Source organism: Aotus nancymaae, unplaced genomic scaffold (genome assembly GCF_030222135.1).
Source record: "Aotus nancymaae isolate 86718 unplaced genomic scaffold, 86718_ANA_hifiasm-v0.15.2.pri h1tg000036l, whole genome shotgun sequence".
NCBI lineage: Eukaryota > Metazoa > Chordata > Mammalia > Primates > Aotidae > Aotus > Aotus nancymaae.
Window position 1 is genome coordinate 14,589,574 of NW_026988450.1, and position 576,716 is coordinate 15,166,289.

The 576,716-nt window shown below is 36.0% G+C and overlaps 1 protein-coding gene, 3 long non-coding RNA genes and 1 other non-coding gene across 8 annotated transcripts; 3 read left to right on the forward strand and 2 right to left on the reverse strand.

Moving 5' to 3' along the window:
• Positions 1 to 18,315: 18,315 nt before the first annotated feature.
• LOC135278011 (uncharacterized) lies at positions 18,316 to 475,564 on the reverse strand. Of its 4 annotated transcripts, XR_010345552.1 has the most exons (4): positions 347,663 to 347,716; positions 273,199 to 273,296; positions 269,959 to 270,025; positions 18,316 to 20,047 (listed from the first exon to the last, which is right to left on the reverse strand). It is a non-coding gene; the product is annotated as an uncharacterized LOC135278011 (long non-coding RNA). The 4 variants fall into 4 exon arrangements; XR_010345550.1 differs by lacking the exons at positions 273,199 to 273,296; positions 347,663 to 347,716 and adding an exon at positions 475,166 to 475,564; XR_010345553.1 differs by lacking the exon at positions 273,199 to 273,296 and having other exon boundaries at positions 347,663 to 347,715.
• Positions 379,035 to 379,141, forward strand: LOC135278108 (U6 spliceosomal RNA). The gene has a single exon (XR_010345667.1). It is a non-coding gene; the product is annotated as a U6 spliceosomal RNA (small nuclear RNA).
• Positions 475,565 to 477,379: 1,815 nt separating the features above from the next.
• On the reverse strand, positions 477,380 to 479,721 carry LOC105724863 (uncharacterized). The gene is made up of 3 exons (XR_001109137.2): positions 479,302 to 479,721; positions 478,119 to 478,192; positions 477,380 to 477,751 (listed from the first exon to the last, which is right to left on the reverse strand). It is a non-coding gene; the product is annotated as an uncharacterized LOC105724863 (long non-coding RNA).
• A 215-nt stretch (positions 479,722 to 479,936) lies between these two features.
• Positions 479,937 to 486,776, forward strand: LOC135278012 (uncharacterized). The gene is made up of 2 exons (XR_010345554.1): positions 479,937 to 480,338; positions 484,839 to 486,776. It is a non-coding gene; the product is annotated as an uncharacterized LOC135278012 (long non-coding RNA).
• A 41,409-nt stretch (positions 486,777 to 528,185) lies between these two features.
• Positions 528,186 to 528,840, forward strand: LOC105724862 (translationally-controlled tumor protein-like). The gene has a single exon (XM_064384116.1). The coding sequence runs from the start codon at positions 528,209 to 528,211 to the stop codon at positions 528,623 to 528,625; it is 417 nt and encodes a 138-aa protein (XP_064240186.1). The 5' UTR covers positions 528,186 to 528,208; the 3' UTR covers positions 528,626 to 528,840.
• Positions 528,841 to 576,716: the final 47,876 nt, after the last annotated feature.

Below are 576,716 nucleotides of genomic sequence, written 5' to 3' on the forward strand. Positions count from 1 at the left end.
TGACACTGACTTAGTCTTATAGGAAATGCTGGAGACTCACTATTTATATGACACGACCACCTATCCGTAGCACCAGTGTGTAGCTCAGCGAGGTATAACTGTGACTTTTTCTTATTGTTGCTGTTGAAACTATAGAGGATTAAAGATTTCCCAAAGTTCAATCTAGGTAATCCCTTCTATAGGATTATCTCACTGTATGGCTTTCCGGATATTTTTGTTTCAGAAAAGATAAAACAGATTTCAAATCCCTAAATCTGGAGGTGACATTTGTTTATTGTGTAGATAACATTGATAGCTTGTGTGTGTGTGTGTGTGTGTGTGTGTGTGTGTGCTTTCTACATGTTCACAGATTACCCCATGAGAACTCTCTAAAAGAAATTAAAAAAATAGTTTTTTGCAAACTATAATTACTTTAATTACAAGATAATTATATATAAATAATGTATTTAAATGTAGGTTTCAGTTTCCTTTGTTTTCTAAATATTATCATCTTTCAGTGTTTTCAGAAGCATAAACAGGAAACATTTAAGTTTAGATGAAGAGCAGGTGAACTGCCTATGATACAAGTAGAGACAATCAAAAGATGATTAGGCTATTGAAAACTGCCTAACTAGGTGCTAATTTTTAAGTGAGCAGGTGTACTTAGTCATTATAACTTTAAAATGAAAATATATTTGAATTAAGCCAACACTCCCCCCAACATTAAAATATCATTAGAGGTCTGACTGGTACTGACTAAATCCAGCAAAGGCAAAAAAGGTGGAAATTCAACAATGAGACAGGAAGCCCCTCCAGAATGAAGCAGCATTAAAGAGGAAACTGTACGCTTCTAAAGAAATGCTGAACCAGTTTCGCAACACTTTATTGACTTTCTTAAGATATGCCCCAAACATCATTAATGTCTTAAGATTAATATTTTAGCTATTGTTAAAAGATGATAAACTTTGCACAGAAATTGCACAAAGTAAGAAAGATCTTATGACTACCATGTGTGAAAATCAATTGGTGCATTTTTTTCTTTCTTGATCCAGTTGTTTTTCTTGTTGCCACTGAAATGCATCAACACACTCTTAACTGCTCACATGGAACGCGCAAAGTCCTGATTCTGAGTCAAAAGGAGATGGTAAACTTGTTACTAAAGCATGAACATTAAATTTCAAGGTGGTGTGACATGTATGATACTCATTCAATTCACATATGGCTGCACCTGAAATTGAAATTCCAGTTTTCATCAAAAATTAGTGCACCCAGATAAAATAAACTTATATGGCATTTGGTATAGAGCTATTTTAGATCCATTAAACACTAAGAAAGATTGTAAACTGTTTCTAAGAATGCAGGTGATGTTCAGAAGTTTTAGCAGTTTAATAAATTTGTCTTCAGTGCACAAAACTATACTTCAATGATCTGAAAGAGTTTAAGAACTTATGAAAAGAGAAAATACACTGTCATAAATTTAAATATATACTAAGAATCAGGATGAACTTGTATAAACTACATATATTTGAGTAAGTATATAGTATGATGTAATCAACTTTCAGCTATGTCTAGTGAGCCTTGAAATGTTGCTAATGCTCTTATCCTTTGACTTCCTCACCCCATGTGCTCTCAATAATCTATTGTGGATTTTCCATTGATTTATTTTCTTTCAGCCTCAAAATACTGGTAGGCTTTGCTCTGGCATGCACTAAAATGGGCTTGCTCTATTGGAAACTTCAATAATTGCTCCAGATTTTTATTCTAAAATGATATAGCCAGTTTTGTGGAACTTCTTGGTGTCCTATCCTACTTTTTTGTCTGTCACAAAGGAAGTAAAGCAGAATTGCATTTGATTCCATCTGTTTTGTGTAGGCACACTGCATTTGCAGAAAGGTGTCATTGGCAAAAATTTCAAGCTTAGGGAATCGTGTCCATCAGAAGTCACAGATAGTTTTTCTATAACTGAAAAAGCAAGTTCACTGAAAAACTAATGCTGGCACTGTAAACTACCATTTTGGATAAACTCAGAATGAAGAGACAGCGCAGGCAGAAAAAAGATTAAGGTATTGTACCAGTTTATACGAGCCTAAAAATTTTTGTTATGGTCTACTTCCGATGTCATGAATATGACAAAGGAAATAATCACAGAAGAATTTGGGGTGGGGAGAGGTCAATATTTGTGTCAGTGCTTCTCCAGGGGGAATTAACTGATCCCTTCATGTTTATTCGAATATGACAACACGCTATATGCTGTGTGTACATTTAGAAACATCTAAGTGATAAATATGAATTGCCATAACAACATTTTCTGACCAAGACTAATCTATAACACAGAAGCCCAATTAATATGTGTTGTTTGAAAGAATGAACAAATAGACAGCAAACTCAAATATTCCTCTATGTATAGGAATTCTTATTTTCCCACCACAACTACCATTTAACTTCTCTTTATCTCTCCCATTGTTTTCTCCTAAAGTCTTAATGTCTAAAGTTTAGTATCTTTATCTCTTTCTTCAACTCAGACTGGTTTAATGTAGAATCTATGGGATTCTTAATTCCACAATGGAATTTCCAGGTTATTCATCAAATTCAGTATTTCTTTAAGATATTTATGAATCTCACTTTAGCCCCTTGTGTACTCAAACTTATCCTGATAGTGTCTTTAACCATACAAAGGGAAGTTGATACAAAAGGGAATCTTTTAACTGGTGTTTATTTCTTAACACTCATATATTGAACATTTATGGAATAAGGAAGTAAACCAGGCACTTATATTGTTCCTAAATGAAAATCAATATAACTTAACCTTCGAGGGGCTAAATTCTCTGGCAAGATCATGCATTCAGTAAGTGCTAAGTCCAGACCTACAATGACACCTAGAATCTGGTTCTTTCTACTGTATCATGCAATATTCTCATTGTGTATTCTTTTGAATAGAAGCCTTCAAGACAATTACTGAGTGTATAAAACACAATAAAATAAGTAAAAACCAAACCAAAACATTGAGAAGACCTAGAAATAGATGAGACAAAGATATGCATCCTCTAGTACTGATTTTTGAAGTTCTATTAGTAGCTCAGATCAGATGAGCAGATATAAACTTAAACCAAATTCATTTTCCCTCTGTAGACTTATCTTTCTTGAGTTATACTTCCTTCTGACCTTCAACTTCATTTAGTTGAGATAAAAAGAATATTCCCATTAAAATCATGTTTTATCTGATGACTTCTTGGTGAAAATGTTCTTGGAACTAGGAATACATTTATCTTTTTTGAAGCACAAATGAAATTTTAAAAAATCTCATTGTGATCATAATAAAATCACTGAATTTTCTCCTTTTAGAGCTGAACTTTCTTGTTTATTTTACATTTTATTTTATTTGTGTCCCTTAATATAAGGTATCCCAAATTTTTTCATAAACTGAAGTGTGCGGTATAGGTGAACAAATTTATTTGGGTGAACCTAATGTCAGCTGTTACCCTGTCACTGTGGGTTGACTCTATGTAGGCCCTTGTTGAACCAGTATTCAAGACTACATAGGTCCTTGTCAAGTTCATATACAGCATTTAAATAACAATTAATGGTTTCATATTTTTCACTGGTGATTTGGGGTCCCTCCAGGAAAGTATTACGTTGTACTCAGAAAAGTCATTCTCTCTTTCCTTTTCCTCCTTTTCAGAGGTTCAAAATCATTTCCATTTTGTTAGAAGACAGATACCTGTTCATGCAGGCACAGAAGTCTTGTCCTCTGCCCCAGAGTAGATTTCTCAAAACTTCTCCCAAAGAAGACTGGGGAGAGGGGTGGGATATTTCACAAAAGCATTCTCCTACCCACCATAAGAGAAGAGCATTGTTATTGCTAAATAAATAAACACACGCATGGATATTTTAGAAGAATTCTTGGGGGACTATTATCTATTAACAAAATTATACTATTTCTCATGGCTTATTTTGCAGTAACTACTTCTGAGACATGATAAGAACTTCTGTTTATATTCTTTCTTCAAATAATGAATGTAGAGCATTCTTATTTATCAAGCAGAAAGTAGTTCCCTTCTTGGAATGTCTTTCTATTCACACTCAAAGTGGAGAAAGTAGCTGTTTGAGTTGATGGCATGATAAATGCAACTCTTTGGTTTCCCATTTGGAAACAAGTTGGGGAAAGAAATTTACAAAGTAGTTTATAAGGTAAGGAAACTGTGTGCCTGGGCCCTCCCAAGGTCCAGGGACCCTCCAGCAGCCAGCAGCTTTGGCAGGCCTCATGCTATCAAAGCTAAGCATCAGTCACCAAGAGACACCAACATTGGTCAACACTGAGTTTAGAAGATGTCACATGTGTGAACAGATGTCTGTCTCTTAACAAAATGGAAATGATTCTGAACCTGTGAGAAGGAGGAAAGGGGGAGAGAGAATGATTTTTCTGGGTACAATGTAATACCCTCCTGGAAGGACCCCTAATCACCAGTGAAAATATGAAACAGTTAATTGTTATTTAATACCATATATAAACTTGACAAGGAGCTACTTAGTTTGAATACTGGGTCACCGAGGGCCTACATGGAGTCAACCCAGGGTGGATGGGGTAACAGCTGACATCAGGTTCACACAAATAAATTCATTCACCTATGCCGCACACACTTATATTTTTCCTATTTGGGTCCACAATGGCCTAATGTGAGGATAATAAGCATCAACATGAAACATGACACAAACTGAAAAATCAGCAACACCAAAAGGCAGCATTTTCAAAAAACTGCTTATTCCTCATCACTCTGAACAGAATTCTAAGTTGGAAAGTTAAGAATCAGTTCAGTTCTATTACATGGAGCAGTTACTTTGTAATCCCAGTGAGGGAAAAAAGAGAGAGTTCTTTTCTTCCCAATGAAGCCCTGCCACAGCACAGCTGACTTTATTTGAATTTCATTTTCCATGTTGCAAGTGGTATACTATCAAGTTTGGGTTGCTTTGTGTTATGACTTCATTCATCCCCCTGGGGAAGAAAATGGGCATTTGGTACATTTTTGTTGTAGAAAAAAAAAAAAGAAGAAGAAAAGAAAAAGCTCTAGTAGGTTTATCTTAGTTGGTTTCTCAAATACAACAGCAGTTGCCTATACTTTGAGGTGTTCATGCTCATAATTTGTATTCATTGTCCTTTGAAGTATACAACCATCACATAAATATTTTTTTCATAGCCAAGCTTCTGAAAAAGATTTTCTACCCACTTTCTCCCTTTCTCACTCCCAATCATGTCTCCACATGGTCCCAGGCACCAGTCTGAGCCACTCATCACTTGCCAAGATAAATAAGAAGTCCATTCAGCCGGTAATAAAGCACACACCTTCCTTGTACCTTTTCACATAAATGAAATTTTCTCTTTGTGCAGTTTCTTATTTCATGCCTTCTTCTACACAATCAGACTTTGCTGGTTTTCTTTTTCTTACTCTCCTGGCCATTCCTTTTTAATCTGCTTTGCCATTTTTTTCCCTCCTCTGCCTGAGTTCTAACTCTATGGTTCTAAATCTTACTAGTCTTGTGACAATTGAGCACGTGAAACGTGGCTAGTTTGAATGAATGTGTTGTAAGTTTAAACTATACACCAGATTTTGAATACTTAGTATGAAAAGTAATGTAAGCTATCTCATTAATATACAGTTGAGTCTCATTATTCAGAGTATAAACAGTCTATGACGTCTCACAAACACTGAATTAGCAAATACTAAACTATTGTTCTCAAGGGAAACAGAGAGTTAGGTTCCTGTAAGTGTCTGGCCATCGATGATTTAATAAATAACTTTGAGTCATGCGTATTTCTATTTAGCAAAATGTTGATTCCTTAATATTGACCTCACATCCCACTGCACTGAAACTCAGGCTTAAATGAAGCTTATCTTATACACATTTTCTTTGGAAGATACATCATAGCATCTTACTTTTAGGAACAATAGTCAGCACTTCAAGCACTATCCTTGGAGGCATTTAAAACAAAGTAAAATTGTCAAGAAAAAACACAAAAAATGCAAAAATATATGGCACTAAACAGACCATGAAAACGATACTTGTTAATGATATGAGAACTGGAACAGGAAGGCAGAGCACCTCCTTGTTTGATGATAGCTGGAAATACACACATCAGGTGGCTTAAATTTTTGCTATTGTGTGCATGTCTGAGAATGACCAAAAAAAACTGTAAGTATTGATTTTGGGGTTACAAATAAATGTAAGCTAGTAGGTGAATTCACAAATATGGAGTCTATAAGCAATAAAGATGGACTGCATTTTACACTGATTACATGTTGAAATGATAATATATTGGTGATACAGAGTTAAATATCTTATTAAAAAGTTGTATATTGATTGCATGTGGAAATGATAGTATTTTGGGTGTGCTAGGATAAGCAAAATATGTTCCAAAATAAATTTATTTTTTCCTGTTGACTTTATTTAATGTAGCCTCTAGAAAATTTATGAATATATTTGTGGCTCATATTGGCTCTTACTGTATTTCTATTGGATAGTCCTGTAACACATCAAGAAGTTTCACAGGACTGAGTGTTGACCACAGACAACCTCACTCATTGTCATGACTTTAGATAACATGTATAGATTAAAAGACTCCCAAACTTTAGGGCGATTCTTCAATATCCCAAGTTTAAAGGATATTTTCTTGGCTCTAGCTTTGGTGTCTCTCGTTAACTACTCCCACTTCCTCTACCTCCCATGGCTGTAAACCACCATCACCATTGGCCTCAACTACCTGAAAGCTTCCTACATCCTCTCACACCCCCATACACAGCAGTCTAATTGACATTTTGAAACTTACGTCAGATCGTAATCACACCCCTGCTCAAAAAACTCAATCCTATTCGTTCTGCCTCTCTGGGGAACCCTGCCTAGTACAAGAGGTGGTAAGGTCATGAGGGCTCTGCCTTCATGAATAGGATTAGTGTCCTAATAAAGAGATCCCAGAGAGCTATCTAGTTTCTTCTACCATGTGAGGCTGCACTAGAAGGCACCATCTATGAACCAGGAAGCGGGCCCTCACCAGACACCAAATGTGCCAATGACGTGATCTTGGACTTTGCAGCCTCCAAACTGTGAGAAATACACTTCTGTTGCTTATAAATTTAAATAATAATAACAATAATAAAAACCTTCACTAGCTTCCAATCTCCCTTAGAATAAAAGCCGCTGTCTTTACTGTAGCTGACAAGACTCACTCACTCTGGGATGATCTCATCTACCCTTTGCACTGATCATTCCATTCCATTCAGTCTAGCATTTTTGCTTTCCTTGAATTCGTCAAGAACCCACCAAATGCAGCACCTTTGCACAGACTATTCCTGGCCCCGAAGTCTTTCCTCAGCTTGCCCTATGGCTGTTCATTTCCACTATTTTATTCAGATCTTGGCTCAAATGGCAACTGATCAGAGAGGCTTTTGCTAAGGATCTCTAACAAAAGACCACTACGTCACTTTATGTTCCCTTAATTTGATTCGTTTTCTTCTCCTCAGTACTCATCACTACATGAGGTTTCTACAATTGTTCTCTTCTTCTCACTAAATGTAAACTCTTCAAGATCAGGACTCAGACTTATTTGTTCATAGCTATATCCCTGGTGCTAGAATAATACCTGGCACATTGTAAGTAACTTATAAAATAGTTTTGAATAAACAATTGTTCTGTCTGCAATTCAGATTTCTATAGTATCAAAAGCTTACTTGGCCAACTTCAATACATCACACACATTTCTAATAGTATTTTTTAGGTAATCAATATTTTTAACTGAAAATAGCATCAGTTAAAGTTGGATAGATCTCAGCTGAAAGAATAAGTTTGGCAATTATTTTCTCTATGGACCTTGGACAAGCTATTTACTCCTCTAAGTCTTAGTTCTTCTTTTTTAAAGTAGGGCCAGGAATACTTGACTTTCAGTCTTATTTTGAGGATTACAACAAATATATATACATTCCCTGCATGATGACTAGCACATATTTGGTACTTGGTTGCCAATGTTATTCAACAATCTTCTATTAAAAGCCTACTTTATAACAAGTGTCATATTAGACTCTGGAGATATATACTCCATGTGATGTAAAATTAAAAAACAAAACAAAATAGGCCAGTAAGGGGAGCAGATAGAAAGTGAGAGGGTGCGGACACAATTACATATAAGCTTCAAAATGTTAATGTACTAAGAGGACATATTATTATAATAATGTCACAATGGAGGGAGGGCCCAGTGATAACAGGGGTTATGGTGGGCTCAGCAAATGTTTCATTAAGGAAATAATGCTTGAAATAACTCTAGAGGGTACACTGCGTTTAGCAGGCAAAAAATAGTGAAGAGAGTGCAGGGCAGATGAATCAGTAAGCAAAGTTCCATAGGAGTAAATAGGAAGTGACATATGGGAAATGACAAGCAGTTTGGCATGGCTGAGCATAATATCCAAGGGATTTTGTGGTACAGTAGAGTCCAGATTTAGATGAAGGGCATTTGATGCTATATAAAGTAATTTGAATTTTCTTCTCTTAAGCAGGTATAGAGGGTGAATGGCAGCCCCAAAGTGCTATGTTCATCTCCTAACTTCCGGAACAGGTGATTATTTGAAAAAAGGATTATTGCAGATGTAATTAAATCAAAGATATTTATATAAAGAGATCTATTATAAAGACACATGCACATGTATGTTTTTGTGGCACTGTTTACAATAGCAAAGACTTGGAACCAGTCCAAATGCCCATCAGTGATAGACTGGATAAAGCAAATGTAGCACATATACACCCTGGAATATTATGCAGCCATAAAAAGGATGAGTTCATATCTTTTGCAGGGACATGGATGAAGCTGGAAACCATCATTCTTAGCTAACTGACACAAGAATAGAAAACCAAACACCACATGTTCTCATCATAAGTAGGTGTTGAACAATGAGAACACATGGACACAGGGAGGGAAACATCACACACCGGGGCCTGTCAGGGGCTGGGGGGACTAGCAGAGGGATAGCAGGGGGTGGGGGAATTGGGGAGGGATAACATTAGGAGAAATACCTAATATAGATGACGGAGTGATAGATGCTGCAAACCACCATGGCACGTGTATATCTATGTAACAAACCTGCAGGATCTGTACATTTACCCCAGAACTTAAAATATAATTTTTTTAAAAAAGAGCAATCATCCTGGATTATCCAGGTGGACCTCAAAACCAATGACAACTGTCCTTATAAAAGACAGACATAAGAGATTTGACAGAAGAGGAGAAGGCTATGTGAGCACTGACACAGAGACTGGAGTGATACAACTAACACCTGGAGCCACCCACCACTGGAGGAGGTCAAACAGGCCCTCCCGTAAAGACTGCAGGGACCTTAATCCTGATGACACCCTGGCTTTAGCCTACTGTCATCCAGCATGCTGAGAGAATACATTTATGTTCTTTTAAGCCACCAAGTTTGTGGTAATTTGTTGCACAGTCTCAGGAAACAAATACAGCTGAAATTGCAGACTGTTTTCTGTCAACTGGATCTATATGCATGGAAATTATAAGGAGATCTCTGAGGATACGTGAGAAATGGATCCAAGAGTAACAGGGCTGGCAGACCACTTATTTAATGACTTCAGACTGTAAATTATGGGATTTTAAACAGAGTAACCTTTGGTATGGAACTGAGGGTACCAGTGGGTAGGGGTTGGCAGACACTTTAGATGCCTGAGGTATAGAAGCTGTTGGATGTATTAAATGACTTGGAAAAATAAGGGAAAAAATGTTAACAATGATTACCTACATCTAGTTAACCTGCCTCACTAGAAGTTTATGCCATTAACTGGGAGAGGGGCTCAGGAGGAATCAGCATCCTGCACCTGAATTGCCCCTGGACATCCAGGTGGAGAGAGTAGGACACAATTGTAGATAAAGGTTTTGTACTCAGTGAAGATCTAGCTTGTTTTGTAGATGTTCTTGGTGTTGTTTTGGACTTACCAGATGTAGATGCTTGTTTTGGATTTACCAGAATATAGGTGGTAGCTGAAGCTTAGGGAGAATATAAAATTATTCTGAGAAAATGCATTAAACAAGATATAAAAAGAGTAAAGACAAAACTCTAGGGAGCATTAAGACTTGAGCAGACATAGGAATTGTGTAACCAAGATGGAAAATAAATAAGCAAGGGAGATTGAGAGTCATGGAGCAATAATTGAGATGAATGTCGAGAGAAGAGGGGTTGGTTGGTGGTGTTGAGTACCACACAGAAATTAAGAACAGGTGAAGAGTGGCTTGGATTTAGCCACTAGGTGTACATTAGAGTGACACTAGAGATATTTTCCAGAGCAGTTTTTATGGTGTGGTAGGCAATGGGGTCAGGTTGCATGGAGGTAATTTGTGGAAACAAATATGAAGATCTACTGAATATTCTTTAAGGAGCATAATTATGAAGATAAATAGGACATTAATTAGAGAAATTGCATGGGTAGTGGAGGGATGCTATGTATGTGCATCTGTGTGTGTGTGTCGTGTGTGTGTGTGCATCTGTGTGTGTGTGTATGTAAGAGGGGAGATACTTATGCTTGTAGACAGCAGAGAAGGACCCAGAAAGATCAAGTAAAGAGAGAGAGGATAAATATAGTGGGGAGAAGTGAATTAAATGATACGATAAATATGGAAAGATATGAGAAGAAAATGGATGTAAAAGTCCAGAGAGGAGTTATGAACTAAAGAGACACACTTTTCTATGGAACTGAAAAGGAAATGAGACTGGATACAGATTACATCTACGTAGGTAAGGAGAGGAAAAGAAAGGCACTTCCCTCCTTACACCTCACTTTTTCTCTTTCTGAATTATGAACAAATGCTTATATTGGGATGGCAGCAGTGATCGGGAACAGTAATAATACCTATGAGAAAAGGGATAAAGATTTAGAATCGTCACAAAAGAACCTGAGCAAAGACTCAGACAATTTCTCTTTACCTTTGTTGAAGTTTTCTCATCTGTATAAACCATCCCTCTGCCAATTCGTCTCAATTCAAGATCTGACTGAACTGCTTCTCTCTTCTTGCCTTCTCTTATAGAACTAGATTCTCTGCTTCCAAACTGTCCATGTCTACACATTGGACTGTCTAACACATTTCAGTTTACAAGTTTTATTTCTTTCATATTCACTAATTTGTTCTAAAGATTCAAATCTTGTCTTACACCCATTTTCATTCCTCTAGTGGCTCATGAATAGTGCTGAAGCAATGCTTTCATTAATACATCAGAGCCCGTGGTCTCTATGCAGAGTGTCCACATGTCTGTTTGTTTGGGATAGTTCTGGTTTATGTGCCTAGTATTAATGTAATTATTACTAGCACTTTTTTCACTTTCAAAAGTGTCCCGGCTTGGATAATAATTTATAACACTAATCTTCCCCAACTTTCACTGTCCTAGCTTCTACCTCCTCTCTTGTAGATAAATCCCCAGCGGAACTGGGTATTTACAAGTAACACCTAAGGAAATTTACCTACAAGAGAGGAAGTAGAAGCTAGGACAGTAGAGGAAGTAGAAGCTAGGTGAAGAGTAGTATTACCAAGCCAAGGGCCTGATAGTTAAAGGGTACGAGGTCAAGGTGGCATTGAGCTGCTTCCGAAGCCTACAGGATGTTAAGATCCAAGTTCTGCTCTTAACCATCAATGCCAGAGTAGTTAAAGAGTCTGTGGATAACTTTAAAATAAGCTACAATAACAGGACTACAGGTTCCTTCACACCATGGAAGAACCCAACTAGTGGAAGAAAAATCAAACAAAAAAGTAAACCCAGTAACAAAATACATGCTTTTCTTTACCATCCTGTCTCCTCACTCTGTATTCCTTATGCCTGCTTAGAGAAGTCCACTTACTCAAGCTCTTTTAATAGAACTTTATGTATTTTTCTGAGAAGAGAGAGAAAATTTTCTGATTTTGTGACTTAGGTAAATATAAAGACAATAACAAACAGTATCCTAAGGGACACATGGCTGAGGAGACGAACTATAATCTATTGACCCAAATACTAATGTGTGTATATGTGTGTGTACGTTCTACTACTTAATATAATAAAAACCTTGAGTTTAGTAGCATAATCTTCAGTAGGATATGGAAGAGGAACCCAAGATTCAGAGATACTGAGTCAACATGCAAAGCCATCCAGCTTGTTAGTAATGGAGTAAGATGTGAGCCAAGATTCATAGACTTTCAAGCCTGCCCTTTTCAAATACAAAGGTCTTACTTAGGAAACTCAGCGGTATTAAATAAAGGATCTTTAATATCAAAACAAATTATCACCATACTTCCCTTGAACTTGTCCATATTGAAGAATTTTGCCACTGCCATTTGCAGACCCTCTATGCTATAATACAGTAGAATGAAGAAGTAATTTCAAGGCAGTTGAGATAACTGGGGTATGAACAAAGACTGCACCAATCCTTGTAGAGCAGTGGTTTCTGTTTGTTTTGTTTTGTTTGATTATGGACACTATGAATTATGGACACTATGAAGAATGTGACATGTTTCTGGCAAAGCCTCTCTCTCCCTTTTCACACATGGCTCTCCTTAGACTCCAAGGCACAGTATAATTAACAACACCAAGTTTCTCACTACAAACATGAAAAAACTCATTTGGAATAAATGAAGTTATTCAACATCTTTTAAATATGAAATTAAAAGCAGTAAATCTTATACATTAGGCATGTTTATGCATTATTGACAAATAAAATTTATTTGGGAGTGACATGAATTCACTGATGAACATCATATTTTTCATGGAGCATTTTTTAGCTTAAGGTACGCAGAAAGAGTCCATTTTCCCCCTTGTGCTAATGTTGAAAGCTGTGGCAGTGACACCACAATAATGCCCATCATTGTGATGTATAATACAGATGTTATTGCACATAATAGAAAGCATTCTTTGAGTGTGATGCATTTTTGTTGCCTACATGCTGACACCAAGCAGATATAAATGTGCTTTAATGTGTTTCCTTTGAAAGGGCTAGTGTAGACGCACCCTCCAGTATAGGCTTTGTATAAGGTTTGGTGAGCAGCTAGCTTTTAGTTGCTGTTTTCTGTATTCACTTTAGCACTCCTAATAGCTCTAATTATAAACTACACAGTTTTCTATTCCTTGCTGTTCTTTGTCATTGCACTGCTCACGGACATTTAAACAGTAGAAGCTGTTTATAGTACATTAAACACTTTAAGCTGTTGTTCTAAAGTTTTATACTTTTCTGTGATTTCCAAGTCGTCTCCCTCTGCTGTCGTGTGAAACCTTGCAACACAATTCAATAGAAAACATCAGATACGTACATTTTTGTGGACAATCAGCAGAGCTAACAGCCATATATGAATCAGAGAATCAGGCTATTTTACACTGTTTGTTATGGCATTGGTACAGAATGTTCAGATTTTTTTTTTTTTTTAATGATTCCCTATAATGCTTTGTAAAGTAGTGATTTTGCTTTTTAAATAAAATCAGTAGCCAAAAGGAGTATTAACTTGTATTATGATATGATATGGCATAGAAAATGTAACTGTTGGAAAGCTAAGTATTTCCCTATAGTATCACAGTAGGAGGAGATGGGTAATTACTCCAATAAATGACCCATTAGGATAGTATGGCAATGTGAAGAAAGACAGTTACTGGCGTTAAAACTGACATGGAATGTGCAGGAGACCATAGTGGTGTCAGTAGGAGCCCCCGTCTTTGCTTTCTCTTGGATTGGTTACACTGTGACTGTCACTTCTTGATGCTCTACTGGAACGGGCCCTGTGCCACTCACTGTGTGAGAAGACTGGGATAATTTAGCATTCTTTCCCAAAAGCATTATTTAATCTTTCTGTGACAAATGGAAGTGAGAGGTTAGAGATTTAGTCTTTGCTGTTCAAACCAGTGAAAAACTATCCCCTAGCATATTAGTTTATAAGTAAGGGCCCACTTACACCATCATATTGAGCATGCGTCGGACACATGGTTTTGTATTAGAGATAAAAATGACTTACCAAGAACCAGACTTAAAATAGGGAGAATGTTGCAGAGGGAAGGTAGGCTTTAGATTGACATTGGATTTCCTGACAGTGATTGATTCAATAGCCTAAAGTGATGTCTTCTACCCTAGGAGGAAGCTATCTGACTTTCTAGGGGTGTCTAAGTTGCAACTGTGCAGGTTACCTGCAGTAAGCCGGCCCCTCTCAAGTTCTACTCTTGCAATTGTTTGAAAATTATGAAAATGGGATCTGTTTTCTTCCCATCCCCCATCTATGCAATATTCCTCCCTCTTGCCTTTTTTCAATTTTTTTTTCTCATTATTATGCTACTAAAATGATCACAGCCAGGTATGGTAGCACACACATGTGTGATCCCAGCTACTCACGAGGCTGAAGTGGAAAGATGGCTTGAGCCCAGGAATTTGAGGCCAGCCTGAGCAACATCTTAAGACCTGTCTCTTAAAAAAACACACAGACACAGAATCAATCAATAAATAGAAGGTCTTATTATGAAAAATTATATGCACATGCACAATAAAATAGCAATTCTCAGTTTACAAATTGGACCTCGTGAACCCTGAGATTTCTGATCTTATATTTATAGTTGGTGACAAATCATACACTCCTTGTGAGCATTGCTTTCCTTGATTTTAATTCATGTTAATATGTACTTAACGACACAATTTGCTGACACCATGTGTATGCTGATTGCATCCGTGGGATGATGACCCAAAGCTAAAAATATATATATTAAAAATCACCATAAGATATAATTTTCAAGAATATTTTTTTCTCAGGAAGTCAGACTATATTTCTGCATCTGTCACTTACATTTCTGTATAAAATCTTATGAATTTCTTTTAGTATCTCTATTTTTAAAATGTGAAAATTATATCTAACCCACAGCAATAATATGAGGTCTAACGAGTATCTTTTTAAAGAATGAACGCAATTTGTAAACTATAAAATACTGTATAAATATATGCTATTATAATTCCCAAAATTAGTAAAATTTCTCATTGTGTGAGAAAGTTACTATAAGCATACCCTTAGCAATATAAGTTGAAAAGGAAAAACAGTGAGAAGAAACATACAAGACTGGTTTTAAGGACTAAACAAAAATTGGGAGTGATAATTTACTTCCCTACTTCTAGCGTGCTATACCATTTACTTATTTTTTATGTTTTACTTTTGCCTTTCACCTACCAGAATGTAACCTCCATTAGAGGAGGCATTTTTATTTATCTTACTTACTGATACAAGAGCCTGAAAGAATGCCCAGTGCATATGAAGTGCTCAGCAAATATCTGCTGAATAGACAAGTGGATGGCACCTGGTACTGTATTATCCAGCTTTTAAAAGGGTAGAATGTTGTCCATAGGAAAGGCCTATCAGAGGAAGTGTTTATGAAAAGTCCAGGAGAACAGAAAATAAGACAACTCTGTGGGGCATTTTCTTCAGGAGAAGGGTCCAAATTTAGAGAGATAGTAGCAGAGAATTGAGACCTGTGGCCTGAAAGTCAAGCAGGTTGGGACTTTGGTCATATTATTCTCCAACTTCCAATAACAGACTTCATTCAGTGAGCATTTCTTGAATATAGTGCCAAGACCATACTTGAGGACACAAGGAAAATAATGACTAATAAGCTATGACGCTAGTCCTTTAGAGGTTCACAGCTAATTCTCATCCCTGTCCAAGAGTTAGTACTCCCCATGTTTGACACACATTATAAAGCTCTTACCTGGATTATTGCAGTCCCAGTTTCCACTGTGCCCTGCCCCCCACCTTGGCATGTATTTTCAAGATAATAGCAGAAATGCCAATGATTTTCATTCTCTTTCTCAAAACCCTTTCATATCTTCTCATCTCCTTCAGGGTAAAAGTCAAAGGTCTTCAAGGGACCCAGCCCCATCCCTGCCTCCTCTCCTGCTTCCTCCTCCCCATCACTGGGCTTTAGCACTTTAGATGCACAAGTCCTGTTCAAATCTCATGGATTTGTATTTGTCTTTTCTTCTCATTGAAATGATCTTTCCCGAAGTAGTCACATAGCTCCCTCCCTTCTTTTATTCAGTTTTTGCTCAACTGTCACTTTATGAGAGAAATCTCTGACCACTCTAAAAATAGGATATCCCACTGTACTCTCTGTCTTTATATCCTTGTCAGTTTTAATAACTGTCATGACTGACACAGAGCAGCTGCTCAATAAATATTTGTTGAACAAATGAAGGTTTTCTTAAAAAATAAATTCCAAAATTGAAAATTATTCAGATTGATTAAAGAAAGATTATGGCCTAGAAGAAATAGTCCAATTATTTAACAGAACGTTAGGAGTGAGAAAGGACAAAGGTAAGGACTATTCAATAAATGGTGTTGAGAGCTACAAAGTAATTTGGAAAAATAATATTGAAACCGGCACTTCACAGTGGGCCATTTAAAGTTCTTGGGATTGAGTAATGGAAATCACTTTGTTATTTAACGGAAGGATATTGGTAATCATAATCAATAGGAAGCAACGATAGCAAGCAGTGAATGGGAAGGGATCAGGGCCTTCTAAGAAACATTGCCATGCAGTAGGAGGCAGAAAAACACAAGCTCACTGAGCACAAGACCTGATCACTACAACTGTTTTTTCCTGACCTTGAATATTCCATAGTAATAAGTATGATTTTTTTCACAAGGAGAGAAAATTACAAATGAATTTACACTAAAATGAGACCTGTGACTATCTCTGGGTAACAAGAATTATGGAGAATTTCTATTTTCTTTAGATTTCTTATATTTAATGTTCAAACTTTCTATTATAAACATCACTCATATAATGAGATATAACTTATAAAAGAAAACTTTCCTGTGAAGCAGATTTCTAAGTTTATTATTAGAATTAATATTAGTTATCCTTAAAATATTTTGAAGAATTCAGCAGTGAAACCATCAGGTCCTGAGCTTTTCTTTGATGGGAGACTTTTTATTAGGACTTCACTGTTTTTATTCATCAGTTTGTTTAGTTTATTATTAGTATGTTGTGGAAGATGTGGCTCATTATTTCATTACTTTCTCTTTTAGCACTCCTAGGAGAAAATATATTCTTACTTTAATAGTCTACAAAAAAGTTGTAATTTGAGCATTTTGTTCATTTTTTTTTCCTCAAATATACTGGCCTTAAGTATGAGCTACCAAGAGCCTTGGGCTTCAATATCAGAGTAAAACATTGGAAACAGCATAAATATAAAAAAATAGAGAGCTGGTTAAGCCAACAATATGCCTATAGCATATATACATGTAAATATGTTTGTATGTACAAAGAAAGAGATCCAGGGTCCATACAACAAGGCTTTAGGAGGACTTCCCAGGTATAGTGTGGGCTGTCACAACAGGGGGGCGTTTCTTTATTAGTTGAATATTTTACAATGAACATGCACTTTATTTTAACTACAAATTTTATAAACAAAAGTAAAATCAGATAACATACACAAAAATGTAAAGAAATGCAAAGATATTCACAGTACTTTAAATTCAAAAGTTTCAAAACAGTTCATACTGTAAAACGTCATTCACGGACATCAAACAAAGCCTATATGAAAATAGCTCAAAGTGGGGACAATGGCTATCTCTGATTGGCATGATTCTAAAAGAGTTTTATTATTTTTTTCTTTCTATGTGTTTAATAAACATACTTCAGTGACTATATACTTAAAACAACCTTTCCCTAAATGAATAAGATTATTAAAAATATACATTTTTGTCATTCTAAAAATACAAAAATTAAAATGCATAAAATTAGGAAAATTTTATTATATGAAGAGCTCATTAAATAGAAAAAACATTCAAAAATCTCAATAGATAAACAGTCAAATACCACAAACACAATCCCTTTTGAGGACAAATAACTAGGGATAACATACGGAAATAAATATTCATCTTTAATCAACAAAATGCAAATTAAAATAAGGCAACTTTTATAGATTTAAGTAGATAAATTTATAAATTATCATACCCAGTACTTCTGAAAGAACAGTAAAACTGAAATTCCCAGGCATTTCTGTCTACATTCATTCATTGAATGGGCATTTGTGCAGAGCCTAGACTCTGGAGACAGAAGAATACTCTGGTGCAAATCACATCTCAACACTTTTTGTTGTGTACCCCAGAGATATGGCTTAATCTCTCCTAAGCTGTGAAACAGGGATAATAATAGTGTCTCTTGATATTTCCTATTGGGATGTTTTAATGAGTCAGTACCCATGCATCTTTTAGAATAGTAAACATTCAATTAATATTAACTATTAATTATTGACTAGATATATCAATGAGGATTTCAACAGGAAACAGATGACACTCACACATTAGCATAATTCAAGGAGAGTTTATTTTCCTCTGAATTAATCACAGAGGTGTGTGCGGGGTATACGGAATTCACAAGGTATGATTGAGGAACCGAGGGCTAACAGCAGGTGGGCTATTGCCCCTACTCTTGAGTCTCACACCTACTCTTGAGGGATGACAGATGGAATAAATTACTGAAATACAGAATAGTTACATACAAGAGGAATCCAGAGAGAAGTGGCCTTCCATGAAGGGACATAGCCTGAAGTTACCCTTTATGTAGGAAATCAGGGGAATATGTTTCTAATTCCTTTTTCCTCTTTCTCTTGCCAAGCCGCCCCTCCCCATTGGCTGAACATAACTATTAGCCTATTTAGAGTCAGTTGATGCAGTCCACAAGATGCAGCCTTCATATGCAGAAAGCAAGGTGCAAAAGGAAGAAAAGTGGATCTGGAGAATACAGAATACACTGGCATGGACTATGTGCTAGGCCCTCTTAGAGACGGAGGCAGACAGCATTATGCACAATGTTGCCAATGCCTGCCAGATCTATCTGCCTTCCCCAAGGATTCTTCAGGAAAGCAAATATTTCCCTTTTCCTTTCCTTGAAAAGTATCTCTACCAGTTTTTCTTTAATCCAAGGGACCAGTGGAGCACAGACACTGGAAATCCAGTATTTGTAAAGTATCCAACTAGAGTCCCTTTTTAGAGGCTGGTCTCACACCCAATTATTGACTAGATATATCAACCAGGATTTCTTCAGGAAATGGATGACACAAATTAGCATAATTTAAGGACAGTCTATTTTCAAATGAATTAATCACAGAAGTATGTGCAGTGACCCAGTAATGCTGCTGGTTAGGCATCACTGGGCTGGGACAGACACACTCTGAGCAAATGCATAAGGGTAGCCCAGAAGCATCATAGAAAAATTTGATGAGATTCTAAGCCCCATGTAAGACAGAATGACAATGATAGGGGCTAAAACCTTATCCTCTAGGACAAATCATCCCATGGCTAATCCGTGGTTAATTATCAATTGTCAGTCATAGTTATTGGCCAATGATCACTTCTCCCAGATTGAAATACACTTTTGTCAGATCATCCTCTAAAACTTCAGGCTCAAAGTACAAACAAGGAGTAAAGAAACCTAAATAAAACGATCATATATTATGTTGATTAGTGAATATGTATTTAACAAAATGATAAATGCAAATACACAGCAATCACATAAGTATAACAACTGAACAAACTTGAAAAATAATTAGAATTCACCATTGTACATATAGAGAGTTTGGGGTTTGTTTGCATGTTTGACTTTTGCCTGAGAATTTTTTAAGTGCTAAGGAATAAATGGACAAAAAAAAACAATAAAATTTTCCTCTAAGCTATTATAAAACAGCACATATACTCCCATTATAAAAGCTCTCGGATTTAAAATACAGCAGAAAATGACAACAGTGACAATGACAAATCTCCAGTCTCCCTCATTTTCATCCCAGGATGTTCTTGGTGCTCGTTCCTTTCATCTGCTCACTTCTTTCTCCCATTGTCTGTTTTTGGCAGCTTCTCTTCCCTTTCTCCTCTCTCTGGGTTTTCATTCAGATTGGCTCCAGGAAATGAAAGGTAAGAAGTGGTCTTACGCTATGCCTCCCTCACCTGTGCATCATTTTCATATTCTTCCTCGATGGGAAATGACTGCAGGAAGAGCAGGGGAGACTTGCCACCATCGAACTGGCTGGAAGGCTTTGCCTTGTAAATGAAGTAAAAGGAGAGGGAAAGTAGATCACTTGATAACACACAGAACAATTTCAAGGATCAAGAACTTGCCATAATCATCCTTATTACAAGCTTCTTTCTTTGGACTTCTGCAGAAATGATTTATTTTTCTTCTTCATTCTAAATTACCAACACTCTAGCATTAAAAAGACTAAAAAAAAAAAATCACTTTTATCCTACCAATACTGGGGAAAATATGACTGGCCCTAACTTTATAAATAATGCCTTTATTTAGATTTACTATTACTGCTTATATTTCTAAATAATCATCATTATGTAGTTATATTTACTGAAGTAGATTATCAAAATGCATAACACAGTCTTTTCCATTAACTCTTTCACATTAATGAGTTGCTATTTAGTAAATTACTATTTCCCTGCACTAAGAGGAAGGAAGCCAGTGGCCTAAATGATTTTCCAAAGTGCCTATTAATAAACACCCAAGGCATATATTAAAAAGCTAGAATGCAAAGGTTCCTGGGAAGTACATAAGGATGTGGACTGGGATTTTTAGAAATGTGTATTAACCCTTTCATGACTATAGCACACAGCTCAATGAATTCCTCTTCAGGTTTTCTATCACTCCAATTTTTGGTTCTTTCCTATTTATGGCAATTTTGTAATGATTTCAACTGAAACAAAGCTTTCCAGTTCCATTGTTTTGTTGGAAAATACTCATGATCACTACAATTTTCTGTTAAAGCTTTTCTTTTACTCCATATTTCACTTTAGTCTGCTAGATGCCTTTCAAAACAGAACCTATAAAAAGTATAGATGGCAAGCTTTTACCTTTGCAAAGTTCTTGAGATATTCATGAACCTAATTATTTAAAAAGCACAATCTATTTTATGTAGTTGCCATGAGTCCTTCTTAAATGTTGGTAAATTTATGATTTTTAAGAGTTTTTTAAATTAAACAATTCATGTAGAGAATTGTAGATTCATATGCAGTTATAAGAAATTATACAGTAACATCCCATATAAGCATTATCCCATTTCCCCCAATGACTACATTTTGCAACTTAACTATATCATATAATACCTAGAAGATTGACACTGACACAATCAAGATACAGAACATTTCCTCACTACAGGGATCCCTCTTGTTGCCCTTTTACAGCCACAGTCCCTTCCCTCTTACCCCTCCTTAGGCCTTGGAAATGTCTCCGTTTCTGCCACTTTGCCTTTCATGAATGTTAGATAACTTGAATCATAAGCTATTTTATCTTTGGGAATTGCATTTCTTTTTCATTAAGCATACACTGTGGAGATTCTTCTAAACAGATGCCTACATCAACAGTTCAGTCCTTTCTATAGCTAAATGGTATTCCTTGGTGTAGATGTAGCATAGTTTGTTTACTATTTGCCCATTGAAGGACAACTGGGTTGTTTCCAGTTTGGGGCTATTATGAGTAAGCACTACACGATAAACATTTATGTACAGCTGTTTGTGTGTGCACAAGTCTTCATTTCTTTGGTATAAAAGTTCAGGAGTGTAATTGCTGGGTCGTATGTTAGGTGCATGTTTAATTTTGTAAGAAATGGTGAAACTATTTTCTGAAGTGACTCTACTGTTTTATATTCCCACCCGTACCCACAAGTAAAATATGACTGATCCAGTTCCTCTGACTCTTGACCATCATTTGGTGCTGTGACTATTTTTTAATTTTAGCCATTCTGATAGTATAATGGTATCTATTTGCAGTTTTAATTTGCATCTCCATAATTTCTAGTAATATCTACTAATTATATATTTTGTATCTGTATACTTTCTTCAGTAAAATGCCTTTTTATATCTTTCATCCATGTTTTAATTGGATTGTTTGCTTTTTTATTGAAGAAATTGAGAATTCTTTATATATTCTAGGTACTATTCTTTGTCAGATATGTGGTTCACAGATGTTTTCTCCCACTGTGTAGCTTATCTCTTCATCCTTTTAACAGGGTATTTTGCATAGTAAAAGTTTGAATTTTGATAAAGTATACCTTATCATTTTTTTCCTTTTATGTATTGTGTGCCCTTTGTGTCAAATCTGAGAATTTTTTGCCTAGCCCTAGACCCAACACTTCTCCATTTTTTTCCTAAAAATTGTACAGTTGTATATCTTACATGTAAGTTTGTGATGTATATTGAGTTTTTTATTTTTAATTTTTAGTTATTTTTGGATACATAGTAGGTATATATATTTACAGGGTACATGAGATATTTTGATATAGGTATGCAATACATAATAATCACATCATGGCATATAGGGTATCCTTCCCCTGAAGCATTTATCCTTTGTATTACAAAGAATTATACTCTTTCAGTTATTTTTAATGTATAAATTATTATTGACTAGAGTTACCCTGTTGTGCTATCAAATACTAGACCTTATTCATTTGTGTTATTTTTTTGTACCCATTAACCATCTGTACATTCCTTTCACTGCTCCCCACAACTCCCAACTACACTTCCCAGCCTCTTATAGTCATCCTTCTACTCTCTATTTCCATGAGTTCAATTGTTTTGATTTTTAGATCCCACAAATAAGTGAGAACAAGCAATGTTTCCTTTCTTCTCCTGGCTTATTTCACTTAACATAATGATATCCAGTTCCATTCATGTTTTTCAAATGATGAATCTCAGTCTTTTTAATGGCTGAATAGTACTCCATTATATATGCATCACGTTTTCTTTATCCATTCATCTGTTGATGGACACTTAAATTGAGTTATTTTTGAGCGACATTTTTGTATAAACTGAGAGACTTTGGTTTGAGGTTCTTTTTCTTTTAAGTTCTTTTTCTCTCTTGTTTTGATGAATGGGCAATTGCTTTAGCACCATTTGCTGAAAAGGATATCCTTCCTGCATTAAATTGCTTTTGAGCCTTTGTCAAACTGAGAACCTGCACCTTGTCGAAATGGTGAACTTTAGTTCCTTTGTCAAAACTCAGTTGGGCAAATTTGGTTGGTGTATTTTTGGTTTATCTCTTCTTTTTCATTCATCTACATGTCTTTCCCTTTGCCAAACCACACTATCTTGCTGTTTGTAAAGAAATCAAAGAGACTTATTCTTTTCTCCTCCTCCTTTTTCATGAAATTCTTTAGCTATTTAGTTTCTTTGCCCATCTATATCTACAAAAAATCATTCTGGGATTTTGATAATACTAGTGTTAATACTGTATGTTAATTTAAGGGCAAATTGTCATCTTTATATGCTAAGTTTTCCAAGCCATAAATACAGCATGTCTCTCCATTTAAGTCTTAATTGATTTATTTAATCACCTTGTCCAGGTGTTCCACATAAAAGTCCCATATGTGCTTTGCCAGATTTATGCATAAATATTGTATTTCCTTAGAGCAGTTTTAACTTGTACTATATTTTAAAATTTTAACTGTGTTCATTGCTAGTATTTAAAAATAAAATTAAGTTTTGCTTTTCTTGGGTCCTGTCACCTTGCTGAGCTTTACTTCTAAGTTCAAGGAATTTTTAAAAAATTCCTGAGGATTTTCCATATAGACAATTATGTCATCTGAAAATAAGAACAGCTTTATTTCTTCCCTTCTTATCTGTATGCATTTTCTTTTCTTTTCTTACCTTATTGCACTGGCTAAAATTTTCAACACTACGTGGAATAAGAATGGTAAGAGCAAACATCCTTGCTTTTCTCCCCATTTTTGAGGCAACATTGTTTCTCCCCATTATATGTAAAGTTGTCTGTAAGTTTTTTTGTAGATATGCTTTATCAGTTTGAGGAAATTCTCTATTTCAATTTTTCTCAGAGTTTTTAATATTTATTTTTATGTAAGTTCCAAGAAAACTTGAAAAGAATGTGCATTCTGCTTCTGTTCGGTGAAGTGTACTATAAATATTGATTAGATCCTACAGGTTGGTGGTGCTGATGAGTTCTTCTATATCCTTGCTGATTTCGTATCTAGCTGTCTTCCTAATCGTTGAGAGTTGTTAAAATCTTTCTACATATTTGTGGATTTGTTTATTTCCCCTTTCAATTCTATCAATTTTTTCTTTGCGTATTTTGCTACTCTGTTGTTGGTATATACATGTTTAGAAGTGCTATGTCTTCTTGGTAAATTGGCCATTTTATCACTATATTGTACCTCTTTGTGTCTCTGATAATTTTCTTTTTCTGAACTCTACTTCATCTGATAGTAATAAAGCCACCCCCGCTTTTCTTGGATTAATATTTGCATGATATTTTTTCCATCTGACCTGCCTATATAATCAAATTTGAGGTGAGATTATGATAAATTGCATATATTTGGTAATGTTTTCTTAGCCATTCTTCTAATCTCTGTCTTTTAATTGGTTTATTTAGGTCATTCACATTTAATATAATTAAGATTTAAGTCAACTATTTTCTTTTTCTGTTTTTTTTGTTCTATTTATTTTATGATTTTGTCTTTTATGCATTCCTGTGGTTGCTTATACATTTATTAAAATTCCATTTTGATGTACTGATAATGTTTTTGAGTGTCTCTTTTTATATTGCAACCACTGAATGCACAGGTTATTGTTGTTATCATTATAGAGATTTGAGTTGCATATAGAAACCTTAACTCCCTTTATGTCCCTTTACCTTGACTTGTATACAATATTATTGTCTTAAATATTTTCTGTATGTATCCTTATGTATCCTTAGAAACACAGTAGACAAAGTAATAATTTTTGCTTCAACTTTCAAACATTATTTTGAAACCTCATGAGAAAAAAAGCCATTCAGTTTACTGATATTTTTGTTTATCATGTTCTTTCTTTTCTCAGATATTCTAAGGTTACTTTGGTTAAAAAATCATTTTCCTTATGTTCATAGAACTTCTTTTAGACATTCTTTTAAGGTAGATCTGCAGATAATAAATTCTCTTAGTTTTCCTTCATCTGAGAATGTGTTAATTTTTCATTTATTGCTGAAGGATATTTTTACTGGGTATATAATTCTAGTCTGATAGTTCTGTTTTTTCTTGAAATATATTTTGCCATTTTATTCTGGTCTCAATGCTTTCTGATGAGTGATCCTCTGTGTCATTTAAATTGTTGAATGACACTTTGAATTGTCATTCAACAATTCAAATTGTCTTCTCTTCCACCTGCTTTCAAATTTTTCCTTGTTTTTAGTTTTCAGAAATGTAAATATACCATGTCTTGGAATAAATATTTAAGATTTTACCATGTTTAGTGTTCATTCAGCTTTTTGAATCTGTAGGTATACATCTATTGTCAAATTTAGGATTTTGCAACTACTATTCTTTCAATTACTTTTTTGGTCTTGCTCTTCTTCACTCCTTATGGGACTCTGATGATAGGAATGTTATATATTTTGTTATACTCTACATGTTTCTGAGGCTCTAATTATTTGTTTGTTTATTCTTTTATTTTTTCAACTGTTGTCCAGACTAGGTAATTTGTACAATTCCATCTTCTGTTTCATTGATTTCATCGATTCTTTTCTGTCTCCCACATTCTGCTCTTGGCACATCTATTGAGCATTTTATGTCAGTTATTGTATTTTTCAGTTCTCAAATTTCCATTTGGTTCTGCTTTATATTTTCTGTGTCTTTGTTGAGACTTTCTATAACCTTGCTGAGGCTTCCTGTTTTTTTTTTTCATGCATTTCAAGCATGTTTATAATTGCTTTTTATAACATTTGTATCATGGCTACTTAAAAAAATCTGTGTCAAATCATTCTAATGTCTACCATTTCAGTGTTGAGATTTATTGATTTCCATGTTTTACACAATTTGAGATCTTCTTATATCTAAGTATGGAAGTGATTCTCTATTGAAATATTTTTATTATACATTTTTGTATTATATGAGACTTTGGATCCTATTTAAAGAACTTTTTTAACTGGTCTTCTATGATCTTTCTTTGTTAGGGGAAGGGAAGGGCTATCTCACTGGTGCCATTCAGCTTCTGTTGACTTCTGAAATCAGCAGAAGAAAGAAGAAATCAATGGAACAGAAGATGGAATGATACAAATTACCTAATCTGGACAACAGTTGAGAAAATAAAAAATATAGGGGGCTTATTGCTGCTGGGCAAGGGTGGGGTTTTCAGCTCCCCACATGGCTTCCACAGACACCACAGTGGGGTACCCTCATTACTGCTTGCTGATACTGAAGGTCCTGACCCCTCACTGAGCTTCCTCTGACAGCACCCCAGCAATGAAGAGGATGGGCATCTCATCATTTCAGAATGGAGATGCAAGTTCAGGATTCCCACTTTGTTTTGTATGGCATTGGGTAAGGGATGGGGGCAGGGACCACTTATTACCAGACAGATGAAAGTCGTGGCTACTTACTTGGCTTTTTCTCATACCAGCATGGTAGCAACTGGGGCACCTTGTTGCAGCCTCATGAGTGTGGAATTTTAGGCTTCCCTAAAATTAGGTGGTATAGTTGGGGGTGGGACCACAGTTTTGTTTTTTTTTTTCTGAAAACAACTTAGACTTAGGTGGTATCATTGAGGGTAGGACCACAGTTTTTTTCTGTTGTGTTTGGCTAGAGTAGAATGATTATTGTTCAATAGGGTCCTGTTTTGGTAGACTGTCCCTTTCCTGGTTTTCGGCTATAGAGAACCGGCTTTTCTTAGGGCTTTTTAATTTTGTTTTGTTTTCTTTTTGGTCTATAAGGGTAGCATTTTTGAGTTGACAATTTCTTTCATATCAAGTCTGGAGTATATGAGGCAAAAGGAAAATACAGAGAACTTGCCATAGTGTCATTTCTAGGCTCTCACAGTCCCTGGGTAGTCCCTTCCTGTCTCTACCTTTTAATGTACTCATTATTTTTTAAATATATATAATGTCTAGGGATTTTGGATTTAGTAAGAGGAAATGAATTAAATCATGTCCACTTCATCTTCCCATAATTAGAGGTCTCCAGACTTCCACTTCTGGTAGTGATTTTCAAATTTATTTTTTCCAAAGAAAATCTCATGCAAAAATCAATCTTAAAATGGGGATAAAGCTGAAATTATTTGAAAAAAAAAAAAAAAAGATGTTTTGAGCTCCATACCTTGGGCTCCTTAATGCTCTTACAATCAAACAAGAGTAAAGGGTGCTGAATTTGGACATAACATAATCCTGAATTTTGACTGCCTCTCTGTGACTTATACAAGGACCAGAGCAATAACTCTGTTTAGGTTCTCTAATGAGCCAAAAATGTGACACTAGCCATTAGCACTCTCTTCTCCTTTGTAACTAACAGGCTGCATTCTAATTCATCATGAAATATAAGGTAATTTTTTATTAGTTGATAAGTGAAAATTGTCAAGATTGACAATGGCAATCTCTTCAGTGAAGAGAGTATTTCTCATCTACTAAATACATATGTACTGAGTATCTACTGCATGCACAGCATAATGGGCAGTAGGCAGGGCTGGTTATACAATGTGTAGGTCACAGTGAAAAATGAAAATGTGGAACTGCTTATTCAAACAGCAGGGGGAAATGCTATTCAAGACACTAACACATACAATCCTTTTCTTTCACTCTCTTGGACTGTCCTAGTTTATTTCGTTTGCTATTTAGTGTCATGCTCCCTCAGACAATGGGATACTCCACTTCTTAGGCATCTCTCCTTCCCACAGGACAACTACTACAGCTCACAGTGGACCATCCACTCCAATAAATTATAGCTTCTCTTTCAGGGTATGCTTGGTACCTGCTTCAGGTGTGGGTGAGAGGTTTAGTAGTCACCTGTGAATGTGCTACCAGTGCTCCCAGCCATGATTTGGGATAGTTGCCACCATGCTCCACCCTAAGACACAGCAGCCCATACATCTAACTCCAACTCTTCCTACACACAGGCACCTGGCAGGGGCATCAAGGAAGAGGTTAGGTAGTGCCCAGAGTGCCAGGGATGGAAGAGTGGGCAGTCTAGAATGCACACCAGGGAGGCAGGAAGGAGGCAAAATTATGTGTGAGCCAAGACTCCAACCCTGTGACACATACTCCATCTTCCAATAAGACTTCATTACAAACACAAATAATGTCAAAGATAAAATTAAGAAATTTTAAGATGGCAGCCACAAAGCATTATACCTCAATCACGGGGCCCTTGTTAGGACAGGGAACTACCTGACTACTGTTCTCATGCCATAAAGCTGGCCCTCGCACTAGGAACATAATAGGGTAATGCCTTGAAATTCTTTGTAGAACTTCAAAGAAACTGGTTAAAAATAAACACTTTGGTCTTTTAAGCATATATTTTATGTGTTTTGTTAACACACAGTCAAGGAATTTGACTATTTTTTAACTAAATCGTGTTGTTTTGACATTTGGGAGACATTAACACTTTCAAGTGGCTTTGAGATGGGTCCATTGGCTTTCTTTATTTCAACATATCTTAGTATTATGGTAAAGACACGTATTTTGTTCTCATAAATTTCTTAGTGATCCCATTATTATTCTGTAATTATTCCTTCAAGACAGAAAGTAAGTTCCATTACTCAACAGGGACTATTTTATTTCATTTACAACAAAGAAGCTACTGCATATTTACTGTCAATGGTGAACTGAAAATCCTCAAATGGCTCTCATAAACATCCTTATTCATTCTGTTTTTCATTTTGTTTTTTAAGTAGGTCTCTTTTCTTAACCATCAGTGGAACTCAACATTAATTTTGTGAATTGAATCAGTATGCCCCTTTAAACAAATGGCTAACATAATTGGATAATGGCATTGGCTTCAAATATCTCTCTAATTTTCATGTAAAAAATATATTTTTCAAATGATGATGTAAATCACTGAAGGTCAAAATACACATTTTATAGGTGACTTTGAGATTTGGTCATAAATTCTAATAATCCTTTTAATAACATCAGTGGTAATATAATAACTTTAACTGAACAATGTTTGTGTGCCAGAAAGTATGTTATAGGATTGATGTGTTCTTACCATTAATGTTTATATTTAGTCTTTCAATGTTGCAAAGTAAGTACTTTTTTTTTTTAACTTAGCATAGTGTCCTCAAGTTTCATTCATGTTGCAGTGTGTGTCAGGATTTACTTCCTTTATACAGCAACATATATTTATGAGACTTTTAATGTATGTTTTATGTTCTGTCCCCCTTCTTTCCACCCTACAGTTTGGTTTTGATTTTTTTCAACTTTTATTTTAAGTTCAGAGGTACATACGCAGGATGCGCAAGTTTGTTACGAAGGTAAATGTGTGCCATCGTGGTTTGCTGCACAGATCATCCCATCACCCAGGTATTAAGCCCAGCATCCACTAGCTCTTCTTTCTGATTTTCTCCTTCTTTCCAACCCCTACCCACTAACTAAGTACTGTTGTTTCCATTTTACAGATGAGAAAATGGAGGCATAGCAGAGCTAAATAACTTGTCCTATGCAAGTGAGAGAGGTGCAGTTTCTTTAACACTCAGGTTCTTTGCACCTATATGATCTCCCCAGAAACACCCTTTCTTTGAGAAGAAAGAAATATTTCTATTTTTAAAATTTTAAAATATTCTTTTTTACAGATAGATGCTTCTCCCAGGTGACCGGGTAATCCAAGGCTCATTATTCATTATATAGTTGTATGGTGGTTTTGATTATATATTTAGCCATTAAAATATATAAAATTATATACATATAATTATGTACATATGTACATATGTATATAATTTTTATATAAATAAATTATATATAATTATATACTAATTTGTATCAAGAATAAAGTTAATTTAAAGGAATATTTGAAAGAATTGGATTAAGGTATTCACCCGCTTGTCTTAGAAATAATGAAATTTGACTATAACACGCTTGATAAACACGCACATGTGTTTTGAAACTCAGGCATGCAGACTTGGTTACTAAGGAACAAAAAGGATCTAAGATAACTGAATTGTCCAAAGATATCTTTTGGTATAAACCTCAAAGACATCATAGCAATAAGGCTGCAAGGTAGGTTGTATTTAACATTTTGTATCACAAAGTTAATTTAGAATTTGCTTATCTTTCTGTCTTTGTTCCAGTGTTTCTATCAACTCTGACTAATTCTACAATTTTTTTTTTTTTTTTTTTTTTGAGGCAGAGTTTCACCCTTGTCACCCAGGCTAGAGTGCAATGGCATAATCTCGGCTCACTGCGACCTCTACCTCCTGGTTTCAAGCAATTCTCCTGCCTCAGCCACGCCCAGCTAATTTTTATATTATTAGTAGACACAAGGTTTTATCATGTTGGCCAGGCTGGTCTCAAACTCCTGACCTCAACTGATCCACCCGCCTCGATCTCCCAAAGTGCTGGGATTACAGGCCTGAGCCACCGCAACTGGCCCAATTCTACAACTGCTATGTGGAACACAGCTGGAATGTTGGCTTGAATCTCTAAAAATAATAGACCTGGATTGCCACGCAGTATCATTTTCTTAAGCAATTTGAATATATTTCAGGTATTTATTTGCCTATTTATTTAGTACTGTGTAGCCTCATAATTCTTCACTATTTAAAAAAATGTTTTGAACTAAATACGCTATAAATAGTTTACTTATGTTGTTTCTCTTTCTTGTTGTTTCCTATGGCTTAAAGAAAATAATAAAAATCTGATAATTTTTATTATCTTTATTTTCTGTATTGGTAGACAATTTATCCTGTGATTAAGAGTGCAACCTCTGAAACCAGACGGCCTCATTTGGAATCCCAGTTCTGTCTTTGCTATTGTAAGGCTTTGAGAAAGTCACTTAAATTCTGTGGGTCTCAGTTTCCTCTTCATTGGTTTATACAAAGTGCTAACAACAGGACCTGGTAAACATTATTAAGCATTAACTATTAATATTGTTTTATTTTACATTGTTGTTATATCTGAAGTCGGCTTCCAAGGTCATCTAGTTTTATAATTGACCATCGATAAAGAGACAAGGTAACTAGTTTCAAGTATTTTCATGAACTTAGATTCAGTCACTCAATAGGTACATTAGAATTGAAATACGTCACCTAATTCTTAGATAGATCTTTTTCATTTAGTCAGCATAGTTTGATAATTAATGATTTTTGACCTATTGGAGTACCAGGTTCTCAGTAGGTTTGGGCCCTTCTTTAGTTGCCCATACTTCCATGTATAAGTATTTAAATCCTTCTGTATAAAGTATCCTTCCTCCCAACATAGTTTTGGCTGCTTCACTCTCACCCTTTACTATTCAGCTTTTTCTACGACTACTTATTTGGAAAGTCTTCCTTGAGCAAATTCTCAATCCCCACCTGTTCCAAAACAAGTTTATGTCTTCTCTCAATCCCTTTCTCAGAACCTTGTGTTTAGCCAAATTATCCCACTGAAAGTATTTGCTGAATTTCTTAAAGGTCTCCCCAAATTTATTATTAGCTCCTTGGGGCAGAAATTGCATCTTCCATAGTAGATTATCTGTCATTTAAACAGATATACTATTTGCTGGGCTAGGATTTGGTGCTAGAATTACCCCTGACCATTTACTTTCTCTAACCCCATCTTTATTTCTGGGTCCTCACTTCTCTACTTGCTCAGTAAAAATGATAAGGTCACTGCACACACAGGTACAAAGAAATCTTTTCTTCACGTTTGTTTTTTATGTTTAACCCAGATCCTTGACTATTGTAGAGCAGAGTAAACTCCAGGACTGCATGGTTATTCTAAGATGTATTTAATGCATTTTTTGCTGATGATCATAGTGTTTTCATATCATTAACTTCCCAAAGTATTTTCTATGAAAGATTATAACATATTTTGTGAAACAAAAATGGTGTCAGACATGACTAGTGATAGGTTCATTTTTAGAAAAGAATCCTATCTTTAAATATGATCAGAAAATGCTGTATGACATTGTCCCTTCTTAGACATCATAACATACTATTGCATATGAGAAGACCACTCCATGAAGATCTGCAGTTCAATAAGCAACAAAATTGTTGACTTGCATGTTTAATCTAGATTTGATTTAAATTATTTGACCATGGATTCTCAGATGCAGTGTCTCACAGTGCTTGTGGTTTTTAGCTCACATCATTTCTTCACCAAAGCCACAACTGAAACAGGCTGGCAACTGCCAGAATCCACACAGAAGACAATCTGCAATAATCCTCTGATGAATAGGTGCTTGTTTTTTTGAGGGTTTTTTTTTTAGGTTCTTTTTTTCTCAGTTTGTCTTCTAACTTCCAATGACATGGGACATCATTTCAATTGATCCTTAAAATTCTTAAAGAATACTTTTTATATAAGTGATACAAAGGAAATATATGATACTAGAAAGATATTAGAAAGTGCAGTAATTAACCAAGAATATTACAACTCATTTTCCTGAGACTTGGCACACCTTCCTGCAAGCTTTTTATTTATTTCTTTACTTTTTAATGAAGTAATTAATTACATTTCATTTAGATGTTATGGAAGTCGTAGTCAATTTTTATTATTAATTTTTCTTTGTGTAGTATTATTAATATGTTTTTCATTTATAGCTAGAACAACTGGGAAGGCACTCTAGTCCATGTAGCCCTTGGACATTGGAATTTGATATTGAAGGATCGGCACTCTCTTTGCTCAGTGTATTTGCAGTGCAGTGCAGTTTAAATTTAATTTATTTATAATTTCTCCTTTATATTTCTATTAAACTCTCTACTTACTTTCCCATTCTTCTCTGACCAACAGATGGACTTACTTCTCCTTTATGTGTTTTCATTGCTAATATCTGTAATTCAATAGTCAGAGAAATCAGAAATCAGCTTGGGTCACATTTGCAACAGAAAATGTTTTCTTCAAGCTGCATTTTATTTCTGAGCTAAAGAAAACATAATACTCTCACATGATGAATACCTGCTTTACAAGGAAAAAAGTAAACAGGATTCCAATATAAAAATGATGACGATGCTTTCCTGCTATCGTAGGAGCCTAGGTCAGCACGAGGCCACATCTCATCCCTCTCTTGGGCTGCAGTCTTTATGCACATCACTCACACACAGATTAATTCACTCAACCAGAGAGATGGTCCAATTGCACTTTTCTTACTTAATTTCTTGTTGATTTGTCAGATACTTATGTTTTACGAAGACATGACAGAATTTCAAAATTAAAATTTGATTATGGTAATTTATTTTTAAAAAGTATTGTGATATTGATAGCTGCATGAAAAACAAACAAACAAACAAACAAACAAACAAACAAAAACAACAACAAAAAAAACAACTTTTAATTCAGCTGCCAGTAGGAGAATCCTCCCAATCTAGAGGGGCTACCTCTCTTGTCCTGAGCACCATTGACTAAATGTCAGCAAGCCAAAATCTTTATCTTTTTGTAATAAGTGTGTCCTCTCTATGTATTCTCTGAAGCTCCGTCTGTTCTTGACTCGGTACTTTTCTGGTGAGAATGAACTCTTTCTTCTTGGACTAGCTGTGAACCTGATTGAATGTCTTAGACCAGGAGATTTGTCCAGGGCCTGCCATGTTTTCTTATCTTTGCTCTTTTATCAACATAAGATTTCCTGCAGATCTAAGATGAGAAGTTAGATAAGCCAAAGTATCTACGTCTACGGTTCATAACAGGAAAGTTGAAAATCCAGTTAAATTTTCACAGGAGTTACTGATCATACCAAGAAACCCTGGGCCTGAGTTGTAAATCCTCAGCTTTAAACTTTCTTCATTTCTTGGTTCTGCTGTTCCTCATCACCAGTTATGCAATGAAAACCTGCTTGGGTATTCAAAACACTGCTTTCTTGTTTCTGTTTGTGCATTCAAACACTCCTTATTTTCTCCACCACTGTCTTTTCTTATGATTCACATTTTTCCTGTTCTTCAGTTGTCATCCAGAATTTTCTTGCTTCTTAAAACCTTCGTAGTTTAACTGATTCAATATCTATAATTTTCTTTCCCAGGTAGACTTTTATATGTGAACTTACTCATGCTACAGTTTCATTGTGAGCTTTATATTTTTATGTCACCAACCAATCTCTTCCAGCTTCATCAGATTATAAAACCTCAAGGGTTCAGATCATATCCTCCATTTTCCTCTAGGGCATTTAGTGGGATAGGGTCCCTGCTTTTTTCCTCTTTCTTTGCTGCACTAAAAGGATGAAATGTAAGTATTTTCTCCCCAGGGAGGCTTTGGGAAGGAGAGTGAGTTTTTCAGTGGCTAATGATTTGTACTTTGAGTTTAATGGTCCATCAAAGTCTATTAAGTAATAGCAAGAAAAAGAAGATTCTAAAGGAAAGTAGAAGGGGATAAACCACAATGAGACTTCAGGGGGTAACTAGAAAAATGGACCAGGGAATGATAGGGTTTACAGAAAGGGAGGTTGGGAGACAAGGGGTAGGTGGGAGGTCAGGATCTAACAGGGGAAAACTCAAACACAACTGAGAAAGTGGACCTAGTAATGTTAGAGGACATCAGAGCTGAATCACAGCTCACAGCCACCCCTCACTGCAAGCCTTCACTGGACCTGGCATCTCTCCTCTCCTCTGCTCAGTGACAAAGAATGTGGCCCTTCTGCTGCCTGGCAAAGAGGTTGCATTGACTACATTCAGCACCTCATCAGCTGTCCTTCCATCTGTGCCTGCCACCTAGGTGTGCTGCTGGCCTCCTCTTGTATGAGAGTCAGAGTTCTGGCATAGCGCATCTGTGTGATGTCTCTAAAATATTTATCTCCAGCACAGATTTCCTTTCTGGTTTTACCTTCTCAGTTAGAAGGTGAAACCAGAAGAGAAGTTGAAACTGGAGTTGCATATCTACTCAAGTATCATGGACATCGTAAACTTAATATTGTCTATTCCAAAGCCAACCTCTGATCTTCCTCATCATGGTAAATGGCATCTTTATCTTTCGTTTTTGAACCATAAACCCAGAAGTCATTTCAGACATACTCATGTATATTAAGTAATATACAGATAATTTAACAAAGAACTATTTGCAAAGATGAGGGTGGCATTCAAAGAAACCACCAAGTAATATGGCAGTACTTCTGAAATAATGACAGTGAGAATCCAGAGCGCAATCCTAGGCCTGAAGGGGCAGCAGAAAGAAGTGGTTGCTGGACCCAGAGACAGGCAGGGAAGGCTGTGTGAAGAGGACTTGAGAGAATCTGGGTTTTTCTGTCAATGAATGTGGCCAGCCCTCAGCACAGCTTGGAGGTACGGGAGAAAACAATACCCTACAGTCACCCTCCTCCCTACCTCAGCGCTCTTGCACTCTTCCTGAAGCCATAGAGGAAAACAAAAACAAAACAAAACAAAACAAACAAAACAAAACAAAACAAAACAAAACAAAACCCACCATTGATGTAAATCTAGACAGTGAGCTTCCCAGGAAACAAGGCAGGGTGGAAAATGATGAAGCGTGATCCTGATGGACAAACAGAAGAAAGAAGGCTCAATAATGGACATTTTCTTGACTCTCAACTCATTATTTAATGTCAGTAGCCTCCACATAATACTCCAGAATGTTTTTAAACTAAAAGAATAAAAATTTGGTGGTGGGAGGAGGGGAAGGTGAAGGGAAGAGGGCATGGTAGAGTGTTAGATGAAGCAAAACTTAGAGAAGGGACCAAGTCAGGGATTGGGCTGGGACAGCTGTTGATGACTTCCCTGTCGCCTTTGTCCGAAGGCTGTGCACAGGGGGCCTCTTAAGTGTTTGTTGACTGCCTCCAGCTCTCTACCACTGGAAGCTAACATTCTTTCTGGTTTGTTCAGTTTAGCAAGTGCGTGAAGCTGTGGTGCTCACTCACTCACACCCTGACACATAATCAAACGTTTTACTTTGGTTCCGTTATCCTTTCATCAAAACATTTTGAAAAAAAAAATGATTGACACCACTAAGTTGATTCCTTTGTGGACAAACAATCTTTAAAGCAGAGTTGTCTGTCCCTGATCTGGCTCAATAGTTTACAATATTAAATTCATAAATTAAATTACTTCTGCTTCTCACTGACTTTTCTTGAAAGCACATATTATTCTCTTTCGTTTTACATACTCAATCATGAATTAAAGTAGGTAACAGAGGTTGTTTGCTACAGATCAATTTCTCTATAAAACTACAAAAGGGAAGAGCAGAAAGATGAGGGTAAAGACTGTATGTTGCTAAAATAAAAGCCTTACAAAGAAAATCTTAAACTACTTATTCCTTTGGTTCCCAGAAAATTGTATTCTCTTCTCCTTCTAAGTTACTGTGGTAGAGGGGTTGTTTATTTTCATTTTAACTTTTTTATGTTTAAATGTGATGGGTTCATAATAGTTGTGCATAATATATGGGGTACATGTCATATTTTGATATAAGCATACAATATGTAATGATCAAATCAGGATAATTAGAATATGTGTCATCTCAAAAATTTATCATTTCTTCATGCTGGGAACATTCCAAATTCATTCCTCTAGCTATTTTGAAATATATAATAAATTATTAACTATAGTCATCCCATTGTGCTATCAAATACCACATCCTGTCTTACTATCTGACCGTATTTGTGTACTCATTAACTAACCCATTTTTTTTTTTTTTTTTTTTTTTTTTTTTTTGAGACGGAGTCTCGCTCTTGTTACCCAGGCTGGAGTGCAATGGCGCGATCTCGGCTCACCGCAACCTCCGCCTCCTGGGTTCAGGCAATTCTCCTGCCTCAGCCTCCTGAATAGCTGGGATTACAGGCACGCGCCACCGTGCCCAGCTAATTTTTTTGTATTAGTAGAGACGGGGTTTCACAATGTTGACCAGGATGGTCTCGATCTCTCGACCTCGTGATCCACCCGCCTCGGCCTCCCAAAGTGCTGGGATTACAGGCTTGAGCCACCGCGCCCGGCCTAACTAACCCATTTTTATCTCCCCTTCCCCACTACCCTTCCAAGCCTCTGGCAGCCATCATTCTCCTCTCTATCACCATGAGGTCAATTTTTTTAGCTCCCATATATGAGTTAGAGCATGTGATATCCGTCTTTCTGTGTCCAGCTTATTTCACTTATAATTTCCTCCAGTTTCATCCATGTTGTTGCAAATGACAAGATTTTATTCTTTCTTATGACTGAACAATATTTTATTGTGTGTATGTACCATATTTTCTTTATTATCTGTTGTTGGACACAGTTTGGTTCCATATCTTGACTACTGTGAATAGCTCTACACTAAACATGAGAGTGCAGATATATCTTTGATATACTGATTGCCTATCTTTTTTGGATGTGTACCCAGCAGTGGGATTACTGGATCATATAATAGTTCTATTTTTAGTTTTTTGAGGAACTTTCATATTATTTTCCTTAGTGGCTGTACTAACTTACTTTCCCATCAACAGTGTACAAAATTCCTTTTTTTCCCACATTTTCCCCAGAATTTACTTTTTGCCTTTTTTTTTTATTTTTAATTTTTTTGAGACAGAGTCTTGTTCTGTCACCAGGTGCCAGGCAGGAGTGCAGTGGTGTGATCTCGGCTCACCACAACCTCCGCCTCCCGGGTTCAAGCAATTCTCCTGCCTCAGTCTCCCAAGTAGCTGGGACCACAGGCGTGCACCACCACACCCAGCTAATTTTTGTATTTTTTATAGAGACGGGGTTTCACCACGGTCTCAATCTCTTGACCTCATGATCCGCCTGCCTTGGCCTCCCAAAGTGCTGGGATTACAGGCGTGAGCCTTTTTGATAAAAACAATTTTAACTGGAATGAGATCATATCTCATTGTGGTTTTGATCTGCATTTCTCTGATTATTACCAATATAAGCATTTTTCATATACCTGTTGGCCATTGTATGACTTCTTTTGAGACATGTTTATTCAGACCCTTTGTCTATTTTTAAATCAAATGACTTGGCTTTTTGCTATTAAGTTGTTTGAGCTCTTTATGCATTCTGGATACTAATCTCTTGTCAGATAGGTCACTTGCAATATTTTCTCCCATTCTGTAGGTTGTCTCTTCACTTTGTTGATTATTTTCTTTTCTGTTTTTTAGCTTGATGTGGTCCCTTTTGTCCATTTTTGCTTGGGTTGCTTGTGCTTTTGACGTTATTGTGGGATTTTACACCTTGTTTACAACTTCTTTGACAGTCCTCTCAACACATGAAACTTAAGCCCCCACCCTTTAAATGTGGATTGGGCTTAGGAATTCATTTCTATCAAATAGAGTGAGAAGTGAAACCACCTATACAGCTTTCAGGTTCTGTCATTAAAGTTTGGCTCTCTCTTTTTTGATACATATATTTTTGGAGCCCTGAGCTGCTAAGTGAGAACTCTGCCTATGCTGTAATTGCAGTGTAAGAATAAGTACCTTGAGATGAAGACAGGCCAGTGGAGCCTCACCAAGTCAAGCCTCTAGCTATTTGAGCACCATCTGCAAAAACGAGTTTCTGAGATTATTCTGGCCTCATCAGTGACGATGGCAATCACAAAAGAGACCCTGACCAAGAAACAGCCATTGAGTCCATCAACTCCCAGAAAAATGTGCCATAATACTAGTGAGCAATTATTATTATTTAATGCCACTAATTTGGAATAGTTTGTTACACAGCAATAGTACCCAGAGCACTGGTGTCTCCCTTCATTAAACTCAAAATGCCAAATACCTCTTGTCCAAGTCCTGGACCTTCTTTTCTTACCTATTATTCTCTTTCTCTCAGTAATCTCATCTTCCCGGTGGCTTTAAATACATTTGTATGCTATCTCTGAAGCTTTTGTCTTCAACACAGATTTCTTTTCTATGTTGCAAATGGCCATTTGCATATCTGCTCAAGTGTCATGGACATCTCAAACTTATTAATTCCCCAAATTGACCCTTGATCATCCTCATCTCAGTAAATGGTAGCTCTATCCAGTCTTTGCATAAGCCATAAACATGTAATTATTTTAGACAAATCTCTGCTCCTTATGTTCCCAAACCAATGAATCATCAAGTTCTTTCAATTATTTTTCTACAATTATGGCATATGTAAATTATCTTTGTCCCCACTGATACCACTCTAGTCCAAGTGACAGTTATTTTTCACATAGGATAATATAATACTTTCTCAGTATTCTCTTTGCTTACAATCTTGCCACATCCATTGCTAACGCTCTGCCATCTGTTCTTCATATAATAGCCACACTAATTTTTTAAAACATAAATGATACAACTTTAACTTCCACCTTACTTAAGAACACTCAATTAGGGCTAAAATCCCACATAATAACTTGGCATATAAGACCTGATGATTTGACACTGCTTTTCTCTCCAACCTCATTTTGATTTACCCCGTCTTTTGCACATTAGATCGAGTGATACTGGCTTTTTCTTACTTCCTCAGAAATTTCACACACTTTCTGCAACACCTTTTATGGGTGCTGTTTCTTCTGTGTAAAATACATTTATCCCTCCTCTGGCTCTACCCTCACCCCCCAAACCACCTCCTGTCTCAATGATCTTCTAGTCATCTTTCTGATTTCAGCTTAAATACTACTTCCTCAAGCAACACCTCTGACTTCATCTCCATCTGATTTTGATCTCTTATGTTAGTCTTCAAAAAATGCTCTTCTTTTCACTTATTGGTATTATCACAATTAGACATTACATATGTACTGTTTGTTGAATTGGCTTATATTTTATCTCTATCATTACTCTGTAAGCTCCATGAGAGCAGAAATCAAGTCTCATTTGTTCACTGCTCAACACCCAGAATTTAATAGTGAGTGCTCAATATATATTTATTAAATGAATATATATCTGTTAAATTTGACCTTTGGGACAACTTTTCTGAGATACTTGGCACTTGTGCAAAAGTTACTCTACCTGTGACCTTGTGACCATGAAATCATATAAATAGATATCTCAGAGGGAGAAATCCCCACTGGAGGATAATATTTCAAGAATTTCATTTAGAAACAAGTCAAAATCCAAGACCAGTCTTCACAAAAGCTGTAGGATCTTAGATTGCCCCCACCTATGAAATCTCTAAATTGATCTCTCCATTTTTCTATGATTTCCATGCAAGCCTACATTTCCCCTTCTACAGTGTTTGTTAGAGCAAAGATTAATCAGACCACACACCAAAAAAATTTATTAGTATGGGTGACCTTCCTCAGTTTTACTAAAAAGCAAACCACTGTTTTTTAAGAATAGAAATTGAATCCTGTTACTACTATTCCAAATATTTTACCCCTAATTTTATAACCATCAAAAGCAACAACGTAAAAATAAAAACCAGTTTTTATAGTTTAAATAGTGTATTGCTAACTCTCTGGATAGCTTTATGGTCAATAAGGGATAATTCTGAGAACTAAGTTTAAAAATTTAAAAATTAAAATTAAAAGCACATTAAAAAAAAAAAAAAAAAACCTTTAAAGGCCAGGGAACATGCAATGACCTTCCCTCCATATATAAAATATCTTCACAGTTCTGGCTTCTGATTTGCTTTAATCACAACCCTAACAAAAAATTCTAAAATAATCACAACCTTAACAAAAATTCAACCCAGAAATAATGTGGGTGAGAAATCGTGTTCATGATTACACACAATGCAGAAAAAGCCTTTGGTGAATACCTGTCACATGCATGAAGCTCTTCACCACTACTGGGGCATCCATGACAATTCAGAATAAAATAGGTCAGATAACCATCAGTCAATCACATTTTCCTTTCCTCCTGGGATCAGAAACATCCCAGCTTTCTCCTGCTGTCCTGAGCCTGATATCAACATCTTTTTTTTAACCTACAAGATTGTGATTGAATATTTTTCCCATCTGTCAATACTTTTAGTAAAGAATGAGCTAAATAAATTAAATCAACAGATAAAAGAGCATATGAATGAATTAAGCAGTGCCCCCTCTCATCACTATCCCTTCTGTAAATGACAGATTAGCTGCTCATCTAAAATCTGTCAAGAAAATGCTTTTAAAATCCAGATAAATTAAAAGAGTTAGACTTTCTTGTTAAATGGAGGTATATGACGGCATTGTTTTGTAGATGCATTTATCAAACTCAAGTCTGAGAGCAACGATCTTGAATTTTTGAGATGAGAGTTTAAAAAATTATTATTTAAAAATATGTATTTGTTCATCGAATTGGGATCCTTAAGTGCTACTTTCTAATGTTCTTTCTTTCTCTTTCAAAAATTTAACTAGGAACAGTTCATGGCTTGTGTTTGTGTTTCTGTATTGCCTATCCAAAAGTGCTATTGCAGGATGTTAAGAAGTGTTACGTTTTTAAAAATCTTCTTGTTTAAGAAGGTCTTGAAATACTGAGTTGATACCAATGGGTTTCTTGGGGATTTGGAGACTTTAATAAATGCTATTGTACATTTGGGGATCTCCAAATGAAGGCAGTATATTCATAATGGTTTGAACTCAGAACCCTTTTATTTCTGAGAACATCTCAAGAAACTAGTGTTTAACTAAACACTTCTTGAGAAAATTCCCCCCCAAAATTCCTTAAGCATGAGGCAGCCCAGAGGCTACTTAATAAGCGCACCAATCGCATCATGAGGCCTCTACCCTCAAGGCCTCCACCCTCACCTTCCAAAGGCCCTATTTCCAAATACCATCTCATTGGGGATTAAGGTTGCAATGTATGAATTTTAGTGGGACATAAATATGCATTCCATAAGGGTTTTAGAGTGTGATTTTTCCTTCATTTACAAGTCTTCATGTCTTCCATATATAAGATGTTATGCTAGGACCTGGGGGATGTAAGTGTGGATATATAAGAGGAATGAAAATGATAGACTACCTCCAGAGAGCTTGCAGTTGGGGAGAGAGAAAACCTTTATAAAATTAACTATATAGTGTATTTCAGAACCTGCAATCTTACTTCCAACCTTCATGGAGATTTAGCCTAGTAAGAGTGAAAGACAATTAAAGCAGAACTTAGAAAACCATGTACCAAGTGTTTTGATTGGGGAAATGTACACTGAAAGGATATCAAAGACAGGAGTAAAAGGACAAGAAAGCCAGAGAAAAATAATCTTGAGACCTAGTAACAGCAGCTCTCCACCTACAGCTATTCACCTAACCCTTTAAGCTTCAATTTACTCATAGGTAAAAGGAGATAGTGGGTGTCCGTGACCTCAAGTCTCTTTAGCAATTCTCAGTGTCTAATCTATTTTGCTGTTCTGTATGCTTGCAAAGTCAAGGTTTAAAGAATTGGAGCAGCCACGAGAAGAATTAGCAAGCAATCTGTTTCAACATTGGTTTTGGTTCTTATTTATTTTATTATCAAACTTACACTAAAACAAGTTTAGTAATTGTTTGAAACAAAGGATCATTACTCAGAAAGCAGCATCTCAGCTGTGTTGTGGTTAAAAGACTTTGAAAAGCTCAGGAAGTATAGTTTTCTCCAGCATTGTTTTTCTTCTTTTCTACAAAAACCTTTTTGTGCAGGTTCAAGTGCAAGATTAGATACTAATTTGATTCTCTATATTATAGACAGTATTGAGATATGGGCTTTAAAACAGCGTTGAGATATGGGCTTATCTAGAGAGACTGTTTTTGAAAGAAATGCTGCTATTCAAAGCGATAGGCTAGCTTTGTTTTTCTAAATTATTCAGAACAGAAATAACTGGCTGATTTGCTGATATGCAGATAAATATCAGGTATTATTTAGCCAGCACCAACTTGCCTGAATATCTGACTATCTTTCCACGGCTCTGGGAATAGTGAACCTAAAAACAAAAAAGAAACTTTGTTTCCTGCAAAGTAAATATAAGATGTTAGATAGTACCCCAGGACAGAAGAAAATTAGATAAGCTCTATTTTCTTGCACAAGAAGACATTCACTCTCTTCAAATACTGCTGGAAAGACCTCTCTGGGTGTACCTGTCAGTTTCAAAATGTAGGCACTAAAAATGAAATAAATTACTACTTGATTACAACTATAAACAATGACAATTCTCTAGTCATTTCCCAACTAGAAATAAGGAAATTACAAACAACTTAGGAGAAGATGTAAAATACAACTTTCAAGTCCTGCTGCCTCTCTGTTTTTATCTCCACCTGCCCTTCTAAATTATCTGGTTTTTCATTTGTACTTTGAAAGTTTTTTCACTGAATTCATTATTCAAATTAAAACAAAAATTTGTTTTGGTTTTGGACTATCCTTTCTTCAGAGCTCCTTTTGGCTTTCTAATTTTAAGGCAAGTGCCTTCCCTGTCTTCAGTTTCTCAAAGAGTTGACCCCTCAAACTATGTGTTCTCCTTTGATGCTAATGCTACCAGTTTCTCTACTGCCCTCCACTGAACGACTCATCTTGCCTTTCATTCTTTCTACACTTTTATCTACTTTGTTCCTATCACTGTCAATCTAAAAATGAAGCCCGCCCCCCTCACTTGATAATTCTGTTCTCAAATACATAATTATTTCTATCTTTCCTTTACAGTGACCCACCTAGAGCAGCCCTAGCTAATACTGGCTAAGAAAATATTCTATTTTGAATATTATGCTAGAGAGCATATAAACATGTCCATGTTAGCCCCTATAGGAAGGACAAAGTATCTCTGGAGGTGGTTGCTCAAAGAGCACATTTTAGCTTTCACACATAGCCTCACCACCTGGTTTGCTCTATTTTCCTCTATACGAAGAGAAAGCCCTTCCTACCCCTGACAAGGGCAGTTGCTACTTTTGCCCTTGCAGCTTATCCCTGCTGTGTGTTTCTGTCGGCACTGCCAAATTCTGGGCACCAAGTGGATGGAATCTGCGGCATCTGCCACAGAGCAGTAAGAACTAAGGCAGCAATATGTCTGCCTGCATCCACAAGTCCTTGTGGAGTGGAAGAGAAATCCAGGAGAGCAGATGGGATTCCATACCAACCCCAACCTTCAGCAGTGCCCTTCTCAACCACCTATTACATTGAGAAAGAGAACAGAAGCAGAGGATGGAATATTTTCACTCACAGAGCTTTGTTGGAAGGAAGATTCCAGGTGGTAAGGGGAAATCTGAGCACCAAATAGACACAGGGTTAACCTTACAGTTGGTCAGAGCAGGTGTACACCCACATGGTAAAATCTTAGAGGTCCTATAAATATTCCTAAGTCTAAAAGCAATATATAGGAAATGTTTAAAATACCCCTGACAGAGATCCAACCCTTTGCAGGTTTTCTGCTACCTGATAAAATGCAAATTCCTCCAAGTAGAAATATATTTTGAAGTGTATTCATCAGCATCACCTTGGTGTGAAAGAGTCTGGTTAGTTCCTCTAATGAAATTCAGCATGTTTCTATTGTTAGTAAGTTAAAAACGAATTTTTCATCTGATAAATGAGAAAAGAGACAGGGAAAGGTAGAAAGAAAGAGTAAGGACATAAAAAGACTTTGCCAGGCAAACAATCTGATACCAGTAATGTTCAGTGTAAAAATCCAATTGGCAGTGCACTCTCCAAGTTCTGGTATGTTGGTCCTGTTCTTATTCTATTCAGTTACATTAAGAACAAATACTGCTAGGATATTTGACTTTTCTCTGTTTCTATAGGAGATACTAAATTTTTCTAAATCCAGTAACCCCCACAAAAATCCTACCATAGATAGTAAGTTTTATCTCCATGTAGAAAAACATCATCTCCATTACTATATGAGATTTTTAAGTAAATTTCTTTAAGACTTTGCTTAATTATTTCTCAGAACTCTCTATGTTGCTGATTATGTAGAGTAATATGATTTGGTTTTGAAAATCATATTACTCTACATAATTCTAAGCACCTGTCTTCAATAAGTAGTATTTATATAAATTATGCATTTTAAATTACAATTAGAAATTAATGAATTTTAAACATAGATAAATCATTAAGGATAAAAGAGAGGAAAAATAGAAAAAAATAAATGATTGCTAAAATCAAGGAAAGTTAATGTTCTTTTTAGTTTTTTGCTGAACTTAGTCTAATTGAAATGTCTCATCCTCAACTTTTTTTAATTTATGTTTTTATAATCTGATTCCTAATATTTAGTACTGCAAAACCAAATTTGATGATTTAAAAAAAAACCATAAATCTGTAATTTTACTGAATTTACCATCTAATTCCTTCTGGATATTTATAATGGCCAGATTCTATCAGAACTATAAAGTCTTCTGAGTCAATCTTCATTCTCAGATTCTTCTGAATTAACTCCACTGTTTGGCTATTATAAATAGTGCTGCATGAGCATTCATGTACAAGTTTTTGTCTGGACAATTGCTTTCATTTCCCTTGGGTATATATGTAGAAATAGAATCGCTGGGTCATATGATAATTCTGTGTCTCAACATTATGAGGAACTAATAACCTGTTTTTCATAGTAGCTGTGCCATTTTACATAACCACCAGTAATGCATGAGGTTTCCAATTTCTTTATATCCTCATCAACACTTGTTATTTCTGAGTTTTTTGAGAAATAAAGCCATATTGGTGGATATGAAGTTGTATCTCATTGTGGTTGTGATTTGTTTCCCTAATAACTCAAGGTTTTAAACATCTTACCGTGTACATAATTTGCCATTTCTTTATCTTTCTTCGATAATTACTTATTGAAATTCTTTGCCCATTTTAAAATTGGGTTGTTTGTATTTTTGTAATTAAGTATCCTTTATATATTCTGTATACTAGACCCTTATCAGATATATGACAAGCAAATATTTTCTCCCATTGCATGGGGCTTTTCTTCACTTTCTTCATAGTATTCTTTGATGCACAAACTTTTTAATTTTAATGAAGTCCAATTTATCTCTCTCTCTCTCTCTCTTTTTTTTTTTTTTTTTTGTTGTTGTTGCTTTTAGTGTAATACATAAAAAACTGTTTCCTAATCCAGGGCCATGAGAATTTTTGTTTATACTTTCTTCTGAGAGTTTTACATATTTAGCTTTTAATTTAAAATCTTTGATACATTTTAAGTTAACTTTGATATATAGTGTAAGGTAGGTGTCCAAATTCATTCTTTTAAATATGGACATATAGTTGTTCTAGTATTATTTGTGGGAAAGACTGTTCTTTTCAGCATTTTCATTCAATAATCTTGGTACCCTTGTCAGAAATCAATTGACCATAGATATATGGATTTATTTACGGATTCTCAATTCCATTCCACTGATCTATTTATTTATCCTCAGACCAGCACCACACTGTTTTAGTTATTGTAGCTTTATTTTAAGTTTTGAAATCAGGCAGTGTGAGTCCTTTAACATTGTTTTACTTTTTCAAAAATTTTGACTATTTGGGAAAGTTTGCAATTCAGTATAAATTACAGAATTAGTTTGTCCATATTTGCAAAATGGAATTTTGATAATAATTGGATTGAATTCATAGATCAATTTGGAGTATATTGCTATCTAAATAATATTAAGTCTTTCAATGATGAATACAGGATGTCTTTCCATTTATTTAGGTTCCCTTAATATCTTTTAAAAATATTTTAGTTTTCATTGTATGTGTCTTTCATTTCCTTGTTTTAATTCATTTTAAGTATTTTTGATGCTGTTATAAAGAGAACTGTTTTCTTAACTTTATTTTCAGATAAATTATTGATACTGCATAGAAATATAACTGACTTGTATGGATGTTGTATCAGGCAACTTTGCTGAATGTACTTATAAGTCTAATAGTTTTTTTGTAGGGTTTTTGTTTGTTTGTTTGTTTTAGTTTTATACATATTGTCATGGCACCTGTGAATAAAGAGTTCTATTTTTTCCTAACCAATCTGGCTGACGCTTAGATCTTTTTCTTGTCTAATTGCCCTTGCTGAAACGTCTGTATAATGTTGAATACATATGTTGAGAGTACACGTCTTTGTCTTATTCTTGATCTTAGGGGGATAGCTTTCAGTATTGCACAATTAAGAAGGATATTAGCTTTATATTTTTTAATAAATGCCCTGTCTCAAGCCTGAGGAAGTTCCCTTTTACTCTGAGTTTTCTGAGTCTTTTTATAATAAAAGGACATTGAATTTGATCATTTTCTCTATCAATTGAGGTGATCATGTTTAGTTTTTCCTATTTCTGCCAATATGGGATATTATATTGATTGGTTTTCATATGTTGAAGTTAGGATGAATTCCTTGGGTAAATTCCCATTTGGTATAATCTTTGTTGTCTGCTGACAGATTCAGTTTGCTAGTATTTTTAAAAGAATTTTTACATTCACATTTATAAGTCATCTTTTTGTCTGGCTTTGACATTAGGGCAATACTGGTGTAATAGAATGAGTTCAGAAATTTTTACCTCTACTTTATTTTTTGGAAGAGTTTGAGAGGGATTTGTTTGAATTCTTTAAATGTTTGGTATAATACATCAGTGAAGCCACTGAGTCCTGAGGCTTTTGATATTGTTGACGATGGTGGTTTTTTGATTATTGACTCAATAAATTTACTTTTTTTAGGTCCATTCAGATTTCCTACTTATTCTTGAATCAGTTTTGGTATTTTTTGTGTTTCTAAACAATTTTTTTTAATTTCATTTAAGTTACCTAATTTGGTGGCATACACTGGTTTATGTATTGTCTCATAATTATTTCATTTCTGTAAGGTTGGTAGTAATATCCTCAATTTAATTCCTGGTTTTAGTAAATCAAGTTTCCCTATTTTTCTTGATAAGTGTTGTCAAATATTTGTCATTTTTTAACCTTTCAAGGAAACAACTTTTGGTTTTATTGAATATCTTTGTTGTTTTTCTATTCTCAATTTCATTTACCTCTGCTCTAATATTTATTATATTTTCCATTGGCTTGCTTTGTGTTTTTTGCTCTTTTTCTTCTATTTTCTTAAGGTGGAACCTTAGATTATTAACCTGAGAATCTTTATTCTTTTTAAATGTAGGCATTTATAAGTATAAATATTCCTCTTAGAACTGCTGTACTATATCCTACAAGTTTTGGTATGTTATGTATTCATTTTTCTCCTTTCAAAGAATGTACTAATATCTATCACAATTTCTTCTTTGACCCATTGTGTATTTAAAAGCATCCCATTTAATTTCTTCATATTTGTGAATTTTCTAGATATTCTTTTGTTACTGATTTCTAATTTTGTTTCATGTGGTCAAAAAGTTATGATGCATAATTTCAGTCTTTGTTTTTTGTCCCAACAGATTCAAGACACTATTTCATGTACTTTTCAGAAGGATATATACTTTCCTGTCTTTGGGTAGAGTTTTCTATATGTGTGCTAAGTCTAGTTGGTTTATTGTGTTCTTAAATTACTACATTTTCTTGATTTGTCCAAGTTTTCTATCCATTACTGAGAGTGGAATACTGAGGTTTCCCTAAATTTTTGTTGACTATTGATTGATGTCCTTCACTCTGTCAGCTTTGTTTCATACATTTTGGGGTTCTATTGTTAGGTACATGTTACAGTTTGAATGGTTGTATTTCCCAAAATTAATATGTTTAAATCCTATCTCCCAAGGTGGTAGTGTTTGGAGAAGGGTACTTTGGGAAGTGATTAGGTCATGAGGGAGAAGCTTTCATAAATGAGGTTAGCATCCTTATAAAAACTCATTTGCTATGTCTTACATTGATTTTGTTCCCCAGTCTTCCCTTACTGCCATCTTTTCATGCCAATTCCCTTGTGATCTTTTTACTATATTTTTTTGAGTTATTCCATTAGTGGTTGCCTAGGGGTTATAATTAATAAATTAATATCTTATTTTTTAAGTAATCTAGGTGAGATTAATATCAACTTAGCTTCAATGTTGTATACAATATGTATTCTTCTATATCCATAGAGTTAGGGCCTTCTCAGGTCTTTCCTGAGCATGTGCCTAGGCTGAGACGTACAAATAACTGTCTAGAGTCCCAGGAATATGTCAGAGTTTTTCACATCCCTTTTCTCCTAAGCTTCTCATCTGTTAGTCTTTCTTCTTGGGTATTTGATTAGTCTATTGCTCACCCCAACCATTATCAGTTGTTTTAGGCAGCAGAAACAAATGCCTTTAAATGTCTTCAAGAAATTCCCCATCTCAGCAATGGGAGTCTTCAGAGATAGATAAGGTAAAGCAAGCCGTTTGAGCCAGTCCTCCAGAGAGCTATCAGACAGGTTCAAACAATCACCACAGTTCTTTGGGAATCAGGTTCCCTCTGGTACTGACTTCTCTACTAGCTATGGGCCCCACTGAGCTGTGATATGAGGAACACAACCAGGGCATGTTAAAATGCCACCAAGCTTTCTTACTAGGATTCAGCTTTTTTCTTCCTTTTCTTTGAATAAGTATTTACCTGGTTGCTGCAAGCTTATAGCTAATTTTCAAAGCTCCAAAATAGTTATGATAATTTTTGCTAGTTTATTCATTGCTGTTATGGAGAGAGACTTTTTCTGTTCCCTATTCTGCTGTTTTTGCTGATGTCACTCTATTGGTTATTTGGTAACTATATAAAATTGTGTACTCACCACTATAATCATGATATAGAATGTTTACATACCTCGAAACATCTATAGGGCTTTTGTTCAGTGCTTCCCTTTTATCACCCTCAGACCTCTAGGGAAAATTGATCAAATTCTATCATTACATTTTTTTTCTTTCACAGATTTTATGTAAATGGAATCATTGACTATGTAGTCTTTTGTGTTAGACATTTGTTTTAAAATCAAGTCTGCCAAAGGAAACAATTGAATTCATCTTGATTTTAAAATGATTAATAATAAGCATAAGTTCTCTCCAGAAGTTTTAAAAGTGGTGAAAAGGAGACAGAGTCAATGTCTCATTTTAGTTCATTCTGAAATAATCCTAACACTCTCATAAAATATGGAATAGCTAGAAGTGCATAAATGTTAAGTATTAAAGACTTTTAAAAAAGAGCAAACATCATAGTTTGGAAAATAGCACCCAGGAGAATTATGTAAAGGTCATAGAATATGAATAAATATTAATGCACTTATCATGCAAAATTTGAAAAAAATGTGCTGTTACAACTGAAATATTATTCAAAGACAAGCATTGTAATTAAGGTTTTCCTTTTCCCATGGCAGTGGTTGAGAAATGCAAGTTTATTCTCTGCCTTTAGCCAGTTCATAATCATTTTAAAAATTCAAATGTAAGTCTTGTTGCAACACTGCTTAAAAACTAAATGAATAGCAAGTTAATTCCTCAAAAGCATGGCATTCAATCTGCTAAACATTCATATTTCTAGTTAGCATGTTCAGGAATGCTGTAGCATCAATTAGCTGTTTTAATCCTCAGAAATGTACAGCTAACTGAAAACACTGTTAGCTCATCTCCTCTTGGGAAAACTAGGCATTTTTGGATGATTTACAAACTAGTACCCATATTTGGGTCAAACTGTTATTTCTTCCCTTCATACCTCCTTTGTATTATCTCAATTCATTCGAACAGTTTTTGAGGACTATCCTGCCTTTGAGACTTGGGATCAATGTAGACCCAATTGCTACTTCATTTGTCAGCTACCATGCTCATATTTGCTCCAAACTATTGTAATATGTAAATCTGGCAAACATGCAGACAGATGACTTTGTTCTGATCCACATGTCAGGCAGTGAGGTTGTTTTCTTAGCATTAGTCTCCCAAAAAGTCACCTAAAGTAAGATTGAATCCAGAAGTCAGATACCTAATGCTAATATATTTTCTTCAGTTCACTTTGCATTGTAATTCTTTCTTGCAGAAAAAGTATATATCAAAAGATGTATTTGGATTGTAAGAAAAGAATAGTAGAGAATGAACCATAATTTTGTATTATTTTTCTATATCAAATAAGACAAATTTCTAAGGCTGATAAAATTAACCTTGATATTCCATAATGATTGAAAAGGTTAAGAATAAATGGGAGATTTAGGAAGATCATTAGCTGATAGTATTGAAGTTAAAGAATTGCTTAGTTTTCCATATATGAATAAGCAGAATAAACATTAAAATAATGTACACGAAGTATTTTTTAAATTTTGCAAGTTCGGAAAGTAAAATGCCAAAGACAAGTTAGGTCATGGATAAAAGAGCATTAAGAAATGCACATTAATATTCATATCAAAATACTTTTCCGTGTGAGAAATAAACCATAAAAGATATAAATATATAAGGAGTACTTATACAAATTATTTCTTCAACAATAAAAATGATACAATAAACAGCAGGAATAGAAGAATTAAAGAGTTTGGCAGTGACAGCAAAAGAGACTCATTTTTGTTTTTCTTACTTAAAGTATGAAAATTTTAACCTCTTGAGGGTAGCAACAAAGTCTTTTTATTTTTATATCTTTCCTAAATCATGCACATTGTCAGGCAAATAATGACTTCTCAGTAAACACTTCTGGAAATAAGCAAAATTCAGATTCAAATCACATAATAACTTTTATTGTTGTTGTTGTTATTTTGGTCTGTAGTGAAAGAGATACATTTTTTAAAGAATTTCTTTAACTAAAAACCAGAGAAAAATGTTTGCGAGATGCTCACTTAATATAGTAATTCTAAGGCAAATATCCAGGATTTTCAAATGGTTATGGAAACTACCTATTTGCCACAGCATGCTGTTTTCTTGCTTTTATGTCTTTGATCACAGACTTCTTTTGATGGAAAACTGTTTCTGTCGATTCTTTGCCTGGTTAACTGTTATTCATTCTTCAAGACTCAGTTCTGCTTTCATCTATGTTAGGAAATCTTACCTGTATCTTCAGGTTGCCTCAAGTGGCCCATTTCTCTAATCCTGTGTTTTGTCTCTCTTCCCAACAACCTGTAAGTTCTTTAAGAAAAGCAATGATGTACTAATAATTTTTGCTTATTCTGTGTGTCCCCTAGTCCTTAGAATATAGTAGACACTCTATTAATATTTATTGAGTGAACTGAAAAAGTTGTGTTTAAAAAGAAATCACTATACTATATAAATAGTGATACATATTTAAATTGAATAGTATATTTAATAAGAAAAGTAACATTGCCTCATATAAAGCATTACTGTTCATCAGTTTTGCCTATTATGTAAGGTATTACTTTTTATTTATCAGAAAGTATAGCTATTTATTCATCAATTTAGTCATCAAAACAATAACATTAATGTGGTAATGTTTCAAGGTTTGTGTTACTTCTAGAAATCTCCTAAATGTCCAGTTCATTAGAATATGTTAGATAGGGTGGAGTAAATTTAGCATTACTCTCCTTTCATGGAAAATACTTAAAAATGACAAAAAATAAAAAACAGAAATGTACTTTTGAACTTCAAACAAACTAGGAGACTGCTAAAATTTTGAAACATAAAATCAGAGAAAGGACTCCAAAAACAGTGAAAATTATATAGTTTGAGAGCATAAAGACATGTTGATATCCATTGCAGCAGATCACACAAAAGCTTTTGAATTATATTTATTCTGAAGGATGTAAAAAAACAGAAATATCACTGTGGCAAGAAACATGACCTATACGAGCTGGTAAGCATATCTAGACTTGGTCTGGTCCTAATAGAAGTTAAGAATCACACAGGTAAGCCATATTGGCAGGAAACTGTCTGTCAGTGAGGCCAGGCAGGGAAATCTCTACATTGTGAGCAGTCTAATAATGCCAAATTTGGGGATAGGATAAAATTAAGACTAAATCAAAAATTATACCATTATTCTCTGCTATATGGCACTGGTCTTGTCTAACACAAATGTCTTTAAAAAGCTGGCAAGGAAAAACTTATGTCCCTCAATGATTAGCAGTTTAAAAAATTTATAGAAAGCATAGAATTTACAGAAAGATCACATGCACACAAACACAGACGCACAGAAGCAAAGCAAGAAAAATAAGTGACAAAAAAAGAACATTTTAAAAAAAATCTTGCCACAATACATATGAAAGTTGTGAACAGATATTTTCCCAGAAGTTAAAAGAACATAATAAGGTAACTATGTTTATAACAGAAAAGCACAAAAGAGAGGTATAAAATGTCAGGGAAGAAATGGCAATCAGCAGAATATAAATTAGAGAACATCAGTAGAGGACAAGAAAGAAGTAAAAGAAAAATAAATTAATATAGAAACCAATAGCCTTCATATACAAAACCAACAGCCACTTTGAAAATATGGTGGATGAATAGTCTCCAATTTCAGTGGTGGCAATGTGTGAAATAGGACAGACTGTAAAAAGAAATATTTGTGATATATATTTTTTTAATGTGTAAAATTTTACTACAGAATCCAGAAGGAAACTTAAACCAATGGAAAGTATCTTTTCTTCTTAGAGTATTCCCAATCATACATTGTATTCACATTGACGTACAGACATCAGTCCTGCCTAAGTTAATATATGAAGTGAATGTGACCACTAAAAAAAAATGGCATTTTAAAAAATTAGACAAGATAATTCTTAAATTCATATAGAAACCTGGGGCTAGCCATAACAACCAAAACACTCTGAAGAGCCACGAGACCTGGTTTGCCCTACAAGATATCAAAATGTAGTAAAAACGGTAACAATTAAAAGAGTTTTGCACTGGCACACGAATATACAAATCAAAGGATCAGAATAGAAAACTTATCAATGGACTCATACATAAAGCAATTTATGATACAATTCACATTTCAAAACGGGAAAGCAATAGTATTTTTAAAATAGTAGAAAAGCAATAGGACAGGACAGCTGTTTGGGAAAATAAACAAAAAAGAAACTGGATTTTAGCTCCACTTTTTGTTTATAAGATGTATGAAACATATAAATGTAAAAACAAAAATGCAACCATAAATTACTAGGAAAAAATTGGAAAAACGTTTAACTTCAGGAAAGCAAAAGCTTTTCTAAGTAAGAAATCCCTGAAGTCAATAAAACAAATGATTGATTCAATTGACTACATACAAATAGTTCCTTTATGACTCAAAATAAATAAAGTAAAAAGGCAAATGCCAATCAAAGAAAGAATAATTAAAATTTACATAATACCAAAGGGCTAGCCCCTTAACAAGGAAAAAGTTCCTACAAATCTGTAAGTCTGATGGAACAATGGAAAAGGTAGGAAATATATTAAAAAGGCTTCATGGAGAAGGAATATTTCTTAGCTTGATTAAATAAAAATTGAAATATTTCTTAGCTTAATTAAATAAAAATTGAGATTAAAAGTACAATGAGATACTGTTTTCAATTCAGTTGGCAAGTTCCAATGCATACTGGCGGAGTTCAAAAATGTTCTTTGTCGACAAGGGTATGGGGAACCACTCACATATTGTTGGAAGGGACATAAATTAACATAGCCCCCTGTAAAGGACAATTTGGCAGTAAAAATTAAAAATAGAGAGATTTTAAAACTCAGAATTCCATTTTTAGAAATTCATGTAACTGACACATTCACTGATGTGTAACCTGACATGTAAGGCATTATGCATGGACAATGATTTGTAACAACTTAATTATATAATTTAATTGAAGATTGGTCAAATAAATTTGTTACACTCATATATGGGAAATCTTATCAGGCATTTGAAAAGAATAAAGCCATGTTTTATAAACTGATATAAAAGAGGTACAAAATTAAGTGAAGAAAAAAAAACTCACGATGTTAAATGATGCATTTGGTAAGCTGAAACTTCCATGAACAAAAGGAATAAAGGTATATATGTTGCATTTACTCTTATTTACATGGAATAAATCTGAAAGCATACTTAAGGGATGCAACAGTAATAGTGACTTCCAGAGAGAGAAACCTGAAGCTGGGGAACTGGGGGATGAAAGGACTTTCTTTTACAGAATATTTTATACATAAAAAAGAAAAGATTGTGTAGAGAGCATCATCGCATAGTGGGAGACAACACAGACAGGAAGCAAGGAGCCAGACGACCTGGATCCAAGCTGGACTCTGCCAGTTCCTGGAGAGGTGAGCGTGGGCAAAGTACCTAACTCTGTGGCCTATTTTCCTTATTTTTAAAATGGGAATAATAAAACTGCCTATTCCATAAAGCTGTTATGAGAACTAGCATAACTAACACTCATAAGCCACCTAGAAGAATACCTGACATAGAAAAGTGCTTTTTTAAAAAATTAAAATAATAGAATAAAACACACAGAGAGACAGCCTGTGTCTGCAATAAAGCAAGACTGACTGGATTTAAAGTCATAGAAGACTTGTTTAGAAAAAGAGATCACAGTCAAGTGGAATCTAGGACCAAGATTGAGTGTCTGGGACAGCAGCCAGAGAACTTCTGAAGGAACAAAGTTAGTTGTCAGCTCAGTTTTTGTGAATTTTGTCATATAGTTGCTGTTTCAAAGGAGGCCGGACATGTACACATAATATCAATACCACAAGATTCAGAAATACTATAGGATTTTGGGAGAAAAAATGTATTAACTGAGAAGCAGAAAAACATACAAGGTCACCTGGCTCTCATGGTCACAGCATGCTCAAGCCAGGCATTCCTGGGCAGACTCTACCACAAACAGGGTTCCCCGAGAGAGACCCAGCTTTCAGAGCAGCGGAGTACACAGAGCGAAAGTCCTAGCCAACGGAACTTCTGTGACTCAGCCTTTAGTATCAGCAATTCTCCCATTGAGCTAAGTCACATCCACCGAGCCATCTTTCGGCTGAGTTACAGAGCGGGAAGTAAATAGGCCTTTCAGGCTATCAAGATTTGTCTCTGTGATACTGAGTTACGATTTCAGATCCTTTTTGCGTCCTCTAGAAACAAAGTACAGAATCAGATGCTAGTGAAGGTGGAAAGTTCTCCAGGTACAATCTCCTGTCACTTACTTTAATACATTTGCCCAATTAGTGAGTGGCCATAGTGAAGTCACATTGAGATATTTAGCTAGAGTTTAGATTTCATCTTGATTTTTCTAGAGATACATACATAACTCTTCTCATCCCTTGTGATGTTAAATTCAACAGAAGTTGCCGCTTTTTGTAGTTACACTATTAAATCAGAAGCAAGTCTCCATCCACAGCAAGCATTAAAAAAAATAAAATAAACTCGTCTGAATGTCTTGTGCATATACAGATTCATATAATATTTGTTGGCTAACTGTTGTGAGTTAGATACCGATGTGAGTTAGAGAAAGTATTTTCTCACCACATACTCCCTTACAGAAAAGGGAACGCAGAGCATGGAGCATGAATTCAACTCAGTGGTCTTGCTCTGGGTTGGAGGTTGGGTTGCCCACAGAATTTCTCTTAATTGCTTTCCCTACTATTGATCAAAAGAATAGACTCTCAATACTTTGTGATCTAGTACTTCCAATCCTTGACACCTTTTTCACACAAATACAGTAAATGCCTTTTTTCCCCTTTCTTATTTTTTTGGCTTTTTTCTTCACCACTTAGTTACTGGTTAATAGCTATCACAACGGTATCTAACTCACAACAGTTAGCCAGCAAATCTGACATGAATCCATATATATGCACAAGATATTCAGACGAGTTGATTTTATTTTATTTTTATTTAAATAGAAAAATAAAATGTTCATTTAGGTCTCATTTCTACACTAGTCTCTCTTGTTTTCTCTTCCTAAATCAAAGTTCCACACCTATTGCCTCAAATATCTCCTTTTATTAACATAGGCAGAGGCAGATAAACATCTGTGACTCAGGAGAAACAGAATTGTTCCTACAGTTGAAAAGAGCAGATGTTCTTTGCATAGAATAACAAGAAAACGTGTTTTTATCTTCTACCTTCTTTCCAACTGTATGCTCCAACACATTCACCTCCCTTAATATACAATCTGGTTTGGCTATTCAGCAACTATTTGAACAAACAAATTAAAATTCTTAGTTTCTAATCATTTGGGAAGCTTATATGGTTTGTTTTTTCATTTTTATTTTTGGTGATTTTGGGGATCCGTAACGGGTTCTATAGGATTATTATAGAAATTGCTGTTTGAAGCTTTCTTAATCTGGAAAGAAGTGGTTATGAATAAGGATGTACCAGTCACTATCAATTTTTCTCAAGCTGGTCAGTGCCTGTTTATCCTTTTGCTGTATGTGATGACACGCATTGCAGTCTATGTGAAAATGTCCTATCTGCCAGTAGGAAAAGCTTAATAATTTATTTGCAGCCCATCTTCCTCTAGACAAGTGCATGCCGTGTATTTGCTGAGCTGTGTAACTGGTTCTCAGAGCAGGCACATGGTCGGCTGCAAATGGTTCTTCTTGACGTCTTTCCATTTTTCACGGTATTGATATTTAGCCCCCGAATGCCTGTTCTGCATTTTCAAAACAAAGCAGAAGTGAGGAATCAATTACATGTTGTTGGGAGGAAATGTCATGACCCTGATTATAATTGTTGCTTTTGAAGGAGAAATTATAGATGTGAAATTTGTCAAGATCAGATCCAACACATAGTACATCTAATTCAAAAGGGCATTCTTTGCTGTGGGTAAGTTCTCAGAATCTTTAAGGCTAAACCGAAAGAGAGCCCTTCAGTCATTCTCTGTACTGTGGTCTCTTTGCACCTATGCTGGGAGAATCCTGGGGGTTCCTTGTATTGGATGAAGGGTAGATGAATTCATAAAAGTACCTAGATTAATCTGACTTTGAAGAAAATTTAAGAAAAGTATTGAACTTGTAGAAGTTTTTCTTTTTGTTCTTTTTTTTTTTAAACTAACTCTGCTCCCATTTGTAAACATCTTAGAACTTACCAATGTGATGATTTTTTGCTCCAGAATGGAATGCAGCAACAACAGGATGTTAATTTAGAAGCTACACAAATAACCTCATACTAAGGCCTCTTTAGTCTCAGAGCTCAGACTTCAAGGGCAACATTATGGGTTTCTATGTTCTCCACTTTATTTTTTGTCTTCCTGAGACAATAAACTCTATAAGACTCTGATGGACAATGCCTGCCTGTGGGAAATCCAGCAGAGTCTCTGGAAAATAAAGCCAGAAAAAAAACTAAAAGAATTACCTAAGCATATAAAATTACTTATAGGGCCAGGCGTGGTGGCTCATGCCTGTAATTCTGGTACTCTGGAAGGCCAAGGTGGGCAGATCTATTTGAGATCAGGAGTGAGACCAGCCTGATCATCATGGTGAAACCCAGTCTCTGCTAAAAATACAAATACAGATGCCTTTAGTCCCAGCTACTGGGGAGACTGAGGAACAAGAATCACTTGAACCTGAAAGGTGGAGGTTGTAGTGAGCTGAGATCATGCCATTGCACTCCAGCCTGGGCAACAGAGCAAAACTCCATTTTAAAAATAATGATTAAAAAAATTACTTATGAAATGTTCTGATTAGTACCATCTTGGTTTTATTCAGACTCATGGCTGGTGCTTATTTTCATGGCTCAGAGGAATTACTTGGCAGAATAAAATTGCATCCTTCCTCCCACCTATTTTCTGCAGAGATTTCACACATTGACTAAATTTGATATCATGCCACACTGAAACGCATGATGTTTGAAACTCCTCCGTGATTTCCGTACAGAGTACTAAAGAACAAGAGGGCAGTATTTTTTCTGAGCTGAAATTTAGTTTAGATTTTGTGCTTCTATTGCCAGTTTTAGGACATCACAGAATTACATTTTTATATGAATCACTTGATGTGAATCACCTTTGGGTGACATCTTGATGTCCTTTAGACAAAGTCCTCAAGTGTGGCTTCTGCAGTCTGCAGTGCAACTGACACAGATATTTTCTATCATGAGTACCTTTCCTTCAAATATTTGGTTCTATGTATTCATATTCTTTGCAACATTTGGTTCTTTTTAGTCATTACATATAAAGAAAACAAAATAGTTCTAACACTGTGAAAGGCAAATGACCCTGTTTATATGCCCTGTTTGAACACTTGAAATCCAACCCTAAGACAGGTCTTCCTCCTGTCTGGACCACCTGGGCCCTTGATGGAAGCCCAGTAGAGCCTGTTTAGACAGCATGGAGCCATTCTCTATTGATTCATGAGGGGAAACTACAGTAACCCAATGGAGTTCTTTACAACTGGTGTCGAGAGCACAGGCAGAAAACACATGGTGGGAACACAGATGTGTCAAGTAAAAGCTCTCAGCAAAGACCTCAGTGAGCTTAGAGAGTGATGGGACAGAACGTGCTAACCATCAAATGTGAAAACAGTAAAGTACACAAGAGAAAGAGAATAAAAAGGTGGGTCGAGGAACCAAATACAAAATACTAGGAAGACATTAGGAAATTGTTTCAGTTTGGATAATGGACAGTTATACTTACACAAACCCCAACCCCTGCCCCAAAAAATTCCACATGAAGTGTCAAGACTGTGAAGGATCTGAGAATCTATCCTAACTACACCTAATCAGTTAGTCTGCCACTTTTATGCACCCTAGTGATGCAGGATTTTTCTTCTAGGTCACTTTGCAAGCCAGGGACTCCCCGTGCTGCTGACCCCCTGCCTAGGCCTCACTTGGGCATGCTGGCATGCCCCAGCTTGCCTGTGTTATAGCTTGTACCTGCGTTCAGTGGTTCCTGAGCTCTTGTACTGTACCCAAGAATAATGAGGATATGCTGGACGTTGAAGGGTGAGGAGAGCAAAGAAAATATTATTGAACGATGAAACAGCTCTCAACAGAGAGGGAACGCAGCGGGTGGTCCCTCACCTGTAGACGAGAAAGGCCCTCACCCTCAGGTGGCTGGATCCAGGACCTTTTGTGGACTTAAAATGGAAAGTATGTGCTTACTGGTTTGTGAGTATGCAAAAAAGGTTACAGCAAAGACACCAGTCAGAGGTGGGCATGACTGTGTAGAAAACCAATTAGGGAAGGATAGGTATATGTGAAATAGGTGAAGGGTGGGGATCGATCAGAGGAAAGTGCAACAAACAGGAAGAAAAGTTAAATTCAGTCTGAGGATTTGACTTGTAGTTTGACCTTCAGGCTTTAAACTGTCTTTCACTTGGAGGTAGAATTTCACCAGGGACCCCTCCCTATCTGCATAGGTATTTGGCTACCTCCTGTCACTATCACTAGGACGTGGCTACACAGCAGCAGCACAAGCTTCATGTTTGATGCCTCTTGTCCCCCAGGTCCCTTCAGCGTGATAGATATTGCACCTACAGTGGGTTTACATCACAGCTAAGGAATCCTGAACTAGGAAACCCAAATCTTTCATTAAACAGACTTTCCCAACACTGGCCCCAGAGGACATATTATTTTATGAAACTATGCAGGAAAGAAACCTGCCTTCTGTTCCAGAGGGAGGCACCATCTCTATGAAGAGACGAATAAGGTGAACTTGCTTTTAAATAAGTGAAGTCTTTCTCATTTTACTTCTGTCACTGCCGTCTTCTCCACAGTTACCTTAACAGCTTGCATAGTTCCTGCAACATCTTCTTTGTGGGCAGATATTCAGCAAAAATGTGTGAGATGAAGCCATCAATCTTCAACAGTTTTCATTCTTTCGGCTGTAATTGACATTTTAGCTTAACACTTGGTTTCTTCTAGACGCATTGTGTCACCTCTTGTTCCCCAAAAGTTGGAAAATAAATGTTAGGCTTCTCATTTCAAAGAAATTAAGTTTCACATTAATATGTTGGCTAATAAATCACTTGGGTTATTACATAAAGTACATTTTTTCCTAGGCAATGTGTTAATTTCATGATCATGGTAGACAAATGTATTTGTTTTTAAAGTGCTCACTGACATGTCTATGTTATCGCATAGAAAAGACAAATGTTATTCTTTTTTTGAATTGTACATTTGAACAATGGTAAAACTGAAATCAATGCTACTTTTAATGAAATCAAATTACCGAATGGTGGTAACATCCTGAGGTACCCCACCCTAAGAATAGGGAGTAAGATAGATGAATCAACAAGTTTCTCACATCCTTACTTTGTAGCACACTCTATTAGCAACAGGAGGATAATGAACTGGTTCAGCAATTAGACCTGGTAGCTGCATCAATAAACGTGTTTAGTAACTACTCCATGGTGAGCAATGCTCTCTGAAACCAGAAACTGACAGTGGGGGTTAGAGGCTAGTCATCTACCTCACATAAATAAATGTGTAATGTCAACTGGACAGAAAAAAAGTTACAAGAAATTGTTTCTCAGCATGAGCTTTGAGAAAAGCACTACCATGATCATCACTCATGAAAAGCTACTTAGAGTGGTTTCCTTAAAAATACACACACACATACTGGAAAAAGTACATATAAATGATACATTTCTTGACTGAGAGAAAAAAGTTTGATACCTTAGGACCAGTAGGTCTAGAATCTCCATCATTAATACTGATCCATTTTGCTTTCATGTTTAGTGCTGAAAATTCTGAGGTTGATTATTAGCTTAATCTTATTTACTTCATAGATGTTTCATGGCTCCTACGGCTTTAGAATTTAAGATATTCATTTGAGAGAAATAAGTAATATGAATTGAAATTAATAAAATGATGTTTTCAAACATCTATTTTATGTAGCACATTAGTTTAAAAATGTGTTCTTTGGTTTGAATAAATACATTGAAATTCAGAAAGATGAGTCCTAAATATAACTACCAAATATTGCAGGAAATGCTATGGATCAAAGATAAATATTTTCTTCAAAGATTTCCCAGTGCTTTAAAATATCAAACAATACAGTTAAGGCAATTAAACATGTAATATGGGAGGTCAGAATGTTATCAGGTATAGCGTTCTTGTTGGTCATTATTATCTTATTCTCACATGAAACTCTAAATATCAGTAGTTCTCCGCTGTTTACAACCAACCCAGCCAAGTTGTTATAAATATTCCTGTATCCAAAAAGTGTAGCTTATACCCATGCTTTCTTAGTAATATAAGAAATGAATTTTACAATTTTTGTTATTTTCACAAAAAATTTGAAAAAAAATCGAAAGCGTGTTCTAATCAAAAGGCAGAAGGTATGTTTATTTTGTTCACTTCTGTTTACTCAGAAGATAGCATGTAACAGGAACAAATTTTGTTGCATGAATTAATGTAGTGACCATTTTGTGTCAATAGAATTCCATTTAGAAGCAGGCACATTTTAAAGCTATCCTTTTTTTTTTCTCAAGTAAACCTTTTCATCTGAAACCTTGAATCTAATCATACAAATAGATCAAATAGTTCCATATTTCTTTCTACTAATTATTTCTCCAAATGCATACTACTGAAATTTGAATAGGCTTACTCTGTATGTCATATTTTCATGAAAACAGTGTTAAGGTACTACTATTTTACCAATAATTTTTCTCCTTTGGGGAATTCAGAAGATCATCTCATCCTCACTGTTTAAAAATGTTGGTGTCGTCCTTCTTTTTTTCTGATATATTAATATATTTATGCTAGATAAACAAGACTGATACATTGTGTTAAAACATAATTCAAAATAATAATTTAACTAATGTAGAAATTGAAACGTAATATTTAGTTAATTTTGGCAATCTTTATTAAACAGTAATTGTAATAAATTCAACTTGTTTTAGAACTAGACAAAATTAATTCGATAAGTGCATCTACCATAAAGTAACAAATTCGTATGCAACAAAGCTGTCAGTATATACGAACCTGATACCTACTGAAATATGCTAAAGGGCTATGGTGAACCCAGATATTTAACTGGAAAGAAGAGGGAAGTGTTTTTAATTCTATCTACTTATGTGACCTTACATTTCTGTATTAACAAAGTGAAATCTTCACCTTCTCCCATAGCTCTTCTTTTTTCCCTAGTAGGTGGCTTGATGCCAAGCATAAATCATGTACATGGATGACGTGGACTGTGGATTTCAACCTACATCTAAACTGGCTTCATAAAAATCAAGAAAAGTAAAAAAACAGATTTCCTTTATTTCTTCGAATTACTGGACAAAGCAGAAAATACCTATGCACACAATTTGTGTTTATGTCATTTATTAATTAAACTTTTTAATATTATTCATGTTTATTTATTTAATTTATTTATTTGTTTATTTTTGAGGTGGAGTTTCCCTCTTGTTGCCCAGTCTGGAGTGCAATGGCAAAATCTTGGCTCACTGCAAACTACACCTCACTGGCTTAAGCGATTCTCTTGCCTCAGCCTCCCCAGTAGCTGGGATTACAGGCATGCGCCTCCACACCTGGCTAATTTTGCATTTTTAGTAGAGACAGGGTTTCTTCATGTTGGTCAGGCTGGTCTCGAACTCCTGACCTCAGGTGATCTGCCTGCCTCGACCTCCCAAAGTGCTGGGACTATAGTTGTGAGCCACTGCTCCCAGCATATTATTTATGTTTAAATATCTCTTATTTTTAAGAGTAAAGTTGTTTCTTTGCTTATAAAAATCTTTAAATACAACAAATAATCTTACATATTTGGAAAATGTACACTAACTAAAATATTTATTTTCAGAGATAAGTAAAAGTAAGCTATTTTCCAATGACATTAAACTGCTTGAAAGGAATTATTTGTGAATATTGATTATGTAGCATTGCAAATTTTCTTCTAAAATACTAGAAGAAAAAATATAACAGAAGTTCCCACATCATGATCACAATTACATAAAAATATATTTTTAAAAAAAGACTGGAATGCAGTACATCAAAATACAAGTTGTGGTTGTTTAGGGAAATAGCAGTAATTTTCCTCTTTTTTCTACTATTTTTTATTCTCTATTTTCTACAATTGGCAGTATTATTTTATAAATATGTTCAAAACGTATTTTATTAAAAATGATTTGTATTTAATTCTTTAGTTATTTTATTTTTATTTTTAAATTCTTCTCAGTTTAACTGTTTCCTTCCACTGTTTAGACCCTTTTGCTCTGTGAGCTATGCTGTTTCTTCAATTTTATTTTTTTCATTAGCTTCTCAGAATGTTTTACCTTTTGTTTCTAACTTCTATAAGTTTTGTGTCTTCACTGCTACCTTAATAATGCTAGCTTTTGTGCATATCCCTGTTTTTGCTTTCTGTTTCTGCCCTTGATGGCAGAGCCAGTTTGCACTGTGATCAACTTACTATCTCATTTTCCTGACCCTTCAGCCTTCCCTATTTCTAAAGATAGAATGTTAAATTAATAGTGGACAAACAGCTCATTCATGATGGGATTTATTATCTTTAAATCTGCTCTCATAAACATCTTTTGCAATAATAGAAATTTTGTTGACTCTGCAGCCCCTGTGGAATTCCTTTCTTTCCAAATACCTGAGAAGGTACTGGCTTTGTAGTATTTTAAAATTAATACACATTGTTTTCCCTTCTTCCTCTTCTACTTGCTATTTCACTTACTCTTTCTCCTTCACCTTCTCCCCCTTGTACACTGCCATCAGGCCCATCATCCCACCTTTCTGTCATCTAAAAGTTTGAAACTTGTCATGAGTGACTGAGACCAGTACCATAGAAACCCCTCGGCTGAGAAGCCAGTAAATGCCGTATTCCTCCCGTGGTCTTTAAAGCAGACAGACCCAGGCCTAATTCCCATGTTTGTGACTTTGGATAAATGACTCAACCTCTTTCAGCCTTGATCTTTGTTCATTTTTGAATAGGGACATGTTATTATAAGCTTCCGTGAGCATCAAGTCAAACATAGTGAGGGAAAGTGCTCTGTAAACTCAAAAGTACGTCACAGTCCTTGTCCTTTGCATCTGATCCATAACTGTTCCTTTTACTCCCCTCAACACTCTTTACTTTCTTCACGATAATCCCTATGTTCCAGCTGTGCTAAAGAATATGTGATTATTTGAAAATGTCACGTTCTTTTTAGTGTTGGGCCTTCCTGGAATATCAACATTCCTCTCTCAACCTGGCACTGTTTGCCTCATCTTTTAATTCTCAACAGTGATATTGGCATCTATAAAATCTGTGCCTTCTTGCTCTGCCAATCACACCTCAACCATAGCTGGGTTAGGGACTTTCTCTGTGCATTCCCCTGACCTTTGTACCTTCTCTCTACTCACACAATTCTTTACCTGCCTTCTCAAATCACTAAGCTGTGAGATCTTTAAAGGCAGAAGTTTTGTCCCTTCTCTCCATACATCAAGATCAAATCAAGTATCTGGTAGGCTGCAGACATTCTGTTAACACTGGATAAATAAATGAATGAATGCCAATAAAATTATTTACAACAGAAGATTATTTAATTTATCTTTGAATACTTGCATTGAATTAAAACACAGAAAAATAATTCATTAATTAATTGATCCTCCTCCACATGGGAATGACACATTTTTCAATCAAGTGGCCGATACCACAGTCAATGTGAAGAACGTCATATGGTGCCTCTCTTGTCCTGAAATATTATCTCACTGGTGCCCTGTGAAGAAAGATGATGGATTCTATGGATGTTGTTGAGCCAAATGACTGGGGAGAAAAAAATCAGCTAAATGTTAAACAATTAATGTGAAATGTATGTGATTCCAAAGGAGAGTAATTTAACTAGAAAACGGTAAACCTGCAGAAAGGAAGCCTAAATAATTACCGTTCACTTCCAGACAGTTCCTTGAATTGAATTCACATTGAGCTAAGGCTATCTGAATTAGAGGCAGCTGTATAATCCAAATGTTGTGCAGCATACAGAATCAGATTGAGTGCTTGAGTGTCTGCACCCTAGGAAATTGATTTGACGACTATGTCAATTACTTCTGGCACCAAGCTTTCTGTGGGTTGCATTACAACTGCTCTTTTGGTCAGCTGTGACTGCTTCCCCATCCACGCCTATTGTTTTAGATTTATTTACTGCACCGGCAATCATAAATTATAGACTTTTTTCTATACCATCTGGAAACTCTGGTGTCATTGTTTGGGTCACTTTTGATTGCTCGCTCTTATTCTCAGCTACTGCCAAGGCTGATGTATCTTGAATTATGAAAGACTTCCGCCACAAGCTGACCTATTTGTGAGCAACCTTTCAGCATCTACATATATTTATTTTACCCAATACATCGCTGGATTAAATAAAAAGTGCTTTCGCTGACCCTTCAGGGAATTATTTCTTTGCCTGTGATACTGAATTTTTAAAGCTCACAATTTGCCTAACCATTTGCTTGTTAACCTACTGTTCATGTCTATCATTCCCACAAGGTCAGATTTAACAGATTTATCATTCTTTTTTGTGGTGCTGGGAATGTAATTTTTTCAATATTTTCACTCAGTCTCAATTCCTACCCCAAATTCTTCATTATGAGTCTAAAATTAGAGTGAAAGGTTTTTTTCTCTCTCTTTCTTCTTTTCCTTTCTTCAAATCATCCTTAAACAACAAGGCAAAACTCTTTTTATCACTTTTTATTCTGGTGTTCAATACTCTAGCAACTGGGGCTAATTATTATACTGTAAAACTTTCCTGACTCCAGAAAACATCTTAGCAGCATTCTTTTTTCAATCAAATGATGCTGACGCCTACCTGTATGGACAGTGTCAACAGATTATTTTCATTTTACACAGATGGTTCACTGGCAGTCCAGATCAAATCTGAAATTGTGCTATCAAGCAGTTTTTATCCAGAGAAGCAATTTGAATATTGGAATTTTGTTGAATTTCCTAGGCCACAGCTGCTTGCATCTGACATCTGCTTCAATTTTTTGAGCAGCCAATGACTTTTTTTTTTCTGGCAACCTCAAGGTTGAGTTTTGTCAGGCTGTGTTCAGATCTATGTAATCCTCATCAAGTATCCCTCTTTAAGTAGTGTAATAGTCTACATCACACTGTGTCCTAGAATCCTGGCTTTTCTTTACTGCTCTATTTTTTAACATCAAACTTAACCATAATTATTATTAGGACAATTTCCATTTTTCTGCACCTTTTCCCCATACAAGAAACTTCGCCTTCATTGGTTGAAGTCATGATCATGTTGAAGGGAGGAAAATAAAGCAGTGTTGTTAGAGTTTTCTTTAAAAAAATAAATATTCCATGAGTCTTCAGTAGATACAAGTATAACACTTCTATCATTCTTCAAGTATCATTTTAGAGAGACTGTAGGTATAAGGGATGGACTGCTTTCTTCCAAGACAAAGCCCCAAAGAATGTGATCTAATTAACTTTGCATCTTGATATATCATCCAAACTACCATTTCACATCTTTGACAGTAGTGTCTACCAGCATAAAATCATGTCAATTCATATCAGATCACTTTGTTACATTAGATATGCAATGCCCAACAAGACATGATATTATCAAGCAACATGGTAGGTATTTGAAAATTTGTATCCTGTTTGCTGCTTCACCATCACCCTTTCACAACGTAGAATGACACAACCAATGTGTCAAGCAGTAAATCTTAAGTTTGAAGTAGTGGGATGCTTTAGCAATTGCTTGTTTTTAAACAGTTTTTAAATCTACCTATAAAGTCCAAAGATACATAAAGTGTTAGTTGTTAACATATTGTCATACTTCCAGATCATCTAACTAACAGGCCTTGCAAGAAAGCAAAGAATAATATTATAAGAGCCCCTGTGATTTGCTATCTAAAAGGAGTACAAAATGCACATCATTTTCTCTTTGTTGTTAAAAGGATGAATATTAGTCTAGTTGTGCTTTTGCTTTTAAAGAAAAATATAATAAAGGATGCTGTTGGCAAGGTGTGATATTACTTAAGACATATACTTGCTATGTTCTCATCTTCCTTTTTCTTCCTGCCTATGACACAGCCTATTTACACAGAAGAGTGATGAAAACTTTAACTGACTGATGTTTTTTTTCTAGTCAAAAATCTCCAGAAAGAGAGGATTCCTTGATCTTTTTCTATATGTATTTGCAGTTCTTTTCATTGGGCTTTTTGGAGCAAGATAATCAAGGCATCTGCATCTAAGAATTTCATATATAACAGGTCTTTAAAATACATAAAGTTAAAAAGGGGAATGCAATCCAAGGTTAGTATTGACCGGCATTCAGTAATAAGATTATATTTTAGATATTCACAATCAGAAAAAATGTGGAAAGCCAAGGAGTTAAGCTGGTAGTTGGGGACTTCTAAATGTTAAAATGGAGTGTTCAAAACAGAGGACATGCAGTAATTTCTACTGTTTATAAACAATATTGGTTGCTGTCAAAGAGAAACCAATGCCAAGCAAAAGAATAAAAGCATCTACTTAAATTGAGAAAACCCTGAAAGCAAAACTGTTTTTATTTGCTTGTCTAATTCTGTTTTAAGCTCACCAAAATAAAGGACTGACAATATGGCAGAAACAAAACAAATAAAAACTTTGATTATTGGTGATTCTCAAAGGAGCAACAGTGAATGAAAAAGTGAAGTCAGTGAGTCAGAGAGACATCAAAGAAACACACATTATAATGCTGTTTAACCTTTTATTAAGATTGCTATTGTATGGCAATGCATAAAACAGTGGATATTGGGCTCATTACATCAATACTATCTTGGCACTTTCTGAGGTCACACCAGGCATCTTTTATTCATGTTGTCACTGGGAACGGAAGTTATGCTAATAGGGCTGGGTCAGGCACACCAAGGCATAAGGAGAGGTTAAACATAAATCCCAGGCAGCAGGCTCATCAACAATCACAACAGTGGCAATGAGGCTGTACCAAACAAGGGCAGAAAGGCCCACTTCTAAATCTTTGTCCTCTGTCCCTCAAATGACCAAATGGCAGTCGAATCCCATGGGATCCATTCATTCACCCTCCCATTCATTCATTCATGTTCATTAACTAAACACAAATGGCAAAGGGGAAATAAAAGTTCTCATGTCAACCTTCTCCGTAATAAGGTATGTCTGTACCATCTATAGAGTTTTACAAACCATATTTAGACCAGATTTTGTGTTCAGAGAATTGTGAAAAGCATAAAACATTTTAATATAGCTTTTAAAAAGACATTTACTCATCTTAAAATTTATCATTATTTTGTTAACCCTCCATTTCTTTTCAGTTCAGCAATGTCTAGCATCTCAGCTAAATAAAACTCAAATTATTCTATGTCCCTTTCTTCATTATTTTATGTTCTGATAAATGACCAAGATATCCTTCAAAAGAGATATTTCAATGCATTTTACAAGAACATTGTGATTTTCTTTCAGAGTGCTATGCCATTCTTAAAGACATATAGTGTCCATGATAAATCAATATTTTCAAATAATTTATTTTTCATAAATCATTTACATATTTTTAAATATTTTTTTAAAAACAAAACAGTTCTCCTTCAAAATAAAAGGTTGCCATAAATGACCAACTTTTAAATATAAACAAACCATAATTTTATATGTCTCACTAATCACAGACAACACTACATCACCATGTACGTTTGTTACATGTGACTATATTTGCTGATGCTATAAAACATGTGTCCTTTCCCTTAAAAGATTCTCACACATTTAAAACGAAGTCAAACTTCTATTTTTAATTTTCAAAGTATAAATTTAATAATTGTACAATAAAATATATTTTGGACAGAATAACTGGCCCTTTAAAATATTCTGCAGACCATTATATATAAATAATATGTGACATGAATTTATGTTAGAGTTGATGATAATCTTCAGTATACATTGCTCTTATCATTTATGATGAATCTAAATAAAATGTCAACAGGTATGGAATGTTCGTGGAAGCAAATACGGATAATGACAAAACCAAGCTTGTCAACAACAGTGTGAAAACCAATGTGCTTAATTAAAAAACTGAAGTCAATTAAAATCAAAATAACAGTGCAGCATGTACAAATGCTGGAATAATCATTAGGCCTTGCTGAATAATGGAAGAGTATAGAATTTTTTTAATGGAACAGCAGGGGTGATACATTACACAAAGCAACAATCTACAACAATATGACAATCGAATTACTTCAGCCCCATTAGGCAGGTGCAGAGGAATAATTAACATGAATTTTTCCTATGAAGAGGAAAAAATAAAACTTTTTTCTCTAATAACACTAAGGTTTATATCCACAATCCAACCTGTCCTAAAAATGCCAATCTATGACAGCACAAACCTATGGTTTTGTTTAAATGAGGGTTTAATAGACAAGGGAGAGTCTTGATTATTTCCTATAGAAATTTAGAAATATAGAAAAAGATACAGATGAAGCCCTTGTGGTATAATACTAACCTTTTAAATGTACTTTGCCTATATGCATTGCTTTTGATTTTTAGGGCTTAAAGACAAAATAATAAAGAATTTGCAATAGTTTCTGACTGTCTAATCTAATTCAGATATAAAAGGCATCCCATAAAGCCTTAGGCAATATTTGTTATCTCATTTCCAGCTCAAATTCAAAACAAATCATGATCTCCAGTTTAAGTGAAGAGAGAGTCTGCTCACTAAAATGCCAATAGAAATAAGAGCAACTTCACATTTTTTCACCAAAGTTAGGGGGTTTAAGATTTCTCTGCTACTTTACCTGACGAAAATCTCATCTTGTTTTAAAACAGTTATGATTTTTAAAATTTCACTCTTTCATTTATTTCCTATGGGAACCATTTAAATTATATTGAGATAAATGGCTATGTACTTAAAGGACTGAAACTTTTTATTTCTTTCCTTAGCATCAAGGAAGTGAAAAATGAAAACCCTGCATCCTCAGATGGCTCCATAAAATTAGATACATCTGAATGAGTTGATACGTGGAGGGTTTCATAGTATTGGTGATTTGGTTTGGAAAAGATAATTGTTTACCCTCATAGGAGGTCTTTTATCTTTAGGCTTGAAGCACTTTACTAGTGAGGTCTCAGTAACACCTATTTGGCTTCTAAGGAAGTTCTACTTTCCTTGTTTTGAAAAAAGAGGCAGCAAACTGTTCAAGACTCAGTAGGTAGGAAGGTTCTCTTGAAGGTCATCTGTAGAATCAGTGGAAGGAAAGACTATATTCACTAGTCCTTCCATTGTAAAATGTTGTCAGTTAAAAAGTCAACAAGACTGTATCAATGGGAGGGTGGTCAGGGCTGACAATATAAAATGAAATACCTACTCTGTGGTAGTCATCACTTTGCATTTCAAAATAGTCTTCCTGTATCTTCTCCCACAGACCACTGTGAGCAGTAGAATTGTTGAAATAGAAAGGATAAAACTTCTTAAAATTGTGGTTTGTCCATTCTTTAGTAGGAGAAACTAAGAATCTCACAGAAAAGTTTCAATTCCCTGTTACTATCAATTTCCAATTATCTGAAATTGAAGGCTTGAATCTACATAATATCATGGGATTTTATGCATAAGAAGTTTGTGGCCTTAACGTGAGAAATGTAATCAACTATTTTCCCATGAGGTTTGCAACTTAAAATTTCTAGTTGGACTTTTAGTCAAAATATTTCTTTCTTTATCTTCTAGGATGCAACTCACCAAAATGTCGGAATAAAGGTTTTTAGGCAACTTGAAAGGGTTGTTAACTTTCTCAATTTATGGGAGAGTCATGGCATAAGAGAAATAGAATGTTTTTAAGAAAGATTATCTTTACTGATAACAGGCTAACAAAAATGCAGTAGATTTAAAAAAAAAAAAAAAGATTTAACATGTAGATTAATAACATTTTAAGATTCAAAATATTAACATTCAGAATTAATTCTATCTTTTAAAATATAAATATAAGAGCAGGTAAAAGGATAGATAAGTGTTTATAAGAGCTCAAGTTGAGGTTTCAGAGTACATCAGGTCTTAGAAGAACTATACTTTCTGGTGGCTTGTGGTTTGACTTGGTGGAGTCGGAAAAGACACAGAGTCTAAATGCATCGGGTCATAAAATTGAATGTGTGAGGTCTGCTTGGGAGGACATATTAATAGGAAATCGCCACAGTATGGCCTTGGCTATAGATATATTGATGGAATGAAGGAGTGGAATTCTAATGCATGTGTGTATCCTAAAGAAACATAACAGTTTCTCTCTTGCCAGGTCCTAATAGCCTTCAAGAAGGTAATGCTGATTATAGTATATTATGTTATTTAGAAAACATCAAATGGATGGAAATACGGATGCTACCATGGTCAACAAACCTCCTTAGAGCTTTATAGAGTAAACTTGAATCAGAAACAAATAGACATCTTGGTAGAGATTTAACTATTGCCCACATTTTTTTCAACCTGAGTTTTCTGTTAAAAATCTCAATGCCCAGTGAAAACTGAAATTACCGTACCTTTTGCCAAAAATTAATTTATATTTTTATTTGCTCAATCTATCTTATAAATAAAAAAATCCCTGATTAATGTTGATTTTTTTATACCCTGTAATATCTTAAAACAGTTCACTATATGTGAAAGAAGTGTTTACTTGACAAACACAAAAGTTTGAAAGAACAGCGAGTCAGAAAATATTAGGGACATTTATGAAAAGAGAACCAAACTCCAAAGGGCATTTATTTGTTGAAACTGGCCTACTTTTTATTTCTTCCCCTGGGGGGAAATGTAAATATGATAGTAGTAGATTCTCATTTCTAATTTCAGTGGCAGCTCTGCTGGATAGTTCCAGGAAAACTTGGCATCAAAATGTTCATGTCCCATACCAAGCATGTGGTGTGTGTTTTTTGCTTGTTTGTTTTTTTGGTTTGTTTTTGTTGGTGTTTTTTTTTTCTCCTTTTCCTCTTTTTGTTTTGCCCTGGCATCTTCTTCAAACTAACCCATTTAATTCTCATAACAAATGTATAGAGGAGGAAATATTATTATTCCCATTTTACGGGTAAAAAATGAAAGGCTACATAAGTTGCTAAGGTTTTACAGAACAAGTAAATTATAGAGCTAGAATTTCAACTCAGCAAATGATAGAGCTGGGATTTCAATCCTGCTCTAGGTTGTCTGACAATAGCATCTCTTCTCTTAAATAAGTATATAAAATGTTTCCTTTAGATAGATAAACCATCTTACTCTTCCAATAGCCCCCTGCTTAAACAGAACACTTTTAGATTTTGGTATTTGTTATAAACAGGTCTTATGATGACTTATCTCCCACAAGTGCCCCATTACACCTTGGTGGCTTTTTGATCCATATAGTAATCTTTGATGTTGTATTAGTGTTGGGAATTATCCACACACACAGTATTTTCAATGGAAAATTATAAGATCCACAATAATGCAGTGAAACAGTTTTGTGATTGGCAGTGATATATAGAGAAGATTCACAAACTGTCCTTCATGAGAACTGCCTCAAAATACATAATTAATCAGAGCTTTTAGCATTCATCAACACATATATTCATGTCTGGAGGAATGATGAAGTGATTGTGCCAATGAATTAATTGAAGGGAAACTTGGAGAAAAAACTTGTTTTAATAGGACACATAATAGTACACAACCACTGCTCAGTATAATTACAATGCTTCAGTTGTCAGGATGTACAGTGTCTTTGCTATTCATATTTGTCTTCTGGACTAGAGTGTAAGAATTTGTATCCAAGTCCTAGAGAATGAAATTCTGCAAATGAAAATACTAAAAGGAATTACACACTGTATTAGTCCCTTTTCATGCTGCTGATAAAGACATACTCAAGACTGGGCAATTTACAAAAGAAAGAGGTTTATTGGACTTGCACTTCCACATGGCTGGGGAAGCCTCACAATCACGGCAGAGGGTGAAAAGCATGTCTCACATGGTGGCAGACAAGAGAAGAGAGCTTGTGCAGGGAAACTCCCTTTTTAAAACCATCAGATCTCAAGAGACATATTCACAATCATGAGGACAGCATAGGAAAGACATACCCCTGTGATTCAATTATGTCCCACCAGGTCCCACAAACAACACATGGGAATTCAAGACAAGATTTGGGCTGGAACACAACCAAACCATATCTACCAACCTCCTCCCAAATTCCATATCCTCACATTTCAAAAGCAATCATGCCTTCCCAACAGTCCCTCAAAATCTTAACTCATTTCACCATTAACTCAAAAGTTCCCAGTCCAAAGTCTCATCTAAACAAGACAAGTCTCTTCTGCCTATGAGCTTATAAAATCAAAAATAAGTTAGTTACTTCCTAAATACAGTGAGGGTACAGGAATTGGGTAAATACACCCCTTCCAAATGGGAGAAATTGGCCAGAACAAAGGGGCTTCAGGTTCCACACAAGTCCAAAATTCAGTGGGACAGTCAAATCTTAAAGTTCCAAAATTATCTCCTTTGATTCTGTGTCTCATATCTAGGTCATGCTGATGCAAGTGGTGAGCTCCCACGGCCTTGGGGAGCTCCACTCCTGTGTTTTGCTATGTATAGCTTGCCTTCCAGCGGCTTTAATGGGTGGACATGAGTGTCGGTGGCTTTTCTAGGCACACAATGCAAGGTGCCAGTGGGTCTACCATTCTGGGTCTGGAGGATGGTGGCCCTCTTCTCACAGCTTCACTAGGCAATGCCCAGTAGGAACTCTGTGTGGGGATTCTGATCCCAAATTTCCCTTTTGCACTGCCCTAGCAGAGGTTCTTTACAAGGACAACGCCCCTGAGGCAAACTTCTGCCTGGGCATCCAGGTGTTTCCATGTATCTTCTGACATCTAGGCTGAGGTGTCAGTCCTTAATTCTGGACTTCTGTGCACTTGCACGCTCAATATCCAATTGAAGCTGCCAAGGCTTGAGGCTTGCACCCTCTGAAGCCTTGGCCTGAGCTCTATGTTGGCCCTTTATAGCCACAGTTAGAGTGGCTAGGATGCAGGGCAAGTCCCTAGGCTGCACACAGCACAGGGACCCTGGGCCAAACCCACAAAACCATTTTTTTTAAAACCTCCAGGCCTATGATGGGAAAGGATGCTGCAAAGGTCTCTGACATGCCCTGGAGACATTTTCCCCACTGCCCTGGTGATTAACATTCAGCTCCTCATTACTTATGCAAATTTCTGCAGCAGGCTTGAATTTCTCCTCAGAAAACGGGATTTTCTTTTCTGCTGCATTGTCAGGCTGCAAATTTTCCAAACTTTTATGCTCTACTTCCCTTATGAAACTGAATGCCTTTAACAGCACTCAAATGACTACTTAAATGTTTTACCGCTTAGAAATTTCTTCCACCAGATACCCTAAGTCATCTCTCTCAAGTTCAAAGTTCCACAAATCTATAGGGCAGGGGCAAAATGCTGCCAGTCTTTTTGCTAAAACATAACAAGAGTCACCTTTGCTCCAGTTCCCAATAAGTTCCTCATTTCCTTCTGAGAGGACCTCAGCCTGGATTTCATTGTCCATATCATAATCAGCGTTTTGGTTAAAGTCATTAAGGTCTCTAAGGAGTTCCAAACTTTCCCACATTTTCCTGCCTTCTTCTGAGCCCTCCAACCTGTTCCAGTTTTTGCCTTTACCCAGTTCCAAAGTCACTTCCAGGTATATTTTCAGAAAAGATTTTCAGGTATCTTTTCAGTAGCACCCCATTCTACTGGTGTCAATTTAATCCCTTCTCAAGCTGCTGATGAAGACATACTGGACACTGGCAATTTACAAAATAAAGAGGTTTATTGGACTTACAGTTCCACATGGCTGGGGAGGGCTCACAATATGGAAGAAGTTGAAAGGCACATCTCACATGGCAGCAGACAAGAGAAGAGAGCTTGTGCAGAGAAACTCCCCTTTTTAAAACCATCAGATCTCATGAGACTTATTAACAATCATGAGAACAACATGGGAAAAACCTGCTCCCATGATTCAATTACCTACCAACAGATCCCTCCCACAACATCTGGAAATTCAAATCATCTCTCTTTCTCCCTCTCCTTCTCTCTCTCTCTCTTTGTCTCTCTGTCTCTGTCTCTCTCTCTCTGTCACACACACACACACACACACACACACACACACAGCATTAGCATTCAGAGAACTATTTTCGGATCAATGTCCTGGGGTAAGTCCAAGGCTGGGGAAGGAGATCCTCTACTCTCTAAAAGGGCAGAGTGAGGCACAGAACAATGACTGCTGCAGAGCCTCCATATGACTGAACTTCAGGGCTCTCTGCAGTGACATCCCAGCTCATGGACACTTGCAGCAACCCTCTCTGTACTCTCTGGAAACTTAACAGCTCTGTGCCTTTGGTGGTTTCCAGGGTATTCTCTGCTATAGAAAACAATTCTTGTAGTTTTGACACAACTGGAGAGCAAGCTCTTGTAAAGCAGTGGTGAGCTTTCCCAGAGATTCTCAAGCACATATAGCTCAAAATGGTTTTCACTTTCCCAGTAAAGGCAGTGGTGGAGAGCTTTCCCTGATATTCTCAAGCACATATAGCTCAATAAGGTCCATTAGTGGACAGCTGGATAAGAAGATAATGGAAACCACAGATGCTGTCGGAAATTTGAATACAAATGTCACACCATGGCCAGAAATTAGTTCTTGATAAAGTTTTTAATTGTCTCCCGAAAATGTGAAAAATGCCAATAAAGCAATTTTTTTATAAAGTGAAGTCTACACATTTCAGGAATTTTTTTTTTTTTAGTTTGAAATTGAGATAGTTTTTCCTTTTTTAGGGGTGGGGGCAGATATTAATTGAAATATTTTCAACTCATAAAATGTTAACAATTATGGCTGGTACATTGTTTTACTTTTTAAATACTCTTTTTTTAAATTGTATTTTAGGTTTTGGGGTACATGTGAAGAACATGCAAGATTGTTGCTTAGGTACACACCTGGCAGTGAGATTTGCTGCCTTCCTCCCCCACCATACTCTTACCGGGAAAATTTTAAAAGTTCTTAACCATTTTATACTGACACTTTTCAAAAAAGGCATGAAATATGATTCAGGTAGTTTAATAAACACTATATTTAATTATTTTAATAAACACTAAATGTTAATAAATATGTTATTGATGCTTTTATAATATTAAATTTTTACTTTAAACATTTTCACATTTTGTCATATATATATTCAGCTGTTTATTTTTATTAAAAATGCATTCAGTTAATTAAAATTCTAACTGAAATATTATAGAACCCAATATTCAGCAATGCCACTTACAGAGATGTAACTTAGTAACTTCTTTTTAAAATATAAAACAAATATATGCAATGTTCCTAATAAAAATTATATAAATTAATATAGTCATGTGCTGCATAATGATGATTCAGTCGACTGTATACACAATGGTGGTCCCATAAGATTATAATACTACATTTAAAATCTTCTCCTTTATTGATATTACCTTTCAAAATTATTTATTTTTAAAAACTGACAAAATGTACATATATATATATATATTTATAATGTATAACATGATTTAATTGAAATTTTGTAACTATCTCCACAATCTGCTCACCCACCTCAACTCCAGCCCTTGGTAACCACTGTTCTAATCTCTACTCCTATGAGTTGACTTACTTCGATTCTATATATAAGTGAGATAATACAATATTTGTCCTTCCATGTCTGGTATTACCACTTAAACTTTTTGTTTTCTTGAATGTGCTTTATTCTTTGTTCATGAATTGTCTTCCTCTACAGCTTTTATGTTACATCAGAAAACTAAGCATGCTATTGTTCTCATTGTTGCCTATCAGTTTACTGTAAGTCGCAGAATTGCATAAATGGTAAATAAGAGATTTAGAAATCTTTATTGATTTTTATTTCTTACATATTTTCTCTATATACCTACACATTTTTCAACTGAGGTTATGGCATTTGCTGTACCATAACAAAGCAGTCTTAAAATAATAAGAGATACAGAAATACAGACACTTCAAGTTCATTTTTAATCTTCTATTTTGGTTTTTCTTCCAGTCTTACAGGATGTGGAAAGGAAAGCAGTCTTTGTAGTGACAAAGCTGACCAATGTACCCATGGGGAAAAGACTCGTTTTCTTCAAGACTGAAAAAGACAGATTTTTGACACTTTAACTGTAGGTGTAAAATTTATAATTAACCTCTAGAAATAAGCTTTAATCTCTGATCAGTGATAGTGAAATACACTGTGCAATATTGACTACGGCATAGCTTTATATACCAACACATTTATCCTTTTTTAATTTGATATTTAAATCAAAAGGGATTTAAGCAATATGCAGGGGCTAATTACTTGGGGTTGCAAATGTGTAAGAGTCAATAACGACAGAAAATAGTTTTCACTTTTAGCTTAAATCTGCAAATAAATTCTTTTCACCCATTCAGGCATTTAGAAAAGAAATCCCTTTGTACAATTCTTCAAAAAAGCATTTGGAAGTTACAAAATTCAGAAGCAGAAATAATAAATTGAACCAGAGATTTCTAAATATCATGGAAAGATTATGTACATTCAGATCAGATTTATTTCAGTTCAAATTAATTTTGTCATTCTTATCTGCAGTAAAATATTCCAAAGAATATAGTGTTCTATGTTTAATAAAAATTTTCCTATAATATAGCCAACACTGTACTACCAGGTTCAGCGGATTTCAGATGGAAATGCAAAAAGTGAAGCCATATATATATATACATGTTCAAATATATATGTGTGTGTGTGTGTGTGTATTCTGAACAAGAAATCCAATGATACATCAAAAAATTAATTTGTCATGATGAAATGGAAGTTTAAGTATGGTTCATTGTAGTTTTGGATTTAGCCTATTTATATCTGTAGTGTATTTTGCTACAGTGTTTTCTGTCTCTTTCTAGCAACATGATATGTATTATTTGAGTATTAGTGTTTAGACAAATCAGATAAATGTTTATTATCTATAAACTGGTAACTCACAAAAGAAAAAAGTAGAGAAAGATAACCCTCTCTAGTAATAAAAACATGAAAATAATGCAACAATGAGAAATCACTTTTTGCTCACCAGGTTAGGGAGAATTAAAAAGCGATATGATATCAATTACTCATGTGGATGCATACAAGCAATCTCATCATGCATTGCTGGTGAGAATGTAAATTGCTACACCTTTCCCAAGAATTTAGACAATATACATTAAAATGCAAAATCACAATTCCAGCCAAATAGAAAATTTAAAAAGTTTAAACAACACTTCACAACAGAGGAAACCTGAATAGGAAAAAAAACTTGTGAAAAAGTACTGGGAGTATAAATGGTGAAAATCAGTTTAGAGAGCAATTTGTAGTTATCTAGGGACGTTGAGTGTGCACATAGAATTCTACCTTTATGTATACACTAGAAAAATGAAAAAATTCAACAAAGGGTGAATATAAGAAACTTTGTAGTGAAACTATTTGTAATATTAAGAAACTGAAAGTAGCCTACATGTGCTTGAGGAGAGTGAATAAATAAAACTGTGGTCAAAACCTACAATGAAATACTTCACACCTCTGAAATGAAAGCACTAGAGATAAATTGTAAAATTCTAACAGTGAAACAAAGTTGTGGAAGGCATCGTACTATGGCATGTGTATAAATTTTGTATAACTTTTAGAAGAATTAATTATGGCAATATATTGTTTATGGACAAATACATATAGTGTAAAAGTAGACAAACACACAGAAATTAAGCACACAGAATTCAGGATGGGAGTGAGCTCTGAAAAAGAAATGGAGAAAGATGAAATCAGAGTATATCTATATTTGCAATATATTCTTATCTTAAGCTGTATAGTCAGTCCAGACCATGAGTGTTTGCTATTTGAATATATCATTATGGTTTTAATGTCTAGAATATTTATTGTAACAAAGAAGATGGAATTTTAATTTCTAGCAACAGACCAAACTAGATGTTCAGAGCAATATCTTTAGGTGTAGTACATGTAAAATCAATGAAGAAATAATATTATGCATTAAATATTAAGTTTAATTTAATATTTAATTAAATAGAAGCTGGTATAGAAGAAAGAAATTTCCTGGAGGTCAGAAACGCAGAACATGAGAACCCAGAAGGGCAAGGGAGCACTGGAGCCAGTGTTTGCCCAGGTGGTGCCTGTAGATGCCTGCATTTAGAAAGCTTCTGACAGAGGCAGGAGACAGAGCCTGCTGCCTGAGCAGGAAGAGAGGGTGAGTTGCCCATTACTGCATAAAATGAAAACTCCTGAAGGGTTACACTCAAGGGATAATCTAGAAAAGACTAACCTAAAAAGAGTGGAAGTATGCATCACTGCCTCTCCCAGGCTTGGCCAAGTAGAGCAGAAGAAAAGCAAAACATTCTCTGAGGTTTTCTAACCACAAATTTGTACTCATAAAGGTCTGTGGTTGGAATTATAACTAACTGTGTATCCCAGTTACCATAATACAATTTTTAATAATACTGCTTTCAGATTGTTAGTGCAACCAGGTAACTAGTAGAAGTAAAAGAAATTCCTCTCTAGAGAAAAGTATTTTAAGTAGACCTCAAACAAATTCCTACAAAGAAAACTCCGAGTATCATGAGTTCACATTAAAGAATTACTGAGACATATGTGGAAATAAAAACACCATAAACAATGTAATTCTGCCCTTCACCAAGGGTCAAGTAAAGGTTCCTGGGGTCCTCAGCTTCTATGCAGTGCGTGTAGACTGTACCTCCAGCAACAAATACCTGTCTTTCCCAGACCACATTACCAGGTGACAAGAGGGAGGTTCCCAAACGCACCAGTCGCCCCTACCATAATCAGAGACATACCACCACAACATGCCTTGATGGCCTGGGAACTAATCTTATTCCTCCATTAGCCCTCCCCTGTCAGTCATCTCAAGGATCCCTGGACTCACAAGTTCCCTGTCTCCACTGTAAACTCTGTAATTCTCTGTACATCTCCTGCCAGGCCTCTGTCTCCCATCCTGCCTCAATTGTGTACTTTTTTGGAATGCACAATCTGTCTTTAACAAAATCTACTCCATCATTAACTTTTACTTGATCTTTTGTCTTCAAAATTTTGCTCCAACAGGACCCTTGAGGATACTCCTTCCCCACGTCATCTCATGTGGTGGTGGTTGCTGTTGTTTTCCTTGATAACCTTTGTGCCTTAAGATTATAAGGGTATTCTCCTTGCTCCTCAGTGCTGCTTCCAAACCATGTTTCCCTTCCCCTTGAAATCCTCTCAGCTCTAAATTCCCTGTTATCAGACTTTATAAATTATTTTTTTAAATGTTGCCACCAAAAGAGAACTTCTCCGAATGCCCACAATCACACAGCTTCACCTACAGGCTCATCTTCTGCTTTAAGTGAACTAATCCTGCTCCAACCTAAAGTTGATCATTCCTATTGCAGTAAAATACTAAATCTCTTCCCTTACAGCCTTTACAGGGTACTCCAGCAACCTCCCTCTTCTCTGTCCTACTCCTACATCTTTCTTTTACCTCTCTTTCTATTTAGCCCAACAAACATGCTCTCATTTATTTCATCTCAAACACAGGACAAAATATAAATTCTCTTTATTCCATTTTCCTTACTGTACACTGCCCTATTTCTCTGTCCATTTAGAGCCAAATGGACAAGTTGTCAGTTCTGGTTGTCTTTTTTTCTCTCTCTCTCTCTGTCTCTTTTTCTCTCTCTCTCTCTCTCTCTCTCTCTCTCTCTCTCTCTCTCTCACACACACACACACACACACACACACACAATTCTGTTTTATCCCTGCTTCTGCATTATAAAATCCAATGAAGAATGAATTTCGTTTATAACAATGATATTTGACACAATTTGTCACTCCTTTCTTTTGATAAGCTCTCTGCATTTGCCCTTGAGGACAACACATTCTCCTACAGTCCTTCCTGCCTCAATGAATTCTTCCTAGGTTGCCCTGTTGGTTTTTTCTCTGCCCTTCAGTTTCTTCATGTTGCACAAATGAGCACTTCTTGATCTTCATGTTTGGATTCCCATGCAGTCCCTTGGTAATCTCATTCAGGCTTATGACTCTAATGCCTTTTATATGCCAAAGACTTTCAAGTTTACATCCACAGGCTACGTTTTTCTGAACTCCAGAAACATCCAATTGGATCCAGCTATTCAGTACCTAATCAACATTTCCATTTGTATGTCTAGTAGAAATTGCAATCACAACATTCTCAAAATTGACTTTTTCTTTCCTTCCAGAAACTTTATTTTTATTTTTTTATTTCCATAGGTTATTGAGGAACAGGTGGTGTTTCATTACATAAGTAATTTCTTTAGTGGTGATTTGTGAGACTTTAGTGCACCTATCATCGAAGCAGTATACGCTACACCTAATTTGTAGTCTTTTATCCCTCACCCCCATCTCACCCATTCCCCCGAGTCCCCAAAGTCCGTTGTGTATAACTTCTTAATCATCTACCTCCCTACATACTGTACACACCCCACGCACGGTACTCTCTCCATCTTTGTTTATAGAATCTCCATACTTTCAGTTGCTCAGACCCAAAATCTTGGAATTATCTTTCATGCCTCTTGGTATGTTAGAGCCCACTTCTATTAGTCCAAAATACCAGGATCCAAATATTTTTTACCACTTGCAACACTAAGGTATCACTATTTCTTATTTGAATTATTGTAAGGCTCCTAAAGTATCTAGTTCTATCACTGCCTCTCTTTGGGTGATTATCTAAATATCAGCTATAAACACTTTTTAAAACATGAATCAGATCATGTCTTCCAAAGTTCAAAACCCTCCAGTGGCTTCCTATTTGACTCATAATGAAAAGCAGAATTCTTAAGAAAGAATTGCAAACATGTCTATGACCTGAATCCCGGTCCTTTTCTGACTTTATCTCATACAACTCTCCCTGCTTGCTCCCTATACTTCAGCCATGGTGGTCTTCTGTTCTCAAACATGGCTTAGGATCTTTTCAGTAGCTATTCCCTCACCTTGAACTATCTTCTCCCAGGTACCAGTTGTGAGATCTCCTAATATCCTTCCAGTAAGACTTCTTCTCTCAGAACCTTATCTAAAATTGCAGTCCAGCTCAAGCCCTACCAGTACTCTCAATCCTTCTTTCTCTGCTGTTTTCTTTCTGTTATAGAACTTATTATCTGCTAATATAAAATTATATATTGTTTTCCTCCCTCTACTGGCTTGTTAGCTCCATGAAGGCAAGGACTTTCATATTGTATTCTTTGCTAATGTTTTCCAAGTGCCTACAAAAGAGCCTGGTACAAGGAAGGTGCTCCATATATATTTATTAGTATACTGAATAACAATTATTAAAAGGATACAGTTAGTTTTGGGATTTGGCTGGCCTCTCCTTGCTCCTCAGTTCGCCGATGGCCTATTGTGGGACCTTGTGATTATGTGAGTTAATACTTAATAAGCTAATATCCTATTAGTTCTGTCCTTCTAGAGAACCCTAACTAATATAGATTTTGGTATCAGGACTGGTTCTAGAGGAACAGGATATTAAGAATGGAGTTCTTTCATTGGTTTTAGGGTTTCTAGAGTTTCCTGCTTAATACAATTGAACCCAAAAATGCTAACGACTCTACTTCTAATAATATAGAGGACACTGATAGTCTTTGGCATGAACTGTTTAGAGAGTTATGCAAAATAAATGCATTTGACAATCTTGATTCACTAATTGTGAGAGGCAAGAAGTTTAGTGACTCTATATGTAATACACTTGACCATATGTGGAGAACCAAGAAACACAATGAAGCTGGTTGGTTGCTCCTAAGTTCAGTGGACAAATTGATGAAAGAAAATTATGAACTCAGGGATTCTATCTTCTGGCTTCAGAAGCAAATACTGAGCCTCAAATGTACTAAGACTGCCTTGAGTGAGTCTTATCTCATTTAAACAAGCTGAAATTGTGGAAAAACAGGTACAAGCTCTTATCATGCAAGTGGCTGACCTGCAACACAAAGTGCTTGCACAGCATCACCAGGTGTCTACTGTTAAAGTGAGGCCATTGATTGGAAAGGAATGAAACCCTGCATTTTGGAATAGGGACATATGGGAGGGCCCTGATGAGGCTGAGGACACTGAGTTTGTAAACACCGATGAAACTTTTTTGCCAGAAGAATCAGCTTCCCCATCCCTAGTGGTGGCAACATCCCCTCCCCAACACATGCTGCCATCAGCATTTCCACCTTTGTCTGAGTAGATAAGCTCTGTGATGCCTGAACAACAGTGTTGGCCTCCCCTGAGGCAGTTGCCAGGCAAGATAATGTTGATTCTCTGCAGTAGCCATCCCCAACACCCCTGTTTGCTTCTAAATATGTAACTAAAGTTCCAGCAGAAACCTAGAGGTGAGGTTGAGAGTGTGACCCATGAGGAGGTGCACCATACTAGAAAAGAACTGCTTGAGTTTTTTAATTTATATATACAGAAACCTGAAGAACAGGCATGGGAATGAATTTTAAAAGTGTGGGATAATGATGGAAGGAACACAGAGTTGGATCAGGCTGAATTTATTGATTTGGCCCACTAAGTAGAAACTCTACATTCAATGTTGCTGCTTGGGGAGTTAAAAAAAGTTTCTAATAGTTTATGTGCTTGGTTAGCTGAAATAAGGATTAAAAGATGTCCCACTGTGAGCAAGCTAAAAATGCCTGATCTCTCTTGGTTTAATGGAGAGGAAGGGATCCAAAGGCTTAGGGATATTGGGATGGTGGAGTGGATTAGTCACTTTAGACCTGATGGGAGGGTTCAGAAGATATATCCTTGACCAATGCCTTGTGAAATAGATTTGTGAGGGCAGCACCTGCATCTTTGAAGAGCTTTGTAATTGCTCTTCTTTGTATGTTAGATCTAACAGTGGGAACCACAGTCACTCAACTACAAAATCTAAATATAATGGGAATAACTGGATCCCAAGGTGGCAGAGGCCAAGTGGTGGCACTTAACCATCAAAGGCAAGGTGGGCATAGCAACTGTAATGGACAGCAGTAAGAATGGTCTGACTTGTGTAGTGCTCAGGCATAATTAATCATGGTGTTCCTAGAAGTGAAACTGATAGGAAGAATACTTACTGCATTCCTACTTAATTTATATAAGCAGAAAACTTCTAGGTTGAATGGACAAAAGACTAATTAGAATTATAAAAACAGAGAATCACAGCCTCTCAATTAATTTTCAGACTTGAGCCATTTTACAGACCCAGAATCCCTTAAATGAAGTGGAGGCCAGTACCCTTGAGGAAAGTCCTCACTATGCTACCAACAATTTATGCTGTTTTCTCCCATCCTTCCCCACATAGACCATTGGCCTTTTACCAGGGTAACTGTGCATTGGGGAAAGGGAAATTAACAGTCATTTCAGGGACTACTGGACATAAGCTCTGAGTTGATGTTAATTCCAAGGGATCCAAAACATCATTGTGATCTTCCAGTTAAAGTAGGGGCTTATGGAGGTCAGGTTATAAATGTAGTTTTAGCTCAGGTCTGAAATACAGTGGTTCTAGTGGCTCCCAAGACTCATACTCTGGTCATTGCCCCACACCTCTGGTGTGAGGTCTGTTGAGATATTTCTTATAAGGTAAAGGATAAGTTGCTGCATTTGGCCCCTCCTGCAACCAATAAAGAGGGATGGTGTCTAGTGATTCTATTTGGATTTTGAAGGAAACATGTTTATCATTTGGGTGTGTTACCCCAGCCCACTTATCAAGTGACCCAAAAGGCTGCCAGTTTTGAGTGTGGTCCAGAACAGAAGAAGGCTCTGCAACAGGTCCAGGCTGCTGTGCAGGCTGCTCTGCCACTTGGGTCATATGACCCAGCAGATCCAATAGTGCTTGAGGTGTCAGTGGCAGATAGGAATGCTGATATAGTCTTTGGGAGTCCCCCAAAGGTGAATCACAGCGGAGGCCTCTAGGATACTGGGGCAAGGCCGTGCCATCTTCTGAAGATAACTACACTCTTTTTGAGAGACGGCTCTTGGCCTGTTACTGGGCTTTGGTGTAAAACTGAACCTTTGACTATGAGTCATCAAGTCACTATGCAACCTGAACTGCCTATCATGAACTGGATGTTTTCTGACCCATCTAACCATAAAGTAGGTCATGCACAGCAGCATTCCATCAGCAAATGGAAGTGGTATATATGTGATTGGACTTGAGCAGGTCCTGAAGGTATAGGTTACATGAGGAAGTGGCTCAGATGTCTCTACTCCTGTTGCTCTGCCTTCTCTCCCCCAGCCTGCACCAATGGCCTTATGGAAAGTTCCCTATCATCGGTTGACAGAAGAAGAGAAGACTAGGGCTTGGTTCACAGATAGTTCTGCATGATATGCAGGCACCACCCAAAAGCCAACAGCTGCAGCACTACAACCCCTTTCTAGGACATCCCTGAAGGACAGTGGTAAAGGGAAATCTTCCCAGTGGGCACAACTTTGAGCTGTGCACCCAGATGTGCACTTTGCATGGAAGGAAAAATGATTATTTGTGTGATTATATACTGATTCATGGGCTATAGCCAATGGTTTTTGGCTGGATGATCAGGGACTTGGAAGAACCATGATTGAAAAATTGGTGACAATCAAATTTGAAGAAGAGGTATGTGAACGGAACTCTCTGGGTGATCAAAACCTGTCAATATACTTGTAGCCCATGTGAGTGCTCACCAATAGCTGACCTCAGCAGAGGAGTGTTTTAATAATCAAGTGGATAGGATGACCTGTTCTGTGGACACCTTTCAGCCTCTTCCCCAGCCTCCCTTGTCATCGCTCAATGCACCCATGAACAAAGTGGCCGTGGTGGCAGGGATAGGGGTTATACATGGGCTCAGCAACATGGACTTCCACTCACCAAGGCTGATCTCATTACAGCCACTGCTGAGTGCCCAATTTGCCAGCAGCAGAGACCAACCCTGAGCCCTCGATATATTGCCATTCTTTGGGGTGATCAGCGAGCTCCCTCCTGGCAGGTTGATTATATTGAAGCTCTTCTGTAATGGAAAAAGTAGAGGTTTGACCTCATTGGAATAGACGCTTACTCTGGATATAGATTTGCCTATTCTGCATGCAATGCTTCTGCCAAGACTACCATCTGTAGACTCACTGAATGCCTTATCCATCGCCACGGTATTCCACACAGCATTGCCTCTGACCAAGGCACTCACTTACCCGCTAAAGAAGTGTGGCAGTGAGCTCATGCTCATGAGATTCACTGGTTATACCATGTTCCCATCATTCTGAAGTAGTTGGATTGATAGAACAGTGGAAAGGCCTTTTAAGTCACAATTACAATGACAATTAGGTGACAATACTCTGCAGAGCTGGGGCAAAGTTCAGAAGGTCATGTATGTTCTGAATCAGCATCCAACATATGGTAGTTTCTCCCATAGCCAGGATTCACTGGTCCACAAATCAAGTGCTGGAAGTGGAAATGGCACCACTCACTGTCACTCCTAGTAATGCACTAGCAAAATTTTTGCTTCCTGTTCCTGAGACATTATGTTCTGCTGGCCTAGGGGGTCTTAGTTGCAGAAGGAAGAACACTGACACCAGGAGACACAACAAGTCCCTTAAATTGGAAGTTCAGATTGCCACCTGGACACTTTGGGCTCCTCCTACCTTTAAATCAACAGTCTGAGAAGGGCGTTACAGTGTTGGCTGGGGTGACTGACCCAGAGTATCAAGATGAAATCCATCTACTACTTCACAACAGAGGTAAGAAAAAGCATGCAGAGAATATGGAAGATCCATTAGGGTATCTCTTAGTTTACCACACCCTGTTATTAATATCAATGGCAAACTACAACAGCCCAATCCTGAAGGGTCTAGGTCATGTGTAGTCCTGTCTGAGTGACCTACTTAATTATTATATCTATATACACTTCTAAATAATCTGTGAATATAAAAAAATTTAAAAAGTAGCAAGACGATAAATTATTGCATATCAAAATTTGAGATAAAGCTAAAACAGTACTTACAGAAAAAGTTATAAAATTAAATATTTATATTAGAAATGAAAAACAACTGAAATTAAATGACAATAGTATTTATCTGAAGTAGATGAAGAGAAAACAAAATAAGCTTAAGGAAACTAGAAGGAAAGAAACATTAATGAGATCATGGTAGAAGTTAATAAAATGGAAAAGAAAGATATAACCAAGAGGATAAAAAAAAGCTAAAAGTTTGATGATTGAAACAAAACCTCCATAAAGATTAATTAAGAAAAGATGCAAAAGGTAACAATAAATAGCAAATAATATTAGGGATAAAAAGGGACTATAGGAACAGATTGAAAAGAGATTAAAGAGAATAAGAGGATATCTGAGACAGCATATGCCCATTGATTTGGAAATTGAGATAAAATGAGAAATTTCCTGGAAAGATGAAAATAAATTAAACTTTCTCAGGAAGAAATTGAAATCCCAACTGATATATTCAATCAGTAATTAGAAGTCTTTCCACAAAAAAATTCCAGTTCCAGATGGGTTTACATGTGATTTTTACCATATATTTAAAGAAAAGAAATTAAACAATTAAAAGCCTCAATAAAATCCTTCTGAGCAAAGACAAATACATAAAACTGCCCAACTCATTATTAGGACTAGCATAAAGTTCTCACCCAAACCTAAGAAGAACAAAACATAAGAAAGAAATCTTATAAGTCAATTTCACTAGTAAACAATGATGTAATATCCTAGTAATATTATCAGTGTATGAAAGAATTAACAATGTGTAAAGAATATGATGCATCATGGCCAAGATGTATTTATTCTAGGAATCCAAGATTGTTTCAACATCAGAAAATCTTTATTAAAGATTCACTTACTAATAAAATTTACTGCATTACAGATTAAAAAAGGAAACTACATGATCTTCTCAATATATGATCTACTATGTAGAAAAAATTTGATAAATTTTACATAATTTATAATAAAAAAGAACTCAGCATGTAATGGAAGTTCCTTATTGTAAAAAAAAAAAGAGTATCTATAAAGAAAACCAAAACATAAAAGTTTTAGTATATATCAGCCTCAACACTAAAACATCACAAATATAAATGGATATAAGATTCAAGGTTTGTACAGGAAGATACAAAACTTTAACATTTAACATGCAAAATATTCTCTATGGAAGACCTTATAGAATTCATAAGAGAAGTTAACACTTTATTTAGGAAATTAAATAATTTTTTGAAGATATTACCCAAATAACTGGAGAAACATACAATGTTCATATAGAGAGAGAATCAAAAGCATAAAGATTTCAGTTCTATTTATTTTATAGACTCAATACAATGCCAAAGAATCATAACAAGATTTTTCACAGAACTTGTCAAGCTAATTCTAAAATTTATATGGGTGAGCAAACTGAAAATTAACAGTGAAGATACTTGTAAATAATAATAATAGTAATGATATAGTAATAATTAAGTGTGCTATTTACTGTCAGGAACCATTCTGAGTGTTATACAGTTATTAATTTATTAAATCAGAGAAAGCCTACACAATAAGTTCTATTATTTTCTCATCCTGTCTTGTAGATACCAAACTGGGGCTTGGAGAAGCTAAGTAACTTACTCAAATGACACTGTGACAGAGGGAAACCCTAATACACAGCTCCAGAGCACACCTCCACAACACATTTCTAGAATAAGAGAATAAAGACAGAACCATCTCTGCCAGAATCGAGACTTGTTACAAAGTTATGGTAATTGTGATATTGTGATGTTGGTACAGGATAGATCAAAAGATCAGCATGATAGAAAAGAGAACCTAGGAGCAGACCCATATGTCAAACAAGACTAAACATGATAGAGTTTATGCTGTAAGTCAATGGGGGAACAATGGACAAGTCAACAAAATTGCATTTAGAAAAGTGGTTACATAGATGATATTTTCTAAAACACTGAAATAAATTCCTCCCTCACATCAGTCGCAAACTTAATTTCAGAAAGAATGAGGACTTCCATGTTAGAAGGCAAATTTTTGAAACATATATATAGGAGGAGATAGGATAATTTCTTTATATCCTATCTCCTCCTATATATATGTTATCTATAATATGTTATAATTAAACGTATATATAATTATGCAAACATTTAATGTTTAATAAGTGTTTAATTATATAAACATATGTTAATATAACAATTTTAAACGTTATAATTAAACATATGTATGTTTGTAATGTTAATTTTTAAATATTCTATAGAAAGGATATTAATAATTATATATAATTATATATTATGTATAAGTAGTAATATAATAATAATATTAATTTATTAATATTCTAATTTCTTTATGTCCTATAGCAAGAGAGAAGAGGAGGATCTAGGATAATTTATGTATATTTATATACAAAATATATATATTATCCTACAGCCCCTATATATGTAAGTATATTTTACATATATATTAATATATATGAGATGTAGGAAAATTTCTTTATAATCTCTGGGTAAGAATGATTTCTTACTATACAGAAGTGCAGTATATAAAAGATTGATATATTCTGATTACATTAAAATGTACATATTTTTTGTTCATCGAAGAAACCATAAAGAGAGAGAAAGGAAAAGCCACAAACTGGGAGAAAGTTTTCTTGTGTTGAAAGTTTTCAACACATATAACTGTCAAAGAACTTGATTTTATACCGTCGTGACAATAAAAGTAAAATCATATTGAGAAAGGTCCTTAATTTCTACCTTTATCATTTATTTCTGAAGCACATCTTTATGGTTTATATAAGCTCATAGAAAATTAATATTCCACAAAATGATAAAAATTCTAATTTTATTTTTACAAATCTAGGATTAAAGGTAACTGTGCTGATACATTTAAAGCTTTCACTTTAAAGCAGCAATTTAGGGGTATCTTCCAGGGAATAATCTCATTATAGTATAGTTACATTAAGCACATTATAAGGGGCCCTATCTTACAATGCTAACACCAAAAAAGAAATCCTGAAGATCAGCTTTCCAGTGCCATTTCACCTTGTTCCTCCCAATGTTATGTTGCCAGTATTATTTACAAAGCCTGATTCAGACTAAATTAAGTATAAGATAAAGGAAGAAAGTAAAGGTCAGGTCAAACAGCATTGATGAAACTAGATCAAATATCTCATTCTTGAAAACTATTCCATTAGTGTGGCTGTGACTGGCATTTTTAAGGTTCTCTTAGTGGTCCTCATGGTGGTCAACAAAATAACTTGTCATATAAGAACAATATCTCTTATTCGTATGAATTGCTACATGAATTCCCCATGTTCTATCTCTTAAGGTAGTGGAAAGATTAGAAGGGGAGGACAGAAAGTAAAAAGCCGTGATGCTGAGTCACTGTTGAGAATGCTGCCCGGTGGCCTGTCGTAGAGGGTGTTTGCCTGCTTACTTTGTGTATGTAATTTGGTTCTGCCTCTATAGGACTTTTGGATTTGGTCTGCAGTATCCATGTTAGGCCTGGGCAGTGGGGCCCCCCTCACTTAGAGTTGCCTTCCTCCCAAGTATCTAATTCTTCCTGCAGTGACCGTAGTAGCCTGTCCAGCACTGTGTGGATGGAGCCTGGACCTCATCCTGTGTGGATCCTGGTCTCTGGAAGTGCCTACCTTGACATTTTCTAAGTCCCCCTTATGTGGCTGGTTCTTGGCAGAGCTAGTGGTGCCCCATCTTGCTGTTGTGCTCCACGCCCTGAGACTCACCTAGGGCATGGCCACATTTGCTCCCTTCCTGCATGCTCTGACCCCTCTACCTGGCATGTAAGGTTGAACAGATGGCCCGAGAGTCTCCTGGACTCATGCCCATAGGATCGTCTTTTTGCCAGCCTTGCATTATTTTCCTAGGATTTACTTAACCCTCAAAACTAATGCTGACACTCTGGTATTGACTGACTCATACCCATGTGGGAAATGGACCAGACCAGTTCAGGACTCTGACTCACTGAAGGTCCATAGCCAACCACTGGGTTTAGTTGATTAGAGGTGAGTTACTGTGGCTCATGCAGGGTCTCTCATATGCCCATGTGGTGGCCAATGCTGGCTCCTAGACACAGCACCCAGGAGTTGCTAGGGTGAGCTTAATCCATCTCCCAGGCTGCTGGCATCCAGAGCAGATGTCCACACCTCCACAGGCTCTACACCACATATCAAGCAGTCCTAATTGATATCCCCTCATACCATTGATGTGTTGCCATTGTGCTCTCCCTCTGGCTGGACGGGAATGGGCAATCATTGAGAAAAGACCTCTCTTCTTGCTTGAACCACAGGTAAGTGGTCAAGCCTTGTCTCCTCACTGGTGGTAAGTAAGAAAGGGTTCCTGGACACTGAAAGAGATCCCTTTTCAGAATTTGGTAATTATAGCCTAAAAAGTTCAAGGGAATGCATGGTTGGAAGATAAAGTTTTCTAACATTTTATGATAAAAATCTGAATGGCAAATTTAAAGTGACCATAAAACAAATTGCCATTCATATTCTCCTGCAAGTGGTCATTGTCAAGGCAGGGCAGTGGCAACTTTTGAGAGGGTCATTGGGAGCCCCGATTAGAGCAAAGCATCATTACATATGTTATTAGGGAACTGTAGAGACAAGAAGGTCTATACGTGTTCAATAAAAATATGCTCTCAATAATATGATTTTTAAATAACAGCAATGTTTCTGCCTTTGTCTCCAGTGGGAAATATAAAATTAGCAAGGAATAGTGTCTATGAAAGTAGAAAACATGGAGCAATGTCCACATACCTCAAAGAATCTTCACATGCCCTATTTGGACCAAAAAAAAATACCTAAATCTCTCTTCTTGTCTGGTTATTATCCTCCCATTACCTCTCATGGGTCCAATAGTTTTGTAATACATTTTTTAAATCCAAATTGTTTGTAGAGGTAAGACCCTGGATCCTGCACTTTCTGGGGTAGATTTGTCTATATTCACTTATTTCTTTAAAATTCTATCAAAGACATTCCTAGTTCTTCAAATCACTATTTACCTAGACACATCATTCACCTGGAGCAGGAGAATTATTACTATTTTCATGCTTGAAATATAGAGACTAAAGGAGAATTTTTAGTGACTAGTCCAAAGTCATAGTAGCTCATCTGGAAATGAAACACATTTTTGTCAATATTCTAGTATATTCCTTCTATTTTAAGATAGTGAAATGGCATTAAAGTAACACTTTATCTCAGGGACTACTAACAAAAAAGAGTAAAGTATAATTTAGTGAAGCAGTATAAGCTCTTAGTGATGTATTCATGATTCATTGCCTGGCAATTTCAATCCATATCTGAGAGCATATAATACTGACTATAAATCCAACTGGAAGTCAGAAGCTAGTGGTGTAAGAGGAACAAGGGGACAGTCCCAGATACAATGGAATGTGTGAAGTGGAGCTGTGCCATGTTTTCTCCTTCCATGCACTGTATATGATGAAGAAGCCCCTCTGTATCTCAAGACCTCTCTCTTCAAGTCTTGAAAAAAAATTTTTTTGGAAAAATGTCAGTGCTTAATAGCTTTCTTCATGTGAGTCTCTTTACCCTTTAAGATAATTCACTAGCTTTGGGTTATATCCACAAGACTTAGGTAAAGCAGGTGGCAATGTGGTGCAATCAAAGACCATGGGTGTTGGAGTAATATAAATCTGAATTTGAGTCCTAGCTTCAGCTACTCTCCAGTACTAGCATGCAAATGTGGCATAACAATGTCAATGTCAAAACTTAGAAGTAATCTGAGTGCTTACCTCACAACACAGATAATAGAGGCAAAGCAACAGCCAAACACACATGTTCAATACGAAGTAGTTATTACTACTACCTCACTGTGTAAGTCCTTTGCTGATGCTAATCATCATAACTAATAACTATTATTTTTTGTGTGTCATACATCTAGGCAGAATGGAACAATGGATTTTGGAAGAGACTTTGGGAAATGCTTTATCACTCACATAATCTATGCTACCATTATGGCCTGGAAAATCTGCATGCTTGCAAAGAGGCTACAGTAACAGAGTGGATTGAGAAAGGCAAAAGAGAAAAAAGAAAATAGATGCTTAAAAAATTCAACCATTCCTGCATAATATTAAAAATTATACTCAGATGCTTACAGCCAAATTGTAGTAAGAAAAAATCATAAAAACAAGTGTGAGATTCAATTAATTTTTTAAATTGATTAATACATCAGAATCCTTTGAGTAACCAGGCAGCTGTAAATATATATGTGGAAAATCTTACACTATTCTCTTTTTTCCTCACTAACATCCATTCTCTTCTGCATGTCAGACTTTTTATTTATCTGTATGAAGTTTGTTTTTCACTTACAAATCATAATTGTATACATTTATGGAGTACAAGGTGATGTTTTGTTGTACACACACACACACACACACAATGAGAAATAATTAAATAAAGCTAAGTAACATATCCATCACCTAATTACCTACCATCTTTATGATAAGATATCTGAAATTAGTTATCTAAAATCTCTTATTTTGAAATATATAGTACTTATTATTGATTATAGTCACCTGGCTGTACAACATATGCCAAAACTTCTTGTCTATCTGAATCTTTGTACCCTTTGCCCAGAAATTCCTCATTCCCTTCCGCTGCTTCCCCTTCTTCCCTCCAGTCCCTGTGACCACCACTCTATGCTCTCTACTTCTGTGACTTCAACTCTTAGATTATAATATAAATGAGATCATGTGGCATTTGTCTTCCTGTGACCGTTTATTTCAATTAGCACAATGTGGTGGGAGTATAAAATGGCACACACACTTTGGAAATAGATTGGCGGTTTCTTAGAAAAGTTCCATATAATCTGGTGATATTACTCCTAGGTACTTACAAAAATTAAAAACATTTATTCCCAGAACAAGTTATATACAGATGTTTGTTACAATTTTATTTATAATTTACAAAATTTAGAAGAACACAAATGTTCATCAACAATGGAATACTCAGCAATAAAAAGTGATAAACTATTGACATATGCAGCAAGATGAGTAAATCTCAAAATCATGATGTTGAACAAAGGAGTCAGAAATGGAAAGAGTACCTTCTCTATTATTCTGTTTGTATGAAATTCTAGATCAGACAAACAAATGTACAGTGACAGAAAGCAGAATAGTTCTTGCTTGGGGGTGGGTGACAATGTTGTTGACTGTCAGTCATCATAATATAAATTCGGAGGGTAAAGAATGTTCTATATTCCAATTGTAGTGGTGTTAACAGAGATATATGTTTGAATTAATTAAAGTTTATTTAAAAAGTAACAATGAACTATAAAATATTACTATATTTACAAAATATATTACATAGAATGTAATTTTAAATATGTTCAAATAATTTAGCATATCAAATTTTCATAGTCTCTCTCTCTCTCTCTATATATATATATATGTCCTATTTAATGAAATTTGAGTTTTTCAGCAATTTAGTATTATGTATGATGGATTTACCTCCTTGCTTGTGGTAAAACCCATTATCTTGAACATGTGCCCCTTCTCTGTAGGGAAAACAATGTATTATCAACTTTACTGACTAATCACTGAATTAAACATTTTCTTTTGATAATACAATTGAAATAATCTTTAATATTATGTAGATTATTGGTAAAAGTAATTAAGGACTAGAATAAAGGTAATTATAATTTCTGATGGATGAACTGATAGGAATAAAGTAAGAATTGACCTGAACCCACATCTAAAACTAGAACAAAATTAAAAGAAATCCTAAACTTTGGTTGTGTTTTTAATTGATTTTCACACACCAGTGCACTTCTACGTACTCTATTTTCACTGAGGACTAAAAGCAGAACTTTTTTCAAGGAAAGATATTTGGTACTTGTGACAAGGCAGGAATCATATAAAACTATCTTCCAAAATAAATATAAAATGATATCTTTTCTCAGACCTATATATTCTTAAAGGAATTGATTTTCTTTCTAGAATACTAGTTAAAATAATAAAAAATAATTGGTTTCCAAATGTGATTTATTAAAACTAATACAGGCAGTCTGATTTGCCTGCCACCATGTTAATGGGAACACATGTATACCAGAACTGTGCACTCTCATTTGCACAGATACATAGTAACTGAAGTGCAGCACAGACTTGGTTCAGATATGCACAATTGTTGTGAATGCAGTGCTGTAACTTTTATACTTTATATTAACATATATTCTATGAATGAACATACGTTCCTTTGATTAATTTCTAATTAATGGAACCTATGTCCATTGGTTCTTACATTAATTTGGTGGCTCTTACATTAATTATTTCTTTTCTTTTTCTTTTATTTTTATTAAAAATAGTTTACTTTAGGTTCAAGGGTACATATGCAGGTTTGCTGTATAGGTAAAGTCGTGTCACAGGGGTTTGTTTTACAAATTATTTCGTCACCCAGGTACTGTGTTTTATTTTGGCGATAAAGGTACATGTATGTGTTTTTAAACATCATAAAATACATTTTCTTATAATGCAAAACAGGAGTCCTTTCTCCCACTTGCTCCCACTCTCAAACCCTAGAGGTAGTCATTCACAATCCTTTTAGCTGTGGCTTCTGGTATTTACCTCCATAATTTAAAATGATATGACATTATTTGTAAATAGCATAATTGTTTATAATAATATAAATTGATTTATCAATTGTGACCCCATTCCTGCGGAGCTGTTTTTTTTTTTTTTTTTTTATTTTTTTTTATTTTGGGATTAGCTGCTTTTTCTGCACAACTGTCATTCTAGAATTCCCCTTCCATTTTCTCTTGTGTGGCAATTTTTCTTTCCTGGACCTGTTACCTCTCTTTTTCTTTGTTTGCTTTTGTGTTTTAGCTCATGCTCTCATAGCTTCCTGAGGGATTCTGGGAAATAGATTTTGGACTATTATCTGTTTAAAATTGCTAATCTCTGCTCACATTTAGTAGTTTGTTTGGGTCAAAAATTATATCAAACACAAATTTCCTTTAGAGTTGTGATGACTTCACTCCACTCTCTTCTAACTTCCTGTGTTGCAGTTATGAAACGCATTCCCATTTTGTTTCTTTATTCTTTGTAAGACCAATTCCCTCCACTCTTCAAGTGCAAAATGTCTTATTTTTAAAATTTTAATTGTACCAAATGATTATGGTGCTATGTCTGGGACTGTGTGTGCGCGTATCTATATGTACTTCATTTATTGTTTTGAACATTCGGTGTACTCTTTCAATAAGAAGTCATATTCTAGAGTTCTGGAAACAATTCTTGTGTTACTTCTGATATTTTTCAGCCTTCATTTGCTCTGTTCATGCTTTTATGTCAGATGGTACATCCCCCTCAAGTGATGCTTTAATTACCTCTGATGTTTAGGTGTGCTTGTCGGGATATTCCTGCATCTAACAATTCTTCTGTTGATTGTTCTTTTTCTCAGTCATCATATTTTCAAAAGCTCTTTCTTGTTTTTCTTGTTTCCTGAGTGTTCTTTTTTGCACACTCATGATTTTCTGAATATATCATCACAATTTTTTGAAAATGTAGTTTTGTTTTTCTCCCATTATCATCCCGATTTCCATTGCATTCCTTTATTTGTTTATTTTCTGAAGTCCTTGTTTTTCTATTAGAGGCTTTTGTCAGGTCACTGGGGATTCTTGGATACACATTCATATTTAAAAGTGAGACACTAAAATTTGTGTGTATGTGTGTGGCTTATCAGATGATTAATTCTACTTTATTTATTTTTTATTTTTTTATTTTTATTTTTTTTTTGAGACGGAGTTTCACTCTTGTTGCCCAGCCTGGAGTGCAATGGCGTGATCTCGGCTCATTGCAACCTCCGCCTCCTGGGTTCAGGCAATTCTCCTGCCTCAGCCTCCTGAGTAGCTGGGATTACAGGCACGCGCCACCATGCCCAGCTAATTTTTTGTATTTTTAGTAGAGACGGGGTTTCACCATGTTGACCACGATGGTCTCGATCTCTTGACCTCGTGATCCACCCGCCTCGGCCTCCCTAAGTGCTGGGATTACAGGCGTGAGCCACCGCGCCCGGCCTAATTCTACTTTAGAGTAACCAGGTAGGAAGTCAGTTAGTGGTGTGCTGAAAGGTGGTTACCAGGCAAGTTAAAGAGGGAACAAAACTGGATTTATGTATTTCTATAATTCTCATTAAGCAGAAGTTATGTTTACATATCTTGTATACATTGTGAAATTTTTAATATATTCTTAGATGACTCATAGAACTTCAAAACAATAACAGTTAAAAATGACTTTACTTGTGTATTTTCTCTTCTTATCATTGCTTTAAATCACATGAGTAGATTTTATTAATTTTTTAACACTGGAAGTGGCAGAAATCTTTTAAAAGATGAACATTTTGATTCTTTCCAATTTTTCACTATTATACTTTTATGATTGTTTTGTATTTTTGTGGAAATATGTTTTTATTTCTCTTGGGTGGAATGCTGAGTCTTATTATAAGTATATGTCTAATAATTAAGTAATTGCCAGATTATTTTTCAAATAGACTGTACCATTTTATATTCTTGCTTGCAATAAAAGAGGGTTTTAGTTTCCACACATTCTTGCCAATATTTGTTATTGCCTCTCTTCTTTATTATAGCCTTTCCAGTAGGTGTGTAATGGCATCTCATTATGATTTTAATATATATTTTCCTAATGACTAATGATATTAGCATAATTTCATGTGCTTATTGGCCACTGGATATCTTCTTTAGTAAAATGTCCATTCATATCTTTTGTCTATTTTAGAAAGATTGTTACTTTTCTTGTTGTTGAGTTTTTATAGTTATTGATAAATTCTTAGTAGTTCTTTACTAGGTGTATGATTTTAAATATACTTTCTCCTAGTCTGTGTTGTCTTTTCATTTTCTTAATGAGGTCTCAAGGTCTTTTATGCATAAAAGTTTTTAATTTTGATTTATTTTATCATACTAATTTTAAATAGGTCATGCTTTTGGTGTCTTATCTAATAACTGTTTGCTTAACCCAAGGTCACAAAATGTTATTTTATGTGTTCTCTAGAAATATCATAGTTTAAGCATGTACATTTATATGCACTGTTGGTTTTAACTTTTGTGTATTGCATGAAATAAAGTTCCAAATTAATTTTTGCCAATGCATATTCAATTATCTCTATAGTAATTTTTGACCATCCTTTTCTCAATGAATTTTCTTGGCATGTTTGTTAAAATCAAATGACGATTAATTGAAAGCTTATGGAATACATAAATAATAAAACATATGGTTGTAATTATTATTCCTTTTTGAACTAAGAGTTTCTAAAAAGAATATGTCAAAATTTGAGATTGTTGAGTGGTTTGTTTCTTCCCAACTTGCTAAAATATTTTTTAGTTTTGTTAAGTTGTCATTGGAAATATGGCTTATACTCTGTCTATATTATGAGTTTATTGAGGTTTTCTTGGGCATAATATATGGTCAAGTTTTAAAGCAATTAGATAAAAGGCGTATTTTTATTTGGTATATTACAGAAATGGATCCATGCTTATTATATTGACATCATATTACACACATTTGATTCCTTATTTCATGATGACTATAGTGTATTTACCCTCCCACAGACTGAAAAATATATATAAAAATCCACTATTATGATTAATAGCAAGGGGCTGAATGTTTCTGTCTCCCTCAAAATTCATAGGCTGAAGTTCTAACTACCAATGTGATATTATTTGGAGGTGAGGCCTTTGAAAAGTAGGTCATGAGAGCAGAGTCCTACAAATGGAATTCATGCCCTTTTAAGAAGAGGCCAGAGGGCTAGCTAGCTCTCCTTCCGCAATGTGAGAATATAGCCAGAAGCCAGCTGTCTATAAATGAGGAAGAGGGCCCTTCCAAAGAACTGGACCCTGAAGACATCTTGATCTCAGACTTCCAACATTCCGAGCTGTGAGAAATATGTTTGTTGTTTAAGTCACCCAAATTTGGTTAGAGAGTGATTGATATTTTATAATAGCAGCCTGTGCTAGGACAGTTTCATCCAGTTTCTCTTTGAATTTTTTTTTTTTTTTTGTGGGTGGAGGAGATGAAGTCTCGCTCTGTTGCCCAGGCTGGAGTACTGTGGTACAAACTAAACTCACTGAACCTCCACCTCCTGGGATCAAGGCTCTGCCTTAGCCTCCTGAGTAGAGTATCTGGGACTACAAGTGTGCGCCACCACTACAGGTAATTTTTTATTTTTAGCAGAGACAAGGTTTGTCATGTTGGCTAGGCTGGTCTTGAACTCCTGACCTCAAATGATCCACCCACCTCAGCCTCTCAAAGTGCTGAGATTACAGGGTTCTAAAAAAATTTCCTTCATTTATTTAATGCTAAATGACTTGACAAACATAGTTTTATGAAAGTTATATTTTAATTTTGGATAATGTACTTAAATATTTTAAAGTCATGTTCTAGTAATGCCTTTAGTTTATTGAACTGTACCAGATATTAACTCTGAGATTCCTTTTTAAAATTAAATACTATTGTATGATTACATGTATTTAACATAAAATTGTATAATTTTTAAAAAACTCAAATGTTTTTACTTACTTTCTTTTAGAACTATCTCATATATTTTACACTGTTCTGTTTCTTTAACCCAACTTGCAGGCTGTTAGTCAACTTTTCGACAGTTTTATTGAAATACATTAGAAAAAATTTCATTTGTATACAACAAACTATAATTAGTAAAATGTGCAATTTGATAAGTTTTCGCATATGCATACATCTGCTAAACCATAACAAAAATAAAAAATAAACATATCTACTATCTCCAAAAGTCTTCTCATGACTCTTTGAAATCCCTCCTGACTCTCATTGCTACCTATTTTATGCAACCAATGATCTGCTTTCAGTAACGATTAGACAGTATTTTCTAGAATTTTGTAAAAACTAATTCATAGAGTAAGTATTCATTTTTATCTGGCCTCTTTCATTTAGCATAATTATTTTCAGAATAGTGAGTATTGCAGCATTTATAAGTAATTCCATATTGTATCTATTTTCCATGTATATTCCCATACCATTTTCAGGTTTTGGCTATTACAAATAAAACTACTATGAACATTCATGTACAGATCTTCATATGAATACATACTTTTTCATTCTGTAAGTATGTAGAAACAGAATGGCTGGATCATATGGTAGATGTATGTTTAATGTTTAGAAATAGCCAAACTGCTGTTCATGGTACTTGTACAATCTTACATTCCTATCAGCATGTTGAAAGTTCCAGGTCCTTCACATTCTCACTAACACTTGCTATGGTTGGGTCATTTTAATTTCAGCCATCTGACAGGTGTCTAGTGGAATCTCATTGAATTTTCTTGATGACTAATTGTGTTGAGCATCTTTTCATGTGCTTCTTTGACATATGTCTTTTTTGGTGAAGTATATATTTAACAGTTTTGCTCACTTCAAATTGGTTGTTTCCTTATCATTGAGCTTTGAGAGTTAACTATTCTAGATATAATTCTTTATTAGATATTTCTCTATAAATATCTTCTTCTAATGAACAAATTTATAGTTGTATTCCCTTAACTATCCTTCAGAGAAGAGAACTTTTTTATCTTGATTAACTTATTCATCAGTTTCTTATATCAAGGATTGTGATTTCGGTGTCTTACCAAAGAAAACTTGCCTAATCCAGTATTATAAATGTTTTACCTATTTTCTTCCATAATTCTTATATGTTTAAGTTTTACATTAGATTTAGGATCCTTTTTGCATTAAGTGTTATACATGGTATGAGGTTTAAATCCAATTTTTTTTGTTTTGTTTTTGCATGTGGAGATCCAATAGATCCAGCAATATTTATTAAAAAGATCCATCCCCACTAAATTGGCTTTGCCCTTTGCTCAAAATTATTTGTACATAAATGGGTGGGTTTATTTCTCCACGCTTTATTCTATTTTATTAATCTATTTGTCTGTCTTTGTGCTGTACCAGATATTACCTTTGAGATCCCTTTTTAAAATTAAACACTGTTGTATGATTGTTGTATTATTGTAATATCACAATGTAGCATTATAAGTTTGAAATCAGGTAGTGTGAGCCTTCCAACTATTTTTTTCTTATTTTTGAAAGTTGCTTTGGCTACTTCAGGTGATTTGTATTGTTGCATAAATTTCAGTATCAGATTTTCCTTTCTACAAAGGAGCCTGTAGGAATATTTGTTGAGATTACATTGAATTTTAACATCGATTTGAGGAGAATTGACATAACAATATTGAGCCTTTGATCAATGAACATGATATAGCTCTCAATTTCTTTAGATCTTCTTTAACTTTGGTCAGCAATGTGTTTAGATCTCAGTGTACAGACCTTGCACAGTATTGCTACATTTTCTCTTAAGCATTCCTATTTTTGATTTTTAACATTTAAAAAATTTTAATTTCCAAATTATCATTTCTAGTGCATAAAGCACAATTGATTCTTATATATTGATCTTGTATCTTATATATCGATCTTGGTCTTGCAACATTGCCTCACTTACTAAATCTTGTAGCTTTTCTGTAGATTCTCTGGGATCTTCTGCATAGATAATGCCATTTTCTGTCCAAAAAAGGCAACTCTACTTTTGCTTCAATTGAGATGCATCTATTTTCTTTTCTTGGCTAATTATACTAGCTAAGAACATTTGTACAATGTTGAAAAGAAAAAGTGAAAGTAGGCATTTTTATTTTGTTCTTCAACTCAGGAAAACATTATTTGGTTCTTCACCATTAAGTATAAAGTTAGTTGTAGGGTATTTATCAGTTTGAGAAAGTTTTCTCTATTCTTATTTTGCTGAGGGCTTTTATGAATGAGTGTTAGGTTTTTACAAATAATTTATCTATATCTATTGAAAGAACCATGTGATTTTTCTTTCTTCATTTTTAGTACGGTAAATTAAACTAATTGATTCTCAAATGTAAATCCAAGCTTGCATCCCAGGGACAAACTTCAGTTGGTCATGATGTATTATCCCTTTTATATACTATTGTATTTAATCTGCAAAATTCTATAATAGAATTTTGTTCATTTTTTTGCATATATGTTCATGAGGATTATTGGTCTGAAGTTATGTTTAAATGTAATATATATTCTTATTTTGAAATCAGAGCAATATTGGCCTCCTAGTTAAGTTGGGAAGTATTTCCTCCTCTTCAACATTCCAAAAGAGATTGTATAGAAAGTACATAATTTGTTCTTTAAATATCATGTAATATCACTAGCAAAGCTCTCCTAGCCTACGGTTTTCTCTATGGAAATGTTTTAAGCCAAAAATTGAGTTCCTTAATAGATAAAGAGCTATTCAGATTATCTATTTCTTTTTTAGTAAACTGTAGTAGTTTTTGTTTTTCAAAGATTGGTCCATTTTATGTAAGTTGTCTAATGTATAGGCATGAAGCTCTTTATAACATCTTCTTAGGCTTCTAGTATCTGCAGAATCTCAATTGATGTCTTATCTATCATTCTTGATATTGGTAATTTGTACTTCTCTCTCTTTCTTTCCGCTCTTCTGATTGGTCTAGTTAACAAATTATCAATTTTATTGATCTTCTCAAAGAACTACTTTTGGTTTTATTTATTTTCTCTAGTGTTTTTCTGTTTTCTAATTCATCAATTTCTACTCTGACCTTAATGCTTTTTTACTCTTTATTTTAGTACTAATTTGTTCATTTTCTAGTTTTTAAAGGTTAAATCTGTGGTGATTAATTTTGTCCTCTTTTTTTGGTAATATAGGCATTTAGAGCTATAAATTTTTCCCAAATTACTTCTTTATTGGAATTTCCAAAATTCAGACATGTTGTGTTTTCCTTTTCAAAAAAGTTTCTGGTTACCATTTTTATTTCTTCTCATGCCGTGTGTTATTTAAGAGGATGGTATTTAATCTGTACATAATTGTAAATGTCCCAACGTCAGCTATTCATTTCCAGTTTCATTTCATTGTAGTTGAAGAACACAATTTCTATTATTTCAGTCCTTCTAAATTTACTGAGACTTGTTTTGTGACTTAAAAATGGTTTATCTTACTAAATATTCTATATGCACTTGAAAAAAATAATAGATTTTCTCCTATTTTGTGAATTATTCTGTAACGGTACATTGGTCAATAGTGTCATTCTGATTTTCTGTTACTTGCTCTATGAATTATTGAGAGGAGAATGTTGAAATCTCTGACAATAATTGTGAATTTGTCTGTTTCTATTTTTACTCTGTCAGTTTTTACTTCACGTATTTTGAGGCTATGTTATTAGAAGCATGCGCAGTTAGGATTTTTAAGTACTTTTGATTATTTGACCCACTTGTCATTATCCATGTGACCTTCTTTCTGCCAGAAAATGTCTTTTGCACTGAAGTCTACTTTCTGAGATATTAATATAGTCACTACAGCTTTCTTTTGAATACCATTAGCATAGCACATATTTTATATACTTCTGCTTTTAACTTATAAATTTATTTATATGAAAGTGCACTTCTTGTAGATATCTGTACATATGTTCACCTGATTTCTTTATCTAAGCTATCTCTGACTTATTTGTAATGTTTAGACCATCTACATTTAATGTGAGTATTCATGTGGCTAGATCAATTATATCATCTTTTTATTTGCCTTTTTATTTGTTTCATTTATTCTTAATTCTCTTTTCTTCTTTTCATGTCTTCTTAGTTGCACATTCCTTCTCATTATATTTTATTAACTTTGACTGCTTATCAACTATAGCCCTGTTTTGTTATTATAGTATTTGCTTTAAAGTTACAAAATACATCATTAACTTAGCAGAGTCTACCTTCAAGTAATGTTTTCTATCATTTCATATATAAATATTACATTCTATTTTTCCTATTGGTCTTTATGCTATTGTTGTCATATATTGACTTGTACCTATGTCATTAACCTCACAATACAGTGTTGTTACTATTATTTGTAGGGTCCATTAATTTTATAAAATTTAAATTATCAGGAAAGAATCTTGTGTGTTTATACATAGAAACAAAGTATTTGCTCCTCTTCATTTTTTTATGTAGATACATATTTCCATCTAATGTCATTTTCCTTTTGCCCGAAGGACTTACTTTAATATTGTTAGAAGGCCGGTCTACTTGTGATGAATTTTTTCAATCTGTGTCTGAAAATATCTTCACGTTATCTTTGCTTCTAAAGGCTGTTTCCACTGGGTAGAGAATTTTAAGTACAAGCAATGACAACAAAAAAATAGATAAATTTGACTTTATAAAAGTAAAAAACTTTTGTTCCTCAAAGTACTATCAGATAAGTAAGCAGAAAACTCACAGAATGAAACAACATATTTGTAAATCGTGTATGTGAGAAAGGTCTAGTAGCCAAAATATGTAAAGAACATTTACAACTACGCAATGCAAGGGCAAACAACCCAACTTAAAAATGGATGAAGGACATGAATAAACATTTCTCTAAAGAATATATACAAATGGATAAGAAGCACATGAAAAGATGCTACATATTATTAGTCATTACAGAAACACAAATCAAAACTACAATGAGATACAAATTCTGACACACTAAGATGGCCATTATGAACAAAATGGAAAATAGCAAGTGTTTGCAAGGATATGGAAAAAAATGCAACCCTCATACATTGCGGATAGTTGCAAATGGTGAAGCTGCTGTGGAAAATAGTTGGGCAGGTAAATATAAAGTTAGCTTTTTATCTAGCAGTTCCATTATTAGGTTTATATCCAAAAGAATTTATGAGAGAATTGAAAACATTTGTCACACAAAAACTTGTACACATACGTTCATAGCAGCATTATTCATGATAGTCAGAATGTGAAATCCATGCAAATGTTCATCAGCTGATAAATGCACAAACAAAATGTGGTATACAATGGAATATACAATGGAATATCATTTCGCCTTACAAAGGAATGGAACACTGATTCCTGCTACAACATAGATGAACCTTGATATATATATAGTTTTGTTCTTACACTACTTTAAAGATTTTTCTTCAGTATCTTCTTACTTGTATTAATTTCAAAGATAAATTTGCTATTATCCTTATCTTTATCTTCATGTAATATTTAAATTGCCTCAGGTTGCTTTTCAGATTTTTTTGTTTATCATTAGTTTTGAGCAAGTTGATTATTATGTAATTTGATGTAGTTTCCTTTATGCTTCTTGTGTTTTAGGGTCAGTGAAAATTTAAGGTTAATAGTTTTCTTTAAATTTGGAGAAAAAGGTTTCAGCTGTTTTTCCTTCAAGTGTTTTTTCTGTCCTCCTCCCTTCTTCAAGAACCCCAACCACATCTATATTAGTTACCTTGAAGTTGTCTCACAGCTCATTGTTTTTTCCTTTTTAAAAAAATATATATATTTTTTATCATTCTGCTTCATTTGGATAGTTTCTCATTGCTATATATTCAAGTTAACGATCATTTCTTTTGCAATATCTAATCTGCTGTTAAATCCTCCCAGTGTCATTTTTGTCTCAGATATTGTATTTTACATTTCTGGAAAACATATTTTTATCTTTTTTATATATCTGTCTACATAACTTTTGACCATATGGACTACAGTTATAATATAAAATAACTGGGATACAGTTTTAATGTAATTGTCTGCTAACTTGAACATCTGTGCTAGTTGTGGGGAAGCTTCAATTCATTAATAATCCTCTTTATTATTGGTTAAGTTTTACTTTTCTGCAGGTCTGATAATCTTTAATTGGATGCCAGACATTATGCATTTTACTTTGTTGGGTATCAGAATTTTTGAGTATCTATACATCTTCTTGAGTTTTGTTCTGGGATGCAGTTAAGTTACTTGGAAATAGTTGTATTCTTGCAGGTCTTGCTTTTATGACTCAGTAGGTAAATCTAGAACAGTGTTCAGTCTACAGCAAATTATTCCCCACTATTGAGGAAAGATTGTTCTGAGTATTCTGTCCAATTCCTTGGGAATTATGAGTTTTTCCAGTCTCACTGGTGTGAATGGGAACTATTACCGGCCCCATGTGAGCTTTGAGTACTATTCTTTCTGATGCTTTCCAGTAGTTCTTTCCCTGGCCTTGAATAATAGTCTTTTTCTTCTTACACTTATAACACTACAGTTTGCTTTTTCTTGTTTTAGACTTTATATAATTGAAGTTATATTACATCTTTTTTTTGCCTTGCTTCTTTCACTCAATATTGTTTGTGAGATTCAGCCATATTGTTGCATATGGCTGCAGTTCATTCATTTTATTACCTTGTCTTATTCCACAGTACAAATAGACTGTAATTTATTTAATCTATTCTATTGCTGAAATTTCTTCTATTACCAACTATACTGCTATGTATAATATATTTCTTCACATGTCTCTTGGTAAATACTCTCACACATTTCTGTTGTCATATATAACAAAGACTAGAGTTGCCAAGTTCTAAAGTATGCATATGTTAAATTTTAATATATAATTTCAAAAAGTCTCCTAAAGGTATAGTCTCAATTCATGTTCCTACTACCATTGTATAAGGGTAACAGTCACTCTACATTGTCACCAACTTTTTCTGTGTCATCTTTCTAATTTTAGGTATTTTGGTAGTTGTGCACTGATATTGCTAATTTAATTTGTATTTTTCTGATGACATTTTAGTTTAAAACTTTTCATATGTTAACTGATCATTTGGATATCCTTTTAACGAAATGGCAGTTTAAATCTTCAGCCTATTATTCTATTGTGTGACCTTTTATTAATAACCTGAGATTCTTTATATATATTTGATATGAGCCTCTTATTAGTTATATGTATGTGAAAATTGCTAATTGTGATTTACTTTCCACTTTCAGAAAACATAAATTTTTTATTCTAATATATTCCAACTTATCAAGTTTTTCTTTTATGAATAATATTCTATTTTTGGAAAAATATTTCTATACAATAGATTATGATGATATATGTTTTATTCAAGAAGATTTAGTTTTGACTTTCATTTACATATCTACAGTCCAACTGAAATTAATTTTTGTATATGATGTGAGATAGGGATCAAAATTAATGCTTGATCCATATGGATATCTAATTAACCTGAGAATCATTGAAACGATTCTCCCATTCTCACTACATTGCAATGCTATCTTATATATTTTTGTCTCTTATTTTTGTCTTTGTATTATCTCTCAATGCTGTATATGCTACCTTTGTACAATCCAATCATTTAATGACTGTACTTTTGAGTAACTCTTGATATATGGCTATATTAGTCTGTTTTCACACTGCTAATAAAGACATTCCCAAGACAGTGAAGTAAAAGAGGTTTAATTGGACTTAAAGTTTCACATGGCTCGGCCTCAGAATCATGACAGGAGGCAAAAGGCACTTTGGCACTGCTTGTTTTTTTTTTTTTTTAGACGGAATCTTGCCTTGTCGCCCTAGCTGGAGTGCAATGGCGCAATCTCAGCTCACTGCAACCTCCTTTACATAATAGTGTTTCTTAAATTTTTTTTCCTCTCTTGCTGTATTTAGAAGTGCAATTTATTTTTTAGTCTGGATAATATGTAGAACTTCCTAATTATAACAAGTGTGTCAGTTCCGAGGAAGTTTCTATTGCGTGGTTATCTTCTGCATTATAGGCTATATTTTCTCCTTTCTTTGTATGCCTGGTAATCTTTGGTTGATTGCCAAACATTGAACATTTTACATAGTTGTATACTGCATGTTTTGTATTTCAATTTTCTTTGTACCTATGTCCAAACTACCACTGAGTCTCTTCAGTTCTTTCTTTATGTTTTCTGCCAAATCTTGCTTTTCAATTCTGTTTCCAAATAATCACTTCACTTTCTTAGCACCACTTGTTTAGGTTTCTACAATTTCTATTTGTTTTCTGCCTGTATCTTTGTCTTCCAAACCACCTTACAGAAAGTTGCTAGAGTACATGCATGTGTATTATATATTATGTGCTTATACACAGGGTTGCTGGGAGGAATGAATTATAAACACAATTAGCAACTATGTTCTTGGCATATATTATATTCCAGGTGCTAAAAATGCAGTATTTCTAATCTCCACAAAATCTCTTTGAATTATGTGATTCTATCTTCATTTAATAGGTAAGAAGACTGAGTCTCAAAAATGTCTCATTTGTGTAAGGGCTCATTCCCCATATGATGAAAGGATAAGATTCTAAAGCATATATTCTAAGGTACCACAACTTACTTTTACTGAATGTATTTTATGAGTATGGACATTTTTTAAAAAGTATTTTCAACTGAACTATAAGCTTTTTGAAGTCTTTGAGATCTTTTATATACTTCACACACAAATTGCCTCAGCAGACAATAAATATTGATCAACTGGTTGAATTTTGTGTCACAATTCCGCAAGATATGAATAGGCAGGTAACAGGTGTGCTCAATGTGAATAGGCAGCAAGGCTCTTCTGCTCCAAAATAATCATACTCACTGGACAATGGTCCCTTGATGAGAGAAAATAGCTCTAGAGAAATGAGCTGGTAACAATGAGATCATTTTCTCCTTGAAAATATCCTCAGTTCAATAATACATGGACATTGTATTTTCCTGATATCCTCTGAAGAGTCAGAAAATAGTAGGCCATCTCTAAGGTTTTTTCAAAACTAATTTGGTGAGCTTTCAGTCTTCACTTTAGTTAAGGCTTCAGTCACAAAATGGAAGCGTTCATCAAATTATTGGACAACTCAAACAAAAAGAATCTTCCTCTAACCCTAAACACACTGTTTTTCCCTCCCAAAAAATGAAAGAATTTTGCTTAAAGATTTGTGATCTAGCTAATCCTGTCTCTTCCATATGCTTCACATACATTCACTATATAACTATTCCAACCCTTCCTTTACCATAGTTATGGAGATCTGGTTATGTTCATTATGGAGTTTAAGCGTTTTCTTCTCTGGTTGTGACTGGATTAAAGAGTTTAGATAAGATACAAATAAAATGGAAAGAAATCTAGAGAAGGAATAGCTATCCTAAAGAAATATATGTACTTCCTTAATTTTTGCAATGGGCATGGAAATTTACAGATAATTATTCTAGAACCAAAGTGACTGTGGGGATTATATGTTACAGAAATGTAGCCACCTAAAATATATAACACTGATTTTTAAATATAGGCAGATGATTTAGTCAAGACTATTTACTGAAAGTAAATCTTGTTAAACAATCTCTTTTCTGAATATTCATCCTATAAATAAAGGGGATTGAATTTGATATTTTAAGCTTTAGCTACTGTGACTAGTTGTATTTAATTATGTGCAATATATTCAAGTAAGCAAATTCCAAATGGAACTGAATGATCTCTTATAACTGGTTTTACAGACTCATTTCCCTGTATGTTCCTTAAATATTTTATCATTTTATTTCCCTATTGCCTTTTATACATATTTTTAAACAGTAGTTGTCTTGCCCCACGATCTTTTAAATTAGATCATCATGTTACTGTTCTTATCAGTAATGTAAGTAAACACTATTATTCCTGTTAATATAAATCGATCAACATTTCATTTATGGTATAAAATTCTATTACTCTTCACTAAAGTTCTTGAAAGGGAAGACTTAACTCTATGTGACATCTTCTTTTACATGTAGCTAGAAAATGCCTCCAAATTATCTTGACACTTTAGTGTTGTGCTCAGAACCTGGGTGTGATTAAGAAAAAGCACCATTTAAATGGATGAAATTTGTCATATTAACTGTCAAGGATTTAGAAAGCATCCATAAAATGGTATATAATGAAATTCTAAAATAAAGGACAGCTATGAGAAGAAACCAGACTAATGCTAGTATTTTAATTATTATAAACATTGTTTATAAACCAGCAACTTACTTTTCTGCCATTTAAAGCTAATATCTGAAGATTTATTTTTAAAAACTATGAGAGCATTTTTCCTGCATTTATATAAACTACAAGTCAATTATTTAAAATGCCCTGTTATCTAGACTGACTCTGACCACCCTCCATAACGCTGACCCCTTACTTTTATTGTTAAGTTGATTTCACTTTTTCAGATATACAAATCATTGGAGAGTTTTCACTGTGTGGCTTTGTTCTTGCAGGAAACATGGACTTAAGACACACGCTGGATAAACCCAGGTGTGATAGAGACTGATTTCTGTATCAGAGTGACTTATTGGATCAGTTTCCATGTTTGTTTTCTGGATTCAGTGGCTAATTTGGCTTCTAATCATGCTTTTGACCCCATTTTCAGACTGTTTGTGGTAACGGGAGAAGAAAGGCCCTGCAGTAGGTAATTAAGTCTGCAAAAGCAGGGTTGCTCACTTTTCACTGCAGCAGATAATCAGAGTGCTGTTGCTCAAGTGTAAAATGCAGAAATTAATGATCCTATATAATACAGATTAAGGCTTTCATTTTAAAAACTATCAGTGCAGAAGAACAAAGGTTGGAAAAAACAGCATGATATTTGGAATTCCAATATATGGTAAAGCTTGCAAAATTTGAAAGAGGTTTCTGAACATGGGACTAATCAAAATTCGCCTTGTGTTCTAAGGTGATTGATTAGTTCAGAACCCACATATATTACTGCCCCATTGCATCTTGAAAAGGCACAATTAGACACATTTGTCCAAGGCTTTTCACTTATAACCATGTCCTATTGTTCATTCAGATCAAATCAGATGTAAAAGCATGTAGCACACTGAGTGCCACATAGTAGATACTCAATAAATATTACAGTGTTTGATTTAAAATAATCTTCCATAAAGTGGTTATAAGGAAGTATCTGCTAGTCACGAGTGCACATGTATTTTAAAAACCACGCAATCTCAAAAAATTTCCGTATACACTATTATTTTACTTGGATGCTTTATCTATTAGAGCTTAATAGATTGAAAAACAACCCTTGCTGTAGAAAGACATCAGTTTGCAGTGTACCCTTCATAGAAAAAAAGTAGGCTTTCAACAAAATGCCGGTGTTTGATGATATAAAACTTATTGCCAAAAAATGCATACATTTCCCAGCATGGCTCAATGATCTCATATTCTTTCTTAAGTCATTTAAGCCATTTTGATTATATATTTCCAATGTTTTTTTACTGTTGGTCATTTTTTTCAAATTATCTTTTTTTTTTTTTTTTTTTTTGAGATGGAGTCTTACTCTGTCACCCAGGCTGGAGTGCAATGGCATGATCTTGGCTCATTGCAACTTCTGCCTCCCAGGTTTAAGCAATTCTCCTGCCTCAGCCTCTGGAGTAGCTGGGATTACAGGCACCTGCCATCAAGCCTGGCTAATTTTTATATTTTTAGTAGAGACAAGGTTTTACCATGTTAGCCAGGCAGGTCTTGAACTCCTAATCTCAGGTGATCCACACACCTAGGCTTCCCAGAGTGTTGGTGTTACAGGCATGAGCCACCATGCCCAGCCACAAGATTATCTTTATAAGATTATTCCTCGTTCATCACCAGTAACAAACTAGCTAATCTGTTAAACACTTCATTGAGCTTATGAATGGCATTATATTCTTCACATTATACATGGAAAGGCTTAGACAAAAGTAAAAATGGCAATAAAGTTTTGGTCAGTTCATATCAATGAATAATTATCATGTTATTTTTTAATTTATACAAGTTTCGCCAGCCCATGTTCAATGGCTCTTGGATCAGAAAATATAATCTCAGGGCCCCTGAAATATTACTTAATAGATAAAGTTGGGCCTAAAACTCCACACTAAGTGATCCAGAATGAAAGCATTATTCCCGTCAGCAGTTGGGAAAGCATTTGGTGTGTTGATCTGGCACAGTTCTAAGCCTGTATTAGAAAAATTGTGAACACATGAAGAGCAGCATTTGTTGCGTATTGGTAACCATTCTAATCTATTTATAAAATATGCTTTGCAGCATTGTTTTCTAAACAGAGAAGAGTGGAGCTTTGGCATGTATCCTCTGTCAGAGCACTTGTACTCTCACTGAAAAGAACATGATCAGAAGTAGACCCAGAAGTTATAATAATGAACTCTGTAGCCAAATCTGTGCTTTGCAGTTCAATTTTCCCACTGGCCAGGATTCAATTCACCAAAGGTTTAGTGTTCATCCATTGTGAGCAGTATGGTAGATTTCAATAAAATCTTGCCTTCCAAGTTACAATCAGTAATGACAATGCCATCATCATCAACAAGACTAACCAGCACTGCACATACAGTATCTCATCACACTAACATTGTGGTGTCATGTAGCTGTTCACAGCCCCATTGATCTGTTTCTTCCCCTATAAATTATGCAGGCAGGTTTTTCTTCTTATAGCTTTGTGGAAAGCAAGATATAAATTATTCTTTGGTTATTTTAAAACAAAATGATGCTGTTAAAAGTAGGATGCCATGGCCGGGCGCGGTGGCTCACGCCTGTAATCCCAGCACTTTGGGAGGCCGAGGTGGGTGGATCACGAGGTCAAAAGATTGAGACCATCCTGGTTAACATGGTGAAACCCCGTCTCTACTAAAAATACAAAAAATTAGCTGGGCATGGTGGTGCGTGCCTGTAATCCCAGCTACTCAGGAGGCTGAGGCAGGAGAATTGCCTGAACCCAGGAGGCGGAGGTTGCGGTGAGCTGAGATCGCACCATTGCACTCCAGCCTGGGTAACAAGAGCGAAACTCCGTCTCAAAAAAAAAAAAAAAAAAAAAAAAGTAGGATGCCATAACCATTAGACTAGCTAGGTTCTAAGAGTGTGCATCTTCTTGGCCTGTTGAAGGGAAATGGGTAGCCTGGCCTCTGACCCATAGAACAAAACCAAGAGAGGAAACTTGAAAGTGGATTCCTCAAGGATGAAGTGACTAGAAGCTAGGATTTCTGACTCAGGCAACTTTAATTGTTTCTTAGGTTCAGTTCTATTGTTTTGGCATTCCTGAAAGATCTTTAACCAAAAAAGCTCCAAGTCAATTCATTAGTAAATCCAAGCATGTGAAACATTGCTTGCTAGCCCTTGGAAAGAGGGCTTGGAAGAGGATTCCAAGTGCTAGCAAGCAATGAGGGGCTACCAACAGCTAGCAACAGAGTGGGTCTGAATTTGGCCACTGCTACCTGCAATGTAGATTGGCAATAACAATGGGCATAGGAGAGAACAGGAAATTACAATCTCAAAGATAAAGGATTTAGAGAGAAAAAGCATTTCTACTTATCCACTTTCTACTAATCATGTTATTCATATCATCTGATTTGAGATCCAGGCTCATTTATCTATATAGTTACACAAAATAAATAATAACAGTGAAAAGGTGAACTATCACGTTAGAAGTTGCTTGTCTTTCTTTTAATGACCACAGGCCAGATTTTGTGTTTTTATATCTAAGGTGCCCCACAGGCTGACTTTACTATCCCTATTTGGCAAATGAGAACAGAGTTAGAGAGGTTAAGTGATGGAGAAATCAATTGAGCTATTAAGTGGAAAAGCTGGGATGATTATATTCAATTGGAAAAATGAACAAGTATAAGTGAAAATAAACTTAAAAAACGACAACATGGTGGAAAATCAATGTCAGGTCTGGTTAGCACTTTTAATTACTTCCCATTCTCCTATTTTAAAAGCTACAAAAAGTAGCCTATGCTACTCTCTTTGCTTCTGTAATTCCTCCTGGATAAATCTCTAATTCTTAGCCTCATGGCTTCTCTCTCTTTCTTACCTATGTTCCTGCTTTCCTCCATCTAACCCTATGAGTTGGTGAAAAAGCTGAATAGCCTTTTTTTCTTTTCTTTTTTTTTCTATTTTCTGTTTTTTGTTTCTTATTTTCTCCTTTTCTATTTTTTTTCCTTTTAAAGCCTCTGTCCAAGATGAGACTTCTTGAATTAATCATTCTTTACTCCATTTCATTCAGCTAAAAGACACCCTAGATTGAAACTAGAATCCAGGCCTTTGTATTTGTGAGTGGCTTTGAATGGAATTGATATCACTAAATAATAAAACAGATTTAAAAGCTACTATAATTAAAATATTTTCACCGTTACGTATTAGTAGACATTTTAACAGCTCAGAATAATTAATGTCACAGGTGTCACTATGTTTTGTAAGAATTAGGTATCTAATAAAATTAACATATTAATATGGAAGAAATACTATTTAATAAAGTGTTTTAAAAGTACTTAGAATACTGGACAATGATATCTAAGATCCTGACTTTATCCTGTATACCAAAATAAACCCCACATGAATTGAATAGTTACATTAAATAATTATGTCAGGGAATATATTAAAGAAGCACTAGGATACTCATAAAATTGCTGCAGGGTGGGCAGTGGCTCACGCCTATAATCCCAATACTTTGGGAGACTGAGGTGGGTGGATGACCTGAGGTCAGGAGTTTGACACCAGCCTGGCCAACATAGTAAAACCCCATCTCTACTAAAAATGCAAAACATTAGCCAGGCATGGTGGCAGGTGCCTGTAATCCCAGCTACCCAGGAGACTGAGACTGGAGAATCGCTTGAACCCGGGAGGTAGAGATTGCAGTGAGCCGAGATCAACCACTGCACTCCAAACTGGCAACAAGAACGAAACTCTGTCTCAAAAAAAAAATTTGTTGCGAAGTTTATTCACAACTAAAACTCAAAAAATCAGGAAGTAAAAAAAAAAAAAAGTGACAAAGATTGACATGTTTTGGTGTTTATTATGTGTCAGGTTTAGTCCTGTGAACTTCCATGTCTTACTGAAATGAGTAGTTTTCTTGACCCCTTCACGGGACTTATAAAGTGGTGGTTTTGCTTACTCAGCTCACAGGTCTCAACCCCTTCTGGAAGTGGGAGCATGAAGGAGAGCAGGTGAAGAGACCAGGATGAGCACTTCTGGGCAACTGGCAGAAGCAGAATTCTGTGCGGGCCCGTGGTGGCAGCATCTAGGGTTGCCCATGACATCCCGGAATACCAGAAGGTGTGTGTTACAGAGCCGTTTTTTAGCTTTGGCATCTCTGGACAGCTTAAGTGGTAAACAGCTCAGCGGAAGGTCAGTGTAATAGCCTTTTGCACCCACACCTGGGTCCTTGTCCAGCATCCAGGAAGAATGAGGTTACACAAACAAGTCGGAGGGTGGTGAACGCAGAGGATTTTATTGATGAAAAAGGTGGCTCCCAGTGGGAAGGGAGACTGGGAAGGGGTTGGAGCAGGCAGGTGGCCTTTCTCTTTCCCTGGAGTTCGGCTGTCCAGCCAAATTTCTCTCCAACTATCTCTGGCTGAACGCCTTTCCGACTGTAGTCTGCAAACTCCAGCTGCTGCTTCTCCTCTCTATGTTCACATGCTTCTTCTCTTCTCTCCTTCTCTGCTGCTTTGTTGCCAGTGGAGCCTGAGGTTTCTATGGGTACAGGATGGTGGGTGTAGCGGGCCAAGGTGGCTTTGGAAAGGCAACATTCGAACGGGAAATCAAGAATGCATGTTCTTACTTTGAGCTTTGAGTCCAGGCTTGAGGGTGGAGCTTCACCAGGGACCCTGCCTTTTTCTGCTGCTGCCTCCTGTCCATATCATTACCTCATTTAATATCCACATCCCTCATGATAAAAATGATATTATTATTCCCATTTTACAAATGAGATAAAAACATCAAGAAAGGTTAGGTGGGCCAGGCACGGTGGCTTATGCCTGTAATCCCAGCACTTTGGGAGGCCGAGGTGGGCAGATCAGGAGGTCAGAAGTTCGAGACCAGCCTGACCAACACAGTGAAACTCCATCTCAACTAAAAATACAATAACAAAAAATAGCCAGGCATGGTGGCAGGAGCCTGTAATCCCAGCTACTTGGGAGGCTGAGGCAGGAGAATCACTTGAACCTGGGAGGTGGAGTTTGCTGTGAGCCGAGATCACGCCACTGCACTCCAGCCTGGGTGATATTTATTTAAAATATCAAAACTCACACTCCGTTTAGCTATTTCTAGGCAGGTTTCTCCATTTTAAAATGTAGATCTTAAGTGCAGAGTGAGACTCTGTCTCAAAAAAAAAAAGAAAAAAGAAAGTTTAAGTGATTAGTCCAAGCTTATCTGAGTGCAAACCCTGCTACAGCCAGTCTGAATTTCAGAAGATGAGAAGAGAGACATGCTCCACTGTTTGGCTTTGGTCCTTTCCGTCACCTGGATTGCTGTCTCCTGATAGAGGTCTGTTAGTCCAGAGGCCTTTAAGATACCCGCCCTTTCCCTTGTTTTGAAGATTTTGTTTTGTTTTAAGAGATTCTGTTATTTTTGTTTGTTGTTTGATGTTCATTCTTTTTTAAGTGCGAAGCGATCCATTCTGATGTCGTGCTTATCCTGGGTCCATTGTCTGTTCATTTGAGTGCTTACTAAATCTCCTTTTCATAATGCTAGCTGGAGGGCAGGTTGATATATTCTGCTCCTAGACCAATTTCCAGCATTAGTAAGCATTTGTCCTGTGGCTTCTCTAGCACCGAGGTATAACTTTCTCCTGTTCTTATTGCCTGGATCTCTTACTCTGAAAATCACCATTCCTGGAATGCCCTAGCACCTGGACTCCTCCTGTTGCCACTCCACAGCCAGTGACTAACTGATCTGGGATGAGACCTCTCAACATGCAAACCCCCTCTGCCCACTGCTCTCTGCCCTATTTTGCAGGAATTACAGTCTCCAAATTGATGTGGCAAGAAAATTGCTAAAAGAGAAAGAGAACAAACAATACAATGATCACCTCAAAAAGCAGTAGAGGGATGGTTGCTCCAGTTTCATTACTACAAAAGTGGGTGTGGAGACACGGGGAGGAGGGCAGGTTAGAAAATGATAGACAGTAGATTTTATTATCTTCCTTTAAGCTGGCAGGCTTATTTGGGGTGGGTGGGTAGAATATTTCAAATGAGTATCAACTTCTTCTGTAAGAAGGAGCTGTTTGCAGTGCCGTGCACATCCCATGTGCCCAGTTTCCTTGCCTCTGCTTTCCTTTTGCCTGAAATTTCAACTTCTCTTGCTTCCTCCAGCATTTCAACCTCAAGAACTTGTAGCTCTCCTTCAAAATGTTTTTTTCTTAATGAAGCGTTTTAGGACGCTTTCCCCAAAAAGGGATTGACCGTTTCCTTTTTGGCTTTCCAAACTACTCACTACATAAATCTACCATTGCACCTGCTATGTACCAAATGTTTGGGTGCCTGCAAAGTCCTGTGTTAAAATCCTAACCCCAGATGTGATGATATTAAAATGTGGGGCCTCTAGAAGGTAATTGGGTCACAAAAGTAGCGCCTCATTAATGGAATTAGAGTGCTTATTGTAGGTACCCGAGGGACCTAGGTAACCTTCTTTCCACCATTTGTGTATACAAGAAGAAGACAGCAGTCCTCATCCCCGAAGAGAGCCTTCAGCAGAAGTGGATCATGCTGGCACCATGATTTTGGACTTACAGCCTCTTGAGCTGTGAAAAATAATTTTCTGTTGTTTATAAGCCATCCATTCTATGCTATTTTTGTTTCAGCAGCCCAGACCAAGACAGCATCTCTAAAATTCTATGGTACTTTCTTGGTATATGCCTATTTTCTTCCCCCAAAAAGCTATAAAGTATCTGAGGTCAAGCACCATGTTTTATTCATTTTTGCATTCTTAGTATAGTACCATGTTTTGTCATTCAATTTTTAAAAAGGAATAAATGAATAAATAAAATATATTATACAAAGATTAAAATATATTTTAAGTATGAAATTGTTAAAATGTATAAAAACTATTAATACAACTGGACACAAAATTGTATGTTTAGCATCCCTGTAACTTTGTAAAACATATGTACTCAGAATAAAGCCTGAAAGAAAATATATACAAATTGCTGAAGTTTGTTCATTAAGATGTTAAAATTAGAAGTGACTCATTCTTCTTTTCTCTCCCCTTTCCTTTCCAAATGTTATGTCAAATGCTCAAATTTCTTTTATAATCATATATGTATATATTTATTTTTGAATATACATGCACACATATATTTATGTAAATGAGATATAAATATATTTAAAAGAGATAGCTTTTATTTGAGGAGACAAATTTTTACATATGATTCTCAATGGTATATCTCTGGTTGTTTTCCTTTCCTTCTTTCACAATCACTTGGGTATGTGATCCTTAGAAATGCTTTCTCATAAAGAAAACATGAGAAATGATCAAGGACTCCAGTAAAACTACACTAAGTGAATTATACCAATTTCCAGAATCAGATTATTGATAACTCTTCTTGCTGTATTATATTCTATCCCTAACCTTCCAAGGCACTACCCAAAGCTAATTGTGTGTCTGTGTCTTTTTCCATTAGTTTTTCCCCAAGATTTTTTTCAGAGAAGTTCCTTATGCTACAGTAATGCACTCTCACAGCTCATATGTGGTTCATCTATAGAGCAACAAGTCTGGAATATATTTGAAAGTCATGATCAAAACAAGATCTGGAGCTGTATGTTCATGTTAATCAGGTATTCACTTTATCAGAAAAAGTAACACAAAAGCCCATGGACAAAATTCCTTTTCTATCTATGAGGGCAGAGTGTTGACTGGGAAGCTGAATAGTTCTGAATAGTGCTGCCCAATCCTCAGTCTTCATGCAATTGAAAGACCAGAGTGTATAAGACATCTCTACATCTTGGGTGCCTAGCACATGGGAACCACACATTGAATCCATGTTGAGTGGTACAAGTAATCAGTGTAGAGCTATAGCATAGCTTTGTGAGATACAGCAAGAGAGAGAGCCACTAATATCGATATACGATCAGTTATTAGAAAAATAAAATTATTTTTCTTGGTTTTGGTATTAAGTTTCAGTGGAAAGCGAATGGAAGGTCTGGAGAATCTAATCGGAACCTAATTTATGCTCAGGATTCTGATTTTTATAAGCATTTCTTATTTACATATTAGATCAGTGATTAAAAGCAAAAATACTGGTGCCAAAACCCCTGAATTTGAGTCCTGGCTCTACAACTGTATACCTGTATGACTTTAGACAAGCTACAGGATCTCTATACATTTTTTTCTGTTTCATCACCTGCAGTCTGTGAGTGATATTAATAGATCCTTACTTTATAGAGTGGTTGTAAGTACTGATATATAAAAGCCTTAGCCCAGAGACTGGAACATAAATATGATTTTTTAAAATCGTCATTAGTTAGCTGTTATCCCTTTGAGGTGATTATTACTCTTGCCATTTACATCTGAGAAAACCTGAAACTAAATACATAAACTTGTCATGTATTACACAGTAAAACTAAGATCCAACCTCAAGCTGCAGAGCGTTTGCTCATATATCACAAATGCTTTCGAGAACAATCTTTCTGAAAGAAAAGGAAAAAAGCCCTGTTAACTTAAGAGAATAAGCTTTTTCATAGAGCCAAATTTTCTGGATAGCTGAATTTTAACCCCTATAAATGCAGCATTCTTTTGGTTTCAACTATTTGTCAATAATGTGTACTTTACATAATTTATTTTGCTCTTTGTGATTCAGGCTTGTTATTATTTCTATCAATTGTTGTATATAGCCATAATGGTTCGTGTTACATCCCCAAAGAGCTGGTGAAGTCTACAGAGAGGTTTTCTCCTTTACTCTTTAGTTCTGGCCTGCGTCTACTCAAGTTCTTGTGTCTGTACTTCTATATTTTATAGTCTTTTCCTCTGCTCTGTGTGACAGCCTTCAAGAACCTCTGTCAGAAGTGTGTCTGCCAATAGCAGACACTTTCTCCTGATAACTTTTACTCTAATCATTCTGGGCAGTTGACAGAAATACATCAATATAGACAGACTAATTATAATAATGTACATCATCAAAATAAGCAGAATCAGAGCAAAGGCTTGGAGGGCAAAATATAAGTAAAATCCATATGCTTTATGTATAAACGTTGTAACATCTATTTTGGCTCCCAAAGATCACTTGTTCACTAACTTGTGCTACTCTGTGTGTTAGGGTGTGCATTAGTATATATTTAATCCATTCAATTATATAACAAACCTGACTTGCAATATTTAAATCCCGATTCAGATTTATATAGAATAATTATTTTGGAGCAAGAAGACTATTACAAGTTACAGCATTGTGTCTAAGCTATCTTCACTGTGGTGTTCTACGTAGTTAGGTACTAATAAGACATTGAATAAGAAGTTCCATTATTTATATATGTTTTCACAAATTTACTTGTAGTTTTTCCATCTGCAATAGGCTTGCTAAGCAGCTGAAACAAATGTTTCAGACAATCGCTTATCTGGGAATAATGTCTTCAAAGGTGCTCATCCCAATACATAAAATGTAACACACACAATAAAATGTTATGATTTTTTTGAACAATCTAATCTAATCCCTAATTAGAGGAGAAAATGGTGAATGAATTCCTCTAAACTCTATCTTTAAATACTTTAATGCTAATTATGAACTTACTTAGTGATTGGCTAGATTCTAAAATCTATAAAGTCGTAGAGTATTTGGAACTATAAAATGTCTCCTCTTAATTTTATTGAAAATACTTTGTGACTTTTTATTTTTTAATATATTAGAGATAGGCAGAAGAAAAAGCAATGCCACATATTTGAATATCATTAATCATAGTAATCAATATGTATATATGTTTAACAATCTCCCCGAATTTATTTTCAGCACTGACAATTTTATTTTGGAGTAATTTTCCTCAGACTATGTTTTCATGATGTCATGATTCTGTTCCAAACATTTATGAAGCTTAAATTGTTCATATTTTCATACAAGTGTTCTCTCAATAATTATGGGTAAGCTTTTTTATGAATCACATTTTGCCTATATAACATTTTAACTTCCTCATTCTAATATCTTAATTTGTATGCAAAATTTTTACTATAATATTGCCAATTTGCTTAGTATTCTGCTAATATGTATTTTTCTTTCATTCTTGCCATTGCATCTTAATTATTACCCCAGTATAATATCTTATTTTTTTTTAACTCTGCTAACTTAAATTTTCTCCTTTTTTACATCTTCTAGATGTCTTCCTGGTTTAACTGCATGTAATTTTTGTATTTTTTTAATATGGTTGTGGATTATTTATAGCATTTGTGCTGTTGAATATGTTTTCCCGCTAACTTTTCTTTTGCTTTTTTTCATGAGTATATGTTCCATTTTTCAAGAGAGAAAAAAATGTCAAACCATCTTTTTTTTCCTTTCATAGTTGTGTTCTTTCTCCAAGCACATTCTCTAAATTTTACATTCTTAGTACATGTTATTGCTTAAGTAATTATAGTGGAGGTTGGGATAAAATAAAAATGGGAAAATTTCATTGTAAATTTTATAAACTTTCTCATTTGACTGTTTCTCAGGTATCTGACTACAATTTATGAATGTTAGACTTAGAACACATGTTAGAGGTCATCAAGTCTTATCTTCTCATTTCACAAATAAGAACACCCAGGCCTAGAGAAATTAAGAAATGTATCTGAGGTCAACTAGTTAGTAACATTCTGAGGACTGTAATCTGATCATGTAAGTTTCAGTACGTGGCTTTGGTGTCTATAATAGGTTGCCATTCCTATATTAAAGTGTGATCTCCTCCAAGTCCTTGGGTAGTACTGTTTTAGAAATCTATATATCATACCTGAGACTTGAGTTAACTAAAGACAGCGCCCCTAATCACAGATATGCTAGAACAAAGAGATATTAAGTGGTTGACCAAGATAACAAAACAAATCTGCAGATGACTCAAAATGGAGCACAGCTCTACTGTGTCTACTTCTCAATGTTATCCACTAAACTACTCTGCTTTTGTGAGAACAAATTCTATCTTCCCCAGAGGCTAAATAACTCCCTAATGGTAAGTTAGTTACTTAGGAGGCACATTAACTCTTCCAGGCCGCTGGGATGTCATTACTTTGAAATAATCTGTTTCTAGGCCATTGACTGCAATGATAGAACACTATTCTAAATGATACCCTAGTGGCCAAAAAAGCTAATGCACCTTCCATGATGCTAAACTTACTGTAAAGCTTAGAGATGATCCTGATACCCCTTTTACTTCATAGAACATTTCAACATTTTTAAAGGTTTTCTGGCCCAGACTAGCACCATATCAAATTGAAGTTATTTTGGCTTCAGAGATCTCAACTCTGCCTTCAGGGATTCTCCCTCCAACCTTCGTCATTGTCTTAGTACCTAATTCATCAGAGACCCAGAGTGCTCACATTGCCTTCAGGTATTCACTTTGCTGTGCCCTCAAGACTTGCCTTCTCTGGTTAGAATTTGCTTTTTCTTTTGGCCCCAAAGCCCTCCTTCTTTCATGACAAAACATATAAATATTCAGTCCCAGACCCATAGGAATTTATACTAGCCAGTTTTTAGTATGAGGCAAAATAACTCATATTAAGCCATTAATAGCTAATAGCGAATGTATGTGTTACTTCTATGGCATGCTTTAACACTAAGCATTTTATTTTATTAGACTAAGGAATACATTGTCATAAGACATTCAGAAGTAGAGAAAATGATACTGTGAGATATAAGTCTCCATCTCTAATCTAATCCTGAATGTCCAGTTCCCCTCCCCTGGGTCAACCTCTCTTACCAATTACCTGTATTTTTCCAGATACTCTGTAAATATATTCACATATTGGTGCAGATGTGTGTTTATATATGCTTATATAGAGATATATAATTTTATACAAATATTAGCTTATTAGACACATTGTTCTACACTTTGTTTATTCACATAAAAAATATAAATTGAGGATGATTTTACTTCAATGCATACAAAATAGCAATAGTCTTTTTGACAGATATATCATTTTCCAACGTATGGATGTACCATAACTTATCTAACCAGTCCCCTAGTGAAAGTCATTTAGGGGGCTTTTCCTCCAATATTTTGTTATTATAAACAATGCTACAGTATTTTTTAAAGCCAGCCTTTATATGTATATGTGAGTATATTTGTATAATAAATTCCTAAAAATTGAATTGCTGAAACACAAGATGCATACATTTTAATACTGATAGATATAATTAAATAGCCAACCACAGAGTGTGGAATAACTAATGTTCCCTCCACATTTTTATACATGATTACATTTCATGTTGGCTGATTCCATAGGTGAAAATAATTCAGTATGAAGTTAATACAGCTGATTCATGGAGGCAGGACTCATAATCATGACTACGTAACCACTGAGCCAATGCTCCTTTTCTCCTCTTAGCCTAGTTATGAAAACAAATTTGGGCAAAGTGTTTCTGTGCAACCAAGAAAATGACAATGAAGTTTTAGACAGCTACCTCAAGAGAACACAGGAGTAAAGGGAAGAGAGCATGAAGTATTGGTAAGTAGAGGTGTAAAAGAATCACTAAAAGAGGGCCGGGCGCGGTGGCTCACGCCTGTAATTCCAGCACTTTGGGAGGCCGAGGCGGGTGGATCATGAGGTCAAGAGATCGAGACCATCCTGGTCAACATGGTGAAACCCCGTCTCTACTAAAAATACAAAAAATTAGCTGGGCACGGTGGCACGTGCCTGTAATCCCGGCTACTCAGGAGGCTGAGGCAGGAGAATTGCCTGAACCCAGGAGGCGGAGGTTGCGGTGAACCGAGATCGCGCCATTGCACTCCAGCCTGGGTAACAAGAGCGAAACTCTGTCTCAAAAAAAAAAAAGAATCACTAAAAGAAAGAGAACAGGAAGAGAAGACAGGAAGTAAAAGGTGCAGCTGAAATCCACTGAGAAACTGATCTAAGACTCTAACAGCAAGATAGCTTGGTAAGGAGGTACCATATCAGTCACCCCAAGATGGAACTCCAATGTGACTCTACTTCCAATACCGGTTCTCCCGCATCAGTCCTTTATATGCTAGTCTTATTCTCACAATTATTTATAGGTCTTGCTTTAGAAATGTTTGTAACAGACATTTTACACAACACATTCACCTGAAATGAGTGAGGATCAGAGCTGTATCTGTTTCCTTTTCATTTATATTCATTCCCTCTTCCCTCCCTCCTTACCCCCTTCCCTCCTTCCCTTCCCTTTCCCTCCCTCCCTCCCTTCCTTCCTTCCTCCCTTCTTCCCTTTCTTTCTTTTTCTTTCTTCTCTTTCCTTTTTCCTCTCCCTCTCTCTTTTACATTTTTGAATTACTTTTTTGAATCAATAGGACTATTAGTAAGTGAAAAATGCCCTAAAGACTCTCCTTTCATAAAAAAAAAATTAAATAGAATAAGCCTATTTTCTGCAATAAGAAGAGAAAGGAAATATCCAACCAAACATAAAAGTCTTTATAGCCTCATAAACCACAGTACCACCCAAGATGTTAACAAGCTGGCATGTTTTGAGCATCAAAGATAGAGAGGAAACTGTGTTTACATGTTTGGCACAAAAACTAATGAGGAAAGTCAATTGGCCCTTTGTCTTGAGGGTCTGAAGCGCTGAGCTCTAATGTTTGCTTTCTTCGTTGGCACTTGTTCAAGTAATCACTCGTGGCCTGACAAAGCCTCACTTGTGTTTTATTAGTGGCCATGCTGAACTCTCCCGCTTGGGCTGTGTTGTCTCTCAATAGAGTGCTGCAGCAGAGGGCACACTTATTTGAAAACACTAAATCAGAGCATGATGATCTTTGCTCAATCAGACCAACCCAGAGAACAACAAAAAATGTTCAGAGTACTGTTTCTTTTATTTGGAGATGGAGGGCACGGAGAACGGGGAGAAGGTAGGCCTAGTGCCTGTGTCTGAGTAATGTAGAAATGGCATCAACTAAACCTAGTTTATAAAAGCAATGTTTTCCCCTTCTAATCACAGATGCTACATTAACATCTGAACTTGCTATAATAAATCACATGGCACAAGCCAGGAGGACCTGGACACAGCCTGCTGTGGAAGGAAACATCAAGGTGACCCCAGAAATCTTTTCCTTCTGGATTGCTAAGGTGTCATGAAAGAATAATCATGCTACTCTGAGAGGAAGCTGACTTTGTCTTTGCAAATATAATTTGGTAGAAAGGAAAAGTTTCCAAAGTAGGTCAAAACACAGTGTTTATAACTTTTCCCATTAGGTTGCTTTTCCCCCTTCCTTCCTGTCTTTCTCCCTCCCTCCCATCCTCTCTCTTATTAATTTTAATTTTAATTTTTTGCTTCCATTTAGAAACAGGAATGCTTTGGCCCAACCTGGACTTTTTTTTTTAATCTGCACAACTGAACAAGTATCCAAACATTTGGTTGCTAATTTCAAAGTTCTGAACCAGAAATGAGGACTCCAAAATCTGGTTGCAAACAACATTTTTAAGTGACAGTTTTGGCAGTCTTACCTACAGATCCAGTAAAAATAAAACCTAGAACAGTTTGTTCTTAAACTATTTCTAGTACCAGTTCTGTGAAGAAAGTACTGAACTACACATAATTAAATTTATTTTTTTTAAGTGACTGAAATTTTACATGTTCAAAATGAGAATTTGGGATAGGTTAAGATATATCCTTGCCTTTGCCAAATCCTTGAAGTTCTCTCTGGCTGTGTGCCTCGCATCAGATCTTTTTATGAAGGGTGTAAGTGTACATTCCATGTATTCACTGCCACTGAATAAGTCTAAGTGATGCCTACACTGAGAAAATGAGAAAACGCTAAGTGAGACTTATTACTCAGGAAATCACATGATAAAGAAGTTAGAAGTTTAGAATATACAGAATTTATTTAACTAACATGCCCAATTTATTTGACTAACATGTTGAATATGCAGTATTTTCTTTGCCAATTACTACTTAAATGCTTAGTTTTTAAAATAAAGAGGATGCTGGTCAGAATAATGCTTTAGTTTTTCAATTCTGTAGCACATTTTATACAAGCCTCTTAAACTTGCATTTGTTCCTGCAGAAAGGAAAGAATACATTTTAAGTGTGGGTAAAGTAACTCCAAATTCCAATTCTTGTTGCTAATAATATTTACTTTTGTGAAATGACCACAGCAGTGCAGAAGCACGGATGATCTGTCGGTGGAACAGAATAAGTAAATGTGTGGAAACTTTCTAAAAAGAGCAATTCTATAAAGGAAAAAAGGGGGGTGTGTGGATTCTTCTCCCCACTAAAGGCTCCCGGCCTATGAAATCCTCCTAAGGTGATGATGAGTGAGGTCCGATGATACAGCAAGTCCACAGCCCTATTCAGTCTAGGGAGGCAATATGTTAACACAGAATTTACTTTTTTTAATAGGTGGTTCTATTCTCACCCTTGAGATCTAGGGAGTTGGACTGGGAAGAGATAAGCCTATCTGCCCACTGCCATCCCGCTCTCTCCCGTCTGCCTGAGCCCTCCCACCCTGCACATGCACCCAATGTTGTTTCTTCCCACAGACTCCTGCTGCAGAATGTCAGACATCGCAGCCCACATTCAGAGCTCAGATTGCTATGAATGGAGCAAGGCGATGGGGGATGGGGCTGGGAAAAAGGAACTATGCGGTCATCAGCTATTCCTCCACGGAGGAGCTGTCCACAGTCTGGTATCAGGATGGATGTGCTTCTGCTGCAGAGAAGCCGCTTCCCTCCAACCGCACCACCTCCCTGCAAAGGGAAGAGAAGACAGCTGCCTTGCACAGAGCAGTGAGGCCTGCAGGGCGTCCTGACCCCCCTCTTCCTTCCCACCTTCTGGGGATGATCGCTAACCACCATTATGGTCTCTTAAGAAAAGATTTTTTTCTCCATTATGAAATGTATATCCTGCCCATAGACCATTTACAGTTTTAATTCGCAGAAGACATTTTTTCAAATGACATGACCTAATACAATTATTTGCCACCTAGAATGGTATAAAAGTATCCATGCATATATATAAATACTTCATAAATATATAATATATATTTACTATATTTTATAACATACAGTCATATATATAACAATATATATATTTATATATTGCAATATATATTTTATGTATACCCTATTACAACCAGTTCTTTGTGTAAACACGCTGTGCTTCAGAATTAGCTTAGTCACTAAGCAAACCTTACATATTCAATACATTTAAGTAATGGGTGAAGGTGCTTCCCTCACTAAATGTGGAAAAAGAATCAAAGCCAACTAAATAGAGTAATAACAAAAGTATAACAACCAATGTGGATTTCACAGGGCAGATCATACCTCATAAATATAATGATTTTGTGCTTTAGAGTTTCTCTGTTGACTTAGCCACTGTATTATCAGCCTGAGGATTCCCCAGGGGTGATAAAATTTAAGACTGATATATTAAAATAATCAGATAAGAGCAACACATTTAAACATGAGCCAGGTGCTAATGTATTCACCTATGCAGAAAACTGGGGAGGCAGAGCCATGGACAGGCAGTGGGGAAGGTGAAGAGAAGGAATCTTGGGTAATTTCTTTCAAGAGGTGAAACATTTTCAGAAAATTGTTCAGATTACAAAATTAAAGCTGTTTAGAACCAAGCATCAAATTTGAGAAGCACTGTGAAAATTGACCTCGAATGATAGAGAAAACATTTTATTATCTCTGGAACATACTTTCACAGTGACATAATGAATTATCTTATTTAAATGATTTGTTTGTATTGGATGTTTATCATAGTTATAACAGAATGAAACCAGAAACCACTGATATATGCTATCAACAAACATTAGACTGTGAACGTCAAAGAAATCCAGAAACTTAATATCACAGTTTCAGTCTATTTTCTTTGAGGGCCATTGCCGTTTTGTCTCTCCATCACAAGAAACCAAAGGTAAACAATGACTCAAAATACTAAGTGTTATTTAAATAGAGACTGCTGATATTGATAGCGTCATTTTTTTTGCAAATGAGATTTGTACGTTAATTTGTAAAATATTATTTTGTAAGCATTTAGTGATAGCCAATGAATTACATTCAACACTTGTCAGAATACTAACCAGTGATATCTATCGTTTAGTTTGCAAAAATTGCTTAAAAATAGAATTGTCGTTGCTCTAGCTATGAAGGACTAGAGTAGCACAGTTAAATAAATGGCCCACTTGGTCTGTTGATACTGGTATTCTGTAAAAGACTATTGGCAATTTCATACTAAAAACCATTTTATGTAAAAAATTAACAAAGACCAAGTTTTTATGTCAATCTTTCAGTTGCTGTAAAATAGTTGCAAAGATATGTTACCCTTCTTGTAAAAGTTAGAAATTACAGTGTCCCCAATAACTAAATTAGACATATTTATGAACTGTGAGCTTTCTCAGAAATTTAGAAACGATTACCAGAGTTTTTCATTAAAATTTAAAGTATATATAAATAACAAATAATGACATATTTTACTTTTCAAAAGGAAAAATGATAAACATATTTATCATTTTCTTTTGATGAATTCTGCCTAAAGTCATCAATATTATTTTATTATGATACTCAAAGTGTAGCAGTAAATTTCTCTCCACTGAATCTGTTCTGTCATATTGCTTCCAACTATATTTTGAACTACTATATTTCTCAAGTTAAATTTTATAATATTTTTAGAAGATAAGGCTATTTTATAATTATTTGTACTCTTACCACTTACAGATTAATTTTTAACTTAAGGAATGTACTCTACTAGGTGTCATCATTTCTTTATATTTATTATTTTTCTCTATCAGAGCTATTTGTTAGCTGAACACAGAACATTTGCTTGGCAAATGGTTTAGTACTTTTGCTACTTTGGTATTATAACTACAAACAAATACAGTCATTGCATTCATCTAAAAAATATGAAAGCACAAATATTTCTAAATCTACTCAGATAAATTATCCACAATCCTGTTTATAGCTCTTAGAAAGTGAATACATGTCTTTAAAGTTAAGTCCCTTAATCTAAGAACTAATGTTTTAATGTAGATCTCGATGATCCGACTCCATTCTCTCTACACGGCACAAGTTTTTGACCTTTGGAATTATTCATCAGCCTCAAATGTAGTCCTATGTTTTAAGTATGTCTTTGAAGTCTTCGACTAGATTCAATGTTTACAAGGATTCTCTCTGCATGAATTGGGTCATGTTGCTACCATACAATGTCCTCAAACTAAAGCACAATAAAATTCTATATCAACACATATATGATTCATCCTAGCTCTTTAGGATCAAAGAATAATTGAATCCAGCATTTTGGGAACTAGTAAATACAATAATAATTTAATAATTTTTCTGGGTTGACTTTTCACGAGCATTTAATATAATATTTCTTTGGAAACCGTGCAGGCCCTCACTAAAAATCCAAGAGGTCATTTGGTTATTTCAACCATGTAAATAGAAGATAGATTTTCCTGTCTCTAATTTTCAATGTTTCTAAGGGTTCTACTGAGTGGTGAGATAATGCAAATGGACCAAAGCGCCAAGCCAGGCTTCTGCAGAGAAAATCTGAGTCCTGCAAGTTCGATTAAGCTAGCTAATCTTCAGTCAAACAAGCTAATTTCCAGACAGATTCTTCTGATGTTTTCCCTCTGTTTGTAATTTGCATCATTAAATAGCTCGGTGTTTCAAAGCAGCCACAGCACTAAGGTCATGGGGCTTTGTGTTAAATAGCAACCACCTCGACTTTTTTAAAGGAAGGAACAGAGAGCAGCTGATCCTCCTGTAGCATGATTTTCTTTTTTTCTTAGTGGGAGGAGGCTGAAGTGTCTTGTGGATCACAGAAATTTGCTTTGGTTCGGAGAACAGCTTTCCTCGGTGTCTTTGTGCTCCAGAAAGCTGCCCAGGATCACAGGTGGCCTTGATTATCAAAATTTTTTTAATGGTATCCCCCTCCCTCTCCTAGAACAGCAGGACATCTTCCTGACATGAATATCTCATTTTAAGTGGCACAAAATCCAAAAATCTTAAAGAGATATCCAAAACCTAAATTAAAAGAAAAAAAATCGAGCATTGAACTTCAAAAGATAAAATTGGTCCATAAACATTTCTGATGTTACAGAAGGTTATACAGACAGATATGGAGAGTTATGTCCTCTCACAACCAATTTTTTTCTAAAAGGTTTTCAAACGTTGGCTTCTATTATTGCATGCTTAATACAGAGAAAGCAGGAAAACACCTCTTTGCTTTTACCTATACTTCTCCAGAATAAAATCATTTCTCTTTGTCTCTCTGGTCACAGAAATATGTACTTTGGCTCATTGGCTCCCTGGAACACTGATACTACCCTACAAGCTGACGTTGGAGCAAGTATTAAAAAATCTTCAATCATAGAACTCCAAGCCATTCATATTAATGTACTTGCGTCAAATTACCCTTTCTATTCTTCAGGGGGAAGAAAGACCATAAAATGCTCTCTGAATCCATAAGGACAACACCATTGGCACAGATAGGAATTTTGCTCTGAAGTGACAGCACACCTATTCTGAAACCTGACCTAATGACTGTAAAGGGTTTCTTTGGAAACACCATATTTTGTCATTAAACTGTGTTTACCGTATCACATGTTCCCAAACTATTCTATACCAATGTTCCCGGAGAGTTAAAGATGGCTCTGGAGAAAAACTGTCATCTTTAATAAAGAAATGCAATAGATGTTTGTCATGGAGAAAGGCCCAATTTAATGTGTGGTATCTCTGAGTTTCTATTTTGTCTTGAGTGTTTTCAGCACATTCTCTCCACATTCCCAAAAGTTAGAAAGTGTATTTTAAGAAATGCCACCATTTTTTATATTTACTAAGAACGACATAGTCAGAGACTTATTCCCTGTGGAAATGTACACCACGGAATTTAGAAACACACAATGTAAAAGAATTCAACATGCTTTAGGATACCACTAAGCTTTTCCCAAGCAATAATGGGATCTTAACGTGTGCAGTACACACGTGAAATTGTCTACGTCTTTTCATTGACAGTTCTTACTCTAACAAGGTAAACTTGGGGATTATACACATTCCAATCTTGGGAAAAGTGCCTTTTTTAAGAACTCGAGTTCACTAATACCAATCCTCTTTCAAGAAGGAATACTACTCCCTCTTCTCAAGTCTCTCAGCAATTGGTTTCTGGCTTGAATATAAGGCCTGCTCCTCTGCAGTCTACTCTCTCTCTCAAAAGAGTGTGAACAGCTGTGGGCAGAGACTGATTCATGGATAGCATTTTGCACAGTATTTGGCCCATTTGTTGAACCAATAGTTCATGGAATTAAAATATATTTTATTTTTCTTTGCAGAACTGTCATGGCATCACGTTACAATATTTCAGTTATTCTGAAAAGCCTTGATTTGTTGGGGTTGGGGAAGAGGCAGAAAACCATTAAAGTTCCCTCCAACGAAGACAAAATGCCTATAAGATCCACTAGGATAGTGAGTTTGAGGAAATTACAGAAACCGAATATTCTTCTGTGGGCTGTGTATACAAACACTGGGGTGTAAAGAGCCCTGTGCTATTTAAATGGATGAATTCTCACATACATTTGCTATTCATCCTACTCGGTGGATGTTAGATACAGGGGAGCAGATTTACTAATTCATTTTTACTTGCCTAGTTAGCTCCCATGGAAGAATATAAAAATACTTCAATAAAATAAGAGATACAAGAAAGGTTCTTTTGAGTGCATCCTGATGTGTGCAAACATGACATATTTAATCAGTATTATACTAAAGACACCCAAGACTTGAGATTCGAAATTACCTCTTAATAATGCACAGCTGCTAAACTTTTCAAGCAACCGTAACTACTACTAGTTAGCGAAGATCAGAAGTGACTATTTCTCAGAACAGAGCAAAATGCGTATACATGTAGGTCACAGAATAACAAAATTAGAACCAGAAACGTATTGGTTTTACACTTCTCCATGGAACAAGAGTGATCTACCCATGATGTAAGTTCATGTGACTAAAAGCAACTGAAACAAGCAAAAGGGCTGCATTAAATAGATCATGAAATGACTTGTGGTGGGTAACAGATGTGTTACTAAGGACGCTTTGTTTATTCATTGCAGTTAGGTTGAAGAGAACATCAGGCTTATAATTTTGCTTAAGAAAACTAGTTCATCTTCAAAAAGCAATTTTTTGGCCCCCACTCTATCAGGCTGCACAGAATTTTCAAAGCAGCACCATGTTGTAAAAATGCCCTTTTAATCAGATTACCCTTGGCGAACGTCCCAAACTCAGGCTGAAGTGCAGTGCTTGTGGTTTCTCAACAGCTTACACTAAGCCTGCACCATGGAAATAATCTACTTTTAAAACCCAGGAAACAAATCGACTGCACTAAGGACATAAGTCGCTGTCATTAGGGAGTGATTAGGCTAAACATTTTTATACACTCTACTAGCCCACTTTCAAATTATATATCTCTGGCAGATAGGAAGAAAGGTACTTCAGGTGAGTGTTTGGAACAGCCATGCGGAAAAGTTAATACATCCCAATGAATAGAACAGTAAGAGGAAGAATTAAAAGGGCTCTTGTTTTATTTTTAACATGCTAATACCTAAATCAGGATTTCAGGAATCAAAACTGGAGAGTTTGGTCATGTAATACACATACACAAAATATTTTTCTTTTTAGCATATTTTTCTTTTTTGCATAACATTTTTTAAGGTTTAGTATAGCACATGCCCCTGTTACTTATTTTAGGCTAACATGCTTCCTGTGACACATACTTTAGGTAGGAAATTCCATGAAGATTAAGAAAAAGAAAATATCATTTTTATAATTGATCATTATAGGCCATCCCATTCATCTTTCTTTAACAGTGAGGTCAGTTTTGGGGATTTAGTCGCTCATGTTTGTGTTACATTGTGGAATATTGTAGGAAGTTACAGCATAATTCCAACTATAGTCACCTCCTCTTGTCCCACACACACACACCCCTACCCCTACATACCCTGATAAAGTGCCCTGATAATAGAAGGCTTACAATCCCAGATTATATATTTATTTTACTCTTAAATATTTGTATATTCATTAATGAAACTGAATACTGAGTTGCTTGGTTTTATAACTATTTCTAATTTTGTTCTTATTTTATTTTTGCTTTTGTTTGGTCTCAACATGCTTTTTATATGTAGAAAACACTGACTTCTTTAATGAAAGAAGCTAAATGTATGCTTTCAGCCAGTGGAGATGGGAAGTTTATTTTTTCCCCATGGGCTGAAAAAGATTGGATTTAAGAATGGGCTTTACCACCGGCCCAAAGCTCTGGCTTGAGCAATCTTTGATTCCTACTTTGGACACTCTGCTGATAGTTTCATTTCTAATTTATGAAACATTTCATTAATCCTCAATCTGTCAGCTCTTTTTTGACAACAATAGAGGCTGACAAAGATTAATATTTATTAAATATACGTTTCATTTTTTTAAAATACTCGGTTCATTTTAGTCCCCATTTGACCTAATTCTAAACAAACTGCACCCTTCCTAATTTCCCCAGAAATCAAATAGACAACACAACAAAACAATTCTTCAAATGCCAAGTTTTACAATAATAGATCTAAGTACAACATACAGAAAAAAATCAAAATACAGCTATCCTTGAACAGAACATTCATATTAAAAGCATCTCCTAACCCAAGTATTTTCAGCATACATTTTTTTGTGTGCTCTTCTTCCTCATCCTCTCTGCACCCCCCTCCACTTTTCCAATCTCATAAATAATTCATGAACTGATAAATATGCAATTTCAAAAAGTGCAGACAAGGCAGCACTGCATTAAAAAAAAAAAGAAAGAAAGAAAAGAAAAGAGCTTGTGCTTTTTACACACAAGTCCTATGCTGCACTTTACGGATGACAAATTTTCTAGTATTCAAACCCTGTGTGGTGTACATGATAGGAGTGTGACTGCACTTCTGCTCATATACCTTGCTGACATGTTATGAATTGTTTGAAGAAGACTGTAATACACAAAATAATATACATTTAGGGAAATGAAGTTAGCAATGTTTTAAAGCTAGGCACTTTATCGTTGGAATTTTCGACTAAACAGTTTAAATGCCTACTCCATCGAACTAGAAGATGACAGATGTGCAAGTTTTGCATACAGGATAATGCTCTAGTGACAACACCACAAAGGTCTCAAACTCCTAAGGTTTCTCCTAAGCAAGAGTCATTTATTTTACATCATAAGAACAGTCTTCAGAGGCCAATTTCACAAAATCAGCAGTAAGCTGTTCTGCCTGAGCTTTCAAACAGGTAAAACCACCCATGTAAGAGCTGGTATATAGAGCAGAGCGGAGGACCTCCATTTTGTGGGCTAATTGCTTGATTACCAGCCTGAAACAAAATGGAGGCGAGACCTTTTTAACGCAGCTCAGGGCTGATATATCAGAGGGAAATGGGAAAGGTTTTAAGGGGATGAAAACATTCCTTAAAGAACCATGGGCATCTAATCAGATACATATTAAAGGTAATGTAATAAATATGGATTACTTGGATTTATCTACTGAGAATAGAGATAATAGATAGGAATAAAGTATGGGTTGAAAGAGAGCTATTCTAGTTTAGCAACAGTTAAGTTGTAAAAAAGGAAATCTGATTTCAGTCAGAAATGTAACCTTTCAAATGAACACTTAAATTGGAAAACACCATGGGTAAGAAATAGACCACAGCATTTAATTTGGACTGGCTAGTTGGAAGCCTATATTTACTGTACTATAATTTCAAATTTAATTAAGTCACACTGCTGACGCCAGTAGCATCAACACAGTAAAGATGATTAATTGCAAGCGTAAATGAAATATAAACAGCCCTAAAAGTAACATTAATGCAGAACCCTGCACACAGAAATGATATGATCGATTTAAGTGTAAGCGCCTACCTGCGTCTTTGAGACGCATGCTAGAATGGGGATGATGGTCCTGCATTTGAATGTAATCACTGTACCAAAAATATAACCTTTTACGGGTCATTATTTTTCTAAGACATGTGTCCAACCTCCCCTTCTCCTCTCCTCCCCATACCTCAACCCCCAGCATGATTTGTTATCTTATAGAAGACTTTTCACACAATTTGCATTGTCATCTTATGGATTGGCTGCCGGTACACAAACATGAGCTGACACACTGCAATGGTGGGACTGGGCTGTCACAACAAGGCAGCTGGACTGTTATATATTCACTTTGCTTCCATTGTACTTCCATTCACAGCAGCAGTAGGACAAAGGGCCCGCCAGGGCTAACCACGGATTGTCACCTTGATTTGTCCAGTCTAGCAGATATGCAGAAATGAATTATATTCTCCTGCTTATGAACACAACACAGAAGCAAATAAGCTTGCAAACAGCATCTTCCAAACCATATTAGCTAAGAAATACCAAGCTTCTTCATAGATACGACATGCTGCCTCGCTCAGTAGGTGAGGAAAAGCAGAAAACCAGAGAAGACACAAAAAGGCTCCTCTCCAGTAATATATTCTTGACATTAGAAACTAAACTCTCTCTGATTGAGAGATATGCAATTTGTATTCTGCTTAGCTTTTATTTTTGATGAGGACTATCACAATGCTTCAAAATGTAAACATATCATATTTTTGAAAAGAATATGCAATGTTAAACCTAGTAAATAAAGCTGTTGTTCTTTAAAGAAAAACTATACAAAACTGAAATATTTTTCCTTGAAAATGATAAAATGAATGACTTCATGCAATGTCTATTTTTAAGATACGTCTCAATAAACTCAAATCTTGTCTTATATAAGTTTTACCAAATGTTAAAGCTCTAAGCCTGAAAGCACCCAAAATAGTTGGCTGCTAATGAGAAAATTCACCGGAAGACTTTTTAAAAATGCCAATTGTTTAATTTACTACTTTATTAACAAAGAGTTTGTATGCCTTTGAGATCCAGGCAGTTTTAATATCGACACATGGATAAATGAAGCAAACAGGATTTAGATATCTCTTTATGAAAATATGTCATCAAAACCAGAAAAAGAGGGAAATTGTTGTCTACCAGCTTTCTGAGTCAAGGTAAAAATAAAATTCCTTCATGCAGCAAAGAAAAAAAAATGTTACCTTGAAAAAAAAAGCTTCAAACCTGGAAATATCCCTTCTCTCTCTCTCTCTCTCTCTCTCTCTCTCTCTCTCTCTCACACACACACACACACACACACACACACACACACACATACACCCCTTACAAATTATTTCAAATTTTATAGACAATTCTGCATTTTTGCTGATCCTTCAAAAAGCACATTTTTATAAAACCATAGCTTCATGTTTAAGAATTCTTGGAGCAATAGAATTTAACCCAGAGTTTGTCTTATTATTATTTGTTAATGCTACCTCACAATGTGTGCAGAGTGCTTGTCTCTGAAGAAAAACCCAGAGAAGCATTCCATTTGTTCTTTTTCTTCCTTTTTTTGAGTAAGATAAGGTTAATCTGAAGATGCTGCATTTGAAGACCAAAATATTTCATTTTGTATCTGAGTATATCATATTTAAAATAGCCATCTTAAAAGTATGTTCCATTAAAAAGACTTAATAATTTTGCATTTTAAGCTGCACTATTCTATTGTCTTCTGCTTAATACACAAGGATTCTGTTCACAAAGCAACACTTGGTACCTAGTGTTTTAAATGATGACTAGCACAAACCAACACGATACACGTAGTTATAGACAGCGTGTATGAAAAGACCATAAAACCCTACCCCATACAGAAATGCAAATGTTACTTGATCAAAGGGCTGCACTTTCACAGTGAAGGAGTCAGTCAGAATAAAACCTTTAGGAGAATGCATATGAAAATCTTACATAATTTCCTTCAAATGTATTTAAGAAAAATCTAAATATACCAAAAGTATTATTGTCCAAGGAAAAATTGTACAGATGTGTCTTTCCTCGGAATTCTATGCAGCCAACCGTAAGAGCTCTGTGACCATTCACCTGACTGCAGCAGAATCAGGGCTTGATGGTTACAGAGGGTGACAGAAAGGGACCATTGGAAGTGCTATTATGCAGTTTGCAAGGGAAGATTTCAGCACATTTCAGCTTTATCTAGTTATACTAGGTAGTTTTTTTTTTTTTTCATTTACTAGTTGTGCATAGCTCCCAATACTGAAATTCAGCTTATACTCAGTGACCACCATTTATAGCATTCTGTGCTTTAAGATTTAACATTATGTGAGAGATTTTCAAGTTGCCTTGGCATTTCAATCTGCTTTATAGTTGTAAATAAAAGTTGCACATTAGTGCCTTCATGCACATGGTCCTCTTTGAAAAAGATATGATTCCACTTTATCCCTTTATTTAATCATAAGTTTTGAGAGCATAATACAGAGTACTAAGGTTTTCTTCAAATTCATTGTAGAAATACATGCTCAGATTAGGGCTTTTGTGAGAAACGTGATCTCCAGGGCTAAAACGGTGTCCTCAAAGACTGTCTTTTGTGCATTTAAATTACAGCATGTACATTTCTCTTTAAAATTGAGCAAGTTGTATAAAACATGATTCTGGAATTTGGAGTTATTTAGAATTATTTTATAGTAAGTACAAATTAGAGCTCTGCATTAAACATAGATGGGCATTCTATAATTATTAAAGAGGAAAGATTAAAAATTTAAAGGTTTGAAATGAACACATACAACCAATCTTTTAAAATCAGTAACTATGCTCAAGAAAAAAAATAATGTTTTAAAGCATTTAATGGAGGGCAAAAATAAAATATTTGTGAACATAAGATTTTGTCCTAGAAAATAATCATAATCATTCACTCCCTCTCCCCAATATATTCCCTGTCCCCTCACCCAGAATGTTCTTTTGAAACAGGTTAAAAAGGGAGGGGGGCATCAAATCACTGGTTCAGCATTGTCCTAAACTTTCATTACATTTAAGACCAAGGCAAGCCACACAGCTCTGCTCCCTGATATATTGTTGAGTGGGCCTTCTAAGGTTCTATTTTCCACGTAGGGTCAAGACTGCTGACATGGGATTAATCAGCTACTCCTCCTAAACCATGAATCAGAACAATTGCTGTCAGTTTCATATGGTACAACTGCCTGGAAATAGAAGAGTTGGAAAGTGAGAGAACATATTAGGAATGTAGAAAAGAAAATGTTAGTGGACAGTTGTAACTCCAATTTGGCTACTTGTGATCTGGTGTAGTCACCAAATTAAAATGATGAAATATACGTTCAACCAAGTGCTTTTGGGACATCCATCGCCCACCTTATTTCCCTTCTTTGAGATCTTACACGTTTATCACTTGTGACATTTTATAAAAATTTCATACTCCTTTACTTTCTTTTGGTAGGCATCATTTATGTTCCAGTTCACATTAAAACATGTCTGTTGACTCAGGGTTAAATTCAACGAATGCTAGACAAAATGTGTGCAGCTTTTCTGCATACATATTGCAGAGCCAACATTGTATTTAACCTCTCCCTCAGTGTTTGCATTACAGAATTGGAAAATACTAGGTGCAAATGTCTGCATAAAAGGATCCTTCACTATTAGGGAGGAGTGTGACAAGCTTCTTTTTATATGATGATACACTTAACATCAAAATGGCCCTGCTCCTAAATGAGATTGCTCTATTACTAACGATGATATGAAAATGGACACATTGATCACATGTTTGGAAAAACAACTATCTTTAGCTTTATAAAGGATATTCAAACAAAACTAAGAGTTATGTTTCTTGGGGATAAAGCAGCACATGAAAATTAGCTTTTTCTGTTTGTTAGCTTTAGGATTAGATACTTTCAGGAAAGTAAGTGTTAATACAATATGATATAATATGTGATTAGGACATATGGGCAAAAGTGATTAATAATTGTGCCATGCCAATGAAATCATAATGTATTAGAGAATCTAAAACTGAGGGAATTTTAAAAATGGAAGTTTATTTTCATTGCTAAATTTAATATTATTCAATAGCACTATTCTGTTTAATTCTAAGATAGAATGTTTTAGAAAACAGTCCTACCGTAATTAAAAAATAGCTATTTTAATACTTACAGATTTTTAAAAGTTAAAAGATTTGTTATTCAAAATGGTAAGAACAAAAATTATATATAAGATTATATAATAATGCACAAATAGCCATTTATAAATGGAATCATTTCCTATGTACCTAAGATGCTCTTACGTAACTGATTGAAAGTAATAAACTTATTTTGATGTATCATGATGCTACTAAAAATGAATTTATAGCATATGAGAAATAGAAAAATATTGAAATTGTCCATAAATAGTGCAAAATTGTGTACATATATATATACATAATTCATTTTACATATACCCAAATTATGTTTTATCTTAACCATCTACACAATACAAACATATGGGCAATTAGAGGTTTGTTATTATTAAAATACACTACAGAATTAGTATGTTAAATGAAATGGAATTATTTTACAACAAATGGTATGTAATAGAAAAAAATACACATTTGTTTTCGTATGCAATAATAAAGACTCATTTTATAACACAAAAATTCTACGGTCATAATTTTAAATGTAATATTTTGTGTGTCTACACTAAAGTTCTCAAGAATATTGAATCACAGAAGAAAGAAATGGAAGTATCTGTAACCATTTGTCACAAGAATTTATTCTGCTCCAACACAATTTACCTTATAACTTCAAAACATTACTTGGAAAAAAATGTATAGCTATCGCCATCTTCTTTAAGGTTAGAGCAACATTTTAAATGTTTTTGTAAATGTATTGATTTGATTAAATAGTATGAGGATTGAAGTTATAACTATATTATTGCTTCACTGAAAAATACTTCTGTTTGAGAGAAAAAGTGCAAAATTATGTGAACAAAAATTGGTCATACAAAAATACTCGTAAGAAGCACTGCTTTTGGAAAAGGTGACTAATTTTTATCCAAGTGGTATAAAAGATTAATGTATTTTATAATTGTGACAAATTCTGTTTAAAAATAATTGGTTACAGTGTAATTCAAAATGATTGTTTAACAGTTCTCTGACATAGATTGATGTTTGATAAAATTATTGCCAAGTTTTCAAATTGTACAAAGCAGTGTAAATAATTTGTAAAAGGCTATTTAGAATGATTTTAATCTTTTTTCTGTTTTATTAATAATTTTTATACAAGTAAAAACACAATAAAAATATTTCTAATTAATTCCATAAATATACCCAGATTCTATAGGTATTTGTTTAACATTGCCAGGATTTATTCTAATTTGATGCATTTAATGCTATTATTATTTCCAGAGAAAATCCATAGGATCAATGTTATTGCCCTAATACTTGAATAAAAGCTTTGTATGAAGTGATTTATAGAACATGATATTCAAATCCGTTTTTGAGAATGAGAATATTCTACTTATCCAAATTCAAATAACATGTGCTACATATTTTTAAATGATTTGATAAAGATGTTCAGGAATGAAAATACATGCCATGTATCTCAGAGTAAAATCAGGGTAACCAAGTATACATAAAGGAGAGCAGGTTTAAAGCTTAGTATTATACCTGAATACAATTTCTGCAGGACGAATTCAAAGTGATACAGACATGCAGAGGTGCTCACAAAGAGTGGGACAGAGAGCAGGCTGGGGAAGAGGAAAGAGAGAGCCTTGATAACCTTTAGTAAGACAACCAATTCATCGATGTGACTCCTACCATTCTCCCCAGAATGATTTGCACCAAGAAAAGCTGGACACCCAGATCAAAGCCATACTCAGCCTCCAGACTCTGGCTAACTTGTCCTCAATTATAGATGACCTTTAGGCAAAGAAAGAAAATGTTTTCTCACCATTAAATGGAATAAAATTTGTATTTTAAAATTGCTGAGTACACATGCACAGCTGGACTCCCAACAATTTTTACTTGCCTTTGCTCCACCAATATTTTATCTACTTTCTGCATAGAATATGGGAAGAAGGTTTTAAATTACTATGTATGCCTTTAAACAGAATAATCAATACTTAATAAGTTTTTAAAATTCCATGTTAGTCTATGGAAAAGAATCAGAAAACAAGTATGGCAATGATTTATAAAACAGAATTTTTTTCCTGTCAAAAATTAAATCAGTGTAAAATTTGGCTCCCTGCTAATGAAAATATCTAAGGGTTGATAATCATATCAACATTTTGTAGTAACAGAAATCTGCTTGAAACAACAAATCCCTGAAACTGTTTACCAAATAGTTGGATGATACTTCAGAATTATGACTGTGGAATATAATTTGAAGACGAGAGAGTTCTGCTGGCAAACTGAAGACTTTCATTTAAAGTATCTAAAAAAGACTGGTATTTTAAAATTACCTTTAGCTTTACGGAAACTATTTTTAACACAAATAATTTTTTTGATTAAATACTATAAAAATCCAAATGAAGAAAACAGGACAATCATAGGACAATAATAGTGTTGTATAACAAGAATTATTCTTAAATATTAACATGTTTACCTCTAGGTAGTATTTAGTTAATAAAACTTTCCTTATAATTAAAAGTTTAAGAGACTCTATACAATCAAATTATTGAATCTCTATTCAAACCATTGTCTGAATCTGTTAAGAATAAATTTTCTTAAAGGTTTATGTGTATCTATTTTTAAAAAGTATTCATGCCTGCCGTGCTTTATACCAGATAAATACACTTTAAAAGTTTCTACTGAATTTTTAAAAATATCTTTATGATTAATTTTTTTCTTTTTTAATCCATTGTGCAAAGTAGTCAAAAAAGAGGAAAACAATGTGTGATAAGAAAATAAAATATCTACAATCTCAACAACCACGGGCAAGTACTAGAAACACTTTAGAATATTTCCTTCCAGTCTTTTTTTCTTAAGATTTTATATTTTATAGACATTGACAATATAAATTATACATAATTTGGTATTCTGCACTTTAGTTCCAAAGTGTGTTAGAATTTCACTGCATGCTCTTTACAAACAAAACTGTAAAGATTATATGATCCTCCATCTTATGAAAATATTAGTTAAATCACTTTTCAGGAAACAAACAGGATATTTGTTATTTGAAAGATGCTATGATTAATACTTTTTTCAAGATAATAATTGCCACTGAATTCTTTTTCCTTCTTTCCTTACTTTAATAGTTTACGATTTCGTGAGTTATTTAGAACAGAAGATAAAGATGAACTCTGAGTTTAGTGAAAATGGTTATCAGATAAATAGCTTAGCTTTCAAAACTTGTCTTGCCAAAAGCTTGCAAATCATTCCTCACTTGGGGGCATGTAAGAAAGGCCTGTAATAAGAATAGCTGAGATTTGCTGGAGCGAAAGCTTACAGAAAGAAGAATCTGCAGGTTTTAAAAGGTAATGCTGTAATCTTACATTTATTCGGGAGCAAACCATAGATGTGCACAGTGTGACCATTTGCAAATAGCATTTAAAAAGAACATATACGTATGAATTCATATTCCTTGCAGATAACCTTGTTGTTTTGTATGCTGAGATGATGTTTGTGTGTGTGTGATATATGTACACTCACCTTAAAATGTATCGACAACCAAAGTCACAGGAACTACTAAATGAAATAATGAGGAAAATGTGCGAGAAGGTATGTAAACAGGATAGAATACAATGTTGCAGGTATCATGAAGATTTCTTTTCTTTGCCCAATTTCTCAGTATCAAAAATTTTCCCTGAAGAAGGAATGGTCCTACTTATATCAGTAGGATTTTGCAAGTGTTTAGGGACATTTTACTGAAAAGATGACAGAATTCCCCATTTTTATTAGATAGACATTTCTGACATGTGATCACTTTTTTCTGCTCTTTTACTGATCATTCTAATTGATAGAAATGACCTGATGCTAAAAATAGGATGGAATAGCTTGAGATAAATGTAATGATAGCTTTTGCAGTTTGATTAATTTTTAAATTTAATTGAACAGTTATTTTTGCTAAATTGATCACCTTATTTAGGTTGGGGGATATATTTTAGACTCTCTGTGTGTGTGCGTGTGTGTGTGTGTGACAAGAATGATGGGTAGGAAAGTTTAATGCCTAAGGAGAAGTAAAATGATTACAGACACAGGAAATATTTAAAATTACACACAGTCATCTCTGATGCTCTGATTCCAAGTATCAAATGTTTATCACATGTTTCAACTATAAAATAATCCTGGTACCATTACTTTAGAAAGACAAATATAATGCTATTTGCATGTTAAAGATCTAAATGTAGTATTAATTGTACTCTTTTTTAGTGGAATTTACTTTTAAATAAAGTGCATAGTACATATTTAGAAATATGGTACTTTACATCCCTCCTTGCAAAGCACAGTAGGGTTGATTTAAATGACACTTTAAAAATGAATACGTTTAAAGATGTGCTCTATCAGTTGTCTTGCCTCTTTATTTTAATATGAAAAAGATAATCTAATCTCTACTTGCTAAAAAGATTATGTATTTGTTTATTTAAAATTAGGATATACTTGATATTATATTAGTTTCAGACACACAAAGCTAAGAAAAAATGGCCAGCCCCAATACAAGGAAAGGTCTAATCTTGAGTATCTGTTTTATTGGAACCCTCATTTTGTAAAGTAACAAGAGTGTTCACTCTTCATTTAACAAAAAAAGTAATTTTTCCATTTTTTTCCTGCAAATCATCAGATTGAAGAATGAGCACTACTAGATTTGAAGGAAAGTGAAAACTAAAGATGTTCTTTCATGTTTTCCTTGGGGGTGTAAAGGGAGATTGTTCTTTCTCAATTTACTTCATACCAGGAAGTTAAATTTTATTTTGTGGATAATTTAATTACCTTTCATTCCTTGTAGATTCAGAACATTTTAAGGCATACCTCCATTTTCCCTCTTTCCCTCATATCTCACGTAACCACTCGCAGACTGATAGAAATCTTTGAAACGCTCATGTTGTCACATGAGACTGATTCTTTGAAAAAATTACAATCTTTGTCTTTTTAAGGAAACTTACATATGAATTTAAGATTCATATCTTAATCTATTAAAATATACTCAATCCCCTTAAAACACACCTTTTAACTTAGTCACTTCCTTCTAAGATTCGACAAGCAATTTGACTGGCAGATCCCATTCATGTACCATATAATTGTTTCCTGATTTGGGGTTTAAGAATTATATAAAGCATAAGAGATTTGAGTATAAAGTAATGAGATCTCTAACAAACAGACTTAAATGACTTAAATTTACATTTTCAACTAAGTCATCTTCATCCAGAGGCATCTCCTTAAGAGTCTGTACTCATTCCATTTATGTGACCATTCTGCTCTTTAAACTGACCACCTTGATGGGCATCCTGTTCACAAACCTCCAATAAGATTATGTTATGATGTATTGGGAGGGCTTATGACATCACTCAGTACCAATATATTGAAGAAGTAGGTGATGTGGCTTGGTCAGGATACAGAAAAGAAGGAAAAGAAGAAAAGAAAGATTATGAGAAGTTGTGCAAAATAATGTGACTAGTGTTCATATGTGATTCATGAACAGATTCGGAAGATGGTTCTAAAACAAGAACTTCAAAACAAGTTTTGAACAAAGACAGCAATATTGGCGAACTATATGTGTGGGCTCTAAGATAGCTTATTTGAAGGACAGTACTCATTTGTGTATATGCATACTAATTTGCTAATTTTAACTACAGTAGTCTTATCTTATCCAAGACCCCACGTGGATGCCAGAAACTGTGGATGATACCACGCCCTGTATATACTATGAATTTTTTCCCTTTACATACAATAAAGTTTAATTTATAAATTAGGCACAGTAAGGAATTAAAAATAATAATAAAAGAGAGCAATTATGACAATATGCTGTAATAAGAGTTATGTGAATGTAGTCTTTCTCTCAAATTATTGTACTCTACCTCAGGTGACTGAAACTATGAAAAGCAAAACTATGGATAGTAGGGACTACTAATGTGTTTGTTGTGTCCTCATATTCTATGGCAATACTTTGCATGCCTTTTACCATATTTATATTTTAAAAGAGAAAAGGAAAAAGATGAGTTGCACAGTTAGAAACTGGAGCAACAGAACAGTGTGCAGCTGAGGCCCAGTCAGCTGCCTATTTGCTCCCATATTTTGCCATTTCTTAGGTAGAGAGCATTCACACTTGGTTCCAATTCACTGGATTTTGCCTATAAAGTACTTTATTTGGTTATTTCTTGTATTAGTCATGCAAGAAAGTCAGTCTTCCTACCTTAGCATCACAATTTTAGATCCCCAAAATTGCATTATCCAGTTTGGATTACTCAATTCATATATTAGACTTGGCTGTGAATGCATTCCTATTATTTCTAAAACCAAATTAATCCTCAAAAGAAAAAGTTTTCAACCTTTGACAGTAGCCTATAGTTTGAAGAATATGTCACATGTTGTGAAAATAATTCCAAAAGGTTTCTTACAGTAATATTTCATCAATGCTCACTCATTGGCTTAAGATGACCATTTGAAGGGGACAGCATTCTGAGTGTCCAGTATTTGATGTGCACACCCAAAATGTTTCAAGGAGTTTTATTTTTTACATATATACTTTTGCAGAACATATTATTATAAAACTTTAAATGTAATGACTATAAGCCAACCTGATTACTTTCCTTTTATGAATGGTCTCAGTGGTTAACATCAAATCAAAATAAAACCTAGATTGAAGGGTACAGTTAAATTAACTTTAATTGTTATATAAAATCATTCTAAGATATAGTATTTCACTTCCTTCTACCTCCAATTATAGGAAAATGGATTGTGAAAATATTATGTCTTGTTGGGAGAAATTGTTATTTTTTTGAAAATATTTGAAATATGAAGGAACTAGTATATCTCAACAAACTGTAGGAGAAGAGTTTTTTAAAAACTTAGACATAATATTTTTATCAATATATAATTATGAGCATTTTATCTACTGGTTTACTTAAATTAGTTAGATGTCTATAGATTATGTAGGTCACTGACTGGCCAGGGAACCATCATATCCACTAATATATTCACCTGGACCAATTTCTTATGTGCAGATTTGAGTATTTTGGAAGATAACTACATGGAGCATTTTAACATCCATTTTTAATTCCTTCTTGCTTTATTTTACTTAAATGGAGGTGTCTACAAATTTTATTTGGGGATAACCTTTATAAAGTTGCTGTGAAAATTCACACCTTGCCGATGTTGCTTCATCTCCTACCCCTAAAGGCTTCAAAGTGAACTTCAATAAAATGTCTTCAACCACTTCTACTACATCTAGGGCTCAGAAATTTTCTGAACATTTCAGTCAAAGGTTGACCCCTTCAGATTTTCTATACACCAAACATTATCAAAGTATATGATTTACCAATATGTTATTTTCAGAACAAGAAGGAATTTGGCAATAATTTAGTTTAACCCCATATTCTGTACATGAGAAAACCAAGACCTGAAAGCGTGAAGTTCCTTGCTCAGGGCATAGCCCTTGATATCAATAGAGTGTGAAGAATTATTCAGACCAGTATGTCTTAGGACACACCACCGGGCTGCATGGACAGTTGGAAATATCTATATATAATTGCTTTTTCCTGACCTATTTGTAGTTAGCTAATCCAATGCGGTGATTATCTGAACAGATTTGGAACTCATTTAGGCTTTTTATTTTTATTTTTCTGATCATGCAAAGATACATTTTTCTCAAGAGAGTAAAAAAGAATCAAGACTAAAATAGGGCAAGCTTTGAAACCTTGTAACTATAGCTGATTCAAAACTTTTCTGAGGCTGTGTTTCCTCTTGATCGGTAGAGGCGGTAGAGAGAGTAGGCTTGTCTGCAGCCCTCTTGGACTATGGCACCACTGAGGAAGGACAGGTGGTGATCATGGAGGTGGCAAGCGGCCACAGGGGCAAGCTGAGCAGTGAATTTTTTAAGGGAACCAGAGGTCATTTCAGGATGTTCATTGTGTTCATATTTATTTGGAATTCTATTTATGCTGTTAACATTAACATAGATTTTAATGAAAGTTTTCCAGCTGAAAGAAATATTATGTGAATCTTTTTAATATTACTTCACTTAATTAAAATAGTTCTGTCTTGCAATGAGGCCTTTGTCTTTTGATGTTATACTCAGGTTTTCATATAATGTCTGTGACAATACACATGTATTCTGCAAAGAAGATCTTTATATATATATTTCTTTATATGTATAAAGATCTTTATATATAATATTTTTATATATAATATTTATATTGTATATAAAAAAATTATATAGTATATATATTATATAAAATATAATATATAATATAAATATATATAATATGAATATATATTAAATATATTTATATTATATATAAAGATCTATATATTCATATTATATATACATATTATATATTTATTATATATTATATATTTATAATATATATATTATATATTTATAATATATATTATATTTATAATATATATAGTATATATAATATATATTATATTTATAATATATATATTGTATATATAATATATTTATATTATATATTTATAATATATATATTATATATATAAAGATCTATATATTAAAACATCTATATATAAAGATCTATATAATAAAAGTTCTATATATATAAAAGATCTATATATATAAAGATCTATATATTAAAAGATCTATATATAAAGATCTATAATATAAAAAAATATATATAATATATTTATATTATATATAAAAAGATCTATATATTTATGTTATATATTATAAAGATCTATATGTTTATATTATATATAAAGATCTTTATATATAAATATATATTTATATTTATATATTTTTATATATATTTATTTATTTTATATATATTTTATGTATATATTATATATTATATACATATATACATATATTATATAATAAATATATATACACATATATATTTATATATATTTTTATATATATAAATATATATATAAATATATAATAAATATATATAAATATATATATATATTTTTTGAGACAGAGTTTCACTCCTGTCACCCAGGCTAGAGTGCAGTGATGCCATCTTGGCTCAATGCAGCCTCTACTTCCCTGGCTCAAGCAATTCTCCTGCCTCAGACTCCAAGTAGCTGGGTCTACAGCTACACGCCACTGTGCTGAGCTAATTTTTGTATTTTTTTGTAGACATGGGGTTTCGCTAAGAAACAGGGTTTTGCCAAGATTCTTGAGCTGTCTTGCCCTCCCAAGGTGCTGAGATTACATCTTCCTAATCAATGTCATTCAGGGTTTGCAGTATCGGTTAATATTTTAAAGGTTTTCTGGCTGGTGATATCAAAATTGATGTAAATATTTGGGTTTCATTATTTCACAATTTGAATCCATGCATTTATTTAAAACCATTTTTTTCTCTGCAATCTTGGTGATCTTACTGCCAAAATTGTATTTTGCTTCTTATCTCATTTTGCTTCTTATCTCATTTTAAAAATACAAGTGTCATGATATTTTTCCTATTTTCTTATAAATGATTAGGAGGAGGGAGACTCTGTTTCAAGTCTCCCTATGCAAAAACTAAGGGGAAAACATTGCCACTTTCATGGTGATTGTATTTACTAAATCACTCCCAAATTAGACACTTCAGAAACAACATGCTACACAAACAGCAAATATTCAATTCGTGCATTGCCTGAAGGCTTTGGACTACATTACCCTATATATCCATCACAGGAACAATAGAATAAAATTATTCTGGAAGGTTAGAGAAATCAAACCCACTCAGCCACTTTTCATAAGGAATATTTGGATAACCAAGGCTTGATGCAAATATTTGTTACTAGCCATTATGACAAGCTGGGGACATTCCATGATCTTATTAGTACCCAGTCATTCACAGTTTGTTTTTCTGTATCAAAACATGCACACAGATAATAGGAATAAATTGTTTATTTCCCATGTTACTAGGCAATTATAAATATTTCAGCAAAAGGGTTATACTGTGCCAAGGTTAGAATCTAATAGAATAATTCAAGATGCAAATGCCATTGTTTAGTAAGCTAATGCTGATGTTCCCAAATAGTCTTCATCTGATTGGCTTCTAAGTAAAAAGACTTAAAACAGAATATGGTATGCAAAAGCTTCCAAAAAGCTGCTCGCTTACTGCTTATCACTTTGGTAATGTCTCCTTTATTTTTTCATCTCTAGACAGTATTCTAGGAAATAATGCCATACACTGCACATAGCTATAAGCAACTGAGAACTCCATAATTCAGTTCCACAATATTTTAAATACAAAAATTACAGGAGTTACAAAGCTACTTGCTTATCTTACTACTTTTATTATATAATGTTTTTAGAGGAAGCCACTTAATTCAGTATTGCAGGTAACTTTTTTCACTATTGTTTTTCATGATGTTTTGTAACTGCTGATCTGTAGAGATTTGTTAATAGGTTATAGCTTCTCTGAAAAATAAAAGTTTAGTTACAGAATTATGGAACTAGAATTGATTTGGGGAATTTTTGAACTATCTTGCTGTACAGGTCAAAGAAGACATGCCAGTGAAATAAAACAATTTGGCCTGAATTTAAGTTAATCTTTTGCAGTATGGCCAAGACCAAAGCTGAGACCACATAATACATCATCTAGTGAAGTGCTTGTTATGCTACCTCATACTTTTGCCTCTTCTTTCTAAATCTTTGTTATTTTTGCAGGAGAAGGGTGGAAGAAGGCTCTCTAGGAGGTCTACCTACCCCTTTTACATTCTATGGTTTCACTCAGAACTCCCAATCCCTATAGAAATGCTCATCTATTCTACTTTCCAGTCATTTCTTCCATCTTGTATCCTTTTCATAACTTTTTTTGGTACTCTTTCCATTTTAGAGAAGATAGAAAAGGATTGTTAAAATTTGTAGCTCTTTTATGATGTTCTGGGAAAACACAAGAAGGAGCCAAGATATTTTAAAACAGGAGCATTTCTCCAAGTTTTAAGAGATAGAATGAAGAGAGAAGACATCCTTCGCAGCAGTCACTGGGATATACCTATGGGTAGGAGATCAGGAATAGAGTGCTTTGCAGAAGGGCTGTGCTGCTTTCTGATTACACTTCAATGGGCTAACTCTATCTTTTAAAATGAGTGTTCTGTGCCCATTTTGGTGGAAACCAGTCATAGGATATGTAGAATAAAACAAACCCTCCTACATCTTAAAAGTAAGAAGGAAGGTGAGGTGGGAGGATTCCCTGAGCTCAGGAGGTCAAGGCTGCAGTGAGCCATGTTTATGCCACTGCACTTTAGACTGAGTGACAGAGTGAGACGATGTCTCAAAAAACAGAAAACAAACAAAAAAGAAAACACATACACACATGCGCACACACACACACTCAAACACAAAATGATGTGGTTTCGCTGCGTGAACACTCAAATCTCATCTTGAACTGTAATTCCCGCAATTCCCATGTGTCATTGGAGGAACCCAGTGGGAAATGATTGAATTATGGGGGCAGGTCTTTCCTGTGCTGTTCTCATAATAGTGAATGAATCTCACAAGATCTGATGGTTTTAAAAATGAGAGTTTCCCTGCACAAGCCCTCTTTTTGCCTGCTGCCATTCACATAAAATGTGACTTGCTCCTCCTTGCCTTCTGTCATAATTGTAAGGCCTCCACACTCATGTGGAACTGTAAGTCCACTAAACCTCTTTTTTTTTGTAAATTGTCCAGTCTTGGGTATGTCTTTATCAGCAGCATGATAATGGACTAATACACAAGACGAACAAAAAAGTAAGAAGGATAGACAGAAACAAAAAGTATGTTTTTATCAATTTAGTATTCAATGTAGCATTGATTAATATCCAACGCACACACATTTGTCAGTTTGTTTTCTTTATGGTGGTAATGAATATCTCATATATGTATATGATTGAATGTACAAAAGTTCGGAGTTCTTCCAAGAGAGCTAGGACACTATTTATTTCCAAAACATCATTCTACTTAGGTACACTGAATCATGCCTGTAAGTCTAGCACATTTGGAGGCCAAGGCAGAAGGATCACTTGAGCCCAGGAGTTTGACACTGGGCAACAAAGCAAGACCTGCCTCCACAAAACATTTGAAAAATTAGCAGGTGTAGTGGCACATGCCTGTAGTCTCTGATACTCCGGAGGCTGTGGTGGGAGGATCGCTTGAGCCCAGGAGGTTGAGACTGCAGTGAGCTGTGATCACATTACTGCATTCCAATCTGGACAACAGAGAAAGACTCTGTCTCTATTTTATATATGTATAAAATATAATATAATACAAAATATAATAATATAATAATATATAATAATATATTACATTATATATGAATATAATATTATATTAATAAATAATTAATATTATATATTAATATATTATCATATATAATATTATATATATTATACATATTCTGTCTCCAATATATATACATATATTCTGAAACACGAAGGAAGTAAATTTCACTCATGGTGCAGTCATCAAAATTTAGAAGAAATTGTTCAGCTTACCACTGGTAGATCCCAGATGATAATGCAACTTTCTGGAACATATCCCCTATGGACTGGCATCCCCAAATCTAAAATATTCCAGCCTCCAGGATTCACATTTTATGAATTTTTATGTGATTCGTTTGTTTATTGACATACTAATCTTTCTAGATACATCAGAATATATATATGTATATATAAACATGGTTATTAATTGACATAATAAGATGCAAAAGATAAAACTTAACAGAACTATTTTTCTAAAAAGCGGACATTCTAGGCTAAAAGCACAGATAGTAAAATATAGGCTACTAAGAAGCACTCACACACTGAGCATGAGGCACACAGAATTTAACATTTCTCTTTGGGGTGGCAGAAATTTTTAGTAGGGCTTTTTCTTCATTTCCAAAGGCATACAAGGGTTGGGACATCCAATCTTTAATGTGCAATAAAATGAAATGGCAATTTTCCAAGAGCCATGAGACTGCAGCTAATTAGCACATTAATTTATATAAATAAAATTCTCTTTGCTGTTCCCCAGTGTTCTGCCTGAGAAATGCAACAAGATGAATGAACATGACAAATCAAAGTGAAATTTACAGGCTTAAAATAAAGGATACAGAAATAATCCCTTGACCTTATTCCAACTTTTCTGTCCCTTCCTCATCAGAGCTACCCTGCCAAGAGATCCTAAATGTGTGCTCCTTGTTCCACACACTTCAATTCTGAGGAGAATTTCCCAAGAAGAGTACAACCAGTTCTTTCCTCCAGGACTTGAACTCCTGGATAAAATAGCTCAGTTTACAATTAAAGAGAATGACTCTTTCATCTTTAAATTTACTTTTAAGATTTTCTCACATATATTTCTTAAAAAAACATAAACATTGCTTCCATTTTTTGATATTTTCGTTACATAAAAAATATTGCGTTTACTCTTAATTTTGACTAATTTTTATGATTAACCTAAAATTTTAAAACTAAAAATTTCTAAAGGCCAAGTCAATATTTCATATGAAATTATTAGTTGAATAGAAAAGCAAGGTCCTAATTACCATGAAATATTTTATTCAATTTCTATTTTATTGTAACTCTTAAAAATAAATTTAATAACTTTCAAATATGTATGTATGCACTCTTACTTCTACATACGTATCTAATACATATATCCAGATATATCCCCCTTGACAGAAGATAGCCTGCACAACCATAGGTAGTTGGCCCTGATTATAATTCAAAATTAATAAAATTAATTTTGTGAAAAATACAATAGAATGGAAAATAAAAGTATATACTTTATATGCAAAATATAAGTACTATTTTGTGAGACACATCTATCAATTATAAGTATCTGGGCTGGGTGCAGTGACTCATGCCTGTAATCCCAGCACTTTGGGAGGCCAAGGCAGGTGGATCATGAGGTCAGGAGTTCAAGACCAGCCTGGCCAATACGGTGAAACCCCATCTCTACTAAAAATACAAAAATTAGCTGGGCATGGTAGCACATGCCTGTAGTTCCAGCTACTCAGGAGGCTGCGGTAGCAGAATCATTTGAACCCAGGAGGCGGAGGTTGCAGAGAGCCACGATCGTGTCACTGCACTCCAGCCTGGGTGACAGAGCGAGACTCCATCTCAAAAAAAAAAGTGTCTGAGTGTATTAATCATGATTTAACACGTATTTCTTACTGTAAATCATGTTCAAAGAAGTCTAGAAGATCCTCTATAAAGTAGAATATAGAAAAACTAGAGTCTGGACCATTAAATGCATCTCTTACTTCATATATTCAATAAACATTTGTCACAGGGGTACAAGAGTGAACAAGACAAAGTGTGTGGCCTCATGGAACGTATGTTATAGTAAAAAATCAGAAAATAAACAAGTGAACAAAATGTATATGCCATATGATCTCTAGTGATGGTGCCACAAAAGAATGTAAAGGAAGATTAGAGGATTGGAGACAGACACCAAGGGTAGCATGGGGCTGCTGTAATGAAACTACTAAAAGAAGTACTAGTCAGTCAGGAACCTGAATAGTGTGAAGAGGAGCATTTCAGCCACAGGTGCAACTAATGCAATGTCCCTGAGGTAGGAACACGATTATGTGTAGAGGAACTGCATAAAGGCCATTAGGGATGGACTGGGTGACCTGTGGGGGGACTGGGTACCATGATGCCCAGGGAGAGGGTCAGCTGCCAGTGATATGAGACCTTGTCAGCCACACATAGAACTCTAGATTTTATTTAAAGTGGGATAGTGAAGCTGCAGGGAGAGCTTTGGCAGTTTCTTCTCATAGAGTGCTCTCTGGTTGCTTCATGGAGAACACAACATTGTGAGAAGGTTACAGTAATGAAAAAAAACAGGAGTAGTTATAAAACCAAATGAAACACAGGAAAAACAAGATAACAATACCTTGGTGTAGGATGGCAATGATGGAAGGGTGAGAAGTGGTTACAGTCAGGATACAGCTGACCAATAGGACTTGATGATAGAAGATGAATGATAAGTATGAAGGCAAGAAACATATTGATGATGATGTTTTGACTTTTGGTCCTAATAATCTTGTGAATGATAGTGGAGCCTTTCACCAATATGTGGACAGATTGGGGAGGAGAGAAGTGGGGCTGGGTGATTGGCTAATGAGACTTTTCCCCTTTTTCTCTGATTAATACCTTACCACTATTATAGCATTCTAATGAACATTCATTAAGGAATTACAAAGAGCCAGACTCCGTGCAAAATCCTGGGACTATAAAGTCAAAATAAAAACATTTTTTATACAAACAAAACAAAAGCAAAACTAGAAATTATGGTATACCCTAATTTGTGCTATAATAAGCATACAAAGAGAATATATGGGAAGGCAGAGTAAAGAATCTTAATTTAATGGAATCAAGTATTTCCAATCAGAGTGAAACTGAAGCTGTGTTTCAAAAGACAGGTTGAAATTAACAAGAATAACACCTTGTGAAGGAGATGGAGAACACTCTAGGTGTAGAAAACAGAATGGATAAGTGCATAAAGAAATAAAGCATAAGTGTGTTGAAAAGCTAGTTCACTGTAACTGGATAAAGGGTCTATGTTGGATATTGGGAAATTATGTAGCTCAAATATTAGGCAGGAACAAGATCATGTACAGCCTTGTTTATTGAGCTAAGGGGTTTGAGTTTTTATAAAAATCTATAAAGATGTTACAGGATTAAAATCAGGGGAAATGATATGATAAGATAAATTGGATGGGGACCAAGCCAAAGGCAGAAAATACAGTAAAGATGCTTTTGTAGGAATCAAAAATAGATATGGTGAGATCCTAAATTAAGGCATTGAGAGCAGGGATGAAGAAAGGAGATTAAGTTTTTACTCCATTAAGGAAGTAGGCGTTGTAAGGTGAGCCTGGATGAGAGAGGCAGATGATGTCAGTGAATGCGCACTGAGAGTGTAAGCAGATTACCCTTTAGATCCACTTTATGCTTGGTCAGGAAATATTTAAAGAGGTCTAATCATAAAGCTTAGCCAGATCTCTTGCATGACTCTTGAATTCTCCAACTTGGACTCTTCCTGAGTCCTGCACACTTGACACCCTGGGTCCTGATTTCTGTCACGATAAACACCCTGACCTTCCTTTTACCTTTAATCTGTAGTCTTCCTGTTGCTCTACTGCAAGTAGCACATGGTTGAGTGAAGGACAATAGTATTGAGCTTACACGTAGCGCAGGATTGCCCTCTAACCAGCTGTCTGACCTTCAGCAAATTTCATTTTTCCCAAATATAATAATAAGAGTATGTGTCATTGTGAGAAATTAGAAAAATTAAGAATGCCCAACAATATACAATTAAATGATTTTGAATAATATAAAATACTAACAATTTCCAAAAAGTTCATAGAAAATGTGTATTTTGTATAAAACTGCATAACTTTCGATGTTTTTTGCACCAAAATAAACTTGCATCCACTGTTATAACATGTCTGAACAGAATCTAGTTTGAGGCACTTAGAAGAGTAAGACACCAGTTTCAAAAAAAGCCCGTATCAGAGCATCATGAATTCTGCTAAAATTAAACCAAGAACAAACATCAAATTTATGTGAAGCTTGGGTTGAAAAACAGCAAAATCACTGATGCTTTATAAAAAGTGTATAGGGACAATGCCCCAGAGTAATCTGCAGTTTACAAATAGATAACTCATTTTAAGAAAAGATGAGATGATGTTTAGATGAAGCCTGCAGCAGCAGATCATCCGAATCAATTTGTCAGGAAAAAAAAATTAATCTTGTTTGTGCCCTAATTGAAGAGGAGCAGCAACAAACAGCAGAACCAATAGCCAACACCACAGACATCTCAATTGGGTCAGCTTACACAATTCCGACTGAAAAATTAAAGTTGAGCAAACTTTCCACTCAATGGCTGCCAAAACCATTGCACACAGATCAGCTGCAGACAAGAGCAGGACTTTCAATGGAAATTTTTAACAAGTGGAATCAAAATACTAGAGCATAGCTTTGATGAATTATCACAGGAGGTGAAACATGGCTTTATCAGCATGAGCCTGAAGACAAAGCACTATCAAACAATGGCGACCAAGCGCTGGAAATGGTTCAGTCCAAGCCAAAGTGGACCAGTCAAAAGCAAAGATCATGGCAACAGTTTTTTTTTGTTGTTTGTTTCTTGATGCTCAAGACATTTCTGGAGGGTCAAAGAACAATAACATCTTATTATGAGAGTGTTTTGAGAACATTACTAAAGTTTCAGCAGAAAACCCCCCAGAAAAGTTCTACTAGAGGGTCCTTCTCCACCACAACAGTGCTCTAGCTCAATCCTCTCATTAAACAAGGGCAATTTTGTGAGTGCTTTGATGGGAAATTATTAGGCCTCCACCTTGAAGTCCTAATTTAGCTTCTTGTGTCTTCCTATCGTTTCCTTGTCTTAAAAAGTCTTTAAAGGGCACCCATTTTTCTTCAGTTAATAATGTAAGAAAGACTTGGTTGACATGGTTTAATTGACATGGTTTAATTTCCAGAATGCTCAGTTCTTTAAGTGTGGAATAAATGGCTGGTATTATCACTTACAAAAGTGTCTTGACCTTGATGGAGCTTATATTGAGAAATAAAGTTTATATTATACATATATGTATGTATATATACATTTGAGATGGGGATATAGATATATATGAATATGATACAGCTTATCATTCTGTCACCTAGGCTGGAGTGCAGTAGTGCAATCACAGCTCACAGCAGCTTTGACACCTCCCAGGCTCAAGTCGTCCTCCTGACTCAGCCTCCCAAACAGCTGGGACCAGAGGTGCACACCACCATGCCCAGCTAACTTTTCGATTTTTTTTCAGAGATGAAGTCTCACTATATTGCCCAGGATGGTATTTTTATCTTTTAATTCCATTTTTCCACAAACTTTTTGAAGTCTCCTTCTAGTATACAGCATTAAAGTTCATGCTTTTAGAATATTTAATAACAGAAAATGTGCATAATATCTTACATAAATAGAAGTTTATAAATCTGCATATTTTGTTTTAAGTTTATGAACAGATGTACATAATAGAAAAATTTGAAAAGATATCTTTAAAATGATATTAATGTTTATATTTATTTTCAAGAAAAGTGATTATGAATAATTTTTATTATCCTTTTGGTGACCTTTTTGTATTTATTATATTTTCTATAACAAAATATAGGTACATTATATATCAGCAAAAAATAATTAAGATAATCTATGGTTTGCTCATCCCCAACAATAATTTTAAATATAGTATATATCAGATTAGGATATATTCAGCTGCAAGTACAAGAAACCTCCATTAAAAGTGTATTAAAGAGACTTCTGCTTCCGCTTAGGATAAAGACAGTGTCAGGATAGGGTTGCTACTATCTTAACAATGAGAATAAGCCAGATAGCCTATTTAATCATAGCTGTGCTGTATTTGTTCCAACCCACCACAGAGCTGAGGAAGCAAAGAAACCTAAATAACAAGAATCTAGAAAATGACAAGCTCTTCCCGGGAGAGAATAAATAAATACAGAAATTCACAATCACTTTTATTCTTGGATGAATAGAGAGGAGTGAAGGACAGGAATTAAAAAAGATCACTGAAATCTTTAGAAATTTGTAAGGCCACTGCAGAAAGGCATGACAGAATCCAGTGGACAGTAGCCACATACAGAAACTGCAGCCACCTGTCAACTCTGTCCCATAGGCGTTCATTAAGTACCAACAGAAAACTGAATAGAGCTGAGGGCCTGGTGAGGGCTGAGGGCAGGGTAGGCAATTCCAACCTCCACACAATAGGAAGCAGGGGCTGTCAAGGCGGCTGGAGGGGCAGGAGAGCTGGAGAAATCACCTTCTGATGCCCAGGCATGCAGGGCCTACCAAATCTGGAGGCAGGGCCAGAGAAACGGGATAAACTCTTCACAGGCTCTCCAGGCCTTCACCAAGTCTACCACTTCAGCCCTCCTGCACTGGACATGTAGCAGCAGGTGGAAATCAGTCTCCCAAAGCACAGGAAGCTAAGGGCAGTGCTGGCAAGCAGAGGATACCCAGCAACTCTCCTAGCAAGGAGCCCGCTAGAAGTATGATGAGATCTCCTATGGATTGAAAGGTGGTAGTGGACTGTAAAGCACACAGGGGTATCTACAGGCTCCGAGGGCTCCGATCTACAGACCAGCTGAAAAGAAGGTCCTAATTTTGACCTCAAGTCAGGTGAAGACATTGGTGAATTGAATCAAACTAAAGAGATAGCAGCCTTAACTCATGTCTAGATTATATTGGCTCAGCCTTTCACCCCAATGGCCTGAGAGAAAAATGAGCCCACCCTCTTCTGAGTTTTACTATTATTTACCCCAGTCTCTACTGCTCTTTTAGACATAATATCTTGAATGCAATAAAAAGATTATGAGGCATATAAGAAAGTAAACATGACCTATCATCAATAGAAGCAGACCCAGAAATAAAATAAAGACAGAAATTATTAGGCAGAGACTTTAAAAATATCTTAATGAATGTGTTAAAGGAAAGTAGAAAAGATGGACTACATAAGTAGAGAGGTAACTTCATCAACACTATGAAAATAATAGTAATAAAAAAGAGCCAAATAAAAAAGTAGAATAGAAAGTAACAATATAAAAAATGATAGATTTATCAGTACACCGGACACAGAAAGAAAAACATCAGTGAACTTGAAGACAAGTCAATGGAAATTATGCAAACTAAAAATCAAAGAGAAAATAATAGAACAGATTATCTGAGGTCTTTGAGACAACAGTAAACAGTGTAACATAAATAATTGGAGTTACAGAAGGAGAGAAGACAGAAAGTGTGCTAAACAGAACATCTGAAGACATAATAGCCAAGAATCCGCCAAAGTTGATGAAATACATCCACTACAACTCAGATATCAACAACAAATATATCCACCCATGAACCCCATGTAGGTTAAATACCAAGAAAACTGCACCAACCAAGGCATATTATAACAAAACTTCTGAAAGCCAACAATTACAAAATACTAAGTAACATATACAGAAAAGAACAGTAATTATGGAGATGAAACAATTCCAAAATTAACTAGTTCAGCATCTCAGCCATAACAAGAGCTCAGATTCTTTTCTTCTCTCTTCTTTGCCATACTTAGCAGACAGCCCGCTCCCTTTGTGGTCAAAGACACTTATGGTAGCACCAGGTGTAAGGTACCTGGATGTGCTTTGGTCAAGGATAGGCCAAAGCAGACATCAGGCCTGCATGACTCAGGGAGTCTGGCATGCAGGCGCACACATCTACTTGTTATATAACCTGTTTGTGTAAGGTCATGCTTGGCTCTGAGCCACTCTTGTCTGTAAAAGGTGTAATTGCCCTACTGACGCTGTGCACAGGGTTCGGATTAACATGACTTTACATGGTACAGGCGCTCTTGTGCAGGCACTGGTTCCCAGAGAGGGAGAGTAAAGCTACGGGCCCCTGTAAGGAAGAATGACCATCTGGCAGGTGGGCAGCAGAGAGCCAGGAACCAGCTTGTGCCCAAAGAGAGAAAGTTAAGCTGCTGACCCTGAAGTCAAAGAACTGGCTGCATATCTGTGTTGGAGCCTCCAGCTCAAGCAGCCAAGACAAGGTGACCTAGTGTGAGTGAGTTGCTGCTGAGAGAGCTGCTGAATAGACATATTTCACCTACCTATGCCCCATTGAGTGTTCTTTCAGCTATCCACTCACTCCCTCGGACCTCGGCTGGGGCTGGACCCTAATGTGGACTTGAACCTGATATCAGGAAATATATCACTGTGCACATCCAATGACCAGAAGAGAGAGAGGGTCTCCTTTTTATACCTCTTCTTAGGAGTGAGAAACCCTCCCCAGAACGTGAAAGACTTGTCCTTCCTGCTAGAATTGCACCACATGTCATTCATAAACTAATCACCAGCAACAAAAAAATAATTGTCATTAGCTTATTCTAATTAATATTCACTTTTGAGGCCTGTTCTGAAGTGGTCCTTCATATCTTTGCCAAAACAAGAGTTATTTTTACCAAAGAAGAAGAGGAAGTTGAAAAAAAAACAGGGAGTACATGTACTTGGCATTTATTACAATGAAAATTTATAGGTGCAGTAGGAAAACATTTCATTTTTCAACATAGAAAGGATGAACAGAATGTCAAATCTTACAATTGCATTACCAATAATATTGCTACATCTTTGAGTAGCTCATATCACTATTTGATTATTCTTATGTTTCTTTCAACAACCTGTACTGGGCACTAAGGACAATAAAAAGGCATTGTTTCTATTCTCAGAGCTTCGTTTGTAAAAGGGGAAAATAGACCTAGAACAATGAGTGCCATTGGAAAACTCAACAGCAGAGTGTGATCTGACTTTAGCTGCTTCTCTTACCGATTACCTTGAACATGTTACCTAATCTCTCTAAGCCTTGAGGATATGCAATGGGGAAAGGAGCTAATATGTGTCATTCTCATATGATGGCAGTGACTCCAAAATAGATATTCCATGACTTGTTTGGTAAAAGTATTGAATAAACATTTGACATCTTTATTATTATTTATATGTTTACAGATTTTAGTAGGTATGCATACAGAGCAATGGTTGAGAAATTTATCATATAAATGGTAGAGCTTGAATAGCTGTTCACCTGTTATAGGAAGGACTGGGATAGTAGTAAAAGGATTTTCTGGGAAAATGACCAGCACAAGAAAAGATATAGAGGCATGGAAGGGATCCAGGAAAAGCATACAAACCTGAGTGCAGGTCTTATGAGTGGAATCTAGGGCTAGGAGGAGAAGATGTGCAAGGATATTAAGTTGAGGCATAAAGAATCATATATAATGTGTTAGGTTAAAATTTGGCCCAAAGCTGCCTTTGTACTTTGAATCTCTATGTAGAGGGATGCAATCTAACTTAGTATGTAAACAGCCTGCAGCCTAATAAAGAGTATGTTCTTGCAAAAAACAGCTAAGTCTCAGCCAATCACAGCAGCTGAGATTCATTCAATCACAGGTTGCCAACTGATCAAACTACATCCCTACAAGGTAAACACCCAGCTGTAACCAATCAAGCTGTTTCTCTAGGTACTTTCTTTTTCTGTGTATAAATACTGCCTGGCAACATTGCTGAGTGGAGCTTTCTGAACCTCCCTCCTGGTTCTGAGTGCCATTTAGTTCATGAATATTTCTTTGCCTAAATGAATTTTGTTAATTTTAATTGGTCTAAAGTTTTTCTTTTAACAGATGTAATTAGGGTATCAGACTCTATTCTACAGGCAATTGGCCATCATTAAAGGATTTTAAACAATAAGGTAGCAATACCAGATGCCATTTCCAAAGACAATTATGGCAACAATGGGTGCTGATGGAGACTGGGAAAGAGAGAGAGCATTTCTCTTTGCCAGAGAAATACAATGACATAGAAGAGTTGTAATATTCCGGGTGATAAATCATGAAGGCCTAGAATAAGCCCACAAAGAAAGGCTGGAAGAAAAGGGAGCAGTTATGAGATATGTTAGGGGAAAACTTAGTTCATGGGAGAAAAGCGAGTTTGAACACTTTATCACTAAAAAAAAAAAAAAGTTTGACGTTTATCACTAAAAAATTGTAAAGCTATTGAATGACTTTCAATTATAAACAGTAACAAAAATATTAATAAATACAATGTTGTAAAGTAGGCATTCTGCAAATATGCAGATTATTAGGAAAATCATTTGGAAGATTATTATTTGTAGCCAGTAGCTACTATTAAGCTACTTAAAACCAGCCTGAATGTTTAAGCAAGATAAATATTTCCTTCCAGAGTAACAGAGCAATTTTGTATACTTTATTAATCTAATTCAGAAGTCTTTTTTAAAGACAAGTTTATGTTAAAGCTCACTCCATTAATGGTTGTACTATTACAAGTTATAAATTAGCAGATTGTGAAGTAATGAGTTTTTTAAATATCTAGTCTTAATCTCTAATGCTAAAATTTAAATTTCTCTCTTATTTGTTTCTCTGGAGATAAAATAAAACTGCTTTACCCTGATAACTTAGGATGTGGTTCGAATGGAGAACACATGTAAGTACCTTATGGATTCACCACTTAATTTATAAATGAATTAACATTTCCTCCTGGACAAAAATCTCTTTCTCCATTAATCCTGGTGTATTGACAATGCCCTGTATTCCTCTTTCATGTCTTTCCCAATCAGTTTAGAGCAGTCTGTCAGGGTTATTCATTAATCCTCACTTCATGTGAAGCAAAGCAGTTATAGGCTTTATCCCCATTTCACAGATAATTTCTTTATTTAGGCAAAATTCTCTAACACATAATGCCATTCAAAAGTAATTTTTATACAAAATTTATTACTTGTATTCTTTGCTGTCAGTTACGAAATGGAAAACTTTTCTGCTTTCTTTGCTTCTCTGCAGTTCAGTTAATGACACTTGAGGCTACAACCTGAAATTTAGTATGTTACTGGTGATTTAGTGAGATTTGTGAAATATTGAGTAATCCTGTATTATAATTTTTATAATTTTGTATTATTCCAATCTGCTTAATTGAAGGATTATATTCTGGTGACCATTTAGTAGTCTAAAAAGCATAAAATGGAGACAAGTTAGATAGATGTTTAAACCAGTAGCAGGTCTCTGGTCCTAGCTCTGCCAGGAGTTGTTCTTCTTTGGTTAGTTCATTCGAGAGCTTTCTGGATTCACTTGCATATCCCTAAACTGGGGCTCACACCCCTGGATCTACTTAATCTAATGGATACTGAGCCAAAGAATGTAAAAATTGGTCTAAAGAAGATGAATTCAATAAAAATACTATCTATTTTATAATCATGACACAAAGGGCTTCCTTTAGATCCTCTACAGGTTTTTAATAATAAATAAAAATAATTTTTGAATCTCTGCTTCCTAAAAGTTAACATTATGTTCAATTGACAAATCATAATTATATACATTTATGGGATACAATGTGATGTCTTGATACGTGTAAACAATGTGAAATAATTAAATCAAACTAATTAACATATTTATCACCTTGCTTACCTATCAATTTTTTGTGGCAAGATATTTGAAACTTAGTTATTTTGAAATATGCATTATATAACTCCAAGTTACTTCCCTCTGCCAATTAAGTGTTTTAGAAGGCCTCTCAACTTTCTACTAGAAAGGCCACTCTACTATTTAAAGCCACCCATACAAAATATCGAAATATATTTGGAAGTGGGATTATCTCCACTAATTTAAACACCATTAGAACAACCAAGTCAAAATAAACACAAACTATAAAATGACTCTCTTTCTCTCTCTACACACACATACACACACACACACACACACACATTTTTCAGACACTGAACTAATGTTGGAACCTTGTTGGGATCTCTTAGATATTTTAAAATTGATTTCAAAATTGTGGTCTTTCCATTCTAATCTGAGATTCCAATTCAGCCTATACCCTTGGTATCTTAGTGCTACGGCCATGGCTGCAATGTGAGCCCAGTGTCTGTATGCTAGAAATTGTATTAGAAGCTTGAAACTCTGGCTATTACTCAGGCTACAAATTCATGCATATCTTTATTTGAAGGGCACTTACAGCTTATTAACTTACAGCCAGCTTTTCTTTCTCCATGAACACTGCATCTTCCTTCATTCATGCTGGACCCCAGGAGCCTGGCACGTTGCTTATACAAGAGTGTAAATTCCCATTTGGCCAGTGCTGAGCTGCCCTTGGAATCTATGTCTCTGGCCACGGTTGTGTTTATCCTTAGCATCTGGTTTCAGTTATCTTTTTTGTGCCATTTTGGACTGTGATCTGTTTGTTTCATTTACTAAGTTTCCATTACAGAATGGTGAACAGGGCCACGAAGAGGTGGCAGAATGGGGCAAGGCTCGGCCTCGTTCCTAGCCCTGTGGCACTTAATTACTACACTTTGCTTGCCAATGATTTCTTGGCATGTAATTTAATTTGGGGACCTGCCTAAGCATTTAATTGAACTTGGAGAACTCCCTTCAAATATTTATACCATTTTCTCTTTCTCCTCCTGCCACATCATCAACGATTCTGCTCCACATTTTAGATCAGATTCACTTGCCCTTTTTCCAAAACGCTTGCCCTTCTTCTTTTTCTATTAAATTTATTGCGTCACACTCCCAATCCTAATAAGACTGTATTTTTTTTAAAATTTGCCCTCCTTTCTTCTAAACCTTTTCCTCCCTCATCATAGTAGAATTTTATACTTTCTATGTCCATAAAGTTATCCATTGTCTCATTTTATCCAACTTGTATCTCAACCCTTTGATAATTTTCTTGTATAAAAATAGGCAGCACAAAGAAAAGAACATTGGATTTATTATACTCATCACAGTCACATTAGCTTCAATATCCTCATCTCTCTGACCACAACTCCACCCACTCAGTTCTTTAATTCTCTAAGTTACATTTAAGGTCCTCTTACATTTCATCACCGTCTACATTTTCTTGACACCCTTAGTTCATTTCTTAATCTATCCGTGTTTTCCTGGCTTTATGTCCTTCTGTAACCCACCTCAACCTCATAGGTCATCATTCTAACTACCCTCTTCTTGGTGCCATCAAGCCCATACCAGTTTCTACTTTTGTAACTTCCCCATTTAAATCCAAGTGCTGGAACAATCCAACACAATACTGAATGAGGAAGTATAAGTCAGTACACACACACACACACATACACACACACACAGCTTCCAACCCACTTAGGGATTGCAATGCCATTCATCTGTATGTATTTTTCTTCATCCTCCATCTTTTCCCTCTATTATTGCTCCTACCTACCTTTTCCAGACATTCCGCCTTTCATAGGGGAATTTTCTTTTTCAATCCCCAAATCCCTGTGTTAGCAATTGATAAGTAATGATTTTATTAACAATACCTGCACACATTGCCAACTAAATGAATATAATAATCTAAAAATAAACTAAATAATATATGAAAGCATTCCAGTTACTGGAAAAATAGATTATTTGACATTAAAAACAAGGCTAGCTGTTTGGGAAAAAGGATGTCTACCTTATTACTTACACTTAACAACGATAACAACAAGAGCATAATAGTAGCAATTCCTTTTGAATAAGTGAAATCCTGAACTTACTCATAGGTAACAATGCCTAAAATATTTATCAACTGAGTCTAGGGGAAGCTTTTATAACCATATCATGAAAACTGGAAACCAAAGAAGTGGATAAATCTGATTGCATCCAAATTCTGTGTGACAAAATCAGACAAACAATAAATGATCAAAATGAAAAAAGATGACACAATAACGTATTGCAGCATTATTCATAAAAGTGAAAATTTTAAAACAGTTTACATGTTCATCTATATGTGACTAATTAATTAAATTACAGTATATGGTATTATAAAATACTATATTGAAATTCAAACCAAAGCTATAATGTTTAATGGCATGGGAAGACAGCCATACATACCATTGTCACTGCAACAAAAGGAGGGTACAGTGCAGTATTACAATATTCACCTAGTGTGTGTATGTGGGTATGTGTATGTATGTATGCAGAGTATATACACTGTATGTGAGTTTCTATAATAGGAGTGTTAAAAGAACCAAGATTGTTGTTTTGAGTTAATATAATACCTCATCTTCCCCTTTAACGTGTTTTACCCAATAGGCACTATTCGTGGCAATAAAAATGCTTTTCCCCTCATTTTGTAGGCCAACAACAGTTTCAGAAAATGCTAGCAACATGCTTTTTTTTTTTTTTTTTTTGAGACGGAGTTTCACTCTTGTTACCCAGGCTGGAGTGCAATGGCGCGATCTCGGCTCACCGCAACCTCCGCCTCCTGGGTTCAGGCAATTCTCCTGCCTCAGCCTCCTGAGTAGCTGGGATTACAGGCACGCGCCACCATGCCCAACTAATTTTTGTATTTTTAGTAGAGACGGGTTTCACCATGTTGACCAGGGTGGTCTCGATCTCTTGACCTCGTGATCCACCCGCCTCGGCCTCCCAAAGTGCTGGGATTACAGGCGTGAGCCACCGCGCCCAGCCGCAACTTGCTTTTAATGAAGTAGGTTGGGCAGTGATTAAGCCAGAACTCAGGAGCCTCGCTCTTAGCCCAGTGTTTGGGCTACCACACTACCGTTGATCCTAAGCAGATCACCATTTCAATCCAAGCAGTTATTTTCGATCTCTACTAAGGCAAAGAAGGAAAATAATTGATTAGTTTACTAGTACAGATCTTATAAATCATCTTTCCTTCTCTTTTTTTTTCTTTCTTACAATAAAGAAAAAACTGTTAGTGAGAGACTATGATAGGTACTAAAGGAAGTATTTTCCATTGATTTACCTGCAGCCTTGCCAAAGAACTGCCACCACCTGGTGCTTCCCAAGGATGACACCTGTTGGTTTAACATGGGTGCATAAGATGGGCTGAGCACAGCCTAAGACATTTGAAACCAGGCAATATCCACCTTAGCTCTTTGAGAACAGCTATTGAGAAAGATCTTTTCTTCCCCACTGCTTGTCGTTCAATTTCATGAATCTTTTCTTAGCCCCCTGCCCCCAGAGATAAGTCTGATTTATACAAAGGATCTGGTTAGAACAAGGAGAGACATGGTGGGGAGATTGGGGGTGCTAATTTCCCAAAGTGCTCACTTCCAAAGTGGAGGGCAAAAGAGCAAGATCACTTATTTGTCTTGACCCAGGTGACTCCTCTTATTCAGGAAACCGGAAGTCCACTGAGGAGCTTCAGTTCACAGTCAGAAGCTTCATTCATATAAGTGGAGAATTCATACAAAATGTAGAACAGTTGAATTAAACCCAAATATTACAGGCATTGCAATTATAAGAGTCAAAATAAAGCCGCAGTGGTGAAGGGGAAAAGGGCTTAACATTTGTTTTAACTCACTGTGTTTTAAGCAACTGGGTGCTTTACAAACATTTTCTGGCATTTTAATCCTCACAACAGTCTACCTGACCCAAAACCTTTGCAGGTAAGAAGCCAGCCTGAACTATCAGATAACAAAACATTATAAAACACAAAATCACCGCACTGCATTTCATGACTTACTTCTTAAGTGAGTTATATAGAAATCCCCTGGCAAAAGCAAGATATCTAGGTCAACCTTCTCATCCCCATGATATTTCATTTTGTTAAGTAATGACACTGAATCTGATCAAAGCTTTTATTTGTGTTTTCTCTGCTTCTTCAAATAAAATGGTGTATAATTTCAAACCAATGTTGATAAATGGCATTTTTATACTGTAATTTGGCTAAACAGTGAATATGAGAGAAAGGTATATGGAGCAGTTCTACTGCACATGAATTCTGCAAGCATATGAAGTCTGCTGTGTTATTTTATAAACTGTGTTATGGTTTCAGTGCAGCACACTAGTGCTGCTATGCAGAAGTTACTTCTTTCCACAGCACATTTTATACTGGAGTAGGCCATTAAAATAACATGCTTACTTTTGAGAGAATGCTATTTGGAATAAAAGTAGCTAGCTAATAGGTGAAGTATAAAATATATATCGTCAAGAGTCAAGGTTGAAGTCACCATTGCATCACCTATTTTAATAAATTATCAGTTGTTAAAAATTTATACAAGGATCTCCAAAGCCTGTTTTTCCTTCAGATTTGACAATTAGTTTGTGCATATTTGAAAACAACTGTGCTGGATAAGTTATCATTACTTGAATTAGTATTAATATTTAAATCATATAGCTATAAACATCAGGTGGGTACTGTTACATTAAATATTCAAACAATACTTTGAACATCTAGGATGAAGTTTTCCTTAAAAAACAGAACATGAAGACATTTATAATAAATTCTGAAAAATGCTATATATATACACACACACATATATATCTAATTGTCTTTGCTGAACTGTCAGATTAAATGTTCTTATGTTCCTTATTTCTTTTTTCTTTTACGGAGTGTGGGATCATCGATAGCTCACCCTAACTATATAATGAAATATGAATACATTTCTTGCTGCACTATTAACTTGGGTCATTTCTTTTAAGAAATTGAGGGACAACATATGCTTGTCTAAGCATGTTATGCAAATTATTGGCAGAAAAGGATTTTTAACATGTAGGTAGTGTAAAACATGTCACAGTGACAATTCTTACATTCAGTATTCATTTATCCCAGCAATCACCATGGTTATACAGCTTTCTACATGTAGCCATTTCATATCCATGTTGAAAAGTAAAGCATGTGTATGTGCCTGTAAGATATTGAAATCATAGTCTGAACATTTTATCTCTGAGTTGCCATGGACTCTGTAATTCTTCCCTGTTTATAAAATCTCATACATGAGACACTCCAGCCAGGTGAGTTTGTTTGAAGCAGAAAAAAATGTTAACACTGAAGAAATTTTCCCGTTGCTCATTTTAGACTTAGTCACATGGTCAGAAGCTGGAATTTATACCAGACATTTTCAGAAACCTTCTGGCAGCCATATTATTGCTTTTTCAAAAGAGAATCACAATTACCTATGCTCTGGCAATTTTTGAAAAACTGTACTGCTCATGACCCACTATCCCCATTTTAAAAATGTACTTTACTAAACAAGTTTTATATTATAAAGGAGAAAAATATGATTACCATCTATGCAATCTCCTATCGTGCATTGTCAGATAAGTCTTTAAAAGAAAAGCCCTATAGCAACCAATCATGTGACTCAGTGAGGTCTCTCTTTTTTTTTATGAGAATACCGTATTTTATCTATGAAGAAGGCAATATAAAAATAGTACTAAAATGTCAGTATGACTTTGTGGTCATTCACAAATGCACAGAGTCCCACATTTGCTGGAATAAGGTCTTACAGAATCCAGCTTGTCAATTTAAACAATTGTGTGGGGATAGGACAGATAGGCAGTTGTTTTATTTTTTAATTATAGATTTTATTTCTTTACATTAAATGAGATTTTTTTAATTGGTGAAAAAATAACATAGGCTTGTTTTTAAAAGAAAAATCAGTTGTAGACATTGAACTGTTGATGAAAGAAAAGTAGTACTAATTACTTGGATTATAACTTTCTAGCTTATTTTAACTGAAAACAATAGATTTTAATGGCTATATCCTCTTGATACTGATCATTATTTGCATCATAACTGATAGTCCAACTGTCTTTTCAGTTTTATAAAAATAGACAAAAGTACAGATTAAGGCTAATTCGACTGGGGATCATTATTTCTGTTAGTGGCTATAGATTCCTCGCTTTTTGATCCCAAACATAAGCTCCTTTCTTAGCTGTTGTACACTACAGTACAAATTAATCCAAACTAAAATTATTTTTAAAGCCATTTTCTTTAGATAAAAAACATGACAGAAAAGAACACCTCTATTTTCAAATAAACATTTCTTTCTTCTACCATAATTACTTCCCCGTATTGTGATAAGATTTAACTAATGCCCTAACTAAATTGTTCAAATATTAAAAATAATGACTTTTCCCTAAGCACAAATATTCTTTAATTAGAAAGGGAGGCAAATAGTTAGTAATGAACAAACTATACTTAATATATAAGTACCAAATATAGTACATAGATGCCTCTATACTGATGTTTAAGTGGAAAAAAACCTACATTTATATACTTTTCTGGGTGGAAAACTCACAGTGTGGATATAGATAAATGGGATAAAAGACTCAGGAAAAGTACCACACACACACACACACGCATAGAGATTTAATTAGTTAAAACCAAAATGCCTTTATTTGTTTGTTTGTTTGTTTATTTATTTATTTATTTATTGAGACGGAGTTTCGCTCTTGTGACCCAGGCAGGAGTGCAATGGCGCGATCTCGGCTCACCGCAACCTCCGCCTCCTGGGTTCAGGCAATTCTCCTGCCTCAGCTTCCCAAGTAGTTGGGATTACAGGCACCTGACACCATGCCCTACTAATTTTTGTATTTTTAGTAGAGACGTGGTTTCACCATGTTGACCAGGGTGGTCTCAAACTCCTGACCTCAGGCGATCTGCCTATCTTGGCCTCCCAAGGTGCTGGGATTTCAGGCATGAGCCACCACGCCCAACCCAAAGTGCCTTTAATAGAGTGATATTTAAATGTAAAAAAAAAAAAAAATCCCAAAAACATGTTATTTGAGATCATTCCATATAATATAGCTGACCAAAAACTATTTCTATATACTACTCAGAAATCTGAAGTTTTTCTCTTCAATTAAGTAAAAATCATTTTATTGATCAGTTTCATACTATGCAGCAATGCTAACATATGACAATTTTATATATGAAATACAGTTCTATTTAATGGAATGGTTTGAATCTGTTAGTACAACAGTGGTTGATTAAAAAGTCTCTTTTAATATCTTAACTTTAAACAGATTACAGTGCTTTATAACTCTAAATTGTAAGATTTAATTTTTAATTTCTTAAAAACTGATAAGCTTCCCTGCCCTTCCCCAAGTTCAAATTTAATTAAATCTACAATACAACCACACTGAAGGGAAAAGGTCAGTTTTATTTACATAACAGAACAATAGCAATAACAATGAATGAATAGCACCAAACCAACATCAGTCTTAACACAAAATATTACTCTTAACCTCTTCAATGAGCAGCTTTTTTCTACTCAGCCAGAAATAATATTCAATTTTGTATGAAAATTAATACTCACAAATGAATTAATATATTTTTGGAGGTAAATCAGGGGATTTAACATCACTATTACCAATATTAAATTTTGTTTTACATAAACTAAGGAATCCTCCATGTTAACCCACAATATCAGCAGTACTCAATTTTTAGGTATTTTAAATGCCATAAAAATTGCCCACACATTAAACTCTTAGTATAGGCCAGGAGGAAATTAAGGTACTGATTATAAAACCTGGGGCATCAAGAGGTTAAAAGGGCAAGATCGGAGAAAGACAAGTGACAAAACAGAAGTTTCTCAAGCAATTCCACTTCCCCAGGTTCTATTCAGACTGGAAGCCTCCCTCGGGCACAGTCGGAGGCCGAGTTTGCCTGAAGTGGCTCGCCTGAAAGGACAGCACCACCACTTTATTAATGACGCTTCCAGAGTAGTTGCCTGAGACTAGTATCTATTCATTGTCTGAGAAATTTTGGAGTCTTCAGATTAGTTGTGCTTTGGCTGTTAAATCACGCTACACTTGCAGAGTCAAGCACATGTGTTGGATATTTGGAGACAGAGTTAAGGAATTTCTAAGAGAGGCCTTCACAAAACTTGAAACGCAATTCATAAATATTCGTTTCATGTTAGTTATATAAAACCTAATCTATGATCTTCCCATAGTGAATTTCTGAAAAATTTCCTAAGAGTGCTGGTCACGAGTTTACTGTGTTCACTCTCTTCTCATCATTCCCTTTAAGTCACATGCATACAAGACATCTGCTTGCTGAGTCAAATTTGTCTTCCTTTGTTTGGGATGGAATCGATTCTTTTAAAGAAAATGGGTCCCCATACTAGTGCTCATTCTTTATACTTTACTTTTTAGAAACTTTTGTGTCTCTTTTAGGTGTTTGAATTTCCAAATCTTGAAGTCTTCCACTTTGAAATTACTACTCCATTATAATCCTACTCCTATCATTTGACATTATTTTACAGCTATGCTTCTCAAACAAGCTACCAACTTCTAAACTTCATTGCTCCCACCACCTATCTCTTACTTTCTTAAACCTTTATAATCTAATTTATGGACCCATCAATGCTCTGAAACTCTCCAATTGAATAATTTTCCTAATGGAATTGAGTTTCTTTATTCTGACCCCAATCAAATTCTCCACTCTGCTTAACATAGCTTGTCTTCTCATTTTTAGTTTCTATGATATTGTCTGTCATTTTTTATCTATATCTCTCACTAACTGGGCTACTTTTTCTCTCTACCCACCAACTGAGTGATTCTCTTAATTGTCTACCTGCTGGCTTTTGTCTACACTTCTCTTTTGTGAAATGTATACATTTATGTGTTTTAATCATCTTCTCTATACTGATGACTCAAAAATTCTTATTTCCTCACATTTTATCTCTTACTTTATCTCTTGTTCAATTCCCCCAAATTTATTCCAGAATCCATGAATCATTTAAAAAAAATAAAAGAAAGAGAAGAACTGGCCATGCTCCTAGCTACATACCAGGCATTATTATGAGCACTGAAGACAGGGTAGTGATCAAAAAGTTAAGTTTCCCTTCTCATAGAGTATAAACGCTATCAAAGGAGGAAAACAAGGAAGACAATAAACATGATAAAAAAGTAAAATATTTAATAGGACGGAAAATGAGTGCTAAAGAGAAAACAAAGCAAAGAAGATGTACGTCAAAATTTGGGGGTGGGCTTAAGATTTTAAATAGATTATTGAGTACAGGCTACAGGGGGCAAATGTAGAAGTTATGAGACCAATTCAAGTAGTGTTTTCATAATCCAGGAGAAAGATGATGGTAGCCGGGGAAGAATTGTGGCAGCTGCAGTTAAGACAACATAGGATTGAATTCTGTGTTTATTTTGAAGATAGACTAGACAAAAAAAATTGTTGATGGACCAGATATGAGAAAAAGAAATCAAGATTGACATCAAAGTTTCTGGCCTAAGTGGAAAAATGTGGTCACCATTAAGAAATACATGTAAGTGAGCAGGTGAAGCGCACATCAATAGCTGAGTGTGAAACACTTTTAAGTTGGAGTTAAGACATGCTGACCCTTTACAATGGAGATAGGCAAATGCACATTGAACAGACAGCTGGATATATGACAGTTAGATATATTACACTTTGAAGATATGAGGAAGATCCTAAGTACAGAATATAAAGTTTGATGTCACAAGCATAGAAATTACATTTAAAACCACAATGGGGTATGGTATCACCTTGGGAGTAAAATATGTCCTTTGTTTGGTATGGGACCGTTCTTCTCAATGTAAGTAGAAAGCAAAACAATCTAAGAATTAGAGTTCAGGGGAATGAGGAGGGACTGACAAAGTGACTGAGAAAAAGTAGCCAGAAACATCAGAGAAATAATAGCCATCAAGAGGAAAAAGTGATTCTAAAAGGGGTAGGGGATCAGCTACGTTCAGTGTTACAGACTGAGCCAATAATATGAGAAATGGCCATCAAAATTAGCAATATGGGTATCTTTGGGACCTAGAGAAAAGTAATTCCAATGGAATGTGGGGGCGGGGAAACCTGATTGCAGTAAGAGAGAATGGTAAGATAAATTAATGACAGTGGTCACAAAACTTTTTCAAGGAGAAATTGCTTAAAAAAATCTAAGAAATCTAAGAGAGTGGAAGAGAAAATGGATTAAGAAGACACACTGTAATTGTATTAATAGACCCACTTGAAGCTATTGATAATAAAGTAAGACCAGGTTTTACGGCTGTGTGTTTTTCTTAGTTTTCTCAAACAACCTGAACTGTACAGGTGCAGTGATATAGCAGAAAGATTTACTTAACCAAAGTTGTAGTTTCATTAGAAAAATATGATGAAGCAAGAGAGAAGCATGAGAGTTGATGATATATGTAAGGGAATGCTTATGATAATCAAATATGGAATTCATGGTAAGTAAAGAGGAAATAAAAGGCATAAGGAGACGAGGGACAGTATGAAGCTGGCAAGGTGGATGCTAACTAGCTCTAGGTGGGGTTGAGGAATATTTGAATTAGAATATTAAAGGTTGTGACCCAGAAGGTAGGAGGCCAGAGTCAGAAAGATGCTTGTTTGAAGATGAGATTATGATAATGTTGCTATTGAAAATTTGAAGGTCAAGGGACTAAGTATGGAAGAGAGGTGAGGTAGGGAAGGGAACAAAATCATTGAAGAGAAGAAGTCAAGAAATTGAGGAGTCAAAATATTGGAAATTTTATGTGTATGAATATTGGAGTCACTAAGAATTATTTTAAAAGTAATGTTAGAGAGAGTGACAGTGATACAGGACCTAAAATCTTAAAGGATTAAATAATAAAGATGTTGTGGTAAAAAGATGACTACTACAAAAAGTGACATTGTATAATTTAATGATATAATATACAAAATGATGATGGTAAGAGAAGAAGAGAAAATGATCTAGAGCAGCAATGATTAACAAGAAGGCACCTACTTTATTACACATTTATTCAGTTGCTCAATAACATTTTAAAGTGTTTGCAGTATGACAGGTACTATACTAAATGTTTAAATGCATAATCTCATTTTGATTCATGAAATACATTATAATATAGAAATTGTAATCTTCATTTTACAGTTGATCAAACTGAGGTCAAGTAATTTGCCCAAGGTTATTCAGGTGTTGTTTAATCTCTCTTATATTATACTTCTTCAGTTAAAAATGTGCCAATTCAAATTTTGTAACACTGAGGAATGACTGCTTCTGGAATTTTGGTGTAAGAAGCTCTGCAGACCCATTCTCTAGCAAAAAAAACAATAATTGGTGAAAATTATATACAAAACATTTTAATATCTAGAAGTTTTCCTAGGATATAAGACAAATTAAGAAATGTTTAATCCGCACAAGAACAGAAAATCAAACACCGCATGTTCTCACTCATAGGCGGGTGTTGAACAATGAGAACACAGGGAAACAGGGAGGGGAGCACTACACACTGGGGTCTGTTGGGGGGAAATAGGGGAGGGACAGCGGGGGGTGGGGAGTTGGGGAGAGATAGCATGGGGAGAATGCCAGATATAGATCTCTCTCATCTTAATTCCCCAGCAATAAGTTGTGATAGTATGCATCCCAACTTATGGGATGCAGTGAAAGCAGTGCTGAGGGAAATATTTATAGTTAAGTTTCTATATTAAAAGAAGAAAGATCTCAAATTGATAGCATAACTCTTCACCTTAAAACATTGAAAAAGCAAGCCTAAAACAAGCAGAAGAGAAAACATAATGAAGATTAGAGTGTAAATTAATAAAATACAGAATAGAAAAACAATAAAGAAAATAAGTGAAACCATAAATTGATTCTTTGAAAAAGATCAACAAAATTCACAAATCTTATTTGGAATTAATTGGTTAACTCAAAATTAGCCAATTTGTTGGCATGTAATTATTAATGAAATTCAAAGAAAAAAATATAAAAGGCTCAGATTACTAAAACCAGGCATGAAAGAAGGGACATTATTACTGACCTTACAGAAATAAAAGAATTAGAAGGAAATATTATTAATAATTACATGCCAACAAATTGGTTAATTTTGAGTAGATGAACAAGTTCCTGGAAAGACATAAATTACTCAAACTGACTCAAGAAGAAATAAGAAATCTAAATAAGTCTTTAATAAGTAAAGAGATTAATGTGTTGTGAATCCCCAAGACCACTCTGAGGATGGGAAATTTGCAAGGAGGATTCACAATATTCAGCATGTAATTATATTCACGGCTACGACTTTTACAATGAAAGAATCAACAAAGAAAAAGATGCATGGGGCAAAGTCCAGGGAAAAAATTTACAAACTTCTAAGCATCATCTCTCACTGGAGTCACACAGGACATGCTTAATTCCCCAGCAATAAGTTGTGATAGTATGCGTGAAATGTAACCAGCTATGCAGGCTCATGAAGACTCAGCATCTAGGTGTTAGTCATGTAGGCAGCCACTGCCTAGCTTGTACTAAAATTCCAGACTTCTAGAAGAAAAACAGGTGTTCAGCATAAATCACATAGTTTGTGAAAATGTTAAAGCACAGTGAGCCACTCCTATAGATTCTGAAATCGGGGGAATCCTTCCAAAATCCTAGTTCTCAGACACCAGCCAACTGTGAGCCAGGCTTCCTAAGAGTCTTAGTAAGGCTGGCTTTGTTAACTTTTTTCTGCACAATTATAAATTTTAAAACTTTCCACAGAGCAATATCACGGCCCAGGATATTTTTTTTTCTGGTGAAGTCTACCAAACATTTACAAAAGCATTGCTATCTAACTTTTCCAAACTCTTCCAAAAAAAATAAACAAGAGGAAACAAGTCACAACTCATTAAATAAGACTACTATTACCCTGATTCCAAACATCACAAGAACTGAAAACTACCAACTAATTATCGAATAAATATATATGAAAAATAAAAAATATCAATGTATTCTTGTTATTCACAGAAGTTATGCTTTATAAAGTCACTGAGTGCACTGAATTAGTGAGTACCAAACCATTGGCCCTAGAGGAAATACAGAATTCGATTCCCATGAGTCCCTGGATTACAACAATTGTATCAACTGATCAATATATAGCCTTGCTTTATATATGATTCTGCTTAAAGACACCTAATTCAGATATATTATTGATGCATTAACACTGAACTCTTGGCTCACACCAAAACCCACACCTGAACCAAGTTTATTAACTTTGTATTTTCTACATGAAGCACATCACAGCCTAGAGAGTGCTTCAGAAGTAATCTTGGGGGAGGGTATTTTTAATAGCAAAATCACCAAACAAGGCACAAAATACACAAAAAATGAGGAAGTAAATAGAACATAAAAAGGAAATTTGTTTGCAGAATGAGTGCTGAAACAAGAAGGCAGAGCAATGCATTTTCAGGCTTCAGCTGGGAATGTGCACCTTGGCTAACTCAAATTTTTTACCGTGTGTGTCCATGAATGACCACAAATGTGGCCAAAGTATTGTTTTAGGGATTATAAGTACATTTTAGCAAGTGGGTGAATTTGCAAATACAAACACTATGAACAATAAAAATTGACTGTGCTACCAAGCAGATTTTCACAACATATAGAAAGGATTATACAATATTACCAAGTGGAGTTTATCTCAAAAATGCAATTTGGTTTCGCATCCAAAAATCCATTAAATAACATACTATATCAACATAAAAAAGACAAAAACCAGATAACCATCTCAATAGTTCAGAAACAAACATCTGACAAAATCCAATAACCATTCATAATAAAGACATTCAACACTCTAGAAATAGAAGGAAACTTTCTCAACCTAATCAAAGACATCGACGAAAAACTAACATTATAGCTAATGGTGAAAGATTGAATCATTTCATCTAAGGTCAGTAATAAGAGAAGTATGTCTTCTCTTACCACATTTATTCAACTTTTTACTGAAGTTTCCAGTCCAGAACAATTAAGCAAGAAAATGAAATAATTGGCATCCAAATTGGACAGGAAGAAGTAAAATTAACTATTTTTACAGATGATGCAATCTTATTATTAAAAAGTCCTTGAAATCAACTAAAAATACTTTAATGAATAAATGAGTTTAGCATATTTTAAGATTTCAAACAAATATATAAAAGTCAATTGTATTTTTATACACTGGCAATGAACAATCTAAAAATGAAAATTAAGAGAAACAGTCCTACTTCTAATAGCATCAAAAGGAATAAAACAGGAAGAGAATTAACAAAGTTGGATAGAAAAATAAGTTCTAATGTTCAGTGGCAGAGTCAGGTGGCTCTAGTTAATAACAGTTTATTGTGTATTTCAGAATAGCTAGAAGAGAAGAGTTTAAATGTTCCTAACACATACAAATGATAAAAACTTAAGGTGATGGTTACCCTAAGTACTCTGACTTGACCATTACAAAGTCTATGCATGTACACAAAATATCACATGGATCCCATAAGAATGCACAAGTATTTGTACCAATGAAAAATAAAAATAAATAAACAAATAAGGACAAAACTGGTACTCTGAAAACTACAAAGGTGGTTGAAAAAAAAAATAAATTCAGTGACATCTTTAGTTCATGGATTGAAAGACTTAATACTGATAAAATGGCAGTACTCTTTAAATTGATCTACAGGTTGAGCACCTAAAAATCTAAGCAATAATCTTTCCATAAATTGGCAAGCTGATTTTATAACTCATATAAAAATTCAAGGTGCCCAAAATATGTAAAACAATGTTGAAATGGATGAAAAATTGTTGAAACACTCATACGACTCAATTTCAACACTTATTGAAAGCTGTAGTTATCAAGACAGTATAGTACTGGAATAAGGATAGACATAAGGATCAATGGAATAGAACTGTGAGTCTAAAAATAATCTCTCACATTAACAATTAATTCTGGACAAAGGTACAAAGACAATTCAGTTGTGAACAAGTCATGTTTTTGGAAAATGCTATTGGGACAATTGGATATCAATATTCATAATAATGAAGTTAGAGAACTTTTTCACATTATATACAACTTTTAACTCAAAATAGAACATAATCCTCACTGTAAGAGAGGAAACTATAAAATTGCATGAAGAAAATGTAAGAGTAATCTTTGTGAACCTGGGTTACACAAAGCCCTCTTAGATATGAAACCAAAAGCAAAAGCAAGAAAAGAAAAAACAAATAACTTGGTTTCATCAAAATTAAACACTTTTGCGTTTCAAGGGATATTATCAGGACAGTAAAAATATAGCCCATAGAATGGGGAAAATATTTACACACATATATCTAATAAAGAATTTGTATCCATATGTACATATAAAGGTATATAGATATATATAGAGGTGTATATATATATGGTATATATATGGTTTCATCAAAATATATATGGTATATATATATGGTGTATATATATGGTGTATATATATGGTGTATATATATGGTGTATATATATATGTATACCTTTTAAAACTCATTATTAAAGTGATAATACAATTTCAAAATAGGTCAAATATTTGAATAGATATTTTTCAAAAGAAGACATACAAATGGCCAATAATATATTAAAATATGTCTAATAATGGTCACTAGTGAAATACAGATCAAGACCACAATGAGATAGCAATTCATACTCACTAAGGTGGCTAAAACCAAATAGATTATAACAAATATCAGCAAGGGTTTGGAAAAATTAGAACCCTCGTACAGTACTGGTTGGAATGTATAAAGATGCTTTCAACTTTGGAAAACGGGCTGGCAGTTGCTTTAAATGTTAGATATACAGTTACCATATCACCTAGCAATTAAACTCTGAAGTATATACCAAGGGAAATGAAAACCTATATTCATACAAAAACTATACACAAATATTTATAATAGCATTACTTATGATAGCAAAAAAATGAAAATGATCAAAACATCTACCAACTGATGAGGGGTTAAATAAATTGTGGTATACTCCACAATAAAATAAAGAATGTATTAACTGGGCCACAAGATGTATGAACATTGAAAACATTATGCAAGTGAAGGAAGTGAGTCACAAAAGACCCCCATATTGCACGATTTCATTTCTACTAAATGCCAAGGATATACAAATCTATGGCGACAAAGAGATCAGTGATTGCCTAGGGCTGGAGGGTTAGAGACAAGTGAGGAGTTACTGCTAATAGGTACAGAGGTTCATTTTAGAGGTTATGAAATGTTCTGAAACTAATTTTGGTGATAAATAAAAACAAATGAATTGTACACATTAAATGAATTGAGTACATGAAGTGTAAATTATGTCTCAAAAAAACTGTTGTTGTTTTTTGTTGTTGTTGTTCGTTTGTCTGTTTTTTGAGACAGAGTCTCAGTCCATCACCCAGGCTAGAGGGCAGTGCATGACCTCAGCTCACTGCAACCTCCACCTCCCAGGTTTAAGTGATTCTCCTGCCTCAGCCTCCTGAGTAGCTAGGATTACAGGCACACACCACCATGCCTGGCTAATTTTTGTATTTTTAGTAGAGACAGAGTTTCACCATGTTGGTCAGGCTGGTCTCAAACGTCTGACCTCAGATGACCCGCCTGCCTCAGCCTCCCAAAGTACTGGGATTACAGGTGTGAGTCACCATGCCTGGCCCAAAAATCTGTTTTTATATATTATAAAAATCACATTTTCTTATTTACGTCAAAGTTGATGCTATCTAGTGCTAGCATGTATTTTAATGCTGTCTTCTATTTCATGCCCTAGATACCTCCATATAGATTACTACAAGTAATGTACCACAGAAACTGTTTCCAGTTTCAATGATCCATCTGGTGCAATATTAATTTTATTAAAATGCCATTTTTATTAAATCACTTTGTTGCCTAGTATCAATGTCTCTAATCTCTTCACTTGACCATTTAAAACCCATAATCAACCAGCCCATTTTATCCATTGTGTCAGGCAGAATAATAGCTTCTCAAGGATGCTCATATGGTAATACTCCAGTCCCTCAAATATATTACTTCTCATGGCAGAAGAGACTGCAGATGTGAATAGATGAAATTCCTCAGATGGAGAGATTATCCTGGATTATCCAGCTGGGTCCAGTGTAATCACAGGGGTTCTACTAAGAGAAAGAGGGAAGCAGGAGAGTTGGAGTCAGAGAAGGGAGATGAAGGAGAATGCCAAGGTCAGAGTGACGTGGAGCCATCATCTAAGGAATGTGGGCGGCCTCTACAAGCTGGGAGGCAAAGAACCAGGTTGTCCCTTAGAAAGTTCAGAAGAAATGCAGCCCTGGTGAGCCAATTTTGACTTCTGACACCCAGAACTATAAAATAATAAATGTGTGGTTTTAAGTTAAGTTTGCAGCAGTTTGTTACAGCTGTGATAGGAAACATGCATCTGTGCATCCTTCTTACTGTGATTCCTCTGCTCCAGTCAAATCAGTTTCCTTCCACAACCCTGCCTTGAAAAATCCTTCTCCACTTGCCTGAAAATGCCATGCTTTTCCTCACTGCCAACACAAGACCTCCCTAAATAGTTAACATCCTCAAAAAGTGTTCTCCCACTGATCACACCTCTATGTGGTTTTATTTCTGACCAAATATTTCTTCAGAATGTACTTAGGGCATCTACAAATTGTCAGCATATGCCTTGCCTAAGGATGATCATCTGATTATAAATACACCTGGGCATAACTCCTACTCTACTCTCACTCCCTATCCCCACTGCTCTGGTATTCTACTGCTGCATAACCACTGGTATCTTGTGGTAATAAGATGAGTAGCTTAAAATAGCATCCTTGATTACTGCACGATTCTGTAAGTTAGAAGTCCAGCATGACATTCTCTTTTTATGATATAACAAGGTCGAAAAAAAGTTGTCAGCTAAACTGGGTCTTCATTATGGGGAGTTTAAGAACAATCAAATTCCAAGAACATAGTTGTTATTAGCAGAATTTAGTTACTTGCAATTATAGGCCTGAATTTCTGTCTTACTGCTGGCTTTGAGCTATGGTCTCTCAGCTCCTGGAGGTTTTCAGAATTCCTTGCCACATGGATACTTCATTGATGCCACTACACATCAGCAAATATATTTTAGGCTTTGAACCTTTGGTTTTCTCTTTTGAAACCAGGAAGAGAAAATTCTCCGCTATTAAAGGGTTCATGTGATTAGGTGAGGCCCACACAATTTCCTTAAGGTCAATTTTGTCATATAACACAAGCTTGTCACGGGAATAAAATTCATCTTAGCCGCAGTCATTGGGACTTTTCAGAGCCCATACATGTAGAAACGGGGACAGAAAATTTTGAAGGCCATCCCCACCATCGTCTTTTTAATGCTTAGTCTGTTTCAAGAGAAGGAGAAACTCGTATTTATAAATAAAAAGAGAAACTTGTAGAGCATTAGTGCAAAATCATGTGGAATGAAGATGTACCAAGAATTAGGCTTTCCAAATTTAAGATCCTGCTCTGGGTCAAAAATATTACTGGAGGCTCTATACTACTTTTAGGGTCTCAGTGAGCCATGGAAGCTTTACTGGTAAGTAAGATACACAGTGTAGCCACTGCAATTTTCACAACATTTCCTTTATGTAGATAATTAAATCAGGAACTTAATTTGCTTTGAGGAGGGGGTGCTGACAATGTGTAGAACACCAGACACATTATGGTAATTGGTCTCAAAGGTGAGACCACGCACCCCCAAAACACAGATACACTTCTTGTTTTCATGGAACTCAGTCTAGCAGAGGATCCATCCAAATTGAGAAATTGATAACAAAGAGACAGAGACAGTGTGCTGATGATGTCCTAGGCAAAGGAAGCCACAAGGAGAAAAGGGGGTATCGTGCATTGGAGGAACTGAAAGTGTTTCAGTCTGACTGGACTGTGGAGTAGGAGTGGGGGTGGCCGAGAGGTGAGGCTGGAGAAGCAGGCAAGGACAAGCCAAGTATAGTCCAGGAAAGTAACGTATCCTGAAAGCAATTGGTACTCCAGCAATTCTATGAATAGGAATTTATACTAAAATGATCATCAGATACATCCATAAAGATTCAAGAACCAGAAAATTCACTGCTATATACTTTAAAAGTCATCTATGATCTCTATAGAAATAAACTCAATGTTCATCAGAAGGGGACTGGTAAAAATAATTGATGTCATTGGCAGTCTTCATAATGGTGACACATGCACTCCATATTCCTTGACATGAAATAACTGTGTTAAGAATAAGAATACAAATGGGGAGTTGGAGGAGGGAGAGCAGTAGCATCCACTGAGTGCACATCATGCACACGGTAGTGAGCTCAGCCTTTTGCATTTATGATTACATTCGATCCTCTCATCAGTCCAACGAGGTAAGAACTATAATAATTCCTGTTTTAAAAATAAGGAAATTGAAGCACAAGGAAGTAAGCTGCCTAAGTATTTAATGTTTAATGTATTTAAGAGCAAAGCCAGAATTGGAATCTGGCCAGAGGAATTACAAAAAATTGAACAGAAAGTGCAGAGATTTCCAATGTATCCCTCTCCTTCCACACACAGTTTTCCCTATTATTAATATCTTGCATTAGTGTGATATGTTTGTTAAAACTGATGAGCCAATATCAATACATTATTATTAACTAAAGTTCATAGTTGACATTAGGGTTCAATCTTGGTGTCATACATTCTGTGAGTTTTGACAAATAAATAATATGTCATCACCATTACAGTGTCATACAGAATAGCTTCATTGCCCTAAGAATTTTAAATAAATTATAAAAGACAAAAACAATTGTCACAAATATACAGTGTTTATATAAATAAAATAGACAATTTTAGCCCAACTTCCCTGAATCTAGTCCTATTTTTCATACCAGGATGGTTTCATGTCATAGAGAAAAAGAAAGTCCTATAGAAGGCGTTCCTCTCTCAGTCTTGTTTAGTTTCAAGCTCTGGCTTTACTTATTTGATATCATTTGTCTGTTCCTTCTAAATTCTATGCTAATGTCTATGGACAATGGTTAACTGAGTTCAGGGAGTTGTAGTCTTTTATAATGGGCAAATGAAGCATAGTAAAAACAAAGCCCTATGATGCAAAGATATTCTTGATAGCAATACCCACACAAATCAATAGACTTTCTGTAAGTCCTAGAGAAGGATTAAAACTCAATGAAAGTATCATTTGTCACTACAGTTACTTTAAGTGCTTAGCACTAGAGCAAAACTTGATTCATGGCTCAAAGAATGTTGACCCATATAAAAATCATTGAAATATTTTCTGATTTGCTTGGTTTAATAGATAGTTTTAGGGGAGGAAGAAATATAGTTTTCTCTACCCACAGTTATTTATGTTTTTGTTTCCTTGCATTTGGATATTATTTTTTATCATGCTATTATTTATGACATTTCTTTCTGCAAAATGTTAGAATATTTATCGGAATTTTATTTACCGTTGGAAAAGTATTGACTTTTTCTTCTCTTAAATGCCAATCACATTTAAATTATGAACTAGAATTTGATAATTAAATAACTAAAGTAATTGTGGAATTGGCTGAAATAGAGATTGACACATTATAGTGAACATTAGGGGAGTTTAAAAACAACAAACATGGCTGGGTGTGGTGGCTCCTGCCTGTAATCCCAGCACTTTGGGAGGCTAAGAAAGGTAGATCACCTGAGGTCAGGAGTTGAAGACCAGCCTGGCAAACATGGTGAAATCCGATCTCTATTAAAAATACAAAAATTAGCTAGGTGTGGTGGCAGGCGCCTGTAATCCCAGCTACTCAGGAGTAGCAAGAGAATCACTTGAACCAGGGAGGTGGAGGTTGCAGTGAGGCAAGACCGTGACACTGCACTTCAGTCTGGGAGACAAAGAGCAAAACTCCATCTCTAAGTAAATAAATAACAAATGTATAGCAATAATAGATTCATAAAATCAATTTAGGCAGAGCATCTGAATAAAAATTGTTTTAGAATGTCTCACTTTTGGTAGTAAAAAATTGAAGGCTACAATGTTTTTAAGTTACAGTAAGCTTTGTAAAATTAGCACAACTTCAAACAGCACTGCAACTCAAGTGAAATTATAGGATGGGTGACTAATTAATTAAACAATCACTTATGAATATTATTATGATACTTGGCATATGAATTTTTAAAATATAAAAGCTATAAACCATTAACACATCATGTAGTAGATATAATGCATTTGTGAGTAAAGAATTTGTCTAACAGAACACATAACAAATTAATTGTGGATTTTATAAGAAGAGAGAAGAGAAATTTAGGAGCAGGTATGGAGATGCACCAAATTTGCCTATAGATCTAACTGAAAAAGAAAATTGGAAGTGAATACATCATTCTCAGCAAACTGACACAAGAACACAAAATCAAACACCACATGTTCTCACTCATAGGCGGGTGTTGAACAATGAGAACACATGGACACAGGGAGGGGAGCACTACACACTGGGGTCTGTTGGGGGGAAATAGGGGAGGGACAGCGGGGGGTGGGGAGTTGGGGAGAGATAGCACGGGGAGAATGCCAGATATAGATGATGGGGAGGAAGGCAGCAAATCACACTGCCATGTATGCACCTATGCAACAATCTTGCATGTTCTTCACATGTACCCCAAAACCTAAAATGCAATTAAAAAGAAAAGAAAAGAAAAGAAAAAAATATATTATGAGCCACTTTTTAAAAAAATTTATTTATTTTACTTTAGGTGCATATTGTATCTGGCATTTCTCCTGGTGACTACAACTTTGACTATCAGCTGGATCTCAATGATTCCCAGAATTAATTTATAATCACCTTCTGAATTGTCTCCTGAGCTACAGACATTTATATCCACTTGCCAATTGGTCATTCCTACTCAGTCTGGGACTTTAGAATCACTACAATCCAAACCAACTTTTGTCTGCCATACTTTCATCCAGATTTTCTACACTTTCTTCATTTTTTTTTCTTGGATTGTTACACCAGCATTGACCCATTTGCCCAAACCGGAAACACAGAAGTCATCTTTTATTCCTCCTTTTTCCTTATTCCTCTATGCAACCTGTCATGAAATTACAGCAACTCTATTTTTATTACATCTCCCACTTTGTCCTGCTTTTGTATCCTGTTGGCCACTACTCAACTTCTTGTCCTTCCTCTGCGCTGCTCTCATTTTATTCAGTATATTCTCCCTGGGTTATTTTCCTGTAAGTAATCTCTTACATATCTTCTTAAAAACCTTTTAATGCTTCCTCTTAGGGTTGATAAAGACCACCTGCCTTTGGGCAGAAAGCTACTTGTAATAGGCTCTAACATCCTCTCCCTCCATGGCTCTCAATGAACTCTGTATGCCAATTGTATGGAACCACTTGCTTTTCTCAGCGTATCACATTCAGTAATGCCTGTCAGACTTTGTATAGGTCATTTTCCTTTACCAGAAAGTCATTTTCCATTTTTACCACTTTCTCTGGGAAAACCTCCCTAACTCTTCTAACCAGAGTTGAACTTTACATATACACACATACAAAATGCTGACCATGCTGGGTTGCAATTGCTTGTTCAACATGAGCTATGAGAGGGCAGGGACCATGTCTTTTCCTCCCAACCTCTCTGCCACAGAGATTCTAGTATGTGACAGGGTTTAATATTTTTTTCTTAAGAGAATAAAATGCTTGCTAGAGTCAGATTCTGAAGAGCTTGGATTATCGCATACAGTTTTATTCTATAAACATAGCTCTGAAGCATAGGAGGGACATAACCAAATCAAGGTTAGAGATAAACCTTGGGTAGAGTAATCAATGGGTTAAAAGGGGTTGTCTTTGTTGTACAGTAGGCAGAAATATCTGGATGGAAATTTTAAATTTATTGAAATATTAGATTGAAGAATGGGAATACAGGCTGGGCATGGTGGCTCAAGCCTGTAATCCCAGCACTTTAGGAGGCCGAGGCGGGTGGATCACTTGAGGTCAGGAGTTCAAGACTAGCCTGATCAACAAGATGAAACCTCATCTTTACTAAAAAAAATATAAAAATTAGCTGGGCATTGTTTGTTGTGGGTGCTCATAATCCCAACTATTCGGGAGCCTGAGGCAGGAGAATTGCTTGAACCCAGGAGGCAGAGGTTGCAACGAGCCAAGATCATGCCACTGCCCTCCAGTCTGGGTGACAGGGCAAGATTCTGTCTAAAAAAACAAACAAAAAGAATGGAAATACAATTCATGTAAAGTTTTATGTTAGGACTGAATTTCATCCTAAATATACAGCATATATATACATATATATACACACACATACTGTCTATTCTACATATATTATGCAATATAATTATACTATATATAATTTACTGTATATAACATTGTATCTAATTAATATATATTATATATGTAATATATAATGTTATTATATATTATGTATTACATATAACATATATTACATATATAATATGTAATATACAAAATGTTTTATAATACACAATATATAAAGAATATACAATGTATATATAAAGAACTTTATATAAAAAGAACTCTTAATCTCTTTCCTAGCCATAACTTGTTCCACCCAGTACTGCAATTCTGATTATAGATATTAGGCACGAAAGTATGACTACCATGTTTAATGTTGATTATACAGATAAAGGATTTAAGTATTTACTTCAAAAGTATTTCTAGCTTTTTATAATACTCTACTATGTCTGGATCAAACATGAATTTGTAGAAACTAATTTGTACTCATTTACATTTAAGCTGTTGGAACAATACATTCCACAGCTTATTTGACACAATAAAAAATACATTATTAAATTCTTCTTTTTTTTTTCTTTTTTGAGACAGGGTCTTGCTCTGTCACCCAGGCTGGAGCACAGGGGCGCAATCTCAGCACACTGCAACCCTGACCTTCCAAGCTCAATGGACCCTCCTACCTTAACCTCCACAGTAGCTGGGACTGCAGGCATGCACCACCAGGCCTGACTATTTTTCTGTTTTTGTAGAGATAGGGTTTTTCCCAGGCTGGTCTTGAACTCCTGGGTTCAAGCGATCTTCCTGGTTTGGCCTCCCAAAGTGCTGGGACTACAGGTGAGAGCAACAGAACCTAGCAAATTATTCTATAGAACCTTTTGGCATTCATGTAATATTTTGGGAATTGCTGAAATTATCCATCAAGATAAATAACAAATATTAAAAATACTTTTTCTTTTAAATTAATAAAAAATCAACAAATATTCAAGATGTGTTATCTATGCCCAGTGTCTGACAGAATTTTTTCCACCTCATTTCAAGCTGCCTTGGATATTTATAATATTCTAAATTAGAATAATTTAGTCTACAAAAGTCTACTTTAACAAATCTCAGATATTACCAGGAATTTTTCCAACACCTGGTAACACAACCAAATTAAAAGCCCACCCTAGACTATTTTACAGTATTCAAACTCGTGAAATGGTAAGGACAAAGGAATGGCACATTCTTTCTTAGAAAATGGATAGAAATACAGTAAAAGTTGAGCAGAGTCAATAAAAATTTTGCTGCCTCACAACATCCAAATTATCTCTCTGTACATGTTTAAAATCCCTAAGACTTTTGTCTAAGTATCACTAGATATGTTTTGTTGACTTCATACATTTAATATATTAGAATGAAAGGCTCTCATAACATTTCAAACTTTAGGATGGAATTATTATTGCCATTATCATTATTTAAGAGAAAAGTAGATTGTGATGAGAAAGAAAAGGTTAATACATTAAAAATAAAATATGGCAAGAAAGAAATAATTCTTATGTAATTCTTCTAAATCACATAAACTATGTGTAAATATACTGGGAATAGGTTAACTGCATTTCAAGGGTCAGCTCTGATTCTGTTTTACTCCATGAAGGGTTGTTTATGACAATCAATATTGCCACTCATTTTTGATGATCTTTTGTGTCCTCTGTGCCTCACATTAAATGCATCAACTTGTTTGATTTTTAATTTAGCCTTGTTAAAGTAATTTAGTTCAACCTTCACTGAGGAAATGGTGTTATTTGCAATGACAGTGGATGCTATTCCGCTTCTTAGGGCAAATGAACTGTCAGCCTTATTGTCAAGTATTGAGTTGACATAGTTGTGAAGCCAGTGAAGAGGAGAACGATGGTCCCCAACTTTTAACAGTATTGGGTAAGAGGGTCTTACTGCTTTTTAGTTTTTTGTTTTTTGTTTTTCAATTCATCACCTATTTTCAATCTTGTGAAAGTTTTCATTCTTCTCATCATCACACAAGGTGGAAATCTTAGTCATTTTTCATCCTTCTATCTCCCATATCATCTATCCCAAATCATGTCAATCCATGCTTTATGGATTTTTCAATGCCCTTATCCTAATTCAAACTTTGCCATTTTATAACTGCATAGTTTCAGTAGCACTGTAAATGATTTCCTCACCTTTAATTTCTATGTGAGCAAAATGACCAAATAGACTACTGCTGTGTTAATCTTTAGAAAGCCTAATTTCTAATCATGTATCCCCAAAACTTTTAATGTCTAACATGACCTAAAACTAATGTCTAGAATTCTTCACCCAGGAGTCATGCTTTTTCATTAACTGCCTAAGTGTGCTAGTTTTAGTTTCCCTTAGAGTTACAGACATTCCCTTTACCTAGGCTAGTTCCTCCCATTCTCTTCATGCCATTCTTTTACCCAAATTGTCCTCTGTGTTTGTCATAATTGTCAACTCCCAGCCATCTCAGGACACATCTCCAAGACCACTTCCTCACTCTGTCTTCCACTGACCACGTCACTTCGTTTGAAATCCAATAGCAGTTCTGCTTCTCTACCCCTACTTTGGCCCTTGTATATATTGCCTTGGGTTATTCATTAAACCTTGAACTATTGATGGCAAGATCTTTGCTTTTTCCTAAGCTATGTACATTAGGCACTTGGGACTTGCTGATTATATTTGTCATTTAGTTTCCATTGGCTATTGATAATGATACACAGAAGAAAATAATGCCCTATGCTGGAAGAATCAATCTACATTTTCTAGTAACTAAAAGGACAAAATGCTTTGCGTGTATGTGTGTGTACATCATTCTATAAAGCATATTTATTTTATTCAATATTATTATTACTAGAATTACTTTTATATTAACTAAAAATTATCTTAATTCTATAAAGTTGATTTAAAACTTTAAATGATTTCAGAGACCTCTAAATATTGCTGAACTTTACAAAAATTGGACAATATTTGTTTGTTTATTGTCTACCACCCCCTTCCAACTAAAGTGTAAGTATTCCCCAAGAGCAGAGAAATTGATTAATTTATTTACCACTACATCCTTAACTTCTAAAATGGAATCCAGCATCTAGTAAATATTAAATAAATATCTGTTGAGTGAACGAATGTATTCCCAGTACTTAGCAAGAGTGTATGGTGTTTAGTGCAAAATCAATACATATTGGTTAAATGAGTAAAATAATAAACTTCAAATCTTTAGGAGCAGCAAAGTAGGGCCAATATTAGAAATATGTGGGAATATTTTGAATATCATTTTATAAATCTCTTTGCACTATTATTGTAAAATTTGGCATTTACCATTTGACTCAAAACACTCCTTCTTAGGAAACAAACATGCAAGCATCATAAGCATCATAAGGGCATGTGAAGACATACGTCTGGGACTCACTCCAGAAATCCCAGGATAATGTGGCTGGCCATTACGTTTATTAGGCCAACTCCATTTGGATGGGGTTCAAGGTAATCAGTTGAGTGGAAGGACAGGAAAACAAGAGAAGGTGAGAACAGTCTTAGGTAGTCAATGCAGGCGATTCAGAGAACAAGGGAACAGGAAGAACCTAATATAATTTGGGGGGCTGAGTAACAAATAAAACAGAGGACTCCTTGTTCAAAAAGCAGGATTAAAGTGCCATTACAGGTACTAAAATAGAAAAACTTCCTTTTTGTGCAGTTTTTCACTTGATCCATCATGGTATATTTTACTTGCTATTTGCTATTTAAGGTGGCACTCTTTGGTCACAACAATACTTGCCAGAATAGTGCAGATACTCACAGGCACCGGGGCCTCTTCCTGCAACTTGGCACACACGCGGCCAACCACTGCTAAGAACCTTTCTTGGCAGGCACCTGACAGATGCACTGGACCTAGCTGAAGCTGGGAAAGGAATCTCTCTTTGTCATGCTGACCACCCAATACAGAGTAGGCAGGTATCCCCCTCAAAGATTGAAACCTCCATGCCTGGGCACACAGGTTCCTGGACCCTGGGAATGTTCCACGACCCAGGGAAACGGCAACAGCAATGCCCAGGCTGGTCCTTGCCCTGAGACACAGCTGGGCATGTGTTACTGACTCCAACCCAGTGGGTGTCCTGGCCTGGGTCCTTGAGGAAGTCAAAGGAGGGATGGAAAAATGACGGTCTCAACCCCATGGCCACCCCACACAAAGGGCATCATCAGTCATGTGGCAGGGGCAAAAGTGAGGATGCCGGCTGGGGCTTGGGGCACCAGGGAGCAGAAAGCAGGGAGCTGGGGGCTGGCCGGGGAAGCCATTCCAAAGATGCAAGTGAGCCAGGTTCCAAGCCCCTGACTTGTGCTCCATTGTCAGTGACATTTACATCGAATGTCACTTATAAAATATAAATTCCAAGACAAAATCCTGAGGAATTTTGAGATTACAGGGCAGAGCACTAAACCCCAAGAGTGGCACCCTTTTTTGTGTCACTGTGCTGGCCTCAGGCCCATGAAGTCAACACAAAAGAACACATCTAAAAGAATATCAAGGCAGGGGTGCGGTCTTGTGGCTCCTGACAGGACAACAAGGAGTCAGGGGAGGGAGGTGTGGGTTGTTCTAGTGATAGAGTTGGACCACATCACTAAGTATATCCAACTGGTGCTGTCTAACCTCTGTGTAGAACTGTAACAATGTGATGTGGTTTTTATTGCAGATGAATTTACTGTAGTTTCTATAAGCTAGGGATTATAAAAGAAAAGGGAAAGTATTTGGAAAGATAATAAAGCATTTAATTCAGAGATTTAAAGTAAATATAAGAAAATGAAAGAAGAGAGAGGAGCAAAGACAGTCTTCACTAGGAAAGGTAATATAGTACTTGTTAGTATCATAGTTTTCTGATTTCCAAAAGTAGTTCTATTATATTTAGGTCAATATAACTAACACAAGTAGATAAATAATGTAATGTGAAGCTACCTATAGCACAGGAAATCTCTAAAATGGGGGAGATCCTAACATTTGCTGAGTTCAATCTGTGTCCTGGAAACTTTACAAACATTACATTTTGTTTTCACACACACAATTTCAGGCAGTTTCATCTTCATTCCTCAGAAAAAGAAACTGAGTCGAGCTACTCTTCTACCTGATCAAGGCAAGTCGCTAATAAGAAGAATGGTAGACGAGGAGGAAGTGAAAACAAAATGTATTTTGTACATAACATATTTTCTACAATGAGCACATAAAACTTGCATAGTTAGAAAAATATATAAAGAAAATGAAAACAGGCCGGGTGCGGTGGCTCACGCCTGTAATCCCAGCACTTTGGGAGGCCAAGACGGGTGGATCACGAGGTCAAGAGATTGAGACCATCCTGGTTAACATGGTGAAACCCCGTCTCTACTAAAAATACAAAAATTAGCTGGGCATGGTGGCGCGTGCCTGTAATCCCAGCTACTCGGGAGGCTGAGGCAGGAGAATTGCTTGAACCCAGGAGACGGAGGTTGCGGTGAGCCGAGATCGTGCCATTGCACTCCAGCCTGGGTAACAAGAGCGAAACTCCGTCTCAAAAAAAAAAAAAAAGAAAGAAAATGAAAATGAATAATAATCATTGATTTCTACTGGGGAAGTTAGGTTTATGAAAAATCAAAGAAAACATATTCAGTCTTATTCATTAGACTTATATTATTCCTTACTGTTTGTCTTCCTCACAGATCTCCAAAAGGTATATTTTGAGAAGAAAATAAATCTCTTTCAAACTAATATACCATCACCTTAGCTTTATATGCAGAATGTTAGCATTGTCTATAACAGGAAGTAAAGGCATGGCTGATTACAACATATTGTTTGCAAGTGTGTTTCACACAAATATTTTAACAAGATTCTGAAAATGTTTTATTTTATAATTTACCTATATTTGTATTTTCCTCAAGGAATTTGTCTCATTTTAAAATGTCTGATTAGCACTCTTTTGACCTCTGAATTTTTGACCTCTGAATTTTTGACCTCTGAATTTTTGACCTCTGAATTGTACGTGTGTGTATAACACAGGAATTTTTATTTTAGTAGTCATTTTCAAATTGACAATATTAATATTTTAATTCCATTTTTAAAAGAAAACAAGTTCATTTTGAAAAGTTTCTCCCACCTACAATTCTGAAGAGATAGGATATTGGTTCAATTAAAGCAAAATTGGTTGAAGATGGTCTTATATATTTGTCTGAGCTACAATCCTAAGTCATAAAAATCTATTGAAGGGGCTCAATATAGTCACAAAATACTTACAAACCTGTTGTTCGCTTAAAATTCTAATTGAAGATTCTAAAGGACAGCCCATTTCCACAAACAAAATATTTGTGAGTTTTTTTCCAAAATTCTAAAAAGAAAATTGTAAAATATTTCAAGGGAGCAAATGATCAAAACATTTTGTCTCACAGAAGTCATATTAACACATTAAAAATCCTAATTCTGTTATTGTGCTTTTTATTATACACCATAGGATATTTAATAGTCTTCATGTTAATAATTAAAATGAGACATAATCAATAAACTAGTATCTACTTGTAACATACTTGATTAGGTCTGGGCTGTTTTCCATTCTTTTATTATCATTTTGTTAGAATACTTCAAGGAATGATGACATTTCAGTCCAATACAAATTCTAAAAGCATTAATTTGATTCATTTCTTATGCATAATGATAAAAAAGACATATAAGATACCAGGGATGTGTTCATTTAACACTTGTTAAATGAATAACATCCTCTATGATTTAATATCTGAGTAGTATTGAATGACAGTTCTAAGCCAACTGTCTGTTGTCTTTTACTCAAATCATATTGTCAGGGTTCCTGAATAAATAGCCACCATGAAGAGGGAATCTCTGTGGCAGAAATTAAGAAATAATGTACAGGAAGGATTAACCTCCACCCTCCTATGCTTTTATCTCAAGCATGCCTCAAAACCAGAGAGAGACTGCCCAACCATTAAAAAAGATTAAAGGTGTTAATTAGACTAAGAGATAGAAACCTATCACCCTTATGTCAGGCAGACCAGAATAAATCTTCTAATGGATTAAAACACACACACACACACACACACACACACACACACACACACACACACAAGAAAGAGAGAGAATAAATCATGTCTCTACTGAAATTCCATTGATGATTGTCCATATGTATATCTCTGAACAAACAATTTTTGTTGAAACTGATTAAAAATTTTGGACAATAGTTTTATATGTATAGTCATTACCACTATTTTGATCAAAATTGTTACAAAATTCAACACTAAACTATAATCATGAGGGGCTTAGAAGAGTAACATCTTCATAAGAATAAAATTCAGAATTGCCAATTCTCACTTCTCCTCAATGGAGACCATTATGATGTTAATATCCATTTATGTAGATATTCCTTTATCCTTCTTTCAGGAGGAACAGATAATATGCTAGTCACTTATATAAACTATGTGCCATCTCAAGATAGATTTGAAGTATTTTAATGTTAGATGTCATAAGAAGAAAAAATTATTGTCCAAAATAGTAATTACCTCTAAGTTAGTCATTTTACTTCTCTTTGCATTTCATCATTTAAAATGTATACATTTCCATTGTTAAACTATAAGGGAATAACCACACATGAATTTTATAATAGCACATATGTATATAACGTGTATATGTACACATGTATACGTACACACTTACATGTGTAGGTATGTAAGTGATGTTTACACTCACATATGTATTTATATCCGTGTGCATATATGTGTAAGTATGTGTGTGTCTGCACACACTTACACAGAGTCATGTGCCACATAACAATATTTCGGTCAATGACAGACTGCATACAGGACAGTAGTCTCATAAGATTATAACAGAGCTGAAAAATTCCTGTCACCAGCTCACATCATAGCCATCATGACATATTACTCAGAGCCACGCATAGCCAGCACAACACATTACTCATGTGTTTGTGGTTGTGCTGGTGTAAACAAAACTACTGCTGTTCCAGTTGTGTAAAAAAGTTTTGCACATACAATCATGTACAATACATAGTAGTTGATAATGATAATAAGTGACTATGTTACTGATTTTTATACTTACTATACAATACTTTTCATCATTGTTTTAGAATATTTCCCTTGTATTTATGAAACAACAAAAGGTAACTGAAAAATAGCCTCAAGCAGGTCCTTCGGGAGGCACCCAGAAGAAGGCATTGTTATCCTAGGAGATGACAGCTCCATACTTGTTATTGCACCTGAAGACCTGCCAGTGGGACGAAACATGATATGGAGGGGGAAGAAAGTGATATTGATGAATCTGACCCTGTGTAGGCCTAGCTGACGTGTGTGTTTATATCGTAGTTTTGAACAAAACAGTTTAGAAGTTAAAAATATTAATTTACAAATTAAAAAGCTTATAGAATAAGGATATAAAGAAAGAAAATATTTTTGTACAGTCATTTGTGGTTTTAGCTAAGCATAATTTACTATAATAAAAGATTCAAAAGTTTTAAAAAGTGAAAAGTATATAAAGTAAAAAAGAGTAAGTGAAGGTTAGTTTATTATTGAAGAAATTTTTTTATAAATTTGATGTAAGCTAAGTGTACAGTGTTTATAAAAGCTATAGTAGTGTACAGTAATGTCCTAGGCCTTCACATTTGCTCACCACTTACTCATTAATTTACCCAGAGCAGTTTCCAGTCCTGTAAGCTCCATTTATGGTAAGTTTGCTATGCAGGTGTATCATTTCTTTTATGTTTTACACTATATTTTTACTGTACTTTTTTATATTTAGATACATAAATACTTACCTTTGTGTTACCACTGCCAACAGTATTTACTACAGTGACATACTATACCAGTTGGTAATCTAGAAACAATAGGTTATATCATACATCCTAGGTGTGTGGTTGGCTATATCATTTAGGTTGGTCAGTACATTCTGTTGTGTTTACACTGTGACAAAATTACCTAAGAACACATTTCTCAAAATACATCCCCATTGTTAAGCAATATATGACTATACACACACACACATATATTTTACTTCATCATATTTTAAAGGTGGTATTAAAGATAATGAGGCTAAAATCAAAAACAAATCATCAAAATTTTATGACATAACAACATCTGAATACTTTTAAGACAACTGCTATAAAAACCATTGAAAACAGTATTTTATAAGAATACTTTGAGTATATAGTAACTAAGAAAAGACCTAAGTAACTTTTATATACAGATGCTACATGCAGGGCTTCTCTGTCCCCTGTGCCCCAGGGTCTAAGTCCCAGCTGTGATCATGCTGCCACTGAGGCCATCTAACTTACCCCCTGAGGCTGAGCTATAGTTACATCCCATCATCACCAGGACCACACTGCCACTGAGCCTTTCCCCCAGTAACCAGGTCTCTCTGCTCACTCCATCATCCCCAGGCCCATGCCACTGCTGTATCCTATCCCACCACGGCCTCAGACCCTACCTTTGTAGGTGATCTGCATATGCACCCCAGACCTGATACCAAAAAGAATCCCCTTGGCTAGAACTCACATAGGGTGAAAAGAGAAAAGGGTCCCAGCAGCCCTCACCACTGAGGACTCCAACATCTGTACCCACTAATGCCACTGCAGGTACCTACAGTCTTTCCTGCCAAGGATACCTGCAGTCTTCACAGACACTGAGCCCAGCTGACGGAGCTGCACGGAGATCATGTTGCTGCACCCTACCTCAAGGCAGATTTGCTGTACCCCACCAACTGATACTCTCATAGCCACCTACTGGTGAAAGACTTTGACAACTGAATCTAGTTCAAAAAGGCTGCAAGATGTTACTGTTCTCTCAAATGCACAGATATAAATAAAAGGCCATTAGCAACAAACAAACAAACAAAAAGCAAAGAAACATTATGCTACCCCCAAAAATAATTTTCCAGTAAATGTCCTTGAAGTAATAATGGGAATCTATGAGTTACCTGAGAAATAATTTAAAATAATTATTTTAAGAAGGCTCAGCAAGATGCAAAAGAACATAGATAGATGACTTAATGAACTCAATAAGGCAAAACAGCAACAGACTGAGAAGTTTGACAAAGACATAGAAATCATAAAAATGAAACAGAAAGTCTGAAACTGAAGAACACAATGACTGAAACGAGACAAATGCAATAAAATACATCAATAGCTAGTAAGAAGAAACTGTGACCTCAAAGACAGAGCTCTTGAAATTATTCAGAGAAGAAAATAATATAAAACTAAAAAAGAGTAAAGAAATCCTACAGGACTTACAGGGTATCATCAGGTAAACCAATACATGCCTTAGGAGTATCCAATAAAGAGAAGAGAGTGAGAGTCAGAAAACGTATTTAAAGAAATAATGGCTAAAACTTTCCAAATCTTGGTAAATTCTTGGAATATTCAGATCCATGAAGCTCAAATGTTCTCACACAGATTTAATCCAAATGGGACTTCACAAGGCACTTAATCAAATTGTACAAAGTCAAAGAGAATTTTGAAAGCAGCAAAAGAAAAACAACATGCCACATACAAGGAAACATCCATAAATTTATCAGTAGGTTTCTCCAAAGAAACCTTGCATCCTAGGAGAGAGTGAGATGATATACTCCAAGATCTGAAAGCAAAAAACAAACAAAATTTCCAATAAAGAATACTTTATCCAGTCAAGTTGTCCTCAGCAATGAAGGAGAAATAAAAGACCTTCCCAGAAAAATTGAAAGAGTTTTACATCACAGGACCTCTTTTACAAGAACTAGTAAAGGGAGTTCTTCAAGCTGAAATTAAAGGACACTAGTTAGTAATATGAAAACATATAAAAGTACAAAATGTGCTGGTGGAGGTAAATATATAGTCAAATTCAGAATACTGTAATACTGAAATGGTGGATATAAATCACTTTTAAAGACAATATACTCTTTACCGTTTCGTGTGTTTTTGGAGTGGCTGGTTCTGGTTGTTCTTTTCTATGTGTAGTGCTTCCTTTAGGAGCTCTTGTAAAGCTGGTCTGGTGATGGTGAAATCTCTGAGTTCTTGCTTGTTCACAAAGGATTTTATTTTTCCTTCACTTATGAAGCTTAGTTTGGCTGGATATGAAATTCTGGGTTGAAAGTTCTTTTCTTTAAGGATGTTGAATATCGGCCCCCACTCTCTTCTGGCCTGTAGGGTTTCTGCTGAGAGATCTGCAGTGAGTCTGATGGGCTTCCCTTTGTGGGTAACCCGACCTTTCTCTCTGGCTGCCCTTAGTATTTTCTCCTTCATTTCAACCCTGGTGAATCTGATGATTATGTGCCTCGGTGTTGCTCTTCTAGGGGAATATCTTTGTGGTGTTCTCTGTATTTCCTGGACTTGAATATTGGCCTGCCTTGCTAGGTTGGGGAAGTTTTCCTGGATAATATCCTGGAGAGTATTTTCCAGCTTGGATGCATTCTCTTCATCACATTCAGGTACCCCTATCAAACATAGATTAGGTCTTTTCACATAGTCCCATATTTCTTGTTGGCTTTGTTCATTCCTTTTTACCCTGTTTTCTCTAATCTTGCCTTCTCGTTTTATTTCATTGAGTTGATCTTCTACCTCTGATATCCTTTCTTCTGCTTGGTCAATTCAGCTGTTGAAACTTGTGCATGCTTCGCGAAGTTCTCGTGTTGTGTTTTTCAGCTCCATCAATTCACTCATATTCCTCTCAAACATATGAAAAAATGCTCATCATCACTGGTCATTAGAGAAATGCAAATCAAAACTACATTGAGATACCATCTCACGCCAGTTAGAATGGCGATCATTAAAAAATCTGGAGACAACAGATGCTGGAGAGGATGTGGAGAAATAGGAACACTTTTACACTGTTGGTGGGAGTGTAAATTAGTTCAACCATTGTGGAAAACAGTGTGGCGATTCCTCAAGGACCTAGAAATAGAAATTCCATTTGACCCAGCAATCCCATTACTGGGTATATATCCAAAGGATTATAAATCGTTCTACTATAAGGACACATGCACACAAATGTTCATTGCAGCACAGTTTACAATAGCAAAGACCTGGAACCAACCCAAATGCCCATCGATGATAGACTGGACAGGAAAAATGTGGCACATATACACCATGGAATATTATGCAGCCATCAAAAACGATGAGTTCGCGTCCTTTGTAGGGACGTGGATGAACCTGGAAACCATCATTCTCAGCAAACTGACACAAGAACAGAAAATCAAACGCCACATGTTCTCACTCATAGGTGGGTGTTGAACAATGAGAACACATGGACATAGGGAGGGGAGCACTATACACTGGGGTCTGTTGGGGGGGCGGGGGGGGGGACAGAGGGGGGTGGGGAGTTGGGGAGGGATAGCATGGGGAGAAATGCCAGATATAGGTGAAGGGGAGGAAGGCAGCAAATCACACTGCCACGTATGCACCTATGCAACAACCTTGCATGTTTTTCACATGTACCCCAAAACCTGAAATGCAATTAAAAAAAAAAAAAGACAATATAAGGGTTAAAAGACAAAATGACTTAAAATAACTATAGCACCCCTGAATATAAAAATTTTTTAAAATAATAACTATAGATAAATATTTGGTTGATTTTTATACCATATTAAATATATATAAATTGTGACACCAATAATATAAATAGGGACTGGGAAAGAGACAGGTAAAAATGTACAGAATTTGTATGCTACTGCTTCATTCCATATTACTGGCAAAAAAAATAAATAAAAAATGCAAGCTATTAAAATACAGGTATCTCTGTAATACCAGAATTTTGAGAGGCTTAGGTAGGAGGATATCTTGAGCCTAGGAATTCAAAATCAGCCTAAGTAACATGGCGAAACCCAATCTCTACAAAAAAAAAAATAGTAATAGCCAGGTGTGATGGCATGTGCCTGTAGTTCCAGCTACGCAGGAGGCTGAGGTGGGAGGATCACCTGAGCTCAAAAGGTTAAAGCTGCAATGAGCCATGATGGTGCCACTGTGCTCCAGCCTGGGTGACAGAGTGAGACCCTGTCTCAGAAAATAATAATGATAAATAAAATAAAACAGAGACATCAAATGTCATTATAATAAGGTATATTAAATGATTTAACTAATGAAAATCGAAAGAAAACATAAGCTAGATTCTAATTTGATTAATTTTACTGAAAATAGCGTTTAAAACCTGTTAGATCACTTCTCTTATTTTAACTCAAATGATCAAAGAATGTTTGCCTAATTACATTAAATAGCTCTCTGCTGTAGGATCAGGGTATGGTACACTCAACAAGGTGACCAATGTATTAGAATTTCTAGAAGATGAGAAATAATACCTTGACAAATTTCTTAGCTCATCATCGTACACAATTACAAGCATCAAGTCAACACTGCGTGCAGAATTCAGCCCATTATTTTGCTAACAAAGATTAAAACACTGATGATCAGAATCTTTGTGCTTTGTAACTGCAGCAAGGCACTGACAGCAAGACTGTGCTGACCTTTAGGGTGGAGAGCCTAAAGGTTTCTCATGGTGCTGCTTACTGGAACCTAAAGAACTGGGAGCTTTTGTCCTATTCAAACTCACTTTATTACTCTGGGACTTTTGCTGGCTGGAAGACTAGTATTCAATTGATCAGGCTTTCAAGCCAGTTTCAAATCATAAAAGAGAACAAGCACTCTCATTTCTTTATATGCCTTATTTCATCATTCAGGGAGAACCTCAACTGATTCAAAAAAAATACGTGCTTGTGTTTCTCTTCTTTTTATCTGTCTCTGATTCTTGTATCCAAACTTGATATTATACATGAAAATAATAGCCAAATTGTATGCACAATGATTGTAGACTTCCTGGTTTTCATAACAAGGGTGAGAAAATAAAATATAAGAAGCCTAACAAGTCTCAGAGCTATGTTAAACGGCTTAAGTTTGGTAGTAACACACAATTGGTAGCATTTTGCTTTGTGTATATGAAAAAGTTCAGCTCTTTTGAGCAACAGTTAGAAGATATATATTTTTTAAACAAACACTTTCCTCTAGTGATTTCCCTCTACTTAGCAACCAGCCTGCTTGAGATAGTACTTTCCATTCATCACCTTCAATTCCTCACTTTTTATTCCTGATGATATTTTGGCTTCCACTTTTATTTTCATTAGAAGCTTTTATTTATCAGGGATATTTATAATTTTTTTATATTAATCTAATGATTCCTGTTCATTCTTACCTGAACTGGAATATGACATCTCAGTAGGATATAGCTGCCATGATCTAAATATACATCACCACCTCCAAACTACCGCCCCCCGCCACCCCTGACAAAATGTGTATGTTGTAATCCTAACCCCCAGGCAATGGTATTAGGAGGGCCTTTTGAGAGGGGATTAGGTCATGAGGTAAGACGCCCCCCATAAATGGGATTAGTGCCCTTCTAAAAGAGGCTCCAGAGAGTTGCCTTTCCTTTTCTACCATTGAGAACACAGTGAAAAGGCACCATTCTATGAATCAGAAAGTGGATCCTCACCAGTGTATCTGCTGATACCTTGATCTTGGACTTGCCAGCCTCCAAAACTGTGAGAAATAAATTTCTGTTGTTATAAGTTACCAGTTTATGGTATTTTGTTATAGCAAAACAGATTAAGACAATTAACACTGTTAGTTACTCTTAACTTCTTAAAACCCTAAGTTTTCTTAGCATCTGGACAACTGAGTAGGCTCTTTCTTACCCTTCTGGCTGCTTCTCCCAAACCTTCTCTTTTCAACTTATTTTCTTTTACCTATTTGTTAAAAAGTTGATACTTGCAGATTTACACCCTTGAATCTGATCTTACCTACATCTTCCCTTCTCCTCCCTCCTTTCTCTGTCTCTCTTTCCCTCCACTCTTTCTGGTTGATCTCATCCTTTTTTATCACTTCAATTATCTATGTCTACATCTATATCTATCTCTATATATGTATATATATATGTGTATGTGTGTGTGTGTGTAAGTATATATATGCATACACTATATATATATATATAGAGTGTGTGTGTGTACGTGAGAGAGAGAAAGAAAGAGACAGAGTCCCACTATGTCACCCAGGCTAGAGTGCAGTGGCATGATCTCAGCTCAGTGCAACCTCTGCCTCCTGGGTTCAAGTAATTCCCTTGCCTCAGCCTCCTGAGTAGCTGGTACTAGAGGCACACACCACCACACCTGGCTAATTTTTTAGCATTTTTAGTAGAGAAGAGGTTTCACAATATTGGCCAGGCTGGTCTTGAACTCCTGGCCTCAGGTGATTCGCCTGCCTCTGCCTCCCAAAGTGCTTGGATTATAGGCATGAGCCACCATGCCAAGCCTATCTATATATATATTATATATATTAATAATAACTATATATATGTGTATACACACACACACACACACACACAGTACAGATCTTTGCCACAACAGCAAATTAATATATTTCATGATTAACTAGGCATCTCTGTATGGACTTTCCACATTCAACTCCAAATCAACATACTTCAATCTAATCTCATCTTTCCATACAACATCTTTTCTTTGATGTCACTCATTGTAAATTGTTGCACCATTTATTAAGTTACATAAAACAGAAATCAGAGAATCATGTTTTACTCTTTGGTCTCCCTCCAAAACCATTCAACTAACAACTTTGATTAATTCTTCTTCAATATTCCACTCTTGTCCATTAACTCCCCTTTATTCAGGACATCAGGATTTTTCACTTGCAATTTTGAAATGGCATCTTTCTCTTTTTTATGGCAGCCAGAATGAGGTTTCTAAACTTCAAAATAGCTCATGTCATTCTTCTGCCTGAATCTCTGTAGTAGTTTCATATTTTTTCTTGAAATCAAAATTTTTAGCTCTCTGGACTCTACACCTGTTATATGTTTATCTTAAAGTCCAGACCAGCTTTTTCAAGCCCACTCTCATTTTCCCAAATACCTTTGCCTTGCTCGTCTTATGTCCTACTCATCCTTATATCTAAATTTAGACGTAACGGTGTCAATAAAACTTCCCTAAAGCCTGAGCCTAGATGAGGAACTAGATTTGGTCTCATATTGCCCCAGTATTACATTATCAAATTAAATTCTAGTTTCCATTCCAGTAGAGAACAGCCCTTTAAGATAAAGATTATATACCATACCTTAATGCCTAGCACATAGTAAGTACTCAATCAATATTAATTGACTGATTAACTGGCCATCCAATGATAATTGGGGTGGGACAATAGTTTTCTTCATATGTGAATGTCAGGTAAGACTGTATTTACTCAAAAAAATGTCCTTTTCTGTAGATTTCTTTTTGTTGAATATTTGAATTTAAATGTTGGAACAACCTGCCAAATGACAGAAACTTGGCAATGATGTACGCTGCCTCAATTGAGACATATTATTTTGTATGAGCACTAACATTTAGAAATTGAAATCTCTTTCAGAAATCTTTTAATTAGGTAGTCTTTTTTTCTGTTTACATATGATATTGCTCATCCTGTCACTAATAGAAATTAACTTGGATTTCCTTTGGAAAGTACATTGATAATTATTCTTACTTCTCAGATAATTGCAGCAAAGAGTGGCAATGAAGAAGTTTCACTTAAAGTTAGTGTAACCCCAAAACTCTGAACATTCATTACAGATCCAAAAGTTACATCATTTCTAAAGACTACAGCAAGGATTGAGTGCCTTGTTGGCTATTTTTTACTTCCAAAGCACAAAGAAAGCCTCCTTTAGTCATGGTAAACTGTTGCCTAACCTACAACATTATCTAGTTCCAGTTATGGGGCATTTTAAGTATTCACAGATAATGAGGATTTAACAAAGCCCATTGAATCGTTTCCAAAATTGTGTGTGTATATGAGCATCTGGGGCAGGAACTAAACCATTGATTGAGCTTCTAAATGAATTCATAACTTCAAAGAAATGAACAGCCACTGGTAATAATTTTATAGGTAAAATAAAAGGTAATAGAAAATGATTTTATAGGAAAAATAAAAGATTATAATCCACTTGAATACTTCCATCTAAGAAGAGAGCATCCTTGGAAGAGTTAATAAGTTAGGCATTTGCTAAATCAGTTAAAATTGTTAATATCTAATAAAATAGTTGTATTTTAATGTACTTTACTATATATCAAATTATAATCTAAAAATAATGGAAATAAGAGAATTGTCTTTGGGATTTTAATTTTTATGTACAAGTTAAGGCCACAGAAGTGACTCTGCCATATAGAGTCTTGTTTGGTTTACTAGAACAAAATTACTTCTACAATATTATAAGAGTGCTCCTACTCAACACTTAAGCATAGCTTTCTTGCACCTTCGCCTGATAACGCCTAAATTCACTTTTCACCTTATCTGCTAAGTGAATCCCTCATATGTTTTTAGTCAATTTTCCATTTGCCTTTAGCTTTGCAGACCTAATAGTCCATTTGTTTATACAGCCTCAGGTTCTTTGATTGAGTTAAAGTTGATTTAGGGTCTAGAATCAAAAGAACAAGAAAATTATTAAGGATGAAAAAGAAAAGAAAAACTCTCTGAAATACTTATTTGAAAACATGGATTAGCATCTGCTATAAAAAAAATCTTGCCTCAAATCTTGGAAAATTCCCTATGCTTAAGAGAAAATGACATAGATCTGCTACAAAGTCCAGAATCCCAAAATCTTCTCAACAGAGAAATATCAATTTAAAATCACATTTTAAACAATTTTATTAGAATTTTTTATTCCAAATAAATGCACAGAAATGAGTTTGAAATAAAATGATTGTGTTTAGGGTCTTTTTAGTTAGTAAGAGTCCAACACATTATTTTGGTTGGTTTCCAAACAACAGCTTGGCTACACCTCAGCAAATATGAAGAAGTGAGTTTTAAGATAAAGAGGACAGTAAGTACACACACTCTTCAGTTGGAGACAATTTCATTTTTCTAATCCCATTCTGAATGACTATCTTGGAATCCCAGTGCCACACCATGAAAGAGTCCTGGAAAGCTGCCTTCAAACTACCTCACGGTTTTCACTAACTTTTACGCAGACAGCTTTGATCTTGTCCCAGAATTACAATGAGATACTTTGCACTGCTCTTCTGAGTGCTATGGTATAACTCTGATTCTGAGTCTAAGGGGAAAAAAAAGTATGGTAGGTTTTTGAAAAAAAAAAAAAAAAAAAAAAAAAAAAAAACTTAACAGGAGGAAAAAGCAAACATAAAAGTAAAGACATAAAAAAAGAGTACCATGATCTAGGACTGATCTTGAATTTAATAAACCTAAGTTGGATCTCAGAACATCTCTCCTTAAAGAAGACTCATTTTGTGCAATATCCTGCTTAACTTGGCAAGGAGTTCAAATCATGGTAGCTTTGGGATGATCTTCTATTAACATTGATTATCTTTCTCTGCTGGATTTATTGTGTTGCTTTTGTGATGACCCAGTGAGAAATTATATATTACTGTGCACATAAAAACAGGATTAGACTGAGTACATAATAGAACCAAGAGTTTGGGATGGTTAAACAAGATTGTTGATTGATACAGCTGCTATTTAAATTCCTAGAACTTCATGGAAACACAAAAAAGGACAGTGGCATGCACTCTCCTAAAGGAAGTTTTAAAGAAACATAAAATCTTATTTACAATATTTCAACATACCACATTAGTCTGCAACCCAGAATTAAATGAGTTGTTTTGAATGCAAAAATTATTTGTTCCATAAAGTAAAGAACAAGGCCCTAAAATTAATGTATTTGCTTTTAAGCAGCAAGCAGGCTACACATGGATGACAGAGGAGGGAACTAGGGATTGATTATACATGGCATTCAGAGACAGGCTTGGGCAGTCAGATTATAACACCCCTAAAAGTGTCCTTTTAAAATACACAAGTCAATGAGTACTGCACACATACTCACACATTCACACAAATATACAAATATGCAGGGTAGATCGAATGGTCTGGAGTCTGTTGACCTTCACACTGTGCCTGGGTCCTTCAAATATTGATTCAGTTTAATCTTTCTTTACTGAAATGAAATATATACTCTGTGTTACACTGAGGTCTGGTCTGTGGATGCACTTCTGTAAATTGAAATAATAAATTAAATAAATTTTCTTTTAGTTACTGTTGTATATAACAGTAGCTTCTTTCCAGTGGAAGGAAACATTAACTCTCTGTGTAGCTTTGTGCTTCTTTCTGAAGCTGAAAATGGCTTTTGGATATTCAAAAAATACTGACTACATTCTTTAATTCTTAAGAATTTAAAGCATTTATCTAGAGTTTACTAATCCTCCTGTATAAATGATGGCCTACCATTCCAGTTCATGATATGTGAAACCAGTGTGCCCATTGGAAGACTGAAGAGAAGATGAGAAAGCACAAAGTACATTTTACCAAATTATTTGCATTGACACCGATATAGAGCCTAATAAAAAGAGAATAAATACTCTGATGCATGCTCCAGAGCTTTAAGCAAGTGACACCTGTTTTTTAACCCTATGGTTCTCTTCCAGTTCTAGAACAATGTTATGCTTAGCCATTAATAAGGGGTTAAAGACAATTTTAAACTATAAATAACTTAAAAAATTGTTTTGTTTAAAAGCACTAATATCAGTTATCTTTTGCCTTTGTGTTGAATTCATGGAATTAAAGACTCAGAGAGAGAAGAAAGCAACATAATTAGGGCAAAGAGCTCCCAAATGCAGTCCTTAGATAAATTTAAAAAAAATAGAGATGACGTCCTGAGATTTTATTATAAATTTATTAATATGAAAGAAACACCTTTATGAGATTATGTCTGTTTTGTTGTCTTCTGTGAAGACATTGTTACACTGATAAATGATAATGGAAGATGGAATTTTGTATTTATTTTTATTTAAAACACTGAGAATACTGAAAAATAAAAATGTGTTTCTTATATACAGCTCAATGTGCTTGTATTTAACTATAACCACTCTTAATTCTTTCCTCTGGAGTCATAAAAAAATGTAATTTTGCTTTATAAAACCTGACCAAGCCAGTCACAGTGGCTCACACCTATAATTCCAGCACCTTGGGAGGACAGGTGGGAAGAATGCTTGAGGCCAGGAGTTTGAGACCTGCCTGGGCAACACGGTAAAACCTTGTGTCTATAAAAATATAAAAATTAGCCAGTTGTGGTAGAACATGCCTGTAGTCTCAGGTATTCAAGAGGCTGGGGTAGAAGGACTGCTTGAGCCGAGGAGGTTGCGGCTAAAGTGAGCTGAGATTGTGTGAGATTGTGCCACTATATTCCAGCCTGGGGGACAGAGTGAGACTTTGTCAAAAAAAAAAAAAAAAAAAGAAAAAGAAAAGAAAGAAGAAAGAAGGAAGAAGGGAGGAAGGGAGGAAGGGGTGGAGGGAGGAAGGGGGGAGAGGGAGGGAGGGAGAAAGAAAAAACAATAACAAGAAAAAGCCAAAACACTGACAAAGTAGAAACAAAGATACTGTTCCATAAAACCTTCTGCAGGTTGAGCTTTTCTAGCTTCTTGGATTCTTTCTTCAGTTACACTATACACTAATAATTTTCCAAAATGTATTGCTTAGAAATAGAGGCATTATTCCAAATGTGGTCTTACCAGTAGTTATATTATTATGTTTTCATGATACACATTTATTAATGCAGACCCTGCTCACCTAATAGTTTAAGGAATGTCAATGCCTGCTCTCCTAAACCTCTACTTAAGTTTCACAATCTTCCTTTTGAGAATGAGTTCTTAGTGATATTTCTTGAGCATAAGGACAACACTCGGTTCAATTCAATAGAACTTACTTAATTACCAAACACTGCATTAGAAGTAGTTTTTGTCCTCTAAGAAAAAGATTTCTAAACACACAATTCCAATCGGTATTGTCAGTCCCATGACAGAGATATACCCAAAGAGCTTCATAAGGAGAGTTGAGGAGGTAGAAAGGAATGCGTATTCAAAGGACATTCTGAAATATAATTTTCACTTCCTTTGTTCTCAAATAGCACAAAGAGTTTCTTATGTTAATAAACTCTACTGGAAGAAAAAGAAGATATGATGTGCAGAAATGAGCAGTCTACAATTGACCACCTAACTGAATGTTGTTAAATAATGTATAACTGATGGCCATCTTAAACCAGAACAAAAATATTCTTAATTCATTCATCTTTCTCACACTGACAATGTCATACTATCTATATATCTTTCTCACTCTGTCTAGAAAGTGTATGAGTTTGTAAATGGGATTTAAAAGTAATCAGAATCTACATAATGTCTCTCATGTGTATTTATTTGGCATTTACAGAGAGCTCTGTGTGTGTGTGTGTGTGTGTGTGTGTGTGTCTATATATATTATACAAATATATCATATAGTGTGGTGTGTATATATATATGTATAATATACATATACTTACTAATTTGTGCAGTGGTCCAGAATTGCTTTGGTGGCTTTTATTACAATCTCCTAGAAAAGTAGGCCCACATATACAGAATTCTACAACAAAAAAATTCATGGGGAGTTGCAGAACACAGGCAGTTTGGTAGTTTTGTCTACAAAGCTATCTTTGACCTTTATGAAATTCACTGAAGTTATTCTTACTTTGCTCATTTACCATAGCTCAATACAATTTCTTTCTTGGATCAACTATTTTGAACTACTGTTGGCTTTTGGCCTCCTGTCATAATACGAATTTTCTCAACTTTTTCTCCTGAAACTTAAGAAAAGAGTATCAAACCAAAGATTTTCTTAGATGCAGTATATTTAAGTCTTGGCAGTGACTGCCACTTGAATTCACATTGAGCTTTTCTTCTGAAAACCTCAAAGTCTCTGCAAATCTCATATGACCTCAGAATATTCTGTGGGAAGGAGGAGGCTGGGCACGCTTAGTGGACAGTGGTCATGCTTAGCGGACAGTGGTCATGCTTAGTGGACAGTGGTCATGGCCATCCCAACCCCTGAGAGCTCCATGTGCTTCACAGAGGGCACCAGGACCAGGGCAAAAAATAAAACATTAAAGGAAAAACCTAGGTTAATTATATTCACAAGATGAAGGATAATCTTAATTTATTCAATCTGTTTCAGACAGAGAGAAATTAAAATATGCTTAGCCTCTAAAATATCAACACTAAATTATGGCAACTTTTTTATCTTTCTTTGAGAGAAAATTTTAAAAGAATAGAAACCAAATTTGCTCTGCAACCCCGTTACCTTTACACAAAATCATGTCAGTTGTATCCAATTGCCAAGATCTTCTATTATAGATGATGTCTACAAGTTTTATTTTAATTTTTTTACCTTAACATTTTTTAATCAGTGCTTTTGCTTTCCTTTAGGGTATGTTGAAAAATACATTTTGAGTGATGTATATACTGACTGTGATTCCATTTACAGCAAAACAATGAAAGCAGTTGGTGTTGTGATGGTGTTAATATATTCATGCAATATATTGTTAGACATATGGGGATCCAGGTTTTTTCTGTGCTTGTAGAATTGAAAAGGAAACTTCTAGACATGCATTTTACGTACATAAGATACAGTGTTCAAATAGGGCCAATGTACAAGAACATCAGTACTTGTCAGCTACGTGCTGTCAGCAAAGATGAGATTTCAGTGCATGGTATTTTAGACTTCATTATATTGTCCCATGGGCGTTCCAAAAAAAGTAGCAGGTAAAAAATCAGGAGCATTCAAATGAAATGATACTCAAGGGGTGAAGAGTGTTTTCTTCCCCCTCAAATTGTCGCTATTGACAGAGTTGACTTCACTTTGCCATTGAACTATGACAAGGTGATTATTTTTAAAAACCAAAATACGGTGCATAATACATTTTAGCCTGAAGCTAAAAGTTAAGTGTGAATATTCATTCATTTTTACTCTTCCTTGGGAAAAAAAAATGTGGCTGGAGTAGCAAATAAAGTATTAAGGTATATCAATTGCACAGAGTTAATGAATGATATTTAAATAAAATCATTTTTAACAAAGGGTTTTTTTTTAAAATGTCTTGACACTCATATTTTGTTAAGGAGGAGGAGAAATTAGTTTTTTATTCACAGTCTCCTGAATATCAACATGAGGAAAAGTTAACGAATTTAAATATAGTGAAGTATTTCGTCTCCACAAACAGAAGACACACACGCTCACACAAAATTGACAAATATAAGTGTACTCTGTCAGCAGGTACACTCCATAGGGCCAGAAATTTGTGCTAAGAAAGATCAATCTTACAGTAGTTTTAAGAGCTGGCTATGTAACATCCTCCTCCAAATAGAATGAATATAGTGTCTCTTTGTTTCAATTCTGCAAGTGGCCAGAGTTACAATCAGTGGCATGACTTGGCCAAGGTCAGGCAGTAAGTCAGTAGACAAGCTCACCTCCCTTTGCTTACATTGTAATAAGTTAGGAGTAAGGCCTGGCTTCAAAGACTGCATAGAGTTTTAAATGCAAGTGTTTCTTTCAAGAACAGTTAATTCAGAATTCAGAAGGTTGATTTGGTCAATTTTTTCTCAGCTAGGCCCACAAAGACCTACTGAACTTGTTTATTCAGAATTTGTATTTAATCTAGTATCTTAGTTAAAAAATACTTTTTCATTTAATAACTTATATATACATGCCTACAGACACAAGCCCACAAATCTTAGATAATAAAAATTCTATTCATTTGTCTTTTTCAGTTTTATCTACCTGGGTAAATAGAGCAAAATTCCTTTCCTTTTAAATGTTGGCAATGAAAAATAAGTCAGAAAGGCAATAAAGAATTCTTTACTTCAATCCAGATAACAAAATTATAATATCAGGTTTCATTTTCAAAACTCTTCCTTTAAGTGTCAAGATACAGTATATCTTTTTCTCATGGACACTTCAAATATCAATTCTTGTCTCATCTTCAGTCACAGGACAGTGACTCTGCTACTAAAGTCTATCTTCTTTCACTTCTGGTCATAAAATGAGTTTCATGATATTGTTTTACATTCACAAAGAATAAAAGTTACAGCAAAGTTCTTACCTTTATATAAATAAACTGAAGTGACTTGTAAATCAATTCTCTCTATTTTGGGGGTTAATATTACTTATTTTGATATAACGTCTTATATAAAATATCAGAAACAAACAAAAAATCTACTTTAATGCAATATGAAAATTCACAAATTTAAGTGATATTTGTTGACTCCTTCATGGAATGTTTTCAAAATTTTACCCGACGGATTTATCTTCTTATAATACTACCAAAAAGCAATTAGCTTGCTGCATATAGTTAAATGCAACCCAGAGGGAAAGAAAAGTCAACATTTTAGATGCTAGTTATGTTTGACAAATATGTTTTAAGATTATTTAATCCTCATTAAATTCAAGTTTACATAAATAATACCAGAATTAGGTTGAAGTTTTTCTTTCTTTCCTTTTTGAAAAAAATCTTAAAGGTTGAAATAAGGCTAGAGAAAAATCTTAAAGGATTTAAGAATAAAGCAGATTTCTAAGAACTTTCGTGGTATCAATTTACAAGCATCTAATCTTCCAACTATAAACAGTTATGATATGACCTGGGATTGAGGTAAGACCAGTTTATACCATAAGGCATACTGTGTCCAGTGGAGAAAAGCCAGGACTTAACCATAAAGGAAAATATTTATAAAGTTGATCATGCAAAAATCAACAATCTGTGCTTAAAGAAAAATAAAGCCAAATGACAACTTGAGAAAAAAATTCATGTTATAAAAAATAACAAATTTTCCTAATACATAAATTGATCTTTCAAAGTGATAAGAAAAACCAAAATGGGCAAATGGTTCAACAATAGAAAACATGTTATTTTGCTCATAACCACAGAAATGCAAATTAAAACTATACTGAGATTACATTTTTACTTTACCAATTTAATAAAGATTAAGAATTTGGTAACATACTGATTTGGCAAGTGGACAGAAAACAAAGAGATCTTCTTTTACTCAAATGATAGCAGTGAAAATTGTTGAAACCTAGATGAAATGCAATTTGGCAATATGTATCAAAATGTAAATCTCATCATTCTTTGAACTAGCAACTCCTAGCTATTAGGATTTAACCTAAAGATATAAATTTTATCATATTCAAATAACATACAAGTATATTTAAGTCGGAGAATATTTTCTAATAGCAAAGAGGAAGCAACCTGAGTACTCACCAACTGAGAACCGATTACTGAAATTATACCCAAGAAAGTGCAATACAATTCAGCTATAAACAAAAATGAGGAAATTTTTGCATATTAATATAGAAATAAATGAAAAATGTATTATTAGAGGGAAAAAGCAAGACACACAACTGTGTAATATGCCAGCTTTTGTGTTATAGAAATGTAATATATATATATTTATATTTTATTACTTATATATGTCCATATGTCTCTAGATGGATACTTATATATGTCCATATGTCTCTAGATAGATAAAAAATAAAATAATAACAGGTGTCCTAAGGGAGGGCAACTGCGTAACTAGGGGAGGGGCAGAATGGAGACTCCATGGGGATTCTGCTATGTTCTAAAATAGTATTTAGGTGTACAATTTAAGGAATTTATAACAGAACAAAGAGTTTTTCTAAGTTTTAAATCCACCGACATACTAGAAATCTCAGAACTTGTGCTTTCTAAAGTAAATAGGTCATGGCATTTCTCAAGAGACAAAGCTCTCACAATAGTTTTTTTTTTTTTTTTTACTGTAGCTTTAAATAGAACATAGAACACAGAGGTGTCATCAGCTGGCCTGTAAATCACCTAGATGAGCTTCACATCATCATGTGCTTACAAAAAGACACCACAGGAAGAGGCAGACAGGGCTGATAGTAAACTACAAAAAATTAACACTTGATGACATGACTGAGTCATCAACAGTAAAGCAAAAGCACATTTATTATTTGAAGTAGTTTATAGATTTCTCTAATACAGCCACATTTCCTCATTAAGACATCCTTGTGTAAAAATATACAACTTCAAAATGGCCACTGGAGTAAAATTTGGGATAGAAAATAAAGCAAATCTAGCTAGTTTATATGGGTAAAAAACTAATTAGATTGATTTTGTATGAACCTCTGACTAAGATAATTTAGCTCCAAATTATATTTAAAAATGCAGAGTCATGTTGACCATGTTGTAGGACAAAATACAAATTAATATTCTGAAAATTAATGAATCTTGCTTTAAACATAATACTCTTTAAAGAGGACTAAAATGCAAGGCAAGCTTTACCATTCAGTGTGCAAAAGAAAAAAAAATGCATCTCTCTGTATCTCAATACAAAGAAGATAAGTACTGTTTTATACACTTTGCAAAAATAGTATTTTCCAAAGCATCCTGAGCAAATAGAACAAAGCTGGAGGCATCATATTACCTGACTTGAAAGTATATTACAAACTTAGAGGAACCAAAACAGCATGGTACTGGTATTAAAGCAAACACATAAACTGATAGAACAGAACACAGAACCTAGAAATAAATCCACACATTTACAACCAAATCATTTTTGACAAAGATGCCAAATAACACACATTTGAGAAAAGAACAGTCTGTTCAATACATGGTACTAGGAAAACTGAATACCATGTGCAGAAGAACACAGCTGGACCCTGATCTCTCATCATACACAAAAATAAAATCAAAATGGATTGAAGACCTAAATGTAATACTTGAAACTATGAAACTACTAGAAGAAAGCATTAGGGAAATGCTCAGGACATTGGTCTGGACAAAGATTTTCTGTGTAAGACTTCAAAAGCACAGGCAATCAAAACATTTTAAAATGTACTTACATCAAGCTAAAAACCTTCTGGAGAGCAAAGAAAACAATCAACAAAATGAAGAAACAACCTACAGAATGGGAGAAAATATTAGCAAACTACCCATCTGACAAGGGATTAGTAATCAGAAATATAAGGAACTCAAAAAACTCAACCAAGAGGAAACAAATAATCTGATTACAAAGTGGTAAAAATCTGAATAAACATTTCTCAACAGAAGACACACAAAAAGCCAACAGGCATATGAAAAAAATGCTCAACATCACTAATCATCAGGAAAATGCAAATCAAAACCACAGCAAAATATTATCTCATCCCAGTTAAAATGGCTATTATCAAAAAGATAGAAAATAACAAATCCTAGCAAGGATACAGAGAAATGGAAACTCTTATACATGGTTAGTAGAAATGTAAATTAGTGTAGCCACTATGGAAAACAGTATAGATATTTCTCAAAACATTAAAAATAGAACTGCCATATGATCCAGCAATCCCACTGCTGGGTATATATCCAAAAGAAGGGAAATCAGTATATCAAAAAGATATCTGCATTTTATCTCATGTGTATTGCATCTCTCTTCATAATAGCCAAGGTATAGAATCAATCCAAGTTCCATTAACAGATGAATGTGTGTGTGTGTGTGTGTGTGTGTGTGCACATATATAACCACATGCAATGGAATATTATTCAGCCATAAAAACAGAAGGAGATCCTGTCATTTACAACAACATGGAGGGAACTAGAGGACATTACATTAAATAAAATAGGCCAGGCCCAGAAAGACAAATAGCATATGTTCTCACTCATTTGTGGAAGCTGAAAGAAAATATCAATGATCTCATAGAGGTAGTGAATAGAATGAATAGAATGTGATTATCAGAGGCTGGGAAGGGTATAGGGAAGGGAAGGATAAAGTCTGCTTGGTTAATAGGTACAAAAATACAGTTAGCTAGAAGGACTATATTCTACTGTTTGATACCAATATACGGTGACTATAGTTAGCAATAATTTATTTTATAATTAAAAATAGCTAAATTAGAAGATTTGGAATAGTTCCCTAAACCAGAAATGATAAATATTTGAGGTAATGTGCATCCTAATTACCCAGATTTGGTTATTACACATTATATTTGTATATTAAAGTATCACATGTACCCCCATAAATATGTATAATTATTATGTACTAATAAAAATAAACTCTCTTTCAACCATTGATGTCATTGCAAGAAAAACTATATTATCAAAATTACTATTATTAAAACCAATTCTGTATCTTTTAATAGATTTCAATGTCTAATCAATAATTTTTCCACTATTGGTATCTCACTTATGCTTTCAATTTTATATACTTGAAGTCTAGAAAACAGATAATCTCAAAGCTTCAGTTAGCCAGGATTGAGATATTAAAGCTGGTACCCCAGGACATACACCGGATAACTTGGGGTGAGGATAGAACTTTATGTATCAGAATTTAGTGTTCACCTTAAAAATGTTATATATGTGGATACCAATTAAAGAACTTCTTCTTTTAGGCACTAGAAATTTTATGGTCTACCTGTATTTTCCAATAATTTTCTTAATAGTTCTATGGAGAAGGTCTTATTATCGCCCACTTATAGATAGTGCGCAGGCTCAGACAATTAAGGAGCATGACTAGTCTGAGACAGAATGGAGATACCATCATGGATTGTCCTCATTCTAAGCTTCTGAGCTTGCCCTGTCCCTAAATACATTTGAGAACAATGGCCCTACTATGCTGGCCATCCTGGTCTCAGCTGGTGACAATGAGTTAATGATTGTGGGCGGGGAAAAGGAGAAGCACTGACCCTTCTATCCCCGACACAAGGACAGCAGAGATGAGTAAGCTTTAATGGGAAGAAGAATGACAAGCATTGGATATTAGAGTTATGGAGTCCATAACTCTACAAACCATTGGTCCAACTTGCGTGAAAATTCCCCATTTATTTGGACACTTAGGATAATTCGATTTAGTTTATTAAGAGAACTTGCTGGGCTTCTTAAATAAATATGTTTAGTCTCTTCTGTAGTTAAAGCATTAGCAGCAAAAATTTCCTATTCTATTATCTCAACAAGTGGCTGCCACTTTATTCAGATACTCTCATCAAACAAGCCCCTCCAAAGAGTACTTCTCACTAGCCATCGTTTCCTCTGTTGCCTTGCCATTCTGCAACCTATGGCAGTCTGATTTCTGCATCTATCACTAAAATCATTCTCTTTCTTGGTCCATGAAGCCCATTCATTCTAGTACTTATTGAAAGCCAGCTACAACACACCAGGTATTATTACAAATATAGCAGTGAACAAAACAAAGTTCCTTCCCTCATGAGCTTATAGTGAGAGTGACAGGAAATGGAAAAATAATCAAGTAAATGCAGAGAGTGTGAGATGGTATAAAATGTTGCAGAACAAAATCAATCCAGAGTAAAGGGACAGGCAGCTCCTGGAGCATGCAAGGGTAAGTGCTACCTTTTTATATACTGGAATTGGGAAAGGTCTCATAGAAAGTGAGCATCCTGTGCAAATGCAGGAAGGAGTGCATTTCAAGGAAGAAACAAGAGCAAGTCCCTGGGGTGGAAGAGTCCTTGGCATGCTTAAATAAGAGAAAGGAGGCCAGCGTGTCTGGTGCAGAGTAAATGAGGGGCAAAGAGGTCAGTAGGACAGCAGGAGCCAGATTGCATGGGGCAAAATGTTTTAGTTCATTAAAAGACCTTAGAGTTTTAGTACATGAAGAAAAGAATTCAAATTTTTTAAATAAACAGTGACAAATTCTGATCAGTTTTAGAAATTCAATGGAAATGGACAATATAAATACATTTTTAAAATTTAAATACCACTTATAATTGCACGAAGAGCATAAAATATGCAAATTTGATCCAAAACATGCACTGAAAAATGCAAAATACTTTGAGTAAAATTATTGAGTATTGAAAGTATGACTAAATGAATAGAAATTTATTTTTAGTGAAAGGCTATAAAATAGAGACATATGCCTTGTATATGGATTGAAAGACTCAATATTAAGAAGATATCAATTCACCTCCAAAATAATCTATAAACATCATATAATTTCAGTTTAAAAAATCCAGCACGTAAAAGCTGAAATGTTAACTATAATTTTTTAATATGGAAATACAAAAGTCCTAGAATCATTAAAACAATTTTGAAAAAGAAAAAATAAATAATTTGAGGAACTTTTAATACTTATCATAAAGTGAAAATTATCAAGACAATGTAAAATTGGAATAAGTAGAGACATAAAGATCAATGGAATAGAATAGAAAATCCAGAAATAGACCTACATATATGATAGCCATTGATTTTCAACAAAAGTTTCAAGGCAATACAGTGGAAAAAGAATTAACTTTTTCAACAAATAGTACTGGAACAACTGTCATGAAAAATCTGATAAAATCAAACCCTATCTCACATCATACACATAGTGAAACTCAAAATGAATAATAGAACTAAACACAGAACTGAAGGATTAAATCTTCTAGGAAAAAAAAAGAGGAGAAAATCTTTGCAACCTTGGGACAAAGATTCCTTCAACAGAAACCACAGACGCAGAGACACAAATATCCAGACACAAGCACACAGACACATAAAATACTAACCATAAAGGAGGAAAAATAGTAAAATGAAAACTTTTGCTCTTCAAAGGACACTTTTAAGAAGATATAAAGGCAAAACATGGATTGAAATAAAATAGTAACAGTATATATTACAAATGTAATGTACATGTAACATATATCTAACAAAAGTCTTTTTAAGCAACAACTTATTATACCTCATGATGTTGTGAGTTTCCTGGACTTAAGTGGCCAGTTACTCTACTCTGTTTTTTAATAGCTGTGGTCATTTGTATGGCTGCATTTGTTTGGGAACCTAGCTGGGGCTGGAATCTAACCAATACCTTGCACCCAAAATATATATAGAACACAACTGGATAATAAAAGGATAAAATTCAATTACAATGTGTAACAGTATTAAACAGACACTTCACAAGAGACACAAATGGTTAATAAGTCCATGAAAAAAGGTTCAACACATTAATCATTAGAGGAAAATAAGTTATAATTATTAGGGAAAAAGGACAGTGGGATTACCACCACATTACCATTAGAATGCCTAAAACTTTTAAAAATTAACAATATCAAGAAGTGGTGACAGTGTGAAACAACTGGAACTCTCTGATGAAAAAATTTGCTCATGGTAGTTTTCAATGTTATCGCCTCTTTAGAAAACAGTTTGATGGTTTCTGATGTTAAACATGCACATATGATATGATTAAACAAAACTACACCTGTATACATTTCCCCAAGAGAAAGGAAACTATAAACATAAAATGACTAAGACAAGAATGTTCACAGTAGCTTTATTAGTAATAGCCACAAATTGGAAACCCAAATATCTAAACTGTGGTGTATTTATTAAAAAGGATGCTAGTCAGCAATATGAAAGAACAAGCTGCGATACACAAATAACATGAATGAATCTCAAAAGTAACCCAAGTGAATGAAGCTGGGCACAAAAGTACAGTACCTGTCCCACCCCTCATCTGTTGGGGATATGTTCCAAAACCCCTAGTGAATGCCTGAAACCATGGATAGTACCAAACCCTGCAGTACAGTCATAACGACATTTCAATAAACAACTAATTGTATATTCAAGCTTGTCCAACCCGTGGTGCACAGCCAGCATGTGGCCCACGATAGCTTTGAATGCATCTCAACACAAATTCATAAACTTTCTGAAAACACTATGAGATTTTTTTTTTGCAATATTTTTGGCTCATCAGCTATTGTTAGTATTAGTGTATTTTATGTGTGGCCCAAGACAATCCATCTTCTTCCAGTGTGACCCAGGGAAGTCAAAAGAGTGTATATCCCTGGAATGTGGTCTCATAAGTTATAATAGAGTGAAAAATTTTCTGTTGCCTAATGATGTAACCATCATAACATTGTACTACAGTGCATTACTCACCCGCTTGTTGTGATGCTGGTGTAAACAAACCTACTGCCAGTCTTATAAAAGTTCAGCACATACAATTATGTACAATATATAATACTTGATAATGATAATAGGTGACTGGTTTATGTATTTACTATGCTTTACTTTTTAATGTTATTTTAGAGTGTACTTCTGCTACTTACTAAAAAAAAAAAAGTTAACCATAAAAAAGCCTCAGGCAGGCCTTTCAGAAGGTATCCAAAAGAAGGCTTTGTTAACATAAGAGATGACAGCAACATGGGTGTTACTGTCCCTGAAGACCTTCCAGTGGGATAAGATGTGGAAGTGGAAGGCAGTGATAATGATGGTCCTGGCCATGTGCACGCCAAGTTGATTGTGTGTGTTTGTGTATTCGTTTTTAAGAAAACTGTTAAAAACTTAAAAAATAAAATTAGAAAATTTTAAATTGAGAAAAGCTTATAGAATAAGGATATAAAAAAAGAAAATATTTTTGTATAGCTGTACAATGCGTTTTTCTGAGCTGTGTTGCTACAAAACTCACAATGTTAAAAAATCTTAAAAATGTAAAATTTTAATGTAAAAAGGTTATAGTAAGCTAAGATCAATTTATTATTATAAAAAGAAAATTTCGTCCATTTATTGTATCCCAACTATACAGTGTTTATAAAGCCTACAATAGTATGAAGTAATGTCCTAGGCCTTCACATTCACTCACCATTCACTTCTTGACTTACTCAGAGAATCTTCCAGCCCTGCAAGCTCCATTCATCGTAGGTGCCCTATACTAGCATATCCTTTTTTATCTGTTACACAATATTTTTACAGTACCTTTTCTATGCTTGGATATGTTTAGATACACAGATACTTACCATTTTGTAACAACTGCCTACAGTATTCAGTAGAGGGAAATGTTGTTCAGAGTTGTGGCCGAGGAGCAACAGACTATCCCATGTACCCCAGGTGTGAGGTGGGCTATTCCATCTAGGTTTGTGTAAGTACATTCCGTGACATTCACACAGGGACAAAATCACCTAACACATTTCTCAGAATGTATCTCTAGTGTTAAACTACACAGGACTAAAAATACTGTTTATTCTATCCATACATATCTATAATAAAGTTTAATTTATAAATTTGGCATAGTAATATATTAACAATAAGTGATAATAATACAGAAGAATTACAATAATATATTATGTGAATGTGGAGCCTCTCTCTCAGAATTTTTTCAGACCAGTTTGCTGCAGGTAAGTAAAACCACACAGAGGAAAGCCACAGATAAAGGGGATACAGTTGACCTTCTGAATTCACATGTTTTGCATTTGGGGATTATAATAACCTTTTAGAATATTCAGGAAAAAAAATCCCAAACAATAACAAATAAAAACAGAACAATAGAAATAATACAAATAAAAATACAGGATAACAATTTATATAGCATTACATTATATAGCATTATAAAAATACAGGATAATTTATATAGCATAGCATTGTTGTAGGTATTGTAAGAAATCTAGAGGTGACTTAAATATATGGGAAGATGTACATAGGTTATATGTAACTGCTATGCCATTTTATATAAGGGATATCCATAGGGGTCCTAGAATCAATAACCTGCAGATTTTGATGTACAACTTTGTATACACCTTATGATTTCATTTATATGAAGTTCCGCAACAGATATCACTAATCTATAAGGACAGAAATCAGATCCCTTGTACCCAGGGTAGGTTGGAGTAACTGTCCAAAAAGGAGCACAAAGGACATGAACAAATGTTTCATATCTTAACTAGTATGGTGGTTACATGGGCATAAACATTTGTTAAGGCTCACCAAACTATTCACTTGAAATGGGAGCATTCAGTTTATTGTATATGAATTATAGCACAATAAAATTTATTTAAATAATCCCATAATTTATTAATATTTTAATCATGTGAAAACATTTGATAGTGACAAGATAAATGTATATCCTGATTAATTTAAAGTTGCAAAAAAGTGTTTATAAAGAAGAAAATGTAAATTTAATTTATGGCCTTCTGTAATAATACATAAGGTAGTTTTTTAGAAAAATAACAGTGTTCTTTAACAGTCTTATATTTAGTTTAAAACCTTTTACTAAGTTTAAAAAAAATTATTATTATGAGTGGTTTCTCCAGAAAACTTCTGTATGTCAGTTTTGTATTTCTTCATGTTAAATGAAGTGAAGCTGCTGAGACTCCAGGCAGCTAACTGCATCACCAGAAAATGATTGAGTTGGTAATTTATTTCTTCATCAGGATAGTAAAAAATGTCACTCTGTCTCCATAACTTCTAGCTTGTGATGAGGCAAGACTTTCTGACTGATATATTTTAAAATGGGTAGGCCAATTAAAAAATTATTCCATAGCATGATATCTGAATAAAAATAAGTAAAGTTGAAGTTTTTATACCATTGGGTTAATATGTAGCTTATCTATTAGCCTGATGTACTACAAATATCTAATATGATTCTGAATATAGGTTCTGGTTTCAAAATGGTGGCACAGAAGCAAGCAGGCTTCATTCTTCCTAACAGAAACAAACAAACAAACAAAAAAGAAACAAACACACAACACTAAGATTGTCACCAGCAGTATTACAAATTTCAAATGTGAAGATGAAACAGTTCTCAGCGCCACAGAGAAATTAAAAATACTCTTAGCAGATGATAAGAAAATCAAACTTCAACACCCATAACTTTCCACCATCTCATTCTGCCTAACCCTAAGTGCATAGAAAATTTTCCCACAATTTAGAGTTTCTATTCTAGAAAAAGTGAAATTGAAGTAAACAACGAGCTTCCCCACCATCTTGGGTTCCTGGCAGGAGACCTGTCCCTGCTTTAACCCAGAGGAAGCATCACAAGTTCATTAAGGTAGAAATATCTTCAAGGACTTCAAGGACAGGCAGAGACAAAGCGGGGAGTCAGGATACCCATCCCAAGCTCTGGAAACACTGCTTTATAAGTTGGCCAAATGAGATGACAAATCAGAGTGGCTATTCTGTAGCACCACTCTGTAGAAGACATGTTGTACAGGTATCCTGGGCACAAAATCCTAGCCAGCCTTTCCACACTGCCAGGAAAAATCTCCATTTGGAAAGGATGGCACTATGATTGTTCACTACATCCATGGCAAACCTGAACTTAAGACACCACCTAGAGTGAAAAAGAAGGCACTGACCTAGAGATAAGAAAACTCTAAGCAAATATACGCAATAAAAATAAAAACAAACTTGACAAAGAAGAGTGGAATAAATGACTAATCTTTCAATGCAATGACATAGATATACATCCATAAAAAACAAGAGCAAGAAGAAAACCATGATCTCCATACACAGCAAAAAAAAAAAAAAAAAAAAAAAAAAAAAAAACAGTGCCTGACCCTAATAAGATGGTGATAGGAGAGCTGTTCTGGCCAATAATTCAAAACTACAGTTTTAAGAAAATGCAGAGATCTTCAAGCTAACAGAGAAAAGCAATTCAGAAATTAATCAGAGATATTTAACAAAGAAATTAAGATAATAATTTTAAAAATCAAACCAAAATCTTAGAATTGAGAAATTTATTTCCTGAACTAAAAAAATTATTAGATGCTCTCAACAGCAGAATTGATCAAACAGGGGAAAGAATCAGTGATCTCAAAGACAAGCTATTTGAAAATATATAGTCATAGAAGAAAAAAGTAAAATGAATAAAAAGAAACAAAGATTGACTACAAGATATAGAAATAACCTCAAGAGACCAAATCTAAGAGTTACTGGTGTTCAAAGGACAGTTGAGCAAAAGCAAGAATTAGAAAGCTTATTCAAAGAAATAATAATTTTTTTCCCAAAGCTTGAGAAAGATATAAATATCTAGGTACAGTACAATCAGAGAACACCAACCAGATTTGACTCAAATAAAGCTACTCCAAGGCATAAAATCATCAAAATCTCAAAGGTGACAGACAAGAAAGGATCCTAAAAGCAGCAAGAGAAAAGAAGCATATGACATATAAAGGAGATCCAATTTGTCTTCTCAATAGAGACTGTACAAGCTCGGAGGGAGTAAAATAATATTTTCAAATTGCTGAAAGAAAAAAAAAGCTGCCATTCAAGAATACTGTATCCAACAAAGTTATTCTTCAAATATAAATGAGAGATAGTCTTTCCCAGACAACAAAGGCTGAGAGAATTCATCACCACTAGACCTGTCTTACAAGAAATGCTAAAGGGAGTTATTTAACCTGAAAAAAAAAATGAAGTACAATAAGTGGTATAAAATTGTATAAAAATGGTATTAAACCCACTGGTAAATTAAAGAAATGGGAAAATACAGAATACTGTAATACTTTAATTGTGGTGTGCAATCAATTAATTTTTTGACTAGAAGGCCCAAAGACAAATTTGTCAATAACAATAATAGATACAGAAACCTGTAAATAGATAGGTAAAATAAAATTAAGTAAATTGAAATAGCTAAAAGTCAAATGTAGGAGAGATAGAAGTAAAGTATGGATTTTAAAAATTTTTTTTCTCTAATCATACTCTGCTTTGTGATCTAAGGTGAGCTGTCATCTCTTTAAAATAACTTGTTTATTCTAAAATAAGATGTTTCTATAAGCCACATGGTAACTACAATGCAAAAATCCACAATAGACTCTTTCTTTCTCTCTCTCTCTCTCTCTCTCTCTCTCTCACACACACACACACACACACACACACACACACACACAAAATTAAAACATACTACCAGAGAAACTCACCTAACCACAAAGGAAGACAGTAAAAAAAAAAGGAAGACAGGAGTTCCAAAACAATCAGAAAACAAGGAACAAAATATCAGCAGTGAGTCCTTACTTATAAATAATTGCACCAAATGTAAAGTCAATTCTCCAAATAAAAAGCATAGAGTGGCATAATGAAAAAAGAAACAAGATCCAACTGTATGGTACATATAAGAAACCCACTTCACCTATACAGACACACATGGACTGAATGTGAAGGGATAAAGATATTTCATGTGTCTGGAAACAAACAAACAAAAAGAACAGGAGAAGCTATACTTAGATAAAAGACTACAAATCAAAAACTGTAAAAAGAGACAAAGAAAGTTACTATATAATGAGAAAGTGGTTAATCCAGCAAGAGAATATAACATCTATGCACCCAACATGGCAGCTCCAAATTATATAAGGCAAACATAAATAGATTAAAAGAAACAGATAGACTGCAATTCAATAATAATAGGGGACTTTATCACCCCATTCTCAGTAATGGACAGATCATGTAGACAGAAAATCAACAAAGAAACATTGTAGTTAAACAACACACTAGACCTCATAGGATTAACAGACATCTATAGAACATTTTACTTAACTGCTGCGGAATAGACAATTTTTTCACCAACACATAAAATGTCCTCCAGAATAGATCATATCTTATACCACAAAGCTAGTCTGAACATATTCATAAATATAGAAATCATATCAACTGTCTTGTCTGACTACAAGGGAATAAAACTAGAAATCAGTGACAAGATGAACCTCAGAAACTTCACAAACACATAGAAATTAAACAGCATGCTCCTGAGCAAAAAACAGACAAATAAAGAAATTAAGAAAAAATGTAAAAATTTATTTAAACAAATGAAAATGGAAATATAACATATGAAAATCTACAGGATACAGCAAAACCAGTAATAAGAGGAAGTTTTACAGCAATAAATATCTATATCAACAAAGGAGAAAGACTTCAAATAAACAACCTAATGATGTACCTAAAGGAACTAGAAAAGCAAGAACAAAATAAAACCAAAGTTAATAGAAGAAAAGAAATACCAAATACAAGAGCTAAAATAAATGAAACTGAGATAAAAACAATATAGAAAATCAATGAAACTGAAGGCTGGATTTTGAAAAGATAAACAAAATCAACTAGCCTTTAGTTAGACTAAGAAAAAAAAGGAGAGAAACCCAAACAAATACAAGCAGAAATGGAAAAAGAGACAAAACAAGTGAGATAACAGACATACGAAGAATCATTAAAGAATATTATGAACAACTATATGTCGATAATTTGGAAAACACAGAAGAAACAGATAAATTTCTGGACACATATAACCGATGAAGATTCAACCACAAATAAATAGAAAACCTTAATAAATCAATAACAACAAGACTGCAGCTGTAATACAAATTCTCCCTCAAAGAAAAGCCGAGAACCTAATGAATTTATTGATGAATTTTACTGAATTCATAAAGATATACTGATTCTACTCAAAGTCTTCAGAAAAGTTGAAGAGAATACTTCCAAACTCAGTTCACAAGGCCAAAATTGTCCTGATGCCAAAACCAGACAAGGAAGCAACAAAAAAGAAAACTTCAGGCCAATATCACTGATTAACATGGATGCCAAAATCCTCAAGAAAATACTAGCAAACCAAATACAACAACAAATTGAAAAGAACATTCACCATATTCAAGTGGAATTCATCCCAGAGATGCAAGGATGGTTCAACATAAGCAAGTCAGTAAATTTACTACAGCACATTAATGGAATGAAGAACAAAAACCATATGATCAGCTCAATAAATGCAGAAAAAGTATTCAATATAATTCAACATATCTTTGTGATTTAAAAAAACCCTCATCAAACAACATATAGAAAGAACATATCTCAAAAAAGGCCATTTATGACAAATTCACAGCTAACATCACACTGAAGTGGAAAAAATTTTAGGCGTTTCCTCTAAGATATGAACAAGACAATGATGCCCACTTTCAGTACTTTAATTCAACGTAGCAATAGAAGTTTTGTTCAGAGCAATTAAGCAAAACAAATAAAGGGAATCAAAATTAGAAACAAAGAAAGCAAATTAGCCTTGTTCACAGATAATATGATCTTATACTTAAGTAAACCTAAAGATGCCACCAAAAAAACTGTTAGATAAAAAAATTCAGAAAAATGTCAGGACACAAAATCAACATTAAAAAGAAGTAACATTTATATAGGCCAAAAGGAAACAATCTAAACAAGAAATCAAAAAGGCAATCCCATTTACAATAGCTAGAAAACTAGAAAACACCATGGAATCAATTTAACCAAAGAAGTGAAAAATCTATATAAGGAAAACTATAAGACACTGAGGAAAGAAATTGAAGAGAACACAAAAAATGAGAAAATATTTCATGTTCATGAATTTGAAGAATATTGTTAAAATGACAATACTACCCAAAGTAATTTACAAATCCAATGCAATTCCTATCAAATTCCTTAATAAAGTCTTCATAAAAATAGAAAAAAAAATAACATTTATATGGAGCCACAAAAGACCCTCAATAGCTAAAGGAATCCTGAGCAAAAAGAACAAAACCAGAGTCATTACACTACCTGACTTCAAAATTTACTGCAAAGCTACAATAACCAAATCAGCATGGTACTGGCATAAAAAGAGATACATAAAGCAGTGGAACATAATATAGAACCCGGCTGGGCACGGTGGCTCACGCCTGTAATCCCAGCACTTTGGGATGCTGAGGTGGGTGGATCACGAGGTCAAGAGATCGAGACCATCCTGGTCAACAAGGTGAAACCCCATCTCTACTAAAAATACAAAAATTAGCTGGGCATGGTGGCGCGCACCTGTAATCCCAGCTACTCAGGAGGCTGAGGCAGGAGAATTGCCTGAACCCAGGAGGCGGAGGTTGTGGTGAACTGAGATCGTGCCATTGCACTCCAGCCTGGGTAACAAGAGCGAAACTCCGTCTCAAAAAAAAAATAAAATAAAAAATTATATATATATATATATATATATATAGAACCCGGATATAAATCCACACATTTACAGTCAACTGATCTTTGACAAAGAATATACACTGGGGGAAAAGATAGTTTCTTCAACAAATGGCCCTAGGAAACTGGATATCTATATGCAGAATGACACTAGACTCCTATCTGTCACCATATACAAAAATAAAATCAAAATGTATTAAAAACTTAAATGTAATACTTGAAAATATGAAACTACTACAAGATAACATTGGAGAAACACTCCAGGACATTGATCTGGGCAAAGCCTTTCTGCATAAAACTTCAAAAGCTCAGGCAGCCAAAATAAAAATAGACAAGTAGGATTATAGCAAACTAAAAAGCTTCTATACAGCAAAGAAAGTAATCAATAAAATAAAAATACAGCCTACAGAATGGGAGAAAATATTTGCAAACTACCCATCTGACAATGGATTAGTAACCAAGATATATAAGAAACTCAGGCAACCCAATAATAATAACAATAAAACCAAATAATACAAATTAAAAATGGGCAAAAGATCTGAATAGACATTTCTGAAAAGAAGAAGTAGAAATGGCTAACAGATTTATGAATAAGTGTTCGGCATCACTAATCATCAGAGAAGTGCAAATCAAAATCACAATGAGATATCATCTCACCTTAGTTATAACGGCTTTTATCAAAAAGACAGACAATAGCAGCAGCTAGTGAGGATGTGGAGAAAGGGGGACACTTGTACACTGTTCATGGGAATATAAATTAGTACAGCCACTATGGAGAACAGTATGGACGTTCCTCAAAACACTAAAAATAGAAATGGCATACGATTTCACAATTACACTACTGGTATGTCTCCAAAAGGAAGGAACTCAATAAACTGAGAAGACATATTTACTCCCATGCTTATTGTAGCACTATTCACAATAGTGAAAATATGGAATCAACCTAAGTGCCCATCAATGGATGAATGGATAAATAAAATGTGGTTTCTATACATAATAGAATCTTACTGGCATAAAGAATGAAATCTTGGCATTTCCAGCAACCTAGATGGAACCTGAGGCCATTATGTTAAGTGAAATAAGCCAAGCACAGATGAACATTACATGTTCTCACTCACATGTGAGAGCAAAAAACGTTTATCTTATGAGAGAGAGAGTAGATTGGTGGCTACCAGAGACAGGGAAGGGGAGGGAAGAGGAGAGGATGAAGAGAAGTTGATTAATGGGTATAGATACAAGATTTGATAGAAGAAATAAGACCTAGAATTAGACAGATGAGTAGGATGACCATAGTTTACAATAATGTATTGTGCATTTAAAAATAGCTGAAGAGAATAATTTGAATGTTTCTATCATAAAGACAAATATTTAAGATGATGAATATTCCAAGTATCCTGATTTGATCTTTACAAATTATATTAATGTATTAAATTATCACATGTACCCTGAAACTATGTACATCTCTTCTGTATAAATAATCAATCAATCAATCAATGAAAGAATATATATTACATTTACTAAGTCTTGTGCCAATCTAGGCTCAGTGGCTGACATGAAAGAAGTATATTGCATGATCTCTTTTGAGGAAAATAAAACTGGGTTGATCATAAAATCAACTTGCGTTCCCACATGTGCTTCTTCAAAGTATTTCTAAGTTCAGTCTAATAAATATTAATCTCAGACTGGTTATCAGCAATCTTTACTGTAGATTTAATTTAAATTAAATTCAGGTTCAAAGTTTCCACAAACACAATAGTTTATCTACTGTGTATCTACTGTACTATTATTGAAATAGTATCTACTGTACTATTATTGAAATAGTACAATAAAGTGTACTATTTCAGTTTCAGAATGAGTTAAATATTTTCATCATATGAAATAATTTTTAAAAGACAGCTATCAATTCATCTTAATTTATTTATACATGCTCTTTCTTTCTCAGTAGGCCTGATAACAATTGCTTTTAGCACTCTATCTCTTTACTTTTCTTGAGATATTTCTCCCATTCTTTGGGTTTCGACAACTAATTAGATGCCGATCTCTCTTAAACCTGTTTTTCAAATGTCCTTCACTCTCCTATTTAAGTAGTCACCAAGGCCTATAAATTGGCCTTCAAATATTTCTCAATTACAATTCATTTGTCTTCATTTATACTTCTACTCACTTAACATCTTCCACATCAAATATTACATATGCTTTCTAAATGACGATTTTGCCAACTTTCTTTTTACTCCAGTCCATCTCATGCAATCATCAATATATTTCAAATACGCTAACCTGATCATGTTTGCCTTTGTTGGGAACTGGGATACTTCCTCATGCCTTTAAAATTGAGCCATACTTCTGAACATTATACCAATGTCTTTCATAATTAAACGTGAAACCACCTTTCAAGACTCAACCTCTGACACATTCTTTCTCTCATTCCCTCCATGGCTATAGACTTTCCACTTGCTCTTTTTTATTTTTACTTTTTGAATTGGTAATATTTAAACTCTTACATTGGTGATGAGTTCATGAGTTCATAAAAGTAATTTGTTTTATTATTATGCTTGGAAAATAAGGTATAATACACACATATATGTAAAACAAATCTATAGAAACTTATAAATGCATATATGTACTTTTGTGAATTTGTCGATCATATAATAAAATTATTAAAGAGGAATATTTTCAGATTCAACTCATAACATCTCTTTTACATTATTTACAAACAGATCAAGCTGAAACATTTTGTTATAAGAGAGTTGGAAGTGAAGATGAAAACAATATCCCTGGCAATTACAAACCAAAAAGTAGCTCACATATATTTACATACACATATCAAGCAAAAGAGAGTTAAATGCAAAAGAAATTATCAGGAAGAAAGAGGATCACTACTAACAGAAATGATCCCTTTGAAAGACAAGAAGGTGATGAATGTGTAGAAATCTAAAAGAAAGCATCCATTTTGAAAGATTTATTCAATACAGCAAAATCTCACTTAGATGGGAGAATTTTTTTTGTTTTACTTGTCAGATATATTGTAAAGTGTGGTGAATAGAGTGTTGTACATTTCAAAATCACTAAGCAAGTAAAGTTCAGATGTTCTCACAAAAAAATGTTAAATATTTGAAGTGAAGAATAAGCTAACTAGTTCGATTTAACTATTCCACATGGTATTCATGAATCATAACATTACGTTGCATCGCATTAATATATACAATTACAAATGGTCAGTATACAATATAAAAATTAAAATAAAAAATAGAACATTATACAATTGTTAAAATGACATTTGCCATGAACATGTAAAAATTTTTTAAATGTTTGCAACATTATATTAAGAGAAAAACAACTTTATAAACTGAATATATACTGTGATTACATTCATGTAAAAGTAAAGTTTAAGCAAGGAAAAGGGAATTCAACCATGGATGACTTTTTTCTTACCTTCAAACATTTCTGTATTCTTCAAATTTTATTTGTACTTACATAATAAAAATAGTAGTTCTTTGGATACCCTTTAGTATACTTAGGCAATCAATGTTTATTGAATGTCTAGTAGGCCGTAGAGGTGGGGAGGGAGGAGTCCAACCATCTTCTTGGATTACGCTCTGCTGTTTAATTTTTTCTAATCATGACCTCGCCTGGAAAATTTTTCTTTCCACAAGACCCAGTACAAATATTACAATTGTGATACTGTCTCTTTTAATTAGAGGTGGGTTTTTTTTTTACTATTTTTTAAATTGATTTTTAAACTATTTTGTATTCATTTGAGTATAATTCACATGTATAATTCGCAAATCATATAGGTACAATTTGATGCATACATCTGAGTAACCCACACTTCTATCAAAATATAGAATATTTTCATTGTGCTACTTCCAATTAATTGCCATCACAAAGAGGCAACCACTGCTCTGATTATTTTTCACTACAGACTCATCTTTCTTTTTCTAGGGCTTTATTTAAATAGGATCATGTTATATGTATCCTGTCTTTACTCTTTCAGTATGATGGTTTTGAGATTCGTCTATATTATCATATAACAACAGTTTCTATTTTAATTGCTAATAGTATTTCACTGGATGAAAATACCACAATTTGCTCATCCATTTGTCTGTTGCTGGACATTTGGGTTGTTTCACATTGTTTTTTGCTATTATGAACAAAGCTGCTATGAATATTCCTGTTTAAGTATTTTAGTGCACATATGTTACCATTTCTTTTGTGTAATACCTAAGAGTGAAATTATTTTCACACTGTTTTCCAAATTTGTTGATCTAGTTTTTATACTCCAGTCAGCACTGTGTAAGTTCTAGTTGCCTCACATCCTTGCTAACATTTGGTGTTGTCAGTGGTTTTAATTTATCTATGCTAATGGGTATGCAAGGGATATCTCATTCCTATTATAACTTACACTTCCCTGATGACTAAACCTTATTAATTTTCTCTGTGTTCACTGGTCATTAGTGCATCTTCCTTTGTTGTGCCTGCTCAATCTTTTGCCCATTTAAGAAATTCTGTTGTCATTCTGTTATTAAGTTTTTGTTGTTGTTATTGTTTTCAGACAGAGCCTCACTGTCATTCAGGCTGGAGTGCAGTGACATGATTACAGCTCACTGCAGCCTCAGCTTCCTGGGCTCAAGTGATCCTCCCACCTCAGCCTCCCAAGTAGCTGAGTCTATAGGCACACACCACTATGCCAAGCTAATTTTTGTAGAGAGATGAGGTTTCATCATGTTGCCCAGGCTGGCTTTGAATTCCTGGGCGCAAGCCATCCTCCTGCCTCTGCCTCTCAAAGTGCTGGGATTACAGGCATGAGCAACCATGTCTGGCCCAATTATTAAATTTTAGTTCTCTATATATTCTGGATATAATATGTATATGGATTTTTTTTCCTGGTCTCCTGTTTACTATTTATTTTCCTGACAATTTTAAATTTTAATTAATTTTAATTTATCATTTTTAAATTAATGCTTTTTGTATCCTACCTATGAAAGCTTTGCCTAGTCTAAGGTTGCAAAGATATTCTCCTATGCTTTTTCAAGAGTAGTTCTAAGTATTATATTTTAGATCTATAATTCATCTCAATTTAATTTTATATATGTTGTGAAACAGAGGTTGAGGCCTATTTTTTATACTGACTTCCAGTTTTTAAAGTGTCATTTGTTAGAATGACTCCTTTCTCTTATTGAATTAGTCTGAAACTTTTGTCAAAAATCAATGGTCTGTTCAATATTTTATGTATTTCTAGACTCTACAGTCTTCTGATCTATAATTGTCTTTATGATAATGCTACATTTTTTCAATTTTGATATGTATTAGTTTCCTATTACTGCTGTAACAAATTATCACAAACTAGTGACTTAACACAATTTTTGTTTCTTTACAGTTCTGGAGACCAGAGTCTGAAATAGGTCCTACTAAGCTAAACCTAATGTGTTGGCAAGGCTGCGTTCCTTCTGAAGTCTCTAAAGGATAATTCGTTTCCTTGGATTTTTCAGTTTGTAAAGGTGCTACCCATATACCTTGACTTGTGCCCTCCTTCCAGCAATAGAATCACTTTGGCCTATCATCTGTCATCACAACATCTCTGACTTTGTCACTCCTGTGTCCCTCCTGTATAAAACTTTGATGTTACATTGTGTCTACCTTCATAATCCAGAATAATCTCCCATCTCAAAATCCTTAACTTAATTACATTTGCAAAATTCCTTTGCCATGTAAAGTAACATATCCACTGTCTCTAGGGATTAGGACATGCACATTGGCTAGGGAGGAGGGACGAGGCATGGGAGGGGAATTATTTTACCTATCACAGCCTGCTGTATGACTCTTAAAAATTCATGTCTGTCCCAGTCCAAATTACATTCACCATATGCCTATATCCCTAAAAGTCTCAACCTATTATAGCATCAACTCAAAGTTCAAAATGTCATCTAAATCTTATCAGCTCAAAAGTCTCAAATGCTATTTAAATCAGGTAAGGATGAAACTGGGCAGAATCTATCCTGGGGCAAAACTGCTCTCCATCTCTGTACACGCAAAACTAGAAAGCAAGTTATCAGCTCTCAAAATACAATAGCAGCCCAGGGATAGGAAATTAATTATAGACATTTTCATTTAAAAGGTGGGAAAAAAAGGAGTCACCAGTCGAAGTAATTTTGAAATTCAATTAGATACACTCTATTTGGTTTCAAGAACTCTATTTTTAGTGAAATCTTGAAATGGTCAAAATAAATCCTGCACCTTTGTCCTTCTTTTTCCAGATTGTATTGGTAATTCTTAGTCTGTGACTTGCCATATACATTTTATAATCAATTTGTTAATTTCTATTCCACAACTTGGGTTTATATTCAGGTTTTGTTGAAATCACAAAATTTGGAGAAAATATTGATATTATATAATAATATAGAATATCTCAGTTCATGAACTTAGTATGCCTCTCCATTATTTATAAATTTAGTTTCTTAAAAATGCTTCATAATTTCAGTTGTACAGACCTTATGTATCTTTTGATAAATGTATCCCTTAGTCTTTATATTTTTATACTATTACAAATAGCATTTTCACTTCATTTTTAATTGTTTGAGCTAGTTTAGAGAAATAGACTTTTTTCCAGCCTGGGAAAAATGTTGAGACCCCATCTCTACAAAAAATAAAAAATTAGCCAGGCATTGTAGCATGCACCTGTAGTCTCAGCTACTCAGGAGGCTGAGGTAGGAGGATTGTTTGAGCCTGGGAGATTGAGGCTGCAGTGAGCCATGACTGTGTCACTGCACTACAGTCTGGGTGACAGAGCAAGACTCTGTCAAAAAATTAATGAAAGAAAGGAAGGAAAGAAGGAAGGAAGGAAGGAAGGAAGGAAAGGAGGAAGAAGGAAAGGAGGTAGGGAAGGAGGGAAAAAAGAAATATGTATTTTTTATTTTATATTGCCATAAACTTTCTTTGAATTAATCATATGTTAGCTTTTTAGTTGCATATTTTTGACATTATTTAATGGGTAACCAATGTGTTTTTGCATTCGTTCTCTTAATATAATCTAGCATAAATTACAACTTTTTGTGGCAGTCTTCATAATTTTTGAAACTCCATTTGACTCCATTTACCCATTTCTACCTTTTAACATATTTTTGCCAATTATTTTAACTATGTACAAATTTTAAATCAAGCAAGCTTTTTATTGCTCTGTGCAATCAATATTAATTTAGATTTGCACAGATATTTATTATTTCTATTGCTCTTTCCTTTCTCCAGCATTGCAGATGTGCATCTTGGATCATTTTTCTTTTTCCTAATGAGATCTCTTTATTATTTCTATTGTTTCTGGTGTAAGTAGAAATTTTCTGTTTTAACTTTTCTGGAAATATTTTTGTAAAACCTATGCCTTTGAAGAATATGTTCTCTTATTATGGAAATTTAGGTTGGGTGTTATTTTTGTTTATTGCTTAAATATTTTAAATTAGTGCCTTCTAGCTTCCATTGTTTTTGTTGAAATGTCAGTTGACAGTCTTTTTTGTTGTATTTTACAAGGTAATCTTTTTTCTTTCTCATTTTTAATATTGTTTTTGTTTGTTGGCAAGTTTGCAGTGATAAATCTCACTCCTGATTATCTGAATTATTTCAGCATGGGTACTTAACAATTTTTAATTTGTGGCTTAATGTCATTACACATTTTTTAAAAATGTCAGACACTACTTTTCCAAATATGACCTATGCCCCCGTTTCTTTTTTTGCCCCTTCCAAGAATCCAATAAACATATGTTAGACCTTCCTTTTTGTCATGCTCTATATCTACTTTTAAATTTATCTATTGTGTTTTCATTTTTAGTTATCTTATTTCTCAGTTCTACAATATTAATTTAATTTTTTCTTACAGATTATGGTTTCCTGATTAAATTATTCATCTTTTGAATTATTTTAACACATTAATCATACTTTTATTAAAGGTTCATATTTGATAAAGCCAATATCTAGGTTACCCATTAATCTTTTTTTATTTTCTGCATATTTTTCCTCTGGTTTCTGTTTCTAGCTATATAATGCCATTTCCAAATTCTCAAGTCGTAACACCTTATTACTTTAGCCCGATTTTCTTCTGTTGTTATATGTATCTCTTTGCCCAAGTGCCATCTATGGTAGCCAGATCTCTTTTCTACAAATCAAATCCCTCAGTTCTAGCTAGGTTTCTTTTCCTTTCCTTCTTTGCTTTTTTTTTTTTTTTTTTGGTATTTTTATCGTTGTTCTCATTGTTTTGGGTAGAAGCATTTGTACTCCATCATAATCAGAAACAGATTACCTTTTTGCATATTTCTTAAGTGATAAAACATTAGAATGTTATAAAATCATTTGTTAATTGAGATATTTTTATTTTACTGAAAGTCACACAATTATATAAAAAATTTAGAAGAACTGAGACATTGTTCCCTGATTTCACAGTGCTTAGAATATGTAGGCAGTACAGATGCTTCTATGGAGAACACTTTTTAAATAGCAATTCTCATATTTTTATTAAACAAATTACTAGTAGGTATCTACTGTAAATCCAACACTGCATTAGGTGCAGAAGTCACAGGAGCAGAGTACATGTGTGCAATACATTGTTAAACATGTGGGTACCTATGTGAGTTCTGCTGCCATCAGCCAGCTTTGTTATAATGGGCAAGTTAATGTAGCCCTCTGAGTCTAAGTTTCTGTCCACAGAAAATCAGGGTTGGATAAGACTATTTCTAAGCTTCTTTTCTCTTTTATAACCTCTCCTAGATTATAACATTCAGGAAGCCCAGGCTCAAGTTTGTCAGTGCAATGTCCCAAGCGTCCAAAATAATGCTCACACTTCAGTATATGTTACAGGATAAATTAAGGAATATATATTTATATGTAGTGTTTTGTTAGTGGATTAATTTCTACAGTTGCGTATATAGATTGCATACATGCATCTCATCTCTGTACTATTTAAATATAGGACTTTGCCTAGGCACAAAATTTCATCTTTTCTGTGTATGTATACTGGTCTTCTCTTGTCTAGACTTGTCAGTTTATGTCATCGTCCTTTTTACTGTTTTTGTTCTTAAATTAATATCCATATTTTTCAACTAATCATAAATTTAAAAAATTCTTTATAGACTTCTAATCAAACTCTTTTAGAAAGCTTAATTATGGAAACATTCTTCCAAATATGCAAGCATTTTATAGGAAATATTTTTGTACAGTAAAATTTAGCATATATATATGTTATACAAAGAGTTTATTGTCAATATATCTACATAGCTTGCACAAGCAGCACTTTTCAAATATGTCTGATTATTAGCTTCGAAAGGACTGCCAACCACTTAAATTCCAACCAGCTGCTATGAAAAAGAATAAGTATTAATGGACCTACCACACCTTCAGCCTCTTGTCTCCAGTCACTGTGCTTAGCTGCAGGATTCCCATTAACATTAATGGGAGTTCCATGCACATATCACCTGGAGAACAGCCCCCTGGATGTTTGATCATTATCTTCCTAGACAGGTAGGAATGGCATCAATCAGGTCTCCAGCTTAGTTTCACAGTGTGTACTATTAAAGGCAGCAAGGCAATAAAAACACAGCTTCTAATACTTTCTTTATAAAACAGTAAAAACGTGCAGAACAACCAAGGGAGAAGATTTTAAAGCATACAAGAAGTACATGGTTTTCCTGCCTATCTTTTTATAATTACAAATGACCTAAAACTGGAGCATACACACTATTTCTTTTCTAAGACAGTCATAATGGGATAATAAAGACAAGCTTCATTATACAAAATGGATTTGATTTACTATAAAGTAGCAAATAGTGAAGAGACAGTAGAGTTTACATAGAAACTGTTGACCTGTTTTTTATTTTTTTCTGTCATTTTCCTACCATATCATTAATAAATCAAGCACTTTTATGTGGTTAGAAAGAAAACAACATGCATGATTAGTATTAGTATGTAACCTCCATAATGTTGCAAAGGACTTCATGAAAATAAGGCGTGTTTTCAAGTCAGATTTACTATATATTTGTTAAACTGGGAGCATCAATGTAGTGAAAAGGAAATAATGAAAAGAGAAATGCTGGTAAGACCTGGGGTACAAGAAATCACAGCTTGGCTTCAGGACTGTAATTTTACTAACTGTATAATCTTGAATAAATTACCTAATCCTTTGAAATCACTTTTTCTTTTGCAAAGTGAACCTAAAACACCTATTTATAGACTAATTAGAAGGCTCATAGGAGACACTCAGCAACTAGTAAATGCTTAAAAAACAGAGTAATTATTTATCTATGTGTATGTACAGTCATACCTCCAAAATATGGTAGGATATCACAGAATAAGTATTAGAAGGATCCCACATGTGTCATAAATCAGGATCATAACTATTATGATCCTGGGCAAGTATTTTAAAATATATATATATATATTATTTAATATACTTTTTCTAAATATATATGTGTATGCATATATATACATACATGCATATGCATAATACATATACACATATTCAAATATATAAATGTATTTAGCTATATACAATTTTATCACCAGCTTAGCTCTAATGAATTACAATTTTAACTTTATATCTGAGTTCAGAAAAATGGTTCAGCTACTAAATTTAAAGTCACAATTTCAATATATGGTTTTGTATAAGGCTTATTTTAAAGATTCTAAGCCAGAGGCAAGAAGTTTTAAGGCTTCATTTTCATCTATTGATGCCTGGCTCTTGCTGAAACTTTCATGTGTGCTGTCCGCCAGTAGTTCATGGCTACCTACCATGCACAGAAGTTGGAGATTTTATACTCGGGAAATTCTCACCTTTTGGGGACCTTCCTTAACACTCCTTTTTTGTATGAATTATCAAGTGCAACTCAGGACTTATATAGAGCTTGGAGTTCTTTATATTTGGAAATATCTCACTTACCTGAGTCTTGCATATTATCCTACTGTTCTACAAAATTTAGTGAGATTTTATAAAAATAGGATTGTAACCAGGCTTGGGCTGTTTCTACCTAGAGACTGAGCATATTTCCATGACATCATAAGGAGGATTGGCTGAAAAGTAGAGGTTGAAAACATACGGAGAGTAGACTCATTTATTTGTAGAACAATTTAACTCTGCTAATGCAGTCCTATGCATGTTTTTACGGTCGGTCTTCAGCAAAACCTATGTGGGAGGTATTATTATCTCAGTGTTACAGATAAGGAAACCGAGACTCAGTAAAACTGAGTAATTTGTCCAAGAAAACACTACTACTGAGTGGAAAAATCATTGCACAATGATTTTGACCTTCTAGAATTTTTTTATTGTTATTGAATCTAGCTGTTGGATAGCCTATCTTTAAATGAACAAGGTAGAATAAAGTGAAAATAGATTTCAATGGCACCATGTCTAACTCCAGAATCTATGTGGCCAATTCATAGACTTAAGCATTAGAACGTCTAGAATTTAACTCCTTTTGTTGCCAGTGATCTTTTTCAAGTACAGCACTAAGCTCTATGGGAGATAGCTAAGGTAGGGGAAAACTTAATCCTGTGTTAAGATGGATCTCTAGGTTCAATTCCCAACTTGGTCACTTAACAGTTGTATAAGTGTACAACTGTATAAACTTGTGTAGTTTTTAACTACTAGGAGCTTCATATTTTTCAACTGTAAATTGAGAATAAAGACAGTCTTTACTCAATAGTATTTTTATAAAAATTAAACACAAAAATGTACTTGGAGGTATTTTTTCAAACCATAAATGCAAATCCATGGTTATTATCATTTCTAAGTAACATCAAAGTAAGTGATAAGGGTAGCATTAAAATTCCTACCTGTGTCTCACAACTGGAATGTCTTCATGTCTAAAATTCATATAAAGTTGCTATTTTGGAACAGGCATTATAAATCAATAAAGTTCTTATAAAAGGAATAGTTCTTCACAAAGTTCAGTATAATTGAACCACTAATGTAACTATAGTTAAGTTTATTAGATTAAGCCTTCTTGACTATTAGGAAATAGATCCCTGAGTGACAGGAATAAATTTCTTCAAATAGTGCTCTTTAGGTTTTTGTGTGATGTCATATAAACCAGATTATTTCTAGTGGTGGCAAGCAGATGGCTAAGTGATGATATGTGGGTATGTAAGTTCTGGCTAAAATGCCAGGCCATTGAAGCCTGAGCTCTGGGAAAACATATTCTTAGAGTGAGCTTCAATTTTCAACACTGAGAAATTAGTTTTTACAACATTGTCTCCAGGCATTTTTTTTTACATATTAATTGAGAACACACAGTGAATCCTTTATCATATGTCTAAAAGCCTTGAATTGCATCTACTCCACCCAAAGCATTCTCTCTAGCAGGAGTCCATAAATTCTAAATCATCACATTCCACATGGGCAATTCTGTTAGACTTTGGGATAGACTCTTAACAAATGCTCCACAAACATTCAAAAATGTTAAATTAGGTAAGAAAGCATGTTCACAAATGAGGTGATAGGTTAAAATGATGAAATATGGAGGATAGCAATGAAGATGTTTCTCTTACTAAATTAAAGTGACTAATGAAAATAGAACTCCTCAAAAGCTGAAAAATACTATTAAACTATTTTAGCAGAGGTTGGCAGCCTATTTTATCCCAGGATTTACAGTAGATGAGAAAAACTGAAAATGAATGTTTTCTTCACATATATAATCCGTAATACCATAATAGAAGGAATATAGACCATAATGGTAAAAATCTTGGGCTCTGGAGTCAGCCCTCCTTATAGAAATCCTAGCTCAACCACTAACTACCCAGGTAAACTTAACACCTCTCTCCCTCAATTGTTGTTTTTTTTGTTTGTTTGTTTTGTTTTGTTTTTGTTTTAGCTTTAGAATGGGGATAACAGTGGTACCTACTTCATAGTGTTGTTGTTAGGCTTAAATAAATATTACATACAAAGGGCTAAAAACAGTGTCTGACACATAGTAGATATTCAATAGTTATTAATAATCATATTATAAAACACAAAAAAGGTTGATTCATCTAAATTTGTATGTATTTTTATTTGATAGTTTTAAGAACACTTGCCAAGCTTCACGTGGGAACAGAGGACTTAGTGGGGAAACGAACAATAAACATGTCATCAAATAAATGAACATGTAATCAATAAATAAAGCCTAACGGAGGATAGGAGGCTGGAGCTGATTAGGGAGAGTGGCCAAGGAAAGCCCCTCTGAAGCAGTGATATTTAAGCCAGACCTCAGTAATGAGAAGGAGAAAGCCTCCGGGGAAGAGCTCTTAGGTAGATGGGACTAGGGAATGGGCCCTGAAGTGGAAAAATCTGATGAGTTGTCCCTTTTTAGTTGTACTGGAAAATGTTTAATCAAGTTTTGTGGATGTATACCTTTTTAACTTGAAATATAAAACACTGCCTTAGAGAAAAATCAGACTAAAAATCTGCACTTCTATGGGATATTTAACAAATCGAATATTCTCTCTCCTATGTGCAGTTTCTGTGACTTGGGGCCAGGTTCTTGTCTATGGAAGTGGGGAGGAAGATGTGAATCTGGTACAGTGAAGGAAGCTTCTCCCCATTTGCAACAAATATTGTAACGAAGGGTGCCATTCATTCTTTCCCACAGCCCTTGGAAAAGAAATAATATCAACTTAAATACAAAAGCATAAAATAGATAATATTGGCATTATGACATCTAAGTGATTAATTTGAATAGCATTTGTTTTTCTTCTTTAGTCTTTTGGGAAAGTTATGTAAGAAATGCAGGCTACTTTAAAAAAAAATTAAATAGAGTTCCTCTCAAAACAACAGAACAAGACTAAAGTCGTTCCAGATAGGAGTGTTTGGCCATTTTTAAAGCATTTCCCAATGTAGATTAATAGAAAGTCAAGGTTATTTTGAAGACCAACAGTTATAGTGTTTTTTTTTAACTTCCCTAATTCTAATATCTTAGTTCCTCATACCAGGACTATTACCTCCTTGAGTTATCTCTGAAAAATGCAGTAGCACTAAAGTCAGAAGCCTTCTGAAAAAGGCCCTTATCATCTTCGTAATGTGTCCCAGGAGTTATCAGGACAAGACAAACCCTAATATGATAACTGTGCATGTCATTTTTGCTTAATTTGAGCATTAAAACATGTAATTCTATCTGGTTTTCTCAACAACTTATGAAGTCGACATTATTATTCCCATTCTATCGATGATGAAATTGAGGCTCAAGGAGGTCACCCAATTTACCCAACTTCCCACATCTTAATTGCAAAAGTGAGTCATAAGCCTGTGGAGTTAGACGCTGTGCTTTTGTTCACTATATGACTACCTTGAACAATAATAATTTCTTACATGACTACTATGCTTTGCCATTTTCCAAGTGCTTTTACAAACATAATTTGATCATTATAACCTATAAAGTAAGCCTGACAGAGTTAGCTACTTCTATATCTGAGAATATATAGGCCTAGAGAGATTAACCACCTGGGTGCCTATTTTGGAGCTTTGTCATACCTAACAAACACATGTTCCTTCTGTGTGCAAGGTGTTCTTGTAGAGAGTGCAATCATACTCGGTTTTCAGACCTGGCCTGAAACAAAGCTTGTCTCCACCACTTTACTAGGTCCCTTTCTCCACTAATTTCAGTTGTGTGACTTCAGTGCACTCTGACAAATGTCAGAATTCCCCTCTACGATGTCTTTTCAACCAGGAGTGCTATGAGCTGTTTCCAGAATGGGGGAGGAAAGCTCAATGGTCAGTTATGCTTGAAAAATTCCGCACATCATAGCTGCAGTTTTGACACTACAATTTACTTCTACATATTAAAGGTTCTGAGAAGAACTATACACAAGAAACTTGTGTATATTCATCTAAATAGCACACCTCAATCTAAGCAACTTTCAGAACAGCTTTTTAACATGTTGAAACTGATTAGTAACATATGCAGCAATGTGCTACATTACAGATATAGAAAGTTGAAGAATGACAGAGACCATTGCAAATAAAATAAGTAATGAGCTACAGACAGAAAAGGCTCACTGTAGCAGAGATTTGAGTTCCCAATGTTTTTTTGTCATGTTAACACAGTTCTGCATATAGAAACAAAAAGGTGAGGTAACCACTCCTGAAAATAATGTTTGGACTTTATGAGGGCAGTTATAGAATTATATAGTATTTTGTTTTGTGTTAAACAATATTACAAGTGGCCACATGCACAAGAATAGATGAGAGAACAGCTAATTTAGAATGTTAATATACTGAAGCACAATTGGCCATATCTATAAGGAAGCCTTTTATTTATCTTCCTTTCCTTCACTCTTAACCCTTCCCCTCACCCTTCTTCCTTCTTTCCTTCCTTTCTTTCTAGTTCTTCCTTACATTTGTATAATATGGTTGCCAATATAAAAGGCAAATCCTCCAAATTTAGTTTATTGACCCAATCATTTGTACATTCCCTAAAATAATGGTAACCCTCAAAATACAACTGAACTCCATCCATATCTCAAGAAATGTAATTATAATAGTGAAACACAGGAGACTTTAGTTATTACAGGAATTTATGATGAAAGTAACTAATGAACAAAAGCAGAGCATAATTTATAAAATTGGCCAACCTGGAATAAGCGAGGAAGCCACTCATCCCCATCACCAATGCACCTATCTTAGTAACTGCTACTGTCTCACATTTTATAAAGGAAAAATTAATATTCTTCCTACACAAAGCTTAAAGCAAAATCCCATTTAGGAACATATACTAACAAATTACTGGATTGATCCCAATATTTTTTAATTCTTCAATCCTCTAATTTTAATGAAGTTACTAAAGGGACATACAAATAATTGAATCAAAAAATAATGAACTATTGATTCTTTTGTTGTGAATTCATTCCACTCCTTGACATATACTTTGAGACCACAGTGCATTATATGAGCAAATTATAGTACATGAAGCTGAACTTGAAGAAGAAATGACAGCTACAATTTTCTCATTAAAATCAGCCTAAAACAATGTTTGCATTCAGAATTAACCAAGCCATTTTCAATACGTCTTAATTTTATGATACTGACTGCCACTGGAAATCTATAGAGTATATAAGCTAGAAACCCCTCACTGTCACTCAGAATTTTTGCAATCTTTCCTTAATGATTTTAAACAAACACACATATTAAAAATTAAAAATATGCAGAGGAAAATGCAAAATTGTTGCCAAAGTTATAAAATTTTCTCTCATCTTTATGTTCTTGTGTGGATTCAGTGAGAACAAATGAATAAAGGTGAAATGTATATTTTTAATCCTTTACTCATACATTGACAAGAATTTTTGAAGCAAGCTGCTCAGTGCAATTTACAGCTTAATTTCATTTTATGCATTTGGCCTGGCATATACCTGGGAAATCTCCCTGGGCATTTCTGCTGGTATTTGCAGGAAACCAAACAATATATGCACTTAAAAGGCAGAGTCCAAAAGTATATCGATTATCTTTTCGTGTGTGTGTGCCATTTATTGTTTCGTGTGTAGGGGAACACTACCCTTCGAATGGAGACATTTTTTTTCTTTCCCCTTTCTTAATACAAGCATCTAAGCTTTCCTACATATCAAAAGAGCCCAGAAGTATACCTGAAATAAAAGCTGTTTTCCTTTATGTAATTATCAAGGGGCTTTTAGAGTATCTTTCCCCAGTGATTACAGGGTATTTCCACATAGGCTGTCATTTTAAGGTGAAAAATTCACAAGGACAGTCACACCATCTGTCATCAACTGGGTTCCCTGACACCCAGAGCTGCTCTGAAATGGCCAGCGGCTTCATGCATAACAAAGACCTTGCCCCTTGGCATTGTTTATTCCTTGACCTGTGCAGAGTCCTTCAAAAGGGGCTTTACTGAAACCATTTCAGGGTTGCTTTTCAGGGGCAGGATTTTCTAAAGAGAAAAATTATTTATGCATATAGAAAGTTTGAAATGCTGTGGCCTTAAAACTAAACCAATAGAATAAGCCCCAGAAGAATTTTGTTCTTACCTTTGTTTCTGTGATCCCTGAATGAATACTTACTTAGCATTTTTTTATTCTTTCTGCTTTTGAAAGTTTCTTTAAGATATAATTTTGGTGTTAAGCAAACCATACATAAAGATCAGAGTGTTAAATATAACTGGACCATTCAAATACAGAAGCTGTGCCATAATAACTGAAAAATACACCCTCTGACCAACAAAACCCCAGTGTCTCTCCCCGTGGAAGTCACAGACAAGTTATTCTTACTGCCATGTCAAGCACCACTGATGACTTACAAATACAATACAGTACAATCGCACTGTAGGTCACTTGTGCCCAAAGAAGGATTACAACTGTAGCTCACAATATTTATGAAAGAAACACACACACACATGCACAAAGAGAAAATGTCAACTATTGTAAAACATTTTTACTAAGAAATGTATACTTGCACACATCTGACATATAAAGACATAAGCTGAAGCTACCTCTCTTTCAATTTGCATGACTGAAAAATATGTGTTCCTCAACTTATGGAAATCTGAGTTCAGATTCTTATAATAGACCGAGACTTGAAAACTAGGCAGATCATTGTTAAAAGAACCTGCAGCCATTTCTAGGAATGAATGGATAAACACAAAAGGATATTCTCTCTGTCAACATAATTAATGGCAAGATTTTATGAGCTTCATTTAGTCCCCAAGTCATAGTTATATACAATACATGGAGTGTGTGTTTATGTGCACATAGTATAAATATGTAAAAATCACATCATTAAATCTTTTATATGTCTGTATTCATAATACACAAAGCTGTTTTTAAATTATTTAAAGATCTATTCTCTCTTCCATATACATTAATACTAATAAGAGTTGCCGTCAACATCAAAGGGAAGCTAGACCCCTAATTAGAGTTCCAATCTGCCCTGAGAGTTGTTTTGCGAGAGAACAAATACGAAATAAGTTGAGCATTAGAGAAACTAATAATCAGTCCTCATTCTCAACTTCTGATCATTGCAAGAATCCAGTGATTTCTTAACAATAAAATATACTCATGTTCCATCACAGTTTATAAATGCAAAAATTCCTAATGAACAATTTCTAAGGAAAAGGATAATAGTTAAAACATATAAATTTGTCATGTCTTCGTATGTTAGGATATGAGACAGTTACAATAGCTCCAGAAATTTCAAGTAAATTTTGAATTTAGAATTTTTGATATTGCCTAACTTGCTTTAACCCTGTTGGTTAAACACTTTTGGGTTTTGGCCATATGCATGTGGTCTTTCACAGGGCATATTCCCTATCGGAAATCTGATTACCTATGAGAATAGTATTGAAAATGTCAGCCATTTATTAAACACACATTTGGTGAGACACCTCTATATACCATAAATTTTGCTAGTTGCTGGAAAAAGAAAAAACTAAAACCATTTGTTATCCTCTTCTTGCTAAATGGTTAAATCAGGAATCAACTAAACACACATCGAGTCGATTACATGACAAAAGCTATTTCTAAATATCAGAGTAATATATGCAAATATTGAAGGATCTCAAATGAAAAGAAAAATGTATCTTCTGACTTTAATTTGACTGCTACTTTAATTTTCCAGTCCAAGATAGTCTTTCAAAATTATCACTATGACAAATTTCATCCATATACAAAAAAGACAGAATAGCATAATGGATTCACACATATGTATCACCAGTTTCATCAATTATCAACTCATGGCAATCTTGTTTATCTCTATCTTCTTTCAGGTTGTTTTAAATAAAATCCCAGATACCATATAATTCCACTCATAAATATCTCAGTATATATCTGTGAGAAAGAACCACAATATTATCATACTTAACATGAATAATTCATTAATATTATCAAATATCTGATCAGGGCACAAATTAAATTGATTTTCAAATATTATGATAAATTTTCAAAAATAAAGATAAAATAAGACTGACACACATTTAATCTATATGTTCTCTCTTCTTCTCTACCTTCTCTTTTTACTGCTCTCAATTTATTACTTGAAGAAATTGGATAATTTTATTCTGTAGATTTTTCCCACAGACTCGATTTTGCTAATTGCATCTGTGTGGTCATTTTTGGAAATTACTAGGGTTACAACAATTATTATGAAAAACTATTAAATAAATAAAACTATTTTATATACATGTGTGTGTATATATACATACACACACATACATATACACATATATCTTGCCTTTCTAGACTGAAATATTTGAATATAGAAAACTTGTCTCTATAAAAGAATTATACCAAATAAATGCAGAACAAATGGAAGAATTAGAAAACAATCACCAATTTGAAACTTCTATTCAAATGATGTATATAAGTTGCTATCATCAATGGCTGTTAAACTCATTATGTGAGAAGTTAATGGTTGGATGAGGTTGACAATCTGAACTCACTGATTAATATTAACATGACTAAACTGGGATGTTAAGAAATTCCATGTCTTGTGATGTGATGCAAGGAATCACAGAGCATTATCCTTGAGCTACTGTGGCCAATAAATAATTTACCATATTGAATCCAGTCTCTACATTGACTATCATTTTTACAGGAAACATGGGGGGATAGCAGAGCATGTTAAATGACATCATAAAGATGCCACAAGCATGCCCAGAATGTAAAGAATGTTATAAAAAATAAAATAACCCAGTTTTTAAAGAAATGAATGCTTTGAAACATACTAAGGGAGAATGTTATAAAAAATAACCCAGTTTTAAAGAAATGAATGCTTTGAAAGATAGTAGGGGAGGAATAACTGGTACATATTAAAACATACTTGAGGTGAGTCAACAATAAATGATGCAAGAATCTTGTAAGAGACTGATTCAAGTGAACTAACATTTTTGAGACAAGTAGCAATTCTGGCCTTGCAATCATGACACTATGTTTACTTTTTAAATTTTTTTTTGCTAGAGATAAATATTTAGGTATTTATGAGAAAAATAATGGATATTTGGGTTCCCTTAAAAACACTATAGTAGTAAGGTGAAGTGAGGCAAGCTGTAATGAAACAAGAATGCAAAATGTTGATAATTATCAAAATTGGTTGATGGATAGATATATTGGGTGTCATCTGCATGTTTGAACATTGTTATATTAAAGTTTCTATTAAAAAGACAATCACTCATTTTCCAATCAAAATTATCTTTGATTACTTACCTACCATGAGATTAATAATGAAGTTGAGCATATTTTAAGCAAGATTCCTTCTTGGGCAATTTCTTTATGTTTTAGATAAAAAGATGTACACAGTTTATTAAAAAGTCTCCCAACTGTGCCCTGATCGTCATGACTCAAGGTATAGTCTGTGGACCAGCAGAATTGCCAATACCATAGCATCCACAGAAGTGTAGCATCTCAGATCTCACCCTTAACCTGATTAATTTCATAAAAGGTTCCCAGGTGATTCCTATGCACATAAAAGTTTGAGAAATACAGGTCTAAATGCCATTCTCTTCATGATCTATTGTCACTATTTATTTTCTAAAATAAATATATTAGTCTTTCTTTTTCACTGGCTCCTTCTTAACAATATATTAACAAGCTTAAATTTCTCTCATCTTGAACATAAAATAAATGAACAAGAAAACAATAAATAAAATTGATTTCAATGTAATCTTGACCTAGAATGCTTGGCTTCCATTAGAAACTCACGTACCCTTAAACCAATTCCTCTCTTTTTGCTTAAACTTACTCTAATAGGTTTCTGTTGCCAGCAACCTTAGAATCTAAACTCACCAAAGGCCTACCTTTTGCTTTTATGTCACTCTCTACTTTCAGTGAAATTTTGACCTTGCCCAAGTAGCTTATACTGCTTTCCACAGTTAAGAATCACATTTCTATTATAGTTTCTTCTCCCTAGGGTAGATCTACTGTTTTGTGTTCCATAGTCACTTCCTCATCAATCTGTTCAAAACTGAATTTCTTATCATCTTCACAAAACTTTTTCCTCTTCAAACATTTCACTTTCAGTTTTAATGGCACCATCTACCCAGTCACAATAGTCTGGAAATGAAGAGTCATCCTTGACTTTATATTAACATTACTGCTATAGTTCAAACTCTAAATATCTCTCACATACATTCATTAATATATTCCTGTGATAGTTACGTTTGTGCCCACTAGGAGGGTGTTTTGAAAGAGATTAATATTTTAATCGGTAAACTTTGGGTAAAGAAGATTGCCATCCATAATATGGGTGAGGCCATCCAACCAGCTGAAGATCCGAATAGCACAAAAAGACTGGCCTCCCTGAGCTACAAGGAATTCTTTAGTAGGCTGCCTTCAGACTTTGTGCCATGAACTCCCCTGGATTTCAAACCTACCAGCCTACACTGCAAAGTTAGACTTGCCAGTTTGCATAATCATGTGAAATAAATACACATTCTGTTCTTCCGTTTTGTTTCTCTGGACAACCCTGACCAATACAGATTTTGGTAGAAAGAAGCAGGATCCTACTATAACATATGCCAAAAAATGTGGAAATGAATTTGGAAGTAGGTAATTGGTAGAGGCTGGAGGAGTTTTGAGGCACATGTTAGGAAAGGGCTAGACTGCCTTGATGGGATGGTTGGTAAGCCTGTGGCCATTAAAAATAATTCTGATTAGGTATCAGATGGAAATTAGGAACACATTATTGGAAACTGGAGGAAAAGTGATCCTGTTTAAAAGTGGCAAAGAACTTGGCTGAGTCCTTGGTATTTTATCATAGTATTTTATCTTAGTAAATATCAGTATTTTGTGAAAAGTTGAAGTTAAATGTGGAGGAACTTAAATATTTAGCTGAGGAGATTTCTAAACAAAGTGTTAAAGGTGCAGCCTAGTTAATCTTAACTGCTTATAGTAAAATGCAAGAAAACAGACAGATAAATTAAAGGATTTGTTAAAAGAAAAGGAACCAAAATTTGAATATTTGAAAACCCTCAGCCTATCCATATTGCAAGGAAAGAGAAAGTGTGCTCTGGAGAGACCTCAGGGGCATGGCTGAACAATCACTCCATTAAGAGAATAGTTATGGATTTAAACAAACGTCTCAGCAGAACCCAAGAATAGAGATGGGATTATACCAGCTGAAATACTACCAGTTTGAACTAAAGCAGGTAGAGATGGGATTAAATGAAGGAGGATTTTATAGGCTGGAAAAACAGAGCCATCAGGCTGTGAAAATGCCTTGTTATTCAAGAACAATAAAGAGAATACAGAAATCAGCAGGATTGCCCCTGCTACCATAGGCCCAGAATGCACAAACCTGGGGAACAAGGTTGTCTCCTCCTCCTCTCAGTGCACAAGGCTGCAGCCCATTAGTGTCCCAGGAGTTATGCTGCCAATCACAGCCATTGGAGGGGGTGGGCCAATGCCCATGGCTGTGGAAGCAACACTGCTTGCTGCACAAGTAAGCCTGAGGGACAGAGCTTGCCATCAGAGGATTATTCTCAAGACTTAAAATCAAATGGAATTTTTCTTGCTAGGTTTTGCATTTGCTTAGGACCCCATCACACCTCACTTATTTCCCATTTGTCCCTTTTGGAATGAGAATGTCGATCCTATGCCTGTCCTACCATTGTATTTTAGAAGTTCATAACCTGTCTGGTTTCACAGATTCACAATTGGAGAGGAATTTTGCCTCAGGATAAACCATAGCTTTGAGTCTTACTATATCTGAGTTAGATTAATACTTAGATGAGGCTTTGGACTTAGAGCTGATGCTGAAACGAGTAAGACTGTGGTGCTGTTTCAAGGTGAAGTGAGCGTATCTTGCATGCAAAGAGGACATGAATTTTGGAGGTCTAGCAGGACAAATACTAGGAAATTAATTGTGTTTTTCCCAAATTCATAAGTGGAAGTCCTAACATCAATGGGAACACATTTTGAGGTAGGGTCACTAAGCAGGTAATGAAGTTTAAATGAGGTCATATAGGTGGAGTTTTAATCCAATAGGATTGGTGTCTTTATAAGAAGAGGGTAAGACACAGTGATAGGCATACACAGAGAAAAGATCATATGAGGACAAGTGAGAAGATGGCCATCTGCAAGCAAAGGAGAGAGTCCTCAGGAGAAACTCAAACCTGACAACACCTTGATCTTAGATCAGCCTCCAAAATATTGAAATAATAAATTTTTGTTTAAGACACCCAGTCTGTAGTGTTCTGTTATATCAGCCTTAGCAGACTAATACAACTACCAAAAACCTTCCTTCTATTTCACCACTCTTGGATTACTTATCCATAGTGCTTTTAGGCTGATCTTCCCAAAAGGTAATTTGGATAAATTCTCTCCCGAGCTCAAAACATTTTGATGCCTATCTCTGTCTACTGGATAACTTTCAAAGTACCTGGCATGGTACAGAGAGCTCTGTGGTCCCTGCTTGTCTTTCTAATGTCATTTCCTGCCAAACATAGGCATACAGCCAATAACCTAGACAGACAATCACTTGCTGTTCTTCTAAACTGCCATGCTGCTTCATAAAACATATGGTTGCCTTTTCATAGACTAATCCCTTCCCCAGACCACCTAGCAAACTGCTACTCATATTCAAATAACTCACACAAGGGTCTTCTCAGTGAAGCATTTGACCTTCTAGGACTATGCTAACCATACAGTTTTTATACTATTGCTGTATAGACCTTATTTATACTTCCAGTACATTCGATTTTACCAGTGTGCTTGCAACTACTCTCTTTGGGATTGTGGTCTCTTTGAAGATGGATACTTCTGTATTTCTCTGTATATTCTCAGTGCTTGCACATAGATTGCTCAATTATTAATATAAAGAGAGAGATATGAAATATCCATCTGTCCATAACTGGCTTCAGATTATCCCTAATCCAAAGATCCATTAGAGACCAAATTGGGAAAAATATTTTTTAAAAAATGAAAGACTGCTGAGATTAGCATGTTTGGGAAGCCAAGTAAGCAAGGAGCAAATTATAGGTTATTATAATTCCATATGAATCTCCCTAGACTCTCAATTTCTGTATTAATTACTATAATCACAACACATTCATACTAAAGCTCACTTTATTATATCTTTCATTTGTTTATTCATTATCATATCAACCATGTTACTGATTCCTAAAAAGAAGACATGTTGTGTAATGGAGAAACACTGAATTAGAAAGCAGAATACATGGGTCCCTGTCTGTGTGACTTGCAAGTCACAGTCTCTTGCATGTCAGTTTTCTCACCTACAAAATGGAATTTCTGTAACATTCGGCTCATCACACAGAATGGTTCTGAAGATCAAATGGGATGATGTATAAATGGTTTGTAGGCTGTCATTTAATAACAGTGTCTTCCTAGTGAAAGGGCAGTCTTTCTGCATTTCACCAACAGTGCCCTACATTGGCCCTCGCTCACTCTGGTCTTTTCAACTGACTGACATTGAGCACATCATTTAAATTTTCCAAACCTCAATTTTCATAAATTTAAAAATGGGATAATAATACCACAAGATTTTTTTCAAGACAAAAATAAAAATCAAAGTATTTTGTACTCTATATAATCTTATGTAATTTAAAATAATTATATAATCCTAATTGTGTGGTCTTGGATAAGTGATGTAACTATTTATGTTACTTTCCTCATGTATAAAATAAAAACATAATAGGTTTGTTGGGGGATTCAATCAGATGATGTGTGTAAAGTATTTAACATACCACATGAGTGGTTAGTATTTTAAATAATAACAATTAATGTTTCTAGTACATACCACAGGTGTCCCTTGAGAACTGAGTCTGCGAAGTTTTGTGTGACTTAATGACTCTGGACATAGCATAAATATTTTTATTGACTTACTAATACCTCATACTGGTTTTCATTTCAAGGGATGACAGCTGTGTAAATAAAGTAGAATTAGTCATTAAAAAGATAAATACAAATCTTATAATAAAACTTTGTTTAATATTACGTCTGTAATATCTAGTGATTGTGTATGATATCCTATAGAGTATATTGGTCTTTTATCTTTGGTTCTTAGCCAAATTATGAAGTTTTATTGCCTCATTACTCTGTTTGTTAGCTGTTCAGCATATTGTATTTTGGTGCCATTTACAAAACTGTTAAACAGTGCCCTTATACACACACACACACACACACACACACACACACACAGAACTTTCTGCCAAAACTTTATTTGCAATACCAATTTCTATATATGAACCATATTTGTGAAGACTATCTCTAAATATATATACTATATATGGTATATAGTTCATATAAATATATATTTAAATATATATATAGATAGATATTTCTGTGTGTGTTTATTTCTAAAACAAGGTAGGAAGAAGGATTCAGGGTGAAAAACAAAAAAAAATGTGTCCAAACTTATTTTCAAGCTTCCTGCCTTTAGAAAACCTACCGCTACACAAGCATAATGCTAAGCATGATGAAAACAAAACATCTATTTCATTCTATTGTTTTAAAATACTATTTATATAGCATAATAGAGGTGACTAACACATGTTTTCTGAAATAACTTATTTTCAGAGAATTGGTTGCTTACTAGATATATCAGCCTTAATTTTCCATCTCTATTTCCTACCAATTTGTAAGTCTGAATATTTAGAACTCACAACTGGCCTCCATCTGAGGAAATAGAAAAACAAATCTTCTTAGAGTCAAGATACTCTTGAGACCCTAAAAAGAAAAGGAGCTTGTCTCCAAGCAGAAAGAATTTGTATGAAAACTCTGCCTTCAACATTGTTACTGCTGCTAGACAGTGGTAAGACTATTTCAAGATTTCCATTTATTTAATGGCAGATAGAAAGTGTACCAATAATCACTGTTAATACAAACATATTCTAATATTGTAATTATAAAACTCCACTGGAAATCAATTTTTTCAATTCAGTAATATAAATTAGTACAATATTAGCAGAGAGGGTGAAAGGGGTAGGTGATTGCTTTTCTCTGTAAGGATGCCTGACTCTGCTTAAATAAATCATTCACTGTGGGGCAGGTGGAGTGGTTCATGCTTGTAATCTCAACACTTTGGGAAGCCAAGGCCGGCAGATCACTTTAATCCAGAAGTTTGAGACCAGCCTGGGCAACATGGCAAAACCCCTTCTCTACTAAGAATACAAAAATGAGCCAGGTGTGGTTGCATGTGCCTGTAATCCCAGTTAATTGGTAGGTTGAGGCTGGAGAATCACTTGAACCCAAGAGGCAGAGGTTATAGTGAGCCAAGATGGTGCCACTGCACTCCATCCTGAGTGACAGAGTAAGACCCTGCCAAAAAAAAAAAAAAAAAGCAAACAAACAAAAAACTCACTGTACATCATAGATAAATAAGAAACTTATGTTACTTATGTGTTTTGATAGATTAATTATTACACATGGAGAGTATGGGAATGGAAGCACTTTAAAACATGCCATGGCTCACTTCCAAGTGAACTAACACTGTTTGGTAAATGGCTTTAACTACTCTTCCAATGCCACATGGGGAGTTGGGGTGCTTATTTAATGCCTGCTTTTGAAATTAGATGAGAGGTTTGAGAACTTCTGTTTGAATTTCCTGATGACCCCCCAACATTTCTTTTCTTTAAAATTAGGGATTTTACAGCTATAACTTATGTTCCTGGATTTTATCTAAGATTGTTTACTCAGAGACACAAGTAGTTTGCTGAGATAGAAGACAATGGAAGAGTAAATTGAAGTAAAAAAGAAAACACGCAGCTCCATGTCTGGCACAACACAAGTGCTAAAATAAAAGGTATCCAGTATTATTGCTGATGTTATCGTTGGCTAATTACAATATTCTAAGTAGAAAAAAATTTCTTAAATAATCAATTATAGCTTGCTTTCTATATTTCTTTCAGACAGTTCTAAATTTAAAATAATTTGAAATGATTCTCTTATCTTTCAAGATATTTGAGAGGAAAAAAAAAGAATCTGCTCAAACATCCTGTCTAAATCCAGATAAACTTGGATTAACAAAATTACTTTCTAAAATATCTTCTACATTTTTAAAAGAATAAACAAAATGGCCATTATATTTATAGTTTTTTAAAAAAATAAATATGTGTACTGTTTTATCAAGATTATTAGTTATGGGTCAAATTATTAAGTATTAGAGGTTTTAAAATTTTATATGTATACTTTACTGAACATTAGGGTCCATTTTATAAGTAATATCCACTAGATATTTATGATTTTTTATAGAAGTAGCATCATATTTTTATATTGTGTTATTATAGATGTGTGTAGTTGTTTTAGAGTTGCTTTCCTGACATATGTAAAAATCTATTATTTGCTTGGTTCTGTGTACTTGATTGGGAATAAAACTATACTTATAACTCCTGATGAGGAAATACTGTTGAGTTTTTCAAAATGCATTTATAGTACTGCTTATTAATACGCATTACTGGGAAGAAGGGAATTACTGTATTTATCAGATAAGGTCCAAATCATTCCAAAAATTATATTTCAATGCTCTTTCTGGTTACAAAAGTATGTCATACAAATACTTGGCAACCCAGAACTGACAATGATCTTTTTTTCAAAAATCTGAATTGACAAGATTATTTGAATATTATTCTTTTCATATATGGCTTTCATAATGAAATGATTTTTTTCTTCCCAGCCCCCACCCTCACTACTACACCCCACTATCTTCCTGCACCTTCTACCTCAGGACTATGAGCTCCTTTTCCCTTTTAACCCAGAACTACAACAAGCTGGAGCCTAGAATGGGTCACAATCAGGAAGTGGTTAAAAGTGCCCTGAAATAGAGAGAAGAGAGGGCCTAGGGAAGATTGCAAATTCTTCAGAAATTCCTCTGGGTGTTTGTCTAAACAAATATCAGACAAATGTCTTTCATTTTTTCTCCTCCTGTCTTTTCCTGCAATCACCAGTGAACATCTAGTTTTCCACAATGTGAAAGGCAAGAAGAAAACAAAAATCACAGGTTACACGAATCAGCCAAAAACCTTGTTATTGACTCTGCCCTTCTCTGATAGGGTTACACTTAAATATATTAACCATCTTAAAATTGAATCTTACTGGACCTTAAAATACCATCTTTGCTTTTCAATATTTAAAACATTTAGTAACTTTATTGTGAGTTGTGTCATAGATTTCGTATGAATTATTTTTCTGAAAATTTAAACTTCCTATATACTTAGTAACTTTTAAGTCTTACTAAATTATAAGTTTTGCATTTTCATGGCATCCTCTTAAATCAGACAATGAATTTTTCAAGTAGCATTTTAAAGATGTGGATGTGATGGAGGAAAGCATATAAACAAACACAATATATTACTAATAGTGAATCACATTTATGAATTTGTTTAAGACCCTTTGAACATGCTATGACATATTGGTGATATATCTGTAATAGGCCAAGTTAGAAATAAGCATAGCCCAAATTAGAAAACAGATTTTTGAAAAGAAATAACTCTTTACCCATAGTTAGAGCTACCTGATGCTAACTTTCAAAGTCTCCTCTCCAGCTTCAGCCTTTGTCTTAAATACAAAATCAGGTCAATGGTGATGCTCATTTGTAACTTTGCTATCAGGTATGGCCAGATGTTTCATTTAACCTCTAATATAAATAAAACAGCTGATGAAGTTTTCTGATGCCTTTGTAAGCAGCTGTTTGATCTGGAAACTTATTACCGAAGCAACTATACTGATTTGGTCATTTTCTTTACATAATGCCAAAGTAATTGTCTTGATCTTTGGGAAAACTGCTGCTATAGGTGTTATAAAGTCTTTTATTATAGCATGTTAGATCTCTTTAAAATGGCTAATGTCTCGTCAACACATGTTTAGTTTGCCCAACAAGAATTTATTAAGTATATATAAAGTGTAAGAAAAAACTGCTGGTCTATTTCTTTGAGAATAAAAATGTAAGTTGAGTGCATCATTAAGGCAATTTTATTATATTTTTAACATTATGAAATAATGCTTGACCAACCCTTGTATTATGAGCATTAACTGCACACCTTGTATTCTTTTACAGGTTCATTAAATAAGTCTAAGAATAATATTCCTCATGCCTTTCTATTTTTATTCTTGTTTCATACAAGCATATTTCTAACATTAGTAATTACTTTATGTGATTAAAATAATTAATACAATGGTAAAGAGTGGATGCTTAAATCCCTTCAAACTAAAATTTAAAAATATTTTAGACATGTATAAAATGCCTAGCATTTTTAGAATAGCAAAAATTTAATCTAAGATAAATGAGCTGCCGTATTTTAAAATGTTAGCAGATGAGAATTTGCGGTCCATTCTAATGAACATTGTCCAGGCAACTTTATTTGAGATTTCTCATTTAATGACTCAAAGGCTGAGTATAACACAAAATAAGCTGTGTGCTCATAAGAAAAATTATGTTAAATAATTTAGAAATGTGTGTTCATATTTGGAAAATCAAATTTTTTAAAATTTTGTTGTTATGTTTTAATAGAGTTTAGCATTTTAGAAGCTTAAATACGTGCTAGTTTAATGAATTATTCATATTTAGATCATAGATATTATACATTTTCCATATACACATGCTTACAAATTGTTTATATTTTTGATTTTGTAATTTATTGTTTTTTAATCCAAATTTCTTAGTATTTATGATCACATTTGGTATTATCTGCATGCAAAAAAGGAAACAGGAAGAATTTGCTTAATATCCTTTAAAGGTACAATATTATATAAGTTTATTTTTGCTCTTGAAAGCTGATGAGCCATTTTTCCTGAGGAAAATACCTCCATGGCACTCTGTAGGAGAGCAGAATCTTCTAGCTAGTGGCATAACCAGACCTCAGCCTTCTGACAAATTTTCCTAGTTAATGCTGGATTTACAAGGGTTTCTGTACTACAGCTTTAGTTAAGGGGCTTCCAGATTGTAATACCCAAAGAAATGTTGCTGCCTAAGTCACTGGCTTACAAAAAAGCTCAGCCAAGCAATTTAAGATGGATTTAAAGGTGGTAGGGAACTGAGGCAATGTCCACTGGCAATGAATTAGAGGGAAGACACCCTCTAAAAGGCACCTTTTGGATGCAACTGGACCTCAAATGGGTAAAGAATAACATTTCTGAGCACTGGAAATCAGGAGGGATGCTTAATTCTATTATACAAGAAATTTGGTGGCATTAAAGCTCTCATACATGTGTGTATGCATGCATGTGTTTAGAAGTGTGTGCTTAGATGTCAGCTTGCATGTCAGTAACTTACTCTTCCTAGTGAAGTAAATGGATTAAAAACACTTCCTTTATAATCATCTCAGAAGCTGACCACAGCACATAGGAATGAACACAGATGGAGAGATTAAAACTGTAGGACCAAAAAATACAAACAGAAGCATTTCCCAATAAAAAGGTCACAGGATCAAGTAATTTGAAAAGTACAGTAGAGGTACAGTATATGATAATATTCTGCACTTGAGTTTTGAAGAAACCCATAATTAGAAAACAAGGACAAGCTCAATAATGATGAAAGGAAGGAACCAGAACAAAGCAGAATGGTTAGAAACCTTCACCCAGAATGCGTTTAAGAGGATGTGAACAACTGGAGAACAGAAGTCTGAACCAGAACAGGAATCTTTCTCTTAGCTTGGCTTGCCTAAGGAGCTAGATATTCACCAATTTCTAATGAGGGAAAATTGAAAATGTCATCATAACCCTCCTATATCATTTATGGCTTATTCCATACTATATGTAAATAACTATAGTCATTTCAAACTTCATTTACTCAGTCAAACTTAATTATGCTGTAACGTCCAGAGACAAAAATTCCTCTAGGTGAGATTATAAATAAACTACTACAGTCAAAATTTTTATACCCATCATGAGTAGATCAAGTAACAGCATTCCTGACAGAGAAACCAGCTAGGACAGCATGCTATCCATTATACCAGCTACTCTGCAAAATGACTTCAGAATAGTCATCTTGAGGGTGATACAGTTTTGGGGAAGTATTGCTTTTCCCAAACCATTGCAAAAAAAATAACTTCCGGAATTATGTTCAGAGCCTCTGGTGTGTGTTTTTCAGCTTTGTAAGTAGATGGTATTTTGTTTTGAGAGTAAATTGAATTTGAATAGATAACTGGCATTCTGAACCAATCCTAATAAATAAACTGTGAGGCCATAATGGGAAGAGAACTCATTTTAATAGATTGTTTCCATAGTGTTTTCTAAAAGTCATTCGTATGACCTTGTAGAAACACTTTGCACCATGTCTGATTACAAGAAGTGTGACCTAGAAAGTTCAAAATTATTAAAATCCCAATACTTGTCTTCATTTACTTAGCGGTCTTTTAGAATATTAGAAGTCAACATATACCAAAAGACTGAAATCAGGAATGAGCCCACAAAAAAGCAAACAGAGAGAAATCATTTAAAATTTAAAATGAGCATCTAAGAATACAAGCAGGGGGAGTTGTTTTGACTTCTCTGTCACTTTAGCTCCCCAACTATAAACTGAAAATAAATACACTGAATCCTCCAAAAGAGCACTGGGCTCTAAAAATGTTTTTTGGAGCTTCCTAGAGAGTGCGTAGACTCTGGAGGCAGTGAGCCTGGGCTCAAATCCCACCTCTGCCTTTTCCTAGCTGTGTAATTTGGGACAAGTATTTAACCTCCAAGCCTGGTGCTCTCATCTTAAAGTGGAAATTATAAAAGGATCTCACTCACTGTGCTGTTTTGTTTTTTTTTGAGATGGAGTTTAGCTCTTGTTACCCAGGCTGGAGTGCAATGGCGCGATCTCAGCTCACTGCAACCTCCGCCTCCTGGGTTCACTGTGCTGTTTTGAGGACTACATGAATTAATATATGTAAAAGCACTTAACAATATGTCCTGACAGTAAGTACTCAATAACAATAATACTTATTATTATTATGCAACAAAGTCAGCCTAATTCCTTTAGTAGTAGTTTTCCTTTGTTAAAATTCAAAGTTTTCTTAGAAGCAACCTTTTGTTCATCGGTTTTGAAATCCAAATATCATAAGTATATAAATAAATACATTTGACATTTGGAAGATGAAGACCTGTTAAGAATATATTATACATTTCACCAACAGCTGCCAAGTAGGCATCTTAGGAATAGTTTGAGCCCTGATGACCACATTATCATAACTGTTACATGAATCAGTATGATTTATTTAAAAATAATAATACGGACTTATGGCCTTCAGATCTGGAAAATAATTTTCTATTGTATTAAGCCACTAAATTTGAGATATTTTATTGCAACCAGCAATAGGAAACTATAATGTCCCACAAAATTTTATATCAGCATTTATTTAATGTATATTTGCAAGGAAGTTTTTAGAAAAATCCCTTCTACAACGTTAATTATCAATAAAACCAAGATTCAAATGTTCATCTCAGCTAAGTATAGCCCACTGATAATGAAGTTAAGACCATAAGTTTAAATATTATTTTTGCTCTTTTGTTGTTGCTAGGTTCTATGGACATAAACTGCTCTCAAATTCTCATCAATCATGAAACAACTTGAATATTTTCTGTCCATTAGTCTTCCTAGATGTATATACATCTAGCACAGTCCTTTGCACATAATAGCCAGTAAATATACATTAGTTGAATGAATCAACATATTTCATGTATGTAAAGCATTTGCCATCAGAAAGTGGTTAAAAGGCTCAAATCAGCAATTTCTAGCATATTAGATGTAAAAGTAATATATGAGTATGTTGTCAATGTATATAGAGAGGCCACTACAACATAGAAGACTAAATTTACGAAATTATTCAGCATAAAATCATGTGTTAGAAAGATTATAAATTATCTAGTCCCGCCTCTTCCTGTCACAGACTCTGTAACTGAGGACTATACACGTGAATGTGAATCATTTCAGAGTGGTGTGCATATCTGAGAGTGCCATAAATTTCAAATTCTAGCTTTTCCATGCATCTTTTATAAAAAGTCCTCACAGATCTTGTGTCTTACTGACCAAGTAACACTGCATGAATTAGAAGATAAAAGGAAAACTTTGAAATAATCATTTGACTCTCAGAAATAACACTGCATATCTTGGACCCACTAAGCAGAATTCAGAGTAGAAATCAGTATTGCATGTAGATATATCTCCATCTCTCAAGAAGTAATAAAGTTGGAATAGGTGGACCACACCTCCAGTGCATTGATAATAGAATCAGTGAGACAGCCCAGTGTCATCTCCAACTAAAATGGGAGCCTTTCACAATAAGAATTATTTAAACCACTGTAAACAACTAGGAATCAAAGTAAGGATAGAAATCACATTTTGCTCTCCTTTCACAAAGAAGCTGAAGAATATTATGGTGCTATTTCAATAAGAATAACACCACACTGATAACAGACTCTATTCAAAATTTAATAAAGCATTACTCTCTTAATCAAAACATGACTGTGAAGCTTGGACTGTCTCTGAAAAGTGGAATAATGTGAACAAAAGAGAAATGGAACTGTGTCTGAATATCAACTCTACAAAACAAATATCTCGTTACACATGCAGCAATTAAAGGCAGAAACTTAAACCCTTTCTCAATTTACCTTTGTTAAGCGCCAGGGAAAAGTTTGAATTATAAAACCAAAGTAGATACAGGGCAAAAATTAATCAGTCAATAAAGTTTTATACACACATGATACTATAATATGCGTTTCTTTGCCTATGCTGCAGATATTACCTACATAACATTTTGTCCAAAGCATATAGATTATACATGCATATATGTAAGATAGCATTCAAAATTTATAATTACACATGTAAAGAAAATAAACTTTGATTTAGAATTGTATAAGTGATTTGTGGACACCAGAAGTTTTCCTTCTAATTCAATAAATGTACTGAGTAAAGAAACTTGGCCTGGCACAGTGGCTTATGCCTGAAATTCCAACACTTTGGGAGGCCGAGGTGGGCAATCACCTGAGCTCAGGAGATCAAGATCAGTCTGACCAACATGGAGAAACCCTTCTCTACTAAAACTGCAAAATTAGCCAGACATGGTGGTGAATGCTTGTAATCCCAGCTATTCGGGAGGCTGAGGCAGGAGAATCCCTTGAACCTGGGAGGCAGAGGTTGTGGTGAGCCGAAACCGTGCCATTGCACTCCAGCCTGGGCAACAAGAGCAAAACTTCATCTCAAAAAAAAAAAAAGGAAACCTTCTCTGAAATCAAACTTCTAGTATCTAATTCTTAACTCCACTATGGATTCTTAAATCCACTTATGGATTGAATTTAGGTCAAAATTTAATCATTTTTCTCATGGGCAAAATTAAGATAATAATGGTGCCTACAACCAGGGGTAGTGGTGTGCACCACCTACTACTTGGGAGGCTGAGGCAGAATAATCACTTGAACCCAGGAGGTAGAGTTGCAGTGAGCAGAGATCCCGCCATTGCGGTGAGTAGAGATTGTGCCATTACCCTCCGCCTGGGCCACACAGTAAGACTTTGTCTCAAGAATAATAATAATAATAATAATAATAATAATAATGATGATAGTGCCCACCTCACAGAGTCATAAAAATTTAATAAAGCAATGCTTAAAACTGATAAATTCACTATCACTATTCAGAAAATAGGATTTATTGAAGGTTTTTAGAAATAAAAGTTGGTTACATAAGCTTTAATTCCATTAATGAATGTATCATTATAGTCACTGAAACTGAACTTGGTTCTTCTGATTTATTCTAATCTCTAAATAATATATATATATATATTTAAAATTTACAACCTTGATCTTCAAAGCTATATTATATTTACACAGGTTCAATCAGGTTTTAATAATGCCATTATAACATCTGGTTCCATCTTTAGCTCATATTAACACTCTTTTGCTCATTTTGCTCATGTGGACAATGAATTACACTAGATTAGAAATTTTATCTAACATAAATTCATAGGATCAAATAGAGTTTATGTGTGTAATAGTTGTGCGATATCAAATATGTGCTTTTCAAATTGCTTTTACTGCTTTGATTAAAAAAAAATTTCAATTTCTGGGACAGCTCTTATTTAGCTATTGTGCTAGTTGGTAGCTTCATAGTTTTCCAATCTTCTAGCTTATCCATAGGATTTGGGAAAAGATCAAGCTCTCTATAAATTTAATGGAACGTTAGTCCTTGCTATTAAATCTGTGAAAAGCAGATTCTGTGAGTCAACTTGGGCAAGAATTAGACACCAAGCATTCAAGTGGGGAAATGTAAACAGTCATAGCAAACACTGCCAGGTATGTGGGCTACATGGAGAAAGACCGTGTGGCAAGTGGAGCTGAGAATTGTCAGATTTAAACAAGGTTTTGGGCCATCTTGCTTCTTGCACAAAGCAAAAGGCCTTGAGCATCTGGAATGTGACAGATAGATGGGCTGCATTCAAAAGAGAGATGTGGCCTCCTTACAGCCAGAATGAATGAGTAAATTTTTAGAAAGTTTTTTGAGAGTCTTGCTTCTCTTTCCTATCAAGTTCCTGAGCTAATAACCTCTTATTTGCTGCAATCTCATGGGAAGACAACTATACTGTATTTCCAACTTTACAGTTGTGGTTGTTCAACTCTGTAGTCATAGTCATTGCAGTTGTCCTGTTGCCACTTTTCCTCTCATGCACATTCTACTGCGATCTTCAAGCCCTACTAACCCTTTGAAATAAAAACTAACATCTCTATGATCTCATTATTCTTTCTTACACCAAGCTTTATAAGGTTTCCTTCTTAAAAATTTACCTAGCTCATGTGCTATTTCTTCTGGGTTTGTGGTCTGTAAGATGATTCCTCCACCCAGGTATTCAGTCAATGAGCCCATCCCTCACCTGATTATTCAACAGAGCATAATACTATGAGCACTGGAGGCAGAGAACAGCATAACAAGATCCCTGCTGTCATGGCACGACATTCCAATGTTGGGGCAATAGAGAAAGCAATGGGTCTCTGCTTAGTTTGAGTGGTCAGAGAAGGCCTTACTGTGATGCCACATGAATTTGTTAGGGCTGCCATACTAAAGTACCACAGCCAGAGTGGCTTAAACAACAGAAATATATTTTCTCACAATTCTGGAGGCTAGAAGTCCAAGATTGAGGTGTCAACAGGGTTGGTTTCTGCTTAGGTTTCTCTTTCTGACTTGCAGATGGCCATCTTCTCCCTGGGACTTCACATCTTCATCTTTTTATGTGTGTCTATGTCCTAATCCCCTCTTCTTATAAGGACACCAGTTATAGTCAGTTAAAGTCCACCCTAATGACTTCATTTTAGCCTAATTACCTCTGTAAGCACCTTATTTCCAAATACAGTCACTATTATAAACTGAATTGTGCCCCCCGCAAAAAAGTCATATTTTGAAGCTCTAATTCTTGACCTTGGACTTCAATCCTCCAGAATCATGAGAGAATACATTTCTGTTGTTCAAGCCACCCAGTCTGTAATATTTTGTTATAGTAGCTCTATCAGACTAACACAGTCACATTCTGACTTACTAGAGGTTAGGACTTCAACATATGAAATTGTGGGGAACACAGTTCAGCCCATAAAAAGTGGTTACAAGACTAAAGAAGAGGCAAAGCCAGTACTGTAAATAATTACAAAGAAAGTGTACCAAGTAGTACTCAAATACTCTCAAGGCAGGAAATTGCTCCCTCAAAGGCAAGGTGGTTAATTCAGAAGTACAGTGTGCCTTGAACAAAATAAGTGAGGGGAAGAGTGGTAGGTGACAATGTCAAAAGTGGGAGGCAAGGTCAGGTCATGTAGGACTGTGTAGGACATGGCAAGGAGTTTGAATTTCATTGAAGTGGTGGCCACCTTGGATAATTTTCAACAGATGAGTTAAATAATATGGTTTAACTCATTTTTAAAATATCATCTTTTTCTTGATATGAGTTAAATATGATTTCACTCATTTCAAAATATCATATTTTTCTTTATATATAGGGTAGTTGGCAAATGGACTGAAATAAAGGAGCCAAGCACAGTTAGTAAGGGATTTAAAGAATCTAGAAGGAGATCTAGAAAAGGACTAGATCTAGAAAAGACTAGAAGGAGATGATAGAGACAAAAATAAGTAGATAGATTTAAGATTTTTTTTTATAGAAGAGCCCTGAGTAGTTGCTGATGTAATAAATACTGGAGATAAAGGAAAGGGTATTAACAGATGAGTCATAGGTTTTTGGCTTGAGCAATTGAGTAGAGAGTAGGAGTATTTTATTGTGATAAAGGAGACTGAGGAAGAACAGACTTGATGGAAAGGGTGGAAGATGAACACTGGTGGTCAACTTGTTAAGAATAATAGTGTAAATCTTCCTTAGTGACTCAACTGACCAAATCACAGGTTTTGTTGTTGTTGTTGTTTTGTCTTCAGTAAACATCTAGTTCTTCTATGAGACTTATTACTAATGACTATCTTTGATAAATGTTACTCAGGTCCAAATTCCTTTTAATGTTTCTTCTCCTGTTTTCCTTATTTCATGATATGCACAGTTTATGGTTGTTCTCCAGAAGCATAATTCCCATATGTAACTTTGTTCTTGTGGAAAGTCAGTTTTGGATTGTGCTGTTCAAAATAAACTTCCAGAAATGGAAACTAGGTTTGTTTAGATAAATGTACTGCATACATGAGTTATAATTGTATATGGAAAAATTAAATATACAGTGGTCCCTTTCTATAGCTTGCAGTAGGCTTAATAATATTTGATGCAAATTCACCATTTGAGGAACCATCAAGCTTTTAAAATTAATTCTGTTAAAGCATAATATAAAGTTGTTCCATTTTTAAAAACTAGATGATAGTGTTCATATACACTTACTAGCAGCATCTCACTTCAATTTTCTTCTGACTTTTTGAGTAAGTTTTAATTTGAAGAAAAGTGGTTACAAGCACACTGAAAGATTAGCAATTACTTAAATTACATAGCACAGGGAGTCACTGAGGATCCTAACAGATTAGTGACAGGGTCAGATTCATATTTTAGATGAGCTTTTCTGAAAGCTGCGGAGGAATGTATGGAAACTGAAAAGACTGGCAGCGTGGAAACCAATGAAAGAGCTGTCCCAGCAGTGTTGTGCAGGAGATATAAACAAGAAGGGACTAAATAAGAGAAAGAGATACAGGTGGTACAGACAGGAAGAAAACATTGAAAAAATATTTCTCATGAAGCATAAAATTAGATGCACTAAGTGACTAATTGCTAGGTTTTTACTTTGAGTGATGGGATGTTAGATAATGCCACTAACTGAAATAGAAAAAGACAGAGAAAAAAGACAGACAGACAGACAGACAGACAGACAGACAGACAGAAAGAAAGAAAGAACGAACGAACGAACGAACGAACGTGATGGAGGTAGAGATGAGAATGAAAGTGATTAATTGTTTTTTAAATAGGTTGAAATGTTAAAGCAGGAATAGCTATATTTATATCAGATAAAATAGATTTTGGTCAAATACAGTAAAAAAAAAAAAAGACAATGAAAGTTATTTCCTAATGCCAAAGGAATTAATTCAGCAAGAGGATATAACAATTCTGGACATGTATAATAGTGGGAAACCAAATTTATAAAGCAAATATTGGTAGATCTAAAGAGAGTGATAGACCCTAATACAATAATAGTTAAGAATTGCAATACCCTACTCTCAGCGTTAGACAGATCATCTAAAAAGAAAATTAACAAAGAAACATTGGATTTATACTGTATATTAAACCAAACAGACCTAACATATTTACAGGACATTTCATTTAACAGCTACAGAATACACATTTTTTCCATCAGCCCACAAAACATTCTTCAAGATATACCATATGTTAAGACACAAAATATATCCTGACAAATTAAAAACTATGAAAATTATATCAAGTATCTTCTCAGATCACAATGAAATAAAAGCAGAAATCAATACCAAGAAGAATTTTGGAAACTATACAAATACATGAAAATTAAACAACATGCTCCTGAATGAGCTTTAGGTCAAGGTGGTAATTAAAAAGAAAATTTTTTTAAAATCTTAAAAAAAAAAAAAAAAAAGACAAAACACAATGTACCAAAACCTATGTAATACAAGAAAAGCAGTGCTAATAGGAAAGTCTATAGCAATAAATGCCTACACCAAAAAAAAAGAAAGATTTTAAATAAACAGTTTAATAATGTACCGCAAGGAACTAGAAAAGCAAGAACAAACCAAACCCCAAATTAGTAGAAGGGAATAAACAATAAAGATTAAAGCAGAACTAAATGAAATAGAGACTAAAAAATACAAAGGATCTACAAAATGAAAAGCCGGCGTTTGGTAGAGATAAACAAAGTTGATAAACCATTTTCTAGACCAGGAAAAAAAGAGAGAAGACCCAAATAAACAAAATATAAATGGAGACAATGCAATTGATACCACAGAAATACAAAAGATCGTTAGGCACTATAATCAACAATTACATATGAACAAAGTAAAAAACCTAGAGGAAATGGATAAATTTCTGGACACATACTGGCAAATTGGGCACTCAGCACTGGCTGTAGCCATGTCAGCTTTGGTGAGTGAAAGTCCATGTTGCTGAGCCCATGCATAACCTCCATTCCTGCCACCATGGACACTTTGTTCATGGGCCCATTGGGCAATGACAAGGGAGCCTGGGAAAAGAGGCTAAGTGGTGTCCACAGAAGGGGTCATCCTATCCACTTGATTATTAAAATCCTCCTCTGCTGAGGTCACCCATTGGTGAGCACTCACATGGAATACAAATATCTTCAGTTTCTGACCACTCAGAGAAGTCCATTCACATACCTCTTCTTCAAATCTTTGTCACCAATTTTCCAATTATGTTTCTTCCAAGTCCCTGACTATCCAGCCAAACCATTGGCTACAGCCCATGAACCAGTGTATAATTGCACATCTAGCCATTTCTCCTTCCATGCAAAGTGCACAACCAGGTGCACTGCTTGAATTTCTGCCCACTGGGAAGATTTTACTTCACCACGATCCTTCAGGGATGTTCAAGAAAGGGGTTGTAGCACTGCAGCTGTTCACTTACAGGTGGTACCTGCATATCGTGCAGACCCATTTGTGAACTGTATACTTTAAAATGGATAAAATTGTATATTTTATGTTATGTGAATTTTACCCCAATAAAAAAGTTTAAAAAGAGAGAAACTACTACAAAATTAACTGTTTTATAAATGAACTGCAGGCATACAAAAGGTAAAAGTATAACTTTTTTGTGTCTGGAATATATTTTGTGTTACAGTTAGATTATATTTTAAATTGACCCTATATAAATCAAATTTCAACATATATACAGAATATAAATGATAAAGGACAATGCTTTATGAATTTGTTTTTGCCTATCGATGAGAATCCATACTTCAAGAGAAAAGAAAGAAATTTATGGTTGGTCAATGCCTATTTCATGGACTGTCATATGAAGAATACTGAATTTGAGTGCTAGTTCTTGTCAACTGTGTGACAGAACACCAACAAATGAAAGGCTCTGGCCTCTTGCTAGGCCGAGTGTGGTCCATGGGAAAGCAGCAGCATCAAGCACCTCCTGGGAGACTCTTGGGCCTAGTGAATCTAAATCCGCATGTTAACAAGATCTCTAGGCAATTCACCTGCACGTTAAACTTTGAGAAACACTGCTCTGTGTCAATGTTCCTCATTGTTAAAGTGAAAAAGCTAGGCTTTAAACCCAACTTTTTAATTTTAATGTTAGTGTTTTTCTACTACATCTAATATGCTCTCTTTACAGGCTAACATGAGATGGCTTACCCTGATGCCTTTTCCTCATTCACCACCTTGCTCAAACACAGTTTAGTAGAAGAAGGTAATGCCTATGTAATAGGAAATTACTAGTCATAATAAATTACCATTTAGTTCTAAATAGTGTCTACACGTGTGCTAGATATATATCTTTAATCAGATGAAATCAGAATTCCAAAGACAGTTTTCATCCTAGACTAAAGCTTGTTTACTTTCCTGGATGTATGCATACAGATGTGTCATCAATTTGTTACTAATTCCTCTATTTATATCTGTTCCAGCTATCTTCATCTCTTCTATAACCTCTTTTTAGTTAAGAAATATTCATTAAAACAACATGTAAAATTTCTTATCTGTTTTTATCATAATTTTGTCATCACAGACTTTACCTAAATCACATCCAAACTCATTTCTGTCCCAGACATCTTAGAATGTACTATTCACCTTTTTTCATTTTTCTGAGTTTTTACATATCTTTTTCCTCCTTTTCTTTCTCTTTTTTTTGATGCACCAAATGCTGTAGTTTCACTATGCTTTTTGATATTTTTAAAAGCTTAAACTTAAGATTTATATAATAATCTTTGTGTATTTTCTTCAGTTAATAGCAGTCTTTTACTTTTGCACAGTGCTTTAGCGTTAACCAAGAATTATTACACATTGTACCATTTAAGATTCAAAACAAACTTGTGAAATAGGTAGAAAAGTCATTCGACTTTAATAACAACTCAGTAGCTAAGATGCAGAATTAGAGAAATGGACAAATTCAGGTCAGGCATGGTGGCTCATGTCTATAATCCCAGCACTTTGAGAGGCTGAGTCAGGTGGATCACTTGAGGTCAGGAGTTCGAGGCCAGCCTGGCCAACATGGAGAAATCCCATCTCTACTAAAAATCCAAAAATTAGCCAGGCATGATGGCAGGCACCTGTAATCCCAGCTAGTTGGGAGGCTGAGGCACAAGAAAGCGGAGGTTGCAGTGGGCTGAGAACAAGCCACTGCACTCCAGCCTGGGTGACCAAGCAAGACTCCATCTCAAAAAAAAAGAAAGAAAGAAAGAAAGAAAGAGACAAATCCACATCATTAGCCATATAAAGAAAAACACAGCCACCTGTCACAAGCTTTGTAAACTCTACCTCACAGTATCAATTAAGGAAAAAGCAATAGAGCTGTTAATCATTTTATTTTTTTTTTTAATTTTACCTCAGTGAACAGTATTCAAACATAAAGTGTTGGAAACTACACAGAAAATTCAAGATACAACCTTTGCTTGAAAAATGAAAAATCCAAATGTCAAAGAGAACATACATAGCAAACAATAAAAGGAATGCTAACACAAAACATATATCATCCGAGGTAACTGAGGCTTTGTCCTGAGATGAAGGAACCACAAATCAATAAAAATTCCACGATACTCAACAAAGCAGTACATTTTCACAAAGGGATGACTTTATAAAAACCTTGCAAAATAATGCAAAAGGATCTGAAAGTCAGAAGCTAGATAAAAGCACCAGAAAAAAAGAAAAGAACCTCAAACATTCTGAACTAATAGCTCAATTTATGCCCTTCAAAACAACCCCTAACAACCGGGAAGTGTCAGTACTGTAGACTTAAGTCATTCAATAGATACTACTAGACTGAGTCATATTCTAATTATGGCCAGCAATTGGAGGGAGGAAGAGGAAAAGGGAAAAAAGGAAGAAGGGAAAGAAAGAAAGAAAAAAAAAAAAAGAAGGAAAAGCGAATGAGAAAGGCAGGAAGAGGAGGAGGTAATATATGACAAAAATGGGAACAAAGTGTAACAATTTGGAAATCAAATGGTACCAAATTAATTTTCCTTGAAAATGAATGAGGTAAAAGTAGATCACAAAAGGATGTAAGTGAGGAAAAGGCTGGGAACATCAAGGGTCTTCATAATGACACTGAAACTAGAAATCTCTCTTGGCAAGAGAATATCTAAACACCATTTCAGTCTCATAGCATCCTGTTGTGATCACGTAAAGAGTGCATCATGATAAAGGCTCTCAGCAGTGGAGACAGTTCTTAGCTTTGTGGGAGTCAATCACAGGTACTCCTTGGGACCCCCCATCAAAATAATTCCAGGCCGTGTGTCTTTACAGTGGCCATTATGATATACCACTGGCATGTTGAGATAGTTAGGATGTGTTCACAACATGAGCGGTTGCCTAAGAGCTAGTATACTTAAGTTCAATTCAAGCAAACTTTGGTGCGATATTTTTTAAAGTTTCAACATTCAACTAAGACTCTAAAACAACTTCTACAAGCAGTCTACCATTTGTAAAAGAATGAATTTTGATTTTGACATATCAAAAATACTCTCATTTTAAGCAAAGCTAAACAAGTAATATGTTGTGACCAGAACTTCACAATCCAAAACAACAAAAACAAACAAAACAACCCCCACAAATGTGAACTGAAAGAATCAATCAAATACATAATGTAACTTTTCTATTTTTCCTTCAGTTTTCCAGCTTATTTTGGTCATTAAAGTGACTCAGGGTAATAACCATGCTAACTTGTCTTGATTAAAATATCCACAATCTAGTTCTTCAAGAAAATTTACAAACTCTATAATGAGAAATTGTTCTGTTTAGAAACAGAGCTTCAATAAAATTATAGCAATAAACAAAATTGTAACTTTTTAAGAGTAAGGATTAAAATGAATTCAAATTCATTATTATGAAGATATTAAAAAGTTAGATTGTACCAGGTAAAGTTTCAATGACAGTTTTATCCTCAGATTCTCAAGAGTTATCTGAGAACCATTTCTTTATCTGAGAAACATTCACATTTCTACCTAAAAATAGCTTCCTCATTACATAGATTTTATGAATTTTTTATGTGAATCCAAATAAAGCAGTTTACCCTCAATAGCCAGTGCTTCTATTAACGATTATATGTATTGATAGCTTAGTTTTGTTTTGTCGTTGTTCTTGTTTTTCATAAATAAGTGTGGAGGATCCAATTTTGTGTCTGACTCCAAACCTGGAGTCATGTTGTAGTTTTCAACCCTGCTACACAGTAGAATCACCTGAGAACTCTGATTATAACTGGTTTTCAGTAAAATCTGAGCATGAATAATTACCGAATTTCTTGAGATGATTTTAAATTGCATCTAGGATTGAGAAGGTCTAGATCTCAGTCCCCTCTTATCCCACAAAAATAATTATCACAATAGGAATATTTCAGAATTGAAAAATTATAAATCAGGTCACTTTTTCTAATTTGTTATTGATTCAAGTCACTAAAAAGCAGACACCTTTTATTTTACTTTGTAAAAAAAAAAAAGAATTGTTTATATATGTTATTCTAAATCTTGCAGTATGCAAAACAACTCTTGGTAAATTCAGAATCAATTGGTGTGCACTTATGTGTAGATACTGTGGTTCCAGCTAGATCAAAGCAAAATTTTCAAACAGAGTGTGAATCTTCAGTGCCCTGCTCGTCCCTTTCTTCACATTCCATTCCCGTCACTTCTCAAATGTCATTACTACAGGCTCACCACACAAGCATTCTCCAAAGAACTAAGGTCACAGGAAAATATTCCAGGAGAAAGCACAAATGACTGTTTTTTTTTTTTTTTTGGAGCAAAACTATTATTGTTTTAATGCACCCCTGACAACATGACGATAATAATAATGTAAACAAAAGTTTAATCAACAGAAAAATACTACTAGATGAAATAATTCATCTTACCTTTCAATGTGGACGTACATTTCTCTTGTGGTACCACATCCATTAAACTCCTTGAGGATGGTTTTGGCTATAAAATAAAAACAAAATCTCATTAGTTTTTAAATAGGGCAATGAAATGCAGTTTTAAAAATTTGTCCCTGCCATTTTGTGACCCTGGGAAAGATAACTTTTCTAAGTCTCAACTGTATAATGGTAAAATAATGAAATATCAATGTTAGAATAAGGTGTACAATATAGGTGGCATAAAAAACCATTAATAAATATGAACTGTGATGATAAAAATTGCTAGATTCACCAAAATATTCATCTACCTCATGTTTAAAGTAATTTCTTGTGCTTCTTTTGTTTTTCCAAAGTACTTTTATACATAATTTCACATTATACTTGGAAGAAAAAGTCACTGGAGACTGCCTAGCAATTTTCTTGAATCATTATAAGCTTATTCTATGTAACATTTAGAGGCCAAATAGGACATGTGGGGGAAGTTTTGGGACAATGTTTATCAAAGAACTTCATCATCAGAATCACTCAGAAAACTCTTTAAAATAAAAATTCCTGTGCTGTTCCACAGACCAAGGCAGCACAAATCTCACTGGGACCCTAAGCTACTGGAGCAGTGCTCATGCACAGTAAGGTCTGAGAACTGACACTTCATAAACTGTCTTTATGATGACACTTCATATCATGTACAAAATTGTTTGCATACAAGACTGTAGGCAAAATGAGTTATACAGCAAGGTGTGAAGTTTTCTGTCTCTGGAGGGGTCCATGTGTGAGCAGAATGGCCATGGTACAGAAGCTGGGGAACATTTCTAAGCATAGACAGGGTGGCTGATCTAGCTGAACCAGAGTTAAAAGGCCCCTTCCCACCCAGAGATTCAACTTTAGGCAAAATTTTGTAAAGCACCAACTATGTGCAGGAATTTCCATAACTGTTTTATATTATTCATTTAACCAGTCTGCAAGAGAGGTATTATCTGAGACAAATTAGATTCACAGAAGTTACATTTTGTCCAAAGTGAGACACAAACTTCAGCTTCTCTTTCCAAATTTAGTCTGCTTCCTACCACTTCATACCACCTCTTATGGGCATTAAACCATGTCCTTCACGTGAATTTCCCGGTATCTCTTTAATAGTTTTATCCGCTGGGTCTCAAATACTCCTATTATTATCCAGCAGTTGTTGGGAATTACATCAGTGCTGCCTCCTCCACAGACTCATTTTTAATTTCCCATAATATCTTATGGATATACATCCAAAATTGTCTTATTTCTAATTTTATGACTCTAGATCAACTTCTATTAACTGTTGTATGAGCCTGTTCTGTTGCCCATCCACTTTATTCACAGCCACCAAATTAACCTTCATAATGAAAAAAATATAGAGCAAATTGCTTCCTTGATAAAATATATTAAAAATGCTCCCATTTCTTACAAAAAAATATAGTGTGACTTTTTATCTAAATGAACATTCAAGAATTTCATGTGAGGGTTCCCTTCTGTCTTCCAGGCCTTATTTCACATGGTTAGTACCTTTTCCCTACCATAATTTTTGGCCAAATGCAACAGTAGTTCTCCCTTGGAGACAGCTCTGTTTTCACGGTATCTTTTTTGTTGCTCAAGTCCACGCCCACTTGTCTAATTACACATCTTAGGCAAGCAGTAGTGTGCCAGATGTTTAGAAGCAGAGTCAAGGCAGAGTGGAAGGACAGGCAATATCATACAAGAAGCAACATTATGAGATGAAACGTCAACCAAAAGTTTAGTGGGAATATTGTCAGTCTGAATAGGTTAAGCAGAAATAGAAAATCCTGGTAGAGACAGATGGGATAGCCATCTAAGATGGAAAATAATAAATATCTTCAGTGCAGGGTAGAAGGCAAAAGTTGGAGAAATTTGCTGTCAAATCATAGGCTACTTTGGTCTCAAGCTAGAAGAGGAGAAAGACAATATTGCTAGTGTCTTGTACTATGGGCTTGTGGTACGGTTTGTGTCCCGTAAAACTCATATGTTGAAATCCTAAACCCCAAGGCGATGGAATCAGGAGATGGGGCCTTTGGGAGGTGATGTGATCATGAAGACAGCCATCGTGAATGGTATTAGTGCCCTTATAAAAGAGGCTCAGCAGAGGTCCTTTGCCCTCTCTGTTAAGGAGGACACAGCAAGAAGACAGCTGCCTAGGAACCAGGAAGCAACCCTAACCAGACACCTTGATCTTAGACTTCTCAGTCCCCATAACTGTAAGAAATAAATTTCTGTTGTTTATGAGCCACCTAGTCTATGGCATTTGTTATAGCAACCCAAACTGATTAAGACATCTTGTTTAGTATAAACTTTTTCTCTTTTGATCATTCAAGTTTCTTGCCATATATATCATGTTTATAGAAAGCCCTCCCAAGTAGCTTCCATGTATACAACCATTCCTCTCTCTCTAGATTTTCATAGCATGCTATTCTTACTTTTGTGTCATATTTGATTCCACCTATTTTATTGAAAGCCCCTTGAGGGCAGGAACCACATGATTTTTATCTTTGACTCTGCCACAGCAGAGTCAGGATAACAATTACCTAGGAATCTCTCCTTGTTTGTGTTTTATTCCTCTCCTTTTTCCTCCCCAGCATCTCCATTCACAAATGAAGAAAATTAGGTCAGTAGACGCTAAATGATTTGTTCCGGGAAATCATCACCATGAAGTCAGACTTGCCTAATCATTCTGTACCAAAAAACTCTCTTTAACTCAGTCTCTTATAAAGCTGTAATATTTTACAATACATGGAGTAACTTTGAAGAAACTTTTCCAAGAGATGAGGATAATCAATCAGCTTAATGAAGTACCTGAAATTTTTTTTAAATATGAAAGAAATTGTTTCTTATGAACCTCAATAGCTATCAAATCACGATTTTTTAAAAAAATTAAAACATGCATAAGATATATTCAGTTCTACATATTATTATCAATTCAGCATCCAAAATCAAAAGCTGAAATTTCATAACCTGCTTTGCTTTTTGCTTGATAATGCTTGCCTTATGGTTTTTGAAACCCCTTGACAGATTTAGTCCTCTCTCTCTCCCCAGGAGCAAAAGCAGACCTAATTTCTTTCTCTCGATTAGACTCCTGGTTTAGTCATCCATCAGCTACATGCATGCTTGCTCTTCCTCTCTCATTCACCTGCAGGATACTATTTCATGAAGCCCTCACACCATCCAGTAAAGCTATTTGTACAGGTAGGTTCTGCTTACCTAAAGAGTGAATCATCAGCGGATTTCTTCAATTTTGAATCAGCAATGCCTCAGTGCTGGCTAGTGTTATTAGTAGTAGACGAAGTAACAGTGTGACCCTAGGAGGCAGAAAGGAGGGCTTCAGCTATGCCATGCTTAGTAAAAGCATTGCTACTAGCGAAAACTCCAGAAAAAGTTAAAGACAAATAATGCCAATATTTCAGAAGTGGATTTAACTTGCTCTCTAGGTCAGCCTTCTTAGAGTATACATTGTTAAATATGTTTTCTAAAAAATAGAGATTCCACTGCAAAATAATTTAAGCATGCTAGAAACTGCTTCATATGCTAGAAAATTTACAATGCATAATTTTTATGTATTGGACGCTCCAATAATTAGTGTTATTTAGTTAGAACCGCCTTTTCTGATAAGACTTCTGATGTGTACTCCCAGGAACACACTTTGGGAGATGGTAATCTAGTTTTTTCATATTATTACATTATGCATCATAAAAAGATGCTGGAAGTGATAGAGTAAACACTACAATTGATTACATACCAGAATTTGTAAGCCACTGAGTGCTCTCTACAAGTGCTATATTGAAAGGCATGATATAATGCATTTTAAAATGTTAGAAGTCTTTATTTTTGACATTGTAGTTTCAAAATAAAATGTTAAACTACCTGATACAGCAGTTTTTCTTTTCTCGTCCCACCCTTAGAATATCTCATAATACATAGAAAATTGATGTTACTTTTGTATATTTTGAAAAAACATATTTTCTTCTGTATGTTTTCATATAAAATTTATTTATTTTGTTTGTTTGTTTGTTTGCTTGCTTGCTTGAGAGGGAGTCTCACTCTGTCAACCAGGCTGGAGTGCAATGGCACAATCTCAGCTCACTGCAACCTCCACCTTCCGGCTTCAAGTGATTCTCCTGCCTCAGCCTCCTGAGTAGCTAGGATTACAGGTGCTCACCACCAAACTTGGCTAACTTTTTTTTTTTTTTGGTATTTTTAGTAGAGACAGGATTTCAACATGTTGGCCAGGCTGGTCTTGAACTCCTGACCTCAAGTGATCTGCCCGCCTCAGCCTCCCAAAGTGCTAGGATTATAGGTATGAGTCACAGGGCCTAGCCAGTTTTCATATGAAATTTAAAGCATACGTTCTGGCTGTAGGCCATAAAACATTTTGCACAAAGTTGCATGATTAATTACACAAAGAGTTATTGAATATTTGCAGAATAAATAAGAATCTTTATTAAAAATTACTGACATTTAAACACTATAGTGTCTTGCCTTTTAATGCCTACTTTACTTATCTTTTACATATGGCTTTTCTTTTCTGTTATAAAATAAATTTTATTTTGTAAATGTTTTCTAGGTTCATTAAAAACAAAACAAACCCAACCTAATAGAGTTAAATTTCTGGAACTGGAGGCCCTGTGACTCATAAAATGTGTTTATACGCATGCATAAATATATACATGTAGTCACAATACAATGGCTATGGTTCACTGTTTTAAAAGTGAGTAGACTTCTGGTTTCAAATGGCAGTGTAGAAACAAGCTGACTTCACTCCTCCCATCCCCTAGAAAACCAAAAACTAATATCGAGTGCCAGGATTGTCACCAGCAATATCCCAGAACTCAAATATGAGGAAGAAACAGTTCCCAGGATCACAGAGAAGTGAAAAGCTTCAAGTATACGATAAGAGAATCAGACTTCCATATTCATGACATCTGTCTCCTGATCTGCTTGGCACCAAGTTTGCAAAAATTTTTCTCTAACTTGTTGTTTCTACTTTAGAAAAACTGAGATTGAGGTAGACAACCATCTTCCTCAACACCTCATGTTCCCTGGCAAAAACTTATCCTTGTCTGAACCCACAGGAAGCATCACAAATGAAAATACAATATACCAAATGTTATGGGATACACAAAAGCAGTACTAAGAGGGAAGTTTATAGCAATAAATGCCTATATCAAAAAAGTAGAAAGACTTTAAGTAAACAACCCAATGATGCAGCTCAAGGAGCTAGAAAAGCAAAAATTAACCTAAGCCAAAATTAGAAGAAAAGAAATAATAAAAATTTAGCAGAAATAAATTTGAGACAAAATGCAGAAAATCAACAAAATGAGAAATCAGTTTTTTGAAAAGATAATCAACAAAAATTTAGCTAGACTAAGAAAAAAAGAAGACCCACATTAATAAAATCAAAAATGAAAAAAAGAGACGTAACAACTGAGAGCACAGAAATACAAAGAATCAAGCATAGATAAAACAGATAAATTTATGGACACAATTATTTAGTTTGGATATTTGTCCCTGCCCAAATCTCATGTTGAATTCTAATCTCGAGTGCTGAAGGTAGGAGATGAGTGTATCGTGGGGCAGATTTCTCATAGTTTAACACCATCCCTTTGGTGTTTTCTTGCAATAGTAAGTGAATTCTCATGAGATCTGGTTGGTTGAAAGTGTATGGCACCTCTCATCCCACTCTCTCCTTTGTTCTCATTCTCACCATGTCAGGTGCCTGCTCCCCGTTTGCCTTCCGTCATTACTGGAAGCTTTTTGAGGCCTCCCTAGAAGCCAAAGATGCCACTATGCTTTCTGTATAGCCTGCAGAACTATGACTCAATTAAGCCTCTTTTCTTATAAATTACCCAGTCTCAGTATTTTTATAACAGTGCAAGAACAGCCTAATATACACATATATAACGTTCCAAAATTGAACCATGAGGAAATAGAAAACCCCAACAAAGCAATAGCAAGTAACGACATTGAAGGTGTAATACTAAGTCTCCCATCAAAGAGAATCCCAAGACCTAATGGTTTCACTTGAGAATTCTACCACACATTTAAAGAAGAACTAATACCAACATATTCAACATAGTACTGGAAGTCCTGGTTAGAGCAATTAAGGAAGAGAAAGAAATAAATGCTATCCAAATTGGAAAGGAAGAAGTCAAATTAGCCTTGTTCCAATATGACATAATTTTATACATAGGAAAATCTAAAGACTCTACCAGAAAACTGTTAGAATGAATAAATTAAGTAAGGTTTCAGGATTCAAAACCAACATACAAAAGTCAATAGCATTTATATATGACAACAGTGAACATCCTGAAAAAGAAATCAAGAAGGCAATCTGATTTATAAGAGCTACAATGCATATAAACTACCTAGGAATCATTTTAACCAAAGAAGTGAAACATGTATAAAAGGAAGACTAAAATACTGAGGAAAGAAATTAAAGAGGACACACACACACAGAAAGGGGAGCTATCCCATGCTCAGGAATAAGAATTAATATTATTAAAATGGCAATACTATCCAAAACAATCTACAAATTCAATGCAATCCCTATCAAAATGCCACTGACATTCTTCACAGAATTAGAAAAACAAATCTATAATTTATATGGATCTACAAAAGACCCCAAATAGCTGAAGAAGTGCTGAGAGAAAAGGACAAAGTTGGAAGCATCATATTACTTGACATCAAAATTTGCTACAAAGCAATATTAACCAAATCAACATGGTATTGGCATAAAAACAGACATACAGACCAATGAAAGAGAGCAGAGAACCTCAAAAGAAATCCATCCATCTACAGCGAATTCAACTTTGACAACAGTACCAAAAACATACAATGGGGAAAAGACAGTCTTTTCAATAAATGGTACTGAGAAAACTGGATAACTATATGCAGAAGAGAAACTAGACCCTCATCTCTCACTATGTACAAAAATCAACCCCAAATTGATTAAAGACTTAAATGTAAGACCTGAAACTATAAAACTACTGTAAGGAAACATTAAAGAAATGCTTCAAGACATTGGAGACATTGGTCTGGGCAAAGATCATTGTGTAAGACCTTAAAAGCATAGCCGACCAAAACAAAAATAAACAAATGGATGCCCATCAAACTAAACGCTTCTGCTCAGCAACAGAAACAATCAACACAGTGAAGAGAAAACCCACATAATGGGAGACAACACTGGCAAACTGTCCATCTGACAAGGGATTAATAACCACAATATATACAGAGCTCAAATAACTCAATAGCCTATAAACAAATAAGTCAATTAAAAACTGGGAAAAAGATCTGAATAGGTATTTCTTGAAAGAAATATAAATGGCCAAGAAGTATATGAAAAAATGCTAACATCACTGATCATCAGAAAAATGCAAATCAAAACTGTAATGATATATCATCTCACCTAAGTTAAAATGATTTTATCAAAAAGACAGGTAAGAACAGTTGATGGCCAGGATATAGAGATACACACTATTGGTGGGAATATGCATTAGTACAGCCACAATGGAGAAAAGGATGTAGGTTCCTCAAAAGACTTAAACAAGAAATACCATATGATCAGTAATTCTATTACTGGGTATATATCCAAAAGAAAGAAAATTAATATATAAAAGAGATATCTGCACCTCTATGTTTATTGCAGCACTATTCCAATAGCCAAATTATGGAATCAACCTAAGTGCCTAAGAGCAAATAAAGAAAATATGGTACAGATACACATTGAAATAATATTTAGCCATAAAAGTAAATAAAATTTTGTCATTTTCAGCAACATAGATGGAACTTAGGGTCATTATGTTAAGTGAAATAAGCCAAGCACAGAAAGACAAATATCACATGTTCTCACTTGTACATGAGAACTAAAAAATTGTATCTCATGAATATAAAGAGTAAATCAGTGGTTACCAGAGGCTGGAAATTATAGGGGAAGGGAGAGAGGTGATAAAGAGAAGTTGATTGATGGGGTCAAATATATGGTTTGATGGAAGAAATAAGAGCTAGTGTTTGATAGATCAGTAGGGTGACTATAGTTTACAATAATCTCTTGTGCATTTTAAAATAGGTGGAGATGAATAATTCAGATGTTTCTAGGATAAGAAAAGACAAATATTTAAGGTGATGGATATCTTAAGTACACTAATTTGATCTTCATCAATTATATGAATGCATTAAATTATCCCATGTATTCTGTATCCCTAAACTATGTACATCTATTATGCATCTTTTTTTTTCTTTTAAACAGTCTCTCTTTGTCACCCAGGCAGGAGTACAATGGCACAATCTCAGCTCACTGAAGTCTCAATCTCCTGGGCTCAAGCAATCTTCTGGTCTCAGCTCCCTGAGTGACTGGGACTACAGGCATATACCACCACATCTGGCTAATTTTTGTAATTTTTTTTTTAGAGACGAGGTTTTGTCATGTTGCCCAAGCTAGTCTTGAACTCCTGGACTCAAGAAATCCGCCTGCCTTGGCCTAGTAAAATGCTGGCCCAATTTTTTTTAAAGGGAGGAAAAAAGCGAATGAATTCTGGTAATCTAAACACAGGAATATAACAAGGAAATTTTATCATAAACACTATACTATCTGAATATTCTTTTGAAAATTATCCTAAACCACCTACACCATAAGTATCTCCTAAACTCTGCTTTCACAAGGTTTTGTAATCCATTCTTCATGCCTCATCCTGCTTCCTTCAACTACTCTTCCACTTGAGTAAGTACCTCTTCTTGCTCATATTCATCCATAGTAAATCTCCCGTGGCTTCTTTCTCTTTTCTGAGTTTCCTTTTGCCTCCCAGCTCCTAATAGAAATTTTGCCTCCTACGTCAATCACGATACTGAACTTAAGGTTGTCTGGGTACCCTTGCTCCTTTTTGATGCATTCTGACCATTCTTCCTCTCCCAAAATAATCAGCTTTGAATTTCATCCATCAAACTATACCAATCATCTACCAACTCTCCCCCTTTTACCTAAAGATCTCACCTGTTGGATCAGGTCCTTCTCTTCAGTGCTATTTCCATCTTGCTTCTTAGTAACTTCAGTATATATGAAGATGATCCCTCCAATATTCTGGCCTCTTGGTTCCTTGAACTCCTCTCCTCCAATGACTTTGTTCTCTACCTTACTTCAGTCACTCACTTCTTGGTCATTCACTAAACTTTATAATTATTTTTTCAATAATTTCAACCTTTCCATAACCTTGATTCCAAGTTTTCTGTTTTATGACCACTGCTTCCTATATTCTCAGTCCATTCTCTCTAGGTCACTGACTCCAACAATCCTTCAGTCCCACAGGTACTTCCTTCTCATAAATCAGAACACCTATACCAAACTCTTCCCTTCTCTCATAGCTTCATCTTCTTCTTTAGTACACTTGCACTCTATGGTTAATCTTTTAAATTATTCCTTCCATATACTTTACTCCCTTGCACCTCCCTTACATCATTACACTAGCTTAAGTCCCAGACCTGGTTTATTTTTATTTTTAAATTTGGAAAGGAGAGCTTCATTTCTAATAAAGGGTTGCAGCCTGCAGGGTGACAATTCCAACAGGATGGGAAGCACAGCTTCTGGCTGGAAGCCAAAAACAGACCCTTTGCAGGAGGGGCAAAGGGACTAGAAGTTTATGCTTAGCAGCCTGGGCAAATACACATATTCAACAACCTATAGGAAGAGTTAACATTTATGAAAAGCAGATGTGCATGTATACACGCAAGCTTTTTGCCTTTCCATGGGCTCCATGATCAAAAATGGTAGAGTTAGCATGATATATCGAGGATGGAGTTTTTGGCCCTCTGACATCAAAAGGTCAAGCAAAGGATGCAAAAGCTTTCATGTACATCCTCTGTAATCTGACCAGAACCACTCCATGGTTGGTGGTCTCTTATCAGGCAAAAAAAAAAAAGAATGGGCAGTGTCAGGTGGTTTGTTGATGCCAGTAGTGGGGTCTTTTGAGAAAGCTGGTTCCTGATAGACTCTTAGGGAAGAAAGCCTAATTGTGGTTTGCAAGGGAAGAGGTATAGTGAGGTTTGTCTGATCCCTCATTCTGTTGTGGCTGAGAACTTAGTTTTCAGGGTTACTCTGGGGTCTCCTTGGCCAAGAGATAATCTGTTCAGTCAGTTGGGAGGCTTATTTCTTTTTTTTTTTTCCTTTGTGACATTTAGATAGCAAGTTGGGAGGCTTATAATTTTATTTCTAGTTCTCATTTTCCCCCTTTTGGACAAGATTTGCCAGAGGCAGCATCGACGCACTAACTTTCCTTTTGTCCCATATCAGTCCTGGTTTAAATGCAATTTTCTACTCCTGCATGTCTATATCCACACAAGAAAGAAAAAAAAACCCACAAAATTTCTGCTGACTAGCATAATTTTAAATTAATACCCATGAGAATCTAAATAGGTTCTTACTTCTGGCCAATAATCACATTCACTTTCTCAAATGCATTCACTCTATATAATGATATTCTACGTTCTCCTCTGAAATCTTCAGCAACTTTCCTCTCCACCCCTTTTCATGTTCAGCATCTGTCCTTACTTCCTATTTCACTAGGAAATACAAGCATTCCAAATTCTCATCACTACGTCCACCTGTAATTCTCTCTTCTTTCCTGTTACTGTAAACTGTCTGTACCTGCAAACAACCCCCTCACTTTGCATTAAATCTTATTTCTCTTGCCTATTCAAGACATTGTTCCAGAAATTCTTCCTCTCTCTCATATGTTAACAACCATTCCCTCTGTACTGGTTTATTCCCATTGGCAAGTAAATATATTTCTTCCCTCTTTGAAACAACTGAACAAACCTGTTTAATCCTATTCTTGGATGTCTCTTCTTCCTTATATAAACTCACACCACAGGTAATCCTATCTAATGTCAAGACTACATACACAGGATAGTGTATATCCCGAGAACTGACAAACTTATATATCTAATCCAGAGTCCTCTAAACTCCAGACTGCTATATCTGAACAATTTATGTATTTCCTTTTGATGGCTAACTGGCTTATTAAACCAAACATGGTAAAAGCAAACTCCCTTCATTCCCAAACCTGCTTTTCCCACAGTCTTTTCTATATCAATTGATGATACTCCAATAATATTAGTTGCTAAGGCCAAATACTTTATCTTTGATTTCTTGTTTTCTCCTACACCCCACATCCATTCCATGAGCAAATCTCATAAGTGAGACACTAAAAATATATTGACTTCTTTACCATTGATACTTTTATCATCCTTATCCATACTATCATCATTTCTCACCTGAATTATTCCAGTATCTTTGAAATTGGTCTTTCTGCTTCCACCATGGCATCCAAAATCTATTCTCAACACAACAGTGAACCAGTCCTGCTGGAACATAAATTATGCCCAACACAATTTATCTCACTACAAGTAAAAGTGACAGTTATTACCATGGCCTTCAAGTCACCTCCACCACCCAGCACTGTCCTCCCCCAAGCCTTCTCCTCTGACCTCATCACCTATAATCCCCACTTCTGCTTCAGTTATCTTAATAACTGAAGGTCAGGGCACTCTGCACCAAAGCTTCACATGTCTTCTCTCTGTCTAGAACACCTGTTACCCACACATCAACTTGGCCTGCTCTCTCACTGTTTTCAAATCTCGAGTCAGAAAACATGTTGTAAGAGAAACCTTCTTTGGCTACCTTCTTTAAGTTTGCAGTCTAACCTTTCTACATCCATGCTGCCTATTCCTGAACGTTATTGAGTATCTGCTAATATATCATTGATTTACTTACAATGTTTGACTCTCTGGCCCCTCTCCAGTATAACCCTCAAGAGGGCAGATCTGTGCCCATTTTGTTCAGTACCTTGCACATAGCAGACACCCAATACATGTTTGCTGAATTAGCAAAAGTTTTATTTACTAAAATTTTAGTTAAATGGGCATTTCTAAAAGTTTGAAACATGTTTGACAGTAAGATCCATGATACAGTAGTGTCTGGAATAGAAAACAACAAGAACAATGGTGTTGCAATTTAATTAATTAAAAATGCGAGCAAATAGAACAGCGATGAGAATACGATTATCCTAGTTTTTAGTTTCAGTTCTTGCAAGAGAACCAGTAGAAGCCCTGTGGCCCTGGAGTTTCGCTTTCCTCTTTTGAAATACAGGAGTAATAAAACTGGATTTCAAAGGTCAGTTGTCAGAGTAAAATGAGACAATAAATTCATTCATATTTTCATTCAAGTCCAACAGGCATTGGTCAAAGTATTGCTGTGAAAGCATTTTGCAAATGTGGAAAGCCCAATATAAATATAAGAAAATGTTACTTTCAATAGAAAAAAACTTTTCTGTTGAGTGACTCAGAACAGCAATGCGTGTTAAAAATAATGACTAAATGTATATAAATTGTCACTCCAAACTACAAAATTTGGAATTTAAAGTCTTTATTAATGAAATCCTATTCATCTTTTGAAAATACTCTGGAAAACTGAAAACCTAAAACTATGAACACAGTAAGTGATATGGGGTGTTTTACCCACCAAAATTAAGTTTTAGTAAATGGATAATTTTTCAAATTAACCAAACTTCAAACTAAACTTAAAGTCTCACACATTGCCAGTTCACAATAAAAAAAAAGTCTGTGAAGTTTTAAACAAAAATATCTGAATTTTTCATAGCTCTGCCTTATTTAAAAAGGATAATATTTATGCCCTAAATCATATATATGGGAATATGCAGAATATGTACACTCAATGCCATAGGAGGCCAACCTGGCCCATTACTTTTAGACTTCATACTGCTAAGTTGAGGACTTTTGATTGGACAAAATGAGACTATCTTGAGCCCCTTTCTCACTTTTGTCTAATTTCAGTCAAAGGATGCAATCTTTTGAGTTTATCTGAATATCAACTCAAGTGAACACATTTTTCTTCTCTAGCTTTCATGTTATGACAAGAAATAACTTTAGTGAGAAGGTTCAAACCGCTCCTTACGTGACTATATTAAAATTTATATCTCCAATTCTTTTTAATTTGCAACAGCATTTTATACATTAGTAATGTCTGTCCACAGAACTCTTTATTATTTACATGGAAAAATGGAAAATGTTAAGATCTTTAACCAAAGTATAATGTTTTATAATTGAATCCAAAAAAAAAATCTCCTGTAATATGCCTTAAATCAAATAAAAATTTTCAGCAATGTTTTTATTTATATAGTATGCAGACATTGGATCCATTTTTTCATTTTTTTGTTTGTTTGTTTTTACATATCACAGTACATGAGGCCATTGAATCTTTAAATTTTCTTGCAAAAGTTATTAGTCATTTTAATAAACAAAATAGAAAATGCAGAAAAAGTTATTATCCTCAAATACTTTTTTAAAAATTACAAATTATTAATAGTAGCTAACACGATATTTGTTAAAGAATCCATCAATAAACCAGATGGAGAGGTTTGAAGTGTTTTATGTAGCTAGAGAAATTATATCATTTTGTAAAGGGAGGATAAATTTCCTTTGAAGTCCGTTTATACTTTTAAGTAGTAACAAGGCATATGATCTGATTAAAAGAAAAATAGTTTGTCAGTGCTATAGTTTGAATGTTTGTGTCCTCTCTAAAATTCATATTGAAACCCCAGTCTCCAACGCAAGAGTATTAAGAGATGGAACGTTTAGGAAATTATTAGGCTATAACGGCTCTCATAGATGCAACTGATAATTTATAAAAGGACTTAAGAGGTGAGTTCGGCTCCTTCCATAACTTCTGCCATGACAGAACATGGTATTTGTCCCCTTTTTGCCCATCTGCCACCATGTGAGAAAACAATACTCTAGCTATCACCTTGGAAGTAGAGCCTGGGCCCTCATAAGGGATGAATCTACCAGCACCTTGATCTTGGACTTTGCAGAATGTTGGGAAATAAATTAATGTTGCTTTAAAACTATTCCACTTCAGGTATTTTGTTAGGACAGCACAAACAGACTAAGACAGTTACACTCCCTAGACTTCAGGGATTTGACAGTGTCTATCGTTGTGTTTATTACTGTATAGGTGCTCAGTAAAAAGTAACTGAGTGGAATTGTATAGATTTTCTTGGAAAATAACTGGTTTTAGACCATGAAATACTAGTCTCTAAACAGGGCAGTTATCTTGCTGCTTCCTCCATTTTGGTCACGGCAAAGAGAATGAATAAATAAAAATAAATGAACACACAGCAATACTTTGATCAAATACAAGCATCCTTCAGGTTATTCAATAGGCATATCAGAGTATAAGCTCCCTGGTTTATGTAATAAAGTTAACAGAATAAAATCAGAAGCCAACTTCACAAACACTCTTGAAAAGACAGTATGAGATGCTGATTTTTCTGGAAGCTCATGAACTCTAATGACTAAACTAAGATTATAATTCAACTATCACCTGATTAAAGAAAAAAGACATTTAGATAGATAGATAGATAGATGATAGATAGATAGATAGATAGATAGATAATAAATAGATAAATATACAAAGCAATCCAAAGACAACTGACCCATGTGAACCCAAGTGATATTATTCTTCAGACTTTCTTGTATTCGGTGCTTCAGCTTCTCAGAAGTTCTAACATAGGTGAAGGTATGAAGGTGGAGCACAGCTATTGTGCAAGAGTAGAAAGCAGAACCTCATATAAAACTACAGAAAACTACACTGTATTTTACAAAGCCTTCTGTGTCCCATGAAGAAGTAATTTTTCATATTTCTGTTTCATCAAGAAGAACTTGAGTATAAAGAGCTTAAAATCAATTCTACTTGTTAAGCAACAAAGAGTCTCACAACTTTGACATTATGAGATCCAAAGTAATTGAAACTATTGTGTCTTTCCTTTAACTTTCACCTACCTTTCATCATGCCAGAGTCTGACAGCATTTCTGCCTACCTTTAATTTACTATGAAATAATAGAATCTTGTCCTTCTAGCATAGACTAATAATCTTTTCTGTACATTTCTACTACCAAGTTCTTATTTCAGGTTAAACAGAAGACTACAGGAAAAATCTTAAAAAGGAGCCAATTCCACCCATCTCACCCCTATATGCAAACATGTGTTTCTCCAGACACTGCAGGAACAACACAGTCAATCTGTTCATAGATTTTTCTTGTTAATGAGAAATGTAGACATTGCTGAGTAAGAAAAATGAATGAATTCCTAGACTTGCAGATTAAGAGCAGGCGTAAAAAGGCCTCTGCTCCCTTGTGGCAAATGCCACCAGTTGACAGGAAGCTTCTCATTCTGCAGCATTCCAAATGATTTGGTTTCTGCCAGAAAATAACAGCTGCTGCAACCCAACTGTATTCTTCAGTGTCTGATGAACACCCATAGACAGGTAATTTTCGTTCACTTTGCAACCTGCATGGTTCCAGAAGGTGAACGTTAGAAAGACTGGGCTAGTGGAGATTTGGAAAATGTAAAGCTGGATACTTCAATGTACCAAATGATGCTTCACCTAATACCTCATAGATGAATTAATTATGTATGTACATGTATTGCATATATATCTCTCCACATATACATATGTATGTTTTATGCATGCATATACATACATAATATCTTAACCTAGAAATGATTTAAGGCAGCTAAATGAGCAGTGAATTTCTCTTTTTATTTTCAAAGTCGAATTCACCTTCCAACAAAGCTCAGACATGTTTCTGTGGGAAAGTTCCTATGAATTCACAGGAACAGAAAATGTAGCTATAGTTTTGTCTATTTTCTCTCTCAATTAAGGTAAATAACCGGTGTTTCTGCCACCAAATTCCTATCTTAATAAGGAAGGTTTTTGGTTTGTTTTTAAATACCATAAATTCCTAGACCGAATTCAAATCATTTTCAGCATCTAGCTCCTGGTCTTCTCTGCCAAATGAGCTTAAATTTATTTATTTTTTTCCTCCCAAACCATAATCATTCTTTTGCACTGTCCAGGTTCTTTTTCTTTCCTCTCATGTGCCTGCAGTGAAATGTTGTCCCTGTTGTGCATCATAATAACTTGCCGATTCATACCACTGCCACTGCTGAACATCTTTGGCAAGCCCCTAAGCCACATTGATGGGCTGGTTCTCTCCACCAGTGCTGTGTTGAAGCGGCCAGAGCTGATTGTTAAGGTTCAGGAATTCTGGGAGCCAGTAGATGTCACACTGGCATCTCAAAGTCCACGGTGGGAGCATTTCCAACTTGGAAATCGGCATATGCTACAAATCAGAACTTTTGCTTTTTTCCCTACTGCAAGAGAGCTGGTTTAACAGTACACTGCTAATTGATCTTTTTTTTCCTCCAAACTATGACAGTATTTTACACTTTCATGTTATAAAATCAGGTTACCAGGGTCCAAACATCTCTTTTAATGTGTGACAGTGACTGAGGTACTTAACTTTCTCAAATATTAGTTTCATCATAATGGGGTAATATTAGCTCCTACCTCATAGAGGTCTTGTAAAGATTAAATGTGATAATATATATATGAATTGAGTACACAACACTCAATAAATGTGTATTGCTATTATCTTTAATATTATTAGTATTTTTTTCTAATGTTTTAATTATTTTAATAAAATAAATATTTGCATCCACTCCTATCTACTCCTTGCAGGCAAATTCCCACTTTCTTCATTCAATAAGTGTAAAAATAATCTATTTTCTGCAATTTAATGACAGATAAATGTGGCAGCATGGAAACAATTAATGAATTGCAGTAACATAACCAATTTTATGAGGCAAAAGGCTACTCATGTTGTTCTCATCTCCCTCTTCCATTGAGTAAAGGGTATTGAAAGCTGGATTGACATACATCATTTCTCCATATACTTCTATTATCAGTTTTTTAAAAAATTTCACAGATATCTTTTCTAAGCAGAATGAGGTATTTACCACACATTCATTTGTTCATTTCAATATTAAGTAAATATTATATTTGGCAATGAGCTAAAAATCTTAGGAAAATGAAAGAATAATAACAACTACTAAAATTAAATGAGCACTCAGTGTGCCAGGAATAATTAAAGTATTTTACAGTGTATGTAAGATAGGTACAATGATCATCTTTATTCTGCAAATATAAACTGAAGCACAGAGAAGTTAAGTAACTTTGCTGAAGTCCAAAAAAATCTAGAAAGCAGTGGAGCCAGGATTCAAACTCAGAAAATCTGCTCTTCCAGCAAGAATTATACCCCCAGTTGAATTCCCACCTAAAAGAGCCCCAAGCTGTAACTCAAACCATTAGTCCATTTCAGTGTCCAGAATCTGGCACCAGCACTGTCCCTATCTTTTGACCAAAGAGAAAATAACTACAGAGAACCTCTTTGAGAATATACCAAGGAAGAATGGAATCTATACAATATTCAGTAAACACTAGAGTACTCTTCCAATTATGTCTACTTAAATTCCAGTAAGCTATCTGTAGGAGAAAAGATCAAGATTACATGCTGATTAACTTATCCATTTTCACTCTTCCAACAATGTGTATGTGTGTGTGTTTACATATGTAGTGGTTGCAAATTACGTTTGAGTCATATGCTTGATGATGGGGAACCATCCCATCTCTAGACCAAACTAATATGATTCCTTCTCTCATAAGACATATGGATTGGGCATTCAACAGACTACACAGGTAACCCACTAAATAGTATTGAAATAAGGCTTCAGAGCTTTGTTACTGCAAGTGTGATCCCTGTGCTTTATGTACCAGTCACAAAAATAAGTGAAATAGATTGATTTCGTTAAGGATGCCACACAATGTGATGGGATTATAAACACAAAATCAGAAAAGCGTATGATGAGCAGAATGAGGTATATTTTAGCAAGAAGAGTAGAAACATCATCAGTCAAGAAATTATTTAGAAATTGGTGGAGGAATTGTCTAGAAAGAAGTACCATCCATTAACATCAGACTTTATCTGACTACAAATGATCAATTTATCTCTCAGTTATCAGGAAAATAACGTAGCAATCTAATGTAGGGGATAAAAAATACCTTTTCCTTTACCTATTTTAGATTCATGACTGAGGCCCCAATAACCAAAGATTAACAAAATAAAAGCATGCAAATATATGTAATATGAATTTTATCTGAACATAGCAGTCTTCATAAAGGAAATAAAGACCACCCAAAATGGATAAATCTGAGTATTTTATAGTAGGATTGATGAAGAGTAGGCAATTATAGAGAAACATGACAGGGCAAACGGGTATGATCTAATGGTAATAAACGGGGGAAAACTTAGCAAGCTTGTTCAGCTTCTTCTCTGTGTTTGTTCATCTTTGGACACAAAGATGCTTCTTTTCTCTAGAAAAGGGAGAGCCCTTCTCACATGAGGTTCTTCTAACCTGCTTCACGGTAGAAGGGTGGGCAAATGCTAGAGTGAACTTTCTGTTTCTGCCCTCTTTCTCAAATTCTTTCAGTCTAAAATATTCAATACACCAAAGTGCCATATTTTGGAGTAGCATATTCTGAACCCCACCACTAACAATCTAAATGTTCATTTAGACAAAGCCTTGAATATATTCGATATGTTCTCCCAAATCAATCCCCAACCCCCACCCGTGGGTCAAGCAAGTACCCATGTTTAATCAAACTTACTTGCAACAGACAAATACAGGATGAAAACAAATTCATTTTGGGGCACACATGCCTTCTTCCAAAGTTTTTTTTTTTTTTTTTTGAGAAGCAGTCTCACTCACTCTGTTGCCCAGACTGGAGTGCAGTGGCAAGATCTCGGCTTACTGCAACCTCCCCCTCCTGGGTTCAAGACATTCTCTTGTCTCAGCCTCCCAAGTAGCTGGGATTACAGGACTGTACCACAGACCTGGCTAATTTTTGTATTTTTAGTAGAGACAGGGTTTCACTATTTTGGCCATGCTGGTCTCAAACTCCTGACCTCAAGTGATCTTCCTGTCCCGGTCTCTGAAAGTGCTGGGATTTCAGGCATGAGCCACTGCACCTGGCCTCTTCCAAGATTTAGAACTTTTAAGTGAACATCACAAACATATATTGGAACAGGAATCACCCACCTCTTTAACTATGTGAATGGGATATTTAAATTTTGGATCCAATTCTAGTATATTCCAGCTGTCTCATGACTACAGATTAAAATTAAATAAATCCTGAAGTTCTTTTATTCTTAGGGCACATTACCAAACACAGAAAATGGTGAATAGAAAAAAATGACCAAGTAAATGAATGAATGCGTGGTTCACACTTTCCTGTGTCAGGAAGAATTCTGAAAGCCTCTTGTAAGATCCATTCCAAAGGTCTACTCTAAAACAGGAATGTCCCTTGCTCTCTTACCTTATCCACCTTCAGCTTCATCTGTTCTTTCCTATTGTTTTTCTTTTTTGTACCAGAAGCTGCAATGTATTTAGGTTGTAAAGATATTCTTCAGTTTGATATAAAAACATTAGATACCTGTGAATCTAAATGTATTGTCAGACAATTTGTGGCCCAATTCAAATGTTTTGTTTCATCTTCAAGTTTGTTTCAACTTCTGGACTTCTCTTTCATTCTCCATTAAAAAAGGGAGGGAATCTGGGATTCCATACACATCTTAGAGATATACGCATTTGGTTTTTGTATGTGCCCCTTATTGCAACGTTATCACCACGCAGGCAGAGAGTATATCTTTCTTCCTAGCTATATCATCTGTAATACCTAGCACACTGTATGGCCTCAGCTACATACTCCGAAAATATTTACTGAATAAGTAAATCATTTTCTACTTTACTACCTATGATTTCAATGAAGTACCCTTGGAGACTTCTGACTTCTAAAGAATACAAATTAAAAAAAGAAGAAAAGGAGAAAAAAATAAACAAAAAAAAAAGTGAAGTGAACAATTTGAGGCTAGTATACAACTCTTTAAAGTAGTCTTAGGGGCTCTGCATACTATCTTGGAATCCTGTAGGATAGGACTAAGGCTAGAAGGCCCTAGAACAATGTTACCCAAAACAGTTTCTACACCAATGGAAATGTTCTGTGTCTGCACTCTCCAAAAGAGTAGACACTGGCAACATGAGGACATTGATCTGTTGACATATGACTAGTTTAATTAAGCAATACAATTTATTTTATTTCGGTTCATTTAAATTAGAATTAAAACATGACTCATGACTACTATATTGGATAGCACAGTTTTGGGTCACATTGCTGATATTTAGGGATGTGTTTGGTGCCAAAGAACAATCTGTAATCATCCAAACCAAATACTTTGGAGTAGGACTAAGGTAAAATGATGCTAACATTTTGACAAAATTGTTTTTATTCTCTTTTCACTGGAGGATAGCATACTATCTTCCAAAAAATAATTCTTATTGACTTGAAGTCTTTAATGAAAGTAAATAATAACTTTCAAACTAAATAATTTAAACTTCTTTAAAAATTTTTTAAAGACCAGCACAGTCCTATCGGGTTGTCATGCCAACCTTGTTGAAGGCACAGGAAGGAAAAGATGTTGCCTAGGACAATGGTGTAGAAGTGATAGCCAAAGTGGTGATGACCAAAGCATGCTACAGACCACTGTATTCTGCCAAATCCATGAACGTATGAATGAGCAGGAAACGCTGAAAGGAAGTGAGAAAATACAATGATAAATAAAGATAGGAGAGGTGAAGGTTCAAAACAAAGCTGTCAGCTATCATAGCAGTCATATCCCATAAATGTGTGTGCAGTGTTGTCACCTCCTTCACACGTAAACGTTTGTAGAAATCTCTTACCAACTTGGGGAAGTTTGTTAACATTAAGCTCTGAGACTGCAATTTCCTTAACATTATTATGCGAGTGCTGGAAGTTGATCAAAATTAACAACAGGGATAGAAGATTATGATGCCCAGGAAGGTAAAAGAGAAAAAAAACAAAAAAGGAGCACAGTGTTTCCCAATCAGAAAGGGAAGGCAGACCCCATAGCCCATAGCCCCTGTGCTGTCTGTTACGGGGTGTGGGTGTTTGTGTGTGAAGTAATCACTTTAATTTCAAACTGCATTGCTCCCTGACTATTTCCTGCTCTTTAGCAGGGGGTCTCTATCCTGTTCAGAGGTAACAATACTCTAAACACAAAGAGGTATTTCCGAGTCTCTCCTAAAAGTGGCAGAGCCAGAACCCTCCTGCAGGGCTGAGCTCCCCTTGCCTACCATTATTCATGGGCAGGCGGCTCGGAACCACTTCCACCATCTGCCTCCAGCTGTGTTGGCATAACAGAAAGTCAAATATGCTGCAACAAGCTCCAACCCTGAATTTATTGTAAAAGCCACCATTTCTATTTCATTTGGCTAGTAAACAATCTCATACTATTAGGATGGTTAATTATAAATAACAGTCTAGCCTCTCTTAATTGAAATCTACATTTATTTAGAGTCTTTTCATGAGACTAGAATTAAGAAACAAAAAGCATTAGGAATGAATAGAAATGGACCACACTATTCAAATAGAAAAACCCCAAAAGCTAAGCATTAAAGTGCCCCTAAAAAGTAAAGATATTTTACACTTTAACAGCATTTTTCTCTGCAGTTCTGTCGATGTTAACTTTCCTATCATTCCTGAAGTGAAGTAATGGTTATCAATATTATTTTGACAGTAAAGTCTATCTGCAGGGATATGCATTACTAATTATACGTAACGCATTTTAAAATAAATAAAGATATTCATAGAAATTCATTCTTTTATTAAAAATTATTATTGATTTGCCTATTATGTACAAGTAACTGAGCTAAATGCTGTAGGGCAATAATTTTGAAAATTTTCAATCCACGAAACAGTAAGAAATGCATTTTATATTATGACACAGTGTATGCTTAGCAATATATTTATATGACTCAAAAATGATTTCATGAAACAATATTTAACCTTAATATAATGTGATGTATTCTGATATTTTCTATCCTACTTTAATTAATAACATTATTATAATCTAGTTTATACAAAATGATCAACTCACTATATCCATTTTAGAAACCATCAATGGGTTGAAATCTGCAGTTTGGAAAACAATATTAGAGAGATCAACATAAATCATACTCCATTTTCTACCCTTAAAAAGTTTATGATAAAACCATCTCTACGGGGTTGACAAGAATTATAATACATGCCCGATTCTGGACAGAAATATAGTTACAATTAAGCATTAATCAAGTTGCACTTTGGCCCGTCTCCTTATTGCCAAAAGTCACACAGCAATAGATCCTGACCATTTGCATCTCCATTGTTCCTACAGGTAGGATTTCTGACATTAGGGTCATAAGACTCTAAAACTTGATTAGCATCCTCAGTCTACCTACAGACAGGATCGCTGACTTTAGAATCATAAGTCTTTTGTTTACTGATTGTTTAAGATGTTTTTTCAGATCCCAAATTCTAGCAACAAGTTTGAAAACCCCCACAGAGTAATGAGATCTGCATGAGAATACAGCTATCTCACCTCTCTGTCCCATAACTTCACCTTGTGCTCTTTGATAGATCAGCAATCTCTACACTTTGGCCTGCTCCACAACCCTTAAAAACTCTAGTGCCAAACTTCTCCGGGAGACAGATTTGAGGTTCCTTCTCGTCTCTTCATTTGGTAACCTTAGAATTAATCCCCTTTCTCTACTACAACCAGGTATCTTGGTGTATTGACTTGCTGTGTGTATCAGCAGTGAACCTATTACAGTTGCAATTATCAAACAGCCAAGATGAGATGAAAAAAAAAAAAATAAGGAAGGATAATAAGAAAGAAAACTAAGCAACTTGAGAGTTTAAAATGAGGGTGAGATTGCAATAAAACAGAATACTCAGACATCATTGTTGAAAGAAGTGAGAGAAAGTAGAAAGCTGAAAGAAAAGACACAGAATAGTCAAGAGGAAGGTTTAATGGAGAAGCTGATGTTTATGATGGAACTTGAAAGCAGATAGGATTTTGAGAGGCAGATATACAGAAGGGTGGAAATGATATTCCAGATGGAGTTCACAGCATGGGCCAAGGCACACAGATGAATAGACAGGGGAGGGGTGGATTTAGGAAACAGCAAGCTAGCCATTTTGGCTAGAGACTATTGGGTGATCTGAAGTAATAAAAAAGAATCTGGAAAGATAAAAGGTACCTTGGGTGTCAGGGTGAGTGTTATTTTAAAATTTAATTGGTGATGAGAAAAAATCTCAAATTGTTCATTCATCCATCCATCCATTCATCCATCCACCCATGCATTCAATGAGAACTTATTAAGCAGCAATAGGTAGGGCACTGTGCAAGCTACAAAAGAAAATGAGTAGGAGAAAGCCCCACGCTTTACTTTGCAGGAAACAAAAATATGCTAAACCCAAAATATGAGTGTAGAAGACTAAAATTATGGCACCCCCAAATATGCCTCTTTGGCCTAAGGCTCATTTTGAGCTGATTATTTTGAGAAACTGCAGACACAGGAGAAGCTCTGAAAACAGGTTACCCTTTGGTAAGAGAAATGTATATTTATAAAGGAATCCTCCATTTTTAAGAATATCTCCCTCTCTGTACCTGGAAGAGAATGATTCCAAATCCACTGACTCTTATCAATGGAGAAGGCACTGACTTAAATCTGCATAAAAATTGTATCCTTGTTTAAGGTGCTTTTCCTGGCCACCTCCTAGTAACCCGGTTCTGCACACACCCATCTTTCTTTATTTCAGTAGATGATGATATTTAAGCTTAAATTAGAAGTCACCTCTTTGAAATTTACTTCGTTTGTGTGTGGAGATACATGAAGTATATATGTTAATAAATATGTTTGTTTTTCTCTTGTTAATTTGTCTTTTGATACAGCGGTTTGTCCCAAATAAGGACTATGAAGGGTAGTGAAAAAATTATTTTTTCCTATTCCAAAATTGTCTATGTTGTGAGAGCTATAAAACTATTGAAAAATTAGCAATCACACAATGAAAAAGCCATTGAAGTAAACTGTAGTAGCACCCCTTATCTACAAGAGCTTTATACCTTCCAGATCCCTTGGAGGATTCCTGAAACCATGCATAGCACCAAACATTCTATCTACTATGTTTCCTCCTGTACATACACACCTATAATAAAGTTTAATTGATAAATTAAGCACAGTAAGAGATTAACAAGAGTAATAATGCAATAGAGCAATTATAACAATATACTATAATAAAAGTTATGTAAATGTGGCCTTCCTCTTTCTCTCAAAATATATTAACATTTTCAGAGCTTGATTCACCACAAGTAACCTGAATCTGTAGAAAGGAAAACCACAGATAAGGGAGAATTACTGTAATCTAGCAGCTTCTTGGAGAACTTCAAGCTATAAGAAACTGACACAGAGAAGTCAATAATGAGATGAGAAAGATTAATTGTCTAATAATTTCAAAGAGAAAATGATTGTTTCTATAGGTTTGCATGTTTTAACTCCACTGGTCGAACTTCCTTTGTCCTTATACTGAGAAATGTACATGTGTTTGGCAAGGAACCATCTTCAAGGCCAGTTCAGCACTGCTTGGCTGTGATGTACTTACACAACCATCTGCCCATCCTCTACCACTCATTTATTTATACAGTATCATACATTTACATATATCTCTTTTGTCTGACAGGTCTCATTTTAATATTATTATAGCATCATTTTTGCCAGGCATCAGTTCAATCTCAGCTGAAGATAACATACTTTCCTTTCTTGTCTGTTTTCTTGTTTCAATTTTTCTGTCTTGGTGGGGACTTTATTAACACAAAAGCCAGCGTAAGAAATTACTAAACAGATTGTTTTATTTTTAGTCACTTTACCATTACACAAGGCTGTGTCTGACCAACCATGCCTCATATTTGCAAATGCCATAGATGTTACAGTAACTCATATTCCTCTAGCACTAAGGAAATGGTAACCTTATTTATTAGCTGCACATTTTATGTTTAGGGTGATTATTATCTACTTTACTCTTTTTTAAAACCTATTGTGTGATTTCACTTTCATTTTAAAACAAACACCTTCATCCCTTTTTACTTGAGGTGGTTGTATTTGGTCATAAAAGGGGCCACTTGGTATCAGAACACCCTCACATATTTGCCTAATAATCCCTTTTAAGTAATCTGGCCTGTTGTTAATGGCTTTTTCTAAGCCAGTCATACACTTAGAATCAAAATTAGCATCTAAATGAGGATGTTTTAAAACGCATGCCTAGGGGTTGCCAGTTTCACCTTTTTTATAGTTTGCCATGTTAAATTATGTAAAATAGAAATGGTATTTTAGTATTTAATGAGCTAATGCAGAACCTATTGAGACTGCCTCCCATCCCCCACTTTTCCCTCACACAGCCCACAAAACGCTTTTTAAGGTATGAGAAATGGCCATGAATTTTAAAGCATGTGTCAGAATGTGGAGAACACTTTTCTTTCAATGACTACCCATTTCAAAAGTAAGGTATTACTAGGGAAAATGCTAGGTATAGGAACTCTGGATTTATAATCACTTTTTAAAAATCTGATGGTATTAGGCATAATTACAATTTATTTAGCATTTAATTTTTCTAGAAAAATTTATTATGGGTTACATAATGTTACAGTCCCAATTTACTAGCAAGGAAAATTTCATTAGTTAGATCAAGAAATTATGACGTAAGCAGAAGAAAAATGAAATATGCATTCAAAAATATTTAAACAATGCCAAAAATACATAGTCAGAGAAGCTACAAACATCGTAAACAAAGGTATAAAGGAGTCAGTGTTATAATTAGAGACTGGTGTATTTTAGCTGGATATCATGTACACTTTCAGGAAATTAAATCTATCATCTGGTAGTTTGGCCCCACAGGAGAAAGAGGAACTCCATTGTTTAAGTCATTTAGAAATAGATAGGGACTGTGGTATAAAAGAAGAAAGAAGGGAATGATTAGATAACCTGATAAGCTAGTTCTTTCTGTCATCCAAAAGCTTCTGTTTCATAGTATAGAAAACTGAAGTAGAATTTCAATGTGATAACAATTCTTGCTATTGCTATTATTATTGATATAAATAATAAAGCATATCTTTACCTTTTAAGGGTAAAGATCCTAGAAAAACTACATATGTGTGAAAACAACTAGAGTTTTGAAAGTGATGAAAGCATAAACCACCAATAGCATATGGCAAATTTCAGAGCACTGAGATCTAAGGCGTTTGGTTTTTTGCTATTTGTCCTGTGTTTCCTGGGCCACATTTGTGTCCTATCATCCACACTCTCAGATCTCTATAAATTTTCTCCACTTTACAGAATACCCTCCACTTTTCATTTAATGACTATTTTTTGCTGAGTGGAAAGCTAAAGTGACAACATCTTCAGAGGAAAGTCACATTGTACATCCTCTTTTTAATAATTTTAATGTAAATTTTTAAAGTATTTTTGGTACATAATTAAATCAAACCCCTTTTTAAAAAAAAATGGACAAAAACAGGCAGCTGTGTCTAAGTAAAAATTAAGATTTTCTATTCTACCACTTCTCAGGTGGCTGCAGACAGCATTTTGGCATGTAGTCTATATCTACACAAACATTCCCATGTATATGTGTGTGTATACTCTTTTTTACATAGCATTAATTAGTCCTCTGTTAGTAGATAATTAAGTTGGCCCCAATATTGTAATTATAATACATTTATATAGCATTGTAGTTATCATCTTTTAATTTACATATATGCTGGGTTAAATATAAAACATTTGCTGAGTTACAGTTCTGCTTTTGATGTCTTTTTCCAAATTGGCTTCCAAAAAGCCTGTCAATGCCTCAAAGTATGTGAAACTTTGTTTGACATTCATATCTTCACTAACAGAGAATCAATATTAATAATATTTGTAATATTTGCCAATCTAATATTTGAAAATTATTTATTTGGTCTTAATTTGTATTTTTCCATGATATAGCATGTTTTATTTTCTATTTATTGGCATTTGTACAGTGTTACATGGACCTCTGAACAGCCTTATTTACACCTTTGGCCCATTTTATTGTAAGATTTTTATCATTTCTGAGAGTTTTCTTTATATTATGTACACTGCCATTTGTGTGGTAAACACTGTTATGGAATATTGTTTACTTTTGCTATTTTGTTATTTTTATAGAGTCAAATTTATTAACCCTCTTTGTACTTATGATTTTTATTTTTCATGTCATGCTTACAAAGGCTTCTCTTGACATAGTGCTTTCATTTGCATTAGAATCCTTTAGTCTTTATTGCTCCCATAGTATCTTTTCTGTAGGACTAAGAGATAGTACCAAAATTATCTGTTTCCATAACTGGCTTGTGAGTTCCAAGAGGGCAGAGACTATGTCTTATTTATTTTTACATTCTAGTTAACAGAAAAGCCAAGATACCATGGCATATAAATAATACCTGGTAAATGAATAAGTAAATGAACATGAATGAATAAACAAGATTTTAAGTTTAGTAGCAAACATAATCACCATGAAATGAACCAATATCCTTGTTATGAAATTAAGCATGTTTATTTACAAAATCATAAATTTTTAATTTCTAAAATCATTCTAATATTAAAAGAATAACTTTAGATAAATTAAATTTAACAGAGCTAAATTGAGCAAAGAAGGATTCATAAACCAGGCAGCTCCCAGAATCAGAGTAGGTTCAGAGTGACTTCAGGGTTGCCACAGGGTCAGAAAACACAAACAAACAAAAAGGAAAGTGACATACTGAAAAGAAAGTGAGGTCAGAAACAACTGGATTGGTTACTGTTTGGTGTTTGCCTTATTTAAACACAATTTGAACAGTTGTCCACCTATGACTGGCAGACTTGACTACTTGTAACAATAAGTGTCAGTTGATTTGCACATCATCTTACGTGACAGTTCACTATGAATGGAGAAACCTTTAGTCTAAACTTAAAACATGTAATAAGGTGGCTTTAGGATAAATTTAATTTAACACCATTACTAATCATTTTCTACATTGCAATTTTTAAAACTCCCCATTAAATATTTTCTAAGTCTCTAATTTTATTTTTTGCACCTTTTTATTGTAATATTTTAATTTTATAAACAGTTTAATCTTACACTCTGCTTCTTTTTAGTTTAGGAGGTAACTATTTCATTAGTCAAAATGTTTTGCTGGCAAATTATAGAACTTGAACTAGCTTTGAAAGAACAGTGAATGCCGTGTCTTAATAAATCTAATTCTATACAAAGCATTTAAAAGTAGGGGCACTGCTGCCTTAGGAACAACAAGATCCAAGTACCCCAAACCATCAAGACTCTCCTTGTAACCACCCAATGGGCTCCTCTTGCCTGCTGCTGGACAAAGCCAATTTATCAACACAGGAGAATTACAATAGAGAAGCAATAATACACACAGTAGAGCTGGCTAAATGGGAGACTAGGGTTTTATTATTATTCAAATCAGCCTCCCTCACAATTCAGGGACTAGAATTTTTCAAAGATAGTTTGGTGAGCTGGGGACTAGGAAAGGGGAAATGCTGATCGGTTGGGGATACAATCACAGGAGTGTCCAAAGCAGCCCTCATACACTGAGTCAGCTTCTAGGTGGGGACCACAAAGGAGTTGCTGGTCTGGGTGGGGCCATTCAGCAGTCAGAAATGGAAAAGCCTGAAAAGATGTCTTAAAATGCCAGTAGTAGGTTCTACAAGTGATATTGATAGAGGCCCAAGGCAGGAAAATTCTGGGCAGAAGAGGGCAGGCCCCCAGCAGGGGCCCCACCCTCAAGCCTGGAACCGCAGCCCAAAATGAGAACATACATTCCTGTTTTCCTGCTCAAATGTTGCCTTTTCCAAAACCACCCATGGCCTGCCCCACCCTGCATCCTGTGACCATAAAAACCACAGGCTCAGCTGGGCGTGGTGGCTCATGCCTGTAATCCCAGCACTTTGGGAGGCCAAGGTGGGCAAATCACGAGGTCAAGAGATCGAGACCATCCTGGCCAACATGGTGAAACCCCGTCTCTACTAAAAATACAAAAATTAGGTGGGCGTGGTGGCACGCGCCTGTAGTCCCAGCTACTCGGGAGGCTGAGGCAGGAGAATTGCTTGAACCCGGGAGGCAGAGGTTCCAGTGAGCCGAGATCGGGCCACCGTACTCAGCCTGGCGCCTGGCAATGGATCGAGATTCTGTCTCAAAAAACAAAACAAAACCACAGGCTCTGCCAGCAGAGAAAAGGAGAAGCATTTGGGTTTCAGAGACTATGGTTGAACATCAGAGAGAAGCAGCTTAACTTCAGAGAGATGGCTTGATGTCGTAGCTTCGGAGAGGGGTCCAGCCACTAGACTCCAAGGGAAGATTAGCTTCCTGCTCCATCCCCTTTTTCAGTTCCCTTTCCCACTGAGAGCCACTTTCATTGGAAATGAAATTCCCCACATTCACCATCCTTCAAATTCCTTCATGCGACCTCATTACTCCTAGACACTGGACAGGAACTTGGTTGTGGGTGCAAGAAGCTGTCACACTGACTCTCCACTGAGCTGTTAACACTTAAGCCATCTGCAGATGGCAAAGCTAAAAGAGCACTTATTGTAACACCCCTTTCTTGGGGTTCAGGGACCACGGGCACCCCTCTAGATACTGCTATAAACAGTTACTTCCTGCTGCCACCTAAAAGGGCTTGCCCCGGCTCCTGCGCCCACTCACCTGTGTGCTCCCTCCCTCAAGGGGTTAAGCAGAGCAGGTTTGAGAGAGTGGAGTTCACCCCTGCCACCACCCATGCTCTCCAGTTCCTACCCACAAAGGGATCAGGAAAAATGTGTTGCTTCAATGTTATTTGCAGGAAAAATTAGGGAAGTTGCAAATCTCCCGACTTCCAGAATAATGGCTGGTAATCACTTAACTACACCTATATATTAGTGGAATCCAGGACTCTCTCATCCTAATCTCCTGGACTTTCATAAGTTTTACAAAGGCAGTTTAGTTTTGGGAAGGGATATTATCACTTAAACTATAAATTTCTCCCAAAGTTAGCTTGGCCCACACCCAGGAATGACCAAGCATAGTTTGGGGTTAAAGGGAAGATGGAGTTAGTTAGATCAGATCTCTTTTACTGTCATAATTTTCTCACTTATGATTTTGGCAAAGGTGGTTTCATCTTATCTTACCTTGCTTTACTTCCTCTGCTGTCAATAGATTGTCAGATTGACTTATACATGAAACTAGAAATATGAACATTTAGAAATTTGGAGTTCAATATCCTTAAAGCTTAGCAGCCAGAGAGATAAGGAATTTGCCTTCTAGATCTGTGTAAAAATAAAAACACACACAAACAAAAACAAAGCAAAAAACCCAAGAGAATCATTAAGTGGTTAGGTGGACACATCTTAGAACAGCCATTGTAGCTAAGTGATTAGAAACAGTGATTAGGTGATTATGGGTCCCATGACTACTGAGGAATAGATTATATTATCAAAAATGGTAAAGAAAAGTAAGAAATACGTCAGCAAGTGTCTTGGTTAAAACCTCTAGAGCTAAAGTGAGACAGACCTAGGTCTTACAAGGCTTTGTGATGTCACCTCTCTGAGCCTCAGTTTTCTCATCTGTAAATAAGGATAAAATAATAAACACTTTAAGTTAATGTTTAAAAAAATTCAGTGACATAATATAAATAAAGTGCTTAGCAGATTATTGCTCAGTAAATCTTAGTTGTCATCATTATCCTCCATTTCAACCGTCTTATCACTGTTAATAATCTAAAAGAAGCTTTAGAAATGGAAGAACATTTTTAAAGAAAAAATAATTGAGAAGATAAAAAGAATAAAGTGGTGGATAATTTTGCCAAAGAAGGAAATTATGAGATACAAATGTACAAATACTTCAGATACTACAGAGACAAATCACAATAGCTATAAATTATTAGCCCCTTGGCACTATGCTGATGGCTTTATATGCATCATGTCATTTAATCTCCAAACAATCCCATAAGGCTCTGATTTTATAAATAAAGAAACTGAAGATCAGAAAGGTGAATAACTTATTAGGAACGCTAAGGATATTAAGTTAAGCCAAGCTATATATGCATAGTTGTATAACTGCCCAGTGGGTTCACCTTGCCCACTGCCTAGACAGAGTTGATTTATTAAGACAGGAGAATTCCAACAGAAAAAAGAGTAATTCACACACAGCCAGCTATGCAGGAGACCAGAGTTTTATTATTACTCAAATCAGTCTCCCTGAGCATTTAGGGATCAGAGTTTTTAAGGACTACTTGGTGGGTTGGGGGAAGTCAGTGAGCCAGGAGTGCTGATTGGTCAGGGGTAAAATCTTAGGGAGTCGAAGTTGCCTTCTTGCACTGAGTCAGCTCCTGGGTGGTGGCCACAAGATCAGATGAGCCAGTTTATTCATCTGGGTGTTGTCAGCTGATCCATCAAGGGTAGAGTCTCCAAAATATCTCAAGCACTGCTCTTAGGAGCAGTTTAGGGAGAATCAGAATCTTGTAGCCTCCAGCTGGCGTGACTCCTAAACCATAATTCCTAATCTTGTGGCTAATGTTAGTCCTACAAAGGCAGTCTAGTCCCCAGGCAAGAAGGAGCTTTGTTTTGGGAAAGGGCTAAACCATAAACTATAAACTAAGTTCCTCCCAAAGCTAGTTCAGCCTACACTCAGGAATGAACAAGGATAGCTTGGAGGCTAGAAGCAAGTTGGAGTCGGTTGGGTCAGATATCTTTCACTGTCTCAGCTACAATTTTGCAATGACGGTTTCAGTAGTATAGCTTTGCTAAGTGAGGTCCTTGTATGATCATTGACTATATAAGTTTCAGGAAAAATGTGTGCTAAATTTAAATCAACTTCCAGCAACTGAGTGGATATAAACAAATCAGGCAAGTTTCCTGAGCTCTCATGCCCATACTTGTCATATTGAAATAATGTGAAACTCTACTTGCCAGGAGGTGTGCAATACTTTGAGTACTTGGTAGCCCCATTTGGCAAAATAAGTGGGAAAAAAACATCTCTTTATTCTTGGGTCTCTGTGATGGTGGTGGTGGGCCATCTGGAATGACCACTGCCACCATGCAGGCTGCAGCAGAGAGGTGTGAGCAGTGGTGGCAGGAGCAGCAATAGCAGTGATGAGTCCCCTATGCCCCATATCCCTCAGGCACAGGGGATGCAGTCAGCTGACTGCACCACCCCTACTCTAATGTGGGCAGGCTGGACCTGCTCCCAGGCCCGGAGCCTCTGCTGCTCTGGAATATCATCCCGTGTCAACACTCTTGCCCACTGCTGCTGCAGGGATAGCACAGGGAGGAGGTAGAATTGAGTCAAGGGTGGTGTCATGCTCTACGAAGCCAGCAGGAGGTAGGGACAAGTGGGAGGCCCAGTGGAGCCCACTGCCCTGGGGGCCACCACAATACGGTTGGGCCAAGCTGCTCACTGACGGGGGAGCAGCATGGTTGGGCACAGAGGGCTGGGCAGAGAGGGACCCATCGAGGACCTAGAACCCCCACCCCCAGCTATGAGGAGGCATGGCTGGGGTTGCCTTCACACTCCAGGGAGCAGGCAGGAACCCTGCACTGCCAGCCACAGGACTTGGGTATCTCTGCAGCACTCTGCACTACTGGGGACCCAGGAAGCCCCCTGCTGCCCTCTGTGCCTGCTGCTGGCCTCTCCCTGCTCCCATACCTGCTCTTATCTCAAAGTGGGGTTGTGACTGAGCCTGGGCACTGTCACCACCCAGCTGGGTGTGCACATGCTTGGGGCAGTGCTGACATGCCACTCCCATGCTGCCTTGGCCCCCTCTGGACTTTGAGCACTGGCAAGCATCACAGGGAAACTGATGGGGGACTGAGGGCAGCTTGATGCTGGCCTGCAGGTGCCCTTTGATGCATGCAGCCTGCTTGCCATGGACATTGGCAGGAAACACAGTTTTCTGAGTGGAAAGGGGCAAGTCACTGGTAAAGTCCCACCTTCAAGCCACAGAAAGGGGCTGGGCTGCCAGTCCTATGGACTAGAGTAGGAATTTGTGGTGCCTTTTCCAGGACCACCCATGGTTGCCCATGGACCAACTGTCACTCACTTCCTCCCCTCCAAGGCCCATAAAAGACCTGGGCTCAGCCAGACCTGGACAGATGACAAGACGGTGAGCTGCAGAGAGGGGGGTACCCTCTCCGCTAGGAGCTGAACCTTTGATGGGACATCCTGGCTGCAGAAAGGAGCTGTCCCCTCCGGGTCTCCTCTGAGTTGTTCTAATGCTCAGTAAAGCTCCTCTTTGTCTTGTTCACCCTTTACTTGTCTGAGTACTTCATTCTTCCTGGTCATAAGACAAGAACTTGGGACCCACCAAATGGCGATGTTAAAAGAGCCTTAACACAAAAACGGATGAAACATGCCCCTTGCTCAACATGTTGCAGGCAAAGAGGAGGTAAGAGCTGTGACATTTTGGGAAGCCCAGACCTGGTAGCTTCCTGAGCCATGGCTGTTACTCCCCCTTTGGGGCTCTGTGGCTCCTGGGATCTCCAAGCTTCCAGGTGCCACCACATTCCCAGCTGCCAGCCATGGAAGCTGCTTGTGGTGCACCTGGTCTGGCCACAGCTTCACAGACAGCCAGCTCCCGTGCCGGCACCTGAAGCTGCCCGCCCCACTGCGGCAGCAGGCACATTTGACTGTGCAATGGCTGGACCCCACGCTCACTCACACACCCTTGTAATATCTGTGTCAAGGATTCATGCTTGACATGAAATCAATGCAAATAGGCTGGACTGACACTCATGTACACAGAAACACATAGGCAACAGGACAGGCTGAAGAAAAAACATACACATACACACACACACACACACACACACACACACACAGAATCTGGTGAGAAAAAGCCATAAAATTGTAGAAGTCATGAGTCAGAGGGAATCATAAGGTTCAGAGGAGAAAAGAGTAAAGCCAGAGTCAGAAAGACTCTGGCACAAGCATTCATAGATGTCTACCCTCCTCTCATCATAACAATCAAGAAGGAAAAAAAAAGAACTGCTTTAAATGTACTTTCAAAAGTACATTAAATCAACTATGGAAACTTTGATATCTAAGTTCTCTCTGACTTGTGCCTGCAAAGTTAAGATGGTTTTCTTGTCATTATTTCCCTATTGGTCCTTGGAACCCCCATTTGCTGAAGTAACCTGACCATATTTCTGTGAATTGAAACCAGAAAGCCCAACATGTAGCCCTAAGTGTCTCAAAGGATGATAAAATTAATATGGAAATGTTTTTTTAAATATTAGAAACTACACGAAACAGGATATATAGCAACTGTATTTGTCTAAAGAGACAGAAGTTCAATAATGATAAAGAATTAGAATAAATAGAAAATTTAATTTTATTCCATGATTTAGATTTATAAAAATGTAAATATAAAATGCATTAGAAAGGCATTTTTTTTTTTTTTTTTGAGACGGAGTTTCGCTCTTGTTACCCAGGCTGGAGCGCAATGGCGCGATCTCGGCTCACCGCAATCTCCGCCTCCTGGGTTCAGGCAATTCTCCTGCCTCAGCCTCCTGAGTAGCTGGGATTACAGGCACACGCCACCGTGCCCAGCTAATTTTTTGTATTAGTAGAGACGGGGTTTCACCATGTTGACCAGGATGGTCTCGATCTCTTGACCTCGTGATCCACCCGCCTCGGCCTCCCAAAGTGCTGGGATTACAGGCTTGAGCCACCGCGCCCGGCCAGAAAGGCATTTTTGAGGTTCTGATTTTCTTCAGAGTTCTAGTGAGAACAACTGTTAGAATATGTGAAAGAAAGAAAGAAAAAAGAAAGAAAGAATTTAGCTAGAACAGTTTTCCATTAAATGTCTCAATTTCCCCATTGCATTCCCTAAGAATTGACTGGAGCTCCTTCACTTGGAATATTTAAAACTGCTCTGGACAAAATCATTAAAAGATGCTAGAGGGAACTAGCAGACAGTACTATCCTGGGGATGGAAGAGCTGAATGCAAGTTCTTTCATCTTTATTTGACTCTTCTGTAATATATTTCTTTTCTGAGAAAGAATTTATCTCCATCCGACAACATGCTGGAGAAAATGGCAATACCAAACTATATCACAATGCAATAATCTATGTAATTAAATTATTTCATGGATCAATAGGAACGTGCAAATTGTGAAAAACTGTGAAATGTAATAATGCGTCTGACATTATAATTTCAGATGGCTTATTTACTCTTCAAGGACTTTGTACATTGATGCTTATTTGATTTCTCTGAACAAAAAATTGTTTCCTGGTCTGCTCTGGTTCTTCCTTTTTTAGACAAATATATATTGAGAGCATATTCTGTGTAAGGCATTGTGTTAAGTGCTTTAGGAGGTAAGAGGGAAAATACGGTCTTTGCCTTTAAGGAGTCTCCATTTTCATATAGACAAGGAGGCCACACGATAGAAAGGAGAGGACTCTGGAAACACACAGATTGGGTTCAAATTCCATCTCTGCCTGCTGCCAGCTGGGTCTCTGGTTTTTTATGTGTAAAATCAGGATAAAAATGTCTTTCTGATGGGCTTGTTATGAGAATGGGGAGATAATGTTCATACAGTGCCTAGCAAAATATCAGTATTCAGTCAATCAGTGTGACTTTCCTTCCTCCTTAGAGAAGCAAGAAAAACTATAATCAGGGTAATATGTGCTGAATATGTAAACCAATTACATAGAGAATAATGCAGGAGCTTTGCTATATATTTTTTTAATATAGTGGGTGTCAACTAGGGGGATATGATGTTAAAAACATCTGGGAAGTTTTTTTTTTAACTCTCCTGAGGACTAAACTCTGACTTTTTTTTTCTCTTGCCCAAACTTCTGTCTAAAAGGCCTGGGGAGACATGCCCTACAAACCATAAAATTCCATCAGATGGCTTTTTATTAACTCTATATAATGTTACCCCCAAAATATGTTTTTTCTGCATATTTTGAAATGCCTGCCACAGGGCCAACAGATTGAAATGTTCTTGCATATTGTCTATTGTGGAAAAAATTTGCCTCCCTAGAGAATCTCCATTAAAGTAGCCAGAATTCCCCCCTTATAGGCTATTCCCAGATCTAGGAGAGAATAACTCAGAGTCTGACACATTTAAAGTCTGAAAAGACACATTTATCATCTATTCTCTCTGAGGGCTGTCACCTGTGAAGATTCATCTGCATTAAAAAAAAAAAAAGCCTTGGACTCCACAACCCCCTTTTTAACTCAGGCATCCCTTTCTACTGACTTCAAGCCTTTAGACAATAGCTTAACTGTCTCAAAAACCTATCTCTGACTTGTAACCCCCCGCCCCTTCGAATTGTCCTGCCTTTTTGGGCCAAACCAATATATACCGTCCATGTATTGATTATTTTACCTGCAATTCCTGTCTCCCTGAAATGCATAAGACCAATTTGCAACCTGCCAGCCTTGGACACACTTTCTCAGGACTTCCTGAGATTGTGTAACCTGGGTAGAAGTCACTCATATTGGCTCAGAAGAAAGCTCTTTAAATATATTTGAATTTTTCATCATCACTACCAATCACCCCAATTATTTCTCAACCCCCACCCCAACCACCTTCTGCACTCCCCCTGCCAAGCACACACACAATTTTATTTTATTTGTTCAACTTTTAAGTTCTGGGGTACACGTACAGGTTTGTCACATAGGTAAATGTGTGCTATGCTGGTTTGCTGCACAGATTAACCGATCACCAAGGTATTAAGCCCAGCATTCTTTAGCTATTCTTCCTGATGCTCTCCCTACCCACACCCCTACAGACCTCAGTGACATGCACAACTTTAAATGTATCAGAACCATGGAGAATAGGTCACGCAGACAGGGAAATGCTGAGTAATTAGAAAAAGCACTTCCACGTACAGCCCAAACTCCTCCATCCGTAATGAAATGGGGACAAAATTTGGATCCAGACAAACCTTGGCAGTTTCAGTTCTGTCACTTACTCAATTTGGCCAAGTTATACAATCTTTCTTAAGTTTTAATTCAGAGCAAATACCATGATTGCAAAGGTTTTCTATTCTCAATAACATGCATCATGACTGCTCATATTAGACACCCAGCAAATATTTCCGAATTGATAAAATAAATTGTGAAATTTACAAAATATCATCTATGAGACAGTATTATTGTGCAGATTTAAAACAATTCTGTAGAATGCCTTCTCAGCATTGCAGGCATCTGATGTTTAATAACAATTATCAGGGGCTGAGGGCAACCAAGAAAGACATCCCAGAAGAAACAATATGAACAGAGTAGGAGTCTGATAGAGGTAGAAGGAGCTAAATTAGCAAGTCCTTGGTAGCAGAGTCACAGTATATTTGAGAATAGTGGATAAATTAGTTTGGCTGGTATTTAAACTCTATAAGAGCTGGAAGTGGTAGATGCTGCTGCAAGTTCATTATGGTCAGTTCATAAAAGTCCCTGAAGATGCTATTTAGGAGATTTTATTATGTCTACCCTGCAAAGAGAAGCAAATGCAGGTTTCAGAGCAAAAGGAAGAGTGACATGATCAGAATTTCACTTTTGAAGAAATGATTTGGCATTTGTGTACTGGTTGGAAAGTAACCCAGTGAAAGGTTTGAATAATATTTAATATTATTCAATAATTTTGTTATTGTACTTTAGGTTCTGGAGTACATGTGCAGAACATGCAGGATTGTTATATAGGTACATACGTGGCAATGTGGTTTGCTGCCTCTATCCCCCCGTCACCCATATCTGGCATTTCTCCCCATGTTATCCTTCCCCAACCTCCCTACCCCCTGCTGTCCCTCCACTAGTCTCCCCCAACAGACCCCAGTGTGTGATGCTCCCCTCCCTGTGTCCATGTGTTCTCACTGTTCAACACCCACCTATGAATGAGAGCATGTGGTGTTTGATTTTCTGTTCTTGTGTCAGTTTGCTGAGAATGATGAATATTCCATAATATTCAGACATGGAAGAACCCTTAGGAGGTTTCTTCTATTTCAACAGAAGTAACAAAGCTTGATAATAAGGTTAGGTAAGGAAAGGAGACCCGAGTGTTCTGGAATTAGTCCAAAGTTTTGTAACTGTGAGAATGATTATTCCATTTACAAAAGTAGAAGTGTAAATAGGAGAAACTGTTTTTAAAAGGACAAATATTTATTTAACAAAAAAGTGTTAAATGTTTTAATTCAGTTTTAAACATGCTGCATCTGGGGTATCATGAAAAAATGAAAAAATTCAGAGACTGGAGCCAAATATACTTTTGGTTAATCATCCCTACAGAAACAAACAGAGATTTCACCAGGAAGGATTAAGGATAGAGTGCCAAGGACTATTCATCTTTCAGGGACAACAAGAGAAGGTAAACTTGTCTATTTTGCTAAAATAAAATTGTTCCAGTACCATTATTAATAATAGGCCTTAGATTTTATTTAAAAGTCTATTTCTGGCACTGCACTTTTACTACAAGAGATAAAAAAAAAACTATCAATTACTTTTATTTTCATAAAACACTTTATTAATTTTCTTAAAAAATCTTTCAGAAAGCCTTTCTTCATATAGTAAAGAATCCCCAAATAGTCCTAGATTAGTTTTCAAGTTTACATTAACTCCAGAAATCTTGTGTTTAATTTCTTTGTTCTCTTTTTGCCACCCACGTGGGTTATTGTAAAAAGAATGATTCATAATGATTGAATTTCAGTTTGCAATACAATTCTAGACATTAGAGATAGAAAGCCACAGGCATAATCTACTATAAAACAGATCCCCTTTTAGCTATTAGAATTTTGACTTTCTTATTAGTTTTAGCACTCAGTTAAGAAAAGTTATCTTACATAGAATCATATGGAAACGATGCATTTTATTCCAACCATTCAAGTAAGTTTTGATAGCAGTGTGATTTTCATTAATTGACTGATTAACAAATATCTGTTAAGCAGAAAGTGACATGGTATGCTAAATTTCTGCCCTCACAGAAGTTTCAGAGTAGCAGGAAGATAAACATATCAAGAATTCACTTACACTGAAGAACACATGTGCTATGAAAGAAGAAAGGACACAGGTGTTACAGAGTTCAGAGCAGGAGCAGCTACTTAGCCAAAAGGTAGTCCAGAATGTTTTAGTAGCAAAATGGGATGTAAATTGAGGCCAGAAGAATGAATAGGAGCTGTCTAGGGGAAAGGAGACAGAAAATTTAGCAAATCATTTTGCCTCTTTCTCATCCTCAATTTCATCATCTACAAATTGAAGAATATAAAGTTGATGGTCTTTCAAGCCCTCTCTAGTTATAAAGCACGATGTCCCATTTTAATAGGCCCTTCCCTGTACCAAACATGCTCTTCCCTCCTTGATCCTTCTTTGCCCAAACTGCCTAAATTATATTTAATTTCTACTAGTCCTTATGGACTCAGTAGAAGGCATCTTAAAGCTACTTCTTGAGCTCTTTCATTACTTCATGGAGAGCTGGTTTCTCCTCCCCTAGTGTCTCCTCTATTGCTTTGAAGTTATTTTTGTCTGACTCCCTCACTGGATGGAAAACTCAATGAGGGCAATGACTCAGTCATATGTACCTCAATGCTCTTAGCACCTCTCAATATCTAGCATATAGCAGGTGTTCATTGGATCTTGAGTAAATATAAAAATACATTCAAATAAAAATAAATAAATTCAATGCATGCTTTGAGGAAAACTCAAAAAAGCTTTGGCTAAGTAAACGTGTACTTTTATCATCTCTATATTTCTATACACACATACACACACACACACACACACAAATAAACTCAGTTGAAGGTGATAATGATGAATGATGCTATTTTTTTTGACAATTGAGAAATTTTGTCAAGAAGATTTTCCAATATTATGACAAAGTGTAGAGTTAAATAAGAATCTGTTGAAACTTTAGTGATCCAAATCTTTATCAGACCCCACAGTGGTCACTCTTTTAGGATTACTGTGCTTCAAAGTCTAATTATCTGTTTGGGAGAAATTACTTTTTCTTATCTCCATACTTCACCTTCAATTTTATCATGAAACTACCTTATTATTCACAGTGGTTTTAAAATCAATCCTGCTGATATTAGAGAAATCAATCTGTAATTAAAAGGATAAACAAAACTGATTTATAGATGGTCTAACTAAAAACAAACATTAAATTGTGATGTTGAATTATACCTTTTAAAGTGAAATTAATATGTCATTGTTTTACATGATTGATGAATTAAAACTTTCATTATCAAATTCTTTTTCATGATTAAAAATGGTATATCATAATACCAGGGTTGTGAGTTTTATAAACTGAATTAGCAGGCAATTTTTATTAAGTGTTGATTTAGTACTGATTTTTCCTTTTCCAGCCCTATGATATGCTTAGTATAATTTCTGAAATTTCTTTATCAGCAATAGGCAGGTTTTAATATTTACAGCGGTCCTTCAAATACCTTGTCAGATTAGCTTTCCTATAAAAGCTAAGTAAAAATACAGTTGTAAGGAAAAATCACCACCTTCCAGTTTTAGTTCATTTAGAGGCCCTTGAGTGTTCAATGACGTGAAAAGTGACATATATCTGTGAATTAAGGAACTTTAATTACACCGAGTGCACTTCATTATATAATACATAATTCAAGATATGATTCTTTATGTTGAAAATTCAATCCAACTTTGGCATTCAAATTTAACCACCAGTTTCAGTCACATTCAAAATATTACAGCTTAGGAGGCTGCAGCAGAGCAAGATGGCAGTCTAAAGGTGCCTAACACTCATTCCTTTGATAAAAAGGAACCAAAACTATGAATAAATAGCTACATTTTGACAAGAGTGACTAAAGAAGAGGGCTAGAGTATGGCAAGAAAATGGTTAAAACCCTGTGAAGCACAGAAATTTAGGATAGCCACAAAGAGAAGGAACCATTTTGCCTCTACCTTCCCATCCCCCAAGTGGAGATCAGTTCAGAAACAGAAGGGGTTTCTTCCTGCATGGAAAAGGTAACCAGGAGGTACTCAGTGGCCCCCATCACTACCATGGACACTTGAAGTCTTCACTACTGGCAAATCCTGCAGTTCTCTCAGGTTCTGAGCCCAGCTTAAAGAGCTGCCTCGAGTTCACATGGATGTACTTCTCCAGAGAAGAAGACCATGTTTGTGCCCGGCCCCCCATTGCCTAAGTTGTTACTGCACTGTGCCATTGTGAAACCAGAGCCACTGCTAGAGTGCATCAGGTTTCAGGAGTCAGTAGCCACTGCATTCCTTTCATCCCCAAATGGATATAATATTTACCAGCTGAGCTGCTGCAGCTCACTACCTTCTGGGAAAAAATTGCCTAGTAAATAATCCATATCCCTTATCCTCCTCCAGCTACTCAGAGCCTAGGCCCAGAGAAGCATCCATGCCCCCTCAGTGCCTAAACCAATCAAGTGTCCTGCCCCTAGGGAACCAAAGGTTTGGCCTAGATGAACAGCTGCAATCACAGCATCAGAGCCCACATGGCATCCTGCTCCCTGAGTACCAAGTATACTGGGCCAACAGAGAAGCTGCACCTAACTTGGCAGAGCAGCTGTGTCCCTTAGTGTCTGAAACAGCCTAGTGACATGTCCCCCAGGAATAAGAGCCTCTGCCCAGCAGAAGAGCCCCAACCCTGCACCTAAGCCCACATAGCACTCTGCCCTGCAGGGACCCAGAGTCTGGTCCAGCAGAGCAGACAAACCCCTATGCACCTGAGCTGATATGGTGCCCTGCCCTCTTGGAAATAGAGTTCTCACTAATCTGTATCACCCTACCATTTGGGCCAAACAGCAGCAGTGCTCAGCTTCCTTGCATCTTGAACAGTCCTCTGGAGTCTGAGCTGCTGATGCAGTTCCTCTCTCCTGGATGCCTGAGTTTCTATTGTACCCTGTTGCCTTTGGGACACAAATTGCAGCTGTGACTGCTCCTGGAGGCCTGAGTCTTTGAAAGAAAGCTTATTCCTTGGAGTCATGTCAGTACTGCACCCAGAAGCACAGGATCAGAGTCATAGGTATATCCCTGCCTCCTGGGCCCAAGCTGAACAGAGACTATACTACTGCACCCATTCAGAATCAGAGCCAACACATCCTGCCCAACTTAGTCCCTATGACCCCTCTATAGGTGAAAATATTTCCCTGCAAAACCAACACTGTAAAATTGGAAGAGATTACAGTTCCACCAGATGTACAGACACCAAAACAAAAACACATGAAAAAGCAAGGGCACATTATACCACAAAAATAACCCACAATAAATCTTTAGTAACCGACTCTCCTAAAATGAAAATTCATAAACTCAGATACAAGAGAGTACAGATAGATAATTCCATGAAATCAGGAAAAATTCATGATCTGAATGATAAATTGAACAAAGAAATATATCACAAAATAAGAACCAAATGAAAATCTTGGAGTTGAAGAATTCAACAAATAACATTTTTAAAAAATGCAATTGAGAAAAAATGCAATTGAGAAATTCAACAGCAGACTACAACAAGCAGAAGAAATAATCTCTGCACTTGGAGAGAGAATTTTTTGAAATAACCCACTCACAGGGGGGAAAATAACAAAAGAATATAAAAGACTGAAAAAAACCTATACAACTTATGGAACATCATTAAGCAAATAAGTTTTACATTATGGGAATTCAGATGAAGAAGATTGGAGAATGTCACAGAAAGCTTATTTAACAAACTGGGCCAGGTGCAGTGACTCACCCTTGTAATCTCAGCATTTTGGGAGGCCAAAGCATGCAGATCACTTGAGGTTAGGAGTTCAAGACCAGTCTGGCCAACAAGATATAACCCTGTCTCTACTAAAAATACAAAAATTAGTCAGGCATGGTGGTGCACATCTGTAATCCCAGCCTGATTTTTGGGAGGCTGAAAGAGGAGGACTGTTTGAACCTCAATGGCAGAGGTTGCAGTGAGCCAAAATCATGCCACTGAACACCATCCTGGGCTACGGAGCAAGACCCAGTCTCAAAATAACAATAAAAAGCTATTTAACAAAGTAATTGCTGAAAACTTTCGAAGTCTTACGAGAGTTATGGATATTCAGATCCATAAAGATCAAAGGTACCCAAACAGGTTCAGCCCAGAAAGATCCTTACCTAGGCATATTATAATTAAAATGTCAAAAGTGAAAGACACAGAGAATTTTAAAAACAATTTAAAAAGTCAATTGACAAAGAAATAAATCACTATTATACTATCAGGAGATTTCTCAGCAGAAATCTTGCAGAACAGGAGACATAGGATAATATAGTCAAAGTGCCAAACCCTGCCATTCAAGAATATGATACCCAACAAAGCTGTCTTTAAGAAATGAAGGAGAAATCAAGACTTTCCCAGACAAGTAAAAGATGAGGAAATCTACCATTGGACTTGCCTTATAAGAAATGCCTAAAAAAGTTCTTCAGTCATAAGTGAGTGGATAATGATAAATATCATGAAGAAATATGAAGGTATAAAACTCACTGGTAAAGGTAAATCATAGTCAATTTCAGAATACCTTATTACTGTAATGGTGGTATATACATCTTTCAAATCCCTACTATGAACGTTAAAAATTTAAATGGTCAAAAATAACCAACAACAAGTTGTTAAGGAATACATAACGCAAAAATATCTAAATTGACAGAGCAAAAATACGAATTGTGGGTGAGGGTTAAAGCCTAGAATATCATAAGAGACTTCAGTTAAGTTGTCAGCTTAAAATAGTCTATTATTACTATAAGAATTTTTATGTAAGCCTCATGGTAACCACAAAGCCAAAAAAAAAAAAAAAAAAAAAAAAAAAAACTACAGCAGATAGACAAATAAAAAGAGAAAAGGCCCAGGCGCAATGGCTCACACCTGTTATCTCAGCACTTTGGGAGGTCAAGGCAGGCAGAGATCAAGACCATCCTGTCTAACACAGTGAAACCCCATTTCTACTAAAAATAAAAAAATTAGCTGGGCATGGTGGCACACACCTGTAATCCCAGCTACTCGGGAGACTGAGGCAGTAGAATCTCATGAACCTGGCAGGTGGAGGTTGCAGTGAGCCAAAATTGTGCCTCTGCACTCTAGCTTGGGTGATAGAGTGAGACTCCATCTCAAAAAAAGAAAGAAAGAAAGAAAGAAAGAAAGAAAGAAAGAAAGAGAGAGAGAGAGAGAAAGAAAGAAGGAAAGAAAGAAAGAAAGAAAGGGAGAGAAAGAGAAAGAAATCAAAGCTTAGCACTGTAGAAAATTACGAGGCCACAGAGGTAGATGAGAAAAGAGGAAGAAAGAAATAAAGATCTACAAAACAACCAGAAAATAATTAACAAAATGGCAGGAGTAAATAATTATTTATCTAACAATCTTGAATGTAAACGAATTAAACTGTCCAATAAAAAAAAACCCATAGTGTCTGAATGAATAAAAAACAAGATCCAACTATATGCTTTTTATAAGAGACTCATTTTAGCTTTATGTACACACATAGGCCAAAAGTGAATGAAAATGATACTCCATGCAAACAGTAACCAAATTAAGAGCAGGAGTGGCTAATACTTGTATCAGACAAAATAGATTTCAAATCAAAATCTGTTTAGAAAAACAAAGAAAGTCATTACTTAATGACAAAGGGGTCACATCAGAAAAAGGCCATAGCAATTATAAATATATATGTACCTCATAAGTAGAACACCTAAATATTAAAAGCAAATATTAATGGACATGAAGGAAAAAGTAGACAGCTATATAATAATAGTAGAGGATTTTAATTCTTCACTTTTAACAGTAGAGAGATCAACCAGACATGATATTGGTAAGGAAATACTGGAATTAAACTGCACTTTTGCTCAAATAGACCTAACATGTAGGGCGTTCATTTCAACAGCAGCAGACTATACATAATTCTCTAATGAACATAGAACATTCTGCAAAAGAGACCATGTGTTAGACCACAAAACAAATCTTAACAAATTCAAGAATAATAAAATTATATCTAGTATTATTTCCAACCATAATGGTATAAAAGTAGTAATAAATAACAAGAGGAATTTTGGAAAACTCACAAATATGTGGAAATTAAACAATATGCTCCTGAACAACCAATGTGTCATAGAGGAAATCAAAAGGGTAATTATAAAAATTCTGAGACAAATGATGATGGAAATACAACAGATCAAAACCTGTGACCTGCAGCAAAAACACTACTAAGAGGGAAGTTGATAGAAATAAATTCTTATGTTACAAAAGAAGAATGATCCCAAATAAATAGCACAATATTATGCTCAAAGAGTTAGAAAATAAGAACAAACTAAACCCAAACTTAGCAGCCAGAAGAAAATAATAAATATTGGAATAAAAATAAATCAAATTGAGAATATAAAAGTCATAGAAAATATCAATAATATCAATAGCTGTTTCTTTGAAAAATTAAAATCAACACTTGACTAAGGAAAAAAAGAGAAAGTCACGAATAAAATAAAAACGAAAATGGAAATATTAAAACACACACCTCAAAAATAAATAAGAATTGTAAATGTAGTCCTTTGTGCCAATAAATTGAGTAATCTAAAGAGAAGTTTCAAAAGATGGCCGACTAAATGCAGCCAGGTGAAGCAGCAGCAATTAAGGATATGGAACAACTGGCATACCTCTAACAAATCTTTAGGGGGAAGGCACTGAGAGCTAACAAAGGGAAGACACAAGCTAGGCTGAAGGGGGACAAAGCTGGGAAATCTGTATGGGGCTACCATGCCTTGGGGCTCATTCCTGGTACCTAATGACTCTGTAGGAAAGGGTGAGTTGCAGTGGCAAGGAAGAACTTGCTCTTGCTATGGTCTTCTGGAATCCTAGTAGGAGGAGACCCCTCAACCACCACAGACACTTGAGTTGGCAGGGAAAGCTGCTTAGAAAAGTAGTAGGGGCAGCAATCAAGTTGAAGTGAAACCCAGAGGGTTTGCTATGGAAGTGTCTGTAGTGGAGCTAAGTCAGGGATGGCCATTCCACCAGGTTTGACTTGCTTCCAGGAAACTTTTGCTCTAAAGGAAGAGTTAGAGTTGAACTCTGCAGGGCGGTCTTGTCTATCAGATGGGACTGGTTTGATCTGAGCTTCCCTTGGTCTGCTGGCCTCTCCTGGGGCCCCAGCCAGGCTACACCTGCATGCAGTGCAGCCTTGGGTTCTCTAGGGGCCCACGTCACAACTCTTACGCTGGTGGACTGTGCCTGACTAGTACAGAGCTCCAACAGAGTGGGCTCCAGGAACATGCACCAGCCCACCCACTTCCTCCTCTCACTGTGGCTTCCTTCAGGCCCACAGCCACCACCCACATAGCTTGGCTGACACGTGTGTGTGCAGGTGGATCTTGCCTTCCCTGCCCCACTAGCATATGTGTGTGTGTGCACCCTGCCCTGTTCTGCTGCTGGCGTGAGTGCAATCTTCACCTTCTCACTGTAAAGCCATTGCAATGGGAACCCTGGCAGGCACAGAGCCTCTCAGTGTTACCCACATCAGTGCCCAGCCCCTGAGCCAACATTGCTGTTGGAGTAAAACTAGGTATAGAAATCAGTAGACCCTCTGACGGCCTGAGTGACCACCTACACCTGTGTGATATGCACGAAAGGTACACACAGTCCTGTACCTGCCAGTGCTCCGCCCATGTGCTAACACAACTGCCAGTGCGACAGCACACACAGTAACCAGTGGGCCCCACTTCCCAGCTGGGCTTCCTCCACTATTGCTGTGAACGCCTACACAGAGGCCAGCACCCTGGCACCTGCTAGCACCCTGCCACAGCCAACAGGCATGCACCCCACTGCACTGCTGATGCCACTGCTGCTGGCAACTGCAAACAGGGATAAATCCCACTGCCACCACCCTACAAAACACTTTGGCTGGCACAACCCATCAGAGTGTTGTGACCAGCAGTCCAGAGGAAATCACTTTGGCCTCCCCAGCACAGTAGGTTCTTAACCTCGAGAAACCAGAGAACAAAGGGCCTAATACCACTCCCCCAGATAGAGAGTACAGTCAAAGTGTTGGAAGGTGAGCCTTGGCCCCCTAAAATCTTCCAGAAATGAAGCCAGTCAACTGAACCTACCTTATACCACAATCAAACCCTCAGGGTCATCAAATAGAATAAAATAAACACACACAAACACACACACACACACACACACCCCACCCAAAGCACAGCAACTTCAAAGATTGAAGGAACGTCAGCCCACAAAGATGAGAAAGAACCAGAGCAAAAATTCTAATATCTCAAAAACCAGAGTGTCTTCTTTCCTCCAATTGATTGGACCAACTTTCCAGCTAGGTTTCTGAACCAGGCTGAGATGCCTGAAATAACAGAAATAAAATTCAGAATATGAATAGGAATGAAGATCATCAAGATGCAGGAATATGCTGAAACCCAATCCAAGGAAGTTAATAATCAAAATAAAATAATACAGAAACTGACGGACAAAATAACTAGTATAGAAAGCAATATAATCAACCTGAAGAAATACACTACAAGAATTCCATAATGCAAACGCAAGTATTAATAGCAGAATAGACCAAGCTGAGGAAAGAATCATAGAGCTTGAAGACTGGCTTTCTGAAATAAGACAGTCAGACAAGAATAGAGAAAAAAGAATGAAAAGAAACAAACAAACCCTCTGAAACATATAAAATTATGTAAGAAGACCAAATCTATAACTCACTGGTGTCCCTGAAAGATATAGGGAGAATAGAAGCAACTTCCAAAACACAGATTTTGCTTTTTCTTTTTTTTTTTTTTTTTGGAAGCAGAGTCTCATTCTGTCACCCAGGCTGGAATGTACCGGTATGATCTGGGCTTACTGCAACTTCTGCTTCCTGGGTTCAGGCGATTGTCCTACCTCAGCCTCCCAGGTAGCTGGAATTGAAGGCATGTGCCACCACACCCAGCTAATTTTTGTATTTTTAGTAGAGATGGGGTTTTACTATGTTGACCAGGCTGATCTTGAACTTCTGACCTCAGGCGATTAGCCCACCTCAGCCTCCCAAAGTGCTGGGATTACAGGCGTGAGCCACTTCACCCAGCCTGCAAAACATATTTCAGGATATCATCCATGAGTACTTCCCCAACCTAGCTGGAGAGATCAACATTCAAATTCAGGAAATGCAGAAAACTCCAGTAAAATACTTCACAAGAAGGTCATCTCAGGACACATAATCATCAGATTCTCCAACGTCAAAATGAAAGAAAAAATGTTAAAGGCAGCTAGAAAGAAAGGTCAGGACACCTGTAAGCAGAAACCCTACAAGCCAGAAGAGACTGGGGACCAATATTCAACATTCTTAAAGAAAAGAAATTTTAACTAGTAATTTCATATCCAGCTAAACTAAGCTTCATAAGTGAAGGATAAATAAGATTCTTTTCAGACAAGCAAATAAATACAGAGGGAATTTGTTACCACCAGACTTGCCTTATAAGAGCTCTTAAAGAAAGCACTAAATTTAGAAAGAAAGACCATTACTAGCCACGACAAAAGCAAACTTAAGTACACAAGCCAGTGATACTATAAAGCATCCACACAAACGAGTCTGCATAGAAATGACAAAGGGAATATTATCCTTGACTCGACAAAAATAAAAACATATATCAGAGACTATTATAAATTCTTCTATGCACAAAAACTAGAAAATCTAGAAATTCCTGGACACATACACCCTCCAAAGACTGAACAAGGAAGAAATGGAATCCCTAAACAGACCAATAACAAGTTCCCAAATTGAATCAGTAAAAAATAGCCTGCCAACCAACAAAAGCCCAGGATCACACAGATTCACAGCTGAATTCTACCAGATGTACAAAAAAATAGTACAATTTCTGCTGAATTTATCTCAAAGACATGAGAATAAGGGAATCCTCCCTAACTCATTCTATGAGGCTAGCATCATCTTGATACCAAAACCTGGCAGAGACACAATAAAAAAAGAAAACTTCAGGCCAGTACCTCAATGAACATTGATATAAAAATCTTCAACAAAATAATGGAAAACTGAATCCAGCAACACATCAGAAAGCTTATCCACTACAATCAAGTAGCTTTTATCCCTAGGATGCAAGGTTGGTTCAACGTATGCAAATCAACAAATGTGACTCATCACATAAACAGAACTAAAGACAAAAATCACATGACTATCTCAATAGATACAGAAAAGGTTTTTGATAAAATTTAACACTGCTTCATGTCAAAAAATTCTCAATAAACTAGATATTGAAGGAACATACTCCCAAATGAGTCATCTATGACAAACCCACAGCCAACATCATACTGAATGGGCAAAAGCTGGAAGCGTTCTCCTCAAAAATCAGCCCAAGACAAGTATGCCCTCTCTCACCACTCCTATTCAATATAATATTGGAAGTCCTGCCCAGAGGAATCAGGCAAGAGAAAGAAATAGAGGCATCCAAACAGGAAAATACAAAGTCAAGCTATTCATTTCCAGATGACATAATTCAATATCTAGAAAACCCCATAGTCTTGGCTCAAAAGTTCCTCAAGTTGATAAATAACTTCAGTGAAGTCTCAGGATACAAATTCGATGTGCAAAAATTACCAGTATTTCTATATACCAACAACAGTCAAGCTGAGAGCCAAATCAAGAATGCAATCCCATTCACAATTGCCACAAAAAGAATAAGATACCTAGGAATATGGCTAACCAGGTAGGTGAAAGACCTCTACAATGAGAACTACAAAACGCTCTTCAAAAAATCAGAGATGACACAAATAAATGGAAAAAAAAAATCCATATTCATGGATAGAAAGAATGAATATAGTTAAAATGGACATATTGCCCAAAGAAATTTACAGATTCAATGCTTATATCCTCCAAACTTCAAATGAAATTCTTCACAGAACTAGAAAATGCTTTTAAAATTCACATAGAACCAAAAAAACAAAAACCTGAATAGCCAACGCAATCCTAACCCAACAAATAAAATTTATTGTTTTAATAAATCTGGAGGCATCATACTACCTGACTTCAAACTATACCACAGGGCTGTGGTAACCAAAACAGAATGGTACTGTACGAAACAGTCACATAGACCAATAGAACAAACTAGAAAGTCCAGAAATAAGGCTGTCCACCTACAATCATCTGATCTTTGACAAGGCTGACAAAAACGAGCAATTGGGAAAGGATTTCCTGTTCAATAAATGTTACTGGATAACTGGCTAGCCATATGCAGAAGACTGAAACTGGACCTTTTCCTTACACCATATACAAAAATTAACTCAAGATGGACTTAAGACTACATCCACAGCTATGAAAACCCTGGGAGACAACCTAGGCAATATCATTCTTGACACAGGAACAGGCAAAAATTTCATGACAAAGATGCCAAAAGCAATTGCAACAAAAGCAAAAACTGACAAATGGGGGTCTAATTAAACCAAAGAGCTTCTGCACAGCAAAAGAAAATATAAAAAGAACAAATATACAGCCTACAGAATGGGAAAAAGATTTTGTAAACTATGCATCTCACAAGATGCATCCAGCATCTATAAGGAGCTTAAACAAATCTACAAGAAAAACATACCATTAAAAAGTGGGCAAAAGACAGGAATAAATACTTTTCAAAAGAAGACATACATGTTGCCAACAAGCATATGAAAAAAAGAAGCTCAACATCACTGATTATTAGAAAAATGCAAATTAAAACCACAATAAGATACCTCCTCTCACCAGTAAGAACGGATATTACTAAAAAGTCAAAAAATAACAGATGTTGGTGAGGTGCAGAGAAAAGGGAATGCCTATGCACTCTTAGTGGGAGTGTTAACTGGTTCAACCATTGTGGAAAGCTATGTGGAGATTCTTGAAGACCTAAAAACAGAACTACCAATACTGGGTATATTCCCAACAGAATATAAACCATTCTGTCATAAAGACACATTTATATATTCATTGCAGCACTAGTCACAATGGCAAAGACATGGAATCAACCTAAATGCCCACCAATGGTAGACTAGATAAAGGAAATGTGGTATATATATACTATGGAATACCACACAGCCATAAAAAGAATGAGATCATGTCATTTGTGGGAACATTGATAGAGCTAGAGGCTGTTATCTTTTGTGAACTGATGCAGGAACAGAAAACCAAATACCACATGTTCTCACTTGTAAGTAAGAGCTAAATGATGAGAAAAACAAACACTGGGGCCCACCTGGTTGTGAGAGATAGGATGAAGAAGAAGATCAGAAAAAATAATTAATGGATACTAGGATTAATACCTGGGTGACAAAACTGTCTATACAAGAAACCCCCCTAACACAAGTTTACCTATTTAACAAACCTGCATATGTACTTTGGAACTTAAAATAAAAGTTAAAAAAAGAAAAAAGAAAATAAAAAGGAAACCCAAAAACTCAAGAGGGAATTTAGTATTATATAATCCCAGAATGACTGCAACGCCACCAAAGGTATCAGGCATCTGGAAAATGCAATGCAAAACCACAATGTCATACTACTTCACACATACTATGATGGCTATAATTTTTTAAAATGAGAAAACAGTAGGTGACAGGATTCGGAGAAATTGGAATTCTCACATATTGATAGTAAGAAAGTAAAACAGTATAGCCATTTTGGAAAATAGTCTGTAATATCTCAAAAAGTTAAACATGAGTTACCATTTGATCTGGCAATTTCACTCATAGGTATGTAACCAAGAGAAATGAAAACATATGTTCACCCAAAAATCTGCATACAAATATGTATGTCAGCATAACGTATAAAAGGTGTAAACAACTCAAGTGTCCATCAACTGATGAATGATTAAACAAAATGTGAGTTTTTACAACTGAATATTATTCAGACATAAAAAGGAATTCAGTACTCATACATGCTACAACATGGATGAACCTGAAAACATTATGCTACTAATGTTTCATTAACATTAACATTATACTAATAAATGAAAGAAGCCAATCACAAAAGACCTAATATCATATGATTCCTTTTATATCAAATGTCCAATATAAACACATTTACAGAGACAAAAAGTGGATTAGTGGTTGCTGAGGGTTGGAGGAGATGGAGACGTAGATGGGTGATACCTAAGTGGTATAATTTATTTTTGAGATAATAAAAATATTCTAAAATTGATTTTGGTGATAGTTTCACAAGACTGCAAATATATTAAAGATTATTTAATTGTGCATTTTAAATGGGTGAATTGTTTGGTATTTGAATTATATACCAGTAGAGCTACTTTCCAAAATAAAGAAAAATTTTGTAGGGTAAATTTTCTGTGTTTAATTTCTAGAGAAACGTAATGTATCAAGGTTGAATCAGGAAGACTACAGAGCTCAAACAGACCAAAAACTTTCTAATAGAGAAAAGCCAGGGGCAACATGACTTGACAAATTAATTCCACGAAACATTCAAAAAGGATTTATACCAATGCTTCTTAAATTCTTCAGAAAAATATAGCTAGAGAGAATACTTTCAAACACATTTTACAAAGCGAGCATTGTCTTGATACCTAAGCCAGATAACGACATCACAAGAAAAGAAAGCTATAGGCCAATATCTCTAATGGACATTGATGCAAAAAAATTATGAATAAAATATTTGCAAACAAAATTTCGATGTCATGACCAACTGGGATTTATTTCTGGCATTCAAGACAATCAATGTGATATAATATATTAATAGAATGAAAGATTAAAAACCACACAATCAACTCGATGTAGAAAAAGCATTGGACAAAGTTCAGCATCTTTTCTGGATAAAAACTCTTAATATGAAGCTGTGTGGTTCTGAGTTAGTTTCTTAATTCTGAGTTCTAATTTGGTTTCCCTGTGGTCTGAGAGACTGTTAAGATTTCCATTCTTTTGCATTTGCTAAGGAGTGATTTACTTCAATTATGTGGTCAATTTTAGAGTAGGTGCAATGCGGTGCTGAGAAGAAAGTATATTCTGTGGATTTGGGGTGGAGATTTCTGTAGATGTATATTAGGTCCGCTTGGTCCAGAGCTGAGTTCAAGTCCTGGATGCCCTCATTAATTTTCTGTCTCATTGATCTGTCTAATATGGACAGCGGAGTGTTAAAGTCTCCCACTATTATTGTATGGGAGTCTACATCTCTTTGTAGGTGGTTAAGAACTTGCTTTATTTACCTGGATGCTCCTGCATTGGGTGCATATATATTTAGGATTGTTAGTTTTTCTTGATGACTTGATCCTTTTACCATTATGTAATGCCCTTCTTTGTCTCTTTTGATCTTTGTTGGTTTAAAGTCCATTTTATCAGAGACTTAGGATTGCAGCTCCTGCTTTTTTTTTTTTTTTTTTGCTCTCCATTTTCTTGATAAATCTTCCTCCATCCCTTTATTTTGAACCTATGTGTGTCCTTGCACGTGAGATGGGTTTCCTGAAAGATGTTCTTTAAAACCAATAAGAACGAAGACACAATGTACCAGAATCTCTGGGACACATTTAAAGCAGTGTCTAGAGGGAAATTTATAGCAATAAGTGCCCACATGAGAAGCGAGGAAAGATCTAAAATAGACACCCTATCATCAAAATTGAAAGAGATAGAGAAGCAAGATCAAGAAAACTCAAAAGCTAGCAGAAGACAAGAAATAACTAAGATCAGAGCAGAACTAAAGGAGATAGAGACACAAAAACACCCTTCAAAGAATCAGTAAATCCAGGAGCTGGTTTTTTGAAAAGATCAACAAAATAAGCAGACCACCAGTCAGATTAATAAAAAAGAAAAGGGAGAAAAATCAAACAGATGAAATAAAAAACAATAAAGGGAATATCACCACCGATTCCACGGAAATACAAACTACCATTAGAGATTACTACAAACAACTCTATGCACATAAACCAGTAAACCTAGAAGAAATGGATAAATTCCTGGACACATGCACCCTTCCAAGCCTAAACCAGGAAGAAGTTGAAACCCTGAATAGACCAATAACAGGAACTGAAGTTGAGGCAGCAATTAACAACCTACCAACCAAAAAAAGCCCAGGTCCAGATGGGTTCACAGCCAAATTCTACCAGACATACAAAGAGGAGTTGGTACCACTCCTTCTGAAACTATCCCAAACAATCCAAAAGGAGGGAATCCTTCCCAAATCATTTTACGAGACCAACATCATCCTGATACCAAAACCCAGCAGAGACTCAACAAAGAAAGAAAACTTCAGGCTGATATTCATGATGAACACAGATGCAAAGATCCTCAATAAAATACTGGCAAACCGATTGCAACAGCACATCAAAAAGCTTATCCATCATGATCAAGTAGGCTTCATCCTGTAGATGCAAGGCTGGTTCAAACATAAGCAAGTCTATAAATGTTATCCACCACATAAACAGAATCAAAGACAAAAACCACATGATTATCTCAATAGATGCAGAGAAGGCCTTCAATAAAATTCAACAGCCCTTTATGCTAAAAACTCTCAATAAACTAGGTATCAATGGAACATATCTCAAAATAATAAAAGCTATTTATGACAAACCCACAGCCAATAGCATACTGAATGGGCAAAAACTAGAAGCATTCCCTTTGAAATCTGGCACTAGACAAGGATGACCTCTCTCACCACTCCTGTTCAATATAGTATTGGAAGTTCTAGCCAGAGAAGTCAGGCAAGAAAAAGAAATAAAGTGTATTCAATTAGGAAAGGAGGAAGTCAAATTGTCTCTATTTGCAGACAACATGATTGTATATTTACAAGACCCCATTGTCTCAGCCCAAAATCTCCTTAAATTGATAACCAACTTCAGCAAAGTCTCAGGATACAAAATCAATGTGCAGAAATCACAAGCGTTCCTATACACCAATAACAAACTAAAAGAGAGCCAAATCAAGAATGAACTGCTATTCACAATTGCTACAAAGAGAATAAGATACCTAGGAATACAACTAACAAAGGATGTAAAGAACCTCTTCAAGAACTACAAACCACTGCTCAAGGAAATAAGAGAGGACACAAACAGATGGAGAAACATTCCATGCTTACGGTTAGGAAGAATCAATATTGTGAAAATGGTCATACTGCTCAAAATAACTTATAAATTCAATGCTATCCCCATCAAGCTACTTATGACCCTCTTCACAGAACTGGAAAAAGCTATCTTTAACTTTATATGGAACCAAGAAAGAGCCTGCATAGCCAAGACAATTCTAAGCAAAAAGAACAAAGCTGGAGGCATCATGCTACCTGACTTCAAACTATACTAAAAGACTATAGTAATCAAAACATCATGGTACTGGTACCAAAACAGAGATATAGACCAATGGAACAGAACAGAGGCCTCGGAGGCAACGCCACACATCTACAACCATCTGATCTTTGACAAACCTCACAAAAACAAGCAATGGGGGAAAGGATTCCCTGTTTAATAAATGGTATCGGGAAAACTGGCTAGTCATGTGCAGAAAGCAGAAATTGGACCCCTTCCTGACACCTTACACTCAAAATAACTCCAGGTGGATTAAAGACTTAAACATAAGACCTAACACCATAAAAACCCTAGAAGAAAACCTAGGCTAAACCATTCAGAACAAAGGCATAAACAAGGACTTCATGACTAAAACACCAAAAGCATTGGCAACAAAAGCCAAAATAGACAAATGGGATCTAATTAAACTCCAGAGCTTCTGTACAGCAAAAGAAACAATCACTAGAGTAAACCAGCAACCAACAGAATGGGAAAAAATTTTTGTAATCTACCCATCTGACAAAGGGCTGATATCCAGAATCTATAAAGAACTAAAACAGATTTACAAGAAAAAAACAAACAACCCCATTCAAAAGTGGCAAAGGATATGAACAGACACTTTTCAAAAGAAGACATATATGAGGCCAACAAACATATGAAAGAATGTTCATCATCACTGGTCATAAGAGAAATGCAGGTTAGAATGGTGATCATTAAAAAATCTGGAGACAACAGATGCTGGAAAGGATGTGGAGAAATAGGAACACTTTCACATTGTTGGTGGGAGTGTAATTAGTTCAACCATTGTGGAAGACAGTGTGGTGATTCCTCAAGGACCTAGAAATAGAAATTCCATTTGACCCAGAAATCCCATTACTGGGTGTATATTCCAAAGGATGATAAATTGTTCTATTATAAAGACACATGCACACCTACGTTCATTGTGGCACTGTTTACAATAGCAAAGACCTAGAACCAACTGAAATTCCCACAGATGATAGACTGGACAAGGAAAATGTGGCACATATACACCATGAAATACTATACAGCAATAAAAAACAATGAGTTTGTGTCCTTTGTAGGGACATGGATGAATCTGGAAACCATCATTCTCAGCAAACTGACACAAGAACAGAAAATCAAACACCGCATGTTCTCACTCATAGGCAGGTGTTGAACAATGAGAACACATGAACACAGGGAGGGGAGTATCACACACTGGGGTCTGTTGGGGGGAATAAGGGAGGGACAGCAGGGGGCAGGGAGGTTGGGGAGGGATAACATGGGGAGAAATGCCAGATATGGGTGATGGGAGGATGGAGGCAGCAAACCACATTGCCATGTATGTACCTATGCAATAATCCTGCATGTTCTGCACATGTACCCCAGAACCTAAAGTGCAATAAAATATACATATATATATATGAGTCATATGCACAATCTCATTTACTTTAATAATTCTAATAGCCTTTTCAGGTAGATATTTTTATTTTGACATAAACAGATTAAAAGAATTTAAGAGCTTAAGTGACTTTTCCAAGTATACACAGTAAGAACAGGTATAGACAGTTATTGATCTTAAGTATTTCTGTCTCCAAAGATGTGTTGTTCATACCCATAGGGCTACATTGCCTTTTGCTGATTTCCTTCTCTGTCGGCTTCACTGACCTATAAATTGATTGAAGGCATAAAGCATATGTCATTCAATTTTAAAACTTCATAATAGGTTCAATATGTGTCTGTTGAATTACCAGTAACCTGCTTCAAGCTTACTTTTCTCACTAGATTTGCTATCTAACATCAAAAACTCTTGCCCATTATGAGCTTTCAGGAGGAGATAACACAAGCTGAGATTTTAAAAATGGCCTGGAATAAAGGAGAGAAAAATGCAGGGTCAGCATTTCTAGCAGAGACAGTGTGGCATGATATACTCAGAGAACAGCCCTTAAATAGGTTGGTTTGAACAAAGAGATGGTGTGGGAAAGTGAAGGGAAATACGATCAGAACTGTGGACAGGAGACAGATCATTCATTAACTAGTATGCTAATCCAGAAGTCTTAATTTCTTTACTGAATGTTCAAGGAATACAGGATTTAAGCAGAGTAACATGGTCATGTTTTGCATATTGGAAGATCACTTCTGTATTAATATAAAGAGATCAGAGAACAATGTTGGCATGACCTAGGTAAGAAATAAACTACAGAACTAAAACTAAGACAGTGGCAGGAGTATGGAAGAGAAAAAGGAAGATATTGAGAAGGTGAATCTGAAGAATGCCATGACTTCTTATGTGTGAGGAGGAGAGAAGAGTCAACGATGACTTCTGTCTTTTAGGCTTGGGTGAAAGGGTGTTTGCGGGAGGATATTCATTTTAAAAAAGTATATAGGAAGAGTGGGTTTCTGGAACAGAATAAATTTTAATATTTGGATACGAAGCAGGCAGATAAATAGAACTCAGCTCAACAAAGTGATGCAAACTATATAGACAGCCCACCTTCCCAGAGACTGGAAAAGGTCACTCAGAGAGAGCATAAAGAATAAAAAGGAGGCCAGGTGCAGTGGCTTACATCTGTAATCTTAGCACTTTGGGAGGTTAAGGCTGGAGGATCATTTGAGGCCAAGAGTTTGAGACCAGCCTGAGCAATATAGCAAGATCCCAGTCTCTACAAAAACCCAAAGAAATTAGCCAATATGGTGTGTGGTCCTAGCTATTTGAGAGGCTGAGGTGGAGGATCTCTTAAGCCCAGGAGTTCAAGGCTACAGTGAGCTATAATTGCACTGCTGCACTCCAGCGTGGGCACTCCAGCCTGGGCAACAGAGTGAATGAAATGAACAGAATGAATGAAATGGTCAGAGGGTCGTAGGACATAGCCTTTTGGGAAAAATTGGCAATTCACAGTTAAGTAGAACAAGAAGACCTCAGAGAGGGAATGGTCTAGAAATGACTGAGGGGAATAAACATCAAAAGGAAGAATAATGAACAGTGCTGAATGCTGCGAAAGGATCAAAATTAAAACCAAAAGGCCTTCATGACCATTGTTTTATGTCACTGTGGCCTCTAAGAAGACTGGACATTGTTTTGGCATGTGCCTTCTTTTCTGCTGGATCAGCTGAGGTAAAGGTAATTATTTTCAGTGGACCTAGACATCCTTAGAAGTATGTAGCATATGAAGCAAATCATGCTCTGTGCTCTTCTTCTTTTCTCCCTTCCCCAAGGGCTCAACTTTTTTTATACAAATAGAATCGTATCAAAATGAACATCTCTTGCAGAATTGCAAAAAGAAAATGTATCTTAAAGGATGATGAGGTTGCAGGGGTGGTATTTTCTTTCATACATATGAGGCAATTAACGCTAGGTATGAGTATACACATATGTGAATGTCACCTTTTAGCATCTCCTGACACTTTCCTTCTCATTTGCCTACCATATAATTGCATTCCCCCAAAATGAAATGATAGATCTGATATATCAAATGTGTCTCCCTGCTTGGATCTCTTTTTTTCTTCCATTTTTTTCTCTACCAATATTTATATGCAGTTGAAAAACACGTCCATTAAGAATATAATTAGTCTCAAGGGTTAAATTTTAACAAAACACAAAATACTTTCATGAGAAGAAACTAATACTCCTAGATTTGCAGTGAGATCTGTTACTCTCCTTCAAAAAAATCCTGCCAGTGCAGATGTCATCCCAGATGACTTACCATTTAAAAATGACAGCTGCACAGGAATAGAAAATTTTACATCAGTTTACAATGTATTTATATAGTATTAACTCATTAAAAATAATTAGGGAAAATAACACATTGATTAAATATATTATAGTATCCTTAAACTTTGAAAGATTTCATCAGGCATAAGAAAATAATAGTAAAAGTATATGCCACTCCTCATGATATGTTAAATAACTTGGCCAAGGTCACGTAGACATATGCACTCCATGCACATAACTCTATAGTGGTAGAGTTAAAATCAAAACCCACAGCCATGGCGTTAACCACTACTGTCAGTTCTTACACAAGCTATTTGTCCTCATATCCACAACATTAAAAGATCCAGTTAAAGAAATGAATCCACAGGTAAAACATACTTGAAAAGTATAAGAATCACCTCATTATCCAATCCTTCGATCTGCCTGTCAAATTATGTGTATAGTACCTGAAGACAGCAACAGAGCCAAGGGATACATGCTACGTGGGAAATGTGTAGTAAAAATGTCCACAAGCTACCTGGGTTTACCTCCTTTTGAAATGAGATTTTTATGTGAGAGACTTGGATGCAAATGGGACATGGGACGCTGGCAAACCTAAACACTCAGAGAAGATGGAAAGAATTAGAAGTCTAAGTACCCTGGAAGACTTTGTTGGTAGTGGTTCATAATGAATTCAAGTAGCATGTGTGTGTGAGTGCTTGTATGAGCATGTTCAAGTATACTTTAGAATGCAGGCTCAAATCAGTACCTTATCTTTATGTTCTTGTTAGAAACACAGATAACCTCACTAGCAGAATAGACTGAACTGACTTAAAGGTATTCCATGGATCTCTAGTTAAGGCCTGGTAAGAGCTGAAGTGAAACAAGAAAACTAGGACCAGAAAAAGAATGGATTTGGATAACATCAGTTGCAGTTGATTAAGCAATTATCATTTGTCTGATGAAGATGTAAAAGTGATAGGAGAAAACTGGAGTGAATGTTAAAGCCCAAGTTCCAGGCTTGGTTCTGCATTCAATACAAATCTGGCTACTTGAAATGTTTACTGGAGTCAATAGGATTCTTGAATAAACTGGACTTTCTTATTAGTACACTTGGATCTAACATTAACAAACTCGGATACCTTTGGTAAGCTGCCTTTTCTTCCTAGGCTTTAGTCTGCTCATCACTAAAACAGGGTTAAGAATAGTACATACTCTACTGTTGAACACTGGATTGAAGCTACATTGAAACTACTCAATAAATGTTAACTATGTTACTATCACCATAATGCCTGTTATTATTACCATCTTTAACACCCATCAAATCTCATCCCAGAGATTTCTGTCATACATTAAAATTTAGAGCAAGTCAGAAAAATTCTTCTCTCACATTAAAAAGTTTTAAATTGGTACTATTTATATGTTCCCCAAACTAGAAATATGACCACATTTTTCAATTTCTTTTTCATTCCTTTCCACATATGGAGGTCATTCTTATTGAAATCTATCTTCAAAATGACTCTTGAATCTTCCTATACTATTTTATTTAGACTCCTGATATTAGATGATGAATATTCCCAGTCTTTAAGAAGCAAATAACAAAAACCTCACCCTTGATCTTCCAGCTGCCACACTACATATCTGCTCCTCTTCACAACAAATGTCCTAAAAAATGTCATTTTGAATCACCAATTCTATCACCTTCTAGTTCCTCTTGAACAAATGACTCTCATGCTCTTATCTACCATTTCTACTACCTTCTAGTTCCTCTTGAACAAATGACTCTCATGCTCTTATCTACCATTCTACTGAAATAGTTCTTATCAGGGTCACCATAATCTCCCTGATGCAAAGTCTAATGGCTAATATTCAGTTCTAACCCTGACACATAGAAGGTGTTCAATAGCATCTAGTTCAATGAAAAACTTTTGTCATTTGCTATTACAATTTTTGTGCTTACAAACTTGGATCCTCCACCAGACCATGGGTACCCAGAGGGTAGAGACTATGATTTATTTCAAATTTAAGAAGCACAGTGCTTGGCACAAGCGTACACTCAAGAAACGTTGCCTGAAAAAAAATGGTTTTTTAAATAATAAAGTTTCATTTCATTCATACATTAAAGTATCACATTATTCTACATAAACTTGCTGTCAAATGTGCTTCCTCTCCCTTTCCAAATCTCCTCATTAAGATACTTGAAAATGAATCACAGGCCTTCAGGGATCATCAACACTCTTTCAAATGACACCTCAAATAGCTTAGGTTCCCCTGGCACTCAGTCTATGGCAATTTCACACATGCCCCACACATGGTGTATACTTCTTATCAGATTCACAAACTACCCTGATCATATTCAGATTATACTTAACCGCTCTTCTTGCTACACTGCCTTTTCTATTCTGGCTCAACTGCCAAGTAGCTGAAAAAGAGTATATGAAGTTGAGAACAGGGGAAACCAGGGAGCTGTCTTCTATCCCGCAGTGCCGAAATTTTACATCCATAAATTATCTATGTCATTTTCCAAGCTGAGCTAAAGAAAAACAAGCAATCAAACAACAACAGCAAAACCAGTTATATCTGTGTTGGAACCTATCATCAGCACTCCCTGTCTCCACTTATCTCTCATGATTGGGAAAAAGAGAAGAAGGCAATAGCTTTCTGGAATATCATGAGTAAAATAGACTCCAAGAGCCTGACTAGGAATATAAAACATGAAAGACATGAAGAACATAAACTGGAATTGGGGAAGGTAAAAAAGAGCATTTAAAAGCCAACACTTGACAGATTCATACTTCTTTTCTACAAACAACGGCTTTCTTTGAAATTAAGGTTTATGGTCATGTTGTGAAACCTTTGATTTAAAACCGAGTGAATTTAAACACACACACACCACACACACACACACACACACACACACACACACACACACCCCTTTAACTATAATTAAAGGAATCAAGTATATTCAGATAATCTTTCCTTTTATAATACTGTCATTTTTCTTCAATAAATCCATATTTACAGAGTCACTCTACAGTATTTCAGCATTTAATCTCATTTTAAATTACGAATGAAGACATTTTAGGCAACAGCAACACATTGCCATAGCAAAATAGTAGTTAAATATAAATACTAAAAACACATGAAGAACACAACCATTCTTCTTCCTGGCGGAGCTGGCACCCAGGATGGAGGCACTTTCTCAGCATCCTGCCTCTAGGGCCTGGGTATGTGAATCAGTTTGGCCCCATGGACCTTCAGGGAAGTTTGCTAGGTAATGGGGCTGGGGTCTGCAGTGCAGAGCTCTGAGAGAGGCTTAACTCCATACTTTTGGACATGACTATGCATTCGAGGATGCCAGTCTTGGAGCTGCTGCAGCCACCTGGACCACCATGAATGGCAACATCACTGTCACATTGAGGATAACAAACCTGAAGCATGGCCAGAGCCTGAGTCCTCACTGACTTCATGTAGCAACTGAGTCACCCCACAGCCCACTTCTTAACATGTGAAGAATAATGCATCCCTACAGTTTAAGTTCCTTTAAATTCAGATATTTTGTTAAATGACGAGACAAAAAGTAGCCCAGATACTAACTGAACTATGCACTGAGGCCAAATTTCCAACTGTCAAATTCTAATATGTAAGGATTTTTTATTTAATTCATTCATTTAATATGTTCAATTTTATTTCAGGAAAAACAATGATTTCTACCTATTTTAGATTAAAAAAATGTATGTGTTTAAAGTACTTATAGATATAGAACTAAGTAATAGAAGGTGTGATAAATAATTATACCATGGCACCTGTTAGGATATAACTATTGGAATAGATTTAGGTTTCTCAAAGTGTTTCTTAGAGCACTAATTCCTAAAGATGCTCCCAAAGAAAGCTAGCTTTGTGGCCATGTAAGTTTAGAAAATGTGACTTATTATAATCTGTCATAAAGTTTCTATTCCATATTAACTGAGAAGCCCTGCAGTTAAAAACAAACTTTATTTATCACATAATTTTCCTCAATTTTTCAGGTAACACCCATTAACATCCCCAAAACATGGCTGGTGGAATTTATCTAAATGATTTTTGAAGTCCCTCTTAGCTCCAAAGTTCTACAATTAAAGGCAGTTGCTAGCTATGGCAGCAGTTCTCTCTCTTACCATCGTTACTAGAATACAATGTGCATGGATACACCTCTGCTCTATGGGAAAGTTTCTGAGAGCAGATTTAGATAAGCAGATGCCCATAATATTTGCTCCCAAAACATGCATGCACACACACGCACAGACACATTTTACCCAGGACAATGGCCTCCCAAAGCTCTCATTGTATTTGTTAACAAGGTGATAGCAAATCATAGATGAATTGGGCTCCAGCAATGAGTAAACCACTTCATAAAGGACCATCTACCACTTTCAGTCATCCAGGTTCTGTCCCCCACACAATAGTTTGGCAAATAGTACCAAACAATATTTCTAGCTCTACATTCTAGCTGTAGACATGAAACATAGCCATGCTAACATATTTTTGACCAATAAATACATTAATTACATTTCAAATAGTGTTGGGGAAGAAGAAGAGAGTAGTAATTAACTGCATGGACATTAGAGTCAGAAAGACATGGGAACCAATATTAATTATACAACATTGGGCATGTTACATAACCATTTCAAGCACCAGATTTGTATTTGTAAAATGGACATCATAAAATCTTCCATAAATGTAGTTAAAAGAATTATACGTAGGCCGGGCGCAGTGGCTCACGCCTATAATCCCAGCATTTTGGGAGGCCAAGGCGGGTGGATCACGAGGTCAAGAGATCGAGACCATCCTGGTCAACAAGATGAAACCCCGTCTCTAGTAAAAATACAAAAATTAGCTGGGCATGGTGGTGTGTGCCTATAGTCCCAGCTACTTGGGAGGCTGAGGCAGGAAAATTGCTTGAACCCAGGAGGCAGAGGTTGCAGTGAGCCGAGATCGTGCCATTGCACTCTAGTCTGGGTAACAACAGTGAAACTCCAAAAAAAAAAAAGAATTATACGTGACACCTAAGGAAAAGCACAACCCATAGTGTGTGCCTGACACTTGGCAAACATTCAATAAGTATCGCTTGCAATTATGATTATTATTTATACTGCTTTACAAAAATATTGATGGGAGGTCTGGTGAATGTTTCATTAGTTCCTTAAGGATAGGAGCCATATTTATCATTTCTGTACATCACAAAACATAGAAAAGCACCAGCAGCCTCATGGGTACTGATAGAGAATTGATTCATAAGAAATTGATCTGGGTTAAAACTGAACCACCAGACTTCAACAAAGGAACACCTAGTAAAACTCCTAATCATTCCACTAATTACAGGAAAAATATGGTGATGGAGTTGTTGCTTTATTTTTCTATTTAATATACTGTCTAGTTCACCTCTGCATATACCAGAAAAGCTGAGTGCTTGTATTCCATGGTAATTTTCAAAAGAAAGCTGAAGGAAATCTCTCAAAAACCTTAGTTCCAGAGATATTAATAGTGACAGCTCCAGCTCATCCCTTTCATATTATATGTCAATGTAATCCTTCTCTAAATGCCCAAGAAAAACTTTGTGTCGACCCTACGAAAATAATGATTCCTGGGCAAATCAACCACTTAAAAAGTCATCAGCTGATTTTTCAAAGTACCAAGTAGATCTTTAATTAATGTGCTATATTACATGGCAACAAACCAGTAAACACCAATTAAGAATTGTTTTCAGTATGACTTGGAAGATTTTTTACTTGTCTCTGAGAACCTTTGGGATTCCTTCAAGGCACTACAGTTCTTATATCTACTTCATCTTCCTCCTTTTTTGGCTTATGCCTTTACAGCAGCAAAATGTATAAAAATGTCCCAGTTTCACTGACAAATATATTAAGACAGCAAGAGAACCAAGACTATTCAAATTTAGTAGAATCAAAATGGTTAACAAGATCAAGCGCCTCGGTTGCAGGTATAATAAAACAGGTAGTAGCCATGACCCTCTCCTGAATCTCTGCCCCAACCCACCACTGGAAATATGTTTGCTGGTTAATTTGTTAGTATTGTCCTCAAACAAAGAGCCCCTTTTTATTGGCAGGTGCAGACAAAGCTGGAAAAAGCTACACAAAAAGGACTCAATAAAAAAAGAGAGATGGCCTTGCTGAGAAGGTAGTTCTTTCTGATTTTGTGTAATAGACTTCACTTTGCCATGAAATTAAATTTATAGTATATCTGCTAGACACTGGGACTACAGCAAAGCCTCACTATTCCCTGCCTTGACATTAAAGCAGGCATTTTCATGAGAAGGCCATTTCAAGCCAAATAACTGGTTATGTGAGCCGTTTACAGAAAGCCTTTATTTAAAAAGAAAATGGATAGGCGCTACCATTTGCAGAAACTGTTAGTGTACAGGCAAACATTCAAATTTTGTTTTCCTTGGAGAATACGCCTAAAATGACAGATGCAACAGTAGACAATGGGAAGCATTTTGGCCTACCACAACACCTTCGTGTTTATTATTCTGACTCATAATCTAGCATTTATCAGGTGGCAGGCTGCAAATGGGAGAGCAAAATCGTATTTCAATAGCAAGTGATCCCATCATCATAAAAATCCAGCCTGTGATTTCAGCTCTGGAGTGGATATTGCACCAGGTGGTGCAGAGTGCTGAGCATAATCTGTGACGGGATCTCCATGAAGAAACCACTTAATCCTGAGCTCGAGAAAACTACCCAGCCTGCATACACAGTCCTCCTTTGGTAAAGAAGACTGATATTGACCTACTGTGTTTTGGGTTTTAACTGTGGCTTCAATTTCCATTTATGCAACTAATTGATAATAAAAGAAACAAAAGGATTAAAAAGCCAAACAATTTCAGAGAAAAACTTTGGAAGGTTAGGTTGGGGCAAAGTGGAGGAGAATGCTTATTGCAGATTTCAAATTATGTATTTATCAGAGAAAACTATACCTTATTTTAAAGTGTTAAAATGACAACATTAGAAAGCTACCTCATCCTACAACATATAAGGAGAGTGAGGAGAAAATAGTATAGTAAGAATTATTAATAAGACTGTTCAAAAAGCAGTCGATTTCTGACTGGCATGGCTCTTGGAGATTACCTAATTCAACTTCCCATTCATAAGTGACAAAGATAATACTATGCTGAGTGACTTGTCCAGCGACACAACTATACTGAAAACCAAGTGTGCTGATCTCCAAGTTAATCATCTTCCACCAAGATATGCAGCTCCTGAAACAGATCTAGGAATAATAGCACTCAAACTCAAGACTTCTAAAGGCCTGGAACTTTGATCCAGTTAATTCCTGATATTGTTTGTTACACAGTATTTTTTTTGTTCTGAAGCTTGAGCTCCTCAAGTTCCATACTCCTCACACTGATTTACATCCGGGGTGTCTAATCTTTTGGCTTCCGTGGGTCACATGGAAGAAGAATTGTCTTGGGCCACACATAAAACACACTAACTATAACTGATGAGCTAAAAAAAAAAAAGTATCACAAAAATTCTTATAATGTTTTAAGACAGTTTACAAATTTGTGTAGGGCTGCATTCAAAGCTGTCCTGGGCTGCACGTTGCCCACAGGTTGTGGGCTGGAAAAACCTGATTTACATACTCTACAGCACATGGTAATACAAGAAAACCACAACATCTTAGAACATAAACGGCGTCATGGCATTGAAGCCATGATAAACATAATTCTAGGCAAGAGGTGAGTGAAGAGAAAACAAACGAAAGTCAGCTACGGCAAACTGTTTCTGTAAGATTAACCAAGGTGGGTTCGTTACAACAGGAAGAAACCCTTTAAATATCAAACACACAGCTTGCAGCCTGGGGCATAACTGTGGTGGATGGGGAACAGGCCAATTCATGTGGCATGCAGAGGTAATAAATGGATCTGCTCTCCTGAGAAGAAGTTTTGGGCCAAAGTTTGACAGAGACACATGGAATGTGGGAGCTGGAAGGTACCTGAGTGCAGGTTAGGTTTATTACCTCATTTTACATGTGAGAACACTAAGGCCTCAAGAGGTTCCTTGATTTTGTAGTTCATTGTGCTGATGTTTCCCTTATTGTAAAGCAAATCTAGTACCCTCTCTTTAAATAAGTAACAGAAATTATTCAGAGGAAAATTTTTATAACTATTTGATGTGGAAAAGAATATTTAGCTCTGAAGAGCTGATTTGTGGTTAAGTTCTATGAGTTATGAGCTGTATATATTTGAACCTCTGTTTATCCTTCTGTAAAATGGGTATAACATTTTTTCATATGTTTTAAGGATTAGATGATATTTGAAAGTGTTTTGAAACTATAAAGTCATGAACTAGTAATATGATCTTTATTAATCCATGTTAAAGATAACATATACTACTATGTATGTCAAGAATGATAGGGCATAATGAAGTATATAAGGCATAAAGCATGCTCATGGCTTTGGGAACCTTGCCATTTGGTATGGTTGTGAGACTTCCTAGCAGGAAGCAGATACTGCAGGAATTGGCAAACTTTTGCAGGAACCCGGCCTCTCTTAAGTGTTTGATCAATCCTCTGGAGTGTCTTCCAAGAAAAATGCACATCCTATGCACATTAACACAAGATTTCACATAAAATTACAAGTGCTTTTAAAAAGCTCATGTTAAGAACATTATACAAAGCAAAAGTCTCTGTGAAAAGAGAATCATCTGCACAATTTGGAAGCCCTTTCTTTGTTTCTTTTGTTCATAAGATAAGGCACTCCAAACCATAAATCAAGTAACATTCTAAAAGCCACACTGAATACAGGTCCCAAATATTGTCACCGCCACCTACTTAAAATGAAAGAAATAATGGAATGTGTACTATTATTCCAATCCATTTAATAAAGCAGACAATACAAATCCCTGTAAACTTCTGAACTAGAAATCACAGATCAAAGCATGAAAAGAAATAACTAGAATTAAAAGGAATGTAAACTGGAAACATTTTTAAAATCCTGAAACACAGAGCGTGAGTAATGCATTAATTAATATTAATAGAGGTTAGAATTTGGAAATTTCTTCTATTGAATAGGCAAACATCATTACTAACTTATTTCTGAGAGCCAATGAATTGCATTACTGTTTATAAATTATATTTATACATTCAAATACATATTCTTGTCTGTGCATGGACAATCCAGAATTGATTGAATTTGTACTACTTATTTCTATCTAAAACCATCCTGTAGCAGAGTCCTAATTATTGCCATACTTACTATAACTGAATGCCTCAGAACAGTCACCTCACATAAGTATGCAATTTGTAAGATCTCTTCAACCTTTACTTGAAGAGTCTTTTATTATGATGATAAAGGCCCTGGAATCTACATTATGTGATGAATAGCTCAAAGAACTCTACTCACATAATGCTATTGTGAGTACCTCGATTAGCACTTCTTCCTCTACCATAATTATTTATTTACACATCTATCTCCCCACCTAGACTGTGAGACTTTCCAGAAGAGGGGTTGTGTTTTATTCATTTTTGTACCCATACCTCTAAACATACAACCTAGTACACAGTTGGTATGCAGTAAATTTTATAACAGAAAGAAGAAAATTAATTAAGAGACTAGTTACAAGGAGGTGGATTCTGCTTAATATAGGAGAGAATAGTCTAAAAATTCACTGCATTATCAAAGTATAAGTTTAGGGAGTATTTGGTCAGTAGCTACATAACCAAGATGCTATAGACAGGAAATTCTGGTTCAGGTACAGGGCTATATGAGAAGACTTTATTAGAAGGTACAACTCTGAAGTTCTATCACTTCCTAAAACATTATATATTAGCCATTTATTACGTCTCCCTCCTCACTACCCAAATGGACATATTCTAAGTGTTTTCCATAAACTATTCTTTAATTCTTCTAAAATTGATTTTTCTTCTACAAACTGACTTTTAATATCTCAAAAAAGGGGGATGGTGGTGGCATTCATAAATTACTTAATAATGAAATATCATAGAAATACAGATACATACCCAACTATGAGACAGAAACATTGTTAAATATATAATTTTGAAAAACTTTTATCTACAATGCCCAAATTTGATTTTATTATCAAGCAACTTAATTATGCTTGATAACAGTTTTAAAAATTAAGCAAATATAAGTCTAAAACCTGCAAACTTGACTTTCTCAGGAATTTGCCTTCTAGAAAAGGATTTTTAAAAATATTCTACTTGTTTCTAATACTCATTAAATAATTAGAAGCTTCCAGAAGGTTGATAAATGAGCCTTTTTCCTAATGTTGTACATTGGACTAGAAGCTAAAAGGTAAATTTCCTCATAAAACATACTCTGTCCACTTGAACTCTTAACTAGATACATTGTTAACTTAGCAAGATCTTTCTACTTCAATATTTGGCATGTGAACAAGGAGAGAAATAAATACAGCAGTTAAATCTGAAACAAAGTGAAAATGGAATGCCTGAATAAAAGCACTGAGCTTAAAACAAAGTTGGAGAGCAAGGCAAACAGGAGGTTCAAAAGAGAGAGTCCAGAAACTCAGAGCAGAGGGCCCTAAAAACATTTACTTTGACTCTGAGCTGGAGAAAGCGACGGTTAAGGGGTTGTCACCATGAAGAACCAGAACAGAAGAACAGTGAAGCAGAAGGGTCTGAAAATGTATGTCCCAGAAAACAGGGGTCAGTCCCAGGAGGAAGAATTGAAACAGGGAGGACTAAACTGACACAGAGTTTAAGTCAAATCCAAAGAACCCAAAGGTAAGCTGGCTTTACATATGCACAAATCTGTAAATAAAGCTTTCTGCCCTGTTTCCTGAAGCAAGAGAAATGACTGTGGGGTATATAACCTGTTTAATCCTGTTCTTCACCAAAGGGGAGGAAAGCTGCTAGGATCAACTTAAATTCTGACATACACTATAGACTCCACTCTCAGACAGAAGAAAATAGGTATGCTTTCGTCTGAGTTCATTTAGTGTTGTTATGACAGAATACCCGAGGCTGAGTAATTTATAAAGAAAAAAGGTTTATTTGGCTCATCATTCTGCAGGCTTGGGAGTTCAAGGGCATGATGCTGGCTTCTGGCATGAGCTTCCCTGCTGCTTCATATTGTGGTGAAAGGTCACAGGGGAATGCAAAGGGCCAGACATGCATCCTTGCTTGGTAACAACCCACTGTTTTGGGGAACTGCTCTGTTCCCAAGAGAGAAACAACTCACTCACTCCCTAAAAATATCATTAATCTATTCATGAAGAATCCACCGCCATGACCCAAACCCCACCCTCTAGACATTTCCCAACACTGCCACGTTGGGGATGAAGTTTCAACGGGAGTTTTGATGAGCACAAACCACAGCAGTTCTCTTTTGCTAATGCTGGGCTTTGGGGATGGGTAGCAGGTGTGGTGTAAAGCAGCACTAAAAAGGATCTCTGGCTCACAAAATCAGTCAGGAAAAAATGCTTAAAATTCTGAACAGCTAGGACACCACCAATCAGAACAGACGCTCCAAATACTGGAGCCATTATGAATGAATGACCAGTACCAAGGTGTATTGCATTAGTCCTGCAATCGGCCAATGAACACAGCTCTTTGGATGAAAAGGACCTCCATTTCCTTGACTCAGTCTCCCACAGCCAAAAAGTCAACTATTTCCTGGATTTCTTTAACTTTTTCAGAATCCTCTTGAAGTTCATTTTGGCCTCTTTTAGAAAAGAAAGTAGGGCAGGTCACACATGGTAAGGGAAATTTTGTATTTTATCTGTCCCAAGTTCTGAAAATGTATAGAACTATGTATATGACAAGAGAATAAAAAGTAATTATAACACAAAAGTAAGGGAAGCTTCATCAGATTAATCTATGGAAGTAGGGATATAAAATGGATAGCTATTTGTTTCATTATTTGATTGGTCTGGCTTTCTCACTGGACTGACGTTTATATTAGTGAACTTGTAAAGATAAGAACCATATATATTTTGCTTAGAAATCATTGTATCTCTAGTGCTTAGAACACAGTAAACGCTCAAGAAATGTTTGCATTCTCTCAGTTTTTTTAACCAGCAAACATTTTCTCTCTCTCTCTCTTCTTCTGTCTCTCTCTCTCCCTTTGAAGAACTTTTATTTCTGACAGTAAGATAGGTTACATTTTTTGATTAATCCTGCCACTAGAAACAACAAAAATTTTCTGAATAAAATATATATTTAAAACCTGTTAAATGCAATGATGGATGGCAAGAAAACAACAAATAATTAGAAATGAACTCCAGGCAAAAGCAGGAATTTACAAAATTCAGTGAAATTGAACTTTGGTTTTCAGGCTTTCATCTCTGATTTGAGATGGAGAATATAAAAGAGAGGTTAAGAAATGGGGAGGGTAAGGAGAGCAGGGTTTAAAAACACATAGGCAGCATTCAAAAAGAGATAGGAAAGAGAATAAGAGAGAGGTAACATTTGACAAGATAATGGCAAAGCATTTTCCAAAGCTAAAAATACACTGAGTTACAGACCCCAGAAACACAACAAATTCCAAACAGTACATATAAAAGGAAACTTATATCTAGAGAAAAAGGATGCCAAAGTTCTTAACAATAGTCACAGAATAAAGAAAAATGGAAGGAACAAGAATTGGACTGAAAGTTAACTTACAGTAAGTGAAAGCTATAAGTCTTCTAAATGATGTGGCAGGTAGAATTCTAGGTGTGTAGATATACATACTTTTCTACCAGTCAATCCAACATGGCTGTGAAGAGATTTTGCAGATGTAATTAAGACCCCAAATTAGCCTTAAAATAGGAAGACTAGGTATGCCTGACTTAATCATATAACTCTTTAAATCTTTGTCTGGAATTCAGAGACAGAGGAAGTCAGAGACTTTAACTATGAGATTTGACATGCTGACATTGGTTTAAAGGTGAGGGTTGTTACACGGCAAGCAATGTGGCCAGCCTCTACGCAGTGAGAGCAGCCCCTAGGCGACGTGCAGGGAAACAGATAGAACCTCAAGGTACTGAATTTTGTCAACAAGAATAAGCTTGAAAGCAGATTTTTTTTTCCCAGAGCATGCAGAATAAAACTCAAACTAGTCAACACTCTGATTTTAGCCTTTACATACCATTATCAAAGAAACCAACTTCACCATGCCAGACTTTCGGCCCATAGAACTTTTACCTAGTCAATGGCAGCTGTTTAAATTGCTATATTTGTGGTAATTAGTTACACAGCAATAGAAAACTAACACAAATAATTTCAGTGTGCTATGACAAAATGATTATAAGCCTAGAAATCTCCACTCAGCAAAAATGTATTTCAAAAATTAGGCAAAATAGACATTTTTAAACAAACAATAAAAGGCATCCCTGAAAAGAACTTTTCAATGAGCAAATCCTTGCTAATAGAAATTATAAAATATATACTTAGAGTAGATGGAGAGGGGCCCAGGCAGTGGTGTGAGATGCACAGAGGGATGGAAAAGAAAGTAAGTGGTGAATTTGTGAATATATTTAAACTGACATTAACTACAAAACAGTTTTAAATAGAATTTTTAAATGATAGCACTAAAACATATAATAATATTAGCATATGTCAGAAAAGGGGTGATAACAGGTAAAGGGTCCAGTATTAGCTCTGTAATTTGATTTTTTAAAAATGTATCCAAAATTTCTAAAGGAATCTCCGAAAACATAAAGATAGAGTGAATAACTTAGAACTTTACTAGAGAGGAATTTTGGGTGAGAAGAAAAATAGGCCAAGTGTAGTGGCTCATGCCTATAATTTCAACTCTTTGGGAGGCCAAGGTGGTCAGATCACTTGAGGTCAGGAGTTCAAGACCAGCCTGGCCAACATGGTGAAACCCCGTCTGTACTAAAAATACAAAAATTAGCCAGCTGTGGTGGTGGTTGCCTGTAATCCCAGCTACTTGGAAGGCTGAAGCAGGAGAATCACTTGAACCCAAGAGGCAAAGGTTGCAGTGAGCCAAGTTTGTGCCACTACACTCCAGCCTGGGTGACAGAAGGTGACTCCATCTAAAATTTAAAAAAAAAAAAAAAAGAAAAGAAAAGAAAAGGAAAATAAGGCAAAATAAGAGAAATGGGAATATAGAGAAAGATCAAATAGAAAGCAGAAAATTGTACAAATAAATTCAAATAATACTAATTCAAAACAATGGACTAAATACCATGGCTAATGAAAAAATACGCTAAGACTATTATTGAAAACACAGCCACATGTCATTTTCAAGACACATATATAAAACATGAAGATACATAAGGGTTAAAAATAAATCATTGCTAAAATAATTGTTTATCAAAAGAAAACTGTTAAGGCTATTTTAGCAACAATAAAATAGTGTGAAAATCAGAAAATATTACTAGAAATAAAGAAGAAGATAAAGAAATGAAAAACCAAAAAAAGAAAAGTTTTATTTTATGAGAAGATATATTTCTGAATGTATATGTACCTGCTAAAATAAACTCAAAATAATAGAGTAAAAATGATCAAAATTTTAAGGAGAAACAGATAAAACCTTCATCATATTGGAATATTTTAACACAATTTTTTAAGTAACTAATAAATCAAGGAGCTAAAGTAAAAAGAAAACAAAATATCTGAATGAAATAATTGGTATGCTTTATTTAATGACCATGCAGTTTTACTCCAAAACTAGATAAGGTACAGATCAAGCACATGTATCACATTTATGAAAGCTGGTCACAGGCTGGGCCATAAACTACATTTTTATATATTTAAGGAAATGAGCATACAAATCAAATTGTCTGACCACAATGCATATAGTATAGTAAGAAATAAATATCCAAAAGATAATTTTAAAAAGTTGAAATTAAAAACAAGTTTTGAAATTATGAAACACCTTATAGGTAGTGAATACATCAAATAAATAAGTGTACAGTATTTTAAACTAAATTATCTTGAAAATTTTCTTATAAGCACCTATGCAATACTGCCAAAGTGGTACTTTAAAGTCTATCCATAGCCATGAGTGTTTATAGAAAAAAGTAAAAATTAATAAGCAAAGAATCTCTGTTAGATCTGAAAATGAAAAACCAAATCAAACCAAAGAATGCAGAAGAAAGCAACTAATTATGATAAATGCAAAAATAAGAAAATGGAAAGCAGTACTACAATAGAGAAGATCGACAAAGGTATCTGGGAAAATAAGATAGACAATACTCTGGAAAGATTAATCAAATGAGGGGACGATACAAACAAATAGTAATAGGAAATAAGGAAGAAAAATAAATATGAATTTTGAAGAGATAAAAACTGTGGAAGAAAATAAATACAATATCTACAAATGAATATAAGAAAAGTATATGACATAAATGAACCAAACTAAACACAAAAACTTGAAGAAATGAAAAAACACTTAAATTATTGATACAAAGATTCAATAGGCCAATGCTCTCATTTTTATAATTTCATTTGATCCTTCAAAAATGCCAACAGCTTTATTAATAGACAAGCTGATTATAAAGTTTATATTAAAAATAAAATTTCAAACTCTGAAAAAAACTAAAACAATGAGCGAGAACTAGTTATAATATTTCAATAACTATGTGGCCTCAACTATGAACAGACAGACAGATCAAAGGAACAGATGAGGAAATCCAGAGCTCTAGTGCATTTTGGAACTTAGACAAAGATTAAAATGACATCTCAAACTTATGAAGAAAACACGAATTACATAGCTAATTGTGTTGAGTAGTCATCTGGATACAATTAGGTTGGATTCATACCTCATATCATACAGTGAGGATAAATTTTAAATGGATTAAGGTTCTATAATTTTTTAAACAGCAAAACATGGGAAAAAAGTTTTATAAAATGAGAGTGAGCAAGGTCATTTTAATAAAGATTCAAAATCCAGAATCTATAAAAAAAAATATGGGTAGATGCTACTACAAGAAAAACAAAATATTTGTTGGCAAGAAAAATTATAAATCACATAAAAAACAAAAAATACCTGGAAAATATATTTTCAGCCTCTATTGAAGTTAATTTTGGTGATATATTAAGTTTCTCTGTATTACTAAGGAAAATATCTATGATCCAACAGAATATATGTTCAAATAAAAGATCCAAAATAAAATGACATGGAGAAACCCTTTAGAACTTTATATTTAGCAAAGATGTTTTGCATAAGATCTCAAAAAGCACAGACAACAGAAATAAAAAGAGATAAATTAGATTATATCAAGCTAAAAAGATGCTGCACAGCAAAAGAAACCATTAACAGAATGAAGAGATAACCCACAGAATGGGAGGAAATATTTGCAAACTTTCCATCCAACAAGGGATTAATAACTAGGACATATATATATATATATATATATATATATATATATATATATATATGTATGTATAAGGAACTCAATTCAATGGTAAGAAAACAAATAATCTGATTACAAAGTGGGCAAATGATCTGAACAGACATTTCTCAAAAGAAGACATAAGCATGGCCAAAAAATATGCAAAAAATGTTCAACATCACTAATCAGGAAAATGCAAATCAAAACCACAATGGGATATCATTTTACCCCAGTTAAAATGGCTATAATCAAAAACACAAAAGATAAATGCTGATGAGGATGTAGAGAAAAGAGAATTCTCATATGGTATTGGTGGAAATGTAAATTAGTACAGATATTAAGAAAAACAGTATGAAGTTTCCTCTAAAACTAAACATAGAATTACCATATGGTCCAACAATCCCACTGCTGGTATGTATCCAGAAGAAAGGGAAATCAGTAATGTCAAAGAAATATCTGCACTCCCATGTTTATTGCATTCACAATAGCCAAAATACAGAACCACCTGAGTGTCCATCAACAGATGAACAGATTTTTAAAATGTGGTATACATAAACAGTAGAATATTATTCAGCTATATAAATGGAAATCCTATCACAGCAACATGGATGAACTGGAGGACATTATATTAAGTGAAATAAGCCGGGCACAGAAATAAATTGATCACGTTTTCGCTCACATGTGGGAGCTAAAATAGTTGGTCTCATGGAGGTAGAAGGCATATTGGTGGTTACTAGGGATTAAGAAGGGTAATGGAAAGGGGAGATGAACAGAAATTACTTAATGGGTCTAAAAATATAGTCAGATACAAGCAATAAGTTATAGTGTTCAACAGAATAGTAGGAAAACTATAATTATTACTGCATATTTCAAAATAGCTAGAAGATTTAGAATGATCCCCAAACAAAGATGTTTGAGGTAATGTATATCCCAGTTACTCAGATTTGATCATTACACATTGTATGCATGTATGAAAATATCACCTGTACTCCATAAATATGTACAATAATTATGAGTTAAAAAAAGAGAAAAAACATTTTGTAAAACATATAAAAATATGCACAACCGCTCTTCATCATGGGAAATTTATAATAAATGTACATGAGAAACCATGTATTTTCTCTCAGATAAAATGACAAAAATTGCAGAGGTACGGAGGAACAGGCACTCCCACATTGCCAGTGTCTATCAAATCCATATGACAGAAAATGTGTCAATATCTGTCAATACCTGTGACCAAGAAATTCCATCTTAAGAATTTATCTCTGGATACACTTACACATATAAAATACACTTACATAATAGGCAGTTCATGGTAATATTTTTATTATACCATTAAATTAGAAAAAAACCTGCATGTTAATTCACACAATAAAAATTTATGCAACTGTAAAAATAAATAAATTATATCTCTGCATATATGTGAAACAATCTACCAGGTATATTTTATTTTATTTATTTATTTTTGAGACAGAGTTTCGCTGTTGTTACCCAGACTGGAGTGCAATGGCGCAATCTTGGCTCACCGCAACCTCTGCCTCTTGGGTTCAAGCAATTCTCCTGCCTCAGCCTCCCAAGTAGCTGGGATTACAGGTGCGCACCACCATGCCCAGCTAATTTTAGTAGAGACAGTGTTTCACCTTGTTGACCAGGATGGTCTTGATCTCTTGATCTCGTGATCCACCCTCCTCGGCCTCCCAAAGTGCTGGATTACAGGCGTGAGCCACCGCGCCCGGCCCCAGGTATATTTTAATATAAAAAAGGAAACTGGGCTGAGAACAGTGGCTTATACCTGTAATCTGAGCCCTTTGGGAAGCCAAGATAGGAGGATCCCTACAAGCCAGGGGTTTGAGACCAGCCTAGGCAACAAAGGAAGATGTTATCTCTACAAAAACATAAAAATAAATAAAAAATTAGCCAGACATGGTGATGTGCACTTGTAGTCCCAGCTACTCAGGAGACTCATGTAAGAAGATTACTTGTTCCTAGAAGGTTAAGGCTGCAGTGAGCCGTGATTACACCACTGCACACCAGCCTAGGCAACACCTTGTCTGAAAAAACATTTTTTTTTTTTTTTTTTTACTTATACATGTCTAAAGCACTACAGTCAAACAGAAATAGCATGTGACACAAAAATACAGATTTCATGTATAATTTTCAAGCTTTCTAAAGTTTAATAGTGTATTTTTAACCCAGCATATCTATTTCAACATACAGTCAATATGAAAATTATTAATGAACTACTTTGCCACTTGTTCCTAGTAGGTAACATATTGCTCAGCATTAGTCTACAGGATAATAAGAAATGAAAGCAGTGATTACAAAACTTGGCAACCGTATGAAAAGGAAATAGTCATGGGAATAGACATATACCAATTGACTACATTACATATTTAAAAAATAAGTTAATAAATTGAATTTTAAAAATGAAGAATATTGTAAATAACATGTTAATTTAAAATTTAGATAACACGAACATATTGTTAGCCTACTAAACCTGCTCAAGAAGAAATAGAAAAAAATAGCCCCTAATCAGTTAAGAAATTAAATTAGTAGTTTAACATCTCTGCATAAGAAAAGAAAGACCTGAATGTTTATACTCACGAGAAAAAGAAGGAACATTTTTCTTCTCCCTGTAAGAATAGCATATTCTTCATACCTAAAACGGATTGGTATGAAAGAAGAAAGTAAAGACCAATCTCACTCATGAAAATAAATGTAAAAGTCTAAAACAAATTACCAAAAAACAGAAATCAAGCAATATAAAAAGATAATGTACCATTAGTATGCTGGGTTTATTTCAGAAATGCAAAGTTGTTTAATACTAAAAATATAAATTGATGTAATTAATCATATTAATGTATTACTAGAGAGAATTCATATGATCATCTTAGTAGATGCAGAAAAAGCATTTGATGAAATCCAACATTCATTTCATGATTTAAAAAACTTGAAACCACTTGCAAAATTGGGAATAGAATAACACTTCCTTAGCTTGATAAACACTAGCTCCCAAAACCTATATCTGTATAGTAAGCCTTACGGTATAGCATAGTGACCTATAGTACAGTAAACCTTTATAGTAAATCTATGCAGTATAACTTTAGCAGTAAAAATAAGAAACAGGTTAAAAGATGACTTCTTCTACCACATCTATGCAGCATTATACTGACAATTATTAACAGTGCAGTAGGCAAGAAAGTAAATGAAATATATAAGAATTAGAAAGAAGAACCAGGGCTATTTTTTGTTGTTGTTACATACAGATGATGTGAGTGTCTAGATAACTATTTAGAATTAACGGGAAAAATTAGCAGATTTCTAAATTTTAAAAAAATCAACACATTTCTATATGTCAGAAACTTACAGCTAGAAAATATAATTAAAAAAATACATCAATGTTCAAGAATGCTCATTGTAATGCAAATTATAATACCAAATAACTAGAAATTGGAAGAAATGTCATTGAGCAGTAGAAAAATGAGAAGTCTAAAAATGATGCTGCATAGTGCCAGCCTTCTATCAGGGCAAGGCTTTGAAAGGTCTCACTCTGAACTTCCTCTACAGGGTGATTAAGTCCATGCAGTTAAAGCTAAAGAATATGTTCCACCCTTATATGCTTAGGGAAATTGTCATTTTGTAAAATCCCAAGACTGCTTCCATGGCCTGTGCTGACATTTGTACATGTCTGAATCAAGGTGAATAATGCTGCTTAATAACCTGAGAAATGATCAAGGAGTGGCTCTTTGGTGAAATCCAGGAGGGTGGGCTTACAGAGCTTAGAAGGTCCCATTGTGGTGGACATGGATGTGTCTAGGAGATGCAGAGAGAACACAGAGGAAGCAGGCTGTGGAGGGCCAGGTGACAGTCCTCCTACTTCTCCATTCTTTTGGTGAGGGAGTCTAATATTCTAAATTTAAACCCAATCTGCCAGTTCCTATGAAGGCATATTTGCCAAGAAAGTATAATAGAAAGTTTTATGACTTGTTAGCTTGACTTACAAATTTCAAAAATTAGCTTAGATGGTATGGAGGTCTCCATTTGTATCCCTGCCCTAGGCTGTGAAAAGACAGCAACAGGCCTGATTGTGAAAAGTAAAAAGAGACACTTCGATGGAGAATTATAAGAAAGTCCATTATGATCATTCGGCATGTCACAAACGACATAATGATCACATTAATTGAATAAAAATATAGAAATTATAGAAAATAATAATAGGATAAACCACTATCAAAGATATAAACTCAAGAAATCCAAGTGTTTTCACCTCTCTGGGTATCTCTCCAAACCTTTTTATCAGAAATATTAAGAAATTAGACATAGTTGAGCAATTACACATGAAAATAAGTTCTGTGAATTTGCCTATACAGATTCCATTGTGTATTAGATACTGTATTGAAATCTCTTCATATTCAATTTCAGAGGTAAAAACGTGAGTCATTAGCTCAAGCCAAGAAATGTGAAATATCCAGTCTCCATTTCACCCATTTTTTAATTTTCAAAACCATAAGGTCTTAAAAACTCTATTTGGTTCAAAAAAGGTGACCATTCTTTCAATTCAACATCTCCACTACCCTTATGGGAAAAGTAACGTTGCCACTATAGACTAATTAATTTTTTTAATTGACATATACCATGTACGTTTTTATCATGTATAACATATTCCAGTGTATGTATGCATTATGGAATAAATATAGCTAATTAATAAATGTGTTACCTCGAATAGTTATTATTTTGTGATGAGAGCACTTATCTATTCTTTTCACATTTTTCAAGAATACGATGTCATCGTTGACTACAGTCACACTGCTGTGCAATAGATCTCTTGAATTTATTCCTATCTAACCGTAATTATGTATCCTTTGACCAACATATCCCTGTCAACCCCTCTTCCCTAACCACCCAGCCTCTTGTAACCAGCTCCTACTATAGATTTTTGTTTGATAATCACCAGTGTTCATCCTAAATCTTGGGTTACATCACACACACAAAAATACTGCAAAATATTCCTCCAAGTTCTAGGCACGTAAAAGTCACCAATCGATCTAAACATATGAAATCCAAATACAGATAATGGTGAATGATGGCAAATATGGATGAGCTTTTGCTGAAATAAGCACAAGAGAGAACAAAAGGGAAATAATAGATGTTTCAGCATTGCATTGGAAGGAATTTATAAAAATCATCTATTCTCAGCCCAGTCCCTGACATTCACTCACCATCCATCTCCTCACCTAGAATAAATGTTCTATTATTTTAGATGCCTGTTTGTAGTATAGTCTTGACATTTGGTAGGAGCTCAGTGGTAGACATATGTTAAATAAATCAATGAATCAATAAATCAGTTAATCAATGAGAAAATGGATTTTATTTCTTAAATTCACTTGCTAGTTCTCAATTAGCAACTTTTTATTTATTTTAGGCTGTAAGCACATTAATTAATGCTTCTTACAGCTGCCAAATTTTTCCCTTAATTCTTGTTTTGGTGTCTCTCTTTCATTTTTTTCTCATTTAAAGCATTTTCATATATAAAACTTCAAAGAGCTTAAAAAAGTGAAATGTCAATCTGGATAACATAGTCATGGCCCACCACCACATTTATCCTTTTTAAATAAAACTACTGCCATTCAATAATATTATATTTTATTAATAGTATCTTAAATAATATTTTCTTTTTAAATTTTATTTTATTCTAGATTAAAGGGGTACATATGCAGGTTTGTTACATGGATGTATTGCATAATGGTGGGTTTTGAGCTTCTTTCTAGTCCAATAGTCTTATCACCCAAGTAATGACCTCTGTACACATAGGTAACTTTTTTTTTTAAGATATAAATTTAGATTTATTAATTTATAAGAAATCTAGCCACATAGTTTATATTCATTCAATTCTATTGAAATATGCATATTTTCTTACCTAAAGAAATCTTCTAAAGAAATGGAAGAATTTTACCCTAAAATATATTTATTTGGCATAGTTTGAAGTGGCCCTGTAAAGCTGTCTCTTGTGGGGAGAATTGACCTGGTAGGCCAATTTATTATCAAAAGATTATCTGGTAAGCATTGAATAAAAATATGGGGTAGTATATAGATTATTTTCTTAACATATTAATTAACAACTATAATAATAATGCCATCAAGCTATGCCTACCTGAAATATAGCTCTTTGAAGTCAGGGTAACTGCTAGAGACAAGATAGTTGAGTTCTCTGATCAGGGGATCCTTCCCCTGGAGAGTATTTAATAAAAACCAATGTATTTTGTCTCTCAGACTCATGCGTAATTCCTTTTGTTTATTATTTTATCACCACCAATTAAGTAAGATTCAGTCATTATTGCATCATCATTGAGAATCATTCTTTCATATAATTGTATGTTAGCTATACCAGTCTTTTGGGGATATCATTGGCAACCCACATAAGTAACTTTTTAACCCTTACTTGTAAGAAATCTTTATTTTACTTCTTTTCATTGTTTTATATGATACAAACTAGATTGTGATCATATTAATTGAATAAATTAATAGAAGATAATAATGGAAAAAGTAAATCACTCACAATGATATCATCTCAAGACATTCAAATATTTTCATCTCTCTTGGTACCTCTGCAACCCTTTCATCAAAAAGATTAACCTTGGCGGGGTACTGCAGCTTACTCCTGTAATCCCAGCACTTTGGGAGGCCAAGGTGGGTGGATCACCTGAGGTCAGGAGTTCAAGACCAGCTTTGCCAACATGGTGAAACTCCTTCTCTACTAAATATACAAAAATTAGCCAGGTATGGTGGCAGGTGCCTGTAATCACAGCTACTTAGGAGGCTGAGGCAGGAGAATCGGTTGAACCCAGAAGCAGAGGTTGCAATAAGCCGAGATCACGCCACTGGGCTCCAGCCTGGGCAGCAGAGTGAGACTGAGATTCCTTCTTAAAAAAAAAAAAATTAACCTTTTGTTCCCAATGGTTTTACTTAGTAGGCCAAATCTGCACCAAGTTTCATCTTGGAAGGACAAATCACAATTTTCAAATGCTTCTAATGGAGCAACATATTCATGTATCCAGAAGTAGACAGTATAACATCGAGCTTTATCTTTTTTTTTTTTTTTTTGAGTTGGAGTCTCACTCTGTCACCCAGGCTGGAGTTCAGTGGTGCGATCATAGCTCACTGCAACCTCTGCCTCCTGTGTTCAAGCTATTCTCCTGGCTCAGCAATCCTGAGTAGCTGGAATTACAAGCGCATGCCACCATGCCTGGCTAATTTTTGTAATTTTAGTAGAGACAGGGTTTCACCATGTTGGTCAGGCTGGTCTGGAACTCTTGACTTTGTGATCCACCTGCCTCAGCCTCCCAAAGAGCTGGGATTATGGGCGTAACCCATTGCTCTTCTTCTGAGTTGGAGTGCTATGCTGTTTGCCAAGAACTGACAATGAAGAGGAAAATAGCAAGAGGTTCCTTGAGAAAGTACAGAGGAGAAAGCTAACTAAAAAAGGAAATCAAAACTAAGAACTGCAGAGAAAAAGACTTGTTAAGTTAATAGTGTTTCATTACTATGAGTTGAAGTTTAAAAAACAGTGAATACTTCAGACTTCCATAAACAAATGCATAGCAGTATCATATCCTGGCAGATCCAAATATTAGGTAAGTAATTAACCTTCAGATTGTCAGAACCAATACTCAGTAATCATCACTGTATCTCCAGTGGTATAAACCCCAAAGGAAAACATAATTCTTGTTGCTGTCACTCTCATTTGTGGCCCCAAATCATGGATAGAAATTCTTTCCTGCTTCTTTTTCAACACAAAATGCTGCCTATGAAATGTATTTGTGCAGAATAATAAGCCAACTGAAATGTCTTCTGAATGATATCATTTCAGAGTCCAGATTTAGGTACCACATTATTGCATACTGAAATTCAATTCACATGTGTTACTGATCAATTGAGACATTGTCCAAATTCCTGAGGTTGGTTGACATACATTCAAAATAACTATCCTGGGATTCTTAGGAACACTAAACTGATAGTTGATCTCCACTATACTGAAGTTATGAGTTTTTAAGCATCATTTCTCACCATATATATTTCTCAGTTTCACACAATAAAAAAATCCTAAGTCCTCAAATTATCTGTATAAACTTGTTCTCCACCCTTGATATAGAGAAAGTTGAATAAATAAAATCTCTTTACTTGCTTGGAATAAACCCATCAGTTGTCTGGGGCAAAAAATTGTAAGATAATTATGTTGTTTTCTTAATATATAAAAAAACTACAAAATGAGTATTTTCCTCTAAAAATGTCATGAATTTTCTTAGTTTTAACTAACATTTTCTTCTTTTTAACTAACATTTTGATATGGTTGTGATCCTTCTGTATATATGCACAGAAATATGCTGCTATTAGTTACATGAGGATTACTAGTGCAATCCTTATGGCTTTGTCTTACCTATTAACATATTCATAGTGATTAAGCTTAAATAAATCAGCACAAAAAAGCTTTACCTTTTAGGGCAAATGTGTCTACCTCACAGAATCAATAATGTATTATTAGTGTGTCTAACAGACTTTCTACCTAAATACTGGATCTGTTACCACTTTTCAAAAAGAACATATAAAAGGTTTGTTCATTTTTCGCTAAAATATTTGTCTCACATTGGTTCCTTTATTAAGTTACATTCCCATCTTAAGATACCTCAGACACAATGACCCCACCAATATATATAGAACCACAATAGAAAATGAATATTTAGTAATAAATGCAACATGAAAAAAATTTTAAAGATTTTAGATAACAGGCAATATTTTAAAAATTTTATTTCTTCTTTGGAAGATAACAAGAGCCACATATTTGATTCGAAAAATGATTTGAGGGTAAGAAAAGGCTTGTTTTATCTTGCCTGAGTAATAGATTTTTTTTCTTTTGCTGAATTCTCTGCGTGAATAACAAGAGTGGCAGCCATTTTCTCCCAGCTCAACATCAAAACCCCTTTCATCTGCTGTCTAAATGCAAACAAAGCAAACCTTCCACCAGGCCTTTCTTTTCAGATAAATTAAAACTCTCATGTCCTGGGGCCTAAATCAAGCCTACAGGCCTTCCCTAGATAAATCCGCTCTCAACCTGAAATCTTCTTGCCACACGTGCTCCTTGTAAGATAATTTTGCAGTAGCTAATCAATAATGCAACAGTAAATTGCATTTAAATAAACATTAGCAGCCCCTCTTAATGAATAAAACCTCATCTGCAATTTGTCAAAGTCAGAAATATTGGACTCTTTTGATATTCATTAGAATATTGGAAATTGGAGCTTTGACAGGTTTTATGTACATTGCAATTACCATCCTGTGGGGGTTGGGGGGGGTACTAAAAAAAGGCTTACTTTTATACATTCCGGACGGAATATAGTGGAACATACAGCAGGTTTCTAGACTGAAATTCATATGTCTGCTACCACCCTGGTTAAAAATATATTGAGATAATCCTGCTTTCCATTGCAAATTATGAGGCAACCAAGTTGTATGTACCTCATTTGAATTTTCTGACTTTAGAAGAAAAAAAGTAGAAATCTTTATTCTGAAATGATGAGGAAGAGGAAAACTACTCTTGATTTGATATTGCGTATATCATTATTTTTGTATTTCAGTGAAGAAAGTCATTATTGCTAAAGAATTCTGAAATAATTATAGAAATTAAGAATAATCATTGGCTTTCAGACCTAATATTTTAAATTTATAAAAATACTTTCCAAAAATGTATATTTTAATATAGATTATGAATGTTATGTCAGGCTTAATAAGTATAATTCACTGACACTCTCTTCTATTATTCTACAGAATGCTCCCTTAAGAAAAGAGAATGACTATTATTTAAAAAGCACTTTAAACAGAACTAAACAAAATTCTAAGACATATGTTTGAGCTATACTGTGGGAGAGAGAACATAAAGTTACATCTATTTCTTGTCATATTTTGAGGTATTCTGTAATATTTTTAAAAATTGATATTATTTTCTACATCCTAAATATATTATATCTTATAGGTCCAGACTAGAACACTCACAATCAAAATTAACATCATTTTAAAACCATGAAAATAAATAATGCTATTTTATAAAAATTCCAAAGCAATTAGCATGGGACAAAATGGAATAATACTATAACATAAATATTTGCTTGAAGAAGGAGGCTGTCATTTGGAAATATCATTAGAAACAATGACATTCTAAATTTATATATTCTTTATATAATGTTATCAGGGTAAAGAAAGGGAATTCTTATTTTACAGATGAAAATTTTGCGTGTCAAAGGACAACCAATCAGTCAGGGTTATACCTAAGCACTAGTCTTCAAAGTACACAATCAGTTCTTATGCCATTTCCCCAGTTCTCATAACAAATAAACGTTTGAACAAATGACCAAAATAGGCTGACAAAGAGAAATTAAGCCTGAGAATGCAAAACTAAGTCAGCATGGTCATTTTGACCCTATAAAAAACAGTTTTTGAAACATTCACACTTTCATACAGCTAATTATTGGTAAGAACAACTCTGAATAATATGTTCAACAGGATTTAATTTAAACATGAGAAAATAGTTAGTTTTCTAATTTATTGACCTTTCTATAAGCCTCAACTCACAGTGACAGGTATTCCAACATACCTGCAGAGACCCCAGTGGCATTCGACATGCCAAGCATCACGAGGTATGCCTACTGCAAGAAACAGGCATCACAAAAACATCTGCTAATGTTTACCTCACTCAAAGTTTAAAAGCAAATACAGATGCAGAACCCAGAAAACCTTACAACAGGAAACTGTTATAAGCTAGTCAAAAGTATGGGCTTTATTTCAATTAGTTGTGGCCTTCTTATCTTCTAAAAAATAAAAATAGAACAAAACTTACCACATCACGAAAATTTGAAGCTCCATTCAAGACTACATTAAAATAACTTAGGAAGTCACTGTAACAAAATAACTTAGGAAGTCACTGTAGTTATTAGGAATACCCTGATCCTTGACTATTGAGAATGGAAGTGACCTAAAAGATGTATGCTTCTATTAAAAATGTAGAAACATATTATTTTCAAAAACCCACACATTTTAAATGTTACAGCTACACTCTCAAACTCTTAGGAGGAAACACTGAAGCAAATCTTAGTGAACTTGAGTAAGACAATCAATCTATTTCTTTTTTTGGCTTGTGCTTTTGCTGTTCTTAGATAAAACAACAAAAGCACAAGCCAAGAAAGAAATAAATTTGACCTTATCTAATTAAAAACTTTTGCATGTCGAAGGGCTATCATCAAGAAATTGATATTATGAACTATAAAATAGAAGACAATATTACAAATCAAAATAAGAATAAGTAAAAAACACAACTCAATGTTTAAAAACAAACAACCCAGTTAAAACATGGGTAAAATATTTAAATGGACTTTTGAATAGAGAAAAGATACACGAATGGCCAATAAGCACATTAAAGGAACCTTAACATCATTTGTCATCAGAAAAATACACAACAAAAATCACAATGTGATACCCCTTCACATTGCTAGTTTGAGTCTAATCAAAAAGAAGAGTAATGACAAGTGCTGGTAAGAATGTAGAGAAATTGGAACCCTCAGACATTGCTGCTTGGAATGTAGATGCTGTGGACATTTTGACAATTCCTCAAAAATTTCAACATGGAGTTATCATATGACCCAGAAATTCTGCTTCTAGGTATACACCCAAGAGAAATGCAAACATATTTCCACACAAAAATTTGTACACAAATGCTCACAGCAGCATTATTCAGAATAGCTAAAAAGTGGAAACAACTCAAATATCGACTGATGAATGTGTAAACAAAAGCTAGTATATTTATATTATGAAATATTATTCAACAATAAAAATAAATGAAGTACTGATACATGTTACAATATAGATGAACCCTGAATATATTAAAGTAAATAAATCCAGACACACACACACAGGAAAAAACACATATTATATGATTCCATTTATATGATCCATCCAGAGTAGGCAAATCCATACAGACAGAAAGTAGGTCACTGGTTTCCAGGGGCAGGATGGAAGGGGAAATAGGAATGACTACTAATGGGTACAGGGTTTCTTTAGAGAGTGATGAAAATATTCTAAAGTTAGATCACTATAAGGGTTGAACAACTCTGTGAGTATCCTAAAAACCATCAAATTGAAGATTTGTAAAGGGTAAATTTCATGGCATGTGAATGGTATCTCCATAAAGCTATTATTAAACACAAACACACACACACACACACACACACACACACACACACACACACGGAGTGGGGGAGGGGCTAAAGTTATTTCTTAATTCAGAAATTGCTTAGACACTCGGCTTTTCCATTCATCAACTGGGTCATTCTGGGGATGGGGTCTTTTGTTAGTAATGAACCTAGAGTCCCTAGGATCTGGTCAATTATAAGTATTCAAGATCCAAGAACAATGCAGTTAAAAGTATGGACTCAGCAACCAAACTGAATGAAACCCTGGCTGAATCACCTAGAAGTTGTCTGTCCTTGGCCAAGTTATTAATCATTCTGTGCTAAAGTGTTCTCATCTGTAAGATGGAGATAATAAGAAGTATCTGCCTCATGGGAGTTGTCACGAGTTCTAATTGAGTTAATGTAAGTAAAGTGCTGGGAGCACTTGAGATGTTTAAGGCATCAGTATCTGAATGTCAAAGGGGTCATAATTTCTCAAAATTCCTCAATTGCCCCAGCACTATAAATTCTAAATAATAACTATTAGATCATAATGGTTATACTTAGCCATGAAGACTTTTTTAAGTAGAGACATTAGAAAGCCGTATTTGCTGCAATATACAAATGTAAACAAGTGATATTTATGTTGAGATATAAGCCATTGACAAAGTCTGGCCTATCTATGGATAGTGTGTTCATATGAAAAATAGCAAGGGGGCCCCTGTGCAAGGATGAAGAAAGTTTGATTCAGGCATGAAAAATCAATTTGAATTGAAACAATTATTCTGTAATTATGTGTTTAAAATGCTAGACCTTCCTTAAATTTACCCTTCAAAGCTAACAGCCTAGCTCATTGTGGGTGTTTGATTAAAATGTCTCCTAAATGTTAAAAAGTAATGCACAAGTAATTTTTCAAAATCGTTTAACTTGTTCAGTTTAATTTTTCAGTCCCAAATACAGCTTGTCTCAGTATTTGGGCAAGACCATTTTGATCATTTACTTATAAACAACAAGATATTCTCATATACTATTCATACTAATGATCCAAATCAGAATGAAACACTTACTGTGTTATTCCCCCTAATAAGAAAAAAAAGTATAGGAAGGAAAGAAGAAAGGTTGAGGAAGGTCACATGGCTTATAAGTGGCTAGGTCAGCACTCAAAACTGTCATCTGTTAAATCATAGACCTAATGTCTCTTTGTTGACCAAGGATCTCACGCTTTTTCAACAAAAGTAACTACTTATAACAAAACTATGACAGTATCATGGATCACACATCACATGACAGTAAATTTCTTTTTGTATCTGCTGAGATAAAACAAAGACAAAATGCTATATAAGCTTTGTAGCACTGTTAAGTTATATTTTATTAATTATATCCACTTTTTACATATATTTGAAAAATATATTAATAATAACATGTGCAATTAATTGTACAGAGTAGGCTGCTATGGCTTCTGCCCATTCAAAACTCTCTTCATAATCCTCTGGTGATTTTCTCCATCTATCTTTCATGTAAAGGAACTGATATCAGCTCACTGAGTTTTGATCGGCCTTATTTAAAGGACTGTAAGCAGCTACACTTAAAATAGCCCAAGCAGAAAGGTAGCTTGGGATAGTGTTTTTAACCACCACATATGAAATTTTAATGCACCAGTAGATGATTTAAGAGTTGATAGGCTAATAAATAAAGAAGAAATAAGAGAATTAGCCTACTTTCACTTTTCAGTCCTTAATGAATTAAGGAATCTAGGCAATGTTCATCAATTACTCCTAATGGCACAAATAGTCAAATATGTGTGTGTCCTAATAAAGTAATGTTAATACAATCAACCAATAGAAAAGTTCTTAAATTAAAAAAGAAAAAAGTTGATACGGCCAGCTAAGCTGGCTGGGTGATGTCCAAAATGAAGCCATTGCATAGCCTTTTCCCTGGGATTTGGGTTAACTATGTTTACCTGTGGCTTCCAAATGACTCCCAGCCTACAGGGTACCTAAGAATTGACTGTGGAAACTTCAATAGAGAAGGAAAGAAATAACAGTTAAGTATTCAGCGTAGCAGGTGAATCATATACCTTTTATAATATGAGTCTAGCATGGCTACTCTGTTTTTACAGTTGAGGAAACAGCCTTGGTAGATTTCAGTAGTTTTCCCTCAATGACACAAGTCATACAATGCAAAACCAGGATTCTAACCAAGCCAGCTATACCTGACTCTAAATCCCATGATCTTTCTGCAATCCCATGCTGCTGTTCAACAAATCCATTTGTAAGGGAACACACAAAGTAACTTTCTAAGGCCACCCACAGTTCTCCAAAATCGAAGCCAACTTGAAATCACAGTTGGGTGACTTCAATAAAGGTATGTAACTACTTCTTCCTAGAGCAAGAAAAAAAATTCCCCAAGGATTGTCAAGGCTAGATTACAGAATGTGACTGAGAGTTAAAGACTTGGCCTCCTGTACAAAGTTCAGTAATTGAATGTCTTGGATGAACTCACTTAACTTTTGGGTACTGCAGTTTTCCCAGCTATGAAATGAGAATTGCCAAATGAAAATTTTGGACCTTCAAATCTTCACTAGGTAATACAGAAAAGCTTTGCCATATGAAATCCCATGAATTTCTGTAAGAACCAAAAGGATAAATATAAGACACTAAAAAAAACCACCTTAATATGACCTAAGTATCTTGTAAAGGGAGCATTTTAAAATTTAACTTAAAGATAAGGAATTTCTGTTTTAGGGTGTTATGAGTAATTTCTCATTTAGACTAAGTTGCTTTGTTCCTAAAATTTATGTCATTTAAACAATGACATATTATATATAGTTCAATTCCCAAGAAGAAAATAAACATTTTAACCAACAAAAGTATATGCTTATCTCTTTGACCAATAAAATTTTTGTTTCTGAAAACATTTTTATCACATGTAGTGGTATAAATTTTGAAGTTCAAAATCTGTAATAGAAGCAACTTTAAACATAGGTACAACAAGTAATTGTAAGTACTATTCAATTCCTGATGAACTCAGCACTTTATAATATTGGTTTCTGTAGAACTCGAATCAATAATAAATAATCTCAGAGCTAACAAAAGGGCTGCTAATGTATAGGTGGTCCCAGAAGAGCAGTATAGATCTACCCTTAGTATAGAGAAGTATCTGTATCTACTTTTAGGAAACTAACTTTATCATCCTTCCAAGACCTTTTATGGGAAGAGGAGAGCTTTTGTTCCATCTGCTTTTTCTCATGTATATATTCACTAGTTCCTTTTGTCTACAAATTGCTAGATCGAGTAATTTTGGTTGTACTTGGAACTAGCTACTAACAAATTGACGTTGCTACTGAGTGACAAGATAAATGAATTACCAAGGGAAATGTTCCACTCCCAAATAAAAATTTTTTAAATACTGTGTCAGTATATTCCTGTAAAACAGTATTATGCACAATAATGAGAATTTATTGAGATGCAAATAATTTTCCAGACATACAGAGTTTCCAGGGTCACTGGGTATTCACATAACTATCAGTTTATTTTAATCTCCCAAACATCTTGGTGAATCCACCTAAATCCCACTTAAAGTACATAATATATCTTCTTGCCCAAGTTTTCTTATTCCAAATGTTGTCCCTTTTGAGAGGAAGCAGGCATTTGGTGAACAGAGTTCTTGAGAGAGAGCAAAGCAGTCTCTTTGGGGATTCTCACTAGAGCCTCCAGAGAACAGCTGGGGAGACTATGGCCATGAAACAGACCGGGACAGCTGGCAGGCTCTCTTTTCTCTTTTGTTGACTTTTATCTTTCCATGCAGGGTGACATTCCCCACCCCCACATCTTCCTTTTCTCAGAAATCTTTTTAATCCTCTCTTATAATGCCTGCCTCTTTGGTGGGTCAGAACTTTTCTACCCTACCATCAGCACCTACAGGAGCCAGGGATTCTGCTTTCACCTGTTTAAAAAAACCTAAACACTTCAAGGTTTGTGGACCCAAATTACCATGGACTGTCCTGACAATTCTGATAGCCTTTCTATATGTTCTATAGGTTGTTCTCAAACTGTCCCTTTCTCCATTTCACTTGTCCTTAAAATTTCCAGATGGATAAATATGGAACTTAGAATTTGATCTCTTATTTTTTAAAAAGAGATCAAATACTTTTCTTGGGTAACATTCTCAATTCAATAATCAATTGAAAAAAGGGAAGTATTTTATGAAGATTCAGTTGAAAACACTTGTTTTTTTTTTCCATTTTCTAACACAAACTTTTTGAATACATAATTTTGTGAGTTAGCCTCATTTTTGATGAGTTACAGTCATATTTCGTTATTGGTTTGCTACTTAATCACTTACTAACCAAATTTTTTAAAGACATTGGCATCATTAAATATATCTTCATAATAGAAGGCATTCTCCTTTAGGGTTAGGGCTACTTATTTATTTATGCAGGGTCTCTCTGTGCAGCTGGGACATCCCCTTGTCTTGCATAGTAATGATGAAAAAACAAAAACATAACCAACCAGCACACAGATTGATGGCCATTCTTTCTTTAGTCAACACTAGGCTAAGCTTGTCATAGTTTTTAATTTTTGAATAATAAACAAATATTTTAAATATTCATTAATATTTATAATATTTATATAAGCAAATATTATAAATATATATTCCAATAAATAACATTGGGGTATAAGAAAAATTACAATGAAAGAGAATATTCAATAAGAATAGCTTTACCTTTTAATCAAATTATTTCACTCTGCTGGACCTCAGTTTACTCATATGAGAAGGAGTGAAATGATTTCTGAAGTCCATTTCTGATTAGGAGATGAGTCTCAACCTAAGCATCAGAAATGATTCCTTTTGCTATTTGACCTTGACTTAATATGAATAAGGAATTGTGTCTCTAAATGTAATTAAAATAGCATTTGAAATGGTCTTTCACAACACTTGAATAATAATATACTAAAATCTTAAAGACACTGGCAATTTTGATGACTTCAAATATTAATAAGTTTTTAGCTCTAAGGAAGCTTCTGTATAATATTTCCAAGAGGAAATTAGGGTGAGGGATTCATTGGTTTCTCCTGGATACTAAGAAAATGGGTCTACACTCACCTCTGGCAGTGGAGTCTCATACCTATGCGAGATACAGATTTACAGGTCTGCATTGCAATGCCTTACACAGGACCTTTCTCATTCTACTAGGATGAATGTCTTTGGAATTAGGCTGTCAGAACAAAGATATGTTTTCTCATTTATTCATTGCTTTAAATGAGAAACAAAGAAAAAAGGAAAGAAAAGGAAGAAAGAAAAGAAAAACTTTTGGAGGGTAGATAGGTGTAGAAACTATTTCAAATCAGATACTCCTTTTATCTTTAATAACGGTTTCTCCTTGAACCATAAGCTTTAGTGTATCTAGGATGTCCTGAGGTTACCAGGATACAAAATTTCCTCTAAGCCAATTATAACTCCCAATCCTGATTAACTGAAAGAGGTCAGATACTAACAACCTTCTTTATCTAGTTCTACAAACACCTTAGAATAGCTAACAAAGGTATTCACTTTTATAGAGTGATGAATTTCTTTTTTAGTAAATTTTATGACTTATTAAGTAATTACTACTTATTTTATTAAGTATATTTATTAAAATTACTATGATAAAAGAACTTCAAAAAGAGATTTTTATTAAAATGAAGAATGAAAATGAAGTGTCTGAAAAAGTTTCTTCATTCTAAGCTTTGATGTGTTTGTTCTTAATGTAAAGGAATAAACGAAAAATATTCTTTTGCAAGGTCTAAATGTTTCTTAAATTATCTGTGAATATAAGCACTATGATAAACTTGCATAATATTGTATAGGCGTCAAAAACAGTATATTTCATACAGTAAACAACATAAAGGTAAATTATTGATATGGTTAATAACATAGCTACAGGACATGTTTGCCTGCATCACTTAGCCTTACGTAGGAAGGTCTTGCTAAATTATTTACCCAATGTCATCAGTTACTTCACCTACTGCTTCCTTTTTAAAAAAAAAAAAAAAATCTGTTTTGCCTTCTGCATCACAGTTTCTCAGAGGATGAGCCAGCTGTGATTGGGCACTGGAAATTCTGTTTGTATCAGCACCTACCTAGGATCAGAGAAATTATCAGCGAAGGAAAAGAGGAAAAGCTTAAAATATACCAACTGAACTTTTTAAAATAAGACAGCCATACCCTTTCTGTGAATCAACTAAGAAGAATGTGAATAGTATAACAGATGACCTGTTTAGGCCAATAAGCAAAAACAAGATGAAATTCCCTCCCCATTGCTGCTATTGCAATGATGTCACATCAAAGGAAAAGAATCTCATCAACTCTCTTGCAGTCTCAGGGTTTATGACGTCAGCAGAGAGGGCAAGTAATTTATAGCATTGTGTTTACTCTGGAGCCATTTGATATGTATTAATACATGCAGCAGCAGCTGTCTCTTTTACAAGAGAAGTGTGCTCACATGAGCTCTCTCACCCAAACTGAGAACATAAGCACACTCTAATAGCAAAAGAGGCAGCTGCTGTTGCATGAATTAATACATTATAAGTTACTCTCTCATTTGTTATTCTTTTTTAAATGTTACTCTATTTTAAAAATAAAAATACTTATGATTTTAAAAGAAATGAAACTTCTACAGGGAACTCATATTATTATTAGATACCATGAAGTAAATTACATCAGTTTTATTATATTTTTTAAAGATCAGTTCATTTGCATATCAAAATAAAAAATGTAAGTATTTATTATTTTCAGAACTGAGGCATCTGGTGTCTTTGAAATGCTCAAAGCAGTGAGAGAGAATAAAAGGGGTTTCCTATTTTGAGTTTTGATATAAGGCTGAGAATGGATTTGTTCAATAGCTTATATGTAATTCCAGAAATAGAAATTAGCATTAGTATCCTATTTATTCCATTCCATTTACCTTGTAAACATAAAAATCCTTGCAAAAAAAATGTTAAAAATGGTTTTTAATCTACCCATAAGTTGCAAATAATTAAATTTGATATCTATCCTTGGAAATATTCTAAGAATCTAAGTAATTAAGGGATTCCTGACTAGATATAACAGGATAACAATGTAACAGTCGCTCAAACTGGAGGCAGAAAAGACACAGAGTTGTTGTTATATCAGCTATCTTTAAACTAATATATAGCTCAGGTATATCTACATATAGACATGCTGGCATATATGTAGATATGGCTAATATATAGATATATTTATCTAGCTATTTAAGATAATTAGATATAAATGCAATTAAATCACAAAATTTCTAATTGAGATACTTCAGATAATACAAATTTTTGTTTTGTTTGGGGTTGTTTTCGTTTAGTTTATTGTCTTTTCATGTGTTGTTTTAACAGTTTTTTAGAAAGCCAAAAGAGAAACGTCTTTTTAGACAAATGGAGAGTTGGTTCCATTTCCTTGATTCCTTTCAATTTCATTTTATAATTTCCTGTTCTCCTCAGTGCTAAGGTTACATTTCCATTTTGTAAATATTTTACTGTGCAAATCTTATACTTCTAATTTTATTCATTATTTTATCATTGTAAAATATCTGCAAATTAGTTTTCTGTTTATCTAGGAAGCTTAAGTATTTAATATCTTTTTTTATGTTATTCTAGTTCTGTTAACAATATGGCTCATTATTTAATTTAGAAAGAATTTAAAAGGTGTGAGGTTTGTAACTGAAAGTGCTATAGTGATTTGCATTGACCTAATTAGTTCATTTACATGTTGACCTTTAAAACCAGGGAAGTTTTGTAAACCCATCTTTTGGTTGCCAACTATTTTACAAAAGAGACCTGGGAGAGGGGACTAAAACACAAGGTAAGACTGATTTTTAAAATATATATTGATGGTAAACTAAGGGGGAAAAAAAAACCGTGTACACCATCTCAAAGAATTATGTAAAACAACCGCAGAAGATTGTTTATATATTTTCTTGTCAACTTTTTAGAACAGCCAGTCAGCTGACTGTACCTTTCTAGTTGCTTATTTTAAAGAAATAACAGAAAAATAAGTATGTAAACCTCTGCATTGTAGTTGAATTTCATGTCTCTAAGATTACATTCAAATTTCTGGAATTATAAATAAGCACTCTGAATCCACTATACTATGACAGATTCTGCAATGGCATTACACAAAACTCAAAATCTTAAAGAGAGTTTAAATATGCATACGTTTTTTTAAAAAATGGTGCAACCTTGTAACATTTGAAGAACACAAAACACGTTTTGCAGTGGATCTAGCTCAAAAGTGATATGAACAGATCAGTTTGAACAAATTCCCATGTCTGAAGTACCAGGAATAGTTATATTAGGCATCCTCTCAAAATGCATGCCCCTTTACTCATTCCCTGGCTACTATCACTCACTTAAATGCCATCTTTATCCTCCCTAATTCATCCCTCCCTCTCTTCTTGCCCACTCTTTTACTGGAGGCCCTATCGCAAGAAATCTACCATACACCTCCAACTACGAGCCTCTTACCAAATTTCCTGGTTCTAGCTCTACTAGTTTTTTGGGGGTTATCTGTGTGGACTCTCGACCTAACTCCCCTCATGGTCCTCTGAAGGGCTGCCTTTCTCCTGCTCCCCGTATTGAAAAGAATTTGAAAGGTGAGGGGTAGCATGGGAAATGATAGTCAGAAATTTTCTTGCTGCCTCTAGCCAAATAACCTTGTGTTAGTCCATTCTCATGCTGCTATGAAGAAATACCCCAGACTGAGGAATTTACAAAGAAAGTGGTTTTACCGACTCACACTTCCGCAGGGCTGGGGAAACCTTGGGAAACCTCACAATCATGGCAGAAGACCTCTCTCCACAGGGCAGCAGGAGAGCGAATGCGTGCCCAGCGAAGGGGAAGCGCCTTATAAAACCATCAGATCTCGCGAGAACTCACTCACAATCCCAAGAACAGCATGGGGGAAACCACCGCCTTGATTCAATTATCTCCATCTGGTCCCACTCTTGACACGTGGGGATTGTTTAATTTCAAGATGAGCTTTCGGTGGGGATACAGAGCCAAACCGTACCACATTACCTTCTTTATTAAAAAAAGTCTCACTTGCTGACCACATGACTGTGAATACATTGTATTCCTCCTTATCACTATCATATGCTGTCTTCCTAGTCACTTTTCAGCGTTCATTGAAGACTTTAACAACTAGCTCCGCCTTTCTTTTCAGCTCTCTTTCTAGGCAATTTAAGAGTCTATGTAGATTGCCCCAAAACCTGAGTGGTTTTCTTTGACCTTCTCAATTTCAATGCCTTTTGCCTTACTCTGTCTCAGCCACTCGCTCCCATGGCCTTATCCTGGGATATGTCAACACCTGGAACTGTTTTATGTCTGTAATCTTAAGTTCTGGTATACAACTATATGATCCACAATCCCTCCAGCTCTTTAAGCTTTTGGTGAACCTGTCCATTTCTTTGGTTTCAACTATAAAGCAGGCTTAATTTCTTCCTTCAGTTCTGCTACCGTGGGGCCATATTAACCTGGATGCCCCATGAGTACTTCAAATTTGGCAGAATCCCAGTCAAATTCTATGTGATATAGGAGTTCAAAGAAGGTATTCTCTCCAGAAGTCAGTTCGTCCTTTTGATGTTGACATTTCTATTAATAGTAGAAACTTCTATCAGTTATAAAACTTTATGTTCATATTTGACTCATTCCTTCTTCTTTTGAAATGCCTCTTGAACCTGTCCTTATTTTTTCAATACCATTGTCTTTACTATGATTTCTAAATGTCACCATTGACCTAGAAAAAACTACTCTTAAACGTTCTCCCTATCTAGGATTATGATTTCCATGGTATTCAATAAATACATATGTGATAAATTTGTGTATGCATGAATGAATGAATCAATCCTTCCTAGAACTAACAAATGAGACTCCTGAGAGCAAAATTGCAATCATATCACTCAAAAACATTCTTATTTTCATTTTCTATGGGAAAAATATCTTAGTCACATATTCAAACTCTTTTTTCACTGGACTCTTTTTTCCAGCTTTCTCTCCTAATAATCTTTTATGCATAACTCATTTCCACTCAAAGTCTAAGTCAGTGGTTCTCAGAGTGCGGTTTCCAGAACAACACACTCGTTAGGAATAAAATTTCTGGGAGCCCATCCCAGACCTGCTGACTCAGAAATGCTGGATGTGTTTTAACAAGCCCACCAGGTGATTTCAATGCATGCCAACATTTAAGATTATGTTTTCAGCATCACATACATGTTAGTGTCATTCTTACAACATGTAATATCCCCTCTGCTTCTCCTTTTATAATGAACATAGTCTATTTCAAGGCTCAAATCGAGTAATCTCTCTCTGAAAACCTCCTTGGTTTTCTCGTTAAGTTTTACTTACTAATTCAGAAACTCTGGATGTGTTTTAACAAGCCCACCAGGTGATTTCAATGCATGCCAACATTTGAGATTATGTTTTCAGCATCAGAGACGTTAGTGTCATTCTTACTACTTGTAATATCCCCTCTACTTCTTCTTTTTATGAAGATCATAGTCTATTTCAAGGCTCAAATCAAGTAGTCTTCCCTCTGAAAACATCCTTGTTTTTCTTGTAACTTGTACTTACTAATTCTGCTTAATGGTTGCTTCCCTGAACTCTCCTATCTCTTTCTGGCTAAAGAGTTAATGGCTGAAGAGTTAACTGATAACATACTATCAGTAAGTTGATACTAACTGCTACTTATTTCCCTTTCAGTCTTCCAACAACACACAATAATTTTGATTCAGTGCCACTATCTTATTGAAATGATTTATCTGAGATCACCAGTGATTACTCAATTTCACCAGATACTGTGGGCACCATTTTTAAACACCCTTCTTCTCAGAAGCACTGTGCATTATTGACTGTACCCTTCTTTGTAAAACTCTTAGCTCCCTGACTTCTATGCCAACTACCTCTCCTGGTTTCCTCCTCCATCAATAACGACTCCTCTATATTTGTTCACCAAATCGGCTCCATTTTTCTCTGAAATGTGGCTACTCCCAAAGAACTCATTCTTAGTCTTCTACCTTTATCACTCTGCACTCTCTCACTTAAACGTTCTTAGTTTAAAAACCATTCACTACTCACAAATCTATATGTCCAACTTAGCACTCTTAGATACCTCATATGGACATTTAACCTAACCATCTACTGGATCTCTCCATCTTTATGCCCCACCTACAGGCATCTTAAATTTAATGTATCAAATTCGTAGTTGCCTCCTCTCCTGAATTCCAGAAACCTTAGATTTATCATAAGCTCCTCCCTTTAACTCACCACCCCTCTCCATTTGAAACATCTTTTAAGCCTAGTAATTGAAATTGTGTATCTCTGTTATCTGTTGTCTTTTCCCAATAATCTGGCTTCTACTCTCAGATTCCAGGCTTCAGTTGTTCATCCCCTAAATGGTCTCTCCTTTTTTTTGTTTTTTTTTAATTATGGCTGACATCTATGTCCTTCTCCCCATAGTCTTTCTTTTAATAATATACTTTTTTCAAAGTGCTTTTTGAAGAATTACTAATCTGATCATGACGCTTCCTTTCTTAAAACCTATTAGGTGCTTCCCACATCAATTAGGATAGTAATGCCTTAGCTAATCACCTTAAATTCAAAATGGACTATCTGCCACTGATTTTTCTAGCTTCTTCACCTGCAAATCTTTGCAAAGATGACATACTTTTTCAAATCTCCACTGGTCTCCTTGTCCTGTTGTTTGTCTAATCAACACATAACTCCCTTCAGAAGGTCTCCTGGTATCCCTCCAATGCCATATTTGATTATCCTTCTATGTCTAATTTTATCCTAGCCCATTCCATCTACTCTAATATCCTTCCTCCACTCCTGCTGAAATATTCTCAGGGCAGGGCAGAGAGTATGTTTCACTGGACGTGGCAGCTTCAGCTTCCAGCAAACTGCCTGCCTTCTAGAAAATGCTTACCAGATGTTTATTGAGTGAATGAAGATATGAGTGTAGCTATACTATCTTAAGGTGCAGATATAAAGTTCATTAAAGACAAGCAACACTGAGTACTCTGCATTCACCAAGGTAATTAATTGGTGCCCACATCAATGTTAGATCTCAAACTTATTAGATGAACCTGTGATCTCAAACATTTCAAAGGTAAATGTACCAATTATCTACATTTTAGATGTGAATACGAATGAAGATATCCTCAGACTTGTTTGAGATGGTTAGATTTTATATTTCATCACATTGTTTCAACAAAAGTGCATGACAGAACTTGGTAATAGGTGATTGTTTATATCTAGAAATAGATTATTAACTTTGAGGCCAAAGCTTAATGTATTAAACATAAGACAAGCTCTAATTTAGAAGAAACCATGATTTTGGTTTATTTAATCTGTGGTAAAGCTGAAATTTTATAAGATTCCTCAGAAAACTCAGCTAAGAAAAGATAGAGATAGAGCTTCCAGAAAAGCCTGGTGATGGAGTCTGTGGAAGCCTCATAGAGCCCGACCTCCCTCACTCTGCTGCTGATGAAGCAAGTGGTGGGAAGGGTCTCATGGTTAAAGTCTGTCCCCAACCAAATGCCAGAAATCAGTACATTTAAATTTGTCCCTTGTACTCGGAACAGGGCTACAGATAAAATAAGTAGAGTTCAGCCAATATGTATAAAACATATACTGTCTGCCAGATACATTTGGCACCTGGGAATTTAACATGGAAAAAAAAAGTGAGTTAAGAACACATTTTTAATTATAACAGGGAAAAGAGGACTTAATCAATAATTAGGGTTTACATCACACACTTAATTCTTTTCCTAGGGCTTGAATATTTCTGGAACCGTTCCTCCATTACCTACTTATACTGCAGGATATTAATTTCACTCATATCAGCCTAGAGGGATTGAACATGTGAGTCCTCAGCCACTTAAACTGTAACAAAATCTTGCTAATTTCCTCTCTTGTAAATATTTCCACACAACTTCTACATTCTCACCAATACCTAACTTGTGATTGTCTATTTTATTAAAGAAATGATAAAATAGCAGATATTCTTCTACCATTCAGTGTCATTACCTTAATAGGTTCAGAGGAGGTAGACAAGAACAGTGATCCCATTATTGAAAAGTAGAAAATGTAGAAAAAGAAAGTGATGCAGTAACACTAATATGCATCCACGTTCATCTCTCCTTACTTTGTAAAATGAAATGCTTCTGTGACCAATCTGCGTGATTCCATGACTCTGCTTGTCCTTTTGGGCTTGTTGGTCCCAAAATGCACTTTAGTTCAGAGAAGCATCTTGCATAGGTGTCCCATTGCTTTCCAAATGGTAGAAGTCTATGAGCCACTACAGAAATTCAGATAAACTTTTTAAGAAGTCAGCCCTTTGCTGGGCTGCAGGGGGCACCATGGAAGATTCAAAAGGCACTTTCAAAGATTAATTAATATTTTCTCATGTTCAAGGTCTTAAACACTTCCTCATTACAGTCTGGCTCTATTTAGCACATTTATGTACTAATATTAAAACAAAACAAAACAAAATCAATTCTAAAATGCAAGACCTTTTGGGTCTGGATCAACTTCTTACTCAAGGCTGTAAAATGAAGCCAGCCATTGTTTTACCTCTAACATTCCTAGACCCTGAAGACCTAGATCGTGAAGACCAAGCAAAAGTAACAAACAAGTTGATGTGGGAACTGTGGCATTATTTCAAAGTGTATGTTTTTATTAAAAATAAATACATAATAAGAGTGGTACAACGTTTAAACTCTTTCTAATGACCTAACAATATCATCTGTTCTAATCACAATAAAAATCACTAATCATTACTGTCACTAATAGTTACAGTGACACCTGAACGCCTCCATGACACATAAAATCATAACCAAGCCTCAAGGAAAATAGATGCTTGGACATGGATTCCACAAATAGAAAGGTTCAGAAGCTTCAGGACTTTTAACTGCAGGCCTAATACATGGCATTTTCTTCTGAAAGATAAGGCCTGAAAAGGATTATATACTTTGAGGAGATCAGGGAAGTACATCCACAAGAATTCATTTACAGACAATCCAGTCAAATTAACTGCAAGAGACTATAATCAATCTCAGCCATCTTCCTTTTGGCCCACAGAGTCATTTCTTCATTAGGCATTCTTCTACTTACCACTTTTTTCAGAGACATTCCTATTATTCTATTTTATTTGGGCATAGCTTCAGAGGGTGTGCAAGAAAAATAATGGAAATGAAATTAAACCCAGTCAGATTTTCAATTCCTTAGTAGCTCTGGATTTCAACTGGGGATGAGGTTAAAATTACTTGCCTTAAAATGAGTCTTGGTAATTAGTTGTAAAATTTAATTGTCCGTGCTTTTCCTGTTCCCAATTCCCAGACTAAACAAAAGTTTGTTGTATTTCTTTTTGATTATTCATTTCTTCCTATTGAAGGAGAGGGAGCGAAGGGGATATTTGCATTTAAATTTCAAAAAAATTAATAATGCTTTTTGACGTCTATATGTATCTTTTTAAAATGTAACATTCTGACATCTATAATTTCAAAATAAAGTGGGGAAAAAAACTATTTTTTTCTCCCAGAGAAATTCTTTCCCCCAAAAACCAGTGTTTTACTTATTTTTCATTCACATTTAGTAAATATAGTTTTTAGTTATTCTAAATTGCTAAAATTTTAACCTACTAAATCCTTATTTGGCCTAGGAAAAAAATTTTATCAGGCACTAATTTTATCTCTGGAAATATTTTATAATTCCTAAAACATCAATTTATTTTTGTGGAAACATCATTAATTAATACTTTTTAATTTAAAATACTCATTTAATGATCCATTGTCTAAGTAAGCTGTTGACCAATTTTTCTTAAATCTGTTTATCTTTATCCCATGTTTTATTATTAGTTACATTTGTTTACTTTTCTTAAAAACTTATTACAAATTATCTGTTTAAATAAGGCCAAATAAACACTAAACCATTTATCATCTGGGACTCAAATATGTGCCCCTCTAATGTCATGTAAATGAGATCAAACAAGGAATTAAGTTTTCAGCCCTATAAACTGCCACAAGCCAGGTGACTGTAACAAGTGGAGAATATTCTCATTGTTAAAGAAGCTGGTTAGGAAAGCACTGGAGATCTGGATGATGCTCCTTAATTCAAGTTAATTCCATTAGTTCAATTCAGCACCTCCAGTTCCTGTTTGTAGGGGCCATGGCGGTAGACCACAGCTGATGTTTAGAAATTCAGATTTAGAGAAGACTTCAAGAATCTACTCATTTTGCTTCAACCTGTGTTCCAAGGCAGTACCTGAAGAGCCTAGAGGGCAGGTGATGCCCAGTGAGCTTCCTCACTCTTCAGAAGGGGATCCATGCTTTCATCTGTTCTCTACACTGCAGCACAAAATAAGACTTCAGTTATAAACTGGATTTTGTTAGAAAAACACATGAAAAAATCTCTAATTTGGCCCATTTTCCCAAATTTGCAGATGAGAAAACTAAGACTTACAGAGTTAAGTCACTGGGTAAATCCTTGTAAATACTTTATGGCAAAATTAGAAGCTCCATTTTATACAGTCTTCAAATCACCACAGCAGTTTGAGTCTTGGAGCCTAGATAAGTACCTTATAAGTGTTAGGAGTGTAATAAATGTTGTAGTGATTATGCAGAATTTTTTAAAATTGTAATCTCTAGGGTATATTCTAATGATGATTTAGGAACATCTTTCTAGTGACACAAGACCACTAGAGATGATATAAGAACTATGATGTTAAATACAAGAAAAAGATTATTTAAATAAAAATAAATGATAGCTCGAATTCTAGATGTATATAATTCTACTTTCATAGCACGCTAAAAAGGATCTTACAGAAAACACTTGATGGAAACTTATTAGACTAACTGCATATATTCCTAAGCACACTCCAAGACCTGGGAGAGGCAGAAAGAAACAAGAAATGCAAGTCTAGAATATGAGATACGAAGTTTGAATTTACTGGGAAAGCAAAGAGAACACTTCCAAAAAAAATAATAAGAAGAAAAAGAAATGGTGTGAGTTTTGGTTGCATTGCAATTGGAACGAAGAACAACAAAATGAGGGCTAGAAGCCAAACTGAGGGTGAAGACAGGGTCAAAATGAGGAAGAGAATTTATCTTTAGTAGAAAATAATAATAGCCAGAATAATAATAACCATAATGTAAGTGAGTAACAGATATGCACATATCAGCATATTTGGCCTAATCCAGGAACATTTAGCCAGAAGCTTGATTTGATTCAACATGTATTTAACATCTACTCTGTTGCCATCATAGTTTCATTAGGATCACAAATAAAATGAATAGAAAACTAACCTATATCTCAAATAATTTGTCTTTATATATTATTCTTTCAGGTATTTTGTATACAAGGCCTATTTAATAACCCACTGTCTGTAAAAAATGTATGTTCTGCTGTTTTTCCTGTGGAAATGAACTTGTACAGCCTCGTCTCTATCTCAACACCTGATTTACTTAGTGATGGGACTTTGAAATGTGTTTGGCTGGATGACAGATGCACTTGGTGTCTGCAGAACAAAGCAAAGCTATCTGACTCATGCAGGGATATTGGACCGAGGACTTTAATCTCATTAGCCTGAGCTAAGTAGCTTCATTTCCCCAAGTAAATAAGTTCTACAGAGAAACTAAAAATTCACCCTAAATTTTGACATGCTTCAAAGAACAAAAATGCCATCATACATATGCATAATTCAAATCAACCTAAAGTAAATTAAATATACTATTCACAGTTAGAAAACATCAGATTTCAAAATATCATGAAGCAACAAATAAGAAGATAAATAAATGTGGTTTATTCTCTACCCCTACTTATTTATACCACCCGGCATCAGCTTCCATCCGACCTGGCCTATATCTGTTAGGTAGATATTAGTGTGATTGCTAATAAAAATAATTATTTTCAATTCCCCTGTCTACCTGCTGTCACCCTTCCTTTCTCACCTTGACAAGGTCCTGTTCTGAAATACACAGAGGACAGTAAGATGGTAACATAGCATTAAGAACACCAGAATTAGTGCCAGAACTATGATGTACAATACAAGAAAAAGTTTTTCTCAAAGAAAAATAAGTGATAGCTCTAATTTTAGATTTATATAATTCAAAATTGTAGAGGAACATTAAAATGAAATGTTACACCTAATGAACATTATATAGCAAGGGGAATTTGAATACACATTGCAATATATTAGTTTGCACTACAGGCGAAAAAAGCAAAAGAAAAATTATGAGCATCACAAAGATGCAAAACTCACTTTAAGTAACTGAAAACAATTGATAAAAGTTATTCATAATTGTTGTAACTCTATTTCTCAGTTGGTGAGCATGCCTTAGTGGCCTATTTTATTTAATGCTAGATTGACATTTAACACTGCTGTAAAGACATATCCTGTTAAGATGGAATATGATGTGATTATCCAGAAAGTTTCTTCAAATTACAAAGCTTTGTTTTTATCTGAGTCATTGCATTAAGCTACACATTCTCCGGAGAATGGCACCATTTAAATACATGATGTTGTGTCACGTCAGGATCCTTTACTGTGAAGAAACATGCATTAAGTCTATTGGAGAGGAGCTCTTTATGAAAGTATTTGGAATCTCCATGCCCATTCTTCACTCAGACTTTAAGTAAGAGTTTTATAAATCTTTTTGGATCAATAAACATTTTTCTAATATCTTTCAGAAAAGTTTAAATTGCCTATATTTCCACAGTTCTCTGGCCAATGACCCAGATAATAAAATACATGTTCATTAAATTCATGGCATCAAGTTGGGTATAAGGTTTAATACTCCAAGAAACAGCATTATTATTTCAAATAATCTCAACATCTTACAGATGCCAGAAACAAAAGAAGAACGGTGAAAAGAGAAAGTCAACCTCAGTACCACAAAACCAGGGATGAGCATGGGGAATAGGTAGGTAGGCAAAATGATTTTGGCAGACCTTTATCTATGGTATGGGAGAATTTAAAATTGAGAGATTAAGAGAATGAATTCGGAATCAATGAGTAGTTGGTTCTCTTAATGCTACTTGTCCATACCAAAATGATGTTGGAAAGTTTATCCTTTAGAAGGAGAAATCAAGATCTAGATCAAGGATTGGCAAACTGCATAGTACAGGCAAGATCCAGTTTGCTGCCTGCTTTTGTAAAGACATAAAGTTTTATTGGAACATGGCCATGCTCATTCATTTTGGTGTTACCTATGGCCACTTTCATGCCAAGAGAGCAGAGTTAAGCAGTTGTGTCTTACTGAATGTCTTCCAAAGCCATTTATACAACTAGAAGTTCTGCCTACCCATAATCTAGAGGATGTGTGGACATCAACATTATATTTGGAATAACTTGACTGGTCAATCTTCCAAATCATTCTAATGACAAATGGCTTCTACAGAAGCACTTCATCATTCACATTGTTACTATCCTTTGAAGTAAACCTCTTCTATTTTACTTTAAATTTGTAGATTTTTCTCTTCCTTCATGTATCACAGAAGTGATATGTCTTACTGAGCCCAAGATTATTAACCTTTTGGTAAATTTTGCTACTCACTAGCTGTGAATGATCTTCAGTTGGGCTCTCTCTGCTCAAATTCTAGTCGTTATCCTGATCAACTTCAGCATTCATGGAGCTGATACCTTTCACACTGTAGCCTCAAAAAATTCCTTGACCTACTTTTCTCCGAAATTCTTACTCAGATATAGTGGTAACTTTTGCCACATGGGAATTTAAAAACTTTAAATTTGTGGTAGGATCCAAGGTGCTAGCCTATAGGACAATATCTCCTCTGGCTCCTCCCGCTACTATTCCATCCTATCTTGGCCCCACACTTAAAGATATGCTTCCATTTATCTGATATCTGTTTACAATACATACTTTTGACCTTCTTACTTCAGCAAAACCTTGTTCCCTTTCCATCTCCACCCCAGTCCCCACTTAGTCCTCAAATTTCTTTCTGATCTAGGGCTATCATTTGACCCCTCTTTTGTCATTTATTCTACCTCGACCCTCACCAAAAAATATATACAAGACACAGAAAGCTGTATTACAAAGACCACATCTCGTTGCCATTTTCAGACTTCTACTTTAACACTCCCATTCGAAGTCTCTGCTCTTTAAGTCCAATTCCATCCTGCTACTTTTCTTTCTTGCCATAATCTACCAATTATAGAGCCACACCCTCTTCAAACATTAACCTAGTAGATATTACTCCTTTAAATAATGCATTCGATAATCTATTACCAAAACTTGGGGAACTTTTTAACTCAAATGGCCTTCCTCAGCCATCCCAGTTCAGCCATACACTTCTATAGTACCTTTAGACTTTATCACTTGGATCTGTTTCGCTTCTGAAATATTTTACTTTGATATCCTGTATTCTAGTCACGGCCTTGTATCTTCTCATTTTCTCAACCCACGACTTTCACTTCACCTGCTCATAATTCACTAAGACACAAAATAAACTTGCAGTCTCTGTTTTGTTCCCAGTTTCTCATCTCTCAAAACCTCTAGTTTCATGTCTCTTCCAATCTAGCACAGACATCCCTCTCCTTTATAATATCTTTATTACCAAATGTCATTTTGCCACATTTACCACAAACCCTCACTCTGGAATCAATCCAAATGTATACCTTCAAGGAATGGGCACCAAAGACAGTCTCAGTAAGAATGGACCCAGTGGAGAGAGGCAGTGGGTTCTGGGAACAAACGATATAGTGGGCATATTATTTTTTCTTTCACCAGTTCATTCTTCTGTGTCCTCAGTTTGTCAATGGTAGCATTACTTTGCTATTAACATAGACGGCAAATTTCGAATTCATTGTTGACTTTTTCCATACTCTTGCTTATCGCATTAATACACTTGCAAAGTTTGTCAATGTTGACATTGGTCTGTTCCTTTGTGTTTTCCCTATTATCGTTGAAATTTAAGTTTTCATTATTAAATATTGAAATCATTGCAAGATACCCCAATTCACTATTCTTTCTTCACCTCCTACACAGCATTGACAGAGTAGATTTTTTAATACCCAAATCATAAGTGGATAAGAAATAACACTCAAAAGCCTCCAATAGATTCCTTCTGCATTTATAATTAATTTCATAATCCTAGCCTCACTTTGAGGAGCTCTGTAATCTGCTTGGCATTGCCATTCTGGTTTCTAATTACACATCATGCACTTACCTATTACCTACATTTTTGTTATCATAGACTTCTTACCCATTCCACAACACACTACATTTATTTCTCTGACCTGCATGCCCTTACTCAAGCTTTTCTGCCACCTGAAGTGCTCGCTCCACCTTCTCCTCCTCACTTGTGCCTTGTGAAAAATCTTCCTGTCAATCAAGGGCCCATCTAAACGTCACTGCTTTTATAGGGCATTCCCCACTCCTGAACTCTTTTCTCACTTCTGTATTTCTATAGCCCGCTGCTGCCCAAAGTGTGACTTTTGAACCAGCAGCACTAGTTAACATCACCCTGAAGCCTGATAGAATTGCAAGATCTTGGGTTCCACTCGAGATTTACTGAATCAGATTCTGGAAACAAAATATACATATAATATATATATAATATAATATATATGTGTGTGTGTATACATATATACATATATTTGTGTGTATAAGTGTGTATATATGTGTACATATATGTGTATGTACCTATATGTGTATGTATGTATGTACTTAGGTGATTTATATGCACACTCTAGTTTGAAATGCACTGCTATAGCACAACTCCTGTGAAGCAATGGTGCCTTACATTACTTTGTGGACATAATTTCAGGAAAAAGGGTGTTAGAGTCAAAAAAAAAAAAAAAAAAACCCCTAGTGTCAGTGCTGCCTCCACCTTCCCATGTTATATTTTGGAAGTCTCTTAATTTTACTTAATTTCAGCTTTCTTTGCTACAAAAATAGAGGAAATAATACATAGCTTCAAGGGATATTTGAAGATTAAATGACATTAGTTTTGTGAAAGTGCATTTCACAGTCCCTGGTACTGAAGTTTAATAAACATTGATTTTATATTTACCTTCCCTAGAGTGAAATTTCTTAGAATGGAGGAATTGTGTCTGATACATTTTTCAGGTTCCCCAGTGACTTAGGTCAGTGTAAAGCAGGCTCCAGAAGGCAGGGATCCTGGCTCTTTGTTCACTGCTCTATTTCCACATAGACAGTGATCAATACTATATATCGGCAGGGGGTGGGGAGTATGGAATGTCTTATAGTGAATGACTGATTATTATTTGTGAAAGTCATGACAATATAAAACCTATAAAAAGGGTTTAGAAGTAATAGAGTACTTAGTTTGGAGAAGAAAAGGCTTGGATAACTTTAATAACTGAGTTCTAACACATCTTTATTAAACAGAGGACATGTTTGACATTTTTTCTATTCTTACTACTTCTTACAATATATATGAGAAAACTACACAAACTTTTTAGACTATCGTATCCATAATACCACTATTTGTTTTAGAGACAGAAAGATGTACACAACAATATAACCACAACATGCTAAAAGTGTGACATCGTCTCATTGTCCTGTTTTCACTTACCCAAATGTAACTGGGAGATAGAGCTGAGTTGGTTACCTCTGAGAGCAAGAGGAAAGAGAATCTTGTTCCTCTTCAGTAAGCATTTTCTTAGGAAAATAACAGGTAATTCCCTACATACTGAGACTCCCAGGCCTAAGTCAATGGGAGAAAGAAATTTTAAATGTCGTGCTCGCTTCGGCAGCACATACACTAAAATTGGAACAATACAGAGAAGATTAGCATGGCCCCTGTGCAAGGATGACACGCAAATTCGTGAAGCATTCCATATTTTTAAGAATGTTGGTCTAAAAAAACAAATAAATAAATAAATTTTAAATGTCTCCTAATTTTTGCCAACTAATTTTTCAGGTTAGGGTCAAAATAGTTAACACCAATAAACCCATTTTGTACATAAAATTAATTTTTTACTCAAAAGGATTATTTTACAAACTGGTCACAGTGAAAAGTTGTAATGTTTTCTTTCCTTGGGATCTTTGTTACTAGGACTGACTTTGATGGGTTTAAATTTGCTGCTAAGAGTTATATTATTTCCTCTAGACTTCAGCTCTAGAATCCTGTCATTCTGTATTTCAGCAAGACTAAGCTATGAGCGGTTTAAAACATACAGGTAAACAGTCGGCTTCCTTTGTTTCCATGTCCCTATTCGACTGACATCGGCAATCAACTTTATTCTTATTCTTTAAGAATCTACAAGGTTCAGTGAGCTGTGAGTGTTCACATCACAGCCACTGTCCTAAGTACATCCTTAACCCAAAATCAGTATATTTTTTCTTTAGCCCACTAGACTTGATATGTCACTTCACACAATGTAATTTCCCATAAACCATGAATGACCTTTAACGCATCAGTGACTGCATCAAACATTATGATAAGTTTTTTAATGACTGAATGATTAGGGGACCATTGTAGAAAAATGAAATGACAAAAAAAGAAAGATAATATGAATTGTTTAGTAAAAAGAGTTAAAAGGACTTTTCTCCTTGTGTCTGTGACACCTATTAAAAAATGTAGATTTATGTGCCTTCCTAACCTCTGTTTTACCTCTTCTTTTCAGCATTTAACATTATATGTAATCTACAAAAAGCTAACTGTCTTGAGGCCTAGACTTGCCTATCATCAACCATATCTCAAACCCCACAAATTCAATTCCAGATGCATGAAGAATAATGTAGACCTTTATTGCAGATATTCCAGAAGGGGAAAGAATGGTTCACAGAAAGCTTTGAGTAGTGCTGAGCAAAACATGCTTAGCGCTTCACCAGTCTCAACCCCTAGGGATTCCCACATAGACTGTGCAGAAACCACTCTGCGTCTACTAAGCGCACCCTCTCCATGCAGACCCCACACTGTTGCGCCTCTCCTCTTCTTCCACCATGAGCCCTACACATGGTCTCTCTGCCAGTACGACCCTCTGCAAAGTACAGCCAAGTGGAGAAGAGTCAGAAACTTCTCCAGCAAAGCCCAGCCTCCTAAAGATGTGGGGAATAAACTTTTAACTACAATTCAATTTAATTTAAAAAATTACAAAGTACGTAATCTGTGTTCAAGGTCCATGGCTAAGTGCTATGAAAGACAGGTGAAGAACAAAGAACATTTGCATAGTTTTGGCCCACTGAGAGCATGCAGTGTAGTGAAAGTTTAAAAAAAGGAGACTGCTAAAGAAAGATATAATTTAATGTTGGATATTGTAGAAGGGCTGAGAAAAAAACAACTCAGTTTTAGAGAGGAGATGAAAGAAGCAACTAATTTAAGTGGGGAGATGAGGAAATGAGTATCAGAGAATGAGCCATGGAAGCTATAATTCCAATAAGCAGAAAATGCATTTCATACTGAAGGAAGATGATAAACATTGGCAGATAAATACGAAAGTACATTATGTGTTTGGGGAGTATCATATTGTCATTAAGATAACCAGAAGATAAGGAGGATACGGAAATGGGAGGTTGGTGGGAGATAAATTGGAAAGTGAGTTCGAATCCATTCAGTTATTTAACAGATAATATTGGGGTGTCTACAGTGTGCCAAGCATACTGTGTTAGATGTTAGGGTATATGATGAGTAAAGGTGCACACATAATTCCTGCTGTCATCTAATTGTATCATAATACATGCCATAAATAAACAAGAATTGTAACCTGTGACAGGCCAGTGAAGAAAAGGTTAACAGAGTGAGGGCACATTGCACGGGGGCCTGGCATGAGGGCCTACCCTCTTCTGGGAGTTCAAGGAAGGCTTTCTTCAGCAGGGTTACTAAAGTGGAGATCCAGAGGATTATATTTCACCAGGCAAAAAGGTGAGAGGACAAGAACATGATGGAATGGCACATTCAAAACGGCACAATCTGAGGATAAAAAAGACCTAAATCTGGAGACGTAAACAGGAAACAATTTATGCATGGCCTAAAGTCTATCATCAGAGGATTGAGGAATCATTGAAGGTGATGGGTAGTATTTATCTGAAAAAGAAACTTTTTCCTGGATCAAAAAAGTCTATCAGTCTAAGAACTTGGCATAGAAAAGATACATGCATATCCCATTTAGCATAGGGAATGCATTTTTATAAGCAAGAGGGCTGAATCAGCAATAACTGAACCACCGGTTCAGAAATGAATGCTCTCAGCATCATCTAGAGAGAGGGATGAAGTCACTCTGTCATACTCTTCCAATCCTCTGAAATTGTGGCATGCCTACAGCTTTCAGTGTTTGCAACTATATTTTGTAAATATAGTTGATCAGTACTTCCATGCTGTGCTGATGTTTTTAATGCCCCTTATAATGCCAAAGCCCTCGTCCTTAATTCCCTGCCATCTTTACCTGGATTTTATCACCATTGCATTAGGTTTCTTCAGTCACTTGCAAAAATTAATTTTTATGCTTGGTAAGATATTCCTTGCTTGTGTTTTTTGGGGGTGGGCAAATTCATTACATTTTTCTGGCAGTCATTCTAAGTAAAAAATATTTGCAGGAACATACAATGACGACAAAAGAGAGACTGAAATTGAAAGCATTTGCAGGATGGTACACTGACATTCATTGGCAGAGAGAGTAAGTCTAGCACAAACTGTCACCCTAGCTCGTATTGGCTGAGAGGCTCTGTTAGCACACAAAGCATGGAGAGCTATATCTAGACAGTATATGGTTGTATTACATATAAGTATGCATATGGTTATTCTCAGAAAAAAAAGATTTGGAGACAAATAGCATTATAGTATGTTAGTGGGCCTTATAACAAATAGGGACATCAAATTGAGCTTACGTATTTAGATAGTTTGTGATAATACAATCATTTTTTTTATGTTTGGCAATATTTTTGTGTAATGTTAGCAGAACTATAATAACTGACTTGGTGCATTTGGGAGAATGTGTCTCGGTGCACAAGATATATGAAGGCATTAGTGAGGTAAGCCAAAAAAGGAAGATTTTTTGCAATGACAAAAAATGATAGCTCCAAGTTGAGAAAAGATCGCACCTAAAAGGAAATTCAGGGCATCACTCTTGATAACTTCTGTTATAAGATCTACTCTTCAAGTCAAAAACATTATAATGAGCAAACACATATGCAAATGTATAACTAATAATCAGGGCTAAAGTAATGTGTGGTCTTGTGAAATTTTCATGGAGGGGCATTGGGGGTAGTGATATAAAGAATTTAAATAAAGGGAGGACAAAAAGTGAGATTGCAAAAAGGGGTATGACTTGAATGATAAATACAGAGGAATCCAATGAGGACTTTAATTTTTTTGTATGCTGAGCATTAGCTTGTTCATTTTCACTAAACGAACAGACTCTAGACAGGAAGACAATGACATTTATTTACCTGGTGGCTTTTGTTCATTGACTTAGACTATAGCAATTGTGGTCATTTCTCCTTTTGAAAGTTCCTCCTACCCCTTCATGCTCCAAAGATGTCTGAGCCAGGCCAGGAGAATGAGAATAAGAAAGTCAAGAAAGCAGTATTAAGAATATGTGTTTGGGGAGAGAAGTCCAGTTTCAGTGTGGAGAAGGCATTTTAAAGAGGCAAGAATAGATTAAGGGAGACCAGCACAGAGATTACAGCAACAGCCTAACCAAGAGAGGATGGTTTCTTGGACTAGCTCATTTCTATGCTTATTTTTCCATCCCTGATAAGCCATACTGAAGTTCCACTGCACATCCAAGCCTGAACAGCTTCTTATTGACTCAGCTTACATTCAAGAAGAAACACTTGCTTCCCCCCGCCCTCCACTCCATGCTATTCCAATGTGTTGCCCTCTGATATTCCCAGCTGTTTGCCAAGGCGCATTCTCTACCACCCTTTCACCACACACTCTCATAGCTGTTGGGCAGCTTTCCAAGTCCTCTCCAGTCCAACTTAATCTGCGGCTTTAGCAGTAAGGCAGCAAGCAACTATTACTGATAAAATTGCCTTGCGGGCACCTGGCATTGTTCACTGCTATTTCACGCATCCTCACCATAACTCTTCAAAGAAAACCTTGTTCCCACTCCCTGGATGCAAGAAAAGGAGCCTTGTGGGGAGCAAAAAGGCTTGGTTCAAGTCACACAATGACCGGACTGATTTGAACCCAGGTCTGTCTGACCTCAAAGTCCTGGACCTTCTCACAACATTGTGCTGCCTCCTAGTGGAATGTTTGCCTTTGGCCTACTTTTGTAGGATAGAGAACAAAAAAAGTCGATATAATTTTGAACTGCTTTTAAAATAAAAAGAATCTTGATATCTAGTTCCTGTATGGGGCATGTTGTGGAGCTTAAAAGGAGATTTACTTTTTTCTTAGATTTTCAGCTATCTGCTTTTGGTGAGAGAGGGTAGATCAATAAGCTGTCTGCATCAAATCTGATGGTTACTTTTTGTGGGGGATAGGGCATCATTTTTTTTTATAATTTTAATATAAGGTATCATATGGAAATCACTGGACATGGCTTAATAAAATGAGACTAGGATGATAGATACTCAACAGAAACAGGATGGAGGAATGAACAAGAACTCAAAATAGCAATGTTACAAAAATAACAGTAACAATACCACCTACTTCATACCAGCAGCATTCACATTACTCTTCAGATGCTGAGCCCTTTAATCTCCTATGAGATAGGCATTCCTGTCTATTTCATATGTGAAGAACCTGAGACTTAGAGAAATCAACTAACCCATGCAAGGGTGCATAGCTCATGAGAAGAGAAGATGGAATTATAACCCCGGGTTGCATTGCTTCAAAATTCTTGCTTTTTCTACTATGTGATTCTATCTTCCTGCTTAGAAATCTCTATACAATAAATTAAATAAATTTTTAAATGTATTTTGTAAAGCACTACAAGAAATACCAAGAGGAAAACAAAGATGAACAAGACAAAAATAAATTGTGGTGGCTCCCCTCCGAAAACTCCCCATCCAGGAAACTAGTTCTAAAATATTTAGTAAGCCTTTCTGACATTCTAGTGATCTAACCAGACCTTCAAAAATCCATTTCCCTTATCCCAACAAAGGGTACTTTTCTCATTATATGCTTCCCACTTTAACTGAAACAGCACACCAGTTCAAAATAAACTCATCCATATTTTTAACTTGACTTTTCTATCCATTTATCTATATATAAATATGTAGATATCTTTATATGCATCTATATGCATAGATATCTATTTGTTCTACATGTAGATATATGTATTAGATTTAAATTAATTTAAAAGTAATTTTTAAGGCATTCATATATAAAGACAATAATCTTTATTAAAAATAATTCATTCTTTATACAAAATGAAAAAGTAAAGAGCTACTTTTGCTTTGTATGATCAAATGAATGGACTCAATGTTATTAAAATGTATGGCATTTTTATTATTTCTTCCCTGTTCATTCAATTCTCTAGTCATAGCATCATCTTTCACTCAGAAATATGTACACGTCAAATTGACATATTCTATTTTTTAAAATATTAACAAAGAGCCAGAACAGTCTCACACATGGTTCCATCACAGTTAAACTTGATCCTTTTTCCAAAATGATTATTGGGGAAACAAAAATAATGGCTTCCATGTCCAGATTATGTTGCAAGTATAGATAGTAATTTTGACGACTACAGTCGTATGTCAACTAAACATGGGACCAAGACGATTAGCACATTTTATTTTGATCCTCAAGTATCAATCAAAAGACAATGACTGGCACTCATCAGTGACTAGCTCTGGATTTGAACTGGTGACCTGAAAGTAACAGGCTCTTTACTTTCTGGTCCTCACCCCATTCCCTAAAGTCATACACTCCCCTAGTCTGGTATCCCCAGATTAGTAATTGGACATGTAACAAAGCAACAGATGGCCTGTAGATTTCTAAAGATGTAATGTTGAAATGGTTTGTCTTTTCTTTTTGGTCTTCCTTTGCCTTTCCAGTTTGACAGTTAAAAAAAACACAAAACTTACAGCATCCTGTTTAGATGCTGCAAGTTGAAGTTTTGAACAATCAACCACCAAATACGTTTCAAATGGAGGAGAAATGAATCCTTGCTGGAGAGCCTCTGCAAAGTGATGCAATCCCCAGAGAGTGAGAGCAGCACTCAGAGACAGATGCTCAGTGAACTAACTATCTCCTAACTGCAGAGGTGGCTTACCTCTTGTATAAATGTAAAGCTCCATGAAAGCTAAAAATAAAGGGAACACAGAAAAGTAATGTAATGTGTTCTCCATTTTGGGCTTCAGAAGTGCACTGACAAGATTCCCCTTGGGATCACTCCACTTTGTAGTTTGTTTCTCTGTATGTCCTACATCATTACCTTCTTTCAGACACCTGAACAGTTCATGTTTCCTTAACTGGAGCTATGCCGTTGAGAGCAACCCCCAAAATCCTTCATTGCAAAGAAGGTCATTATATAGTAGATAGAAACCTTAAGAGGAAAAATCCTATATCAACTGGTGGTATAATCCCCAAGGGGAAACAGACTTTAGTTGAACAATCAGAAACCTGGCTTGCTTTATGGTGTTTACACTGCTGCTTGCTAATGGATCACCATAAAGGAAGCAAAAGGGCTCTTACACCATTGAGTAGGCTATCATGGGAGTCTTCTGAGTGTGCCTTTTTTATTTGCTGCAGTCAGGTTAATGAGCTCACCAGCCCACTTGATGTTGAGGACTTTGTAACAAAGCAATCTCTCATTAAATGCTGCCTGGCACCACTCTCTTGAAGCAAAGGGACATTCAGATTATTGAATGCCTTTGTACTCCTCATTCCTACCAGGCTATGGAGTCCAGCAGTGGCATCAGGCCCACACACTTCCTGGCAGGCATCCAGTCATCCGCCTGCCCTCTTCAAACTGCATGGGCATTTGCCAATCTAAGCAGCACTGGTAGGCAAACAAGCATGGCACACGACTCCTTTGGCGGAGAGCCAAATGTGCAGCTGAACAATCTAATTTGTTTCTACTGTAGAGGGAAACATTCTTCCCCATTCTTTCCTATTCTGTTGAATTTACATGTAAAAGTTTTGTTTTGGTACAAAGGAATGTGCATTTATCTACATTTCCTTTCTGCTTTTACACCTTTTTACTCTCAACAGTGTAGGTCATGATTTTGTCTGTGGCTTTATTTTAAGTACCTCCTGGCTGACAGTTTCTTCAATGAAATGACCCCAGAGTGTTATCAGCTAGCTAGCAGGTGTGTCTCTATTCAGAATCTTGTAGACAGAAGTGCATCCTGGGTAAAGAGCAATCTATGCACACAACCAGATCTTTTCAACATTACTCGTGAGGTTTAATGGTTGGCTGTGCTAAAGAAGAAAAAAAAAAAGCTAAAAAGATTTTTTTCAAGTTTGACTTTTTTAGATTGTTGATAATGCCCTGAGACATACTAAGTTAAAATAGGATTACACAATTTTTTAAAAAATGTATTTCATTACATTTTAATAAACAATTGTATCTTGTTATTAGTAATTTATCTCTCCAAGCTATTAAATGGTTACTTTTAAAAACTTGAGAGCATATAGAACAGGTGCTCAAAAATTAAGTGTAATTTTAGCCATGGTATCACATATGAGCAAAGATGAACATGTAGGGGTATTTTGAGATGAATTAAATAAAGCTATAGCCATAGTTATACACTGTTATTCTATTCAGTTTTCAAATAAAATCTGTACAAAATTCTTCTCACTATTTTAGGATGGCTCCTCAAAAAAAATTTTAATTATCATAATCTTAAAAAGTCAGAACATTTTAGAGATCTGCACATCTCAGAAAGATGCTTGCCTATCAAATCTAGTGAAAACAGTCTACCTATATTCTTAAATTTATTAACAGGCTATGGAATGCAAATTCAAAACCACTCCCTGACAAAGATTCAAATTTCAAACCAAACCAAATTAAAATGAAATATGAATATGTAGTTTTAATACATATCAAACAGCTGTGAGAAAGAAAGTCATCATAAAACTAGCATACTTTTCTCTCATGCTTTCTGAATACCAGAATAGGGGAGATAGTGATATAACAATACTAATTTAATTTTTTTATGCTCGAATGCTAAACCATGTTTCCATTTATATCATAAGATATGAAGTTTAAGGAACAGAAGCCTTGTGGAATATAAGCCTAGAGTCCTGCTCTATAGATTATTCATACTGCTTATTGTATAGTTTATATCTACACGTTTACAGTTTGCTTAAATAATATTAATTTAAGTTCTTCGAAATTTTGAAAAGTATTAGTTGTGTTCATGCAACTTGGTATCAAATCTAATGTTTGTTAATTTTTACATATTAAATTTTATAATAATTTTTCAAAAAACTTTCAGATCACTGTACTACACATTACTTTCATGTCTGGTTCTAGGTGTTGTCTGCTTAAATAATAAAGTCAATATTTATTTAAAAACGGGTCTATATTTTTCAATTCCATCACTAATTTAAAACATCATTTGCAATCATCTTTATGAATTATCAATTAAGGAGGAATACTAAACAGAAAAAGCATGTTAATAGTCTAGCATATCTGGCTTATTATTTTAAGAAGAGAGTAGATTTAGATAAAATTTATGTTGTTCATCGTAATCTTTTCTAACAGAGGGGATGAAAGTATTGTAAAAACACAAGCTACTGGCAACAACAACAAAAAAACCCAAGACGATAGTAAGAAGTTAACTGGTACGTAGTACGGGCTTCTCCTACTAGATGGGTGTTCTATAGTGTTCTTAAGGATGCTTCAAACTAATGAATGTTTATCCTGTTTTCCAGGCATACATATTATATTCACATCTAAGTTTACTCTGGATATTTGAAGTCTTGGAAAGAAGGTGTTCATGTACTCCTTTAACTAGAATAAGTGAGCTGACCACATATTTTTGTTAAATTGTAGACACAGTCTATAATAGCTTTCCAAGAAGTCTGTCTTGACTATTTGAAGTACTAAAATTCTTCATTACGATGACCTGCGTAACTTGCTATCATCTTTACTGGCACAAAATCTATGGAAAATCGAGAAATCCCTCAATAATAGAACATTGTACTATTATTAGTCTAAAAAAGTCTGCAATTTCAGAGTATTTTTCGAAGAATAGATTCATTTTAAATATAACTATGTAACCATCTGAGAAAATTTCATTCAAAATGTTAAAATATGACTGATTACATGTGAAATATGATTAAAGAAAATTTATGTACATTCTTTGTCTGTTTATTCTTTTCAAATATTAATGTATTTATTACCTCAGCTGATTTTTAAAAATCTTACAATATTATAATTTGATGATAGCCATTTTGTCTGACATATTCTTATTTATTCACTAAATTTGTGTTGCTAAAGTAGTAAATTAGATGATATCAATAACTCTATATGTATGTGAACATGCATGATCAGATGTTAGGACATAGCCTACCCCATTAGATGCTGGACAATGTTTGTTCAATTTTTTTAAAAGGGTCACACTATAATAAAATTACATGTACATCAGCACATTTTATATGTATGCTAAAAAGGATTCTGCTGTTAAAATAACAATTTATATTGAAAAACATCAGTATCAACTGAAGATGTTTAAAACTCAGAATCTTAGACTATCTTAAATGATTCGAATAAGCAGATTGGTTGGCCAAATTCTCTGCAAGTAGTCTTCAATTTTTTATCTGGCTATTTATAGAAAACTGCAGAAACAGCTGAGCTGACTGAAGTGATGTCACATTTGCTGATGGAATGGTTTGTTCCAGAGCACGCTCGGAGGCTGCGTGAGTCTTCTTAAGGTTTAGTACACAACCCTAAGCAGTGAGAAGGTGTAAACATGGGCATTTTTCAGCCCCACCAATCAATACTGCATTGATGACTTTCTACTGACCTTTAACCCCACAAGGAATACCAATAGCACCATACTGAATCTTCCCGTCTTAGAGGGCTGCCTGGCATAAGCTACCAATTTTACAATCGATCAAAAGTCATCTCTGTGAATAAAGCTTGAGATTTCAGGCAACAGCAAGCAATTTTTGAAAGGTCAGGGCTGGGTTTTTATTTGCTTGACCTGTGCTTTCAACTTGTATCATAGTTCTTTATAACCACTAAAAGTAGTAAGAAAATTTCAGATTTTTTCCTCGTGTATTTTTAGTAAGCCTTTGGGCATTTTCACTGTCCCTAAAAGAATATGGTTGCATGGCAACCTTCACAGTTGCTATGGAGACTCCATGTGTAAGCAGCTGCTGCAATCAGCATTAACTCCAGGCTTGCAGGTTTGTCATTCCAATACATAGGGAGGGGAAACAAATAGGACAGCACATTGCCGTAAAGGGGAAGTCACCTAGATAATGTCACTCACAAACATATGTTCCACAATTATTCTTTCCACTGTTTTATTGCTGCAATTATAGCTAAACTAAGATTACAAAATTATATGGTTTTAATTTGCCTCTATTGACTATGTTTCACTTCCATTAAAATTAAGTCTGAACTCATTTACGTAGAAAACCATTGGCTTTCGGGAAAAAAATTTTTTTTTGCTTTCTCATTTAATGTCCACAGAATGAAAAAAAAAAAAATCAATGCCCATGGAAACCTTTGTATAAAACAAGCAACTTAGCCAAAATATAAATTAACCTAACATGCAAAGTACGGTCTTGTCCCAAAATTCCATCTGTATTTCTAATATTTTCAGTTGTTTCAGGCAAGACCACAAAGATGGCTCTGATGACACTGATCCAACTCTTTAAAATGTAAGCAGAAATGACAGTTAAGCCATATTAAGCCCCTATCCTTAACTCATCCCATCAAGCTTAAATACTGCAGCATGTGATCCCAATATCAAAGTCCTTAAGAAGAAAACTCAAGCACAGTGGTAGGAAAACTATTAGAGACACTTTTTTTTAGAACTATTTTTTTTCTAACCCTGGTGAGCCAAAATACTGCAAGAATCCTTGCCATCACAATATCTGATAAATTAATTACATACATAAAAGACAGGATCTCTTAATGCACAGATTGAATATTATTGGCTTAGGAATTACTTGCAATGTAGCATTAGATGCCCATGTTTTTTGCAAATATAGGCTTAACATCCCCAAAAAATAATCACTTACTTTTCTTATTCTAGTATTCCAATTTCTTATTTGGAGATACAATACTTCTTCATAGAAAGCTAAGATTATCACTAAAAATTAGTACTTTATTTAAGGGCACTATAACCACTTTTTAATTTATATGATTAAAACTCACTGGCAAGCAAGCAAAGAAGCAGGTTTTATTATATTTAATCAGATTCTAGTGGCATTGCAGTACTTTTGCTCTACCGTATAGAATGGTCATCATCTTATTTGCAGCTTTGAGAGTTTTTAAAATAATTGTGATTCCACAGAATAAAACATGCATCAAATTTATTTCTGTACTTACATAAATTACCGAAATGCAGCTGTGTTAACACAGAACTTTGTAAAATATTAAGAAAGACATAGGTGGTGTCCAGTGTTTAAATCAGCTATCTGATTTTAATATTTATGTCAAAACTAATTCTTACTATTTTATTATGTATCACTTACAGGCTTACATGCAGAAATGTCAGACAAAATATTTCTTGAATGAAATCCTAGTATACAAAAACTGTCTCTGTATAGATATATACATGCAATATTAGTGGCATTATCCTTATGTTGGTAGAATAGCACATGATAATAAAACATAATTGCCTATTCTAAAAAGCCTTACTTAGACATATTTAAAAGGTGAAATTTAACAATAGCTAAAAGGTAGCACATTAATATGTTCATGATTAAAATAAAACACACAAAAATTTCAGAAAATTGTAATTACCATTTTAATGGATCTTTAAGTAGATATCTAATTGCACAATTCACAGATCCTTTTTAAAAGAACCAAATGTTGAGTTAGCCAATGTTAGGATGATTTTGTTAATTTCATGTTTTCATCTTTCACCTTTTAGCATATATTAAAGCAAACATTCATTTTTTAATTGCAGTATAATATAAGAAACATGCATTTGCTGCAGACGTTGTTCACGACCATTTGGATAAAAGCATATTTAGATTTAGAGTATCGAGACAGTCTAGAAACCCTGAAAATGAAAGCTCCGATAGATCCTTAAACATAGCAGCATTAGCAGGTGCTGCTGTAATACACAAATCCAGATAACGTTAAATGACCTATTTTTAAAACCTGTCCAAGAAAAGTGACGTCAAGGAATTGAATTCTTTGCCCTTTACTCTAATAGTTCCTTGTCATGCGATCTTCCAATCCGAAAGGGTGATCACCACAAAACAAATCCCAACCTGATACATACACCAGGGGCATCTTCTGCAATCCTGTAGACTGGTACTTTAGGGCCTATTTGTTGCAGCTTGCAGAGAACTCACAATCAAGTAAATGCAAATTTACTTACCGGGATTTAAAACCAGATCTTTTAGATCATATGAAATGTAAAATCCTATTGGATTATTTAAATATTGATTATTTCTCAATACATTTTATATTAATCTGGAAGATACTACATTTCAATTTGTATAATGAAGATACTTTAACAACAAACATTTTAGTTTGCAGAATTTTAAAGTAAGAATAATATTTATATTTGCCATTGCTAAAGTAACCAAAGCATTAGAATGTTTGAGTTCTGTAAGAATATATCCCCATTAATACAGCAAAGGATACTCCTATAGTTGGAACTACAAGCTACACTTCAAAACGGTTTTCTGATGAACAAGCCATAAGTGCTATGTTCTGTAAAAGTGACATGAATCCATAAAGCAATTATTTGGATAATTTGAGTACTAAACCCCGTGACTGTGAATGAGGAGGTTTTATTTGGCTTGAGTAATAGGAATTAGCTGTGTACATTGAGTACAGTATGCCAATTTCAACTAAATCATTTTTATAACTCACTAATGTAAGGAATAAATGTAACCTTTTTTCCAACTTATTCAAAACACTTCAAAGCTATAGGAAATTTGAAACAGCACAGCGAACATTCTCATGTCCTTCATTTAATTTAACAGTTGTTAACATTTTTGCCACATTTGTTTTCTGTCTCTCAGTTCAAAATTGTTGAATATTGGCAAAATCATGTTTCAACTTGAAACATATTTTCTTACATGGAACCATTTGAACTTAGGTTACAAGCATCATGACATTTCACCCCTGTGCACTTCAGCATGTGCCTCCAAAGAGCCAGGGCATTCTGCTACATAAACTGCAATATCATTATCACACACAATAAATTTAATGTAGTTGCAATAGTATTCTCTATTACAAAGTCCGTATGTAAAATTTCTCCAGTTCTCCTGATAATGTCTTTTATAACTTATTTTAGAGGAAAGACTCTGAATCCAATCAAAGGTTATGTACCACACATTGCATTTAGCTATATGCCTTTTTCTTCACCTTTTATCTAGAACAGTTCCTCAGCACGTGTCTCCTATGCACTGAAATTTTTGAAGAACGCATAACAATTGTTTAAATGTCCCACAATGTAAATTGCTTCCAATTGTTTTTTTTTTAACAATTAAATTTAGGTTAAACATATTTGGCAAGAGCACTACAAAGGTAAAAGATAATGTAATGTCTGGTCATGAAAGATTACCTTCTGATAAAGAACTGTACCCAGCCTCTGTCCCTGGAGTGTTCATTTTTCTATTAATAATTTGAATAAATTGCTAGGAAAGCACAGTCATTTGCTACTGTCACTGAAAGTATGAAATCTTACAATTCATTTAAAATAATTTAGTTTATTATACTTTGGACCTGGATCCCTTAGCCATTTCACTTGTGTGACTTATAATGAAAATTTGGGGTATCTGAATACTTTGTGATTAAATTTCCTTCCTTCAACCCACCCAGCTCCTGACAGCTGATAGAATGACCAGACAAAAACTAAGGAGATTCACAGCACCTTTGTCCTCGAAAGCTAATACAGTGAATTTTTTTCTCCAAACATTATTAAAGTTTATTTAATACTATTATTAAATTACAGAATTAAAAAAAATTAATGCAAACAATTTTGTTTAGTTTCCAGTCTCTGGAATAGACTAGGAGATCTTTTTTTTTTTTTAAGATAATTTTAATTTTCTGCTTTTTTTTTTTTTCTGGATGTTCCAAAGATGCAGTGGTGACATAATAAATATACTGAAGTGTTTCACATAAAATAAACAAACTTCAAAAATTCTCAAAAACATTCACAATCTACCAATTCTCAGTCCTCCTGGCAATTTATATGTGCAAATGGAGTTCTGTCTTCTTTCAGAACAAAAAATTGAGAGGATCCTTAATATTTCCTTTCTAATCCCATTCATCGTACATTATCTAGTGCTTAGTTCTGATTTGTAAATAGAAGACTACATCTGAAACACTTATGCCCAACAGGCCACTTACATTGAATAAAATATGTGGATTTTGCATCCTGTTTAAAGCCTTTCTATGAAATGTAAAATAATATGCATTTATCACTTGTCACCTCATCTAGTGTGGAGCTACCCCAAATCCCATTAAATTCATTTGCTTTTTAAGCATTTTAGAAATTTTTGTTCTATTACAACTCATGAACTTGGAATCTTTTATGTCAGGATGCTTTGTAAACTTTAAATCTTTATCCAAATGCTGGGATAAAGAGGGTGAGTGCATTCAAATGAACATAGTTTTAAAATTCCATCTCACATTTATTGGTTGCATTACTTTTGGCAAATCACTTAACCTCTCTGAGCCTTAATTTCTCTTATAAAATAGAGATGTACACATTTAGAATTTAGGAGTGAATATATGAAAAGTACACAACTCAGAGAAGGTACCCAGTAAGATGCAACTATTTGTAATCTTTCAAAAATCATGACCACAGTCTAAATTTCATATGCTAAGCTACTAATAATAGACTTGTTCAAATAGGTATGTAGCATATATATACTGTAACCTTTCTTAAAGAGCCTGCTTAGAAACCTATGGCTAATTTAGACACATACGTGTACACACAATTATACCTACTGTGTATCAACAGGAAAATTTGCTGTAACTAAAGTTCTCCAATGATATAAGGAATGCAACTGACCTCAGGAAGAAAAAAATAGCCATTTACTTTGTTTCTCAGAATTCTGACATGCCTGTATTTGATGATCTATGAAAGAAATACAGGATGAAAAGCTAGAAAATGAAAGCTCTGCTTATGTCCTACAGCCCTGAATTTTGCCCAAAATCACATGTACGACTTATCCTCTTAATATGCATATCAAACCCAAAAAGAATTATCTAGAATATGGCAAAAGCCACTGTTAATTCTGCATAAGTGGTGCAAAGCAGCAATCAATACCAATGTGTAAGTAGGGCCTTCCTGAATTCAGTTAATGTGTTTTGTTGTTGTTGTTCTGTATCCTCATTTTTAATTCAATTTTTAGTTTTACCTGCACCATTCAAAATAGTCAGCCGGTATTATGTTTTTTCCTTCTAATCTGGCTTAATATTTTTCTTTTAAAAAGAAGCCATAAGATTTTTTACCATAGAGGAAATAAACGTTTTTAAACGTTTTCCGTTTTCAACAGATTTATGTTATAATGAATATAAATAGTAGCAGTATGAAAGTAAGAAAACCTTACCTCGTGCAGCCTATGTAGTAAATACATGTTTCAAAGGAAGAAGGGAGGGAAGAAAGAAGGAAGGAAGGGAAGAAGGGAGGAAGGGAAGAAGGGAGGAAGGGAGGATGGGGGCGGGAGGGAGGAACCGAGGAAGGAAGGAAGGAAGGAAGGAAGGAAGGAAGGAAGGAAGGAAGGAAGGGAAGGAAAAGAAAAATTACAGCAATTTTTGAATGAAACAAACTTTCTGTGAGTGTTTAACTGCCATTTCCATACATCCCCTACAGTCAACTCTGAAATACAAATTTATAATAAAAGTAAAATACAGAGTATTCTTACATAGAAAAGTTCAAAAATGTATGTCTTTTTAAATAATTTTTTAAATCAAAAGCTAATCCACTACAAGAACAAGGCTCTGTTCTCTGACTGTAAACTTATGAATCTCACTACTTTAGTTTATATTTGGAAAGAAAATAGTTTAGCTGATAGCCCTCCTTTATTATCCTTAATGTCAAATCTGCTAAACTTCCTACTGAGTGCAATTATATGAATTAAATAATTTTAGTATAATTTTTTGCAATAGAAAAACACAAACCAATTAAAAATAATACTAAGTTACAATAGAGCAAAGTTTCTATACTTTGTGGCAAAATGCAGAGTGTTATGTGTTAGATTTCTAAAACAAAATATTTATAGCTGTAAAGAAGCGAGTGTTTAAAAGCTGCCAGTTTTTTCTGAAACAAATGGTAAAATCATTGTCTATAGTCAGTATCACTCTAAGGTCTAAGTGAAGATTAATATGACTCACAGTATATATTCCAACCAAACATTATTAAAACGGTCTCTGTGAGTGATCATACAAAATACAAATTTATTGTTTAAAAACTACATTAATAGCATTTAAATACAATAATAATTACAATTAAAAATACAATTATTTATTCTCATGCTCAACTCAATGGCCTTATCAAATTCTAGTTTTTTTCTTAATAAGATAAGTAGGCTTGAACTAGAGATAATTCATGTGATTTAAAAAAATTTTTTAAACCTGAGCATCCTAAAGTAAGTACATAAAAGGATTTTTTAAAAATACTTTTTCTCCTCTAACCTCTTTCTCCACTTAATTTTTCCAAGATGGAGAGAAAAAATGTTTACATTATTATCTACTATGACCATAAAAATTCACCAACTTGTAGTCTATTGAAATAGCATGGTTTTCTATTATTGTCATATTTTGTCCCTTTGTGTTTGACAGAAGAAATCCCCTCTGGTCCTAAAGACTATAATGCCCACACTCATTTGTGAAAAATTTCCTTATTACAGAGCCTGGTGCAAATTAAATCATCTGAACAGAGGTGAATACTGACCCAAACCCATCAAAATTTTCATGGAAAGCAGATAATCAGATTCCAGGCTACTTTTTGTGGTGCTTTCATGGAAATTCCTTTTAACAAAAAGTGATATAAAAATGGTATTCACACAGCAAGGATAAGAACAGCAACTAAAGGTTTGAAAAGCCCACCAGGAGAGAAAATTCAACTCACTTGTAATAAATCAACTGCTATATATTTTTCTATGTTTAGTATCCAAAAAGAAGATGATATGAATCCATTTTCTGTTCAGATTCTTTTTAATTCTACAGATAAAAACTATCCTACTGTTTCCAAATGCTGTTTTATTCTAATGGTAAAAATAGCCACCAAAAAGATGAGGTTTAACTACGAATCTCTTACCAAGTACACATTATTACAAAGTATAGAATATATCCATATGCTTTTTTAAAGTAACTAATTGCTAACTTAGTAGTTTTAAACATGAAATATTTTCATACTATTAGTTACATTATCAATATTCCCTCAATAAAGTAAAACATCAAGTACCAAAATAGCATCAAAGAATTCCACAGTTAAACAAATTTTATGCACATGCCACTGTTAAAGCAATATAGCTCTCATAATGAACACCAACACACTGAGTTTGTTTGGCCAACTACTCACCTGCCTAATTTCAAGTTCTTACTTCTTAAAAGCATGATACAGATTAATCATACACTCAGTAAAATACCACAGAGAAAGAGGCTTTTGACAGACTAATCAAATTGATTCATAATAATCCTTCTATTTGGGAAGATGGGAAAATTATGATAAAAGATCTTAAAACAAAATTCTGATATTAAATGGTATCTTCTACTTGCATTAATTGCTCTAAACAGAAACTTTAAAAAGAAATGAAATTATATCATCCATCCAATCTTCCATAGCTGTCAAAGTATTACTCTATTTTGTAGCTTGCCTTTTTTCTTCAATATTTTTAAATACTTATTCCAAACATTTAACTAACAAAATGTATTCTCTTAATCGTCTTATTTATTTATTATTTTGAAAAAAGAATGACCCATATTGAGACTTCAGAAATTATTTTGAAAAAATAACATTACAGAAATCTTACAAAATGTATATTTTACTTGAAGTGTTGACTGTAATACCTGTGAAGTTAGTTCTCTAATATGGGAATTCCTTCTTTTAGCAAGAGTAACAGCCATTCTGCTTTTACTCTCATGCACACTCACTCACTCACTTCATTCACAAATATATTTATCATTTCTGAATGGCAAAGGTGTGCTTTCCAATTTTTGCAGAATCTCAATAAAAATTATAAGCTATTAATGTAAAAGTCAAATTCTTACTTTAATGTTTTTAAAGACTTTCTGATAATCTAAACTTACAACTCCTAACATTAACCAGTATTTACCTTCTAATTCTTAACTACTTACAGACTTTAATCCATTTTTTAAAGTTAAATGATTGTGTCACTATTTTGGATTATCCCAAATCATAATTATTAATAGCCAGGTTTTACTTTATTCTTATAATATGCCTTATCAGCTAGCTGCAGCTGTTTTTCAAAATTGAAAGAAAATACTGATTATTCATTATAGCATTGTATCTCACACATATACATGACCTTTCTATCATTCTGACTGTGTTAAAGTAGCTTTTGGTTTTCAATGTAAGTTTAAATGTATGTACTCTAAGAGTTACGGTAAAAAAAGTTATCATATAATATCATGGTATTTTAACAATTCCCTAAGTTTAAAGTTAAATCTCCCTCATAATTAGTCAATGTTTGTAAATTGATTTTTAATACTTTTAAAGAGCAGAAGGCAATTGGAAAATTGAAAATGTGAGACAAAACTTTAAAGTAAGTTAGGTTAGAAAGAATGTGTTGTGCTGTGTTGAGTGTCTTGAACCATGTCTCTTATTGACCATGAACATTAGGTATCTTTCTTTCCTGGTGTGTCAGCAAAGCCACACACATTCTTCCTTGCTACAAATCTGTAAATCTGGAAAGGAGTAAAGAACATGAATAGAAAATCTCTTTATAGAATAAAAAAGCCTGCGGTGTTATTAAGGAGAACTGTAAGCCCTATTCTATTCATAGTAATTACAGGATCAGATCAGGTTAATGTGGGGACCTCGGTCAATAAAGTACTGTGGGTTCACCGCTTTAATCTCTTTCAGTCCTATAGTCTGCAGTGTTAACTGCTCTGCTTGACTCACCAAATCACTATAGGTAACATGGATGTCACGGGAATTTTTGGCATAGAGGAAATTTATATATTCAGTCAGTCACAAGTTTCAGAAGATGAAAAAAAACCTAATTTCTCAGAACAATTTGACAAGTTTTTTCTCTTTCAACTCAAATAATACAGGTCAAATTTCATTTCAAGGTAATGCCATTTTTAGTCTTCTTTTCACAATAAAGTCTGTATTCTTATTAAATTTTTCTTCTACCCATTATTCACAGAAGATATTACACAATCTTGATAAACATATAAATGAGAACTAAAATAGATTAGAATTTGGCCTCGTGCACCTTGAGATAATTCTTTTTGTTTTTTTCCTGCAATTTCTCTAACATTTCTGTAGCGGATGAATAACCAAAAATTTAAAACTCGGTATCTCATGCATGCCTAGAAATAAATTGGTAGGGTTTTCTTTTGCAAGTTTTTTTCAGGTTATATTTCTTTCCTGAAATTGTAAAAATTTACTGCCAATAAAGAATTCAAAACCTTTTGTTATAAAGTATTTAAAATTATGATTTGTTAGGGTTATGACATTTGGTGGGTTTTTTTTTCATTTTTTAAATGGTTTTGGGGGCTTGGCACCAAGAACATCTTACTCTTGAAAAAAATTAAAGGACTTTATGCTAAATGTACAGTTCTTTAAACACTTGTCTCATTGCACAGTGATCCATGTAATGCACATTTAAAAATTTAAAGACACCAAAATTTTGAAAATGTAGTTACTCCTTTGATTTCAGTGTAGCTATGAATGAAATATACATTGTAGTAATACTCACCATAGGTCAGTAGTCTTTAGTGATTCTTTTTCAGGGTTTTGGTAACTCCTTTTGCTACTGTTTCCATCTTAAATTATCAGTTGCTATAAAAAAGCTTATATTAAAAACATATAAGTACTAGATCTTGGGATTAACCTATATGAAATGTAAAGCAACCTTGAAAGGTAGTCTTTAAAATAACCTTGAAAAGTTAAGGCAAGAGAATAGGTACACATGTGATCGTATCAACTCCTGCACCCTGGCTCGTGTGTATATCTCACTTTTCTCTATCTCTCCCTTCAACTAAGAAGAGTGTTGATGAACAAAACAGAGAACCACAATGAACGAGGGTTTGTTAAAAATACCCCAAGAGGGTATTAAGGTATTGTTGTTAGAATGAAATAGCCCACTCTGGACCCTGGTCATTTATGTTTTCACTACTCAATCACTTAGCGTGTTTACAGATTGCTAGATAATTATGTCCAGTATGTGTATATAAGTACTTATGACACCAGTATTAAATAGACAGGCCACTTGTCTTCTCCTCCATGCTAATAAGCAGCACCTTGAAGGTAGACACTGTGGTCTCTTTCTCTTGAAAGTTATTGGGTACTTTTGATTTGAATAATAGTTACTATACTCTATGAATTTCTACTCAGCATTTGAAGAGGTAACTTTTTTTGTGAATTTTGAATGTTTATCATTCAATCTGAGTAATTTAACTGATGAGCATAAAATAGTGTAGTGAAAGTATAAATTACTTTTTTCTAAATTTATGAAACTTTTTGGAAGAACTGACCATTTGATATAACAACAACAAAAATAATGTATTTTAAAGCAGAGATCATCCCAAGAAAGTTTTTAAAGATGGGTAACAAAAAAAAAAGAAAAACCCACAAACCTACCAAATATGCTAGTAGTTGAATGATGTGAACTCTGGTAAGCGCCAGCATGCAATATGGCAAAAACGAATCAATCAGTTCAGCTTAGTTCAGCCTCTGCAACTGGCCATCTGGCACAAAATCAACCGAATGTATCCCTGCATATTCATCTTCATTTTCACAAATGCTCAAGAGAATGTCATTCTAGGGCAAAATAAAATTAAATCACCATAATTTTTAAGACATCTTTCCTTTCATACCCTCTTGAGAATACTGTGTTTATATGTGAATACTTATTGCTATAGAGTTGTTGTATAATTTTTAGTTGAACATATTCTTTCTTTTCAAAAAGTTAAAAATATAACATTTAATCATAAAACATTCAATTTTTCAAGTAAAATTATTTTAGAAGAGAGACATTTCTATAAATAGGTCAGTGTAATTTTAGTTGAGTCAAGAGCAGATCAACAGACCTTTGTTACTTTCACAGACCATAATTTCAGAATTCAACTAATCTTAAATGAAGTTGGCCTAACATATGATTAGCTACTTTTCAACATGATCAAAATGCATTAGCTCACATTTCAATTTCTATTTACATAAGATCAGAAACTAAAATTTCAGTTGATCAAATGAAGTTTTACATAATAATCATATTATTGCATAAAATTAATCGACCAAACACTTTCTGAACAGATAAGGCTAGGTGCTACTTACTGCATCATTTTTGTAATAATTTTGTAATTCTATTAAATGTTTGTTTTTCAAATGGAAACTAGCAAACAGTTTGCATTTGGACTCTTTGGTAACTTTGAATTAAAATAGTAGAGTAAATCTCATACTCTAAGTCTGATACTGAATAAAGTACTGGATCAAATTTATTAATGAATTCAATCATTTAATTTTGTCTTAGAATGATGTGTTTAAAGTAAATGAAGGTTAATTAACACATCAAAAGCACACTAAATAAGTCAAAGTTTTAAGTAACTTTGTTTCCCAAATTATGTTTGTAAATATAACAGACCTATGCAAAACATTTAATTTTAAAAAGGTAGTATTTAAATTCTACTCACTGTAATTTTGTTTATTAAAATAAAACATGCGGAAAGTAACTTTCAAAGGATGGGAGGTAATAGATTTCTTCTTTGTGCTTTGCTCTTTTTTACATTATACAAAAGTTTAAGTTGAAGATAATTCATTCTGTATTTGAGAAAAGAAGTTTGTTAGCAAATAATATCTGAACTCAGTGTATTATTAGACAATTTTTTTGAGAATTATATACTGATTGACATCAGTCATGGTACTTTTTTCAGTTTTTTTATCCTATACCCTTTTTTGTTTTAAAGGTACCTTGGCAATGTTTCCTTAAACAATTTCAGAGCAGAGCCAACTAATGGCTTAGAATTGTTTCTGTAGATCTTGGTTTTCATTTCTGTGTGTGTGGCCTTCAAGAGATGTTACAGTGTGCTGTTTTGTAAATTGATTCACAGTTTGAAAGCATTCTTTTGTGATTAAAACACACATGCAGAGGGGGGACTCTTTCCAGGCAAAATGCACCATCATATTGAATGGACAAAAACTTGGAACTACAATCACTATTAAGAATCCTGGACTCGTCATCCTCAATCTGCTCACGTTGGAAAAAATCAGAGTCAAGTTTACTGTGGCTCATTTTTCTGTTACATCATCTCTTTAGAAATATTGCCAAGTACATGCAAATATAAAATAAAATTGGCTATAAAAGATTTTGCATTTATTTATCTAGTTGTGAATCATTGTGCCCATATTAATGGAATCTTTTTAAGGTTCGAAACTTTGAGTTCATAAACCTTATAGATTTTAGTCTCTGAACATTAAGTTTTTATCCTAGCAAAATTCATTAAATATTGATGAATGTCTTACATGTATGTATTTTATTTATATTTATTTTAAACAACATAAACATACATTCTCTGACTTAATCTTCATTATAACTTGCAAAAGAGTAAGTGCCTTTCTCCTCATTTAAAAAGCAAAAAAATAGTCACATAAGTTACCCAGCTTACTCAGAGTTATCTTCTAGTTAGTGGGGAGCTCAGTTTACAATGGACATATCCAGACTATCAGCATTTCCATTGTACCACACTCCTGAGTGCTTCTACGAGGCCAACCCCACAGATGAGCTTATTAAGTCCCTGTGCCCTTGGTTATCCACCAGCCTTCTCTGTGAATCTCTGAGCTGGCTATAGCATGAATGCACTATCATCCAGAGTCCTCTTGCCATTCAATTACCACGACAACTACTTCCAGTCCTTTATAACCAAAGTTTTTGAAAAAGTTTAAAAATACTACCTTCTTTCTCTAGTCCAGTCACTGCTCATGCCTCTCGGTCTGGCATTGGTCTGCAATCCTAGCCTGGTGGAGCTGCTCTCTTCCCTGAAATTTTTTAGCATCATAAGTACACCTTTTCAGGGCACATCTGTGTCCCTCACCAGACTGAACTCTTCAAGATACGGATCCCACCCTCTTAACTTCTTCGTTCACCATATATAGCATAGTGCCTAGCCCATCACACACGTTAGCAAATATTTGTTGAATAAAGGAGTGAGTAAGAGCATTGCAGTAAGCTGAAAACAACATCATTTTAAGAAAGGAACTAACTTGGTAAAATAGCTTAATAAAGTGAGGTAAAAGTGAGACCTGAGTGTGTGGATTACACAGCAAAAGCCAAGGCAACAAGGTTAGAGAATGGCCCAAGATGAGGAGAAACTTGGCTTTTACAAGAGAAACGGAGAAAGAGCAAGGAGAGGAAAGGAGCGTAGCAAAGTCAGTGAAGGTTGCCACTGACGTGGGCCCACTAGCGACCCCTGCTGGTGGCAGGTTCCAAGGGAAGCTGTTTGAACTGCTAGAACCTAAAACCCTCCATCTCTCGCACTGAACTCTCCTACCCCATGTTTCAGTAAACTTTCCCACACTCACCATTATTATGTATAAGGCTCTTTGAAATGGCAAAAGGATCTGAGTTTCTTATCTGGGCCTACTTAATGCAGAAAAGAGCTAATAGTCACAAGAACTGGGGATAAAGTACTCATGAGAGCAAAAACCTACCAGAAATTTAATAGAAATTCCATCTCAGCTTTGAATTTCTAGTAACACACACATATGGGTTTAAACCAATCTTAGATAGATGTTAAGATTAGGAACCGTGGCTGACATACAGATTTCATAATAAATGAATGAACAAAGTCAGTCAATATAAATAGAAAGGGAGGAATTTAATTTATTATTCACACAAACATTTCATTCAGTAAACTTCTGAAGAAGTTCAGGACCTACTGCCCCAAAACGTGACTCCTTGGCATTTAAGAAGATAGCATAGGCAGAAAGTTCTCTCTGCCCTTTTCCACGCCCTTCTCCCCTAAAGCAGGGCACAGATTCTCTGATCTTCCTCGAGAGTTGGTCAAAAAACTTTCATTTCAGAGGTGCCCACCCTGTACCTGGAGGAAAGGAGCTGCTTATCTCTGAAACAGAGACACAGAGAAACATCTTAACAATCAGGCCTTGCCAAGTTTCCCCCAGTTTATTACCATTGCATCGTATCCTTTGTCTTCTAATTATACTTCTGCATGACTGTCAATAAAAATACACAGTTTTCCCTGTTTCTTTGGATCTTCATTTCTGGAGATTCCTGTGTCAGGTAAAGCCTATTAAATAAATTTGTATTTTTTTTCTTGTTCGACTTTCTTTTATTGTTGGTGTCTCAGGCACAACCCCTGCATTGGGTGAGTAATCTTTTCTCCCCTACACTTTCAATAAGCCCCAGTATATTCTAGTAGATAGAAATATAGCTGCAAAACAAACATGGCTCACTCCTTAAAAGCTGGCAGTATAGGGGAAATATAGATGAGCTCTGATAGATGCTGCAATGGGTGAAAGAACAGGATGTTATGGAAGCATATAAGAATAGAACCTAAATCTGACTCAAGTTATTAGGAAAGACTTTTTTGTAAATGACGTCTAAGCTGAAAACTAAAAACTCAAGTCAAGGGATTAGTAAAATATTCCAGGCAGAGAAAACAGCATATGTGAAGTCCCAGAAATGAGAGGGAACCTGGCATGTTGAGGCTTCAGAAGTAGGATTGCAAGGCTGGAGCCTAGAGAGAGAGCTCAAATTGGTGAGAGATGAAATTGGAGTGATAAGCAAGGGATAAATGGTGAAGGACTCATAAGCTGTGTTAAAGAGCATGAGCTTTATTCTAAAGGCAATGTGGAGTCACTAAAATGTTTTAACTTGGCTGAGAAATATTACTCTGGCTGCAGTGTAGAGATGGGATTAGAGGGAGGCAAACTGGAGGTGAGTAACTCAGTTGGATTAATTAGTCATCCAAGTGAGACAGAGAGAGAGAGAGAGTATTGAGTGAAGGAGGAAAGGAATGATGTGCGCTGAGATAATCTGAATGATTTGAGGGATATTTAGAGGCAATATCCGTAGTACCAGATGACTGACTGAATGTGTACATGGGAATGGTGAAAGAAGAGTCCAAAATGATGCACAAGGCTAGAAACTGTGCTGCGCTTCACTGCTAGAAATGCCAGGAAAAGAAGCACATTGGGCGGTGGAGGGAAATCATTATTTTTTTGAAGATACTTTAAGTTTGATGTTTATATGAGAAATGCAAATGGAGATCTCCAGAAGACAGCTGGGTACAAATGAAAACTCAGAGGAGAGATCCAGATATAGATTTATATTCAGATATAGGTATGGATATAAATTATATTATAGGCAAAGAGTTATAAACAAGTAAATAGTGCTTTGAGGCTAAACAGTGAATAAGGTCATTAAAGGAACATGATACAGTGAGTAAAAGACAGGACCTTGGCCTCACCTCTGAGGAAAACACTTGAGGGAAAGGCAGAGAAAATGGAGGCAGCAAACCAGTGTAATTCAAAAACCCAAAGGGGTCAGAGGAAAATCAGAAGAGAAAATTGTCCAGGGAGCCAAGAGAAAAGTTTATTAAGAAAAAAGAAGTGATCTACAATTCCAAACGTCACTCAGAGATCAATACATTAATCCCGAATGGTATCCACAGGATTTTTCTACAAAGAAGGCATTACTGGCTTTTCTGAAGGAGTTTTGATAGCAGAGTTAGGCTGGAAAACAATTCAGCATACTGAAGAGTGAAAGGAAGATGAAGGTCCCAAAATAACAGGAGTACATGACATTTAAAGGATGCTCAGCTATGATAAGGAAAGCATAAGCTAGAAAGAATATAAAGATTTTTAATATATGAGAGATTTTAACCTGTATTACTGCTAATGGAAGAAGCTAGTAGAGAGGAAGACAGAAGAGAGATTATTAATAATACAGAGATCCTCCGATTTAGGTAAGAAAAACACAAAAACAGGGAAAAGAGGAACTCAGAAAAGAGAGAGACCTTATATAGTAACAAAAGCAGAGGGTTAGGGGAAGAGAATGAGGACATTCTTGCCCAAAGACCTCTAATTTTTCTGTGGAACAGGAACCAGTGATCATCTTCTGAGGTGAGGGATGGCAGGGAAGAGGACACGACGAGGATTAGTGGGGTTAAAATTTTAAAGAATGCCAACATGAAGTAATATTGGTGGAGAGAGTAAACACTGACTGAAGAAAGATGGGGATACTCCTCAGTGTCAAAGGTGAAGGCGAGGGTGGAGACAACAGATTTGTATGTTACTGTATCTAATTCATTTTCTCCAGCAGCGTTAAACAGTTTAGGAGTAGGTATCAAAAAGACAGATTCTTAAATTAATTCAGAGTGGAGAATTATTTGCCTTAAGAATGCAATAGAAGGAAAACAGGGCCAAAAAAAATCATGATTTTGCCGAAAAATAGGTGATAAGCAATGATGTGTCAGTGAGACAAGATACACAAAGTCTTGGGCCTCAGGAGGTTTCAAGGAGAGTAGGAGGGGCTGGTACCAAAATATTCCTGATGCCATACACTCTACCCACTTGGAAACAACTTTAAAATTGTGAAGCTGTTTATTTTTGAGGAAAAAAATGCAACTACATCTTTCGACACATTATCTGAATAAATGGTATCTCTATGGCTGAAATATAATGAATTTAATTATATTCACTTAGGAAATGGGCAACGAAGAAAACAAGTTATCAGTCTTCTCTTAGCTGCAGAACCAGTTAATCAGATGCACTTCCTAGGTCTTTAAGAGTGTCACCTGCTTCACGCTATTCAACATAAACTAAAAAACTGGTCTCGGTTATGCAAACAAATGTGCACTTTAACACATTTATTAGACCTATCATTAATAATACCATTAATACTGAAAACACTGCAGATGCCTATAATTACTGGATCTCATAATTCCAATTATATTTATTCATTAATTGAACAAATTCATTGTACCTTGTTGCCTGACTCTGCCTCATTAAAAGAATTAAGGAAGATTTTCACTGCAATTCTAAATTCATTTACAGTTAAACTTATTTTCAGTTATGCTCATAGTTATGGCCACATTACAAGGATGAGTTGAAAATCATATCCTGAGAGTCTTACAACAGTAGATACTGACCAATCTAGATCCATAATTCAAATATCACAATATTCTATGTTTATATGTCTATGATACATACCATAGCTCTATGATATGTCTATGCTCTATGATTTTTATATGTCTATGATACATATGATAGGCTCAATCACCTGAGCTTAACCTCAAACAGGTTTGCAAAAACTTAATATCATTTTTAAAAACCAGGATTCATCTTTCTCTGTTACATTATTGTTTGAGTATAGTCAGCCATCTGGTATTTTTGAGTTATAGTCAATCACAACATTTCCGGGAGAAGCAGAAACCATAGCAAACCTACCCTTGCTGAACACTAAATACTAGAATTGCAAGGTTCTGTACACATGAACAATGCAAATGGCAGAACTAAGAACAATTAAATGGATTTTTTGTTTTTGCAATCCGTATTTGAAAGCTTATCTTCCAGTGCTGTAGGTCAAGGAAGGTACTAAATATACAATTCTCCATCCATTGTTATTCGGTGTTTTTAAGCTCATCTACAACCAGTTTATTAAAAAGTACAAGGGAGATGTGAAATGAGCTAAAGCAAATATTATATTGGAAAACATTTATTAAATACAACATGTTATCATAATAGTTGAAAACACATTAAGTCAGATTCTCTCAAGTGCCTACACAATAGTAGAAAATTTGACAATTGATGTAGTATATTAACTCTTTCATGGTAACTTTTAGTGAGTTATTTCTTCAGTTCTTGTGCATTAGTAAATAAACCTCATAAAACTGCTCTCCTCCAAAGAAATAACGAATTATCTTACCCATTAGAAGGTGTTACTATTTTGACAGTCAGTTGTAATTTGAAAATAACTAATCTGGGCTCTTGAAATCCTATATTCCCTACTCCTATAACTCAACTTCTAACACTGATGAAAAATGATGCAGTTGTACAAATTTGTGCAAAAATAAACTCATACTTTTCAATCTCAATTGGGTTCTGAACACTTCCTGGTAAGAGTTCCATCTGTTTAATTAGCTTTCCTAACCATTTGCCACAATACTTTTTATTAGCTACAATTGACATATAATAAACTGTACATTGTTAAAGTGTACTATTTTATAACTTTTGCTGTAAATAAGCACATGTGAAACCATCAACTACAATTAAGATAGTAGACATACCCAGCACCCCCAAAGGCTTCCTTGTACTCCTTGTTACTCCTTTCCTCTTATTCCCTCCATCCCCAGGCAAACACTGATCTGCTTACCTGCCATTATACATTATTTTACATTTTCAAATTTTATATAGAGAGAATCATTCAGTACGTACTCTCTTATGCCTGCCTTCTTTCACTTTACATAATTATTATGAAATTCAGTTATGCTGTACCATATATCGATGGCTCATTCCTTTTTACTGATGAGTGGTATCTTATTATGTGAATAACCAACAATTTATTTATCTGTTAAACTCTTGATGGATAATTTTTTTTCCCAACTTTATGGCTATTAGAAACCTAGCTGCTATGAATATTCATGTATAAGTCTTTGTATAGACATATGCTTTCATTCTCTTGCAAAAATACCCAGTAGTGGAATGTCTGGATCATATGGCAGTTGTATATTTAGCTTTTAAGAAAGTGCCAAAATGTTTTCCAAAGTGGTTGTATTATTTAAAATTCTCATCAGCTTTCCTTTGATTAGTGTTAGCATAGTATATTTCCTTCCATCTTTTTACTTTTAACCTATTTGTGTCTATGTATTTAAAGTGGGTTTCTTGAAAGTAGTACATAGTTGGGTCTTTGATTTTTATCCATTCTGAGATTCTGCCTTTTAGTTGAGGTGTTCAAACAATTTAATTTTAATGTGATTATTGATATGTTGCGTTTAAATGTATCATCCTGCTATAGTTTTCAATTGATCTCATCTGTTTATTGTTCACTTTTTCCTCTATTTTGCATTCTTTTGGACTAATCCAGTATTTCCTCATTACACTTTGTTCCCTTTGTTGGCTTACTGGCTACAACTCATTTGTATATGTGTCTGTGTGTCTGTGTTAACAATTGCTTTTGGTTTATAGTATACATCTTTAACTCATCAGTCTCTACCTTCACTTGCACTTTGCCCTCACAATCATTGTGTTGTTTCATATATATTTTTTCACACATATTTTATTACAAAGTAATAAGGTTTATAAAATCTTCAGATTTTATAATCTTATAATTTCAAAATAAACCTATTACTTTGTCATTACTTTTATTTTAAATATTCAGCTATCTCTTAAAGAGATTTTAAAGATAATTAAAGCATTTTATATTAACTCACATTATTTAACATTTCTGACACTCTCAATTTATTTGTATAAATCCAGATTTCCATCTGGTATTATTTGCCTTTAGACTGAGGACTTTTAACATTTCTTTCCAGGCAGGTATGCTGATTTATATTTTTCAGTTTTTATTTTTCTGAAAAAGACTTTACTTCACATTTATTCTAAAAAACATTTTAAGTGACAGTTTTTCTTTCACTATCTCAAAGGTTCATCTTTCCTGACTCCTTGTTTGCATTGTTTCTATCAATAAGTCTGATGTCATTTTTACCTTTATTCTTCTGTATTGCATATGTGCTTTTGTCGTGGGCTCTTAAAGATATTTTTCTTTAACACTGATTTTAAAGAATTTTATTAAGATTTGCCTTGTTGAAGTTTTCTTCAAGTGTCTTGTGCTTGGATTTATATTTTCCCTCAATTTTGAAAAATTTCAGCTATTATTTCTTCAAATATTTTGCTGACCCTTCTTTCAGAAACTCCGATTTTGTATATATTATTCAGCTTTTCATTGCTCCATTGTTCATAGGTTATTTCATTTTAAGTCATTTTGTTTTTCCATGTGTCACTTGGAAAGTTTATTTGGCTTTATCTTCAAGTTCGTTAGTCTTTTCTTCTAACAGTTTTGATCCTGCTATTAACACCATCCATTATGTTTCTCATCTCAAACAATGTATTTTTTATTTCTATAGATTTGATTTGAGTCATTTTTTTTACATTGTCCATGTCTCCACTTAATATGTTCAATCGTTTCTCTTCTTTCTTTAACATATGGAATATAACTGTAAGTGTTGTAGTGTCATCTAGTGAATCTATTTTCTGTCATTTTGGGACCTGTCTCTATTTACTGACTTTTATGATGTGTCGTATTTTCCTGCCTTTTTGCATACCTCGCAATTTTTTTATTGCATGTCATGTGAATTTTACCTTGCTGAGTACTATATGTTTTATAATTCTATATTCTTGGGTGCTGGATAATTTTGGATTCCTATAAATAATCTTGAACTTGTTTATGAGTCACAGTTAAGTTAGTTGAAAATAACCTGATCCCTTTGAAGCTTGATTTTATAGGCAGGACTATATCAGCCTTTAGACCAGGGCAAATTGTGCCTCACCACTATACTAACACACTTTTGAGTACTCTACCTGATGCCCCATCAATTATAAGTTTCCCATTAAGGCAAGTAGAAACAGGTACTTTTTCTGGTCCCAGGTGAGTGACAGTTATTTTTTCCTTAGCCCATTTTAAGTGGGTCTTTCCCCAGCCTTGGCTACCTTCTTCATGTGTATGCTGTGATCAGTGCTCAGAAGAATGGAAGGAATTCTGAAGATATCCATAGCACTTCATATCTCTCTCTCTTCTTCCCTTTTCCTTCTGTTTTTCTCTCTCTCTTTCTTGCTCTCTCTTGCACATCACTTTCTCTCTGTCTCCCTCCCTCTCCCCCGCCCTCCTCCAGGACTCTACAGACTCTATTTACTTTGACCATCTCAATGTTCCAATTTTCTTTCTTCAACTCAGGGATTTTGCTAAGCTCCATGTAGGTTCTCCTACTTGCATTATGTCTGGGAACTCTCCAGACAGCAAGCTGGAATCATCAGAGGGCTCACCTTACTTCCTCCTCTCTCTCAGGGAAGGGATTACTGAACTTCCTTACCTGATGTCCAATGTCTAACAATTATATTTATTATATTTGCCTATGTGTTTAATTATTTAAAGCAAGAAAGTGAATTCAGCCCCTATTACCCCATCATAACCAGAAGCAGAAATCTGCAATAGCTATATTAAATATTCAACATTTTCTTCAGAAGAGCTTGTAATTGATGGAGAATCAGGTAGAGTACTCAAAAGGGTATTAGTATAGTGGTCAGGCAAAATTTGCCCTAGACTAAAGGCTGATACAGTCTTGCCTATAAAATTCACCTTCAAAGGGATCAGAAAGAAAGTTTCCTACCCTACCTCCTTCTTCCCACTGCCTCTCAGATGACAACTTTACTCAAACCTTTATGTGTAATTCATTATATTCTGGTCTCTACATTATACAATTTATATCAAGTCATAACACTTTTTAAATTCCTTTCCTTCTTCCCCATAAATCCTAACTTGTCAGGTTCATCAGCATCCTCAGTTTCTAGTCAACTCTTTCCTTTCCATCTTCAGTGTCTTCTTTTTTCCTGGTTTTATTCACTGGCTGCTGCTTCTCAAGTATAGCAGTTATAAATAAAACTTTGTTGAAGAATGCCTTAATAAAGAGAGAGATGTGCTTGATCCCATTGATTCATAGATATATTCGATATAACCACAAAAACTCTAGAATACATTTTTATGTGTGTACAAGAAACTTTTATTTTATATTTCAATATTAGGGAAATAGCCACATTAGAAAATGTATTGCTGAAACGATATCACTTAAGTTTTATTCAGCCAGTATTCACAACTCTACTCTCATGTAGGAAATTTCCTTATGCTTTTGTCTTAACTATACGTCAGAGAGCTGTTGAAGAGTAGATAAAAAGACATTCATGTGGGCTTGATGCAGCTTGTCATAATAGTGAAGCATTTGAAAAGCTATGCATCCAGGTTTCATTTTTAAGTCAGCTGACTGATGAGTTGATCCCAAATCTTCAAAAAATACTATTCTTTGTAAGTCCTCAGGGACCCTTAGAATCTTAGCTTTAGACTAATATTACAGTGTCATCCAATTCCAACTCAGTGATATTTTCCTACCTTTTTTTTTTTAATCAAGCGACTCTCCTTCCCAAAATGCTGCCCAAATTTTTTCATATTCAACAGCTTCTTTTCTGCTGCTCCCTAACTTTCCAGATATTCACAGCCAATATGAGCATTTCTTTATCCATCTGTGCTGTCTTGCCTTTAGTCTCCTCACTCGTTTCTAAACCTTTCCTCAAACTACCCTTGTTCTTCACATTATCTTCCAACTTTAAGTGCAAAGTTGCTCCACTTCAGGTGAAATCATCACTATCACACAGGCTGCCTGGCACAGAAGTCCTGCATAGAACAGAATGCTAACATTCTGAAACCTAAATAATACAGTGACTATTCCCACTGAGGGAAACTCTCAATCTCTTCTATGCAAATTTTGCAGAGGGACATTTTCAATATACCCTGCTTTGGGTATGTGAATCATAATGAAAGTCAATGCTGATTTCACTTATGCTCAACTCCTCCCCTAGTCACAGGGAGGCCTGTTACTGCTGAAGTCCCATTCCGTCAAGTCAGAACCACTTAGAGCCTTATGTTAATTGTGGTCTATCAGGCCTTGCAGCCTTTCACTTGCCCAAGCAGCTAGGACAATTTCCATTATTCAGACTATCCCTAGCTGTGAGATCAAACCAGATCTTCAGCTTCAACAGAAAGTTACTTTGGTTACTTCTTTGACCTAGAACATGGGCCCCACATCTGATGTTTGAGTTCTGGTTTGATACTGGAACTCTGACTCACACTTGCTGTGATGGTTAATTTTATGTTTTCAGCTTGACTGGGCCAGAGGGTGTCCAGATATCTGATGAAACATTGTTTCTGGGTGTGTCTGTGTGGGTGTTTCTGGATGATATGGGAATTTGAATTGATAGACTGAATAAAGCAGACTGTCCTTCCTAATGTGGGTGAGCCTCATCCAAACTGCTGAGGCTTGAACAGAACAAAAAGTCAGAAGAAGGAAGAATTCACTTTCTCTCTATCTCTGCATGACTGGTTGAACTAGGACATTGGTCTTCTACTGCCCTTGCACTGGGACTTATCCATAAACTCTCCTGGTTTCAGGCCTTTGAATTCAGATTGGACCTATGCCACCAACTCTTCTGGTTCCCTAGTTTACCAGCTGAGGATGAAGGGACTTAGTCTCCGTATTCACACGAGGCAATTTCTTGTAATAAGTGTTTGTGTGTGTGTGTGTCCTATTGCCTCTCTTTCCCGGGAAAATTCTAATACATTTGCCTAGTCTAAGAGTTTGTTCTAGTTCCCCATAGCTGAGTTCTTATCTTGACAGATAAATCTGGCTACTACTCCATACTTGGACCATTTTTGCTCTTGCCAATATACTCCTTTCACCCTGGAACCTTGTTCCCATTCTTGTTATCCATCTGCAGTCTGACTTCTTTAATGCCAAATGCCTGGGGACATTACCATAGACCCCTTTTTATGCTTCTCTACTCCCCATCATGCAACTTCCAGCGAGACCACATATTGAGAGATCATTCGCTTCTCCCTTTGATGTTAAGATGCTGATATCTCTCCATCAGATTGGATACTCTCTCAGGCCTATACCTATTTCTATTCTGCTAAGACCTAACTCAGTATCTCCTCCCTCTGATCTATAATGAGTATGAAGTGTAATTTGGGAACCAGTCACTACCCAATCCCCAAGAGTTACATAACATATTTTAACAAAATACCAGACTGAACTTTTTAAATGAGCATATCTTCAGTAAATTTAAGAGATGTCAGTGTAATTTAGTTATTGAGAATAAAGTACAAGGTATGATAGTTTGCTGAATGCAGTCCACAATTCAAAAACTAATCAAAAATTTGACCTTTTTCATTTCTAAACTTATTTAATTTTCCCTATTTAATTTTTTCTAATAAAGCACTAATTACTTAGTGGATTTTTTTTTTGTACTTGCAATCAATACAAAATAATGAAAAGGCCCTAAAATGAGAAATAATTATTGAGGAATGGTAAAAGATTCTATTTAAAACAATTTCATTTCAATGAATGTATACATATAAAGTGATTATATGTGTACACATACTTAAAACTAATCTAACACCTTTGACATGCTATTTTCTTTTTCAGTAATATGGATATATATGTAATATAATTAGCATTATATTATATATAATTATAATATATGTCAATAAACATGATTAACAATAAACTTTGCATTAATATAATATGTTGAACTCTACTAAACACAAATATCCTAATCTATTGAAACATCATAGAATAACATGATAGATAAAGTAAATTACATTAAATGCTTTAATATAAATAAGTTTTTATGGTGAACAAGGTAAATTATGATATGATGAGATAATGACTAAATACTAGTCTTCCTGACCACTTCCTACCCTTAATGATTTAGGGCTCCCTCTTCGTCCCCATTATCAGAGTTGTACAGTTAGTTGTCTCTCACTTTGTATGATCTTTCTCAAAAGAACCCATCAGTAGCCATAAATTCTAAGGCTGAGTTTTTTTTTTTTCTTTTTTGAGTACTTAACTACAAGGATGAAGAAATGAAGGGATTATGCAAATATGATGAAGGGGAAGAAAGAAAAGTGAAAAGAGTCGGGAAAGAATTACCATTTATTAAAAGCCTACCATAGGTCAGGCACTATGCTGATTCACAGATATTGTATTTGATCCACAAAACTATCTTAGCACTTATAATCTCCACTTGGTAGCTAATGAAACTGATGCTTGGAGAAGTAAACTGCCTTCTCACAAATAGCATGGTAGATGAGTAACAGAAGCAAGAGAGGAAACACAGGTGTCCATGATTATCAAGTCTACGCCTTTTACACAAAACCGTTTTGTGCATATCCATACACAATTCCAAAGTGCATCTAATATATATATTTAAATCCAATATACGTAAATGAATATTCTTTATAGATGTGTAGCACTACCCAAAATAATAGAGGAGTCTTGCTGATTAATACATCTCTTTATTCAACATTTATTTACCAAGCAGTTACTATTGTACTATGCTAGTCTCTGGAAATACAAAAATGAAGGAGGTTCTTCACCTCAGAAAGATTTACAGTCAAGAGGGGCAGAAAGGAAAGCAAATCTACAATTTTAGCACAGTGTGATAAGCACTGGGGTGAAGCACATACAGATCACAATGGGAAAGTCAACAGCTGACTTGGAGACAGGCCTGGAGACAAGAGGAGACAGAGAGTTTTAGACTATTTGGATGATGTTCGGACTCACAAAGAACAGATATAAATCCCCCAAATGGAGACTTGGGAGGGCATTTGTGCAAGACACAATGGAGCACACATGCAAGACAGGGAGGAGAGAAGGGCCAGACCACTTGGAGAAATGCAGGTTGGTTCATATGACAGATATGAGAGATCAGGTGGATACTAGAGAAGGTAGATATGAGAGTCGGATATGAGAAATCAGGGGGAAGGGCAGGACTCCCATTCTGTTGGTTTAAATAACTGAGTCGATGATGGTGCCATCTTTGGGGGCACAAAATTATGTCATTCCTCCACTGAAAACTCTTTCATGACTTACATTGCTTTTTGACTAAAGCCTAAATTCCTGAAAATGACAAGTAAAACTTCTGCCATTTTCCCAACCTCCCCTTCAGTGTTATCCCTATATTTACAAAGCACCTGCTTTTTTCCCAGCCCAGGATCTTCACATATCCTGATCTTTCTTCTTGGAACAATCTCTCTATACCCCTTCTCACCCACCCTCTCAGCCTAAATATTACCTACTCAGGAAGGCTTTCTCTGGCCTGCAGATTCAGACAGATTATCCCCATGATATCCTCCCATAATACCTTGACCTTTAGCTTCATAGGCCTTACCACAATGGAAATTTTAAAATCATTTTGATCAGTATATACTCAATGCCTGTCTGTCAAAATATATGCCTGTTTTGGTCACTCTTTATCTATACTGCTTAACCCAAAACCAGTTATTTATGAGGACTCTCTAGGTATATGGAATGGTGGGTTGTGACAGTAATACAGAAGGAATTTGGCAGTAGGATTAGAAGTTTGGGATAAATATAAATACCTGTGGAGCATCCACGTAGAAATGTTTATAAGGTAATTTTTCCTTTTAGAATTTTTGTTTCGGTATTTCGGTGAGACTTCTGGGCAGAGCACAAATTTAAAACAAATTGGTAAATAGGCAGCACTTAAAACTATGGAAAACTATGGGAATTGATGAAGTAAGGCAAAAAGAGAAATAAAAGCAGGAAGAAAGCATTATCATCAGGTACAAAAGCATAGCAGGGGCAAGTAGAGAAATGAGATCTAACAGGAGTGGCCGAGAGACAGGAAAAAAACTGGGGAATGGCATTCAGTGGTCAACGGGAGAAAACTTTCTGATATGAAACACATAGTAACACGAAGACTTTTTATTTACACTTGAAAGGAGTCAAGTAACAAGGTATGAATATATAGTGTTGAATTTTGCAATTCTGAGGGTCACTGACAGCAAAAGGAATACTTTCCAGGGGCTATGAGAGGAAAATCCAGTGCAGTAATTTATGTACTCAATCATTTCACAAGTCTTATTGCCTGTCTATTAAGCACTAGGGCTTGTCCTTGTTGATAGAGACACAACAGTAAACAAAATAGGAAAGCTTTCTATCTTCATGGAGGTCAATGCACTAGGACCAGGACATAGATTTAGCTTTGTTGCAATACAAGCAATTTAATCCTTATTTTCTTATACCCAGCTGCTTCAGACATTTATGTGGCCTGCCTGGCTCCGATGGGCATGGGTTATTGACTCCAGAAAAGAGTGTAAAAAGTATTATAATCAGTTATAATTGTACTTGTAATTGTACATACAAGAAGAACTGGCCCAGTCATGAAAGTCAAGGAAGTAGTGAGTCAGGAAAATTAGAGATGACAATAATCAAAGAAAGGAAATCGTTGCTATAATCAAATGGCAAGATCCTCAAAATTGAATGGGTTTTAACAGGAGTATGCACAAGTGAAAACAGCAAAAGGAAGTAAGTGAATTTAACACCCATTGCATCTCTGCGGGTTGTGGATGGGAGAAGAAACAACCTCCACTTAGTGCAACAGTAATATTTGATCATAAAGTTCAATATATTTTTTGTGCATAAATAGACTGTTTCTACCCTTTACAGCCTCCATCCACCTCGTTATTCTTAAGGGGAGATCCATCTGAGCCTGTGGAGGATTGGGCGGGCATTGCAAGGCCACTTCTTTTAGGTATTCCATTGAAGAAATGCACACAGCTAAGAAGACCACCATGGTGCTACCCTCTGGCTTCTCCTCTGCTTTTTAAAATCTAATGTTTCTAACTCATATCCTAGACTATTAAAGAACATAAACAAATCAACCATATTTCCCTACCAATGTTCTCAAGGTGTAGACCCAGCTACACTTCCTGAGACACTATGAAAGCCTAAAACAGCTCTTTCTCAAGATTTCCTTTCAAAAATCCATTACTTGGTAATAAAACTGGGTTGTTTTTTTTTTTAACATTCTTATGAGATAAGAAATTCTTGTTTCCTATCTTTTTATCTTTTTTACTTTATTTATATATATTTTATTAATTTTTTGGAAAAATTCTTTTCAGATGGTAGTCTACAACATTTATTCATGGAATAGCATCTGATGCCAAGTTATTTGCCAGTAGAAAGGTGACAAACATAGTTATTTGCCAGTTGTAATTCAATAAATTATTTATGATGTCTTTGGTAGCCATTAGCTTAAAAAAGACTACTTTTTATATTATTGTAAGTTATCCTTTTAAATCAATAAAAATGGAATGGTCAAACTTCTGGGCTATTTACATTCTGTAACTGCCTAGAGTTTGATATGAAGAATGGTAATATTTACATTGAGAACGAGAAATACTGTTAAATAGTAGTAGAAGAGAAGCCAGAGGGTGTGCCTTCTTTTTATCAGGTGTAAGGTAGCTGGTGAAATACTCCAATGGAAGCGTTACATCATTTTCTTTAAATGTCTATGCTCTTTTATCTGGTCTTTTCTTTGTTATCTTTCTTCATTCCTCTCTGTGCTTTTCCTTAGTCATCCCCTAAAATCATGCTTTAATCATGCTTAACATCTTTCTTCTGATTTTCCTCCTAATCTTCAAACTAAGATTAACTGATATAGTGAGAAAATTTAAATTGGGGGAAATATACAAAACAATTTATACTAGTATTTTAAATATATCAGTACTCATGGAGCTTTCCTATATTTTTTTTCTTCCCTCCCTCTCCTTCTATGTATTGTTGGAGAATCCTCTTTTCTTATAGTGTTGGTATCTGGAAAGCCAATGCTAGGGCAGATCATGACAGAAATTAAAAGAATCTTCCCAGGGTAACACTCAACCTATGCTTCTCCTAGGGAAAGCCAGGGAGGATTTTTATTAGAACAACAGTGAAAGGAAACAGTCTGGAGTAGCTTCCAATAACAATTTCGGCAACAGAGTAAAGACAAGGGAGAATGCCTTATAAGACCATCACAATATCCTCCACACCGAATACTTTCCAGATGAGTCCCCAAGAAATTGTGTCTGAATTTTAGAAAGAATTGGCTATAGAAAAGTAACTGATAAAAGCTATTATGTGAGCTCTCCACTCCACACAGAGAGCATGAGGCAGCAGTACGAAGCAGCCTCTGTCACAAAGGGCCTCATCAGTGGAAAAACGGCTGTTTCTTTATTTGAATCCAAGACTGAGCCCAAAATGGAAACAGCGGAATAAACCAGAAGCCAGACCCTCCCAGATCTCCCAAGACTTGGAAGGGCAGCAGGCTTCCGCAAGCTCCTAAAGACATCAGGAGTAATGATGGCATTAGCAGGAGAAGAAGCAAGGGAAGCTACCACCACAGCAACTCAGAGCAGGTACAGGCAAAAAGCAGTGACATGACCACAGTTATTCCAAGCACAAGAGCTAACTCTGGGTGCTGAGTCAGAGGAATTGGGGAAATATGCTGTCTTCACAGAGTCAACAAAAGTAGATCCAGAGAAACTAGTATCTCTGAGCATGATGCTGTCCTTGCCTCTATGGTGATATTGCCATGTCCATAAATTATATAATTTAATTAAGGTTTCTTATTTTTATATTTTTAATTCTGATGAGGATTAATGATTATAGCAGCCAACATTGATTGAGTACTCTTAGGGACACTGTACTAAGTCCATATGCATTATCTCATATGTCCTTTACAACAACCCTAGAGGGTAGGTATTAACACTATCTGGATTTCATAGATCAAAAAGGAAAAAAAAATGAGGCTCAGAGAGTTTTAAAAACACGTCCAAGTTTACAGAGCTAATATGTGACAGAGTCAAAATTCAAATCTGGTCACTCTGGACACAGAGCCCAAACTCTCAGCCCCTTTACTATTTGGCTAGGTTCTAGAAGCTGAGAACTGGGAGCTGGCAGAATTGCCATGTACTTGGAATCCATTTCAGAACTAGAAGGAACCCAAAACATAGAATGGAAAACAGTAGATTTACAAAGGTAAGAAAGATATGTTCACTTCTTAAAGCTTGTAACAGAAAAAAAGAAATAGGGCTTGAGAAAGAAAGCTAGTCCTAAAAATGTAACCTGAACCTTCTCAGTAGGAGTATTAGTCTATTCCTCTACTGCTACAAAGAACTACCCAAGACTAGGTAATTTATGCAGAAAAAAATGTTTAATTGCTCACAGTTCCACATGGCTGAGGAAGCCTCAAGAAACTTACTTACAATCATGGTAGAAGGCAAAGAGAAAGCAAGGCACATCTTACATGGTGGCAGGAGAGAGAATGAGAGAAGAGGGAACTGCCAAACTCTTTTAAACCAACAGATCTTGTGAGAACTCACTCACTATCATGAGAACAGTATGGGAAAACCACCCCCATGATCTAATCACTCCCATCAGGTGCCTCCTTTGACATGTGGGGATTACAAGTCAAGAGGAGATTTGGATGGGGACACAGACCCAAGTCATATCAGTAGGTAAGCCCCTCATTGTTCCTTAGTGGCTCCTATAGGGATACCACTAATTCCAATTTTTAAGGACGTGAAACAGAAATTATAATACCTAAATATGATAATTCAACAAAGACACACATCCCTGCATCATCAAGTGTTCATTGAGAGTGTGTTCTATTCTCAATCTATCACATCCAAGCCTGACATGTCCACTGGTGTGCAACTCTCTGCATGGGAAGCTCCCTGAAGGCAAGGGTGGAATTCTTGAGTTCAGCATGCAAGGCTTTCACAAGCTGTTTCTAGTTTATGTGTCCATTTCACTTCTTGTCATGTTTCCCTTTTGTCCTGAGTATCATGTTCTCTCTTCTCCCTAGAAGGCCTTTTTCCCATTTCTACTTAGCAAAGCTCCCACCTCACTTTGAAAGCCCAGAGTAGATGTTGTTTTTGGGGCAGTGGCAGTACCATGAGTACTTGACTCCCACAAGTTGAATCAGCCTCCCTCTCCAACAACTATCAGGGCAAGATCATGCACCCTCTGATGTCTCCAGTCACCCTGCAAGCCCTCAGCCCCTCACATACATGAATACTAGAATAATCACTGTTTCCAGGTGCCCTTGCTCTGTCCTCTAGGATGACTGTCTCCTTCTCTCTGTTCCCACAGTTTTTTAAGTATAACTCCATTACAACACTCATCACATCATATTTTAATTGCTTTTGGCATATTGATTTTTCTGTCTGAGAGCAGGAATTACTACTATACAGATTAAGTAGAGTGCTTAGAACACAATAGCATTCAAAAATTCAGTTGACTGACTGATTCAAGACATTCTATCTCTTCTAGCCTTACATACAGCACTTAGAACTTTTCACATAATTATTAATATAATTGCTAAACACTGCATGCATAAAACATATAAATGAAGAAAAAATAGCCACTATTAACCCACAGCTTGTTCCAAGTATGCTTTTTCTACGTTTGTTTATGCTCCTTCAGTTTACATATTTCCAGTCTTCTCACGGTTTTGGCAAATGATACCCAGTTGTTCAAGCCAAAAATCAAGTAATCATCCTCACTTTTCCATTTCTCATATCCTTTACAGCCAATCAATCATCAAACTGGATATATACAATCAAATTCTGTTGATTGTACATATCTTAAATCTATCCATTGTTCTTCATCTCTGGTCCTAGTGCCATCCACTGTCTCTTGGGTGGATAACTGAAATAGGATCCTAACGTATTTCCTGGTTTCTCCTCCTGCCTTTGTAATCTAATCTCCATACAGCAGACAAAGCTATCTTCTTTATAGTCTAATAAGACACATTACCCTTCTAAAAGCGTTTCAACAACTTCTGACTGCCTTTAAAATAAAATCCAACCTGGTCTCCATGATCTGACTTGTGCTTCTTAAACCAACTTCATCTCCTACCTCTCTCTCATTCTTTGACTGAGGGCCAATCACAATGGCATTCATTTGTTCCTCAAGATCAAGCTTGTTCCTACTCTGGGACATTGTACTTGCTCTTCCCTCTGCCACGATTGCTCTTTCCTCATGAGCGCTTTTCCATGCTTCAGATCTCAGATGAAATGTCACTTCCACTGAGAGTTCTTCCCTGCCCACTCCTCTAACATATTCTCTGCCTGTCTATCACATCCTCTTGCTTATTTTCTCCATAGCACTTACCATAATCTGCAATTATCTTGTTTACTGGATTTCTTGTGAAAGCCAACAAAATGAAGTCCCCAACAAAATAAAAGGACTTCAGGGCAGAACTTTGTCTTTTCTTACACACTGACTCTCCAGGGTCTATAAAATATTAGGTACCCTCTACAAATTTCTTGAAAAAGCTTACAAATATATATTTAATATTTATTGTATAACTTTACATTTATATAGTAAGCTCTTTGCAGGCAAAGACCATGTCTTATTTGGAAAGAATTTGATACAGCATCCTGAAAAGTACTATGTGATGACAGATACAATAAATGTTATCATAGATTTTGAAAAGTCTATCAGTATAACATTTAAAGTGATTCCAATCTCAGTTTTCATGGTAGAGTATCAAGCCAAAGAAGCAGTAACGCAAACTTCTGACAAATATATAAATACATATATATATGAATATGAATCTACATATATATGGCCTTAAATAATATTAATGAGAAGTGAGAGTCTGAGAATGCTTTGAAAATCTGAAAAATGTTAATGCTTTTTGCAAAGAGCAGATCTCTGCTGCGTTTATCTCCCTGTGTGCTCTAAGCACCCATGAATTTCAGCAGTTCTCTTTTTAAGAGGTGCTTGATGTCTAGAGGATCACGTGATTAAGAGAATTGTGTTTAGTAATTCCACAAGAAGAAAGTCCAACTGAGGTAATGTATCTGAATTTAGTACCTAAATTAAAAGTTTGAGACTCAGCTTTCCCAGAAGTAATTTCTTCTCTCATCAGGGAATGTATATGCTATAAATAAGATTATGTAGCTCAAAAGCTAATTGTTTGAGAACTCTAATTGAAAGTAATAGCTAATGAAAGGTTCATATTAGTGACTTAATGTTAGTGGTCACATTAGAATCCTACATTTTATACAAACCTGGTTTATTTTTTCTTACATAGCTGGCATTAGTGGATAAGTAAATTATTCTTGGATAGCTGCAGCAGCTGATAACATGCTGAACCTGGATCAAAGGACATTAAAGAACATAACAAAGAAAGCTCCACTTCTAACTCAGAGATTCTTAGAATTAGGGTATAATTCTGTCTGAACTAAAACAAATAAAGGGTCTGAAAGCATCCAACAAACATTAGGAGCAAATAGTAGAGTCCTTTGTTTTAAACCAAATGTGTAAGGAAATGTGGACAAATAAGAAAGCTAGAAAACAAATTATATGCTACCCTCTCCCACAGTCTCTGCATTATACTCATGTGTTCCACACAGGGTGGGATTCAGATTTAAAAACGAGAAAGTGTTTCCTCCATCAACAAACCTGGTCTTGGATAGAGGCATACAAAACAGATTCACACATCACTGTCTGACAAGATGTTCACTGATAATTTTAGCTGAAGAACTTATTGATACACTTTTCCCTCTTAGAAAAGCATCTTAAACTCATGGGGAAAAAAAGTAATAAAGTACAAAAAGCAAATAGAGAATTTGAAACTTTGCAAGAAAGTGGGTGTCTGAAGTAGGACATCTTTAAAAAGGTCAGGCAGTATGGTGGTGCTTATAAACAATTGCCTTATTATCAGCAAATTTTTACTGAAATCTTTTGGACATAAAAACTGTTCCATAAAAATAAGCTATTTGCAAAATGTTAACAACAGGCTGACCTTTAGTTAAAAAAATTAAAGAACGAAGTAACAAATGATATAGCTTTACATATATTGACATATAAGGCTTTCCCAGCAAAGGCATTCCTACTCCCTTTGCAATGACTTTTAGATGGAAAAAAAAAAAGCATCAGTGATTGTTCAGTCTGGGTGCACTGTATCAGTCATAAAAAGTAGTTTCCATTATTTGTTAAATATATTTACTAGTAAATATGCTAATGAAATAATAGACTTAGGTATCTAATTCTTCTGAGTTTTGGGCTTTGATTATCTGGGAAAATATTCCAATTTCTATAATAATTTTAAATGTATCTTAATATGGTTGATTTATTCACTAATCCACTCATTTGTTTAACAAATATTTCTGGAAGGCTGTTACGCAGAGGGGCAGGAGATACCCACAGAGGATAAGTAGAAACATTGCATTGAAAACAGCTTAAGGGAACTATATCCCTATTGTATTATATTCCTTCTGTGTAATATTTCAAATTGCATTTTCTTACCCAAAAAGAAGTTAAGTATTATCTCTTTGTATTTATTTTTGCAGATAAAGAGGGGCTAGCTCAAACAAATTAAAGGGAAAGTATAATGCAACAGTAGATCTAAACCTATTAAGAAAGTCAAGCTGGGACACAAGATGAACAGAAACCCATGATGCCTTTAGTAAGCAAAAAGTCTGAAATACTAACCACCACATTTAGGGCAACAAAATTATTTCCAGATACCGCTTACTTGTGGTGGTAAGATTTCTAATTTATCATCAGAGACTCTGGAGAGAGTGGGCTTGAGAGCAAAATTTCTCAATGGTAAAGACAGCTAAATGAGGCCAAGTAAATTAGAGACATAGAAAACAGTTATTCTTAGACTGCTGATGTATGTGCCCTGGAAGGCCAACCCTCTATTCCCATGTAAAAGCTACCACATTACATTTACCATGTAAAAGCATCCATTTCCACCTTGGCAATATTCATATAAAAACCTGGAAGTGATAATGTTTAGGAAATTTTGAGGGATAAAACTGATTCTTCCCTTTCACATCTGAAAAATTATAACAAAGTATATAAATGCCTGCCTCTAACTACATAGCAAAGATTTTCTTAACCTTTAAATATTTATACTGAACTGCTCTCATCTGGGCAGGGAAGTTATGCTCTCTAGATATTTTGAAAAAATATTTAAAAGTCGCATATGCTATAATATCATTTTATTGATTTGCCTGCCTGTGTAAATTATAGTGGTGTTTAAGTTTGTAGTTTTATATTCAATTATGACAATATGGCACAGATTAATTTATGAATGTTTATGTATTAAGATGATATTATTATCATAAAGTATAATTTTTAAAAATTAAATGTCCATGCATTTTGTATCAAAATGCATGCATGATTTTAAATGAAATACTAAAAGCTACCAATACTTGATGTACAAAAAAAACCCAAGAATAGTTTATAAACAACCCACTATCAAAGTTCTAAAGACAATTTTAAAAAAAGCTATTCTACATATTCCAAGAGAAGAGAACTGATAACTGAGTATAGACCCTAAAGCTGCCATTAAGTCCTCTATGTTCTCAAATGCCAATCCTCAACTGGGGAGAGAATTAGCTCTTCATCATGTAGACCACTAATGCTAAGAGAACACCGAATCCCAAGATCTTGGACAGAGGTAGTCTTTAAAAAAAAAAAATTGCAAGAAAATGCAGACCAACAGTTCAGTGAAGCAGATGACTAATAAAAACGATGCACCTAAGAGAATGTAAAACTAAAAAGTAAAGCATGACTATTTAAGTCAGCTGTTTTTTGATCTGCTTCAGAATTTAAATCAGGTAACATGAACATAGTTATTTCATACTAAAGCAGGCCAGTCCCTTAATTGTCAACCAAATTTAAAACTGGTACATAATGTTGATACACACCATTATAAAAATATTATTTTCTCTACATTACTGATATATTTCACTAATGCAAGTTAATGTTGAAAAATTATTTAAGCATCTCTATTTCAAATGAATTCCCACAGACCATATAATACCCCCAATAAGTGTATAGTGTATTTACCCAGTGAAGAGCAATAACAAACATAGCTAAATATCTAGAATTTAATGTCACATGTTTTCTTATGAGTCAAATGGATTCAATTCTCTTTACTATGCTTGAAGAAGATTCTATAGGAACACATAAACACAACTTACTCTAATGTATGGTCCTTTGGTACTAACATGCTTAGTGTCTCTCCACGTTATGATTTCAAGCACATGGCTTGATGCTATCTTTATTCATGTTTTCTTTCAAGAAATGTTTGATTGTTCCCTGTTTCAGGCCAGGTACTGTTCCAGAGGCTAAGAAATATAAGAATACAATCCACAAGTTTCCTTTCCTTATAGAGCTTACATGGTTTGAGAAAATGGGGAAAATTACACATGAAAAAATATTTTTAAGATAATCATGGATTGTTATAAACTGTATGAAAGAAAAGAAGAGAGAACTAATATGATAGTTTAAATAGTGTAATCAACAAAGGCTTCTTTAAAAAGACAGAAAATGAGAAGGAGGCAGTTTGTAGAGGGTCACAATAAGACTCTTCTAAGTAGGAAGAACAAGTACAAAGCCTTTAAGGCAAAGAGTAATTTGATTTTCTTTTTTGTAAGGAGAAAAAAAGAAAGAAAGAAAAAAGGTCAGAACGCTTACAGAAAGTCTGCTTCTGATTTGTACTTTCAGCACAGCTACCTGCTTTTCCATGGTGAACAACTAAAAACTGGTCAAAACTATGAAGAAAACTGTTTTCTGACTTGAAACAGGCAGTGTAAGACTGTAATCCCTAAGTGAAGGGAAATGAGTGAAGTAATTCCATTGCCTCCACTCTCTTCTGGAAGTTACAGACCATGTTTGGAGGAAGGAGGAACAGGAGCTGAGCACAGGGAGATTGAGGTAGCTGGACTTGGCATAAAAGAGTACTAGAGAGGAGAAAGAAATATATTTTAAAAGCTCCAGATCTGAATAAGAGTCTCTTGCCTCTTTGAATACAAAACTGCTGATGTGTAGGGTAAAACTTTAAAATTTCAAACAAAGAGTAACAGACTGAACAACTTCCAGAGCTCACATAGAGCAGGGAGACATTTGCATTCCTACAAGCCAAGTGGAGAGTATTTGTTCAATTCCTAGGGCATTCTGCAGAACTGCTTAGTAGAGAAGGATTCTACATTAGAAATAGGGCTAAACTAGTTCTAGAGTAAATGCCTCTTTAGATCCACAGAAGGATGAAGTTGGCTGCAAGTAAGCTAACTGCCTGCCAATACGAGATAATTGTTGAAGAAAAATAACAAACTCCAGACACTCAAAATATATTAAAAATTAACAAACTTTAACTCATGCCCAAAATAAGCAATGGAGAAAGGACACCCTATTCAATAAATGGTGTTGAAACAATTGGTTACTCATATGCAGAAGAATAAAACTAGACTCTTGTTTCATACCATACACAAAAATTAACTCAAGGTGAATCTGCAACTTAAATGTAGGACCTGAAACTATGAAAATCCTTGAAGAAAACAAGAAAACCTCTCCTGGACATTGGCCTAGGCAAAGAATCTATGGATAAGACCTCAACAGCACGAGCACAATACAAAAAAATGGGCAAATGGGATTTCATTAACTAAAGAGTTTCTGCACAGCAAAAGAAGTAATCAACAGGTTACACAGGCAACCTACAGATGGAAGAAAACACATGCAAACTAGGCATCCTACAAAGGGCAAATGCCCAGAATGTATAAGGATATCAAACAAATCTACAAAAAAAAATCCCATTAAAAAGTGCGCAAAGGACATGAACAGACATTTCTCAAAAGAAGACACACAAGCTGCCAACAAACGTGAAAAATTACTCATCATCACTAATCATCAGAGAAATGCAAATTAAAGTCACAATGAGAAACCGCATCATGCCAGTCAGAATAGCTATTAAAAAGCCAAAAGATTTACAGATTTGGCAAGGATGCAGTGAAAAGAAAACACTTACACACTGTTGGTGAAAGCGTAAATTAGTTCAATCACTATGGAAAACAGTATGGAGATTTTGCAAAGAACAAAACATAGAACTACCATTTGACTCAGCAATCCCACTACCAAATATCTACCCAAAGGAAAAGAAATTTTATCAAAAAGACAAATGCACTGGTATGTTTATGAAGCACAATTTACAACAGCAAAGTGATGGAATCAAGCTAATCAATCACCCATCAACGGATGATTGGATAAGGAAAATGTAGTATATGTACATCACAGAATACTATGCAGCCTTAAACAAGAATGAAATCATCTCCTTTGTAGTAATATGCATGAAACTGGTGGCCGTTATTCTAGGTGAAATAACTCAGAAACAGGAAATCAAATACCGTATGTTCTCATGTATAACTGAGAGCTAAGTAATGGGTACACATGGACATGAAGATGGAAATAGTAGACACTGGGGACTGAAAAAGGAGAGGAGGTTGAAAGGGGAGTGAGGGTTGAAAAATTACCTATTAGATACAATGTTCACTATTTGGATGACAGGTTCACTAGGAGCTCAAACCTCACTATTATACAATATATCCACATAACAATTCTGCACATGTAGCCCCAAATCTAAAATTTTTTAAAAAAAGAAGTAGTATCAGTCAATAGAATCATGTCCAAATGTGACAGAAATGATGAACTGAGCAATGACGAACTTCAAAACAGCTATTAGAAATATGCTTAAAATCTTAAAGAACTATATGACTATAATGAAGAGAGAAATGAAATCTATTAAGAAAAAACAAATGCAACTTCTAGAGCTGAAAAACGCAATATATGAAGTAAAGATTCGGTAGATTGGTAGATTAGACATTGCAGAAGAAAAAGATCAGTGAATCTGAAAACATAATATTAGAAATTTTCCAATCTGAAGCACACTGAAATAAAATGGTAAGAAATAAGAAAAAAGAGCCTCAATGACCTATACGGCAATATCAATGTGTCTAAAATGCATGCAGTTGAAGATACAGAAAGAGGGAACCAGAAATAATACCTCAAGAAATTTGCTAATTTTTTTCCAAATTTGATGAAAAATTAAATCTGCAAATACAATGAGCTCACCAAATCGCAATCAAACAAATACAGAGTGAACCAGGAGTAGCAGCATCATAGTTAAATTATGAAAATCTACTAATGAAGCCAAAATCTTAAAAGCAAGCAGAAGAGCAAATGTTGCATAGATGAAAACAGAGATAAGAATGCATGCCAATTTCATTTTTTAAACTTTTAAGTTCAAGTGTACAAGTGCAGGTTTGTTACACAGGTAAACTTGTGTCATGAGGGTTTGTTGCACAGGTGATTTCATCACCTGGGAATTAAGCCTAGTATTCATTAATTATGTTCTCTGATCCTCTCCCTCCTCCCAACCTCCACCTTCTGATAGGCCCCAGTGTGTGTTTCTCCCCTCTATCTGTCCATGAGTTCTCCTCATTTAGCTTCCACTTGTAAGTGAGAACATGAGGTATTTGGTTTTCAGTTATTGTGTTAGTTTGCTAAGGATAATTGCCTCCAGCTCCATCCATATTCCTAATCATAATAGCAAAGACATGGAATCAACCTAAATCCCCATCAATGATAACCTGGTTATAGAAAATGTAGTACATATACATCATGGAATACTATGCAGTCATAAAAAAGAATGAAGTACTTGCCAATTTCTAACAAAAAAAAAATATTGCAAGCAAGAGGACAATGGAGATAAATCTTAATGTATGGAAAGAAAAATATATATAAAACTTATATTCAATCAAACTATCTTGTACACACACACAAAGAAATAAAGGCATCTTAAGTAAAATAATAATAATAATAAAATGCTGAAAGAATGAAACCAGCAAGCTTGCACTACAAATAATAGCAAAGAAAGTTATCTGCGTTGCAGGAAAAGAATGACAAATAGAAATTGGTATCTGCACGATTGAGTAGAGTGCAAAGGAGGGTAATACGTGGATATACAAAAATTTAGTATTGTGTACTTTTAAAAATTAAGACATTTGACTATTTAAAGCCATAACAATGTATTTTCAGGCTCATAACATTTGTAGAGGTAAAGTACATGAAAAAATATATAAAGTCAAGATGGGGCAAATGGAAGTATTTTGTTGTAAAGTTCTTGTGTTATACAAGTGGTATAATAAGAGGTGAGTATAGACTATGACAAATTAAAGGCACATATTATAAGCCATAGAACAACCACTAAAAGAATAGAGGATTAACCAGGCAAGGTAGCTCATGCCTGTAATCCCAACAATTTGGGAGGCTGAGGCAGGCAGATCACTTGAGGCCAGGAGCTCAAGACTAGCATGGGTGACATGGTGAAACCCTGTCTCTACTAAAAATACAAAAAGTAGCCAGGCATGGTGGCACATGCCTGTAATCCCAGCTACTTGGGAGGCTGAGGCAGGAGAATCGCTTGAACCTAGGAGGTGGAGACTGTAATAAGCCAAAATCGTGCCACTGCACTCCAGCCTGGGTGACTGAGCAAGACTTGGTTTCAGAAAAAAAAAAGACACAATAAGCCAATCATAGAGATAGGATTGAATGCTAAAATTTATTCACCTAATTCCAAATCATAGAAGAAAAGAAGAAAGAAGGAAAAAAGAACAGATGAAACACAGAAAATAAATACCAAGATAGCAGTCTTAAAACTAACATATCAATAATTACATTATTCAATAGTGTGAATATCCAATTAAAAGGTAGATTGTCCGACTGTATAAAAAAACAAGACCCAACTATTTGCTGACTAAAATAAAGTTACTTTATAGAGACACAGATAGACTAAAACCGAAAGTTGAAAAAAAAACTATGCCATGCATGTTCATTGCAGCACAGTTTACAATAACAAAGACCTGGAACCAACCCAAATGCCCATTGATGATAGACTGGACAGGGAAAATGTGGCACATATACACCATGGAATATTATGCAGCCATCAAAAACAATGAGTTCGCGTCCTTTGTAGGGACATGGATGAACCTGGAAACCATCATTCTCAGCAAACTGACACAAGAACACAAAATCAAACACCGCATGTTCTCATTCATAGGCAGGCGTTGAACAATGAGAACACATGGACACAGGGAGGGGAGCACTACACACTGGGGTCTGCTGGGGGGAAATAGGGCATGGACAGCGGGGGGTGGGGAGTTGGGGAGAGATAGCATGGGGAAAAATGCCAGATATAGGTGAAGTGGAGGAAGGCAGCAAATCACACTGCCACGTATGCACCTATGCAACAATCTTGCATGTTCTTCACATGTACCCCAAAACCTAAACTGCAATTTTTTAAAAAATTAAAATTTTAAAAATACAAATTGAAAAAAAAAAGTATTCCATGCAAACACTAAATGCGACAAAGTATCAATTACTTTATTAAAGACTGATAATCATACTTCAAAAAAAGAGATATTACTATAGATAAAGAAGGATGTTTCATAATGATGAAAGAAACAATTCATCAAGAATACATAACGAGACTACATGTCTATGTAGCTAATGACAAATCTTTAAAATTCATGAAGCTAAAATTGAGAAAACTGAAGAGACATATAGCCACAGTTTCAGGTAAAGATTCTAATGTTTTCCTCTCAGTAACTGATAAAATAGATATGAAGTAAGTAAAAAAGAAGGAAAGTTTAAATTTCCACCTTGGAAAGTTGAAAGGCAAAAGCAAATTAAACCGATAAAAGAATAGAGGATTATTCTATTCTTTCTACAGAATAGAATTGAGAAAATTTAAAAAAATAAGAAATTTTTTTTTCTTAGAAAATTAAAATTAGAAAGAAGAAAATTAAAAAAAAATAAGACTGGGAATTCATGAAGTAAGCAACACAAACTATAGAGAAAAGCCAAAAAATCAAAGTTGAATCTTTGAAAATAAATAAATAAATAAAACTGTTAAACTCAAACTATCCAAAAAGAAAGCATAAATTACCAATATCAGGAATCACTACAGATTCCAAAAATATTAAAAGAGTAAGAGAACATTATGAATAATTTTATGCTGGTTGATTAAAAAAATATAGATGAAATGAGAAAATTTCTTGAAAGGTACAGATTATACAATGGACAAAAAAATGTAGGAAATCTGAACGGACGGAGGTAGTAAATAAAGGAGAGAATACTACAAAATCTAGTCCAAGAAAAAATTAAGAATCAGATTATGTACAGTTTCATAGAAAAAGATGAGGAGTTTGGATTTAATTATCAGTGTAACAAGCCACTGAGAGAGTTTGAAGAGTGGTGTAGACTAATTTCAGTGTTTAAAGATTGCTGGCTACTGTGAAAAGAAGGAATTCTAGAGACACAAGATTGAACGCAGAAGATTGAGAAGAAGGAAGTTAGGAAATTATTTCAGCCAAGAGATAATAGTGGCTTAGACTAAAGCGACATCAGCAGAAAGGGAAAAAAGTGGACAGAATTAAGATATATCTTCAGCTTAGCTCACATATTACAAAACTTATATACACACACACATATACATTAGTACACACACACACATATATATTAGTATACACACAGACATACATTTCTTATTCAACATAATACTTGTTTTCCAGTAAAAAATCAAGAAAGTATTGAAGTAAATTTATTTTCCCATTGATTTCTTGAGATGTTTCTTCTCTGAGAAAAAATTATTCCCATATATGTAATAAAATTACAATCAAAATCAAAAGTAAAGCTATTAAAATGTGCATTTTTATCATTGGGAAAAAAATTGGAACTACAACAAAACACTAACAGTGACTATCTCAGGGATATGGTCTTAATACCGATTTTGCTCATTCTCACATTATGCTTAAAAATCATAAGCATAAAATATTAGAGCTTTTTTTTAAAGACTAGAACAATGTTTTTGGCCATTTATTATAAAATACTGTAGTTAATCGTTGTAAAATACAATAGTAGACTACTAAAACATTAATAATAGTGCTTTGTTGCATCTGAAATGAGCTACAAAATCATACTAAAATAGTCCTATGGAAATTCTCACTTGGCTTGTTCTGTCTAGGGTATAATTCCCACTGAAGATGTGATTAACCATAATGCTTTACCACTTAACTATTTTTAATCAGCGCACCACAAATTGCTTACCTTTTTACGACTGTTTCATCACTTGAACATCTTGGCCTTATAATAAGATATTTACAGAAGAAATACCTATGTTTTTTATTTTAGAATCCTTGGATGAAGTGACAGATACCTAGAAATAAAGACTGAAATAGCTAGCTGTTACTTTCCCATTTTGTAGCACTGAATGACCAAGGAAAGGCCATCAATCTCCTAATACAAATAAGAAAACCATTTTAAAAGTCTACCTTGGGAGAGAGTAAATGAGGAGATATAGGTCATGGGAGCAGACACATAGCAAGAACAAGCCTAGAGATACAATGTTAAAAATGAGGACTAAATTTAATAAAATTATATTATATTTGGGATTTTGCTATCTATGTGTATCCTATAACATCATGTATATGCACAATAAAATTTATTTTTTTACAAAAAGAATATCTGAAGGCAGGCTAAAGAAGTGCAACATCAACCAAAACCTTTATAGGTTGAGTTCCTATTAGACACAGAATACTGTGGTGCATAATATGTGGGGTCATAAAAAGGTATGAAGTAAGGCTTTGGGAAACCTGGTAATGAACCCCAACCTTCAGAATGGCTCCAGAAGCAAAAACGACCTTCTAGAAAACTTTGAGAACCTGATGATAAATAAAATCTGATAGCTCAGTTCATTGCAGACCCAGTATACTTTCTTCTCTTCTACCAGCTCCAACATGCGTATTCTCAGATTTGGAGTGCTTAGAATCAACCTGGAATTGAACCAGCCACTAGGAATAAGGTGCATTTCAGTTTCCACAAATTACTATGAATATGCACAAACTGAAGTTGATAAAATCTTTCATCTCTATTTTATGCATGGTAAAAATATATGGTTAAAAAATGAATTTTTGAAGTAAGAAAATCTGTAGTTTGAATTTTGGCTCTACTACTTACTTTCAAACTGTAATTTTAAGAAAGTTATAACATACAAATTATTACGTGTAAATTATTGTCATGAGCAATAGCATACCTGATACCTAATTTCAATTACTATTTTTATTTTGCATAACATCCTAAGAAATTTAGATACTTTGGTATTAGTTTGGCCAAACAAAAATGCGTAATCCTTTGAAAATGAACATACATTTTAGATTGGCATACATGTTATATCTGGGTGTAGATATACAATCAGAATACATTTTGGTTTTGAATTGACTCTGTTCCCACTATAACCTAGATTGTTATTATGGAATTCTTTACATGGGTATATGACATTACTATAACCGCACCAATCCCCAGACAATATGTAAGGGGGTTAAGTCATAGGCAAGTTAGCTGGAAAATGTATATTTTCAAGTGGCCTTTTAAAATAAGTGATATATTAAGCAACAAACTAAATACACTGGTTGGTGGAGGCTTATGTCAGATGCATACTACCAACTGAATATATATTTAGGTAGATATAATAGATGCACACATATATATATATACTCACATATATATACATATATATACACACATACATACACAAATATATTTCATAATATCTTTAATAATCAAATATTTGTTGTATGTTACAGAATTTAATGCAGCAATGCTCTAAAATTAAGGAGGTCAAGATTTGGATGACCATTTCACTGTAAAAGGCATCACAAAAAAATGACCTTGCAGGATTTGAGGCTGACTAGCCAGTCTGTTGAGTCCAGACATTAACCTTTTCTTATCTTTGTGAGTATAAGTGACTATAGCTCTCTGTTTTATAATTTTATTTAGTTTCTGTTATTCAATGTCCGAAAGTAATCAGCATGCTTCTTGGCTTAGTAAACCATTACATACACGTGTATATATTCATATACAAATGGCATTTAATAAAAATATCCATACTCTGTTAAGTATAGGATTGTAATGGGAACAGAGCTATCATTTTAGATGCAGATGTTTTTATACTTCCACATAAAACATCCGCCAAATGTGTCTCCTCTCTCTAATCTTTATTTGCATTCTTATTTATTCTTGTGACTTCTATTCTTATTTTGTACATAAACTTCAAATATATATAATTGCCCTAAAATTTTCTCTCTATTTCCTGTTGGAAAATTCCATACATTTATGTCATGGTTATATCTAACTTACTGCCCAAAACCAGTCACTCATTGGTTTATCCTTCCATTCCATAGTATTTGTTGAGCAGTTATTCTATTCCAGGAACTCTTTTAGACAGTGGTGAATATAACATAAAATTCCCTGCTCATGGAGCTTCCATTACAGAGGGAAAGGAAAGTAATACAGACAATAAATAACCACAATACACACTCTGTGACGTGGTGACAAACAATATGGAGAAAACAATGAATAATTGGAAGAGAATACAGAATACCAAGGAAAGTGAAATATAAAAGAGGTTATTAAAGAAGGACTCATTGAGAAAGTAATATTTGGGCAAAAATCTGAGTCAGGAAGAAGGGATGGAATCTCGTATACAAGTGGAAGAGTAGGAACAGATTGTTTATTTATAGTAACTAGAAGCTGAGTATATGAGCACAGCTACAGGTAGGTAGCAAAATGGGTGATGGGAGCTTGCAGACACTCTCTTCTATTGTGGATACTCTCTTCTGTTTGCTGCTGTTTTCTCAGTGTATTAGAAAGCTCCCTGCTAAGAGAGAATGATGAAGGATGTCTCGGTGGTATGGGGATAAAGGGAAGAAAAAATTGTCCACGAGAAACACAGAAAGAAATTGTAGCAGGATTGCTAAGTAGTAGGACTAGTATCACATTTGATGTTAGTGGTCATGATTTTTAAATGAGGCCAATTATCCTGGTTGTGTATTCTTATTTGGCTCATTTAACAATGGAGATACAGGCATGAGATAAGTGAATATTAGATTTTAACTAGAGCTGAGGTTTGGTCAGGTGAGTATACAAAACAGAAGTGGAGCAAGGGAGCTTAGGGTATTTGCAAGGGAGTGATTGTAGTAATTGATATTGGAAGTTGCTATGGACAAGAAAGAAAGTAAGGAGCTGAGCAGAGGGAGGTGCTGTGGGGAAAGGGGATAGAAGGATCAATGGATTATAAGTCCCCAGTGAACCAAAAAATTATTGGAGCTGGGTATGAGAGGAAGTAAGCTAGAAAGATAAGAGCTGAGACTTGAGTATACTTCTTGACACCGAGAATATGGAGAGTTGCTTGATGTTGATAATTAGAAAATATAGGGCATAACCCTGTGAACAAGTGGCCCAAAAGGAGAGCAAGACAAAATCACTGGTGAGAAGAAGGAACTGAAAATCCAGGGCATTAGAAGAGGCATCAGAACGAGCATTACAAGGATAGTGAAATCACCAAGAATTATGCAAGACGTAGAATTAGGAACAGTGCCAATAAGCCAGGAGTTTAAAAGCCAATAAACTTTTCAGGGAACGAGGAGTGCTTGGAGGGTTTGCAGAAGATAGCAGCAAGAAGGAGTGGTGGGTGGTTTGATGGCATGAGATTTAAAGCTGGGAGAGTTTGAGAAAAGAGGGGAGAGAATGGGCTGGTGGAGCAAGGAGAAAGCTCTCCCTATCTCCATCCCTGATGGTAAAAGGTTGTGGGAGAAAAATAACTAAAGCTTGAGAGAGTTCATAAAGAAACATGTTCCCAGGAAAAATGAGGTTCAGTCAAAGCAAGAAGGTGAAGGAAAGAGGTCACTAATAACTATGAGTTCCAGTGGAAGGGTTTCAGAAACGAGGTGGGTGAGAAATGAGGTCAGAAAAGAGGTTGCAGAGAGACATGGGGAAATGAGAGTCTATGAAAGGAGAGATGACTTCAGAGTCCAGATTGTCCTGGAGAGACTTACCAGGATTAAAGTCCGTAGTGAAACTAGTTCTAATCCTCTCACAGTGGTGCAATTTGGATGGGCCGGAATGGTGGGGACAGAGAAAGAAGGAGAAAAACAAGGGAAGACTCTTCTTTATTTCTTTTGTAATTTTTTGCTTTATTTTTAATTGACAGATAATTGTATATATTTATGGGGCTCAGTGTGATGTTTAGTTACATGTACACATTGTGGAAACATCAAATCAGGTTAAGTAACATATCCATCACCTCAAGTATTTGTAATTTCGTTGTGATGAGAACATCAAGAATCCTCTTCTTTAGCTATTTTGAAGTGCACAAGACATTATTATTAGCTATAGTCACCGTGCTGTGCAATAGATCACCAGAGCTTATTCCTCCTGTCTAACCAAAACTTTGTACTCTCTGATTAACATTTCCCCTCTGCCCATCTACCACACCCCCATCCTCTGGGAACCACGATTCTACTCTCTACTTCTGTGAGTTCAAACTTTTAGATTCCACATATAAATGAGATCGTATGGCATTCGTGTCTCTGTGCCTGGATTATTTCACAGAGCATAGTGTTCTTTAGGTTCAACTATGCTGTCTCAAGTGACTGAATTTCCGGGTTTTTAATGGCTAAATAGTATTTCATTGTGGATATATACTACATTTGTAACCCATTTGTCCATTGACAGACACTTAGGGTGTTTCCACATCTTGGCTATTGTGAATAAAGCTACAATAAACATGGGAGTGCAGACATCTCTTCCACATACTGATTTCAATTCTTTTAGATATATACCCAGAAGTGTGTGTATCATATAGTAATTCTATTTTTAGTTTTTGAGGAACTTCCATACTGTTTTCCAGAGTGGCTGTACTAATTTACGTCATCACCAACATCCTTGCTAGCACCTTTCTTTCATCTTATTTTGATAATAGCAAATTTAACGGGTATGAGATAAAATCTCACTATGGTTTTAATTTGCATTTCTCTGATGATTAGAGATGTTGAGCATTTTAAAATCTACCCATTGGCCATTGTATATCTTCTTTTGAGAAATGTCTATTCAAGTTCTTTGCCCATTTTTTTCCATAGATTTATTTGTTTTCTGGTTATTGAGTAGTTTGAGAGCCCTATATATTTTGGAAATTAGCTTCTTATCTGATATATGATTTGCAAATATATTTTCTCAATCTGTTGGTTGTCTCTTTACTCTCTCATTTCCATTTCTGTGTAGAAGATTTTAGTTTGATGTGGTCCCATTTGTCTATTTTTGCTTTTGTTGCCTGTTTATTAGGGGTCTTCTCTAAGAAATCACTGTCCAGACGAATGTCATGGAGCTTTTCAGCAGGGTAAGAGTCTTGACAGGACCAAGTAGATATCCAACATTCTCTTTTGTCTTGCCGATAGAGGTTTGGAAGCCAGGGCAGGAGCTATCTTATAGGCATAAATATAGAACTCAAGCTCTAACTGCTTCTCACTTCCAGAGCTCAGGAGCTCAGGAGCTCCTGTTCACTCTGCCAGAAAAGTGAGGATATGTAAGAGCTAGAAAGAGGTTCTCTTGGAGCATTTGGAGCTCATCAATACTCAACATCTCATATCTGCTCCTTCTCCTGTATTTTCTGTTAACAGTGGCTCAATTTTCCATTTCAACCAGATTGAAAGCTAAGAGTTCCAGACATGGACAACTCTTGTTGATTCTATGCCTCTAGTAACTCTTGCCCTTCTCGTTACTGTGTTATCATGAGTGTCAGGTGTATACCCTAGTGGAAAAATTCTTTCAACTAGAAATAGCTAATTTTGAATATTAGTGCTACCATTTACTAGCTCTGAAAACTTGGGCAAATTATTTGATCCCTCTGTGTTTCAGTTTTTTTTTTTTTTAATAATGTCATTCTCACACATTTGTACAGAGGCATCATTAAAGAACAAATATGAATACTAACACATGTGGCCAGTTTGTGCCTTTGCAGTAATGTTTATAACCATAAAAGATAAGCAGCAATCTAAATGCTTATCATTAGGGAATTAAGCTAAAAATTGTGATACATCCATACAATTGGAAACTACGCAAATGTTCAAAAAAAGGGACAGTCTTTTAATGTACTTATTTAAAACAACCTCCAAGAACTATTATTAAGTGAAAAAAGCAAATTGCATAGAAATGTGTATATATGTTTATATGTACATGTGTATGTTTGCAGATATTTATATTTGTGCTTGTATATTCATAATTTTTTCAGTGTGTTATGATACAGTGAAACCTGACTACTTTGGTTTAAATCTCAGCCCACCACTTCCTAGCTGTGTTACATAGGAAAAGTCATCTAAGCTCTCTGTACCTTAGTTTCCTCAGTTGTAAAAGAGTAAGAATAATATTAATTATTATTAATTATTCATAATAATAACATTATCAATGGATGCTGTGAGCATTAAATGAGGTAAACTTTTAAAACACTTAAGAATCTTGACAGGCATTAGTAAGGGATTTATAAATGTTAGCTATTATTATTTCCATTGCACAAGAGTAAATAGTAGTTGCCCTTGAGGAGAAAATTTGGAGATGATGAGAGAAATAAGGAGGCTTATTTTGCATTGAATATTGCTTACTGTCTTCTAAATTTTGTATTTCATAAAACATATTACCTATATTTTAACCAAGTAACTTAGCACATTTTTTATAAGTATCTTACACGTAGTAGGTTCTTCATAAATGTTAATTTCCTTCCTTTTAAATTTTCTGTAAATAATTGAATCTATCTTTTACTTAACTTAAAAACCACTTGTTAATCTTGACTTACATTTAGGTATTTATCTTTTAAGGTATACTGAGCAGTCATGAAGCATTGGTGATGTAAAGTGAAAGTATTATATTTATTTACAATTAAAAGGAAGAAGTCTGTATACTACTAAGAAATGGCATGATGCCTTGTAATCTGAGGTTTCTTAGTAAATGTAAGTTAAGTAGACAATGATGATGATGATCTACAAATGGTCACATTCTTCCACTTCCTAAGTCACTCCCTGTTTGTTAGTAAGTAGGTTACTGTGGGGAAAATTGCATTATTCTGATACTATTTCCTTTCAATACCATACAATTCAAAGAAATGTTGGTCCTCAAGTCAGTTAGGCACCTTACTGTCTTTCATATAAGTACAGATCAGTACAAATCTATCAAATTCAAGGTTCTTCTTTTTTTGGTCTCTTTTTTTTTTCCACTTTAAAAGGTTCCGATGAACTAAATAATGTTCCAGTTTTTAAATATTTTGAGAAACTAAATAAAATCCACTTATTTGGATGCTGTGCTTAGGGAGCTCAGGTGGTGGTATAGTCTAGCTAAGTCTCCGTAGTCTGTGAAGACTTGCTTAAAATGGCATAAGTTTTAGAAACCACAGAATTTCATAAGGCTAGCACTGGAATTCTATGTCCAACTTCACTCAGTTAAACGATATGGACATTGATGGTGAGAGACATTGAGTTACAAAAATAAGTAGTGCCTTGAGAAAGTTCAGTCTTCCAAATCTTACAGAATCTACATTTACAGTTCAAAGGTATTCCAGAGATTATGAAGGCCCCCCTCTTATTAGAAAGATGGCAATGCCAGGAGGGAATAAGGAACTTTAATATAATCAAAAAGTTGATTAAGGGCAACTGACACTAGGACTTTGAGGGCTTCAGCTCTGGTCAAATATTCTTTGTCTAAAACCATAAAATCATGGTTTTAGAAGATTCCAATTTTAACAATGAAGGTGATGAAGATATTTAGAATGTTTTAAAATGTTTAAGGAAGGGCATTGGTGTTGAGGTTGACATACTTATCAAGGACAGAAACTATCATGGCTTCCAGTGCTTTGACAAAACCTCAGATGTGTGGCCTTCTGGCCAAGGGTCTTTGATTTCACATTTTTAGAACACTCACTATATCCCCGGGGGTTGCAGCTCTCTGTAAGTTTGGTATGGCTGAACCAAGAAAGAAGGCATACACAGATTTCTACAGAAATTATGATTCCATGAAAGATTTTGAGGAGATGAAGGAGGCATCAGAGTGTGAAAAGATTCAGAATATAAAGAATCTATTCAGGTGGAAATACCTAGAATTTTGTCACTGACTTGTGTTCCTGAACTATAAAACATGAATATGTGAACCAAGTAATAGTTTCTCTTGATAAATAAATAAATAACAATATTTTTTAAAGTTTATATAGTAAAAAGTACGAGTTTATCTCTCAACTGATAACATTGTATATTAATTTAGTAAGTATTTATTAAATACTATCTTCCAGGTACTGTGCTAAATTTCTGTATATATTTTTCTTTGATTGTCACAACCCACGGAGGTAGACATATAGTTATCCTTCTATTGCAGGTAAGGAAAACAAGTCACGAACTCAGACTGGTTTTGCCTGCCTAAACTTGTTCAATTCTCTCTGATTTTGTAGACCTGCTTGGAATTAAATCCTCACCACATGGATATTTGGTTTGATTGTCTGTTTCTCACCTCTTAGAGTCTTCTACACTGAAGAAATCTGCATGATACTTATGGTTCCTTCCCTTTACCACCCATCTCACTTGGTTCCTTCTGTGCTCCTACACTTGCCTGCTTGATTGGCAGTGTCTGGTGGACTCCTGTATAGCCAGAGATCTGATTCTGATCCTTTTGGAAGGCCAAGCTGAAGTCTTTAGATGCATTTTAAAATGCTTGTAGGACATAGCCCATACAAACATCTTGTTATTTGTTCAAAAGCAATTAATTGTCTTTCTTTTACAATGAGTTATTCCTTTCCCTATTTCTATTTCTCTCATCACCATTCTCCCAAAGCTATAAAAAGGAAAATATCAGAGTTATCTTTCCATTCCTTTTTCCCTCCCTCCTGCATTAGATCAGTTTCAAAATTACAGGCATCCTACCCCACATCCATCTCTTCCTCTCTATTCCAAATTCTGTCACATATTCAGGCTTTCATTGCCCCCTGACTGCACTTTTGTAAGAGAATGCTAATTGATCTCCTTACCTCCTATTACTCTACATTTTAAAACAGCCCTATTAGTTCTGCTGTCAATTAACTATCCTAAAGCTCTGATCCAAACATGGCACCTCCTAATTCTAAAACCTTCAAATCATTTATTGCACATAGACGTTTCATAATATCTCCTCAATCTTCCAAGTGTTCACATTTCTCCTATGCACCAGCAGGACTGAACTGTTTCCAGAACAACCTTGATGCTTTCCTTCATGTCTTTGCTTTCACAGTTCACACCACTTGGAACACTCACCTCTCTCAATCTGTTAAATTTTTCTCTTTTTTAATTTTTGTATTTTTAAGTTTTACTTTAGGTTCTGGGGTACATGTGCATGTCATGCAGCGTTGTTGCATAGGTGCATACATAATCAGGTGGTTTGCTGCCACTATTCCCCCTTCATCTATATCCGGCATTTCATTTTATCCACTCACCAATTCTATCTTAACTGTCACCTTCTCTTGATTTCCTAAACGGATTTGAAAACCCACTGAAGCTCCTCAAGCACTATCTCTATGTTACAATTATGGGATTTCTTTTGTGCTTTACATTATAGTTTGTTGTTGTTCATGAGCTGGTTTCAAATATTTGAAAGCCTGCCATAAGAAACAAGAATTATACTTGTTCCATGAATCTCCAGAGTAGAACCAAGACTAATAACTAAACTATACAAAAGACAGCTTTTAGGTCAATGTAGCAAAGAATTTTCTGACATCCGGAATTGTCCAAATATTGGGCTGCCTCTGAAGGGACTCCATCCTTGTCACTGTAATGTTCAAGCATAGGCTCAAACACTGCTTTTAGGGGATGTGGTAGAAAAGATAGATAAAGTGGACCAGACGGTCAATAATAGTACCTTCAAGGCAGTGATTGCTTTAACGTTTATATTCCTAAAAACCTCTAGAAACCCAACTAAATATAATCTTGTCATTGATCAGTATTTGAATCTGCTAAGAAAATCAAGCCTGAGTTTTTCAATCTACTAACTCTCAACTCCCCAACATCAGGATAAAAATAATTTATCCAGAAAACAAAATTACAAAAGTTGGGAGTGCATCTATGAGGGAAGAGAGAGATTTTAACTTTAGAAAAGGTTAATTGTCTTCTGTTGTATAAGTAGTATTTTATCCCTTAGATATGTATAACACAAATATATATAAGTGCAAATTTTTGAATATTCATGTCCAAATATAACTTTTTAAATGGTTTATAAAATCTATGAATCATGTTTTCTTCTATTATAATGTTGTTTATTATAACATGCAAATAGGGCACTGAAGTCTTCAATAACAAATATAAAATAGTTTTGCCTTAGTTGAATTTTCATATATTGCATACTAAGGACCTTTACATACAGTGCATATGCATACTTTGACATGTAAAGGAATTCTGTAGCATTTCTTTTTATGTACAGTTGATTTGACAACATTTACAGAAGATTATGATAGTCTTGGAACTTAATGGTAAATTCCCTACCAGAAATGTGAGTTTTCTTTTAAAATCGAAACATAAAAATCATTTATACTAGTGTAGAAAACATTTCCTAAAGAGTGACTATTTTAAGATCTTAATAGATAAATGAACAAAGGCTAAAACAGTCAATTCACACAAGAAAAACCTGACATGTAAACAAACACAGAAAAATGTTCCACTATGCTAACAATCAACTAAATACAAGTTAAAACAATGAGAGACCATTTCACACCTATTAAATTGGCAAACAATATTTTTAACAAACACTCAGTACTGGTGCGGCTGCAGTAAATCTGATGCACAGTGTTGGTGGTATTGTAAATTAGCATAGTATTTCTAGGATGCTTTTTGGCAGTACATATTAAGATTCATTAAATGCTCTTATTCTTTGACCTAGGAATTCTAAATTTCAGAATGTATCCTAATGAAATAAGAAATAAAAAGCTCTTTGCCTGTATGTTCATCGTAGTATAAATAAAAACTAAAATTTCCAATTATAGCCAAATGTTTTTACATAATATTTTATCCAATTAAATATTCCATAGCCTTTAAAATTATAATTTAAAAGATTATATAACAATATGGAGAAAAATGATAGGCAGGTGATTAAGAGTAAAAAGCCAGATTTGGAACTATACCTATATTATTGCTACAACTCTGTAAAACCTGCCATATGGACAAGAAGTAGAAAGAAAATTTGACATCTTGCAGGAATGGTATTAAAAGAAACTAGGCGCCTGTGTTTGCTGCATTACCATGCTATTTCTGCATTAAAGTAAGAGCAAGGTAATGCTTGGTTTCACTATGTGGAAGGAAGCAGTACAGAGCAGGTGCTTCAGTGAGGCATATCAAACTCTTTGGTGTCAGGTTTTTTGGTGTGTGTTATAAAGCTTTGAAGACAGGTTCCCTCCAACTTCTTTCTAACTTTATTGCTCCATGATTCCAAATGATCTGAAGGTAAGATTATATTCTGAAGCCTCAGAATTAGTTAAGGAAACTCAGTTTATCCTAATGTTCAATTACTCTCTGAGGGTAAATTATAAGATCTCAAAAGCACAGTAATGTGGCAGGTAAACTTTATTCGGGCTCACAAAAGTACCTACCATATACTGGGTATCTTCAATGTACCATGCCCTGAATTTGCACCTTGAATCTTTTTTTTTAATGGCTTCATTACAAAAAAAAAAAAAATGCAACCTCCTAAGAGTTTATTTCTTGTTGTTTTCCAAATGTGTGAGTTGAGGCTCAAGAGAGAATGAGAAATGTGCTTAAGGTCACACAGATCTTATTGGCAGGTCCAAAATGGGAAGTCAGATCTACCTCCTCTCCTGTTCATGCTCTTTGCATCATCGTAGGCTGCCTCTCAGAATGGTATTATTTTAGGGGAAATAGTGCAACTTCAAAGGAAAGGGTTTAAAGTCACTCGGGGCACCAAGTAACCAAGTACAACACAACAAAGTTTGGAGTCACTATAGCCTATTTGCTGAGCATTGTGGTAACATGCTGTTAAGGCCAACATTTCCGCAGTCTGGAAGTAATAGATCACGATCTCCTGTCCTTTAGCATCTACTGAAGGAAACTCTTCATAAATTTATAGTTCTTCTAGCTAGACACAGACATAAAATTTGAGGAAGTTTGTTTTCTCTGCACCTAAGGCATTCATTCTGTATGCTCCTCCCTCAGGAATCAAATTTAACAATGGTCAAAAAATAAAGTTGAAGGAGTAAGTATTTAACAGCAAAATCTCAGATAGATCTCAGTTAATTGGCAAGACACTAGAGAGAAATAAAACTTGTTAGAATTCCTGAGCTCACGTAATTTAGGTAGCTTCATACTTTCCTAGAACAACATGTATTATCAGGTCTTTCTTTCAAGAGATGAGAAAGAACTAGAATGCTGTGATCTTGGAGAAAATATAAATTAAGACACAGATATGTTGTTTTATTTTTTTAATTGGGGAGGATTGAAACAAAGTAAGAATAAGATAATTTTGCAGAACACCAGAAAAGATATTACCCCTGGGAATATTTTAAAGAGATAGTTTTAAGTCATAAAGCTATTACAGTAAGTGTAAGTATTTGAAACATTACATATTGGGAGGAGTGTCAAATATAAATAGGATCAAGAAGATCACTGATAAGATAGTAGTTAATTACATATCAGGTTAAAGGAAAGTAAGAAAACTTTAAGGGAATTTTGAATCTCAGAAGTTGACAGCTATATCTTTCCACAAAACTATTTGATGTTATTGCCAGAAATGTAACTGGGAGCATGGCTCTGATTCAGTACAGCAGTTCTCAGGCTTATGCGTGCCTGTGTGTATACAAAAGATAATACTCCATATGTATGTAGGAATTTATTTTTACATGCATAATTAAGTCTGTGTAGATATTGTTTGAAATGCATGTACAACTGGGTAACTAGAATGATTTACTTATAACCTATAAATCTTCAAATTAACATGTTATGTTTCTTCTGTATTGCTTGATTTAACATTCATCATAATGTCTACTGCTCCTTTAAGCCATAAACAGTCATCTCCTCTTTGGAAGCCTACATACAGTTCTAATTAATAAACTTTATATTTAAAGTAGTTTTAGGTCTACATAAAGATTGAACAGATCACGTGCAGAGAGTTCCCACTATCCCCTCACACCTCAGCCCCTGGCCTCTAACACATGCACAAAATTCCACTGTTAGCGTCTTGAACTGGTGTGGCATACTTGTTGCAATTGGTAAGTCCACATTGTTACATTACTATTAACCAAAATTTATAGATTTACATTAGATTTCATTCTTTGTGTTATATGAGTTTTGACAAATGTACAATGACATGTGTCTACCATTACAGTATCACGCAAAATAGTTTCATTGCCCTAAAAATTTCCAAAGCCTACATATTTTAATAGAACTATCTGCCTCTGTCAGCTGGATACTGGCTTATCAGGACTGGTGATGTTGCTTCCAAGCAGATAACATGTTGAACTTTTACAAAGTAATGGAGAAAAGTCAATAGAGCTCTATATATTGTAAAGGTCAATACCTAGTACCGACTCTTGCTGGGTCAACTGCCAAGCTCATATTAATATCATCTTTGGCCTATTCAGGGAGGAAAATATGATGACTGCATTTAAGATTTTTGGGTATTTAATTGTTTGAATCAGACAGAGGTTTTGCCTACTATAGCTAAGCATGATACCAAGAACTGAACAGATTCATTTGATTGGAATCATTTGATAGATTCCAAAGTTTTAAAACCTGATTAGCTGCATGCAGTATATAATATCATGTTGTCAAAGTGAGCTGTATTTTTCAATATCCATCAGTCTTATGAAGGATAAATAATTTTTAATGACATATTACAACATTATGGCAATATATGTAGAAAAGGCCATCAGGGAAGACAATAGTGATATAAAAAGTGAATAGGAAATGTATCCTATATCTAGGCAGCCATTAACACTTAAAGACTCATTAGTGAATTTATTTTGATAAAAAATAATTATATTAAGAAATTCTTGGCTAGGTGTGGTGGCTCACGTCTGTAATCCCAGCACTTAGGGAGGCCAAGGCAGGCAGATCACCTGAGGTCAGGAGTTCAAGATCAGCCTGGCCAACACGGCGAACCCCCATCTCTACTGAAAAGAAAACAAAAATTAATCAGGCATGATGACATGCACCTGTAATCCCAGCTACTAGGGAGCTGAGGCAGAAGAATCACTTGAACTTGGGAGGCAGAGGTTGCAGTGAGCCGAAATTGTGCCACTGCCCTCCAGCCTGGGTGACAGAGCAAGACTCCATCTCAAACAAAAAAAAATCTTGCATGAAAAGATTACATGATCAATTCTTGTGCCTCATCATGGTTTGTATCTGCTCAAAAAAAAATACTGCTGAGTTGGTAGATGACAAACTCAGGTGAGGTTAAGGGAAAAAAAGAAAGTCCCTTTTCTTTGGGGGAAAATTGTTCTAATCTGAGAGATGGATATTCTAGTGGACAAGGCATTCAATTTTATCATTTTCTGTTTCTACCCCCAACCTACTTAATGCTACTAGAGAAAGCCACAGAACCATGCCATTGGACCTACTACAAATCATTAATACAGTATCTAACATCAACCAAACCTTCCACACTGCACAGGAATTATTTTAATTATTGTTTGCCTCCCTATTTCATATTACATTTCAGCTCCATTAAACCCTTTTTAATTGTCTCAAGCCTCCATCCACAACTACCACACTGGGCTGGTGACATTGTCATTTTACTAAAAAGATGAAGACTCTCCAGTTAAAAGTTCTCTACATGCTCATCATCCACTCCACCAAAGCCCCCATACCAGGGAAACATATGTTAATTCTTCACCCCAGTATCCTCTGTCCTTATCTATCTCTCCTTTCTTGAGACTTGTTTCATTTGCCATCTTCTTTTTATTGCATTTTCATTCTCTCTAATGCTGTGTTTTTCCAATGCTACGCCTATACGTTTACTCATGTTTCTTTTGACCTAAAAATTTCTTTTCTATCTTTTAGCTTTCATCATAGGGGTGTCTATACTGAATCTTTTAAAAAGTCCCCAAGCAGATGGTCAGGCTAATTACATACTGTAAATTACATATTATATGTGGTGCATTATATATGAACTTATTTTAGAAGTTGCCTAGAAATAGGCTGAACATTCTCTTGCCAAACAGAAGAGGAGATGTATAAAGGTAGAGAAGCCTGAAAATGGCCATGCCTCTAACTACTAGGAGTCAGTGAAATTGAAACCAGCCCTTCAATTATTTCTCAAGAGATCCTAAAGAATACGCAAAACTCCTGAAAAATTTCTCCAGTGCCTTAGAACTAAAAATCCCATATCCCGTTTTGACCTTACCCGTCTTAGTGACAAGTCTTTAAAATCTGTTTTAGGTCTCTAGAACCAATGAATGAGGCTAATCAGGGATAATGCCTTTAACCCATTCCAGTAAAATTAATACACACAGAAATTGGTCATAGTAGAAGTAAGGTCTCCCCTTCCAAATGTACCTAAGCATCTTTCCAAGACAAGTATACGAGCCTACCAGATCCTAGAGGAGAGACTGGGAGCTGAGATTACTGCCCACAGACTGATATGGAAAACAACAAATTGTACAAATACTCTATTTCCTCCAATCCCACTTTGAATTCCTCTGCCGCTTTTATTACTCCCAGAGAGTAACTCATTGCCTGTAAGCCCCACAAAGCAGAAAGCTGCAAGTCAGAGTAATTCTCATCAGAACCACACAGTAAGGTTTCATCCGAGAGAAGATGAAATCCACAGATACAATTTGTCCTTAATACTTATGCTCGATGCTCACAGCTAGTTTCTTTGTCTTTAGAAAACTGAACTAAAAGCAACAACAATGTTATAAACCACGTGCTTTATATGCATCACCTCATTTAATCCTCACAATAACCCCACAACTTGAATATTTTCATCTCCATTTTATACATGAAAATGGGAAGGTCACTGGGTAGTTTTACTTGCCCAAGACAGTAAGTGGCATGAAGAGGATTCAGATGCAGCCACCTCATGTCATATTTGGACATGCTAAAGTCCAAACGTTTTCTAAAACATTATTCTCATGTTCCATAAAATGATAATGATTAATGATTATTGAGGACTTATTCCATAACAAACACTGGTAAATTTCATTTAATCTTCACTGGGACCCAATGGGGAGTTGCTATTTTTATTTCCCGTTGCAGTTAAGTAACTGGCTCAAAGTCTGTATTAGAAGCAAAGCTGTCTGATTCCAGAGCCCACATACATAACTAGCGTTAAAGGATTATAAAGGTATTACCTTTTCCAAGGTAAGGTCATGTGTGACATGGTTTCCTAAGTATCTAATATAAACACTGGAAAACAAAAAACCCATCATGGCAAAAAAGTTTTTCCCTCCCAAAATCCATGTGTTTCAGTAGAAGACTAGACATAGCTTGGAACAGGTCTCATAATATGGACATTCTCCCTGTCTTACTCCTGAATGAGCTCCACTTAAACCACCATTTCCTACTTCATTAAAAAAAACTAATTTGGTAAAGAGAGGTCGTGAATCATATGTGAATCTATTAATGCCTTTTCCCCCTATGTCTCAGACTTCTTATTTTTCCTCGTTAGAGTTAAATTCTGCCTTTGATTTATCCAAAATCCAAATTAAGCCAGTTTCACGTGTGTGTCAACCCAAATATCAGGTTACCTCTCTATGCTATTGACACTGGGTTGCAAGGTCCTAGAATACTTCAAGACTAAACCTGTTAGTATCATTCACCAAATATTAATAAATGATTTAATGGATTTTTAAAGTGCATTTACAATGTTAATTGCTATCTTTCCCCAGTTTTCCTAAACAATTTAAATAAGATTTGAGATACTTCCAATCACTATTCAACATGATTCTGCAACTTATCTTATTTGTTATCTTAAACCTATAGATTTCTATAGAAAGTTTTTCTCTGTTCTTCTTGGGCCTCCTAACATATCTTCATTTAAATATATGGTTCCATGGTAGTGCTAGAGCCTCATATACTCTAGAAAAACTTCAGTATTGAAATACGTTGGAAATATAAGGAATGTCTATAGTCTTGATGTTCCTAATTGCACTTGATCTCTGCTCTTGCCCATGCTGTAGTGGAAACCTGGGGACATGAGTACATCTAATAGAGGGAGCCATTTTTGCAACTCACATTATAGGCCAATTTCTTGACAAAGTCCTCTGTAAGTAACCATTCTGTAATGTCATCACATAATACAACTTGGCTACTTTCCTGTTGAGAATCCTCCCAAATTACAATATAAAATATAATCTAAGGTAATAGCCATAGATTGCAGTTAAGGAAATACCAAGAAAACATAATAACTACAACAACAATTTATCATGATACTGTGCCTGGCAGATATTAAAAGGTTTAGTTCAAGAAGTAAGTTTTTGAAGAACATAAGGATACTCCATAAATAATATAGTTGCTTATGATGAATAAAAATAGTCCTATGAGCTTCTTGTTTCTTCTTGCCAATGGAATAAAACACCACAGCATAAAAACAAATAGTTCAAGTTAGTGTAGGCAGTCACAATTTGAGGTGTATGAATAGTCCCGAAAATCAGCTGAAACTATGCGTTTGGTCTTTTGCAACTCTTTCAATTCAGAAGGCTACTGGAGGGTTTATTTGTTTATTAAGCAAACACTCAAAATATGTTTACTATGTGCCATACAAGTTTTAAATGTTTTACAAAGATTAACTTATTTAATCCTTATGACCATCATGTATATTATTAATGTTATTTCCAATTAACAGATGCAGGAACCGAGACACAGAGAAGTTAAATAACTTCCTGAAGATCATACAGCTGGCAAATGTTGGAGTAGGCATTCAAGCAAAGGCCTGCAGGCTTACAGTCCGGGCTCCTTCTCACTGCAAGATGCCCTTCCCTATTCTGCAGGCTTCTTGTGGTTTAAAATGATGAATGCTTGAGGTCTCTTACTTCAAGTGTCTTTTCTGTGTTTTTTTTTTTCTGACACAGAAAAGGAATAAACATCATTTTGTCTGTCATCAAATATTTATTTCACCACTATAAGAAAGGCAACGTACTAGACATTGGAGATACCATGGAAAACAAGACAAATAAGGTCTTTACCTTTAGGGATCTCATATTCTAGTGGGAAATAGAAGCCAACTGAGATGCATACAAAGTGTCATGATATGGGTAGAAAAGCGTGCTGGGGCCTACAAAAGGGCACCTCACCCAGATCAAAGCCAGTGTGGGAGGCTTTCTAGAAGCAGTCCAATCTAAGCGGAAAGATCAAAAATTGAGTAAGCAAAGGTGGTAAGAAAAGGAGGAGTCAGCATATTTTAAGAAATAGAGGTAACTTTTTAAGTGGAAAAGTTCAGCCTGGCTGGACTATAGAATGTGCAGTGGTGCATGAAGGGAAATAAGTCTGCCTAGGCATGGAGGAAACAAATAAAACAAGGCTTCTTAGGTCTTCTGGAGAAATACCAATTTTTTTTTTATCCTTAGAGCAATGGAGTGACTTTAAAAAGCCAGAGAGCAGACATAACCAGTTTTGCAGTTAGAAAAATCCTTGGATGCAGTGAACAGATAAAAATTACATCTGGCCAGGTGTTGTGCTCGTGTCTGCTATCTCATCATTTTGGGAGGCCAAGGTGGGAGGATCACTTGAGGCCAGGAGTTCAAGACCAGCCTGGGAAACATAGCAGGACCTCATTTCTAACAAAAATATCAAAAATTAGCTGCACATGGTGGAGCACGCCTGTTGTCTCAGCTACTTGAGGGGCTAAGGTGAGAGAATCACTTGAGCCCAGAAGTTCAAGGTTGCAGTGCCACTGCACTCCAGTCTGGGTGATGGAGTAAGACCCTGTCTCTATTAAGAAAAAAACAAAATTATAGCAATCCTGAAAACTAGGACCAATGGTCTGGCCATTAATACAGAGACCAATAAAACAATATTAAGAAGCACATGTGCTCACCAAACCATGCTGGACTACTATGAAAGAGCATAGGAGGATGACTTCCTCACAACCCACTGCCTGCTTCTGTTTACAAAGCAGGACAACGGTGCTGGCGGGTCTCTGTTGCATAGCTGCCAGCTTTGCAGCAGCCAGAGTGGTATCTTCCCCATTCCCTGATCATCATCAGCACTTTTCCACTTATACCCATGAAAGGAGTACATGTCTCAGGAAGCAAATGACAAGACGTAAAGGAGGGACTAAAAAGGTAAAACCTTCACTACTAAAGAACTAAAGTGCTGAAACAAGGGAATCATTAAAAAGCAGTTGTTAGGCTCCTTAGATGTTCAGCAAGTCAGAAAATTCAGTAGTGGGCATAAGACACAAACTCCTCGTAGTCCAGCTAAGTCATACTTTTACATATTACAACCATAGATTGAAACGCTATGCAGATATTTAAAAGTGTGATATATGCCATACACACACACATTTCCCTACACATAGTGATGTGTAAAGAAATATAATTTAAGATATATAATTGGGAGTAACAGTGCTTTGAGCACAATCTCTTAGGACAGAAATGTTAATGAGAACAGGAAAGTTTATAAAACAGAATTAAACTAACCAACCAAACAAACGGAAAAAAAATTAATTACATAAAAATAGACAGAGGTAATCTGTACCAAAAAATTGTTCATTTATAAAACAAATATTGTATGAGTGTCCTCTTTGTGCCAGACACTATTCTAGGTACTAGGAATGTAACAGTGAACAAAATGGATAAATTACATGAGAATCTTTAACTTCTGGGGGCTCACATTCAATTGGGAGAAGGCAAACAAGAAACATAACAAATAAATTACATTAGTATGTTAGAATATGATAAATGCTATAAATAAAAATAAGGCAGGGTATGGGGGAACTGAATTTGGGGCTTCTGATTATAAATATGCTGTTAGGGTAGGTCTTATTGAGCTGACAATTGAGGAGGCCAGTAGATCTAACTCCTCCACCCCACCCTTCAATGAAAGGCTTAAAAGGTGGTTATTTCCTTAAAAAAAAAAAGGTAGTTTATGGGTGATTTTTGAGGTTTTCAATTCCTTTCTTTGTTTTCCATAAAGAAAAGATGCCATATTTACTTTACAAACGTAAAGAAATAAAACAAAACAAAATACCATAATCTATAGGATTGACTGTGAAATTAGAAGCTCTGCTCCAGGTCCCAATTATTGTATAGGCAAGTTTTGCCAACATTTCAGAGAAAAAAAATTATCCCAACTATATATACACTTCCCAAAAATGAAAGGGAAAAGGGAATGCTTCCCAATTCATTCTTCAAAGCAAGTAAATCTTGATTCTAGCATCCAAAAATAACTTCCAAAATTACAGGCTCATTTATTCATAAGCACAGATGTAAAAATCCCAGATAAAATATAAGCAAACCAGAACTATATATAAAAAGATAATATACCTTGACCATGAGTAGATCCCAGGAACCTAAATATGAATATATCTTTTAAAATCTGTAAATATAACTCATCACATTAACAAATTAAAGGGGAAACATATGATAATTATAATAAATGCAGAATAATTGGAGTGGAAGATGAAGGCATATAATGCCGGAAATGGGAGGGGAACAATGAAGGGGATGATCTGGCTCTGGAGTGCATGAGCAGGCTAAGTGCCAGGGGCAGATCTCCACCCCTTTCCCCTACCCTCCTGTACCCTCCCGTCATCTGTCTAGTCCAGGGGGATTCTACCATCTATTGGGAACAAATAGAAGAACAGAAATAAAAAATTGTATCTATATTAATATCCCTTTCTAAATCCAGCACTTAACACCTATCAGTTTTAAAACCCCAAATTATCTCTAGTCTAATGAAATATTTTACTACATATGCTAAAATGTAGTCTTCTTTATTTTATGCTTCTTCAACTAATAAATTAGTCAAATACATAGATTATTCATAAATGTACCAATATAAATGTTGTTTGCAGCATTGACATTATACATTGCCTCAACAATGTGTTTTATTTATAAACTGTAGACTAGTTTATTTCTTCCCTGAACTCAAATATGGAAATAAAAGTAAACTCCAGATATTGAATGTTACTTAAATGATGAGACGGTATTGAAAAGTGTTTTCCTGAAAGAAAAAGAGAACATAGAAATGGGGAAAGAATAATGTTTGGCTAATAAAATCAGAAATACAATACTCTAAACAGAAGTGCCTTAAATTATTTCAACAAGTGAATGGATATGTCATGTCCATAGAGCAGGAAAAAAAAAGTGATCTCAAGTGAACATATAAATGGAGAAAGAAAATTTTACCCTCAGTGTCATATTTTTAAGAAGACCTAAACTTTGTGGAAAGTTTATAAAATGCTTTAACCTGACATCGACATCTCAATAGCAATAACGGTAGCAACGAGTAATATCCTAACATTAAAACATGGTGATTGGGAAGGGAAAATCAACCCATCACCTAAAGTGACTCCTCCAAGGACTGGTAGGCATCTTGTGTGGTTGGGTTCATAGTAGATGCCACTTTGGAGAAGAGGCTGCAAAGCCATGTTGGGGCCCTGAGGCTTGCTATGCTAAGGAGATTTTACTGTATCCTAACCCACATCTGTGTCAGTTTACAGGAAGACAAACAATTTCCAGTTTACAAAATTACTGTTTGTAAACAACCAGTGCCTTGGGAAAAGGTTGACACATGTGTCTAGCCACATCTGTTAAAAGTTAAACTCTCACACCTGAAGACAGTTTCAAGCACAGTTGATTCTCTTAAACCAACTCATTCAGGAGACCATGCATAAATAGGGACAGATACATCCTTAAATTTTTGAATTCACAAATTCTTAACACCTTATTGGTTTTTGAACTTGCTTATATTTTTCCTCTTAGCCTTTCATATTCTCAGTTTTCTAATCATCCAAAATCAAAGGAACATTTTAAAAGAAGTGAGATCCTGTTGACCACCTCAACGAAAAAGAACTAGTTTTTCATGGGTCACTGGCTGCTTATCTGTATGCAGAGCTGAACAAAAGTGGTCTCAGGTTAACTTTCAAATTATTTGAACCCACTGCAGCTTCATTTTCCCAATGCAGGGGTTCATTACCAATAACACCTTAAGAAGTTAATGTGGGGGAGAAAAATAAATCAGGAATCAGAATATCTGGATTTAAGCCCCACCTTTACCTCTAACTAGCTAGGTGACATTGGGAAATTTACTTGTCTAATTTGAAGCATCTATAAGATGGGAATAAAGATAATACTTGACTTATGGACCTCGTGGGATTTTACATGAAGATCAGAGCAAACAATGTAGTATATAAAAGCACACTGTAACGTGCATGCTATTATAATTATTAGATATTATAAATGAATTTCCTCTCATCTATGATAAGCATCCTGAAGAAACACATACACTCTGAAATCTTTTTCTGGTGGCAGTGTTTTGTTTTGTTTGTTGGTTACATAATTTCAGCTTTTTTTTCAAATTCAAGGGTACATGTTACAGGTTTGTTACATGGATTGATTGTGTGATGCTGAGATTTGGGGCTTGAATAATCTCATCACCCAGGTAATGAGCTAAGTAGCCAATAGTTAGTTTTTCAATCTTGTCTGTCTCTCTCCCTGCTCTAGTTAGTAGTCTCCAGTGTCTACTGCTGCCACCTTTATGTCCATGAATATCTGGTGGCAGTGCTGTTGTCATCAGTGTCACTTACATTGTCTAGACTCCCTTATGGCTGACCACAGTTAAAGGTGTCATCCACAGTGTGGACCAGTCTCCCTGCGAAGTCAGAGGGAGATCTACATAGTAGTAGCTTCAGCTGATCCTCAGGTGTTGACACCTCGAGGAGCTTCTGGTTCTGAAAAGCACAGTGCTTCTGGCTATCCCAATCTAACAGAAGATGCCAACGGTGGTGTTACCCCTGGCTCAGTCAGGTGTGGTAAGATGATAAACTTCACATGTGTGTAGCACAGATCAGTTTCCAGCAACTTGAACATCTCATTTGGACCTCAAAACAATTCGGTGAAAAAATCAACCTATTATTATTATTCCCATTTTATACATTAGAAAACTGAGGCTAAAACTAGACATGTGACTTGCCCAAATTTGTACAGCTTGTTAAGTAGGAAAGCTAATAATCATACCTAGGTATTTAGCTTGCAGGTTCCTATTTCTATATTTTGGAATTTTGACAACACCGTAAGAAAAAGGGTAGATGGAAAAAAAAATATGAGTTTTGAATAAATACTATTTGGCAAAATCATAGATTAAAGTGAAGACATTAAGTTTATAACAACCACACATTATAAAAATCTTCTGGAGGGTGTCTATATCTCAGGATATAAGACAACTGATGAGAAATGGGAAGAGATGCCTTATTTTTTCCACATGAAACAATAACAATATGCATTTGAAAAACAATGTGGACCTTGTTAGCGTGTTCTAATGCCAAAGCTTCACAACATGTCTAGCAATCTGGAATCCAGGATCTCTCAAAGTAACTGGAAAATTACCCCTGGGTTATGACCACTTTCAACTCTGCAGGAGTGTCTGCAATAGATCGGTCTTACTGAAAAAAATAAAATTAGTTCTTATTAAGCACTGTCATTGCCACATACCTTATTTATGTGATACAAAAAGAAAATGTAAGTGCACAGAGATAAATAATTTGCCTAGAGTCACTCTTATGGTAGGAGGTATAACCAGAATCCAAAACCAAGCCTTTCAGACTCCAAATTCCTTGATCTTTCTACTATAGTTACCTCCTAAACTCATGATGCAACAATTTAGACATTTATTCTAGGAGCTTTCTTGAGGCGCTTCTCAATTATGGATTCATTATGAACCTGTGGATTAGGCATATGAGTCATAAAAATGACTGTTCTTTATTGATTAATAAATATTTGTATGTATGGTTTCTAACCCCTTTAACAATTCTCTATCTTAGGTATTATTACCAACCCATTTTTTGTGTGTGGAAAAACCAAGGTTCAGAAGTTGTATATTTCACCATACCACAATTCTGCATGCCCACAGCTTTAACTCTAATCCCCCACAATCTATTTAAATGTCTCTTTCCTCCCACTTGCCTGTTTTTCATATCAAAAACAAACTAAAAGGAATAATCTTACAGTATTAAAATATGGTATTTTAATAGATTCCATTTTTAGTTCAGCTAATGCTTTTGCTTTTAGCTAATAGAATGCTTTATTTTGCACTGTTGCTTTAAGGCAATTTTATTAAAAAATTGCTTTTATAAAATGAAAATAAGTTAATACATATTTAAGATCGTGTTTTTGACAAAATAAAACTCTAAATGTTGATCCTAAGCCTTATGAGGAAAACAGTAACAGCTGAGCTCATCAATAGCTCAGTCAGTAAAAGACTGGGCATCCCAAAGGGGGAAAAAATGTAATTAGGTACACTCTTTTTGTATGTGTTGCTGCTTGAACAAATCACCTTTTTACAAAAACCTAAATAATTAAATAAATGTATTCATTTCTCATTGATCTATTTAGATTTGTAAATTATGTTCAGGTTGACTTTGCTTTGCTTTGTTTTACTGGGGTGGAGGGAAGTGGTTTATTTTAAGCAAACTGTAAATCCTGAATGAAGAAGACCTGAAGAGATAGATACTTAGTTATGCCTAAATCTCCTCATGTAAGACTGAACATTTTAGTAATTTGAGTGCCTTACAAATGAAAGATACTTCACAAGTACACACCACCCCCAGAGATATCCAGATAGAGGATAGATGGTCATTAGACATCTAGATAATCAATCTAGGCATTAGATAATCAAGCATCTTATAGAGGTGTGAGGTCCCGTTCCAATCTGAAAATCCATAAATTTCTATGAAATAAGTATAATTTCAACTGGTAAAAATATACCTCCCAAAATTTTACTAACATTATTAAATAAATTGTCTATCTTTAGACAAACTATTTGAGTTTAAATAACTACACTGAAGACCTCACATCTGTGGCCACATATGGGACCAACACAGGATGTGGAGTAGCTGTGAATTATAGACTTACTATATTTAGAGAGGATCAGTTCGATCCTAGGCTGCATACACGTACAGCTATCCTATAAAGCATCATATTTAGAAACACTGAACCTTTCTGGGGCCATGCCTCAATAGCTCCTATTGCTTTATTTCCCCCCATACTTGTCCACACATTCACTGCTGCCAGTGTTGAAGACAATTTAGCAGCAGGTTCAATACTGCAGCATGTGTGACAGTGAACATTGGTCAATATTGGAAGAGAGACAAGAAAAGGTGATGGAATTTTCTCATCTAGAAAGGTCATCTATGTAGCATATGATGTGGCCTAAACTTATAGAAGGGAGCTGAATGTCCTTTCCTGACCGTCCTCTTTCCTAGGTCTCATGATATTCTCTGTTTTTGAGAAGCAAACAGCTAATCCTAGAGAATATTGTACACTGACATTACTCATTCTTTTCAAAAAAGGCAATGGATTCTATGTGAAAGAAAAAAAGGCAAAAAAAAAACAAAAACAGAAAAGTATGGAGAAAGGAGTGAAAAATTGGGAAGAAAAGAAAAAGAGTAGAAAGGCAGATGTATCACCTGATGGGCAAAAATTCTTGATTCTGACTACCAGAATCAATTGAGTACCAGAGACTTGCACTCCCCTGATTTCATTTAATTTTTGCCTGAGTATACTTATGTGAGCCTTGTTGAGATGTCAGGGTCTGCTACTCAGCATACATGGCACACTAAAAGATGTTTGCCATGAAGACGATGAATTTTCAAACTAGTTCAAGAGTAATTGAAAATGGAATTCTGCGAAAAGCTAACGTGTATCCTTATCTCCACGTAAACACATCAATACTCATTTTAAGCCTGCCAGCTATCTATCTGCTAGGAAACACTCAATACTGCTCCTTGTACACTGAGCAGATCATTGAGTTTTCTCTCAAAACTAATAGTACAATCATTTGCAACAAGAAATTCTTCTTTGTCTGATGAAATAGTACCATCCCCGAGTTGCTCCCTTATGTTTCAGGAGATATGGGAGTTCAGTCTATGAATTTCATACTATAAGATGAGCTCAGACTCAGGGCTAGAAGATCACAGATTCCTGAAGCTGCAAATGACCTTAGAGATCATCTAGTCAAACCCCATTATCTTGTAGGTAAAACAAATACATGAGCTCTTAAAAGTCATGTTAATACTCAAGTTGCCAGTTACTTTTATTTTAAAAATTTACTGCTCTCACCTTTCTTAACAGGTGAGGCTCTACAGTTGTCAAGTGGGGTGGGGGAAATCCCCGTGGGATGGCAGAATAACTCTCCTTCGACCCTGATTGTTTTAGATATAAATGTGTTTTCACTTTTTGTACTTAGACTATGATGCTTGGTGTGAATCTAGTTCTAGTTAGAGCAAAGGTTAAGGATTTGGGAAGAAAAATACAATTCTCTTTCAAATTGATAAGACCTGTCATCACAAATAAGCAGTTAGAAAGATACATGAGAATTCACTCTCATTTGATCCTTCAGAAATCAAATGAGATGAATAATGTTTTCCTATTTTACAGATGAGAAAATAGAGCCTCAAAGTTCAAAGACCTACTCAAACATCACGCAACAAACAAGCAGTAAGTCTGGGAACTTAAATTCACAAGAAACAAACAGATCCCTGAAGGAATTGGGTGGCCATAAGATCAAGCACAAGCTGCTGGAATTAATCATAGAAAAACGGGATAGCAGTGAAGAGGATAATGAGTGGAAGTGCAAGAGATTTCCGAATTGAAGAGAAAGAAGTTGAAATGATTAGTGCCACACATGTTCTCAGTAAATCAGGAAAGCTTACCTGTTAAGTGTAAGAGAAGTAAGAGCAAGGCAGAGGACAGGAGTAGGGAAATGAATTGGAACTGCTGCATCCAAACGTGATGTAAAGTCACAGAGAACAGGAAAGGTCCAGGTGGGGACAGATTGCATATATTTCTATAGGACTCAATGAGTATGCTTTTACAACCTCCTATAACTGGCAGGACAAGTACTGGGAACTCAGACAATCAGGCTTCATTAGATGCCAGGATTGGCATACCAGATCCGCTGCAAGATCCAGAAGATGCAAGATTATTGCACTCTCAAAATGTCAGAGTTTAATTACTGATCATGGGGCCCAGAGGAGACAGGAATTCAAAAGAATTCAAAGGTAAATAGACAGGGCTAGGGAGAAGAGAGTTTTAAAAACAAAACTTGAATACCAGTTTATTTGGTGTGAGAGAATGTTAAAGGTTCAATTTGTAACAATGGATGAGGAAAGGAGCACTGAAAATAATACTGCTGATGACGATGATGATGATGACGACGATGATGGTGGTGGTGGCATTATTATTATAACATCCTAAGATATAGAAGATAAACCATTCTAGATAAGGGTGAGATTCCACAGGAATAAGTATATATTGACAAAGTGAAGGTGAAGACATGGGAACGTTAAGGAAAAAAAAATCAAGAATCTAAAAATCAAGCCAAAATTTTTACGTATGTTTATAGGCATTAAAGAAGAAAGGCAAACTATAAGCTAAGGGCTGAAATTATCAAGATAGATGAAAGTATGTCATAGAACTGAGTCAATGAATAATGCAGGATAGAAAAAAATGGTGAAATGGATAAGAAGGTATTCAAAATATAGGAAAAGGTGATTTCTATATAAATCATATGACAAGGCAAGTCTCATGGCAACATCTTTTTCTATTCCAACACATATGCAAGAAAAACAGACTTCGCCTCTTTTAGAAAGAGAACTTGATGGCATCAGGAAAAAAACACAGATCGTGATTAAGCCTGGAAAGAGGGACAGGGGCATTCAAGCCCAGGGTATTCCACAGTTTTCCAGATCCACAAGATAAGTGTGCCAGGCTCTCACAGCACAATGGAGGCAGCTTCTACAACACTTTCCTATCATCTTACTCCTTGATTAATTGAACATATATGCCAGGAATATATGAGAAGAAACTGAAGATTGTATCAGATTTGCAGTTCTCAATAGACTAAAGTCTTCTTTGGAAATCTGTAAAAGTCTAGATAATCTTCATAACATTACATTTAAGGATAAACAAATAAGTATCTCATATACAAATTAGGAAACTAAGAAACAACTAATTAGTCTTAGAGCCACAGCTAGAGGCCAGGTTTCTGGGTTACTAGCCTAGCGCTTTTAGACTAAATTATGCTGTATCACTCTAGCACCATACCAAGCATAAAGGACAAGCCAAAACAAACAAACAAATGAAAAAACTGTGTGGGTTATTTTCTCAATTCTAAGGCACCTTCTTTATAATCATTGCTTTACTCTCTCCTGCCAGCTCTGCTTTTCTGCATAAGTCATTTCACCTGGAAAAGGCAAAGAGTGAACTGATTAGAGATTTACCTATTATTCCCTTTAGTTATTATCCTGTAAAGAGGAATTACCACTCTGTGGGTGGTAAAAATAGAAGGTAGGAAGAACAACTCAAGAACCTGACAAATTTTGGACATCCTTTTCATTCCTTTATAGCATCTAATATAGTATTTTTTTGCAGAGTAGGTAACCAATAAGAATTGACTTTTTAAAGTTATAAGTGTCTCTTTAGTAAGAGTATGTAAGTCAAAAATTAAACACCTAAAATTTAGTCCATAAAAAATTATAGTAATATATATTTAACTTTTACATTAAAGAATTGTTTTCATGACTTTTAGCATTCATAATTATTTAAGGCCCATATGATGTGTATGTAATATGTGTTTCTGAATTACTACGATTGGAATTAATATATTAGCATAGCACATGCTGACATTTCTGTAGTTTTGGGTACTTACTGTGCTTGACTTTTTCACCATAGGGCAGCTATTAAAAAGCAGTGGTAAACCACCTAGACATGTTCTGTATTATCACTTAGATCACAGAAGATAATTTGAAGGATAAAGATTCATTTTAGGAAGTGATTGTCATATATACATATATGTATGGCCCAGAATATCTTCAAATACAATGTTGTGTTTTCTTGGTGAGGTGGATCTGGCAAAGACCATCTGCTAAAAGCCAGGACAGAACAATTTTCCTACAGAGACCTGAACAGAAACGGCAAAAGAAGTCCAAAGGCAGGTAGAAGGAGTCACAGCCTCTTCCCAGGATACTGGAGTTGGCCTACATCTATCTCCTATACCTCCCCCTATGCAGACACACACATTCACACACACTATATTTGACACTGTCATCTACCAGAGACACACAGAATTCTCTCCAGTAATCACTGCAAAAGTTAGAGCTCCAAGAGTTTCCTCTATGCTTTGTCTGTAGACATAGATACTCACAACAAAATGCACTTCTACGACAAAGAAACCCATCATGATAAACTTAAGTGTCACAGGAGCTGGGCAATTGCTTACATCAGATCATTTTGATGATAATTGAAGGAGATGGTTGAGTGTACAGTTTGAGTGCTGCTTCCTCGTTGAACAGATTACAGCTCTATCCCTAGAAAGTTTCTGCAAAGATAAAGATACAAAATTCTTATTCTTGTTCTTGGTACTTAATAGTACTATTCTCTGCCTTGAACAAAGCTCTCCTTCAGGGTCTCTCAAATATCCCATCTTCAATAAAGTTTTCCTTAAAGCCATCAGAAAGAATTAATTATGCTGCACTAATGTTATATAGTACTTTACTTGTTATACTAAAACACGATTTCATATATGGTTTTGGTGTGTTTCTATTCAAAGTTAGTCAAGATGCCTTATTTTAATTCCAAAGTGCTTTCTATGTATATAATGTATGTATTATATATAATACACTATATTATCTGTAATTTATCTGCTTACACATCTGTCTCTTTCCCCACCTTCCCTGTCTCCCTTCTCAATGTGACCTTTTTGAGAAAAGGACACAGATCGTAGCCAGTTTGTCTTGGAGTCTGCTATTTGGCCAGCAAGGCTTCCTGGAGACTAAATGTGGTCACTGCCAGTAGGTTGAAAAACCTGTCAATAGCACCTGACTTCTACTAACTAGTCCTAATAAAGCCTCCGTATTTGTTGCCATTTCTCTGCTAGAGTCTTTGAAGAAAAATGCCTTATGGAGCAGAATCTATAATGACTTTGTAAGTATCACACTTCATATTTCCTTAAGAATCTGGATTGGTGTATGTTCTCTGACTTGAATCACACTCTACCAATCAAAGTAACCTGTGTACTTTGTTGCCTCTCTGTCTTGTTTCCTTGTTCCCTTCTCATCCATTCATTTATTCACTCACCCACCGGGGCCAGTTTCCAAGCCTGGTTTTAGGGTCTGCTCCCTATAATATACTCTAATTTGTTTCTCCTGTTTTCTTAATCAACCATAGGACTCAAGGGATCTGCAGTACACCTTCGTTTGTTTCCTTTCAACTTCTATCTTTATTATTCTTACAAGCTTTTTCAGCTTTAAGAGTCAATAAAATTTTCACAATTTTATTGCATCTTATCCTCTCACCAGAGCACCTGCCCTCACCTTCAAGCAAACTTTCCATCTTCATAGTAGCCTCACTCATACATTTATAATGTAAATTTGCATGTCAGAGAAAAAATATCTCACTGCTTATTTTAAAATAAAACATTTTAAAATACTTTAGATCCCACATGGACATTTCCACCATTCTACCTAAGGTCTTCTTGTGGCAGGAACAGGGACTTTGGAGTCAAAGAAATCCAGCTGGAACACCAGTTTTATGATTTGGGTTATTTAATATTGCTGCATCTTAATTTATTCCTCAGCAAATTTGGAACAAACACATCCAACCATTGAGTTGTTCTATAAGCTTGAGATTATATGACTCATGGTAAGCACTTCATAAATGGTAGCTATTTTTGCTTAAAAAAGAAAGAAAGAAAAATAAGGCAAATCTCTACTTCTTGGATAGGCTCTTTCAGTATGTAGTAGCCATATCTCTGTGACAAATGTTCTCTGTGACAAATCCAGCTGAAGAGACAATGACAGTCATTTTCATCATTATGGCTTCTAAATCCAACACCTTGTATATTATTAAATGAAATGTGATCTTCTTTCTTATTCACTTTTATAAAAACCATCTGCATATGAAGAGATTAGTAAGACCATTTTATAAAATATTAGGAAGTCTAGAATAACTATTTTCTGGAACTATCTGCATCTCCCATCCCTGCACATTGCCGTGTCTCTGCAGATAGCAGTCTTGCCATCACTTCTGCCTAGATGAATGATTTAACTACTCTATAAAGACAGCAAAGCCAAATAAAAGCTATTTTATTAATTCAGATAATACATTACTTTCAGCACGTCTCCACCATCCTGATGAGAGACTGAGCTTGAAAAGATATCTACACATCTACTGCAAGCTCAAAGTGCTTGCTCCCCAGCTATGGACACAGAGAAAAGACCATTGACTATGTAAATCAATAAAATGAAACTGTGAATCAATAAAATTAGAGTAATGACAAAGGTCACATTCTGGTTCTCTTTTTGTTTCATTCTACTATGTTCAAGAACTCAAACTCAATAGTTCCCATAAGTAGCACTAAGAGGAAGATGGCTGAAGAGCTCCCCTACTGAAAGAAGGGCTTTGGCAATCCTAAATCTTATTGGGTACACTCCAAGATAAAAGATTTCTGTAACATTATCCCTTAAGGAGCACCTGTTTGGAGTGTTTTCACACCTACTGCCTGCACACCTCTCATACTACATTTATGGTGGAACATAAACCTTGGACAGAGACTTTCAAAAACCCTCCTCCAGCGAGAACTTCTCATCCATTCATTTATTCACTCACTCGTCAATATTCATTAAGAGGTTTCTCTGGGCCAGATACTAAACTAAAGACATGGATATAGGAAAGAATGAGAAAGACACTATCCCTGTTCTCCAATAGGGGCAACAACATCACTTTGCACTAGCGGAGTCACCTTGTGCTATGAGGATAGAGGTCTCATAGATGAATACCTGAGAAGGCTTCCTAATGTTTCCACTGAGGACATGAAGGACGAACAGAAGGTAACCATGCCAAGAGGGAGTGTTACGAGATTAAGCAAGAGATAAGCAGAAACCAGGATTTTCAAAACTCATGTTAAGATGTTTAAACTTTACAATAGCTGGAAGATTTAGTGAGGGGTGGGAGATTTGATAAGAATATTGTTCTACTTTTCAATTGTCTGTATTTTCTGATTTTATGTTGATAAACATGTATATTGATTTTACAATGAAAAGACAATGAGATTTATATTTTAGTTTTTAATTAAGAAAAGTAAGAGAGAGACAGTAATAACAGAAAAGGAAAGCTGAGCCAGAAGTAATAATGGTAATTTTTAAAAAATGCGTATTTTTATAGGCTTACTAGAGATAGACCATAAATTTAGCTCTAAACTTATTAGAAATCAATTTAAAAAGGGAAACTTCAATAGTTTCATAATATGCAAAATCCGTGAACAAGAAAGCCAAAGTGGCTAAATAGGACAAGTGGGGAAGGAAAAGAAGGAAAGCAGCTGCAAGGGGCAGGTGGTAGGTAGATCGTGTAAGGCTTCGAGTGTCATTGCAAGGACTCTGGATTTTATTCTGAGTGCGACAGAAATCTTTGTGCATTTTGAGCAGTGGAGTGATGTGATTTGATTTACATTTTAATAGCTCACTCTGTCAGCTCTGTAGAGGAGGAGCAGAAAAGTCAAGAGTAGAAATAAGGAGACCAATTTAAAGACTGTTGCAGTGGATCAAGAGAGAAATGATGGTGGTTCCATTCAAGATAATAGTGGTGAAAGTAGAAAAAGGTGATCGGATTTGGCAAATCATTTGAAAGTAAAGCTGATAGGGTTTGGTGGAGGATGAATAGGGGGTGAGAGAGAAAGAGGAATCAAGTGCATCTTTTGTATTCTTTAGGCTAAGCCATTATTTTGGAGATAGGAGAGGGTTCTGCAGGACCTCCAGGGAAGTTCCTTCTCTTCCCACTCCTCCACTTATCTTCTCTTGGGTCATCCTAAGAATGTTTTCTCTACCTTACTTATTGTAGCCTTCTTGTACCAGCTTATGCTCAGCCCTGGAAGCATTTTCTTTCTGGAGTAGGGGGTTAGCTGTGGTTCTCGGGGTATCCTTGGTCCTAAGACTTTAGTTTCTCCTATCAGAAAGAAGGATCAGACCTTTGAGAAGTAGTCCTTAAACAGTTGTCTCAGGGGCCTGGTCCACTGTCACCTAGCCAAGTAAGTTGCCTATCAGAAATTCTAAGACAATAAATCTAGCCCTTGTCATGGATTATAATTATAGGATTGGAGTTTTATGAGAATTAAATAAGAAAATGAATTAGAAAAACAATTTTAATGAACTGTGATGCTCTTCATTGCAGCAAGGCATTAAATGCTAATAATAATGCTAATAATGATGGCAATGGCTACTATTATGAGAGTGCTTAATGCCAGGCACTACACGAGGTGCTTTACATGTCACAATACTGAATGCTCAGAACAGCTCTATAACCTGGAAATTATCCCCATTGTATAGAAAAGAAAATTAAGGTCACACTGGCTAAGATGTTCATTCAAATTCACACGACTAATAGATAATGAAATCATCATTAGAAGCTAGATTTTCTTGACTCTACTCCCTATGCTTTGAGATTCTAAAGCTGTTTTTATCAACCTGGTCAGTTATATCCTACTCTCAGTAAATCAGCTAGAGAAAGGTATGCACTGGCTTACAAGTTAACAAAGGCACAATGCTCTGAGATGCCATTAGGTTGCTGTGAAAGTAATTTCAGTGTTTTGCCATTAAAAGTAATGCCATTACCCAGAATTCCATTACCACAATGACTTTTGCAACAAGCTAATAGAATTCTGGGTATGACAGAGCCACAAAGCTTATTTAACAATATAGGATTTGTCCTTCTTCACAGAGAAATATTCTTGGGCCAAAAGAAATGAAAGCTTGGAAATAAAAGTTCTATTTCACCTTTTGTTGTTGGCCAAGATGGCTGTCACAGAAAGAAAAAGGAGTCTTTATGTTTCCTCTCTTGAAACCAGGAAATAGCTTAGGTTCCACAAATTCTTTATTCCTTCAACAGTCCTTAACAATATGGCATCATTGATATGATTCAAAGATGTTTTATTATGGAAAGCTCACAAACCAATAGAAGCGACATGCATAAAATATATTTACTAAAAGAGGTACATATCAAAGTGCACAGATACCTAAAGAATGGGGCAGCTCCCTCTGTGTAGGAACTAGGTGGTAAAGAGGCAGTACTTCGTGTAGGATGTCAAGGGGACTTACTGAGGAATTTTAAACACAATCAGCTTGAGTGTTGGAAATTCACTCTGGCAGCAAGAAAAGAGAATAGATTAGGAAAGGATGAAAAGAAAGACCATCGAGGAGGAGGCTGCTACAACATTCCGCAAGAGAGATAATGAATGTTTGAACTCAGACAATTAGGCCAGGAACAGGGAGGACAAGATGCATTATTGAGGTATTTGTATGGCAGAATGGCAAAAAGAAACAAAGAAAAGAAAAAGTACTTCATGCCCATTTAAATATTCAGATAAGGGGAGGAACCATGGATGATGAGAAAGAAGATTCTCCCACGAACATAATCTTGACTATAGCTTTTCAAGATACAATTTGTACATTCAGTGCATTAACTTGAGGTTTGGGTAAATAGCCTTGTTTTCTTCCAACGCAAAGTATTCACATTTATTTTCTTCAAGTTACATCATGACGGAGACTCCAAACAAGGCTAGCAGAAAAGACTTTTCCTAAGAAGAATGGCCAATAATACCACAATGTGAAAACTCTCTAAGAGGATTTAGACATATTTCCTAGATGATTGCTCAAATGAGATATCATATGTAAACTGCAAATAGAGTGCCTATCATATTAGAGGTACTCAATAAATTTTAACTATTTTACTATTAAGGTTCAGTCACTGACGTTCATCACAGGGTTTCGCTAGATGGCTAATTAATCATGAAGCATTTCAAGCAACATGTGTTTATTGAATATGTACACAGCTCTCTGCAGGCAATACTCCCTGTCATGTAGTTTGCCCAGAGTTGACTCCTGCAGAAGCACTTGAACACAGTAGGGTAAAACAATAGGGAGAGCATGAGCCTGGAAATTTAGAGATTTGAGTTATAGCACTAGGAACACAAAATGTTAATCCAGTGCACTCTTCTTACAGTTGAGAAAACTGGCACTGTTCATTGCCTCATTCAATTTTTCAGAAGTAAAGCCAGGCCTAACAACAGGGGCTCCTGACTTCCAGGCCCTTCACCTTTTCCATGATAGCATGTACATGTGAGGCCCATCCGCTCTGGAAGGCCACACATGATCTAACTTACATTCCTGTGCAGATGACACTATTACGACAAATTAATTCCCAAAAAACCTGAAACAATTCCTTAAAATTAGGTTAAGTGGGTCATGCCTGCTAATGCCTAGGCAGGTGTTACCATGCCTTCAGGCACTGCATACAAACCAGAAACTGGAGACAAGCATTAGTTTGGATTCATGATGATTAAGAAGTTTATTTTCCTAAATATATTTCTCTGCATTTCTACGTAAAATGCAAAAGAGACTGTGTATATAAGCCCGTTCACACACACAGACACACATACACACACACACACACACACACACACACACACACATACACATCTTAAGCCTCAAAAATGAAACCAGTAGAATTCAGTGTTTTCTATCAAAAGTTACATTCTGAGCTGAGTAGTTTAAAACTACTATTAAGCTCTCCAGGAAATCTGTGTGACTCATCTGAGTCTGCTAGGTATGCCTTTGAACAACCCAAACATTGAGATACATTATGTATGTATTAACAGAGAACTTCCATATTGTAAGCATGTCTGTGTTTGTAGCCTTGAAACATGAATTAAGAAAAGAGAATGTATCAGCAATGCTCAGACCCATTAATTAATTAGTATTCACTATCCTTTTGCAAGTAAGCAATTTTATCTCCATTTTGGGATTAAGAAATTAAGTCAAAGTTGAAAAGCTATATTGGTTCACCAGAGGTTTGGCTCTTAATAAATCTCAGATTATTGGTCTCATATTTTGGTCACTAATATTACAATACTCTTCTGAAATAATTAAAATGAGTATATGCCCTTACTGTTTCCTTTCTTTTGTTCCCCATAGTAAATCACACTGCTCAAAATCAGCCCTCAATGCCTGATTTGCAACAACACTACAAACAGTAACTTATACCCAAAAACATAATTTCCAAGGTTATTTGTATTTTTAAAATAAATACTTAGTGTGCTCTCCAATGTTAATTCCCAACCAAAAACTGCTATATTAAATTTTAATATTCTCTTTCATTATTTACTAAATTACTTTAATCACCGAAATACTGTACGTTTAAGTTACAATTTTTTAACCCTAGATTACCTCTGAGGTTTTAGCTCAGTTACAGAAATACTTATATTCCCTATAGTAAGGTCATTATTTTTTCAGAAATAGTCATATATAAGCAATAGTCATTTAAAGATTTTAATATAAGAATCTTGAAATAAATATTTCAGTGGAAACTATAAGAAGAAAATAGAAATATTCATTTAATGTTCAGAACTAAAGAGTAAAGATAATTTTGAATTTAAATGTTTTCTAATCTGGCATTTGCATTTTGGTTTTTCCATTTTATATTATTTATCATTCTCTTTTTTCTACCAGTATTAATAAACTTTTACAAGGTTCCTTGAAGTAAGGATTACTACTCTCATAAGAAAACTAAAACATAATTATAATCAATATACTAGATGTATACCCTTATATAGAAAACTTCATAGAATATGTTAGATGTTATTAACATACTCTCATTTTTCCTTTCTTTGAGAATTAGCACTAATTATCAAGCATTTAATAAGTAAAATACAGTGATTTCAGAGCTTTAAAGAGTTAATTATGCTACTAAATGATGCTTACCCTTGGTAAAGAACTTGCTCAAGGCCTCGAAGTTTCAGATTCATGATTTAATTGGCTAGATTGTCTGTTAGGACGTGAAATAGGATAGCAAAAAAGCTTTCTTAAAATAAATATTAAATAACTAGAAAAAAAGAAAAAAGCATCATCACATCCCAAAATTAAATCTCTGAAAAGCAAAATTGCTACTGCTTTTGCCCAATTTCTCTGTTTCACAGTTTAATGTAATGTAAAACTCCAATTCATGTATCTATATGTATGTTTGGCTTCAAGCCCATGAGCTCATATACCCATGTGAATAAAAGGCAACCCAAGTCAATGAGTCAATGTCCTGGTGAAGGCATTGCAGGCAAATTGAGCCAAAGAGTAGAGAGAGCTTTTGGATAGGAGTGTTTGAAAAAGCATAAGGCATCTGCCCAATGACAGAAGTAGCAAATAACTGCAGAGAGGAGAGTCTGGAGAAAAACGAGTCTGGGAAGATACGTAGTGATTAAATACTTACTTCTGTCATGAGTGATTATGAGAAAAATAAATCATGTGAGATATTTCTGGTTGAAGAAAAATACAGATTTTGGAGACAAACTTATTTAAATTCTAGACATAATTTCAAAATTTGTTAGCTGTGTGACCCTGGCCAGGTTATATAATCTTCCAAAGCTTCAGCATTGTCACTTGTAAAATAAAAAAAAAATTAATACCTATCTTAAAGGACTCAGGTGAGAATATATGAAATAATGTGTCTGTGACAGAGCCTGGTAGAGCATCTCACATAGAATACATCCAGCAAAATGCCAGTTGTTTTTCCTTCCCACCATCCCTTGGTCTTATTTAAAGATCAGTGAACACACCAGAGAACTTTCCTTGCAACCCAGCAATTCTACTATCTCCCAGGCAATTCAGACCTTTTAGTTACCCCTAATCCCTTGATCCATCTGCAGAAGTAAAATTTCAAACAAGAAGCATTGTAAAATTGCACGATCATTTGTCCTAATTGGTTTGACTTATTTTAATGTTCTGAAAAGTCATTGATAACCATTTTTAGAGTTATGCTTGCCTTCCAACTCTAAACTAGGGCCATTCTGTTATCTCAATGACTATACTTGCCATTATCTGTTCTCTCTGTCTCTGTCGCTGTCTGTCTGTCTGTCTGTCTCTCTCTTTCTCTCCATACATACTTATACACACACAAACACATACACACACGCACACACACACACACGCCACACACTAGAAGGGGATGAGGACACAACCAGCATAAAATTATCCAGAAAGAGCAACCCCATTCCCTATCTTCCAGATCTAGAACTTCTAAAATCCGGAGAGCTCCTCCTAAATCTTTGATATTGTTGTGCCTGGGCAGTCCCAGAGATATGTCTCAGATCACTAACCCTTAGGTTACTCTAAGCCCACCCTAGAAGAAAATCACACCTACAATGTAGTCTTCTCCATGCCTCTGGCCTGACCATCAAACTCCCCAAAGTGAGTCTCGTACTTGACAAATACACTAATCTAAGGCATTTAGCTTCTTTGAAGAGTAGAACATTCAAAAGAAAGAAACAGAATAAAACAGAACAAGCTCTCACCTGACCAGTTTTAAAGCATAACTTACAAAGCAAGCAAATCAATAGCAAAATATATATCTGCTCATTGGGCTGATTCAGTACCACTGCAGTTCGAGAAAAGAAGAAAAGAGAAGGAGAAGGAAGAGAAGGAAAAAACAGAAGGACAGAAAGATGAGGAGGTACAGGAGAAAAAGGGAAAGCTTGATCATGAAGCTTATATTCTTCACAGCTGGAGTTACTAGGATTGATGCTAGCAAACCCAGGATTGCACCAAAGCATGAAATTGGCATTACTCTACCACTTCTTTGGAGAAACTGTGGCTCTGCTTCTGAGGGCAAGGGCCTTCACAAAGGCCCCAGGAACCTGTCATGTCAAGCTTAGCAGCCTTTCTGATCAGGCCCCACAGTCCCAATCTCAACTCTTCCCAGGTAGCACTGGAATGACTTGCCGTGGCTAGGTTCTGTGCTGATGTACATGTACAAACAAACCTGTTTATCTTTAGGTCTCAGAGGATCATTGAACCACCTTGGGATAAAAAGTAGCTGAGATAGAATGGGGTCTCAGATGGCTGGTTTTACAAAAGCTGCCTTTCATAAGAAACGGGAGTATCCAGAAAAATTCTTGGGATATTCATGAATATCTCAAGAGTTATAAGTAACTTATGAATAAAAGTTATAAGTAACTTATGAGTAAGTTACTTAAACTTCAGTTAACTGTGGTCTTCAGAAAACTGGAGTTTCATTAAAGCTAGTTGCAATTCATTGTAATTATATATTTTCATGGCTGAGTATTTTTTTTCTTTCCCCATAGCTAAGACTTTTTCCCCTCTAACGTCTTTTTCTTACAAAATATGTTCAAGTGAATGTTCCTGTTTTTAAGGCTTTAATTTTAAATATGGTCTTCATGCATCTGCAGTGTACATGTAACTACTGGGAAATAAAACATCGGGCACATCCATAAAATATAACATTATGTTGTTGCAGACTAGCATGAACTCCAAAGTGCCAATACTGATGTGAAACCGGAATCATTCTCCTGCCTCTTAATACCTTTTCCATCAGGTACAGAACAAATGATTTTTACCAGAGCTTAATTTTCATGGGATCTATTAGGCACCTTGAGTGGAAAGGCAGAAGAATAATAGAAAAAAAAAAAGCTTGGAAAATGAATCCTTTCCTGGCACAAGGAGATTGGTTCAATACTATTAGCATTACCACCCAAACTCTACTTGATCCATAGACTCTATTGCCTAACCCCCTCCTCTCCAACACCCCTGCTCCCATTAGCATTTCCCAAAAAGCAATAAAACACATAAGGGGAACTAGAAGAGTTCAAGGACATTGAGCTACATTTTAATCCATAAAAACACAAGAACAAAATGAACAAAAATACCTTAGTCCCTTGCCATAACCTCAACACAGCTAATTTCTTACAGTATTTCTAAACAGCCTCCTTAATTGAAAGAGAAACTTACGTTAACCTAAAAGACTCAATCACTGATTACCAAGATTAAAAATCCAAATACATATGTGTTTTATTGTGTATATTTTATGGTGTAGGCATTTCAAAAACTTAATCTTCATTTAAAAAAATCTACCATAACAACAGTGCTGAATGTTTCCTTTTCAACTTAAAATAAACATCCACAAACCTTTGGGATTTAAATAGTTTAGTGTGTGCACACACACATATCTTTGGACCTTTGTGAAACTCTCTAGAATATTCTGCTTTGTCATAAGTGGTTATATAAGCAGATAGACTTTCTGAGTGAAAAACTGATGTCTAAGCCAAAATGGATTTCAAAACACATGTACCAAAATGCAATTAGTTGAAGACAATATTGACCTAAGAAGAACTAAGGAAATAATGTTGAGGGAAAAGTTTCATTCAGAAGTTTGATTTTCTTTTGTTTCCAAAAAAAAGTGAGATGTCATATTATGGTATATACAGAAATACATTAGGGGTGTTTAACTGCAATGCATGTTAAACCTAATGAAAATTTTTGATTAAAAATTACTTTTGGTGTACTTATGAAGTATTTAAATGGAAGAATCAAATAAACATATATCATGTGAGGTTCTAGTTTTCTAAATATAACTTTAAGTCTCTAGTGAGCTGAAAGTTTATAAATAAGTAAGTACCAGGCTGAGTCGCTCCACGGAAGTCTTAGATCTATACAACTAACCAGAATTCTCTGGCAACAGGCAGATCACAGGGGGCAAGTCAAATTTCTATCAGTTCCTTTTTACCTTCCCTCCATCATGAAAAACAACATTAGTTTATTTTTAGATAAGAAAGTAGTGTGTATTAGGGCAACATTCAGCAGCGTTTACATATATACTTCATGATAACCTATTGCTACTGTATTTTGTCAGATCATGTTCATATAAATTCAAACCAAATCTGACAAATTCTGTCAAGAGGGAAAAAAGGTCTGAAATATATGTATCTGCCAGGAAGAAACATAAATGCAAAAAACTAAAATTTTTCCAAATAAATTCCCCAGATTTCATATACTTTTCATTTTGTAATCATACGCTTTGTAATCTAATCTTCATTTGGATAAAGATGCACAAGTTTTAGCAAGACATTTGTTTCCTTTTGTAGTGGAGATTAATTAAAATGTGTCTTTTTAAAAAAAATAATAATAAGACTGTCCAGGTGGCTTTTTTAAGGTTTTTAAAAAAAATCCAGAATATACATGACTTGCATACCTATGAAGTAATTTCTGTGATGTGCTAAATCTGTGGTGAAATTTTTAGGGTTTTGTTAGAGATGTAAGTATTTTCTTTAAAAATACAAGCATGTATGTATTGTCCCAGAAAAAAAAACGTACTTGGGAATAACAATTATTTCATCAAGATATACCAAATTTAACAAATACTGCTTCCATGGCAAGTAATATCAACAAATAACATTTCTCTACTTTAAACATGTGTTGAACATAATGTATATGTATTATTCTTTCTCCTTTGACAAATGTGGAAGATATTCCAATTTCCATACAAATTCACTAGTATATTTCAGGAAATGTTATTACAATGCTATTTACTTAGTTTCTTAGCAAAAGAAAAGAACAGAGAAAGAAAAAAGAAGTGGAAGAGGAGAAGGAGGAGGAAGAAGAAAAATAAAGCAAGCATTGAGAGTCTTTAAATGTGTTGGAATGGTGTACTGTGCAATGATATATATACACATTCAATGTATTATATATATATTTAAAACTTTTCTCTATTTGTTTATTTGATAAAACTTACTCAGAGATAATCTGTGAAAGACTAGTCCCATTTAGTAGGTAACTTTAGTTTACAAACAAACATATATATATACAAATAAAATGTTGCCTCCTTTAAGCAAATTAGGAAGTCAATCAAAATAGCAAAAGGAAACATATGACATAAAATTGTCGTGTCCTACAAACGAATTTGTTGAATATATTGTGTGTATCCACACCCTAAATGATTTTCTGAAACAGTAGAGCTCTCCATAGCAAATATGTTTTTTAAAGCATAATCTTGAAAACAGTGCATTTTGGGTGACATACTGGTATGTATTAAATAGATAACTACTTGTTTTCTGAATAATATTACTTGCTCATTTGGGAAACAATTCATAGAAGAAATATTCATTGTTCCTATGCATAAACTTTAAAAATAATTAACCACAATTGGCCAAATTATTTTCAAAGTATAAACAGAAAGATAAGAATACTAAACTTTCCCCTGCCTACATTTGAGAGTTTGTCAGTAGTCAATTCCAAGGCCTTTAATCCCTGGCTTTAAATAATTCAGATAACACTTGATTATTCCATTGCAAGAACCCTTGAACTCTGCAAAATCTGAGTAACACAATATTTTACACACACACACACACACGCGCACACACACACACACAAAAGCCAATCTTAAATAGAAGGCATCTAAGACAAACACACTTCCCAAGCCCAAACTATACAACCCATTTTTGCATTTACTACCTAAACTCTGGTAAATATCAGTGTAGTTTACTACCAAGTAATTCTGCATTCTTGCTTTCATTACCAAGCCATCTAGTTCTACAGCTTAATTTGCTCAACTCAGAATCCCCCATCCATACATTTTCTGGGTTTAAAGGCTTCCTTGAATCATAACAAGTGAAATGGTTAGTTATGTTACTCAGAAATCCAAAAGTGTATACAAACGAAATTTTAAACTTAAAAGAATACTACTTTGACATTCATTTCTATTTCCTTAGGAAAATAATTGTTTTATAGCTTTTGACAACCAAGATTCAGTATCTGCTGCCTCCGTTACTTGTAAACATCAGCCATTACAAAAGAGCTTTGCTCACTTGGCTAAATTACAACCTGAGTAATGTGAAACAGACAGAATAACCAAGAAATATTGGCTTCCAACCCCAAATCAAAAAGCGACAAAATTTTGCCATCAAAAATGTCTAGCTGAGTTCTAAATGGATTAAACTCATCCATAAAGCTGACGTATGTAGCACTTCACTTTGATGTACAGTAGTGGCCATATATGCCTGAGCATGTGTTCATAATTATCATATAACCAGATAAATAAAAGACACAAAATTAGGTTATGAACATCAAATAAGCTCTGTAAAAATTACCAAAGTTGAGCAAAGAACCCACTGACTTTAGTGGTATGGCACATTTTCTTCTCTCAAACTAATCTCATCACATCCTTTCCCCTTAATCCTTGATCAGTTAGTTCCTCTTCACTCTAACAAGCAAGTTTAGTCTTTTGATATATCCGGCCAGAAACAACATGAAGTAGAAAATCTACAGATTGCATTCAGTATCACCAATAAGTACCGCATTTGACTACTGCTCATACCATTTGGAAACCAGTCCTCACATGACGACTGGCCTGACACCTCATCCATCAACAGGGTGCCCAGAGCAGAGTTGGACGGTCTTCCTTGCTCCATCTCCAGAGGGGAGGCCCAGTTGGGAAACAGGATTCTCTTCCAATAGCAATTAGACCTTTAAGATCAGGCCTCAGCAATATGACCTAAAGCCATCCTTTCTTGCAACAAAGTCTCCAGCATCTTCAGAGAAAGAGACCAGGAGTGAGGCAAATGAGGAGAAATCCAGGTCTCCGTGGCCTGATTAGAAACTTTGTTGTGTCAAATAAACTTTGGCAACAGGAGGAAAGTACCCCATGGTTGCTCTGGCTTTAGAAAGATCTGTCCAGGGCTTCTCAATCTTCTTTTCACCCCTCTCTCTCTCACTCCCTCTCTCTCTCCCCTCTTCTCTTGTTTCAAAAGGGGCCTCTGGTCAGCGCTGATTAATAAGTGTTTTTTGTTGTGAAGTGTTGAATAATAGAGGATGGCCGGTGACCCAGTAAGGACTAAACCTTGCGCTGGTTTATTGTGGCAAGCTGAGAAAGGGGCTTTAGGCCCGGGACCTCAGGCACTGACCCGCACACATCCCGCGGATCGCCTATTCATTCGCACAGCCCTCCAGTCGCCCAGGCTCCCATTGTTTGCCGAGCAACAATGGAGATTTCGCAGGGAAAGTAAAGCTCTTTTCAGATTCCTCTCTGATGTTTTGCATTTAGGGAAACACCGACCTCCACTTTTTCCCCCGACATTTTCCCTCACGGCATTTAAAGCTGTTCGTTTTCGGGGAAACTCGTGTGAGTTTGGCGCTTGTTCGACCAACACCAGTGTTAGGAGGAAGCGAGACGGGTGGAAAAGGAAGGAGAGCCCCAGAGATTTCCTTTTTTTTTTTTTTTTCTTGTGAAATGCATTTAGAGGACGGAAGCTGCCTCTAGGGAGAAAGAGGAAGGGGGGAGGGGAGAAGAAAAAGGAAAGAACGCGTTTCCACGCCGGGGTAGCCGGAGTGGCGCGGGTTTCGCGGCCCAGGGGCGGCCGGGCGGGCCCGCAGCTCCTCGCGGCCGGCTGGGAAGTGGCGGGTCCGGTTCGTCCGCGGGCGGGCGGAGAGCTCCTTCGCTGCCTGTGTCCCCCTTCCACCTTCCTTCTCCGCGCGCTTCCCCGCTCCTTCGCTCCCCGAGCCCGGGGCGGTCCCGCAGGCACCAGCGCCTCTGCCCTGCGCTCCTGGGCGGAGGCAGCCGGGAGGGGTCGCGGCGGCAATGGGGGCCAAGGCCCTGCCAGCCAGGGCCGCATCCTGGGACTGATTTCTGCTTTGCTTTCCTGCACCTGGCCCGGGGCAGGCTTTCTAATTTCTGCCTCGGCCCGAGGAGCCGACTTCCGCAGGGCCGGCTTGGGGCAGGGGGTGTCGGTGGGGGCGGCGGGGCGAGGCGAGGTTGCGCGGAGACCGCCAGGCCTGCTTGGGCCTGGGCCGCTCCAGCCGCCTCGCCTCGGCTGGGCCCTCGCCCCGGAACCACCGGAGCCGACCTGCAGCGCCCGAGGAAACAGCTGCCTCGGGCCTAAGGGTCTTTGCTTCCCCCCAACGCAAACAAGCGTGGGTCGCCAGGTCAGCGAGTCTGGCGTGGAGGCCGGAGGAGGGTGGGGAGCTGGTGGGGCCGGATGGCCAGACGAGTGCGAGTCGGTTAGGGGTTTGCGTCCCTGGGGGAGGCGAAAGGCTTGCGGGGCCCGGGTCGCGAGTGCAGGGAGGGGGCGCCGCGTGGGGCCGTGCAAAGCCGCCCTCCTGGACAGGCCTCGTCCACGCCCTTGTGGCCGCCCAGACCCGCCGCTCTTCACCTTCTCCAGGCTCACGCCTGGGCGCGGAGCGAGGCTGAGCCCCCAGAGAGGGGCGTGGGCCGAGGGCGAGGGCGAGGAATCCGCGCAGGCCGCGGAGCCCGGTGGGCGGCGTGAAGCGTGTCCTGCGCCTGCCCGCTTGGTCCCAGACTGCCGCCCGAACTCCCCGACCCAGCCTTGACAGTTCTCCCAGCAGCCAGAGGAAGAAGAGGAGGAGGAAGGACACAAAGAGGAGGAGGCGGCGGCGGGCGGCGAACTGAGGGCAGCTCAGGGGGAGGAGGGCTCATTGTCCGGTCCCCCCAGTCCAATTGATATGCTAATCCCTTTTCTGATGCCATAACAAAGAACACCTTTGCACTTTTAAAAGACTTTTGTGCCCTGGCTACAGAAGTTTATTATCCACTAATTAGCAACAACTTCTGGCAATGAGTTGGGTTACATTTTCATAAGTTCCAGGCCTGAGCGACGAGGTGCGCAGGGCAGGAGGAGGTTTGAGAGTAGGGCAAACCCGAAACCTGGCGCCAGAAAGGAATCGGCCGCTCACTTTCCTAGGCATAGAGCGCCAGGCAGGGATCGAAAGTAAAAAGTGTCCGGAAAAAGGCTCTTAGGGCTGGGGATGGAGTGAGGTGGGGTGGAGATGAGCGATTTGGGCCCAGGGTGGTTGGTGACCTTATTGGACCCGCTTCTGTGGTCCCCTTCCCGAGAGCTGCGCGGAGGCTGAGGCTACGGCTGAAGTGCAGGTGTCCCGGCCCAGCCATCTGTTTGGGGTGGGGGTGGGGGTGGGGTGAAAGTCTCAGATGAATTTTGGGATGCTCGCCTTTGCTCTCTGTCACGTTTTACTTTGAGGCCTCAACTCAGAATAAGCCGCCGGCGAGAAAGCGGCCCTTTCGTGGGAAACGCACCTAGCGCTTGGGTTCTTTCCCAAGGCCTCCCCACCAACAAGGCTGAAATTCCAAGGCCCTGGAAGATGAGGCAAAGCTGGCATTGCCAGAGTCGGGAGAGAGGGGAGGATGCTGGGTAAAGTGCCCACCCGGGGTGGTCTGAAGTCGTCACCCCACAGAGCCGACTCTGCTGCTAACCAGAGCAGAGAGCCGCACCTTCCCAGCGGCGGGCCCCAGTGCGCACCTCGTGACTTTGCTTCCCCCAGGCTCGGCAAGTCGTTGAGGATCTTTAGCAGTCCCGCATCCCAGGTCAATAAACTGAAACGGATAGAATGAGAATCATCGATGAGAGATAAAGGGCAGCGGGGTGACGCGCATTCCTTGTAGTGCCTCCAAAAAAACCGTGATCTCTTGCGGCTAATAAAACACCCTTGTGGTGAGGCCTTCGGTCTGGACTCAAACCGCAGAGATGTTTTGTCTTAGGTAATTCGAGCCCCCAAACCCAGCATCTTGGGATTATGTTATACACACACTTATATTCTTTCTGTATTTTTTAAAATTCTTTCATTTTTGGTTTTCTGCTTTTTGCAAACGACCCCGTTGGAGATATTGTTGGATATTTCAAGCAGATGTCAAGTGGGTGTTGGCGGCCTGTGCACACCTCCTCCCGCAGTAGCAGCAACAGCCAAGTACGGTTTGATAAATGCTCAAGGTGAAAAGTGGCCTTACTCAAAACCCCAGGGTGATTTAGGGTAGAACAGCGAATATTCAGAGGCGGGAAGTGGTAAGTTATATTGTTACATTCCCTTTCGGTGGTACTAAATGCGGTTTTCTGCGGTCCTAACCTCTCTCGCATCTGAGTGCAATGTTTCTGAACAAGCGCTGTTAGAACTGGAAAATGGGAGGGGGTGAGGGAGCCCACAGACGACTTAACGGAATCCTACTGAAGAAAATACAATGATAACCGAGATATTCATGATATTACATCCCATGATCTTCCAGACAAGCGTCTCACCGGAGCAATAAAATATTCCCAAATTTCTCCCCAGCAGTGGCCTTGGGTGGGGTGAGAGAGGAGGTGGGTGGTGAGTGTAGGGAAGAGAAGGGCTCTCTCTGTTGTCACCCTCGGCCCCCTTTATTGAGGAGAAACAATGGCCAGGCCTAGAGTTCTTTCTGAAAGAGAACTGCAGGAAGGCAGAGTTGCTCTTTGTACCCCAGCCCCTTTAGAGGAGGGGGAGTCATACACAGGATCCCCCTGACCACTGGGCGGTGTCTGGGAGATCAGAACCCCTCAGATAGTCTGGGAGCTAAAAAGGCGCCGGCCCTGTCCTTCCAGAAGGCCCACGCAGCCGCCGGAAGAAAACCAAGCAAAACCCAGCGACCTCAAAATTCGCCAGGGGAGAAGGGGGGAGATGAAAACCACTCACTTTCACATGGCCAGTCAGTCCCCCCATGCCACCATCCCAATGTCTGATCAGGCTTGATTCTGCTGACGTGTGTATTTCAGATTAAGGATGTATTTATTTATTTATTTATTTAATCCTTCAGATCTTCCCACCCCATAAAAGAGACTTAATTCCTTTCCAGGGCGATGGGTTGATAAAAAAGGCTCCATTTTAAAGCAATGGGGGATCATATGACTGTGACCTTGACGTGTGAAAGGGGGGAGGGGCAGGTAGTTTTGGGCCCAGACCTTAGGCCTCTGCAATTCTGGGACGTTCTAGGCCCTTGATAAGAACATTAAGAAGAGGGATTTCTTTTCAAAGGTTACCGTTAGCACTTCATTCACTAAAGTTGAGAATTCGGTATTTTTATATTACGTGAAAAACATGATTTAATTATACTCCAAAAACAAATTAAGGACAGGCCTTCTACACAAATTGGAGGCAGCTAAATGCTCTTTTGTGCCTGCAGCCCTCGGGTTGTTAAAGAGGCTGCTGATGCATGAGAAGTAAGTGACTGATTTAACTCATTGGGATGCAGGAAGCGACCTGCCCTCTTTTGAAAAAAAGCAAGAGAGAGAGAGAGAGAGAGAGAGAGAAAGAGAGAGAGAGACTTCGAGCTTTAGAAGACAGGGAGGGGAGAGGAGAGGAGGGAGAAGGAAATGACAGAGAGACAGAGAGAGAGAGAGAGAGAGAGAGAGAGAGAGAGAACGCAGAGGGAGGGAGGCAGAGAGTGAGACCAAACCCCCGCTTTACTGCGTTGAAGCTTCTGAATTTCAAGCAGAAAGTAGAAGGAGCTCCAAACGGCAGTGAGTGTCTTTCCTTGGGCTGCGTGTGGCGAGCGTAGACAATGAAAATCTCCATCCCCCTCCCCCATTCCCACTAGGCTACAAGATTCTTGTTTTCGTTCCTTCTTACCGGTGGAAGCTGTGTAAAATCAAATATGGTGTGTAGTGATTTTTTAAAAGCCAACTAACCCACCGCACGGGCTGCGACGCGGATTACCCGAGCGCACGCCGGCTGTAAGTACCATCCTTTCCTGCGGTAGCCGGGCTCTGCGTCTCGGGCTGGGCTGGGAGTGTTCGCTTTGTGAGTCGGGTTGTTGCTTGTGTTTTGGTGTTTTGGTTCACAGGGGCTTCTTCGAAGCTTGCACTTTTCGCACGTGAGCTGGAGAAGTGTTTCGCCCGTTGTGGGCGTGCAGAACAAGATCCTGGTTGACTTTGATGCGATGACTTGGGGCGGCAGGCGGGGGGCGGCGGGAGGCAGTGAGTCGAGGAGTTCCCGCGTCGCGAGCATCCTTGAGAGCCGCCCGCTCAGCTCTGGGCTGTAAGGTTGGTTCCTGGCAATGGATGGAAATCAGGTCACAGAGATCCCTAAGCTCTCGGGGCTCCCAGACGCGCTTGGGAGACAGAATGGAATTGGAAGGAAGGATCTGAAGGGGAGGGAGGGGATCCGCGTTCCCCGACCCCGGGCCTAAAATGGAGCCCCAGGCAGCAGCGGGCCGGGCCCCTCGGTTTTCAGGACTTATTCTTGCCGGAGTTGGCTCGCACGCTAGCATCGCGCCTTCGGTGCGTCTTTTATCTCCATCTCAAATAAGGGATCTTCTTGGGACAAGGACTGAATGAGGATGGGAGAGAGTATGTGCCTCACGGCGCCCAGGAGGGAGAAATTGTGTTTCTGAGAAGGTGTTTTTTGGCCTCTTGAAAATGTGCAAGAATTCCGCGGGCCCAGGCTTTCTTTGTGTGGCGGGCAGCGCCAAGCGCTTTGTGCTTCACAAGGAGAAAATGGCGAGTCCTATTGTGTTTAGGCCATTTTCTTCCGGTACAAGGATTTTCCCAAGTTCGAAATACTTCTTCAGAAAGTAGCCTTCTCGTGCCTAGGAAGGTGTGAATCGCTGAGGCTCGGCCCCGTGGCCTGGCGTGGGTGCCGACCTCAGTTTAAAAGCAAGGGCCTGTTTTCTTACCGTTGGGGCACTTGTATCAAAGCACAGATACGCCCGGTGTGTGCTGATCAGTGTCCTCCAAAGATCAGCAGCGGCTCCTGGGGTTTGGGAAAATAAGTGTCTATTTATATATGCATATATACATACATATACATAACATTTTTTTTCTGATAATCTGAAGGAGAAAATAAAAAACGAAAGACAATTACATTTTTGAAAGAGGGAATAGTTCTTTCTCCTTTCTCCCCCTCGAGGAAACCCCAGGAGATACTAAATGTTACTCTGCTCGTTCAGTCTTTTGTTTTCTAAACTGAAGATGGGATGCTATTTTGGATGGAAGAATTATTCTGCATCTTAGCCACTGGAACATATGCTTTGCTAGAAAAGAAGTGTAAGGTGTTAGAGATGGATTTAGTTTAATGCTCTTAGTGTGTGTGTGTGTGTGAGAGAGAGAGAGAGATCTATGTGCCTCTATATAGCGATGTAAATATGAAGAGGGAGATGATTGAAAACGTTGTTTGGGTTTTGCCGCTTAATTTGTCATTTTTGCAATTGTTCTGCACTTGTTAAACCATATGTAAAAGTGGACAAGGATACCTATACAAGAATGTCTATGTCACTTTTGAAAACCCCCAAAACGTATTGCAGGTTGAAAGATATTATTTCCTATTCACTACAATTATTTGGATCTTTAAATGAAGTGGTGGTTTTGCCAGCTCAAAAACAATGAAATGCAAACTTTTCCTATGTGCTTTCTGTACGTTCATTTTGGTGTCAAATATAGAAAACTAAAAACAACTGGGATAGGGAAGATAACTTAAAGCCTATAGCGTTTCCCCCTTTCTGATATCATTTTAAAATGTTAGGGAGTCACATTTGTGCAGAGGCGTTGTGACTTTCATTTTTCAAAAGGTAACACTAGCGTATCCTTTCATGTGGATCAAGACCATGGACAGCGAACTAATATTAAATCACTGAGCAAAAAGGACTCTAGTAAAATTTTGAGACCTGAGTGGAAGTTTACATTCAAAACATGTTGAAAATCAAAAACAATCTTTATGATTTTTAAAAGGAATTCGACTGGTAAAATGTGGCATTTCAAAGTTAGTCTACCAAGTTTCAAAGAAACAATGATTATGTGTTCAGTTTTTACCCTGTCTCAAATAGAAAAGTATATATTCTTTATCCAATTAAAATAAGATAAAGCCCACCTTTTGGTACGGGTAAATATAAAATTTAAATCTATCAGTTTTAGATGTAGAATGTTTTATATAAGGCCTTGAAACAGTATGGGGATAGAGAAATTTTACTATTTTAGGTTGGCATTGGCTGAATGACACTACAGAAAATTAAATTGATTTTTATCAGTGACTGAATTTCTAAATGCATAAAATTGGGAAAATTAAATGCCACTTTGATAGACAGGGATAATATGAATGGAGATATAATCCAGCTATTCCTTTTACTCCTGTGTAGGCATTGTACCCTATAATGTGCAATGTTGTGAGCAAGCACTTTTTTTTCCAAGAAAGTCACAGGTTTTTTCCATATATACTGATTAGATTTGGGGCACAGGATTGGTTCAATGTGGCTCTGTGATGGAGATCAGGTTATTTTGTTTTGTACATTGTTTGAATAGTCTTTACTTCTTTACAGAATTAAAATTCATTTAAAACCATTTCATTTGTGGATTACACAACATTCAAAATTGCTCATTTAAATTTCCAGTTTGATGTGTCCTTTGGCTTATTTCATAACCTGACTTTAGTGTGACCTGTAAAGGCCTGGAAAATCATATAAAGCAAAAACAATATACGAGTTAGAGGAATTAAAATAGCTTGTAATTAAAATTAAGTTAAAATTAAATCAATTTAAAAGGACCTTGGAGTTTATAAAGAAATTAAAATTTGATCTTTATTCATCAGATTTGGCTATAAAATGAAACTGCAGTTCTTTGAATGTGCAGGTTACTGTAATTAGATGCTACATATATTTTGAAGACACACACATTTTATTTTTAGACAACGTATTCAAAGTACTTGAGAAGAATATGCAATGACATTTTCCCCTGTCCTAATCAGGACCATGGTGAGGTCCCCGTGGTTCGCCAAGTGGTGGGCCAGGGCTCTGGTTGGGACGCTGATTTAGGTTGGCAAAGAGTCATTGTTTTGAAAGGCGCCTTGGTCCAGGAAGGCATTCGTGATAAGATTAAGCATAAACCTAAAACTTGGCCTGGGGGGGAAGGAAGCCTGCGGGGTTGAGAAGAGGAGATGCAGATTAGCTCTGCTTTTGCTGCTTGCGCACATAATTAAGAGGCGGTCCCTCAGCTGGAGCGTGGGCTCTGTCCGGCCTAAGGTGCTTATTTTCCTGTTACTTGGCCAACCGAGTGTGAGTGAAAAGGAGCCCGAGAGCTTAAATGAGGGATCTAGATGTGTCTACTGGTTTGTGGGAGCTTGTCTCCATGTTGGGGAGAGGCAACTGAGAATGATGACTTTGTCTTGTTTTGAGGGAGCCTGGGTTTTGACAGCAAGACGGCGAGGGGAGCGTTTGGAGAGGCTGGAAGCTCGACGTCTTAGGGAGCTGCCTGTGGGCACTGCGTTGGAGCCAACGGGTTGTCGGCAAGGGCAGGGCGCTTGCCCTCTGCTGTACCCAGGCTCTGCAATTGGGGGCTGCGCGCCTTCTGCGGCTCTTTGGTTTCAAGGACACAGAGAGCTGCTCAGGACTTTGGGAGCCAACATCTGTCTGACTGGTGACGTCAGCAGCCCGTGTAATCCTCTTGTGCTGAAGGCAGATGCCTTATTTGTTTGGCTGGAGCGAGCCATTAATCCCTAATTCTGGATCAGCAAGCGAGGGGGAAAGACCGGACCGCTCCGACCCACCCCCTCCCTACCCCCACCTCCCACCTTAAAGCACCTTATACCACGGAAGCCTCTCAGCCTCCTCTTTCCTCCGCGAACTCGCTGAGCAGCGATTGAAAACGTTTTGGTCCTCTGCAGGTTTGAGCAGGGCTAGCAGGTCTCTCTCCTCCGGATTTCTAGGGCTATGTGTGTATGTAATTCTCTCTCCCATCGATTGTTTCGATTTTCTTGCCGGTCTTGCAGTTTGCAGGGTCCTAAACCAAGAGGGGTGGAGATTGGAGAGTGCGGGTCTGGCGTGTGGTCTAAGGGAGGGGGTGAGGCTGGGGAAAGGGGGTGCGGAATGCGGGAACAGCTGGGACTGCACAGAAAGACCATCTGCGGACGCGTTTTCGCGGTTCCAGCTCCCGAAGTCACTTCCCTGGACGCGGCAGTGTCCGCAGCTCGTGGCCTCCTCCCCGGGACTTCCGCAGCCCGGACCTGCACTCACAGCCACAGCGCCACCCTCCTCCCCTCGGGCTGCTGGCCGCGCGCTCCGTGCGCGCGGGGTTCCCTCCGTGTCCCGCTGAAGCCTGGGGACGGAGGTCGCGACCGGCCGACTGGGGTCCTGTCCTCCCGTCACCTTGTCTCCCTCGCGTGCTCCCTCTTGCCTCGTGTCCCTGCTCCCCAGCCTCCCCCTCCTCTCTCCCGCCTCCCTAACACTGCGCTTTGATTCTGTTTTTCAGGGGCGCGTTCTGGGGTCTCTGCGCAAGACCACCTCTCAGCTCTCTCTCCCTTCCTCGGACTCTGGAGTGGGAGCGGGCCTTTCCCTCGGGCCGACCACACCGTAGGGGACGCCGTGAAAAGAGCCGTCGCGCCCGCCGCCTCCTGCCCGCTGCGCGGAGGGCTCCGCCCGTAGAGGTCAACTTCCCTCACCCTTTCCTTTCTCCTGCTCGCCCTCCCTCCACCCGGCCCAGGCGCTTCCAGCCCCCGACTCCGGCCGCAGGCTGAGGAGTGCGAATCCGCTGCGCTGACCTGAACCGAAGCCCCTTCCGGGCCCAGACCCGAGGTCCGCGCTCCGGGGCAGTGGGGAAGCCTTAGTGAGCAGCCTTTTCTCTCCGCAGCAAACTCGTAGCCAGACCAGATGGGCCGCCTAGCTCTCTCGGGACTAGGCAGGTGCGGTTGAGTTAATTTTTCCGCATTACAAAGAAAGATGACCCAGCCCGCCCTTGGACTCTCTTTTCCCAAAATCTCCCATCCAAACCCGCGGTAACGTTATTGGAGGACATAGAGACCAGGCATATCTGTGTGTTTATCTTACGGGCACACACACATGTTTATTTTCCCCTTTATATGCTAGATTTCATCCCCGACAGCAGAAAATGATTGGCGATGGTTCTGACGGAGAACATGCAATGGTGTGGTTCTTAAAAACCTGCCATTCCTTACAAGTGCCTTAGAAGGGATTCAGGGCGAACCAACTGGGTTAATTGCATTCAGTAAAATAACACGATTACAAAATTAGATCTGTACCAGAGGGGTAATTAACTTGGATCCATGCCGTCATTTGAAAACTAGATTTATAGGCGTATGTATGTTTTTAGGCGTGTGCTGTAAATGGCATGGAGATATATGCATATGTATACGCAGACACACGCATCGTCTACACTTCCACGAAACAGACTAATTAACAGCGGCTCTGGCAGATGTGGCAGAGATGAGCGGAGACAGGAGCTGGGCTTATGAGTTATGACTCTGGGAGTAGAGCCTCAGAGCGGAGGGAGGGGGATGGGCAGGGAGAGAAGTGTGGTAGTCGCAGTAGGTCTGATACTTTCCGGATCAAGATCAGAGGCTCTGCCCTCCGTGTTCACAGCGGACCTTGATTTAATGTCATACAATTAAGGCACGCGGTGAATGCCAAGAGCGGAGCCTACGGCTGCACTTGAAGGACACCAAAGCATCTCAGGGTCAGAAAGGGGAAAAGGCAATTGCAGGGAATTTAGAGGGTGGTAGGATGAACCCATCCCTTGCCGCGTAAATGTCCCCCACCCCTACCCCAGACTGATTCTAGAAGCAACCTGGCGTTCGAAAGGGAAAATCTCCTACTCTTCGGTTAGAGCCGCGGAAATCCGCAGGCAAATCTCTGAAGGGGATTTTAGGGAAGCTTCATTGACAGCTGTCAGGAGAGCAGTAGTTCCCGTCTGTGCAAATATTCTAGGGAGTTAAACCATTTAGAAAGCACTGGTTCTTTCAAGAGCAGGTAGTGTGATTGTCTGCAGTCCTAGGCCAAGCTTGGAAAACAAAACAGAAGAGAGAGGTGTAGCATTAAATGGCATCTTGACCACATTGCGCAAGAAACCTCAAATGAACGGTCCAAACTTTGGAAAGATCTGAAGAACACCTGCCACGCGCATTTCCCTTTGACTTCTCCCTTTCTCTTCCCAATCTCGAGACGTCCTTGCCAGACTTTAAAAGACCAAGATAACTCTCTTGTTTTGGCATTGTCGCAATGTCCAAATCGGCCAAAGGAGTGGGATAAGGGGAAAGGACCAGGTCAGAAACTTTAAAATAACTCGGTAAATTAATTTATTTGAAAGCCAGTGAGGTGGACTATGTTGAGGTAGTAGTTCTGCACCACGGCTTTGGAGCCAAATAAAAATCCAGGCCGAGAAAGCCAGCCTTGACGTCTTTGTTCTGCCTTGGCCTGCAAGGGCTGGGAACAAAGGAGAGGCGCTAAGAGGATGCACCAAAGTGGCCGCGCCCTCCCAGCCGGGCGCTGTCCGCGGTGCTGACCGTGGCCCTCCTCTCTCTCCGTAATTAAACTGGAAAAGTCATAGGACCGTCCCGTCCCTACTCAAAAGAGTAGGATATTAGGTAATCTGAAAAATAAAATTTAAAAGAGAGAAAGTCCACATACAGCAAAACAATATTTTACTGAAATCGTTCCCTCCAGCTGTTGCCACCCTTGCCTAATAGTCTTTGGTCTTAGAAATGCACACAAACATTCAGTTTACGTATATGGGGAAACCATTTTCAGTATATTTAGGCCGAAACCTGAATCCTGCCGTAGGCAGGATTGAAAGAAGGAAACTGAGGAGAATGAAGGCTTTATTATTATTATTCTTTCTTAAGTCGTCTTCCTTAAAACAGAAACGTAAGGTCCTCAGACGCGTGTCTTAGCACAGACTTGGTCACCAAAGGGACGTGCAATGGACGTAAGTGTGGGCCTCGAGACTTAAACAGGAAGGGGTGGTCGGAGACCCACCAGGTGAGACAGAGCAGGAGCCCATGCAGCCTGCCACCTTCAGCCAGGCTTATAGCCCGGCAGCCTTAGTTAGACGGGTCCAGAGGGCTGAGCTCTGCAGACCGCTCGGGTGTGCAGGAGCCTGCTCGGCACATCCCAGCCGGCGGGAGGCACTGGAGGGCCAGGAGGCCTGAAACCCGCACTGCGGAAAACCCGACCGCAGCCGCATCCTCATAGCTCCCGCGACGGAAAGAGGCAGGGCCGTTTACTAAATCCTATCCAGTGAAAATTCGCCTTAGGAATTGAAGGCTGGATGGGTCAGTATTGATATATTTTTTAAAATCTTTAAATTTCTCAACCTATTTCATCGTTCTTAGATATTGAGAGTATTAAATGTAAACAATACAAATTTTAATTCTCTAAGTAATGAAGCAAAATGGCAAGGGAGAGAGAGAGAGACATGGAAAATCAACTAATTCGTAGCCAGCCTGGCTGGCTATTTCTCAAAAGAAATTTCTATGCATTTGCTTAGGTTTGCCTATAAATTCACAAACGTAAAGGTTGTTAAAATTAATAACAGTTTGGACAATAGAGGCAGCAACACTGATTTTGATCCAGATATAAAAATGGGCCATGCATTGAAATGACCTAAAAGAGATGTGTTCATTAAGTTCTTCTTCTTCTCTCTCTCTCTCTTTTTTTTTACACGGGACGTAGATGTATACTAAAATTCATGAAATAAAACGGCCAGGTTCAATATCCTCAGAGAGCTGTCTGCTCACCCCCTGCCTCAGGGCGGATTTTATCTGTCTTCGAATTTTAGAACTCTGCAAGTCAGGTCTTTCACACCAATCGATTACTTTGGTTTATATTTAATTTTGTCCAATTTGGGAATGGGTAGGTAAAGCACACTGAAAAATAGGGGCTGCTGGCATGACAAAATTAAAGGGTTGTGAGTATTCCTCTTGTGCGAATTCAAAGCAGTTGTTGGAAGCGGAAATGAGTTTAAAGCATTACACGTTATCATGGCGGCCTTTCTTTCTAATATTCATCCAATTGCGCTGTTTTCCTGCATCCACAACTTGCATAGTCCACAAAGCACCTATGGTCCAGGGATGCAAAATCGTCCCGCCTGATTCCGTTAGAATTCATACTACCTCGCAGGAGCAAACCTAATCCCCTCAGCCTAATCCTACCTGTTTAGGACCATATAATCCCGTCCTTCAGAAATCTTGATCAGTTTAAAATTACTTTCTAAGTAGAAATGAAATACATGATATGAGAGACGTTAAACTACTACTTAAAAAGGGAACACTCAATTTAGTAAGTCGGTTGCCTAGATGAAATTGAGTAGCTATTGATCCGTGATGTTTCTAGATTTTTAAGACTATGTACTTTCTATTTCTCTGGAAAATAATCATCCAGTTTGATACCCATTACAAATGTTCCTGCTATGAAAGAAATTCTATGCGCGGCAGTTTCGCAATAAAACAACCCAGGCTTCGCAATGGGAGAACTTCGGCGCGGCGTGCCGTGGGAGTCCTTTGACAATCTCAACTTTCATCTGGGTCTGAAATTAAAGCTTCTCGGAAAAATTTAGGAACAGCTTGACCCGTTGAGATACTCAACGACAACCCTCCAGGGAAATAGTATGTTTCCTTCCTGGGAACAAGATGCTAGCGCAGTGTACCGAGAGGTATCCGGTGTCAACAATGCCAGAGCGCCCTCTGCTGCCTCAGAGAGGCAGGACACCAGTTACAAAAGCCAGATGGCACAGTGGCAATAAGCGGAGGAAACATTAAGCTCTTAGAAACGTTTAATCTGTGAAATTTAAAAGCTCTCGTCATATTCTACTTTTGAAAGGGCCACCTGATTTTGATTTTGAGCACTCCTTGGACGATATCTTCTATTCTGGAGGATAATGAAAAGAGTGTTTTGAAGTTTTCAGATTATTTCTGTTGGTATATTTCTCCACACTTTCTCGAATTTTATATGGAAATACGAAATTGCAAATCGGAGTGAAAAACCTTTGTGCAAAACAGGTGAGTGGAGAAAATGTACTGATTTCTCCAGATAACTAAGCGCTAATAAAGAAAGCAATTTTAATTAAAATACATTAAGTACATGTTGTTGCATTATTTTAAAAAGATAATTAAAAAAGAATTTGTCTCGATATAAGTGTTTTGTTGTTTTGTTTCAACGATTAACCCAAATTTTGCTCAGACTTCGAGTTTTGAAATAAGAAAGTGAATTATTTTTAAAAAAGAAAAATTTGCTTCACATTAATATGTACACTATTTTTGCCCTTAAAATCTTTGCAATAAATGTATATACACACTCAGCTTGCAAATACTTCTTCAGAAAATAACCCACTCTGAGTAGAAGTAATCAGATATGGTACCAGCATGGGCAAACCCATAAGAAAGGTTATTTGCATTAAAAATGAGTTTTTCAGTAGGGAAAATCGATTACCAAGTGAAACACAAATTGTTTTTTTTTTTTTTTAAGGTTCAAACCCTTTTAAATTTTTATGTGTTATAAGTTTTATATCGATTAAAACAAATGTACTTTTGTAGTAATTCAACATTATGAATTTTAAGATTGCAGCATATTTTGAAACACACACTTTTGCCATGAAGACTGTTGTTGTATATATCAGTGCTGATGTAATAAAATGCTTCCATTAACTACGTAGTTGTTAAATAAATCTTGTAAAAATAAAGTTCTGTTTATTTTATGATATCAGAACAAAATACTTGTCTAAAATCACTTATTTTAATCTTACCTTTTAAATGAAAATGCCTATAAGAATACTAAGCTATAAGATTGCTGAGAAAACTAAGATAAAATTAAAAATTGTATGATTTTGTAATTTGCTATAATTAAAAAAACATGTATTGATTAAATGTTAAATCAGGTTAAATATTTGATCTACTATGTCCAGTTCCATATAAATATAGGTACATTTGTCTTCTGAAAGGTCTTTCTCCAAATAATGCATTTACAAATTTATGGCACAATAAGTGAAGAAATAGTAGAACTTTTATGTTTTTATTTTAAGCATCCTTTTACAAATTAAAAATATTATTTTTTCTTATAGTTAATTTAAATTTCTTCCTAATTTATCCAGGAGAAAATAAACAGAGTGGCATAATTTTGCTGCAAGTATTATAGTTACAATAACCAGTTAAAAAAACAACCTCTAGGTAAATAAAATATAAATTAAAAATGAAAATGCACTAAATTCATGGGTGGAAGACATGAACATGACTTTTTCCTATTTTAAAAACCATTCGATGTATTCTTTAAAGAAAAGAGACAAATGACAAAAAAAGAGAGAAAAAAACAGAAGAGAAGCAACTAAAAGAGCTTCTCAGATGTCCAGTAGATGCTGCCCAAAGTAAAAAGCCTGCTCTAATATGTGTTATTCAAATTTGCATGTAAGGGTTTTTAACCTTTCATTATTTTATATTTGTACAGGGTAACATATTGTAACTGAAACACTCTTCCTAATTTTTTCCTGCTAGGAAAAACCTATGGAAACATTCGCTTCCATAGGAGTAATATTTATCTAAACAGTATATTTAAGGAAAGCACTAATGAAACACAAGCAACTAATTACTGATACTTTTAGGGAGTAACCATAATAATAATTGTGCACTGTCTTGATGAAATTAATACAGAACTTAATATTTGTGGACCACAAAAAAGCCCTAATCGTGGACCTCAGATTTGAAAGAACAGGCTTCAGCACAATGTGTATCTTTTTAGTATTCAGACTCAGCTGTCATTGTGATTTCTATCAGCTGCTGCTAAGTAACTAATATACTGTAGAAATATGACTGAGTAGGAATTGAAAATAAAGTGCTTTGAGAAAGAATAAAATTGGGATGTCAATAGATCAGAATTGATTGTTTTTAAGATAGAAGGTTAGTGGTTACAAACTGCAGGGAAAATATTTACATTGATGAACAAATCTCCAGGAAAGTAAAAAAGTTCAGATGTTGAATGCTGCCAAGGCAAAAGAGAGTGAAATGGGAAGAAATTAAATATTTGAGACACATATAGAAAGAACGAAGAAGCAGCTTGACTTCAATTTTGTTTTTAATATTCCTGTAGATATTTATGCAGAAAAACGTTAAGGAATTCTTTGTTGTCATATGTCATAATTTTGATCTTGTTGAATTAAGGACAGGGAAAAGTTGAAAAACAAATGAGCAAAATATTAATTTACTATTCAACTCTTACGGACTGGCAAGGCAGAATTGTGTTTTCCCTTTCCTACTTGCTGGTCAAGTTCTTTTTAAACGTAAAAAAAGGAAAGTATTTTAAATATAATTTTATACATGGTATGGTTGTCTCCCCTTAGCCTCGGTTTGCTTTCTGTGGTTTTAGTTACCCGCAGTCATCTGTGGTCTGAAAATATTACATGGAAAATTCCAGAAATAGACTATTCATAAGTTTCAAATTTCATGCTGTTTTGAGAGGCATAATAAAATCTCACACCTCCCAACTCCATCCCACCCAGGATGTGAATCATCGTTTGTCCAGCATCTCCCAGCTATATGTAGCTACCCCTTAGTCACTTAGTAGCCATCTTGATGATCAGATCTACCGTAGTTGCAGTAATATCACACAGTATCACTTACGTTCAAGCAACACTTGTTTTGCTTAAAATGGCCACAAAGTTCAAAAGTAGCGATGTTGGGAATTCAGATATGCCAAAGAGAAGCCGTAGGTACATCCTTTAAGAGAATAGGTGAAAGTTCTCAAATTAATAAGGAAAGGAAAAATATTGTATACTGAGGTTGCTAATACCTAGAGTAAGAATAGATCATTTATTTCTGAAATTATAAAGAAAGGTAAACTTATGCTAGTTTTGTTGTCTGCATTCAAACTGCAAAAGTTACGGCCATGGTGCATAAGAGCTTACTTAAAATGCAAAAGACACTAAATATGCAGTTGGAAGACAAGAACTGAAGCATGTTCTGATTGAAGACAATCAGGTTCAGTGCTATCTGCAGTTTCAGGCATCCACTAGGGGTCACAGAATGTGTCCTCTGCAGAGGAGTGGGGACTACTGTCTAAATAATAGAATGACTATAACATAGCATATGCTGGGTAAATATCTTTCTTTTGTTAATTTGTTTGAAGAAAAAACAGGTGAAAAAGAAACTAGGCTTAGGAAAGTGTTTCTTACTGATTTGAATGTTCTAAGTGGTAGTGACAATGTACTTAGTTAGACAGGATACTTAACTTGAACTCAGTCACAATGCTTCTCAGGAATTCCCAATACTCAATGTTACTGTGAAGAGTGGGAGTCCCAGGCTAAAGTGATAAGGACTATATACCTCAGGCAAGGTCAATTTAAAGGTTACAAAGTTTGGGTTACTATGAAAACATTAAATAGAGAAAGGTGTTACCTTGCCCAGAGGTATGTAGTGTCAGTTTTCCAAATGGAAGAATTTCTCTTTTCCCTGGACATCCTTGGCCTGATTTTACTCTCTCGATTCCCAGAATTCGGGTATAGTAGTTATGTTTTTTCATTGTCTTGATAATATCAGATAAATAGATATTGGCTACAAGAATGCCAAGGATGCATTCTTCAATGTGCAATTTTTACAACCTGGTATGTTTAAAGTAAGGGGCTTTGATTCTATGAAAGGATTATTTTTACCTAGCTTTTCAACTCAGAAAGCACAGATAATTATAAATGCCCACTAAGCATCAGGAAGTTGTTTTAGTTGGATGAGGGAAAGAGGGGTGTGGTGTGTGTATATATAAATACATGTATATGGAAAGGAATATTTATATTAGAGATTATAGTTAATATTTAAAACCTGGTTGTAAAAAAAAAACAAAAACCAACTGTAGCTATGGCTTGGACCTATCTCTTTGTAGTTACCTTCCTATTTTCAGATAATTTACTTGGTGAAATTGCCTGGTACAAGAGGATTATTAATAAAGAATCATTAAAAATGGCTAGTTCATTCAGACTATTCTCCATACTTCTGCTGTTGTTATTGCAATAACTTTCTGCAGTAATTAACATTTTCTAAGTCCATGAATGCCCTTTCAATGAATAAAATTTTTCTACATTTCTTCCTACCTCTCTCTCTCTGCTTTTATTATCTTAATTAATGATGAAACCCAGTAAGGTAAGTGATTAGTTAGACCAATAACATCACACATACCAATCACTCCTAAATGTAGGACCCAAATTTATACCACAGAATATATATGTGTGTGTGTGTGCGTGTGTGTGTGTGTGTGTGTGTGTGTGTGGACTTGAATTGATTTTTCTTTTAACCTCCCCTTCTTTTCATGGTAAATAACTTCTCTCAGATTTCCAAAGATAAAAACATAGATTCATTCATTCATTTATTCACTGTTTGAGTGCTTAGTAGGTGTCAGACTCTGTCCTTTGTGTTAAATATTCAATGGTGAATGAAATTGTGTGATTTCTATTCATATGGAGCTTATAGTCTTTCTCAGTGTTAAATTTTCTTCTCTCCTGAACTTACTTTCTATAATTCATGTCTTTTTATCTTTAAGTGCTTCCATGTCACTACTCGGAGTTTTCCTCAGAAGAACAATTTGTATTTTGCTATTCTGGGATAAGCAAGAATAATATACTTACATTTTTCTTGCAGATCCCACATCCTCATATCTTTGGAAACAATGAATGCTTTTTGCTATTCTCTTTCAAATTTAAAAATCAATTGAGTAAAATATTAATATATGCTGACATAATGTTGACTATAAAGTATTAATTTCTGTCTCGATTGTGGTTTATTAGTCATGCTTAAATTTTGTGTTTATTGATTATAAACATTTACTTTTATTATGTCATGGATTTTGATTTCAAATGTAATTTTTGCCACATAAATGCGCATCCAAACTCTGTAATTTGGTTCTTATCCTTCATGTATACATTCTAATAAGCTGTAGCTTTGTCCCCGTCTATTTTTTTCTTTTTTGCTGTTTGTTCATTTTCTTTTATTTTAATGAGTGATTTTTTTCCAATTATCAAGATTCTTTTCAGTTTACCCTTTTATTTTTGTATAGGACCTGAAATTTAACAAACTTAGATCAATGAAATCATTAATTGGTTTTATTGGATTGATGAGTTGTACACAACAAATCTAATTTAGTTATTAAACTGGTCCTAATAACTAGACCCACTTCTTCATGACCTCATTATTTCAAATGTTTAAAATAAACATCAAATCAACTAAACACTCAAAAGCCTATACCAAAATATGCCCACAGATATAATTTCAAGTTCTTTTAAAATCAATTTTATTAGCTGTGAAGTTTTTAGATTTATGTCTTTACGAAAAACAGTTTTAAATATCTTCCTCGTTTATTGCTCAGAACTGTTGGTCACCATCTTAGCCAAATCTTTGGAAGTGGCTAGATGTCTGTCTCTGTCAGACTTTTTCAGGCAATGACAGATGGTATGTGTACCAAATGGGTTAAACATGTTTTCTGTAAGTTTTGATTATTAATTTATCAAAATCTTTGAGGATGAGGACTTCTCTAGCTTTGCAATGCAATTGGTATAATATGCAAATAATGTACTAACATTGGATGCTGGAGATTTATAGACTGAACTTTGACTTTAATTAGCTGACTAATTTGAATTACTTTATTTCTTCCACTAGTTTTTAGTTCTATGTGAACTCAATTAGTGACTCTCCATCATGTGCAATAAGAATCATCTGGGGAGCTAGTTTATGAATTTAGGTTTTCAGGTCTCATCCTTGAAAGTTCAGTTTCAGCAGGTCTCAATACATTTAAACAAGCATCTCAGGTGGTTCAGATGCAATTGATATACATTTGGAGAAACTTGGATCAGCTTTCTAAGCATTTTCTAGCTCTAAACATTTTGACTTTAAAGAAAATTAATAATTCAAAGATAGTGAATCTGATCACTAGATAAGCTGACCCAGAAAGAATTGATATTGGAGAATATCAGTTGAAGAATTGGAGAAATCTTAGTTATAGTATAAAGAATGTGCAAGTCTGTGTTCTCAAAGAAGTCAATGCCAAGAGAGGGTTAAGCATACATTCAGTTTATTAGGAAAAATGTCTATGTGAGGAAAAATAGAGACGCAGCAGAATAATCTGGGAGATTTGTGAGACTGTAATGCAGGATGATCTCTAATAAGAGAGGCAGGGAAGGTGTGGTGTGAGGGTCTTAGATTAACATGTAGTCTAAGAAAGTTTTGTTGAGGTCACCAGGAGGTTCTTGACCGTGAGTTGGCCGTCAGGAGTCCTAGGTCTTCCAAGAATATGCCTTCTCTAGTATCTCTACCATAGTTAGTTACAGGTTAGAAGTAGCCCATAAGAAACATTTCCTCTGAACAAATATAAAGATGGATTTTTACAGCACAGGGGTTTAGGCCTTTGGTTAATTACATGCCCTCTGTTTACAGATCTGCGAGGTATGTTCTCACAGCCACCACAGAGAGGAAAATCACTATTAATATCAGCGTCAGTTGCTGGGAAATTTAATGGATATTTAGATACTATCACATGAAAAAAAAAATCCAGATTTTATCTGAACAAGATCAACAATCAATAAAAGATGAGAGTAATTTGAGAAGTATAAAATAATTATTTTGCTCCCAAAATGTATTCGTGGTAATGGGCTGTTATCCTGTGATATGAACAACTGGTATCCTATGAACAACCCCCAAATATCACTGGTTTAAAATAACAAAGGTCAATATCTTGATCATACTACATGCTCTGTACAGATTGGAAGGGAGACTCTGTTTTGGTATTTAAAAGAAGTCCAACAGAGTAAGGCTTCACTATTTGTAGATACCATAATTGCATAATCTCTAATAATATGTTTAAGAAAGAGAAGACTAAAGATTCAAGTATGAATTTTTACAGCTTCCATTCACATTTTATTGTCTAGAATAAGTTACATGGCTATGCAGAAGATTGGAATCTTCATGTATCTAGAAGTTGAAGAGAATAGACACTGGTGAATAGTGATGTTTACCAAAATATGACCCCTTGCTAACACTATCACTGGTATATTGTGGCTGACTACATCATCCCTAAGAATCCTGGAACTCAGAAATCCAGTGTGGCTAAAATAAAACTTTGGTTTAATGCTTTGTGTATTGTATTGAAAGCAGTGAAGCATGGAGGACAGGGCTTAAACAAAAAGTCAATAAATCTTTTAAAATAAAAATAGACACTTTCTTTGAATTGTTGTATGATTTTGGAATTTTTCTTGTATTTCTGAGCCCCTCTTTCTCATTTTAATACTGAAAGGATGGAATTTAGTATCCAAAAATATATTCCAGAGTTCCATTAGTTCTGATAATAAAAGTAACATTAATAGCAATAGAAATACAACATCATCTAGTGTATGTAGAGTAAGCCACTGAGGAAAGTGCTTCATTTTCACTCCACATGTAGGATTATTGTTCTAAGACTGAATTCTGGGGATCCTCAATTTCTCTCAAAATATTCATGACATTTTGTAGATAAAAGCCTCTTTGGGATGCCTAGGGGAGCATGCCCAGCGTGCCTAAGACACATGCACTCGATCCTCATCCTTTGAATGGATAATACTGAGACACATTCTGCCCAGCTCCTCACAGAGTTCCAACAGGATCAAGCTTAAAACATCACGAATTTACCCTCACTTCAGTTCCCTGGAACCACTCCCCAAAAAAATCCTTGTCTTGGTCAGTCATCCAAAGGGAAAACCTATGGTAAGACAGCAGAGTAATCTCAGTCAAATAAGAGAATAGAGCATCAAAGATGGCAAGGGTCTTAAATGTTTTTAAGTACAATCCTTATCCAGTGTATGGTCCCTCTGTGAAGTCAGTTTTCTACTTCTTGAAAGAACTCTTCATAGGGATATCTGGTCCTTCTATAGCAACTGCATATGTTGAACTAAGAAGCTGGTTTCATGAGAATATGGAGAGTTTAGCATAGTCAGGGAGGCTACAGTTAGAACTGAGAAATTCCAAAGTTTTGATCTGATCCAGTTTTCTCTAGCTGTGGTGGAAAGATGTTGAAAGAAAGCACTGAAAGGGATCCAGGGTATGGCAATTCTGCAATGCAGTTCTGTACTCTTCATATGCTAATTTGATAACTGATAATGTATATCGATAAGAAAAAGAATAATGTGCATCAGAAAAAGAATAAAAAGCATAAGATACTCCTAAAAATATAGAGGCCTCTATATTTAGTAAATGGAGAAATGTATACTAAATATATGTTACATGCATTTGGTAAATAGATAAATAATAGCTCTAAAGTATAGCATAGATGTACTTCATAGTGCTTCCTGAACAAGCAGGGGCACTGTCAAACACAGAAGCTCTGACTTTCTTCTTCCCTTTTCTCTCTGACCAATTGCCCTGGGATGTATATTGGTTGTCGGCTGCTGCTAGGCCAATAATACTTCAGGACATCATAACTGTGCTACCTTGGGGGCATCCAAGCTACAATGAAGAACAGTAAGGAAAACTGAAGAACATTCAGAAACATACCACCTGCAAAAGGCCGAGAAAGTGTAGAAAATCCAGCACTGATTCCAAGTGCACTAGCCTCTATTTAGATAGATGTGCATAAAATTTAATAAATGATTTTTGATCTATCTGGGGAGACATTCTTTAACATTGCATTTATTTAATGAAGTGTGAATATGTTCTTAATAAATCAGACTATAATCAGCAGATTTAAAATTAACTGGGTCTTTTTAGATGGTATATATCCCTCTTTAGCATTTGATTATAAAGCAAGGTATAAATTCTATATAATTTAATGCATAGTAAAATATCTGTATAAAACAAACCTTCAAAATATGGTTCTAGGTTCAGGAGAAGATTCTATCAGCCTTTTTTATAGAGGGCTAGTATGCAATGACTTCTTATTGAAATAGGTGTATTTCATTTAAAATATTCAGCAATTTTTCAAAGTTAGTTAACACAACCTGCAATATCTGGACTGAAAAGAAACTGTGGATTCCTCCAAATAAAGTTGTTTATAGTTTATCATATGTGAGTCTGTCATCATACTATCACATATAATAGCAACAATAATAACTTATACTCAAATAATATTTTATTGTTTTAAATGATCTTTCCTGCTATTTACCTTCCGACTTTCATTAAGATATGAGAACACTGAAGGATTCAAATTAATTTACATGTTTAACCCAATGATACATGCTAATTAATTTAATAACTAGGAAGCCAGCTTCCATGTGGCTGATAAATACATACTGTTAGGCGTTTCTGCCTGACAACTCACACTGGTGCTTTTATGACCCTTTATCTTGGACTAGTCCCCACATCTAAACAATGTAGATGTGAGCATGACATTAATTCTCAGACTGAAAGTAATTCACACTGGTAACTATAATATACTTCATAGTCAATTACTAATGATATAATAGTCCATACACAGTGTCCTCTAACAAGCATAGTTTTAAAACTCTATAAGGTACTAAAATCCATGAACAGTTGCAACCCTGCTGTTTTTGATATTCAATCATCAGCCATTTGTCCATCAGGGAAAGGTGAAAGGTGCCAGAAATTCTACAGGTGCAGGATTGCCTAGTTTTCACTGCATTTCCACACATGAGGGTTATAAGCCCCACAACGGTGCCGTGAAGTATTATTCTCTCATTATGCAAAGTAAGTAACAGTGGCTCTCTGGGACACAACAGTGGCAGAGTCGGAGCTGGAGCTCATGGCTTCTGATGCAAAATCCACTGCTCTTTCCTCTTCCCATCCCATGCCAACTTGGAGCTTTTCACTGGCTTGAGTTCAGGCTTCACAACAACCTCTTCTTGCCAAGAGACAAACTGAGTAGCGTATTCATAACGGGTCTGTGCATCTCAGCTTTTGTGTTTGTGAGGCAAGGTATCACCCTTACTTCTGATCAGGTACTGAATGCTATGTTTCTTATGAATAGTAATCTCCATAAGAACTTAAAAATATAATTGAGTTCCCTTGGAGCATAATTATGTTGTAGAAGTTTCTCTGAATATTTCTCCCAAAGGAATATTAATGAGTAGCATAGGAATGTCTTTCAGCCATAGGCATAGATTTCCTTATCTCTTTTGTGGATCAGTTTAGGGTTGGAGAGACTTGAAATGGAGTGAAAGGGAGACTCAGTGACATGCAGGGAGTAAGTATTTGGACTTTTCATTGAATTTCATTGTAGAGTCATCAGACAGTAGCAAAATAAATACCACCCTCATTGCTTTCCAATAGTCACATTCTTTGGTATATACTTGATAATCTACAGATCAATCTTGCTTGCAGGAAACTCACAGCTTGACCTATGACTAACTAGCCTTTGCTTCAAAGAAGTACATTTTTCATACACAGCACATTTTAAAATTGCAACTGCTAGATTCACCATCACAAAGGCACACTCAGAGAATAAATAGTGAAAGTTGCTATGTCTGTGAGTTAGTATACTTTTAAACAGAAGTTATGACACACCGCCATCCTTCCCATGTGATTCCAAGCCCATCTCTCTCTTCAAAGCATAAACAAGGTCTGTGCCACTGACTTCGGTATTGTTTTTTTTTTTTCCACTATCTACCTGGAATGCCTTTCTTCTCACCTCTCTGCCTATCTATATCCTACCATTCCATCAACAGCCTGATTAAATTTTATTTCTTCAATGCTACACTTCCAAGACTACATATTTAACTTTATTTTGAGAATTACAGAATTTGAGGCTACTGAAATGCATTCTGGCACCTATGCGTGTTGTAAGCTTGTGTACTTACAACAGAGCCTAGCACTCTTCCATGCATATCGTAGGCATTCAATGAACACTCACTGAATTTTTTCAGACTCACGATGAATTAATGAGCATGTATAATTCTCAGTGTCTCTTTTGCTTGTGGTTAAATCTGAAGTAATAATAACTATTTGTTATTATTGATTTATTACGAGAAAACAAATCCTTTGGGACCCCAGGGTTTTATAAAATATTCCTGCCAACAACTGGGAAACAATATTTACAGAATATCTAGGTGTGCGTTATCTTCCCCACCTCCAAAATATTCGTTTACTTCTCGAAGAGAGAGCTCCCTAAGTCCTTGCTAAGACAGTCCTCACACTACCACTCAGCCCCTCCCCATCTCACATGGTACACACCCATGGACTCTTCCTCTTTGTAGAACATAAAAGGATAGGGGTGTTTTAACTGAAAACTTGGGCTTACTTCCCAGTCCCATCACCTTCTAGCTGAATGAGCTTCAACAGCTTACTTGATATCACTGATTCTCAATTTCATCACCCATTAACTGGGGACAATGGAACTCCTCTATAGTGCTTGAGAGTGAAATGAGATTGTGTATGAAGAGCAGGCCCAATGTCAGGCATAGAGCAAATTTTAAGGGAATGTTGATATCTCGTTCCACTCTCATTTCTCCTTTTTCCTCTAACTCCTTTCCTGGCCTTTCTCTTCTTATTTTACAGTTTAGATTATTCTTGCTTTCTCTTCTGTCGTGCAATGTCCCACTTAGGTAGGGTGATGGTATGTCCAGGAAGGGGAGAGGACAGGGAGGGTTAGAGAAAGCTCATATAGGAGTGCTGCCAGTGGCTGGTTTGCCTGATCCTGGTTTCATAAAAGCACAAAAAAATGCATTGCAAAAAGCCGACTGCTGGCAACTGCCACAAGGTTGAGGCTCTCAAGACTTCTACATGAAAAAGAAATATTCTGTATTTATCTCCTTTATCCCCCCAATAGTGGCATTCAAAACCAAAGAAGCTATTGTGAAGATATTGCATTTTTAGAACAGTTAGACACAAAGCTTCAACAATGATATCTAAAGAAAAAGAGAGAAAATATCCTTCCCAGAGGCAGAATGAGATATAAAAGACTCAGAAAGTAGAGCAGAGATTAAAGCTTCTATGATGCACAGTGGACAAATGTTCTGACATTCTATAAAAGGAACAAAATTAGACGTTTAATGTGGCTTGAGATCTGATTCAGAGATGCAGCTGAAGTCAAAATCTTAAATAGATACAGAAATCCAAGAAGTCTGAAAGTGACTGAAACCCATGATTTTGTATGTAATCATTTGTTTCTAGATTATCTGGGAGACATTAAGAAATATAGACTTAAATCATGACATTGACATTAGGGATAAAGGGAAACTTCACACTGCTCCATTTAACGTTTCTGAGTGACCCTAGAGTAACTATATATATAAAACACAATATATATGTATAAAACATTATGTAACACTATATATATATATAAAAAACACAGTATATATGTAATACTTTAATATTCACTATGTTCCAGTGAATTATTTAAGCACTTTGTATCTATTACTATATGTATTCATAACAATAGACTTAAGAAGCATATACTCTTATTTTTTTCTTATTTTATTGGTTAGGAAACTGAAACTTAGAGAGTATACTTAACTTCCCCAGAGTCATCTAGTAAATGGTGGGGCTGAAATTTAAACTCAGACATGTAATTGGATGCAAAATATCATAACTCATAGACAAATTCAGCTTATATTTTGTTCTTGACTTTTCTTCTTCTTCCGTTTGAGCATGGGTTGAAATCCTCTTATGAATCAGTCAATATTTTGCTTTTCCACTTCTTGGTGTATCTGGGATATTTAATAAACACATTATTTATCCCTTGTAAAGATCTGTGGCATTGTATTATTCATTCGTATGTCTGTCTCTACCATGAGGTTGTGAACACCATTGGTAGCTTACATGTATTTTGCTCTAAAATGCTTATTGAGTGAATGTATGATCACACTAACTAGATAATATTTCTACATGACTAATTCCATTTAAAATGAAAGCTACACTCACATTTAAAGTTGCCATAGTTGCAGCAATTATTTTTTAAAAAAAACCCTATTTATATCTAGTCTCAGTCTTTCAAAGACAAGATCTGAGTTGAAGCACTAGCACACATGTGCATCTTTCTAATCCCTGCTAAGAATGGGCAGGTGATTTGCCGAGTGTAGGTGGAAAGAAAGCAATAGCAGCACTTACAGTGTCCCTGACACACCACCTGGGTGTCTGACATCATTGGCAGTGTTCTGGGGAGACCACACACCCACCTCCTACCACTCCTCAAAAGGTTAAGGTTAGGGACTTGAGCTGGGAGACAGAGTTGAAAAAATGATAGAAATGTTATCTTACCTTTGGTTCCTCTAGGGACCAATCTTAAGCAGTGTCAAAGAAATATTGATAACTCAGGGTTAGAGAATATGTATGATGAATTACAAATATTCCAAAATTATTATCACTTGAAAATTCTCATGTAACTCAGTCCCTGCTTTTGAAAATCACTATATGCACAGTGAGATACAATTGCCTACCCATCAGATTGGTGAACTTTACAAAGACTTACATTAAAATATTGCCAAGGATGTTGATGGAGAAAGAACTTTCAATTCACAGTTTAGGAATATAAATTGCTACAACTACTGTAGAGAACGCTTTGTCAATTTCTAATGCTCATTAAGACGTACACGCTGATGGACAGATTTAGGTGTATACCCAACTGTCGTTCACGTGCTTGAGGAAACATGAACAGGAATGCTCACATGATATTGTGCTAGAAAAAGTAGGAAACAAAATGTCTATCAACAGGAATATGGGCAAATAAATTGTGGAATATTTACACAATATTAAAAATGAATAAAATATAGGTACACATGTCAACACTCATGAATCTCAAAAACATAATGCATGAAAAAGCAAGTTGCAAAAGAATACATGCAGTATTTATCTGAATGCTGAAACATTGTGCAACTATTATATTGTTCATGAATACACCACATGTAGAGAAAGTATAATTGAGTGCATGGGTATGACAGAAAGCAATTCTGGAGGGTGGTTGTCTTGGGGAGAGGAGAGAAGGTGAGATAAACCAGAAAGAGTACAAACACACTCTACTAATTATGCTGTTTATTTAAGCGAAATGAAAGGTACATCAGTGTGCATTGTATTAAATGTTGTACTCTTTTGGATGCTTTAAATACACATTTCTAAAAGTAAAATATGCAATTGCTAATACAGTTGTCAGCACTGAGACTAGAAACCAAAGATACTATCTTAGTTACTAAAGCAAACATAATGGGCGTAGTATATCTTAGAGGGAAAAAAAACCTCAATAAAAGAAAACAAAAGAATAAATATTGCAACAAACCCATTTCCTTTTGCTTTCAACTATTTTCAACCAGAAGCTGAATTTGTGATCGAGTCCAGAAAATGTTCTTGACAGTATTGTGAGAAAATTGTAGGCCACATGCATGCAATTGTTGAGATAACCATTTCTTTCACTCTAGAACTTCTGACATAATGACAACTTAAAATCTGGGAGGAGCTCACAAAAAGAAGTAAGAAACCAAACTGTCTAAAGAAGCATAAAAGCACTCCTCCCCTGCTTGAAAGTTAGCTGGAGCTAATTTTGGTCTGCTCGATGCCAATGTGTACAGTGGCAAGAAAATTAGCTCCATAGTTTTATTTTGCTTTCTGTTTTGTTTTTATTCTCCTTTCAAAATAAGTCTTCGATCTCAGGCTAATGCGAAAAGCATTTTTCTAATTTGGGTGCAAGGAGGAGCTTAGCTCTTGATACTTCTAAGTGCAAGTCAGCACTGAGTAGGAGCTCACACTCTGCTAGAAATCTAAGGCATGTTAGATTTTAGCATTCATTTAGAGTTGAACACTTGTCACCTTCTTGATGAGCTGTAACTATAGAAATTCTATGAAGGACTTGAGATGAGCTTTCAAATAATTTTATTATTTAATATCTTCTTAACATGTCTTTTTAAGCAAGAAATCCACAATGAACAGCTACATTAGAATAGATTGTTCTCATATTACATTGTCTTTAGCTCTCTGTGCCTCAGATTGGGAAGTAGAGATAACAAGTGATTAGACACTGTTTTTATGAAGGGTTTATCTCTTTGTGTTGAGTGGTAAAGCATTTTAATCAAAGTAGAAATTTGCAAATATATTTATAGTCCCTAGCCTTAGAATATTATTAAAATCCTATAATAAATACACTTTTTAAATTTAATAACTATGCAACTTGAATGAATCCAGTAACCAGGCAAATAAATCCTGATTTTTCTCATCAGGGATGTGGCACTCCATTTTCTCACAATTCTACAGGCTATATTAACTTTCAATATTCAACCTAATCACTTAATGATGTCTTATGTGTTTCTACTATTTCACTTGTTATCAGTTTAATTGAGGTTCTCCAATGACCTCAAAGTCTCTTTTCTTTCAGTTGCCACTGTGTGGGGAAGTAGGAATAGTGAAATATTAGAGATATTTCTAAGTCTAACCAACCAATAAAGAATTTTGGGGAAGAAAGTGATTGGGAGTTACAAATGGAGGTTTTGTCATTTGAAAGTAGCTTGATCAATTAAAACAAAATTACTCTACAGTTTGTTTATAGTCACAAAATGCCTGAAAGCCTCTAAAAAAAGTAAAGGTATTCTTGAGCATTTATTATTTTAAATCAGTTATACATTCCTTGCAACTTTGAAATGTCACAAGTCAATATATTTGAGGATAAAATGTCTGAAACCTGATTTGTAGAGATCTCACTAGCCAAGGCTTCAACATCCATAGAAACCCACTGGCTATCCAGAAAAATGAGAAGCAGAGTTTAATATTTTCATCTCCATCCTTAAAGCATAACACATTTGCCATGGAATACTTGTTTAATTGTGAAAGGCATTATATATGTGAATGTATAAGTACAATTTAAATATATATAAATTGCTCAATACTTCCCATCCAGGTTAACTAATAGCACATCACTGGTACCCTAATGCTTCCTGTATATTCCTCCTGAATATGTTCTTCCTTCCCTTCACACTTAACCACCATCCTGACTTTGTGTTAATCACTCCTTTATTTTCCTTTATAATCTTACCACTTATATATGTACTCATAAGCATTAAACTGTTTATTTTTAAAATAGTGAGTAGCAAGCTCAAACCCAGCTGTGTAAGAAAAAGATAATATGGCCACTATCATATAAGAAGGAAGCTTCAAGAAGAAAAGGAAACTGTCCTGAGAGTGTGAATCTAGTTTCTGTTGATCTGACAATTTACAGAAAGCCATTCTGAGGACGTCAGTGAGCAGTGAGCAAGGTCCCAAGTGAATCCTAGAAACGCAGGGTTTACTGCAGTGGAAATCTCACAGGGCTCAAGGGCGGGCCAGGTTTGAGACATCAGGAAGGAATCTGGTCGAGGAAAACAAGCTGCTTTGTATTTTCTGTTTCTAAGCCCACCAGGGCCTATCTCTTAGGACAAGTTTAAATCACATTTCTGTGCAGTGATGTGAACGTCCAGCATGTAGGGCAGCAAGGCAAGGAGGGAAGAGCAGAAACTTCATAAGCACATGGTCAAAGAAAGCCCAGGATAGAGGAATCTTGGCCTCAGGTGAAGAAGAAAGAGTACAGACGTGCTTTGTGTTGGTGCTATGGGGCCCGTCTGGTTCTCCATGTCCCATGTACCCTTGGGATTCTGGCATCTCTCTTCTCCATAATCCTGGGAATGATTTTTCCACTAAGTTTTGCATTGGGTATCCTGTTTTCTGTATCCTTTGTATTCCTTTTGCTTGGTTTCCCTCTTATTTAGTGGCACATACCTTTCATTAGTTTCTGAAGAAATTGTTAATAGGAGCTTTTAATTGGATCTTGCATATCTGAAAACTCTAAAGGCACCTTTCATACTGTTGGGATGGGTTAGAAATAATGTCCTAGAAATAATGTCCAAAATTTTGAATGTTTTGTTCCATTGTTTTCTTGCTTCCACTATTATTGAGAAATCCAAAATAATTTTTATCCCAGATACTTTGTTTTTGATACTTTTTTCTCTCTCCTTACAGAATCTTGCTTTCTTCTTACAATTCTGAAATTTCACAATGATGGCCTTAGTTGTAGTTCAGTTTTTATTCAAAGTTCTCAAATTGTGTTGGACACTTGGTAGACACTTTCAGACTGTCAATTTATGTCTTTCAGGCCCAGGACATTTTTGTGAATTATTTTATTGATAATTTGTTTATCTTTATTTTCTATATTCTCTTTCTGGAATTTCTATTATTGGGATACTAGAATTTCTTTTTTTTTTTTTTTTTTTAAAGAGAAAGAGAGAGAGAATAGGAACGAGGAAAAAGGAAGAGAAAGAGAGAGAGAGAATGGGGAGGAGGGAGAAGGAAAAGAAAGAGGGAGAGAGAATGGGAGTATTGCTTTCTTGCCCAGGCTAGAATGCAATTTAGTAATGGGTACTGAAAACCTCTTTTATACTGATAATTATACTTAATGATGTAGTCAGGAAGGAATAAGGGAAGAAGATAACAAACAAACAGCCAACCAATATTTAATTTAAACCTATGAAATGCTATGCGATTACTGAGGAGTGATTTACTTCCAATTATATAGTCATAGGTGTGAGGTGGTAATGTATGTTTTGTGTATTTGAAGTGGAGAGTTCTATAAATGTTTATTAAGTTTACTTGTTCCGGGTCTGAGTTCAAGTTCTGAATATCCTTGTTAATTTTCTATCTCGTTGATCTATAGAATCGTTAGCTCTTCTTGTTGCATTGATCCTTTTGCCATTATGTAATGTCATTCCTCGCCTCTTTTGATCTTTGTTGCTTTAAAGTCTACTTTATCAGAGGCAAGAATTGCATCTCCTGCTTTTTGTTTATTAGTTTATTTTTACTCTCTGTTTGATTGGTAAATCTTCCTCCTTCTCCCTGAGTCTTTGTGTATTGTTGCATGTAAGATGGGCCCGGATGCAGCATACCGATGGGTTTTGGCTTTTTATCCAATTAAAATATATATAAGTTTAATACCCACGTTTGATGCTAGCTGGCTGTTTTGACCATTAGTTGATGTGAATTTTTTATTGTGTTAAAGTTCTTTGCTTTTTGATATATTTTTGGAAAGGCTGATATTGGTTGTTCCTTTATATGTATAGTGCTTCTTTCAGAAGCTCTTGTAAAGCAGGCCTGGTGGTGGTGAACTCTCTAAGTACTTGTTTGTTCGCAAAAGATTTAATTTTTCCTTTGCTTATAAAGCTTAGTTTGGCTGGATAGGAAATTCTGGGTTGAAAGTTCTTTTCTTTAAGGATGTTAAATATTGGTCCCCACTCTTTTCTGGCTTGTAGGGTTTCTGCTGAGAGATCTGCTGTAAGTCTGATAGGTTTCCCTTTATGGGTAACCTGACCTTTCTCTCTGGCTGCCCTTAGTATTTTCTCCTTCATTTCAACCCTAATAAATCTGGCGATTATGTGCCTTGGGGTTGGTCTTCTTGAAGAATATCTTTGTGGTGTTCTCTGTATTACCTGGAGTTGAATATTACCCTGCCTTGCCAGGTTGGGAAAATTTTCCTGAATGATATCCTGAAGAGTATTTTCCAACTTGGATTCATTCTCTTCATCACATTCAGGTACACCTATCAAAAGTAAATTAGGTCTTTTCACATAGTCCCATATTTCCTGGAGACTTTGCTCATTCCTTTTCATCCTTTTTTCTGCATTCTTGTCTTCTCGTTTCATTTCACTGAGCTGGTCCTCGACTTCTGATATCCTTCCTTCTGCTTGATCAATTCGACTGTTTAAACTTGTGCATGCTTCACGAAGTTCTCGTGTTGTGTTTTTCAGCTCCATCAATTCACTTATATTCTTCTCTAAATTGTCCATTCTCGTTAACAGTTCGTCAAACCTTTTTTCAAGGTTCTTAGTTTCTTTGCATTGGGTTAGAACAAGTTCTTTTAATTCACAGAAGTTTCTTATCACCCACGTTTTGAAACCTGCTGCTGTTATTGGAACACACGTGTAATCCATTAAGCCTTGTTCCGTTACTGATGAGGAATTGCAATCCCCTGTAGAGGGAGAGGCATTCTGATTTTGAGATTCTCTACCTTTTTACGCTGGTTTCTTCCCTTCATTATATATTTGTCCGTCTGTCGTCTTTATAATTACCGACTTTCTAACTGGGTCTCTGACGTCCAACTTGTTGACTCCCTGCGCCGAAATCTCAGCAATCCACTGAGCCGGCCAAAACAGCGGTGTTAAGATTGATGGTGCTTTTCTGCCTGGGAATCTCTGGACTCTGCACCAAGAACTGGCGTGCTAAGGCACCAGCAAAACCGCCACGCTGGCCACAAGAGTCGCCCTGGCGACCCGTGGAGCTCCTCCACTGGGAATCTCCTGGTCCGTGAGCAACTAATATTCGTCTGAAAGTGTGGCGTCCTCTCGTTCTTTGCGCTTTCACTGGGAGGTACGTGCCCGAGCTGCTAATCATCAGCCATCTTGGATCTCAGAATTTCTAAAAAGTTTCTTTTATTGTCTATTTTTTTTTTCTGCTTCATTATTTCTTGCTTTAGTTTCTGGGAGATTTCATCAACTTTCTATTTTTTCATTTTCACTTTTAATTTCAAAACATTTTTTATTTTCTGAATCATCCCTTTTATATGACATCTTATTCTTGTTTCATGGACTCAATAACTTCTCCTATCTTTTTAAGATGTTAGTTATTGACAAAAGGATTAAAAAATAAACTTTGCTGAAGTATAATTTACATACAATGAAATGCACCCATTTAAAATATATCATCAAATGAGTTTTCATGAATGTATACCACAGGGTAACCACCACCATAATCAAGATATAGAACATTTCCATCATCTTCCAGTCAACTTCTCCACCTATACCCTGGTCTCATGCAATGACTGATTTGCTATCTGTCACTATAGGTTAGATTTATATTTATGTACTTGATAAAATTTTAATTTTTCCCCTAAAATAATAATGTATTTATTTCCAATTGTTTTTAGTTTGTTTTCATTTTCTTCAGTGAATATGTCTTGTTCTCTTTTGTGTAGAGACTTTCCAGGAATGTCTGGACATCCTTGCTGTTCTACTTGCTATCAAAAGTGAGAAATTAAAAAGGTGACTGAAAGGTCTGAGCACCTGGGCGTATTAACTTTGAGATTAACTACAGTGTGATCGGCATAGGCTGCTCTTGGAAACCTTCTGATGTTAGCGCTTTAGACAGTTTCCTTGTGCTGGTCACTAGAGAGGAGTTTTTCGATATTTCACGTAAATAAAAGGCTGGTAGTGTTTTTGGGAACTGATTAGAGCAAAAGATTGAGATGAGAGGTCTTCAGTATTTTTATTCAGCATACAGATAGTCATTTTCTTTATTTTTCATAGGGCACCCAGCCCTAAAGTTCCACCTACAGAGACCTTCCCACACCAACACTTTACCTTCATCAAAGAACCAACTTGCAAACATGCTGACATAGACATGCAGTTTCTCCATGGCTTGGAGTAGGTATAAGACTCCAGGACACTAATTGCTCTTTTACCCAATCTTAATTAAATCTCTTTTCATTACCTCTGGATACCTAGAACTGACAGGTTCAGAGACTGTATTAGTCAAGGTTCTTCAGAGAAACAGAACCGATAGGATATATTCAGATACATAAAAAGAAATTTATTATGGGAATTGGCTCACGTGATTATGAAGACTCAGAAACCCCATGATCCACCATCTGCAAGCTGGAGTCTCAGAGAAGCTGATGGTAAAATTTAGTCAGAGCCCAAAGACCAGAGAACTGAGAGGAAAGTCTGCCGGTGCAAGCCCAGAGAACAACGGCCTAAGAACCTGAAGCTTGGACTTCTGAGGACCGATGATAGATATCCAGCCTCAAAAGAGAGAGAAAATTCACCTTTCTCCCACCTTTTTGTTCCATCTAGACCCTCAAGGGGAGGTAATGCACACCTGCATTTGTGAGAGGAATCTTCTTGCCTCAGTCCCCTAATTCAAATGCTAATCTCTTCCAGACACACCCAGAAAAAGTGTTGTACCAGCTATTTGGGCATCCCTTAGCTCAGTCTAATTGACACATACAATTAACCATCACAGAGGCTTTGGAGAATTCTCTGATATAAATTAGGTTGGTCTTTCATTTTCTCCACTCTCAGTTTCCTAGGCTTTGCTGAGTCAGTTACCACTTGTCTTTCTGTTTTGCAGCTTCCAGTATTTTGTTCTTTCTCTCTGCCCTGTTTTCCTCATCTTTGGAGCTTTATGCCTGATTTTTAAAAATCCCTAACTTTATTGCTAAAAACATTTAGAGAGAGTAGAATTAGATGCATGTGCTTAACCTGTTATCTTGACCTCCAAACTTCCCACTATGAGACATTTCCTATTTTATTACACACAATAGAAGAATCAACATGTAAATTAATCAAATATATAAATGTTTATGGAATAAAGGGCTCCTTTTATTTCAATTGATAATTTGTCAATAGAAAAATTTTCATAATATTGTACATTATCCCAATGCTACTTTTTTACTATAGAGACATAAAATTTTGGGAATTTTATATTCATCATGCTGCTAACCCACTATTATAATCAAAGGGAGAATGTGAAAACAAAATATCAAGCAATGAATTAGGTAAGTACTACTACTTAGGATTTTGATATAATGAATTAAGTCTTCCTATGTTATTACTTTTAGATAAAATATCACTATTCTATTTAGAATTTACATTTAGTTATGGTAATAAACATAATAATTTCAGATTTGGAGAATTAGTTTCATTGACTTAAAACATGGATGCAGCTATCTAAGAAGGAAACAGAAAGGAGTTACATCAGATTCTGCTTCTATGCAGGATGACTGGTGTACTTAGGCTGAAAGCTTTTTAAACACCAGGGACAAAGCTTTTTAAACACCAGTGTAAAAGCTATGCCCTAACTCACTAACATTGTACCTGTTGGGTGTGGGCTCCTCCAGAAAGGCAGGTTGAAAATATTCACTGGAGGCAAAAACAAAGGCCGTTTGGAGTGCAGCTGAGGTGTTGGGTAGGCTTGCCATATGAAATACAGGCCACCCAGTTACATTTGAATTTCAGATCAACAAGAAACATTTTCTTTAGTGAAGTGTGTCCCATTCAATATTTGGGACATACTTCTACACCCCCCTCCAAAAAGATCAATGTTTACCTAAAATTTAAATTTAACTGAGATCCAGTATTTTATTTGTTAAATCTGGTTACTGAAGTCATGGCCCTTAATCTGGAATTAGAATCTCAAATAAAGTTTGAGTAAAAGAAATAAAAATTTTAAAACTCTAGGAAAGAAAAATTAGAGCTCTAGGCTCCCAATGCAGTGATTAGGGAAGAGTATATTAGGAATGAAGGTGAAAATAGTACATTCCGTATGGCACAGGCATAAAGCATCATGGCTTTTCAGGAAGACAAAGGAGACTCCTCAATGACCTCTTAATCAGGTGGGAGGGATTTAATAGAATGAGCATTCCGGGGGTTACTGTATCTTTGTTTTAGCAATGGTTTTGTTGTCCTCCCTGGGCCCTTGAGACCTGGAGACTGGAGGTAACTCTACTGTAACAAGCACTTAAAACTGTTTATACGAGGGAGCTCTAAGTTTAGAGAAGGCAGTGGAAGATATTTGCAAAAAAGGAATTAAGTTAAAATTAAATTATAATATTTCAAATCACACCTTTTCTGATAGAACCAGACATTTCCTATGCACCTTCATTTGCCCCCAGCTCCATGTCCTACCATCTATTAGTGTCTATAAATAAGAATTTAATATGGACTTTGAGAATAGACTTTTTTTTTTTTTGAGATGGAGTTTTGCTCTTGTTACCCAGGCTGGAGTGCAATGGTGCGATCTCGGCTCACCGCAACCTCTGCCTCCTGGGTTCAAGCAATTCTACCTCAGGCTCCCAAGAAGCTGGGATCACAGGCATGCGCCACTGCGCCCAGCTAATTTTTTGTATTTTTAGTAAAGACGGGGTTTCTACATGTTGGTTAGGCTGGTCTCGAACTCCCGGCCTCAGGTGATCCACCCACCTCGGCATCCCAAAGTGCTGGGATTACAGGCGTGAGCCACCGCTCCCGGCCTATTGGTTGTTGTTGTTTACTGTTTTAAAGACTGTCTTTAATGCTTCCCTTTAGGTGTACACTTAATCAGAGCTTGCTTCCCCATGCTCTTCATTTTCTTCCAAGAACCCACACCATTGAGAAAACAATTTTCTAAATTGACTGAGGGAGTCTCCAGATTTTCCAACCCATTTTCCTTCCTTTAGGCAGGCTCCCATTCATATAATGCTAGAGAGCTGTTCATCCACCCTGTGTTAAAAGACTCGCAGGGAAGGAAATTATATAACATACCTCTGTGGGAGATTCTTTTTCATTTTTTTCTTACTGTTATTTTCAGACTTCTGTTGACCTGAAAGTTTGATTTCAATTTATCCAAAAACAGCAATTCTTTTCAAAAAGAAGCAATTAATAGGATAAAAACATGGCCTTCACCTTCTACGCCTGAGTGGTGAAGTATCCATCTCTCCAAGCTCTGACTTACGGTAGCAGATGGTCATCAGACAGAAGTGTCTAAGGTCTTCAGTTTCACTCCTTCTACCGTGAGTTCTGTATAACTGCTCATTTCTTGTTGGGCATTTGGCAAAGAGGATTTTCTGAATCTATAATGGAGAAAAAGAAAGTAAAGGCATAATCATTTTGTCTATTGTTAACTTTTTAAGTTAAAATTTTCTGCACATAAAATATTTTGTATATACACACACATCTGCATTTAAAAATAAATATAGCAGATTTCTTCCTAAGATTTTCTAAATCTTTTAATTGGATATTTTATTAAAAGACTATGGTCTTTCCAATCTTGAGTTAAATAGCCCCAGCTTTGGGATGGTTATCCGTTACAGTTACAAGATATAATATTATGTAGTAACTGACACTATATAATAAAAAGTTACCTAGGGATTTATTTTTCTTGGGAGGGTAAACTTTTAAAGTAGAGGTGAAGCCATCAGCTGAATTGGTGGTGAGCAACAAAGGGAAGTGTTGCTGCATGACCTCAGGTCTGGAGAGTGTAATACAGCAAGCTGCCAGTGCCCCTGGAAGAACAAATTGGAAGAACTACTTCTGTGAAAACTGTACAGAATTAGCCAGAACACAGCTTGAAGGAGAGACTACTATGTAGACTCAACAAACACACCTGGGGCTCAGCAATGGCTAGGCTTTTGTCTTTTAGACTCCAGTTCTGCCCTTGATCTAAGGGCAGAAAGTAGAGAGGGAGGCTGCTCGCTCTCTCTCTCTCCTTTCCACGTAAGAAGAAATTCCTAATGATATAAACTGTCTCCAAGATATGCTCTGCTGCTTAGTCTTCACTATGCCTCTGAGACTTTTTCTTTTATTAAAAATAAGGACTAAGAAGAACTGTGTCCTTTTGACCACTGTCCCTACTTTATTTATCTGTGATACTCAGCACATGGCCCACAAGTCACGTACATTCCCAATGCTACTTCAATAAACCAGTGGTTCTCAACCAGGAGCTGTTTTACTTCCCCAGAAGACATTTGGTAGTGTATGGAGACACTTTTGATTGGCATGACTTGGGGGAGGGGTGCTACTACTGGATCTAATAAATGGAGGCCAGAGATGCTGCTAAGTATCCTACAGTGCACAGGACAGACTCCCTCTTCTCCAGCAACAAAGCATTATTCAGTCTGAAATGTCAACAGGGCCATTCTTGCAAAGTTCTGAATCAAACCAAGGGAAGAGGACAATTTGGCTTCTCTCCCTCATCTTTCTCAGGTGAACACTCTTTTCCTTACTATTTTCTGTTTCTTCCCCAAACTCAGAATGACGAGTCCTCAGTTTCTCTAGCTGTGGTAAACTTTCAGCACCTAGTACAGCTCCCAGCTCAGGGGCAGATGCTCAGGAAATGATGGTTTCTTGTCAGTCCTTTGCCAACTGACCTCATTTAAGGCAAGTCCAGTCTGATGTTTACAACCCATCAAAAAAGATGACATCTTCTCCCTTGGCATACTTTCCTAGAATCCTTTCCATTGCCATAACAGGAAGCCCGTGGGAAGAGGTTAGGGATTTATTTTATGACTTGAAAAATAATCGACAAGATTAGAAGAGCAGAAAAGAAAAGCTACATGAGGCAGTCAGCCCCTCCTGAGCACTGATCAGGGTGCTTCCTCAGATACCAGATACCACATGCCTGGTGCTACTGTTATCCTAACAGGTTGAATGGAAGCTGGCAGTTAATTTTATCTTGCTGGTATTCTTATTTTCCTTTGGTACATAAAATTGTAAGGTACTGTTTATACACTTAGAACATTTAATTCAAATTAGAGAATACAAAGAGAGACCATGTCCGGAGACACCTCTCTCAGTGAAGCTATTCTCAGTTAAGTGGGAATTGGGTTGTGCTCTCTGGGAAAAAGGGATTTCCTGGAGCTTTTTAAGGGAAATGACACAGAACTACAGCACAGAACATGGTGGTCTGGCCAGTTCCGATTTTTCTTTTTAAAGCATGAGTTAACTCAGAACTTCACAAAACAGACTACAAGTTTACTTGGACATTATAAATAATGATAATAAAAATAGCTAATATTTATTATCTGTCGGTATTTAGCAATCACAATGCCAAGTACTTTATGGCATTTTTTCATTTATTAGAATTCGTTCCATTCAACACTTTCCAAACAATTCTAATGTGTTAGGTACGGCAATGGGTTATGAAAGTTTGCAACATAAAATTATTAAGTTAACTTAAACACAATTATGTGTTTCAAATAGTAAATGATGAGAGTGCGGTTCTGGCATTACCAATGAATCTTTTAGCCAAGGGAGCTTGTGTACTTTTCTTACCATGGTGTTCGTCTAGATGTTTGTTCTTTAATAAACCACTATTAGCCATACAAACTATTTACATTTAAATCTAAATTTATTACAATAAGAATTTTAAATTTAGCTTCACACTCACACGAGCCATCTCTAAATTACTCTGTCATGACATGTGGCTAGTAATTGTGTTGAATAACATGATATGGAGCATTTTTGTCTTTGCAGAAAGTTGTATGGACAACACTGAGCTAGGATCCTTATATTCAGACTTTCTTTGTCTTAAGTCATTCACTTTTATACCCCACATTGGTCCTTTTTTCATTCTAGTTACACAAGACTGATCAAATGCTGATGTCTAAATTAGCCTACAGATTGCATTAAGTTCTGGATCGATTGACAATATTCTCATAACTTGATCTTTACTGGGTTTTCTTCCTCACCCATTAACTGAAAATGCTGCTGTTATTGCTGTTGTTTTATATCTTACAAATCTATACCACATAGGAAAGGCTGGGGTCTGGCTCTATTCCAATGGAAGAGCATTCTATAATGTGTCTGTAAACTCTGTTGGATAAAATGCCCACTATGAATGCCTTCTGTCATCAGAGTGGAATGGCTTTTATGAATCTCCTTGGCTTTGTGCTAGAAACTAACAGGTTATAAGCTGAACGTTACTTCAAAACTCTTCACATTGTTCTTTTCATGTTGTTTCATATCTCCCACTAACTCAGAAACACGTGTCAAATCCATACTCTCCCTCTCCAGCTCCTTAGCTCAGGCTAGCATTATCTAACCTGGACTGCTGCTGCAGCCTCCCAGCTAACCTCTGCCTCACTTCCAATCATCTTTTTAAACAGAGTCATCTTTTACAATGTTCATCTAATCATGCACCATCAGCCCCTCCCTTCTCCCTGCTTATAATCTTTCAGTTCTTTGACCCAACTCCCAGAACCCTAGATGTCCCAGCTGCCTCCTCCCTGTTCAGTCTCACCGCAGACCATACCCTTCCTCATGTGTCCACAGTGGCTTTCTCTTGCTCCCGCAGCTGTAGCCTCTTCTCAGTACTATTCTCTCCGCCAAGGATTACGTCTCTCCTCTCCTCCCTTTCACCAGTGAATACTGATTAGCCCATCAGTGACTAGTCAACTCAAAGTCACTTTTTCAGGGAAGAGTTTTTCAAAGCTGAAACAGAATCCAGTCCTCCTGTTGGAGGCTTTGAGAGCACAATGTGCTTTTCTTTCACAGCAATAACCACATTGCGCCTTTATAATTATTGACTGAAGAGATTGTTATGATGATGTTGGCTTCTCTCACTACATTACACAATGATAAGAAGGCTGAGATTTATTTGTTCAGGATGACCATCTGATCCCTAGAGGTAAGAAAGAGCAGGCTCTCAATGAATACCTGTTTGAATGAATGACAAGTCAGTTTCCTTCAGTGAATTGGTGAATTGGTCTGAGAATTGGGGTGAAATTTCACAGTTAAATTCAGGGACTGCTGAGTAGAAGAAACACCTACATTACAGAAACAGTGGTGGTTTTCATTCCAGGCTTAGGGAACAAGTGTTTGCTGAGTTGACAGGCAACACTCAGAACTAAGAGTGCATGAGATAGTGATTACAAGTGCAGCATCTGGAACAAGACTATCTGCATTCAAATCTCCGCTCCCTAGTCATCAGCTGTGGAAACTCATGCTGCTATAGCTACTCATCTGTTTTTATCCTTTTTCTTTCGCTTTTAGTGGAAGAGAGATCCTTGCTCTTTGGTAAAGGCAATCTTCCTTTTGTATTCTGGGTGCCAGCTTCCCAGAGACCTCCCTTGATCAATAATTACCCTACTCTCTCCTCTGTCTCCCAACATCTCCCTCTCTGTTGGCTTTTTCTCAAGTGTTTATATTTGATCCAGTATCTCTCATCTTTAAAAAGCCTTATCCTGGCCAGGCATGGTGGCCTATGCTTATAATCCTAGTGCTTTGGGAAACTGAAGAGGGAGGATCACTTGAAACTAGGAGTTCGAAATCAGCCTGGCAATAGAGCAAGACCCCATCCCTACAAAAATAATAAATAAATAAATAAATAAATAAATAAATAAATAAGCCAGGCATGGTGTCTCAGGCCTGTAGTCCTAGTTACTCAGGTGGCTGAGGAGAAAGAATTGCTTGAGTCCAGGAGTTTGAGGCTACAGTGAGCTATTAATACACCACTGCCCTCCAGCGTGGATGACAGTGGGATACTCTGTCTCAAAAATGAAAACAAAACAAAATAAAATAAACCCTATCTTGTTCCACTCTCCTTTCATCTCCTGCCCTTTCCTTCCACCACATCTAGATGTCTTGAGAAAGTTGTCTCTGCTCTCTGTATTACTCTCATCACCTGTCACAACTACTCCACTAAAATATCTTTAACCGAAGCCAAATATGAGAATGATTTTGCAAAGCCCTATTGGAAATTTGTAGTGTTAATTTTTTTCTAATCTCCCTGCAGCACTAGACACCATTGAGTGCCCTCCCTGCCATCTTCCCGATTGCCTTGGTGTTTCCTTCCCATCTCCCTGATGGCCCTGTCTCAATCTTCTCTATTAGATCAGCCTCCCCTACTTATCTTTTTTTTTTTTTTTCTTGAGATGAACTCTCACTCCATTGCCCAGGCTGGAGGGCAGCGGTACAATCTTGGCTCACTGCAACCTCTGCCTCCAGGGTTCAAGTGATTCTCCTGCCTAATTCTCCCAAGTAGTTGGGATTACAGGTGCCCCCCCACCACACCTGGTTAATTTTTGTATTTTTAGTAAAGACAGGGTTTTGCCATATTGGCCAGGCTGGTCTCAAACTCCTAACTTCAGGTGATCTACCTGTATTGGCCTCCCAAAGTACTGGAATTACAGGTGTGAGCTGCCATGCTCAGCCTTATTTTTTAATTCTGGTATTCCTCAAAGCTCTATCCTTAGCTTTCAGATTCTCTCCCTCTTTTGAGCTTCTAATGAACAGTGGGAACCATTTTCAAGAGTAAACACTCACAGACAACACACAGGCATATGATTTCATGCAATTTGCATGCAATTTCAGGGGGGCTACAGACATCCTAAAATACTCAGTGTTATAATGCTGATAATTCCCAAATATGGACCTTCATTCCAGACTTCTTCCCTGGGATTCATCTCAGTAGATCCAATTTGTTACTAGGTCATTTCTACCTGGATGTTTCCTAGGCATTTCTAAATTACCAAGAGCAAACCTAAACTAATCATCTTTCCCCTCAAACCTACTTCCCTAACCATGCTTCTATTTAAGTAAATGAAAACACAATTCATCCAGTCCTATACTAGCCAAAATTTTAAGGTCAGTTTTGAGTCCTTTTCCCTCATGATCACAGTCAAGCAGTCACCATGTCCCATTTCTTCTCCCTCTTCAGTGTATCTAGGAACCTTCACTCCTTAGCGTCTCCACGGCCCAAATATTAATGCAGACCACCATCACCTTCTGCATGGACCACTGCAACAACTTACCTTTTGGTCTTCTTAACACTTATTTGCCTACGATTCATTCACTGTGCTTTGAGACAGAGGTTTCCTTCAAAACAGTAATCATGCCAATCCCAAGGCATCCTACCATGCTTGGGATAAACTCTAAACTTGCCCTGTTCTTTTTGTTTCCAATCAATCACCCTGAGAAACCCAATACACTATACTCATACTGATACCTTTTCCATTGCTTCGTATGCCATGGTCTGTATTTCCCTGAGACATTTCATGTATTGTTTTCTCTTCCTGGAACTTATTTTTTTCTTTGCTATCTCAACTCATCTGACTGCCTTTCACTATTCCTTTAAATCTCTGCTTGCTATATAGCTTTCCCAGAGAGGGATTTTATAAACTTCCAGGCTAGATTAGCCATAACACCCTCAACCTCCCCCATCATACCCTTTGTGTAAATTACACCTCTAGGATCTGTCTTCCTATGAGACCCTGTGCTCTGTGAGGAAGGAGCTATTTCTCTCTTATTCACCACTCTGTCCTCATCACTCAGTACAGCACCTAGAGATAGTAGGTGCTTGTAACATACATGCTGAAGTTTTAAGCAGTGTGCTGGGTTGTGTATTTTAGTACAAAATCTAAGTCCTATGAAAATGAAGACAAAATAAAATACCAGATAAGGGAGATGTGACGAGTTTCAAGGAGATGGATCTTAAAAGCAATGGCTGTGTTTGGATTGGTGGAGAGAAGAGACAAGGTGTCCAGGCAAAGGCAAAGAGGAAAGATTGGGTATGGCATTATTAGAATATCTAACTAACTGAATTAAAGTATTCAAGATGGACTCTAATGGGAAATAATGTTGACATGTAATTTCTGCGTATGAATGGGGTAAGTGATGAACCTCACCTGTAGACATAGTTCCCTAAGATAAGGCAGAATACCTTGGATGTCAATTACAGAAACTCTCAGGGAAATGGAAAGTAACTTATTAATACATAAAGGTTTGGCCCTATATAGATTTCTAGAAATAATTAATTCTAGCCTAAAGCTCTTGCATTAGTTTCTTACATGAATCAGATCCCTTTTGTCCACAGCAAACACAGGTAGCATGGAAATAGAAGAGTTGCGTTGTGTGCACACTGCACTTTTGTCTAAATATGCATGTCAACATAGCCTGCCACATTTACGCTCTTCTGTCACCATCACTCGGAAGACTCAAGAGGAGGTAAAATCCAAATCGTCCCCAGGATTGAGGAACCATTTTAGGAGAAAGGGGAAGACTGAGTTACCTGACAAATTCAGTACACTAAGTGTGCTTTCGGACTAGAATTATTTTGACAATTTGTATCTACTAATTTCTCAGTGTCTATAAGGCCTTTTATAGCTGGAGATTGTTAGTCAGTTTTCTAATTGCCTGAAAAAAATAGAGACTATGTACATATAATGGATATTAAAACTGGGCAATATTTTGCTTAAAAATATATGCCTATAATTGCAACAAAGTCAGACAGCAAAATTATCTTTCTAACTTTATTGGCTTTTCATGAAAATAAACACTCCCAAGTCATGATAATGACAATTCTTGCCAATTGTTAGCAGTGCAGAGTTTAACAAAAAGATTTTTTGTTCACCAGCTTAGCTGCTGGTGCCATCTAGTGACCAGTCCAATTGATAAACAAAGATGAGTTCAGAAAATGTACTTAGAAGAATTTGATAAAATCTTTTATTTAATATTGCAAAGAATGATAACAAAAAATGTAACCAGATATCCATAATATTTAAGCTATAATCTGAAAGTTATAAAAGGGCAGACATTTTTAAAATGACAAACGTATTTTAAAAAATACACTTGAAGGTAAAAGTGTTTACATTGAGATTAAATACTGATTTATAAAACTTATAGTAAGCAAAAATTCTGGAACTATCCTTCTTATCTTAAAGATTATACATAAAATAATGAAAATTTATTAAAAGTTCTCACTCCTCTGAGAAAATTATATAAAGTAAAATATTAATATATTTTTTAAGTTGATTGACAAGTTGGGTGAGATGCAACCCAAGCCTTATCTGGAACTCAAAATTACTTCACCATCCATATCAGGAACTAGAATGGTTAAAATTCCAAATTTTAAAACCCATGACTTTCTTCTTCAGAGACATTTTCCCTCCTAGTCTTTAGAATGAAAATGCAAGCCATGTTTACATATTTGTCTTCAGAAATTTTTTCCTTCATATTTTGCTACTTTGCATTAGTGTTGATCCCAAATCAGCACAGTCTGCTTTGTCAGCAGTAAGTGCTACAAAAAAAAAAAAATGAGGATAAAATAAAAATGGTTCCTGTTAGAGGATCTGCCTTCTGCAGAGGGCTCTCAGCTTAAGATACTTACTAACCTCTAGCCCATTACAAGGGAACTCAAGCTTCTTGATGCTTCGCTTTTAAGGCACTAAATTGCTTTTTGATGTTTTTGCTGTTGTTATTGTTAGGAGGGCAATTAAGATATATATTAACATAGTCCAATAAAGAACGCTCTCAAGTTTTGATGACCTTTCTCTAAAATGAGAATATTATACTATGGACAATTTTTTTGTCCATAATATAATAACAAAACATGGAACTGTTTCTCTGGGCATAGTGAGGAGTTTGTCCTCAATCATCTGCATTTTTGTCCTGTTTCTCTTATGTGCCATAGATTTTCCAAACGACCAATTAAATGATGACCAGAGCCATCCAAGAAAAGTAAGGTGTCCCCATCATACTGCATCTCCCCTACCACTGCTTTTTTTATAAAGGACATTAGTAATTAAAGTCACTTGTGTATTTGTTTACTTATTTAGTCAGTGATTAGTTCCTTAAACATTTATCAAACAATTATTGAACAGAGGCCATTAACACAAGATGATGAAATCATAGTTTTCATTCTCAAGGAACTATCAGTGGGAGAAAGACATTTCCTAGTGACAGAACAACATTTATCAATAGAAGGCTAAGGGTAGTAGAAATATTTATAAGAATTCTAAGATTTTAGAAGCAAAAGGAATCCCAGCAAGTTAGGAGCTCAGGAAAGGTGTAAGAACATTTTAAAGCACTGCCGTGTAACCTAGGCATTGAAAAATAAATAATGTTTCAGTGGAGAGAAATGACAGGTAAGTGCAATTTTATGATAAAATTGTAGATACAGTAGACTGATAAGTAACCAGTTTACGTGAAACATGAGTAAGTGTTGGTACCAATGGGATATTGGGCTAAAAAAGTGGTTTGAAGGGTGGAAGTACTAAGACTTTATTTGGTACTCAATGGGTTGAAAGAAAATTTGTAAATAAGAAAGTTAATTTATTAGCGTAGTGTTTTAGGAAAGTTAGCAGAGGAATGACATATATCCATGTGGCAAGTAAGATGAAGAACAAACAGGAGAGCCTTGAAGTGGGGTGACCAGTAGGGAGATTGTATTTCTTCAAGACTGAACTAGGAATGGAAAAGAGAAACTACCAGATACTGCAGAGATAGAATTGATAGAATGTGGTGACCACGTGGATTTGGGTAAAGAAGAAAAATATGTCAGAGGAGTTAAAGGCAACTCACCTTTTAAGCCTGGGTGACTGGAAATGTGAAAAAGTAACAAATAGATGAAAGGTAGGAGATAGCTAGCTTGCAAGAGAAATGCTATACTGAAAAACATAGAATACAAACCCAGTTGACGTTATCAAAAGAACAAGTTGTACTTAAAGTCAGGGAATCTGAGATCTTGGAGAGATCTCTGAGTAATAAAGCTCTATTACCACAGAGGGAAGACGTACGGTATGGCATCCCTAATAGGGACAGAGAGATATTGATTACTTAAATATGTCGGTGGATGAAGAGCTCAGTACACTACTAAGCCAACTATTCCATTTTAAAAGATTCCATTTATTATAAACTGCTTTTATTATAACTAAATCCGACTTCTCTGTCATTTCTCACCTGTTCACCTTCGTCTTATTTAGAGCATAACAGAACACTCTCCTTTATAAGATGTCTTTTTCTATTATTTCACAATAGTTATGTTTCTCTTTTCTTCCCCAGAGGAACAATTATCAGTTCCCTTATCTATTCCTCCTGCAAAGTTGTTTACATATGCCTTGCTATTCTGATTACCTTTGTCTGGAAGATCTCCAAAAAATGCCTATCTCTCAAAAATATAGAATCCACAACTGAGAACATCTTCAAGATACATCTTGTACTTGCCTTGTTGCAAAGCCACATACTTAACCAACAAGCAGACCTCCTCCTTAATTATACAATTACAGATTGAAGCCTTTTATTTAAGAAAGGCCAAAACTATAGGCTTAAAAAGATGCTACTTAATTTGATGTCAATACTTAAGAGGGACTTTCCTTAGCTTCAGAGCAATATTTTTTAGCCAATTTCTACTGCAAGGCCCTGAGTTCACATACAGTTAGAAAAAGCCCTCTTTAAAGGCCATCCAGGGACATTCGTTGGAGAGAAAACATTACTCAAGGTCAGGAATCTTCAGGTGGAGCTTTACCCCACCACTGCTTAGGTGTGAGGTTTTTGAGTTTCAGTTTCTTTTTTTTCTAAAATGGGGATAAATATCCTCTTGTCTCATGACTGCATAAGTGTCAAAAATCAAAACAGAACAACGTGTGACAAATATCCTACACATGTCCCACAACTGTATGAAGGTAATAGTGCAGATGAGTGAACTCAGGCAAAGAGGTGAGTGTCTTACACTGCCTTACACCCCCAGATTAGAGGGGAGTCTTCATGCCCTGTTAGAACCACACATCTGTGCTGGAGTAGTGTAGAAGTCTCATCCAGTCACAGCATTGAAGAGAATGGGAGCAAAATGGAATCCATGTTCACCCTTACCGCTAACACTGCTGGTTGCCAAAGCCAACTGCTTCCTGCTTTCCCCAGAATCCTTCTCCGCTTCTCCCTTACAAATGCCAACACTCTTCTCTCCAACTTCTGTCCTCTGTGCAGTTCTCACTAAATCACTAAACACAGGGAGTGCCTACCACACCCAAGGCACATTGTTCATCATTGGAAATGTAAAGTTGAGTAAAATTTGATTCCAGTTTTCCTGGAGCTTTCGTAGTATCTGAAAAGTGCAGTCTTCCCACCCACTGGGCTGTCTAGGCTCAAAAAGTCAATACAAGTGTTGGCAAGGATGTGGGGAAACGTAGAAGCTTCATACACAGCTGGTGGGAATGTGAAATGGCATCACCGTTCTGGAAAGCAGGCTTGCAGTTCCCCACATGATTAAATATAGGGTTACCATATGACCCAATAATTTATCTCCCAGGCTTATACACATGAGAATTAAGTACACATGTTCACACAAAAACTTGCACATAAATCTTTATGGCAGGAGTATTTATAACAGCCAAAAGGTGGAAATAATCTCAATATCCATCAATGAATGAATGGCTAAACAAATGTAGCATATTTATCCAATGGAATATTATTCAGCCATTAAAAGGACTGAAGTACTAATCCATGCTATAACTTGGATAAACTTTGAAAATATTATACTAAGTATAAGAAGCCAGTAACTAAAATTCATATACTATACAATTCCATTCTTATGAAGGTCCAGAATATGGAAATAAACAGAAAGAAAGTGCGTCAGGGGTTGTTAGGGCTGAGAGTACAGGCAGAGTAGGGTGAGCTAGAAGGTAGTGACAGCTAAAAGATATGGCGATTTTTTTTGGAGGTGATGAAACTTTTTGGTCGTAGGACCTCTATACCCTCTTAAAAGTGTTCTAAAATTGACTGGTAAAGTTTGCACCTATCTGTAAATATAATAGGAATCACTGAATCTTACACTTTAAATGTGCGGCTTGTGTGGTATGTGAATTATGTCTCAATAAAGCTGTTTTTCAAAAAAGGCAAAGCCGGATAAGTGCTGTAAAGGATTTGAATTGTCATAGTAAAAATTAGTTTATCAGTGACAGCAAGGAGGGAGTTCAACCTGGGCATCAGGAAAGACTTACAGAAGACAGATGCTAAGGCTGGGGCTTGAAATACGAGTGGGTGTTTATTGTCTCCAGGGATCCTCCTCCAATCCACTAGACATGCTGCCACCACAACAATCTTTTAACAACTAAAATCTGATTGTGCTACAAGGGGCGCATAGGCATCTTCTAAGGCCCTGCTCTTGTCCTATTTCATTCTTTGGGTCGAGGATACATGAGTGTTTTTGTTTTTTTTTTTCCATGTATACAAATTACAGTATATACATTTGTTGAAATGGGTGACACTTTGCAAGGTAAAAATGAATTTTATTATGCGATTATCCTGCCTAAAATCACTCAATAGATTCACGTCACCAACGTGGTAGAGATTTCGCTGCTGGGTATGACATGGCTTGTTTACAGTTATATCCTTAGCTATTTGCACAGTACCTGCACATGGGAGACCTACAGTTTTTGGTTGTCTCTGAGACTGAGGCAATGACTTGGGTGTAGGCAGTTTATTCAGGTGGCGATCCCAGGAAGTGAGAGTGAGGGAGAGGCAAGTTAGGAGGAAAAGCCTGTAGAAAAGTATACCATCAAGGTTGCCAGTGTAGACTGTGGGGCTTTGTTTCCACCAGCACCTCTGAAGAGCAATACAATGGCTCCTCAAGTGGTCTACAAGACCAACAGGTGGCTGAAGCATATGTGCTCCTGTACTCCATGGCCCCTAACTTATGGGCAGGCAGAGCAGGCTCCTAGGGGCCAGGGAAGGCCTAGAAGCAGAAAGCGGAGAGTAGGGAAATGCACCATGCACTTGAGGTGGGGGCTGCCAGCCCTGGATGGGTCTGAGCTTGAGCAAAGCTGCCCACTCCAGCTGTGGCAGAAACTGGAAGTGCACCCAAGGGGATGTGCCACGGGACACTAGAGGTTTCTGCAGTATACTTTTTCTAAATGAATGCAATTCCCCCATTTCTTGTACACATGTATTTTGCTACTAACAACTTGCAGTTACCCAAAATTGAAAGTGCTCTGTCCCCACCATTTTTTTTTTTTTTTTTTTTTAGATGGAGTTTCGCTCTTGTTACGCAGGCTGGAGTGCAATGGCGCGGTCTCAGCTCACCACAACCTCCGTCTCCTGGGTTCAGGCAATTCTCCTGCCTCAGCCTCCTGAGTAGCTGGGATTACAGGCACACACCACCATGCCCGGCTAATTTTTTGTATTTTTAGTAGAGACGGGGTTTCACCATGTTGACCAGGATGGTCTCGATCTCTTGACCTCGTCATCCACCCACCTCGGCCTCCCAAACACCTCTGCTTTTAAAGGTTCTATTTCAAGGCCAGGCATGGTGGCTCACACTTGTAATCCTAGCACTTTGGGAAGCCAAGGTCGGTGGATCGCCTGAGGTCAAAAGACATTAGCCGGATGTGATGGTGTGCACCTGTAATCCCAGCTACTTGGGAGGCTAAGGCAGGGGATTACTTGAACCAGGAAGGTGGAAGTTGCAGTCAGCTGAGATCGCACCACTGCACTACAACCTGGGTGACAGAGTGAGACGTCTTAAAAAAAAAAACGAGACCTATCTCAAAAAAAAAAAAGATCCTATTTTAGATTTTTTTTCCTTCTTCTTGTTTAACTCCTACTCATACAAAGAACCCTGTTTGAATGTCTCCTTATCCATAACACCTTCTCTCTCAGCTTTTCCTTGCACCAGAACACACCTGTATTTGTTTGTTCATGGATATAAATAAATACCTGAGACTGGGTAATTTATAAAGAAGAGATTTATTGGCTGGTGGCTCTGCAGACTATACAGGAAGCATAAAAGCCACATACTTTTAAACGACCAGATCTCATGAGAATTCACTCACTATAGTAACCAAGAGTGAAGGTGCTAAACCATTCATGAGAAATCGACCCCGTGATCTGGTCACTTCCCAACAGACCCCACCTCCAGCACTGGGGATCACATTTCATCAGGGGTCTTGAGTAGGCACACAGATCCAAACCATATCGCATCTCTTCGCTCTATTGCGTTCTAATTATTTTAGTGTATCTCTCCTCTTAGTCTAGTAAAATACTTAGTAGATAGTAAGCACTCAGTATGTATTAAAAGAAGGGCTGAATGAATTTCATAACTTTTTAAGATTTCAGGTTTTGATAGACAAGTGGAGCTCTAACTCTCAAATGTTTTTGGTCTCAGAACCTTTGTATCCTCAAAAATTATTGTGGTTTCCACAGAGCTTTTGTTTCTGTTAATTATATCTGTCAAAATATATAAGAAACTGAAGGTATGATATATTAAAAATGCTTCATAAAACATTACATGTTAGCACAAATACTTTTTAATAAAAAATAGCTGTATTTAGTGATAATTTGGGTATTGTTCTATATTTTTGGCAAATGTCTTTAATGCCTGGCTTAATAGAAGGCAGCTGGATTCTCACATCTGCTTCCACATCGATCTGTTGTGATATGTTATTGTGGTTGAAAGTCCACCCTTACACAGATGTATAATTAGAAAAAAAAAGATGTATTTTAATAGCTTTTTTAGGCAATTTGGATATTGTTCTTTGAAACTATACCAAAACTCATTGCAAAGTAGTCTTTTAAAGGGTGGTCCCATTGCCAAATCTGAAACCATTTTTATCATTATGCTTAGTTATTTGGAAAGTATTGGTTCACTGAGTTATGCAAATTTTACAAATGTTCACAGATTTAATTATACAACATCAAAAAGTCATACTTATTAATATCACTACCTAGCTCGTCAGAAAAGTCTTTACATATTGGGAAGTTGTCATGCCCACAGTGGTAGATTCTAGTTTTCAAAATGTTAAACTTTCATTGGAAAGTTCAAATTTTAGCAGTGGAAACAAATGCTATGAGTTGTTTTCCTTATAGCAAAAGGTTTATTTTGTTAGCTTTTAAAAAAATTGTCAGCCAAATGTCCAAGTCTGAATATCCATAGTCAGCCTTATTCTTTTGAGTAAAAATGCTGTCCCATGTCTTCAAAGGTCTAGATTTAATAAAACTAACACTTTTTACATCTTCATTAAAGGCGTCTTTCAGTAAAACTGACATTTTCATTGTGACATTTCAATACCACACACTGGTAGTTGTGGTATTGAAGAACAAACTGGCAAAAAAAAAAAAAAAAAAAAAAGTGTATAGCCAGAATTATTCCCTTGGTTCATGCACTTTTACCCACTACTGCTTTTGTACCATTAGTGCAAGTGTCAACCCAGTGAAATAGGTCCCATAGCATCTTGTTATTATTACAACAACTGTTTTGGCCTCAGGGAACCCCAGAGTCTTAAGAACCCCCACATATCCACAAACCATGCTTTTAGAGCTGCTGAATAGAAGTCTGATGTGCTATACATTTTTGCATCTTTGAAAATAATTTCGAGAGTTTATTAAGTTGTATCCAAATAGAATAAAACATTATGAGCTTGCACTACCTACTTACTTATCTCACCCTAGCTATGCCTCCTTGTCAACCCTGGCCCACTCTGCTGCCCCCAGACCCCTCAGCTAGGAGCTCTGCTCATTATCTGACATATACAGCATCGGACAAGAGGATCCTAAAACAACAAATGAAAACAATCAAGAAGCATTCTTTTCCGCGCGCTCCCCGCTGCACAGCGCTCGCTCGGAGCTTCGGGCTCCTGCTAAGGTAGCGCCGCGTCCTCTCCCGTCAGCCGCCATCATGATTATCTACCGGGATCTCATCAGCCATGGTCAGTAGGACAGAAGGTAACATTGATGACTCGCTCATTGGTGGAAATGCCTCCGCTGAAGGCCCCGAGGGCGAAGGTACCCAAAGCTCAGTAATCACTGGTGTCGATATTGTCATGAACCATCACCTGCAGGAAACAAGTTTCACAAAAGAAGCCTACAAGAAGTACATCAAAGATTACATGAAATCAATCAAAGGCAAACTTGAAGAACAGAGACCAGAAAGAGTAAAACCTTTTATGACAGGGGCTGCAGAAAAAATCAAGCACATCCTTGCTAATTTCAAAAACTACCAGTTCTTTATTGGTGAAAACATGAATCCAGATGGCATGGTTGCTCTTTTGGACTACCGTGAGGATGGTGTGACCCCATATATGATTTTCTTTAAGGATGGTTTAGAAATGGAAAAATGTTAACAAATTTGGCAATTACTTTGGATCTATCACCTGTCATCATAACTGGCTCCTGCTTGTCATCCACACACCAGGACTTAAGACAAATGGGACTGATGTCATCTTGAGATCTTCATTTATTTTGACCATGATTTATTTGGAGTGGAGGCATTGTTTTTAAGAAAAACATGTCATGTAGGTTCTCTCAAAATAAAATGCATTTAAACTCAAAAAAAAAAAAAAAAAAAAAAAAGAAGCATTCTTAAATGAGGAAACTTCATTGTAATGGATCCAAGAGTCATTGGATTGCAGTCAGGTTCTCCTTGAACAATAGTTCAGCCTCTTTCAGGTGTCCAAAGGAAAACCAAGGAAAAGGGATTTTGACCACATTTAGATTTGAGTTCTAATCCATTCCTATGGGCCAGATTGGAACGCAGGCAGCAGGAATGGGAAAGACTCCAGGGAAAGGGAAAGATCAAAGGCCAGAGTGGAACTTTCTCCTTCCAGTGCTTTCCTTGGCGCAGTCTACGTTTTAAGGAAGATCAGATCTTTTACAAAGGACAGCATGAGAGGAAAATACTGGCTGGCGGTTCGAGGGGAAAATACCCAAGGATTTTAGTTAACCAGGGCCTGGGCTGATTTTCACGAGCGAATAGGTCATGTACTTGGGAAAGTCATCTGCTTCGTGCCCTGATTTTCCTTGTGACTCATCTCTTACTGGACCATGACTGAAACGAGAGCTGCATCTCTAAGGAAAATGCTAATCATGTTCAGATTTTACATTTGAGTGGAGCCTCATAGTTTACAAATATTGCCCTAACATTTGTTCATCACCTAAACTATACTAGGCACATGTATATTTATTAGTTCATTGAGCGATAGTAATAATGTATTGAGCATTTACTAGGCATTAGTTCCCATGCTAAACACTTTGTATATATAAAATCTTTCTAAAATACTTCCAACAACCTTACAGTTCGGGCTATTAGTGTTTGCATTTAATGATGAGAAAACTGGCCTCGGGGAAGTTAAGTAATTTGCTCAATGTCATGCAATTTAAAAAGGATAGAAATCAGATCCATCTGATTGAAGCTGGGGCTCTTAACCATTATTCTACTCTAGGTAGAATGTACCCAGGAAGAGCTGGTTAAGTTGTTTGAAGTGTGCAAGCCTTTGGGGAAGAAAAAAATTTATTAAGTCAAAAGCAAATGTATTTTTCTTATTTATTAGGGTCTCTTTTTTTGATGGTCATTGTCCTAATAACTGGAGAGAAGAAAAGCATGCCTCTTCTTATCAGGTTCTGTGACAAGTTAGATACCTAGAGGAGAGACTCTAACTCTCTGGGCCCCTCCCTGAGTTCATTACTGACATGTGAATGCTGCTGCTGAGAACAAAGTGGGGTCAGCTAATGGGTTTTAGGTTATGGAGACTTTGTCACTGTAAAGAAATGCCTCCAGGTATTTTACCCACTCATTGGTGGCTCTAAATGAATGGTGACAATATTGCTTGCTGCTCCGGGAATACCATAGCTCTTAGATGACTACAGTAGCTCATAGATCTTCTCTGAAAGGTGAACAGGGTCCCTGAGGAGGTCACAGTCATGTTTTTCAGACCAGGAGTGAATTGTTTCACTCACTGCAACATGAATGCTGGAAGGCCCAGTTGGCTCAGTTACTCACAGACCTGTGCTAATGAGCCTGAAGTCAGGTTTTAATACTTACAGGAACCAATTGGCTTTGCATGGAGAAAAGTCTGCACCACTGACTTTGTGCTCCCATGATCAGAGCCACTGGCGCAGGACCATACCATGGCAGTCTTTCCCGGGTATCAGGTGCTGCTCAAACTGAAAGCAGGGGGATGGCTGTGGAGGCAAAGGAGGTTTCAGCGTGGCTAGTTCCAAAACTGACTTGAGGTCTTCATTTATTATTCAGGAATTTATATTATGGCTTAATTTATGTTTATTAAATGAATAAATGAATGAATTTTCTGTTTTCCCCTAAAGATCTTTGTGACCAAGATCTCTGCTCCAGGTGAAAAGAAAAGAGGACAATGCCTCAAAATGAAAAAAGCATCGTATTCCTCATGGATGTTCAGGCAGGATGGAGAGTAAAACAGGATCTCTTTTAAAGGAGTTAGCAAGTCCAAAAACTGTACTTTATAAGCATTCTGATTCTTGTATTTCTTCTTCTGGGTTTCTTGTCTTTGTTTGGTTTTGCTATTAGCAGATGATCAAATTCTTCTTCTTTTTTTTTTATTAATGGAATTTTCTTTCTTTTTTTTTTTTTTTTTTTTTTTAGATAGGGACAGTTTCCTGTCAGGAAACCCAGGATAGTGGGGAGGCTATTTGTCCATCTCCAACTCACTTTTTTCAGTATAGAAACCATGAGTCAGGGGGAAATTTTCTTTCTTTTTTTTTTTTTTTTAAAGAGAAAGAGAGAGAGAATAGGAAGGAGAAGAAAGGAAGAGAAAGAGAGAGAGAGAATGGGGAGGAGGGAGAAGGAAAAGAAAGAGAGAATGGGAGAGAGAGAGAATGGGAGTATTGCTTTCTTGCCCAGACTAGAATGCAATTTAGTAATGGGTATTGAAAACCTCTTTTATACTGATAATTATACTTAATGATGTAGTCAGGAAGGAATAAGGGAAGAAGATAACAAACAAACAGCCAACCAATATTTAATTTAAACCTATGAAATGCTATGCGATTACTGAGGAGTGATTTACTTCCAATTATATAGTCACCTTTGGAATAGGTGTGAGGTGGTAATGTATGTTTTGTGTATTTGAAGTGGAGAGTTCTATAAATATTTATTAAGTTTACTTGTTCCGGGTCTGAGTTCAAGTTCTGAATATCCTTGTTAATTTTCTATCTCGTTGATCTATAGAATCGTTAGCTCTTCTTGTTACATTGATCCTTTTGCCATTATGTAATGTCATTCCTCGCTTCTTTTGATCTTTGTTGCTTTAAAGTCTACTTTATCAGAGGCGAGAATTGCATCTCCTGCTTTTTGTTTATTAGTTTATTTTTACTCTCTGTTCAATTGGTAAATCTTCCTCCTTCTCTCTGAGTCTTTGTGTATTGTTGGATGTAAGACGGGCCCGGATGCAGCATACCGATGGGTTTTGGCTTTTTATCCAATTAAAATATATATTAGTTTAATACCGGCATTTGATGCTAGCTGGCTGTTTTGCCCATTAGTTGATGTGAATTTTTTATTGTGTTAAAGTTCTTTGCTTTTTGATATATTTTTGGAAAGGCTGATATTGGTTGTTCCTTTATATGTATAGTGCTTCTTTCAGAAGCTCTTGTAAAGCAGGCCTGGTGGTGGTGAACTCTCTAAGTACTTGTTTGTTCGCAAAGGATTTAATTTTTCCTTCGATTATAACGCTTAGTTTGGCTGGATAGGAAATTCTGGGTTGAAAGTTCTTTTCTTTAAGGATGTTAAATATTGGTCCCCACTCTTTTCTGGCTTGTAGGGTTTCTGCTGAGAGATCTGCTGTAAGTCTGATAGGTTTCCCTTTATGGGTAACCTGACCTTTCTCTCTAGCTGCCCTTAGTATTTTCTCCTTCATTTCAACCCTAATAAATCTGGCGATTATGTGCCTTGGGGTTGGTCTTCTTGAAGAATATCTTTGTGGTGTTCTCTGTATTACCTGGAGTTGAATATTACCCTGCCTTGCCAGGTTGGGAAAATTTTCCTGAATGATATCCTGAAGAGTATTTTCCAACTTGGATTCATTCTCTTCATCACATTCAGGTACACCTATCAAACGTAAATTAGGTCTTTTCACATAGTCCCATATTTCCTGGAGACTTTGCTCATTCCTTTTCATCCTTTTTTCTGCATTCTTACCTTCTCGTTTCATTTCACTGAGCTGGTCCTCGACTTCTGATATCCTTCCTTCTGCTTGATCAATTCTACTGTTTAAACTTGTGCATGCTTCCCGAAGTTCTCGTGTTGTGTTTTTCAGCTCCATCAATTCACTTATATTCTTCTCTAAATTGTCCATTCTCGTTAACAGTTCGTCAAACCTTTTTTCAAGGTTCTTAGTTTCTTTGCATTGGGTTAGAACAAGTTCTTTTAATTCACAGAAGTTTCTTATCACCCACGTTTTGAAACCTGTTGCTGTTATTGGAACACACGTGTAATCTATTAAGCCTTGTTCCGTTACTGATGAGGAATTGTGATCCCCTGTAGAGGGAGAGGCATTCTGATTTTGAGTATTCTCTACCTTTTTACGCTGGTTTCTTCCCTTCATTATATATTTGTCCGTCTGTCGTCTTTATAATTACCGACTTTCTAACTGGGTCTCTGACGTCCAACTTGTTGATTCCCTGCGCCGAAATCTGAGCAATCCACTGAGCCGGCCAAAACAGCGGTGTTAAGATTGATGGTGCTTTTCTGCCCGGGAATCTCTGGACTCTGCACCAAGAACTGAAGTGCTAAGGCACCAGCAAAACCGCCACGCCGGCCACAAGAGTCGCCCTGGCGACCCGTGGGGCTCCTCCGCTGGGAATCTCGTGGTCCGTGAGCAACTAATATTCGTCTGAAAGTGTGGCGTCCTCTCGTTCTTTGCGCTTTCACTGGGAGGTACGTGCCCGAGCTGCTAATCATCAGCCATCTTGGATCTCTCCGATCAAATTCTTCTTAAAGACTTCACCCTGTTTTACATGCCATAAGAGAAACTAAAGAAAGGGAAGTTTTTGCTTCAATTAAGAGTGTTAAGTTAGGTCTCATTCACTTCTGGGGACCAGGTTTGGCATGGCCAGTATAGATGAGAATGACTCCAAGGACAAGTCAGAAGTCAGAGACAGAGGGGAAAACTCTTCTTTCTATTCTCTACCACATGGGTGATCTGAATCCTCTTTTAAGGAGAAAGAAACGTGCAAGGCCAAAGGACAGGAAAGTGTTTGATTGCTGTTTTAGTGAAAGACACCTAAAAGTTTGGAGTTAACAAGTTCAATTCAGCTCACAATGTGATCTAGCTACTAATATTCTCAGGCTGTATCCAAAGAAATGCAAGATTCCATTACACATTACAGAAAGAAGCAGTCTTGCTATTCTCCCTGCTGGTCACCAAACTCAGTGGGAGCTTAGCCTGGCTCTGCCTTTTATTAACTGTGTGTCCTTAGGCATGTTATCTCACTTCTTTCAACTTTACCTTTATTATCTGTAAAATGGGGTTTATGATAATAACTCAAAGGATAATTGTGATGATTAAATAAATAGCACCTGATACACATCTAGCCCAGTTCATGGCCTATAGTCAGAGTGATAAATGGCTCTTACAACCACTGTTTTGCTGTCAATCTTGTCAGGGTAGCTCAAGACAGCCTTGTACACTCTGGCTCTTAATATACAAGTTTGGGCACTTAGGTTGCAAAAAAAAAAAATCTTCCTGATACATATAAGATAGAGATTTTATTTAAAATATGTGGGAGCCCTTAAAAACCTGGTGCAAAAACTGGAGTCAGGCTCAACAAAGGAGAACTAACCAGTAACTCGGTGCAAGCAGCAGGAGCCATTTTGGCCGTCATGTCCAGAAAACTTCACCATTCTCAGTTTCATGGCGAATCTGTTTAAGATCAAAATTCCAACTTGGATTGCATTCCCAGTGAGCAGCCATCGGGGAAAAATAATTCCCCAGAAGAAAATCTGGTAGCATTACTTAAAGAAGGCTGGTTAGTTAGACATTCTAATATTCTAATAAGAAATTCTCCTTTTCACATTTAAATAAAATAATCTATCTTATAATTGGGATTTAGTTCCGTGGGGAACTGGTTAAAAGCACATTCTTAAACCTTATTTGTTCTATGTATTTGTGATGGGTTTAAGAAGCCCAAGGAAAGGAAACAGAATCATGTAATTACTACGGTGGCCACTAGATGGCAATCTCAAAAGTGAAGCATCGTTTAAGTCAACAGTAAAATCTCTTAAAATTTTTCAGCGCTTTAACATTTATTATATGATTAACTTCACACAGTAGCTTTGTGATCTTGATATTATGATTCCAACTTGCCCCATCCCCAGAGTTTAATAATTTGTTTAGTCTAGGTTCTGGCTTTTTCTACTGACCCTACTAAATTCTTTATAATTACAGAGCTTCAAACACTCTAAATTTTCCAAGCTTGGAAATTAAGAGGCACCTTTAAATCATTTAATATATTTTTTTCATTTTCCAAATGAAGAAACAGAGTCCTGGATAATTTAAGGAACTTGTTCAAGGTCATACTGTTGATTTGTAGACACGTCTGGTCTGAACTCCGAATCCTGCCTAGATCAGGAGTCCTCATAGCAAAATATACTTCTTCTTGTATACCACTGCACTAAAAGTACATTTTTTTTTAACCAAACTTCACCTAATAAGATAGTATCTGTGGATTCGAACCAAAGTCTTTGGTAAAACATTTTCTGCTAAACATGGGTTTACACTTTGCAAAAGTTTTCGTTCTAAAGGTGACCATGAACCCCTTACCCCTCTCCAAGGATAATGAAAACTAGAGCCTACCTGGGTCAGAATATGATGTTTAGCATTGCAGTTCACCTCTTCTGGCTGTCAGACAGCTGCTGTAATGAGGTGTGTGTTTTGTGACTTGCCCATTAAATGGTATGCTCTCACATAGTGAATTAGGTAGTATGTTGTGCAAGATTGCTTAAATAAATAAAAGAAACATCTGTGCTGCCAAAGAGGAGGTAAGACCTACAGTATCCATGGAAGATCTATGGTCACTCCAGGAGCAACAGGCACTATTGTCACTATTCATTATGGAATGGCCTTGAGATAACAGCCAACCCAGAGGGTATTGTTCACATTGATAAAGGACCCCACCCTGCTGTTCTCTTTACCCTCCCACCCCTGTCCAACACATACAAACTCTGAGAATTACAACCCATTCACCTTGGTGGGTTTTTTCTTTTCAGTTCAATGTATGATGAAACTTTTCAACATTTCTAAGTGCCATTCTTCTAAGTGTACTGGTTCTACATTAAAAGCATTCTTTATAAGCTTATAATATTGTGCCACAAAATCTTCAGCCAAAGAAAACATTAAGCAGTCATCTGGAAATTTTTCGTTCTTATATAATAAAAGACATCATGGTGTAGTAGAAAGAGCTCATCATGCAGAAAAGCTTGGTGTATTACTAGCTTGATTACTGATCAATAGAGAGTTTTTGTTTGATTTTGCCTTTTTTTTCCTAACGTCACTAATTCTTCTGAGTCACAATACCCTTATACAGAAAATAAGATAAATAACATCTGCACTACATGGTGTTGGTTGGGACTATTTGTTTGCAAGTAATATGAGCCACCTTGAAGCCATCTTAAGCTATACTTGGTAAAAATTAAGAGCTTGTTAGGGAAACAAGGATGTATTAAAACCCGACAAAGGCCTGGCGTGGTGGCTCATGCCTGTAATTCCAACACTTTGGGAGGCTGAGGCAGGCGGATCACGAGGTCAGGAGATCAAGACCATCCTGGCCAACATGGTAAAGACCCTGTCTCTACTAAAATTAAAAAACAATTCTCCGGATGTGGTGGTGTGTGCCTGTAGTCCCAGCTGCCCAGGAGTCTGAGGCAGGGGAATCGCTTGAACCCAGGATGCAGAGGTTGCAGTGAGCCAAGATAGTGCCACTGTACTCCAGACTGGGTGATGGAGCGAGACTCCGTCTCAAAAAAAACTAAAAAATTAAAAATAAATAAAAAAAACAACCCAACAAAGAAGAAGGACCTCAGGAAAGGCCTAGAACCAGACATTAGAAATAAGAAACATTTCCTCATTCTCTATCTCTTGTCTCTGCCTCTTCTTCAATCTCTTCTACCTCTGAGTGGAATAACCTTCTCTGACTCTTGGCCTATACAGCAGCGGGCAGGGTGGAAGAGTGGCTAAGAGATGACCTGCTATGTGGTCAATGGCATATTACAAAAGCTCTCTAGGAGGACTTTCACTGGGTCTATTTATAATTGCCTGTTTCCTGTCAAGATAAAATAAATTATGTAATGTGTTTAGCACAGCCCTAACACACAGTAAGCATTGAATAATATAGCTATTATTACTACAGGCCCATAATCCCTGTAAGCTTCCCTTTAAGTCCCTTTAATTCCAAGAGTTCTGAAAATTCAAAGCTTTTATAAGTTTTTAGCAGAATTATTTGGTGTTGAAACTTGCCCTGAATTGAATTTCTGCAATCAGTCTTATTTATTGTACTTCATGTGAGTATGCACGTTTTGCTACAGAAATAGGAGTATGTTTGATTATGGTGTGTATAGCTCAGATGCCACTGAGGATACTATGCAGTATATGGTGTATGCACTTAATTTTTCTAAAATCCCCAAGCTTTAAATTCTCAAACAGATCTGATCCCAAACGTTTTGGATAAGCGATTGAGGCTTGTATTATCACTATTAAAAGTTTTAATTATAGCTTGAGCCTTTGATGGTAATGCCTATAGAATGTTAAAGTCAATATTTGAACGCCATAAACACAGTGGAACTTTCCATTTGAATCTCAGTCTTACAATGATTCTAAATGTGCCTTCTTAGCAACCGGAAGTTACTTTATTTCTTTTGTAATAGCAATAGCAACAAAAATAATGCAACTATAGCCAATTATCCAAATAGCTCAAAGAAAAGCTACGTGATAGTTATTTATTCATTCATCCATTCCACTGTTTATTCAGTGAACCTTTCCAAAGCACCTATTATACCCATACACTAGCTAGATTCTACTTACACAAGGTCAACAGTGGCAGATATGGTCACTGGTACCCTATTGCTAGTGATCTCCAGTTTGCGTTTTTTTCCCTCTTAAAGTCACTACTAGCAAGCCTATGGAGGAAAATAATTGCAAATAGGTAGGGTCAGTGGGTGATTTCTTACAGGGAGCTCTCTGACCATTTGGTCAATGGATTCTAAAGTTTCTGTGGCTCTATTTCAGCAATAACAACGAGCTACAGAACTGAACTATGTTACTGCATCTTACATGCCATCTGTCTGGCTCACCCCTGAAAATCTGGTCTCCAAAGCCTGCTTGCTGGCAAAGGGAACCATAAAGAATGGGTTTTGGCCTCATTGTGTCTGTTTGTTGCAATGCAATGTCCTTAACCTCCCAAGGACTGTGCCCCAGACCCTTGCCTACAAAGCCAACCCCATTTGGCAAGCAGTTTCTGACAAAGCAATAAGCTTGGCCCCATTTATGTGCTTGCCTCAAGGTCTGTAGTGTTTCACACCACAGGCCTCAAATTCTTTGGTTTTCTAAGCCTTAGAATACTCGAGGTAGCAGATGGAGTTAAGAGACCTGAACTTACCTGTCATAAATGAACACACTGCTCCAAAGGGCTTGCAGTAAACTTGGACACTATCCTTTATACCAAATATCATTTTCCCTATCTATAAAGTGAGGAGGTTACCTACAACAGTGGCTTCAAACTCTGTACTAGCAGCAGAATTATTTGTATTAAAGAAATGTAACAGCCCAGTGTGATTGGTGGTCCAGTAAAAGTTACTACCTATAGTTCCCCAAACATCGTTATGCCTTGTACTTCTGTGCATGCGACTTTTTTTTTGCAAGAAATGTTCCCCCCATAATACTTCACCTTCTCTTTGAAGCCTTTCCTGAATGTCTGAATGTCTCCTCTCCCCTTAAAGTGTTAATCACTTGTTTGCTCATTAATTCACTCAGAAATGTAAATTTAACTTCTATTGTGTTGTATCAGGCATGATGCTAGTAACTAGGAATTCACAGCTGAATGTCTGAGTTGTAGCCTTTAACGATTCACTATTCACTAAGGAGATGTATCAGTCAGGGTCCTGTTAAGAAACAGTTGGCCCACTCCAGTGGAAAAGTTGAAGATAGTCTGATGATGGGGCTATTTACAAAGGTGTGGGCAAAGAGTAAGAGAAACTAACAGGGAATGGGAAAAGGCCCAAAAGGGAGAGGCTGAGAAAGGCAGCAGAAGGGAATGGAACCTGGAGAGAAACACTGCAACATCCAGAGAAGGCCTCCTGCAGAGCTGTGGCCTTGGAAAAGGAAACCTGAAGCAAAGAGGGGACTGCATCTTCAGTCCTCATGCTCCCTGCATCTGCAAATGTCCAACAGAGTCTCCTACTTGGGACATCCTAGAAAGTCAAGGTGAGCCATTGGGCCTGCCCGTGAAAGTCAGCCTGCCAAGACACAGAAGAATTGTTTCACAGATGAAGAAACTAAGGTACCAAGATATTGAGCAGCTGGCCAAGATTACCTAGCTGATAAGTGGTAGGGGAGGAGGACAAACCCAGGCAGCCTCAGATCAGAGGCCACAGTCTTATACTCGAAGCTATGATCTTGCTATGGTAGAGAATACAAATGTCTAGTGACAGTACAAAGAAGATGGTGATCAGTTCCACTTGAAGGGGACCTGCAGGATACACAGAACTCTGCCAACCATATTAACGATGGGGCTGAGGAGAAGGCTGATAACCTGAAGAGCAGGATGTACAAAGACATGTAGATTTACAAGAACGTTGCCGAGGGTGAAAGGGATCATTGCGACCAAGTGTAAGGAGGAATGTGAATGTGTGTGGGAAATGAAGTGAAGTGGCTGATCTAATTGTGTCAGGTCATGGAGCACCTTGAATCCTGTTTAAGCAGGTTTGGACTTGATCCGGTAGGCAAAAGGGAAAATCTTGACAGTTTTTAAGTGGCGAAGTAACATAAATAGATTTGTTTTTTAGAAATATCACTCTCATGACTGAAGGTGACTGAATAGGAGGCAGGCAAGACAGGGAGTGAAAGATCAGATGAGTCAGCACACTGCTATAGCAGCGCGGGAGAAAGACGGTCAGGATGTTACTTAAGGCAGTAGCAGTGAAGAAAGAGAGAAGGGCACAGATTCTAGAGAGATTTGGGAGAAGGAAATATAAGAGCTTAGTGGTCAGGTAGATGTGAGAGTTGAGAGAAAGGAAGGAGGCACAGAACAACTCCCAGGTTTCTGACTCGCAGAATTCCCATGCCATTTCGATGCATCTATATCTATTATTTTACTTCTGGTACAATTATTTTCATAGGGCATCTATTGAATGCCTTCTCTGAGCCAAAATCTATGCTAGATGCTGTGGATAGAAAGATGAGTTAGACAGAATGTTTTCCCTAGTTAAGGAGACAGACACATATGTAGACAATTTCAACACAATATAATAAATGTTATCATAAAGATATGCACAGGAATCACTTTCTAGTGTAATTATCCATTTACACTGCCTACAGCATTTCTTATTCATTGCTAGGTCTCAGTGCTATGGCCATTGCCTCTCACATAGCATGGGTTAATCAAGCACTGAACTGGCTTGGATCTTTGGAACAGTTCTGTTGAGCTCAGAACTGGTTTCCCAGGTATCTTATAGGGCTCGTATTTATCAGAGAACAAGTACTGTATCCTAACCCCTAGACTGTATGTAGTCCTGATCTGTTCATGTCTACAAAAATACCCAGTGAAACACAAGTAAGAAGCACAGGAGCAGAGCCTATGTGCCTACCCCTCCCTGCTATCACCATCAATGATTTCAGAGTGCAAAGTTCCCGAGGCTCTTGTCAGAGGACATGCTCCACCCAGGCCAAAGAAAAGCCCTTCTTTCTTCTCTCACCCCCCAAAACTACATAGTAAGCCTTCTCAACTTAATGGAAGCATTAGTCAAACTTTCAAGTAGTTTACTCAGACTGCTCCAGATCCAGAACAATGGAGTGAAATTTTGTTCTGCACAGTTATGTTCCTCATTATAAGTTTCATAGTGTGTTCTTAGTTCTACTAATTTTTGCTTGTTTTTATTTGAGACAAAAAATGCATGGCATTTATCATTCCCTCTCCCCTCCCCTGAATCATCAGGTTTTAGTTATGGTAATTTTACTTGTGTTATCCTAAAACCAAATTGTCCAAAATTTACCAAAATATTCATGCATCAAATTTTGGTCTATGCTGTGATTTATGGGAAGTATAAGGTGTTTCCTGCTTTTCTTAAAAGGTGACACTTAATCAGTGGTTCATTCTCATTTTTGACTATTGGATTCAATAGTGTGTTTGATTCCTTAATAGCTTGACTGAGACAGTATTGAAAACATAGCAATAGGCAAACATACGTGTGAAGTCATTGCTGCAGTTCAGTAAAGCTGCATAGCCTTGTTTAGGCATTTAGTTGCGTAAAATGACTATGTTTTTAAGCTCACAGATTCTGTAGGTCAGGAATTAGGACTGGGAAGAGTGTAGATAGTTTGGACCTCAGATGGAAAAACCCAAAGGCTGGGGTTGATCTGATGTCTGTGGGCTGGAGTCATCTGAAAGACATTCACTCAATGCCTAGTTCCAGGGCTGGGATGACTCTCACACTAAGACTGCTGACCAGAGCACCTGCACCTAGCCTCTCCATGTAATTTGACTTTATTACAGCACAGTATCCTCTTGATAGTTGGATATCCTACACAGAACTCAGGAAATATGAGTGATCACACAGACAAGGCACAAGATGCATGGCCTCTTATGACCTTGCCTTCAACCTCATTTTATTGATTGAAACAATTACAGCCCTGCCCAGGTTCAAGGAAGGAATCACACTTCACATCTTCATGGGGAGTAGCAAGGGCACATTAAAGAAGAGTATATATGACAAAGGATATCTTTGGAAATTGCAACTTGACACAGTTGTAATTTAATATAACAAATAAAATTTTCTTTCTTCATCACTGCATTTAAAAAATATTTTCATAATAAATACTACAAGTCACAATGTTCAAGCTCTCAGAGGTCTTATGTAACTGAAAGCATTGGGATTCTAGAGATGACAGTGTGCTTTATAATTATCTTTTAAAAAAGGTTGTATAGTAATAGTAAATGGTTTCAGTTCCAGCTATCTCCAAATGCTAGTTTGATGCAGAAATCAAGCATAAAAAATAACATTTTCAGCCCAGAAAGTCTGTCTTGTCATAGCACTGTTGTAGAGACCTTATTGTTTAAATACCTCCTGATCTATTTTACCACTTTTTAAATTTAGTATGTGTTTGTGTGTATGTTTTGCAGCCATCTCAATGTGCTGCCTAGCGGAAATGGAGTGAAAGTGCCATCTGAGTAAGGACACAGCAGAGGACCAGTCCCTGTCCAGCCAGAAAGGTGAAGGTGAAAGCCTTTCCAGTGAGAGTGAGGAGCAAGAGAGGAAGTGGGGGCAAAACTTGTTCAAGTGTGAGCAGTCCCTAGCCTTGGTGCTGAATCTGCAAGGTGTGTAGTGAGGTAGAACCAGAGGGTTTGGGACAAACTCAGAGCAGAGATGTTTTTATCTACATCATAGAAGGTTAGGCAAGTGTTAAGCCTTTTAGGAATTTCTATGTTCAGAGAAAGACAGTGCCATACAGGAGGAGGTAGATCAGGATGATGAGGAAGGCATCTACTGAGTAAGGCCTCAGGGCAGACTCACAACCCTTACAGGGCTTGCTAAAATGGTAAGTGACCCAGGCCAGAGAAAGACTGTAACTGGAACAAGAAAACCACAGATAAAACGAATTACAGACTTCAGCCATAGCTGTGCCTATGATGTTCAAAGGAGTGATCATTTGATACCTTGCATGGATACTCATTTGCAGAGACATCACAAGTAGGCATGAGATAGTCCTTCCCACGTAGAACAAGATGATACTTGACTTACTACCCTTTACAAACACCTGTCCCTCCTCTCACTCCAAAATAACTAATCTCCTAGAGAAGGCAAGAGAAAAGGTAGGGTAGAGGCAGGAAATCCAGGACTAACTACGCTTAATTTTCTTGAATTAATATTTATCCAAAATAGGCTGAATTTAACTTAAAGAGATCAATATACCAAAAAAACATGAAATATCCTGAGTGAAGAAGTTTGACTTCCTTTTTCCACCACCAAGCAGAAACTAGGGTGGGGTAGGAGAAAGGAGGCAAGAACAGGACGAGATCCATTTAAAAATAGAGAACATTCCTTTCCTTGTAGTTTGGAGTTGTAGTGGATACTTGTGATCATGCTACCCGTTTATGACACTAAATTTTAATCATCTCTTCTGTAGGGGAGGGAAATCTTTTCCCTTCTCCCTTTTAGGTTCATTGATTGAGGTGCTGCAAACTAGACTGACAAAAGGCAGATGGGGAGAAAAACAAACAGAAGTTTATTAACATGTTTATCACTCATGCACTTGGGAGCACTCAGTGATGAGTAACTCAAAAAGGCGGTTAGAATTTGGGGTTCATAACTCAGAAAGTAAAAGGGAGGAGGAAAATGGGTACTCAGGAAAAGCAAATGACTTTTTAGAAAAATAAGTGGGCCCTTAGGAGAACAGATGGGAGATATGACCATCTTGTACCAATGTCTTTTAGTTGTCCTCTCCTGTGATAAAAGCCAATCTGAGTTCTTTTGGTCGGCTCTGCTTACAGGCAGTAAGGGGATTTTAGAGAAAGCCTCATTCCGCTTTTCTGAATCTCAAATGTCTTCAGCTCAAAATAATCCTTATGCCTAAGTAGGATGTTTTGGGGTGGTGTTCTCTGAATATCTTCAGTTCCTATAACTCTTTCCCTCCTAGACTGGACGCTCAATGAGGGTAGGGATTTTTCTCATATATCCTTCTAACTCCAGGCCTGACACAGAGGAGATACTCCATCATTTCCTACTAAAAAAAATAAACAGCCCTCATAGGTACCAGTCAACAGAGAGGGGCTCAGTTGCAGGTTCTTCTTGGTTTGTGTAACTAGTGGACAAATAGGCAAGGTTTAAATAAACAACAAAAGTTCCAAAGTTTGAAAACTCATTTCCCAGTACTCTTCTAGCCTTGCTGTGTGACTTCACCTTGAGTTATGAAACAGTTATATAACCCAGATCCCCAGCAGAGCACCGCACTTGAAGCTGATTCTGTTTTGTTCAAAGGAAACCCAGATTCTAGGTACATAATGATGGCACCCCAGAGCTATTATCAGTGTATATTGTGGCTTTGGTGTTGATAATGAGCATGTTCAAGTATATTCCATTCCTCTCTCTGTTTTAATCTCAACGGCGCTCTGGTTACAAAGCAGTGAGCGTGGCCTTATCTCACGCTTTTGTCTGCTTTGGTGCTTTTCAGCATATTCTTGGGTCAAGGGTGAGATTCCATTCCTGGTTCTCAGCTGTAACTCACCTGGAACAAACCCTTCTTTGCTTTTCCTGTCCCCAATTGTGCTTTTAAAAAAGGCAGGCTTTGGGACTACTCCATGTTCTGTCCTAGAAAATTTCTTTTCACTCAAGTCTGTAAAAGGAATGTTCAAAACGTGATAACTATATTCCTTTTGGTCACACCCCACCCAGCCATATGTTGTTGTTTTTTCAGCACACTTAGATTTTTTTGCAGGATGCCAATATGTTGTTTTTTTGGGTTGCCGCTTGTTTTGGAGTGCTTTTTTTTAGCCCTGTGGTCGTGAGAAATATGCCACATTTCTGGGATCAGCCTCCCTGACCAGACCCCACGTTTCACGGGAGTTGGCTGGTGTCTGACTAAAGAATTTCAAGACAGAAGAAGGAACTTCTTTTTTGTGTCCTGGAAGGTCTCCAGATATGGAACAAGAAGGCAGTTAGCAAAGCAATTGTCATTTTTATTCCTGAAAGTGAAAGTGGTCTCTATCCCCGCCCACCCCCAAGACATGGATAAAATATGTCTCTGGTTTCATTACGTGTCTGAGTTCATGTTCCCATACTCACATATATGTATTTGTAGGGACAAACTTTCTTGTTTCAACTATTTCCATTTTTTTTTCTATTTTATTTCTCTTCTTGTGTAAGTCCTTAACTAGGGCACATATTTTTCTTCTCTGTTCCTATCACTCTTTCCATGACCTGGAGAAACCATCACAGCCCCATTTACTGAGGCACTGGAGATGTGCTGTCTTTAACCTTCACAGCTCCTGAGACAGAAGGGCTGAGAGACAGTTAATGTGACCATTAATCCCGCCACCAAGTGGCAGAGCTGGGAAAGTGCAGGTGTCTCTGGCTTCTGGTGTGGCATTCAGTCTCCATCGGCTCCACCCAGTAAAATTAAAGGTCTCCGCTAGGAGCAGCTCAAAGGGTTTCCTCTCAATAAAGCCTATTCTGATTCCCATCCACATATGGCCTTTTTCCTTTGATCCTTAGAACAGGTACTTCCTCCATTTATAATTAGACTCCTATTAATAGATTGGACAATTGCATATTTATCTTAACTTCACCATTAAGATATGTATCAACTTTCACAGCTACATTGATAAGTTCATTAAAGGCAGGGACTTTGCTGTTGCTCATGGCTTTATCCTGCTAAGTCGTGAGTTATATGTGTTCCAGGATCAGGCCTGAACTTGAATCCAGAGCAATTTGCTTTTATAGGCTAAGGTAGTGTCCTCATATGTAAATGGAGTCAACAATACCAATCTATAGAGTTATTGGCAGGATCAAACAAAATAGTTGCCTATAGATTGGAAGCTATATGTTACTCTCTTTAAAGCCCCGATTTTTTAGAAAATTTGTATGGTTCTCTAGGACTTTCATTTCTAGAAGTGTCAAACTTTATCAATGCCATGCCTCTCCTATACATTTGTCCCTCAACGTGATTCCTGGAGCAGCACATCGCATCTGACCCACCACTGTCTAGCTTGTACCTTGATGCGGGTAGAGACTTCACTAAGAAGTATTTTTTTTCCCTGGAGGTTGTTAGCTGTAAAACTATTCACTATTACTTCCTGAGTACCCTCTGCATTCCCAGCCTCATTCTAAATAATCATAACAATTATTTAATTACCAAAATATATACATATTGCTATAGCATTGATGACATGTATTGGTTTTATTCATTCACATCCCAAGGTGCTCTTCGCAGATTTTAAAAAATCCTTATGACAACCCTTGGAAAGTGGCACTATTATTATTCTCACTTTGTATATGAGATCACTGAGTTGTATGGACTTTAAAAAACTTGCAGAAGTTTGCACATTTAGCATGAGGTGAAACAGGAATTTGAACATAGGGAGTCTGACATAGATGTTATACAATACTAAGCCTTTTTCATATGTGTGATACAATTAAATTCTTACTGTAAGTTTTTGAGGTAGGTGAGGTTGGTAGTATTTTGAGATGAAACAGAGGCTGGAGGAAGCTAAAGGCTAGTCCAAACTCACCCGTCCAGTGCAGGATGCTGAATCAGGCATTTGATTTGCTGGACTCCCGCCTAGTGCCCTTCCACCCCTTCTGCTGGACCAGAGCGAGTACTCTTCCTTACTGGGAGAGCAACGAGGCAGTGGGAAGAGCTCAATTCATTATCCTCCAATCACATGATCAAGAAGCAGTTAGTGCTGTCTTTCCAGATTCTTACCAGAGATGGCAGAAACTCATCTATTTTCACTTTAACTTTCAGCCTTAAACTTTGTGTCAAAGTCCTGAAAACAAAATTTTGAACTTCTGAGACATATATCTCCACCCACATATATATATATACTTATAGTCAAATGTGCTAAAAAAGTAAAAAACACTTTGACTATGACTTGACTTTGGTTTACAATATCTATACTTTATGCCTTAACATTTTTTTTTTTCCATTTTCTCTTCTTGGGGTAAGCTGTGAGTCTTGCGGAGTGAGAAAGGCACAACAGCAGCTCCTGAGTTGCACTGAGCTGTCGCAGGAGAGTGAGGAGTTGTGCCTGTCACATCAATAATTTCAGAGACCAAGTTCCTATTGATAAAAGAAGACATTGGGAAGAAAGACTGACATTTAAAATCTGTGATTGTCTACTTTGGGAACATTTTTTTCTTCCCTTGTACATAAAAAAAATCGTTCTCAAGTCATTATTTTCTTTACATCTAGAAGTGCTATTAGTATATTTCCAAGCTGCCACTGAGGTTATGGTTTGTAGATGACCAGAGCAGAACCCAGGGGTCTCCACCCACCTGACTCTCTCATATGCAGGAAGCAAAGCCCAGGCCCTGGACAGCGTGTTCTATGACTTAGAAACTTGAAAGTGCAGAGCTGGTCTTTTATGTTGGCTCCAGGACAGCCCTGGACTTTTATTCCCCCGTTCCTTTATTCATAGTGTTTTCTTGGATAAAATTGTCCTTTCCTGTCGATTTTCAATTTTATCTTTTGTGGTCTCATCACCCTTCAGGGATTAGTAGAATAACAAAGTAGCATGAAGAAAAATAAAAGCAGGAAAGCAAAAAAGAATAAGAGGTGGGAGACAGGATTCCATTTTAATTAGAGTGGTTTGAGTGACCCTCACTGGGAAGGTGTTATGTGAGCAAAAGCCAAAAGGAAGTGGGGCAGCAGCGACAAGGATAACTGGAGGACCAATATCGCAGGCAGATGACGGGCAGGTGTCAGCGGAAGCAGCAGCACATGGGGCTGGGTAGGGGTGAAGGGGCAGGCGTGAGTGAAGGAGAGAGTGGGGGAGGCACTAGTGGAGGTGAGAGTGGAGAAAGTGCAGTAAGAGCTGGGGCTAGATCTCATAGACCATCACAAAAATGTGGCTTTCCCTCTTAGATGGATGGGAGTTACCTTCATAATATTGGTAGGGGGTTAGTTATTTAGGAATAAGCAGGTTTACACATGACTAGAACAGGTAGTTACCTTTGAGTGTGATTTAGGAAGTGCTCTTATGTTACTGTGTTTAAGGTATCTCTCCACTGATTCTGTGACAAAGAGAAGATTAGTATCCTCTGAGACAACGATGCGGCGCTGTGGTCAGAATGTTTGTGTCTCCCCCAAATTCGTATGTTGAAATCCTAACCCCAAACGTGATATGAGGAGGTGGCCTTTCGGAGATAGTTAGGTCAGGAGAGTGTTTAGTGTCCTTATTAAGGGAACCTGAGAGAGACCCATGGTTCTTCCAACCTGTGAGATTAGCATGGAAAAAATAGCTGTCTAGGAGGAAGTGAGTCCTTCCCAGAAACCAAATCTACTGGTGCCTTAATCTTGGACTTCCCAGCCTCCAGTACCGTGGGGAAAAATACGCCTGTTGTTTATACCCCACCCAATCGATGACATTTTATTATAGTAGCTGGAACAGACTAAGGCACTTAGGTTTCAGTGATCTCTGGACCATTTATGTTTGGGTGTCCTGAGGCACATCACCTATTCTATTTTTGCTCGGTTTCCTCATTTGCAGAATGGGGATGAAAATATTCCTAACTCATCTAACGGGACATGTTGGAGGAATAAGATAATCTTCCTAAAATGCTCCTGAAATTCAGAGTATTATAACAGTATTATATTATTTTCCTCAGGCAGGAAGTTCTCTAGAGAAATGTAGACGTGGTCCACAGTTATCAAGACGTGCAGGTGAACCTTGGTTTATCAGATGGCATAGCTGAGTCCTGTTCGATGAGGTAAAGTGAAACATGAGTTAGAATGCAAACTCTGATCAGAAGCACACCACAGAGGGTACACAAGTTACCTAGGGCTACTGTTGCAAAGTTCCACACTAGATGCTTTAACCATGGAAATTTATTATCTCACAGTTCTAGAGGCCAGAAGTCCAAAATCAAGGTGTTGGCAGAGCTGTGCTATTTCCAAAGGCTCTCTCTGGGTGAGAGTCCTTCCTTGCCACTTTCAGCTCTGGTGGCTCCAGGCATCACTTGCCTTGTGGCTTCATAACCTCTGCATCTGCCTTAATATGACCTTCTCCTCTTATGATGACACTTGTCATTCACTTTAGGGTCCCCCTAGATAATCCAAGATGATCTCATCTTGAGTTCCTTAATTATATCTGCAAAGATCCTTTTTATAAATAACATATATTTACAATTTCTGGGGATTTGGATGTGGATATATCATCATGGGGCCATCATTCAATCCACTACAGGGGGAGTTCCTAGCAGTTTAAAAAAAACAGCTTGAGGATGAGACACTCGTGATAGAAAATCCACACAGGGTAACTGGAACAGAGATTTGCTAAGGGAAATGAAAGGCATACATTTGTATTTGGCAACCATATATTCAGAATTGAAGAATCAGTTCTCAAAGCCTCTCTCTCTTCCAGGAAGCTCAATTCTCACTCTCACTCTCTCCCAAATTCAAAAAGCTCAATGACCTGTTCTGTTTCATCTAATCCTCTGGGTTAGGGTAGCCATTGACATACATTTCTCCTCCTTTTCTAAACTATAGAATTGTGAATGTTAGAGCTTGAAAAGACCATTGAAATTCTCTAAGTCAACTTTGTTCTTTTAAACTCTAGTGACATTTTCGAAGTCACACAGCAAGTAATAAAATGAGAGCTGGAATCCAAATTGTGAAGTCTATGCACATGCCTTCTTCATCACAGGCTATTCTGTTGGAAATTCTTCCTTCCATCCTCCTTCTTTTCTCCTTTAGGTGGAGAAGGTTGCATTTACGGTATAACCTTCTATAAACCCCAATTCTCTCATCTCTCATTCTTAACTCTCATATCATTGATATAGGTGAGAGAATTGAAAAGTTAGGTAACCATTTTTCAACTACTTTGTTGTAAATTTTGTTTCTGTTCTAGATCTCCTTTAAGATGCTATTTCTGTTTTCTTTGGTCTCAGCTAAGATTTCCATTTTCACATCCTGTTATAAGTTACATCATAGATGTATACAAAGGATTTTACGGGAACACACCAGAGGCAACCCCAACTTGGCCTTGCTAGGTTCAGGGAAGGCTGGATGTGGCCAGGAACTTGCTAAGTGGAGTCCTAAATGCTGAGTAGAAGTTATCCATGGGAATGAGGATACTGGTGTATATGTAAGGTGGGGAGGGAAGAAAGAGTGAGGAAAGGCATTTAAGGAAAATAAAAAACATTTGCAAAGACCTAGACTGAGAGAGAACACTGTACCTTTTTGGAACTGGCATTGAAGTGTGATATGGCTAGAGTTTGGAGAGGTGCAGGTGTGTGTGTGTTTGTGTGTGTGTGTGCATGCGTGCACACGTGTGTGTGTGCATGGAATGGGGACAGGTGGGAGGAACTCAGGAAAAAAGTGAGGAGAAAGAGGTAGGCAAGGGCAGATCATGAGGGTCCCTGTACATCAGGCTAAGAAGTTTGAGGCTATCCTGAAGATAATGGGAAGTTTTTGAAGTGACAGGGTCAAGCCAAGTGTGGTGGCTCACATCCGTAATCCCAAATACTTGGAGGACTGAGGTGGGAGGATCCCTTTGAGCCCAGGAGTTTGAGACCAGCCTAGGCAACATAGGGAGACCCTGTCTCTACAAAAAAAAAAATCAATAAATAATTTTTTTAAAACAATGAAATGACAGGATCAGATTTCAATTCTAAAAAAGTTTTTCTGTCTTTTTGTAATGGAAAATTAGACATAGCAAGATGAAAATGAGAAGGCTGTTTAAGGGTTTAATTATAGTAACAAGAACAACCAAAATTGTTAATTGCAGGCACTGTTCTAAGTGCTTTTCTTTTGTTATACTGTGTAATCCTTTCAAGAAGGTTTCAAGATAGATACTATTAGTATTCCCATTTTACAGATGAGGAAACTGAGGCACAAGTGATTATGGTTACTCTGACTGTTGTGTGGAAAATGGATTAGATGATGGTGAGAACAAGTTAATACAAGGAGATCAGATAGGAAATTTTTCTAACGTTTCAGGCAAAAGATGATGACAGTGTAGAGAAAGGGTAGGAGAAATAGAAAGCAATTAACATATTTGAGAGATGCTGAGATTTGTTGGTGAACCAAATGTTGAAAAGTGAAAAAATCAAGGATTATTCCAAAGACATTGACTTAAATGGACAGAATGTGGTGCCATTTTGAGATATGGAACAAAACTGGAGTTTGACTTCGGAAATTTTGTGTTGCATAGAGTCCGAAATTGGTACTATCAACACATGTTATTTCTTCTGTGAACAAAAAAAAAAGTACCATTTTTTCTGTCCATTTTGTTTTCTGCTTAATGAAGGCATACCTAACCAGCACCTTTGTGGGGAGGTGGTGAAGATTCTCCAGAAATTCACTAGAGATGCATTTTTAAGTGTCTTACTGAGAAGCGCACAGAAACAAAAATGTTTCTCCTCTTTTACCAGTGTGCTCCACCCACCACTGGCCCTGGACTACAGCAGGCATCACACACCAGCTAATCAATAATGAATAACAGGAAAAATAGTAGCAACACACTTCCACATATGGATACAGAGATTCTGAATATGACTAGGGCTCCCTAGATTCTTTGTGATAAAAGGTAACTTACCCCGTGTTCAATTAGAAGAGAGATTTTTTGAGGGCATACCATTGATTTAGCAGGTGTTTCCTGAGCTCTTGAGATGTGCCAGGCACTGAGCTGGTTGGTCCACTCTCAGGCGGCGAGTCCATCCTCAGCCAAACCCAATAGGCTGGTGGAAGAGTCAGGACATGATAACTAAAGGCATGCAGCCAGGCATGGCTATGTCCCCATATTCACTTCCATCTCAAGCCATCCCTCAGCTTGCTGCTGTCACTTAGAGACCTCTTTATCATATAAAAGTGAAATAAGTGGAGGTGAGAGAGTAAAGGGACCCTTTTCTTCTCCTTCCCTAAACAAGTAATAGAGGATCTTGTTTAAGAATTTAATTGAGTTCCTATGAGGGGTAATCTTTAAGCTATATTTGGGTCATTGTGTAGCAAAGGAGTAGATACTAAGAAGTTCAGTTTTGAGACCCTTGTACTCATCAACTTCTATGTGTTCTGAGTTCTAGGTAGTTATATCCAACTGACTGTTTTATACCTTTATGAGCTTAGGAATATGTACCTCAAGCTTAATAACCTAGACAGAAAACTCTTGAATTTTCCATATCTCATCCCATCCCACCCGTACAATCCGTCACCCCCCACCACCCCAGCTGGGTCAAGAGCACCAGTATCCACAGTTACTCAGGTACAACCCTAGAAATGATCCTTGGTTCTTCTCATTCCCTCCCTTATCACCTCAACCCCACCAACAAGTTCTGTTGGATTTAGTTCCAAAACACACTGGTTTCCCAAATCTGATCACCTTTTATCATTTCCACAGCTACAACCACGGTCCCGGTTTCCACCACCTCACTCCAGTTTCCTGGCTGGTCATTGCACCCCCTGTTTAGCCCTCCCTACCCCATGGTCTATCCTCCACACAGCTGCCAGGGAAGTTGCATTTAAATAGATCATGCCACCTACTTACATCAAACCTCTGATTAGTTCCAATTGCATGTGGAATAACAACCTAACTTTTCCCCACAACACAGCAGGACCTATATAATGTGGCTCCTACATGCCTTGCTGACCTCCTCAGTTTCCCCTCACTGCCTCATCTCATTGGCAGGGATCCCTTTACACATTTCTTTTTGTCTTTCATCCTGGCCAAGCCTAATTCTAGCTCAGCGTCTTTGCACTTGCAGTTGAATGGCTTTGCTCCTTACTGTCACATGGTGCATCCTTTTCAGCCTTCAGGTCTCCATTCGAATACCACTTTCTCTGGGTGGCCATCGTTGATCCCCTGAGCTAAAGCCACAACCCAATCACTTGCTACAGCATTATCATATTTTACAATCTGTGAAACATTTAAATGTACCTGACATTTTATTTCATATTTATTTGTAAATATGTTTATTACCTCTTTCCAGCTCAGAAATTTAAGTTTCTAGAGGGAAAGAATCTGTCTGACTTGTTCATACTTTTATCCCCAATATCTATAGAAACAAATATTTCTTTGTGGGTGGACCGAGTAACAGACGAACTGAGTCTTTTTTATTCCTGGTAGGCCTGAAAGGGAATGGTCTGAATGGTTAAAAAAGGAAACATTTTAATGTATGAAAGAAGACAACCATGTACTACACAATAATGCAAAAAACAAAATGACTCCGTTTAAAGAGAAGCACCTTGCAAATTATGGGGCAGTGGTCAGAATGTTTAACTCTTAAGAGTTTCGAACATACTGTCTTGAGACGTAGTGTCTGTCCTTGGTATACAGGTACATATATTTGGTTAAACAACTACTCACTGGGCTATTGGAAGAATGCACTGGCCAGACATTCAAACCACTGAGCAGATTTACTTGGGAGGGCCCCAGATCACCCTGGACTTTCAATTTTACTTTCACTTGAGGTGAAATCAGTGACGATTCTGCTGAAATCCCGCAGATAATTTCTTTGGACTAAATGTCTCAGACTTAAACAATGTACTAATATAAATGAGGCATAAATCCTGAATGAGAACAATACTTACAAGAGGGGATAGAGTATTCCATTTCTGGGAGGAGATTCTGATGACAAATCGAAAGAAGTAGAGATTGGGAACCTAACAGCCATGAGAAACAAGTTAGGAGCAGGAGAGTGACAAGAAGTATCCCTTGGAGGCAGGGGAAAATGGGGTCTTCTCCACATGGGGTTCTCTGCTGGAGCTCATGTCAGAAGGCAACATTTAACAGAGGGGATTGTGTTGAGGAGCTCCAGGCAATCACCAGCAGCTAAATAGGCAGTGGTCGGTGGCCCAGCCCAGAGCAACTAGAAGAAGTTTGTAATTGTGAAGATGGGTCCCAAGAAGCCCACATAGGAAAGTCATAGCTGCAACCTCCAGGTCATACTACGTATTAGAGGATGCAGAGTATTGCTGAGGGAGCCAGGGGGAAGCAGACCCTTGGTTGCACCTAGTCCTCCTCTCTGTTCTGCAGTTTTGACCTTTCAGCCTTAACTCTCCTCAAGCTCTACTTGAGTTTGTATTTTCTTGTATTTGTCATCAATAAGACCAACTACATAATTTTTGGGGCCCAGTGCAAAACAAAAATGCTGGGTACCCTGTTTAAAGACTATTGAGAACTTTAAGATGACAGAAGAGCATAAGCCAATTTAGGACTATTCTAAGCTTGGGGTGCTGTGTGACTGAACAGGTCGCACACCCATGACGCCTGCCCTGGTCCATGCTAAGAACTCCAAGTTTAGGACACCAACTCTGAGCAGCCAGCATGCTACTAACCCTATCCCATCATTTGAGCTCCTTCTCTGAGACCCCATTCATCATCTGAGGGTCCTGATTGTCACAGCCATATAAAAATTTTATTTATGTTCAGCTTTATGTTGTGTTATTTTCTTGAAAACTGAGACTAAATTTAGATAAATTTCAAGTGCTTATAATGATGTTGACATGGCATAAGGAGAGATGTTTCCATTCAACACCCTGAATGTGGGGATGCTGATGAAACAAGTCCTCTTAACATACCAGATTCTCCACCTGATTCAGTCTCAGGACAACCCACAAAGCAGTCAGAATTACAGGCAGCTTCTCTAACCCCACCACCTCCCCAAGGCTTTACTCCAAGAGCAGTTTCTTTCCCCATTTACTTCCAAGGAGTTTGGCCTGACATGCATGTTGAGAAGGTAGAACACGGAGATAATTAAGACCCTAGGTATTGTCTTAACGATCCACTGAGAAAACCCCTCAGAGAAAATTCCTGACCTGACAACATACTGCTGTCCTTAAAGATGTTCTCCTTTAGAACTCAGAGCATATGAGGCCATTGACAGAATATTCCAGAAGATAAGAACGAACCACAGCTGAGGATGTACTCTCTCTCTACCATTCAAAGCTTCTAGAGATAGGAACTCTTACAATCTCATTCATAGATTAAAAATTGATCTGAAAGACATTTTGTTTTACTGTAGGCAACACTTTTGGAGAGAAAAATTCCCTTCCACCTTTTGACAAATAACATGCCTCTCAGACCTTCCTTTTGTCATAACAAGTCCATCCCATCACTGGGTGTGAAGTTATTTCTTCCCTGTCTCTCTCCTCCTTGTGTATGTTCCAATCTACCCCTGGGCATTAAGGCAACATGACATAAGAATATATTTTCTAAATTTGCATAAAATGAGAACTTCACAGATGGGCAGCACATGCTTCCCATAAGTCCAGTGTGAAAATGGCTCGATAGCACTTGTCGCTACACACATTCTTTCCACATTTCTGGCACACGTACATCTTAAACAAACAGGAATTGCGACAAGCAAAACAGATGGGCAACAAAAAAAAAAAGTTTTCAAGGCACGCATCCCAAAATTCTTCTTTGAACATGGTACTGTAGCACTTGTCACAATAAATCTGAAAGTAGTTTGGGTATTAACAGACAGTCTTTGCTGGAGGGGAAAGCTGAAGATACTCATTTTTATAACTAAAAAAAAAGAAAAGGTTGGAAACACCTTTGCCTCCCCTAATTATAGAGAGACAGGATTCAAACTGTCCTTCTGTGTATCGGGTGACTGGCTTATTGTGTAGCAAGTTTCTCTGGTGTCCTCTGCTTTTGTCAGTATGCAGAAATAGAAGTGGCATCACTAGAGAGCAGGAGTTGACAAAAGCATATTACATATTCCACATGTTGTCAAGCATGGTTCTTGATTTATTTATCTGAAGCTACCCTCTACCAGGTAGCTTCTACCCAGAAGCATGTACATCACCACTGAAGAATGAGACATAGTACACAGACAATGTTTGCAACATCAGCATCTAGTTAAATCATTCTCAAGAGTTATAGCAACGTTAGAATTCTCTCTAAATTTCTAAAGTTACTTGGGAGGAAATTGAAAGAGCGTTTGACGGGAAGTCATGAAACCAGGGCTTTGATCCTACCTTTATCACAGGTTACCTGGATGAATTTAGCAAGCCACTGAATCTCTCTGGACTTCTGCTGTCACCTGTTCAGTTGGCCACCAAAGGATCTCATTCTTCACTGCTATTGCTGCCAGTTGTTACCTTAAAACTGAACGCTCAGAGAAATCTGGAACAAATGTCCATGCAAAGTCACGACAACTGTTCTGGGCACTGATTTCTCCTGGTGTTAGGTCTAGAGAGACTTTAGCACCTACCTCAGGACCAGACCTCCCCCAGTTATTTGCTCCAAAACTTGACACAGTCCTCTCCCTAGCAGTCACTCCTTCCCACCCACCAGCTGCAGACAGCCTGCAGAGCTTAAAGAAGGCAAAAATAATTGTCCCAAATACATTTTCCAGGCCTAGGATTTTTAAGTCATGTGGAACACCAGAATTTTAATCTAAATCTTAAAATTTTTAAGGCAATCGTTTTTTCTTCCACCTTGAAAGCCACAGACTATGATGTGCACCATTTACCCCTGTAAGAAGAACACATGTTAACCGGGAGCACAGCTGCTCAGTGTCTCCAAAAAGCCTTATTTGTTTAAGAGATTCATCTTTGACAGTTCATCAAATAATAATATTTATCAATATTATTAGTAGATATAATATTTTCACCTCTAGAAACAGAAATTGCCAGCAATCTTCTAAAAAACCTTCATTGGGCAACCTGCCACACATGTATGTTTAGAACTTCAATAGATAAGCAAATTAAATGACTAAAATATCTCTAATTAATAACAGCTAACATTTATTAATGTTAGTATACACTACCCTAAGCACTTTATTTAACCCTCATAGAAAATCTATGAGATTGAAACAATTATCATAATCCCCATTTTACAGATGAGGATATTGAGGCATAAAAGGTGCAATTGTCCTTGGTCACATGGTAAGGATGTAGACCATGCTCAAGCTAAATAATTAATATTCTAGCTGGTTTTTGTCATTTTGTTTTGTTTTTGTCATTGTTCTTGTTATTTTCTTTTCACCTGTTTTACGAAACAAAAACTTGCAGAGGCTGAAATTGATATACATTTGGTCTAATCATTTATCTTCCAACAAAACTTTGGTAAGCTATGTTGAAAATTAATGTTTACATTGGAGTCTCTGAAACTTAACCAGATTTTTAGTCATCAAAGGACAGTGTTCATCACTATACTTATTAACAACATCAATTGAATGTTTTTTGTTTTTGTTTTTGTTTTTGTTTTTTCTAAAGAGGGGTCATTGCTGAGGAGACAGCCTCTTGGGTCCCAGCTGCCTGCCTTCTAAGAGGCTTCTGGGGTGGGTGAGTGATTTCTTCCTCCTCATCCCATAGCAGGACAGAAGGAAAAGAGTCAGGACCTGGGAAAGGATAAGGCCAGGATGACCATTACCCTCAGCTAAGTGTATGTGTGTTGAAAGGTGTCAGAAGGCAGGGACCAAGGGAACTCTAGAGGTGGAGCTCCTGAAACATATCTAAGTATTTACTTTAGAAGTTAGTTGTTGATGAAAGATATAAAATACCCCAATCCATTGAGATCACTAATATCAGAGATCAAGCTTTTTTTTTTTAGAAAGAGAAAAAAGAAAGAAAGAAAAAGAAAGAGAGAAAGAAAGAAAAAAGAATGAAAGAGAAAGAGGAAAAGAAAGAGGGAGAGAGAACAGGAATCTTGCTCTATTGCCCAGGCTAGAATGCAGTCTAAAAATGGGTATTAAAAACCTCTTTTATGCCAATAATTGTGCTTAACAATGGATACAGGAAGGAATAAGGGAGGAAAATAACAAACAAGCAGCCAACCAATATTTCATTTAAACCTGTGAAATGCTATGCTATTGCTGAGGAGTGATTTACTTCCAATTATGTGGTCACTTTTAGAATAGGTGTGATGTGATACTGAGAAGAATGTATGTTTTGTGGATTTGGGATGGAGAGTTCTGTAAATATTTATTAAGTTTACTTGTTCCAGGTCTGAGTTCAAGTCCTGGATATCCTTGTTAATTTTCTATCTCGTTGATCTGTCTAATATTGACGATGTGGTGTTAAAGTCTCCCACTATTATTGTGTGGGAGTCTAAGTCTCTTTGTAAGTCATTAAGAACTTGCCTTATGTATCTGGGTGCTCCTGTATTGGGTGCATATATATTTAGGATCATTAGCTCTTCTTGTTGCATTGATCCTTTTACCATTATGTAATGTCCTTCTTTATCTCTTTTGGTCTTTGTTGCTTTAAAGTCTATTTTATCAGAGACGAGAATTGCAACTCCTGCTTTTTTTTTTCTCTCTCCATTTGGTTAGTAAATCTTCCTCCATCCCTTTGTTTTGAGTCTTTGTGTATCCTTGCATGTGAGATGGGTCTGGATGCAGCATACCGATGGGTTTGGCTTTTTATCCAATTCGCCTGTCTGTGTCTTTTGATTGGGGCATTTAGTTCATTTAAATTTAGGATTAATATTGATATATGTGAGTTTAATACTGCCATTTAAAGCTAGCCGGCTGTTTTGCCCATTAATTGATGTAGGTTCTTCATTATGATGATGCTCTTTACCTTTTGGTATGTTTTTGGAATGTCTGATACTGATTGTTCCTTTCTATGTGTAGTGCTTCTTTCAGAAGCTCTTGTAAAACAGGCCTGGTGGTGATGAAATCTCTGAGTACTTGCGTGTTCACAAAAAATTTTATTTTTCCTTCACTTAGGAAGCTTAGTTTGGCTGGATATGAAATTCTGGGTTGAAAATTCTTTTCTTTAAGGATGCTGGATATTGGCCCCCCCTCTCTTCTGGCTTGTAGGGTTTCTGCTGAGAGATCTGCTGTGAGTCTGATAGGCTTCCCTTTGTGGGTAACCTGACCTTTCTCTCTGGCTGCCCTTAGTATTTTCTTCTTCATTTCAACCCTGGTGAATCTAACGATTATGTGCCTTGGGGTTGCTCTTCTTGAGGAATATCTTTGTGGTGTTCTCTGTATTGCCTGAAGTTGAGTATTGTCCTGTCTTGGTAGGTTGGGAAAGTTTTCCTGGATAATATCCTGAAGAATATTTTCCAGCTTGGATTCATTCTCTTCGTCACATTCAGGTACACCTATCAAACGTAGATTAGGTCTTTTCACATAGTCCCATATTTCTTGGAGACTTTGCTCATTCCTTTTTACCCTTTTTTCTCTAATCTCGTCTTCTCGTTTTATTTCATTGAGTTGGTCTTCGACCTCTGATACTCTTTCTTCTGCTTGATCAATTCGACTGTTAAAACTTGTGCATACTTTGTAAAGTTCTCATATTGTGTTTTTCAGCTCCATTAATTCACTTATATTCCTCTCTAAATTATCTATTCTTGTTAGCATTTTGTCAAACCTTTTTTCAAGGTTGTTAGTTTCTTTGCATTGGGTTAGAACATGTTCTTTTAGCTCACAGAAGTTTCTTATTATCCACCTTCTGAAGCCTGATTCTGTCAATTCATCACACTCATTCTCCATCAGGCCTTGTTCCCTTGCTGATGAGGAGCTGCGATCCCCTGTAGGAGGAGAGGCATTCTGATTTCGGGTGTTTTCAGCCTTTTTGCGCTGGTTTCTTCCCATCTTTGTGGATTTGTCCACCTGTCATCTTTGTAATTGCTGACTTTCAGATTGGGTCTCTGAGTGGATGTCCAGCTTGTTGGTGATGAAGTTTTTTCTGTTTCTTAGTTTTCCTTTGGTGGACACCCCTCCCCCACAGAGCTGGACCTTCCCAGGTTCAGCTGTGCTTGCTGTGAAACTCTCAATCCTCGGTGTTTCCAATTGCTGTTTTTTTGTGGGAGTGGGACCAGCTGAGCCTGATCACCTGGCTCCCTGTCTCAGAGACTTTTTTTTTTTTTTTTCAGTTCAACAGTCAATTCTCTCCCAGGTGTTCCAGTCGCCTGTTGAAAGGGCACCGGAATCTGTGTAATTTCCCTTGCGGCGACCCACTGCACCGGCTGAAACAGCGGCGTTGAGATTCATGGCACTTTTTTGCCCGGGAATCTCCTGGTCTGCCTCCCTGTTTCAGTTCCCTTTTCAATCAGCTGAATGGGTGACTCTGCCTTCCTGGAGCTCCAAACGCCAACTAAAAGGGCACCCAGTCCCGTATACTCCGCACTGAGAACCGCCACGCCAGAGCACTGGCAAAACAGCCGCGCCGGCCAAAAAAGTAGCACTGGCGACCCGTAGGGCTCCTCCGCTGGGAATCTCCTGGTCCGTGGGTGACAAAAATTCATCTGGGAGTGTGGTGTACACTCACTCTCTGCACTTTCACTGGGAGCTGCAATCCTGAGCTGCTGCTAATCAGCCATCTTGGATCTCTCTCCTGAATGTTTTTAAAAATAATGGGCAATACAAATTTTAAACAAATGGGATTTTAAGTTAACTTTTATACAATGTTTATTTATGTGCATTGTATTCTACATTTTGGCTAAACATTTCCCTTTTGTGCTGCAATGTTGTTGCACTAATGTGAAATTAGTTTGTATTACTGATAAGGGTGGGCCCTCACATAGTTAGGCATCAGAAGTACAGTGGGATGCAAATAAAGTCAGTTTAGACAAATAATTTGTCATGGACAATCACCTGGTAGAAAGTCTACCAATGGATTGTCAGTAGTTTACCATGAAGATTATAAATATCTTAAAAATAACATTTACCAAAGCATCCATTGCTAAAGTCTGCATCACAATGAGACAATTCAGATGCATGATTCTTCAACACTGAACCATTTTATTTTATCCACCAGATAAATTCTCTAAACTCCAAATTTAGCTTGAAAGTTACTTGTGAGAAAATGTCAGTGTGACATCATGGTAGGCCTTAGGGGACAAATTCCAATAATTTCGAACACTATGGTGGAATCTTTTCTTCCTGTTTGCTGGAAAAGGCAAGCTCAGGGAGCCAAATCCCTCATCCAGATAATTAGCAACTATCCAATCTGTTAATTGAGGACAAGTATGCCAAACCTTCTTGGCAACCTCAGTCAAACAGTTGTAGAGTGGTCAGGCAGGCAGGCACAGGTAGCCAGTGCCAGAGCAAGCTCGGCCCTACATTAGAAACTTTGCATTAAAGATAGATCAGATGTGCTCTTTGACTTGAAAGAAGAAATGTGCTAAATTGTTAGAAAATTGGCTGTTCTTAGTCCTAAGTTTAGTGATGCTAAGAGCAGAAGGATTTCATTAACCACCCTCTTTTTATGATTTTCAATGAAAAAATTACTCCCTTTTCTAGTTCTACTCTAACTTGGGAGAAAATTTTGAGAATCAGATGTTGCTAGGTTCAAATGCAAGTACGTAAGCACGGTGGAGGTTTGAACGCCAATGGGAATAGGGCAGATCCTGGAAAAAGATGATGGTATCATTCATGATTGGGATTTTCCAGAAAACTCACCAAGTTTTCTGGCATATTTCTATAGATTTAAATGTAATTACTTGGGTCTTTTCCTACTAACCATACAAAATCATCACATTACTAATGCAGAGATCCTCATCTGGAAAGCCACCCTAGAGAGGGAAAGACAGTAGACCAAGGGAAAGAAATGACACTGGACCAAGTCAAGTAAATGCCCCCAAAGAGGGTCTGGCAGACAAACTGTGTACCAGAGCCAGTTTCAAGGACAATAGTAATGCAATATTTGGTATTCCAGTAAAAATATAGTTATGCCTCGGCTGGAACCCAAAACCTTTTTGTTGAGAGGGATGTTGTTTCCATGAACAAAGTGAGCATCAGTTGGCTTGAAATGCCTTTCTTTTTTAATTTTTATTTTTTTAGATAGGATTTTGCTCTGTCACCCAGGCTGGAGTGTAGTGTCATGATCTTGGCTTATTGCAACCTCTGCCTCCTAGGCTCAAGAAATCCTCTCACCTCAGCCTCCCAAGTAGCTGGGACCACAAGCATGTTCCACCACACTGGGCTAACTTGGGCATTTTTTTTTTTGCAGAGATAGTGTTTTGCCATGTTGTCCATGCTGATCTGAAATTCCTGGGCTCAAGCAATCTACCCACCTCAGTCTCCCAAAGTGCTGGGATTACAGGCATGAGCCACCACCCCTGGCCATGGTTTGAAATGCTTTTTAAGAGTTGAAGATTCACTCACTCAGTTAGATTTGAACTCATAATGGAAAATAAGGAACCAGCATTGGAAATGGGAAGGCAAGTTCAGGGTTAAAAATGGCCTAAATGAGAGCAGAATTCTTGCCTGCCAATTGTGAAAAAAGCAACTATATAACTCTGTGTACATTGGACAAAGACCCATTGTGAAGAAATGTGCATGTGAGCCTTTCAAAATTAAGGTCAGTTTTAGTGAGCTGTAACTTGCTAGTAAAACCATGTTTGTCAAACATGTGAAAAGTGAGTAAGATGCTGCCACAACTTATGTGCATGTGAATACCTCAACTGTAACACATTTGAGGGATTTTTAGTGTGTTGTTAACTACTTTACAGTTTTAAAAAAATAGTACTTGACATTTGGAAGTGAAATGATATGTGCAAAACATTAGTCAGATGGTGCTTCTTGCTTTGTGAATGAACTGTATGTAGTCTGAACAAATTAGATCCAAGGTTTAGTGCCATCAACTCCTCAGTCAGAGGCCCATAAACAATTATGCTCCCAAAGCACCTGATATTTTAACTGCATAAACCACCCAGATGTATGAAGTTGCTGATGATGCATTGGCAACAAGAGATAGCTTACAAAGTGAAAGAAAGAAAAAATATTCAAGAGAAGGAAATAATCTATACTGTAATGGTAAGATTTCCTAGACTATAAGCTCCAACCACCCCCCAACCTGTCTCCCGCCATACATCCTGTCTTGTTCATGGTGGTACATTCAGCACACAGTAGGTGCACAATAAATGCTCACGGCTCTAGAGTTAAAATGCCTGCTCACATCTCTGCTGTAACATGCACCAGCTGTCAGACCTTGGTGAGTTACTAGCCTCTCAGGGTTTGCTGTTCACCTTATGACCACCTTGGAAGGCTGTGGTGAAAATAAACCAGTATCACACACATTTGTGCATTCCGGCATATTGTGAATCCTCCATAAATGGTTGCTTTTGTGATGAAGATAATAATTTGGATTTATCTGGGTCCTTTGTTTGAAAAAAAATTCAGATCTTTCACACCTACAACCTTTCCCAGTAGGGGAAAAATTAGTAGTTTAATTTTATCTTTACTCCATAGAGTTGAAGATATACTCACTAATTCTGGCTAAGATTTTACAATGTAGGGTTCAGGAAATGGAGTTTGATTGAAATTCTTTTTTAACACCAACATTTTGAAAATGCATGGACTACAATGACATTATGAAATGATACAATAATATCTGTAATTTCTATTTATCTAAAATAATGATGAAATCCCACTGTTAAATTATATATCACAACTAATTCTAGACAGCAAATTATCAAGTATTTATTGATCAAAGGTGGCCTTTCCTGACACAGGAGTTGAGTTACGAAGTGTAGCTATTCCAGTACGATACCTCCCCTCTCTCCAATTTTTTGGTGTCTCTAAAATGGTGTCATGCTTTTTTATTTTTGCCAAAAAATTTATAATACTCAATACATATTTAGTGAATAAATTAAAATGTTTTACCTCCATGAAATATTTTTTCTAATTAGCATCTTTTAAAATTGTATTCAACAGATATTTAGGGGGCATCTTCTAAGTTCAAGTTCTCCACTGGAGACGTTGGTTCGTGCATGTGACAGGATTCTAGCACTGCATTTGGTCTAGGCTCTTCTCACATATGTCAGTCCTCAAGGCCTCACAAGGCCTTCCAAAGGCTCTGGTTGTCTTCAGAGATTTGCTACCATGTGGACAAACAAACCTAAACATGCACCAAAGAGATGCCCCACCATCTGGAGCACTCTCCAGGGCTGTTGGTTCCCACCACCATACGATGGCAATCTGTGGGAGAACAAAGTTATGTCATCACAAAACAAATTAAGAATGTCATTTGGTGCTATTTGTAAAATATTTTGTAAAATATGGATTACATGTTTATTTGTGTTGATTATACATGGTGAATCACTAATCCCAGCAAGCTCTTGAACTAGTTTCCTAACTCATAAATGGGTATACTTTTAAGCAGATTTAATGAATTTGCGTGGTGCTGAAGAAACTTAGTTTCCTAGAGTTGCCATAACAAAGTACCACAAATTAAGTGGCTTAGAACAATAAAGATTTATTGTCTTATAGGGCTAGAGGCTGGAATTCTGAAATCAAAGTGTTAGCAGAGCCATGCTTCCTCTGGAATCGGTAGGGGAAACCCTTCCTTACCTTTTCCTAGCTTCTGGTGGTCTGCTGGCAATCTGTGGTGTTTCTTAGCTTGCAGCTCCAATCTCTGCCTTCATCTTCACGTGGTATTCTCCTTGTGTGCATCTGTCTTCAGCCAGCCATCTTCTTATAAGGACACAATAATACCAGATTAAGGGCTCACCCTACTAGAGTATAACCTCATCTTAATTCATTATACCTACAATAACTCTATTTCCAATAAGGTCACATACTAAATTACTGGGGTTTAAGACTTCAATGTATCTGCTTTAGGTAAACACAGTTCAACCAATAACAAAACTAAACCTTAAAATAGATCTGTGTATGTTGCAAAGTCAAATAGTAATCACAGAATGCATTTAACTCTACAGGCTGGTTGATTCTTTGGTCAAAATGTTTTAATTTCTCTGGATGTCTCTGAAAGAATAAATATTCCACAATTTCCATAATCGTGAACCTCTCCAAACTGAAATTAGAAGTTGATCTAGGTAGAAAATACTTCTAAGCAGCAGGAAATAACTTTGGGGTTCTCACGTGTCCCAGAAAATGTTATTTATGAAATTGTTGACTACAATGCTATGTTGAGCCAAGTCTAAATCTTGTATTTTATGGGCTGCTTGATAAGGCCACGTTTTTGACATGATCGAATGGGAAATCCTTGAGTGCGATGGAAGGGTAGTTTTGTTTAGTCCTTTCCATCTATAGTTGGAGTTGAATTAGTATTTATTTTCACAAAATTTACTTTATTAATTTGGAGTGTTCTGACTTTGATTTGCATTCAACCAGAGATCTTTTGTAGTATCTTTCTTGTAAATATAAATACTACAATCAAGACGTCATTGAAAAGTAGTTCAACTACCAAGTAACCGAACAAGAAGAAATGAGACTTATTACAGACATTTTTTGTGAATAGAAAGTTTTTTTTAATTTTGAAAGAAAAGCATTAGATTGCTGTTTTCTTCTCCAGAGCTAAAGAGGAATGTAACAGAAAGTTCACCGAGTGTTAATTTAATGTGCTATCTTATTGAACATTTCCATGTAAAAGAGGCTACAAGTCTGGAAAAAAAATCAAAACATGTGCGATAGACTATTCCCTGCCTGACACTCAGTGGCAACTGCGGAGAACTGCAGCTCTTGACCTGTGGGAGTTCTGTGGAAAAACCACATGAAGTAAAAACACATCTTTGGAGCTGATTGTTCTTCATATTCATATAAGCCTTCACATTAAAAAAAAAAAAAAAAAAAAACCCTGAATGAAGCATCAAGAACTGGCCTTAGAAAGTTGAAAGGTGGCTTGTGGCATCAACTCAGGAGAGTGTCTCACAGAGACAACCAAAAGCAGGAGACCGAAAAATAAGTTTTTCTATTTGCCCTTTTAATGCCACTTCACTTTTCTCATCTGATTATTTTATGGAGAAAATAATAAGAATCATTGCAGAGCTTTGCAATAAGAAAAATATCAGAGCAAGAACTTAACAAATAAACAAGATAAGATTATTAATTGCTACTACCTTCCTGGAGACTAATTTGGCAATTGCATGAAACATTTTTTAAATTGCCTCCCTCTTCAGAAAGTTACTTCTATAAATGTATCCTGATGAAATAATTATTCATCTAGTTAAGAATTTAAGGATCTGTATGGAAAGATGTTCGCTACCTGATCATTTACTAGGAAAAATTGGGGGAAAAGGATCCAACAATAGATAAGATGATGCATTTTCTTTATCATTATAAACACTAAAATAATATTGAATATTTAATGACAGAGAAAAGTGTTCATATATTTTTTAACAAAAATTTGGTTGCAAAAAATGATCTAAACTTTGTAAGAAATATATGTGTGAAATATAATGTAATATAGGCAGAAAAAAGACTAAAGTGACATACATTAAAATATTAACAATGGTTATATCTAGGGAGTGAAAGTATAAGTTGAATTGCCATAATGAATGGCAATTGTTTTTTTTTGAGACGGAGTTTCGCTCTTGTTACCCAGGCTGGAGTGCAATGGCGCGATCTCGGCTCACCGCAACCTCCGCCTCCTGGGTTCAGGCAATTCTCCTGCCTCAGCCTGAGTAGCTGGGATTACAGGCACGCACCACCATGCCCAGCTAATTTTTTGTACTTTTAGTAGAAACGGGGTTTCACCATGTTGACTAGGATGGCCTCGATCTCTTGACCTCGTGATCCACCCGCCTCGGCCTCCCAAAGTGCTGGGATTACAGGCGTGAGCCACCGCGCCCGGCCGGCAATTGTTTTTAAAGAGGAAAAATACCCAAGAGGAATAAATACCCAATAAATACCCAAGAGGGATATCCTTGGGAATAAATACCCAAAAGGGAATAAATACCCAATAAAACTATATTTTCTTAAAACAGCAGAACTTTAAAATCGAAGAACCACTACCAAAGGGACGTGACAGTGAATGGACAGGAGAAAGTGATCACTAGATCATGAAACTACAAACGCATAGCAGTCCTGAGCTCAAATATGAAAAGAGGCAATACAGCTGAATCCCAATAAATGTGGGTTTGGAGGACCACTGAGGAAACAGAAATCATGAAACCTTCGTGATGATGCCACATTATATTCAGCCAGATTGATTGTTTAAACCACTTCTCCCATTTGGTCTTTAACTGGAACTCCCAACAGGTGGCAGGCCCGCTTGGGAGTCCTATCTCTGTGTGACCTGGCACATGTTTCTTAGTATTCTGAAATGTGCTAACCAAATCTGAAATATAGGAAACAACCATAATTTCTCTTTCTATCTCATAGGGTTATGATGAAGATCATAAAGGCTAGTAAATGTGAACAATGAATTAGAAAATTTAAATTACTTTGCAAATGGAGAACAATAATGCAGCTTTCTAAGTTTCACTGTCTTACCTTAGTGCAGATGATCAAATTAGGAAAATCCAGGGGAATGCTTGTATAATTGGCACACTGCACAGACATGTCTGAATGAGAGAGACCTAAGTAACAATGCCTCACTGAAGCAGAATGTGTGTGTGTGTGTGTGTGTGTGTGTGTGTGTGTTTTCAGACAGAGTCTTGCTCTGTCGCCCAGTGGTGCAATCTTAGCTCACTGCAACTTTCGCCTCCTGGGTTCAAGCAATTCTCCTGCCTCAGTCTCCCGAGTAGCTGGAATTGCAGGTGCATGCCACTTCACTAAGCTAATTTTTTTATATTTTTAGTAGAGACAGGATTTTATCATGTTGGCCAGGCTGGTCTCAAACTCCCGACATCAAGTGATCCGCTCACCTCGTCCTCCCAAAGTGCTGGGATTACTGGCCTGAGCCACTGTGCCCAGCCCTGGAGCAGAATATTACATGAGATTTCCCTCCCTCTTTTTTTCAGTTGAGGCTGCGAAGGCCAAAAGTGAGCTATCTTGCTCCTCAATCTAGGCACAGATCCTAAGCCATATGTGCAGAGCTTTTCAATTATTATGCAACCTTTAGCCCCTCACCAACCTCCAGGCTAGGAAAAGCCAAGATTCAGTGACAGAAGGCTGAAAGTAAACTTATTTGAAAAAGGTAATGGGAGGGCAATGGTTTCTCACAACTTTAAACCAAGTGTGTGTGCATGTGTACATTTGGGGGTAGGGGAAGACGGGAAATGTGGCTTTCAAAAGAACCCTCAGAGAGCATATTACAGATCCCCTGGAGGCGGGTACCTGATTCTTACCTGGGAATGTCTGCATTTAGTGGCTGTCTGGAGCTATTCCTGATGGCGGAACAAGGAGAGAGGAGCTTCAGAGTTTAGCGTGGAAAAGCACCAAGTATTTCCCATGCATCAGAATAAGCATAAGGGAAGGTAGGTCTCACCTGAATTTCAGACTCACATCCCAGTTGCAACTAGACCATTCCCACCAGGGAGCACCCAGTTTCCTCAAATTAAGAGCCTCAGCATCTTTACTGTGGACTTCTGCCATAAGCTTCCAACTGATCTTTCTTTCTATTTTGGGCCCATCTTATTTGTTCTATATATTACTGAAAATTACAATTGTTCCCCAAAGAGCAGAACTCTGTGTGAGAAAATGTATGACTTATGACTCCAAATATTAATGATTTTAGAATGAACCAATGATATCGACTCTCCACATCATAGCATGTCTTTCTCACTGAGCGTTATTGAGGCTTGACACTGCAGCTACCTCAAGTAAATCTCAGCAGTGGCCTGGGCATGCTTCCCAACGGCAACTTTATTGATTTATTAGCTGGACATTTGTGTTATCATTCTAGGCATTACCTTTGAAAGTACAATGTGAATTACTGACTTATGCATCTAACTTCAATTAATACTTTCACCAGTCCCTTTGAAAAATACAAGAACCTTACCAGAGTTTAACTTTAGTTTTCCACTTTTTGTATTATATTTGTCATACATTTTATCTCAATATCTATCTATCTATCTGGAACTCCACAAGACATTACTATTGTTTTAAACAATCAATATTCATTTGTATTTGTCTACACATTTACGTTCTTCAGTATTCTTCATTCCTTTGTGCACATTCTTTTTTTCCTATATGTAATTACATTCCTCCCACTTGAAAATTTTGTGTAAATATTTTTTCTAGTACTAATCTGCTGGCAACTGATTCTCTGTTTTTATTTGTCTGAAAATCATTATTTCAGTTTTATTTATTAAAGATTTTTTTTGTGTGTAGGTATTACATTATCTCCTAATTTCTACCATTTCTATAGAAAAGTCAACTCTGTTCATGCTTATAATCCCAGCACTTCGGGAGGCCGAGGTGGGTAGATCACAAGGTCAAGAGATCGAGACCATCCTGGTCAACATGGTGAAACCCCGTCTCTACTAAAAATGCAAAAATTAGCTGGGCGTGGTGGCGTTCGCCTGTAGTCCCAGCTACTCGGGAGGCTGAGGCAGGAGAATTGCCTGAACCCAGGAGGCGGAGGTTGCGAGGAGGCGGAGGTTGCGGTGAGCCGAGATGGCGCCATTGCACTCCAGCCTGGGTAACAAGAGTGAAACTCCATCTCAAAAAAAAAAAAAGAAAGAAAAGAAAAGTCAACGCTTAAATTTTTTGTTGCTACTTTGAAAATAATGCATTTTTTTTTCCTCTGGCTGCTTTTAAGACTTTCTGTCTCCAGGTTTTTTGCAGTTTGACTCTGATGTAATCAGGTGTGGTTTTCTTTGTATTTCTTTGAATATTACTTCTGGAAATCCAATAATATGTATATTAGCCTTTTTGCCATATCACATATGTATCTAATGCTTTTTACTGAGTTTTCTATCCTTGTTTTCTTTGTAATGACCTAACTTTCAGTTTTTTAATCCTTGGTTCTTCTACATTTAATTGTATGATTAGATTTATTATTGGATTCTTCATTTCAGTTATTACATATTTTAATTCAAGAATTTCAATTTGACTTTTTAAAATAGGTTCCATGTTTCTTCTGTCTTTTTAAAATAGGTTTTAATTCTCCATCTTCTCTTCTATTTTCTTGGCCATACTAATTATAGTTATTTTCATTTCTATGTGATAACTCTAATATCTGAATCACCCACAGGACTGTTTCTGTTGTTTGTCTTTTTATATACAGTCAGTTGGTCTTTTTTTTTTTATTTGCATGACAGTTTTTTATTAAATGCCTTCATTTTATATGAATGATTGTAGGGGCATGGAATGATGCCCTGTTCCTCCAAAGAGGGTTGAGTTTTCTTTGGCAGGTCTATAAAGTATCAGCAAATCACCTTGATCCTGTCAAGGGTTGTTTTCGGCTTTATTGGGGTCTAGTCTATTTCAATTTTGCCCTTATTTCTATGGCACAGCCCCTTTGGGATCTCTAATGAAAGCCTGGTATGTTTGCCAGAGCCAACCCGCCATGGCAGGAATTGGACTTCAGCCTCTGGCTCTCTAGCATTACACAGCTATGGAAATATCTACTAAGCAATTTAGGTTTTCAGTTGCTGCTTTTGCTGGGTTGCTTGGAATTCATCCCTCCATGGTGTAAGGGGGAAATTGTGAGCATGATTTTTTTTAAGCTCAATTCTCTATGGTTTTCTACCATCAAAGATTTTGCCCCTTTAGTCCTATTTGCTTTAGAAATTCTAAATTGGGACCTCTGCTGCACAGCCCAATGGAACTGCTGCTTTCTGCTGAAACTAGAAAATGCTTTCAGGAAAAAATAAACCTTGGAGTGAATGCAATGCTTACCTCAGTTGCTTCCCTCCTCTCGGGAATCATAGCCCCACATCCTTTTCTGTGTTGGTTATTCCCAGATACCTTCAAATACTTGCTTTATTTATCTTCTCAGGCCTTTATAATTATTTCCAGTGGGAAGATTAGACCAATATAGCCACTCAGTTATGGCTAGAAGCAAATGTCCCGAAGCAGAGGCACATTAAAACAGAAAAAGGAAGTCTGCCAGGAGGCTTGAAGAGGTAGAGGGAAGAAATAAATTACAAGCTGGCAGGGAGGCTTCTTAGGTCACAGCCACAGACACCAGTGTCCAGAGCATCCTAATACTAGCTCAGCATAAGAGGTGAAGTCAAAAGATTGGAAACTGATTGTTAATATATACATTGAAGATGTCCTTAAAGAGAACAAGCCAGATCAAAAACAGAAAAGGACTTGCAAGAGGTAGGGTATAGGGAAGGAGATGAGTGGAAAGTGCACTACATCCTTCTGCGGAAGGATCAAGGTTGACGAAAGCTTGCCAGGAAGAAGACAGGGTATCATCAAAAAGAGCAAGAAATGTGTTCTCAATATTAGCATTGCAGAGTGCACCTTAGTCAAATCCTATATAGTTGCAAGTAACAAAAACAAATCTCTCTTTTAAGCCAAAACCTGGTACTATTTGAAGGATGTGAGAGAGTGGGACCAAGAACTTGAATGCTGAAGAAGCCCAAGCAGTGTGTGTGTGTGTGTGTGTGTGTGTGTGTGTGTGAGAGAGAGAGAGAGAGAGAGAGAGAGAGAGAGAAAGAGTGTATGTGTGTTTGCTTACATATTTACATAGCCTTACTTCTGAGTGACTTTCAGAGACTGTTGATAAGTGTATCTTAGTCCCAGTTTCAAATTTCTTGGAGATCAACTTTGAGTAGCCCTCTTCCTCCTGGTTCTTTTTCTAGCCCAATTAGTCTTGACTGACAAGCCTACTCCCAGGAGGCATAAATGATACAGTGCTATGAAATCATTGTGGGCTGGGAAAAGAATAAACTATGTCAAGTTTTGGGAGTCCAAATGAATGCACCCTCTTCACTATAGAAGATGATTTATAATAAAAGAGGAGATATCCATATATGTAAAGAGATTTTAGGATGTACCAGAATCCATGCCAAATCAATAGCAAACAAACTAAGGCTATTCTGAGCAAATCAGTGTGACATCTAATCCGAAAAATGTTGAGTTACCTTATTTCTTTTTCTTTTTTTTACTTTTTTTTTTTTTTTTGAGACAGAGTCTCCCTCTATTGCCCAGGCTGGAGTGCAGTGGTGCAATCTTGGTTCACTGCAACCTCCACCTCCTGGGTTCAAACAATTCTCCTGCTTCAGCCTCCTAAGTAGCTGGGACTACAGGCGTGCACTGCCATGACTAGCTAGTTTTTTTGTTTGTTTGTTTTTGTATTTTTAGTAGAGACAGGGTTTCACCATATTGGCCAGGCTGGTCTCAAACTCCTTACCTCATGATCCTCCTGCCTCAGCCTTTCAAAGTGCTGCGATTACAGGCATGAGCCACAACACCTGGCCCAGTTACCTTATTTCTGATAAAAGAAAGGAAAAATTTATTCCTAAAGTAAGATTCAGCCAGGTGTGGTGGTTCATGCCTGTAATCCCAGCAACTGGGAGGCTAAGGCAGGAGGGTGCTTAAGCCCAGGAGTCTGAGAACAGCTGAGGCAACATAGCAAGATTCTGTCTCTAAAAAAGAAAAGTTTTAAAAATTAGACAGGCATAATGGCATGTTCCTGTAGTTCCAGCTACTTGGGCGGCTGAGTGGTAGGATCACTTGAGCCGGGGGATGGAGGTTATAGTGAACCATGATTGTGCCACTGCACTCCAGCCTCGGTGACAGAGTGAAACCCTGTCTCAAATAAATAAATAAACAAATAAATTTAATTTAATAATTAAATAAAGCTTCACAGCAGAGATTTCCAAAATCCAAAAGAGAGTGATATATAAGAAAGTCAGCAAGGGGGGAGCTTTTGCTTTTGCCACCTTCCACAAATCCTGTCACCTGGAGGTATGGATGCCTTTAACCTTAAACAGCACCAGCAATCTTACGAGACTAAGGTAGACATACCAGGAGTGATATTTGGAAATACTTTTCTATGTTACTTTAGGATCCATTGTGCCTGGAGGAAACACTTGCAACCTATATGATACGCTTTGGCTGTGTTCCCACCCAAATCTCATCTTGAATTGTAATCCCCATAATCCCCACCTGTTGTGAAATGTACCCGGGGGAAGTGATTGGACCATGGGGGCAGTTTCCCCCATGCTGTTCTTGTGATAGTGAGTGAGTTCTCACTAGATCTGATGGTTTTACAAGCGTCTGGCATTTCCCCTGCTGGCACTCACTCTGTCTCCCATCGTCTTGTGAAGAAGGTGTTTGCTTCTGCTTTACCTTCTGCCATGATTAAGCTTCCTGAGGCCTCCCCAACCATACTGAACCGTTAGTCAATTTAACCTCTTTTCTTTATAAATCACCCAGTCTTGTTTATTTCTTTACAGCAGTGTGAGAACAGACTAATAAACTATATGTTCATTTCATTCAGTCATTCAGTCAACAGTTACTGATAAGCAACTAAGTACCAGACTCTTCAGTAGCTGCTAAGGATAAAGTAGGAAGATACAGTGCCTGTCCTCAAAAAATTTGCCATGTAGCTGGGAAGTCATAGGGTCCCTGTGTACAGATTTTCTTCCCAACCCTGGTGTATTAGTCTTTTCTCATGCTACTTATAAAGACATACTTGAGACTGAGTAATTTATAAAGGAAACATTTGATTGACTCACAGTTCCATGTGGCTAAGGAGGCTTCACAATCATGGCAGAAGGCGAATGAGGAGTAAAGTCACAACCTACATGGCATGGTGGCAGGCAAGACAACATGTGCAAGCAAACTCCCTTTTATAAAACCATGAGATTTCATGAGACTTATTCACTATCACAAGTGCAGCATGGGAAAGACCCACCCCCATGATTCAATTACCTCCCACTGGGTCCTTCCCATGATACATGGGAATTATGGGAGCTACAATTCAAGATGAGATCTGGGTGTGGACACAGCCAGACCATATCACCTGGCCACTTCGTCTAGTGTATTCCCTAGGATTTCTGCCTCTGTTCCTGACAAATGTATCAGTACCTGCATTGGGACTAGAATCTGATTCTTAGAAAATTCCAGCCTTTCCCCACACCCATCCCCTAGCAAACGGGATGATAATAACAGTAACTAGCCAAAACTTATATTGCACATACTGTGTGCCAAGCATTGTTATATCTGTTTTGCATATATAAATACATTTAATTTTTACAACCACCTTATGAGACAAATGCTATTATTATCTTCAATTTAAACCACGAAGAACATTATTCCTTACTGAAGAAAAGAAGTGGCAGGTACTGCCTAGAGCCATGTGGATATTTTCCCAAGGCATGTTCCTACTTTCAAGAAATGCTTATAACTGGGCTGAGTGCAGTGGCTTACGCCTACAATCCCAGCACTCTGGGAGGCCGAGGCAGGCAGATCACGAAGTCAGGAGATGGAGACCATCCTGACCAAGACGGTGAAACCTCGTCTCTACTAAAATTAGCTGGACATGGTGGCAAGCACCTGTATTCCCAGCTACTCAGGAGGCTGAGGAAAGAGAATCACTTCAACCCAGGAGGCAGAGGTTGTTGCAGTGAGCCAAGATTGTGCCACTCCACTCCAGCCTGGCTGACAGAGCGAGACTCCATCTCAAAAAAAAAAAAAAAAAAAAAAAGAAAAGAAATGTTTATAATTTTTTCCCCACCCATGAGGCACCATGATTTGTTGGCAACACTGATTCTTATCACTAGCCACCTTCTACAGTTGAATTGGTATCCCTAAAAATGCTTGGGCTGTCAATGATTCACCAAAATCCAAAGGAAAATAATCCTAACTATGTTTATGTAACTGCAGGAAATTCAGACTCTTCTGTGAGATACAAGAATTCTTAAGGATAGCTCATTTCAAATACTAACTGTCAGTTATTGCCCTGTGCTCTGGACTGTGGCTGTATTTTCTTTCCTGATGTCTTCTAACTTTCTCACTTAACCACACATTCAGATCCTAAATAGTTAATACAACTTTGCTTAGTATTTTGACAACAAAAAGGAAATGGATACATAAGAAAGGAAAGCCTAAAGCTTGGTGTCAGGTATCATTTCTCCATTGTCTATTGTTCATGCCCTTTCAGATGAAGTCCTTTCCTGCCCTTAAACTCAGCCAGTTGCTATATAGTTGAGATCCTTCTCCTCGTATCTTAAGACTTCTTCTCAGGACCTCTCTTCTCTGAATCCCCGGACAAGACCAACTGTGTCTAGGATTTGCCAAAAGAAATCAGTTCAAGTAAATAATCTCTTATGACAGTTCTCCTCACCACAATTAAGATCCTATTTATGTAGAGGATCTTATCTGCCAACTGTCCCAAATTTCAAAATAAAATTTTGTTTTACTTTGTAACAGCCAAATGGCTCATGGCTGTACTTTTCCCAAAGCAAAGCCCTGTCTATATCCAACAAGGATTAAGAATACTACCTTTTGCAACAATGAGAAATGGCACGAGTGTTGAAACTACAGTTTGTTTTTTTAAAGCCCTCTATGGGCCCATGATAATTTCTTCAGGGATGAGGATTCCAGAGCAAATTATTTCACTGTTTTTCACCTCTACCTTCCCCAGGATCTCTGCAAGAGGAAAAGTTTTTCCACCTGCAACTACCTCTTACAGTAGGTAGGAGACTTGGTAAAGGATATATTTCTTTCTTCCAAAGCATATTCCAGGCCAAGGATACTTTTTTCTTTGTTAATTTTGTGGAGCTTTTTGTTTCTAGAGAAAAGGTTTCACTGTCACCCAGGCTGGAGTCCAGCAGGGCAATCATAGACCACTGGAGCCTAAAATTATTTGGCTCAAGGGATCCACTTCAGCCTCCTGACTGCCTGGGACTACACTTGGATAATTTATTTTTATTTTCTGTAGAGTCGGGGTCCCACTATTTTGTCCAAGCTGGTCTCCTGCCTTCAAGCCATTCTCCTGCCTTGACCTCTCCAAGTTCTGGGATTTCAGGCATGAGTCAATGTGGCCAGCCTAATTTTGTAATTTTTAGGAGGCATTTATGTTTCATTTTGGGCAATATGAGGGACTAGGTAGGAAGAGTTACATGTGTGCACAGCACATCTGGAAATGCTGGATAACATTGTGCATGTACAAGACAATTAGGCATTTGCTTTAACATCAGAAAAGATGATAAAATCAGAATACCATAGGAATAGGTAAAGGTTGAAACTGATGCTTGCTCTGGAGATGTTTGCTGATTTCTGGCAGCTGAAGGTTGACTCTTCATTAAGCAAGTGTGTGGGAAATGGAAGATAAAGCCTAATTATATGGTTTGGCTGTGTCCCCACCCAAATCTCATCTTGAATTACAGCTCCCATAATCGCCATATGTCATGGAAGAAACCAAGTGGGAGGTGACTGAATTATTGGGGAAGATCTTTTACATCTGTTCTTGTGATAGTGAATATGCCTCATGAGATCTGATGGTTTTATAAAGGGGAGTTCCCCTGCACAGGCTATCTTGCCTGCCACTGTGTAAGATGTGACTTTGCTCCTCATTCACCTTCCGTCAGTGACTGTGGGCCATGTGGAACTGTGAGTGCATTAAACCTCTTTTGCTTTATTAATTACCCAATCTCAAATATGTCTTTATTAGCAGTGTGAGAACCGGCTAACATACCTAACAACTAAATGACTATATTAAAGACCCTCTCATGAACTAGGGAAATAAACCTCTCCAGAGAGACAGTGGAAATGAAATGCACATTTGTGTCCACATTTCCTGTTTAACATGTAACAGGGGGCCAAACAGGGTGGCTCATGCCTGTAATCCCAGCACTTTGGGAGGTCGAGGCAAGCAGATTACTTGAGATCAGGAGTTCAAGACCATCCTGGCCAACATAGTGCAACCTCATCTCTACTAAAAATACAAAAATTAGACTGGCATGGTGGCACATTCCTATAGTCCCAGCTAGTCAGGAAGCTTAAGCATGAGAATCGCTTGAACCCATGAGGCGGAGGTTGCAGTGAACTGAGATCATGCCACTGCACTCCATCCTGGGCAACAGAGTAAGACTCTGTCAAAAAAAACAAACAAACAAAAAGACATAACAGGGAAAAACTTTTACCTGAAAATTTCTAACTGCTAGATCTTATACACTAAGGTTTAAGCAAAAATTAAACACTTTTTAATTATCAAAACACCAAGTTAAAAAGTTAACATAAAGTGTTCCACTTTAATATTTCCTCCAGAAGCTTGATAAAAGCAAATTTTTAAAAATCTCATTGAAAGAATGTATTATGAATTCAGCCTTCAAAAAAATCCTAAAGATAAATTTTCAAGGAACAATATCATAAAGAGAAATCAGTAAGTATATGAATGAAGAAAGTACCCGTGAATGTAAGTTAGTACAAACAGCAAATTATAGGATCAAACTGGCAAAAATTGCAAATATCAAAATCATCATATTGTATTTTAATGTTCATAATATATAATTATTTAGTATTTTATGTGTAACAACAAGATACAGATATAGAAAATATGAAATAATGGTAGAGAAGCATGTAGGGTAGAATGAAAAAGTATAATTTATGATTAATCATAATAGTATGGCAAAAGAGAGACATTGGTTGAAATTTTTTCCAGGATTGAAAAAGGGTACCACTCCTCTGATTCAGAAAGCAAACAAATCTCAAGCAGAGTAAATAGTACAAAATCTACACAAAAATACATGGTAGTCATACTGCAAAACACCTAAGAGAAAGAAAGAAGATCTTAAAGCAGCCCAAGAGAAAAAATGGACTACCTCTCAATTATCAAAAATTAGACTTTTGATGACTTTTCAGTAACAAGAGAATTAAAGTCGGAAGACAGTGGAATAATTTTTTTAAAGCACCAAGAAAAAAAAAATGAAACTAGCAACCTAGAATTCTATACCCAGTGAAACTATCCATATAAATATGAGAAGGGGGTTGTTCTCAGAGAATAAAAACTGAGCATGTTAACTACTTCACTAAAAGAACATCTTCAG

Excerpts from the sequence above, each read along its gene's own strand:
- LOC105724862 (XM_064384116.1), top strand. The coding sequence starts at position 528,209 with ATGGTCAGTAGGACAGAAGGTAACATTGATGACTCGCTCATTGGTGGA.